The following is a 576,716-nucleotide window of genomic DNA, read 5'->3' as shown; positions in this document are numbered from 1 at the left end:
CTCTTTGCATGAGGTGGCCAAAGTACTGGAGTTTCAGCTTTATCACAACCTAGTTAATTCTCTTCAGTTCAAAATTCACTTATTTGTAGATATCATCTTGATCTTCCTGACCAGGTGGAACTCTTCTCATACACTTTTCTTTGAGCCATTTATTTCTTCCAACAGAAGCATGGTTTTAATTTGTTCATGAGATATTTGATTGCATCTCTCACTAGACTGTCAGATCCATGAAGGCAAAGACTTTATTTCTGGTTTGGTTCAGTTCCATCTGTGGACCCAGGATAGTTGCTGCCATATGATAGCTCTTAATACATAAACAACAAACGAAGGAACAAATAATACATAATCAATGGGGGAGCATGTTTATTGAAAAGATGCAATCGTCGTATAGATAACAGAGCACATACATACATGGCTGATGAGTCCTAAAATGTTCTTCATAGTGAAGTTCAAGGTAATACATTTCTAAAAGAAGGAACTACATCTAAAATACATATTTTATCATTGCTATGTTGAATGTTCTGGAGAAGGCAATGGCACCCCACTCCAGTACTCGTGCCTGGAAAATCCCATGGATGGAGAAGCCTGGTAGGCTGCAGTCCATGGGGTTGCTAAGAGTCGGACATGACTGAGCGACTTCACTTTCACTTTTCACTTTCATGCATTGGAGAAGGAAATGGCAACCCACTCCAGTGTTCTTGCCTGGAGAATCCCAGGGACAGGGGAACCCGGTAGGCTACCGTCTATGGGGTCACACAGAGTCGGACACGACTGAAGTGACTTAGCATAGCATAGCATAGCATGTTGAATGTTCAATACATGAATGTTTCAGCACAAACAACTGCATTTCATGTTTTTCTTAGTAAGAACCAGAGAAAGTCAATGTCAGAAACTTATAAAGCAAATGCAGCTCCTCCCTTAGGATAAGCCTTTTTTTTCCATCATTTTCAGTAAGCAAGGAAGATAAGAGGGAAGATGTATATTTCATATGTGATTCAGAGTTCGCTGATACAAAATCAAAGGCTTTACTAAGATGCTCTGCAAGTGTGTAATATTACCTGGAGATAATTTAGAATTGTCGGTATTGTCTAACCACTTACTTGCTGGTGTTATAGTACCTCCTGTACAGGTCAGGACTCAACTACTGCCACCTTGCTTGCCAAGGAATATAACTTTTTCTGGTTGCAAACAAGAAGATTTGAAGCATGGAAGTAATATAATATTATTTTCATTAAAAATTAAAACTACCAACAATATAGAAGACAGACATGGAGAAATCATAGAGAGAAAGATCAGTAAAGAAATCCTTAAAACAGTCCAGAAGAGAGAGCTGATGAAGACCTGAAATAGGGCATTAGCACTGGGATTGAAGAAGTATTGACTGATTGAGAGATGATAAGTAAGGAGAACCTATAATATTGAGTGACTAGATGAATATGAGAGATTAGGGATTGGCAGAAAGGGAGAAGTTTGTAATTATGTCCAGATTTTTGGTATATACACAACATCAGAGCAAGTCAAGGGAGAAAGAAAACAATTTTGGCTCTACATATGTTGGATTTTTCTTGTAGGATATCCTGATAGTAATAAATAGCAGGGAGTTAATGGGGCAGGGTGGGGGGGAAGAGAGAGAGAAGAGAAGAGAGCTAAGGAAAGTCAAGAGTGGAGATACTGATTTGCAGTCATCAGAATCCAGGTAGCATTAGACGCAGTGAGCACTGGAAAGGTTGCTGCGGGAAGGCACAGAGTTGAAAAGCGAGACTGGCTAAACCCAAGGAAATGCCACCATGAATGGATAAATAAACGAAGAGGAGATTATGAAAGGAAGAAAGAGGGGAAACAGGAAAGAATGATGTCAGATAAGAGTGCTGCTGCTGCTGCTGCTGCTAAGTCACTTCAGTCATGTCCGACTCTGTGCGACCCCATAGATGGCAGCCCACCAGGCTCCCCCGTCCATGGGATTTTCCAGGCAAGAGTACTGGAGTGGGGTGCCATTACCTTCTCCATTTATGGATAAAGTAGTACTCACTAATGAAGCCGCAGAATTCAGGCAGTTCGCTTTATCTAGTGTGGACATCATATGCTGTTTGAGTTTTTATTTACAAACTGAATTTAGAGACTGCCTTGGAACCTAAGTTTTTGGCCATTATAGTTCCTTTGGGTTAAACTGAATTAAATATTGTAGGAACCAGGACAGTTTCCTATTGATGTTTCCACACCAAGCAGAATCTGGCAACAAAACATTCATCAAAACTAAGCACATGATGCTTGAATGTGAATATTGCTGAAGTATGGAATTCATAGATTCTCAGGTTTTAGTGAATTTGTATCTTCAGTCTGACAGTGGATATGTTTTTCAGTTGTTTAAAACCTTAATATGTAAATGACTCTGAGAGAAAGACACAGAGACAGAGAGAGTCCCCAGGTTTGAAGACAATCATTCATTCACTCTGTGTGAATCACATTCTATCGTATCTAGCAGGAAAATGTACTTCTATCAGGTCTGGGCAAGTTGAATTTGCCTAGCTTCCTCTCTTCCAATCTTGCTTCAACGGATCTGTATTTTTGCCATTTCATGTCTACCTCCATCTTTCATCAGTTTTCGCTGTATTTCCAGCCTTCAATTTGCTACTTTGGCAGAGTGAAAGATCGGAATTGACACATTTTTTATTCCTTGAAATAATAAAAAGGGTCATTTCTCTTACCATTCGTATCATGTGAAAATAAAAAACCAATTGCACTGGTCACCCACTTAGCTAAGTTAAGTGGATGTGAATTTCAGTGTCAGTAGATGGGACTGAGATGTTGTTTGTTCAACTGGACATCCCTCAACCTGTGGCAGGTTAATATGAAGGATCTGTTACTACCAATGGATAGTTAAATCATAGCATGGTCAGTTCTCAGCCTCTCGGCTGCTCCAAAAAGAAGCACAGGAACCAAAAGGAAACTACACGATCTCCCTCCCTCCATTCTCAATAAAGCCCGTCACATTCAAAGTTTGGAAATACACCCCCTCGAGAGTTATTGTGGGGATCAAGGCATGTTAATAAGCTTATAAATTACAACAATATAAAATGTCATTCATGGCTTGCTTGCCCAAATCCATCGTAACTCCAAGTGCTGTGTAGAACAAGAGCATGGAGATGGGGTTGTGGGGAGGGAAGGTCCCAGGAGCTGAATGTACAAGTGGAGTAACACAGCTAATGGGATAAACAGAGAGGCCGACGTTCAGAAGACCAAAGGGGTATGATCACCAACACTGAAAACAGAGGTGAGCCGCTGGTGATAAGAAATCCAGTAGTTTCTGACAGGCACGGCCCTATGGAGACTCAGGAACATCCTAGTCAGAGTAAGAATGTAATGCCCTGTGAAAGCCTTAATTAAACATCTCTGTAGAGGACTGGAAGAAACTGATCTGCTATAAAATATTTCATCTTCAAAATAAGGAAATCATGAGGGCCATCTAATGTAAGGTAACATTTTATTAAGTATTGCCCTAGAACTATGGCTTTGTGCAACAGACAAATATTTGAAAGATCCTTAAAATGACTTGAATAATAGAGAAATCACTTAATTGTGGCAAATCATGGCAAGTCAAGTGTTGTTTGGTTTCAGAATTTCACATGATTTCAGGGGCCAGTTAAGTTGCTGGTCTCAAAGGAGGTAGAATTGCTACTTGCAACTCTTACCTGTGCACTGAAAAATTATTTCACGCAACCAGGCCTAGACAGATGAAGAACTTTCAAGAATTTTCATTAGAGGTTGTTCTAACTACATTTCAATTATCACATAAAAGTCACGTGTGAAAATTTCATTTTACAAGTATCATATTTGTGATTAATTCAGGGATGCTTAGCTCTGCTTAGAGGTCTCTGCCCTATCCAGTGACCTGTCCAGTCATCAAATGGGCAAAGATAGGAAAACAAGATGTCAGAGAAACAGCTCCCAGAAATCCACATAAGTGGCCTTCAGGTTAAAGAAAATTGTTCCCAGATGTGGTCAACACACTGTAACTGACTCACCAATGAGTCATGCCCTTGAATAATCCTCTCCCCCTGAATCCTGGCAAAACCTGTGCCTTGCTTCTAACCAACAGAATTTGGCCAAAGTGACAGGCACATCATTCCCATGATTCCATTACCTTATATAAGACTCTGTCTAAACAAACCAGAGCAACAGACTCCTACCAACTGGCTTTGAAGTCAGTTTTCATGTTGAAAGAGGGCATACCAGGAGGGTCACAGCAAAGAACTGAAGATGACCTTTAAGAGCTTAAAGTTGCCCCCAGCCAAGACAACCAAGTTAAAAAAAAAAAGACAAAAAAAACCCCCTGTGATCTCAACCCTACTGTAAGGAAATGAATTCTGCCAACACACTGGTACTGCCTAGGAGTGGACCTTGCCCCAGTTGAGCCTCTGATGAGTACACAGATCTGGCCAATACCAAAATTGCAGCCTGGTGAGACCCTGAAGCATCTGAAGCCTAGACTTCTGACCTACCAAAAGCCTGAGCTAAAATATGTGTGTTGTTTTAAGTTGATAAATTTGCAGTAATTGGTTACACAGCATAGAGAAGCAATGCAGCAGGGAGCAAAGTTCGGCTGCTTGTCAGCACTTCACTCACCGACACTAGTGTAGAAGATTTCAGAGCAAGAAAGGTCCAAGGTATAGACCAGAAGAACTGGATAATTGGCAGGAAGTCAAAACACACTAATTTAGGCAAAGGTGTGTGTGTGGGGGAAGGGGGACAGGGCACAGGGGGGTGCAGGGGAGAGGGGTTTGTAGGGAGGTTGCACCTGAGGGGTGAGGCATGTGATGCAAACCCAGTACAAGACAAGAATCTATCAGCAACCCAAGTTGAGGTGTTAGAGGCTGGAGAGGACTTAGTCTGCAAATGGGGTACCTATTTATCGGAGATTACCATAGTCAATCGTGAGAATTAGGCCGGGTATTTCCATACTTTTTTGAGGTAGAATGAAAAGAAACTCCAGTTCCAAATAACACTGAATGGCTGAAACCTCCCCAGAAGCTATACATTCCTGTTTAAAGCAATACTTTTGATATAATGATACTCATTAACTATAACAGTACAGAATGAAATAGTTATTGAGTCCAATAATTCGACTTCCCTGGCAGTCTGGTGGTTGGGACTTTGCCTTCCAATACAGGAGGTGTGGATTTGATCCCTGGTTGGGGAGCTGAGATTCTCACAGCCAAAAACCAAAACATAAAACAGAAACAATATTGCAACAAATTCAATAAAGACTTGTAAAAGTCTTTATTGACTTGACTGACACACACACATACACACACAGTATTTTAAAAGAATTACTGGATTATGTTCCTTAATGAAAGCTCCAGTTGTGGGACCACTGAACAATACTTGGGATCAGACCCACAAAGAATGAGAGAGAGCAAACACAAACTTTGATTATTACCCAAATCTAATAGTGGCTGTCTTTTCCCTAAAGTAAGCACAGTCTTTGGAGTTAGAACTGGATTGACACCCTAGCTCCTGTCTTAACTAACTTTCTGATTTAGGCAAACCACTGCACTTCTCTAAACATTTGCCTATTCACTTGGAAAAACAGACTAATAATTCCTCCTCCTGATTGTCACAGGGCCAAAGAGGCAACAAAATGGGAAAATGAGATGACTAAAATAGTCTCCACCAGAGTAAAAAGCGTAAACTGAAGTGTTACAAAATTTCAATAGCACAGAGATTTTAAGGCTTTGTTTTTGAGTCAGCCTGTGTGAATTTTAATTTCAGTTCAGTGGTGTATTATCTCTATGACCTTTTGCTAGTTACTTCACCTTCTGAGTGTCCATTTAGCCATCTAAAGGCATGAAAATAATATCTACATACTACATTAGGCAGATATTAAATGAGACAATGTATGTGAAATGCTCTAATTTTTCCCTAAATAGTAGGTTGCTGCTCTACCTGATTAAGACTGCTCAGCTTTGGAGCTAGCCAGCATTTGGTGGTTAGGTATGATATGACAACTCCCTCTGTGCCCTTTCATCTTCATTTCTACTGCTCCTCATACTTCTAATTATAACAGTTAATGGGTTATAGTATCATTATACAATTCTGTTAATACAACTAGAATTTCCAGGGCTAAGCTCTTCAATAAGTGTTTGTTGCATTGAATTGACCCCAAATTTGCAGACTGAGGAAGAATTGGGAGGGTACAGGTTATGGGGCTTCCTCTCTGTAATGTTGCTTGGCCTCAATAATAACCTTACAACCAAATGTGTGAGCATATTTGCTTTTCAGTGGATGAGATAATACCTTTTAGGTTAATAGAAGTGGTTGATTTAATGCAGATGTTAGATTTGGTATCAGGCTAAATCATATCAGCACCAAATATAGTGGGCACCACTGCCTGCTCGGAATTATGCTTCAGGCTTTCCCAGTTCCATTTAAGTCCCTCTATATCACTTCACGCAAAGCACATTACAAGGACAAGATATTTATACTCTAAGTTAAATGTCTATACCATAAAAGTGATCTATGTAAGATCAATGTAACTCTAATTTAGCAATATAGGATAAGAATGGAAAACTTTTCACGGATGTAAATGTGAATTTAATAGGCCAAGATGGTTACCCTAGAAAATGACATGTAAATTGCTTTAGAAGGTTCTGGCAGACTTGTGGAAAACAACTTGCTATTTGACCAGCTGGACTCATAGGTGATTGCTAAAAGGTTACTTAAAAGTGATACCTTTATCTCCTTACTGGCCTTACTGAATAGTGTAACCAAAATGTCCCACATGTCCTGAGTTATCTTTTTACTTTATGGGTCTACCTGGAAGAATATTATACACTTTCCTTTAGCAAAACTTTCTTGTATCTCATAATAAGCCATACATAAGCATTATCAGGTAGACAGTTTTCCATGTGATGGTTTAGAAGTCCAGAAATGCCCAATCAAAAATAGCCCAAAATTCAGTTAATAATTATAAATACTTTGATCATCATTTACTATAGTCTAAGTACTATTCTAAGCCTTTATAGATACCAACTCATTTAATCTTCACAGAGTCATCCTATGGAGTATTTCTGATCTCTATTACCATGTTCATGTTACACTAGAGGAAACTGGGGCTCAGAGATATTAAGTAACTTGTCCAAGGTCACACAGCTAACTAGCAGCAAAGTCAGTATCAAACCAAGTTAACATAACTCCAGATTCATGCTCTTAACCATTAGCCTACACTTAACCCTCAACACAGATATATCACCAAACTGGGAGTTAAAGGAACTAATTTTGAAGCTCAACTCCTCACTACATAGCTACATGAAAATGTGTAACTTCACTTAAAGAATACGAATACCCATATTACCAGGTGGAAAAGATTCACAGATATACACAAAATCTCCTTCCATGGTGTCTCATTCATTAAGAGGTAGGTTCTTCAGTAAATATTCTCTGTATCTAAATTTGATTCCTTCAGATTTTTCATTAGGCCTCCAATTAACCGACAAATAAATTACTGGATCTGTGATGCCTTTAGCAATAACCCCATGAATACCTGAGGAGAAGGCAATGGCAACCCACTCCAGTGCTCTTGCCTGGAAAATCCCATGGATGGTGCAGCCTGGTGGGCTGCAGTCCATGGGGTCGCGAAGAGTCAGACACGACTAAGCGACTTCACTTTCACTTTTCACTTTCATGCATTGGAGAAGGAAATGGCAACCCACTCCAGTGTTCTCGCTTGGAGAATCCCAGGGATGGGGGAGCCTGGTGGGCTGCCGTCTATGGGGTCACACAGAGTTGGACATGACTGAAGTGATTTAGCAGCAGCAGCAGCAGCCATGAATACCTAAATATAATTTGGTTTAACCAGTTAACTCTCTCCAAGAGCAAACTATTGAGGGGAATTGAAAGAAAAGGCAATTCTATTTGGGTGGACCCTGTAAAAAAGTCAATTTGAGGGCATCAGGCACTGAACAGGGCAGGCCTAGGCTGGTGACTGTGGAGTTGTTTTAGCAGCCTGAGGTCACTGTCAGCTAAAAGGTAGATGACGAGACAAGAAACGCCAAAGGAACACTGAAAGGGTGGAACCCATTTTACCTGAGGCAGGAACTTCTTTAATGGCTACAATTTACTCTCTGGCCCAATGCCACATTGGAGCATTTGCCTAATATCATACCAGCAGTCATATATGGATGTGAGAGTTGGACTATAAAGATAGCTGAGCACTGAAGAATGGATGCTTTTGAACTGTGGTGTTGGAGAAGACTCTTGAGAGTCCCTTGGACTGCAAGGAGATCCAACCAGTCCATCCTAAAGGAGATCAGTCCTGGGTGTTCATTTCGAAGGATTAATGTTGAAGCTGCAGCTCCAATACTTTGGCCACCTGATGCAAAGAGCTGACTCATTTGAGGACCCTGATGCTGGGAAAGAATGAGGGCAGGAGGAGAAGGGGACAACAGAGGATGAGATGGTTGGATGGGATCACTGACTCAATGGACACGAGTTTGGGTAAACTCCGGGAGTTGGTGATGGATGGGGAGGCCTGGTGTGCTGTGGTTCATAGGGTCACAAAGAGTCGGACACGACTGAGCAACTGAACTGAACTGAACTGATACCAGCAGTGGGGTTCACAATGGATTTCTCTTATTTCCTCCTAAAGACATTAATGATGATGATGTACATGAACTATCTGAGTACTTTTCCCAATTTTCCATAGTGGCATATAAGGGAAACATCAGAGACCAGACACTCAAGCTTTGGTACTGCCATCTGAGCTCTGTGTAGAGAAGAAAGCTCTGGGCACTGGGAGTGGGCAGAACTACCGTGCTGGACAGAGAACTCCTCAGGCACACAGAGTCCAGGTTCAGCCCGCTGTCCTTCACGGTGGATACATGTGGCATTTCACGCTACAATAAACAGAGGAGCAATCAGGTACCTCAAGTCACCAACTTTTGCTGTGAGTCTCCCCTGAAAGTGACAAATCTTAGCCATCACACACGGAATCTCACAGAAAGCCAGTACATGTTTACTACTGTTGCGTGTCAGAAAGGCAAAAGCTTTTCCAGACACCTTGTAGTACTTTCCTCCAGAGCCAGAACTGTGTCCTGTGACCCCCAAACGCCACTAAAAGGGGTTGTGCGGAGTATTTAGCTTTTCTTACAACCATAGTAGAAGTAAGTTAGGTTACCCTATCTAACATAAGCAGAAATCCATAGCCTAGACTAAGGTAGCAGATGTCAATGAAAGGTGGAATTTTAGAAAGGTGGAATTTTAGAAGGAATCTCACTCCTTCACACAAAGGAGTGAAAAGCAAAATGTAAATTTTTTGAGTGGGGAAGGACAAAGTGAACGGGGAGGATGGAGCTGCCATTCTGATAAAGTTAGACTGATATTCCTACGAAAAATGGGTGAACAATGAGCTCAAAACTTTGATTTATCTCTGGAACTTCTTATCAACATTGATAAGGTGCTTTTTGAGGAAGAAATTTGAAGGGAAAATGAATTATTGATTACTCATGTTAAATGTGGCAAACAAAACTGTGAAATACTCCCAGTATTAAAGGTGGAGGTGAATGTAAAATGCAAATACACACAAATAATTTAAAACCTAATTTAATATTGATAAATAAAAATCAGGTTTCTTTGGTAGCTGATGCAATCCTCATGATTTTTCCCTGCAATTAGTCTTTCTCTGTTCTATCCTTAATATGTACTGTTAGCATCATGTCTTACCAGGGATCAGTAAATATTTGGTGAATAAATGAATGAATAAAATGCATATATAAGATTGAACAGTAGATGGAAATGACTGAAAAAATTGTTTAAGAAGCTATTTAAAGATTTATGTAGGTATTACATTTATCCAGAGAGCAATGATCTAGAATATCTAGTTTAAGTTAAGAAAGAAAGTGTGTGAAGACAAAGAAAATAACTGCAGTTATTAAGGTAATTTTCCAATTTATCCTAATCCTCTAACAAATGAGTTTTTGACCTATCTAATTGTGATAAGAAAAAATTCAATTTAACTTGACTCAATAGTACTACAGGGAAAAGGGTGAGATAAATTAAGGTTAATGAGTCTATATAGATATTTATATTCTTATTATATTGAACACTTTTTACTATTTAGCATATATTTTTATAAGAGTAACATAAAAAATTATAAGAATTATATCTGTTGTCATACACTAGGGTCAGAATAAAGTAGGAGGAAAGAAATCATTCATCTAAATATCAGGAAGAATTTGCTGACAGTGGGAAATGTAAGATTGAGAAAGGGCATAATATGTAGTTATACTATTAGGTTAGACAAAGAATTAAAACATTCATCACTGAAATCAGCCTTCACCTCCAGAGACGTAAACTAGCTAACATAAAGGACGATAGTGATATACACTGCTTGGGTAATAGATGAGACGAGTCAAGGCAAAGATAAATATTTCCAATTTTATAACTCACATGATACTAAGACCCAGTTCAGTTCACTTCAGTTCAGTTGCTCAGCCGTGTCCGACTCTTTGCGACCCCATGAACCGCAGCATGCCAGGCCTCCCCTGTCCATCACCAACTCCTGGAGTTTACCCAAACTCATGTCCATTGAGTCGGTGATGCCATCCAACCATCTCATCCTCTGTCATCCAAAGTCCAAAGTATTGGAATTTCAGCTTCAAAATCAGTCTTACCAATGAACACCCAGGACTGATCTCCTTTAGGATGGACTGGTTGGATCTCCTTGCAGTCCATGGGACTCTCAAGAGTCTTCTCCAACACCACAGTTCAAAAGCATCAATTCTTCAGCACTCAGCTTTCTTTATAGTCCAATTCTCACATCCATACATGACCACTGGAAAAACCATAGCCTTGACTAGACGGACCTTTGTTGGCAAAGTAATGTCTCTGCTTTTTAATATGCTGTCTAGGTTGGTCATAACTTTCCTTCCAAGGAGTAAGGGTCTTTTAATTTCATGACTACAATCACCATCTGCAGTGATTTTAGAGCCCCCAAAAATAAAGTCTGACACTGTTTCACCATCTATTTGCCATGAAGTGATGGGACCGGATGCCATGATCTTAGTATTCTGAATGTTGAGCTTTAAGCCAACTTTTTCACTCTCCTCTTTCACTTTCATCAAGAGGCTCTTCAGTTCTTCTTCACTTTCTGCCATAAGGGTGGTGTCATCTGCCTATCTGAGGTTATTGATATTTCTCCCAGCAATCTTGATTCCAGCTTGTGCTTCCTCCAGCCCAGCATTTCTCATGATGACTAAGACCCAGGATGACATAAATAGCAAATTACCGTAAACCTGAAAACAAAGCGCATATTCTTTTGTTTGTGTCTACCCTTCACTTCCTACCAACATTTCCTACTGGTATATAAAAATTAGATTTCCAACAAGGAAATAAAGCACTGACTATGTTCATTTGTTAGGATGAAGTGTGATCTGTGAATTACAGAATATAATATGCAGTGGGATCCTCTGGTAATTTTTGTGGAAGACAGATAAAGTCAGCTACCCATTATAATGAGCTTCCCCTCTTCTTATTCACCTATTTCATCAATTCTACAAATATTTATTGTTTACTACATTCTAGGCATTATGCTAAAAACTAGATAGTCTCTGCTGTCTTGGAGTGTATAGTCTGCTAGGTGACGGGGGATAGGCATAAAATAACTTACTGCTAAATTATAATCTTCTATTCATTTCTCCATCTTCCTCATTGAAGTGAGAGATTTTGGGGTGAGAACAATGCCTTATTTATCATGATAATCCCCAAAACTAACAAAGTACATGATACCTAGTAGAAATATGGGCATGAAAAAATGGTGGGATAATTAAGTGATTGAAAGGAAGAATGAAGGAAGGAAGCTTAATGAAAAGGGAAGAAAATGGTTGGTAAAGGTAAGTGACTGGAGTTAAAAAAGGATGTCCTCATGTTAAGAGAATGCCACCATTTCAATGGTTAAAATTAGACCTTTAGAAATAAAACCTTCAGAAAAATGATCTGTTTCCATCAAAAGTTGACAAAAAGAGTTTTAGAAAAGATGTCTTTCCACTAAAGACCAAACATATACTTAAACACTTTAAGCTAAGTCAGGAAGTCAGTATTTCATTCCTAGGGCCACTTTGAAATTACCTCATATGGTGGAATCATGAAACGTATGTTTGCCTAGTTTTTTCCACTTGTAGACAGTAATAATTTTTTCTGAGGCACGGGTATGCAAGATTAATTGAAACACGTAATTTCAATTTTAGGTGAAAAATATTAGCCCAATTGGTATGTTCATTTTCCAGTGAGGAACATGATGTACATATTCATTTTGGGTAGACTCAGGAGAGAGTTAGGCAAAATGACTCTCTTAAAGAAACAGAATCTAATTTCTTTTCCAACAGCCTAGAAATACTGGTCTTCTATGACCTGTGACTCCAAGACCTGAGGAAGGTAGAGAGAGTCCTCAGTCACTTCCTGGACTCAGTCTTCTACCCCAGAAAAAGTAGATCTTGGCCAAGTCACCCAAAGGAGACACAAAGAGATTGTTTCAAAACCACAGAAATATAATTAGGAACTCATCCACAAAATTTCCTCAACTTTGACCTAAAACATTTATTTTGGATTTCCAAATTACTCTGTGATCTGTATTTATGACATTTCTAATGACATCTCCTTATGCATTTGATGCACCATGCCAATTTGAGAACAACATCCTCATCCTGAACAAGAATCCAGAAGCTACTGCTTTCCTCCAAGGAATAAACAACCTTTAGGAAATCAATAGAGGAAGCTGTAAAATGTCATTTGGTCTAGCTCATTGCACTAATCAGGTAGATAATTAATCCAGCCAAGACAAAATATTTTTGGCAGGATCTAATTGAAACCAACTATGCTGATAGACTGATGAAAATAATACCCAGCATTTACCAAGTGTTGACTATGAGCCAAGGCCCAAACACTTTTCAAATTATCTTATTTAATCCTCAAATCTTCTAAGAAAGGTACACTTTTTAAAACTGGAGTATAACTGCTTTACAATATTGTGTTAGTTCCTGAGGTACAACAATGTGAATCAGCTATTAGTGCACGTATATCCCCTCTCTCTAGAGCCCCCCTCCCGCCCCCTCATCCCACTCATCTGGGCCATCACAGAGCACTGAGCTGCTTTCCACTAGCGGTCTGTTCTACACATGGTACTGAATGTACTCAATTCATTCAATAGGTGCAATTTTTAATCTCTGCTTCATTGATGAAAAAAATGTAGTACAGATAAATCAGGGGGGGAATCTGGCTAATTTAATCAGAAATTGGGCAACTGAAAGAATTTCTGGTAATGGTAAAAAAAAAAAAAAAAATCAGACTTGAGGAAGATTGGAGAAGGGCAGAACACAGCCCAGATACTTTTACAGAAAGGATGCTGACTCTACCCTCTGCTCCATAACCAGACTCGCAACTCCAAACTGTGTCAGAAAAAGTCTGTATCTGACCCTACACCTTGGGTCATTTCCTCAAACCTCAGAGTCCTAGGGAGGAGCTGGACTTAGGTCAAGCGTCTCTGTATTAGTTGGCAGGAGCCAGGAAAATGCTAAAGCTATTCAACACATTCATATCCACCTTTGGCTTCCTTTGTGGGGAAATATAATCCTCTTTTCTTGAAATAACCTTCAGATTTTCTCCCAAGTGGGAAACCAGATTTGACCATGAAAATGTCACCTACACCATTCTCAAAAGTTTATAGGCAAGAATATTATTGCACTGCGCTTTTTAGCCCTATAAACACAAACTTCTAATGTACTCATGCTGCAAACTCTTTTATTATAATAGTTTTGATCCTTAGAGCAAAATAAGTCTTGCCCTAAAAGACTCCAGAAGTGTGGCTGCTGCTGCTGCTGCTGCTAAGTCGCCTCAGTCGTGTCCGACTCTGTGCGACCCCATAGACGGCAGCCCACCAGGCTCCCCCGTCCCTGGGATTCTCCAGGTAAGAACACTGGAGTGGGTTGCCATTTCCTTCTAAGAAATAAAGCTTCAGCCACTTACTTCTAACCTATATCTTTCTTTCAAATTAAATAATTGAGATTAATAATGTTTCTCTCATTCTCTCAATCTTTTCTATTCCTCAGCCAAATGGTAATTTCTCAGGAATGAATTACAATATTGTTTCTACCTGCTCATTTCCATATTGGTAAAATACTTCTAATCTTAATGAATGATCCTCCATCAAATCAATTATTCATTTTTTTAATATTTTATGTTCCCCACTCTATAGATCTATTATTAACTTATAAATGTTAACATGGGAAGATGCCACCATTGAGCTTCATCAATAATGGATTGTTTTATTTTTTTAATGATTTTTTTGTACTATTGATTGTTAGCGGGTTTGACCTGAAGGGCCTTATGCTTTTTCCATTAAAAATGGAAGTAAGCAAAGGCTCAGTGTGGAATAACACTTAAAATATGCTAGAGTGTACCCTGATAGTCTTAATGAATTGAAGTGGATGTTACCAGTCTAACTATTTGGAAAATGGTCCAATTGATGAATTTACAGATAGTATATGAAAAGTCCTTCTAAAATTGAGAATCAGTAATTAGGAATAATGATGTAAAAAAAAACAAAAAAACTAATCATCTTCACCACAAAGTCACCGTCGGACTCTGCTAAAATGAATCCATGCTGCAAGTCAAATCTAAAAACAGTCTCATATAATGAGGAAAAGGCAGAAAACTTCATAGTAAATCATTATATATTTAGTGCATTGAAATAAAAGACTATCATGAAAATAAAACATGTTGACCAAGGAAAAGAATAAAATGCTTGGTAACTATGAATAGAAAAAAATTAGTCCCAGTTATATTTAGATACTTCACTGTGGAAAAAAGTTAACTTCAATCAGCCAGAAAAGCTAGTCCTTTACCTACAGTGTAGGTCTTTGCTCCATTTTACCTTTATCACCATATATATATTTTTTAAAGGGGAAAACAGTAAGTTTATATTTAGCAAAAAGATGTTTCTTTCATTTTTCATTAATGCATCAAACATTTATGGACCAATGTTTATGGGAAAACACTGGGATAACCCACATGGGGGTCATTGATATGGTTGTCTCTGCTTTCAGAATGATTATAGTTGATTAACAAAAATATAAAATGTAAGTAATTATATAAGTAATAAAGGTATAACAGCAATATTAAAGATACAGGTAAGTGCTAGGGAAGTTTAAAAGCAAAAAATAATATTAAACTTTGAGCAAGGTTTTCATTTCAATTTTTAAATTAAAACCAAACTCTATACTGTGTTGTAAAATGATATTTTCTCTTCTATGGAAATGATTTGGATCTGGGTTATGCATTAACTTGCAGCTATAAAACATCAGAAATGATCAATCTAGGGAGATGGAAAATCACATAAATTCTAAAGGTCTTAAAAACAATTCTCAAGGGTGAAATCTCCTGTATTATGACTTCACACACCACTTTATGGCATGTAAATCTTAGGAACTATAAGAGAAGGTTATAAATTGCTCGATCCCATAAGATAGCCAGGTGTCCTTGGGTAGACCTTTCTATGTCTCAGGTTCTCAACCGTAACATAAAGGGGTGAAGCTTAGAATCTCTACGATCCTTTCAAGGTCTAATATCCTGAGATTCTAAGACTTTTTACATGGGCCATTTTTCATGCAACCAATTTTCAATCCATGAATAAATGTTGTTAGGTTACCAGTTCCACATAAAGGGACCGTACAGAAGTAATTAGATCCCCATGGAAAAGCAATGCCCTATATGTGTCCCATGCCTCATAAATAGTATACTATGAACATTTGTGAATCCTATGCAAAGTAAGGAAAGACTTGAAATCTCCTTATTTATTTGGAAACAGTATTTTTTCTTATTAGAGACACTCAGACTATACTCATTTGCACAAAATAGAGAACACAATCTTATAAACACACCACTTTTTGATGAAAATGGTACTTGTATACAAGGACTGGAAGGGTATCAAGATAGAGCTGCCAAATAAATTTCAGTAAAAGGGATCCTAATATGAAATTTAAGGTTTTGTTGATTTACATGATATATTCCAGTCTACATCTCCACCAAACCTTCAACCTATCTGCCAAGTCTGTGTAAGTACTTTTATTCTTCTTGATGGTTGTATATTTGCTGTTAAAATCACAGATGAGGCTAAACCTCATATTGAGTTGATGATGTAGAAAAACCACCGAACAGCAATAGAAGGAGCCGCCAGGTATCTGCAAGAACTCTTTTAATAACACCCACTACTTTCCACCTTCTATTTTATGTTGTGGACTTTCTTCTCTTACATTGTTAGTTAGTAGAGGGAGGGATCCATGTCTGATTTATTTTATATCTGTCACTATGTCTCTAGCATTGCTATTTCTCAGGCAGTGGTTACCTGATAAATATTTCCTAAATGATTCATTAGACATAGATATATCTAAGCAAAGGAAAAGCAATGAATCCCCTCGTGACAACCCAATCTAAATACATAGTTTTCATGAATTGTATCCTTGAGGTCTGAATCCCTTTGGTTGTCCATGAGATATTTTGATTCCTTTGAAGTTAGTCATCTGTTCAGGCCTTATATGTTTATCAAACTTGTCTATCAGACAATGAAGCTTTAAGGCTTGGACTGTTTCTTCTATTTAATTCAAAGTTGGAGACTGACACTACATAGAGAAACTTTGGATGCTGATGCAATTCTGGTGGTCTCCACGCTAACGATGCCTCTTGTCTGAATAAATAATACAATCAACGACACACTAATTGTTCATTTCTCTCCTGTTTCTTCTATATGATACAAAAGGATTCCTTTCACTTAAAGAAAATGGGTATGAAAATACTTTTACCTTCAATTTTATAGGTTAAGGAAATTTCTAACAAACTATTTTAAATATAAAGAAAAGATATCACTGATGATTTGGCATGTTGGCAGAGATATTTGGAAAAATTTTGTGCTTTGTGTTGATCATAATTTAAGTAGTAGGGACACAACAGCACATGTTCCATTCAATTTGGGCTATGGATCAGGAAGAACGTGACTGAAAATATCATCATCACTTCTCAGAGGACAGAAAACAAACATCATATATTCACTCTGTGATCCCCCTAGATCATGAAAAAGTTACCCTTCTTTCTCTGAATTAGTTTATCTACCATCCCCAGGGACTATCCGTAGGATTTTTCCCTAAACATTAAGATCATAAACTTTTCTCTTTTTCCCAAATGTGGTACTCTTTGCTGTAATGTGGGAAGTGGAGACCTGTAAGAATTTAATTTGCTGAAGGTTAAGCAGAGTCATGATTGTAAAACTCCTAACAATCCATTTTGGCTAAGAGTAGATATCTAGCTAGGTGGCTCTTTTCTTTAGGAGAACATCTAGAGCATGGTGTGTCCATAATATAGAAAAAGAGGAGAGGGGTTAAGCTGCAAAATAAAATGCTCATCTTCCATTTTTTAAAGTATTTATTTGCCTGTGCTGAGTCTTAGTTATGACATATAAGATCTTTGATCTTCCTTGTGGAATTTTTGGTTGTGGCTTGTGGGATATAGTTCCCTAACCAGGGATCAAACTCAGGCCCCCTGCATTGGGAGTGCAAAGTCCTAGCCACCGGGCCAAGAGGGAAGTCCCCAGGTATCTTCCAATTTTAAAATGGCAATTTATTACCATCTCTGTTTCCTCCTCTCCCATTATTAATTAAGTTAACATTAAGATCTTGGAAGTTAACATAAATGACAAGGAACTTTGAACACAGTTTAGTTGGGTAAGGGTGAAAATGACACAAAGCATAGGCACCCAGAACTGTGCTCCTAGAAAACAGTGTGTGAGGCACAGATTTCTTTAGCTTGATGGATGTGATGAAGGACCAAAACAAAATTTTCTCACTCAGAGAAAAAAAACTGAGATAAAAGCATTGGCTACAGAGGCATCTTGTATCACATTTGACCTCCTCAAAGTGGCAGGAATGCGAGGACAAAGCCTCATTACTCATTTAAAAATAAGTAATAGGACATCCTGTACCCAGAGCAGCAGGTAAGGAGCTTGGAAGTCATCACTCCATCCTAAAAACAGATGAAAACTGAACAAACTGAAAAATCAACAACTCTTCTAAGATGTGTAAGTGAGGTCTGTCCCCCTGTTTTGCCAAAAGTTACTTTCATTTTAGGTTCAAAAGACTGGTTAACTAAAGAAACCACTTGTTACTCACAAATAAAGAATTTCAATTTTTTACAGGAGATTATTTGACTTAATCTCATATACAGTCACTAAAAGAAAAGAAATAGAAACAATAGAGAGAAGTAAGAGGGTCTATATCACCAAACTGGACTGACCTACATCCAGACTTGAACAACACTGGGAAGTCCCTGTTAACAGCAATCTGGAGTCCCAATTGGAAAAGGTCCCAGGCAGTGCGCCCACCCAATAGGTGAGACTTCAAATTGCAGTTTGGGAGCTTCCACTTATAATCCCAGGCCACAAACTGATATCATCCTGTTTGTGTGCAAAAATGCAACTCTGATTTAACTTTTACAATGCTGTTTTTTCACTTTGGACCCCCGGGGCAGGGTGGTACTGTCCAGACCCTCAGGGGCTTAAGAGATTCCAAGATCCACTCCCCTTCTTACATGAAGTGCTGCCTGACTTTCTGTGTTTGCAGGCAGGCACAGAATCAGGGCAGTGTCCAAGCAGGTCAGAAGCCTGAACAAGACTTCCTTCAATTTCTCTAATATCCCCAGTGAAGAGAATATTCCTATTCATGGGAAGGACTGATGATGAAACTGAAGCTCCAATACTTTGGCCACCTGATGTGAAGAACTTACTCTTTAGAAAAGACCCTGATGCTGGGAAAGATTGAATGCAGGAGGAGAAGGGGATAGCAGAGGATGAGATGGTTGGATGGCATCACTGACCCAATGGACATGAGTTTGAGCAAGCTCCGGGAGTTGGTGATATACAGGGAAGCCTGGTGTGCTGTAGTCCATGGGGTCGCAAAGAGTCAGACACAACTGAGTGACTAAACTGAACTGAACTGAACTGAATATCTCCAAATGCGAGAGACAAACAGATGAATCCAGAGAATCAGAGCAGCGTCTGTGGGAATCAGTGTGGGTAGGGATACCTGAACTGTCCTTTATGAATAATTCTGGGAAAAAAACACCAATCGAAAATTCTGTACCCTGTGAATGTATCCTGTAACAGTGAAGAAGAAATAAAAACTTTCTAAGACAAACAAAAGTTGAAATTTTGTTGCTGGTGAACCTGCCTTGCAAGGAAGTTTAAAAGAAAATTCTTTAGAAAGAAGGAACATATGTCAGAAACCTGATAGGAAGGATATCAGTGAAGGAACGAATAAACAATAAACCATTGTTTCTAGAGACAGTACATAAATAAAAAATTGCTGTATAGATAGACTCCTATGTCACTAATTAACTAAAGGCTAAAAATGAGGCCTAAAGACAATCATTGCTATTTTTAAATATTATTTTGTTTAATCCCTATAAGCTTGTCAGTCAATGTGGAAAACATTCTGATATTCTTTTTATGTGACCTTATTTGTTCCCCCATACAATTTAGGCTCATTTTAGCTATTAAATTTTGTATGTTGTATACTTTAAAAGATGGCTAATAATCAGAGAAAAACAAATGCAGCATATTTTAAACTCTCTTCAAAAAGCAATAAAGGAATAAGGAAAACAAACCACAAAGAACACCTCTGAAAACATGTTTCTACAGATTAAACTTCATGACCTCAGCCATTTCCAAGAACTTTAATGAAATTTAAAAAAAATACAAGTCTATAAAATAAGAGATCACAAGAGAGATATGGATTGAAGAAATGAGGAGACATCAGATTAGGAAATGAAAAATGATTTGGCAGAACTTAAGAGAGAAAATGCAAATAATAAAACCGTCACAAAATAAAGTCTGCATTGGAAGCAGCAAAATAGAAAAGAAGATGGATGTGCAAGAAAAGCTTAAGAGAAGTGAACAAATGATCCAAGAATTTCTAAAGAAAATGGAATGCATGTAATACAAACGTGATTCAACTTAGGCACAATCGGTGTCTCCAAAAGGTGAGGAAAAAAAACAAACAAAACAGATTTTTTTTTTAATTATTTTTCATTCAAAGAAACTTCAGAAACTGAAGACAACTGACTCTGAAGTTTTAAGAAGTACTTGGTGTTTCAGGAGAAAAAAAAGTTACTTACTGTTTACCAACCAGACCCAAGAGTAAAATAATTGACCTACTGGACTTTACATATAAAGAAATAATCTCAAAAATCAAAGCAGAGAAACCATGGCAGTTTAAAGAGGAAAATAATCAGACAGTTCTCAGAATGTCTTTGAGCAGGTAAGCTACACACATGAAGCCCCAAGGAAAGAAAGTGAGGCCATAAATTTGTGTACCCAGCCAAAATATCATTCAAGTATAAGATGGACATTTTCAGTTACATGAATCAGATCATAGATTTCATAAGCCTTTCTTAAAGAATCAACTTGACTTGTCGTACTGATGAGAAGGTGAACTAGACATGGAATTAGGTAGCCTCCTCAAATCACAATACAGTGCTGGAGATGTTATAGAAGTGAGAAAGAAACAGATGTGAGAAAATATCATAGAAACCTTGATAATCCTTTGGTGGAAATAGAAGGAGCCTGAGTTCTGGCATATATGCTGAGGGCAGGAACAGTAATAGAGTTCAAAGGCTAGGGGTCACATTTGAGAATAGAGAAAAAGAGGAGTTTTGTAGTCATTCTTTGCTATTCCTTCCCCCTTTACATCTTTTATCACACTGTTTACCATTCCATTGGCTCTGTGGGATTGAAAAAATACATACATACAGAATATAAAATAAAATCCACAATCATATCAGGCTGTGATATATCCACAGTCTTGTGCTAGTACCAGCCTGGAATGACCAGGTAACTTGAGATCAGTGTTCTGGCCAGATAGGGAAGGGACAAGAACAAGCATAGGCCCATGGTAGACCCTGAGCATTTCCCCTCTATGTTAAAATACCTTGAGGACTAGACAACTACAACTCACAGAACCAGCATTTGGGAAAGAGCAAAGACTGAACTAAAAATATAAGGACATTTACTAGGGAAAGGGAGTACAGCAGAGGCGGAAAATGAGAATGGTTCATCCCAGTAGATCACAATCCCAAAGAATCTTCTCCCTGAAACATGTTCCCCTTCTGAAATATTCCAAGAGGGATGTAATCTAGTATTTTGCCAGTATTTCTTCCCAAGAACACATTACTAGACCCAGAGAATGATCTCATGAGGGAAAAGGAGACATTTAAACATAAATGCTATTTTAAAAATTCAATAAATTTAAAAACCTATAACAAACAAAGCAAAATTAATATAATACATTAGAAAAGAAGAATTTTAAATAAGTATAATAAATGTACTTGAAGAGATAAGGGAAGATACTGGAGATAAGATACAGAAATGGATTGTCATTTGGAAAAGAAACAAAACAAGTAGAGATTCAGGGTATGAAAAATGAAATAGATCAACAAAATTAAAAGGCAATCTACTGAACAGGAGAAGATATTTACAAAGTATATTTGATAAGATTAATATCCAAAATATATAAAGAACTCAAATAGCATAAAAAACCCCAAACAATCCAATTAAAAAACAGACAAAGGACCTCAAATTTATACAATGTTACATGTCAAAATTTTCAATTAGAACAGTGTTCTCAGAAGTAGATGAAAAGAATTACACCTCCCAATACAATTTTACTTCAACAATGTTCTTAGACAGTAATTATAGAAGGAAAAAAAGAAAAGGAAAAAAAAAAAACTAAAGCCCAACATTGGATTTTAGACGAATTTCAATTGAGGAAGAAAGATATATAAAAAAATTCTAGAGAAATACAATAATTCCATGGTTACATAAGAACTTGTAATCATTTTGACCTAGGGTTAGCAAACTATGGACCCATGGGCCAAATCTAACCCTCAGCCTATGTTTGTTAATAAACTTTTACAGAAACACAGCAACACTTACTCATTCACATACCATTTATGGCCACTTCAGTGACAGAGTGGAGTAGATGTGAAAAGACTCAATGGCCCATAAGCCTAAAGTATTTACCTTCTGGCGCTTGCAGAACAGATTTGCTGAACCCCAGATTTAGATGACGAGGAAGAAGGAAAAACTCTTATGCTATAATATTATATAAGAAATTATATGAATACACTAATAATAAATAGGAAGAAAGACTGGCAGGAAATAGCAGTTATATTTGGATGGTAGCAATATGGCTGCTCTCTCTCTTTTTTTTTAAATGGGGGAAATTGTGGTTGTAATACATTTGTATTACTTTTATTTTTATCTTATGACATTATTTTTCTGCTTTGTAAGAATGTGGCAACCACAAAATCAGAATTAAGCAATATGAAAACAGAAACAATGTGAATTAAAGTTCAATTTCAAGATATGGACAAATCTATTATATGGAAAGCGTGACCAGCTTGCCTGTACAAAACTGTTTTTTTTTTTAATTCCACAAAAGTAAAGGAAAATTATCATAGCCTGTAAGAGACCATTTATGGTCACTAACCAACAAAATAACAGTGCTACCTTATATTTGCATAAAATATTTTAGTTTACAGACATTAGTTCATTCAACCATAGACTAAAAAGATTGATAAATTTCTATATCCTTTTCAAAATGGAGAAAGGAGAGTGAGAGATTACGCACCTTTGCCAGGGTCAAGGAGATTTCAAGTGTATGAAAGAGGAACAGAAAATGGAATTTTCAAGAACATCACCATTGTATCCACCTTTAGTAATAAATAAAGGCTTTCTGGATTCTCTTAAAGTGACTAGACTTTAAACATTGTTTTTCTTTCATTACAAATTCTTTTTGCTTACTGATTTGTTGAAATAATACTGAATAAGCTTGTGATCCCCTTTTTGTTATCACTATCTTCAATTAAGTAATCACAAATTCAGTTTAATGTGTGACACTTGTTACCAAATGCCTTTGAAATAATAATTTTCAAATAAAAAGATTATTAATCAGTCCCTAAAAATTAAAGTCCATGTGGGCCATGAATAAGAGGAACTTAAAGTAACAGTTACATATCTCTCTTGGTTTCATGTTCAGTTCAGTTAGGATACTGTTTTATTTAACTATGTGCAGTTTTATAATGGGCTTCCCTGGTGGCTCAGCTGGTAAAGAATCCACCTGCAATGAAGGAGACCTGGGTTCGATCCCTGGGTTGGGAAGATCCCCTGGAGAGGGGAACAGCTATCTACTCCAGTATTCTGGCCTGGAGAATTCCATGAACTGTATATAGTCCAAGGGGTCCCAAAGAGTTAGACACGACTGGGTTCAGTCTGTAAAGAATCTGCCTGCAATGCAGGAGACTGCCTGCAGTGCAGGAGATCCAGTTTTAATCCTTAGGTCAGGAAGATCCCCTGGAGAAGGAATACTCACTCCAGTATTCTTGCCTAGAAAATTCCGTGGACAGAGGAGCCTGGTGGACTACAGCCCATGGGGTTGCAAGAGTCAGACACAACTTAATGATTAAATCACTATGATGTAAAATGTCATTTTTCAGTGTGACAAAAGTGCCTAGATCTAAGTCATCAACTCTTCATGCATCCTGGAAGATCTGTTAGGGGGCATATGTCTGCCTTCAGGACCGCCTAAGTCTCAAGTTCCAAAACATAATACAAAACTCTACTGGACTGTCTCATATGACAAAGGATCCTTTTATTCTACTCCTTAACTTTGATAAACACAATAGAGTAGTATAATGGATGAGGCTACCAATATTAATAACAAACTTTAATTATTTTGATGGACATATTTCTTACGGTTGCAATAAAAAAGAAGTTAAACTTTATTTCATTGTAAACTATAGCTTTTTTTTTTTTTTCATTATCTTGTTTTGGAAGTCAGTAATACATCACAATTCAGGAAACTTTTATAAGCCCCTGTGCTAAAGAGGCTTCAATGACCAAGGAAATCAAAGGCAAACAAACCCACTGAGGCTCTGGGTATGTAGCACTCAACTTCAGCTTCATTAGAGAATTTTCTTTGAAATATTATGTTTAGTCTCTAAAATGCACGTTTGTTTTCTAGTTCTTACATCTTTCATAAGATGTAACAGAAAAACCTAAATGAACTTTTCGGCCATACAATACATATGTGTGTCAATAAAAATTTCAAATTACTTAAGTGTAATTGATGTTCAAAGAACACGCTGCTTGCTTGGGTATACAGCAACCTCAAGTATCCACTGACGTGTTCATGTTTAAACCCAAGTTTAAATTAAGCCTGTATTGGGAAGCAAGTGCAATATGACTATATCTCATCATTTTAGCCTTAAATGCAAAAAAAAAAAAATTATATTGGTCTGACTTACATGGAAGTTGTTCTGTCTCAACTTCCTCAACTGTAAAACCTACAAGCCCCCAAAAGCTTCCAATACCTCCCATAGCACTGCCTCTCCCATCCTCCACGCCTTAATCCTGTGCTGCCTTTGTCTAAAACACTCTCCCCATCCACCTGCTCCTAGGACATAAGAATAAATTCCAGTGCATCCTCTGATTTTCCCTGAAGTCTTTTAATTACTTCTCTATGAAATATTATCATCCAGGTAGATGCTGGTATTCCATGTTTAAAAATTAATTTTATTGATCTATAGTTGCTTTACAATGTGCTACTTTCTACTTTTGAGTTCCAGTAGGAACTCAAAAGATAATCGGGATAGATAAATGAAGTAAACAAATTAATTTAAGCATCGCTTCTTTGGAACTTCACATACATCAGGTCATTCAGTGAAAAAGTTCTTTATTCTTATAATTCATTAACTGCATCAGGAAGAATTTAAGCTAAGAAAATGAATATGAACACACTATTGGAAGGTGCTACATTCTGTCAGTCTTTCCTGGGATAAGAACTACTAATCCATTCTACTAGGGAAGCAAAAAAGTTACGAATTTATATAATATGCCACTTGTCTTCTATTTTGAATTAAGTCACTCTTGAAACACAACTCAGAGGCAGCTAATGAGCCCTTAGCATGATTTGGCAGCCTGTAATATTAAATAGTGTTTAGACTCCACACAATTTTCTGTACTATCTATCACAAGTCCACGTTAAAAAAAGAGTTGAATAAATCCACAGCCATCCATATGATCCCACTATAACTTCCTCAAGAAATCTGACCTCAAAGTAAAAATAAAGTCATTGCTACTTTACCTAGAATGTTGCTGGGCATTAACATTATGTAAGTTAGCTTTTTCTTTAATATAGTTTTAATATAAAAACAAAGTTCAGTTGGCCATCTTTTCTCATTCAAATCTTATTCTTCAACAGCTGTAACATATAATTCTGGAGATACTTATTTCAAACCTAGGTGTTGTTGCCATTTAATTGTTTCTATAGAAATGAACTGGACATTACAGAAAGAGTGAATTTCAGATCTAACTGAGAACATGTGAATCCTGCATGTTATAGATGAGAAAACTGAGGGCTGATAAAGTGGTGACAAGATCCAGGTCACCTAGGTACACACTTAAAACCAGAACCAGGCTGGGACTTCCCTGATGGTCCAGTGACTCAGACTCCAAGCTCCCAATGCATGGGGGCCAGATTCAATCCATGGTCAGGGAACTAGGTCACAAATGCGGCAACTGAGAGTAGGTATGCTGCAAATAAGAACCTGTATAGCCAAATAAATAAATATTTTTTTAAAAATCAGCAATAAGCTTTATACTTAAATCTTCTACAACACATCATTTTTAAAATTTTTATTATTATTATTATTATTTTTACTTTACAATATTGTATTGGTTTTACCATACATCAACATGCATCTGCCATGGGTGTACATGTGTTCCCCATCCTGAACCCCCCCTCCCACCTCCCTGCCCATACCATCCCTCTGGGTCATCCCAGTGCACCAGCCCCAAGCTTCCTGTATCCTGCATCAAACCTGGACTGGCGATTCATTTCTTATATGATATTATACATGTTTTAATGCCATTCTCCCAAATCATCCCCCAACTCCCTCTCCCACAGAGTCCAAAAGACTGTTCTATACATCTGTGTCTCTTTTGCTGTCTTGCATACACGGTTGTCATTACCATCTTTCTAAATTCCATATATATGCGTTAGTATACTGTATTGGTGTTTTTCTTTCTGGCTTACTTCACTCTGTATAATAGGCTCCAGTTTCATCCACCTCATTAGAACTGATTCAAATGTATTCTTTTTAATGGCTGAGTAGTAAGTACTCCATTGTGTATATGTACCACAGCTTTCTTATCCATTCATCTGCTGATGGACATCTAGGTTGCTTCCATGTCCTGGCTATTATAAATATGCCATCCTATTCTTTCATTCTTTTTGATTTATCCTCCCTATTAAAGTGTTGATCTTCAATAATAAAATTTTATAATTTTGAGTTTTATAATAAAACTTTTACATTTGCTAAGCGAATTCCCTTCCTTAAACATAGTATTTTAGAGTGAAATTGACTTTTCTACCAAAGTTTCTAGAGGTTTTAACATTAAAGACATCTAAAGGACTCTTAGGAATGTTCTTACATCAGCATGACTTTCAGTAGGGAGTAAAGGGATCATGTATAGAGGAAAATTGACTTGGTCTTCATTAGGACAAGATATAATATGTTGCACCCAGAAACAAAGTACAGCAAATCCTCAGTCAAAAGGACTGACAATTCTAATTTATTAAATATTTGCCAATTTATGCAACACTGTTTTTCAGAGTCAACTATTTTATAGATTGGTGGTGGTGGTATAGTTGCTCAGTTTTGTCTGACTCTTTGGGACCCCACAGACTGTAGCCCTCCAGGCTCCTCTGTCCATGGGATTTCTGAGGCAAGAATACTGAAATGATTTGCCATTTCCTTCTCCAGGGGATCTTCCTGACCCAGGAATCGAACCCAGTCTCCTGCATTGCAGGTGGATTCTTTACCAACTAGGCCACCAGGGAAGCCCCATTTTATAGATTAGATCAATATAATCCCACTCATCTGGAGTGATACTGTGTTTCCTAGGGGCCATCAAGAAACATGTGGAAAGGAGTAGGTTTCTAGTGGTCAGAATGCCTGGAGAAAGCTTATTGCAAGCAGTGGATTACTGTCCTACAGTAACTAAACATTCTGCCAAAGAGGTCTCTTCCCACCCACATGCCAACAGGACTTTTCCCAAGAACCCCTGAGCCAGAAATAAAGCACATTTGATTCTCTTGTTTCAGCATTCAAAAATAGCATGTTTTTAAGCTACTGAATTAAGTAGTCAGTTAATACTGAGGAAATTTACTAATTTCTTACAAATCTTTGATTATAGATTCACACTGCTAAACGTATTACAAACATACCTCGTTTCACTGTGCTTCACTTTATTGTGACTTACAGATGCTTTTTTTAACAAATTGAAGGTTTTTGGCAACCCTGCATCGAGCAAGTGTATGAGTACCATTTTTCCAACAGCATTTGTTCACTTTTTGTCTTTGTGTCACATGTTGGTAATTCTTGCAATATTTCAAGCTTTTTCATTATTATTATTATTATATTTGTTATGGTCATCTGTGATCAGTGATCTTTGATGTCACTCTTGTGTTTATTTGGGGGCCTGCAAATGGTACCCATATAAGATAGCAAACAATGAATAAACATTTGTGTGATCGGACTGCTCCATCAATCAACCAATCCCTGTCCCTCTCCCTTTCCTCAAGCCCCCTTATATGCTGAGACACAACAATATTGAAATTGGGCCAATCAATAACCCTACAATGGCTTCTAAGTGTCCAAGTGAAAGAAAGGATCACTTCAAATCAAAAGCTAGAAATGATTCAACTTAGTGAGGAAGGCATTCTGAAAACAGATATAAGATGAAAGCTAGGAGTCTTGAGTCAAATACTTAGCCAAGTTGTGAACACAAAAGACAAGTTCTTGAAGGAAATTAAAAGTGCTACTCCAGTGAGCACATGAACGATAAGTGAAACAGCCTTATTGCTGATATGGAGAAAGTTTTAGTGGTCTGGATAGAAGGTCAAAGTAGTCACAACCTTCCTTTTAAAACAAAGCCTAACTATCTTCAATTCTATGAACGTTGAGAGAGCTAAGGATGTTGCAGAAGAAAATTTTTAAGGTAGCAGATGAGGTTTAAGAAAAGAAACTGCCTCCATAAGTAAAAATGTAAGGTGAAGCAGCATGTGCTAATGCAGAAGCTGTAGCAAGTTATTCTGAAGATCTAGCTAAGATAATTAATGAAGGTGACTATACTAAACAACAAGTTTTCAATGTAGATGAAACAGCTTTCTATTGGAAGATGATGCCATTTAGAACTTTCATAGTTAAAGAGAACTCAATGCCTGGGTTCAAAGTTTCAAAGGAAAGGCTGACTAACTCTCTCATTAGGGGTTAATTCAGCTGGTGACGTGAAACTGAAGCCAATGCTCATTTACCTTTCTGAAAAGACCCAAAGAATGACGTAAAATATACTTTCCTTGTGCTCTATAAATGGAACAGTAAAGCCGGGGTCACAGCACATTTGTTTACAACATGGTTTACCGAATATTTGAAGCCAAATGTTGAGACTTAATGCTCAGAAAAAAACATACCTTTCAAACTATTACTTCTCATTGACAATGCACCTGGCCACCCAAGAGCTCTAAACAGAGATGTACAATGAGATTAATGTTGTCTTTAATGCCTGCTAACACTACATCCATTCTATAGCCCATGGATCAAGGAGTGATTTCAAGTCTCATTATTTAAGAAATACATTTTGTGAGGCTTTAGCTGCCATAGATAGTGAGTTTTCTGATGGGCCTGAACAAATTGAAAACCTAAAAAAAGATTCACTATTCTAGGCACCATTAAGAAGACCCAAGATTCATAGAAAGAGTTTAAAATATCATCATTAAAAGGAGCTTGGAAAAAGTTGATTCCAACTCTCATGAATGACTTTGAAGGATTCAAGACTTCAGTGAAGGAAGGTGCAGAGCTGGTGAAAACAGCAAGTGAATTAGAATTAGAAATAGAGCCCGAAGGTATGACTGAATTGCTGCAATCTCATGATAAAATATTAATAGATGAAGAGTTGCTTCTTATGAGCAAAGAAAGTGGCTTCTTGAGATAGAATCTACTCCTGGTTGAAGATGCTGTGAAGATTGTTGAAATGACAACAAAGGATTCAGAATATGTCATAAACTTAGTTGATTAAGCAGTGGCAAGATTAGAGATGATTGGCTCAAATTTTGAAAGTTCTTCTCTGGGAAAAACACTATCAAACAGCATTTCGGGCTACAGAGAAACTGTCTGTGAAAGGAAGAGTCAATCGGTGAGGCAAACTTCACTGTTGTCTTACTTTAAGAAACTGCCAAAACCACCCAAACTTCAGCAGCCACTACCCTAATCAGTCAGTAGCCATCAACAAGAAGCAAGACCAACCATCAACAAAAAGATTATGACTTCTCAGGGTATATGCCCAGTAGTGGGGGCAGAAACCAAACAACATTGTAAAGCAACTATATCCCAATTAAAAAAAAATATATATACATATATATATGACTTGCTGAAACCTCACATGATTGTTAACATTTTTTAGCAATAAATTATTTTTTATTGTACATCACTTTTTTAGATATAATGCTATTGCACATGTAGACAACAGGAGAGTATAAATATGCCTTTTATATGCACTGGGAAACCAGAAAATTAGTATGACTCACTTCATTGTGATATTTGCTTAATTGAGGTGGTCTAAAACCAAACCTGCAGTACCTTCGAGGTACATCTGCACTAAAGTAATTTTCCTTACTGTATTTTTTTGCATTTGTTGTGTTTTTCTTAAGGGATAAGGTAATGAGGTAAAAATCAAAAAACAGTTAACTATTGAAAGCTTTGTTTAAAACAAAATTAATCTTGCTTTTGTCAGCTACTGTTAACAAACAAAAAATGCTACCTTGGAGTTATGTTAAACTTTGCTTTACCAAGGACTATACAGAAATACTTGAGCAAATGTGGTATAAGGACCAGCTGCTGATGGTACCATACAAGTAAAGAAGCAATGAGATTCTGAGGAGAAATAAGCCAGTGAAAAGGGTCGTTGCTTGTGTCCATTGCTTTTTTGTGACACTTCGGTAAAAAGTCAGGTCTCAGGCAAGCATCTGAGGTGAGAGCCCGGTGGAGTAAGCTAAAATCCTAGATAGGTCATTAACATCACATCTATCGCAGGACCATGATATCCTAAGAAAGGGCCCTCAAATCATAAGGACACCATCCTTGGGATACAGGGAGAAGGGAGGATAATTGAGTAATACCTTCTTCTTTCTCCATCTCCCCACTAAAGCATGGGGAATATAGTCAAAAATATTGCATTATTTTTTTATGGTTACAGATGATAACTAGATTTATTGTGGTGATCATTTCTCAAGGTAGTCAAATGTTGACCCACTAGGCTGTACATATGAAACTAATGTAATATTGTATGTCAATTATACATCAATAAAATTTTTAATAATAAATAAATATAAACTAAAAACTAAAACAGATGGCCACACTTTCTCAAATGCCAATATTTATTTATCTATTCATTTATTATTGAATTTTTTTTGATGTGGACCATTTTTTAAAGTCTTTATTGAATTTGTTACAATATTGTTTCTGTTTTATGTTTTAATTTTGTTGCCATGAGGCATGTGAGATTTTATCTCCCCTACCAGGGATTGAATCCACACCCCGTACACTGAAAAGTGAAGTCTTAACCATTGGACTGCCAGGGAAGTCCCCCCAACATTTATACTTAAGACTTAGAATCTAGAATGACTCAATCGGGTAGAAAGCAAAAATCTTTTCTACATTTCATGCACTTTGTCCACAGTCTTCATTAAGTGACTTTTCAATTAAACTCATTATCCTTAAGATCATATATCCTCCAAGTTATGCTTTGCATTTCTAACTCAAGGGTTCTATGGAAAACCTGTACTCCTAATTAAAAGCGATAAATCCATTGAAGTAAATTTTGATTTCAATAAATGTCAAACACACAAAAATATATGTAAAAGAGATAAGCAACAAGGATTTATTGTATAGCACAAGGTACTATATTCATGTCTTGTAATAACCTATAATAGAAAAGAATCTGAAAATATATGTGTGCGTGTAACTGAATCACTTCTCTGTAAAACTAACACAATTTTGTAAATCAACTATACTTCAATTAAAAAAAGAAATATCAAACTTGGCTATCAGTGATATTTTAGGGATTTTTTGTGTGCATATTTGCTCGTCTCTGAAATAAAACTGGCTTTCCTATCTGTCGGTAATAATTCTATGAAAAAAGGAAATGCATCTGAAGAATTTCTGGCCATTGAGATACCTGGTATCAGTAGTGCTGCGATTATCCATCCACGTGCAAAAGCTTTTACTGACCTATTTTTTACGTGAAATGTGCTTAGAGCATAAAGTTTCTATAAATCCATTATATTTCCCAACGATCTTGTTCTTTCATCTTCATTCAACTTATGCCTCCATTAGAAGAGAGAAAAAGAGGTTCCTTTTCATGTTTTGAAAACATATAAGCTTGCCACTTTTTTTTTAATACACTATTTTTAAGAGCAGTTTTAGGCTCACAGCAAAATTGAGTGGAAGGTATATTTCCCAGAACCACATATCCACAGCCTCCCCACTCTCAACATCCCACCCCTGAGGTATACATTTGTTATAACTGATAACCCACATTGATATATCATTATCACTCAAAGTCCATTAGGGTTCACTCTTGGTGTTGGTCATTCAGTGGGTTTGGACAAATGCATAATGACATGTATCTACCACTGGAATATCATACAGATTCATTTTGCCACCCGAAAAATCCTCTGTGCTTGTCCCTTTTGATGCTGAATTTTGATTAAAAACATATCTGTTATGATTAAAAACATATCTTATACTATTAATCAAAGGTATTATAAGGCAATGATTTTTAGTTAGATATGTTAATCCAGTATAGGTTTAAGGAGTCTGTTAAACGGTGTATTATTTTGTTTAGCAAATGTGATTATACATATTCTAATAGACTCTTCATTCAAATGGCCTTCAAGTTCAAATCATGTGTGGAGATAGCAAACTATCAGGGATATAAGCGCTGTTTGTGTGTATGATGGTTATTGGTAAGAAATATTTGCTCATTTGGGGACAGCAGTGTCAGCTGAGAGGGCATTCCGGTTGCCAAAAATAAAGCCATTTTCATTATTTCCACTCTAGCAACATAGGACCAGATGTCATAAACTCTCAGAGTGTTTCACAGGACTTGAGTCCCAAGGTAGGTTTCCTTTAAATAGGATTCTGGGGGCAAACACATTTGAGAAATGGTGCATACTATAGTATTCTTAGGGCAATTTTCAAAGTATATCTGCCATTTAAAAACTCTGTGATGTCCCACACCAAATAATTTGCTTAATTTCACTTAACCCAGCATTTTGCAAACTTATTTAGTCATGGAACAGTTTAGGGATTTCAAAAAAGCATCACATAGGCTGGCTGCATCAAAATTCTCAAAGGAGATTTTTGGAAATACAGGTTCTAGTTAAATAGAATAAGATAATTCATGTCATTAATATTTTTAAAATGTAATATATATGTAATTTATTGTTTTTATAGTTTACTTTTCCCTGCATTATATTTTAGTATTAGGTGTGATATTTTAAAATACTGAATTTGAAAGACCATGATCATTGCTTAATGGAATTCTTCAGAAGTTTCACCAATTATTTTTATTAATACTTGTATAAATTCAGGGTAGTACACATTTCTAAATTATGAGCAAAAACTCAAAAGCAATAACCTCAAATTCTCCTTACACTAAGATACACTAATAGATATACAGACAGTTTGTGATTACCTAAAATGCATATGATACAAGAAAAAAAAAATCTGTTGTGCCAAATAAGTATATAAAACAGTCATAGGACTTAGAAGATTACAGATTCTAATTACATATTTTTAAAATAAAGGTGATGACAAAAGATAATTCATATATGAGCAAACAATTTATTTTCATCATTCCTATTACAATGGGAATACCTTAAATGCTTAATAGGAGAATTAAATGACATGTTATGTAAAGTATCTAGTCCCATACTTCATATTTAATAATGTTTCAAAATTAATAGATGTTATTAAAATTTTCTGTCAAAAAATCATTGCAAAATTTGGTTTCATATATATTGCTAATCATATGTATATAAATATATTTAATAGTCTAAGGAACATGCAATGGTCATAGTGAAATGGAAATGATTGATCTATTCTCAATGTTTAAATTACCCCCCTTCTATTCCAAAATGTAACTATTCACATAAAGGCTTTGATTATAGCTTTTAATCCACAAAAGATGTTTTCTGTGGGTTATCATAATTAAAGTTTGTATCCCAATTTTCTGGTATGGTAGTAAAGTCTACTAATTCTAACAAACATGTTCAAATGCAATTTTATGATTGTCTACAATATTTATAACCAAAGCATATATCAGTAGTTATGCAAAAGCTTTAAAAGAATTTAAAAGTACACAATAGGTTTCTTCCCTCATGCACCCTTTCCTTCCCAATTCATGGATATATTTCAACAGTTAAGGATAAATTCATAGTCTGGGCAAGTCAATCCAGCCTCCATCAGAGAATTATAGCTACATACACACATCCAATTTCTCAACATTACACACTGGTGGCTCAGATGGTAAAGATCTGCCTGCAATGCGGGAGACCCAGGTTTGATCCCTGAGTCAGGAAGACCCCCTGGAGACGGAAATGGCAACCCACTCCAGGATTTTTGCCTGGGAAATGCTATGGACAGAGAAGCCTGGCAGGCTATAATCCCTGGGGCTGCAAAAGAGTCAGACACAACTGAGTGACTAACACTTTCACTTTTAGCAAACAACTAATACAGCTACAAAAACTATAGTGAACTACAGTGAATACAGAACTATATTTCAGAATAGTATGAACTGAAGAGAATGACTTTTATATATATTGGTTACAAATTACCGCTGCTGCTGCTGCTAAGTCGCTTCAGTCGTGTCCGACTCTGTGCAGCCCCATTGACGGAAGCCCACCAGGTTCCCCCATCCTTGAGATTCTCCAGGCAAGAACACTGGAGTGGGTTGCCATTTCCTTCTCCAATGCATGAAAGTGAAAAGTGAAAGGGAAGTTGCTCAGTCGTGTTCGACTCTTAGTGACCCCATGGACTGCAGCCTTCCAGGCTCCTCCATCCACGGGATTTTCCAGGCAAGAGTACTGGAGTGGGGTGCCATTGCCTTCTCCTACAAATTACTTGACAAAGTTTATTGATTTTTAATAATACATTCATTAAAGTAATGTAAGAATGATAGAAAGGAAAATAAAAAATCATCAATAATAGCAGTACAGGTCAATATCCTAGTAAGAATTTTGCTATATGTATGTGTGTGTGCACACACAGAGTAAAAATGAACATATGTATTTGCTTTTATGTTTGATTCCTGGGTTGGGAAGAACACCTGAAAATGGAAAAGGCTACCCACTCCAGTATTCTGGCCTGGAGAATTCCAAGGACTGTATAGTCCATGGGGTCGCAAAGAGCTGGACACGACTGAGCGACTTTCACTTTCACTATAACATATAATGAGTTATGAGTATAATCATCCCTCGGTATCCATGGGTGACAGGTTCCAGGACCCCTGCTGCTGCTGCTGCTGCTGCTAAGTCGCTTCAGTCGTGTTCGACTCTGTGCTACCCCATGGACTGCAGCCTACTCTGCCCATGGGATTTTCCAGGCAAGAGTACTGGAGTGGGGTGCCATTGCCTTCTCCAGGACCCCAGTGGATATCAAAATCTTCAGGTGCTCAAATCTTTTACATAAAATAGCCTAGAATTTGCATATAACCTATGCATATTCTCCCATACATTTTAAATCACCTCTGCTGCTGCTGCTGCTGCTGCTGCTGCTAAGTCGCTTCAGTCGTGTCTGACTCTGTGCAGCCCCATAGACAGCAGCCCACCAAGCTCCCCCGTCCCTGGGATTCTCCAGGCAAGAACACTGGAGTGGGTTGCCATTTCCTTCTCCAATGCATGAAAGTGAAGTCGCTCGGTCGTCTACGACTCTTAGAGACCCCATGGACTGCAGCCTACCAGGTTCCTCCATCCATGGGATTTTCCAGGCAAGAGTACTGGAGTGGGGTGCCATTGCCTTCTTAGTAAATCACCTCTAAATTACTTAAAATAGCTAATACAATTTTAATGCTATATAAAAGCTATAAATACAATGTAAATGCATATAAATAGTTTCCAGGGCACACTACAAATTCAAGTTTTGCTTTTTGGAATATTCTGGATTGGGTTTTTTTTTTTTTTTTTTCCTGAATATATTCCATTTGTGGTTGGCTGAATTCTCTGATGAGGAACCCATGGATACCAAGGGTCAACTGTACTTTCAGAGTTGCAAAACTATGAATACCTTAATCTATATTATCAATTTGTCCTCTAGAAATATCATTCCATTTCTACTTATTGATCCCAGTCAACAGTTCTTATTTATACATAATTTTTGACAACCTTGGATATTTAAAAAACCTTTGCCTGTTTGAAAAATAAAACATCTTATTCTTGTCTTAATTTGCTTAATTTTGACTACTTGTAATGATGAACATATTTTAATGTGATTATTAGCCTTTTTAATTTTGTGAATTATTATAATCTTTTCTCATTTTTATTGGATTTTTATCTTTTATCTTTTTACTTATAAGATTTTAATATTAAAAATATTAATTTTTTGTATTAAGCATGTTCTGAAAATATTTCCTTGTCTACATTCTGATTTTTTTCCCAAATTTATTATCATAGCACTTATTTATCAGCATTTGTAATTTAAAATATCTTTATCTCCAAAAGCCATGTCCATGAGTATTCATAGTGACTTTCATCTTATGAACACTTCATTCTTAAATATTGTGTTCTTTTTAGTCTGCAACATTTTAGCTCAAAAGAAACTTTAAAACAGCTTAATATGTGAGACTCATGAAATATAACAATTTTAATAAAAAGAAAAACTGTAAACTTTGGAAAGGAACGGAAAAATAAAAAGTGCTTTAAACATAAGGAAATATGCTTATTAATTAAGCATAATTTTGGTTCTAAGTTTCCTGGCAACAGAGACAAAATAACAGAAAACAGTGCTACAGCTGTTCTAATATTTTATTTTTAAAATGAAAAGCAAAGCATACTCATTTATCTGGGATGACAGCTTTTCCTATAACTTAACTCTAAATGATCATCTGGTTTTTTATCCATATTCCATAGCATGGGGCTATGGAATTCATCAATTAATTCATTCAGTCATCAATTAACTCATTCAGTTTGTGATGCTTGAATGTTTAATATGTGCTATGCTGAGGCTTTGGCCTTAGCTATAATACTGTTATTCTTGGGTCCTAAGCAAAAGTCTTTCCTTCATCACTGTACCTTGTGTTGATCCACATTCTCCAACTGCTTTACTCAAAGTAGAAAACTCGGAAAAACTGACTTTGTATAATATTTGTGTTTATTTTGGTTGTAAAGGTAAATTTTTTTTAATTGAGTTACTAGGATGGTATTAGAGTACCTGTAATCCAAAAAATTGTTGAATAAGCAAGCTTCAGAAATAGCAAAAATCAAGGCAATCCCAGAAACCTCAATACTGGAAGTTTTGGGGCTTTGTATATCTTTATTTAGGAGGAGTGGATGAGGGACTCTGGCTACAACCTAGAACCAACAGATAAGACTGCTTTAAAGTACCATATGCAGCAGCTCCTGCTGCTGCTGCTGCTAAGTCGTGTCAGTCGTGTCCGACTCTGTGTGACCCCATAGATGGCAGCCCACCAGGCTCCCCCATCCCTGGGATTCTCCAGGCAAGAATACTGGAGTGGGGTGCCATTTTCTTCTCCAATGCATGAAAGTGAAAAGTGAAAGTGAAGTCGTTTAGTCGTGTCCAACTCCTAGCGACCCCATGGACTGCAGCCCACCAGGCCCCTCCATCCATGGGATTTTCCAGGCAAGAGTACTGGAGTGGGTTGCCATTGCCTTCTCCGACCATATGCAGGCCCCATCTCAAACCAATTAAATCGGTTTCAGGGGCCCAGGCCTATTCAGCAGCATGTTTTAAGTGTCCCAGGTGATTTTAACATGCATTTGATGTGGAACTGCTCTAAAGAACTGCATTTAATACAATAATGCTGCAAAACAACCCCTAGTCTCCTAGTGAATTTCTCTCAGTTCAGCATTCAGAATCTCAAGAGCAGAGAAGGTGACCGGTCCAATTTCAGAACAAGGACCATGGGCTGTGTCAGTCATGGCCCTAGGGGAGGCTCATGAACCAGAACATGGCTGCAGGATAGGTAGACCAGTTGTCCTGGTTGCCTGGGACTAAGGAGTTTCCTGGGACATGAGACTTTGGGTACTAAAATTGGGAGAAGTCCAGGGCTTCCCTTATAGCTCAGTTGGTAAAGAATCCGCCTGCAATGCAGGAGACCCTGGTTCAATTCCTGGGTTGGGAAAATCCCCTGGAGAAGGGATAGGCTACACATTCCAGTATTCTTGGGCTTCCCTTCTGGCTCAGCTGATAAAAAAATCTGCCTGCAATGCAGGAGACCTGGGTTCGATCCCTGGCTTAGGAAGATCCCCTGGAAAAAGGAAAGGCTACCCACTCCAGTATGCTGGCCTGGAGAATTCCATGGACTGTATAGTCCATGGGGTCACAAAGAGTTGGACACAACTGGGTGACTTTCCCTTTCAGGCAAATGGAGGCAGATGGTCACCCTTGCAGGGAGCCACACCTGCAGGGCAGGATAAGGAGGGATTCTCAGGAGTGGGATGGGGCAGTTGAGAAAGTCAACAGTGCTGCATCACATTATACAATCTCCATGTTTGTAGAGCTCACACCATCTGAAGTGTCTTGTCATTGACTTTCTTGTCACTGACATTTCCAGTGGGAGGAGGGGATATGGATTTGGTGATTTCCCTGTGGTGCTACAGGAAGTACATGTTTCATACCATGTCATCATTTTTAATGCAGCGTATTTCAAAGAACTGGTCTTCCCAGGTGGCTTAGTGATAAAGAAGCTGCCTGCGATTCAGGAGACATGGGTTTGATCCCTGGCTTGGGAAGATCCCCTGGAGGAGAAAATGGCAACCCACTCCAGTATTCTTGCCTGGAAAATTCCATGGACAGAAGAGCCTGGTGGGCTACAGTCCATGGGGTCTCAAAGAGTCAGACACAATTTAGCAACTAAACAACAACAACTGCAAAGAATAGATAAAACTGAAATAAGTTTGGTGATTTAGATTACAGAAACTCTTTTATGATTTTTGTACACCTGGCAGCAAAAATCTTAAATATATATAGTAAAGGAATTCACTTTTACTTTTATAAGTCCTGTATTGATGCTCTGCTGCTGCTGCTAAGTCACTTCAGTCGTGTCCGACTCTGTGCGACCCCATAGATGGCAGCCCACCAGGCTCCTCTGTCCCTGGGATTCTCCAGGCAAGAATACTGGAGTGGGTTGCCATTTCCTTCTCCAATTCATGAAAGTAAAAAGTGAAAGTGAAGTCGCTTAGTCGTGCCTGACTCTTAGCGACCCCATGGACTGCAGCCTTCCAGGCTCCTCCGTCCATGGGATTTTCCAGGCAAGAGTACTGGAGTGGGTTGCCATTGCCTTCTCCATATAGTAAAGGAATTCACTTTTACTTTTGTAAGTCCTGTATTGATGCTCTAAGATGCTTTAAGTCAACGTCACAACTGAAATTTAAAATCCCAAATGTAGAAATGCAAAAGTGTCAGGAATGTTATCTCTGACAGCCAAGTGTCACCCTTTTCCACATTTTAAAATGAAAACATACAAAAAGTTGGACACTTAAGGCATGCTATTTCCAGTATCTCTGCTCCCTGCTAGTCAGACATGGTTGGATGACTTTTTAAAAATCTCGATTATTTCTAATTCAGTGGGCCAAGGGACCATTGGGCCATAAAGTGATGGCAAGGGGGTGGGGTGGGGGTGGGGGGTCCAAACATTCATATGGGTGATTTTTCTGACTGTAATAGCTATCTGGATAAAGACCACAACAACCTCTTAAATTATAAACTCTATGATGAATGTATCTCTTCATACAATACAACAGACATTCTGGAAATCTACTGTACAGCTTCTAGGAGAAGTAGTAAGATCCAGAGGTCCCTAGGACTCCCAAACCAAAATAAACAATGCCAAAGGTACAAGACATTTGGGAACACACAATGTAATTTGCTATATAGATACAAGAATGCTGGGTGAGTTGAAAATTCTCTCCAACCATAGAAAGGAGAGGTCTACAATAGATTTAACACTGAAAGTTTAACACTGACTCAAGATATATTCCGCAAAGGAAAAACAGTGTCCTTGGAGTATGGAAGGAAGAACTGATCAATATAATGCTGAACTAACCTAACAAATGCTGTCCTACTGACAGAAACCACAGCTACCAAACTTCCAATTGAAGCAAGTACAAATCACTGCCTGTGATATATATTTTGAGAAATGCATTCTCAGAAATAATTTTGCTTTGAGAGTCTGAAAATGAGATATGGCTCATGATTCTGGTGCTCCCCCTGCCCCCCCACCCCCACCCCAAGAGATGAAAACTTCCCAGGTGATGGTAGTGGTAAAGAACCCGCCAGCCAGTGCAGGAGACGTAAGAGACTCGGTTCAATCCCCAGATCAGGAAAGTCCTCGGGAGGAAGGTAACAGCTACCCAACTCCACTATTCTTGCCTGGAGAATCCCATGGACAGAAGAGCTTGACAGGCTACAGTCTACAGGGCTGCAAAGAGTTGGACACAACTAAAGTGACTTAGCACACACACAAAGAAATTATAATCATGTGGACAATAAATGTTAAAATTTCAGACAAAGACTACAAGTAAAGAAACACAAAAAGAAAAAGGACAACTTTCTTTCCAAGGAGACCAAGCAGCTTTGCTGAGCTACAATTTTCTGGTTTGCCTATGTTCTAAATATGTACTTCTTTACTCAGAAGATGGAAAATGGTTTATATTCCTCAAAATATTCAAATAATCAACAGTGAGCCAAAAAACAAAGAGAGAAACCAGAAACCAGCAACAACTGGAGTACTGCTCTGTAGACTAATCCAGTAGACTAATATTTAAAGGAGAAAAATAAAATAACTCAAATTAAGTGTAAATGGAAGGGCCTGAAATAACTTGTCTGGTTGGATTTCCCCTAATATGTAAGGTTATGACCTCAGAATCTACACTAACTCTACTTCTCTGTCAATAGCACAGTTCAGTTCAGTTCAGTCGCTCAGTCGTGTCTGACTCTTTGAGGCCCCATGAATTGCAGCATGCCAGGCCTCCCTGTCCATCACCAACTCCCGGAGTTCACTCAGACTCACATCCATCGAGTCAGTGATGCCATCCAGCCATCTCATCCTCTGTCGTCCCCTTCTCCTCCTGCCCCCAATCCCTCCCACCATCAGAGTCTTTTCCAATGAGTCAACTCTTTGCATGAGGTGGCCAAAGTACTGGAGTTTCAGCTTTAGCATCAGTCCTTCCAAAGAAATCCCAGGGCTGATCTCCTTCAGAATGGACTGGTTGGATCTCCTTGCAGTCCAAGGGACTCTCAAGAGTCTTCTCCAACACCACAGTTCAAAAGCATCAATTCTTCGGCGCTCAGCCTTCTTCACAGTCCAACTCTCACATCCATACATGACCACAGGAAAAACCATCGCCTTGACTAGACGGACCTTTGTTGGCAAAGTAATGTCAATAGCACAAACCTCTGTTAAAATAGCCTTCTTATAGAGAGAACAAGATGGCAGAGGAGTAGGTGGACATGGAGTACATCTCTCTCCATGGATACATCAGGAATACACCTTAAGACACATAACTGCATGGAAAACACCAGCCAAGAGTGAACAGGAGGACCTGACCAGTGGAAAAGAATATATAGAGCCAGGCAAAACTTTGTAGGACGAAGGAACTAGGGGGAAAAACAGGAGTGTTAGTAGGACTGGACCTGCTCTCGGCCAGTGGGGGAACTGAAGCAGGGGGTCTGATCCCCACATTGGGGCAACTGTCTGAGTCAGAGGAGAAACACTTAAGGCTGAGAGTGAAACAGCAGATCTGTGGCAGGCTAAATGGAATGAAAATCAGACAGTCCTTCCTTGCCGTGGCCGTACATATCACGAATAGGGACACAGATCCCCTGGAAGATGCAGCGGCTAAGAGCTGGAGTTTAGGGAAAGTGGAGCAATCCCAGGGTGAGGGCTGCTGTTGACTGTGGAGAGAAGGATTGAGGGGATGTGAGAGAGGAGATCATGGTGGGAAATGCCTGTGGAGGAAAGCTGGGCAGCCATGGAAGCAAGGGGATCCTGCTGAGTCACACATAGGGGGTGGAGCCGTCACCATAGCCTCTCACTCCCCACAGGCCGGCATCAGCAGCTGAACAATAGAGAGGCTGGCCCATCAAACACCTGACGCACCGATCTACAGAGTAGGACCCCAGTATGGGGGCCCTTCTATGTGCCTGACTTGCCAAACAACAGAGAAGGACCCCAGGCAACGGAACCCTCTAAGTGCCTGAATGGGTGGAGCTACGGAGAAAGACTGGCCAAAGAGGCCTTCTGATCGTCAACTACAAGAGGCTCGAAAAAAGACTCTGATAGGGCCATAACTCCTGCAGCAGAGACAGTCCATGTCCCCGCACACTTGGTGCCACCAGGGTCCCCACAAGCAAGCAGCTGCACTACCTTCACGCTCAACTCTCACTGGGGAAGAGCTGCCACAGGCAAAAAAATGTCTTGCATCTATGCACACAGGGTCGCTTCGGTAGTGTCCGACTTCTTGCAACCCTATAGACTGTGGCCTGCCAGGTTTCTCTATCAGGGAGGGGGCTCTCCAGGCAAGAATACTGAAGCGTATTGGCCAGTACTGGTTGCCATACCCTTCTAGAGCGCTGTATTTCCTGCTGCCCTAGCCGCCAACTCCCCTGAGTACCTGGTGCTGCCAGAGCTCCTGCGACCCAAGCAGCTGCACCACCTCCACATCTGGCCCTCACAGGGGCAAACCCAAGTCCTCTAGGGCAGCCTCAGCAGCAAACCCCAGTGGACAGCCCATATCCAGAGGTGGAAATAAAACCACAACTGAAACCCAGGAGCAGTGAGGCTAAGGAAGAAGAGCCAACACCTTCCCACCAGCTATACAAGCTGCAGGTTAAATCCATATGATCAACTAGGCAGACTCTGTGCCTATGGAATATATAAAAGGACATTGAGAGTTCCCACAAAAGAAAACGCACTAGCTCTGAAAGCTGCGGACACTGGAGGCAAGAACACACAGGAATAGGACAAGATTAGAATCTGAGTGCCCCCAGAGCAGGTACAGAGATCAGGACAGGACAGTGTTGGAGGGCCTCCTAGGAAGGTGAGGTGGACTATGACTCCCAGCAAGGGAAAGGACTCTGACAGCAATAACTCAAGAAAATCATTTATTATTCTTATGTTTTCACTTGTTCTGTAGATTCTTTCAGATTTTTTCCTTTATTCCCCCCTCTGTGTAGTTGTTGATTTTATTGGCACTATGAAATCTAATTAAGCATTTGAGCTTTTTTTTTCTCCTTCAGTCATATTTTTTACTGTTGTTATAAACCTCTGCCTCTACGTTGGGCTTTTGCAGTTCTGTGGAGTTTTCCTTTTCTCTTTTTTAATTTTAATTTTTAATTTTTTAAACCTATTATTATTTTTTCTGCATTTATTCCTTTGTTTGTTTTTCCTACTGTTCGTTTCCCCTTGCAGTTAACCTTTAATGTATATAAATCTTCTTTATCTACCTCTATTTAACTTTGCATATCTATTCTTTCTTTCTTCTCTTTCCTCTAAACATATTTGTTATTTTATTTTCAGGGCTTTATTCCCCAATTGGCACCTTGTTTTAGTTTTGTTTTTCAGTTTGTGCTTTAGTGAGTTTTTTTCTGGTAGATATAATTTTTCCTATCCCTTGTTCACCAGGTCAATCTATTGTACTTTATTTTTGTTGGACTGTTTTGATTTTGCTTATGGGTGTATACGTATATGTGTTTATTCAGTCACATTTTTTATTGTTATAAACCTCTACATTGGGCTTTGGCAGTTCTGTGGAGGTTTGCTTTTTTTTTTTTTTTTTCTTCCTTTTTTCTTTATTCTTTCATTTTTCTTTCTTTTTTATAATTTTAATTTTTAATTTTTTAAGCCTATCATATTTTTTCTACATTTATTCCTTTGTTTGCCTTTCCTACTCTTCTTTTCCCCTTGCAGTTCATCTTTAATGTATATAAATCTTCATCTACCTCTATTTAACTTTGCATATCTATTCTTTCTTTTCTTTCTTTCCTTTCCTCTCAACATACTTGTTAGTTTTGTTTTCAAGGTGCCATGTGGCACCTTGCTTATTTTTGTTTTCCAGTTTGTGCTTTGGTTAGTTTTGTTCTTAACGGTAAGTATAATTTTTGATTTCCTATGTTCCCCAGGTCAATCTACTGTACTTTATTTTTGTTGGACTGTTTTGACTTTGTTCATGGGTGTAAATGTATATGTATATATTCCATTATTTTAATTATAATTTGCCTGATTTTGTAACTTCCATTTGTCTGGGGTTGATCTTCAGTTTCATGTTTTTGGATATTTGCTTTAATCTCACTTAATGCCATAACAAACCACTTGTGGAATCTTCATTCCTGACCAGAGATCAAGCCCTGAGTCTTTGGAGTTGGAGTACTGACTCCAAGACCCTAGACTATGAGAGAACTAACCCTAGGGAGTATCAAATAGTGAGAATTCACATAAAAGAAACAACTTTAATACAAGACCCAGCATCACCCAACCACCAGCAGCACCCTGTGCAGGACCCCTCATCTAAACAACAAACAAAACAAAAATACAAACTCAATCATCAGCAGACAGGATTACCACCTCACTCAGCCTTGCCCATCAGAGGAAAAACAAACAAACAAACAAACAAAAACTCAGCACAAGTCTCACCCTATAAAAAGCTTTCACAAACCACTGGACCAACCTTAGGAGGGCAGAAACCAAAAGGAAGAAAGGATTCAACCTTGAAGCCTGGGAAAAGGAGATCTCAAACACAATAAGTTAAAAAAAAAAAAAAAAAAGAATTAAAAGGCAGAGCAATACTACACAAATGAAGGAAGAAAGTAGGAGCACAGAAGTCCAAATAAATGAGGAGGAAATAGGCAAACTACATGAAAAAGAATTCAGAATAATGATAGTAAAAATGATAAAAACCTTGAGGAAAAAATGGAGAAAATGCAATTAATTAACAAAGATCTAGAAGAATTAAAGAATAAACATACAGAGACAAACACAATTACTGAAATTAAAAATACTCTAGAAGGAATCAATAGCAGAATATATGAAGGAGAGGAATGAATCAGTGAGCTGGAAGAGAAAATGGTGGAAATAACTTCTGAAGAGCAGAATAAAGTAAAAATAATGAAAGGAACTGAAGAAAGTCTCAGAGACATCTGGGACAATATCAAATGCGTCAACATTCAAATTATAGGGGTCCCAGAAGAAGAAGAGAAAAAGAAAAGGTATGAGAAAATTTTGAACAGATTATAGTTGAAAATTTCCCCAACATGGAAAAGGAAATAGTCAATCAAATTCAAGAGGCACAAAGAGTCCCATACAGGATAAACCCAAGGAGAAACCCATCAAGACACATACTAATCAAACTAACAGAGACTAAACACAAAGAAAGAATATTAAAAGCAGCAAGGGAGAAGCAACAAGTACCATACAAGGGAAACCCTATACACTTAACAGCTGATCTTTCAGCAGAAATGCTGCAAGCTAGAAAGGAATGGCAAGATATATTTAAAGTACTCAAAGGGAAAAATCTGCAACCAAGATTACTGTATCCAGCAAGGATCTCATTCAAAATTGAAGGAGAAATAAAAAGCTTTTCAGACAAGCAAAAGTTAAGAGAATTCATTACTACCAAACCAGCTTTACAACAAATGTTAAAGGGACTTAGATAGTCATGAAATACAAGAGAAGCAGAAAGATCTAAAAAATCAACCCCAAACAATTAAGGAAATGGCAATAGGAATATATATATATATATATATATATATATATATATATATATAATTACTTTAAATGGATTAAATGCTCCAACCAAAAGACACAGACTGGCTGAATGGATACAAAAACAAGACACATATATATACTGTCTGTAAGAAACCCTACTTCAGACCTAAAGACACAGATAGACTGAAAGTGAGAGGATGGGGAAATATATCCCATGCAAATGGAAAGCAAAAGAAAGCTGGAGTAACAATCCTCATATCAGACAAAATAGACCTTAAAATAAAGATTACAAGAGATAAAGAAGCACACTACATGATGATCAAGGGATCAATCCAAGAGGAAGGCATAACAATTGTAAATATCTATGCACCCAACATAGGAACATCTCAATACATAAGACAAACACTAACAGACATAAAAAGAGAAATTTAAATAACACAATAATAGTAGGAGAGTTTAACATCCCACTCACACCAATAGACAGATCATCAATACAGAAAATTAATAAGGAAACACAAGTCTTAAATGACATTAGACAAGATGGATCTCATTGATATCTTCAGGGCATTCCATCAAGATGGAGAAGAATACACCTTCTTCTCAAGTTCACATGGAACATTCTCCAGGACAGACCACATCTTGGGTTACAAATCAAACCTCAGTAAATTTAAGAAAATTGAAATCATATCAAGCATTTTCTCTGACCACAACACTATGAGACTAGATATCAATTACAGAAAAAATCTGTAAGAATTACAAACACACAGAGATTAAACAACACGTTTCTAAATAACCAACAGGTTACTAAAGAAGCAAAAAGAGAAATAAAAAAATTTCTAGAAACAAATGACAATGAAAACACGACAATTCAAAACCTATGGGATGCAGCAAAAGCAGTTCTAAGAGGGAAGTTTATAGGAATACAATCCTACCTCAAGAAACAAGAAAAGCATCGACTAGACAACCTAACTTTACACCTAAAACAACTGGAAAAAAAGAACAACAATACCCCAAAAGTAGTAGAAGGAAAGAACACATAAAGATCTGAGCAGAAATAAGTTGAAAAGAAATGAAAGAAACAATAGTAAAGATTAATAAAACTAAAGGACAGTTCTTTGAAAAGATGAAGGAAACTGACAAATCTTTAACCAGATTCTTCAAGAAAAAAAGAGAGAAGAATCAAATCAACAAAATGAGAAATGAAAAAGGAGAGGTTACAACAGACAATGCATAAATACAAAGGATTATAACAGACTATTATGAACAACTATATGGCAATAAAATGGATAACCTGGAAGAAATGGACAGATGCGTAGAAAAGTTCAATCTTCCAAGACTGAACCAGGAAGAAATAGAAATTATGGAAAACCCAATTATAATCACTGAAACTGAAGCTGTGATAAAAAATCTCCCAAAAAACAAAAGCCCAGGACCAGATGGCTTCACAGGAGAATTCTATTAAACATTTAAAGAAGAGCTAATGCCTCTCCTTCTAAAACTCTTTCAAAAAATTGCAGAGAAAGGAACACTTCCAAACTCATTCGATGAGGCCACCATCACCCTGATACCAAAACCAGACAAAGACAACACACAAAAAAGAAAACTACAGGCCAATATCACTGATGAACATAGAAGCAAAAATCCTCAACAAAATTTTAGCAAACAGAATTCAGAAGCACATCAAAAAGCTCATACACCATGATCACATTGGGTTTATTCTATAAGCAAGGTGAAAAGACAACCCTCAGAATGGAAGAAAATAATAGCAAATAAAACTGACAAACGGAGAAGGCAAAGGCATCCCACTCCAGTACTTTTGCCTGGAAAATCCCATGGACGGAGGAGCCTGGTGGGCTGCAGTCCATGGGGTCGCTAGAGTCGGACACGACTGAGCGACTTCACTTTCACTTTTCACTTTCATGCATTGGAGAAGGAAATGGCAACCCACTCCAGTGTTCTTGCCTGGAGAATCCCAGGGACGGGGAAGCCTGGTGGGCTGCCGTCTCTGGGGTCACACAGAGTCGGACACGACTGAGGTGACTTAGCAGCAGCAGCAGCAGCAAAACTGACAAAGGATTAATTTCCAAAATATACAAGCAGCTCATACAACTCAATACCAGAAAAACAAACAGCCCAATCAAAAAGTGGGGAAAAGACCTAGACAGACATTTCTCCAAAGAAGACATACAGATGGCTAACAAACACATGAAAAGATGCTCAACATCACTCATTATTACAGAAATGCAAATCAAAACTACAATGAGATATCACCTCACATGGGTCAGAATGGCCATCATCAAAAAGTCTACAAACAATAAATGCTGGAGAGGGTGTGGAGAAAAGGGAACACTCTTTTGCACTCTTGGTGGAATGTAAATTCATATAGCCACTATGGAAGACAGTATAGAGATTCCTTAAAAAACTAGGAATAAAATCACCATATGACCCAGCAATCCCACTCCTAGGCATATACCCTGAGGAAACCAGGCTTGAAAAAGACACATATATCCCATTGTTCCTTGCAGCACTATTTGCAATAGCTAGAACATGGAAGCAACCTAGATGTCCATCAACAGATGAATGGATAAAGAAGTTGTGGTACATTTACACAATGGATTATTACTCAGTCATAAAAAGGAATGCATTTGAGTCAGTTCTGATGAGGTGGATGAACCTAAAACCTATTATACAGAATGAAATGAGTCAGAAAGAGAAAGATAGATACCATATTCTAACACATATATATGGAATCTAGAAGAATGGTACTGAAGAATTTATATACAGGGCAGCAATGGAGAAACAGACATGGAGAATAAACTTATGGACCTGAAGGAAGGGGAGGAGAGGGTGAGATGTATGGAAAGAGTAACATGGAAACTTACATTACCATATGCAAAATAGATAGCCAATGGGAATTTGCTGTATGGCTCAGGAAACTCAAACAGGGGCTCTGTATCAACCTAGAGGGGTGGGATGGAAAGGGAGATGGAGGGAGGTTCAAAAGGGAGGGGTATATGTATACCTATGGCTGACTCATATTGAGGTTTGACAGAAAATAACAAAATTCTGTAAAGAAATTATCCTTCAATAAAAAAATTAATTAAAAAAAATAACCTTCTTATAGAAAATCAGAGATCCTAGTTACTGGGGGAAATTATGAGGCAGTTTCCCACCTATTTCTTTGTCTCAATTTGCTTGAAATGATGCTCTGATGATCACTGACTCGATGTTTTTCCCCTGTGTGTGTGTGTGAGTTGCTCAGTCGTGACAGACTCTTTGTGACTCCATGGACTGTAGCCCACCAGCGCCTTCTATCCATGGGATTTTCCAGGTAAGGATACTGGAGTGGATTGCCATTTCATTCTCCCTACCTCCCTCATTTTTCTGGAAAGGAGTTCCTTGATGGAGCAGTCATCTGAATTCTCATGTTGGAGAGTTCCTCTCCTTCCTTCTTGGTTTCTTTCATTTCTAAGCATACACTCAACTTGCTTCCTATGAAATCCTGTACAGAATCCAGCTGGGTTGTACCACACCTAACACCACTGCAGCTGGCTGATACTGAGGTTACCTCTGTTCTCTGGGAAGCACATGTTTGTGACCATCTGAGGTCCATGTCAAATGAAAGGAAAGATCCAACAGTCTTAATAGAGGTTCTGCAGAGACCATATGGCTGAATGTACATTTTGTTTCCCTGATTCTTTTGTACTTAGATACACAATGACGAGTGCATGCCTGGAGCACGGGTCGTCAAGGTGACCCCATCTTAAAGCTCAGTCCCTTCTGTCTCTGTAGCCAAGCTCTGGTAGCTCAGATTCATCTCATCCTTTGATCCCAAGCCCATCACCTCTATAGCCTCTGGATACACATATCCATAGGTAAACTGTTTAGAATTGAGAAAGCAAACAAAATGGCTTTTTCTTTTTCACATTTATCATTAGGTTAACAACAAAGGAATTGTTTGAAATCTTAGTACTCTTGTTCAGAAAAGTCCTTTACTCAATTGCATGGACAAACCTAAAGGTCTAACACTCCTGCATTTATGGGATCCTAGGGCACATCTCATGGCTAACATCTGAAAACTCATAAGAAAGAGGATGACATAGTCACAGGAACTCATCCACTGTTTATTTACAAACTGGATTCATTTTTTGATCGGTCAATATTTTGCAAATGGGTAATATAGTGTGGAATGTTTGGAGGGCTTTTCTAAGCCTGAAAAGTCAACTCAGGAGGTAAAGTCCAGCAGGGTGCTTCTCTCAGCATGCACACTGGTACAAGCTATTTCAGTGATCCTTCTGGGAAAAAGATGAGACTGGCCTCTACACTAAGTGATGCTGCTGACGGACCAGCATGGAAAGGCAGGGCTGCTAGCTTCTGGGTGATACTTGACAGGAACTTAAAGATTCCAATCCAAGGAGCTTAAGACAAAACCCTAAAAAACTCTCAAATGCATGCCCAAACAAAACCCTAAGACATACAGAAAGAAGAGAAAGCAGTTTTGAGAAATGCAAGAAGGAAAAATCTAACTGAGACCATGAACTTGCTGTAACTCACCAGGAACAAATTCGAGGTAGACACTGGATCTAGGAAAGGGAGGATGAAGTTTAATCACAGACACTGTCTTCAGAGGACCAGAAATCGACCAAGTTAAATTTTTAAAAATCTACTCATATCCTAGAGAAAGGAAATGGAAGCTGAATAATTGAATCAATGTTGTCATTAAGATACATCACACTTGGCTTAACTGACTATATTTTCAGGGTCTATCTAAACATTTGTGATTGTGATAAACTCACAACCTTGCAACAGCATAGTGAAAGTACATTTTCATAAGGCAACACAAAATCTACTGAGGGGCTGAAATCGTACTGGCCAACTAATTACACTCTCTCAAACTACTGGAAAGCATTTTCAAAGAGTGCTGTGCAATGCCCCAAACAGAGGAATATGACTTGTGAAAGAGGCTTGCCCCAACATGGGATTCAGGAAAGCAGTTGTTTTCAGAAAGGAACTGGGGCAAATTTGAACAGAGGAAAATATATACTAGGAAAAGATCAGACAGGAAATCATTATTTTTTTTAAAAGTCCAGTGTTCAAATCTTAGGATCACAGGTCAGCATGACCTGGAGTATCTACTTAGCTGACCCTGCATTTTTCCTAACACATAGAGAACAGACCTTTAGGTCAGGCAGGACCCCCAAACTGACCAGGACTGAATGGCCAAGCAGTGACTCACTTAACGTAGGAAGGGTTTAGTTGCTATAACTCTCTGACCTCAGCAAGATGACTCAGCGAGGCCCTGGGTAGGTGGAATGGTCCCATCTGTCCTCACCTCACTCCCTGGAAATGAGCCCCTTGGGGCATACAAGTAGGAAAACATAAACCCCCAGACTGATGAAGTTACTTTCGCTTTTCACGAAATATCGGATGCTTGTAAATGTTTAGTCAGTCATGTCGGACTCCTTGCAGTCCCATGGACTGTAGCCTGGCAGGATCCTGTCCATGGAATTTTCCAGGCAAGAATACTGGAGCAGGTTGCCATTTCCTACTCCAGGGGATCTTCCCAAACCAGGGACAGAAACTGCATCTCCTGCATTGGCCATTGGGAGGTGGATTCTTTACCACTGAGTTACCTGTGAAGCCCTAATTAATATTGGATGCCGCTGCTGCTGCTGCTGGTAAGTCACTTCAGTCGTGTCCGACTCTGTGCGACCCCATAGATGGCAGCCCACCAGGCTCCCCCGTCCCTGGGATTCTCCAGGCAAGAACACTGGAGTGGGTTGCCATTTCCTTCTCCAATGTATGAAAGTGAAAAGTGAAAGTGAAGTCACTCAGTCGTGTCCGACTCTTAGCGACCCCATGGACTGCAGCCCACCAGGGTCCTCCGTCCATGAGATTTTCCAGGCATGAGTCCCACTAAATACCAACAGACTTTGTAGTCTTTATGGAGAAATTCAAAATGACTAACTCAGAGTCACTCTTAATAAAGCTCTCCAATACACTGGAGTACTAATACACTTTCACTTTTTTCTGCAGGGTAACAGTGGCCTTTAAATATGAGTCTGGAATCCAACTTCAACTGTCAATTAAAACAATTACTTAACTTTTGTTTTGGGGTATAGCTCATTAACAATGTTGTGATAGCTGCAGGTAGACAGCAAAGGGACTCAGGCATACATATACATGTATTCATTTTCCCCTAAACTCCCTTCCCATCCAAGCTGCCATATAACTTTGAGCAGAGTTCTCTGTGCTATACAGTAGGTCCTTGTTGGTTATCCAGTTTAAACATAGCAGTGTGTACATGTGGATCCCAAACTCTCTAATTACCCCTTCCCCTCATCCTCTACTAAACAATTTTTTTAAAGAATCTGAAACTATTAAAAAAATTTAAATAGGATTAAGTTCACCCCAAACATGGTCTGTCTATACTTTGTATAGTAATTTGAGTTTCTATAAATGAGATCAAACCTCTTTCTTTCTAGCCTCAACTTGGAAAACAGCACCACTTTCTTACTGCCCTCATAGCTATGTTTGTGTTACTGTTTTTGGAGACGTTCTCACTTCATACATTTAATTTTCAATGCCAGGGGATGCCAGTGTCATGTGGGATAAGAGTCACTCTCTGGCTTTCTAAATCCTTTTAGAATGACATATTCCACAAGTCTGTAACACCACTGGTGTATAAGTGATGACAATCCACCAGCTTCGGCAGACCAAAGCCGTGATTTTCCCTCCAAAACATATTGAAACAGAGTCCCCCTGTCATCACCCGCTATCGCTGGGACAGATTCTCACCCCATGTACCTCCGTGGGGATTCTCATTGTGCTGAACTCTATCAGAAAATTCAAAAAATTCACCACCTCATTTCCAAGGTGTGAATATACCCTATCATTATCCATTAGTTACTGAGCACTAGCTGTGCATCTGGCACCTATTATGACAGAGGGCATCTTCAGAGCAATTCTGCACAAAACGAGAGCCCACCCCCCACACACCTTGGGAAAGAAAAGACTACAGGAGTCAACATGTGCTGAAAAAGTTATTAGAATTCTGCCTCAATCCATCACAAACCTACAGGTAGGAAACGACCTCTCTAGTGCCACAAATGAGCTTTGCAAAAAAGAGTATTTTACTTTTATACACAAAGAAGACCAAGTATCTTCAAACTCCATGTCTCTACATTTCTACCCCCGTAAGACTATTAGAATTATATGTATTAGAATAAAATAAGTGAAATGTGATTAACATTACCCAGTATGATTAAGACACTTAATACTATATTACTTCTCCTTCTTTCCAGACCACTCAAATAAATGATGACAGGTAACACAAATTTGAGATTTAGGAGGAGTTTGGTGACAACAAATTGACCACCTAACACTGACATGCATGGAACACATCTCACTGCTATCTTATCCACCTCATTCCACCATATTTCCTGATCTCAACCCTTTATGCTATGTTTAGGAGATTTTTAACAAATCTCTAAACATTCTCATCATTTGAAAAAGTTTAATCCAGTTCAATATGGAAGATGCAAGCATATCTCATTTTATTGTGCTTCATTTTGTACTTTGCAGATATTTCATTTTTTACAAATTGAAGGTTTGTGGCAGACCTCTCCAAGCAAGTCTATTGGAACCATCTTTCCAACAGCATTTGCTCACCTTATTTCTCTTTGTCACAGTGTGGTAATTCTTAAAACAGTGTGGGAGATAGTGAAGGACAGGGAAGCCTGCTGTGCTGCCGATCAGGGGGTCACAAACAGTGAGACATGACTTACCAATTGAACAACACAACAACACATCAGTGTTAAAAATTAAAACTGTTTTTAAATCGCATACACTATTAGTAAGCTAGAACTGCATTCTTTATTTATATTTCCATGTAAGTATTGTATAAATGCATTAGAACAAGCCCCATTTGTCAAGGACACTAAAAGATTAACTGGAATGTGAAATGGCAGATTCATATGTCTATTTGTATACACTCTTCCTATCTTCGAGGAAACCCGTTTTAGTTCTAATTTTTTGAAACTCATCTTATTTTTCTAATTTTAAAAATTATTTTATTTCAATTACTTGCTGCCATTTTTTTTCCATGACTCACCTATAAGCTAATTGAAGGGAAAAGAGATATGAAAAAAATATACAAAATAAGAAACAGGGTGGGATAGTCACAAATATAGATAAAATTCAAAGAAGCATATGGAACTAGCTTACTGAATCTGGCACAAACAAAAAAAAATGAACACACGAAATCTACAATTTTCAAAAATGTAAAATTTACTCTGCTGCTGCTAAGTCACTTCAGTCGTGTCTGACTCTGTGTGACCCCATACATGGCAGCCCACCAAGCTCCCCCGTCCCTGGGATTCTCCAGGCAAAAACACTGGAGTGGGTTGCCATTTCCTTCTCCAATGCATGAAAGTGAAAAGTGAAAGGGAAGTCGCTCAATCGTGCCCGACTCTTCGCAACCCCATGGACTGCAGCCCACCAGGCTCCTCCACCCATGGGACTTTCCAGGCAAGAGTACTGGAGTGGGGTGCCATTGCTTTCTCCAAAAATAAGTGATAAAAATAGCCAATGAGGTCAAATACAAATAAAAGAAAAACATAGGAATTGCTCAAAGATCCAGTCTCCCCTTTATCAAAATGATCAGGTCCACATTGTCTCATGGGGGATTTTACAAACTTTTAAAAGCAGTTAATTCTAAGGCAATTTAGTCTTCTCCATAGCATAGAAAGGGAAGAAAGACATATGTAACATGGCTATTAAAACCCAGTAAAGAGTACACAAGAAAGGAATTTTCAGACCAGTCTCACTTGTGAACATAAGGCTTGAGTGGGTAAGGGCAGTTATTTTCCCACAGGTAGGAAACAACCTCTCTAGTTCTACAAATGAGCAGTTATTTCAGAGAGGCAAAGAGGATTTTAGGGGAATTAAACTCAGTTGAAAGGCCAACCCCAAAAGAATGCCCAGAAGCTGTAACAAAAATGTCCCCTCCCCCAAACAACAGTACCTAGGGCCCATGAATTACTTACAGCTTGAATCTTCTGAGCAGGGATAAAGCAGCAAACATTCCAAGAAATGTTTTTCCAGGTTGCAGATGCAGATCACCTGCCCAACAATCACCTGAAATACAAATTACAGACGCAGGTTCAGGAAGCTGACCCCAGACTTGCTGAATGAGGATACCTTAGTGTGAAGGACCGGAAATCAGACTTTTAACAACTTTCCCAACTGAGTCTCCCAACCACTAAAATTTAACCACTGTTGTCCGTAAATAGTGGCTCCCCTTACAGTTCCTAATGCATAGAATAACAACGTTACTTAAAATATTGACTTTATCAAGTGAAGCATTAGAATTTCCAATTAACTAAGAGACATTTTTTCATTTGACCAGGATTCATTGGTTCATTGATCATTATGAGTCTATCCTAGTTATTTTGCAATGGTTATTTTTTTAATAAAAAGTTTATAAAGTGAAAGTGAAGTCACTCAGTTGTCCGACTCTTTGCAACCCCATGGACTGTAGCCTACCAGGTTCCTCTGTCCATGGGATTTTCCAGGCAATAGTACTGGAGTGGATTGCCATTTCCTTCTCCAAAAAGTTTATAAGTATGAACTAAAATTATTCTTTTAATATGCTTATTTCTTTTAGAAATCGCCTTTTCTTATCCTACTGACTCATCTTCATTTAGATATAATACAAGCAAACCATTTTCTTCATTCAATAACAAGTATTTATAAAGTGCTTAGGATCTAATTTACCTTATACTGAGTGGTGTTTAAAATAATGCACCATTTCTCTACCTACCATTTTCTGGCTTTCTACTTTATATAAGAGCATGAATTTTAATAACGATCATGCACTCTCAAATTTTAACAAAATAATCTTTCAGTCACTTTTAAAATATTGTCTTAAATAAATTACAGCTAAATGAACCATAGAAGTAGGTGAGAATCTTAAGTTTGTTTGCTTATATAAAGATTTCCTAGATTTGCTGTCAGGTAGGTTATACTCAGTCAAGTTGTAATAGTATAAAACAGCATTTTACTAGACAAGTCTTAGGCAAAAATTAACATTTGCTGTAGAAGTAATTCCTGATTTTTGTTCATGCCATTTATTTCTTCTCTCAATTTTCATACGGAAATACAGGCTTCTCAATATGGAATCATTCATTCATGTAATCAGGCATTCAACATTATGCTAATAACTGTTGAGTGGTTAAGAGAGAGAAGAGAACAAAATAAAATTTCTGCCCTCATGCAACTTACATTTATTTGTATTATTTTTCTTTTATTAGCATATGAGTAATTTCAGTTATATATCCTATGAGTAATATTAGTAAATATATTAATATTGTTCAGAATATAAATTTTACTGCCAAGGTGGTTGTTAATAACTATCTCATCTTCTTTACCAAATAGCAAGCAGTAAACTGAAAGGAGTAAGAGAAAGCTTGGTTTCTTTCACTTTGGGAAAGATCCAGAAATTCAGAAATTCTGGAGCTGATCTCACTGTGAACAATGTGTTCTTTAGAGGGCATCTTGTATTATTTCCTTGCTCACCAACTTCTGAAATCCCCAGGCCACCATTCCCTGCAGGACAAACATATCACAGCTGTCGCTGACAGCCTATTTAGCTGTTGGGTTTATTTAGATCCTATGCAGATTTTAATGGCATCTTTGGTGGTGATGGTGGTTTAGTCACTAAGTGGTGTCCGACCCTTTAAGAGAGCTTTTTAAGAGCCAATGCCTTCTCCTACCAGAGAAGGCGATGGCACCCCACTCCAGTACACTTACCTGGAAACGCCCATGGATGAAGGAGCCAGGTAGGCTGCAGTCCATGGGGTCAAGAAGAGTCGGGCATGACTGAATGACTTCCCTTTCACTTTTCACTTTCATGCATTGGAGAAGGAAATGGCAACCCACTCCAGTGTTCTTGCCTGGAGAATCCCAGGGACGGGGGAACCTGGTGGGCTGCCGTCTGTGGGGTCGCACAGAGTTGGACACGACTGAAGCGACTTAGTAGCAGCCTTCTCCTACTTTGCTGGTGTCTCTTGACTGTATTACCATTTTCAAATTTAAAACTCTGTAAAACTTTTAAGACCTTATCATATTTACCAAAATTAGAAAAAATAACAAAGATAAAAACCAGACTGTCTTCTAATTATATTATGTCCATTCTTACCATGAAATTATTGATTGGGACTTATTAATCCTAATTCAACTCATTCTTCAAGCTCCTAATGAAGCTTCAGTTACTATATGAAGTCTACCTAACTCCAGTCAGCATCCCCATACAGGTTTTTACCCTTTGATTCTGTTTAACACTTCATTTAAGGAATATTTTGTTTTAAAATTAACTCTAGTGTTTTTCAGTAATAAGAGTTAGCAAAAACATATTATAGAAAGTACTATATGTAACAGCATATCTCTATTATAAAGTATTAGAAAGTACTATATGTTATCTATTATATATATGGTTACATATATATCAAATCCTTCCATACAGATACACATATTAAAAGCTGGAGTGAGATCCATCAAAATGTCAACAGTGGTACACCTGAATTGCACCATCCAAGGTGTGGGTGTTCTTTAGTTTCTACATTTTCTAATATCCTAAAATAAATGTCTTTTTCATATTGAAAGTGGCATGACATGTTTTTCATTGAAGATTAAATAATATGTCTCCAATAATGTTAGCTCCTGCTTGAGGGCAGGGTACATATTACATGTTTCTACAGTTCTGCAATGATGTGCCTTGACAGAAACACAGAGGATCTAGGTACTCAGTAAGAACTTTGAGTTGTATGGCTTGGAACAGAACAGACACTAGTCATTTTATGATTACCTACATCTATACAGCCCACACATGGGGCTTCCCTGGTGGCTCAGCAGTGAAGAATCCACCTGGGATGCAGAAGATGCAGGAGATCTGAGTCCGATCCCTGGGTGGGGAAGATCCCCTGCAGGAGGGTCCCGCAACCCACTCCAGTATTCTTGCCTGGAGAATCCCATGGACAGAGGAGCCTGGTGGGCTACAGTCCATGGGGTCGCAAAGGGTCAGATGAGACTAAAGCATCTAAGCAGGCACACATATGCATAAGCCCACACAGTAACCTGGTTAGAACCTCTCCAGGAAATCTCCCATCTTAAGACATTAGGCCTATGGTTTTTGTCTGGGAGAAGAACCGTCTGCTCCACCACAGAGAGTTTTGAAATGTTTTAGATCGTGTTTTTATTGTCCAATGACAATAAAAGGGGGTAAAGGCACCAATGGCATTTAGTGGATGCTGGATATGAAATACCCTATGGCTTTTAGCAGACACCCATGCAAAGAAGTGCCTCAATCAAAATGCGAGTTAAATGCTGTTAAGAAAGTTGTTTGGACTACTTGTTTCCTTCTCATAAAAACCAAGCATATGAAAATCATGGCATTATGATTTCACATTAGACCACATGCCTCAAAGAGTGTATGGCAGATGAAAGATGACCTCAATTCTTTGATACTCTTTCCATCTAGAGGAATGTTCTCCATGATAGCTTTGGCTAATGGAATAAAATATATTCCTGGACCTAACCTTTGAGAGAATGTTTAAGTAATGTTTTGCCCTCTTAGAATCCAGTCACCAGATAAAAAGTAAAATTACTCATGATCATTTGGCCATAAGGAGCTCAAACTACACAGAGAGACCTTGAAAAATGATACTCCATATGGAGAAAGATAAAGAACATGGAGATGAAATGATACTTCATGAAGAAGCATTGTAGAAGCAGGTCCCCAAGTGATCTCATGTGGATAAAGATGACCTGCCCAGATGAGTTCTTCTTAAATCAGTGACCCACACACAACTGCAACCAAACTGAAATGGTTGTTTAAAGGCACTAAATTACCTCCTTTTATCGTGAGGGCATCTTCTTTGCTTCTTGGAAAATTCAAAATGGAGGATGTGTTGGTTTTAATGCTTTGCTAGAGAATACATAAAACATTCTCTTTGCAATAAACAAGTAGACCACAAATCTCCAAATACAATGCTGGCAATTATTTCAGGCATTGTTTTCCTCTCCAAAAATGATCCTATCTTTGATGCAGTAAGCAACTGTAATTGTCTACCAAACTATAGCTGACTAAAATGGACATAAGCCAGCCATCGTGCTGATTGTGACTCCATTATGACATTAGTTAATTTCATTTAATCCTATGACATAATGTTACTTATAAACATGTCTCCACTACTGAATTGAAAACTCCTTCAGGGCAGGAACAATGTGTGCTGCATTTTTTTTCTTCCACCCTAATGCACAGTGACATGCATATGGAATGTGTTCAACAAACATTTGCAAACATTATAATACCGTCTAGTGCTAGAAATTAATTATTTAGTTACATTCAGCATCACCTCCTTCTGGTCTTCTATTTGAAAGCCCTAATGCTCTTGACATGATTTCTGGTTAGCCATACAATCCTCACCCTTGAATGGTTTTATAATATGTCATCCAGTCAAATGTCATTATTTTACAGATGAGGAAATACACCAAGAGGTGACTGACTGTCTTGCTCAAATTCATGCACTTATTTAGTGTGTGATAAAGTCATTACAAACTTAAAATGATTTCCTCCAACAGACTGCTGGCAGGTTGACCAGGACAGCCAGAGGGGGTTGGAGTTCCTGAGAAGTGGAAGGCCTAAAGTGTAGGAAGCTGGCAAAAAAAAGTTAATCATGGAGATTTAAGAGAATCCAGTTACATCTTTTTTTGAAAAAATATTTATTTATATATGTATGTATTTATTTATGGCTGTGTTGGGTCTTATAGTTGCACATGTGGGATCTTTCACTGTGGTGTGTGGGCTTCTATCTAGTGGTGGTGCGGGCTTAATTGCCCCATGCATGTGGGATCTTAGGGATCAAGCCTACATCCCCTGCATTGGCAGCAGGATTCTTAAGCCACTGGATTGGCAGGAAAGTCCCTCCAGTTACATCTTAATCCATCTGGAACACAAGACAATGTGGGCCAATATCACTCATAAAATTTGAAGAATCCTAAATGACATAACAGAGAAGGCAATGGCACCCCACTCCAGTACTCTTGCCTGGAAAATCCCATGGATGGAGGAGCCTGGTAGGCTGCAGTCCATGGGGTCACTAAGGGTCAGGCACAACTGAGTGACTTCACTTTCACTTTTCACTTTCATGCATTGGAGAAGGAAATGGCAACCCACTCCAGTGTTCTTGCCTGGAGAATCCCAGGGACGGGGGAGCCTGGTGGGCTGCAGTCTATGGGGTCACACAGAGTCGGACACGACTGAAGCAACTTAGCAGCAGCAGCAGCAAATGACATAAGAGCCTCTTGATGAGGCCTTCACCCCTTGATGAGGGTGCAAGAGGAGACTGAAAGAGCCATCTTAAGAGTAAATATTAAAAAAACTAAGATCATGGCATCCGGTCCCATTCAGTTCAGTTCAGTCACTCAGTCGTGTCCAACTCTTTGCGACCCCATGAATTGCAGCACGCCAGGCCTCCCTGTCCATCACCAACTCCCGGAGTTCACCCAGACTCATGTCCATCGAGTCAGTGATGCCATCCAGCCATCTCATCCTCTGTCATCCCCTTCTCCTCCTGCCTCCAATCCCTCCCAGCATCAGAGTCTTTTCCAATGAGTCAACTCTTCTTATGAGGTGGCCAAAGTACTGGAGTTTCAGCTTTAGCATCAGTCCTTCCAAAGAGATCCCAGGGCTGATCTCCTTCAGAATGGACTGGTTGGATCTCCTTGCAGTCCAAGGGACTCTCAAGAGTCTTCTCCAACACCACAGTTCAAAAGCACTGGGACGACCCAGAGGGATGGAATGGGGAGGGAGGAGGGAGGAGGGTTCAGGATGGGGAACACATGTATACCTGTGGCGGATTCATTTTGATATTTGGCAAAACTAATACAGTTATGTAAAGTTTAAAAATAAAATAAAATTAAAAAAAAAAAAGCATCAATTCTACAGCGCTCAGCTTTCTTCACAGTCCAACTCTCACATCCATACATGACCATAGGAAAAACCATCGCCTTGACTAGACGGATCTTTGTTGGCAAAGTAACGTCTCTGCTTTTGAATATGCTATCTAGGTTGGTCATAACTTTCCTTCCAAGGAGTAAGCCTCTTTTAATTTCATGGCTGCAGTCACCATCTGCAGTGATTTTGGAGCCCAGAAAAATAAAGTCTGACACTATTTCCACTGTTTCCCCGTCTATTTCCCATGAAGTGATGGGACCAGATGCCATGATCTTCGTTTTCTGAATGTTGAGCTTTAAGCCAACTTTTTCACTCTCCACTTTCACTTTCATCAAGAGGCTTTTTAGTTCCTCTTCACTTTCTGCCATAAGGGTGGTGTCATCTGCATATCTGAGGTTATTGATATTTCTCCCGGCAATCTTGATTACTGCATGGCAAATAGAAGGGGAAAAGTTGGAAGTAGTGATAGACTTCCTCTTTTGGGGCTCCAAAATCACTGTGGGTGGTGACTGCAGCCATGAAATCATAAGATGTTTGCTTCTTGGCAAGAAAGTGATGACAAACCTAGACAGTGTGTTGAAAAGCAGAGACATTATTCTGCCGAGAAAGGTCCGTACAGTTGAGGCTATGGCCTTCCCAGTGGTCACATACAGTTGTGAGTGCTGAACCGTAAAAAAGGCAGAATGCCAAAGAATTGATGCCTTCAAACTGTGGTGTTAGAGAAGACTCCTGAAAGTCCCTTGGACAGCAAGGAGATCAAACCAGTCAATCTTAAGGGAGATCAACCCTGAATATTCACTGGAAAAACTGATGCTAAAGCTGAAGCTCTAGTATTTTGGTCAATACTAGTCATCTGATGTGCACAGATGACTCATTGGAAAAGTTCCCAGTGCTGGGAAAGATCAAGGGCAGAAGGAGAAGAGGGAGTCAGAGGATGAGATGGCTGAACGGCATCACTAATGCAATGAACATGAACTTGGACAAACTCTGGGAGATGGTGAGGGACAGGGAGGCCTGGCGTGCTGCAGTCCATGGGGTTGCAAAGAGTTGGACACAACTGGGCAACTGAACAACATCAACAATAACAAAATGACATAAATGTAAAGGGGCTAGATGAACAGAAGAAGCTATAAAGATATCTTTTTTTAATGAGTTGTATAGAGCAAATCATAAAACCAGTATCTCTGCTTTGAGACTCTTCATTAACAGCTGTACATACAGTAATGTATGTGAATCACTGCAAGACAATGTATGCAAGATTCCAGCTTGATATCTGTGCTTCTACTTCTCAAACCTCCTCTAATGAACTTGACTGCCTAAAACATCAAGAATGGAAAGGCTGGCAGCAGACTCAGGAGAACAAACTATCTCACATTTCCATTGTATGTGTGATTGTTTTTTTTTTCTTTTTCTTTTTCTTTTTTAGTAAAAATAGATTAGGATGGTTTGGAAAACTAATTAGTGAAAGTACAAAAGTAGACAATGTGTAAGTTTTCTTGAAAACCTCAAGAAAATCCAAAATAGGTTTTATCTCTATGACATCATAATCCCAGAATGAGAATATACTTGAAGCCTATTTCTCTCCATGCAGAATCCAAAATGATGGTGAAAAGCTATCCATAAAAACATTACACAGTGGGGCTTAAGCACAACATTTGCACCACCCTACTGAGCAGCAAAAGGAAACTCTTTGGCTCTACATGGAGCCTTGGGTCAGAGAAACTCATCATGCTCTTAATCAGAGATTAAGCCCCTGGTGATACCAGTATGAAGAGTAAATCCCAATGAGTCTGTTCATCAAGTCATGGTAGGAATCATGATTTATTGAGAATTTAGCATGTGCCAGCCAACACAGAACATATACACTCTCCTTAATCCTTACTACAACCCCCCAATAAGGGGAGGTAGGTATTGCTTCTACATTGAAACAAAAAACCCCTCATGCTCACAAAAGTGAAGTATCTCGCTCAAGGTCACACAGCCTGTTAATGGCGAAAACAAAACTCAATGAGTTTTATTATGAATGATGCATATGCCAATACATTCTCTCACCAAATCTATAAAGTAGTAAAAGTAGAGATTATTATCCTCATTTTAATGATGAGGTAACTGAGACTTAGAAAGGAAATTACAAAGTTCAAAGAAATAGAGGTAATAAGAGACAGACTGGGAGTCTTATCCAGGGCGATCTTATTTCAACATGATTATTTTTTTCCAACGTGGCACCTTGTCTTCAATATATACCTTATTCTACTTTACCCTTTGGTTGAATGGGACTAGGAGACAAATGAGAAATTAGGAACCTTCTACCAAAAAAAAAAAAAAAAAAAAAAAAAAACTAGGATTCTCAGCTCAAAACTATTGTTTACATAGTTACAAAATAAATGAGCCACAAGGATGAAATGTACAGCATGGAGAATATAGTTGATAATATTTTAATATCTTTGTATGGTGACAGATTGGAGAAGGAAATCCCACTGCAGTCCTCTTGCCTGGAAAATCCCATGGACGGAGGAGCCTGGTAGGCTACAGTTCATGGGGGCGCAAAGAGTCAGACACAACTGAACGACTTCACTTCACTCACTTCTTACTTTATCATTGGAGAAGGAAATGGCAACTCACTCCAGTATTCTTGCCTGGAGAATCCCATGGACAGAGAAGCCTGGCGGGCCATGGTCCATGGGGTCAGAGAGGGTCGGACACGACTGAAGTGACTAAGCAGCAGCATAGTGACAGATGGCACTAGACATATTGTGAATCTTTTGTCATGTATGGAAATGTCGAGTCACTATGTTATGTACCTGGAACTAATATAGTGTCAATTATACTTCAATTTAAAAAAGAACATTTCAAAAAGTTTGTATCCTGTGTGATTCCATCACATAGCACTCTTGAAATGACAAAGAAGAAGAAATGAAGAACAGATTAGTGGTTACCAATGGTGAGAGAGGAATAAGGGAGAGGAATAAGAGAGGAATAAGGAAGGTGCCTGTGTCTGTGGTAGGATGGCATGAGGGATCCTTGCAATGGACCGATTCTGTATCTGAACTGTGACAACGGCCACACAAATCTGCACATGTGATAAAAATAAAATTGCATAGAATCAAACATGAATCAGTGCATGTAAAACTAGTGAAGTCTCAATAAAGTTGATGCTTATTTTTAAAAAGCAGTTTGTTTTTTTTTTTAAGAGACTCTTGTTTATGGCCCATGTGATCACCAGTGATGAACCAGAGATGCTCGCAGGAGAGTGGGTAAGCATTCCTACTACATCCTTTCAGTATCAGCTAGAATAGGCTGGGCTTATGCTGTGTAAGGAACAACCCAGTAATCTTAGTTATTTAACCAAAGAGATGCAAAGTCTGCAGTGAGACCAGGCCATTTTCCCACACAGCAGCCCAGCCATCCAAGTGACTTTGATCTTGAGGCTGTTCCATCTCAATGTGAGGCCTCCCTATTCTCCATGGCAGGGATGAAACTGACCAAAAAAAAAAAAAACCCTACGAGGGTTTCTCACAGTCTCAGTCCAGAACTGACACCTGTTGTTTCCTTTCACATTTCATTAGCCAGGATCCATCAACTGCCTCCACATAACTGAGAGGGCCTGGGAAGTATATTGGCCATATACCCAAGGAAGAGGAAAAATCAAATGACATTTGGTGAACACATAACATTATCTCTGCCACCTCATTCTTAAGAAGTAGACCCAGACTACATAAGAAAATCGCAAAAACTGAGGAAGCAGGAAAAGATAAATTAACAATTTAGGAAAACCGCAAAAACTTAGGAACTAGCAAATGAGGAACTAGTAAATTGATTCCAATTCTAAATCTAGAATGGAAATGAATTTATTAGAAGAGAAGACATAAAGCCTAACTATTAATGTATTAGGCTTCCCTGGTGGCTCAGATGGTAAAGTGTCTGCCTGCAATGCAGGAGACCCGGGTTCGATTCCTGGGTTGAGAAGATCCCCTGGAGAAGGAAATGGCAATCCACTCCAGCACTCTTGCCTGGAAAATCCCATGGACGGAGGAGGCTGATAGGCTACAGTCCACGGGGTCGCAAAGAGTTGGACACGACTGAGTGACTTCACAATGAATTTATTAGAAGAAGAGACATAAAGCCTAATGATAAATGTATTAACTCGCCTAAGAAAAGTGGAGGAAAGAGAAAGTACAGATGCCAGAAAAAACGTTTTCAAAAATATAGTAATTAAAGAAAGGAAAGCTCACACATAAACCTGAAAAGTGATCTTAAGTATTTTACTTAAATGTCAAAAGTGAAAGAAAATCTTGGACTATCTTGCTGTAGGACAAGAGTTTATGTATCATTTCCATCATTCACTTTACAATCCAATTTCTCAAGTTCTATTGAATATTTCCTTTCTTCAAAGCACTGAACAAAGTTCTATGGCAAGGCTGAAGAAGCCCAGAGACATTCCAAACCTCTAAAAGATGACACTCTAATAGATGAGAAAAGCAGACATGGCTGAAATAAAAGGACAAGGTCATTTATGATGGAATCCCAAAGTCAACCATGAAAACCCCAGGGCTAGAAAGAGCCACTGGGGTCTCCCACAAAGGCATATGCTGTTTTCCTGGTGGTTTGTGGAGTGTCCAGCACACAATACATTCTCTCCCGGCTGCTCCCTTTAATTTCTGCCTGGCAGTGTGGTCATTCAGTCTTTTATGCCGTCTTGAAAGCCTGCCTGAAATAATCCAGAGCAGAATAACCCAGAATGAAGAAAGTAGGTAACACAGAGGCTTGTCAGCTCCATTCATCAAGTACGGCGGCGACACCAACATACAAGACCTTTCAGACGACCGGCTTTCAGGCTGTGTCAGCCCACCTTGTAAGGAAGTGACACCTGCCAAGACTGCCAGCACCCTCTGTGTGGGAAACCGTCTCTTCCTCACGTGGCCCTAATGAACATTCTTATGTGTAAAACATAAAGATGGTATACGACAGAAAACGTACTGATTAATTTCAATAAGCCTTTCAAAAGTCATAGTCCATGCTGAGCAAAGTGATTTTCAGCTGACTTTGTCTTATTAGGGAGGACTCTGGGGAAATGTTGCGGGGTGAATCCTTTTCTGCTTTACCATGCAGAGGAAACAGTTTTCATCTTTAAAGCTCTGCAAGCTTTCTTTTTTCTTTTTTTTTTCCCAGAGCCTAAACCTGGCCTCAGAGAAAGTTCTTCATAGACAGATCTCATTAATTCCAGAAGTCTGATTTGTTCATAGACAATTGTGTGGTTCGTTTATTTCTGCCAGCTTCTTTCCTCATACAAAAAGAAAGAAGACAGGGGAAAAAAATCTATATCCCCTTTTCCCCAGTATCAACATTTTCAGGGCAAAAATGAATTCTATTCCCTCATAATTAATTATGGATCAAAGCATTATGTATTATTTTCTATCCCAGAAAACAGGACAATAGGAGAACATAGGAAGTTTTTTCCTTAAAGAAGTTAATGAGTCACAGGTTTTGAGTAAATTAATTGTATTATTTGGGAGTGGGAGGGTAGTTCTTAATAACTAAAAAGTCCTGTTCTTAGATGATTTGAAAGTGGGACTTTCACCCCTTTTTTGCTGGGGTGAAAGGAAAAGTAGGGGAAAAGGAAACACAATAGGAATTTTGCAAGTGTCCGCTTTCGTAAGTTTTCCTCGTTTATAAATAGTAGTAATTCAAATTCACCTAACTTCTAGGCCCTCATGTTTAAAGAAAGAATATAACTGGAAAGTCTGAATACAGTGTCCTTGGGTACCTTATTAAATTCCTTATTAAATTTAAGAAAGCAACTTCCTTCAAGAGTCTATAATCTTCCCTCTACCATCTCTCTTCCTTCATTATACTGTAATCATCAATGTCTGCTCCAGAGATTTTTAATGACACCTAATTGTATGATGAACGCATTAAACAACCTAATGCTTACATCCAAGTAATAACTTAGCCAATATTATATTCTCTCCTGATGTCATTGCCATCAGGCCTTGTTCCAGATTTTCTGAAATCATACAGCCATGTGGCCGCTTATCTTTCATAGTTTGCCTCTTTGTAGTTCTCCACCTACCTAAATTTCAAAAAGGAAAGAGAGAAATTAAGTAGTATATTGCTTGATTTTGTTGTGAGTCATTTGTTTTCTCTCAACATCAACATTCACATAAAGGTATTACAATCACTGTTTACAATGATCATTCTGGAGTTTTATTTTAAGCATATAAAGAAACATGACAAGGGTCTTACAGCTGTCTCTGGAGTTGTTTGCACATTCTTTCTGTGACTTGTAAGACAAAAGGTACACCTTAGTGCTGTCCCCAGAAGGCTGGGAGCAGTCAAATGCAGCTTCTTTTTGTCTAGGGAACTGTTAAGTGCAATGTCCTTGCCTTATGTGCAATGCAAATCCAAAGCCAGGGGAATTTTTACACCAAAGAACTGTCCTCCCTCTTTGTTCTTTCAGCACACAAAACAATCCCAAATTTTGCAGGGCACCCAACGTAATGCCAAGCAAGAATGGGCAGGTCACTCTTGAAAAACTCAAACTTCCTGACAACTTTCAGGGAAGGGATTTCTGGTTTTGCCTTTTAATTGTATTTACTTTTATTGACTAAGAGTCTTTCAATTCTTTGCTGCTTTACAGTTCTCAAAAGTCTCACATACATGATTTCATATAATCCTATCTTAACTCCCCTTTCTCTCCTCCCCTCTCCCCATCAGTAACCACTACTTTGTTCTCTATATCTGTGAATTCACTTCTTTTTTTGTATCATCTTTTTTAGATTCCATATATAAGGGATATCGTAGAATCTTTGTCTTTCTCTGTCTGAATTATTTCCCTCAGTCTAATGCCCTCCAAATCCAACCATGTTGCAGCAAATGGTAAAATTTCTTTCTTCTTTATGACTGAGTTGTAGTCCACATTTTCTTTATCCATTCATCTATGGATGGACACTTTAAAGGCGAGGTGAGAGACAGGGTCATAGGGTGATTGGTCAAGTTGTGGACATCCTTCTATTTGTTGGCGTTGAAGTAACAGGGTGGTATTTCAGGTGTTAACATCACCAAGCTTCTGGTTCTAACAGTTTGGGGTCTAGATTCTGGTGGTCAGCATGCTGTTAACTCCTTCCACCTGGTCGAGGTTTTAGTAGCTGCAAAATATTTCACAGATATGATTCAGGATATTATCTATAGTCCTTGAAGAACCAAGGATCCTCAACTTTGTTTTATGTCTAAACCATCATTACATTGTCTTACGTGATTGCTTTCCTTTGTTTCTGCATTTTCTCGCTTTGCTTTCTCAATTTAAATCCGTTCTTTGGAACTCAGGGAAGGCCTAGAAGGCTAAAGCTTTTCCACAAGCAAGAAGTGGGTGGACACAGGTTGGGGTGGGGTGTGGGGGGAAGGGGTGTATGTCCCTGGGGAAGGGCCTGTGGGGTTTCACTTCCTTAGGTTTGGGAAAAGCCCAATGGAACAAAGAAAAGGCCCTCTTACGTTTGTATGGATACAGAAAGTGTTCTAAGTTTTCTCAGTTACACTGAGGGGTAAACCTTTAGTTTGGTTGGGTGATCATTTCTCATCTGCCACGTTCCAAGTACCAAACTAAGATACCAGAAAACATCGACAAATATAGTCTTGCCACCATGCTAATAATCTGGAAAGGGCTAAATGAACTTGGCAAAGAATCTCAGCATCGATGAAGTATTGTGAAAGACCACAGCAAACTCCTAATGAATAGAGAGGGACCTGGGGGGCCTTCCTGCAGATAGATGATCAGTGAGTCTAATCTGGAAGGATGAGTGGGGATTATCACATAAAATCCATGGGAAAGGGTCATGTGGGAAGAGGAAACAATGTAGCCTGGATAGAGACAAGCAGGATGAGAGATGTGAAGGATGGGAGACACTGGTACATTTCATGTAATATGTAAGTCTTTAGACAAAGTCAAAACAGAAAGAGTTGTGCATGGTCTGACAAATATTTTATGCTTATTCTCTAACCAGTGGAAAGCCATGGAAGAGTTTTTACAGAGGAGTGAAATCGACTGTTTGGTGATTGAGAGATTAATTCAACATCTGTTTTGTTTTGTTTTGTTTTTCTCTCTCTTTTATAGGCCACACCATGTAGCGCTTGGGATCTTAGTTCCCTGAGCAGGAATCAAAGCCATGCCCCCAGCATTGGGAGTATGGAGTCTTAACCACAAGACTTCCAGAGAAGACCCCAAAAACAAATTTTTAAAAGCCTACAGCATGAGAGTTTGAAATACAAATATAAGCTAAGTCTGACCTTGTCTTTCCATTGCTTCCAGTCCAGCCACTATACAGCACAAGGAATAGGAGAACGAAGGAAGAGAGGAGTCGAAAATGAACATGGTGTGTCTGACGTGGGCAACTGTTAAGTACTGGTGCTATTTACAGAAACAGGGCACAGAGGGAAGAAGGTAATAATGAGTTCAGTTTGGAACACTCTTTAAAGTGCCTGCCAAGTAGCTAAGAGGAAATGTACAAAAGAGAGCTGGAGCTCATACTAGAGATTTAGATTTGGGAGTCATCAGTATTTAGGTATTTGTTGAACCAAAAGTTGGCAAAGTATAGCCAAGGGGACCAAATCCAGACCCAAGCTTATTTTTGAATGACCCTTGGGCACTGGCCCCGTGTGCTAACACTGTGAGTTACAGAGGCTAAACTAGAGGGTTCCCTTCTACCCTAGTTCCTCCTTTGGCTCTCAGTGCCCGCCCCCTGGCTGGTGACCACTCACCCTCCCCATTCCCAGCTCCTGAGCCCCACACACCTGCCAGCCCACTGGAACTACAGAATGTCTCAAGCTGACAACAACTGTGAGCAGTGCGCCCACTGCCTGGAAGGATGCAAATGCAGACAACCAGGGCTACAGCCAGAGAAGAGCGTTCTTTCTTCTCATGCTGCTGCTGCTAAGTCGCTTCAGTTGTGTCCGACTCTGTGCGACCCCATAGACGGCAGCCCACCAGGCTCCACCGTCCCTGGGATTCTCCAGGCAAGAACACTGGAGTGGATTGCCATTTCCTTCTCCAATGCATGAAAGTGAAAAGTGAAAGTGAAATCGTTCAGTCGTGTCCGACTCTAATGACCCCATGGACTGCAGCCTACCAGGCTCTTCCGTCCATTTAGGTACTTTCTTCTCATATAAGTACCTAAATGGTATCTTCAATTTTGCTCTTGGTCCACAAATCCTGGGCTTCCCTGGTGGCTCAGCAGTGAAGAACCCACTTGTCAATGCAGGAGACGCAGGTTTGATTCCTGGTTCAGGAATATCCCCTGGAGAAGGAAATGGTAACCCACTCCTGTATTCTTGCCTGGGAAATCCCATGGATAGAAGGACCCTGGCCAAGAGGTCGCGAAGGGTCAGATTCGACTTAGCGACTAAAACATCACCACAAATCCTAAATCACTTACTATTTGGCCTTTCTCTTTTTTTTCCCAAAGAACAAGAAAGGTTTCCCAACCCCAGCTTTCAGCTAAATTGTGATAAGGAAAATAATTCAACTTTGGATGTTATGCCACTGGAATTCAATTCAGATTAACAAACATTGTCTCAACCTATTCAGAGATTTCAAGCTGGAAATAATGAAAACTGAAAACATGCATGACATGCCACAGAAGTGTTTTACCCCACCCCCCGCTCCCTTTTAATCTGGAGAAAGGAAAATGAAAGCTAACTCATCAAGATAGCTAATCCCACCTTGCAGATACTACATGATGATCTATTCTGAATTCTTCATCTTTGGGTTTGTACTTTCGGAGATTCATCAGTGTCCATGGTTGAGTGTCTTAATTTATTTATAAAAGAAAGAAATTGAGGCAATCTGTGTATGGTACTAAATTACTTAAAAAGTTTAAAAAAACACAACTCCTTATATCTCTGCTTACTTGGTTTCCACACTTCCAGACACCCAGTGCAACCAGTGTGGTCATCTGGAAACACAGAGAGCTTTGGTCTGGTAGAGACAGAACCAGTGGCAGCAGTTTTACCAGCTCACACACACGATTTCTTTTTTTTTTTTTAACAAAAACAAACTTTTTTGGACATCGTAATAGCTAAGTTGTGCAGACTAAGAAGTAGAAGAGTCTGAGAAGCGTGTGGGAGGTAATTAAGTGCTATTAGAAGCAAACGGAACCTAATTTGACCGAATAGCCAAGTGCGGTGTGGTCTTTTGAAAACATTTCCAAATACAGGAACCAAATCTGATCCTTTAAGTCCTCCTTCTCTTTAGGATGCATGTTTATTCAAAGAACAGATGGGGAGGAAAATCAGAAAAAGACTTTGGTCGACCCACATAAAACAGCATATTTGAGTGTGGGCATGAAGGAAGATGAGTTTTAGAAGGATTTTCATTTGTTTGATGTGTGGAGATAGACTTGGGAAGTGGGAAAGCACTGACTTTATTTAATCTCTCCTAGGGAGGAGCTTCAGAAGGCTCTTTAAAAAAAAAAAGAAAGAAAGTTCCCTTAGTAAGCACATACTTCTATGCTCTCAGATCTTTGGCATTTTCTAGTGTAATAAAAGGAAGGATTTATAAGTCTACAGTTATTGGGTACCATGGATAGGAAAAAAAAATTAAGAATGGATATAAATTGGCATCCACAAATGGAGTTTTTTCAGGGTTTGATAATTTTCAATCAATTTTCTTTGGATGAAGTCATGCCCGTGTGTATATTATATATACCCCTAGTTGGTAAACACTGATCTGGAAATTAACAGAGAGCACGAGACTGACAGTATGTATGATCTACCTACTTAATCCCAAAGGTCTGCCTGGTCTCACAAGAAAATTGTGCTTCTCTTCAGATGCCCTAGTTGTCATGGCATATCAGGAAAACTTACGTATAAACAGGTACTTAAATCTAAGTGTAAGTTGTGATGGCTACTTAAAGTAAATTGAGCTTTTGAACCCGATGAGGCGTGTGCCTTTGAAATACTGGCATCAATCTGGAGCCCAACACAAATAAGGAACAACAAGGGGAAAGACTATGGATGAGAAATCCTCAAGGAAAGGAATTGCCCCCTAGTTGGTAACATTTCCATATGGATGCAAGCAGCAAAACAACAAGAGATCAAAGAGCAACCCAAAGGGGAAGGGGCTGTTCAGGCTCATAATTGTTCATGTGTGTGAACACACAGCCTTCTGTAAGGATAATAGCAGAAACATGTTTTTGCAAGGGAGTTCAATGTTCGCCAACCAATGGGGGTGCCTGGCTGAACCTCAACAGGCCAAAATCTACTCATTTGTAAAAGATGCTACTGATGAATGGCACCCCAAATTGTAAGAACAGCTAACAGATGCACAAGAGGGGAATGTTCTCAAAGAATAGAAAAGTTCTGTATGCTTCCCAATCTCAACTGTACAAACTTCATTTGGGGTCCAGCACAACCAACCCATCTTGTGGTCAAGATCCAAGAAAAAAAAAAAATTGGCAACCCTTACATTGAGTCAGAACCTGAGGTGAGAATGAAATACTCACTATGCCAAAGTTGAAGTCTCAGTGCTAAATATGAAATTTAGTGGGGTTATTTTTCATGAGGAACAGTTTAAATCTTTCCAAGAGGACAGCTTTCTCTGGGCATTGCTAATTCTTGAAATCATTCATTTTCCTGTTTAGAAGAGTTAACAAGCCTTTCAAAAAGGCAGTCTCACTCTACATTTATCATATATGGCCTCAACTGAAAAGTTTTAAACAAATTTAATATTTGTTAATAATGTATTGTCAGCCACTATTAACACAAAGGGAAAAGCAACCATGAGTAGAAGGATATTAGAAAATGTGGAAAAAGCATGGTATATCTCAAAATATATAATTGTTTAAGACAGCATTAGTCCAAATCACCATTTTTTTTTCAAGCTATTCAATGACTTCCTTGGGAAAATTATTAGAACAAGCTTTGAAGGAGTCCTTTCCTCCATTCAGAAAACAAAATGACCAAGACACAACCTTCAACACCTAATTATGTTATTAGATTTAATGTTTGCAATTACCTGGCATTTTATAGTCTCAAAGTGCTTTGTAACCTTAAATTAGTCCTTCTTCCCAAGTCCAGCTCCACATTTAGATGAGAATACAGAGGCATACAGGTTGTGATTTTCTTTCCTGTGTCCAAACAGGTCAGAAGTAGAGTTCAGAAAAACCCAGTAAGGCTCAAAAACAGAACCAATACATGGGTGCTGGGCTCAGGATCTGCCTTTCATTCTACAGCTGTGCTGCTCATTGGCTTTTTTTTTTTTTTTTTCCCCAGTGTGAGAGAACATAATACTTTATCATCAGATGTAGGGGTTTTGGTTAATCCATTTTTCATTATATTTTTCCTTTTGCTGGAACTGCCAGCCAAACTTAAGTATAATAAATATTTTTCCCCTTGTTGTATTTCTTACCTTCCAGTTCTCTGCCTATTTCCCCTCATTTGGGAATACCATTTTAGAGGATTTCCTTAGTGTTTGTAGAATTAATATGATTAAGAGTGAGCGTGAGTGGTGTGTGTGTGTAGCAAGTGTGGTTAAGAATAGTATCAAATTCAAGAACGCCAGCTTAAGCAATTTTATAAAACTTAAAAATGTCATTTAAATCACTCGTAGGAAGTTTTAAGAAAGAGTGTGGGGGAGAGAGACAGTGGCTTCCTTCACGTGCCTGTTTCTGGTTCACCTTCCAGCCTCCGTGCAGGGGGATGGAGGTGGGTGAGTGGCTTACCCCAAGCCCTGGGGCACTGGATCCCAGCTGCCAATATCCTCCTAGGGTCAGTGAGCAGGCATATAGCTCATTCCATTTGTAACCATGAGAAATAGAGCCCCCCGGGAAAATATGCACTCTCCATATGTTCAGCCCTGTGCAGTGGTCTAGGTGAATCACAGTCGGGGAGAGGTTGGGAGAGGGATGCGTCCTGACACTTTATTTCCTCAGAGATACCAGAACGTCACTTGCAGGGCTAGTACAATGCCTTAAACAGACCACTAATCTGATCCAGCCAGGGAGAAGCGACACTTTTAGGAGCTTTCCATTAAGTGCATCTGAATTCTATTGCTCAGGCTTCCACCAAGCTATCAGAAAGAAAGGCTTTGATGTGTGTCCCCTCAGAGCGCTGTACACAATTCAGAACCTCCTCCCTCGAGCTCCCCGCCCTCTCCCTCTCATTTCCTGGCTGGTCCCACCCCCTCAGCTCCCCCTCAACCCCCACAGCCCCCACCTTTACCAGCCCCTCTAACCCCCCAACCCCCCCACCTCTGAGCCCCCCTGCAACCCGGCCATGCTGGATTGCCTTCCTGCTCATATGAACCACAGTTGCTGAAAAAGTGAAGCCAAAAGAGTGAGCCAATAAAAACAGAAACAGCTGTAACAATTTTGCACAGCATGGTCTTGATTTCCTTGAGTTTTGTGTTTGCCTCTTTTTTTTTCCTCCCTCCCTCTCTTTTTTTCTCTCTCTCTCCAGTCCCCTTTTCCATACACACCACCTTCAGTGTTGGGGCCTGAAATGGAATAAGAAATTCTTTCCCCTTCTGCACAGCCCTATGATTCCGAAATAAGGTTGGAGTTCATTTTGAATAACCGGCTCCAAAACAGGCAGAGCCTGAAGCCAGGAGCATGAGTTGAGAATCTTGCCACCAAAGACAGGTGCAGAGTTGGGTTTTTTTTTCCAATAAAAATAACAGACGCGGCTCTCAAATTTGCTCCTTCTCAGGCCTCTGTCAGACGGGAGCGCCTGCTGGCAGTGGAACCACGAGAAGCCACTCTCATCATTCAGCTCTCTGTCTGCACTCGCCTCTTCAAAGGGAACCTGCCCTGAAGCCTTTACTGGACTGTTATTTGCAGTAGCCTCGTTCTACACCTATCCCCTCAAAACCAAGGCCTGTAAAAGGGAGCTTGTAAACCCTAAAAGTTACAGGAGGAACGGTATTAGTGGTTTCAGAAAAGAAGAGAAAGAACAACTCAAGTCAGTAAGCAAATATAAAAGGCAAGGCTAACAGCAGATTGCGATCAGCGCCTTGTTTCCTGTCCAGGCAGGCTCAGGAACCCTGGAAATATTTATCTTCCCCAGAATGTATAAAGAATCAAAGATAAATCCTCCTTTAGGTCCTGTCTTCAGGAGGTGCTGTGTCCCAAACCCACCTTCTCACTGAAATGCTTGCAGTGGGTGGCACTGATCTCTAACGGTTATGAAAGCCTCCTTTTCACTTGTATTTTTTCAATGTATTGGGTGGTATATGTTGTTTTGTTTCCCTCCAGCTGCTGCTTTTCTTCCCTCACATTCTGGGACTAGCCCCAGTCTGAGGCTGAGCTGGATCTGGGCTAAACATAATGGAGAACCGGTGGAAATAAAAGTCCTTTCATGGGGGCACAGCCCTGTTTTTCAGATGGTGTGAAGCAGATCTGTAGTTTATTATTAATAATAGCACATGCGTGACACCACATCTTCAAAGGACGGCTCGAACATTAATTCTTTTGTGATGTGAAAAGAGCAGCAGCAGCGTCTCTTTCAAATGAATCTCCTAGTCTTCTGGAGAGGGGCGAGAAAACCTAGTTTCGGCTAGAGATGAATGGATCGCCACCCTGGAGGTCTGGGATCTGGGTCCAATTGAGGAGCACTTTGAAAAAAAAAAAATCAGGAGTTTTATCTGAACTATATAGCATGTTCCAAATTCTACACTCTTTCAAACTCACATGGAAGTCTTTCGAAGAGAAGCTGGGGTATCTTTTGTTCCAGGAATAAAACAAACTGAATAAAAGAGAGAAGAATAAACGTGTGTTTTCTACACGGATGAAATTTGATCTGAGGTCCCCAGAAGAAAGAGAGAATTATTCTCACCACTTTAGCAAGGCACACCCTTCAGTTTCTATTAATAAATGATTTTTTTTTTTGGTCAAAGTCACCATCTTCTTTTAAAAAGTGACAGTATTCCATTTTTCAGAAACTCAAAAAGAGAATTCAGCGACCCCCATTTCCACAGACTTCCTAAATTGGCCCTTCAGTTTTTCTCATCATTGAAGACCCCAAAAATATTTTTTTAAATATAGCATGTGATGCTTACACAAGTATGCATGTAAGATACATGCAAGTTACAAAGCATAATATAAAATAAAACCCAGTAAAACGTCACCCCAGTTAAGAACTACCACATTGCCTATTAACCTGGCAGCTGCCTGTGTATTCTTTGTCCTGTCCACCCCTGCCTTCCTGACAGCAGTCATTGTGATCCTGAATTCTACGGTGCGTGTTCTTGCGGCAGATGGATTGCATTCGTAGCCCCATTAAGGTCCTCCCCTGGCCTTTGGCCTATAACATTATTGTCCCTTTCCATTCTGATGCCAGGCTGGGACATGTGACTTGTTTTTGCACATAGGGTGTAAGCAAATGAGATGCAAATAGAGCTTTGGAAAGCACATGCAGATTCCTGCTGGCGCCTCTGCAGGATGGCACTTGCTTGTCTTTTCCCTCCGGGGCTTGACATGAGAACATGGCCAGGCTAGCCCACTGGACGTTGACAGACATGTGAAGCAAAGCTGTTCACACTACATCATGGCTATCTGAGATCACTCAATAGCCAAGCTGAGAACAGGTGTCAGCCACGATGACCAGAATGACTTGGATGACCTCTAGCTCCCACTGAAGCATAAGCAAGCCTAGCCAAGATCAGCTGAACAGGGCAAGATCAGGTGAATGCAGTACACTTGTGAGCTAGATAAAGAATACATGTTTCTTTCTTTAAGCTAATAAATTTTGAGGTTGTTATCTGAAATATTGTTTTGGGAATGCATTACTTACACAGTTCTCTTCCTCTTAAAAAATGCAGGTGCCTATGATGCTAAAATCTATATCACTGGGTCCAGATTTTTGGGGGGGGTAGATGGTTTAAAGTTTTTTTTTTTAATAATTTTATCATACATCCTTTCCTTTATGATCTGTTATTTTCATTTACCATTATATTTCTTGCTCTCATCTATGTAGTTTCACATAGATACGGGGATTACTTTTCACTGTTATTTAATTTTGTGTGACTATAAATTTCCTCCATTCTTCTATCAATGGGTATTTGGTTTTCCAATTAATGAACATCTGCGTTGTTTTCAGTTTGAAGTTATTATAAACAATAAACCCACTCATAGATGTCTCCTAAAGCATATTTGCAGTATCTCTAGAGTAAATATACATAGGAGTACCATTGCAGGACTATGAAGTATGAGATTATTCAAACTTTGAATTTATTGCCAAATCATTTTCCAAATTAGTAGTAACAATGAGAAAACCCATCAATATATATTTTCCAAGGTTCCCCCAACCACTCACCCACATGTATCAAGCCAGCAGAAACAGAAGGAGCATGGAGGAGCCCTAGTGGGAGGTCTCCATGGTTGAGTCTTGGAAGTGGTACCTAACACCTCTGGGCATTGTCATTGGCTCAAACTAGGATATGTGGCCACCTCATTGGAAGGGTCACCAAGAAATATCGTGTAAGAAGAGGAAATGGGCAGTCCAGCTGGTCAGGGTCTGATACAGCTTCTAGTCTATTTATACTAAAATAGTACCTTCTATTAGGTTAGAACTCCACATATAAAACACATTTGTGTAAAGTTTCTTACTTCTGCCAACTCTCTCGGGAAATGAGATCAATTATCATTATCCTCATTTTATAAGTGAGGAAACTAGGGCTCAGAGTGGTTAGTTAAAAGACTTGCCCAAGGTCACAAAGTTAGTAATTTGCTAGAACCAGAGGATAATCTCAACTCTTTTCCCCAAAGTCTTGTCCTATTTCAAGCATAATTAACCTTTTTTCCCCTAAATATTCATTCATTCAACAAATGAAATTAACTTTTATATAACTACTACAAGACTATTGTATTAGGTTTCCTTCCAAAAACACAAAACTGATGATCACAGGTATCCTGCCATTGAATCTGACAATTTGCCACCTGCTCTTAGCTGTTTCCTCACTTTATACTCTCAGCTTCAACTACTCAGGCTAAGTTCACCAATGTCTTCCACTTCAGTAAATACAGCAGATGCAGTTTAGTCCTCATATTATTTGAAGTCTATTAAATCATTCCAAACTATGATCTTTCTATCTTTGTAATGCAATCTTTCTTTAATTCCTAGGACCTCACTTTCTCCTGATTCTCTTCATACCTTTCTGTTGGTAATTTAACTGACCCATCCCTTCTTCTCTAACCAGTGTTTGTATATTGAGAACACCCTAACTCTGCCTGCCAAAATTCAATCTTACTCTAGAGACCCCATCGAAATGTCATTTTCTTGATGAATCTCTACCAAATTCCCTCGGCAAACAAAAATATCTCCTATGCTCTGCAAAACTTCATTCTTATCTCTTTCACAGCACTGGCCACATTCCATTTTGTATTTGTTTCTAGTTATCATAGGTTTTACGAATCAAACTAAATTCCTTTAAGGTTCAACCCTCTCATGTGTTTTCTTCTCACTCAATATTCTTACATATGGCTAGTAAAAGTGTTAGTCACTAAGTCATGTCCAGCTCTTTTGTGACCCCAAGGACTGTAGACCATCAGGTTCCTCTGTCCATGGGATTTTCCAGGCATGAATACTGGAGTTGGTTGCCATTCACTTCTCCAGGGGATCTTCCCAACCCAGGGATTGAACTTGGGTCTTCTGCACTGCAGGCAGATTCTTTACCACTGAATCACCTGGGCTAAAGTGCTTTATAAATGCTGTTTCCTCTACTTGGAAGACCCTCTCTTTTTGACCTGATTACTTCCCTAACATCTTTCAGATCTCAGTAAAAACCACTTCCACAAAGCAGCCTTTCCTGGCTCTGACACAGCTCAGGTCTCCTTGTTATATGGACACATGGTATTCCACGCATTTCCCTCTTGACATTTATCCCAGCTGTTGGGCAGCATTTAACTTTGAAATGTATCTTATTTCTGTTTTCTATTAACGTTTAAGTCCTGAGTTACAATATCCACAATTATACTCTTCACTGCTGTCCATTCTTTGCATCCAGCAGGCCTTCATTAGATATTTGTAGAATGAAACAGTTTTATTCCTAGTGTAAATTTCCAATGAATTTTTAGATGCTACCTCCCACACCTTACAGTGAACTAAAATTACTGATTTTTTTTTTCCACCCAACCCTTATGCCTGATTATTTGGACATAATTACAGAACTGTAAATGCATTTGCTTTTAATCATCACCTAATTAGATGGAAACCGTTGACTTTGCAGTCTGTTATTCCACATACACTAGCCTTCCCACTTTCATGTCCTAAGATAATGTGATAATCAAGTGATTGACAAAAAGACTGAATAGGACAGAACTAGAGACAGAACTAGTGGTTCCGAACCTGCCACTTGAATCTACCTCTTACCATAGGATTATTATACTCCAACACAGAAGTTCAATTTCTCAGCTGTACTTTCTGATCATGACTGACACTTTAAGGAGAGTCTACAAATCAAATATTCTTACACTGCACACAAACACCTAATCTCTCTTCCAAGGTACAAAAGAAATTCACCTCCTTGATGAATTGTTACCTACTTTTTTCTAGATGAAAAAAAGTACCATCTTCCTCCTTGTTGCTTCCTAAATTCATTCTCACCATTTTTATCTCACTGACCACATTTTGGCTTATAGTTAATTATCTGAACAATGTTAATTCCCACTACTTAAATTCAGTTCCCTAAGGGCTACAAAAGCTATATCAGCTGCACTGAAGTTACTATTTAGTATCTCAAGCATGCCAGAATCAGTCTTTTACACATACCATCTTCATAGTGTTTTTGGAGGTAAATATTATAACCATAAGCATTTCAGAGATGAGGAAATTGATTTTCAGAGAAGTTGCTTTTCTTTAAATTCCTCTGTAGCATGAGTCTTTGTACATAGCACATATTAAATGAGTGACTGTCAAATTGATGTTAGTGACAATTTACATGGGAATTTCACCCTCGTAGGGACAATGGTCCTACAATGAGATTAATATTTTGGATTGGATGACTGGAGAAAATCTTAACTGCTATTCCAGATGAAAGTTCCCTTTTTGTTAATTTCCTCTTTCAAACAGAGAATGCATTCTATACGAAAGGGAAAGTGTTAGTCACTAAGTCATGTCCGACTCTCTGTGATCTCACGGACTCGAAAGCACCAGGCTACTCTGTCCATGGAATTCTCCAGGCAAGAAGACTGGAGTGGGTAGCCATTCCTTTCTCCAGGGGATCTTCTTAACCCAGGGATGGAACCCAGGTCTCCTGCACTGCAAGGCAGATTCTTTTACCATCTGAGCCACTAACACACCTGCATTCGATATAGCTTCAGGCAAACAGAAACAGAATAGATATGTTATTTGGGGAAAAAAGGACAGTTGCAGAAAACAAAAGCATGCAAATCATGCCTCTTCTGTATACTTCAAGACCCATTTTAAAACTGGTAAACTTCTCCAAGGTGACATGCTGACATTTTGAAATAATTTATCTCACTAGAGTGCATTGACTACAACTCAGGCTTTCACATGGAAGACTAGGAGATAAAAATAGAATTCCATAACAGTCAGGTAATTATTTCTATAAAGGATTTCTTCGTAAAGCTAAGCTAGAGAAATACAGTGTGAGACAGAACAGATAATGAGTATAAGAGATCCAAACAGGGAAGCTGCAAAACAAATCGATAATTTTCTTTTTGAGAAAGCCACAAATAAAACCTCAGCTTGGGGTCATGTTTTATACAGAGATTTGCATCATCTTTGGCAATGTAAAGGATTTTCAAATCTAATTTCCTTGTGTAGTTGAGAAAACTTAGGCCTAGAGAAGTGAAAATAAGTTTTTTAAATCAAAGAACATTTGTTTTAGGACTCAAATGAGAGCCCAGTGACAGGCCTTAGTGTCTAGTTGCTCCATCTCTGTGGACTAGGTTGACAGGCTGGAAATTCGGGTGCAGTCTTGGAGCTGAATTGCTTTTATTTTGGGAAACCTCATCATTGCTCTTAAGGCCCTCAACTGATTGCATAAAGCCCACCCACATTATAGAAGGTGATTTGTTTTACTCAGAACCTATTGGTTTAAATGTTAATTACATCTAAGAAAATGCCTTCCCAGGTGAGCATGTCAGAGATCTACAAAAAGAAATTTACAGTTCCATGGATTATGTTGCCATGTGCCACTTTATTTGGAATTGAATATCTATGCTACCTGTTCCACCTTCCTGATCGTTGAAGGGAAAGCAAGGCTGACAAATTTTTTTTCCCATTGAATCATGTCTAGTGTCTTAAGCCATTCAGGCTGCTATTACAAAATACCAGAGCCTGGGTGGTTTATACACATTTATCACAGTTCTAGAGGCCAAGATCAGGGTGCCAGCATGGTCAAGTGAGTGAGGGTCTCTTCCAGGACACAGACATTTCTTCCACCCCTAGATAGAAGGGATGAGCAAGTATTTCAGGTCTCTTTCAAAAAAAATGCTAATCCCATTCATGTGGGCCCTGTCCTTATGACTTAGTCATTTCCCAATGGTCCCACCTCCTAACACCATCACTTTGGGCATTAGGTTTTTAACATATGAATCTTCAGAGAACACAAGCATTTAGACCATAGCACCTTGTGAGGAGACCTACTAGTCTTAGGTAACCCAATACCATATCCATTGTTAATACTCTGCGGTGCTGATTGGAAGACAAGTAAGAAAGCTGCATAAGGACCAGCAATCCCAGGTGGAAGGTCTGAGAAGGCAAACTCCTTGATGGACTTCACAACAATATATGAGTATCTCTATGGTCTTCCTTGGTTATCATTCGCTGAAATTCTCCCCCATACATGTTCTATTTGGAATACAAGAGTTAATTACTGAGTTCCTAGACTAAGTATCACAATATTCTAGTTGACCAACATGAAAACATCAAGCTTATGGATACAAAGAAAAAGGATTCTGGCAGATGCAATTTTATAGTAAAAAGTCCATAAGACATTATTCGTTTCTGAACAGTAATCCCAAGTTCGGGGATCCCTGAGACCATTCTTGGGTTTGATAATCACCAAGGAGTCCAAGACCTCACTGAAAGCTGTTATGGTTTATTGCAGCTCTTCGTTTTATTTTTATTTTAGTTTTTTTTTTTTTTTTTTAGTGGAGTATTGTTGATTTACAATGTTGCAAATGTCAGCTTATCTTGTACAGCAAAGTGAATCAGTTTTATATATATATATCCACTCTTTTTTAGATTCTTTCCCATGTAGGTCATTACAGAGTATTAAGTAGAGTTCCCTATGCTATATAGTAGGTCCTTATTAATTACCTATTATATATATTATATATATATATGTTATATATAATATATACATATAGTATTATGTATATGTCAATCCCAATCTCAGTTTATCCCTCCCCATTCCCCCCCTGGTAACCATAAGATTGTTTCTACATCTGTGACTCTATTTCTGCTTGTAAATTTGTACCATTTATTCATTGTAAATTTGTTCATTTGTACATATGTGGAATGTAAAAAATTTGTTCTTTTTTTACATTCCACATATAAGCAATATCATACGATAGTTGTCTCTGTCTGACTATTCACTCAGTATGCCACTCATGTTGATGCAAATGGCATTTTGTTCTGATTACTGCTCTGATTATTACTCTGATTACTGCTGAGTAATATTCCATTGTATATCTGAACTACATCTTCTTTATCCATCCTCTGCTGATGGACATCTAGGTTGCTTCCATGTCCTGGCTATTGTAATCAGTGCCGCAATGAACATTGAGGTACATGTATCTTTTCAAATTATGGTTTTCTCCTGGTATATGCCCAGGAGTTTGCAGCTCTTTAAAGGATAAGTGGCCTAGGGAAAAGGTATACAGGGCAGAGTCAAAGAAATTGTGAAATGTGGAGCTTCTGGTTGTCCTCCTCCAGTGGAGTCATGGGGAGCGTTATGGTCCCAGCACTTATGTACCAGCAAAGAGCACTTGCAGACACGGGAGCTCACTCCAGGCTCCTTGTCCAGAGTTTTTACTGGGGCTCCATCGCCAAGGCATGACTGACGGTCCATACAGCTGATCTCAGGCTCAAACCTCTCTAGATGTACAGCTGATACTGCATGAGCAAAACCCCCATCCTGAATCACATCATTCTTGTGGCCCAAAGTTTTTATTCTAAATCACACTGTTTACATCTCTATCAGGCTGGCCCAAGACCTTCACATAAACAAAAGCACTTTTCTCAGTGTCAACCTTTTACACCTTTAGTCACCCTTCCCCAGAGGAAACCACCTAAGGCTTTAGAGAGGAGCTCCCAGGAAAAAGGGAAAAGTGCAGACTTCCCTTTGGATGAGGCTGAGCCCTTCACTACACAGCAGGGTGGCTGGTTTTGCCTGAGGAGACTCCCCTGTTGTAACTTCACACTAAGAAAATGTGAAGTGACAAACACTGGTCAAGCATTTATCTTCTTCCGGTCTTTCTCTGAAATGTTTTTCCTGCATTATCTTCATTAACCCTTATGCAGTCCCCTGAGGTGGACACTATTTTGAATGGCATTATGGAGAGAAGGAAAATAAAGCTTCCCTAAATCTTCAGAGCTAGTGAGTGGTTGGAGAGGGAGTATGTACAAGGGCTACAGGTCTCTAGGGTTTATACTAACAACGACTATATTGCAAATATACCACCATTTCCATTTGTTTTTCTTTAGTATTTTCATTTATTTGGCTGTGCTGGATCTTAATTGTGGCACATCGGGATCTTTGGTCTCTGTTGTGACACATGGGATCTAGTTCCCTGACCAGGGATTGAACCCCAGTCTCCTGCACTGGGGGCACAGAGGCTAAGCCACTGGACCACCAGGAAAGTTTCACCAGCATTTCCATTTGGAGTAACGTCCACTAGGCTAGTGCACAGCCAAAGAAAGTTGCTGAATGAATACTGTCCAGACCAGCCATTCTGTTCCACAATATATATGAATTAAGAGTGTTATAACATGAAACTCTTCTTGCTATCCATTTAACAGAAATAAATATAAGCCACAAAGACATGAAGACTTACCATGAGCTCATGATGCCTTGATCAAAGGAGGTTTAGATGACTAGAGTATTTCAAATGATCTCTTTGTCTGGCATCCCAGAGGTCTGCACACCCTGGGGCACCACACAATAATAAGATTCCAGACAGTGAAAGGCATGCCTTTCTTTATAAAACAGGGCCAGGGCGATTCTGAAAGGGGAGATGGGAAAGAAGACCTGTATTTGAGTCTTCAAATACAAATCCTTTCTCAGAGAGAAAAAGTTAGAAAAGAGAACACTTGGATGTTGAGAGTCTGAAAACTGTTTCTCTTAAAACTCTCCACGTTAGCATACACCATGGAAAGCTTCATGGACCCTAGAATACCTTGGTTTGGTAACAGAGCGTCTGACTGATCCAGTATTTTAATGATTTTAATTTGGGGTGAAGTTTCCATTAACTTACCATGTAACCAATGGTACTGATAATTAATAAATAAAATGGAACAAGGTTCCTGAAAAAGGAGTGGACAGATGAGGAATGTAACCTGAAGCCTAAGTGAAGGGAGTTCAATACACAGAGGGAGAAGGGAGTTTTAACTTTTCTGAGAAATAATGGCTGGTGACATGTGGTCCTCAAGGTGCTATATAAAGAGCCCCACTCCCCGCAACAACTCAGGACAGGGGAAAGGATGGAGTCTAAGCTCTGGTGTCATGATGGAGGAATGTTTCAGCCTATAGCCCTTCATTAATGACGGTATGAGCTTTCTGTAGCCAGTTCAGTTCAGTTCAGTCGCTCAGTCATGGCCGACTCTTTGCGACCCCATGAATTGCAGCACGCCAGGCCTCCCTGTCCATCACCAACTCCCAGAGTTCACTCAAACTCATGTGCATCGAGTCGGTGATGCCATCCAGCCATCTCATCCTCTGTCATCCCCTTCTCCTCCTGCCCCCAATCCCTCCCAGCATCAGAGTCTTTTCCAATGAGTCAACTCTTCGCATCAGGTGGCCAAAGTATTCGAGTTTCAGCTGTAGCCAAGGGTATCCAAAATAGGATACCAGCAACAGCCATACAAATGACCAAGCGATGGAAGAGCAACACAGACTAGTTTTAAGCAACAAAAGCTGTTCTTAGTGGGAAAATATTGATGACCCCCGACCCCTTACTCCTCACCCCTTACCCCCAACACTTCTTAATTCTACCTTTGTGTCAGAGAAAGATTCCTGGAAGAAGGACAGGAGCTCAAACTCCTTCCAGGAAGCCAACTGGGGAACCTAAGCCATGGAATTTCCATTTGGGTCTAGAGTCACTTTTATGGCAAAACTGCTTCTCCTGCCCCCCAGGTGGGAAGCCTTGGAAACAGCAGTTGCAGCTGTGATTTTTACAGAAATATTAATACAGACATTATTCTATTTTACTGCCTGTAAATTTTAGAAACAGGTAATTGTGAAATTTAATATGTAAAGCTGCCCTACTCAGAGGATTATTTTACACTGATCAGAAAATAAATGACCCTTAAAGAAATTTGGCCAAAATATAGTCAGTGCTTCATTGTACCTACACTCTACACATACTCCAAAGTAGTGTTTTAATAAACAAGAGAAGTACTGAATTCACACCAGTATAATGAGTTGAAAAGTGAAAATCTTAGTTAATTAAGCAATTGTACAATTCTTACTAAAAAATATAAAATATTCTGTATATTAAGGGCATTTGTGTCAGTTTGGGGCTATTTATCCCACTGAATTGACAGCCTCTTGACCTTCTGGTTTTACTTTCTTGTTGCCTATGCTACTTAAATTTGTGAATTGTATGGTCCAGAAGAAGTATGGACCCTCTCCTGGTATTGTTCTATGAGGCAACTTTTCAAACTTTTAATTGAGAGAAGGAAGTAGGCTCCCCATTTTCAGAATTGGAAACTTCCAGTGCCAGCAGGTATACCTCACATAAGGTGGGTAATAAAACAAACAAGCAAAAAGGACTGACTGACAGCATGCTTCTTAAAAGAAGGGGTGTGTATTCAGCTTCCTTTTTATTGGCACTTATAATTAATTCTTGAGGAGAAAGGTACGGCAGGGTGGGATAATGGGTTTTGAGGTCAAAGACAAAGTCTCTGGGGAGGGGCGAGTAGGAGGGTCTCAACTTTAGTTGAAAGAATTTGCCTTTGTTTCCAATTCCATGGCTTTCTTTAGCCATAACATAGCATAAATAGAAGATGGAACTTAAAAAAATAATAATTAAAGAAGGCAGGGTGGTTTTGTTTCTGTAAATGCCTTGAACAAAGCATGTGTTTCTGTTTAATACTGGATAAGCTCCAGTTGATGTCTAGATCCTTGTCAAAATGTTTACTTTTCTGTGGGATTTTTTTTTTCCTAGTGGGTCATTCTGAAGCCATGGCTACAGCTCTGGACTTCAAAGTTGCTGCCAGCTTCACTGGAAAAGCCATTGTGTTAGACCTCCCCATCCCCACTGGAATGAAATCTCAATTTTTTAAAAACTCATTTTGGGCCAGAAAATGATCAATCTTTGTACCAAAAAAAAAAAAAAAAAAAAAAACCGTGATGAAGAGTTGAAGGAAATTCACCAAAGCAACTACAAAGACAATAAATATTGAAAAAATGGGATACTCTCCATTGTACAAGAAAGAGTTTGGTGTCATGTAAAACAACATCAGCAACAATAATATTTTCTTCTTAGGCAGTTGTGAATGACTGATGTGAGTCTAAAACCATGGCAAAAGAAGGTTTGAAAACAAAAGATGTTACTTTACACTACCCTTGGTTATTTTATTCAACTGCATAGGGCTGCAGAAGTTACAGTACATATGCTATGATTAATAAATATGTCAAGACAATAAGTGAATACATCTGAATGATTTTATCTTACATTTTTACTAAAAAGCTAACTCATAATAACAAGTATATACTATGATACCAGGTACTGCATGGGAACTATAAATGTAGGCCAAAAAAAAAACTGTGTGTAGATCACAGCTATTTAGCTGAAAAAATAATTTTGTAAAAGTCAACTAAAAGTAAGGCCTCTGATAGTACTGTAAAAGGATTTGATTTCTCCCTTTTCAATTTTTAAAATCCTTTAGACCAATTTTCTTCAACAGCTGAGTAAAACACTCACTCCTCCCCAGCATTTCTCAAGCAGTACTGAAATTGAACCACAAAGATCTGGGTTTTGGTCCTGAGTCTACCACCTTCCGGTGCTAGGTTTGTATGTTAGCGTTTGCTGTTTAACAAATCACCCCAAAACACAGCATCTTAAAACAACAATCGCAGATCGGTGCACAATCCTATGGGTTATCTGGTGGTTCTACCCCCTGGACTGGCTTGCTGGGACTGACTGATGTAGAATGGCCTCGTCGCATGTCTCAGGCCTCACCTGGGCCTCCAGGAGTCCAGCCCAGGTCTCATCACCCCACAGCAGATAGATATCCAGCAGGTAGAAAGGGCAAGTGCAATGCACAGCACTTAGCAGGGATCTGTTAGTACCACATTTGCTGCTGTTTGATCAGCAAAAGCAATCATATGAGTAAGCTCAGTCAGAGCAGAAGCGGATGCATAGGGAATAAAACAAGGAGATATGAACAAGGAGGAAAGGGGTGTTATTGTAACCATCTACCAGTTAAACTCTCAGGGACTCATTTTCTTCATCCCTAAATTGGAGAACATAATAATTTGAATTTCTAAAAAAAGTTGGATTTAAATGAGAAAATATATATGGAAGCTTTGAAAAATTCAGAGAACTCCATAATTGTTAAGTATTACCATATTGCTAGAGAAATCTCTCTTGTTCTGGGTAGCTTTTTTTTTTTTTCCCCTCTGTGTGTGTTAAGTTGCTTTTTCAGTCGTGTCTGACTCTTTGCAACCCTATAGACTGTAGCCCCGGAGAAGGCAATGGCACCCCACTCCAGTACTCTTGCCTGGAAAATCCCATGGACGGAAAGCCTGGTAGGCTGCAGTCCATGGGGTCGCTAAGAGTCGGACACGACTGAGCGACTTCACTTTCACTTTTCGCTTTCCTGCATTGGAGAAGGAAATGGCAACCCACTCCAGTGTTCTTGCCTGGAGAATCCCAGGGACAGGGGAGCCTGGTAGGCTGCTGTCTATGGGGTCACACAGAGTCGGACACGACTGAAGTGACTTAGCAGCAGCAGCAGCAGACTGTAGCCCATCAGACTCCTCTGTCCATGGTGTTCTCCAGGCAAGAATACTAGAGTGGGTTGCCATACTCTCCTCCATGGGATTTTCCCAACCCAGGGATGGAACTGGCATCTCTTAGATCTCCTGCACTGGCAAGTGGGTTCTCTACCACTTAGCGCCACCTGGGATCTAAGGATTATTATAATTATTATTGTTATCATTTTAGTTTTATATAATATCTCCAAACAAATTAAAAACAGATTGACCCCTGGGAATTCCTTAGTGGTCCAGGGGTTAGGACCCCGCTCGTTCACTGTGGAGGGCCCAGGTTCAATCCCTGGTTGGGCAACCAAGATCCCACAAGCTGTGAGGCTCAACTTAAAAGACACTCACACACACACAAAACCAGATTGACTCCAATAGAAAACAATTTAAATTTTCTGTATATTTGAAAAGCAAAATCACTACTTTTAAGAGTGAAAGCAAAAGTTGCTCAGTCGTGTCCAACCCTTTGTGATCCTATGTATAGTCCATGGAGTTCTCCAGGCCAGAACACTGTGGTGGGTAGCCTTTCCCTTCTCCAGGGGATCTTCTCAACCCAGGGATCAAACCCAGGTCTCCTGCATTGCAGGCAGATTCTTTACCAGCTGAGCTACCAAGGAAGCCCATTCAGCCAGTCATCTAAGTAGTATTCAACAGTAGGAAAAAATCTGACATTTTACTTATTCTCTGTAGAATTAAGACTCCTACATATTTTGCCAAAATAGCTGGCCAATTAAACAAAGCTGGTTTTTATATGATATCTGGATGTTTCATCTACCTAAAACTAAAGATTTGAATCTTTACTGATCAGTTAAATTCTTTTTGTTTTTAAATTCATTTTGTTTTTAAAAGATAGTACAATGGCCTGTTTTTTAATAACTTTGATTATTCTAGAATATGCTCCAAGATTAAAATGTCTTTTACTGAGAAAAGTGTTTTCCTTACCACACCCCAGTGTATTTCTTCACTAAATTTCCTAATTTAGTGCTAATTTTTACTTTCTTAATACCTACTGTCCTCAGGAAGCAGAAGCTATAGAAAAATGGGTACCCTGTCTTAATATGAGGTGTCCCTATATGGCTACTGTTCATAAAGAGGCAACTGACCATTCACACCTACCACTGAGCACTTTACTCAGTGCTCATTTTTAAAATCCTTTTTGTTCTCTTCTTTTTCTCCAGTTCCAGCTTTACCCACCTTGTTTTTGTTTTTTCATTTTATTCCCCTATTGTGTCACTGTGGCTTCCAACATGGCTCAGTGGTAAAGAATCTGCCTGCCATGTGTCCAATCCCCAGGTTGCAAAGATCCCCTGGAGAAGGAAAGAGAAACCCATTCCAGTATTCTTGCCTGAGAAATCCCCATGGACAGAGGAGCCTGGCAGGCTACACTCGACGGGGTCACAAAAGTTGGACACAACTTAACAACTAAAGAACAACAAAATTTGTGTCACTAGCCACAGGATTTCTTAGCAAACACAGTCGATTCATTGTAAATTTGAGTCATTTTCTACAATAAAGAATACTTTGAGACATAAATCATAATTATTAAAAGAAGCATAGTAATTGGTAAAAAAAAAAAGAAGAAAAAACTCTTGGAATTTATTTATCACTGTTTATAAAAATATAGAACAAATAAATCTAGCTGACATACTATCCAAAATGGAAAAAGAAAAAGATGAGACCCTTTGCCAATTTAGTTGGCAAAGAATATCACACTAATAAAATTTAATTAAATTATTAAGTATTTAAAATGAATTTCTAACTCTAGCTTACTGAGTGGTTCCCTTTTATGTATTTGAAGCCCTATTATAAAGTCTATGCATAAAAAAACTTCAAATGTAAAAGCAAACTATTTAATGTATTCATCTCGATGAAAAATTACATTTCATTTATCCTTCCGAAATTTACATCACCTCAGAACACTACATCTCAATCTATATTTCCCTCACATCAGGAAACATGTAAGAAAACACTGTTACAAATACATCACCTACAAAGTGGTTGTGCTTTATAAATACAACTCATTCATTTCAAATGTTTCATTTCAATAATAATGTATAATAATATTGTCCAATTTACAATGAGTGTCAAATTTCTGGTAGATGATATAATGGATATTTACTAACTTCACTTTTTACATCACTCACAACCAACTATATAGACATATGTCTTCAACATCTTTCAGAAAATCATTTCTTACAGTGAGGCATGGAAATTTGCCTTTGTAAGAAAGACCGATTTAGGTACATTCTTTGGAAACATACTTTCTTTGGAAAAGAAAATGACTTTCTTTGGAAAAACACAATCTACTAACATATTACTACTTTACTTTTTTTGGAAAAACCCAATATGCTAGCATATTACTATATGGACTTGAAAACACCAATAGGGTAATCACATTTCCTATATTATACTACATATACTAAAATCCACCAAAAAAGCAAATACCAATAAACAACCAAACATATTACAAAAAAACCACAAGTATACTCCTGGGTTGCTTTACCCCGGTCAAACAACAGTGGAAGACTGAGCACTCACTCATTTGTTGGCAGGTACTGTACCAAAACTCTTATTAGGCAGCTTCTGCAGGAAGCTAGGCCCATGGTCTTGATATGATATGTATGATTCTCCCTTTGAAACTCTCAAACACTCTCAGAATGACAGAAAGGTTTTAGACTCCTCAGTCTGGAAGCACAAATCCAAACTTTCTACTTTGAAGCCACTGACCTCACTTCTCTTTCATCTTGACTGGTCGTCTCCTCTCACCATCCAGCTTGTTGCCTGAATCAAACACTGGATCAAATGGATTGGAATCCGTTTCCAATTATCCAAGTCTGTCCGTTCTCCCGGACATCTTTCAACCTCTCTGCATGGCCCCCCGGTACTGGCCCCTCACTCCAGCCTGCCTGACCCTCCACGCTGGCACTGCAGGTCACCTCCTGGTCTCCCCCTGGCTTCGTCTTTCTCCAGGTCATATTAGGTTGACCAAAAAGTTCGTTTTGGTTTTTCTGCACAATCTTATAAAAACCCAAACGACCTTTCTGACCAATCCGATATTTCAAACCCACTTAACAGCCTGTTTTAAACTTGCCTTTTCTTAATCTTCTCAATATTCTCTTGGTCTCTCTTGCAGAAAAAGCAACAGAAACCTTTCAGAGCAGGAGAAATATCTCAGAGCATAACAATCTGCCTCAGTGAAGCTTCTCTCCAAATATACCACTTCAAGCAGCTGCTTTACTTTTAAAATGAACAATTAAAATATGAGAAGAGCTATACACAGTTTTCTTTCCTTCTTTTGTATTCTTAGCAGGCACTTTAGTTACCCCTAAGGCAGCGGCCTTCCTTTGTGGCTCAGCTGGTAAAGAATCTGCCTACATTGAGGGAGACCTGGGTTCCATCCCTGAGTTAGGAAGATCCCCTGGAGAAGGGAACAGCTACCCACTCCAGTATTTTGTCCTGGAGAATTCCATGGACTATATAGTCCATGGGGTCACAAAGAGTCGGATATGACTGAGCAACTTTCACTTCACTTCACTTCAAGGCAGCAGTAGATTAGATGTGTGCTTTACAACCAAAAAATTCATGTTTGTAGATAATATATTAGACTATCCTTACCTGGTAGATACATTAGGAACAAAAATCTTTTGCTTTCATATTCTTCCTAGAAGTCTTCTCTAACTTCACACCTCCTCAAAGTTAACATTCCTTAAGAATACAATCCAAATTTATCAACATGTCACACAAATCCTTTGACAATTTGACCCTAAATTATTTTACACACCCCAACTACACACCAATGCTCCAGGCAAAATGGACTATAGGGAACATTCAACCTTCAGCTACTCTCTGGACAACTTCACGCACTCAAAGCCAAGCTTTTGACATGACATGCCTACTACTCTGCCCATTATTCAGGCATTTCTCAGATTTCACTTCCAGCAAATAAGGAGATATTTATGTCTTACGCTTAAGGCACAGGAAGTATATTTTAGATCTGCAAAATAAAGAAGCATTATGAGATAAATAGAGGAAAAAAGGGCCAAAAGGGAAAGTTATGAAATACTGAAATATTCAAGTGTGTCATTTCTATACACAATATATCATTTACAATGACAAGAGTGCAGTACAAAATTACTTGCCGTATGAGGAAACAGGAAAATGTAACTGATTATCTTTTCAAAAGACAATTAGCAAAGTTCTACCTTGAGACTGTTTCCACTGTTTCCCCATCTATTTCCCATGAAGTGATGGGACCAGATGCCATGATCTTCGTCTTCTGAATGTTGAGCTTTAAGCCAACTTTTTCACTCTCCACTTTCACTTTCATCAAGAGGCTTTTTGGTTCCTCTTCACTTTCTGCCATAAGGGTGGTGTCATCTGAGGTTATTGATATTTCTCTGGCAATCTTGATTCCAGCTTGTGCTTCTTCCAGCCCAGCGCTTCTCATAATGTACTCTGCATAGACGTTAAATAAGCAGGGTGACAATATACAGCCTTGACGTACTCCTTTTCCTATCTGGAACCAGTCTGTTGTTTCATGTCCAGTTCTAACTGTTGCTTCCTGACCTGCATATAGGTTTCTCAATAGGCAAGTCAGGTGGTCTGGTATTCCCATCTCTTTCAGAATTTTCCACAGTTTATTGTGATCCACACAGTCAAAGGCTTTGGCATAGTCAATAAAGCAGAAATAGATGTTTTTCTGGAACTCTTTTGCTTTTTTTTTGGGGGGGGGGCTCCAAAATCACTGCAGATGGTGACTGCAGCCATGAAATTAAAAGATGCTTACTCCTTGGAAGAAAAGTTATGACCAACCTAGATAGCATACTGAAAAGCAGAGACATTACTTTGCCAACAAAGGTCCGTCTAGTCAAGGCTATGGTTTTTCCAGTGGTCATGTATGGATGTGAGAGTTGGACTGTGAAGAAAGCCGAGTGCTGAAGAATTGATGCTTTTGAACTGTGGTGTTGGAGAAGACTCTTGAGAGTCCCTTGGACAGCAAGAAGATCCAACCAGTCCATTCTGAAGGAGATCAGCCCTGGGATTTCTTTGGAAGGAATTATGCTAAGGCTGAAACTCCAGTACTTTGGCCACCTCATGAGAAGAGTTGACTCATTGGAAAAGACTCTTATGCTGGGAGGGATTGGGGGCAGGAGGAGAAGGGGACAACAGAGGATGAGATGGCTGGATGGCATCACCGACTTGATGGACATGAGTTTGAGTGAACTCCGGGAGTTGGTGATGGATGGGGAGGCCCGACGTGCTGCAATTCATGGGGTCGCAAAGAGTCAGACACGACTGAGCGACTGAAGTGAACTGAACTGACCTTGAGACTGACTGACATATTTGAGCAAACAAGAAATTTAAAACAATTCTTTTAACTATGATCAATGATATGAAAATAAGTGTTGTTCATAATAAGTAAAAGGAAGGACTCTCAGCAGAGAAACTGAAAGAAAAAGATCAAACAAAAATTTCCAGAAAAATACAATACCTAAATTAAAAAAAAGAAAATCACAGATTGGAGTTGACAGAGTCAGTGACCTTGAAGGATAAATACTAAAAATTATCTAATCTGAAGAACAATGAAAACATAAAAGAAAAATAAACAGAGCCTCAGGTGCATATGGCAAATTTTTTAAATTTATATTTTAATATTTAATATCCATATTAATTAATATTTAATATTTACATTTAGCTGGTATCTCAGAAAGAGAGAATATGGGGCAAAAGTACCTGAATAAATGGCACCCAAAATGCTTTCAAATTGGTGAAAATAATAAGCATACAAATATAGGAATCTGAATGATATGCATGGAGTACAAATTCATATCCTATCTAAGCACAGTATAGTCAAACTATCTTAAACCCTAAAGAGAAAAAACCCTGAAAGCAACAAGAAAAAAAATAGGCATTAAATACAGTGGAATAGTGATTAGCTAACAAGTGACTTCCCATCTAAAATTATGAATGCCAGAAAATATTCAAATGCATATTCAAAGTCCTGAAAAGAAAACAAAATAAAAAAACAAAAATAAAAACTAAGAATTTTATATTAAGCATAGCTATTCCTCAAAATAAATGCAAAGGAAAGATATTTTAGATTTTTAAATGAGAGAATTTGTCCTGAGGAAAAATACAATATAAGAAGTAGTAGAGAAACTTTTCCAATCTAATGGAAAACAATACCAGAGGTAAATCTGGACTTCTAGGAAGCAAGGGAGAACACCAGAAATGGTAAGTTTCCTGATAAACATAGAATAATATATTCTTTCTTAATTTCTGTGTAATACATATAACTGTTTAAAGAAAAATTTATAACATTGTTTTTTGAATTGTATAATGTATGGACATGTAACACAGATGACAACTATGCATAAAAGATGGAAAGGGAAGAAATAAACTTATGTGGTTATAAGGTTTATATATTTTATGTGGACTAAAACATTACTAATCTACCTAGTCTTATTAAAAGCTATAGATATATTATACTCTCTAGAGCAACTACTAAAATATTAAAATAACTCAAATACCATAATAACTCATTTTTAAGACAGCCACTATGGAGAACAATGTGGAGATTCCTTAAAAAACTGTAAATAGAACTGCCTTATGACCCAGCAATCCCACTGCTGGGCATACACACTGAGGAAACCAGAATTGAAAGAGACATGTGTACCCCGGTGTTCATCACAGCACTGTTTATAATAGCCAGGACATGGAAGCAACCTAGATGTCCATCAGCAGATGAATGGATAAGAAAGCTGTGGTACATATACACAATGGAGTACTACTCAGCCATTAAAAATAATACATTTGCATCAGTTCTAATGAGGTGGATGAAACTGGAGCCTATTATACAGAGTGAAGTAAGCCAGAAAGAAAAACACCAATACAGTATACTAATGCATATATATGGAATTTAGAAAGATGGTAATGATAACTCTGTATGTGAGACAGCAAAAGAGACACAGATGTATAGAACAGTCTTTTGGACTCTGTGGGAGAGGAAGAGGGTGGAATGATTTGGGAGAATGCAATTGAAACATGTATAATATCATATAAGAAATGAGTCGCCAGTCCAGGTTCAATGCAGGATACAGGATGCTTGGGGCTGGTGCACTGAGATGACCCAGAGGGATGATGCGGGGAGGGAGGTGGGAGGGCGGTTCAGGATGGGGAGCACATGTACACCCGTGGCAGATTCATGCTGATGTATGGCAAAACCAATACAATATTGTAAAGTAATTAGCCTCCAATTAAAATAAATAGATTTAAATTAAAAAAAAAATGAAGACAGGGACTACTGCCCCAATCAAATCCAAGGAAGTAAACAAGTTTAATTCCAGTAGAATAATCATCAGCATTGTACTTTCTTTTTAATTGAAGTGTAATTCACCTATAATTATATTATATTAATATTATATTAGTTTCAGGTGTACAACACAATGATTCATTATTTTTATATATTACAAAATAATAACCACAATAATCTAGTTACCATCTGTCATCATACTGATTCTAGTTGCTGACTGCAGGGTAGAAGGGGTCCCAGGACTGGTGTGACCCTGCTGGTGACTAGATAGGCCCCCAGCTCTAATAGGCTAAAGAGAGAATTCCAAAACAGTGCCTGTCGGCACAGTGTCCTTGTGGTAGAACAAACTCCCTAAAGTGTTAGATTTACCAGCATCTATGTCCCCAGGGTGTGTCTCCAGGGGGCTCTCCAAGATCAGCAAGTGGGTTTGACCAGGATTCTTTCAAATGATTTCCCCCACCCTGGGTCTCAGAGCATGTGAGATAGCGTGCATGCCTTTTGAGAGTGGAATTTCTGTCTCCTACAGCCCTCTGGCTCTCCTATCGGTAAGCCCTTTTGACCTTCAAAGCCATTCTGGGGGCTTATCTTCTCAGTGCATGACCTGGAGCTGGGGAGCCCAAGGTGGGGCTCAGACTCCTTCCTTGGCAAGGGCCTCTGTTATGTAATTGTGCTTATCCTCCCATCTGTGGGTCACCGACCCAGGAGTGTCAGTCTTGACTATACACAGCCTGTCCCTACCACGCTTCTTGTTGCAGTGTCTTCTTTGTATCTTGTGAATATTTTTTCTGCTAGTCCTCAGGTCGATTTCATAGATAGATGCTTTATAAAGAGCTGTAATTTTGGTGAACCCCATGGGAGAAGGAAATGGCAACCCACTCCAGTACTCTTGCCTGGAGAATTCTGTGGACGGAGGAGCTTGGCGGGCTGCTGTCCATGGGGTTGCACAGAGTCGGACACGACTGAAGCGACTTAGCATGCATGCATGCATGGGAAGAGATGAACTCAGGATCTTCTTATTCCACCACCTTGGCCACCGAGAATTAGCATTATAATTCTTAATGAAACTTTTTATTGCATTGTTTCTTTCCAATCTATTCAGTGAGTGTTACAATTGCGTGGTATGACAGAAGTTATAATAGTTTAAAGGAAAATGTAAAGCACTGGTTTACTCACAACAATAATTAGGTTCCTAATTCCAATTGTATTGGGAAGAGAATTTCCTATTACTAGTTCATGCATTTAAAGGCAAATATTTATCATGGGACTGTTGTAGAGGGAGGGGGAGTAAATGGAATCTGGTAAGTTGGGTAAGTCAAAGATGGAAGCAGTCAATGAAGTATTATAAAAGAGTTACAAACAACAGAGTAGATATACACATAGTAACATGAAGGTATCTTCTTTTTTTTTTTAATTTTATTTTATTTTTAAACTTTACATAATTGTATTAGTTTTGCCAAATATCAAAATGAATCCGCCACAGGTATACATGTGTTCCCCATCCTGAACCCTCCTCCCTCCTCCCTCCCTATTCCATCCCTCTGGGTCGTCCCCGTGCACTAGCCCCAAGCATCCAGTATCGTGCATCGAACCTGGACTGGCAACTCGTTTCATACATGATATTTTACATGTTTCAATGCCATTCTCCCAAATCTTCCCACCCTCTCCCTCTCCAACAGAGTCCATAAGACTGTTCTATACATCAGTGTCTCTTTTGCTGTCTCGTACACACGGTTATTATTACCATCATTCTAAATTCCATATATATGCGTTAGTATACTGTATTGGTGTTTTTCCTTCTGGCTTACTTCACTCTGTATAATAGGCTCCAGTTTCATCCACCTCATTAGAACTGATTCAAATGTATTCTTTTTAATGGCTGAGTAATACTCCATTGTGTATATGTACCATAGCTTTCTTATCTTATCCATCTTCTAAACATAACTGAGTAAACAAAAACCAAGCAAAGATCAGATTGAAATCTCTAAAACCATACATTTTAGGTAAATTAAAAATGCATGCTCTCTCAACAACCCTGCACATCTCCAGGAACACATACAAAATAATTCTTAGACACATTTTAGAATGATTGTTTCTGGAGAAAGGAACAGAAAGAAAAGAGAGTGCAGAAGAGGATAAGAAATGATAGATAATAGGTGGGTGGATGGATGAATGGATAGAAGGAAGGAAAGATAGATTGACTGATAGATTAAAAGTAATGGGAGTAACTATTCATTGAGCAATAATGATGATGTGTAATAAAATGAAGAGAATGAATAACTCCACCTTTGTACCTAACTAAGGTCCATCTGATGGAGAAGGCAATGGCACCCCACTCCAGTACTCTTGCCTGGAAAATCCCATGGATGGAGGAGCCTGGTAGGCTGCAGTCTATGGGGTCACTAAGAGTCGGGCACGACTGAGCGACTTCACTTTCACTTTTTACTTTCATGCATTGGAGAAGGAAATGGCACCCCACTCCAGTACTCTTGCCTGGAGAATCCCAGGGACAGAGCAGCCTGGTGGGCTGCCGTCTCTGGGGTCACACAGAGTTGGACACAACTGAAGCGAGACAACAGCAGCAAGGTCCATCTGAAAGAGGAAAGAAAAAGGAAAAGAAACTGGGTTTTCTGAATGTCACTTTTGTTTTTTTCTCTCTCCTTTATTTTTCTGCTTGGGACAGTTATGATTCAGTTTCACACCTGTTTTATAACTTAAACTGATGGACCGGTTTTATGAAAGACCCATCAAACTACTGTTAAAGTAATTCTTAGCAATTAAAATTAAAAGTATTAGGCACAACATTTGCAGTGACCACTGTAGATATAAAGTCAGATTTTTAACATCTATATACTCTTAAAAACAAATGAAAACTAATTTGGTTTGTTTTGATGTGTACCACTGTCTAATGTGTACCACTGTCTAATTTCTTTGGAAGGAATGATGCTAAAGCTGAAACTCCAGTACTTTGGCCACCTGATGCGAAGAGTTGACTCATTGGAAAAGACTCTGATGCTGGGAGGGATTGGGGGCAGGAGGAGAAGGGGACGACAGAGGATGAGATGGCTGGATGGCATCACTGACTCGATGGACGTGAGTCTGAGTGAACTTCGGGAGTTGGTGATGGACAGGGAGGCCTGGCATGCTGCGATTCATGGGGTCGCAAAGAGTCGGACACGACTGAGCGACTGAACTGAACTGTCTAATGATCTAAGCCAGAGGTTGACAAACTATAGCTTGCATACCAACTCCAACAGAAAAAGCTGTTTTTGTACTGCTCATTGAGCTAAGAATATCATTTACATTTTAAAATCGATTTGTAAGTACCTACATAGCATCCTTCATACTGACTCTTGGCTAGCAGAGCCTAATATATTTACAATCACAATCTTTAAGAAAATGTTTGCCAACCCCCTATCTAGACCAGAATGACAAAAAATAACATTTCTGATATTCTTTCCATTTTATGGCTTGTATCTCAGGTTATAAGACAATGTTACAGAAACAGTTTGGGAAAATAAAGGAGAAATCATTGTTTGCCAATCCCTGAAGTAGAATATGGGAAAATGTACTGCTAGTTGTAAAAAAATATATTAATTATAGGTAGATATCTAAGATCCTTTGGAGAATAATTTATGAAATAAACACAGCATCAGCACAAGAATATAATGATTATCATAGATTATGTTTTCCAAGGTGAGTATGACAGAATTTTCCATTCCACAGTTTTCTTTTAATGACCTGTTGATATCCCTCTCATTGATAGATGGGCATTTGGGTATGCTGGTGACCATGAAGGCAGTGAGGCTACAGACTCAGTAAGCCAGAAATGGATTGACAGTATAATTCAAAATTCCTCTTTTGTGTTCAATGATTTATGCATAAGTCTATTTCTTAAGAATCACAAACAATGTGGTCCAAAGAATAAGCATATTTTTTCATCCTGAATGCTGGAGTTTGGTCTGACATAACCATTTCTAAAAAATAAGGCTTAAGATGTACACTTGTAATTTGTGCTTGTAATGAAAGTAAAACAGTTTGATTGTCATTTTTTGTGACCTGTGCTAAAATGTGTCAGCCAAAATGAAGAATATATATAAATTCTTTCATAACATTATAAAAATATTTTTGATTTGTATTTGGGATGATGAAATTTCCTATGCTTGGAATGACAGTGATGTAAACTTCAAGAAAAGACTTTGGAGTTTGTTTTTTGGGTTTTTTTTTTGATGAGGACAAACATGACATTTTCACAAAGCCTTTGGTCTTAACCTTAGAAATCTGGCTGCTTAGGATAAAGGCAGAGAAAATGAGCAAAAAAGCTCTAAAGGTGGGCTGCTATTATTAAATGCAAATATATTCATAAAGGAATTGGCCAAACAGGAAGGTATATTCCACTTTTAATGAATTTTTTAAACACACAAATATTCTGCAGGTATGCGTTTATAATTTAATTAACCTTTAAAGGAAGCAGTGGTTATCACTGGATATGGGCCTGGGGTGATTAGATGTTATCTAGATCTAAATTTTCATCTTTTATTTTGCATACATGTTATATAAAATTTTAAATCCATCAAAAGCTACCTTATTTCTCCTTTCATATCTTTGATTTTTCTGCAGAGTCACTGAAAGCTCCAAAAGCACCATGTTTATGGTTTTGAGTTGTGTTGCTAGAAATGCTTCCATATGATGAAAATGCTACATGTACTTTTAAAGACACATTTTTCTAAAAACTTTAAAACACTGGTGAGGAATTAAAATACATTTTTCATGTAATATATTTTTGTGGTACACAGTCAGACGATGACAATTATCTGAGTAATTCAGAACAGACATGCACAAGCATCAATGGCTCACCCCCTAAATACAGTGAATAAAAGTGTCTTACTGAATTTTTAATGTTAAAATAGTCAAATAACATTGATAAAATCTACCCTATGGGTGTATACTATAGGATGTTGATCAGAGCACTAAAAAAGCTGGTGAGTGAGTGAGTGAGTTCAGTCACTCAGTCGTGTCCGACTCCTTGCGACCCTATGGACTGCAGCACGCCAGGCCTCCCTGTTCCTCACCAACTCCTGGAGCTTACTCAAACTCAGTCCATTGAGTTGGTGATGCTATCCAACCATCTCATCCTCTGTCATCCCCTTCTCCTCCTGCCTTCAATCTTTCCTAGCATCAGGGTCTTTCCCAACGAGTCATTCTTCACATCAGGTGGCCAAAGTATTGGAGTTTCAGCTTCAGCAACAGTCCTTCCAATGAATATTCAGGACTGATTTCCTTTAGGATGGACTGGTTGGATTTCCTTGCTGTCCAAGGGACTCTCAAGAGTCTTCTCCAACACCACAGTTCAAAAGTATCAATTCTTTGGCACTCAGCTTTCTTTATAGTCCAACTCTCACATCCATACATGACTACTGGGAAAACCACAGCTTTGACTAAATGGACCTTTGTTGGCAAAGTAATGTCTCTGCTTTTTAATATGCTGTCTAGGTTGGTCATAAAACTCAACATTCAGAAAACTAAGATCATGGCATCTGGTCCCATCACTTCATGGCAAATAGATGGGGAAACAATGGAAAGTGACAGACTTTATTTTGGGGGGCTCTAAAATCACTGCAGATGGTGACTGCAGCCATGAAATTAAAAGACTCTTGTTCCTTGGAAGAAAAAAAGGTGGTTTCACTCTTTTAATCATCATTGGGTAATCAAGGTATTTGAAAAGTCAAAATTATTAATGATTTCACTAACAGTTGCTTAGAAGCTACAAAGCCCACCAAGCAATTTGATTGGCTGTTTTAACTATTTAACTTGCTCATGTGTAAAGTAAACAAAAATTTTAAAGTTTCTTCACAAAAATAAGATACAGGTCTGGACAAGCACATGCAACAAATTCAATCGGCCCTCCATAGCTGGGGATGCAGAATCTGCAGATTTGCAGGGCCAATTCTCTTTCCATGCCATTTTACACAGGGATGTGACCGCCTGTGGATCTTGTATCCACTGGGGTCCTAAAACCAGTACCCCCTGCATGATGAAGGACTGTACTTCTTGAGATGGCTTGAAAAAAAAATAACAAGAGCAAACTGTCTGGATATTTGAGATTAAAGTTCTCTTTAGATGGGCCCATATGAACCTTATTTAATTTTTTAAACTTCACTTATGCACACAAGTGTTTGGAAGATGTAGTTATTTCATAGAATTATCTTCAAAAAAATGTTCTTAAATGACAAAATACATGTTTCTATACGCTTAATGGGACCTAGAATGAGAACACTTCATATAAACCAAACTTGAAAACATTTTCACAATTTCATAGCTGTTGCCCACATATGCATCCATGATTTTCTATTTATCCAAATGAACATGATCCCTTTTGTCAGGTACAGCTGAAAGTAAAGTCGAGCTGTTATTCTGCAGTTACTAAAAGAAACTCATAGCTTATACTCATTTTCTGTCTTTCTCTATGAAGTGAAACCCCCTTTCTGGAAGAAATATCCTATTTTTCTTCTACTAAGTTAATTTATAAGATATGAGTACAAAATGGCCAGTGAAAAAGAGGACATTCAAATGCCACATCACCTATAATGGTAATAATAATATTGCTTCTGTCAAGTGGCTGACAGATAACCTTCTATTTTTTTTAATCTACAAGAATTCTCTGACTTTCATTGTACTAATGATGTAGAGTTGTCAAATGAAAAAGTTAAATGAAGGTTTTGTGACATATGCAAGACTTGCATTAATAAAAGAATAAGAGACCAAAATGGCAGATAAACCAGACCAATTTGAAGAAGAAATAAAATCACTAGCTTTTCATCCCTTATCTACATAACTCATTAAGACATATTCAAACATGGATTGTTTTATAATATAATTTAGAATCATTCTCAAATTCTCCTTGGCAGTGGTAACATTTCCTTAGTGACTCCAAAGGGTTTACAACATGCTCTCTCTCTCTCCTCTCTCTTTGGGAACCCAGTTACCTTGGCATTTTCTCTTGAAGTAATGTGTTCTTAATTTGCCTTCAATGTCATATCTATATCTCCTCAGCAAGACTCACCATCAGCTGCATAAGAAGCTCAGTGGGTATAGGTATGATTATAGAAGGAAAAAAATATTAATGGTATGACAAAAAAATAGGGTTCCTGTGCCAGTTCTGTTAATAACTACATATGGTCAATACATTTTCTTCACCTGCAAAATGAGATATTTGGTTAGATGAACTCTATGGGTCCTCTGATCTCAAATACGATGATTTGGACAAATTACAGATTGTTCGGAAGTTGTCCTTCAGGATGATTAGTCTTCCTGATGGATAAACAGATTGAAATTGAAATGGACATAATCAGGAGAAAATGGAAGAGAAGCTATTATAAATATTCAGGTCAAGATAACCTAGAGAGAGGAGAAAAGAAAATGCTATGGATGTCAGAGAGGAAGAATTGCAACATACCAACTGGTTGAGTGTGAGTCAAGAGAGACAGGAAAGAGAAAGAAAAGGAAAGAGACACAACCCTGAGATGTTAAGTGTAGGTGACTGAGAAGAGAGTCATTTAAAAGATGGGTAGTTAAAGATTTTCTTTTAATAATTCAGCATATCTTGATTGAAGACATATAAGTTGAAATGTCTAACAAGTAGATGGCAACTCAGAAGAGAGTCAGGAAAAGAAAAATAGAGTTTGGATCATCTTCATGGATATGACAGGTAAAGCCATGACACTGAATATGTCAGCCAATGGGGAGAATGCCAGTGGCAGGATTGAGTGCCAAGTAAAGGTTTGACATTGCAAAGGACTCAGGTTATTTAGATTCAGAATTATTTAGACTCAGCAGTTTAAAAATCACAGGTGACTAGTAAGGAAAAACAAAACAAAATAAAAAACCCTCAACTACTTATATATTCTGTCCTGCATTCTAACTTTTAGAAAACTGTAACATTTTCATTATGGCCAAGTATAATGTCATTTATTATATATGCTTCACAGCTGTTTGAAATACATACACACATATCAACTCCTGCTCTTAAATCTTTATTCATTTCCCTCACACTTTCTTAGTATATGCTTTTATTTATTTTTTATTTATTTATTTTAATTGGAGGCTAATTACTTTACAATATTGTAGTGGTTTTTGCCATACCTTTACATGAATCAGCCATGGGTATAGATCCTGCCATTAAATGCATAAAGACAGTTGATAACTTTGTCTCCATTGTAGACTGTACTCAAAACATCTCAAAGTATGCCCCTTTGCTGTAACATGTTTTGCCTTACATTTAACCTTGCCTGTTAGTAAGTTTATTTTCCAGCAATTTTATTTTCATTTATTTTTATTTTTGTGGATCAAACAGAACTTTAATATAAAGAAGTGTCAAGCTATGATAAAAATATAAGAAGCTTGAGATTGACAAATACACATTGCTATATTTAAAATAACCAACAAGAACCTACTGTATAGCACTGGGAATGCTGTCCAGCAATTTTAAATAATTTGCTTGCTGTGGCTTTTTTGTACTTACATTTTAACTTTTCTTAGCCATTTCATTTTAGATCTTAATGTTAGGTTTCTCAACATTGGAGCTACTGACATGTTGGATGGCATACTGATTTGATTTGGGGGCTTTGTGGTGTGTTGTGGGATATTTAGTAGCATCTCTGGCCTCCATCCAGTAGATGCCAGGAGCACTGCCATCTTCAGTTACAACCATCAGAAATGTCCAAACACAGGTGAATGTCCTCTAGAGGGAGGGGCCAAAGTCAACCCCTAAATTCATGCTCTTTTTTCCTTTAATATGTAAATGTATCCCATAAGGTATTCTGTTTGATTCTATTCTGATCTCTAATTTTACAGGGTTTTGGCTTATTTTTCTATCTTTTGTCAAATGGAAAATATATTTTGTGTGTGCCAGTGTGTTTGTGTGTGTGTGTGTGTGTGATGGTTCCTTTTTTTCTGAGAAACTAAAAGGTTTATAATCTGTTCTCCGTTTTCCAGTGATTGTGATGATAACTTTACATCATTCGTTGACATGTTTTCTTTTTCAAAAATCAGCTTAACTGTATCTATTGATTCCCTGCTCTGAACCATGAAAAGAGTAACATGTTCATACCTCCTTTCACCTTTGACAGACGTGCAATTTTGCTAGCTTTTTAAATAAAGTTTGTTTCGTTGCTCATTTTATTAGAATTAGGGAGAGATTTGTTGCCCTGACTTCCCAAGCACTCTGACTACTCTTGATGGTTTCAGCCCCTCCTCTGAACCCCCACTGTCTCACCACAATGGAACAATTAAAGAAATGAAATACATCAGACCAGGGAGCCTCAAGGACCCAGGTCTATTGCTATAGCTTCCTGTTCTGTTTGGTGGTACCCAGACTAATTATAAAATTTTAAATTATCCCTGGAAAAGACATGGCTCAGAGTCCCATTTCCTATTACACAATCTCTCTCTTTCCCTCTCTCTCTCACTGGAAGTAGGCATGCTTCAAATCCACTTGCCAATAGACAAGGAATACATGCACACGATATCTGGTGAAGAATGGTTTACAAGGTAATTATCTGCCCCACATAACATTAGCATACAGCCAAATATGTGATGCTTTTACTGGAAAAAAATTTAATCTTAAGAAGAGACTCTGTGAAGTCTCTACCCACATCACCCTTGGATCTGGCATTGTTTTTATATCAGGCATTAAAACTTGTCCAAAAGTATGTGCTGTGCTGTGCTTAGGCATTCAGTCGTGTCCAACTCTTTGCAACCCCATGGACTATAGCCCGCCAGACACCTCTGTCCATGGAGATTCTCCAGGTAAGAATACCGGAGTGGTTTGCCATACCTTCTCCAGGGGACCTCGCCAACCCAGGGATCAAACCTAGGTCTCCAGCATTGCAGGAGAATTCTTTACCAGCTGAACTACCAAGGAAATCCAAAAGTATAGATGCTTCAAAACAAACGTGATAAGAAACTCATAGAATAAGTAACACAAAGAACTCAGGGATCCAGATCAGAAGATATGAATATTCTGTCAGTGAGGGAAAAAAAAGGAATTACAGAGGAAATTTTCAAATGTTACTACTACTGCTTTCTTATTGAAGGAGCAAATGCCATCAAGACACTGCTGAGATTAAGAACTTGAGTTCTAGAGTTATTTAGGGAAGGTAATGATTTGCAAAGCCCTAACAAAGACCAACCTAGATAGCACATTCAAAAGCACAGACATTACTTTGCCAACAAAGGCCCGTCTAGTCAAGGCTGTGGTTTTTCCAATGGTCATGTATGGATGCGAGAATTGGACTGTGAAGAAAGCTGAGCGCCGAAGAATTGATGCTTCTGAACTGTGGTGTTGGAGAAGACTCTTGAGAGTCCCTTGGACTGCAAGGAGATCCAACCAGTCTATTCTAAAGGAGATCAGTCCTGGGTGTTCTTTGGAAGGAATGATGCTAAAGCTGAAAGTCCGGTACTTTGGCCACCTCATGCAAAGAGTTGACTCATTGGAAAAGACTCTGATGCTGGGAGGGATTGGGGGCAGGAGGAGAAGGGGATGACAGAGGATGAGATGGCTGGATGGCATCACTGACTCGATGGACATGAGTCTGGGTGAACTCCGGGAGTTGGTGATGGACAGGGAGGCCTGGCATGCTGCAATTCATGGGGTCGCAAAGAGTCGGACATGACTGAGCAACTGAACTGAACTGAACTGATCTGAACAAAGAGTTAAGCAATGTATGTCTTAACAAAAAAGAAGGTAATGTAAATAGCAGGATGTAATCAAATAATTACTTCTGTTTATTCTGAAAACAGTGTAATTCAAGAAAGTCCCATCATGTCCATCTTTTCTCCAGTGTACCCTTTATATTTTCTGATATTTCAAATCAGAAACAACACAGGGAACTCTACTCAATACTCTGCAATGCTATATAGGAAAAGAATCTAAAAAAAGACTGGATATCTGTTTATGGATAACTGATTCACTTTGCTGCACCCCTGAAACACAACATTGTAAATCAACAATAACAAAAAATGTAAAAAAGGCAAAAAAAAGAACAAACTCAAACAACACATATCTGATTTTTCTTTAAGTTAAGAACTGGATTTACTTAGAGAGAAACACAATGCACACAGTGGGCCATCTCAGAAGGTGAGAGGCTCCAATATACGGACTGGTTAGTTTTTATGGTCTGGGTAATTTCATAGGATACAGAGTGGGAGGATTATTCTAACTATTTGGGAGAAGGGACAGACTTCCAGGAACCGGGCCACTGCCCACTTCTGGCCTTCTATGGTTGGCCTCAGACCTGTCATGGTGCTGGTGGGTGGGTCACTAACTTGCTAATAAGGCACCACAATGAACAGATTCCAGATTTGATTTCCTGTCTGAGCTTTTAGTCCAAGTTTTGAAATTTATAAATCCATAAACAGTATGCCTGTAAAGTCATTTCCAAATTTAACTTTACTAAAAACCATCACTGCGCATATAAGTGAAAACATATAGAACAAATATAGCAAAACAGAAACAGATTCACAGACGCAGAGAACAAACCAAAAGTTGCCAGAGAGGAGGGGTTGGGGGAATGAGCAAAATTGGTGAAGGGGATCTGGAGGTACAAACTCCAAATATATTTCAGTATAAAGTAAATAAGTCACAAGGATGTAACACACAGCACAGGGACTATAGCAATAATATAATAATTTTGTATGGTGCATAACTTTAAAAAATCTAATCACTACATTGTATACCTGAAACTAATTTTGTAAGTCAACTATATTTAAATCAAAAAATAATAATAAAAAAATTCATTACTAATCTAAGTTGAAACATCCTTTTGATCCATTTATTCTGATGATTTAAAAATTTAATTTCTTTAGCTCTTCAATATTCCCACTATATCCAGTGGCAGACAACCTTCAAGTTATGTGAAGTATTTTAAATATTTTTACATCATTAAGGACAGGACAAAAACATTATTCCAAACTTTAAAAATGATGAACAAAAGAAAATATAAAGAATATACAAGCTCCATTCCTACTTAAATATGAAATCCAATATGATATTCCTTAGTATTAACAATTAGAGTCATTTAGGAAAAAAAAAGGCAAAACTGTCTATTGGTTTCAGGTACTAAAAATATCATGAAGCATTGAACATCATTTGATCTATTTATGCAGCTTTTGACAGAAATCAATCTTCAGGTTTAATCCTAAACCCTCAGACCAAAAATGGCAATGAATGAATTTTTTAAGTAGAAACAGACAAGTCCATTTTTACTGACCTTCTTGACTGCTCTAAAGTAAGGGCAGGTTTTGATAAAGAGAAAAATTTGCAAAACAGCACATACAAAATTTAAGGTGGAAAGGGGGTGACATATGGGAAAGAAAGATAGCCATGATTTCTTACATAAAATATGCCTTTAGGGTTATTTAGATATTGCAATATCCCTTTAATAAGAAACATGGGGCTGTGAAGCAGCAAGAATGCACACAAGAAATTTTACAGAGACACAAGTACTTTGGAGTCAAATAAATTAGTTGGCCCCCACTGAATAAACACAACTTACGCTTTTTTAGATTACTCTTTTCCTGGCTATCTACAAAAAGAGCAACACCTTTAAATTTTAAGATTAAGTTGTCAGTTCTTAGGACAGATTCTCCTATGCTTAAATTTCCAGAAGAGGAGGGACATTTGGGGCAGCATTAACTTCTTTACCACATGGAACTGTTTGCAACAACTCAGATTTTCACTGTCTGGGGGAAAAAACTGGATGCTGAGCATGAGTGAACAAAATCCTGACAAGCACATAAATCAAGTATGATACTATATTTTGAATCCCATGAAAGAAATATGAGCCTATATAGCATCATATAGTTTCATCATATAGCATTTTCCTAATTGCTTAGCTTTGAAACACTAGATTTTGAATCAAATGAATCGCTCATACTTGATTCATTTGATTCAAAATCTAGTACTGCAAAGCTAAGGCAATTAGGGAGATAGTTTTTAAGTGATGTTAGTCTTTGTTGAGATTTCTAAGTCCCCTAAGAGCATTTAGTTAGAAAGCTGCTAAAGCATAAGTGTAGCAGGAGCAACTACAGAAAAGGTGAATGCCATAGAAAGACATAATTTTTTTAAAATCACCTCACCTGTCAATTTACTCTGAGAACATGTGGTAAAATTGAAACTAAAGGTCACAGGCTGCTTTGGATGCACAGACTTAAAAATTAAAGAAAGTCATCACAACTTGGTTTATATTCACTACAGTTATTTCATTCAGGAAATCTCTAAAAGGCAAGTGGAAATTTTGAGCCATGAAAGATGAATTTTTGTCACCTTGGCCCTAGAGTGGCTTGAGGTCAGAGAATTAAAGCTATCATAAGTTAATAACAGTTTGTGCACCCCTGTTCTTGAGGAAAGTGGACATGACTGTCTAGAATTTTGTTCTACTGCTTTATAAACCAGGGTGTGTGTGTGTCTGTGTGTCTATGTGTCTGTTTGTCCTTGAAAACTATTGTCTCTTCATCAGAATAAACTCCCTAAGGTTGTTTTTCAGTCACTCAGACATGTCTGACTCTTTGCAACCCCGTGGACTGCAGCATGCCAGGCATCCCAGTCCTTCACCAGCTCCCAGAGCTTGCTCAAATTCATGTCCATCAAGTAGGTGATGCCACCCAACCACCTCGCCCTCTGTCATCCCCTTCTCCTCCTGTCTTCAATCTTTCCCAGCATCAGGGTCTTTTTTAACGAATCAGCTTTACGCACCTGGTGGCCAAAGTACTGGAGCTTCAGCTTCATCATCAGTCCTTCCAAAGAATATTCAGGACTGATTTTCTTCAGGATGGACTTGTTTGATCTTCTTGCAATCCAAGGGACTCTCAAGAGTCTTTTCAAACATCACAGTTCAGAAGCATCAATTCTTCGGCACTCAGCTTTCTTTATAGTCCAACTCTCACATCCATACATGACTACTGGAAAAACCATAGCTTTGACTAGATGGACCTTTGTCAGCCAAGTGATGTCTCTGCTTTTTAATATGCTATCTAGGTTGGTCATGGCTTTTCTTCCAAGGAGCAAGCATCTTTTAATGTCTTCATTCTCCATCTGCAGTGATTTTGGATCCTAAAATAAAGTCAGTCACTGTTTCTATTGTTTCCCTATCTATTTGCTATGAAGTGATGGGACTGGATGCCATGATCTTCATTTTTTGAATGTTGAGTTTTAAGCCAGCTTTTTCACTCTCCTCTTTCATTTTCATCAAGATGTTCTTTAGTTCCTCTGTGCTTTCTGCCATAAGGGTGGTGTCATCTGCATATCTGAGGTTATTGATATTTCTCCTGACAATCTTGATTCCAGCTGAAGCTTCATCCAGTCTGGCATTTCTCATGGTGTACTCTGTGTTTAAGTTAAATATGCAGGGTGGCAATATACAGCCTTGACATATTCCTTTCCCAATTTTGAACCAGTCTGCTGTTCCATGTCCAGTTCTAACTGTTCTTCTTGACTTGCATACAGAAGACAAGTAAGGTGGTCTGGTATTTCCTTCTCTTAAAGAATTTTACACAGTCTGTTGTGCCACACAGTCAAAGGCTTTAGCATAGTCAATGAAGCAGAAGTGGATGTTTTTCTGGAATTTTTCTTGCTTTTTCTATGATTCAACAGATGTTGGCAATTTGATATCTGGTTTCTCTGCCTTTTCTAAATCTAGTTTGAGCATCTGGGAGTTCTCAGTTCACATACTATTGAAGCCTGCTGCTGCTGCTAAGTCACTTCAGTCGTATCCGACTCTGTGCGACCCCATAGACAGCAGCCCACCAGGCTCTCCAGGCAAATACTGGAGTAGATTGCCATTTCCTTCTCCAATGCATGAAAGTGAAAAGTGAAAGTCGCTCAGTCGTCTCCGACTCTTAGCGATCCCATGGACTAGCTTAGAGAATTCTGAGCATTACTTTGCTAGCATGGGAAATGAGTGCAATTGTGCAGTAATCTGAACATTCTTTGGCACTGCCCTTCTTTGGGACTGGAATGAAAACTGACCTTTTCCAGTCCTGCAGCCTGCTGAAAACACTGCTGAGTTTTCCAAACCTGCTGGTATATTGAGTGCAGTACTTTAACAGTAACATCTTTTAGGATTCGAAATAGTTCAGTTGGAATGCCATTACCTCCACTAGCTTTGTCCATAGTGATGCTTCCTAAGCCCCATTTGACTTTACACTCCAAGATGTCTGGCTCTAGGTGAGTGATCACACCATCACGGTTATCTGGGTCATGAAGATCTTTTTTGTACAGTTCTGTGTATTCTTGCCACCTCTCCTTAATACCTTCTGCTTCTGTTAGGTCCATACCATTTCTGTCCTTTATCAAGCCCATCTTTGCATGAAATGCTCCCTTGGTATCTCTAATTTTCTTGAAGAGATTGCTAGGTTAGGGGTGACTACTTTGTGCATCATAGAAAATGGGGCAATGTATGTTAAAGGATTCATTTTCCAGCTCTCTTCACATCCCTCCTGATTCCTCTTGAAATGGTAAACCTTTCAGTATCTAACTTGACTAATTACTTCCTCTATATCCTTGACATTTAATCTCTCCAATCCGTTGTTTTTCAATCTGTAAACTGGGGATGAAAATATAACTTTACATACATGTTAAAATCTAAAGAGACAAATGAAAATGTACATTTTACTACCAAGATACATCATTTTAAAAGGACAAAACTGAATGTGTAAAAATTAAGAAAAAATGAGGGAAATGTATTAAGAGAATAACATGAATTGAAAATCTTTCTTTGTCATCATTATTCTATATTTCTTGGTATGTAGCACATAAGTTTTCAAATCTTAACCTCACCCAGCAATGCTGAAAGAGAAAAAAATACTTTGATAATACATGAAACATCTACATGAAAGATAATGTTATATCCAAGAAACTGCAGAGAAATGAAGGTAAATGTTGCAGTAAATGACTGCTCTAATTTTATAGGTCCTCTAACCCAAACTAGACTCCAGATCTCAGCTTCATTCTCTCTCATTTCCTTTTGGTCTAATTAATCAGAATCCTTCCTAGGTATTCATGTCTGGCCAGTATGTCTTCCTGAATATGAATAAGAAATAGAATACCATTCAATGTTTGAAATTATGGGGGTAATCTCAACGACGGAAATAGATGACTGAAAAAGCGAAGGGAATACCTGATTAAATATATTCATGAAAATGTCAAAACCTTATAAAGCCAACTTCTAGGGAAGAGAAAGATGTAGGATGAGATCTTCTCTGGTGAAGTGTGTTTCTCTAAATCATCGCCACCATGGACAACAAAGGTTCGTCACAGAACGGTATGTGCTAATTAGAAATTTTAGGAAATATTCTCTTAGCCAGAAGTTTCAGGATTACAGACTTTAGAAGAACTAGCTAATCACTGCTCTAGAAGTCAGCTGTATAGGACAGTGGTTCTATGTACGATAGGACAGTGGTTCTCAAATGAAGGAATGTCTTCCATAGATAATTGGTTTATGTCTGGAGACGGCTTTGGTTGTCTTAATATGGGGCTGGGGTGCTAGTGGTACCCAGTGGGCAGACAGCAGAGATGTTGCTAAACATATAATGCACAAGTCAGCCCCCAGAAAAAGTACTTATCCAGCTCAAAATGCCAGCCATGCCAAAGTTGAAAAACCTTGGTCAAAAATAAGACCAAAAGTGTCTCTTGAGTCCAATTCATCACAACGACAGAAGGTAGAAACAAACATTTTCTAGTTCCCTCGTCTCTTATATGGTGTGGCCAAGATGAGTCAATCTGATGAAACTTTTAACTCTGAAGCCATAATACAGACAGTGACAGGAGAGTTGTCTCCTACAATACTTTGTCAACTGGGTTTAGGCCAAATGACATCTTACAACTAAAAACAGGCTTGTAATAGCTAATTGCCTTTACTTTTTGGTTGACATTTGCAAGAAAAAGAAATTGCAGATAACGAATGAGAACTTGGGAGCTTCTCAGGTGACTCAGTGGTAAAGAATCCATCTGCAGTGGAGGAGACTCAGGAGACACAAGTTTGATCCCTGGATTGAGATGGTGCCCTGGGGAAGGAGATGGCAACCCACTTCAGTATTCTCGGCTGGGAAATCAAATGAACAGAGGAAACTGGTGGGCTACAGTCCAGCGGGTCATGAAAGAGTCCGACATGACTTAGTGACTAAACAACAATGATGAGAACTTACTGTATAACACACAGAACTCTAATTAATGCTATGTGGTGACCTAAATGGAAAGGAAATCCCCAAAAGAGGATTATCCATGGATGGAGTTTATCCATCCATCTATTATCTATCTACCTTTCTATATATTTACATACATATATCTGATTCACTTTGATGTACAGCAGAAACTAATACACCATTGTAAAGCAACTCCACTCCAATATACATCAATAAAAAGGAAAAAATTGCAAGACAAAGAAAGTATTAAAATAATTTTATGAAACAACAGAAACATTTCTCTTTTATCTCATCTTAGGCTGTGAAAAGCCTTTCAGATGATAAAGGTACAGATATCCCAGTTTCTCTATCTGCAGAGTACTTTTTATTTATACTTGGAGATAAAACATCAAATCAGCTATGTTACATGACTATAAAGTACCTAAAATAAACTCTTCGGAAACATGTTTTTGAATAATTGAAAGTCTGCTACATGAATCATCTTATTTTGCTGCTAAAAGCTTTGTTAGTTACATTTTATGCTGAAGAGTCTTGTACATATTTTCAGGTATTTGGGGCTAGGTATGTTTTTGCTATAAATCTTTAGTACTTGCCTACTTTTCAATTGGACAATTACATTTATTGAAGATCCCATAGGAAAAGAGTTTTCTCATAAACACATTTTAATATTTTATATTCCTTCTATTCTTTTGGAGCAGTACAAGTGATGAAAGTTATTTTAATTATTGTTTCTTCCTTTTGTAAGTGTAAATTATTGATTTGTTAGTGGTTCATATCTGCCCATCTGCTGAGGTAGTAAATTGGTGACTATGTAATCTCTGATAATTGCAAAAGACTTCAAAAGTGAATGTTTTATAAATAGACGAGAGCAAGTGGATAAAGTCAACTTTCTAGAGTCATTGTTGTCATGCAATAAAAGACACATTTTTTTTTTCTGCTAGTAACGGCAATGACCTCTGTAAGCATGGAGTCGTCACAGCTCCTGATGTGGGCCCTGTAACACACGTGAAGACTAAGAGCCCACGTGTGTGTGACGTGACATAATGAAGCGACAAGATGACAGTACTAGCACCCAGGCACGTCCATCCGCTAAGAAGGGGACCAGGGGGAGTGTCCTTTACCCTCCGTAAGTGGTTGCTTCTTCATTAATATAATTTGATGACAACACGGACGGTCAAGTCAATCTCACAGGGTCGTTACGAAACATGAATTTTAAAAATGTTTTAAAGCTTTTGGCAAAGTATCAAGGAAATGCATGGGGTTATTAAGGTGAGTTCACAGATCCAAGGAGAAGGCAATGGCACCCCACTCCAGTACTCTTGCCTGGAAAATCCCATGGACAGAGGGGCCTGGGGGGCTGCAGTCCATGGGGTCGCTAGGAGTCAGACACGACTGAGCGACTTCACTTTCACTTTTCACTTTTATGCATTGGAGAAGGAAACAGCAACCCACTCCAGTGTTCTTGCCTGGAGAATCCCAGGGACAGGGGAGCCTGGTGGGCTGCCGTCGATGGGGTCGCACAGAGTCAGACACGACTGAAGCGACTTAGCAGCAGCAGTAGCAGCAGATCCAAGCTACAGTATCCTTTTTCTCTTAGTATTCTCTTTTTATCAACAGTAGCGGTCAGTCCCTCATGTGTTTATTCTTACCCAGAGTGATGGTAAACCACACAGATCAACTGTACTTTTCTGGTCGTTTTGGTGTCTAAAATTGAAGCATTAATCAATGTAGAGTGAAAAATTTGCAAACTCCTAGACAGCCTCATTGCTGAGAATCTGCAGAGTCTCAACATTAAACTATCTTAAAAGAAGGACCTAAACACTCTGGCTCAGAATTAATTTAAGCTCCAAATGTTTGCAGAACACAGACGCACTTCTAGGAGCAATACAAAAATGCAGGGAGTAACCTAGCTCTCCACCTATATTTGTGAAAATAAATCATCCATCTAAATTTACACAGTGGAAGATGCGGCTTCTTCCCCACCCCAGCTACTCCACCACCAAATCCTGCTCAGGGCAATGGGGAGAGATGAGGCCTCCCTGGACTGGATGGCTTTTGATAACCTCGGGTGAATAGATCATCCCAGAGTGGCTCGTGCTTGTATTTAAGCAGGGTCCCGTCTGCTCCTGCTCCTGGTGGTGTCAAATCTGCTCTTGTACCAAGACGTAGTCTCCACGCCTGTCTGTCCTAGCAGGGATCACAACTGCCTGAAGCCCCTTTGAGACCTGTTTTCCCAAGCTGTCAGGCTGTCCCACAATGCCTATAGGGAAATGTTCCTCAAATTTCTAAGTCCCACAATGCCTATAGGGAAATGTTCCTCAAATTTCTAAGTACTGTACATCTTGTTTATTTCCAGAAGGAACCTTCCTATAAGTGACTGGGCTATACTATCCTTTAAAAAACAAGGCTGTATCAGCCAAACTTCAAATAATACACTTTCTAGATCAAAGAAGGTGTCAGCATACAAGATATAGAAATAAAAGAAAGGATCAGTTTTAGGGAAATCTCAAAGATTATTAAAGTGTGCAATAGCTTTTCAATTTTCTTTTTTAAATCTCCAAAACAAATGTTAAGCACCTGTATTTGTCAACCTGGAGCGCCATAATAGAATACAATAGACTCAGTGAATTAAACAACAGAAATTTATTTCCTCACAGTTCTGGGGGCTAGATGTCCAGGATCAGGGTGCTAGCAAGGTCAGGTTTTGGTAAGAACTCTCTCTTCCCAGCTTGGCTTCACAGGGTGGGGCATGGGGAAGAGAAACAGATGGAAAGACACAGAGACAAAAGAGAAAACTCTGGTGTTTCTCCTCATAAAGACACTAATCCTACTGGATCAGTGTTCCACGCTGAACTTATTTAACCTTAATTACCTTCATAATCCTTCAAGCTAGGCTTCAGCAATACATGAACCGAAAACTCCCAGATGTACAAGCTGTATTTAGAAAAGGAAGAGGAACCAGACGTAAAATTACAAAAATCCACTGGATCATAGTGAAAGCAAGAGAATTCCAGAAAAACAGCTACTTCTGCTTCATTGACTACACTATAGCTTTTGTGTTGATCACAACAAACTATAAAATTCTTAAGGAGATGGGCATACCAAACCACATTTCTCAGCTGTCTCCTGAGAAACCCGTATGCAGGTCAAGAAGTAACAGTTTGAACCAGACATGGAACAATAAACTGGTTCAAAATCGGGAAAGGAGTACATCAAGGCTGCATATTGTCACCCTGCTGATACAACTTACATGCAGAGCACACATGTGAAATGCTGGACTGGATGAATCACAAGCTGGAATCAAGACTTCTGGGAGAAATATGAATAACCTCAGATACACAGATGACACTATTTTAATGGTAGAAAGCAAAGAGGAACTAAAGAGACCCTTGATGAGAGAGAAAGAGGAGAGTGAAAAGCTGGCTTAAAATTCAACATACTAATACATTTATGTAAAGTTTAAAAATAAAATAAAATTAAAAAAAAAACTCAACATACAAAAAGCTAAGATCATGCCATCTGGTCCCATCACTTCATGGCAAATAGATGGGCAAACAATGAAAACAGTGATAGACTTTATTTTCATGGGCTCCAAAGTCACTGCTGATGGTGACTACAGCTGTGAAATTAAAAGATGCTTGCACCTTAGAAGAAAAGCTATGATGAACTTAGACAGCATAGTAAAAAGCAGAGACATCACTTTGCTGACAAAGGTCCATAGAGTCAAAGCTGTGGTTTTTTCAGGAGTGAAAGCTGGACCATATAGAAGGCTAAGTGCTAAAGAATTGATGCTTTTGAATTGTGGTGCCTAAGAAGATTCTTAAGTCCCTTGGACAGCAGGGAGATCAAATTTGTCAATCCTAAAGGAGATCAACCCTAAATATTCAATAGAAGGACTGATGCTGAAGCTGAAGCTCCAATATATTGGCCACCTGATGCAAAGAGCCAACTCACTAGAAAAGACCCTGATGAGGGGAAAGATTGAAGGAAGGAGGAGAAGGGGGCAACAGAGGATGAAATTGTTGGACAGTATCACCGACTCAAAGGACATGAACTTGCAAACACCAGGAGATAGTGAAGGACAGGGAAGCCTGGCATGCTGCAGTCCATGGGGTCACAAAGATTCGGAGACAGCCTAGCGACTGACCAACAACAAGAACCCTCATAAAGAACAGTTTCCAGACACAGAACGTTGGGGATGGAGGCTTTAGCACTTGAATCTGAGAAAGACACATTCAGTCCATAACACTACCTGACATAAAGCACTCTTAGGTGGAACAGGGAAAATGAAGCATGTTTGATATTTTGGTCCTTCAATGTCTTTGTAGGCATTTTTCACCCAGCCCACAGTAAATAGTCAATAAATGAGAACTATGCCGCAGTTCTGAACGGGGTGGATGGGATATGTTAAACAAAGTTGATTCCATGTCACAAAAACAAATAATGATCGTTTTTAAATGCTACAAATTATTGTTCTAAGATTTGCAATAAACAGGTTTAGAACTACCAGAGAAAGGTTGGTTTAGAATTGGACGCAATTACTCTCTTTATGATGAAGGTACGTTGAAAGTTGTATGTTAATACTTCTAGGTCAATCAAGGAGCCCCCAACAGAGCAGTCAACTGATGAAAAATGGTGCTCGGTGTTTCTATTAAATTCATGCTGTTCTTTTTACGCACTAGTTTTTCTTTCATCCTCCATTTTATTTTATTTTATTTATTTATTTATTTTTTGCCCAACTTTTATTTATTTTTTTTCATGATTTAATTTTATTTTTAAACTTTACATAATTGTATTAGTTTTGCCAAATATCAAAATGAATCTGCCACAGGTATACATGTGTTCATCCTCCATTTTAACTGTTCCTCTTTTTTCCCAAAAGTTCCAAATAATCTCTTTAAATGTTCACAACGTTTGCTAAAACTAGTTTTATTTATTAATACATTAGCTAGATTTTCCTACTCTTATTCTCAGTCCATTGCTTAGTATTTTGTAGAATTTATGCCAAGTTTTCCTGACTTACCATTTTGCAAGCATCAACAACATTGTACTCTGCGTTCATGATGAACACTAAGTTATAAGCGTGTGGATTAAGAGATTAGTCAAAGAAAAGTTATAATTTTATACCTCCTATTTAGGGAATATATTGGTTCCAATCTACAATAAGAAATTAAATAGCTAAATAGAGGTAAATACATGTGCTATATTTGGCTCCAAAACTAAAAGAGATGACACAATAAAACATTCAGGGATGGGATGGGGAGGGAGGTGGGAGGGGGGTTCAGGATGGGGAACACATGTACACCCATGGCTAATTCATGTCAATGTATGGCAAAAACCACTACAATATTGTAAAGTAATTAGCCTCCAATTAAAATAAGTTAATTTTAAAAAATAAATAAAACACTTTAATAGTTCATATTTGGGGCATTTTCAGTGTTTGCTATCCAAATAATAACTTGTGGGAAGGGTAAAATTAACCAAGAGAAGAGCAAAGAAGGGAAGAGGTTGAACTTAGAAAAGTTGGATGAGAAAACATTGTTCCTAGAGGTTGTGGAAGGAAAAAGTCAGAAAAAGAATGACTCCATTTTTACATGACCCTCATTAAAAAAATTATATATCTATCAAACATGTTAATATTCTGGTAATGCATATATTTATTGAATGTCCAAATAAGTCTAACTCTGAATTTATTTGATCACTTCAAGAATAAACAGTATGCCCAGGGCAAAGTGTACTATATCAATGCCACCAACAGCTGCCACAACTCCGGCCTCTCTATCCTTGAAGAAAAAGAACAAGTGGAACAGACCCACGGGAGCTTTTTAATCTGGGTTTTTCACCTGAGTGACTGAGAGAGTACACTTGTGTTATCAGACTTCAGATTATCAGAGTAATGGTAACCACACATGCAGAGAAAGGTAGTTGAACAGTAAGCAACTGAAGAGAAATTACATTATGCAGCTGATGAAGTATGAGTAAAATCAAGGGATGACTAAAGATTTGTAGCAGTAAAATCAGTAACAGATCTATAAATTGTCCATGTAGACAACCTTAGTGCAAGCAACGCATTAGACCCAGGACGGCAGCTATTTTACTGTATGAAAGCATGGACTCAACAGAATCTCCATCTGTAAAAAAATAAGATTTGCAAAATTCATGGATATGTAAGAAACACCCCAGTTTTGAGTAATCCCTGTTACTGGAGACTCCTACATGGGCATCACATCTACACTGCATCACTTGAGCCATCACTTCTAACATTCAAGGCTCACTAGATTCTGCTTCTACTTCTCTGAAACTACTTATTCTTCATTTTTCAATGACTCCTCTGTCACCTCATACTCTTAATTATAAATTTCCTTTCTAAAATGTCCTACAAAATATTATGTTTTGCATCTCAAGGTTGCAATGATTGCCTCTGTTGTGCTGACAACATAGTCTACATATCAAGTCTCAATCATTTATCCCAGCTCCAACTTTTTATCATTATAATCTTCCCCTTCTGATTCCCTATGCTAAACACAGTCCTAATATTACTTAAAATCTTTTCACATGCATCTCCCCTTAGACACAATCTGTTCTCTGCCTACAACTTGGTTAACGATACCAGCATTCTTTTCCTCTGCTAAGCTCATTAATAATGAGGATGATAAAATGAAGGAAGGAGGAGGCAGAGGACTTATTTTAATGAATTTAAAATAAATTTAAAATTTATTGAGAGCTATTACATTGCCACACAATTTGCAAAGCACTTTATGTGAAATACTATATTCAATCCTGAGATAAGGAAACCAAGGCTCATAGAAGTGATGGAATTTACACCAGTCACACAGGTAGGAAGCACTGAGTCTGAATCTCATCTAACTCAGAGCTCTCAGTATTAACTGTTAAGCTACAACGGCCCCAAGAAAACGATGCTGCCACTCACTAAACAGTCTGACTTTCTTTACAGCTCCTTCCTCTCATGTCCCATCCTATTTCCTTTGTAATGTCTATCCACCTCTTCTGCATTCTTCATTTCCTTTACCACTAGACTAGTTCATAGACATCAAGAAAGCAAGTATTTTAATTAGAGAGGCTCAGCTGCTGGGAGTTTAATGCCTAATGCTCGTAGTAGTGAACTAGGAGGCAAAACCCTCCATTGTGAATCCCACTGATGCTGTTACTAAAGACAACGCTGTGCCATTTTCTGCCCCGACACATGTCAACAAAATAGACTGCTCTGATATCAGCTTGGGGGCTGCTGTTGGGATGGATTGAGGAAAGCGTGTTTAGGAATGTCATGACTTCTTCATTGCTGCTTTGTTCTAATATCATAAAACAAACTACCAGTCAAAAATGAACACATTAATGACTGATCTGATTCATTAATATGAATGAAACATTGGGTGAAAATAACAAGGGCTCAAGTGGGAACCGTCTTTCCTGGGTCAGGCACTCCAGGCACATACTGAGTTCCAACAAAGTACTTAGACTTCTTTCCCTGGACAAGCAAAGCATTCAAATATAAAAGAACTCACTGAGTAAATGGCAGCATTTCAGAGGGATAAATAAAATTCTTCACGTTAAATTAGAACCCATCAGAAGGATTAGTTATTAAATATGTCAGATTTTTTAATGATTCACAAAGTATAAACAATAGCCTACATTCTATAACTTTGCAACTTTTACCACATTCAAAAATAATTGCATACACAAATGAATAACCAGAAATTTTTGAGGCCAGCTACTCTGAGCAAAAATCACATATTACCAAACGCATGATTTTATGCTGATTTTAATGAGATTATTTCCTATGGCTGCTTAGCATGAAGTCCTTAAGAGCTTGATACCCGTGTTATAGTGTGCTCCTGGAATGACCCTTTGCATCATCTAGTCACGGACCTGCGGAGTATGAGATATCTCCAATGCTATCCTATCAAGGGCCAGGGAGAATGTGAAAAAACTGAAAGAACTTGAAGCAGTCATAAAGAGGGCAGTCTGCAAGGTGAGCACTCTGCTGAGGGCTTCCTTGCTTTTCTCCTGAATGAAAGAGGTGAACTCTGTAATGAGGAATGGGTTTTGAAATACCTCACTTTGTCAGAACAAAATTACAGCCTCCTGTATCCTAGACTGCTATTACATAAAGCAAGAGCCTAGTCATTCACACTGATAGATTCTACTGTAAGTGGGTTGGAATTCTGCTGCAATATTTGACATGTGCAGCCTTCCCTGCATTGCACACAATTCCACCAAAAGCTTTTCTCTTCCTGGGCACAGGTGGTTGAAACATTTTCAAGGGTGAGAGAACTATAGAATAGAATTTCCAAGATGAGCGCTTTCTTCAAAGTATATCCCAGTACATTCACTAGTAAAATTCTGCTCATATCCTTTTGGATCTCCTGAAAACAAAGGATGAGAGTTCAAAGAAAGAAAAGAGAAAGTCAAAACCAAAATGGAGTTATGTTATAGTTTTTAGATTCCTAACAGGTTTCTTTTAGGCTGACTCCGAAATCTATATCTAGAGAGCTTTATATTCATGCTGCTGCTAAGTCACTTCAGTCGTGTCCAACTCTGTGCAACCCCATAGATGGCAGCCCACCAGGCTCCCCCGTCCCTGAGATTCTCCAGGCAAGAACACTGGAGTGGGTTGCCATTTCCTTCTCCAATGCGTGAAAGTGAAAAGTGAAAGTGAAGTCGCTCAGTCATGTCCGACTCTTCGCGACCCCTTGGACTGCAGCCTACCAGGCTCCTCTGAACATGGGATTTTCCAGGCAAGAGTACTGGAGTGGGTTGCCATTGCCTTCTCTATTATATTCATGTATATTCCTCAAATCTTAATTTGATAATTAGAAGGAACAAAGAAGAGCAAATACTAATAAAACTCATAAGAAGTCATTGTCTTTTGGGTGTTTAGGTTCATCCTGAAGTCAAGACAAACAAGATCAATCCCTGACTTTGTGTGGTCAGGATCCCCATGCCTGCAGATAGACAATGAAGATACACATCATTCTGCATTTTCATTCTGTTCCATTGCCTGTGGAGGGATTCACATCAAATTGACATTTATACCAAGCTCCTGGTGTGCCAAGTCTACAAAAAAAAGTGCTAAGCCCACATCCATCCCATCCATTCTGAGATGGTTCTAGTGATCCATCCCACTGCAAACTTCATTGAGCTTTATAGCTTTTTAATGCATGCCTGGGTGTAATGGATCTCATCTTAATAAAAACAAACAGACTTTGTAGCGATGTCAAAATCTAAGAACAATTTGTCAATGTTTCTTATCTTCCTTTAATATAAATTCAAAAGAAAACCCATTCCTACCATTGAGAGAAAGAAGTTCTTATTAAAATTTGTCACAAATACAGAAGCTGGCATTACAAAGAAGACCATTAACAGCTTATGCTAGAATCACAGTCAATTATTCTGGGTCAAGTTATTAGAATCAAAGAATTAGATAATTATTCTTCATGCTAGTTACACTACCAAGAAGACTGAATTCTCAGGATTCTTTATGAAAGCCAGTCACGAACTATCAGCCAACTATCACAGTGTTACACCAGACAGTATAAATGCTTTCCAACTAGTATACCCAAATAGCATGAAGTTTACTGAACTGTCTAAAGATTGTCAGGGTGCTGTCTTAGTCCTTCTGGGCTGCTATAACAAAAGATCACAGACTTATAAACAATGGAAATAGATTTCCTCAGCATGGTCAGCAGGGTCCTTTCTGGTCACACACTTCTCATTGTATCTTCACTTGCGGGGAGGGCTAGGGGGCTCTGTGTGTCTCTTACATATAAAAGCAGTCATCTCATTCAGGAAGCTCCATCCTCATAAGTCTGCTGCTGCTAAGTCACTTCAGTTGTGTCTGACTCTGTGTGACCCCATAGACGGCAGCCCACCAGGCTCCGCCGTCCCTGGGATTCTCCAGGCAAGAACGCTGGAGTGGGTTGCCATTTCCTTTTCCAAGTCTATCACCCCCCAAATGCCCCACCTACAGATACCATAACCACAGGAATCAGGATCTCATCATATGAAACTTCTGGGGGACACAAAGGCTGAGACCAGAGCAGATACAAACGTGAACTGGCTCCATCCTCCTCCAGTGGCTGCCTTCAGCCACGTTCCACTGCATCCTCATCCCCTGCATCACCTTGCAACCATTCCATACGTTCTGTCTCTCTGGGTGTAACAAGGCCAGCTCAGTAAGGTATCAACCCCATCTCGCATTCAGCCTAATGTCTCCCTCTCCCCTACTGAGCCCCAGGGAACCTACCAGGGAAAGCAGATGTGTCCATTCCTGCAAGGTTCCTTCCACCTCCCTCTCTGGATCTTCATTCCTCTGGCCATGTTGGAAGCAGGATAGAGGGTGAAAAGGTGGAAAAGTTCTGACATCACTGACTTACATGGTGCCACTGTAGCCTTTTCATGACCAAGAGGGACTTATCTAGAATTCCCCCTGATTGACAAGTGTCTCTCATGTGGGGTACCCTTGGATTTCCCAGGGACATTCACAAGTTGGGGAGAGTTGACTTCATAGTTTCTTTTTAAACCAGGGGAAATGTTCTGGCCCCAATAGCTCCCTACCTGCAGTATTCACAGCCTCTCTGTTTCTCCCACTCTGCAAGCACCATCTGGAGAAAATTAATTAGCCTGAAGTCAGTTGCCTACTAGCTGACCCACAGGAGACCCATATATCATAAACACTCCAAACAATTGAATGGCAAAAATACTGGTGTGCATCTGACCCCATCCTGGGTTCTCTGGACAATTCTCTGTCTGGTCACACAGACATAGAGTAGATCTGAAAGTTGGATCCATAAATATTTATCTGAGGGGTGAGATACTATTCTCTCCTGTTAGGTCTTCTTTACAATAACTATTTGGCTTTACAAACAACCTCTTCTAGGTCCCTAAATTACAAAACCCTCCAAAGAGACTTAGTCTCTATTGTACTGGAGAGAAGTGACTGGATTAAGGTTGTTCAGCTTGATCAGCTGTCTGCAGACAACCTGGGATGAGGGCCAATCTCCTGCCTGGCTCTCCTGAAAAAGCAGTGAAGTTGCTGGGAGGTTTTGCAGCATCTTTATGGCTTCTGCAGAAATTCCTAGAAAACAGACAATGGGAAATAAAAAGGTAGAAGGGAAAGGGGGTTGTAGGGGAAGGAAAGAACACAAAAATGGAAGGAAACAAAAATATAAGAGGGAAAGTGAATTAAAGATTTGGGTTCTGAAGAATAAAATGCTATTACAACACTGTATTTGGTGAAGACCCAAATATAACCTAAGAGCAAATACCATCTCATATTCTTTTACTTCCAATTTCTCTTCTGTCCTCTTTTCCTGAAATTGTCCTTTGTATTAGTATTTTTGGTTGCTATTAATTGAGTTGACATAGTTCTAGAGATGAACAAAATTTGGCACCTCTTCAGTGCAGAATCCAGGATAATTTTCTTCTGTCATGCAAAGAAACCTTTCACACTCATAGAGGAACACTGTCCAGCAAAACAATCCTCTTCCTTCATAAAGTGAAAGAAAGTGAAGTCACTCAGTCATGTCCGACTCTTTGCGACCCCATTGACTGTAGCCTACCAGGCTCCTCCATCCATGGGATTTTCCAGACAAGAATACTGGAGTGGGTTACCATTTCCTTCTCCAGGAGATCTTCCCAGGGTTATTTTTGCCTGAGTCCTGCTCCGGCCCCTAGCTGTGATGACCCAACCTTTCAGAACATGACAGAATACTCTGTCCCAAACCAGTCTATCAATCTCCTCTTTGGTTCCTGCATGCATGCAAAATGTAAGCTTTCTCCTCTTTTCACTTTCTTCTTTTAAAAGGCTGAAGACCATGGGAAAACCTGTATGCACTTTCTTTCCAAATCATTTACTGTTGAAAACATCTAATTCTACTCTGTTACCTGCTTAATGTTCTTTCCTTCAATGTCTAGATATTTCCAGCAGAGAGGATGGTATTTATTAGAGAGGAAATTAGCCAGAAAGAAGGACAATGCAATTGTAGGAAACATACTCTCACCATTAGCCCACACTCATCTTCATGTATTTGTCTGTTATAAAGTTTATTCCAAGTACAAACTTAAAGCTTTAGATCAAGGACAGAGGTAGTGATATTAAAAGACCTCTCTGTGCTTGACCATGACATATAAACAGAATACTAGAGATTTCTGAAAATATTGAGCTGAGTCACAGGTGTTCTGTAGATTCAGCAAGGAGTAGCTGAAAAGAAGATATTCATGGAACTTTTAACAATCACTCCCCTGCCATCCAGAGTGCATTATTTTATCCTCTTCCTCAGATTTTCATAAGATTACATTGGAAAAATGGCTCTGCTACAGCAAGAATAGTAACAGTGGTTACCGAATGGAAACAAATGAAAAACCCTTGAAGTTCACTGACCTCATATATTAGTAAATCATGTTTCAGAAAAACAACAACATACATTGAGGTTTAAGTAAATCTCTATTTTCCAGAAGTTGGTTCTCAATTTTTGGACAAAGAGAGGATGACTTAAACACACAAATTACTGTATTATAAGGCAGAGCAAAGTAAGGATTAAGAGGTGAAGCCAAAGAAGGTGCTACAGTGCATTCAAGTACAGTTAGGAGCCATTTGGATGTAAGAACAAGGATTTTTTGGAGTTACAGAACTGCATTGGCTTGTTGATGGAGTTTCGAAAGGCTGATAGGATATTAATATGCAAAAGGAGGAAGACAGTATATCTGTCAATTCATTTAGGATCACCTTATGATGTACGTATTGCCTATGTCCTGGACCAAGGGAATTGAGATGTTAATACATATAGCATTATAAAATATCAGTGAATGTTCAAGTTTGAAAAAACACAAGAAATGTTCATTTTTCTAATAAACATGTAATACTTCTCATGATTATACTCCTATGATATGCTATATATATTACTGTAGGGTTAGAATGGAGAAAATCTTGTACAGATTACTCATGCATTACATTAGGGGGGATAATTTATGCCAATTTGGAGAGTTTGCATTTATTCTAAAGGCAACAGGGAACCAGGAAATTTTAGTGCAAGAGAGCAGTGTGTCCAGAATTAGATAAGAGAAATCTTAACCTGGATTGAGGGGTTGTGGGTGTTGGGGCTGGTAGAGAAAAAGAAGCAGCCTAGAAACAGCTGGGAATATTATGACACTAAAAGAAAATCAAAATGAAAGAAGCAAAGGATGTGAGAGATACAGGAAAAGAATTAGGCCTTGACTACACAGAGGGAATGAGGCAGACCTAAGAGTCAAAAAGGCATCCAAGAACATGGGACTAGATGAGTAAATAAATGCCTGAAAAGTCAGAGAGAAGGGAGGAGATATTAAGGTTCTGTCCAAAAGCATACGAACTTTATTTTCCTGTATTTCATTGACTTTGTACCAGAAATCATCAAAAAACTTTAAGTCACTGCAGCAAATCACAGAAATAAGTACACTCAAGTCTCTGCTAGACTCTATCGAATACCAGAACCAAAGCATGACTACCCAGTGATAACAAGCAGTAAGTCACTGGTCCCTTTCAACACTCAAATAAGACATACATTGTAAAGCATACAGGATGAATGGGAATAAAATGAAAACAACCCATTCCTTTACGGAGCCAGCCCAACAGCCAGACCTAAACAAAACGTAAGTAATGCTTTCCTTAAACATGTGTCCACTTCCTCCGCGAGTTTCTCATTCCTTTTGCTAGAATCCACCCTTGTTTACTATCCCTTCATTGTCTTATTCTCAGCAGAAGGTCAGCTAATCACTAATCAAATAAATAATTTAAAAGTGTTCAGTCCTAAGATAATTTTCATATTGATGGACTCTTGAAACTGAAAAGCTTTCTAATCCCCTAACAGTAAAGCTCTAATATTGAAAAGACTCCTCGGAGCCTCTTTCCAAAATGCCCAGTAGGCAGCAGATGTGACTCTAGCTACTTAGACATCTTCTGCTGTAATTATAGCCTATTTGGTAGTGAAGACAGGAAAGAAAAATGAGGCAATGAAAGATGTTGAGGAAGAAATGCACGGACAAGTGGGGGGAAAAAATGTATGTTTTAAATACAGATCTCTGCCTGCACACCAGACCAAGTGCGATGGCAGCCAGGTAGAACTAGTCGGGAGTGGATTTTCAAGAAGCTCTATATGAACTGGCACTGAGAAGTCTTATTCAGCTTTATAGTTTAAACATGATTCTTTGGTTCTAAGATTCAGAGCCACTTGTCCCATTTAATTACACTAAGTCAAAAAAGGGAAATACTTATTGCCTATTTGAACATTGCTTAGAATCTTAAAAGTTTTCATCAGAAGAGAAAAAAAGATTGTAACTGTATAGTGACGGATGGTAATCAGACTTACTGTGGTGATCATTTTGCAATATATACATATATCTAATCATTATGCTGTACACATACAGCATACGCATATGCTGTACACATACAGAGTACGTCAAGGCTGTATATTGTCACCCTGCTTACTTAACTTACATGCAGAGTATATCAAATCATGAGAAACGCTGGGCTGGAAGAAGCACAAGCTGGAATCAAGAGTGTTGGGAGAAATATCAATAACCTCAGATATGCACATGACACCACCCTTACAGCAGAAAGTGAAGAGGAACTAAAAAGCCTCTTGATGAAAGTGAAAGAAGAGAGTAAAAAAGTTGGCTTAAAGCTCAACTCAGAAAACGAAGATCATGGCATCTGGTCCCATCACTTCATGGGAAATAGATGGGGAAACAGTGGAAACAGTGTCAGACTTTATTTTGGGGGGCTCCAAAATCACTGCAGATGGTGACTGCAGCCATGAAATTAAAGACGCTTACTCCTTGGAAGAAAAGTTATGACCAACCTAGATAGCATATTGAAAAGCAGAGACATTACTTTGCCAACAAAAGTCCGTCTAGTCAAGGCTATGGTTCTTCCAGTGGTCATTTATGGATGTGAGAGTTGGACTGTGAAGAAAGCTGAGCGCTGTAGAATTGATGCTTTTGAACTGTGGTGTTGGAGAAGACTCTTGAGAGTCCCTTGGACTACAAGGAGATCCAACCAGTCCATTCTGAAGGAGATCAGCCCTGGGATTTCTTTGGAAGGAATGATGCTAAAGCTGAAACTCCAGTACTTTGTCCACCTCATTCGAAGAGTTGACTCATTGGAAAAGACTCTGATGCTGGGAGGGATTGGGGGCAGGAGGAGAAGGGGACGACAGAGGATGAGATGGCTGGATGGCATCACCGACTCGATGGATGTGAGTCTGAGTGAACTCCGGGAATTGGTGATGGACAGGGAGCCCTGGAGTACTGTGATTCATGGGATCGCAAAGAGTCGGACACGACTGAGCGACTGAACTGAACTGACTGATGCTGTACACCTGTTACATGTAACATGTTAAATGTCAATGTTATATATGTATAATGGACATATTACCATTATATTCTATACATATAATTTATACATAATGTGAAAGTGAAGTCGCTAAATCGTGTCTGACTCTTTGGGACCCTGTGGACTGTAGCCTACCAGGCTCCTCTGTCCATGGGATTCTCTAGGCAAGAATACTGGAGTGGGTTGCCATTTCCTTCTCCAGGGGATCCTCCCAACCTGGGGATGGAACCCAGGTCTCCCGCATTGCAGGCAGACGCTTTAACCTCTGAGCCCTCAGGGAAGCCTAAGTTACATATAAACAAATATATATACATACACATATATATGGAAAGTTTTTTTAAAAGGAATATACTAATATTTTGGGTAAAGAAAGCAAATCAACTAAAAGTTATACTGGTTTTATTTTCAAAGGTATGTTCTACTTAGCATATTGGGTCTAAATGCATCTTCATGTTTATCTTTACCTCTAAATGTACTTTATATTTATGCTGATATAAAAATGGAAAAGCATCCTAACCTTGTAATATTAACTGCACAACAGTTTAGTTACAATAGCTAATAAAAACCACTAAATTCTGAAACCCATAGGTCAACAAGGTCCTCTGCTATTGTTGGTCATGTAACAAATATTCACTTAATTCCTCCTTGACTCAGGAACTCTTACAGGACCCTGGTTTACACCAGTAAACAAAGCAGGCAGACACTTGTCCTCGTGGAACTTATATTCTAGGTTGGGGAAGACAGATAACCCACAATAAACATAAATCAAACTATATGGTATGTTAACATTATATGGTATGTTAACAGGTGATCTGTACTATGGGAAAAGAAATGGTAAAGCAGAGGAAGGGGTTTAGGGAGTAAAGGTGAAGAAAGGGAGGTAATTTAAAGATCACCTAATTTGTTAGGGCCTCTTGAGGGTAGCAAATGTGCTTTCTTGCATTCCAGATCCAAGGTTTCCCCTGTCCAGTCAGATCTCTTGCTCTTCTGCCCAACTTCAAAAATGTTTCCATCTCACAGGCTCTATGAAAACTCATACAAACATGAATATTCTGAACATTCTGCATCTCTTCAGTTGAACCGATTTCACAAATGATTTGGGATAAATTCCCTCAAATTAAGTAACATTTAATGTAGTAAATTTTGATAATTTTCTGTTTACTGAAGAACTAATCTCTACATTATTTTCATTTTACAACACACTATCAGTGCCCCAAATTATAATATGTAGAAATATTATATATGCATTGTTCTTCTAATATATTATGACATTTACAAATATACATAAAATATAAGTTAATGACAGTGAGCTAAAAATAAGTAGAAATGCTAACATTTCCTTCCCAAAGGGATAAGGACACTCATTTTTAAGGTCACTGGAATAATGGATTCTGAATGTACAGACATAGTTATACCACAGTAGCTTATCATAATAAAATAATTTATTTTACATATCATTTACTTCAAAGCTCTCAGAATACCACAAGGGGCCAGGAATGAAATTATCTGTGACTATTTCTCTTCATGTTACAGTTTGTTGCTCACTTGTGTCCAACTCTTTGCGATCCCATGGACTATAGCTCACCAGACTTCTCTGTCCATGGAATTATCCAGGCAAGAATACTGGAATGGGTAGCTATTACCTTCTCCAGGAAATCTTCCTGACTCAGGGATTGAACCCAGGTGTCCTGCATAGCAGGAAGATTCTTTTACCATCTGAGCTACCGAGAAAGTCCATCTCTCTTCATATGCATATATAAAATTTTGTAAGCTCAAGTAATCATCATTGGTCATTTTATTATTCCATCAATTCATCTACTGCTAAATAATACAAATAGATTTATTTTTTTCATGGGTTTAGGTCTCAAGTCATAACTTGAACAATTGACCTAGAAGAATAAATAAAATGTAATATTGGTATCATTACACATACCCATTTGTAAGGAAAATTAATGAAAAAATACTGAAGACTTAAAATTTGTTGAAACAGAAAGTGTACTCAGAATTGAATATACATATCACCTAGAGTAAATACTTTCTGAGCTTCCTGTGACTTCCAAAGAAAAGGGTGACATGACTTTCATCTCCTGCCTACTGTGGACTCTTTTTCACTTTCCTCCACAACTTCCTTCACTGAAATCTCTTCCCTAGGTTATAAAACAGACCTTGCATTTCTGGTTCAGACAAGATGGACTTGATCTCTTTGTGCCCACTCCTCTGTTTGTTCTGGAAATAACAAGAGGCCACTAAATGAGACCTTTTATAGTTAGTAAGGAGAGGGTGAACTAGCTTATTAGAGCCTGAAGACTGGAAGAGCAACACAGCAGCACCCAACAGAAGAAAGCAACCCGGGCCCCGCATTCCTGACCTCCAACCTAGCATCAGAAGGCAGCCTGAGAAGGGCCCTTCTTCCCTAGGCATGAATGTGAAGGAACACCAGATGAGTTGGCCAAGTCATCAGAAGGATGGATAGGGAGTAGTGTCCTGGGGGAGCCTTCCATGCAAGGCTGCTGTGCAGCACAGCAAGAGACACAATACAAGCAACCAGGTTTTGGAAGCCTTTTTGTCCCCATTGCCTGTGAGCCCCCTCCAGAGAGCATCTGTAATGTAACCCCATCAGAAACAGCAGGCCAGCCTCAGAAGCACTTGTGGTCCCCCAGAGCAGGGAAGACTCTGTTAGAATATGTACCTGGCCAGGGAAGCCTCCACTAGATTGAAACTCCCTTTTGCACTGGGAATACAAGAAGGGATGGGTAGAACCAGCAGGAGGGACTCAACCACACAGGCAGAACACCTGGAAAATCTTTGTTTTCAAGAGCCTAAAAGTTCCTGCCTCTGTCCAGAAACACTGAGCAGCTGGGAGGCACTAGGAAGGGAGATCCTGCCCCAGCAAGTCTGGCCCAAGAAGCCCCCTTCTTCCCTAAAGACCCTGAACTGCCTTGTTTCATCTAGAACACCCAATGGCCTAGACTGGGGAAACCCCTTTTGCTTCCTCAGACACATCCAAGCAGCATTAGATTGGTTAAACAGATCAAAATAACATGGCAAAGGCTTTAAAAAAAAAAACTGTTAATAGAAACAGACCCCACAAACTAAGCCTGGAAAGCCACAATAAACCTAAACAAGATGGCTTTCTGGTAAAACAAGATTTAAATAGGATTCCAGAGTCTTCTAACATAGGACAGTATCAAAGCAAAAAGTGAAAATGACTTGTCATATCAGAATCAAGAAACTGAAAACTGGACTGAGAAAAGACAACCAACCAATGTCAATGCTGAAATTAATCAGATGTAAGGAAATGGCACCCCACTCCAGTACTCTTGCCTGGAGAATCCCATGGAGGGAGGAGCCTGGTAGGCTACAGTACATGGGGTCACAAAGAGTCGGACACGACTGAGCAACTTCACTTTCACTTCAATTATCTGATAAAAGTCTTAAAGCAGTTATCATAAATACACACAAGATAAATTACAAATTCTCTTCAAATAATGGAGAAAAAATCTTATCAAAGAAACAGAAGTTATAAAAAAGAATCAAATGAAAATTACATACATAAAAGTTACAATAAAACATAATTCACAGAATGGGGATGACAAGAGGTAAGAATCACTGAATTTTAGGATAGATTAATAGAATTCATATAATATGAATAATAAATAGAATACAAATTGAAAAAAAAAAAAAAGAATAGAACCCTAGTGATCTGTCAGTTCAGACACTCAGTCGTGTCCAACTCTCTGTGAGCCCATAGACTGCAGCATGCCAGGTCTCCCTGTGCATCACCAACTCCAGGAGTTTACTCACTCATGTCCATTGAGTTGGTGGTGCCATCCAACCATCTCATCCTCTGTCTTCCCCTTCTCCTCCTGCCCTCAATCTTTCCCAGCATCAGGGTCTTTTCAAATGAGTCAGCTCTTCACATCAGGTGGCCAAAGTATTGGAGTTTCATTTCAACATCAGTCCTTCCAATAAATATTCAAGACTGATTTCCTTTAGGATAGACTGGTTGGATCTCCTTGCTGTCCAAGGACTCTCAAGAGTCTTCTCCAACACCACAGACCAAAAGCATCAATTCTTCAGCGCTCAGCTTTCTTTATAGTCCAATTCTCACATCCACACATGACTACTGGAAAAACAACACCTTGACTAAATGGACCTTGGTTGGCAAAGTAAGGTCTCTGCTTTTTTAATATGCTAACTAGGTTGGTCATAACTTTTCTTCCAAGGAGTAAGCGTCTTTTAATTAGTGACCTGTCAGATAACAATAAAAAATCCAAAACTCATCTCATCAGATTCCCAGAATAAAAAAAAATTGAAAGAAAACAGGTCTGAAGATTACACAAAGAAATCATGGCTGAAAACGTTCTTAAAGTGGAAAAGATACAAACATGCAGATTTAAAAAGCACAGCAACTCAAAATAGGATAAACCCAAAGGAACCCACACCAAGACACATCCTAATTATATTTCAGAAAATGACAGACAAAGGAAAAATCTTGAAAGCAGCCAGGGAGAAATGATGTATTACCTGTAGGGAAACATCAACTCCTGTATCAGTGAATGTCTCTTATGAACTCTGGATGCCTTATGAAAGTCATAAGTCCTGAAAGAAAAGAACTGTCTATTACAAGTTCTTTACATGGCTAACTTATCCATTAGGAATGAAGGAGAAATAAAAGCATTCTCAAATAAAGAAAAAAAAAACTAAAAGAATTTGTCACTAGCATCTCTACCCTTAAAAGTGGCTACAGAAAGTCTTCACAGAGAAAGGGAAAAGCAAAAGAAAGACTCTCAGAACACTGGGAGAAGAGAACAATGGAAAGAACTGAGTATATGCAATAGATTGTCCTTTTCCTCATAACATTTGTTAATCATACTTAATGACTGAAGCAAAAATTATATCATCTGTAACTCAAAGAATGGTATTTAAAAGGAAGGAAGGCCCTAAATGGAAGGAAGTCTCCACTCCTCATCAAAGAATGCAAAATACTGATACCAACAGGCTATGATAAATCATAGATGTGACTGAAAGATTTACAGACAAATAGACCCATAGGACAGAGAGACACTCAAAAGCACAGAAATAAATTGAAGTCTTAAAAAGGGTTCCAGTAACACAAAAACTGAATAAAATATAAACAGAGAAACAAGAACCAGAAGAACAAACAAAACCAAATAATAAAATGTCAGACTTAAGCAATAACATATCATTAATCACCTAACATATAAATGGTCTAAACATACTGATCAAAAGACAGAGTTGGCAGAGTGAATAAAAGAAGAACATGAGGCCCTGCATACTGTTTCAAAGAAACTCACTAATGACATGGATATGCTGAAAATAAAAGGATAAAAAGGATAGATTAATATCAGATAAAGTAGACTTCAAAGCAAAGACAATTCCTGGAGACAAAGAGGAACACAAGGGAATTACATAAGGATAAAAGACTCAATCCAACAGGCATACATAATAATCCTATGTATGCATCAAACAACACAGTCTTAAAATAAATGAAGCAAATATGGATAGAACTCAAAGGAGAAATAAGTAAATCTGTAATTATAATTCAGAACATCAACATTCCTCTCAGAAACTAAGAGAATAGAGAACTACTAAACAGAAAATCAGCAAGGATATTGAAGATCTGAAGGTCACAAGGAAACAGGACCTAAATGACACATATATATAAACATGAACACACACACACATATATAATGCTCTCCCCAACATTGGCAAAACACATGCTTTTACCCAAGAAACATTCACCAAGATAGACCATACTCTGAGCCACAAAACAAATTGTTTTTTTAAATCAACAGATTTAAAAGTGTTGAAATAAAACAAAGTATTCTAAGTATGATACGGGAAAAAAATCAATAATGTAAGGACAATAAGAAAATCTCTAAATGTGTAAATTAAACAACAGATCTCTAAAAATCCACTGGTCAAAAAGAAAAGATCAATAGAATTCAGGACTACACAGAGCTTTAATGAAAACAAAACCACAACATATCAACATATGTGAAATGTAGCTAAAGCAGCACTAAGAAATTTTTTAGCACTAAATACTTAAATCCATAAGAAATCAGGGTTTGAAATTAATAATAAAATTTCACACCTCAAGAAACTTAAAAAGAAGAGTTAAATAAACCCAACATGATCAGAAAGAAGGAAATAACAAAAAGTAAAAAATTAATGAAACTGAAAATAGGAAAACAGCAAAAAAAGTCAATAAAACAAAAATCTGCTTCTTTGAAAAAACAAAATTAATAAAATTCTAGCACAACTGACAAAAAGAAAGACTACACAAACAACTAATATTAGGAATGAAATAGGAGATATCATACAGATCTTACAGTTATTAAGAATTTTAGCAAGAGAATATTATAAATAATTTTATATTCATGGGGGTGACAACTTAGAAGAAATGAACAGTTCCTCAAAATTCATAAAATTATCACAACCCATCCAAGTAGATCATCTGAATAGTCCTATAACCTTTAATGACATTGAAACTGTAATATAAAACATTTCAAAAAAGAAATCTTTAATCCAAGATGGTTTTACTGGAGAATTCTAACAAGCATTTTAAAAATTAAGACCAAGTTGACATAATCTGCTAAAGAAAACAAAAGGGAGGAAACCCTTCTAAAATAATTCCAAGGAGCCAGTATTTCCCTGCACCAAAACAAGACACAGGCAGCACAAAAACAGAAAATTACAGATCAGTAACTCATAAATTTGGACTTAAAAGTCCTCACTCTCACACATAGAAGTTAGCCAAATGAATCCAACAATGTATAAAAACACATCTCAAGAGCTTCGAGTCCCTTCCGAAGTCAGGTTACACTACCTATTTTTTTCAAAGGGTTTAAGTAAATCAGCAACACAGTCAGTCGGGGTCCGAGTAACAGCGTTATGTTAACAGCACTATAGTGGCGAGTGTCCAAATCTAGGTCAGATCAGAACCTGACTTTTCCCCTTAAAGTTAATAATGCCAAGAGCCATTCTAAATGTCTATGAAGAACAACTACATTTACAGGATAAAGAAAACATTTATACCATGTAGAAATGATGGGTGCGTTGGATATTCCTTATATGCCCCTCTAGAACCACCCTTGATCCTTTTCTTTCATGTTATGAACCTTTGGAGATTGCCCAGACCAGACTGCATTCCTCTGGCTTTCCTAGGCGCTGACTTCTCCTTGAGTTTGGCCAATAGGAGACACTAGCAAGAGATTGGAGAATCAGTGGAGAAAGAGATTAGTTATTTGATTTTTTCCTCTGACTCCTTTTCTGCTGGGAGGGGACCAAGTTTCTTCACCGAAGCCCAGAGCTCTGGTCAGAGGCTCTCGCCTTCAGCTGCAGCTATATACAAGTCTCTCTAGAGATTGCAAGGTCCACTCTCTTTCTTTGCCCTGTGGGCATAAATGTGTTTATCGCTCCCTGTTCTTGCCTATCTCCAAGTGTTTTTGCTATTCCTTTTCAGTTATCCTTAACTCTGATACAACTTCCAATAACCGCTTAAACTCACTGCTGCTGCTGCTGCTGCTAAGTCGCTTCAGTCGTGTCCGACTCTGTGCGACCCCATAGACGGCAGCCCACCAGGCTGCCCCATCCCTGGGATTCTCCAGGCAAGAACACTTAAGTTCACTAAGCTCTCTTTATTTTCCTTACTTGTGTAAATCATGTTGTTTTCAGACAATGATACAAGTGATTATGGAGCTGCTAGGTAAAGATGGTTCCTTAAGGACCTATCACTAAAGTGTTTACAACAGGAAGGGGATATCTTTTTTCCTGAATTCAAAACCATAAACACAAGAATATGTCTCAGATCACATAAAAATAAATGCTAAAAAATCAACGAGAATGGAAAGAATTTAGTAAAAGAGTACAAACTTTAACGTCCAAGATGAATAAGGTCGGAGGTTCTAGTGTATAATATAGTAACTATGGTTTGTAATGTATTATTGACATTTGTTAAGAGAGTAAAGGGCTTTCCAGGTTGTAGTATGGATAAAGAACCTGTCTGCCAATGCAGGAGACATAAAATAAATGAGTTTGATCCATGAGTTTGGAAGATCCCCTGGAGGAGGGCATGGCAACCCGTTCCAGTATTCTTGCCTAGAGAATTTCCATGGACAGAGGTGACTGGCAGGCTACAATCCATGGGGTCATAAAGAGTCAGACAACACTGAAGTGACTTAGCAGGCATGCAAGAAAGTAAAACTTTAATGTTCTCACCAAGAAAGAGGTGATATTAATGGATGTGTAATTAACCTGATGGGGGAATTCTTTAATAATATATACATGCTTAAATCATCATATATACTTTAAATATCTTCCAAGTTTGTTAATTATATTTCAATAAAACTGAAAAAAGGAAAAAAATCAATGATTTCAATACGTTTTTATATAATTTTTTTTTTTTAGCTACATCAGTCATTATTCTTGGCAGGTAAAAGGGGCTTTTATTCCAGATAATTGCCCAGCGGGATTAACTGGATATTCAGAAAATGAAAAATCTTGGAAACAACTAGACAACCCTCCCATTTTAGAGATATATAAATAAATCCAAGAATGATTAAGTCACTTTTCTCAACTCATAAAACTCAATGGCAAAAACAGAAACCAAGTTGCCTAAGTTTAACTGAATCTCTACCAAATTCCCAGGCAAATGGAAATATCTCCTATCCTCTGAAAAATTTCATTCTTATCTCTTTCACAGCACGGACCATATTCCACCATGTATTCATTGTCTAGTTATCATAAATTTTACCAAGTAGACTAAATTCCTTCAAGGTTCAATCCTCATGTGTCTTTTCTTCTCACTCTATCTTTTCACATATGGCTAAAAAGCTCTTTATAAATGCCCTTTCCTCTACTTGGAAGACCCTCTGTCTTTGACCTGATTACTTGCCCGACATCTTTCAGATCTCAGTAAAAACCACTTCCACAAAGCAGCCTTTCCTTTCCTGACTCCAACACAGCTCAGGTCTCCTTGTTATGTGAACATATGGCATTCTGTGTTTCTCCCTTTGACATTTGTCCCAATTGTGGTGCAACATTTAACTTTGAAATTTATCTCATGTCTGCTTTTCTATTAAAATTTAAGTCCTGAGTTACAATGTCCACACGTGTACTCTTCACTGCTGCCCATTCTTCGCATTCAGCCGACCTTCATTAGATGCTTGTTGAATGAAACCATTTTATTCCTTCAGAGTAAAATTTTCATTAATCTTTAGATGCTGCCTCCCACACCCTACAGGAAACCAAAATCATTGAGGTTTTTTTTTTTCCACCCAAACCGTTATGCCTGATCATTTGGACATAATTACAGAACTGTAATGATTGCACTCATCTCACACGCTAGTAAAGTCATGCTCAAAATTCTCCAAGCCAGGCTTCAGCAATACATGAACCATGAACTTCCAGGTGTTCAGACTGGTTTTAGAAAAGGCAGAGGAACCAGAGATCAAATTGCCAACATCTGCTGGATCATCGAAAAAGAGAGTTCCAGAAAAACATCTATTTCTGCTTTATTGACTATGCCAAAGCCTTTGACTGTGTGGATCACAATAAACTGTGGAAAATTCTTCAAGAGATGGGAATACCAGACCACCTGATCTGCCTCTTGAGAAACCTATATGCAGATCAGGAAGCAACAGTTAGAACTGGACATGGAAGAACAGACTGGTTCCAAATAGGAAAAGGAGTACGTCAAGGCTGTATAATGTCACCCTGCTTATTTAACTTCTATGCAGAGTACATCATGAGAAACACTGGGCTGGAAGAAGCACAAGCTGGAATCAAGATTGCCAGGAGAAATATCAATAACCTCAGATATGCAGATGACACCACCCTTATGGCAGAAAGTGAAGAGGAACTCAAAAGCCTCTTGATGAAGGTGAAAGTGGAGAGTGAAAAAGTTGGCTTAAAGCTCAACATTCAGAAAATGAATAATCATGGCATCTGGTCCCATCACTTCATGGGAAATAGATGGGGAAACAGTGGAAACAGTGTCAGACTTTATTTTTCTGGGCTCCAAAATCACTGCAGATGGTGATTGCAGCAAGGAAATTAAAAGACGCTTACTCCTTGGAAGAAAAGTTATGACCAACCTAGATAGCATATTCAAAAGCAGAGACATTACTTTGCCAACAAAGGTCCGTCTAGTCAAGGCTATGGTTTTTCCCGGGGTCATGAATGGATGTGAGAGTTGGACTGTGAAGAAAGCTGAGCGCCGAAGAATTGATGCTTTTGAACTGTGGTGTTGGAGAAGACTCTTGAGAGTCCCTTGGACTGCAAGGAGATCCAACCAGTCCATTCTGAAGGAGATCAGCCCTGGAATTTCTTTGGAAGGAATGATGCTAAAGCTGAAACTCCAGTACTTTGGCCACCTCATGCGAAGAGTTGACTCATTGGAAAAGACTCTGATGCTGGGAGGGATTGGGGACAGGAGGAGAAGGGGACGACAGAGGATGAGATGGCTGGATGGCATCACTGACTCGATGGACGTGAGTCTGAGTGAACTCTGGGAGCTGGTGATGGACAGGGAGGCCTGGCGTGCTGCGATTCATGGGGTCGCAAAGAGTCGGACAGGACTGAGCGACTGAACTGACTGACAGAACTGTGGACGCACTTGTTCTTTTAATTGTCACCTTATTAGATGGAAACCATTGGATTTGCAGTCTCTTATTCCACATACCTGGTGGCTCTGATGGTAAAGCATTTGCCTGCATGAAGGAGACCTGGCATGAAATCCCTGGAACAGGAAGATTCCCTGGAAAAGGGAATGGCTACTCAATCTGGTATTCTTGCCTGGAGAATCCCATGGACAGAGGAACCTGGCGGACTACAGTCCAGGGGGTCGCAAAAAGTCGGACATGACTGAGGAACTAACACTTTCACTTTCCCATTCCACATACACTAGATTTCCCACTTTCACATCCTAAGATAATGTGATAATCAAGTCACTGTCAAAAAGGCTGAATAGGACAGAATAGAGACAGTGCTCTGAACCTGCCACTCAAATCTACTTTCTACCATAGAATTCTTATACTTTACCACAGCAGTTCAATTTCTTAGCTGTACTCTCAGATCATGACTGATAAAAAAACTTTAAGGAGAGCCTACAAATCAAATATTCCTACACTGCACACAAACACCTAACCTCTCTTCCACGGTCCAAAAGAAATTCACCTCCTTGATGAATTGTTATCTACTTTTCCTAGATCCCATCCCTCCTTATGGCTTCCTAATTTCATTCTCACCATTTTCATCTCACTGACCACATTCTGGCTTATATCACAGTTAATGATCTGAACAACACCTATTCCTACTACTTTCGTTCACTTCCCTTAGGGCTACAAGGGCCACACCAGCTGCACTGAACTTATTTACTGAGTATCTCGACCATGCCAGAAACTGCTATTTTTCACAGACCAGCTTATTTAGTTCTTTCTGAAGTAAATATTCTAACTAGAAGTATTTCAGAAATGAGGAATCTGAATCTCAAAGAAGTCGTAATTCTTTATATTCCTCTGTACCATGAGTATTTCAATGGAGCATGTAGCAAATGAACGATTGCCAAACTGATGTTAGGGACAATTTATGTGGGAATTTCACCTTCCTGGGGATGATGGTCCCACAATGAGATTTATATTTTGGATTAGAGGACAAATGGACAAAATCTTAACTGCTATTTCAGATAAAAGTTCCTTTTTTTGGTCAATTTTCCCTTTCAAAAAGAGGATGTATTCTATATAACTTCAGGCAAATACGAAAAGGACAGATATGTTATTTGGGGAAAAAAACACAGTTGCAAGAAACAAAACTGTGCAAATCATACCTCTTCTGTATAAACCAGGACCCATTTTTAAACTAGTAAACTTCTTCAAGTTGACATGCTGACATTTTCAACCAAGTTCTCTCACTAGAGTGCATTAATTACAACTCATGCTTTTCAGTGGAAGACCAAAGAGAGAAAAATAGTATTCCATAACAGTCAAGTTATTATTTCTATCAAGGAAATTTTCTTACAGCTAAGCTAGAGAAATACACTATGAGACAGAGTACATAATGAAGAGTGTAAGAGTTCTTAACAGGGAAGCTGCACAAGAAATGATTTTCTTTTCAAGAGAGGCACAAATAAGTCTTCAGCTTGGGATCATGTTTTATACAGAGATTTGCATAATCTTTGGAAATGTAAAGGATTTTCTCATCTAATTTCCTGTGTATCTGAGAAAACTTAGGCCTAGAGAAGTAAAAATAAGTTTTTAAAATCAAGAGCAGTTATGTTAGGACTTAGATGAGAGCCCAGTGACAGGCCTCAGTGTCTAGTTGCTCCACCTCTGTGGACGAGGCTGGAGATTTGGGTACCAGTTAATCGTACAGCCTTGAGGCTGAGTTGCTTTTATTTTGGGAAACCTCAATCTTTGTTCTTAGGCCCGCAACTGATTGCATAAAGCCCACCCACATTATAGAAGGTGATGTGTTTTATTCACAATCTTTTGGTTTAAATGTTAATAACATCTAAGAAAATGCCTTCCCAGGTGAGCATGTCACAGGACTACAAAAGGAAATTTACATTTCTATGGAGTATGCTATCACGTGCCACTTTATCTAGAATTGAATATCTATGCTACCTGTTCCACTTTCACGACTATGGAAGAGAAAACAAGCTTGACAATTTTTTTTTTTTTTTTTCCCATTTAATCATGTCTAGTGTCTTAGTCCATTTTGGCTGCTTTTACAAAATTCAAAGGCTGGGGGGAGTTATAAACAATGTTATTTATCACAGTTCTGGAGGCTAGAAGTCCAAGATCAGGGTGCCAGCATGGTTAACTGAGAGCCTCTTCCAGGACACATACATTTCTTCCACCCCTGGACAGCAGGGATGATCAAGTATTTCAGGCCTCTTTCAAAAGAATGCTAATCTCTGCCCACATGTGGGCTCTGCCCTCATAACCTAATCATTTTCCAATGATTCCACCTCCTAAAACCATCACCTTGGGCATTAGGTTTTCAACATAAGAATTTTCAGAGAACACAAGAACTTAACCCATAGCACCCAATGAGGATACTAATTCACTAAGGTAACCCAAAGCCTCATCCATACTGAATGCTATCTAATTAACCTAAATAATAATTGTGAGTCTAGTCGTGACTTTTCTTGTCTCGCGCCCAAGAATTGTGGATCTTCTGTTTTGAATGGTGGTTAGAAGCAATAGAGTTGCCCCATATGTAGTAGCATGAAAATCACTCATTTCCATATCCATGTGGAAGTATGCTGAGAAAACCTGTCTACAGTGGCTGTCATAAAAATAACGATAAGTGAATAACTCCATTGTTCAGTTATCTATCCGTTTCATGATCAATTCACACATCTGCTTTGTTCTGTCTCTTCATTGTCAGATTTCCACAAAGTGCATATTTGCTTCAAAAACAAAGCTGTCTATTATAGGGAGCACGGATGTGACTATCCCTATGAGTAAAATCATTTGGTCCACCAAACAAATTAAAGAATACTAAAAATGCCACTGCAGTAGAAACACAGTGGGAGTTTGTTCCAGGTAATTGGAATTCACAACTTAGAATTTTCACCTTTTCCAAAAAGAAAAAAAAACATATATATACATATTTCACATTTTTGAGAACTGATTTGTGAAATATACTAAGTCTTTTTAAAGAGTATCCCATCCAACATCTTTACTTATTTGAAAATAAACTAACTCTTCACTACTTAGTGAAATTGCCACTTCCAGTGGGTTTTTCCCTCTGAAGAATATTCCTCTTAAATCTAAAACTGCAAAAGACATGAATTAATGAAAGAAATTACAGAATCTCATTGAGTACCTCAAAGGTTTAAAATTCCATTCAGTTCAGTTCAGTCACTGAGTCGTGTCCGACTCTTTGCGACCCCATGAATGGCAGCACGGCAGGCCTTCCTGTCCATCACCATCTTCCCAGAGTTCACTCAAACTCATGTCCATCGAGTCAGTGATGCCATCCAGCCATCTCATCCTCTGTTGTCCCCTTTTCCTCCTGCCTCCAATCCCTCCAGCATCAGAGTCTTTTCCAATGAGTCAACTCTTCGCATGAGGTGGCCAAAGTATTGGAGTTTCAGCTTTAGTATCATTCCTTCCAAAGAACACCCAGGGCTGATCTCCTTTCGAATGGACTGGTTGGATCTCCTTGCAGTCCAAGGGACTCTCAAGAGTCTTCTCCAACACCACAGTTCAAAAGCATCAATTCTTCGGTGCTCAGCTTTCTTCACAGTCCAACTCTCACATCCATACATGACCACAGGAAAAACCATAGCCTTGACTAGACGAACCTTTGTTGGCAAAGTAATGTCTCTGCTTTTGAATATGCTATCTAGGTTGGTCATAACTTTTCTTCCAAGGAGGAAGTGTCTTTTAATTTCTTGGCTGCAGTCACCATCTGCAGTGATTTTGGAACTGATAAAAATAAAGTCTGACACTGTTTCCACTGTTTCCCCATCTATTTCCCATGAAGTGATGGGACCAGATGCCATGATCTTCGTTTTCTGAATGTTGAGCGTTAAGCCAATTTTTTCACTCTCCTCTTTCACCTTCATCAAGAGGCTTTTGAGTTCCTCTTCACTTTCTGCCATAAGGGTGGTGTCATCTGCATATCTGAGGTTATTGATATTTCTCCTGGCAATCTTGATTCCAGCTTGTGTTTCTTCCAGCCCAGCGTTTCTCATGATGTACTCTGATACTCAAAACCAAGTTCATCTTTCAACTGAACTACAACAGAAAATTTTCTTCTACATTCATGGAGTCATTTGAAACATTGAAGCATTTCTCAAATGTCTAGTTCTGCAGTCTTTACCTAAGAAATTTTTTCTTAGGAGTTAGCGAGAGATTGAAGAAAGCTCTAAGCTCACTCATGGTTACAAATGCAATCATAACTGGTCAGTTTTATGAGCAAAGAGCAGTAGCACTGGGGTGCATGTTTTCACTATCAAAAATCAAACAACGCAAAGACTGTCACTGCTACTGTTGCACAATAAACACCACAAATTCTACATTGAGGATGATGAAATTAATTTGGAAATCATACAGTGTCCGATGGAAAGTTACAAAATGTATGCACATAGCAGGAAAAAACAATTCCACTAATATTCCAGTTGTATTCGAAAGAAGATCTCCACAGCTGCTGTTTTGCAAACTTTCACTGATGAGAAAAGCTAGGTTTATGGGATTTCAAAAAGCCACTCTGTCCCCAAACCTCCCTCCAGAGTAGAAGTGGCACCAAAGAGAAGCAGGTAAGCGTCAGGCAGCACATATCAAAAATGAATGACTCCTGAAAATTTAAAGCAAACAAATACCTCCTCTCCCACCATGAGCCAGCCATAGATGTTTGCTTCCATGTCTTCAGGAAATTCTCATCTTATTAGAGATGCCTGAAAAAATAAAGTCTGGAGGAGAAATGAAGGGATGTGTGCACATCCCTCACATTCTTCGGTTTCAAAAAAATCTGTAATCTTTGTAAATTGCTAACTACTTGATCTTCCCTCATAGCTCAGTTGGTAAAGAATCTGCCTGCAATGCAGGAGACCCCAGTTTGATTCCTGGGTCAGGAAGATCCGCTAGAGAAGGGATAGGCTACCCACTCCAGTATTCTGGCCCAGAGAATTCCATGGACTATATAGTCCACGGGGTCACAAAGAGTCAGACACGACTGAGTGACTTTCACTTTCACTTTCAAAGAGGTATTTATAAATATCAGCAGAAATAAGCTAAACAAAACCAGAGCCAAGGTTTGCACTGCTATTACTCACCACTGTTTGGACTGGGAATTAATAAATTTCACAGATTAACCACTCAAATCAGGAACCAGACTCACCTGCCACATGCCAAAGGCTTGTCAACAAATGAATTTCTCCCCTCATCCACAAAAACAAATACTGTTCTATGGCAGCAATTTACCTCTCTCCACTTGGTATTCCACATGCAAAAGGAAATACCCAAGTAATACTGTGATTTATAAGCAATCTTTCAGGGAAAACTGTACTTAAGAAAGATTGTGCTGTGCTGTATTGAGTTGTTCAGTCATGTGTGACTCTGCGACCCCATGGACTGTAGCCCACCAGGCTCCTCTGTCCATCAGGATTCTCCAGGCAAGAATACTGGAGTGGTTTGCATGCTCTCCTGCAGGAGATCTTCCCAACCCAGGGATCGAACTCAGGTCTCCTTCATTGCAGGTGGATTCATCTGAGCCACCAAGGAAGCCCTGAGAAGATGATTAAAAAAAAAAAAAAAAACTTACTTTAAATTTTAACATAAAATTCAAGATGAAAATTAAAAGTAGTTAATGTTAGATTTCACAAGAAGGTTTTAGATTATATAACTTTCTAAAACATGTAGAAATATCACTAAGCAGGCATCTATAATTGTCAAAATACTATTTTAAAGTATACATTCTATTATCACAAAGATCTTAGAACCTTCCATTATATAAAACTGGATTCAAAATACTGTTCCAAGGGCAGAAAACAGGAAACAGTATAAATGAACCTTTCCAGTCACACCAGCCCTTCCCCAAGGTAGCAGTCAAATGGAGGAAAGCTGGACGCTCTTGATAAACACACGTGGGTTCTAATCCAGGTGTGGCCAGAGGTATAACTTGTATGACTCAGGACAGGAGATTCAACCTCTCCAGTTTTCTGTTTTCTTAAAAATCTTAATGTATTTGACAACTGTTTACTGAATGCCTCCCCAGCACTAGATTCTACATTACAGAAAGAAAATACTTTGATAAATGGGACAGGTGAGGTCACTAATTTCATTAAGATTATATTCTAGCAGAAAAGACAGGTATTTGAACAAGTAATGCAAACATGAAGAGATGGGGAAACAGAAGGATTCACACTGTGGGAGCAGAGAGCAAGGGAACTCAGCTCCTAGTCTAAAGGGTTAGGAGTCACTGTCCAAGGAACTGACGCAGAAGTTAAAAGTCTAAATGATAACATGGGAGGAAGCTGAACAAACTATAGGAAAAAATGTTCTCGGCAGAGCAAAACAAGGCAAGGAAGTTAGTGCAGGACCATGGTATGTTCAGGGAACTGGTCAGGTCTGGTGTAGCTGGACTGGAGACCGGAGAGGACGGGGCAGGAGTGGAGCTGAAGCCCAGGCAAGGGCCAGATCTAGGAGAGACCCAGGAACAGCGGGAAGAAAAGGAGGCTCTCTCTAGGGAAAAGGGTAGCCATCCAAGGGTTTAGGGAGTAGAGACACGATTATACTTGTATTTTTAAAACACAGTCCCACTGAAGAATGGAGCCAGTATTAGAGGGAGCAGAAGGGGATCCCAGGGATATTAATTCGGGGACTGGGGATCACCCAGGAGATTGATGGAGCAGTTTGTGGTAGAAGGTCTGGAAAGAACAGGAAGAAATCTTTAAAAGATTTAAGAAAAAGAATGCTTAGAACTTAAAACAAAGTCTAATATGTAAGAGGGATAAGGAAAGCAAGAGAGAAAGAAGTTCTCTAGCTATAAAATAACTAGAGAGTCATCCCTGCCATGTATGATCGTGTGAATAAAAATATAAATGTGACAATTAAGCATCTCTTATACTGCCTAGTGCATAGAAGAAACTCAAAAGATTGAAAATGGTTATCTTTAGAGTGAAGTAACAATTCACACTTCTTACAAGTGATGTGAAGTTGAATTTATTTCTGGGTCAAATCCCTTATTTTGCACTCTACCATTGGGTGCAAAGACTGCAGTTCACCAATGCAAATGGAAAGAAATGTGGCAGGACACTGTGTATGTGGAAAGAGTCTACACTGTGACCTCCAGATTATGAATGCTCCACCTTTACGTGCTGGCAGCCAATAAAAAATGTTATTTGAGAATATATATCAATCAGTTTGGTGAGATTTTTCTCTTAAATTCATGAAGATGATCAAGAACATGATCTTGATCACGGTTTGTGTTCTTTTCCAGGGAGTCTGTTTTGACTCCTATGGGTTATACTTTTCTGATGAAATCTTTTGGGATGGAATAAAATCTTGAGACTCTGCAGTTCGCACCTCCAGTGGCCAAGACAAAGTTCTTGGCGGGGGTGCTATAGAACTGCGGTTGACCACACACAAGGTATGCATAGATGGAGATGGCCACACAGAGACCTCTCTGGTGGGCAGGGCACAGGAGAACCATCCCACAACAGAAGAAGCCTGTTTTACTTCCCTAGCTATAGACACAGACCATCACTATCACCAAGGAGGAGGGTGGTGTTTCTGTATTATAGGTTAACACGCATACATTTAGACTTCGTATCTACGACCATGCAGTTCTAACAAAAGAACGGGAGTTGAACGGGCTTTTTTATAAATTTGTAAGACCTCCATATCTTTATACAGAATTATTCTCTCTGAATATTCTGAAAGACAGGGGAGTCTGCGTGCTACACTCTGTCGAGTCGCAAATAGTTGGACATGATTTAGGACTGAACAACAACTCTAAATATTCTTTTGTGCCATTACAATGGAGCTCTATGTTATTCAGGAATTAAATAAGTGGGGAAAATTTGTATGGAGAAAAACTTACCCTTGAACATTCTTTAAATCACACACAAAGAATGGTATATGTGGTTTTATACATACTTTGTGGTCTTGCAATAAACCTAACATGGTCAGGCTTTGTCAAGCATTTAGATAAATTCCTACCTCTTTAGCGGAGAAACCAGATGAAACACTAGGCCTCCATTTAGTGGTGATTTTTAAAAAATAAATTTTTGTCTGTCTTCTGCTTTTTTAAAAAAATATATACAGTGTTTAAAGGTTGCTTTCTATTTATATTTACTACAAAACGTTGGCTACATTACCCATGTTGTAAAAAACATCCTTTAGCCTTTCTTATATCCAATAGTTTGTAACCCCCCATCCCTAAACCCCACCTACCCACTACTAACCACTAGTCTGTTCTCCACATCTGTGAGTCTATTTTTTCTGATTTTTTTTCAAGCACATGTTAAAGATATACAACTCTACTACATACAAAAGAAAAGTACTTTTCTAAATCTATTTTCAAAATCAACAAAGTCCTATTCTAATTTTTAAAATCAACTTTCAAGAATAATATGAATTTATTTATTGTCTTATTTAACTAAAAAATTACCTAGCTCTTTTGCCATGTCATTGAAACAGTAAAACATCATTGGCCTAATCAGTCATGCTTTTAATGAACTGGAATAATAAATGTGCAGGAAATAAGGGGGTGTGTGTGTAAGATTTCCCTCATCTTTTCTCACTCATATGTGTACATTAATCCAAATGAATCCCAATGTCACATCCTTCTAGACTTTTATTCATTCTCATTTAATTTTAGAACTGAAAGACAAGTCCAAGATTATCTGCCATGCCAGATACCTTCTCTTTGCCCTTCTGGATATACTTTCTTTCTTCTCCACCATGTTTATGGCCTCTGTGGGATGGCCTAGGGACCACATCAACAGGGCCCCTTACTTTCTGTCTTCCTGTTGGGATCAACAAATGGGAAGCCCTGGCAGGAGATGGATGGAAGGAAACAGAATGAGATCCGTGAACTTATTCCCCCTGGCTCCCTCCTCTTAAATTTTCCCAGATACAATCACAGTTTCTTCAAGGTGTTCTCCTCTGCAAGACTCTAAGTTCCAGAGATGCCCCCTTCTCCCATTTCTTTGGATCTAGGCTGATAATAACTCATTTAATAGCACCCAAATTCCATAACTTGATAACACTCCCGAAATATTGTCATTTCAGTATACTGTTTAATTTGTTTGATTTCCAAGTGCTACAATTTAATTTTACACATGAAAACACTGAACCTGAGAAAATATGGCTGTCAAGTTCAAGGTAACACAACCACTAGCCAGACTGTGAATGACGGTGGGAAGAAACCAGAACATTCCACTGTCAGGAACAGAAGCTTCTCTGAAGCAAATAAAAGGATAATGACGTTCTTTGGACCACAGAGCAGGGAAGTTCAGTGGGACTGACTTGGAGAATGGGAGGAGGCAGAGTCCAACCTTTATTATCAGGAATTAGCCTTTATTATCACATTCCTGATAATAAAGGCTGTCCCCACAGAACAGAAAATACAACTACTAGAAGCTGTATCTTTACTCATCCCAAAAGTTCTAGAAAAGTCCCAGAGGCAAGTATAATCAAGTTAGCACTACTCACAAGCCCACCATGAACAAATTAGGTGAATCATGAGTGCTCAGATCAAGACAGCTGGCCATCCCTGGAGTGAGGAAATAGGGTCAGTCCCACCCCCAAAACATAGACTCAGGTGGGGAATAGATGATTTCTAAGAGAAAGAGATAGACAGAAAGCAGAGGAAAGAAACATTGCCCAGAAATAGGGGTAGAAGGAGTGTAGAAACAAAAGACAACTGGTACACCAATGCAAGAACAGAATCAGTTATCTGAACCTAATTTATTTTCAATTTATGTTTCACTATGACACATACAGCAACCAAATAATCTGACCTAACCTAAATCTTATTCCATGGAACCTAAAGAAAATAATCAAACTGTACATACCAATGATCAACATCAGTCTGGTAGTTACAAGTCACAGAGAATTATCACATACATTATCTCATTTAATTCAGTTATTCCAGATTCCGAATTCCATATACTTTGCCTGTGGCCTTTTTCAAGGTCAGACAAATGTTTGTGAACTTTGAGAATCCAAAGATTATTTATAAATTCTTCAATGGTGTTCACATGTGGCTAAGAAACTACAGTATAAACATTTCAGAAAAACTCATGGTTGTCGGTTTCATTGTGCTAAGAATCACTGTGGAAATTCAGCCAGAGACCCATTAGGATATATTTCTGGGTCAAAGGCCAAAGTTCTTGGAATGGTCATGTCTTCTTTTCTGCAATCTGCATTTTACCCAGGCCCCAGGGGTCAGTCTAATACTAAAAATATAGCTTCCCCACTCCCTGTGAAAACCACTGACCAAGGCTTTTGCCATAATATTGCAGAAAAGCATGGATATGTGTGCCTACTTACCCAGAAATGCGTGGTTAGTATAAAAATCTCAAACAAATGATCAAGAGGCCTAGGCTGGCAGACTCTTATGATGGTTTTGAGGCAAACTGTGGGTTTGCTCTGGTGAAACTTAGAGGTCAGAAAATACATGAAAATGACCCCATGATGAAGTATTTAATAAGCTTGGGGAGAAAACAAACTTGGTGTGGATTCCACTCAATTTAGACTGATAACTAGAACTTGATTCAGAAGGTTAAGAGGAAAGACCAAATACAATAACATCAAAGACTGAATTTGTTCTGCCCTTTCTAGATAAAGGTAAAAAGTATTTAATACAAATAACCTTTGGAATTTATATATATATAAGCATCAGTTCAGTTTAGTTGCTCAGTCGTGTCTGACTCTTTGCAACTCCATGGACTGCAGCACGCCAGGCCGCTCTGTCCATCACCAACTCCCGAGTTTAACCAAACTCATGTCCAATGAGTCGGTGATGCCATCCAACCATCTCATCCTGTGTCATCATCCCCTTCTCCTCCTGCCCTCAATCTTTCCCAGCATCATGGTCTTTTCAAATGAGTCAGCTCTTCGCATCAGGTGGCCAAAGTATTGGAGTTTCAGCTTCAACATCAGTCCTCCCAATGAACACTCAGGACTGATCTTTAGGATGGACTGGTTGGGTCTCTTTGCAGTCCAAGGGACTCTCAAAAGTCTTCTCCAACACCACAGTTCAAAAGCATCAATTCTTCAGCACTCAGCTTTCTTTATAGTCCAACTCTCACATCCATACATGTTTAAGTTTATATTTATAAACTATATCTATATGTAAAACAGTACATAAAATTGCATATGTACAGTTTCAGACATTTTCTAAATTTCTCAGTTATGACAACAGATGGATTCTGAAGATTCCCCAAACTTTGCAGTTGAAACTCACATTATGTGATATATTCAAATGTATTTTTCTAAATGGTGATGGCAACCATGGATCAACCCCAGTTGGCAAACATTAGGTTAGTAATTCCCATGTCAGAGTTTATTCGGTGCTGCTAGTTAGAAAAACTGAAGTTGATATGTCTGTCAAAGCTCAAAACTATTTTCGGTGCATTTCACATCAGAGGCAGGTGGAAACGCCCACTCTGGAGAAACTGTCTCAAGAAACTGGTGACAGATGTGATATGAGGACAGGAAGGGAGAAGTCAGTAAGCAAAAGGTGATCTAAAATCTTGAGCCTCTAGCTGTGTATTCATTCAACTATGCTTACAGAGCCCTTTGCTTTTCTACTGACTACAAAACAGTAGGAAAGAAAACAGCCGAAGTCAGCCTGCTTTCCTACACCAATCAGCCACTGAGCAATACAAGGAGGAACCATTTAAGGGGATACAATTTCATTCTGCAAAGTGTTGGGAGGTTCCCCTTAGTCTATAAACTGTGTCTAAGGGGATTAACTAAAAGTAAATTCAAAAGAACCTAATCAAAATCTCCGAGGCACTTTTGGAGTTTAAGTAGAAATGAAATGCAGGTCTGGTAACCAAGATTCAGTCACAGATGAGTCAGATCCAGAACTAGTTTAGACAAATATCTGTGTATCGTATCTGCTCAATCTGGAGTCTCCCCATTTTCCAAACAAATGACTGTGTAGTATCATTTAAGATCCACAATTCAGTTTTCATCTCAGTCTACATATGAACTTTGACATGTTAGCACTGTGTTGGAAAGAGGATGCAAACAAGTAGATTTATCAGAGGTTAAGAAGCAAAATAAGAGCTACTGTTGTGGAAGGAAAACTATTGCCTTGCCTAACCGCTGACCTAACATCTAACGGCTTAAGGCAAAGTTAAGGAACAGATGAGACCTCAACATTCAATCTCTGAGCCTCATGGTTTGAGCTTTACATTCTGAACATGGACTTCCACAATATTATAGTTCACCATCATCATTTCAGAAAAGAATATGGGGAAAAAGAGTTGTCGGGAGAGTTAATTTTCATCACAATATGGTTAATATTTAGTTTCTAGCAAATTAGATAGTGTATGTAAGATACATATGTCAAGTAAGTACCAATATAATGGCTAAATCATTTGCATGCATAGATGCACACAGAAGACTTTTTCTATTGTTATCATAAAGCATGTTGAACACGCAAAGAAAAAAAAAAGCAGTCCTATCCTTAAAATGTTGTGTAATCTAAAGATACAATTATATTGTACCTAGGAGAATGACAGACACCCATAAAATGGGGGTACTCAACAAATACTATAACCACAAAAGAAAAAAAATCCTATGAATACAACTAATTTTCTGGGACTAAAGGTATTTAAAGGGCTAATCCACATTATCTCTGTTTCTCATTTTATATTCTTCCCTAAAATGCTTTTCCTTTAATAAAGTGTAACTAATTTGCATTCCAAAAGTGTGAGGTGGATCAAAGTTTGTCACTCTTGTAATCTAAGTGTGCAAGATTATCACAGGTACAGGCATTTAATAAACAGATTGCCCTACACCCAGAGTCCTTGGGGACCCGAAACTAGCAGTAAAGGGATAGTTGAGACTTCAGCTCAGTTACAAATAGAATTAGGCAGAGAATATTTACACACCCTGTTCTCATTTTCTCCATTTTCTTTTGAAATTGAGAACATACTTGAGTCACTTTGAAGTGATATTATTGACTTGCATAACATTTTTTTTTTTTGGCTCTGCAATGTGAATGTGCATTTTTCAAATATCAAGCCTTTGATCTGACTTGCTTCACCAGAACACTCTATAGAGGCTGAAAACCATTTCTATATAAGGGTTTGCTATGCTGAGGGGAAGACTTCTCTAGCTTGGAAGAGGTTGGAAATATCCCATCTGAAAGCTCTTTTCAGTCCTCCTCAACCTAAACACTTTCCTGAGAGGGGTCAAAGGTCATCAACTGCCAAAACAAAACCCAAATTATGCAGTGCTCCACAAGGAAGCTAAACTAAGTGGAAACTCAGAGATCACCAACCGGACTCCTTAACGCAGCAAGGGACAAACAGTAAAAATGCCCTTAAAAAGCAACAGGTACATTCTCCTAAATCCCACTGATTTTTACAAGTTGTCCACTAAGTTTAAAAGACTAGCTTCTTAGGTATCAATGTAGAAACTAAATTGAACTATTCAAGGAGGGAGTGGTAACAATAGTGGTGTGGTCAGCCCAAACTTTGAACTCTCAAAGCAACCAGCCTGCAAACTACAAAGGACCAGATGGTTTTATAAACTTGAAGGTCTATAAATCTTTCCTTAAAGTTTCCAATTTCAAAAAAAAAAAAAAAAAAGGTTGTTTTCTTTGTGGGATTGGGGAAAATGTTTGCCATTGGGTATCTGACCCTCCCAAACCCTAATAGCCTTTTAAGTTTTCTTGCTCTGCATGCAGGAGACAAGCAGAACAGAGGCCAAGAGAGCAAGCTCAGAGCACAGCGTCGTCTGGCAGCTGTCTTGCTGGGGAGAGAAGGCTGAGCTTCTATTTCTCAACCTTGACTGTCTCACTGTAGTCATCACAACTTAATGAAGTTCTGAGATTTTAAACATTCATGAACTGGGTTAACGGATTCGTCCTTCAATTGGAAAAGTAATATATATTTCTGATTTTCAATTACAACTCCAAATCTCCAGTTTTTAAATCATATTCAGCAGTGGTCAGGAGGAGGAAATGATGGGGAAAAGACTTCCCTGATTTTGTTATTTAGTCACTAATTTTTGTCTGATTCTTTTGCAACCCCATAGACCATAACCAACCAGGCTCCTGTGTCCATGGGATTTCCCTGGCATCAATACTGGAGCGGGTTGCCATTTCCTTGTCCAGGGGATCTTCACCACTCGGGAACTCGAACCCGGGTCCCCTGCATCGGCAGGTGGGGTCTTTACTGCTGAACCAGCGGTGTGACTGTAATCTGTAATGGAGTCAACTTTATCCCTACAGCTTTTAATGTGTGTGTTTGAGCTTCCCATTCCCACATCCTACCCGGTAGAACATGCAGGAAGAGTACAGAAAATTGGAGGGAAAGAGGGGCAGACCAAAGAGCGATTGGTAGCCACAATGCAAATCGGCTCATTTCACTTGTCAAGGTCTGTGTACACACCTGTGTGCAGAGCTGTGTGCCAACCTTGTCAGGATGGGATTCAATCAGGCAAGAGTCTGCAAAAAATATGAGGCTTTGATTTTGCTACAAAAATTAGTGAATCACAAAAGGGCAACTGTTCTTGTCAGACCCATCTATCTTACATAGTTTGGCCACTGAAATACGTAAGCATCCCATTATTTTATGTTCTTACATCCATTTCCTGCTCTATTCAACCCTTCATTACACATCACCTTAACTTCCTTCCTTCCTTCCCAGGTTTCTTTCTTCCTTAAGTGCATGAAACCCTTGTCTCCTTGTTTATCACAATGAGACTAAGACCAGCATGGATATAAAAATTGCTTTGTAAATTAAGAAGCTTTGAAATAATTTCAATCATGATTATTTATTCATATGCCGAAATATACAAAAGACAGAACGGAAAGGAAGACATGAGAAATGCTAAATGCTTAAGATTGCTTACCTTTAAAAAATTATGTTTAATATCATTTAATCACATTAAAGTGTATTAGGAATTATTAGACTGAAGAGGTTTCAAATTTCACGGGAAATGGAAAAAAAAGAAAAAAAATGGAATGTTTTCAAGCTTCAAGGTATATACAATAAGAAATTTCAACAATCTGGGTTGTTGAGTCCTGGGGTGGATGAATCATTAAAGGAGACTGTGGACTGACTTTCCAGGAATTGTATAAGGAGCAGAATGGTCACTGTCTGATGTGGTTCACACTCTGTAACCAAGCAAAAGAAATGAGAGAAATCAGGTCACCCCAATCCTATTTTCCAGTTACAAAATTTGATCAAAGCATTAATTTTTAAAAACTCTTATGCAAAGTCCCTATAACTTTAATACAAACACCCACATTTTAAAATGTAAAACTTCCTACAGAATGGGAAAGCAGTCAAAAATTCCAGCTATTATGGTTAACAAATAATAAAAATATCTTTTCAAATAAAACATGCAGTATACAACACATGGACATTTTAACAGCAGCCATTTCAGATGAGATTTCTGTTTATAAGATACCCCCAGAGGTTCAAAAATCAGAGGTGGTGATATTTAAACAAGGGCAAGTTTCTTGGTTTTTGCGTGTAGCCCCACAAAGGCTTTATGATCTGAAGTGTCCAGAGGGAAAAATATATTTCAGCCACATGAAAAATGTCAAACCTCTCAGTGACTGGTCATCATAACACACTCAGAGACCTTCCACACCAAAGTTAATGACATCCTTGTTAGAAGATCCTTCAGCTACCCTTTATGTATATCTGTATGAACATATTGATATCTATGTATTTATATTTGTTGAATATTTTTATTTTAAGAAAATGAAGGAGGAAAGTTAAAATTCTCTTCTGATTTAAAGGTTTTGTGTGGGATTTTCACTTTTTTCATTCACATTTTACTCTGAAAAGAAGAGAATTAGGGCAACAAGATCAGTCTAAATTTTTTATCTTCAGTCACTGGAAAATGGGAACCTGAGTTTCCTTTGCACGCCCGTCTTTTATTATGTGGGGAGTGTGTGTGTGTGTGTGTGTGTGTGATGGGCATATGTATGCAAGCATAAGACAGCCACTGCTGCTCAAGCAGCCTGAAAAATTTCACACCCCCCCGATCTAGTCCCGACAAGAGGATCCAGCTTGGGAAACAGAACCTCCCCCTCAGTGCTACCCTCAGCCTCTTGGATCTCCTTCAAAACACGAATGATACGGGGGAGGCTTTATTTCACACAGGCAGGTTCAAGTGATTAGGTTCTTTGTCACCTCTGGGGACTAAGCACCCAGTTATAACATTTGTATGGAAGCTGACTTGTTAAATTTGCCCTCAAAGATAAGGAACCCACCAAAACACTAGAAAGAGAAGCAGGGTCCTCACTTAATAAAAGTGAGGCCAGAGGCTGAGGGGCTATTCTTCCACTGAGAACTACTTAATTATTAATCTTTTTGCTCAAGTGGTATTTAAGCAATCGAAAAACGTCTCCATTTTGCCTTTCTCAGAAGATACGGCAAAGTTTTTTCTTCCTTTGTAGACACCAACATATATAAATCAAATGTCATGAACAGTGACTAGCAAGCAGAGTATTTTTTGAGACAGAATTGGCAAATAAAACTGTAAGATATTTAAAGTATATAACATGATAATTTTATATATGTATATATATATTTTTTAATGGGCAAATGATTTATTTTTATTTTTTATTTTTTTTAATTTTATTTTTAAACTTTACAATATTGTATTGGTTTTGCCAAATATCAAAATGAATCCACCACAGGTATACATGTCTTCCCCATTCTGAACCCTCCTCCCTCCTCCCTTCCCATACCATCCCTCTGGGTCGTCCCAGTGCACCAGCCCCAAGCATCCAGTATCGTGCATCGAACCTGGACTGGCGACTCGTTTCATATATGATATTCTACATGTTTCAATGCCATTCTCCCAAATCTCCCCACCCTCTCCCTCTCCCACAGAGTCCATAAGACTGTTCTATACATCAGTGTCTCTTTTGCTGTCTCGTACACAGGGTTATTGTTACCATCTTTCTAAATTCCATATATATGCGTTAGTATACTGTATTGGTGTTTTTCTTTCTGGCTTACTTCACTCTGTATAATAGGCTCCAGTTTCATCCACCTCATTAGAACTGATTCAAATGTATTCTCTTTTAATGGCTGAGTAATACTCCATTGTGTATATGTACCACAGCTTTCTTATCCATTCATCTGCTGATGGACATCTAGGTTGCTTCCATGTCCTGGCTATTATAAACAGTGCTGCGATGAACATTGGGGTACACGTGTCTCTTTCCCTTCTGGTTTCCTCAGTGTGTATGCCCAGCAGTGGGATTGCTGGATCATAAGGCAGTTCTGTTTCCAGTTTTTTAAGGAATCTCCACACTGTTCTCCATAGTGGCTGTACTAGTTTGCATTCCCACCAACAGTGTAAGAGGGTTCCCTTTTCTCCACACCCTCTCCAGCCTTTATTGCTTGTTGACTTTTGGATCGCAGCCATTTTGACTGGCATGAAATGGTACCTCATAGTGGTTTTGATTTGCATTTCTCTGATAATGAGTGATGTTGAGCATCTTTTCATGTGTTTGTTAGCCATCTGTATGTCTTCTTTGGAGAAATGTCTATTTAGTTCTTTGGCCCATTTTTTGATTGGGTCATTTATTTTTCTGGAATTGAGCTGTAGGAGTTGCTTGTATATTTTTGAGATTAGTTGTTTGTCAGTTGCTTCATTTGCTATTATTTTCTCATGTGTTGGTTTCTGCTGTACAACGATGTGAATCAGCCATAAGTATACATGTATCCCCTCCCTCTTGAATCCCCCACCTGCACCCCATCCCACTTCTCCAGGTTGTCACAGAGCACTGGGTAAGCTTCCTGTGTCACACAGCCACTTCCCACTGGCCATCTATTAACATTTTACATATGGTAATGTACTATGTGTCAACATACTCTCTCAATTCAACTTGCCCTCTCCTTCCCCATTGTGTCCACAAACATGTTCTCTGTGTCTCTCTTCCTGCCCTGAAAATAGGTTAACCAGTGCCATTTTTCTAGATTCCATATATACATTAATATACAATATTTGGTTTTCTCTTTCTGACTTACTTCACTCTGTGTAACAGGCTGTAGGTTCACCCACCTCAGCTCAAGTGACCCAAATTAACTTCTTTTTAAAGTTAATTAAAATTCCCTTGTATAGATGTACCACACCTTCTTTATCCATTCCTCTCTCAATGCACATCTAGATTGCTTCCATGTTCTAACTATTGTAAACACTGTTGCAATGAACTTTGGGGTACACATGTCTTTTTGAATTATGGTTTTCTCAGGGTATAGGCTTCAGCAATATGTGAACCGTGAACTTCCTGATGTTCAAGCTGGTTTTAGAAAAGGCAGAGGAACCAGAGATCAAATTGCCAACATCTGCTGGATCATGGAAAAAGCAAGAGAGTTCCAGAAAAACATCTATTTCTGCTTTATTGACTATGCCAAAGCCTTTGACTGTGTGGATCCCAATAAACTGTGGAAAATTCTTCAAGAGATGGGAATACCAGACCACCTGATCTGCCTCTTGAGAAATCTGTATGCAGGTCAGGAAGCAACAGTTAGAACTAGACATGGAACAAGACTGGTTCCAAATAGGAAAAGGAGTTTGTCAAGGCTGTATATTGTCACCCTGTTTATTTAACTTATATGCAGAGTACATCATGAGAAACGCTGGACTGGAAGAAACACAAGCTGGAATCAAGATTGCCGGGAGAAATATCAATAATCTCAGATATGCAGATGACACCACCCTTATGGCAGAAAGTGAAGAGGAACTCAAAAGCCTCTTGATGAAGGTGAAAGAGGAGAGTGAAAAAGTTGGCTTAAAGCTCAACATTCAGAAAACAAAGATCATGGCATCCGGCCCCATCACTTCATGGGAAATAGACGGGGAAACAGTGGAAACAGTGTTTTTATGGGCTCCAAAAATCACTGCAGATGGTGACTGCAGCCATGAAATTAAAAGACGCTTACTCCTTGGAAGAAAAGTTATGACCAACCTAGATAGCATATTCAAAAGCAGAGACATTACTTTGCCAACAAAGGTTCGTCTAGTCAAGGCTATGGTTTTTCCTGTGGTCATGTATGGATGTGAGAGTTGGACTGTGAAGAAGGCTGAGCGCCGAAGAATTGATGCTTTTGAACTGTGGTGTTGGAGAAGACTCTTGAGAGTCCCTTGGACTGCAAGGAGATCCAACCAGTCCATTCTGAAGGACATCAGCCCTGGATTTCTTTGGAAGGAATGATGCTAAAGCTGAAACTCCAGTACTTTGACCACCTCATGCGAAGAGTTGACTCATTGGAAAAGACTCTGATGCTGGGAGGGACTGGCGGCAAGAGGAGAAGGGGACGACAGAGGATGAGATGGCTGGATGGCATCACTGACTCGATGGACGTGAGTCTGAGTGAACTCCGGGAGTTGGTGATGGACAGGGAGGCCTGGCGTGCTGTGATTCATGGGGTCACAAAGAGTCGGACACGACTGAGCGACTGATCTGATCTGATCTGATCTGATGCCCAATAGTAGAACTTCTAGGTCATATGGTAGTTTTGTTAGGACTTCCCTGATGGCTCAGCAGGTAAAGAATCTGCCTGCAATGCAGGAGACACAGGAGATGGTTCAATCCCTGAGTCGGGAAGCTCCTCTGGAGGAGGAAATAGCAACCCACTCCAGTATACTTGCCCTTTCCACCTAGCCCTCTGCCACAGGGCTGACCCTCATTTACATATGTATTAGAAAAGATTTTCCCTTTCTATTAACTTAAGTTGGAGAAGGAAATGGCAACCCATTCCAATACTCTTGCCTGGAAAATCCCATGGATGGAGAAGCATAGTGGGCTACAGTCCATGGGGTCGCAAAGAGTCAGACACGACTGAGCAACTTCACTTGTCACTTGTCATTAAGTTAAGTAACATAGCTGTCATCTGACATGTTTACCTTTTATTTTTTGAAGAGAACACAGGTAAGTGCCACTCTCTTAGACAGCATCAATTATACAACACAATTTTATCAGTTATAGTCATCATGCTACACATTAGATCCTTAGACCTTAACATTTTCATATGTTATAATGTATAACCTTTTACAAACCTCTCCCTATTTTCCCCATCCTCCAGGCCTTGGCAATCACTTTCCTATCTGTTTCTGAGTACCACATTTTTTTTTAGATTCCTTACAATTGAGATCATACAGTATCTTTCTTTAACTTATTTCACGTAGCATAAGGCCCTCTGGTTTCATCCATGCTGCCACAAATGGAAGAATTTCTTTCTGTTTGTAATGGCTAAATAAAATTCACACGTATATGTCATATCATATTGTTTTAATCTCTTCACCTGCTGACAGATACTTAGATTGTTCCTATAATAGGCTGTTTCTAGGCTACTGTGAATATTGATGCAATGAACATGAGAGAACAGATTTCCTTTGAGATAATTATTTCATTTCTTTTGAACACATATTCAGAAATGAATATATATCCAGAAGTGGGAATTAATGGCCACATAACAGTTCTTTTTTAAATTTCATGAGAAACTTAACAGAAGGTATTCCATGAGAGTTGCACCAATATACATGCCTACCAATAATCCATTAGTACCTCCATTTTCTACACATCCTCAACAACATTTATTTCTTACTTTTTGGTAAAAGCCATTTCAACAGAAATGAGGTGATATTTGTTGTACTTTTGATTTGCACTTCCCTGATAGTGATGTTGAGCATCTTTTCATATACTTTTTGAGCATTCTGTATGTCTTATTGGGGGAAAAGTTGTCTATTCTATAAAAAATATCATGCATTTTGTATACTGTATTTGAATATATAAAACTCAGTTACCTATCCATACACCAACAACAAATTATAGAAATAGAAATAATCCCATTTACAACTGCATCAAAAAAATAAAATACTTAGAAATAAGTTTAAGCAAAGTGTTGAAATATCTATGTATGAAAACATTCAAGACACACATGAAAGAAATTTTTAAAAGACACAAAAGGAAACATATTTTATATTTACTGACTGGAAGAATTAATATTGTTAATACATCCATACTACCCAAAGCTATCTACATATTCACTGCAGTCTCTTTCAAAATTCCAAGGTCTTTTTCACAAAACAGAAAAAAAATTCTACAACTTGTATAAAACTGTTGTTTTGTTCAGTTGACAAGTCGTGTCTGACTCTCTGTGATCCCATGACTGCAGCACTCCAGCTTTCCCTGTCCCTTACCATCTCCTAGAATTTGCCCAAGTTCATGCCCATTGAATTGGTGATGGCATCCAAACATCTCATCCTCTGTCACCCTTTTTCTTCTGCTTTCAATCTTTCCCAGCATCAGAGTCTTTTCCAATGAGTCAGCTATTCACATTAGGTGGCCAAAGTATTGGAGTTTCAGCTTCAGCATTAGTCCTTCCGAAGAGTATTTAAGGTTGACTGGTTTTGATCTCCTTGGTGCCCAGGGACTCTCAAGAGTCTTCTACAGCGCCACAGTTCAAAAACGTTAGTTCTTCAGCACTCTGCCTTCTTTATTGTCTGTCCAGCTCTTACATGTGTACATGACTACTGGAAAGAGCATAGCCTTGACTATACAGACCTCTGTCAGCAAAGTGATGTCTTTGCTTTTAACACACTGTCTAGGTTTGTCAGAGCTTTCCTGCCAAGAAGCAATCATCTTCTAATTTCGTGGCTACAGTCACCATCCACAGTGACTTTAGAGCCCAGGAAGAGGAAATCTGTCACTGCTTCCACCTTTTCCCCTTCTATTTGCATGCAAGTGATGGGACCAGATGCCATGATCTTAGCTTTTTTGATATTGAGTTTTAAGCCAGCTTTTTCACTCTCCTCTTCCACCCTCATCAAGAGGCTCTTTAGTTCCTCTTTGTTTTCTGCCATTAGAGTGGTATCATTCACATATCTGAGGTTGTTGATATTTCTCCCAGCAATGTTGATTTCAGCTTTTAGGACTCATCCAGTCCAGCATTTTGCATGACATACTCTGCATATAAGTTAAATCAAAAGGGTGATAATATTCAGCCTTGACGGACTCCTTCACTAATTTTGAACCAGTTTATTGTTCCTTGTCTGCTTCTAACTGTTGTTCTTTGAACTGTGTACAGGTTTCTCAGAAGACAGGTAAGGTTGGTCTAGTATGCCCAGCTCCTTAAGAATTTTCCACTTGGTTGTGATCCACACAGTTTGGTGAGATCAATGAAGCAGATGTTTTTCTGGAATTCACTTGCTTTTTCTATGTTCCAGCAAATGTTGGCAATTTGATCTCTGGTTTCTGTGCCTTTTCTAAACCTAGCTTGAACATCTGGAAGTTCTGGGTTCACATAATGCTGAAGCCTAGCCTGGAGGATTTTGAGCATATCGTTACTAAGATGGGAGATGAGTGCACCTGTTCAGTGGCTTGAACACTCTTTAGTACTGCCCTTCTTGGGAACTGGGATGAGGACAGACCTCTTCCTGTCCTCTGGCCACTGCTGGCTTTTCCAAATTTTCAGACATATTGAGTGGAGCACTTTAATAGCATCATCTTTAGGATTTTAAATAGCTCTGCTGGAATTCCATCACCTCCAATAGCTTTATTGGCAGCAGTGCTTCTTAAGACCCACTTGACTTCACATTCTAGAATGTCTGGCTCTGAGTGAGGAACTACACCATTGTGATTATCTGGGTCATTAAGATATTTTTTTATAGTTCTGTGTACTTTTTCCATCTGTTCTTGGTCTATTCTGCTTTATTAAATCACAAAATACCAAAGAGTCAAAGTGATCTTGAGAAAGAAGAACAAAGTTTGAGACCATGGTTGCTGATTTCAAATTGTATTAGAAAGCTATAGTAATCAAAACAGAATGATTTTCTTCTGGCATGAAAACAGAGACATAGATCAACAGAGCAGAACAGCGAAGCTGGAAAGAAATGCACACCCATATATTGTCGGTTAGCTTATGAAAAAGGAGCCAAGAATATCCAGTGGGGAAAGGACAAGCTTTTCAAAAATGGCACTGGGAAAACTGGATAGTCCTGTGAAAAAATGAAACTGTACTCCTGTCTTTTACCATACACAAAAGTCAACTAAAAATGGATTAAAAGTTGAACATAAGACTTTAAGCGATTAAACTCCCAGAAGAAAACATCGAGGTAATCTTCCTTGACATGGGTCTTTGCAATGAGTTTTTGGGTTTCACACCAAAAGCAAAGGCAACAACTGCAAAAATAAACAAGTGGGACCACATTCAACTCCAAACAAAGGAACATCAACAAAATCAAATGGCAACCTATGGATTGAGAGAAAATATCTCCAAATCACATATCTGATAAGGGCTTAACATTCAAAAACACATGATACTCATACAACTCAAGGGCAAAAAAACACAAATAATACAAATTTTTAATGGAGTATAAGAAAAGTAAGAGTTTCGATAAATCTGAAGATTAGACTGTAGATGAGAGACACAGCAAGGTTCTCCTTTCGGAACAACAACAGCCTGTGCCTTCCTGGCATTACTTTCTTCATCTCCACTCACTTGTTTGACAATTACAGTTCACAGTGTACATTCTTCAATTCATAGCAATCACCACACAGTGAGCTATGATATGTGCTAAGAATAGTCCCACTAGGGGAAAAAAACTAATATTTGCATACTTACTATTTAGGCATATAAAAAGGAAGGTAATTTTCAGAGTTTACCACTTCATGATTTTCTATATTTCATTTCAAAATTGAACTATCTAGTAAAGAAAAATGAGTTAAGAGACCTCAATAATATACACATAGAAAATCATTTTTAAATGGGAGCATTAATGGATTATAATTTGGAGGTAATTTATTATTACTATTGTAACTGTATTCCTTTTGATTCTCTGCTGCATCAGGTTAGTAATTTATTATAAATATTAATACCAACATAAGGACAAATACTACTAAAGTTATCGTGAATAGAGAAAGACATAGATTATATTAGGCAAGAAATGAAAGTATGGGAAGTCAGCAATGGTATTAAAATGAAGGGCAGTATTGCCTTAAGACAAAGTAAGGTTCTCAAAGTTTCTTGAAACACCAAGAACAAGTCAGATGTGAGGAATTAGCTTAATTTGTATACCAGAAACTCTACCTGAAGAAATTTAAGTTCATAAAAACACTATGATGCTAAAAAACAAAATTTGGCCAGAGAATAGGGTAGGGTAGGGTATATAGGCATTCAAAATTCTCCATTGCTTAGTGCATCAGGCAGTCAAGGACGACCCTCACTGAAGTCTTTCTCTATTGCTCACCCTACAGGTACCAGCATGGAGAAAGACGGCACTACTTCACAGGCAGTGGAACCCTACTTTTATGGCCTCATGGCTTTCCTTAAGAAGCATTCCATGCAGCAGATTTTCTCCATCCCATCCCATCCCATCAGGCTGACTCCCCATGATCAACAGGAGTCCTCACCCTGGGATCATTCTGCAATCCCCATGGCTCCAGCTCCCAGCTTCCGTGGACACCAGTGGACTTACAACCCTGTCCAAGGTATGAACAGCTGCAGCATGGCTTGTCTGTGGTTCTCACTCTGTTCAGACTGTCACAGATTAGTTAGTTCACTCCCCAACTGCTTCAAATGCCTCCCCCGTCCCAGTGGATGGCCATGGACGTGGGGATCTCTCCCCTGCACTTCAGCTCCCTCATCCCCAGGTGCAGGCTGGTCCCACTTGCTCTCCTTCTTTCCCCTTCCTCCTTGTCCCTTCTTTCCTTTGTCCTACTGAGTTCTGTATGGATCCAGATATTCCTGGTCTTCTGTGAGAACTGCTGCATCTTTAGATGTTCTTGATGCCTCAGTGGAGAGAGGTGTACCCCACTTCCATGTACCCCTCCATCATCTTGTCCACCCCTATTTGTGCATGTATTAGAAATGAGTTTCCCTTTCTATTAAGTAACACTGCCATCACCACACGTTTAACTTTTGCTTTTTGAGGAGAATACAGGTAAGTTCCTCTCTCTTCAGTTCAGTTCAGTGGCTCAGTCATGTCCGACTCTGCGACACCATGGACTGCAGAATGCCAGGCTTCCCTGTCCATCAATGATTCCCAGAGGTTACTCAAACTCATGTCCATCAAGTCCAGTGATGCCATTCAATGATGTCCACTCTCTTAGACAATTTCAAATATACAACACAATCTTATTAGTTACAGTAACCATGCTATACATTAGATCCTCAGTTCAGTTGCTCAGTCATGTCCAATTCTTCATGACCCCATGGACTGCAGCAAGACAGGCTTCCTGTCCATCACCAACTCCCAAAGCTTGCTCAAACTCATGATTAGATCTCATGATTAGATCATGAGGCTCAAACATTAGATCCTCAGACCTTACTAATTTTTTATACATGAAAATGTGTAACCTTTAAAAATCTCTCCTTATTTCCCCCACCCTCCAGGCTTTGGCAATCATTTTTCTACTCTGAGTTCCTTTTTTTTTGTCTTTAGATTCCTTATAATTGAGATCATATGGTATTTGTCTTTCTCTGACTTAGTTCACTTAGCGTAATGCCCTCCAGTTTCATCCATGTTGCCACAAATGGAAGGATTTCTTTCTTTCTCTAATGGCTAAATAATATTTACCTATATATGTCACATCACAACTGTCGAAAGATGCTCAGTTTGTGCCTATACCAAGGCTACTGTGAATAATGCTGCAAAGAACGTGGGAATACAGATCTCTCTTTGAGACAGTGATTTCATTTCCTTTGACTATATATCCAGAAGTGGGATAATGGATCACATAACAGTTCTCTTTCAAATTTCTTCAGGAACCGCCACAGTATTTTTCCATGGGAGTTGCACCAGTATACATCCCTACCAACAGTGCATAAACACTTCTTTTTCTCCACATCCTCAATAACATCTGTCATTTCATACGTTTTTGGTACTAGCTGTTCAAACAGGTATGAGTTGATATCTCTTCTGCTTTTGTTCTGCATTTCCTTGATTATTAGTGATGTTGAACATCTTGTCATATACCTCTTGATCATCTAAATGTCTTATTAGTGGAAAAATGTCTATTCTTTAAAGATGTAGCATACATTTTGTCTACTATATTCCAATATATGAAACTCAGTGCCTACCTATATATCAACAATGAACTATCAGAAAATGGAATAAAGAGAACAATCCCATTTACTATTACTATCAAAAAAAGATAAAACACTTAGAAATAAACTTAAGCAACGTGTTGAAAGATTTTATAAAACCTTTAAGACATTGATAAGAGAAACTTTTAAAAAGATAAATATATGTAAATTTAGGTTGTTGGGCCTAGAGGAGCTATCCCACATTGAAGGTCAGGAAGGGTGGCGGTGAGGAGATACCCCTCGTCCAAGGTAAGGAGCAATGGCTATGCTTTGCTGGAGCAGCCGTGAAGAGATACCCCACGCCCAAGGTAAGAGAAACCCAAGTAAGACGGTAGGTGTTGCAAGAGGGCATCAGAGGGCAAACACACTGAAACCATACTCACAGAAAACTAGTCAATCTAATCACACTAGGACCACAGCCTTGACTAACTCAATGAAACTAAGCCATGCCCGTGGGGCAATCTAAGACGGGCGGGTCATGGTGGAGAGATTTGACAGAATGTGGTCCACTGGAGAAGGGAATGGCAAACCACTTCAGTATTCTTGCCTTGAGAACCCCAGGAACAGTATGAAAAGGCAAAATTATAGGATACTGAAAGAGGAACTCCCCAGGTCAGTAGGTGCCCAATATACTACTGGAGATCAGTGGAGAAATAACTCCAGAAAGGATGAAGGGATGGAGCCAAAGCAAAAACAATACCCAGCTGTGGATGTGACTGGTGATAGAAGCAAGGTCCGATGCTGTAAAGAGCAATATTGCATAGGAACCTGGAATGTCAGGTCCATGAATCAAGGCAAATTGGAAGTGGTCAAACAAGAAATGGCAAGAGTGAATGTCAACATTCTAGGAATCAGCGAACTGAAATGGACTGGAATGGGTGAATTTAACTCAGATGACCATTATATCTACTACTGCGGGCAGGAATCCCTCAGAAGAAATGGAGTGGCCATCATGGTCAACAAAAGAGTCCAAAATGCAGTACTTGGATGCAATCTCAAAAACGACAGAATGATCTCTGTTCGTTTCCAAGGCAAACCATTCAATATCACAGTAATCCAAGTCTATGCCCCAACCAGTAACGCTGAAGAAGCTGAAGTTGAACAGTTCTATGAAGACCTACAAGACCTTTTAGAACTAACACCCAAAAAAGATGTCCTTTTCATTATAGGGGACTGGAATGCAAAAGTAGGAAGTCAAGAAACACCTGGAGTAACAGGCAAATTTGGCCTTGGAATACGGAATGAAGCAGGGCAAAGACTAATAGAGTTTTGCCAAGAAAATACACTGGTCATAACAAACACCCTCTTCCAACAACACAAGAGAAGACTCTATGCATGGACATCACCAGATGGCCAACACCAAAATCAGATTGATTATATTCTTTGCAGCCAAAGATGGAGAAGCTCTATACAGTCAGCAAAAACAAGACCAGGAGCTGACTGTGGCTCAGACCATGAACTCCTTATTGCCAAATTCAGACTTAAATTGAAGAAAGTAGGGAAAACCACTAGACCATTCAGGTATGACCTAAATCAAATCCCTTATGATTATACAGTGGAAGTGAGAAATAGATTTAAGGACTAGATCTGATAGATAGAGTGCCAGATGAGCTATGGAATGAGGTTCATGACATTGTACAGGAGACAGGGATCAAGACCATTGCCATAGAAAAGAAATGCAAAAAAGCAAAATGGCTGTCTGGGGAGGCCTTACAAATAGCTGTGAAAAGAAGAGAAGCGAAAAGCAAAGGAGAAAAGGAAAGATATAAACATCTGAATGCAGAGTTCCAAAGAATAGCAAGGAGAGATAAGAAAGCCTTCCTCAGCGATCAATGCAAAGACATAGAGGAAAACAACAGAATGGGAAAGACTAGGGATCTCTTCAAGAAAATCAGAGATACCAAAGGAACATTTCATGCAAAGATGAGCTCGATAAAGGACAGAAATGGTATGGACCTAACAGAAGCAGAAGATATTAAGAAGAGATGGCAAGAATACACAGAAGAACTGTACAAAAAAGATCTTCACGACCCAGATAATCACGATGGTGTGATCACTGACCTAGAGCCTGACATCCTGAAATGTGAAGTCAAGTGGGCCTTAGAAAGCATCACTACGAACAAAGCTAGTGGAGGTAATAGAATTCCAGTTGAGCTATTCCAAATCCTGAAGGATGATGCTGTGAAAGTGCTGAACTCAATATGCCAGCAAATTTGGAAAACTCAGCAGTGGCCACAAGACTGGAAAAGGTCAGTTTTCATTCCAATCCCAAAGAAAGGCAATGTCAAAGAATGCTCAAACTACCGCACAATTGCACTCATCTCACACGCTAGTAAAGTAATGCTCAAAATTCTCCAAGCCAGGCTTCAACAATATGTGAACCGTGAACTTCCTGATGTTCAAGCTGGTTTAGAAAAGGCAGAGGAACCAGAGATCAAATTGCGAACATCCGCTGGATCATGGAAAAAGCAAGAGAGTTCCAGAAAAACATCTATTTCTGCTTTATTGACTATGCCAAAGCCTTTGACTGTGTGGATCACAATAAACTGTGGAAAATTCTTCAAGAGATGGGAATACCAGACCACCTGATCTGCCTCTTGAGAAATCTGTATGCAGTTCAGGAAGCAACAGTTAGCACTAGACATGGAACAACAGACTGGTTCCAAATAGGAAAAGGAGTACGTCAAGGCTGTATATTGTCACCCTGTTTATTTAACTTATATGCAGAGTACATCATGAGAAACGCTGGACTGGAAGAAACACAAGCTGGAATCAAGATTGCCAGGAGAAATATCAATAACCTCAGATATGCAGATGACACCACGCTTATGGCAGAAAGTGAAGAGGAACTCAAAAGCCTCTTGATGAAAGTGAAAGTGGAGAGTGAAAAAGTTGGCTTAAAGCTCAACATTCAGAAAACGAAGATCATGGCATCCGGTCCCATCACTTCATGGGAAATAGATGGGGAAACAGTGGAAACAGTGTCAGACTTTATTTTTCTGGGCTCCAAAATCACTACAGACGGTGACTGAAGCCATGAAATTAAAAGACGCTTACTCCTTGGAAGGAAAGTTATGACCAACCTAGATAGCATATTCAAAAGCAGAGACATTACTTTGCCAACAAAGGTCCGTCTAGTCAAGGCTATGGTTTTTCCTGTGGTCATGTATGGATATGAGAGTTGGACTGTGAAGAAGGCTGAGCACCAAAGAATTGATGCTTTTGAACTGTGGTGTTGGAGAAGACTCTCGAGAGTCCCTTGGACTGCAAGGAGATCCAACCAGTCCATTCTGAAGGACATCAGCCCTGGGATTTCTTTGGAAGGAATGATGCTAAAGCTGAAACTCCAGTACTTTGGCCACCTCATTCGAAGAGTTGACTCACTGGAAAAGACTCTGATGCTGGGAGGGATTGGGGGCAGGAGGAGAAGGGGACGACAGAGGATGAGATGGCTGGATGGCATCACTGACTCGATGGACGTGAGTCTGAGTGAACTCTGGGAGTTGGTGATGGACAGGGAGGCCTGGCGTGCTGCGATTCATGGGGTCGCAAAGAGTCTGACACGACTGAGCGACTGATCTGATCTGATTCAATGTGTTTCTTGTTTCTTGAAGTAGCATTTGTATTGCTATAAACTTGCCTCTTAGAACTGCTTTTGTTGCATCCTATACGTTTTAGATCATCATGTTTTCAAGGTTCTTTGTTTCTAGGAATTTTTTTATTTGCCTTATTTCTTCAGTAGCCTGTACATTATTTAGAAATGTTTGTTTAATCTCCATGTGTTTGTGTACTTTAAAGTTTTTTTTTTTTTTCCTTTAATTGATATCTAGTCTCACAGTGTTGTGGTCAGAGAAAATGCTTGATATGATTTCAATTTTCTTAAATTTACTGAGGTTTGATTTGTGACCCAAGATGAGGAAAACGTTCCATGTGCACTTAAGAAAGTGTATTCTTCTGCATTTGGATGGAATGTGCTGAAGATATCAATTAGGTGCATTTGGTCTAATATTTCCTTTTAGGCTTATGTTTCCTTATTAATTTTCTGTTCTGTTGACCTGTCCACTGGTATAGGTGGGGTGTTAACTTGTCCTACTATTATTGTGTTACTGTCAATTTCCCCTTTTATGTCAGTGTTTACCTTATGCATTGAGGTGCTCTTATGTTGGGTACATAAATATTTACAAATGCTATGTCTTTTTCTTGGACTGATCCCTTGATGATTTGGTAGTGTCCTTCTTTCTCTTATAATAGTTTTGATTCTAAGGTCTATTTTTTTGTGATACGAGAATTGCCAATCTGGCTTTCTTTTGATTTCCTTTTGCATGGAATATCTTTTTCCATCCTCTCACTTTCAGTCTGTATGTGTCTCTAGGACTGAAGTGGGTCTCTTGTAGACAGCATATATATGGGTCTTTTCTTTGTATCCATTCATCCAGTCTGTGTATTTGGTAAAAATGGAAGATAATATCAAGTAAAACAACTGATAAAGGATTGCTTTCCAAAATATACAAGCAGCTCATACAACTCAATCATCAAAAGCAAAGGCAAGAGCTGCAAAAATAAACTAGTGGGACCACATCAAACTCAAAAGCTTCTGCATAGTAAAAGAAGCCATCAATAAAATGAAATGGCAAACTATGGAATGAAAAAAATATTTGCAAATCACATATTTGGTAAGGGCTTCATATCCATGTATATATAAGAGACTTATGCAACTCAGTAGGAATAAAAAATTAAATAGCCCAAATTATTAAATGAGCAAAGGAAGAGTAAGTATTTTGAAAAATCTGAAGTTTACACTGCAGATGACAGACACTGTAAGATTTTCCTTCCAGCACAAATGCCTGTGTCTTCCTGGAATTGCTTTCTTTATTTCCAATCACCTGTTTGGTGATTGCAGTTCACAGCATACATCCTTCACTCAATAACAATCACCCTACACTGAGCTATATGTGCTAAGAATAGCCCTACTAACTATAAAAAAAAAAAACTAATAATTACATACTTAATCTTGAGGAATCTAAAATACAAGGTGATTTTCAGAATTTTCCACTCTATTGTTTTCTACATTCTATGTCAAAATTGAAATATCTAGTAAGGAAAAATGACTTAGGGGACCTCAATAACACATGGATAGAAAGTCATTTAAAACTGGGAGCATCACTGGATTATAATTCAGGGGAATGTATTATTCCTAATAGTACTGTAATTTTATTCCCTTTAATTTTCTGCTATACTAGGTTGATGTTTATTTAGAATATTAATACCAACATAGAGACACACAGTACTCAAGTTATAGTAGATTGAGAAAGACAAGCTTATGAGGCAGGAACTGAAATTACAGAAAATCACAATGGTATCAAAACAAGGGGTAGTATTGCCTAGAAAGAAAGCAGAGTTCTCTAATTTTTTTGAGACAACACAAACAAGCCAGATGTGAGCCAACCAGCTTAAGCTCTGTACCAGAAACCGCACCAGAAGGAAAATGAAGTTCATAAAAATATGACGATGCTAAAAGCCAAAATCCAGACAGTAAGAGAATAGGGTAGGGTTTATGTAGATGCTGAAAACTACTCAGAGAGGTAGACATGGAAGCAAATACACTAATGAGCATCAGAAAGATCAAAGCACAAAAGGGTCTGAAAAATAAATCGTAAAGAGACTTGGTAGTTTGATCAAAAGAATAAGAGAATCAAATCAGAAAACCAAAATATAAAGACTTGTGCACATGATAGACCCAGAGAATGCTCAGGACAGAAAATTTCGGCCTTAGTGACCAGCGAACACAAGCCTCCAGCATCAGGAACAAAACCTGGGCAGGACTCACGATTGTGCACTTCTGGGAACAGCCTCCGTTTCAAAGTTTGGACACCATACCACCTAAAAGCGAAGGCAGACAAGGATTATAGCTTGCTATGACACTGAATCACAGACAATAGTGTTTGTTAGTTTATATTTCTCATTCAACTATAAAGTTAATGAATCACTAACCGATGATAATTGACGCCATCAGTTTCCAGTCAGATACTCTTTAGTCATACAATGGATATCTAAACCTGTTATATGATCCCCAATAACAGTTTTAATAATTAAATTTATTAATATTTAATTGAAGGGTAATTGCTTTACAATACTGTACCTCTTTTGGCCAAACATCAACATGAATCAGCCATAGGTATATCTATGTCCCCCCGCTCTTGAACCTCCTTCCCACCTTCCTTCCAGTCCCACCCCTCGAAGCTGTTACAGAAAAATATGGAAGACTTCACAAATTTGTATGTCATACTTGGGCAGGGGCCATGCTAACCTTCTCTGTATTATTGCAATTTTTTAATATATGTGCTACCAAAGCGAACACAGAAATAACATTTCAATAGAAAAAAAAATCATATAGTCATCTACCAATAAATAATTGATTACATTAGGAATTAGGATATTCTGCTATATTTACTGCCTCTTATAAAATCTAATTTTGATAAGGTCCAAAGCTCCATGTAGGAATTAAGCATATATTTATGCATAACACATGTATGCACAGAAATATATGCACATAAATACGTCTATGTTATACAAGCTATTACTCTCCTTGCCTGTCACAATAAGCTCTTTAGTTGATGAGACAGATAGTCCCAAATTTCTCCAACTTATATGTCTTCTTTTTGAGAACCACTTCTTTTCTTTTCATCACCTAATTTTAAATAACCATTTTATTCGTAGATACCATGCCTCTCTGAACTAAGAGCAGAGAAAATCTAGTAAATGCTGATGTCTTATCCTTAATTAAATTACCACTCTTCTAGTAAACTGGAAAAATAATCATGTTCAGATCTCATTCAGGAGGGTAAAATCTCTATTTTATCAGTTCTCTTGTCCAAACTAAATTCTTGCTTACTTCATTCTTAAATTCTGCTTCCTTACAAAGGACAGACAGGAAAAGTAATATTAAAATCATGCTTGCAAGAGTCTATGATTTATGCTTCTGTTGGCCAAAGGTAGGGCTAGGAATAATTTCTGAAATATTACAATACATCATGGAAGCATGAAGGTCTAGTTCTACTGTCAAAGAGGAGATGTTTGGAGAGGCTTCAAAAACTAAGCCCCATGGGTTGTCAGGATGTACTCCCGACCAGACGGGTAAATTTTGTCCCTAAAAAGTCAAGGTCAGGAAAGGGCAGGCCTTGTTCGCAGAGCTGATGACATTGTCTTGGGTGCTGACCAGGTAATATTCTTGTATTACCATCTGGAGATTTATTTGCTATTTTCTCAAAGAAACAAACTTAACAAGAAGATTAAAGATGCATACAAGTAGAAGAGCTGCCAAGGTGCCTAGAAGAAAGGCTAGCCAGGAGAACCAGGCCCCCACACTGATAATTGTCAAAGACTGTAGCAGTGAGTGTTTTATAGACAGAGCAGAACGAGTGGATAAAACCAATGTTCTAGGGTCACTGCTGTTTTGCAGCCAAAGACAAGTATTTTTCTCTTTAAGCAGAGTCATCACAGCTCCGGATGTGGTCCTGGTTACACACATGCAGACCAAGGGCCACAGGCATATGTGATGTGACATCAGGAAGTGAACACATGAGTGTGCTGGTGCCCAGTGACCTGCATCTGCTAATAATGGGACCTGGGGAAAATCACTTGCCCTCTCCAAGTCATCGCATCTTAATATAATTTGATGATAATAGTGAAGATTAAGGCTATCTCACAGGGTTACCGTGAAACACAAATTTTAAAATGTTTTAAAGCTTTTGGGAAAGTATCAAAGACATGCATGGGGTTATTAAGGTAAGTTAGCAGATCCAAGGTACAGAATCCTTTTTCTCTTAGTCTTCTCTTTGTACTCAATAGCAGCGATCAGTCAGTTGTGTGTTTACTCTTACCAGTGTGACAGTAAACCACACAGATCAACTAGACTTTTCTTGTCATTTCAGTGTCTAAAATGCAAGCATTCGTCAATGTAGAGTGAAAAAATTACAAACTCCTAGAGGGCCTCGCTGCTCAGAGTCTGCAGAGTCCCAACATTAAATTGTCTTAAAAGAATGGCCTAAACATTCTGGCTCAGAATTAAGTTCCAAATGTTTGCACAGCACAGAAGCACTTCTGGGAGCAATATAAAAATGCAGGGAGTAACCTATTCTCCAACTATCTATCTGTGCAAATATCATCATCCATCTAAATTTACACAGAAGGCGCTGCTTCTTCCCCACCCCAGCTACTACAGCACCAACTCCTGCTCAGAGCAACAGGGAAAGAGAAGGCTTCCCTCCACAGGATGGGTTTGATAACCTCAGGTGACTAGATCATCTCAGAATGGCTCATGTTTTAAGCAGGGTCCCGCCTGCTCCTGCTGCTGGTCATGTCAAATCTGCTCTTGTGCCAAGGCAACTTCTGCACATCCCTCTGTCCTCACGGTGATGACCTCTGCCTGAACTTCCTTAAAGACTTGTTTACCCATGCCACCATCCTGTCCCACTACATCTATAACCTTTCCTCGAAAATGTTCAATGAGTTTGTAAGTACTGTGGTGGTGGTGGTTTAGTTGCTAAGTTGTGTCCAACTCTTGTGACCCCATGGACTGTAGCCTGCCAGACTCCCAGAAGGAAGCTTCGCGTAAGTGACTGGACTATACTATCCTTTAAACAAGAAGGCTGCATCAGCCAGACTTCAAATAACACCTCTCTAGGTCAAAGAAGCCGTCAGCTCGTAAGATGTGGAAATCGAAGAAAGGATCAGTTTTGTGAAATCTCAAAGACTCCAAAGGAGTGCAATAGCTTTTTCAATTTCCTTTCATTCATTTCCTTTTCTAAATTTCCAAAATAAATGATTTTGTATTTTTCAGCTAGGAATGCCATAAAAGAATACAATAGACTCAGTAGAATAAACAACAGAAATTAAGATTTGCAGGGAATAGGTTTAGAGCTACAATAGAAGGGGGGTTTACAACTGTAAACAATTATTCTCTTTCTGATGAAGGTATTTGAAAGTTATATGTTAATTCTTTTAGGTCAATCAAGGAGCACACAGAAGAGCAGACAACTAATAAAAAAACGGTGTTAAGGTTTCTATTAAATTCATATAGTTCTTTTTCAGTTCACTTCAGTCATTCAGTCGTGTCCGACTCTTTGTGACCCCATGAATCGCAGCACACCAGGCCTCCCTGTCCATCACCAACTCCCGGAGTTCACTCAAACTCATATCCATTGAGTTGGTGATTCCATCCAACCATCATCCTCTGTCGTTCCCTTCTCCTCCTGCCCTCAATCTTTCCCAGCATCAGGGTCTTTTCAAATGAGTCAGCTCTTCACATCAGGAGGCCAAAGTATTGGAGTTTCAGCTTCAAGTCCTTCCAGTGAATACCCAGGACTGATCTCCTTTAGGATGGACTGGTTGGATCTCCTTGCAGTCCAAGGGACTCTCAAGAGTCTTCTCCAGCATCACAGTTCAAAAGCATCAATTCTTCAGCGCTCAGCTTTCTTTATAGTCCAACTCTCACATCCATACATGACCAGTGGAAAAACCATAGCCTTGACTAGATGGACCTTTGCTGGCAAATAATTCTCTGCTTTTGAATACGCTATCTAGGTTGGTCATAACTTTCCTTCCAAGGAGTAAGCGTCTTTTAATTTCATGGCTGCTTTACTCACTAGTTTTTGTTTCATCCTTCATTTTTGACTGTCCATGTTTTTTCCAACTATTTCAAGTAATCTTTTTAAATGTTCATAACTTTCACTATTAGTTTTTCTCTGTCAATGTGTTAGCTAGATTTTTCTACTCTTATTCTCAGTCCATGCTTAGTGTTTCCTACAACTTTATGCCATGTTTTTCTGCCGTACCATTTTGTCACCTAAACAACATTGTATTCTGCACCTGGGAAGAACACTAAGCTTTTTGGTGTGCGAATTCAGAGATAAGTCAGAGTTATAATTGTATAACTCCTTATAAAGGAATATATTGGCTCCAACCCACAGTAAACAAGAGATTAAGTGGTTAAATATAGGTGCATGCATGCATCCTAAGTCACTTCAGTTGTGTCCAACTCTTTGCAATCCTACTGACTATAGCCTAACAGGCTCCTCTGTCCATAGACAGGCAACAATACTGGAGTAGGCTGCTGTACCCTCTTGCAGGGGATTCTCCTCACCTAGGGATCAAACCTGAGTCTTCTTATATCTCCTGCGTTGGCAGGAATGTTATTTACCACTACCATCACCTGGGAAGCACCAAATATTGGTACATATGTACTATAGTTGGTTCAAATACTAAATTAAAAAAAAAAGATAATAATAAAACAGAGAGGTTGAACTTAGAAAAGTCAGATGTAAAATCATTTTTTATAGAGACAATGTAGAGAAAAAGTAGGAAAAGAATGACTTTCAAATTTTGTGACCCCCCCCATTAAAAAAATTACACATCTATCAAACATGTTAATGTTCTGTTAATGGGTTCATATAATGAATGCCCAACAACCCTAACTAATTACCTGATCACTTTCAGGATGAACAGTATGCCCAGGGCAGATAGTACTATATCAACACCACCAACAGCTGCCACACCACTTCCCTCCATGCTCCTGAAGAAAAAGAACAAGTCCAACACATGCACGTGAGTCTTTTACCCCTGGGTTTTTCACTGGATCACATGAGACACTATACTGGTGTAACCAAGAATCAGATTATTAGAGGTAATGGTAATTGTACATGCAGAGAAAGGTCCAAGAACCGTCAGCAATTGAAGAGAAATTACATTATGCAGTTGTTGAAGCATGAGTGAAATCAAGGGATGACTAAAGATCTGTAGTAGCAACATAAATAACAGATCCATAAATTGTCCATGCAGACAACTTTAGTTCAACCAATGCATTAGACACAGGATTGCAGCTATTACACTGTATCAAAACATGAAATGAATGGAACTTCCATGTGTAAAATATAAGATCACAAAATTCATGAATATGTAAGAAACACACCCAGTTTTGAGGACTCCCTGTTACTAGTGAGTCCTACGTGGGAGTCCTATATTGCACCACCCGAGCCACCGCGTCTCCTTTTCAAGGCTCTCCTGATTCTGCTTCTACTTCTCTGACACCTCCTTCATTCATCATTCTCAACGACTCCTCTGTCACCTTTTATTCTGAAGTTGTAAGTCTCCCCCACAAGGCCTATAAAACATTGCTTTGCTTCTCATGGCCACAACAATTGTCTCTGTTCTGAGGACAATGTAGTTTACATATCAAGCCTCAATCATTTATGGCAGCTCCAAATTTTCACCGTTATAATCTCTCCTTTCTGATTTCCTGCATTATCCTTTGTCTTAACATTATTCAAAATATTTTCACATGCATCCCCCCTTAAAATACTATCTTCTCTCTCTACAACTTTCTTAATGATACCAGCATTATTTTCCCCTGTTAAGCTCATTAATAATGAGGGTGATCAAGTAAAGGAAAAAGGTTAAAGAGAAAGAGGAGGAGGGATTGTTCAATAAGCTTAAATTTAAAGTTTATTGAGAGTTACTACATGGCCTTACATTTTACTCAGCACTTTATGTGCATTACTGTATTTAATTCTATTCAGTTCTCTGTTCTTTACCAGTACAACAGTTCATGGCTGTAAAGAAATCAAGCATATTAACTAGAGATCTTCAGCCCCTGGGATTTTCAGGCTCAATTCTGCTAGTAGTAGTGAACTAGGGGGGACCCCCATTGTGAATCCCACTGATGCTGTTACTAAAGACAACGCTGTGCCATTTTCTGCCCGGACACTTGTCAACAAAACAGACTCTTCTGATGTCAGCAGGGGGCTGATGTGGGATCAGCTGAGGAGAGAAGCCTGTTTAAGAATGTCATATCTTCTTCCTTGTCTCTTTGTTGTAATATCATAAAACAAATTACCGATCAAAAATCAATACGAAGGACTCATCTGATTCATTAATACGAATGAATCACTGGGTGTCAATGATGTGGGCACAGGTGGAATCCCTCTTTCCTGGGTCAGGCACTGCAGGCACATACTGACTTGCCATAAAATACTTAGATTCTCTCATGCAAATAGACAACATAAAAGAACTCACTGAGTGGTCACAGAATTTCAGAGGAAAAAATAAAATTCTTCGTGTTATAAATTAGAACGCATCAGAAGAATTAGTTACTAAAATAACCTCAGTTCAGTTCAGTTCAGTCTCTCAGTCGTGTCCGACTCGGCGACCCCACGAATCGCAGCACGCCAGGCCTCCCTGTCCATCACCAACTCCCGGAGTTCACTCAGACTCACGTCCATCCAGTCAGTGATGCCATCCAGCCATCTCATCCTCTGTCGTCCCCTTCTCCTCCTGCCCCCAATCCCTCCCAGCATCAGAGTCTTTTCCAATGAGTCAACTCTTCGAATGAGGTGGCCAAAGTACTGGAGTTTCAGCTTTAGCATCATTCCTTCCAAAGAAATCCCAGGGCTGATCTTCAGAATGGACTGGTTGGATCTCCTTGCAGTCCAAGGGACTCCCAACAGTCTTCTCCAACACCACAGTTCAAAGGCATCAATTCTTTGGCTCTCAGCTTTCTTCACAGTCCAACTCTCACACCCATAAATGGCCACTGGAAAAACCATAGCCTTGACTAGATGGACCTTTGTTGGCAAAGTAATGTCTCTGCTTTTCAATATGCTATCTAGGTTGGTCATAAGTTTCCTTCCAAGGAGTAAGCGTCTTTTAATTTCATGGCTGCAGTCACCATCTGCAGTGATTTTGGAGCCCAGAAAAACAAAGTCTGACACTGTTTCCACTAATTCAGCGAAGTGTGAACTAATAGGTTACGTTTTATACTTCTGCAACTTTTACTACCTTCAAAAATCTCTGCATACACATTGGAATAACCAGGAGTTCTTTAGGTCAACTGCTCTGAGCAAACATAACATGTTACCAAAACCACTGAATTATGATTATTTTAATGAGACTGTTTCTTATGGTTGCTTAGAACAAAGGCCTTATTAGGTGGCTACTCATGTTACTGTACTCCTGGAATGAACCTCTGTATCATCTAGTCACGAACCTGCGGAGTATGAAAGAAGTCTCAGATGCTATCCTATCAAGCGCCAGAGAGAATTTGAAAAAAAGTAAAAGAACTTCAAGCATTCATAGCGAGGGTATTCAGCTAGGTGAGCATCCTGCAGAGGACTTTCTTGCTTTGCTCATGAATGAAAGAGGTGACCTCTGTAATGTGGAAGAAGTTTTGAAATACCTCATTTTGTAAGAAAAAGTTCATGACTCCTATATTCTAGACTGCTACTACATAAAGCAGGAGCCTAGTCATTCATAGTGATAGATTGTCCTGTAAATGAATCAGAATTTCACTGCAGTTTTTGACATGTGCAGCCTTCCCTGCATTGCACACAGTTCCACCAAAATCTTGCCTCTTCCTGGGCACTGGTGGTTAAAATATTTTCAAGAGTAAGAGAACTAGAGAACAGAATTTCCAAGATTAGCACTTTCTTCAAAGTATCCCAGGACATCTGCTATTGAAGTTCCACTTGTCTTCTTTCTCTGTTCTCCTCAAATCAAAGGATGAGAGTGGGAAGGAAGAAAAGAGAAAGTTAAAACTAAACTTGAGTTATGTTTCTACTTTTTAGATTCCTAATAGGTTTCTTATAGGCTGGCTCCAAAATCCATATCTAGAGAGTTTTATATTAGTGTGTCTTCCCCAAATCTTAATTTGATAATTAGAAGGAACAAAGATAAGCAAATACTAATAAAACACATAAGAAGTCATTATCTTTTGGGTATTCAGGTTATTCTTACAGTCAAGAGGAAGATGGCCTGAGCTAACACTATCTGGTGAGGCCTCCCATCCCTGCCATCGAGCAATGAAGATAGGTGTCATTCTGCATTTTTTAACCTGGTCCACTGCCTGCGCAGGGATTCACGAAAAATTGACATGTACACCAAACTCCTGGCGTGCCAACTCCCCCATGACAAGTGCTAAATCCACATCCATCCCATTCAGCTCTGAGATGGCTATAATGATCTATCCCATAGCAAGCTTCTTTGAGCTTTACAGCTCTTTAATGCATGCTTTGTGAAATGGGTCTCCTCTTAAAAAAATAAACACAGACTCTCTAGAGATGTCAAAATCTAAGAAGGCAATTTGTCAACATTTCTTATCTTCGTTTAATAGAAAATCAAAAGAAAATTCACTCCTACAATTGAGAGAATGAAGCTCTTATTAAAATTAGTCACAAATAGCAGAAGCTGGCATTACAAAGAAGACCATCAAGAGATTACTTAAGAATCACAGACAATTATTCTGGGTCAAGTTATTAGAATCAAAGAATTAGACAATTGTTCATCATTCTGGTCATGCTACCAAGAAGACTGAATTCTCAGGATTCTTTATGAAAGCCAGCCACAAACTGTCAGCCAACTATCACAGTGTTACACCAGAAAATATAAGTGCTTCGCACCTTTCTATAAATAGCATGAGGTTTACTGAACTGTCTGAAGATTGTTAGGATGCTGTCTTAGTTCTTCTGGGTTGCTATAACAAAATATCATAGGCTTAAAACAATGGAAATGGGTTTCCACAGCGTGGTCATGCAGGGTCCTTTCTGGTCACACAATTCTTATGGTATCCTCACACGGCGGAGGGCTCAGGAGCTCTGTGCGTCTCTTATATATAAAAGCACTCATCTCATTGAAGAGGCTTCATCCTTACAACTCCATCACCTCACAAAGGCACCACCTATGGATGCCATAACCATGGGAATCAGGATTTCATCATATGAAGTTTCTGGGGGACACAAAGGCTGAGACCGTAGCAGATACAAAGGTGAACTGGCTCATCCTCCTGCAGTGGCTGTCGTCACCCACACTCCACTGCATCCTCATTTCCTGCATCACCTTGCAGCCATTCCATACATTCTATCACTCTGGGTTTCACAAGTCCAGGTCAGTCAGGTGTCAGCTCCATCTCATATTCAGCCTATTCAATGTTTCCCTCTCCCCTGCTGAGGTCCAGGGAACCTACCAGGAAGTGCAGATGTGTCCATTTCTGCAACGTTCCTTCTCTCTCCCTCTCTGGATCTTCATTCCTCGGGCCAGGTTGGAAGAGGGTAGAGGGTGACAAGATGGGAAAGTTCTGACATCACTGATTTACACGGTGCTGTCGGAGCCCTTTGGTGGTCAAGAAGGACTGACCTGGAATTCCCCCTGACTGACAAATGTCTCACTTGTGGGGCACCCTTGTGATTTTCCTGGACATTCACAAGTTGGAGATATCCGACTTCATTTGTTCTTTCTAAATCAGGGGAAATGTTCTGGCCCCCACAGCTCCCCACCTGCAGTAGTCACCACAGCCTGTCTCCCCCGCTCTGCAAGCACCTTCTGGAGAAAATTAATTAGCCTGAAGTCAGCTACCCACTAGCTGACCCGCAGGAAACCCATGTATCATAAACACTCCAAACAACTGAATGGTAGAAATACTGGTGTGTATCTGACCCCCTTCCTGAGGTCTCTGGACAATTCTCTGGTCACACAGACATAGAGTAGACCAGAAAGTTGGATCCATAAAGATACATTAACTGAGGAGTGAGATACCATTCTTTCCTTCTTTTATAGTAACTATCTTTGTAAATAATTATTTGGCCTTACAAACATCCCCTATAGGTCCCTGAATAACAAAACCCTCCAAACATACTAAGTCTCAATAAAGGCTACAAAGACATGACTAAATCAGGGTTGCTCACCTTATTCAACTGCCTCCAGACAAACTGTGATGAGGGCCAATCTCTTGACTAGCTCTCCTGAGAAGTCCATAGTGTTGCTGGGCTGGTTTTGCAGTATCTTTATGGCTTTAGCAGGAATTTCTAGTAAACAAGACAATGGGAAATAAAAAGGTAGAAGGGAAAGGGGAATGAAGAGGAAGGAAAGAGAAAGACAGGAAGGAAAAGCAGAAGAGGGAAAATGAATAAAAGAATTGGGTTTTGAAGGTTGAAATGCTATTAATATTAGAATACTGTATATAGTAAAAGAAAGGAAAGTGAAGTCGTTCAGTCATGTCCGACTCTTTGTGACCCCATGGACTGTAGCCTACCAGGCTCCTCTGTCCATGGGATTTTCCAGGCAATAGTACTGGAGTGGATTGCCATTTCCTTCTCCAGCGGATCTTCCCGACCCAGGGATGGAACCTAGGTCTCTTGCATTGTAGACACACGCTTTACCGTCTGAGCCACCAGGGAAGTCCCATATATATATTGGAGAAGGACATGGCAGCCCACTCCAGTATTCTTGCCTGAAGAATCCTAGGAATGGTCGCACAGAGTCGAACACAAGTGAAGCGACTTAGCATGCATGCGTTGGAGTAGGAAATGGCAACCCACTCCAGGACTCTTGCCTGGAGAATCCTAGAGACGGAGGAGCCTGATGGGCTGCCATCTATGGGGTCACACAGAGTTGGACATGACTGAAGTGACTTAGCAGCAGCAGCATATATATATGATTTAACTTTTATACCCTAAGAGCAAATATCATCTCAAATTCTCCTTTTACCTCCATTTTCTCTTTTCTCCTCTTTTTCTGAAACTGTCCTTTGTATTAGGAATATTCTTTTGTTGCTACTAACTGAATTGACATAGTTCTAGGGATGAACAAAATCTGTTACCTCTTCAGCACAGAATCTAGGGAAATTTCCTGCTGTCATAAATACACACCCTTCACACATATACAGGAACACTGTCCAGCAAAACCAATCTCTTCCCTCAAAGCCAGGGTTATCTTTGCCTGAGTCCTGCTCCTGCCTCTAGCCGTGATGACCCAAACCTTTCAGAACATGACAGAATATTCCGCCTCAAAAATCTATTAATCTCTCCTTTTGCTCCTGCATGCATGCCAAATGCCATCTTTCTTGCAGAAGATCACGGGAAAGACCTGTATGCACTTTTTTTCCAAATCATTTTTTGCTGAAAATATCTAATTTCACTGTGTGACCCTCTTAACTTTCTTTCCTTCAATGTCTAGGTATTTCTAGCAAAGAAGATGGTATTTATTAGAGGATAAATTTGGCAATAAAGGGGAACAAAGCAATTGTAGGAAACATACACTCACCAATAGCCCACACATCTTCATGTATTTGTCTCTTATAAAGCTTATTCCAAGTATAAATTTAAGACTCTGGATCAACAACACAGGTGGTGATATTGAAAGGTGTCTCCCTGCTTGACCATGACGTATAAACGGAATACTAGAGGTTTCAGACAATACTGAGCAGAGTCATAGGTGTTCTGTAGAGACAGCAAGGAGTAGCTGAAAAGAGGATATTGGGGGTGGATTTAACAATCATTCCCCTGCTATCCAGAGTGCATCGATTTTTCCCTCTTTTACAGATTTAAAGTAAGATTGCACTTGAAGAAACCGTCCTGCTATAGCAAGAACAGTAGCAGTGGTTATTGAACAGAAACAAACAAGTGAAAAACCCTAAAGTTCAGTGACCAATTACATTAGTAAATCACGTGTCATGGAGACAACAAGGACTTAACTGAGCTTTTAAAAAATCTCTATTTTCCAGAAGATGGCTCTCAAGTTGTGCAAAAGAAAAGAATGACATAAACACAAAAATTACTATATGATATGGCAGACCACAGGACTGGAAAAGGTCAGTTTTCATTCCAATCCCAAAGAAAGGCGGTGCCAAAGAATGCTCAAGCTACCACACAATTGCACTCAGCTCACACACACTAGCAAAGTAATGCTCCAAATTCTCCAAGCCAGGCTTCAACAGTACGTGAAGCAAGAACTTCCAGATGCTCAAGCTGGATTTAGAAAGGGCAGAGAAACGCAGATATCAAATTGCCAACATCTACTGGATCATGGAAAAAGCAAGAAAATTCCAAAAAAAACATCAGTTCTGCTTCACTGACTCTGCTAAAGCCTTTGACTGTGTGGACCACAACAAACTGTGGGAAATTCTTAAAGATATGGGAATACCAGACCATCTTATCTGCCTCCTGAGAAATCTTATACAGGTCAGGAAGCAACAGTTAAAACCAAACAAAGGACTTTTTCCAAATTGGGAAAGGAGTATATCAAGGTTTTGTATTGTCACCTTGCTTATTTAATTTGTATGCAGAGTACATCATACAAAATGCTGGACTGGATGAAGCACAAGCTGGAATCAAGATTGTCAGGAGAAATATCAATAACCTCAGATATGCAGATGACACCACCCTTATGGCAGAAAGTGAAGAGGAACTAAAGAGCCTCTTGATGAAAGTGAAAGAGGAGAGTGAAAAAACTAGCTTAAAACCCAACATTCAAAAAACTAAGATCATGACATCTGTTCCTGTCACTTCATGGCAAATAGATGGAAAAAGTGGCAGACTTTATTTTGGGGGGGGCTCCAAAATCACTGCAGATGGTGACTGCAGCCATGAAATTAAAAGACACTTGCTCCTTGGAGGAAAAATTATGACCAACCTAGACAGCATGTTGAAAAGCAGAGACATTACTTTGCCAGCAAAGGTCCGTCTAGTCAAAGCTATGGTTTTTCCAGTAGTCATGTATGGATGTGAGAGTTGGACCATAAAGAAAGCTGAGTACCAAAGAACCGATGCTTTTGAACTGTGGTGTTGGAGGAGACTCTTGAGAGTCCCCTGGACAGCAAGGAAATCAAACCAGTCCATCCTAAAGGAAATCAGTCCTGAATATTCATTGGAAGGACTGATGCTGAAGCTGAAACTCCAATACTTTGGCCACCTGATGCGAAGAACTGAGTCACTGGAAAAGACCCTGATGCTGGGAAAGATTGCAAGCAGGAGGAGAAGGGGATGACAGAGGATGGGATGGTTGGATGGCATCACCGACTCGATGGACATGAGTTTGAGGAAGATCCAGGAGTTGGTGATGGACAGAGAAACCTGTCCATCTACTACATATCTACTACATTAGGGAGCAAAGGAGCTGAGATATTAGTATATATATAGCATTATAAGGTATCAGTGATAATCAATTCTGACAAAAACACAAGAAACATTCATTTTTTTAACACACATACATCTCTCATGATTATGCTGCCATGATGTGCTACATACATTATTGTAGGGTTACACTGGAGAGAATCCCATAAGGATTATTTATGCATTAGGGAGGATCATTTATGCCAAATTGGAGAGTTTGCGATTATTTTGCAAGGCAGCAGGAAACCAGGACATTTTAGTGCAAGAGAGCAGTATGTCCAGAATTGACAAAAAGAAACATTAACCACTACTGACAGGCTGTGGGTGTTGAGACTGGTAGAGAAAAAGCAGCGGCCCAGAAACAGCTGGGAATATTATGACACTAAAGGAAAATCAAAGAGGGCTCTGCCAAGCTGAAAGAAGCAAAGGATAGGAAAGACACATGAAAAGAAATAGGCCTTAACCACACAGACAGAATGAGGCAGACATTAAGAGTCAAAAGGCATCCAAGAACTTGGGACTAGATGAGTAAATAAATGGCTAGAAGGTCAGAGACAAGGGAGGAGATAAAGTAAGGCTTTGTCCAAAAGCATCTGAACTTTATTTTCCTGTATTTCATTCACTTTGTACCAGAAATCATCAAAAAATGTTAAGTCACTGCAGCAAATCACAGAAATAAGTACACTCAAGTCTCTGCTAGACTCTATCAGATACCAGAACCAAAGCACGATACCCAGTGATAACAAGCAGTAAGTCACTGGTCCCTTTCAACACTTAAATAAGACATACATTGTAAAGCATACAGGATGAATGGGAATAAAATGAAAACAACCCATTCCTTTACAGAGCCAGCCTGACCCAAATCCTAAACAAAACATTAATGCCCTCCTTAAACATGTGTCTACTTCCTCCAAGAATTTCTCATTCCTTTCACCTGAATCCACCCTTGTTTACTATCCCTTCATTGTTTTACTCTCAGCAGGTCAGCTAATCACTAATCAAATAATTTAAAGTGTTCAGTCCTAAGATAATATTCATATTGATGGACTATTGAAACTGAAAATCTTTCTAATCTCCTGAAAGTAAAACTCTAATATTGGAAGAACTCCTTCCGAGCCTCTTTCCAAAATGCCGAGTAGGCAGCAGATGAAACTGTAGCTACTTAGACGTCTTCTGCCATAATTATAACCTATTTTGATAATAAACACAAGGAAGACAGACGAGGAAGAAATGCACAGACAAGTGGAAAAGAAACATATGCTTTAAAGACAGATCTCTGCCTGCACACCATACCAAGTGTGATGGGAGCCAGGTGGGCCTAATCAGGGGTGGATTTTTCAAGAAAGCTCTCTATGAATTAGAATTGAGAAATCTTATTCAATTCGACTATTCAAACATGATTCTTTGATGCTAAGACTCGGAATGACTTGTCCCACAGTTAACTGCACTAAATTGAAAAATGAATATACTTATTGCATTTTTGAATGTTGCTAAGAGATCTTAAAATTCTCATCGCAAGAAAAAATCTTGTAACTATATTGTGACAGATGTTAACCAGACTTACTGTGGTGATCATTCTGCAATATATACACATATCAAATAATTACACTGTACACCTGAAACTCATATAACATTATATATGTTATAGATGTATGATGATCATACAAGCACTATGTTTTATATCTAAAACATGTATTGGTTTATATACATGTATGTATAAACAAATGTACACATACCTATATATGGAAACTTTTCTTTTTTTTTTTTTTTTTTTGGAAACTTTTCTTAAAGGAATATACTTATTTTTGGATAAAAAAAGCAACTCAACTAACATTATATGGTTTTTTTCCAAAGGTACATTCTAGCTAGCATATTGTGTCTAAAACCTTATCTCCAAATGTACTTTATGTTTATGCTGATAAAGAAAACAGAAAAGTGCCTTAACCTTGCATCATTAACTGCAGAACAGTTTAGTTACAATAGCTAATAAAAACCACTAAATTCTGAAACTGCTACTGTTGTTCAGTCACTAAAGTACCCTGCTGTGCTATGCTGTACTTAGCTGCTCAGTCATGTCCAACTCTTTGCAACCCCATGGACTGTAGCTCTCCAGGTTCCTCTGTTCCTGGGGATTCTCCAGGCAAGAAAACTGGAGTAGTTGCCATGCCCTCCTCCAGGGGAACTTCCCAACCCAAGGATCGAACCCAGGTCTCCCGCACTGCAGGTGGATTTTTTACCATCTGAGTCACCAGGGAAGCCCAAAGTACTCTGCCATTGGTCATGTAACAAATATTTTCTTACTTCCCACTTGACTCAAGCACGCTTATAGGTGCTTGGTGTACATCAGTAAACAAGGCAGGCAGACATTGGTCCTCATGGAACTTATATTCTAGCTGGGGAAGACAGATAACCCACAAAAAACATGGCTCCAGTGCACTGTATAGTATGTTAACAGGTGATCTGTATCTGTACTATGGGAAAAGAAATAGTAAAGCAGAGGAGGTGATATAGGGAGTAAAGGTGAAGAAAAGGTGATTTTAAAAAACGAGGAGGAACCCACTGACGGCAGCAAACTTGCTCTCTTACGTTCCACATTCAAGGTTTACCCTGTACAATCCAATCTCTTGCTCTTCTGCCCAACTTCAAAAATATTTCCATCTCTAAGGATTTATGCAAACTCATGCAAACATGATTATTTTGAACATTTTTCCCTCTCTTCAGTTGAAATGATTTCATAAATAATTTGGGGGTAAATTGGGCTTCACTGGTGGCTCACATGATACAGAGTCTGCCTGCAGTGCAGGAGACCAGGGTTTGATCCCTGGGTTGGGAAGATCCCCTGGAGAAGGGAATGGCTACCCACTCCAGTATTTTTGCCTGAAGAATTCCATGGACAGAGCAGCCTAGGGGGCTATAGTCCATGAGATAGCAAAGAGTCAGACATGACTGAGCAACTAACAAACTACTTTCTAAACTACACTACTCCCAAATTAAGTAACATTTTATGCAGCAAATTTTGATAATTTTCTGTTTCCAAAAGAATTAATTTCCAAATTATTTTCATTTTTCAACACATTGTCAGTGACTCAAATTGTATAATGCAAAAATATTATATATGCATTGCTATTCTAATATATTGTGATATTTTAAAAATATACACAAAGTATAAATTAAATGAGTGAGATAAAGAGTCATAGAAATGCTATTATTCTCTTCTCAAAGGGATGAGGATATGCGATTTTACGGCCCCTGGACTAATGGATTCAGTATGCCCACACATAATTATAACAACCACAGTTGTTTAACTGTCATAATAAAATAATTTCTTTTACATATAATTTAAACCAAAGCTCTCAGAATACCACAAGGGGCTGAGAATAAAATTATATGTGAATATCTCTCTTCATATGCATATATAAAATTCTGTAAGTTCAAATAAGTAATCGTCATTAGTCATTTGCCGGGAGCCGGCATATTGCATATTGAGTGCATATTGCATATTGAGAGCAGCACTTTCCACAGCATCATCTTTCAGGATCTGGAATAGCTCAACTCCAATTCTATCACTGCTGGGAGCCAGCGTGAGGAACTCCGCCCATGACAAAGGTCATGAGGAAGGAGGCTCGGCATACGCAAAGGTGGGATCGAGCCTCAGGAGTCCCCTTGGAAATTCTCGAGCATCTACCCCCAAAAGCAGAGTCTGCCTACTTTCTGCTTTGTGCTTTCACCTACACCTCTGACTTTACGGGGGTCTGTCCCCCACTACCTCTCTCTGAAAAAAGAGTTAGCTTACAGCTCCAGTTAATAATTCCTGGGTGTGACAGTGTTTAACCTACAAACTCCTTTGGATATCCTCTAGCCTGCCTGAATAGGTTTTTCCGGCCACATGTGATTGTTCAGAGCCTCCCAACTGTGAGAGGCAGGAGATGTTCTAAACGGTCTAAACACAGATTCCTTTGAGTAGTTAAAAGATTGATTAGAAATTGTATTGGTGAAGGGTTTTTCACTTATTGGGCTAATGTTTGCTGCTAAGTCTCCATACTCCTTACCTACTGTGTCCTTGGCAGTGTATTGATTGATATAATGGGTGTACAGAAATGTAAGTAGTAGCCTCAATGTTTGTAAGCTTGGACCCTTGAGTTAATTCTTTTCTTGATTGAGCCCACCTCACCTTTGCCCTATAGGAATCCAGCTTTATCCAATGCTTTTTTGGAGGCTGGTGCCTAACTTTGGAATAATCACCTTTAAAGAAAAATAAGTTTCTTAAAATGTTAACAGGCCTCCTGGCCAGAAGATGATGTAATTCACCTGAACTTTTGCATATGATAAGTTTGAAAGCCTGGCTTCAATTAGGACCAGGAACTGCTGTCCTTGCATGACTCCACCCCTTCCCCCATTATCCTCTATGCACAACTTAAGCTTTAAAAACTACTTTGGAAAATAAAGTGCGGGCCTTGTTCACTGAAACTTGGTCTCCCCATGTCGCTCTCTCTCTCAAATTCTGGCTGAGTCTCCATCTGGAGCACGGAACCCGCCATGCTTGCTAATTATGCCTGGGCTTCTAAGATCTGACCGGGGAGGCCTCAGTGTCTCCTCTCCTTCGGGAGAACGCAAGGACGCCTGCGGCCTACGTAAGTGGTGCAAACTTCTTGTCTTGAAGTTTTATTGGTCTCCCGCGTAAACCAAGCTACTCAGCCTCTTTTCTCCACTGAATTTTCCTACTGAGCTATCCTCATTCTATTACTCTTTACATCTCTAATTAATATCTAATTGAAGCTATTGTATCCTGATCCTCGCCGACGCCGTCCCCGCTTCGAATACCCTGGATCAGCCGGGGCTGGACCCTGGCAGTCATTTTATTATTCCATCAATTCAGATACTGCAATATAATTCAAACTCTATAATAGATTTTTTTTTTTAAGGGTTTAAATCTCAGGTCCTAACAAAAGCAGAGCAATGGCCTATAAGTAAAATTATAGTATGGGTATCATTATATACATCCATTTGTAAAGAGAAATAATGAAGAGATACAAGACTTACAGTTTGTTGAAACAGAAAGCATACTCATTCAGAACGGAATGTGCATATGACCTGAACTGGATCCAACAATATATAAAAACACATCGTGATATGTTTCTAGTCCCTTCCTTCCTAAGTCTGGTCACATACTGTCTCTTCAAAGGGTGTAAGTAAATCAGCGATACAGTCAGTTGGGGTCCCAGTAATAATATTATCACAACAGCAATATATTGACAAATACCCAAGTCAAAACCAAATCAGAAATTGACCTTTTCCATTAAAGTTAATCATGACAAGGGTCATTCTAAAAGTCTATCAAAATCAAATATAACTACATTTACAGGATAAAGAGGACATTTCTATCACGTAGAAATGATGGGTTATCTGTTATTCTTTTTTTGCGCCTCTAGAACCACTCTTGATCATTTTCTTTCATGTTATGAACCTTTGGAGATTGACCAGACCAGACTGCATCCCTCTGGCTCCCTTGGCCTCTGACTTCTACTGGAGTTTGGCCAATGGGAGACACTACCAAGAGACTGGAGTCAGTGGAGAAAGAGATTAGTGGATTTGATTCTTTCCTCTGACTCCTCTTCTGCTGGGAAGTGGCCAAGTTTCTTCACTGAAGACCAGAGCCCTGATCAGAGGCCCTCACCTTCAGCTGCAGCTATATACAAGTCTCTCTAGAGACTGCAATGTCCTCTCTCTTCCTTTGTCCTGTGGACCTAAATGTGTTCATCACTCCCTGTTCTTGCCTGTCTCCAACAGGTTTTGCTATTCCTTTTCAGTTATCCTTTACTCTAGTACAACTTCCAATAACTGCTTAAGTTCATTAAGCTCTCTATTTTCCTTACCTGTGTAAATCATCTTGTTTTTGAACAATGATATAGGTGGTTATGGAGTTGCTAGATAAAGATGGTTCCTCAAGGACCTATCACTAAAGTGTTTACAACAGGAGGGGGACATCTTTTTTCCTGAATTCAAAACCATAAATGTAAGAATATGTCTCAGATCGCATAAAAATAAATGCAAAAAAATCATTTACAAAAGAAAGAATTTAGTAAAAGAGTATAAACTTTAACCTCTAAGATGAATAAGGTCTGAGGATCTAATGTATAACATAGTGATGATGGTTTGTAATGCATTATTGACATTTGTCAAAAGAGTGTAAAACAAATGTTCTCACCAAAAAAGATTTTTAAGTAGTAAATAAGTGAGGTGATAAATGTCTTAACTAACTTGATAGGAGGAATCCTTTCATAATGCATAGCTATTTAAATCATCATGTACATTTTAAATATCTTGCAATTATATTTGCTAATTATATTTCCATAAAACTGAAAAAAAAGAAACACATCATTGATTTAGATACTTTTTATATAATTTTATAGATATTTCAGCCATTACTCTTGTCATGGAAAATGGGTTTTTTATTCCAGGTTTTTTAATCCCAGTGGGATTCATTTGATAGAAAAGGGAGAAACCTTGGAAATCAACTAGACTCTCCTCACATTTTCAGTTCAGTTCAGTTGTTCAGTCATATCTGACTCTTTGCGACCCCATGGACTGCAGCACACCAGGCATCCCTGTCCATCACCAACTTCCAGAGCTTACTCAAACTCATGTCCATTGAGTCAGTGATGCCATCCAACCATCTCATCCTCTGTCATCCCCTTCTCTTCCCACCTTCAATCATTCCCAGCATCAGGGTCTTTTCAAATGAGTCAGTTCTTCACATTAGGTGGCCAAAATATCGGAGTTTCAGCTTTAGCATCAGTCCTTCCAATGAACATCCAGGACTGATTTCCTATAGGATGGACAGGTTGGATCTCCTTGCAGTCCAAGGGACTCTCTAGAGTCTTCTCCAACACCACAGTTCAAAAGTATCAATTCTTCAGTGCTCAGCTTTCTTTATAGTTCAACTCTGACATCCATACATGACTACTGGAAAAACCAAAGCTTTGAGTAGACAGACCTTTGTTGGCAAAGTAATGTCTCTGCTTTTTAATATTTTAGAGAGATATATATATATCTTTCTGTTTTATATATATATATACATATATATATATGTAATATTTTAGAGATATATAAATAAATCCAAGAGTGGTTATGTCACTTATCTAAACTCATAAAACTCCATGGCAAAAGCTTTGAGTAGACAGACCTTTGTTGGCAAAGTAATGTCTCTGCTTTTTAATATTTTAATATTAAAATTAATATTTAAATTTAAATATTAAATATTAAATCTAATATTAAAATTTTTAATATTTTAGATATATATATCTTTCTGTTTTATATATATATACACATAAATATATATGTGTAATATTTTAGAGATATATAAATAAATCCAAGAGTGGTTATGTCACTTATCTAAACTCATAAAACTCCATAGCAAAAGTAGAAACCAAGTTTCCTAAGTTTAACTAAACGTACATTCCAATAAACTGTACAATCTCTTTGACACTTTACTTCTCAAGTACATACAGGTTTGAGCATGAACTGTTGCAATCCTTGCTGTCTCTCATAAATCTATTGGTTGTATAACTTTAAATACGCTACAAGCATATATGACTTGTGCTTTAAGAGGCAAAACTGCAATGGACAAATAAGTGCCATACCCTAAACAGCCTGAAAGGCAGAATTCAACAGTAGATATTGACAAAGGGCACATTTCTGCTGTGGTTTCTGAAGACCTAGCAAATAGCATCTTTTTGGAATTTGCAAAAACAGAAACTGAATAGTTCAGCTATTTCTAAAAAGTCTCATTAATTTTATTTCTATTCTGTATAAGTTACACTCCTTCAATCACCAAATACATTCTCCTACATGACCATTAAGTTTCCACAGATCCTCGAATGTCTGTGTTTCTGACAATCAGTCTCTTCCTAGGTTATACAATTACCAGCAAAGCTCCTTCAGGCAGGCCCATATATCATCCACGAACTCAGCCAAATATCACATACCATATGTCAATATTTCTGCTTAGATGTCCTAAATGTATTTTCAAACAATTTTTATTTGGAAGCTAAAGTGACTCTCAGACAACATTTCGAAAATATCTCCTTTCCTCTGGGCTCTATGCCTGTGTTTATAGATGTCCCTCCATAATTGAACATAGAGAGGGAAATGTACTTTTTATGGGGGTAATTTTTTCTCTTTCCTCCCGATTTATTCATCTGGGAAGAGGAAATGAAAAAATATGAGCCATGGAGTTGAACACACTATAAACTACATCTATTTTTGGCGGGCAACAGACCTATGCACTGTCTTTAGAGTCGAGCAGGAAACACTCACCACTTGGTTTCTGCTTCGGCTAGAAGTCCATGTAGCCTATTTCTCTAAATTGACAGCACAGCGCACAAAGACAATATAGAAAACAAAGCAGATGCCAACAGCAGGGCGGACCCAAACTAATCGAATAATACTGCTATAATTTTTCAGCCTTTCCTTACAGAACTAAGCTTGCCTTCAGTGAAATCTCTTAAAATTTCAAATCCTATATACCATCTCATGGCTTCCCCGGTGGCTCAGCGGTAAAGAATCCACCCGCAATGTAGGAGATGCAGGTTCAATCCCCTGGGTCAGGAGGATCCCCAAGAAAATGGCAACCCACTCCGATATTCTTGCTGGGAAATTCCATGGACACAGGAGCCTGGCAGGCCACAGTCCACGGCATTGCAAGTGCTGGTTGGACACAACCTAGTGACTAAACAGCAAACACACCATCTCAAAGCAAGAAACAAGGACATTCCGTGAACATCTGAGGATGAGTGAACTGCAGCTCTAACTGAATGGTGAGTGCTGTTAGGGAGCAAAAGGAGGTAACATTGAGAATATAAGTTCTTAGCTCCTAAAAGCAGGTATCTGAACAAACGTTAAAAGAAATCATTTCAACAGTGTGAAATATATGCTTGGTATTTTGAAAATCAAATATTCATTTTGTGTACCCGATTATCAATTTTTTATGACTCCAAATGAAATGGAAAACAGAGTAAGGAACACGTATTCTTACTGGGAAAAAAAATCCTTTTAATTTTATAAGAGCCTAAAGAGAAGGGTGCCATAGGAGGCAGGAGTGCAGAAAGTAAGTGAGTAAGATGCAAAGGGGAGAGCTTCTCAGCTTTAAGGGATGGACTAGGTCCAAGGTCCGAGCTCAGGGAAGGAGAAAAGTACGCCTCTCCCCTGCTTACTTCCAAACCAAACTGGGTCAGAACTCACGGAAGCATCACAACTACAGCCATTCAGCTTCAAAAATGGGGAATAAATTTCTGTGAACTGGCATTTAAAACTAACCACCATGTTAAGCCTGCTTCTATGACAAATGAATTCAAAATGGTTTACAAATGAACTTTCAGAACAAAACCTTTCCCAGGTAATGGATCTCCTATAAAAAGGCAAGCAAAGGGGAAAAAAAAATGTCCCCAAAACTAATTCTCCTATGCCTAGGAAAACTTAGAGTTGTACAAAGAGACAAGTTAAAATTTAAAATTATTGCAAGCCACCAAATCATACATTTTGGGTAAAATAAATGTAGCCCTATAAATTGATGCTTTAACAAAGACTATGCTACATATTAATTTAAATGCCACTGTTCAGTAACACCATGTACATAATTGCATTTGAATTTACATAAACCATTAATGTGTTTACTGGTAAGCAGTGCTCAAAAAAAATTTTTTTAATGGGTTAAAAGTGCGATTAGGCTTTCCAATTTTAGTGACAAAATTCTTATCTATCATAATAACAAATCACTGACTGCTTGATCTCCTCATTTTAAAGTATCTTGGGGACTTCTCTGAAACTGCCTTTTTAGTCATGTGTTAGTTTATTCACGTGTTTACTATTTGCTTCTATAAGTACAGATTCTATGAGGGCAGGCACTTTGTATTGGGTACAGGCACAGAGGAGTTGCTGAGATGAATGAATGAAATGAAACTATTTTCATAGATCCATCTTATTCAAAAAAGTGTAAATGCTAAAGCTACAAATGGGATATTTAAATCTGCAGCTAATTTGTTAGAATCATGTGAAATTTGAGTTATTTCCAAATATCTTTCAATTATCAGTAAGTCATTAACTTATAAATTCAGGTAACTATCTTGATCTCTATACAAAGAAAGTCAGGTTTAACTATACATTTCTAAATATAATCCTATAAGGCAAATACTAAGGAAAACAATTCTATGCCCACTAGGTTGAAAACTAAAGGCCAACACAATCTAACAGAGAAAGCTCTTGGCTGGAGAGTCAAGAGACCAAGATTCTCATGTAAACATTTACTCACTAGTTGTGGGAGTTTGCGTGGCCATTTGACCTCTTTGAGCTAAAGTATGATCTGTAAAACATCAAGACTGGATATGATTACTAAGACCTATACTTGTTTTAAAAGTCTATCAGGACAATAAATTGTTAGCTAGAGGAAAACTGTACCATGCATATATGCATAAGAATAGTAAGCAACACATATAGTTCTTACCAAGTGCCAGGCATTCTCCTGAGCATTTACCAGTGATTAACACACAAAATCTTCACAAACAAGCCTGTGAAGGAGCCTTCATCCTCCCCATTTGCTTCTGGAAACTGAGACTAAGACAGGACAACTAGACATGAATAGTTAACAACCCCAAGTGACCCACTCCCTGCCGGCCCCTCATCCTCCTGGTCTACCACAGGCAGCTCAAAGCACGCTGGCCTTCTCCCTGGACCCAGAGCATGCAACCCTTTTCTCATCTCAGATCCTTTGCACTAGCTGTTCTCTTTGCTTGGAGGATTCTTTCCCTGATCTTTGTGTGGCTGATTCTCTCTCAATGTTTGGGTCTCCTATCAAAGGTCATTGTCCTGTCCTGATTCCTCTAACTAAAGTCATCACCACACTTAGCCACTTCTTTTTTTTCATAGTATCCAAAACCATCTGAGGTTATCTCTTTTGGTTATTTATGAATTTATTAGTGTGTTTATTATCTGTCTTCCCTAGCTATTAACAGAATATAAGTTCTACAAGGGCAGGGATTTTTAATTTTCTTCACTGTATCTTCAATACTGAGAATAGTGTAGGGTACAGAGTAGTTACTGATAACAGGAATTAAGTGGATGAGTGAATAAATGATAACATAATCAAAAACAATTTTCCTACATTCTTCTTAGTTATTCAAAAAATGTGAATGGTAAAGTGAATCACAGGATATATTGAATGCCTGCTGTGCCATTTAAGTATTTTCAGACAATGGAGGAATGAGTTTACTGACAATATTTACTAGCATTTCTCAGAATTTCTGCTTTACCGTCAACTCCTATCAAGATAATTATGTAAACATTTCTTTTTTTTAATTGAGCGTGTTCATTTCAGAGAAGAGTTCAGATCTTTTATTAAATCACCCAAGAAACTGAGTAACAATATGAGTCATCAAAAACATTGAGCTCACCAAATTCAATACTTCCAAGAAGCATTAAACTTTATATGAAAATTTATATGCTTAAAGAACATAGCACAAGTGACATGCCACACCAACCATGCTTCATGTCCTCCATGGGGAAGGTGGTATAATATCATTTTATCAATAGAGAAAAACCCTATAGAGGGAACAGTGAGCAAATCTGGAGTTCAGTCTGACTACACAGGGGGTCAGCTTAAAGAACACAGGAATCACTGGACTCAAAGGACACAGAAGAATGAAAGGTTAAGGCCTTAACTGTTCTGCAAACTCTCACCCTCACTTCCATAAATTTAAGGTAGCTTTCAAAATCTATATATTAAGAAAAAATAAAATCTCAACTAAGAGGATAAAAAAATGAAACCAAGAGAAAACAATACTAGAAGAAATTAGTGGATACCAGGACTGAAACAAATACATAAGCTTCCTGTGGATCTGGATCTTCACTAGAAGAAGGCCATATGTTGACCCTAGCTTTTCTAGAATCCAGTGCCAGGGCAGGCCTTGGGGGACAGAGCCAGGAAGTTCAGGATTCAGAAGTGGCCCCGTCAAGTACCTTATTAACAACATGAATGAGGAGGGCACATGTGACTCAGGGCAGGCATTCCTAGTTTTGAAATCCAAGAAACTCTTCTCCCATGGGTCCTCATAAAGATGGCGCTGGGTGATGAAACAAACCCAACATTCTTACACTAGATGTAGCATTATGTTTCATAAGACTGTTTCCTTATAAAATTACTCACTGTAGGCTGGGGCATTACACTAAAGAAGTAACTCAATAAAAGCAATTATATGAGGGGACAACAGCAATAAAGAAGTCAATTAATGCAGTTCTCAGCTGGACCACATACTCTTACAGTGATGTGTGTGTGTTTACAAACATACTTTTGTTCAAGTGAGTTTTTCATAAAATTGGTGCAGCAGGGACCTTAAGGTGATATTCCTTAACATGGACCTGAGGCACAAGTGTCCCATGCTTTGTCTTAGCTTGGAAACTTATACCTAAATTGGGATGGACTTTTAGAAGAGTTGGGCTTCCATGATAGCTCAGTTGGTAAAGAATCCACCTACAATGCAGGGGACCCTGGTTCGATTCCTGGATCGTGAAGATCTGCTGAAGAAGGCAAAGGCTACCCACTCCAGTATTCTGGCCTGGAGAATTCCATGGACTGTATAGTCCATGGGGTCACAAAGAATCGAACACAACTGAGCAACTTTCACTTCACTTTAGAAGAGTTGTGTGCCTGCCCAACAGTATGGAGGGTGCACAGAAAGGCTTTCTCTTCCTCTGAGAAGATGTAAGATATTCCTAGGGATGTAATTTTGCATATGCAGATGAAGGGACCAAAAGTTCCCCAAAGTTCTGCAGCAGAAGGTTGTGAGTGTATGCTCAGTAGTGTCCAACTCTTTGCAACCCCATGGACTATAGCCTCCTAGGCCCCTCTGTCCATGGGATTACCCAGGCAAGAATGAAAGAGTAGATGGTTGCAAAAAGAGTTAGCCTGAAAATAAAGGTTGTTGTTGTTCAGTTGCTAAGTCGTGTCCAACTCTTCGCCACCTCATGGACTGCAGCATGCCAAGCATCCTTGTTCCTCAATATCTCCCAGAGTTTGCCCAAGTTCATGTCCACTGAATCAGTGATGCCATCCAATCATCTCATCCTCTGTCACCCTCTTCTCCTTCTGCCTTCAATCTTTCCCAGCATCACACCTACTCCTTGGTCATATTTTTTTTTTTAAGTATCAGGAAAGTACCCTTAGAGTAGATAATCTTGAATAGCAGGCTGCTCTGTAGAGCACTGTTTACAAAATACACGCCAGGAGAACTAAATGAGCGAACTTACCACATAAGATCATAAATTATAAGGCAGTTGAATGGATAGCTTGGGCTTCCCAGGTGGCTCAGCAGTAAATAATCTGCCTGCCAATGCAGGAGCCACAGGAAATGTAGGTTCCATCCCTGGGCCACAAAGATCCACTGGAGGAGGAACTGGCAACCCATTCCAGTATTCTTGCCTGGAAAATTTTGTGGACAGAGGAGCCTGGCGGGCTGCAGTCCATGGGGTCACAAAGCATGGGACACTACTGAATGACTGAGCACATATGCACGCACGTGGATAACTTGCCAAGTTATTGACTTTTGTTTTGGAGTGGTGCACCTAAACCTTCTGCCTGGCAACAAACAGCATGGCTAGGTGTCTACTAAGGCCACTGCGTTCACGGTACTTACACTATGCACTCTTACAGAAAATAAGGTTATCTCTCTGCTTTGTTATAATACTCTAAGAGAATATTACATACATTTAATGTATTTACATGGTTTATTATATTTATATATTAACTTAGATGAAATATATTATAATAAATATTCAATATTTAGCATATAATTCTTAAAAAAATAGAACTTCTGAACTCTTCTCTAGGAATCTCACGCAGGATGTTGCTTACATTATCCTCTTAATGAGAAACCTTGCAAGAAATTTCTTTCTGGGATTAGTATACAAAATAATTGTACCTCTTAAACAATAGGTCTATTTTTAAAACGCATGAACTCTGTGAACTATGGAATTTTTCAGGTTACAATTTTTCAGTCAATTGTTGAAAAGTTTAGTGCTGATTTTTGGTCGATTAATACTTAAGGCAGTGTAGAGATTTCTATAACACTCATTTAATAACCTTATCATTGTTTATCTTTAACTTTAAAAGTTTAAATCATTTTTAATTTATTCTGAGTCTTATGTTTTATTTTCTTGTTGTGTTTAAAGTCTCCTTTAAGTCTACAGTAGTATAATGGACTTGTCAAAACCTGTTTCGTTTTCAGGAAAAATACGGGATTGAATACCTGTTTTATTGAAAAAAAAAGAAAACAGAGCTGGTGTACATTTTTAATCAGATGACTAAACCATATTTAACCATATAATTAGTCTAACATTTGGAGGAGGAGAAAATAAATAAACCATGTGCTTAGTTGCTCAGTCATGTCTGACTGTTTGCAACCCCATGAACTGCAGCCCACCAGGCTCCTCTATCCATAGGGATTCTCCAGGCAAGAATACTGCAGTGGGTTGCTATGCCCTCCTCCAGGGAACCTTCCCAACCCAAGGATCAAACCCAGGTGTGCTGCATTGCAGGGAGATTATTCACTGTCTGAACCACCAGGGAAGCCCAAGAATACTGGCATGGGGAGCCTATCACTTCTCAAGGGATCTTCCCAACCCAGGAATCAAACCGGGGTCTCCTGCATTGCAGGTGGATTCTTTACCAGCTGAGCTACCAGACAAGCCCCAAAATGGACTTGTCTATTATTAGTTTGGAATGGAATTAGTGATGTGGGCATCATTCCCAAATATCCTTAGAAGTTTAAAAGTAAAATTAAATTGATTTCTCTTAAGGTGTTGAGAGTTTTGAGGAAGAAGGAGGGGCTGCTGCTACTGTTGTTTTATCTAAAACTATTTGTGAAAAGTCTAATTGTGAGTTGGAACTAAATTAAAAAATGTTAGTACATATATAAATTAGTCTCATGTTATGGGACTTCCTAAATCATTTGTTATAGAATTTGAATCATTTGTGTAAGTATTTACTTTTAATATCTTCATTATTTTACACTATATCATGCAGAAGTAATTTTATTCAACTATTACATACATTTCAAAATTCTCAAGAGATTTGTCATAATCTTATTAAATGTTTTGGCAGTCACCAGAACACAGTAGGATGAATTTAACAAAAATATGAATATGCTGATTTTTTTTAAAGTCTTACAATATTTTGTAACTCAAGTACTCCAATTTACTCACAGTTTGAATAGGAAGAGTGTGAATAGAAGATTTCACAAAAGTTTAACAGGAATAGTTTAAATAAAAATATTCAAACAAATTCCTTAAATTTCAATCCCCAAATTTCCAATATAGCCATATTTTTAAGTGTTGATAGCAGCATCAATTTTCTATTTCAATGTTTTTATAACAAATATTGAATAACATATAATGGTTTTGTCTAGTTACATATGCTCCATCACTTTAAGATTTTATTTTTTACTTCCATCAAACACTTGGTATACCATTTTCTTTACTGTCAAATACAGTTTTCAAGTATGTTGAATGACATATGCAGATATGTAGATATTTTCAATTCAGAAGATGAGGTAATAAGAGAAAAAAATTTGGGTGAAACTGTCCTTCAAATTAAAAATGTGCTGAACAATCACTATACAAACATTTTGGTAAAGACAGAAATTGGTAGAGAATAAAAAGCAAATGCAAATGAACAGAATTAAATTGGGAGAGAAAATTAATCTGTTTAACCAAATATGCTTGAACTTCTAAGAAGCAAGTGTGGGGTCTCTTTAGGCCTTCTAACAGCTAAGAGGTGGCATAGAAATAATTTCATTAGTAAAACCAAGCTTTAGGCAGCAAAATATTCTTTGCTTTTTTTCATGGTAACAAGAACAGCCAGGTATGATTTTCAGTTCAGTTCAGTCGCTCAGTCATGTCCAACTCTTTGCAACCCCATGAATTGCAGCACGCCAGGCCTCCCTGTCCATCACCAACTCCCGGAGTTCACTGAGACTCACGTCCATTGAGTCAGTGATGCCATCCAGCCATCTCATCCTCTGTCGTCCCCTTCTCCTCCTGCCCCCAATCCCTCCCAGCATCAGAGTCTTTTCCAATGAGTCAACTCTTCGCATGAGGCGGCCAAAGTACTGGAGTTTCAGCTTTAGCATCATTCCTTCCAAAGAAATCCCAGGGCTGATCTCCTTCAGAATGGACTGGTTGGATCTCCTTGCAGTCCAAGGGACTCTCAAGAGTCTTCTCCAACACCACAGTTCAAAAGCATCAATTCTTCGGTATGATTTTAAGATGAGACTAATTCCACAATCGTATATAAAAAATCAGGTGCATTGCCTTCTATCACATTTTATCTAGTACACAAAAATTTGTGCTCTAGTTTAGGACGTTGACACAGAAGTTTTCTACATTTTCCTCATTGCTTGTTTGTGTTAAATCCTAAGCTTATACAAGAACAACATGGTTTTAAAAAATCAAGACTTTTTTGGGTAGTCCTAGGACAACTTGAACACAAGCAGTAAATTTGGTCTTTGTGATCCCAGTAGTCAGTAGAATGAACCTTATGCAAATACAGGCCTGAGAAAGTGAAATTATCAACCACATACAAAGGAAGGGACACCTTGAATGTCATTTGAGATACAGGCACTCTTAAGTATACAGCTTAAAAGCCCTTTAAAAATAAAATTTACTGTCATATTTTACTGTAATCACTGTCATCAAAATTGGCAAATGGTGTTAAAATAATGGACTTGCTCCAGCACCATTAATATAACTTTGAGTATAAACAGCAACTGAATTTTCCCATCGTCTCAAAAACTATGCACCTTTTGCTTAGGACCTGAATTAATTACTTGAAGACTGTTGGATATAGTACATATGTTATTAACCTTTAGCAAAAAGCTATGCAACAACACAAGGACCACCTTTACAAATAAACAAAGAGTAAAAAAAAATAAGTATTAAAATAAAATAAAATAAGTATTAAAAAAGCAAAAACTAAAAAATCAAGCTCCAGTTTTGTTTTGGTTTTACTAACAGACGATTCATCTTTCAAATGAATTCCATAGTTCTAGGTCTCTAACTAGATAGTTTTATGATCTTAACCAAAAAAACTACTTACTTTATCTTATTCTCACTTTCCTTGACTCTAGGATATTCAAGAAAACAAGTCCAGAGATGGAAAAACATTAGTTTTCAAAGTTTTGTCCTCAGAGAAATGAGATTTAAGAAAATATTTCCCAAAGGAGGAGGAAAAGAGCAGGTGTTCTAGAAATGAGCAAAATAAGTGCATTTAGGGGAGTGGACAAAAATAGTGAAAAAAGGAGCAACCCAGATGACAGAAGACAACCCAGAATCAAAGCCACAAAAGACATTGTTTCAGGAAAACTCACTGTGATCTAAAACATGAACATCTACAGAGATGCTATAGAGAATGAACACTGAGCAAAGGCCATCACATATGGTTAAAAGAACGTGTGAATGGCATTCTAGAACAGTCTCAGGGAAGACACAGAATTAATTCAAGTCATAAGGATACAGAGTAGACACGTAGATGAGAAATGCTGACCATGCATTCTAAAATTGTGGTCGTAAAAGACGGAAATGCCAGAGCAGCAGCCACACATATGATAATGATAAAAACATCATTATATTATTCTCAACTCTCCTCAGTTTTAGGAATATTCATCTTTGCCGGATGATTTATCAGTTATTTATTTCGAAGACTTTTTTTCACTTAATTACTATTCTTAATATGATATTCTATGTTATTTAAAATCTGCAAAGGGGCCTATTTAAATAGATTTAGTGCAAATTCCAAAATAATGGGACACTTTAAAAAGAGGACTTGAGCTACTTTCATTTAAAGGCAGGTCAACAATTCTGATTATCATGTAACAAATAACTAGTACAGGTATATACTAGTTAAATACTCTTCACAATTAATTCTATGATGTTGTATAAAGTATTGTGTTTACATTCTATTTTTAAAACTCGAGTTACATGTACTTCTACTGAATTACTGCAATAAATTCAAATGAGATTAAATAGTACACTATAAATAAAATCTAAAGAATATTAAAATTCACTTAAAAGACACTATGCAGTACAGTAAATAATATTCCTTTCTAAATGTAATACTACACTTAGAAAAAGGATTAATAAGAAATAGTCCTAAGATATCTCTAAGGTGTCTCTGGCATGCTTACTATGTGATCCTGTGGTTTCTAGTTTCCCCCTGTAGAAATTTTAAGAGAGCCCCAAAGTGGTGTCACTGGTTATTGAATGGCTTTTTCATTCAATTAATAGTCACATTATCACTGTTAATATACACTGAGATCCAACACTATAAGACAAATATATAATATTCTGCATTTGATTGTTATGGAAGGGTGGGGAGAAGGGCATGGTGGGTAGGCAAAAGAAAGCACTGAAAAAGGTAAACTATCAGTCGTTACAGGGAAAGGTAAATTATAGTTGCCTGAGACATTTGTTGCTAATTATAACAATCGTCTTCCTAGACCACAGGAGGATAATGATACTCAATCAAGAGCAAGTACTCACAATTTCCTCCCCAGGCTCCCCGGCCCCATCTGATTCAGTGTCTCTGTCCTTCTCCAAGTGGGATCAGATTGTTCTTTCTTGAATTAGTTCTAAACCATCCTTTAACCCTTTGTCCCGCCCATTATCAAAGAGCTCTTTGTCTTGAGCAACCTAACTGTGAAAAAAATGACAAACTAAGAAAGGAAGGAATGCCATCGATTCAAACTAGGAAGATACACATGAAGAATAAAAGCAAAATATATACATCTGAAAACCAACACGTTTGCCACAGAAGTAAATAAAATATAATAAAAGAATAGTTATAATTTTCTTTATGCTACGTTGAATCATTCTTAAGGCATGTTACACAAGAGCATTTCTAAACTGTCCTTAATTTTCCAGTACAATTTTCATATACTTTTATTTGCATGTGAAATTTATTTACTCAAAATATACACTCAATTGTCTTTTTTTTTTTTTACAATAAAAGCAATTACTTAAGTACACAAATAAATACAAATTAGCTGGATACTTGTATAAGGCATCAAACACCATGTTATATAATATTAGAAATATATAAACTAGAAAAAACTGTGTGCTCTGATTTGGGGCTGACAAATTATCAACAGACACTGACCACCTAAAGAAATAGATGATAAATGCTGACCAAGTGTTCTCAATCTTTAGTAGGATAGACCAAGATGAAGTTTAAACCGTAGGTGGTGCAAATTTGAGAATGAAAAAGAAATACTGATATGCTGGAAAAATCTGGAAAAGTAGTTAGGGGATTTAGCTCAGTCTGTAAGAATAAATGAAATAGCCATTAATTATCACTACCACCTCCATCAATCACTGCCATTGTTGTCATCATCATCATCATCATCAATATTTTCAAAATCCCTAAAGAGTCTCTGTTACCATAAAAAAATCTCCATACACTGGGCAATTTATTGGCTGTCAATTCCAAATCCACTCTTCTTTGCCCACTCTCTGAGAATGGAGCTTTAAATATTTCTCCTTAGCAGCAAGCATGATCATTAGCTTTGTGAACAGAAGGTACTGGAGGACATTACAAAGGAGGGACTTGTCTTTTCCTACTTCCTGGTGAGAGTCAGTGTTTTATGTATATTTTCACATGTTTAAGGAAACACTATGCTGGAGACATGGGCAAATCCAGGTTGTGGGACTCCAAGCATTTTCAGGAGATTCCACTAAAAGGATAAAACCAAATTATGGATATAAGATTGAGTATTTATTTGGGATAAAAATAAACGGCAACAGATTTCAACATAGAAAAACTGACATACCACAAACATTATAAACCAAAGGAGAGCAAACATTTCTATTCATAACCTGACAGACCCACCTCTACAATAAGTTATGCCTACAATTTTAGCTTCAACCTCTTTGTCCCTTTTGCAAAGATGCTAAATAACTAATTCAGTCTCATTGAGCATAGTTAGCCAAAATTTATTTTCTTTCACTATTGATAGTTTTTCAATGATTTTTAGCTTCTTGATGCATTATTAGCAAATTGAAATAGAAGTTTTTGTTGATAACTTGGAAAAACTCTCTCAAGCCTTGTTCATGTGAGTTAACAGCCGAAGTCCTAAATCTAAATATTTATTTAATATAAACCTTATTTCTCCTCCATTAGCCACATAGTCCACACTCAGCACCCCAGGATATGTTCATTTGGCCCTGATCCTTCCTATCCAGATGCTAGTGAAAGCAGATTTCAGCAGAAATAATTCCAGAAACCATTCCTAAACCAGGATGACCAGCAGTGATTTAACTATGCATGAAAGTGACCATGAATCCCATAAACTGATCCCAAGGTACCAAAATAATATTTGACATAAAGAAACATCTAGAGGTAACATATACATTATCCTGATAGTATATTATAGGTATACACACGTATCAAACAGCAAATTGTACAGTTTAAATATGTGCAGTTTACTGTATACTGAATACAAATTTGTTCTCTTAAGTAATGTATCAGTAAGAATCTCATCAGGCAACATAAAACACATGATGATTTGAGCAGAGAAGGTTTGATATAAAGAATACTTAACTAGTGAGTTTGTGAGTTCTCCCCCCTATAGTGCAAGAGGTCACTCTATGTTGTATGAATGCATGGCATGATACAACTGATTTCATAAGAGTCTTCTATCAGTAAAGTCTGCATTAACTATAAAAAGGAATGTGTGTGCGTGTGTGTGTTGGTCAGTCGTGTCAGACTCTTTGTGACCCCACAGACTGTAGCCTGCCAGGCTCCTCTGTCCATGGAATTTTCCAGGCAAGAATACTGGAGTGGGTAGCGGTTCCCTTTTCCAGGTGATCTTCCCAACCAAGGGATTGAACCCGGGTCTCCTGCATTGCAGGCCTATTCTTTATGGTCTGAGCCACCAGGAAAGCCCATAAAATAGTGAACTATAATGAAGAGTAATAATAAAGATATAAACAAAGCTCTAAAGGATAATATAAACTTGAGGGAGAGTACTCAAAGAGGAATGCAATTGGAAGGGGTGCCCTTCTCAAGGTTGAATTAAGACCTTATTAGAAAAGTTGGTCTTGCAGCCCACCACATAACAGGGAAGTTCACTGCATTGGCTATACCTGAACTGGTCCACAGGTGCAGAGCATGCAGAAAAAAAAGAAGGTAAATTAAAAACCTCTCCCAGCTGCAGGTGAAACCACACAGCACAGAAAGAGTCAAGGTGACTGGAGCACACTCGCTGTGGTGTGGTATCAGCCAGGAGTAACAGCGTCAGTGACAGGAGGACTGCGAGAAACAATCCGACAGGGTGCAGATGGGTCAGGGCCGTGGGATATTGTGCAGAGGACTGGAGTATGGGAAGTCTGTTGACCAGAAGGACAGAGCAACACCTGAGCATGTGGTGTCCGAGTCAGCTGGGCCCCAGTGAGTGCTGTGGCCAGGGCGGTGAGCTCACAGAGGGACTGAGCGCTCGGGATGCGTCAGTGCCCTGCTGACAGCCATGCAGCTGGGGCAAAGAAGTGGCAGAACAGCAGCAAAGCTGGAACTAAGCCTGAAACTGGAAAGATCTGCAATGAGATCCATAACCTAACGAGTAAGCTTGTCACAGGTATAGTTGTAGATATATGTGTACGTGCATGCATAAATGCATATGCATTTACATAAAATCTCTCTTTCAGGGAACAGTACTTTCACATACACAGCAGTGTGTGTCCCTTCCTCACGACTCAGTTCTCCCACAGGGGGACACAGGAGAATGTCACACATTCTGTTGCCACATGTGGAAATCGTTCCCAATGAGAATAGGGTGTGATGTGGCAGAGCCCATGTACCCTAGGCATAAAAATGAGTTTTGCACCACAGGATGGGCACTCCAACATTATGAAACTTAGAGCTTACAGAGGACTGTTGGCATACCTGCCATGCTCCTCTTTAGAGAAACCTTTGCTCCAGAATATAAGCAAATGCTCTCTAAGGATTCCATCCTCTCCCCTCTACATTACCACCCTGTAACACAAACAAATATAAACAAATGGGTCTGCAGAGATCAATTATGTGTCTCTCTCCAGATGCCTTTATCTTCATGGCTCTATTCAGTCATCCTTCAACCCAGGTGCCAATGTTTTTTGCTCAAAACCACTAACTTGAGAATATACATAGAATACTGACTCCCACCAGAAAGAAGGAAGACAAGTCCCTCCTCTATAATGTTCTCCAGTGCCTTCTACTGACAAAGCTTATTATCCTGCTTGCTGCAAGGGAGACAGGCTTAAAGCTCCATTATAACAGAGCAGGGGCTTCCCAGGTGGGCTCAGTGGTCAAGAATCTCAGGACACGCAGGTTTGATCTCTGGGTCAGGAAGATCCCTTAGAGAAGGAAATGACAACTGACTCCAGTATTGTTGCCTGGGAAATCCCATGGACACAGGAGCCTGGTGGACTGCAGTTCATGGGGTAGCAAAAGAGTTGGTAATGATTTACCAACTAGACAACAGATCACAGAGCAGGTAAAGAGTGGATCTGGAGCTGAGAGGTAATAAACTGATAACTAAAATAGCTAATAAAGGAATGTTGTAAACTTTATGCCTATAAATCTGACAACTAGATGAAAATGACAAATCCCTTCAAAGACATAAACTACTAAAGCTTACTCAAGAGGATACAGATAATCTAACACTATTTATTAAGAAGTTGCATTTGTAATTTAAAATCTTCCCACCAAAAAATCTCTATGTATAGATGGCTTTTGGGGCTTCCCTGGTGGCTCAGATGGTAAAGAATCTGCCTGCAGTGTGGGAGACCTGGGTTTGATCGCTGGGTTGGGAATATCCCCTGGAGAAGGACATGGCAACCACTCCAGTATTCTTATCTGGAGAATCCCCATGGACAGAGGAGCCTGGTGGGCTACAGTCCATGGGGTGTCAAAGAGTCAGGCACGACTGAGTGACTAAGCACACAGATGGCTTTATTGGTCAATTCTTTCTTTACTAATTTATAACTAACATATAATATTATATTAATGTCTGATATACAACACAGTAGTTATTTTTTATATTTGATATTATCATACATTATGAAATGATCATGATGATAAGCCTAGTTACCACCTGTCATTTCATTGGTCAATTCAATCAAACACTGAAGAAAGAAAGAAATTCTACACAACTTCTAGAAATTTGAAGGTATTATTCTTATCAAGGGCTCAACTCCATGGACTATACAGCCCACGAGGCTCCTCTGTCCATGGTATTTTCAGCCAAGAATACTGGAATAGGTTGCCATTTCCTCCACCAGGGGATATTCCTGACCCAGGGATCGAACCTGCATCCCCTCTGCCTTCTACATTGGCAGCAGGGTTCTTTACCATTTGAGTCACCACCACTAAGTGAAGAGAAGGTAGTACCTCCCAGTTCATTCTGTAATAGCATTACTCTAAATCCCAAATTAGACAAACACAAGAAAAATAACTACAGAGCAGCATCCCTCATGAACACAGGTGCAAAAAAAAAAAAAAAAAATTCGCAAATCAAATCCAGTGATATATAATTTTAAAAATATAATGCATTATAACCAAATGAGATTTATCCCAGGAATACCAGTCTGGTTTCACACTGAAAATCAGTCAATATCATTCACCATGTAAAGTGACGTGTAAGTCACTCAGTCGTATCCAACTCTTTGCGATCCCATGTAGCCCATCAGGTTCCTCTGTCCGTGGAATTCTCCAGGCAAGAATACTAGAGTGGGTTGCCATTCCCTTCTCCAGGAGATCTTCCAGACCCAGCAATCCAACCCGAGTCTCCTGCATTGCAGGCAGACTCTACCGACTGAACCACCAGGGAAGCTTTAGCTGATTTAAACACACACCCACACACAATTATAAATAGATGGAACAATTTTTTAGCAAAATCCAAATCCATCCCTAAAAAAAAAAAACTTTCAGGAAAGTAGCATTTCTGAAAAGGAAACTTTTTCAACAAGATAATGGACATCTACAAAAATGTACACTTAATATCCTCAGTTCAGTAATATCCTACTTAGTGGTAGAATACTAAGTGCTTTTTCTGTTAAAATCTTGAACAAAGAAATTATGTCTGTTTTTACCACATCTACTCATTATTTTACTGAAGTGCTAAGTCAATGTAATAAGACAAGAAAAACAAAATGAAAATCATCCAGATTGGAAACAAAGAACTTAAAGTGTCAATATTTGCAAATGACACAATCACCCACAAAGAAAACCTTATGAAATCTACTCCCCAAATCTACTAAAACTAAAAATTGAGTGTAACACAGTCATGAGATCCTAGATCAATACTTAAATATTAAGAGTATTTTTATAGCTTAGTAATGAATAATCAGTTGAAATTGAAAGAATATCATTTGCATCAGAGTCAAAAATACAAAATATTAAAGTATAAACATGACAAAATGTGTACTTGGCCTATACAATGAAAACTACAGAACTCTGCAGAGAGAAAATTTAAAAAAACCTAAGTAAATGAAGTGATATACTGTGATCATAAATCAGGAAAGACAATTTAAGATAGCAATTCTCTATAAATCGATTGAGAGATTCAATGCAGTCCCAATAAAAATCTCAGCAGGTTTTCTTGGAGAAATTGACAAGCTATTTCTAAGATTCATATGAAAATTCAAAACACCTAAAATTTTATTAGCTAAATTCAAGACTCATTATAAAACTGCAGCAATCCAGACTGTGTGGTATTAGCAAACAAAGAACTATATCAGTGAAACAAAATAGCTACTTCAAAAATAAACCCACAGGAGCTCCCTGGTGGTCTAATGGCTAGGACTCGGTTCTTTCACTGCCTTGGCCAGAGTTCAATCCCTGGGTGGAAAACTAAGATCTTGCTAGTGGCATGGCCAAATATTAATAAATAAATCAAAATACCCCCAAACATATGTGGGCAATTTACTTTTAACAGTTGCAAGGGGAAGAAAGGGAAGTTTTTCAATAGTGCTAGAAGAATTGGATATACACAATGATAAAAAATGGAAACCTTAAAAAAAAAAAAACTTCTGACCTATCCTTCATACCACATATGAGTTTGTGGAGAAATTACAAAAAGAGACAAGGAAACTTTTGAGGGTGATGTTATGGGTTTTGGTGAGGGCATACACCACATACACATACACACATCAGAACAGCAACTTGTATGCTTAAAATATGTACCATTTGTTGCATATCAATTATACTTCAATAAAGCTGTTTTAAAAAACTAATACATTATCTATTATTATCAATTACTTAAATGTCTTTTTAATACACACATTCACATACACAAGTATATGTTAGATATATTTAACAGACACTTGGATTCATAAAAGAGAACAGCTATTATCACTGTTTGCTGTTTCTAGTCACAAGTTTACATTAAGCACTTTATGAAAGATGAAACACTTCCACATGTGGAAAGACTGTTCCAAACGAAAAAGCACTGTTTTCGTGGAAACCAAGAAGAGATTTTGTGTGCTTGGACTTACTTTCCTTGTTGCTTGGCTTCATTTAGTTGGTGAGAACAACAAATCTGACTGACCACCAAAGAATTCCTATCATCAACAAGAGATGCCCACACAGTTGTTCTTGTTGAGGATCAGCCAGGACCTTGACCCAAGTTTCAGAAATATAAACTCCCATAACTTGATCTCTGCCATAAGGATATGTAAAACAGTAGAATACAGCACACTCTCAACTCTAAGGGATTTTAGATTGCTTCTATATTATAAGTGAAGAAATGGAGGCCAAGAAAGATGAAATTATTTATCCACATCTTGGTAAAGGCAGTTAAATCGAGAATCCCATGTTTGCTGTGATCAAATCCTGTGCTTTTTTCTTAGTATCCAGCACCATCCTCTGAGTATTTCCCTCGTAAAACACCCATTAATCATATTCTTTATAAAAATCATCTTTTTACATTTTGCTTAAATATTTTTGTTTAAGTACAATGAAAAATATTCAGGCAATCTTTTCTTTTGTCAAGCCCATCTGCAAACTCCAGATATGACCTTTTGGAAAAATAGCTATTTAATTTATATACACTGAGGACAATGTCCCCTGATTTTGTTCCTATCTCCTTGTAACTCATTTTTCATTATCTGTGGTGAAGACAATAGTCTCTGTCCTTCATTTGGAATAACTGTTTTGAAATCCTCTTTTAAAACAAAAGTATCAGGTTAAGAGTAGTTTCTGTAACAGTAAACTCTTTAAATACAAGAAAAATATGCAAAATCCCAAGGACCTCTTAATCATATTACTACAATCTAGGTAGAATTAAATTAATTTAATTTCATATTTAAATATTCACTTTTTTCTTTCTGATTTCAAAAGTATTTCCTGTTCATGAAAAAAAACTACAGAAAACAGAGAAAAGCTTTAAAAAGATAAAAACCACCCATAAACTCACCAACCAGGTATAGCCATTATTAGTATTTGGCATTTTTTCAATTTTATAAATAGACATATAACTAAAGATGTTTAATTAACTAAAGAGGTATAGACATAGCTATAAAGACAAAAGCAGTGTCACAAATAAATTTAGTATATTCTCAATTACTGCATTATAAACCTTTCCTCATTACTAAAATTATTTGCAATATTTTTCTTAGGAAATGCTTATTATTCAGTCATTACTACAGTCGAGCAATTTGTAGTATAGCAATAATATGATACTGTACCATACCAGTTACTATATAGTATATAATATACTATATCAAAAGTATAAATTACTATATTATTATTTCTTCTCTCATTACTGGATATAGAAGTAATTTTAAGCTGTTTATATACATGTTAATCTTCATCAGCATTTCCGATTTTTCTCATAGGACATATTTCTGGAAAGTTGACATTAAGTTTAAAAGTTAAAAATTGACCAAATGTAGATGATCATATAAGCTAATTCAAGGTTACATAAAGTTCTTCTTTAAAAAGACTGTGTGCCAAGTGCACTTGGAAAGTAAGAAGGGAATGCATATAAAATGTCTTTTTCCATGCATAAGCATCCAGCAGGAATAGTAGCTATCTAATTTTAAACATTTTGCTTTATTTCCCTTTACAGTAATAGTGGAATAATATTTGCACACAAATTCCCAGTATCTGGACATTATGGTGGATTTGAAACTGAAAAACTGTCACTGCCTAAAAGACTAGTTCCTAGAAGATCTATTTAAGATAAATTTTTAATAAAGGCATAAGCGTATGGTGTCACCATGGTGATAAAAGGAAGCTGGGAATACCATCTGATAGAATATAGGTTGAATTAAAAAATAGGCTGGTGATACAGCAGAAGTTCAGCCAAAGAAAGGATCAGAAGTAAGAGCAGAGGGTTTCTCTAATGAAGGAAAAATAAAGAATTACTGAAGTATTAGTTTTCGATTAAATCATGTGAGTGCCACATTTAGTTTTCTTTCTCTGCTTGTGTCTACTCATCAAACCCTTGGGCTACAGAATCAGTCCATAGTACCCCGTCCTAGCAATCAGTGGGCAGATCTCAAAAACAAGAGACAAAACGGTCCTTTCCAAGAACGCTTCTTACAGGGTACCACAGGGCTTTATTGTTGCTGGACGCTAATTCTCTCAGGGCAAGGGGAGGGAAGGGTGAGCGGATGCTTCACCTCAAGCTGTTGGCAACAACCAGACATTCTCAAGGTATAATGAGAACACTGCCTGAGAAGATAGAACAAAAGGGGCTTTAAAAAAAAACAAAACGATTCTTTCCCCCTGTTATTCCTGGGGCTGAGTATCTGCATGGATGCTGTTTAGGCATAATAAGCTGGAGAAAATATTCATTCTTGTTTTTGCTCTCCTTAGATGAGAAGGTAGAAGAAAAGGGTGGAAAGAACACGGACCCCCGCCCCCACTCTGTAGAAATGTGACATCAGGACAAAGGCACTTAATTTCCCTCTTAGCTTCATCAGTCAAACAAGGTTAATGCCTCACAGAGTTGTTGGGAGGATTAAAGACCCTGATAGAGCACTTAGCACATAATAAACACTAGGATGAATTTCAGTATTTATTATTATTGGTGTTATTTATGGATTAGCTTGGGAGATGCAAACATTTCCTAAGTATCATTAATCTGCATTCATATGGTACGAAGTGGGCCAAAACAGAAAACAACACGATAATTATTGGGAGAAAAGAAAGATTTTTAGGTTTGTCAGTGCCCTTTGATTGTCCTTAAATATTTCAATGAACCGTGTTCTAAATATACCTGCCAGTATATACATCAACTTGCAGGATGAGAATTCCACTGAGATTACATTTCCACTCCTGAAATTGTGCTACCTTAGCTTAAGAGATAAATAAGGCCAGACTTTTGTTCAAGATGATACCAGCACTTCCCACACATTAACGTTCATATGATATCACCTAAGGATCTTATTAAAACACAGATTTCTATTCAGTGGGTTTGGGGTGGGTCTTGAATTTCTGCATCTCTAACAAGCTTACAGGGAAGGCTGATGCACTAGCCTATACCACACACTGGGGCAAGGGAATAAACCAGTAGTTCTCAACAGGGGGTGATTTTGTATACTCCCATGGAGTACTTGGCAACACCCAGAGACACGTTTGCTTATCACAAATGAGGAGAGACATCCAGAGGGTAAAGGCCAGGAAGGCTGCTAAACATTCCACAATGTACAGGGCAGCCCTCGTCCTAAAGAATTGTTGGGCTCAAAATTCAGTAATACCCAAATATCAATGGAGCCCTGGACTAAACAAATCTTCACCACTTACTGTAAACCATTTGTTGTTGCTGTTTAGCCATTAAGTCATATCTGACTCTTTACCATCTGAGCAACCAGGGTAGCCCTTTTTTATTCATACCTAGATTCAGAAGTCAAAAAGAAGGAAATTGGGGGACTAGAAATATTAAAAGTGTGTTCATGCATCAATAACAACAACAATGAAAACCATATAGCCTACAATGGGTCACCCCAACAGCATACCCTTCACAGTTAAAAGAGTTATACTTCTGGCATGGAGACTGATAGTTTTGAAGCCACAGATCCTGGACATGAATGGGGAGTGGTCATGAGGTCCATGAATCTGTCTGCCCTGAATAGACACAGGTAGCGGCCTGGAGATAGCAAGTGATTGAAAGGGTGGAGCCTATATTCCCACTACCTGCAGAGACAAAGGCCAAACCCCATCCTGTAAAAATGGCTCTACAATCTAGGCATGAGCATACTGCTTCAAACTGCCCTTTTCTAAACTAATATTTTCCTCTACTGGCATCTGACAAACTATTGTTTGACAAACAAAGTTTTGATTGATTAGGATGGAATCCATCAACATGCTTATGAGTGGACATTTAAAATTTTTTCTTCTAGGTTCATCAAACAGTTTATTTGTATAAGTTGCCTTCAGGATTGCACAAAGATACTTTCATTAGCAGAACTATAATCAACACCAGCTGTATTCAGAATTTAATTGACCCACTTGGCCAATCATCATGTAACAAAATAATTTCTCTTAGAGCAAGAGAAAGATAAAAGACAGAGGTTGGAGTTTAAATAGAAGACAATTCAAAATTATAGAGAAGGTTTATCATTTCTCAATGGTATATCCAAGGTTTCTTGGAAAGAAAATGAGCTAGTCTTCTAAACGCAAAATGAAACTCATGAAAGCCTTCAGGCCACCATACATTGGAGAACACTTATCTGATATCATGGTACTTATGGGTCATTCAAACATGACAGTCCAAAAACTGGATAACAAGCTCCCTGTCTCAGTCTCCCCATCAGGAATATAAGGTATTTTCCTAGTGTTTGATGGCTGGTGGAATTAGAGGAATAAATGCCATCACTGGCTCGATGGACATGTGTTTGAGCAAGATCTGGGAGTTGGTGATGGGCAGGGAAGCCTGGCATGCTGCAGTCCATGGGGTCAGAAAGAGTCAGACACGACTGAGTGACTGAACTGAACTGAACTAAGAGGAATAAAAATGAACTAGTCCACACACAACCTAGGAGATGGTGGACACCAATCAACTGTCAACCTTTTGGAGGCAGCTATACTTTTTTTCTTTTTTTTAACTTAAGATCAAAATATCTTTTAAATAGCTTCAAACAAAGGAGAATATCAATGGAGTTCAGAAAGCAGGAAACTAATCTTATTTGTCTGTATATGTGTGTGTGTGTGCTGAATCCAAAATTTGAAGACTTTATCGATATAGATTAACTTCAATAAGGTCTAGAAAACACGAAAATATTATCTCTCACATTTGCTCTGACCTTTCTCCAATTTCCAAGTCAGTTAATCAGTGTTAATAAGCACATATTCTGTTGCATAATAGGATCAGGTCTGTAAGCAAATGTTATGTTGGGAAAAGGCCTGAATTCCTTTTAAATGACACAGAATGCAGGTCCTGGGAGTGAATCATCTGTGATGATTTTTTTTAATCTACTGAAAGGGAGTGAAAAGGCCTCGGAGAAACTGTGTTGTCTTTACTCTGCCCTGTGTTGTGTAAGGAGGATGCAGAAACAGGCTTATTTTAACATGTTTTATGAGCTTACTCCTATCGGCCAATAACAGCTATGGGGGGTCTTCTGTGAAATTTATCCAAACCTCACAACAGAGGAAATGAAGAGATCTCCACACTGTTAAATGTGCCTCTCTTCTCACATGACACTGACACAGCCTTGAAGAACTGGTCAAATTTAAGCCCAGTCACAGAATTTGGGGACTGTGAAGACCCTCCTCCCCCAGTGGAGGCAGAAACACTTCTCCAAAGAAGGAGACTCTCTCAACTCGTTATTAAATCTGTTTGTCCATCAACCCATCCGTACCTGGCTCTCCTGTAATTAAACCGAATGACTTGGGACTCAGTCTAAGGCTATCGACAAATGCTAAATGAATTCCATACATGGTCTTGGTAGGAGAATGTGGATCTTTTAAAAAGAACAATTATCATGAGGTGGCCTCACCATATATACAAGCTCAGAGTGAAAGCAGGTTCAGAGCTGTGTGTCAACACCAACCATTGTTCCTATTAGGGTCCAATTTTCACGATATTTTTTAAGAACGGTAGAATAAGGTTAGTTGGAACATGCAACTCTAATCCCTTTCAGTGCTTATCACTCTGCAAACATTCAATAGCCACCCCTTAATACCATTACCTCTGGGACAACATTTGAGGAGGCCTGTGCAATCTAACAACAAGAGACCGGAGAGAAAGGCTGTGGTTTAAAAGCCTGGTTAAAGATTAACACAAACAGTAATAAGAAGGTTCTTAGGAAAGAATCAGGACATCTGCAGCTGAATCCCGCTACCTGCTGAGGGTTGCTTAGCAACCGGGCCTACCACTGCCCCAAGGGTGTTTTACTTTACAATTAGGATTTTTGAAGGGGAAGAGGGGGAAAGGGGGGGAGGTGATTCCTAGTGAAACTGATGGAGAGCCATATATATAGATACGTGGTGTTGTATTATTTTTTTTAATAGGGAAATGGTGTCACTCAGTCCTTTCAAAGGTAGAACACACTATAAAAGCAGATTTTTTTTTGTATGTAACTGACAAAAATCTAGCAATAACATGGAGTTTTAAAAGTGACATTTTGACTCTAAGGGAGGAATTATTTGCAATTTGTTTTGAACAGAAGCTTAGTTCATGTCAGATGTGAACCTCCAGACAATCATTAGTTTAAACTGCCTGCTATGTGTTTAAAAATTTCAGTCAATTTAGAGCTGATCTGAATTGCAAATGTGATGGTAATAAGCCATTAGGGAGCTGCATATCTTTTTTTTTTTTTTTTTTTGCACTTACAACCCTCTACTTTAAGGAGCTCCAACTACATTGAAATATGAAAATATCATTTTAATCATGTGCACTGTCGACAAACACAGAAACGTCAGATACTCAGGATGGGATAGTGGCTTCAGAGGCTAAAAGAATAAGAAGCTGTGACAAGAATGAAAAAAAAAACACATATAACCTTTACTTTAAATGATATACAGTAGTAAATTTTTCCAAAAACAAATATTCAGTTATGTTTGTAATGTAACACGAATCTCCAAGCCCAACATCTGGATAAAATTTATTTTCGTTGGATTTTGGAATTAAGAGAAAGTTAGTCCAAACCCTTTATGAGGTCACTTGGGAAATCAAGAAAACAGCTTCTATGGTCAGGTTTCAGCTCGCAGTACAAATAACGAGGTTTTAAGGGTGCTTATCGGAAAAAAAAATAAAAACTCTTCTTTAAAATAGCATATTTTGATTTTCTAAAATAGTATATGTTTCAATAATCTCAAAACCATCAATGCCAACAGGTATTTTATTGTCTCAGAGGTGTTTCAGTTCAGAAGCTCTGGCATAAGCATAAATACTGGTGATGCAAAATCCCATCAATGTTTAGATTTATCCATGGTCAGTGACATGTATATTTAATTGAACAGAGGACAATGGAATTGGGAAAATAAAAGTGAGCTTCCCATATTTTCAGTTGAGTCAGATACATTTTCTTGGTTCTTAGATACTTATTTCTAAAACCATTTGATTTCAGAGTTAAGCTAACCATTGCATGGGAAATGCCTACTGATCAACTGGCCACATCAAATCATTCAGCAAGCGCTGCCAGCCTCGGTACAACATCCATCTCTTCTCCTTTGAATTCACTAAGGTTTGGCCCTTGGCTTTGTTTCAGCTGTATGAATAGGACCCCAGAAATCCCAGCTCTGCCACTTGCCAGAATCTTTGGGAAACAGGGAAACTTATGAGTAATACATTCATGACATGTTTTCTCTCAACAAATTAAATATTTGCTAAGATAAAGTGTAACATCATCGGTAAATATAGCACAATATGATAGAATTGGAGTCCCAGGGGGAAATCTTAGTTAGATTTTAACTCCAAGGGGGCTTAGTCACCCACAAGGTCAGGGCTCTGGCCAATCTCAATGTTTGTTTATAACCTTGAGAATGAAAGATAAGGGCATGAACTCTGTGATGTCAGTTATATTGGGGAAAGGGAACCTCCCAAGTGTCAGCTTTCCTGCTATGTCTGGACTCCAAAATAAATTAATTAAATAATTTTTTAAAAAGGAAAAAAAATCTCAGAAAAATAACAGCCCTTCTTTATCACACTGCATCGCTTGGCTTGATTTTCAAGTATGTCTCTCCAAACCATCATGATAATGGGGAGAGGCTCCAGCTATGTCTAAGCCAGAAATGCAGAGCATAAACGGAGTCAGTCATGCATAAGAATGGGGAAGGTGAACCCGGGTATGAGAAAGGGCCTTTTCTTCCACCTCATGCATCTTGCCTTCCTTTATCCAGCTATGCACCACTCAACAAATATTTACTGAGCCTCCTTTGTGTGTGTGGAGTTGTGCTGGGCACTGTGGAGAGGCTAGGATGTTTTAAGACGATGGATTCTGCACACCTGGAATTTACTAAGAGAAACAGAGCCTTTGCATGAATAAATACCATAAAAGATGGAGGTGAAAAGTATCAGAAGAGGCACATATAAGGCACTGGAGCTTGGCACAGGCAGGTTAATTTACTGGCAGTGTAAGAACTGAATCTGTGGACTCAGAAAGATTCAAGGCTCCACTGTTTTCTGGACTTAAAGAAACTAAGCGACATGCACACCTTCCTAAGTCTGGCTTCCCCATCAGAAAAATAAGGACTGCTCAACAAACTTCACAAGTTTCCATCATCAGCATTCTGTCTTCTCCAAAAGCTGTTTTAAATCTTCTCAACTCCTGCAATCTCTAGCTTACTAGTCTTTCACTCCCTCGCAGTAGATGACCTCAATTCCCATCCTGGGAAGAAAATGGAATCTGTCTGTTGGAAACCCACTCAGCTTCCTGCCACCAGCCTACACTCCTGACAATTGCCAACCCCATCATACTCCTCCTCTCTCCTCCCATAGAATCATAATAATCTTGTGTACTGTGAAAGGCTGAAGAATCCCTCCTGCTCTAGATCTTATCAACCTTACCTCCTCTCAGAAACTTTATTGATTACTTTCCTATTCCTGTGCTTCAACTTCAAAAGCTCTTCTGCCTAATGCTCATCATTTTTATAATCCTCTAAGTCTCTAATATCTTGAGAAAAACAGAAATAAAAACCGTCCTCAATACCCCTCAGTGACCTCTTTTTCTGTAGATTGCATGCTCTCTGCTCTGTCTTCTATGGTTGCCCCTGAAGTGAAGTCGCTCAGTCGTGTCCGACTCTTTGCGACCCCATGGACCGTAGCCTACCAGGCTTCTCAGTCTATGGGATTTTCCAGGCAAGAGTACTGGAGTGGGGTGCCATAGACACAAGCAATTATTTAAATTAATTAAGACTAAATAAAAATTTAAAAACTCAGTTCCTCAGTGGCACCAGCCACATCTCAAATGGCATTATCACCACTGTAGAGGACAGTGCAGATCTAGACCTGTCCACAATCACGTGAGTTCTACTGCTAGATTTCTGTGTTCTTTCTCTTTCTCCTTCTCCTTCTGCAAGCCTTCTCCGTGCTGACATGACATTCCTACCCCTTTTCACTTCTCAACTCACAGCATTCTGACAATTCCACTTCCAGATATAAAATGGAACTAATTGAAAACAGGGCCTCACATCTTGAAAATACTGCTGTCCAGAGCAGTATTGTTCACAATAGCCAAAATATGAGAGCAACCTGAGTGTCCATCAACAGATAAATGAACTAGATGTGGCACAGACATGCAATGGAATCTTGTTCAACCTAAAAGAGAGAGAAATTCAGTACATGCTGCAAATAGATGGACCTTGAGGACATTATACCAAATAAAATCAGGCAATCCTCAAAGGACAGACACTGAATGATTCTACTTAGATGAGCTAGCTAAAGTGGCTAATTCAAATTCATTGAGAGATAAAGTACAGCTGTAGTTTCCAAGGGCTGGGGGACAGGGGGAATGAGGTATTATTATAAATGGTACAAAGTTTCAGTTTTGCAAGAGGAAAAGAGTTCTGGAGATAAATGGCATTGCTGGCTGCACAGCAGTGTCAATATATTTAATACAACTGAACTACTTAAAAATAAAGTGGTAGCTTTTATGTCATGTATACTATGCCACTATACGTATGTGTATATATATACACACACAACTATATATATATAGAAAGAGAGAGAAAACACAGTTCTTAGTGGGTGTCTGGCACTGGACTAAGTATTTTGCATGAGTTGCTTCACATAATCTTTACAAAACCCGTAGACAGACTACTAACATCACTATTTTACAGATGTGTAATCTGAAGCTTTGAGTGACGTTTTCCACTAAATAAGTTTTTTCTCTATTCCCCAGCCTTCAATGGGCACAGAAGCAACTTTGCTTCCTATTCTTAGATTTGGCCTTGGCCTGAAGTATCGCTTTATACATCAACACAATCTCATTATCTTCCATGTTTTGAAAACAAAAACCATTAAACATTTGTGTCAGTTATCTTCCAGTATAAGTAGGAAGTTGGACTAATGAACTCTCAGTTCAGTTCAGTCACTCAGTCGTGTCCAACTCTTTGCAACCCCATGGCTACACCACGCCAGGGCTCCCTGTCCATCACTAACTCCCGGAATTTACTCAAACTCATGTCCATTGAGTCAGTGATGCCATCCAACCATCTCATCCTCTGTCATCCCCTTCTCCTGCCTTCAATCTTTCTCAGCATCAGGGTCTTTTCCAGCAAGTCAGTTCTTGGTATCAGGTGGCCAAAGTGTTGGAGTTTCAGCTTCAGCATCAGTCCTTCCAATGAATATTCAGGACTGATTTCCTTTAGGATGGACTGGTTGGATCTCCTTGCAGTCCAAGGGACTCTCAAGAGTCTTCTCCAACACCACAGTTCAAAAGCATCAATTCTTCGGTGCTCAGCTTTCTTTGTAGTCTAACTCTCACATCTCAGTGCTGACCTTTTCCAAATCTCTAATTCTATTATACAAACACATTAAGATGAGAGGCCTCATCAGAGAGACTGAGAAAGAGATTGAGCATAATTCAGAGAGACAATCAGTTTCCTTGTAACTTCGATGTCTTACTACAGCTTAATAGGTCTTGCCTTAAGAGTGGAGCCTCTTAAATATGACTTTTCACATAACATGCTCCTGACAGTATTTATTATAAATGATCATCTATGAGTTATGAAGGATAAAGTCATGTGAATGGAATCTAAACGTCAAACAACAAGTCTCTCAGAAGCAACTGAACCTCATCCAACTGTAGCGTAACTTTGGGAATGAGCTAATGAGTAAGAGAAAATACTGGAGAAAATGCTTTGGTTGAGCTAGTGATTTAATCTCTGAGAAGCACCACCAGAAATGTAAATGGAGGAAAGAAGAAAAAAAATTAAAATGGCCACAGTATTAAGAAATCTCCATGGTCATTCTCACAGTAGGTGAGTTGTACATGTTACCCTGAACTTTAAATCAGATGAATTCTGAAGGCTTGGAAGCAGATATATTTCTTCAATGAATGCTTTGTGCCTCCTCAGTCTTGGCAAACTTAGGTTTGTGAGAGCTCAGATGCGTGGAACTCCTGTCACAGTTTCCAGGGTAGGTAAAAGTCAATCATCTTAATCTTAATTCTGAGGCCACAGTGTGTTCGAGTTGGAAATCTACTCCATATGTTCATGATATTATTTTACAGAGGTTCTTAAAAGGTTTCTTCATGAAAATTCTGAGATTTCCAAATTTTCTTGGCCTCTTAGGTTTGGTTTGTTTTAACCATTAAATTAGAATATCATTAGTAAAAAACAAACAAAATAAATCCAGTGACTCTTCAGTTCAGTTCAGTTCAGTCGCTCAGTCGTGTCCACCTCTTTGCGACCCTGTGAATTGTAGCACGCCAGGCCTCCCTGTCCATCACCATCTCCCGGAGTTCACTCAGACTCATGTCCATCGAGTCGGTGATGCCATCCAGCCATCTCATCCTCTGTCGTCCCCTTCTCCTCCTGCCCCCTATCCCTCCCAGCATCAGAGTCTTTTCCAATGAGTCAACTCTTTGCATGAGGTGGCCAAAGTACCCAGTGACTCTTACTAACAGTCTTATATATTCCAGGCACTTTCACATGCATTATCTCATTTAAATTCTCACAACCAGCCAGCAGATTGGATGGCACTGTCCCCATTTTTTCAAACATTGAGGTACAGATGGATACATGACTTTCTCAAATGTGTCCAGCTGTCATATGACCTCAGCTGAGTACATCAGACTCCAAAACTCATTTCCTTTTACAGCATCACACTCTTTCTAAACCTTGTTTCTTTTTACAGCTATGAACTGATAGATTTTTTTGTGCAAAATATGGAATATGCCCTTGTTTGGAAGGAAATGAAGCCAAGAAATGTATTTTCTGCTACCTAGCCAATGTCCCAGCTGACCTTGCCAGCCACAGTGATATCATTATTTTCCTCCATAGAAAGGGTTCTTTATGTGGGTCCTGTAAAACCGTAACCTAGTCATTCCGAAAAAAATCAAGCAACTTGAATTCATATCCCTGTAAGGTTTTTTTGTGTTTTTTTTTTTTTTTTTTTTAATGCTCATTACTTATGTCTGTTTCTCTTTCAGCTGAACTTGTCAAAAGCTGTTTTTCCGAGTATTCAGAATGTTGCCACCGATTTAGTCCTTTGGAGAATATAAAATTTGAACAGCTTCTATGGAACTAGAAAGTGCTCATTTTGATAACATTTGGAAGTTTTAAAAGTAAAATGGAAAAATAATGCAAAATGATCAAAAAGGCAAATGCTAAGATGATTAGCCCTAACCTAACAGCTGTATCCTCACTGAACTTTCTCTTTTCTCTTAAGAAAATGCAAATTTGACTCACTCTTGGAAGACAATAACAAAAGCAGTTTTAAACATCTATATAACATAGTTTTACCAATGAGTTCTCAAGTAGAATTAAAAACAGTGACAATGGAAGCCCTAAAAAGCAAACAATTATGTTTATGTTTCTGTTCTATGCCAAGTATTCTGTCGGCTGTTTTCATGTAGCATCTCTTTCTCAATATAACTTAATGAAATGGATTTTGTTCTCATTTTACAGATGAAGCACTGGAGGCCTTAACAAGGTCATACGTCTTGCCCAAGGTCACACAAAAAGTAAATGGGAAACCGAGAATCAGAATGAAGCTCTAACTCCAAAATGTATCTCTTTTTCGTTTTATTAAACTGCTGCCTTTAATTTTAAAATACGTGTGGAAGTAGTCATTTAACTCTATTTCCATCTCCTAGTAACTATTGTGGGGAATTCTTACAGAGTAATTCATACAGCTGTAGAACTTGCCAAGCAAATACATTTTTAATGACAATGACCAAAGCATACTCATGCAGCCATTTTAAACAGGTGAGGTGATCATTATATTTCTCCTCTGTTTAAACAAAGTTTCCATTCATTTAAGAAATATAGCATGGCAGGATGCATGTTAGGAAGAGATAAGACATGCCGCTGAGCCAACATCCGATGGGGTGAAGGCAGAGACCCATGATGTGAGGGGAAAGACAGTGATGTAAAATGTATTTTATCTCAAAGAAGCACATGCCTTGAGGTCCTTTCATGGAAAGTATTAAAGTTCAAGGAAAAAAAAAAAAACTACAGTTTTTCCCTTATTTTCCTCATCCAACTGAAATGATTTATCTTACTAGTTTTCACCATAAATAGAAAATGTTAATAAAGTAACTGCACAAGTAACTATTCTATACTATATAGTAAGATATTTTCTATTTAATCACAATGATGGCATTAATATTGAAATAACATTAAATAGGTCATTGGAATCAGTTATCATTTGAGGAACATACACAGACCTACTTCATGATTTTTGCATTTTTCCTTTTGTAAGAAAGAAGCATCAGTTGAAAAATCAGAAGGACATAAACAAAACTGACCATGCTAAGGCAACAGGCATCCAGCGTCTTTGTGAAAATGCTCAGGCTCACTCTCCTGGCACAGCTCTCTCTTCTGTCCATTTGGAATCTCCAGTTCTACCATCCCTTGGGTGTTCCTTCCCCCAGAGATGCCACTAATCTGACTTGATGTGGAAAAACCCACCCAGAGCCATCATCACCTGGTAATGCAAACAGGGGCGTGGGGGGTGAATTTCTTGTTCCTCCTACTTCTTGATTCTCTCATTCCCTCAGAATGTGCTGTCTCCAGGAAGCACTCAGATCTTCTATGTTAGTAAAATTCTACCCAGAACTCCCATCATTATCCCGGTTTGCCACACTGGTCTGCAACTAAGAGAAGATCAACCCAAGCTGGTCTCCCTCCACCATGAAGAATCAAACCTAATGCTCTTTTCCAGTGAATCAGTGCTCTTCCCCTTGTCCACCCCAAGCATGGGAAGATTTGTTAGTTCTTCCTACTCATCCATCTTCTCCCATCAGACAGCTCTGGCTGCATTGAAAGTAGTTCTTCTGTTCAGTTACATGTTGGTCACTCCACGCACCATGATGTACAGCACATGGCTTGGGCTGCCCCAGCTCCTCCCAGCAGAGCTGTGTTACAAAGCATCGCTTTAAAACCTGTCAGCGAGCAATACTCCAGGCGACTACAGGAAACTCCTATCATTTGATGTAATGGGGATGTTTTCTAAGTGTCAATGCTGCAACTGCTTGGAAAACTCAGGACTCATGTCTCTGACACATGGCAGCCTGGGACTGTGACATGACCATCTTCTTCTTGGCCTGGACTTTGGTCTAAGATTTATGTGTTATGCTCTATCCAATATCCCATGGAACACGTTAAATCCCTTTATGTGGGTTCAATTTGAAGCACTGTCTTCACATGAACTTAATTTGAAACAATGCCAAATCACATTTATTTCTCCAAATATGCTTCTAATATCATGTGTAAACTTAGAGCATGAAAATCTCCCACACAGCCAAGATGACTCTTGGAGGGAAAAAAATAAAAAATGTTGAAAGACATTTACTAACATATACTAGTTTTGACACCAAGGAGATCAAACCAGTCAATCTTAAAGGAAAGCAACCCCGGATACTCATTGGAAGCACTGATGCTGAAGCTGAAGTTCCAGTATTTTGGTCATCTGATGTGAACAGCCGACTCATTGGAAAAGTCCCTGATAGGGAAAGATTGAGGGCAGAAGGAGAAGAAGGCATCAGAGGATGAGATGGCTGGATGGCTTCACCAATGCAATGGACATGAACTTGGGCAAACTTGGGGAGATGGTAAGGGACAGAGAGGCCTGGTGTACTGCAGTCCATGAGGTCGCAAAGAGTTAGATACAACTGGGCAACTGAACAACAACAAGTAGATTTTAACATATACTAGAATTCTACCAACCTATACTAGTGTTTCTCAGCACTGAATGTGTATCAGAGTCAACTATGGGGCTTTTAAAACATTACAATTGCCTTGGCCCCAGGTTGCCTATGCCCTCTTTCAATAGATCAAGTTATTCAAGAATTTTTCATGGTTCTGCTGCAATAATATTATAAGACTAACTCTGAGAGTTTAATAGGAATATGGATAATTAAAAATAACCTTGAACATCTCTACTGTTTGAGAAATGAAAGGGGAATAATCTTAAATGCTATAGTAGCTAAGAAATAGGTCCACATTCTCATCAGCGTCTGCTTTTCCCGTTGGGGCCCAGTCTAAGAATTCTAGCTGGTAAATGGGTAAGCAGGAAAAACACCCATGCAAATGATAAAAAGACTGCTATTAAGACAGCGACCCTTATCCTAAACCTTTTTGTGACACTTTAACAATCTGCCTTTTTTATAAAATTGCTGATTCTCTATAGATCATTGCCTAAGTTATGCTGGACTCCTTCAGGCTGCAAGAATCAGAAATCTGCTCAATCTATTTCAAATAATGGATACATTGTAAAGTTCTATGGGGTGGAAAGAACCTCCAAAACTATTAGCACAATGTACACCAAAGCGGGAAACAGAATGCTATTCATAACTGTTTAGGATAAAACAGATGGCACCTTGACAGCAACTTCAGAATTCATCTCCTTAGAAAAGATGGAACGGTGGTCTAATCAGGAAAAGAGAAATTATGCTAGGTACTTCAAGTAGAAAGAATTTAACAGAGTAACTGGTTTCACAAATAACAAAGGTGATAAAGAGTCCAACAGGGAAGGCAAAATTCATGAGAACAGCAATAATCTGCTATCACTGAGGGCTGAAGAAACAAAGGGAGAGGCTATGGTGTTACAGAATCCACCAAGAGTGGCCACCGGGGGAAATGGAGCCATGGCAGGCCTGCCTAATGGAAGCTGGGACTCTTGAAGAAGATATTTTCAGGAAGAACTGGAATTGTGAAGGTAATACAGCCTCTGCCTGAGACATTAACCAAGATAAGAAGAGTGGGGAAACGTTTTTCTCCCTTCCTCCTGCAGTCAGACCTCTCAGTAGTGCCTTCCACTAGCTTAACATAACTGAAGATAGTGATACAGATCAGGGCAGGGGAAGGCCAGGGAGAACACCTGAGGGCAAAGAGGCAAATTTCAGCACAGAGGGCCATCCATGGCTCCCAGCTCCATTACTCTACCCTTCCTGATGCGGCATCTCTCTGTCTCTGCTTTACCCTCTGTTCTTAACTTCCATCTCTTTGTAGGCTATGAATTCAAACACATCAAAAGAAAGGGTATGTTTGGGTTGATTTCCCTGCTCAACTGCAATCTGTGTTATTAAGGAGAGGTCTCACAACAGGCAGCCCTCTTCAGGACTGTCTCTGATTCAGCCACTGATCCAATCAGTTATCGATTTCTTGGTAGTCATTTGGTACAAAGCAAGACAAGGATTACAAAAGAAAACATCTGCAGCTAATTTTCTCAGGAGACATATTACATATAGAAAGCACTTTGAGTTTGTATAAATTGTGTCCCTCCCCCAGTTCATATATATTGAAGGCCAAATCCTCATTACCTCACGATGTATTCAGAGATAAGATCTTTAAAGAAGTAATTAAAGTGAGGTCTATAGGGTGGACCCTAATCCGATATGATTGGGGTTCTTATAAGAGGAGGAGAATAGGATACACAGCGAGAGAAGACCACATGAAAACACAGAGAGAAGTTGGCCCTGTGTCTACACCCAAGGAAGAAGGCTTCAGGAGAAAGCAACCTTACCTTGATCTCAAACATCTAATGTCTGGAATAGTGAGAAAATTAATTTCTGTCGTTATTAGTCTGTAGTACGTTATTATGGCAGCCCTAGAAAACTAATACAGTCAGTGCATTAGATTGAACTATATGTACCGATTATCTATATTCTGAAATTCAAAGGTGTGTGATCATGTGCTTAGTGGTGACTGTTTCAGGCACTAGCTCTAACAGTGGTCTTTGTGTTGGTCAGCTGGGGTTGCCGTAACAAAATACCACAGACTGGGTGGCTTAAACAACACAATTTATTTTCTCATGGTTCTGGCAATTGGAATTTCTAGATTATTGGGCTGGCAGCCTTGGTTTCTGGCTGAGGCCTCTCTCCTTGGCTTGCATATAGATACTTCTTGCTGTGGTCTTCACATGGCATTTTCTCTGCATGTGCATCCCTGATGTGCCTTCTTCTTCCGATCAGAATACCAGTCATATTGGATTAGGGTCTGCTCTTATGACCTCACTTCATCTTAATTATCTTTTTTAAAGGCACTATCCCTAAATACAGTCACAGTGAGGGTCAGGGTTTCAACACTAGAATTTTGCAGATACAATTCAGTCCATACACTCTTCAAACATACTTAATTTTTTCTACTTATAGTTATAACAGGTGAAAACATTCCCACCTGGACAGTAAAGGACAGGTCTGGAGATCTAACTGGGGCACCTCTCCTGAGTGCCACTGGGTTTATCAGAAACACTAATTATTAATTTTTACTTCTCTAAAACCCAAACTTTTTCTCTCTCCAGGTTATTATAGAAATCTGATTAGATTGTTAGCAAGTGAGGTTCATAAATAGCAGAAAGTTATCATCCATAGCCTCATTATTAACAGTGTACTTCTCAACCTTTGCCTGTGTCGAAACCCCATCTGTCTGGATCATCATCTTCTGGGCAGACACCAGGACTATCCCATTCTTTACCCATAGACACATTGCCTGGACTACATTTTCCATGTGCCTGGCTTTTGCTTGCCCTCACTTCCCACATAATTTCTGAGATCACAACCACCCACAATTGGCTCATCTTTAAAATGGGGAAAATACTACTACCTACCTCATAGGGCTCTTGGGAGGATTAAATGAGTCAACAGGTGTGAAACATTCAGAATGGTGTCTGACATACATGAAATGTGATATGATTATTCACTATTATTAACATCATTATCATTTTAGATTTACAGGTCATTATTTTTATGCATAAGGTGCTGTCGTTGCTCTGATTCCCCTTTACCACGTCATGCACCCACCCCCTAGCTGCTTCAGGTGTTGGCCCTAAAGGTTCATACCTGCAAACCTTTCCAGAAGACTGTGGCTGATGGGGAGTTGACTCCACAGAAGGTGTCTGGGGTGTTATGCCCCTTTCCCCAGAGACAGCTCATGGGCCAATGACTGCCTAGTGCAAGGGGTGAAACAGCCTGGTCCCCTTGCCTCTGTCCAGGACAGCTCTTGGTATGACTCCCTCCCCAGGGTCCTGCAAAGAGAACAATCTATGGCTAGATGTTTTCTGAAACCATACTTTTTGCTTAGCTTCTCGCCCTGTCCTATCCCACTTCCCCCACTCCCTTGCAAGGTCCTCCTGAGAGTGTCACCTCAATTACTGACTTACACAGGACTCAGAAACTAAAGAAAATGACCTCAGAGACCCACTTAAGGAGAGTGTGGTTTGTAGACTGTTTCTCATATACTTTATATATTTCTATTCTCTGCCATAATATCTAACAGTATGAGTCTCACATCACACGTTTAAACAAACGTTTTCTGGTCAATCCATTGAAATACCTACAAAGAAAATATTTACAGGAGTAAAGACTATCAATTTCAGCTGTAAAGACCTAGAGGCCAAGACCAGGGATGCAAAATACAGGAACCATGCAATGGAAAAACCTGTTCATCTGTCTTCACAACTGATATAAATTGCAGTTAGCTGAGAGCAGTGATTGGTATTGAATGTGAGCGCTGCCAAAATGATAGCATCAAGTGTGTCACTTGGTGGCTGCACGTGCACCCTGGGAGAATGTGAGGAATATTGTCATTGAACACTGTCATATGCTTTGTGGACAGGTTGTGTCATCCTGGTGACAGCACATTCTGCAGAAAGGGCCTCTGAGGAAGCCAGAGGACAGGTCTTTATCTTTTCCGTCCTCCTGAGATGACGGGAGCAAGTTTCAATTAAAGGCAATAAAAGAATGAGCGCGTCCTACACTACAGCGAACAACCTGAAGTTTCTACCTTACTACACATTATGTTTTATATCATAAAAGAAGAAAAACTAAATATGATCCAGAGAGAGCGAGCCCCAAGCAGCTATAATAGAACCAGCTTGGCCCTTCTTCTCACAGCTTTACTGTTATGATCACATGAAGTAACATATGAAAGCACTTTTTAAGAAGCAATGTGACATGATTAGGTGATGCAAAAGTATTATTGTTAATAATGTTGATAAAAATACATCCCCCATAGGTATACTTAGGCGTTTCGGGTATAATGGTTGGAATCCATTCAGCGTCAAGTGACAGAATTCTAACTTAAACTGGCCTTTAGCAAAAAAGGACTCAGTCACTGGGCAGACACAGCCCAGACAGCTCTAGGCACATGGTATTAAAAGTCACAGTGAGGACTTCCCTGCTGGTCCAGTGCTTAAGAACACCCCTGTCAAAGCAGGAGTCACAGGTTTGATACCAGGTCCAGGAAGATCCCACTTGCCACGGGCAACTAAGCCCAGTGCCACAACTACTGAGCCTGCCTGTGCTCTGCAACACAGAAGCCATTGCAGTGGAAAGCATATGCCTTGTAACTAGAGAGCAGCTCCCATCTGACACAACCAGAGAAAGTACACATGCAGCAATGAAGACCCAGGGCAGCCATAAATAACACCATAAACTTAAAAAAAAATAATAAAAGTTGCAGAAGTGTTGAACAGGAATGGCATATCTGTAGAAGGGAACATACTAGTTGGTATGATGCATCAGTATTTCAGAGTTGTTAGGACCTTGTAACCAAAGGCACAGTGTTTTCCAATGGCTACTGCTAAGTTATACCGACATTCTAAAACCGTGATTCTCAAACTACCATGAAGCAAAATAACTTTCTTGGTAATACATAGTTTTCGGAGTTCTAGTACAACTTTTCTGATTAAGAAGGTCTTCATGGGCCTAAAGAATTTATATTTTTTTAACACATTCCAAGGTTATACTGATGCTGCTGATCCTGCGACCGCCTTTGAAACTCTTCTAGAAGTTGTTAGTAAAGATACAGGTAATTAACAGATGATGGAAACCAAGTGTGAAAGCCAGAGGGCCTCTGAAGTCCCTCACTAAGAGATCATTTCCACCAACAGAAGGAAGAAAAAAACTGGACTAGATTCTGGCTTAAAGTCAAGACAACAAAACTCGAGAGGAGGATACCCAGCTGATACAGTCCATAATATAAAAGATCAGGACCTGGTTGTGACAATGTGACCTTGTCACTCGGGATGGGGATCACCTGAGAAAAGGTCCACCCCAATTCTTGAACCCCAGAGGCCTCTGCAATTTTGGAGCCTACAAATGTGGCCCACATACCCCTATTAAGAGCTGGCATTCTCCCCTTCACTGAAACAATGCAAAAACTCCTCTCCCGCAAGATAACATGATCCCCTCCCCACAAGGTACGATCTACAGCCATTGATTCCTAAAAACAGCCAGTGTGTCAAAACCCACCTCAGCATCTGCTTCTCAAGAACCCCACTCTGATGATGGGGCTCTAGCTGGCAATAACTGGGACCAGAGGCACAACAGCATCAAGAGTCTTCCTTTCCAACATTTCTGTCTTTCTCTGCCAATTGGCTTAATTCTCTCCCCCTGAAGATAGTTTTTCAATCCTTTCTTTGGAAAACATAGCCAAGGACACATCAGACTCACATGATAGCAATTCTGTGGCCCGAAAGTCTAACGGCATCTTTTCAGGTCCAATTTGAAAAAATCCAGAAAAATACCCTCACTGATCTGGTTTTGCTTATGTGTTCATATCTTGGTATCACTGTGCCCAGAGCCATAAAATAACACAACTATGGCATCCTGGGTCAAGTCCTCATTCCTGGGGCCAGGGAGCCAAGGACTATTACCAGCAGAAGGGACAGAAGGCTCAGAATGAATAAGAATAATAGTAAGCCATTTCTTAATGTGATTGATACTAATTCATACCAGAATCCTTGTATATGCCCTCAATTATTTCGATAGCTTAAAAAGGTGTGTGGGAGAGTAGAGAAAAGAAAGAAGAAAGAAGTGGCTGCTTCTCCAACCATGTATTTTCACATCTGATTGGGTATAAAATTAAGTCAGTAATTCATCTTGGTTGCAACAGACAGACACCTAAACTCAAACTAACTTGAGCAAAAACTGGAATTTATTGGAAGGCTCATGTAACTGCAGGAAGCTGGGTGATTCAGCTGGCCACAGCCTCGAAAACCACCAAGGCCATCTCTTTCATCTCTTGCCTTGGCTTCTCATTGTGTCATATCACCCTCTCAGACCAACTTTCTCCACGTAGCAAGAGACAATAGAATGTGAAGCCACCTGCTTCCTATTTCCCTTCATCACTAGTAAGGAAATGCCTTTTTCCCCCATCTTTAGTTTGAACAATTATAGGAAAAATGTTGATGGCCCAGTTTGGTCACATGCGTGTCTCTGGGACCAATCATGCATAATCAGGAGAAAAGTCTCTTAAGGTTGGAGCAGCTTGATTTCATAATCATTATGAAAAAGGAGATGGATTATTTAAGCACAAGGAAGAACCAAGGGAACTGCAGGACTGGGGAGGGAGGAGAAGAATTTTTCAAAACAATCTATGTACACCCTAAGAAAACCAGAGGGATACTAGACAGAGAAAAAGTGGACTCCCCTGCAGAGAACATAAGAACAGGGTTTGCCTTCTATCAGCCTGGATGGGAGGGGAGTTTGGGGGAGAATGGATACATGTATTTGTATGGCTGACTCCCTTCGCTGTTCACCTGAAGTGACCACAACACTGTAAATCAGCTACACTCCAATACCAAATACAAAAGTTTACATTAAAAAAAAAAGTAGGGGAAGTCACAGGCACAAGCCTGCGAAAAAAAGAAGGCGTAAGTTCCCATTCAATCCCATTCATCTATGAAAAGATATAGGGGAAAAAAGACAGTTTGTGAGACGTACCTGGGCTTCCCAGGTGGCTCAGTGGTAAAGAATCCACCTACTAATGCAGAAGACTCAGTTCGATCCCTGGGTCGGGAAGATCCCCTGAAGTAGGAAATAGCAACCCACTCCAGTGTTCTTGCCTAGGAAATTCCATGGACAGAAGAGCTTGGCAGGCTACAGTCCATGGAGCTGCAAAGAGTTGAATGTGATTGAGCAACTAAATAACAACAACAAAGATGTAATTACCTAAAAGGACCCTTGCTGCTGCTGCTAAGTCACTTCAGTTGTGTCAGACTGTGTGTGACCCCATAGATGGCAGCCCCCCAGGCTCCCCCGTCCCTGGGATTCTCCAAGCAAGAACACTGGAGTGGGTTGCCATTTCCTTCTCGAGTGCATGAAAGTGAAAAGTGAAAGGGAAGTCGCTCAGTCGTGTCCGACTCTTTGTGACCCCATGGGCTGCAGCCTATCAGGCTCCTCTGTCTGTGGGATTCTCCATGCGAGAGTACTGGAGTGGAGTGCCATCACCCTCTCCGAAAAGGACCCTTACAAACCACTAATTCCACATTATTTTTTGTATGAGGCAGCAGAAGCCCATATAGAAGTGACTCATTCAAAACAACTCCTTGGTGGCAAGTACTAGTATTTCTAGCCAGGGTTCCTCCCACTATGTTGCAAGAGCCCATCTAAATCTGGTCAGTATTAATATCTCCAAGATTCTGGACAATTATTGACCATATTCCTCAATTTTGGGGGCAGTTACAATTTTGAATGATTTTCTCTGATCAGACAAGTTTCTCAATGGAAAGTCAATAAATAAAATTTAAATATTGGAGAGTAGGCAGCAATATAAATTTCTCAAAATTTATATTGAATGTAGCCTAAGTTTTAAGCCTACTGTACTGTATCCAGCCTTAATAATTGGATTACTTAAATTGTAATCTGTCTCAAAATTACTGACTCATGTATTTTACATTCTTTGTCCGCATTCCTCTAGAGCTGTGGGGAAAGTCTGGCAAAAACAGAGAAAGAATTATGAGAACCATATCTATGTGCAGACAGAGAAATGAAAAGGCATTTAGCATTTAGCATATAAAAGGCATTTAGCATTTAGCATATAAAAAGTTAACTTAATCTTTTAACTTAATCTCTGACGTAAGAAATGAAATGTTTTCACCTAAGCTCCATCTTAACTTTCGTAATTAATTATGGGTATAAACGGGGCTTCCCAGGTGGCACTAGTGGTATAGAACCCATCTGCCAGTGCAGGAAATGTACAAGACATGGGTTTGATCCTTGGGTTGGAAGATCCCCTGGAGGAGGACATGGCAATCCACTCCTGGATTCTTGCTTGGAGAATTCCATGGACAGAGGAGCCTGGCAGGCTGCAGTCCATAAGGTCTATAAGAGTCAGACATGACTGAAGTGACTTAGCACACACAAACACGAGTACAATTGATCTCTCTCCATCTCTTAGCATATTCAAATGCCTTAAAAATTCAAATAGAAAAACTGAAATATTTCAGGGACTCACTTTATATCTTGCATGGTAACAGCTGTCTTCCTGAACTTCAATTTAGGGAATGAAAAGCAAAATAGTTTCCAGCAGTACTTGTGCTATGTGTTCATCGCTCAGTCGTGTCCAACTCTTTGTGACCCCATGGACTGTAGTATTTTGTGTTAAGTGAAGTTTGTCAATAGCTGTGCATCTACTCTGGAGTTTGAAGGAGGCTTCCCTGGTGGCTTAGATGATAAAGCACCTGCCCGCAATGCAGGAGACCCAAGTTCGATTCCTGGGTCAGGAAGATCCCCTGGACAAGGAAATGGCAGTCCACTCCAGTACTCTTGCCTGGAAAATCCCATGGATGGAGGAGTCTGGTAGGCTACAGTCCATGGGATCACAAAGAGTCAAACATGACTGAGCGACTTCACTTTTTTCACTGGAGTTTGAATATCAGGTTTGGGATGGAGACAGAATAGTCAGTGTGTAAATTTTATTTGAAGCCCCCATGTCATGACAACATGACACAAGGTCTATAAGATAAGAAGGGAATGAAAGTGACATAGAAGGAACGAAGAAAGCGATGTTTGGGAATGCAAGAGAAAGAGCATTTCAATGTGGATGACATGTCTATGTCAAATGATAGAGTAAGATGAAAACGGAAAGTTGGTCTTTGGACTTGGTAATGTGGAGGTTGGGAGAGATATTGACAAGAACTAATTCGCTGTTGTTCACTCACTAAGTTGTATCTGACTCTTTGTGACCTCATGGACTGTAGCACCCCAGGCTCCTCTGTCCTCCACTATCTTGCAAAGTTTGCTCAAATTCATGTCCACTGAGTCAGTGATGCTATCTAACCATTTCATCTTCTGCCACCCCTTTCTCTTTTTCCCTTTCAATCTTTCCCAGCATCATGGTCTTCTCCAATGAGTGGACTGTTCGCATCAGGTGGCCATTGGAGCTTCAGCATCAGTCCTCCCAGTGAATATTCAGGCTTGATTTCCTTTAGGATTGACTAGTTTGATCTCCTTGTGGTCCAAGGGATTCTCGAGAGTCTTCTCCAGCAGCACAATTCAAAAGCATCAATTCTTTGTTGCTCGGCCTTCTTTATGGGTCAACTTTCACATCCATACATTAAGTACGGGAAAAACCATAGCTTTGACTACACACACCTTTGTCAGCAAAGTGATGGCTCTGCTTTTAATATGCTAAGTTTGTCACAGCGCTCCTTTCAAGGAGCAAGTGTCTTTTAATTTCATGGCTGTATTCACTGTCTGCAGTGGTTTTGGAGTCCAAGAAAACAAAATCTGTTACTGCTTCCACTTTTTCTCCTTCTATTCACCATGAAGTGATGAGATCAGATGCCATGACTAATTTTTTGAATGTTGAGTTTCAAGCCAGCTTTTGACTCTTTTTTACCCTCATCAAGGACCTCTTTGGTTCCTCTTCACGTTCTGCCATTAGAGTGGTTATCATCTACATATCTGAGGTTGTTGATATTTCTCCAGGAAATCTAGATTCCAACCTGTGATTCATCCAGCCCGGCATTTCGCATGATGTGCTCTGCGTGTAAGTTAAATAAGCAGGGTGACAATATACAGCCTTGACATACTCCTTTCCCAACTTGAATTCAGTTAGTTGCTTCATGTTTCATTCTGTTGTTTCTTGACCTGCACACACGTTTCTCAGGAGGCAGATAAGGTGGTCTGGAATTCCCATCTCTTTAAGAATTTTTCAGAGTTGGTTGTGATCCACACAGTCAAAGGTTTTAGCATTGTCAATGAAGCAGAATTAGATGTCTTTGTGAAATTCACTTGCTTTCTCCATGACCCAACGAATGTTGGCAATTTGGTCTGGTTCCTCTGCCTTTTTGAAACTCACTTGTACATTTGGAAGTTCTAAAACTTTCTCTGGAGCGAGTTCAGGAGGAAGCGGGAGAAGAGGACATGCAGAACACTGCCTTTATAAGTTGAGCACAGAAATGGTTAGATAACTTCAGGAATATAACATGGAGTTCCTTCTTCTAAGATAAGAGATACCAGAGCATCATGTTGTGTTGATGATTTAGTAAAAAGAGGACCTTCACAGTGCAGGGGAAAAGAGAGACAACTACAGAATGAAGAACCTTGAGTAGGAATAGAGAACAGGATCCATTGTGTAATAATGGGATGGTCTTCAGGATCAAGGATACTTCATCTTAAGTAGCAGTTGGGAAAGCAGAAGAGACGGACAAAGATGCAAATTAGCTGGTAGATTTGGTAGTGAAAGTATGTGGAAGTGCTTTCCAGATTGCTCATTTTAAGCAATAAAATAAGAAGCATTCTCATCCTCTGAGAATGTAAAAGGGGAAGAAGTGATGGGAAATAGAGGAGAGAGAAGATATGACATGTTCATCAAAGATATCATGGGAGTGAAAGGGCGTGGGAAGTAGAATGCAGGCGTGTGAGCTCAGTCCTGTTCGATTCTTTGAAACCCCATGGACTGTACCCTGCTAGGCTCCTCTGTCCATGATATTACCCTGGCAAAGACACTGGGGTAGACTGCCATTTCCTCCTCCAGAAGATCTTCCTGAACCAGGGATCGAAAGTGCATCTCCTGCATTGGCAGGCAGATTCTTTACCACTGAGCCCCTGGGAAGCCCAGGAAATGGGACAGGAATAAGTAAATAGTAATTAGAATCCAGTGAGAACTATTCATATTTTTCTCTAACTATATCCACTTGTCTGTACACACAAACACGACTGGGTTTCAAGAAAGTCACATTTAACCTGGGTTGAACGCTAAGTGCTAAGAAGGGAGAAAGGACAAAGTAACTGAGAGCATGTCCACAGGAATTGTTACAGTGCTGGACCTATGGAATAAAGGCTAAGGGATGAAGGAAATGAGGATCCACGTGGGTTGAGGAATTACAGAAACTAGGGTCTTGAGGCCTTACTGGAGTTGGGATAGCAAAACAAATAAGTTGGAAATACACAGGATCGTGTTTGGAGAGTATGATACTTAAGATTTAGCTTATGTGAGGATGCAATTATTGGTGGCAACCAGGATATAAGCAAGGGAATAGATGGCTGAGCTAAGATGAGAACCAAGATCAGTGGAGGAAAAGAGGTCAAGGAATTGAGAGTTCCGCGTCCTGAAAGCATCAGCTACATGCAGAGGCGAGGCTACACTGCAATAACAAGTAATCCCAGTGTTCCAGTGGTAACAAATTCGCACATTAAGATTGCATGCAAAACTGTATTTCAAGGACTCTCCAAGGCTGCTCCCTCCACTGAGTGACTTGAGAGAGCCGAACAGCTTTCCCGTTTTGACTCTGCATCTCAATCTGAGACATCTGTCATCACTAAAAGGACTTTTCCCTCTTCTGCCAAAAGAGAAGAGAGGAAAATGGAGATGGCACATTAGCTCTTAAATGCTTCAGCTCAGAGGTGACACTCATATTTCCACTCATCGTGTCATCAGATAAAACCAGTCATATGCCCCACTGCCTGTACCAAGTGTAAGGTAACACATGGAATATTTAGTGAGCACTTCTGGCTGCCACAAGGTAAATATTTTATTTCTCAGGATTACCAAGGAGACAACACTTGAGAGAGACGATGATGAACCATGTGCTGACCTCTTCAAAAAATGAAAGGAACTGACTCATAAGGCAGTCAATGACTGAAGGTCATTTAGAGGTCAATGACTGAAACCAGAGAACGGGCAGTAGAGATGGCTGGCGTGAAAGGCCAAGGATCTGAGGGCTCCTGTGCTAGAAATGACCTTCCCTCTATACTACACTCTGCCTGAAATTTGTGTACATGATGTCAAATACCTGGATAAGGAATTAAATATTCAATCACCTAGATCTTTCCTAAGGTTGTAAATTTCAAGCTATTCAGGAATGGACTGTTGATGGATCTGATTAATACAGAGCTAACCATATTTCCTATGTGAATTCTCAGGTTTTAAAGAATGAAAATGTGGGAACGATAAAATTCTACCGAACATAATTTATCCTTTCCTTGATGATTTAGAAGGCACCTTTAGCTCCTGTAGTAACTTAGGGACATGCCTGTGAACATCAATTATAATTGAACTGCGGATGTGCAAGGCTATAACTCACGTGAGCTCTCTGCATGCTGGGAGCACAAGCAGGGCAGCAGGAAGACTGATGACAGCAGGGGATGGAAGGGCCTAGAGCGGGGGAAACGAACCAGGAGGCATGACTTGCCCCCAGGGGTAAAACCAGCAGTTGAAATAATAAAGTTCAAGGAGATGCAGGACTCTGAGTTTCAATCAAGGCTGATACATACATCCAGAATGTACTGCCCAGGCACTGGGAACATAAGACCACAAGTCTCTGTACGAGCAAAGCAGGCAGATCGTATGTCTCCAATCTAGTAGGTTAATTGGGTAGAAGCAGATGTGGAGTCTCCAACTCTCGGGATTTCCAAGACATGGTCCATCAAGCTGAGGCTTTCAAAGATAAGCCACTAATCACTATAAGGTCCAGAGCAGAGCTCTGGTTCCAGCAGGAAATTGAAAGGCAAAGCAGGAAACCAGAAAGTGAGGCAGAGGCTGAAGAAGTGGGGACGAGGGCCTCAACTTAGTGAGCATCACAGATATGAGGCTTAAGTGAGCATGTTGATTTTAGAACACAGTCGCCTGGGGTTAAGAAGAGGCTCCTATTCGGCTATATTCTTTAAAAGGTCACATGAAGACATAAAGGAAATTTAAATGCATATTACTAAGTGGAAGAAATCAATCTGAAATGGCTCAATACTATACGATTCCAACTCAGTGAGATTCTGAAAAAGGCAGAACTGTGGAGACAGTACGAAGATTAGCAATTGCTTGGGTTTGAGAGGGTGGAAAGCGATTTACAGGGTAGTGAATTTACATGATACCATAATAAAGTATATGTTCCATCATACACTGGTCCAAACCTATAAAATGCACACTATCAAGAGTGAACCCTAAACTATGAACTCTGAGTGATAATGATGGACAGGTTCACCAAGTGTGGGGGATGTTAATAACAGAGGAGGCTGGGCATATGTGGGGGCAGGGGGTATATGGAGAATCTCTGTGTATTCTAAATTTTCTGTGAATCTTAAACTGTTCTAAAAAAAAAAAAAACACAGTCTCAAAAACAGGCTTAATCAAGAGATCTTGATAGGGAGGGACAGGTCAGAGGACACAGCAACTGACATGTAGAAACAAAATGTAAGGCAGAATCATGACTGATTCTATTCGAATGCAAGATAAGGGTTCTCCACGTAGATGCTGCAAGGTGACATACTCCACCCCATCTATTTCCCAAGGTCTCTACTCAGGCTCCCTGATTTGAAATCAAGGTCAATATCAAGCTTGGAAGGGGATTATTTTGTGATGCAACTCAATTCACAGAGAAGAGTCAAAGAATATGTTTAGCTTAATAAAAGATCTGCTTAAATTTTTAATGTCTTGTAGATGTCTTTCCTTCCAATCCCATTCCTTGTCTTCATGGATCTTAATCCCCTGCTCTCTCCACAATGGAAAACCAGATGGAACTGAACCTGGGCCAAAGGACTGAGGACCAAAGGATGTAGGTCTCTGCCTGCATGGGATGCGGTGGGAGGAAGGAGGAAGGGAAAAGAGTTTAAAAGAGGAGTCCATGGGGAAACTGTGAGGGGTGAGGGTGAAGACGGGCAGAGAGGGAGAGATCAGGTGGTGGAAGCTTCCAGACAGACCTGAAGGGAGAGCCCCCAGGCATCAATTTCGAAGCCCCACCTACTCAGGAGTGAGCTGGGTGCCCTGAGTAATGGTAGATAATGCTCTCAGATGTCCACCCAAGGTGGGGCAATGATCAAAAAGGCAGCCCTGGCAACGCAGAGGAAATTAGGCATTTTCAAAGACAGGTGCCAGAACTGGACAACTTGTCAGTAGCACCGAGGTGAGTTTCATACAAGGGCCAAGCTATTTGGAATTATTTGTGTTTTAGATTTATTTTTGTTAAGTAAAAGAAAAAACAACAACATAATTTGCTTTAAATTCAACCTGCAAATCTTCTCCTCCATTCACAAACCTAGCAAATGTTACATAAACTAGGACAACTGTGGAGGCAACTTTGATTAGTGTTTGATAAACTCATGTTACGTTCTCATTTAAATACTTAGATAAATAAACAACCGGTCTCATTTAAAAACTTAGTTCATTAAATCCCCTTCAAATTTTAAAACTCCATTTATAAATTAAAATGCCCTACTTCTTAGGACTGATTGGGTAAATTTATGATCTTAATGAGCAAAATCTTTCCACGTTCTGAACAAATCTTTAAGGTTTAAATAAATTAAACTTACAAATACAGCAAATTTCAAATTCTCCTAAGCATTCCAAAACTGATTGCAAATTTACTGCTGTAATTTCAACAAGAACCGAAAAATTACAAGAATCAATTATTTATTTAAATTTTAAGAATCAAAAGGTTAATCACTCGTATCAAATTGAGAGCCATTTCCTTTGAAATGTAGTCAAAGGAAGAGCAGATAGGTGTCACTTGGAGTTCACCAGAAATGCAAAACCTCTGACCTCCCCCTAGAACTACTGAATCCAAAGTCTAAGGAAGAGCAGTACAGGAGATTTCCATTATTCTTTGAACTGGTGTAGGTGGCAGGGTCATGTGATCCATCCTTTCTTTTTTCCCTTCCTTCCTTCCCATTTCACATAAAAATCCATAAAACAAATTACATCATCAGTCTCATATTGAAGTTGTGAAGCTCAATGGAGCAGAAATATAAGAGATTCTGGTAAAAGGTGGAATCAGTGCTAAGACCCACACTGGGCAAAAAAGGAAGAGACACAGTAAGAAAATGGACCTTTCAATGGATGGAAGTTACTGCCTGAATCAGCTATGTGTGCTGAGTCACCCAGTCATGACTCATAAAGAGTCACAACTCTTTGTGACCCCATGAACTATAGCCCACCAGGCTCCTCTGTTCCTGGGAGTCTCCAGACAAGAATACTGGAGTGGGTGGTCATGCCCTTCTCCAGGGAATCTTCTTGATCCAGGGATTGAACCCAGGTCTCCTACACTGCAGGCAGATTCTTTACTTTCTGAGCCATCAGAGATGCCCTATACAGAACACAAACTTTCAGCAGGAGTTTTACTCTAAGCCAAATACCAAAATCTAGAAAGTGAAACGGGCACTGTTGTAAGTGGGCATAGCCACATTTCTTGACCTAGAAATGTAGAATGATTAGGATAAAAAGTACTTGTGAACATAAATAAATAGCTGGCCGAAATGAGCAGCTGAGTCAGTGTGTAGTAGCCACCTGGAAAAAGGAAGAAGACTAGGTAGGTGAAAAACCCTTGCCTAAGGGATCTGATCTTGTCAGGTTCAGAGTCAGTCGGCGGACACAACAGCAGCATCAGACAGCACGGCCCTGTCACTAGCCCCCATCAATAATGGAAACATGGGAGCAATGTCCTCCAAACTCAGGGCATGATGGAGAGGCAAAGCTTCTGCGATGGCTTAAGAAGAAAGAGGAAGGGGACAGAACAAACATGGACTATCTTGGACACTTCACAGTATGAAGGGGAAGTAAAGGCTTTGTGGGGTGAAGTCTGAATACACAGAGCACTATTCCCTGGGTGCATACTAGGCTCCATGCAAAGGGCAGCTCTACAGAAGAGGAAGCTGCTGCAGGGCAACAGGGATGCTACTCCTGGGCGCTGGAAGGTGTGATGGCTTTGCAGTAGAACAGGACTAAGCCAGCAGTCACCGTGAACTGTGTTCTTCCAGAGAAAAGGTGTCCAAGGACATGGATGAGGAAGGTCAAATGCCTGGAAGTGGCAGGTACCAGTCTACTTCTGCAGCTGCTGATGCAGTCCAGGACTAGAGGAACAAACGCAAAACCCCAATTCATATTTAGTTATATTAATACTAACATATCAAACTAGAGCGAATCAAAATTCTGCTCCTTTTCTGTTCTCTTCAAATTGTGCTGCTGAAGTCCCTGCTGCACCCAAGTGTGGGCTCAAAGAGAACTCTTTACAAATAAAGCCTTATTTCCCTGGCACTCAACTCCCAGAAGGCAGGATTTCATGTTCATCCTAGCATCATTTAAGCCTCTCTGTTTTTGCAGCAGACTACAATCCCCAGAAGTCTAGTGGCACAAAGTTTCCAGGAAGGTTTTTGTTACTTAATTGTTAAATAAAAATAATTCTGTATAGGAATTAAATCACAAGGAACATTTTCTCAAAGTTCAGAGGGAAATCCTAGAGTAAAAAGCCTTACAATGTCCCCCAGCCATATTCTTCCTAGTATGTTTTTCCCTCTGTCCTGGTCTGGACAGATTTATCAGAATCTGTTTGAAACCAAGGTTATGTTTATAGTGAACAAATCTGTTTCAATTTCAACAATCAATATGCTTTTGAAAGAGCAAAGACAAAAAAATCTGAGGACATGTGAGTGAATTATTTTTAATGTGACAAAAGTATCTGGAATAATGGCGAAGCATGCACACGTGCTCAGTAATTCAGTCGTGTACTACTCTTTGCAACCCCATGGACTGTAGCCCACCAGGCTCCTCTGTCACAGTACCATCAAAAAATGTTTCCTCTATGCATTTGCAGGCTACAAATTTTTTAAAAACAAGCAATTTATTATTAGGGTTATAGTACAATGGGCTGTGACATATTTAAAGTCTTTTTCTTTTACTTGAAGGTTTTCAACCAAAGATTGTTTTTTTCTAAGGCTATTTGTGTGCTATACCAATAGACTTCTAACTAAGGCAGTTCCACTCCTCAGAGAAGAATTATTGCTTCCTTTTAATTTATGGTTTAGAGACTGTTGCAGAGATCAAGCTGAAAAATTAATTTCAGATTGGTCCCAGAGGGGCTGCTTTAAATGGTTCTGTTAATTCACTTTGAGAGGAACCCTATTAAAGTTGATGAAAATGGCAAAGACCCACTAGCCCATTTCTAATCCAGATTTTGTTTGAAACAGACCTCATCCTTCTAATTAGAGTTGTTGGAACCCATTTTAATTTTATTAATAATAATTAACATTTATAGGAACTCAGTTTACAAAGCACTTTCTCATTATCAATTAAGTTTTTAAATCATCATAATAATCTAATGAAGTAGTGTATTAGTTTCCTAATTCTGCCATAACAAGTTACAACAAATATAATGACTTGAAAGAACACCAATTTATTATATTAACATTTTTGGAGGCCAGTAGTTCAAAACAGGTCTCACTGGGTTAAAAATCAAGGTGTTGGCAGGGCTTTATTTTTTCTGGAAACTCTAGAGAAGAAGCTATTTCCTTGCCCTTTCCAGCTTCTAGAAGTTGCCTGTGTTCCTTGGCTCATGGCCCCTTCCACCCTCAAATCCAGCAAGCAGTATACGGTCAGATCTTTCTCATGCCGCGCCACTCACTTTGCCTCTGTCACCACACCTCCTGATACTGCTGCTAAGTCGCTTCAGTCGTGTCCAACTCTGTGCGACCCCATAGACGACAGCCCACCAGGCTCCCCCATCCCTGGGATTCTCCAGGCAAGAACACTGGAGTGGATTTCCATTTCCTTCTCCAAAGCATGAAAGTGAAAAGTGAAAGTGAAGTCACTCAGTAGTGTCCAACTCTTTGCGACCCCGTGGACTGCAGCCCACCAGGCTCCTCCGTCCATGGGATCTTCCAGGCAAGAGTACTGGAGTGGGGTGCCATTGCTTTCTTCTATCACATCTCCTACGTCCCTACTTTTTTTACTCATAAGGATCTTTGTGATTTTATCTCCCATCGCCCCAGATAATCCATGATAATCTCCCCTTAAGATTCTTAGTCCATCTGCAAAGGCCCTATGGCCATGTGAACTAGCAGACAGTTTCTAAGAACATCTTTGTGCTAAACTGGGACTATTTTAAATGATTTTATAATTAGTGTTGATGACAATAAGAATTATTTTACAGATGAGGAAAAATAAGATCAAAGGAGGCCTAGTTATTCATCACAAATCACTGTCAATATAAGCCAAAACTAAATTTAAAATGGGTATCCAGATGTTAATCTACCTGTTTCACTCCATCATGAGACATTAGTTCAAAAGTTCCCATAAGGTGCTTTTTATTAAATTTAGAATGACACGTCCAACGATTTTTTAGACCATTTTCCAAAATCTGGCTTCAGGGCTTATTGTTAATAATAGCTACCATACTTTCAAGCTAATCATTTAGGTAAGGAGGATGAACTCTAATGGTGACAGCTTGGATAAGGTACATGCCCACCGATCCCCTTAGAAATGAAAAAAATAGCTGAGTTCCTATAGCAAAACAGAAATTGTTCCACACGTGAAAGGGTTTGATGGCTTGAGGGAAAGTTAACTGAGGTGGTAAAAACGTGTAACTCTTGTTATACAAGAAATTAAACTGTTTTTAGAAAAGGTAAAGGATGTTTATACTATTTGAAGGAAGAGTCATTAGATTGTGTTCTATATGTTAGCAGCTCCTTAAGACAAAACTAGGACCAATTAGAAAAAATAGGAAAAACTGATTAAAGACACATTAATTTTTTTCCCTGGTAATTTTAGCTGTCCTAATTTAGAATAAACGACTTCATGACATGTAATTTGGTAAATAAACTGCTTCATGAAGTCCAAGTAGAGGATGGGTAAGGATGTTCACGAAAGACAAAAATGGAAAAATAAGATATACAGTGCATAAGAGGAGGGATCCATACCATACCCTTGGGTAAACTGTTTGCCTATTCTGTCCCTTAGCAAGAGAAATGTTACATACAAAAAGTCAGGAGAAGGCTTACTACTGTGCCTGACACACAGTAAGAGCTTAATAGATATAAAATGGACATACAACTAACATCATGGTAATAACAAATTTAGTAACGAACATCAAAATAACTGCTCTCCAATAAAAAAAATATTCCTTATCTCTCTTCCCATTGTAACTTGGATAACTAGTTTTCCTAAATCATCTGTGTGGTAATATATATGGGCACCTCAGTGCAATAAGTAAGTCATTCCACCAAAGTAAGGAATCTTCTTAGACACAATTGGTCTTGGGGTCTTCGGTAGATTACTGTCCTCTACCATCTGCTCCTCTCTCCATTATAAAAGTATAATATATCCCCACTCATCACCATGTGACTGTGCCCTGTAAAAGTGGGCTATACTTCCTCATTCGCTTGAAAGACCTGGCCACGTGACTTGCTTTGGCCAAAGGGATAAGACAAGACATAATGTGAGCCACCTACAAGCAAAAGCTTGAAGACACATCGATTGTTTCTGGAAGCCCTGTTGTCCTTTTCCTCTAACACAGTAAATTTAGAAAGAATGTATATCATGGAGCTGAATGCAGACAGAAAATACGGAGGATGTCCCTTTTACATACATGTGAATACCCTGATGCTGGGAGGGATTGGGGGCAGGAGGAAAAGGGGACGGCAGAGGATGAGATGGCTGGATGGCATCACCGACTCAATGGACGTGAGTCTGAGTGAACTCTGGGAGATGGTGATGGACAGGGAGGCCTGGCGTGCTGCAATTTATGGGGTCGCAAAGTGTCGGACCCGACTAAGTGACTGAACTGAGCTGAACTGAATGTGAGAATGTGAGGACACGAGGAGCAGAGCTGCAGCTGCCAAAATGTAATGAAAGCAAGAAACAAATGCTTGCTATGGCAAATTAATGGGATTTGACGGGTGTTGCTACTGAAGCAAATCTGAAAAATACAGAAATTTGAACCATGATAAAGAAATTGGTACCAGAAGCAAGGTGATGACTTAACAATATGAGGCACTGGCCTTGGAACCAGGTGGTAGGTGGTGAGGAAAATATTATTTGAAGCTGAGAAAAATAATGAGCCGTGTTATACAGTGATGTGACATTGCTTTAAAATGTCCTCTGTGATAGCATGGAAGTCAGCTAATATACTTACTGAACGTGTGGCTTTAGGCAAAGAGGTCGAGAAGCAAAGGTTTTGCTAGGGAGCATGGGTTGTTATTATCAGCCGTCTTTGACATGGTTTTATGAGAAGAAAGTGGCTTAGTAGAATTGATATGAAAGCAGATAAAATCCAGGAATGAGGATCTATAAAGAGAATCCAGAAACTTCAGTTCTAGCAGGGTAGAAAGATGGAGCTATTTTTTTCAACTACAACCAGTGAAAGAAAATACTGAGAAGTATCTGAGCAAAAATTTGTGACTAGATCTCAAGGTAAAGACCCAATCTTGAGTATGGTTGTCACCTTGGGAGTTAAATTCTATTGGCAGTTTAAGATTGTCCACAGAAAACCTTTTAATTTGGAAAATAAACTGCTCAGGTTACCGAGAATGTGTGTGTGTGGCTCACCCATGAAGCCAGTAAAATCAAAATAGATCTACAAAGACGGGTATCTCCAAAAGAACTGTGGGTATAGGTGTAAGCACAAGGAGCTGTTTAGAAGGTAATAAAAGCCAGTCAGGATTAAGAAAGACTACGACAACTGAAAATTTAAAACAAGGTCATTGGCCCCAAATTTCTTCCATGAGATAGTAGACTGACAAATCAGCCCAGTACCCAAGGAGGAGGTTCTCCCTTCGGCTGTGGTCGAAAATAGGTGCGAGAAAAGGATGGCCATCCCAGAAGATGAAGCCGAGAGCTACAGAAAACCATAAGCTGAGAGCTGTAAGACAACATGACCAGAGTCCATCAAGGGATTTCTTTACTGTTACTGTACCAAAGTTGACTAATGATTCAGCCTATTAGAAAGTCAGATACAGCTATAAAATGAAATTATATGTATGGAATAATCAGTTTAAACAAATATCAAAAAAGCCCTGATCTGAAAAGATTTCACTTCAGTCATTCATCAGTTCAGTTCAGTTGCTCAGTCGTGTCCGACTCTTTGTGACCCCATGAACAGCAGCACACCAGGCCTCCCTGTCCATCACCAACTCCCGGAGTCCACCCAAACCCATGTCCGTTGAGTCGGTGATGCCATCCAACCATCTCATCCTCCGTTGTCCCCTTCTCCCCCTGCCCTCAATCTTTCCCAGCATCAGGTCAGCTCTTCCCATCAGGTGGACAGAGTACTGGAGTTTCAGCTCCAGTATCAGTCCTTCCAATGAATACCCAGGACTGATCTCCTTTAGAATGGACTAGTTGGATCCCCTTGAAGTCGAAGGGGCTCTCAAGAGTCTTCTCCAACACCACAGTTCAAAAGCATCAATTCTTTGGCAATTAGCTTTCTTCACAGTCCAACTCTCACATCCATACATGACCACCGGAAAAACCACAGCCTTGACTAGATGGACCTTTGTTGGCAAAGTAATGTCTCTGCTTTTGAATATGCTGTCTAGGTTGGTCATAACTTTCCTTCCAAGGGGTAAGGTTCTTTTAATTTCATGGCTGCAATCACCATCTGCAGTGATTTTGGAGCTCAGAAAAATAGTCAGCCACTGTTTCCACTGTTTCCCCATCTATTTTCCATGAAGTGATGGGACCAGATGCCATGATCTTAGTTTTCTGAATGTTGAGCTTTAAGCCAACTTTTTCACTCTCCTCTTTCACTTTCATCAAGAGGCGTACGTACAGTCATACATACAGCCGACAATGATCAAATTAAAAGAAGGCACTCGTGTTGGGCAAGAACTGCTCTAAGATTTTTTTCTTCCATCTCTAGGAGTCAATGACTCTTATTTTGCCTTTATACCACTTTAACGCACAGCACAGTGCCAGACACACAGGAGCTGTTCGGTATGTTTTGCATTTAATTGAAGTTAATTAAGCTTCACCACTCAGCCTATACACATTATGGAGAGCCCCTTAAAAGGTGCTCCAAACTACCTGTCTCCAGCCTCTTAACTCTAGAAGTCTCCCAGCACTCTGTTCGCAAATCCCTAAGGCAGGAAGTGAAGGAGGAAGCTGAAATGTAGTAACTATGCTGCTCTCTTAATGGGCACCATGACCAAATAAGGATGTTCTCTCTCCCTCTGTCAAAACTTGAAACACAAAGAGCAATTCAGTTTTATGGAGGGAGGTCAAATGTCCCCGTCCTTCCCATTCCCACATTTGAAGGCCATCATTTTAAAATGTTTAAGTAATTTCTATTAAACCGATCTGTGAAAATAGAAAGGGCCATCTAATTATAAACACAAATCTCTGGGACCAGAGATTTTGTATGGATTTTTCAATAACCTCTGTGGGCGCTTTATAATATGTACAACAATAGCTACAGCCCAGGCTTTTAAATCAGAAACGTAAACTGAGTCAAACATTTCAACTGAGTGGCAGTTAACCATGTGGACCTGTTACAGCTTTAAGAAAAATACTCAGTAGGGAATGTTTATTTACCAGGCAGCATCCCATTTAATCTCCTAACTCTTCCGTGCATTGGGATTCAAACCCCTAGGACATCCTCCAGTAACCTGCATTCCCTATATGTTCAGGCTCCAGGTCTTTCCTTCATCTTTCCTTGTATCCCAGACTCCCCCAAGGTGGTATATATTTGAATCAGAATAAAACTGAGGGCTTCCTTTGTGGTCCACTGGTAAAGAATTCATCTGCCAATAATGCACAACACATGGGTTCGATCCCTGCCCCAGGAAGATTCCACTTGCCATGAAGCAATGAAGACCATCCTCCACAAGAGAAACCACCACAGTGAGAAGCCCGCACACTAGACGCAGTCCCCACTCGCTGCAACTAGACAAAGCCCACATGCAGCAATGAAGACCAAGTGCAGCCAAAAATTAATAAAACTGAAATATAACTCTTAGAAATCAACCCATTCTTCATTACATACTTTTAAATGAGACATAAAGAAGGCAACTACTAAATGCAGCATTTCAGATTAATTAGTGACAGAATCAGAACTTGGAAACATGAGACTTCTGCTTGCTAGTTAATATCCATGACTGTCATTCCGCTGGGGCCCAATAATCAGCTGGTAATAAACTAACACAGTAAGTCTGATATCAGATAAATAGCCCAGGAAGACTCCCTGTCTACTATTCTGAAAATCAAGAGCATTGGAAGTAATGAATGAAGTGGTGTTTCATTCACCTGTAACCCGACCACTGTAACTTAAACCATACTTTTACTTATAGTTGGACAGTATTTGAAATATTAGCTTGTCGTCCTTGATCTTTGCCCCATTTATTAAGTTAAAACATTTTTTAATTTGTTGCTTTTGAGAAAGAATAACCCAGCAGAAGATGAAAAAAAATAAAGGGAGTCAACTCTTGTTTTGAAAAGGCTAGTCCTCAGGGAAAAATGAAATATCTCAAGAAATAAGCAATAGTCTTGAGACTATAGTCAATAGGGAAAAACAGGCTATTTTACTTTCAAACCAGACATGTTTCTCCACAGAGAAAGAGGGGCAGTAGCAAGGATGTTTAAACTCTGTGAACTTCAGAGAAATCGCTGGCTAGATATGAGTTCTTGGAAGATGTAAGAGGAAAGATGACTTATAGCCTATTGTCCTGGGAAGGTGGTAAGACCCGAGGAAAGAAATACCTGTGTTGTGTGGCTACTTAAGCAAATTAGGTCTCAAAGAGCCGCCCCCACCAGATCAGCATGGTGAAAAAGAAATAGATGGGATCCACAGAGGTTTGAAAATACTTGAGAACAGAATTAAAGAAGTCCTATTGTAGAAGAAAAAGAAGAATCAAATGTAAAAGAAGACACCTGGGTCTAGATCAGTGTGGCTAAACGCCAGCATAGAAAGAGATCATGTGGCTGCTTGGTCCACGAAAGAGCAACGGCCCTCCAAGCTCTTACCTCTTTCACATTTCAGCTTTACATCACCCCCTTAAACACAGGTGCAACCCTTAGGAAACGGGGAGCATCCCTGAACTGAGTGAATTAAGACCCAGGGATCAGAGGCTTAAAAGTAAAATTCGATTTAAATGAAGAAAAATACATTACATTTCTAGTACATCTAAGCTGGGGTACTAAGATTTATTCCCATTAGACATTTCTTGCTATTTTGTTTTCATTGACTTATAGTCTTCACATTTGCCTTACTTAAAACTGTTATATTCATCCCACTGTACTCGAAATTAAAACCCTCCAGCAATTATAAAAATAAAGTTAATAAATATTAAACATAGAGAACTGTTTTGTTTTTTTTTTTTTTTTCATTAAAACAGATTGGTCTTGCAATAATATAAGTTTGGTAGGGGATTTTGACAAGCTGCTTTTTACATTCATAACATTCCAGTACAAATATAACCGAGGCCCCATTTTTCTCTTGGTCTATGGAGACCATTCCTTATCTTTTTCTATTAAGTCACAGCTTGCCACGGCACACTTTTTTTTCTTGTTAAAATATTTATTTTTGTTCTCAGAAGTTGAAGATAGTTGAATATTTATGCTTTAAAATACTATGGTATACTTGAACTGACATAAATGCCTAAAATCGAGCTTCATTTTTTCAACAATAATTCTGTCAGTGTTATGCAAAAATGAGCAACACATGTCCATCTTTGATCAGCACTACATTAAAATAGGAATGATGCCATCATAACACATACATATATATGGGGAATGGCAACCCACTCCAGTACTCTTGCCTGGAAAATCCCATGGACATAGGAGCCTGGTAGGCTGCAGTCCTAGGAGTTGCTAGGAGTCGGACACAACTGAGCAACTTCACTTTCACTTTTCACTTTCATGCATTGGAGAAGGAAATGGCAGCCCTCTCCAGTGTTCTTGCCTGGAGAATCCCAGGGATTCTCTGGAGAATCCAGAGGAGCCTGGTGGGCTGCCGTCTATGGGGTCACACAGAGTTGGACATGACTGAAGTGACTTAGCATATATATATATATATATATATATCTCCCCAAAAGGCTGGTGATTAGAATAGTGTGCTATATGCAGTAACTCCCAAGACTCTGCACAAAGTATAGGCTATGAACCACAGCCCCCTGTCAATGTGTTGGAAGGTTACACTATTAGAGAATGCTACTGTTCCTTCCCTAGTGATACAATTAGACATTCAAGGTCATGGACATATAGAGGATTCCATCTGCTACAAATGACAAACAGTAAACAAGTAATAAAAAGCAAAAGACTGCATACTAGTTTGAGAAAATAGAACCAACACCAATTGAAGAGTGAAGAAGAAAGAGGAAGAGGCTGACTCTGGAACTTTTTTGCCTGTTTAATATATATTAACTTTACTTATATTTTAATTTCATTACTTAAAACTTTTTAAATTGATAGATTGAGACTTTTAAACCCAAATATATAAGCATTGCCAAAACAGTGATTCAGAGAAGTAAAAGCTGACCAGGAGTCATTTTTCTTTTTAGAATTTTTAACTGGTTGCATCACAGAGGTCTCGATCTAATTCTCAGATCCTACAATCCTTTATTACATCCCTTCATACCATCTAACCCCATACCTCCTTTTTATCACCCTCACTGAAGAGGAGCTTCTGGCCTCTGCATGGATAATACTGGAAAAAGTTCGCTCAGGTTTTTCCTAAGATGTTATAGAAAAACCCAAACAAACGTCTGGGCCAACCCAATATATGCTGTGGAAGAGTCCTCCCTGCTACCTGGGAAGTTAAGTAGCTGCTTAAGTCCATGCAATGCGTGAAAGAGGTGCTTTTTTCCAACCACAGGGTGTATGGTGTAATGGATTCCAGCTCTTAACTGAGGAAAATGACTTTGGAGACATCTGAAGTTGGCCAGGATTTTCACTTTGTGAAGAGGCAGGAGGTTAGTAGGAGAGGGAAGGAGATTCCAGGGCACTAACCTGTGCATTTAGTAGCATTAGGAACAGAGCCAAAGAGTCGTCAGAGAATAAACAGTGGATTCCAAAAAGGAGTCTCAGGGATCACCCAGTCTGCAGCCATCATTGTAAAGATGAGAAAACAACAATTCAGTCAGTTTACTGCTCAGACTAGAAACTTACATTCTTCCAGAGCAGAGCTTAGCTAACTATTTTTATAAAGGACCAGACAGTAAATATCTCTGTCACAATTATTCAGTTCTGTTGTCGTAGCCTGAAAGCAGCCGTAGACAATATGTAAATGAATAGCTGTGGCTGTGTTCCTAAAAAATTTGCAAAAACAAGCTAATGACCAGATCCAGCCCACTGGCCATGCTACATCAAACACTGCCTTGTTGCTGCTGTTGTTCAGGAACTAAGCCACGTCTGACTCTTGGTGAACCCACAGACTGCAGCACACCACCTTCTCTGTCCTCTACTGTCTCCCAGAGTGTACTCAAATTCATGTCCATTGAGTCGGTAATGCTGTCTAACGATCTCATTCTCTGCCGTCCTCTTCTCCTCCTGCCTTCAATCTATCTCAGCATCAGGGTCTTTTCCAATGAGTTGGCTCTTCGCATCAGGTGGCCAAAGTATTGGAGCTTCAGCTTCAGCATCAATCCTTCCAATGAACATTTACGTCTGCTCTCCTTTAGGACAGACTGCTTTGATCTTCTGTAGTCCAAGGGACTCTCAAGAGTCTTCTCCAGAACTACAATTCGAAAGCATCAGTTCTTCAGTGCTCAGCCTTCTTTATGGTCCAACTCTCACATCTGTACATGACTATGGGAAAAAGCACAGCTTTGACTATATGGACCTTTGTCAGCAAAGTGATGTCTCTGCTTTTTCATATTACACCACCTTGCCTTACAGGACATTATTACACAGGATATTATTACAGGACATTACTACATCTCAGTGTTCCACTCATCATGAACTAGGGAAAGCAAAAATATACCTTACTTTCCCAGTAAAAAAGCAACCCAAAGTTGCTTTTAATGCCCCAAATGGCTTGAAATGACCCTTGAAAAAGGAGACCTTTATTAGTAGCTAGTCATCTTTGCTACCACAAGCAAAGAGACTCAGTTCAGTTCAGTTCAGTCACTCAGTCGTGTCTGATTGCGACCCCATGAATCGCAGCACACCAGGCCTTCCTGTCCATCACCAACTCCCGGAGTTCACTCAGACTCACGTCCATCCAGTCAGTGATGCCATCCAGCCATCTCATCCTCTGTCGTCCCCTTCTCCTCCTGCCCCCAATCCCTCCCAGCATCAGAGTCTTTTCCAATGAGTCAACTCTTTGCATGAGGTGGCCAAAGTACTGGAGTTTCAGCCTTAGCATCATTCCTTCCAAAGAAATCCCAGGGCTGATCTTCAGAATGGACTGGTTGGATCTTTTTGCAGTCCAAGGGACTCTCAAGAGTCTTCTCCAACACCACAGTTCAAAAGCATCAATTCTTTGGCAATTAGCTTTCTTCACAGTCCAACTCTCACATCCATACATGACCACCGGAAAAACCACAGCCTTGACTAGATGGACCTTTGTTGGCAAAGTAATGTCTCTGCTTTTCAATATGCTATCTAGGTTGGTCATAACTTTCCTTCCAAGGAGTAAGCCTCTTTTAATTTCATGGCTGCAGTCACCATCTGCAGTGATTTTGGAGCCCAAAAAAATAAAGTCTGACACTGTTTCCACTGTTTCCCCATCTATTTCCCATGAAGTGATGGGACCTGGGAATAAAAAAAACACAGATAATATTTGAGCCAGTCTCAGCATTCTCCCATTTCAGAACCCTGAACCACATCGTGGACATTCAGTCAGTTCAGTTCAGTTTCTCAGTGGTGTCTGATTCTTCGTGACCCATGGACTGCAAAACGCCAGGCTTCCCTGTCCATCACCAACTCCCGGAGCTTGCTCAAACTCATGTCCATTGAGTCGGTGATGCCATCCAACCATCTCATCCTCTGTCATCCCCTTCTCCTGCCTTCAATCTTTCCCAGCATCAGGGTTTTCTCCAATGAGTCAGTTCTTCGCATCAGGTGGCCAAAGTACTGGAGCTTCAGCTTCAGCATCAGTCCTTCCAATGAATATTCAGGACTGATTTCCTTTAGTTTTTTTTTTTTTAATTTTATTTTATTTTTAAACTTTACATAATTGTATTAGTTTTGCCAAATATCAAAATGAATCTGCCACAGGTATACATGTGTTCCCCATCCTGAACCCTCCTCCCTCCTCCCTCTCCATAGGATTGACTGGTTCGATCTCCTTGCAGTCCAAGGGACCCTCAAAATCACTGCAGATGGTGACTGCAGCCATGAAATTAAAAGATCCTTTCTCCTTGGAAGAAAAGCTATGACGAATCTAGACAGCATATTAAAAAGCAGAGACATTACTTTGCCAACAAAGGTCCATCTAGTTGTGCTTCACCTACCTGAAATTTCTGTCACTTGCAACCTCAAATCCTAAACCATCAGCTAAGTGAATTTTCACTTATCTTGGGCTCACCATTTAGGGCAGCATGATTTCTGTTTCAATTTGACTATCTTTAATGCACACTCCTCACACATCTGTTACACACTTCTCTGAGCTTAAGAAGAGATTTGATATGCTCATGAAAGAACAATCAGCATTATAAACATGTAAGAGAATACCATCTCACATTTGACTAGAACGCTTAAGTGTATAATACATTTTTATTATAAAATTGTTCCTTACTACAATTGTGTGAGGTAGCCACAAAGTTGTTATTGTCCCAATTTTATAGAGGTAAAGATAGATAATGTAATGGTGTGACCCTCGAGGTCTCCCACAGCTAATAATAAGAATAGAACTCAAATCTTAATCTTTGTCTAGTGCCTTCTTAATTATACTTCCTTCTTCTGGACTGTGAAATAAAGTACTTTTGCATTATTTTGTTTCCTTCCTTCCTGTCAGATGACCAGCTTCAACATTTCCTCTGCTTCTACCATCTCTCCACTTTTTTTCTTACTAACTTTCATACTAACTTTCTCACCATTAAAGTTGTATCAATAGTTTATTATTTCCTAAATGATGGGCTCTGGAAAGTCAGATCACCAAGCATATTGAAGATTATATATTATAAGGGTCAAATCCACACTCAGTGACAACCCAAGACAATATGGGATGGTTTTAGGACAAAGAATTTGTGGCAATTTGTAAATACTTCTTGACATCCTTCCTGGTTGAGGTTGTGCTGCATTAGATTAGTGTTGCTGAAACAATGACCTATGGATATTCAGAAGTCACCGAAATTCCTTCCCAACATGAGTAAGTGAGGATACTCACATGACTTCCCTGAATACAAGTGACAACACACTGAACTCTACACTTTGGAAAACACGAGCGAAGGTCTACATAGAGGTACTAATACTACACTGGGATTTATATTTCCCTTGAAAAAATGGAATGAGAAATCAGTTCTTGCAAACTGGCTTCATAAAGGGATCTGGGCACACTGCCATTATCTCTTCCAGCTCTAGAGTTCAATGAATTGTTCCCAATGCTCCAGTGTGAGGGCATTTCAGGCTTCCTTTCGCTAGTCATTTCTTTTCTTTGGATTGTGGAAGAAAACTGAATTTTTCACATCCATGAACACAATTTAATTTTACAATTCCTGGGTCCCAAGTGTTGAATTACCTGGTCAAATGATTTTTATTTCTCTGTGGGCCAAAAAGAATATGTAACTTATATTTACATCTTAATTTAACTTGACTACACCTGAGGGAAAAAGTTTCCTCCATACGAATCCAGAACATTCTTCTTCCAAATTCCCGGATATTATGGTAGATAGCTGCTAGATATATTTTTCATGTGGTCCTTCAGTCATTTTCCTCCTGTTCCTCTTCTTCATCTTAATCAGAGCTAAAATTAATACACTCTTACTTTGCTCCAGGTTTTTCCCCAAGCATTTTCTTACGTTGAGGTGTTACCATCAATCTAATTTTCAAACTCCATTCACATTTTACCAACAGTCAAAACCATGGGTCCATTTCAGAATCACACACTGCAATGGGTTATCATGTCTTTCTAGATGCCTTCAGACTGGAATAGTTCTTCAGTCTTTCATACCTTGGATGTTTTTGAAAATCATCATCCATTATTTTGTAGACTGTGCCTCCATAAGGGGCACAGTCTCATGTGTAAATGACGTGTATGCATCTATGGGAAGAACACCACAATGCTTCTCTCTGCATTCTATCAGGCAACAATTTCGATTTATGTCATCGATAATGATATTCAGTTTGATCACTTGGTTAAAGTGGCGTCTGCAAAGTTTTCCTACTGAAAGGCTACTCGTTTTCCCCTTCATCTTTAGTAAGCACCCTGTGGGGAGGCATTTATTGGAAAGCATCTAAATGTCTCATCAAATTTTCATCTTATTCAATTATCATCTTTATTGAGATCACTACGGATTTATGGCTTTATATTTAATAGGTTGTAATACATTTTGTCATTTATCTTCAGGCTCTGATTATTTCCAATTTGGCCTATGTGAGCCTCTTTAAGGTGACTTCTAGGCCCTTATGACATACCCCCATTATTCTCTGAATAATTTCATACCTTCTAGGACTAAATACTCCAGGCTTATATTGCACCTCCTCTACTCAAACCCAGAAATTAGCCATTTTTCAAAGGAGTTCTCTTCTCTATTAGTGAACTCTGGTCATTAGAAGCCAAGATATAGGTGCTAAGAATGCTCATTGCTACCGCAGTGTCTCGTTTCCAGCCCCCTTCAGTGGATAGCGGTAGGGACATATACATAGATCTATGCACATTTACATCTCCATTATTACTGTATCTATCTATCTATATTGAATTTAAACAATCATGACTTCACACCAACACCTTCAATTCCAGTATGTTCTTTTTCACATTTTAACTTTTCTGACAGTGAGAAACCACTTCCATTACTCTCAGTTCAGTTCAGTCACTCAGTCGTGTCTGACTCTGTGACCCCATGGACTGCACCACGCCAGGCTTCCCTGTCCATCACCAATTCCTGGAGCTTGCTTAAACTCTTGTCCATCGAGTCAGTGATGCTATCCAACCATCTCATCCTCTGTCGTCCCCTTCTCCTCCTGCCTTCAATCTTTCCCAGCATCAGGGTCTTTTCAAATGAGTCAGGTCTTTGCATCAGATGGTCAAAGTACTGGAGCTTCAGCTTCAGCATCAGTCCTTCCAATGAATATTCAGGACTGATTTCCTGAACTAGGATTGACTAGTTCAATCTCCTTGCAGTCCAAGGGACTCTCAAGAGTCTTCTCCAACATCACCATTCAAAAGCATCAATTTTTCGGCACTCAGCTTTCTTTATGGTCCAACTCTCACATCCATACCTAACTACTGGAAAAACCACAGCTTTGACTAGATGGACTTTTGTCCGCAAAGTAGTATCTCTGCTTTTTAATATGCTGTCAAGGTTTGTCAGAGCTTTTCATCCAAGAAGCAGCATCTTTTAATTTCATGGCTGCAGTCATCATCTGCAGTAATTTTGGAGCCCAAGAAAATAAAGTCAGCCACTGTTTTCATTGTTTCCCCATTTATGTGCAATGAAGTGATGGGACTAGATGCCATATATATTGATTACCCTCAATATATCTGACTATTTGATCAGCCCATCATGTATGACCAGCCTCTCATCCTCACCTCTCTCCCCTTCCCCATGCAGATACCCTCTTCACTCCACTCGGATCTCACACCCTGTGCCAGAACATTTTCTGCATGGATACTCTCCTACCTTGCATGGGTTTTGAAACCCCAGGTGACTGCCCCTCCACAGACATACCTTCTCACTCCCTTTGATCTCTGATTCCACAAGACAAGCCACTCCCTGCCATACTGTAATGGCTTGAAGAATGGCCCACCAAAAAAAAAAAAAAAATATATATATATATATATATATATATATATATATATGAACAGTGCAAATCTCAGGATATGACATTTTGAATAAGGGTCTTTGCAAATGTAACTTAGGTAGATTTCAAGATGAGGTCACTCTGGATGAGGGAGGGCCTTAAGCCCCAAAACAAGCATCTTTATAAGAGACAGAAAAAGAAATTACAGAGACACACACAGGAGAGGGGGCCACGTGAAGACAGAGGCAGAGGTTGGAGGGATGGATCTACAAGCCAAGGCATGTCAGGGGTATGCTGAGAGCCAGCAGAAGTGAGGAGAGGTATCTGGCAGTTTCTCACTCAGTGCCTCCAGAGAGAAACCACCCTGCTGATACCTTGATTTTTGACCTTCCCGTCCTCCAGAACTGTAAAAGAATGCATTTCTGATGTATTAAGCCACCAAGTTTATGGCAATTTGTAACAGCAGCCATGGTTAAACTAATACAGACGTTGGTACCAAGAGTTAGGACTTGGATGTAGCCATCTGGGGTCTACGTTTCAACCCACTACACACGTGCTTAACTTCCTCCCTCTGCTTGGTCTCTAAAACTGAGTAACAGGCTCTCTCTGAACATGAGCATCCTCATCACCCTGACCAGGATCCAACATCCCTGCCAGGCTTCCCTCCTGTCTATGCCTACTCACCCCCTTAGGTCTGACATCCTGCTCTAAGCCATCATGGCGCCCCTTCCTCTGTGCTGCAGACACCTATCTTGCTCTGCCCCACAACACGGCCTTAGGGACAAATTTCAGAGATAGAGGAAGAGAAGAAAACTTCACTAACATCTCTCTTTAATGTAAATGGATTTTGGGGATGAAAAGCAAGTACTGCTTATCTTTGTGCCCTTCCTTAGAAGACAAAGTACAGCACTTGCAAAAATCAAGTCAAAGGCATCAAAATGATGCCCATTTCCTGATGTGAGGAAAATACACATAATGTTCTTGGCAGAGACAGATAGAAATTCTTTTATAAAATAGTTATCTTATTTTCAACATAATCATTCTTCATTTGATCTAAGTAAATATGACATTTTAAAACAATAAATGCACTCATAAGTCCCATGTACTGAATTGAGTACAGTTTTCACAGATAAATTACTTCATCAAGATTAAAAAAAAAAAAAAGACAAAGTGGCTGAAGATGTTTTCTCTCCTTTAAGCTTCTGGATTTTTGTTTTTGGGTTTTTTTTGGCAACTTCAACAGCAAGTCCAAGATACAGTGGTGATATACCAGCAGGATAAAACACAAGGTCGTTATAAAACCATAAATAAAGCATGGCCATCACAGGAGATCGCAGGTTTATGTTTAAAATCTCAAACAATGACGTCCTTAATTACAACACCCTTACAAGTTCAGGTTACTAACAGGCCATTCTGAAAGCCCAGAAACAAGGAAGAAAATGGAAAATGGACCTTGTTTCCTTCTCATTGTTTCCAACACAACATTTTAGGAAAGCTTTGAGTTTTAGCTGAAACACAGAGAGAAGAAGAAAAAAACTTTGAAACTATTTCCTGAAGTTTATTTTTAAAAAGTTCTATCTGTTCTTCTTTACATATGTTGTGATTGGCATTCCTGCAGATAAGTCGGCATCCAATGCAGGAGGAGAGCAAGGTTTATAGGTCCCTCTTGTTATGTAGCACTGAACTACATAGGAAATTTTATTGCACATTTGCTGCCTCCAATTTCCCCAGATTGTTTAACAATTCTCTGCTTCTGCAACATAAAAGACAGGCCAGAAACCTGAAGCCGCATTTTTCAGCTCCAGATCGAACATGACATTACACACGACAGCATTTGACAATTTGGCTTGTTCTCTGAAAGCGATCAGACTGCACAGTGACCAGGATGCAGAGAAAAAAAGAAGAGTCTTTTGTGAAGCCAAATTTGTAAAAATGTAATGCCCATTATTCACTGGCAAGTTGTAATTACAATTAGTGATGATTAATATTAATGAAAATGATTTGTAAGGATGCAAGAGGGACATAATTCGTTGGGGAATAACTCAATAACATACACTCTGTTCCATTATGTTACAGAGAAAAGAACTGGGATGTGACATCACGCCTCGCCAGCCTACTTGGACTTACGAGCTTGGCACTTCTTGCCAGTTCTGTAGTGCTAAAGAAAATGTAAGGCTGCAATTGTTAATATAATCATTTCTCAAGTGGATCTATTCAACTCTCATCAGAAAGAAAAGACAAAATGAGAGAAGAACATTTTTCTGTGTTTGAAGTGCATTTAATACCTTGGGAGACATAATGATACTGAGGCCTTAAAATCTATAATGTTGCCTGCAGTGTTTGACAATATGAACGTTAGCCTGTAGAACAAATTACAGTTAAAAGCCTGCATATTTGGTTGTCCTGCAACCAGAAGCTCCTCTTTACAAGCAATTTCAAGATGGTAAAAATCAATACTCATGATGAGGACTGGTTGCAAGGTCCTGCTACATTCACAAACAAAAGTTACATTTTGCCAGGCAATTTTATTGTTTACCTCTCATGCTCTAGAGTTTTGAAAACTGGCACTATTATAAAGTGTAAGTATTATAAACAGAGTCCACCATATTATAGTACACATTATTTTAAATTTTACCTTAACGTATCACATAACATACATTGCTGCTAAGTCACTTCAGTCGTGTCCGACTCTGTGTGATCCCATAGACGGCAGCCACCAGGCTCCCCCATCCCTGGGATTCTCCAGGCAAGAACACTGGAGTGGGTTGCCATTTCCTTCTCCAATGCATGAAAGTGAAAGTGAAGTTGCTCAGTCGTGTCCGACTCTGTGTGATCCCATAGACGGCAGCCACCAGGCTCCCCCATCCCTGGGATTCTCCAGGCAAGAACACTGGAGTGGGTTGCCATTTCCTTCTCCAATGCACGAAAGTGAAAAGTGAAAGTGAAGTCGCTCAGTCGTGTCCGACTCTTAGCGACCCCATGGACTGAAGCCCACCAGGCTCCTCCATCCATGGGATTTTCCAGGCAAAGTACTGGAGTGGGGTGCCATTGCCTTCTCCGTAACATACATTATAGAGGTATAAATATTATACCTGTTTCATAATATTTTATAACATGGATTACTGAAACATAAAATTCAGTTTATATACTTAATATTTACTCGTTCTTTCAAACTTTTTTTTGTTTTTGATGATAAACATCTAATTCAACCTTCTCATCTTTAGTCTCATATTTTCAACAAACTGATAACCACCTTTTTAAGAGGTACCAGTGTTTCCTCAGGTGAAACTGTAGTATACTTTGTATGTACTATATACATTATTTATCATTAATTTTAACAATTTAAATTACAGTAGCTGTATACTCTCTGGCCGTGACAGATTTTCTTTTCTTTGGCTCCAAAATCACTGTGGACAGTGACTGCAGCATGGAATTAAAAGCCGCCTGCTCCTTGGAAGGAACGCTCTAACAAACCTAGAAAGCATATTAAAAAGCAGAGACATTACTTTGCCAACAAAGGCCCGTATAGTCAAAGCTATGGTGTTTCCAGTAATCATGTACAGATGTGAAAGTTGGACCATGAGAAGGCTGAGTGTCGAAGAACTGATGCTTTCAAACTGTGGTGCTGGAGACGACTCTTGAGAGTCCCTTGGACTGTTAAGGAGATCAAATCGGTAAATCCTAAAGGAAATCAACCCTGAATAGTCATTGGAAGGACTGATGCTGCAGCTGAAGTTCCAATACTTTGGCCAACTCATGTGAAGGGTCATTAGAAAAAAGACCCTGATGCTGGGAAAGACAGAGAGCAAAAGAAGAAGGGGACGGGAGAGGATGAGATAGTTAGACAGCATCACCAACTCAATGGACCTGAATTTCAACCAACTCCTGGAGATAGCGGAGGATAGAAGAGCCTGGGATGCTACAGTCCCTGGGGTCCCAAAGACTCAGATACAATTTAGCAATGAAAAATAACATACTCTATGGCTACTGAAAATCATCCAGTCATTCTCTTGATGCTTCAACTTTATGTATTTCAGAGCTGTTCTAATATGATAACTATTAGCTACAATGTGCATGGAGAAGGCAATGGCACCCCACTCCAGTACTCTTGCCTGGAAAATCCCATGGATGGAGGAGCCTGGAAGGCTGCAGTCCATGGGGTCGCTGAGGGTCGGATACCACTGAGTGACTTCACTTTCACTTTTCACTTTCATGCATTGGAGAAGGAAATGGCAACCCACTCCAGTGTTCTTGCCTGGAGAATCCCAGGGAAGGGGGAGCCTAGTGGGCTGCCATCTATGGGGTCGCACAGAGTCAGACACGACTGAAGTGACTTAGCAGCAGCAGCTACATGCAGCTATGTAAATTTAAGTTAAATAAAAAGCTATTTCATTAGATCCACTAGCCACATTTCAAGTGCTTAAAGCCACATGTGGCTGGCAACTACTGCATTGGAGAGTGGGGAGATATTTCCATCATTGCAGAAAATTGTATTGGACAGTGATGCTCTAGAAAACACTAATTTTCAGACCTCCTTGAAAAAAAATTCAACTCCATTTTATTCAGACTGATACTCTATGCTGAAAGTTACCTGTTCAATTTTCTGAGTTTGTGTAGGATTAGTATCATTTATTTCTTATATCTTAAATAGAATTTACCAGTAAAGGCATTAAGGCCTCTAATATTCTTTGTTGGGAAGTTTTAATTTATGAATTAAGCTTCTTTTATTGACTTAGGTCTATAATTTTTTATATCTTTTTTGGTCTTATATCTTACTTCTGTCTTCCAACTAATTTATTTCATCCTGGTTATCAAATATATTGACTTTTATATCTATAGGCTCTGTACTGATATGTCTCTTTCATCCCTAATATCTGCAATTTGCTTCTTTTATATTTTATTCATCAATCTAGGTAGGCACAAGTTAATCAGTTTTATTTACCCACAAAAAGATCCAACTACTGTTTTCATTAATTTTATCCATTTTTTTTCACTTTATTTCATTGATTAAAATTTTTCAATTTCCCTTTTCCCCCTTGCTACCAGAGGTTTAATTTGCTCTCTACTCTCTACCATTTTATAGTGGGAACATAAATCATTGATTTTTAGAACTTACTTATTTTCCAATTAAGTGAAATTACTTTTTCCCCCTTTACTTGCACAAATTTGACAGCAAATGTGTTTTTCACTCACATTGAGCAATTCTCCAACTCTCAAAACACCAACTCAGTGTTCACAAATTCAATTATGACACTACCTGGAGTCAGCACAGACCCCAAAGGTTAATGACTCAGTTCCACTAGGCTGCCACCCCTCACTTCAGACACAAATCAATTCCCAGGATATGACCTGCACTTAAATACTTTTGACCAACCAACTAAAAACTGGGGGTTCCCACAAACTCTTCCTCAAGTTCAATAATTTGCCAAACTGGCTCACAGAACTCAGGAAAGGACTTAATGTACTGTTACTAGTTTATTAAAAAGGCTACAACTTAGGAACAGCCAAATGGAAAGATGTGTAGGATAAGATATGGGGATGGAATGCGTGGACGGAGTTTCCACGCCCTTGGGGTGTGCAACCCTCTTGGAACCTTGATGTGCTCACCAACCTGGATGATTTCCAAACCACGTCATTCAGGGTCTTTACGGAGGTTTCATACTTTGCCAGGATTGAAGAAACCACTGGCTGCTGGTAATTAAGTTAATCTCTAGCCGCTGGCCCCTCTCTGGAGATCTGTGAGTTGGGAGTTCCAACCCTCTAGTCACTTGGTTGGTTCCTCCAGCAATCAGCCACCTCCTGGGGCTATCTAGAGACCTTGGCCAATAGTCATCTCATTGGCATACAAAGAAACATTTTCATTACTCCAAAGATGCCCTGGATCTTAGATGCTCTTTTGTCAGGAACCGGGGACTAACACTGAATATTATAACAAAAAAGGCTTCTATCACCCTACATTTCAGGAAATTACAAGGAGCTATATGCCAGGAACTAGAGGCAGAAAACAAATAAATTCTGTAGGTATGAATCAAAATATAAACAAACATGTATAAATACATATATAGACACACACACCATTGACAATCCTTAACAACATGGTTTTGAATTGCATGTATCCACTTATACACAGATTTTTTTTCCCAATAAATACGTACTCCAGCACTACATAATCACAAGTTGGTTGAATCTGAAGATGCAGAACTGCAGATACAGAGGGCTAACTGTTAAGTTATACTCAAGACTCTCCACTAGGAGGAGGGTTGGTGCTCCAACCCTGAGTTGTTCAAGGGTCAACTATGTATAAATATATCCAGATTTATGGCCCAGTACATCATTTTGGCAGAGAAGGCAATGGCACCCCACTCCAGTACTTATGCCTGGAAAATCCTATGGTCGGAGGAGCCTGGTGGGCTGCAGTCCATGGGGTCGCGAAGAGTCGGACACAACTGAGTGACTTCCCTTTCACTTTTCACTTTCATGCATTGGAGAAGGAAATGGCAACCCACTCCAGTGTTCTTGCCTGGAGAATCCCAGGGACGGGGGAGCCTGGTGGGCCCCCGTCTATGGGGTCGCACAGAGTTGGACACGAATGAAGCAACTTAGCAGCAGCAGCAGCAGCATATCATTTTGGAGAACATATTACATACATTTGAGTAGATATACAATCGATAATTATTGGGCATTATACTCTATAATAATCATCTATGTCAAAGCTGTTTCTATGTGGATAGCTCTTCTTTTTTTTGCTAATACTTTGTACACCGGTAATATCATTTGCTAAAACAATGGTGTTAAAATCTCCAGCTTGGTGGAATTATATATTTATCCCTTTAACACAAATTAATTTTATATTAACAGAATTAAAAGAAGAAATATATCTTGAAGCTCTCTTATTAAATGCATATGTATTTATTATTGTTACATATTCTTGATAAAATGACCTATATACCATAAGGAAATGTTTCTACCTCTGGCAATATTTTGTTCTTTAAATTTATCTGTCTTGAGCCTTTTTCCTCTTTCCTGTTTGTCAGACACATTTTCCATCTATTTACTTCAACCTAACTATCCTGATATTTGAACTAAGCACATCTTTTGCATGTATTTCTGGTATTTCAAGTACACGACTATGTAAACAGCATATAATTTCATCTGGCTTCTCATTTAATCTATTTTGCTAATTTCCTCATTTTAATTAGAATATTGATCCCAATAATACTTCATTTTTTATATGGTTGGGTTTACTCTTAATCCTATCTTAAAATTTTATCTTACCTTTTCTTTTTTGGATTACTTGAGTATTTTTTTTGGAAGTCTATTTTACTTTTTGTAGGCATACACATAAATTTGAAGCATCAAGAGAATTGTGTGTATGTGTGTGTTTTCCAACCACAAGTGACTTTGGTCTCCAGGGACATTTGATAATCTGTGCATCTTTGGTTACCACAACTGAGGTGGAAGGGGTCCTACTGGCAGGTAGAGGCCAGGGATGCTGCTCAATACTCTACAACACATGGGACAGCTCCCCACAACAAAGACTTATTTGGCCAAAAATGTCAATACTACCAAAGTTAAGAAATTGTGCTCTAGGGATAAATCCTTAAATTTCCAGTCATCTTATAGTTAGTTAACACTGTACTATTTAACAAAAGAGAAACTTTGTACTATTTTACAAAATAAAAACCTTGCAACTGTATTGAACCTCCTTTTACCATCAACCCTCCTTTTCCTTTATTCTGTAGTTGTTACATATATTTACATAGGTTATAAACACAATAAATGCAATTTATAATTTCCTTTAAACAAATGAATTGTTTTTAAAAAGAGAAACATAATCATTTTTTAATTTACAAGGTTATTTATCATTTTTAATGTTTTTCATTGCTTTACTAAGATCAAATTTTCCTCCTGGTATTAATTCCCTTCAGACTGAAAAATTTTTATTAAATTTATTTATTTTTGCACTGTTAGTTTGTGGAGAAGCAACACTGGTACCTCTCTTTTATCTAAAAAAATATTTTTATTTTGCCCTAATTGTTAAAGATTATTGTTGGTGGATATAGAATTCTAGGTTGACAGTTTTTGTTTTTTTCCCTTCAGCATATAAACATGCTGTTCTGCAGTCTTCTGGCTCCAATGTCTCTAAACTCAGCTTCTACCATCAAATTTGGGAAAATACTGATTGTGATTTCTTTAAATACTTTCTTCTACTCCATTGTTTTTCTCGTCTATTTCTGGAGCTTCAAATACACATAAATTAAACTATTCAATATTATGTAACAGATCTCTGAAGTTCTGTTCATTTTTATGTCAATCTGTTGTCTCTGAAAGTGAAAGAAAGTGAAAGTGAAGTCACTCAGTCGTGTCTGACTCTTTGCGACCCCATGGACTGTGACCTATGAGGCTCCTCCCTCCATGGGATTTTCCAGGCAAGAGTGCTGAGTGGATTGCCATTTCCTTCTCCAGGGGATCTTCCCGACCCAGGAATTGAATCCAGGTCTCCTGCATTGCAGGCAGACGCTTTACCGTCTGAGCCACCAGGGAAGCCGTTGTCTCTGACCTTTATATCAAATAGTTACTGTTAATCTACCTTGACATTCCCTTAGTTTTTCCTCTGTCAACTCTATTTGACTATTAGCCCATCAGGAGTATCTTTTTTCTTTTCAGATATTGTATTTTTCAATTCTAGAATTTCCATTAATTCTTTATCCTATTTTTCTGCAGAGATTTTCTATTTATATACTCACTTTGAATATACTGTATTTACTTCATACTAGATGGTCATCATGGCTGTTTTTTAAATATTGTCTGTTACTTCCAACGTCTGTGCCATCTTGGTCTTTAGTTACTGATCTTTTCCAGTGACACTACTACGTCACTGTCCTTGTTATTTGTATGTTATGTAATTTTGGGGTGTATCCTTGACATTATAAATGCTAAGATGTAGACTCTGGATTTTGTTGTTTTTCTCCTATGAATGTTATTTCTTTTGTTTTAGCATACCAGTCTTCTGCCTCAACTTGGAAAAGCAAATGTTTACTTTTAGATGAAAACTATGCCCTGATTCAAATATTGTATCTTTAGCTGAAATGTTTTGAATCTGTTCTGTATATGTGTGAATCAGGTAAGCCAGCTGTGTGGAAAAGACAGAATGTGGGAGTCTGGCTTATAGCTCTTTCACTTCTAAGATTTCCCTTATGTCTTCTGGCTGTGGTTTCCCCAGATTTAGTTTCCTGGTTCTCTGCTGAAGAGGACTGTAGATTTCTTCACCAGCACCCTATACACCTGCATGCTGTGTCTAAAGTTTAAAAGTCATGAAAACAGCCAATGGCTCCATTCGATGCACTTCCTTCACTATGATCTCTATATTAGCCTTCCCTTTCTATATTGGACTTCCCTGGTGGCTCAGATAGTAAAGCGTTTGCCTACAATGTGGGAGACCCAGGTTCAAACCCTGGGTCGGGAAGATCTCCTGGAGAAGGAAATGGCAACCCACTCCAGTATTCTTGCCTGGAAAATCTCATGGATGGAGGAGCCTGGTAGGCTACTGTCCAGGGAGTCACAGTCAGGCACAACTGAGCGACTTCACTTCTTCTTTACTTTACTCTAGTGCCCTCAAGCGGCTGCTTTTTGTTTTATATCCAGAGCTTATAGCTTTTTTCCTGGTAGTGATTATCAATCAGTATAGGATCATTCTTTGTTATTATATAAAGCAAAAGCCTCCTTTCCTTTTCCTTTGATGCTTATTTTCAGCTTCACGAGGCCCTGACCTTGAGAGTTACTATTAGTTTATCCAAGAAAGCATTTCTTCCTTTTAGTCAACAAACAAGATGTCCCTTCAGTGTTTTCAAAGAGTATTTGGTTCTTCTCAGTTATTTCCACACTTGTTTGTATATGAGCAAATAACTTTCCCAGAGGACTGAGGGATCTGGGTAGGTCTTGCTGCATTTTGTTCTCCCATTTAAGACTCAAGAGGATTTAGAAAATTAAAAGATTTTGTGCTTTAGTGATATAATTTTTAAAAAAATAACAGTAGCTTCAAGAAAGTGTATTTCTTTGGTAACATGGAAACAGTGTGTGCTTAGTCATTCAGTTGTGTCTGACTCTTTGCAACCCCATGGACTGTAGCCCACTGGGCTCCTCTGTTTATGGGGTTTTCCAGGCAAGAATATGAGATTATGTAGCTATTCCCTTCTCTGGGGGCTCTTCCAGACCCAGGGATCGAACCCGGGTCTCCTGCATTGCAGATGGATTTTTTACCATCTGAGCCAGACCGTAAAACAAGAGATGTGGGCCCCAAGCCTAGCACCATCAAATGACTTACATGTCTACTCCTCTGTTTCCTGATCACTAGAAATGTCTCAGTTGAGTCGCTCAGTCATGCCCAAACTCTTTGCAACCCCATGGACTGCACACCAGGATTCCCTGTCCATCAACAACTGCGGGAGCTTGCTCAAACTCAGGTCCATCGAGTTGGTGATGCAATCCAACCATCTCATCTTCTGTCATCCCTTTCTCCTCCTGCCTTCAATCTTTCCCAGCATCACAGTCTTTTCCAGGAAGTCAGTTCTTCGCATCAGGTGGCCAAAGTATTGGAGTTTCAGCTTCAGCATCAGTCCTTCCAATGAATATTCAGGACTGATTTCCTTTAGGATGGACTGGTTGGATCTCCTTGCAGTCCAAGGGACTCTCAAGAGTCTTCTCCAACACCACAGTTCAAAAGAATCAATTCTTCTGCACTCAGCTTGTCTAGTTCATCCCTGTTAAGACTGCAGTAATCTTTTTTAATCGCATAGGAAAAAACCTCTACTATGTGCTAAATCTAAGTATCATAATGTTAAATGAACAGTCATTCTTTCCCAGTTTAAACCAACATTGAAATATACTGAACATTAACATAATCAGTGTTCTGTGCTTTCACTCTCAAAACTTAAATTCAATACTATTTTCAAAAGGGTTGTTTATGATGACAGTGGTTATCCCACAAGTTTACAGTTGTTATTGCTCAAATGTTTTGTTATTATTGGCAAACTTGTAATAACCCTTTTATGATCCTTTAGGGTATCTATTCCATCTATTCTATTCCAACTTCTATAATTTCCCTATTATCAGGAATCCTATGGGTAATTAAGTCTTTTTTGGCACTGCAAGAACCTCAGGCTAAATCTACTTGAAGCCAACAAGCTGCATTATAAAAGAAGCACCCTTTAAAAGTCAAGACATCTGGTACTGTGGAGATTAAAATCAATTGATTTCAATCAGTTGATTATGAATTGGTAGCTACTCACATTCATCTCTGCACTTTAGAACATTCTAAGTTAATCAGTACTAAAATACAAATGTAGAATCACGGCTAACAAATTTGAAAAAGAAGTCATGACCTCAACTGTGAGAAGCTTGCTCCTCTCAAGGATTTCACAGTCATCTATCCTTCCCAAGCTCCCAAGTGCACATCCAGTGTCCTTCTTAAGGTCTGGTAGTCAAAAGAATTCAAAGACCAAAAGAAAGACTTTCTAAGTGAAAATTAAGAAAGCCATAGCATAGTCTAGTGCTGTCCAGTAGAAACAGAATGAGAGCCACACATTCATTTCAAATCTTCTAGAAGCCACATTTTAAAAAGTAAAATAAAAAGAAATTTTAATAACCTATTTTACCCCAATTTGTCCAAAATATTTTAATATAAAATCCACATTAAAATTAATGAAATACATATTTTATATTCCTCTTACTGTGCTAATCCTTCCAATTCTAGAGTATATTTTATCCTTACTATTCACACCAGCCCTATTCCAAGTATTCAGCAGATATAAACAGCTAGGAGCTATCTATTAGACAGCACTGCCCAATACTTTTTTCTTGTCACATACTCATTTTTCTGTTTTCATCTAATGTTGCCCAACTATAAACACAGATTCAATAATAACTACTATTATGTTCCAAAGATGAAAATTAGTTACTCAAGAAAAGTTATGTTTTATGAGTATACTGTGATGACAACTGAACAATATACTCATAAAACGTTAACTTTTTTATGTTTTATGAGTCTATTCCACCACCAAAAGAATATATATGTACTTATATGTATAAGTATATATACCAACAAAAGAATGATACTCAGATGTGTTCTTTCTGTACTTTATAATTAAAAAAACATTAAAAATGAGTACAAATGTGGTAGAATTTCAGGCCCAGAACTCTTCTTTTCCTTTACCATGAGGGAAACCACCAGGGTAGCAGTTTCTTACGATACAACTTCAACTGTGTCATGTCTTTACTTGGAAGCAGACTTCCTCTCATTCATGACAGAGTCCACAGACCATGATTGACTAAAAAGGACGTAAGTCACAGCTTCAAAAATACAGGCTCACTTTTCTTGGGCACTGACAGACTGCTGGAGGAAGAGAACAGAGGGAACCTCGGGCGATTATCAAAGTGCTATCCCCTCACTGCACAAAACCGGTCCCTAGAGAAATAACCAGAGAAGGCAATGGCACCCAACTCCAGCACTCTTGCCTGGAAAATCCCATGGACGGAGGAGCCTGGTAGGCTGCAGTCCATGGGGTCGTGAAGAGCTGGGCACGACTGAGCCACTTCACTTTCACTTTTCACTTTCATACATTGGAGAAGGCAATGGCACCCCCTCTAGTACTCTTGCCTGGAGAATCCCAGGGACAGAGGAGCCTGGTGGGCTGCCGTCTATGGGGTCGCACAGAGTCAGACACGACTGAAGCTACTTAGCAACAGCAGAGAAACAACGATCCACCTAAACTCATACAAGTTGACGGCAAATTCAGATTGGGGATCTACGTGTCTGGTTTTGTAACTTTCTATTCAGTGTTGAATATCACACAATCAAGCCTACTATACATGTATTTCTACTGCACAGAGTCACAAAGGTACTTCCCCACATTGTTTCTATGTAGGTTCTCAATAATACATATATTAGGCATGAACAGGCACAACTGATTCTCAAATGCAAGAACTGCAGCCTAGTTCTAAAGTAAAGGAACGAGGCCTACAGTATAGCAGCCTTGCAGAACATATATAGTTTTTGAAGTAAGGGGTAAAAACAAGTTCTGGTTCTAGCTCTGGGAAAAACTAGCTGTGTGACCTTCAGCAAATCTCTTAACATCTCCATGAGCCAATCTCCTTATGTGCAAAATGACTGGCAGTGGGAGGATTAGATTATTTCTAAGATCTCTTCCAGTTCTAGGATACTTATTCTAATTCCTGCTAGACAAATGATTATATAATAGCAACCTTTCTAAGTTTGTCTTCTACTTAAAAGAAAAAGGAATGCTACCACCTGTTCTCTATATGGATACTTTAAGGATTGGTCACATGACATTGAATATTTTATAGAGAAAAAAATCAAATCTTAAGCAATCCCTACTATAACACTTTTTCTCAATAAGCAAGCCTCCTACGCTAGTAAGCATCATACAAGGCAATAGCATGCTTAAAATTATCCTTTCCTTCAGAAAGTTTCATTTTACTGAAACAAAAGTGGAAAATGGGTGATCTATAACAAGGTTGCATGAATAGAGTTTTTTCTATATTTTAAACTAAAGGTAATTGATTATAATTACTTTTTGGCATAAAATATCTTTGTATTCTACCACTGTTTAAAACTCATTAAGTACATATACAGCACCTTCTCTGAGCCAGGCAACATTGAACTAAATTGATATAACACTCATCCCCATGAACTTCACAGTCCAGTGTTAAAAACAAATTAAAATAATGTTCCTTTAAGGATTGAGTAAATAATATAAACATGTCAACCGACTATGAAAAATTGATCTTAAAAAGCAGTTCTATAAAAATATAGGTCTTAAATTTGTATCCTACTGCTGTGTGAAAATTGTGTAAATCTTAATTGTGTTGAATTGGTTCATAGTGCTTTTCAGGTCTACTATATCCTTCTACTTCTCTGTATATTCACTCTATTAATTTTTGAGGGTTTGATACTGAAACTCCAACTAAAGTCTTAATTTATCTACATAAAAAATGAATGTAATATATAGTAGAACTATATGTAACTTTGTTCTGTATTCTCCAAGTCTCCTGTAAATGTGTTATCATATTTTCAAAATTTAAAAAATAAAAATACAGATCCTTAGGCCATGTTTGCCTTTCTACCAGTACAAGTGATTAAAGGAACAGAAGTGAGTGCATTGGCTCCTAGAGTCTTAGAAATACAGCAGGGTTCAGTTCAGTTGCTCAGTTGTGTCTGACTCTCTGCAATGCCATGGACTGCAGCACACCAGGCTTCCCTGTGTTTCCTCAAAACATAAAGACTGTAAGTATATATTTTCTGCACAGCATCACATCAGTATTTCCTCTCAAGGATTTCATAGTTATCTATTCTTCCCATGATCTCCCAAAAGAAAGCCAAGCTCCCCTACTTTTAATTTCCAACAATTACCAACACAGAGAATCGGTAGAAAGCAGGATGCAACTCTTCATACTCCATTTGCTGTATCTGAATGGGCTTTAAGTGATTAACATTTTGCTAAAAGGGTCTTTCAATGTGTATGTTTTGCCTAAAAAAAAACCTCGGGGCTTCCTTAATTGTTTAATTATGAGTTTCTTTAGGTTTTGGTAAAGATTAGTGATTGCTCAGAATCACTCCAACTACTATTGTGTTTCTGCTGAAAAAAATGTGAAAAGCAAAATTTCACAGGATATTTTCACAATAAGGAAATGTAAAGAGATTCCCTTAGTAAAAACACAAAAACAAGTTCTATTCTGCCTTGTATTCTGAAAATACAGTATGTTAAATGGACCAGTGATCACTCTTGCAAAACAATTTTGGCATTCCTCATTTTTCACAACTAGAAACCTAAACCAAAGAGCCTCTGTGGTACAAACTTTGATTGTTATGGTCCTGGAAAAGAAAAACAGATGAAGAAAAGGCATCTCTGTAACAGAACAAGGGAAAAACACATAAACCCATAATAGCTGAAGAAGGAAAAATACAGTAAACCCAGTATCATCCACCCCATATCTATAGACCATCTTTTGTTAAGAATGCTGTCTACCTCTGCTAACGAGAGGGGTAGGCAGAGTCTAATGTCAGAGAATCAAACACATTTGAAAAGAAAACGGGGGCAGAAAAGATCACTTCTATAAGGCACCAGCCAAATGCCGATTTTTATGTAGTGGTTTCTTTCAAAATACTCAATCACACCTAATAATTGGCAGCAAACACAAAAAGGCTCCCACTCTCCTGCTGTTGCTTTCAATTCCCCTGGGGTATGTGGCCATTTGTGGCCAGCAGCAGCATCGAGGGAAAGCCCCAGGGGAACTAGACAGGTTCTTCCACCCCCACCTCTCCTGCATCTACACCTCTCTGCTGTTAATATACTTTCGTCTGGTGGGGTAGGAAGGGGTCCTTAAAAGCATCAAAGGAACATTTTTCTGGGTGGAGAGAGAGCTAAAAGGATTATTCTGTCATTAAAGAAAAACATAAAGACAAGCCAAAATAATCAAATTCAACTGATGTTTCCTGAACACTTTTCATTTAATAAGCTCCTCAATGGTAAGACCACGTCCCACTCCTAGAATAAGGTATGTCTTATAAAAACCCCCACAAAAGAACGAGCATTCTTTTGTATAGAATGCTTCCTTCATAACAATTCTGATTTTTGCCAATTTAAAACTGTTTTTTTCATCTTCACTATGTCAAAATTTAAACAGAATTAGCTGGAGAATTAGCTGGTTCTAATCTCAGCAGTTACAGTAATATATGTACTTTCTTATTTACAAATTTCATAACTGTATGGACAGGACCCTTTTTAGGTATGTCCAATGACTAATGAGATAGATTAGCTTGTGAATTTCACCATTAATGGGTACTGATTCGTACAAGTGCAGCACCATGCCAACTGACTTACTTGATACCGATTATTAGAACACACAGAATGGACAGGCCTCTGACAGTCACTTCTTTCCCAAGCATTTATTGAGCACTTAGCATGCACCGTGTTACTTGCTGGAATATCATCCTAAAAAAGACAGTTCTCCTGCCCTCTGGTACCTACAGCCTACTGGGGGTGATGATCAGAGAGCTGAAAAGTGAGGAAAAACGGTGGAATAACTGTTTTGCTGGGGAATTATGTCACCCAAGAGATAACCGAGGTCACATTTAGGGGCCGGAAAAGATTTCCAGGGGAACATGATGACTGAACAGAGGCCTGGAAGGAGCAGAGAAGTTAGCCAGGTGACGATGAACAACAAATGTTCTTTTAAAAAAAATCATTTGACACAAAATCAGCTTAGGACTAAGGAACATTTGCTGACATGTGTTGCTCCTAAGCCATTTAATCAGGATAAATTTTCTGCAGGAGATAAGCCTTGAGCAGAATTTTCAGAAAAAGAAATTATAGCTTTAAGGGAGAATAACACTCTTGTGTTCCATCAGTCTTTGGTCTTACTCTAAACAGACAAAAAGAAAAACTAAAATTATAAAAAAATAAATACTAAGCCTCTAGAACAGTCCTGCTGCTGCTAAGTCACGTCAGTCGTGTCCGACTCTGTGTGACCCCTTAGACAGCAGCCCACTATGCTCCTCCATCCCTGGGATTCTCCAGGCAAGAATACTGGAGTGGAACAGTCCTAGAATATGCTAAAACACTCCCAGACTTTTTTTTTTTTTTTTTGAGAGGAAACAATAAGCACACAGTTCCTTGAAATATTTTGGGTACCTCTGGCTTCTGTGTTGGCTTTGATCTCTACTTCAGGACTTCTGATACCTGATTACCCAAAACAAATAATTAGGGAACCCCTCACATTGAGGAGAATTACCTACAGTGATGATATGGAGATCTCGAAGCCTAATGCCAGTAACTTTTGTCTGAAGAAAAACTCTCAGCAATAATTGCAAGAGCAGTAGTAGAAGCCACAGCACCAGCATTCAACTCCATGGAACACTTACCTAGGATGAGAAGGGTGAGAAAGTTCATGATCTCATTTCATTATCACAAAACTTCTGTAAGGTAGGCACTACTATTACCTTTGTTTTATGAAGGAGAAAATAAGTTAGGGAAGTTAATTAAGGTGCCTTGAGTCACATACAGCTGGCTGCTGCTGGAGTGGGATTTAAACACAGGCTTGCCTAAACGCCAGCTCAGGCTTTTAAGTCACTGGATGTATGTACTTGCTTACTGCATCCAACACCATCAACCAAAGCCAAAGTATAACACAGGGGTAAGAAAAGAGACTCTCCCTCCCCCAGCAGAACAAGAGTCAAGATGACAAGGGAGAGCACAGAGCTGCTAACACTGCAGGTGAAGCACAATCTAATGGAGAAGCAACTGGGGAGATGGGGAAAAAGAAGTTCTGACTTAGGTTGCTAAAATAGCTCAGGATTTAAGTTGATTAAAAGAATCTGCAAACAACAACAAGAGGCAGCAGCAACGCTTCCGGATTCACCTTTGAGCACAGATTCTAATGCTCCGTTAGCTCTTTGAACAGAGGTTGGGCTTCCTCCTTGCCCTGAGGTAACTGGCATTAGAATGGCAATTTTGAAAAGTAAAAACTTTCCATTCTTCTTTATGTATTCAATAATATAGTAGTATTGTGTTTTAAGGAAGAGCAGTAATCCTTGCTTTCATCTTTGAATTTTGAAATAAACCGTCCACCTGTGTCATCAGCTTCCCCAATGGCTATTAGGGCTTCCCTAATAGTTCAGTTGGTAAAGAATTGGGCTGCAATGCAGGAGACCCCAGTTTGATTCCTGGGTCTGGAAGATTCCCTGGAGAAGGGATAGGATACCCACTCCAGCATTCTTGGGCTTCCCTTGTGGCTCAGCTGGTAAAGAATCCGCCTGCAATGCAGGAGACCTGGGTTCAATCCCTGGGTTAAGATCCCCTGGAGAAGGGAAAGGCTACCCACTCCAGAATTCTGGCCTCAAGAATTCCATGGACTATAGTCCATGGGATCGCAAAGAGTCAGACATGACTGAGTGACTTTCACTTTCACATGTCATCAGCAGGGGAATCAAATTTACTGGATTAGCAATATTTCTCAAGTAAGTATTTGCCCTTTTGTCTTAATTTTTGTTGAACCGTTTGAAACTCTCTTCTTTTTTAAATACACATCCTGCCTAATCACATCCTCAAAATATCACAGGTAATGATTGTTCCAGGAGGCAGCAAACTAAAGCCCACAGGCCAAGTCGGGGCCCACTGCATGTCTTTTGTAAATAAAGTTTTATTGAAACACAGCCATGCTCATTCATTTACACTGCGTCTGTGGCTGCTTTCTTACTTTGCCAGTGAAGCTGAAAAGTTGCAGAGACTTTAAGGACCACAAAGCCTCAAGCATTTGGTGTCTGGCCTTTTATAATAATAATAAAGTTTGCTGCTCCCTGACCCTACACCATTGGTGAGTCTCCAGAGAGAAGACGTCATTATTCTTCTCTAGAATCTGGCATCTGGATTCCCCTTAAATCACTCATTTGTTAATCAACTAATGTTTGTGAATCATCTACTATGCACCAGGCACACAGATGAAAATCAGGTTAGAGACTCATGGAGAAAAAGCAGATAAAAGACCACACAAGGATGGCTCTAATGAACTAGGAGCCTGGAGAGAAAGAAGCCTAAAAGGCATCATCCTGAGAGAATCAGACAGGTCTAAACTCAATTCATTACAGAAGTCAGCAGAGGATTGAAAAGAATAGGGTTAGTTCAGTACTCTGCTTGGCAAAGTCAGGGCTGGCCACACACAAGGATAACCCACTCATACTTCAAGAAGTAGGAGATGAAAGGAAAGGAAAGGAGGAACCAAACCAAGACAACTGTGACTCATGCAATTCCAGGAAGTATACAGCTTAGCCATTTAAATGTTTTTGAAATGCTATTAATTGCTTAAATAACGATGTCTAAAGTCTCTGGGTTACAAAATGCTTTCATGACTTCACCAAAGACACACACTAGCTCACTGCAGATCTTCAATATTATGAAAGTGTTTGGGTGGTTTGGAAGAGACGTTGCTTGCTAGTGAGATCAGAGGTGCCGATCATCTCCAAGCATCTAATGTTATTACCATCAGCTCTGCCCCTCAAATTTTAAGGATTACACAATGTCAGGTGTACACAGAACAGAACACAGGAAACCTATCACTAGAGAAGCCAGTCTCACGTGTGAGCAGAAGGTAGATACTTACCTAATGAATAAGTGATTGATGCAGTGATTGACCATGATTGCTCCTTTGGCTTTTTGATCAATGGCACTGGCTGAAATTAACACTATGAACATACAGAGTCAAAGTGAGTACCTAGAAGTTAAGCTTAATTATAGCAAGGCAGCATAAATAACAGTCTTGTTTTGTTTTTGATCCACCTAACAGAATGGATAAAAGCCACAACAATGAAAAATTCTTCACAACCTAATGATCAAATAAGACTTACACTGAATTACTTCAGTGTGATTAATTTATTATGAAACAGACAATAAACATTTGATTTGCCCGGGTACCTGGACACAGGCTATAGTCAACATAAAAATTAAACATCTGTCCTTTAACAAATGTTAATAAATCTAGGTCAACATTTTCCCCTAAGTGATTTTAAAGAGACATTTTATCTCTATAACTTTGAACTTAAAATATTTAAATGATCATCCACTGACCCAAAGAAGAAGAGTTAAAATGTTCACTTATTAAAATAATAAATGAAATGGCTTCATTTTTGGAAGGCGCAGCACACAAAAGCAACCTTTTATTCAAAAAATATACATTGGTATTTTATTCAGTAAAGAAAAATCACTAGTATGTTTGGAAATCTTTACAAAAAAAATGTTATTTGGGGGATTCTCAAAGCTAGTAAGGGTAAGAAACATCAATTACAACATCAGAAAATACACTGTTTTAGCTTGATGTTATAGTTATATGATGAAATGTAAACATTGCTGGCTTAAAAAAGAGAAAAGACTGATGAGTTTCTTGGCTATGGTATCATTCGATCATTTTTTTTTTCTTTTGACTATGATATCTGGTGTAAGTGATAACCACTATATAGACTTGAATACTTTTAAAATCCTAAAATGAAAAGAAAACCCCACATCTAAATTTACTTTTTTTCCACATGGCCAAGGAATCCAGTGTTAGACGTTTATAAGAAACTACATTCTTCCTCTCCCTAACGTAGCCAAGCTCCATGTGTACTTGTGATATCACAGCATGTTCTTACAAAAATTAATTTCAAATCAAAAAGGCAGGATAATGATTACTTTCAGCAGAGGAACAGATAAGGTAACAGAAGGACACTGTGGATAAAGCACAGATAGTATGCAATTAGAAACAAACCAAAAAAAAAAAAAAACCAAAGTATTTTTGACTATATATTGTTTTAATTTTTATCCTGATGGACTTTCAGTTTCCATTAAAGGAGCTATTTTAAAAAATCTGCCTCTGGAAAAGATCTATTAAAAAATCACAAACTCAGAGATACTTGGGAGAATACAGGAGTAGATAAAAAAAAAGGGGGTGTCATCATATAAAATTGATTATGTGAACTTTCTACACGCACTGCTTATATGAGCAACCAGGAAAAACAATATGCAGATAAATTCAGCAGATACTTTTTCTTCTGGAGAAAAAAAACCTGTACATTGTTTAGCCAAGAGGGTAGGGTGGGAGCAGTTAAGTTTTATCCACAAGAACAAACACCAGGCTGGCTTTTAAAAAATAAGCCAAACCCAAAATATCCCAGAAAAAAATACTTTGTAATTAAAAAAAAAAAAAAGTGTTATATATATTTTTCTCCCCCATCCAAATCTGGAATCCTTACCATCTTATTTTAAACAAGCCAGAGACTGCAAGCTTCTATCTGTTTGGATAGAAGAGAATTTATATAAATGTTTTGTTCAAGCCCAAAAGGGGGAGAGAGTTTAAATATACAGTGCATGAAAGATGCATGCCCAACTTCAAAACAGTTTAGTGCACAGAAGAGGAAAAATAATCTAACCTTCTGTTAGTCATTCTCAGCGGTCTTTAAGCTTAAATATCTTGCCATTTGCAACATCATTTCCATGACCCCCGACTTTAAAAGAGATTAACCGAAATTTCATAACTGCCTTGCTCTGGCGGTTCTTTGGTGGGGGAGAACCAGAGGGTCAAGGAACAAGATGGACACAAAAATCTGTATTTTGCACTCTTCCTTTGCACTTGAGAAAGAAAAACGGGGCCGATCCATCTGTATAATACTAAACCAAATCTCTTTAATTCCAGTCAGCTTTTATCATTCAGTCACTGAGTCTGTGTGTGGAAAAATTCAAGCTAATTCCCCCCTAGCAACAGCCTCAGCCTATCAGAAGACTGGATGCTCCGTGCAGCTGCCAGCCAGAGAGAATAACTCTAAGTAGGTCAGGCCTGTATTTCTAAAAATGCTACGGTCTAGTAACCCCACTGTCCCGTCTGTCTGCCCTGCCCCGTAATAACCTCAATTGCTTGGTGACACAATGACATACTACCCTGTTAGAGAGCAATCACATCATGCTACATTATTCTGCTCCGAGCCTGACTGCTGGGTGAAGGACCCTCGGAGGGGACAGCATTAATCAGGCAGCCATTCACGTCCACCCGCACTTCAGTGGCGAAATGGGGACTGCATTAATGACCAGCTGTTTGAACTAACACAAACAAAATCATGTCTTCCACCCTGTTGGGTGCACAGAATACACCATTCTGAGCCTGCAGGTTCCGCTCCTTGACGAAAGCGAAGAGGTACATTAAAACGGGCTCCGGCCACGCCAGCTCCGGCACCCCCAGAGTAAATATATTTAAATTATCTGACAGGCGCGGCTCCAAAAGCTACTGATTGAATATGCACGGCTTTCCCGGCCCCCGATTTCCCCCTAATCCACATTAAAAAAGGAAACGCAGACCCGGGGAAAGCAATACGTAGACGGATTTTAGCCAGGAGGCCGAAACCCGGGGAGCTGAACTAAAATTGACTTCTCTTCGGGCAGAGAAACAAAGCAGGGCGAGGAGTAATTGTGCGGCGTGAACACAAATACAAATACGGCATGAATGCCGTGGAGGAGCGCTGAAAACAAATAAGAGTAAACATCCCCAGCCTCCCGACCAATCAGCTCCTCCCACCGGCTCTTTGTGGGGCTGGAGTCACACACACGGCAATCTCTAAGCGCCAGAGACAAGGGAGGGAAGTGAACGTGGCCTTCGCCTCCCCACCACTGCGGTGCCCCGACTTCCCACGGGCTTACTAACAGACGGCTGTTTGGCTGCGAGACCGCCAAGGCTCCGGCAAGGTTTACACGGGGGCCAGCAACAAAAATCAGAACCCCGCTGCAGTTGCCCAATTCCAAGATGCGATTTTTCGCATTTAATTGACCCTATTTCATCTGAACTGTAACTTTTAACTCCTCTCCACGTGAATGCACAAAAACCGAGCAAACAAAAACTCTGTGTGGATGCAGAGATATGGGGAGATTGGCAACAGCTGCTTGGGGCTATTGGAGGAAATACCGTGTATTGACGCAGAGCGCGCTGATATTTACATGCACGATTCATCTGCATTTTTAAGGGTTCATAGTTTCGTTTAATGAACATACAATATCCCTCCACCCTCCCCCGCAAATGGATAATCCAGCCTTCAATTATGCAGAACCCAGCAAGTCTTAGACGTGTAATCCATCAGGATTTGATTTACAAACACAGAAAAATTCCTGACTCCATTTGCCCTGGTTTGAACTAGGTTTGATAACTTAGTTATGACTGTCTTCTTCACTCTGTGGCACACATCACACAGTTATTCTTGGAGAGGTGCAGGCGCTGACGCAACCATGAACCACTAATTACAAGCTGCTGACATTCTGCTTGTCTATGCAGCTTTGAAGTTCTAAAGTCTGTTTTTCTCTCTGATGGGCTTGCTCAGTTGCATTCTCCTTCCCTCACTGCTCCCCGCCCCCCATCATCCCCTCTTTCCTTCTCTACACTGGAAGCCTTTCTGCACGTGCTATAGGACTACCTGGAGCAAATCTCTAAGAGAGATCAGCTTCTCCAACCTGCTTTCTTTGCATTCCCTCCCTGCTCTCCACCGCACAGAGATCTACAGTTTCCAAGTACAGTAATCAGGTCCCCACCCAGCCCCACCCGCAGGAATGCGCCAACAGCTGGCCAAACATAATCCAACACACAGAGCCGCCTTTGTAGAAATAGTAACAAACAGTGGAAGGGCCAGACAGGCGTCCCAGAAGAGCTCCCCATGACAACTGGGAAAGCACCTCACCCCCAGTTTTGAGCTGGGCTTGGAGCACCAGAGCCCACACATCGGAATCTAAAACAAGCCTCAGGTGCCTCCCCCAACCTCACCAGAGGCTGTTCCAAGGGCACCCGCGTCTCCAGATGGCAAGGTAGATGCAGGCTTTCTCTATGTGGAGCATGACTCTGCTCTGCCACATGGCACACGCCCTCGAAATGCGACATCGTGATCCCAAATCTCATGAACAGCATCCGCACCTGAATCTAACCAGCTACCTTGAGAGCTGGTAGGACCACCTCTTTCCTACAAAAGGATTTCTTTTTTTAATTATAGGCTGATCCGGGAATTCAGAAACACGTAAATATAAGATTGCATTCATCTCCATTGTACGCTTAGCATCTGAAGCCTGTGGTAGCCAGCTGGTCTCAAAGTCATCTGGGATACATTTATTTTGATTAAATTGATCAGATTTCTATTTACTGGATAGAATTTTTCATCATACTGAATACAGCTGTGTTTACAGGGGATCTGTCGAAGAAGAAGCAAACAAAACCCTACAGTCAGTCCGAGCGAAGCACAGAGCATTCAGAACTTCAAGGAGTTAAAGCTGAGGAGGGTTGCTTTCACATTAACAAGAAAATTCTGCATGCAGCTGCTTTGGCCATGCTCTCTAGCTAGTCAGGAAATGGGTGTTGAGCTGAAGCTGAAAATACAAGCTGCAATCAAGCCTGATCCAGCCAAGTGACAGACTTCCTGTGTAAACTGGTCAGAAATTGCCCTCTTTTCATGTCTCTACATGCATGCACATGCATTTAAATCCATGCTGCAAGGCTGATCTTCTCCCTGGGGACACTGGTACAGTCACCTAGCCCATCAGTTTTTTCCTTGACAGCACCGGGGACATCCAGACTACAATTTACAGTTCTTCCACCCATAGACTGGGTTATAAATTATGCCTTCCTCCCTAGAATGAGAATGCAGGGCCAGCGGCAGACAATCGAACGGCATTCCGCCTCTCCTCTTTCTTCTCAGGCGCTCCCTCGCTCTGCCTTTCTCCAACTCTGCATCGTCGGCAGGCAGGCAGGCAGACACATCAGAGACCAGGTTTATCCATCTTCAGCTTCACTCTCAAGTAAAATGCCACCACATCTCGCCATGGGTCTTTCCTCCCAGACTAATCCCCAAGAGCAGCCTGAGCTGGGTGCGCCGTGGGGAAGACCAGTGGGCACTGGACGGATCAAATTCCTAACTTCTCCTGCCCGGTCCTTGGTGTTCTTTCTATCCATCCCACCCCGGGTCTTCTCCCGCATCACCCTGTCCTCCAAGTCCCCTCGCCTGCCTGCGAGGGGACCCCGGCCAGAGCTCCACCAGCAGGTCCTTCTTCTGCGCTGCGTAGACCGATGATGCCGGGTTCCCGTGCGCCATGAAGAAGCCGAAGCCAGGAGACAGCAACAGCAGCTCAGGTAACCAGGAGAAGCTCGGCGTGCCCGCAGCGATGCAGCCCTGGAGCTGTGAGGAAAGACGGTCTGGCTTCAGAATAAAAAAAAGAAAGAAAGAAACACAAAACAGCGCAGCTCAGCGCCTGCGGGGGTGGGAAAAACAGACACAAACATTAAAAAAAAAAAGCAAGAGTTAAAATCAAATTTCAAAAAATATATATAATACATAGATCAGGGTACTTCATGCGACTTTTATTTCTGATGTTTCTCCGGTTATTGGCCTCCCCGCCCCCTCCAAAATCTCTCCTGTCCCCGAACGCTACTGTCCATGAGTGCCGAGTCACAAAGGCTTTTGCTCCAAAGTGCTAGCAGACCCAGCATCACATGAGAAGCCACATGACAACTGGAGTCGGCTGCTGATGTGGTCAACTGTGTTGCCGAGGCAGGGGGAGTAGGAGGGAGACAGAGCTTAAGTGAGACATGCCCCTCTTGTGCTCCAGGAAGAAATTTCCTTAAAAGAACAATGAGAAAAAAAGGCATCTCTGAAGAAATGCTAGTGAATGCACCCGGACTTGCAGACATGCACACTTAACATAGCCTAGAGACACTGTGGGTGCTTGGAGACATTTTGAGGATGCTGTACCTCAAACACAAGCTGGATGGCAGCAATATTATTTCCAGTTTGTATTAGTCAAAGCTTGATTCCACTTAAGTGGATTCCTGAAAAGCACACGCCATGTCTTCATAGCATGATCAGGCTTGGAAAACCAATTCTATTATCTCTCCCTGCAATCTGCATCTGAACCTGCATTCTGAATAATTTATTTTTAGACTAATAAGATGCTGGCCAAGACCGCTCCCTTTCTTCTTGGGTGGGTGGCGCAGGCAATATTCACCCAAGTGGGAAAAGCTTGCCCCTTTGTAGGGAGAAGAGTCGATTTTCATTATTTTCCAAAAATGCACTTTCTCATTTAAAGGCGTACAAACACATAATGAAGTTCTCCTGCAAGTAAGCATTAAAAACAAGCAAAATGTTTCTGCTTCGCTGAACTAAGCCTCATACTTTCCCTGTGGCATCTCAGGCTGGCGGATGGTGGTGATATTTTTCTGATGATGCTCATGGCTGCAGCTAGAGCCCTTAAGCCACGTGGATATTGCTACTCCTCAGCAGGTTGAGAGCGAACAACTGCTTTCCAGGGCATCTCTCTGAAGAGGTGCTGTGCTGCCCAGGTTATATTAAGGTTATATTAGGGCAGGTAGGAGAGAGATGGCCTCAGGGCCTTGTCGAATCCATCAGTCATCCCAGAATTAAATACGCTGCCTATATACAGCATCCTCCCCATGGTGTGAAAGGTATGCCTCTTTAGAAAATTCAAGCATGCCAGCTAACTAGAAGGAGAGCATCAGTGAACAGGTGGCAGGAATTGTCTACAACTTGTCTTACTGAACTGTAGGTATCAAGGTGAGCAGCCCTTCATTCATTCAAGTGCGTATTATAAGCTTCCAGGTGTGTTTGCATCAAGGATTGTCCTGGACACTGGGGAGAAGACAGGCACGGTCTCTGCCACCCAAGAGCTCATGGTCCAGTAACCACATGTGTCTTTTTACCTTCGAGGTCAACCATCTCCCAATCTCGATACTCCAAAGACATCTAAGGAAGAAACCCTGCGGTTTTTCATGCCTTTCCGGCCATCAACCTGTACGAACTCTGGAGTTCTATGGATTCTTTCCTTACAAATTAAGGAAATTTAAGATGTCTGCTTGAATTTAAGATGTCCTCTCCAGTCCTCCATTCCAGAGTCTACGCTCACGCACTCACACCGGCACAGTCCACATTCTTCTCTGTCACCTCCTTCTTTGTTCTAGTCCATTGGGCAACCAGCCACTAAACAAAGCTTAATAAACCACCACGTTCTGGATGTCCAGACCCCCTTCTCCATGTGGTCTGGGCAAACCTTCCAAAACTGAGGATGGCTCCTTATTTCTTCAGGTGTACATGCTACCAGTAAAAACACTGTGTATCTGACGCTACATCAACTATGTCAGTGGAGTGGTCTATTCCTGACCCTCTGAAGACATCATCCATTGAATCAGGAAAAAAATAGTAATTTTGGCTTATTTTTGTGAGTAACTAGGCCTAGAGCATGGTAAGGAAACCAAAGACACAGGAGGCACTGCCCCTGCCCTCAGACAATGTGTAATCTCTGCAGCCTGTGCCCTACTGGCACTAACCGTGTTCTACCTTGAATTGCTCTCTCTTCAAGATTTATTTCTTGTAACAATAATAAACAGGTCTAAATCTGCCTACCAAATGAATGTTGGGTAAACAGTGCCCTAGAAGGTCTGAGAAGGGAAAGACGAATTCTACCTAAATGTCTGCCAAGGTCCCCAAAGAACGCTGAGATCTGCAGTGAGCTATGAAACATCTGGCCAGGGTAGGGGGCAAGGTTTGGGCCATAACAATAAGAGTAACAAGAGGAACGAAACACTAGCCCTTCACTTATGCCAGGGTCTCCTCTAAGCATTTCACATCCCTGAAGACAGTCAATCCTATGAGGGACTTAGTGCTTTAATAACCTCTTTTCAATGATACAGAAGTACCCATGAGAGGTTAAATAAGCTGCCCAAGACTGCACAGCAGGTAAGGGCTAACAGATCAATACGTCTGACCCCTAAGCACCACTTTTTAACTGCCATGCTGTACATCCTTGGAGCTGGAAACCAGAAAGGTGAGGGACACACAATCCTGACTGAGGTGCGTGAGGGGATCAATTCAGTTCAAGCAGAGGGCAAGGTTTGTAGAAGTCAGACAAGAGCAGGGAGAGCCATATTAAAAGGCTAAGGCGTTTTACTCTTATCCTAAAAAGCACGTGACTTTTCCATTATTGTTCCAAATTATAGGAAGACTCTTCTGGTGGTTCAATGATAAAGAATCTGCCTGCAGTGTAGGGGACGGAGTTCAATCCCTGGGTCGGGAAGATCCCCTGGAGAAGGGCATGGCAACCCACTCCAGTATTCTTGCCTGAAGAATCCCTTGGACAGAGGAGCCTGGTGGGCTATAGTCCATAGGGTCGCAAAGAGTCAGACATGACTGAAACGATTTAGCACACATAGTTAAAATTAATAGAGGGTGGAGGAAAGACTGGATATAAGGAGGCTGACCAAGAGGCTCCTGCCATAGCCTGACTATAAGGGTCCACTGCCTGAACGCAGTAGTGGCAGGAGAAAAACCAAGAGGGGTTCTAGAGGCTTTATGAAAAAAGAAATAACATTACTGAGGTGTTCTTGGGGACAGGGAAAAATGATAGCAAAGCTGACTGCATGTTTCTTTAAACCTGGATAAATTAATCAAGCAGTTCCCTGAGCTCAGAAACTGATCTCCTCCATCCTTGTTTTTCCGAGCACAATACTTGATACATTTTTTAAAAATACTGAATGAATCAGTTAAGTAGATGGAGGTAGAAATGGGAAAAATAAAGTGATGCTACACAGAAGAAAAAACTACAGAAAATTTAACATCTCATAGGATATCCAAGGGGCAAGCTCCCTCATGAAATTAGATACATAGAAATAGCATCTGTTTTCTCTCTCTCACCACTGGCCCAGATTTTCAATGATACCTGCTTTCACCCATCATGCACCTTAAGGCTCCTCTTCAGGTTCGTTTTGATCAGATGCGCCAATTCCTCCCTGCTCCAGCCATGTCAATCTTTGCTCATCACCTGCAGACCCATCTTATCCAGGTCTAGCTCCTAATTTGAACACTGCACTTATTACACCAAGGCAGTAAAATCCATAACCAGACATACTTTACCATTCTTTTATTTTTTGATACACAGCAAAGTGGGGAAACCACACAAGTTTATCACCCTTCGCATACAATCTTAGCTAACCAGAATCCTAAATTAACAAATGTACCTCATTTCTTAAGTAGCTAATGAAGGTTAATATGACATACTGCTTCTGGCTCTGGAAGTAAAAAGGGGTATTATTGCCTCATATTATAGCTGGGGAAAAAAAGTGTTAATAATCTTTCTCATCAGCAGTAAAGAATTGGGCTTTTAATACCCAGATATATTTTAGTAAAAGGCTAGTATATCATCTCTAAGTGGAGTTCAAGAGCAATGTTAGATAACTAGGGCATTTCAAGAGCCTACTTATACTAGAGACCAAGGGAAAAAAACACAGTGAAAGCCAAATTTATCCCTACATTGTTGAAGGAAAAAAGAAAAAAAAATGCAAATTTATGTTGGGAATATTGTGATATTGCTTTAGATTAATTCCAGTGATTAATCTTTAAATATTAAGATAGAAACTTGGATCTGGAAAATAAATGATTCTGAGTAAATGGGTAATGTAATATGTGAACAAGGTCACTGTTTTGTTCAGTGACACTCACACCAATGTGTTATGTGGACCTTCTTGGGTAAGACAGTGTATGAAGCATGATGGGAGAAGAAAATGAACGAGGCACCATCTAGGTCTGCAAAGAGCTTATGAGACTCTCACCCAGGAAGACACTTCCCTCCGTTTGACAAAGGGAACCTACTGCTTTTGACAACAGCAAATAGAGGGGGAGAAAGTGGAAGCAGTGACAGATTTTATTTTCTTGGGCTCCAAAATCACTGCAGATGGTGACTGCAGCCATAAAATTAAAAGACACTTGCTCCTTGGAAGAAAAGCTATGACAAACCTAGGCAGCATATTAAAAAAGCAGAGACATCACTTTGCCAACAAAGGTCCATGTAAGTCAAAGCTATGGTCTTTCCAGTATGTGAGAGTTGGTCCATAAAGAAGGCTGAGCTCCAGATAACTGATACTTTCAAACTGTGGTGCTGGAGAAGATTCTTGAGAGACCCAAGGGAATCAAACCAGTCAATCCCAAAGGAAATCAACCTTGAATGTTCATTAGAAGGACTCTTTCTGAAGCTCCAATACTTTGGCCACTTGCTGTGAAGAGCCAACTCACTGGAAAAGACCTTGATGCTAGGAAAGATTGAAGGCAAAGGGAGAAGAAGGCAGCAGAGGATGAGATGGTTAGATAGCATCACTGACTCTCCTGGGCAAATTCCAGGAGATAGCAGAGGACAGAGAAGCCTGGAAGGCTACAGTCCATGTAGTTGCAAAGAGTCAGACACAACTTAGCAACTAAATAACAACAAAGAATAGCAGAGGTTAGTTAAAAAAAAAAAAATGAATATGGCTTCTTGAAAGTAACTCAACACATTAGGCCACACTGAGGTATTACCATAAAAGAGCGAGCTTGGGTGATACGAACCTCAATGAGTGTGACTCTTTTTTAAGTTTCTTAAGTGAATAAGAATGCTATGCTTTGTCTCTGCAATATCTCCTGGGAGATACTGATGATGAGAATGTAGAGAAAAGAAGGATCTCTCTGGGCTTATTCACTAGGTTTCCAGAGGACTGAAAACTGCATGCCATGTTTTCTAACTTCCCCAAAATGGATGGATGGATACTGAATTAAGATTAGCTCTTCACAAAGCAGAATGACAAATGACTAATAGTTGGCTGCTGGCAGCGCCCTGGTTTCTCCTCTCTTCTCTTACCTAGTATTATGACCCTGATACATTTTACAGGGGCCAAATGGCAATTTTAAGGTGGAAAGACTGTGTTTGTTCACCTGTGAGTGGTTTGACCTTAGACTTCGCAGAGCACTGTCAGGAAGTCAGTTTTTCCATGCTCTTTACAGTAAACAAAGACAGTGTGGCTGAGATCCAAATGTTACAGAAGGTCAGGGACCAAACTGCCTCAAAGACAAAGAGACCGCTTCCAGAAATTGAAACACAAAATAGATGTGAGAGCCATCAACATTCCAAACTGTGCTCCTGTCCAGTGTTTGGTTCAAACAATGTGACACATACCCAGCGTCGAAGCATAATAGAAATAGAATCATAAAACCCCAGGTGCTGCAAAGCACCTTAAAGGTCATCTCGTCCAACTGCAAATTTGAATTGTGAACGGTGCCCTTTAAAATATCTCCTCCATGCAACACCTCCAGCGACTGAAAATGCAGTACCCCGGGAGGCAGAAACCCATTCCATCTTTTGAAGCCCTGAGCCAAAAGGTCTGGTGCCTCGCTGGAGCTTCTATTTACCAGCCCTCAATTTAGAAGCTCAGGCACTCAAGTTTAGGGTGCTTTTCACATGGATGTCTCTCAAATATTAGAGGGACTCTGTCATTACCCATGGGCTTCCCTGTTGGCTCAGCCCTAAGAATCCACCTGCCAAAGCAGGAGACATGGGTTCTATCCCTGACTCTGGAAGAGTCTCTGGAGGAGGAAATGGCAACCCACTGCAGTATTCTTGCCTGGGAAATCCCAAGGACAGAGAAGCTTGATGGGCTACAGTCCATGGGGTCACAGAAGAGTTGGACACAACTTACAGACTAAATAACAACAATCATCACCACTCAGATGGTTCTTCTCTACATCTAATATGTGCAACTTCTTCAGTCACTACTCTGTGACATCTAATCCATTCAACATCCCATTTTCTAGTCTCTGAATTCACGCCAGTTTATGGGTGGCCCTTTGAAAGATCTGTCACATGAACACCAGGTCCCACAGTGTGGCCACACAGAGTGAACAGTACTATCACCTCCTTCCCTCCAAGAGGCCAGATCACAATCAGCGCAGCACCATCTGCCTTTGGTCTCCAGGAGGGCACACCACATTGGTGACTCACCGGCTCACCTGCACCCTTGTTCATACACGTTCCAAGTGAATCGTTGGACAGCAGCTTTATGCAACTATATGACCATTTTTGTTTTGCTTTTGAGCAGATTCTATGGTAACAAAAAGGAAAGGAGTAGTAGGCAACATAACTGCGTTTGTGAATACACACACCGTCTCTTCCATGGGAAGATAAAATCCCCACAAGGCAATAAGTACACCTTCTGTTTTTTTCCTATATCACAACAGAACTGCATAAAATGAAATACCTCTGATGATGCAGAACAGCCTAGCCCAGGAGGAAGACCACTGGACAGGAAGTCAAAAGCTCCAGTTCTGGTGACCGTTCCGCCACCATCTTTTTATTTGCTGTCACAGGTAAGCCATTCATGTCTTATTTCTTCAGCTGCAAAGTGAAATCTTCAGCATTTCAACAGTTTATATGGAATTTTCATTTCTAAAATGTGTTCTTTAACACAATGGTATAAATAAAATATTAACTCTTGGCTAAAGCTTCCTAAGAGCTGGACACAACTTAGCGACTAAACAACAGCCAAACAACATTTCCTAAAGACTTTCCTTGACATTAGATAAGCTTCACATTCAACTGTCTCAAAACAAGTGAATGGCACATTCACAAATCAGAAAGTTCCTGTGTCCAGGGTTGTTTGTAAAAGATGCTGCCAATTAGATAAATTAGGTGAGTCTGACCGGGGGTCCTGGAATCTTTACCCTCGGATGAAATAACCGTTTTGAATAGGTGAACCAATTACTGAGATTCTCGGGGGTAAGGAATGAAATAAATGTCATGATGTGCTATCATTGCTTCCCATAATCCAAATGTCTTCTGAAAATGTCTTTAATTAACTACACAGAGAGAACCTTTAGGTTGAAAAGATCTAGTTTCTTTCACATTTTTTAACTAGAACCATGACAACAGAGTGGCCTGATGGCAATCAGCAGTTCACACGATGGGAACACTATTCACATTCTCAGTCAGACAGGAAAGAATGATGGCATGTGGTCATTAACAGAATACCCATTCATGGTGAGATCTTGCGTTACAGTAAAATTCACTCCACGATGAGATTCTAAGGCACATTCCAACCTACATGATGATAACCTGACAGACCACAATAGTTCATCTTCTAAGTATCTTATTAGACTACGCAATTTTTCTCTTAAAGAAACTACAAATTAAAATTGGCAAGATAGGCATGATTTTCTCAAAATCGGAGCCCGGTTTGGGGCCAGCCTTTCTCTCTGCTCATCCCTCACTGTTTTGAGTTCAGCATCATCTACAAAAAAGGACACTTTGAGTGTCCGGGCTCTAATACTCTCTGCTTATGTGTCAGAAGCTTTTTTTTTTTTAAGGTCTTCTGTTCTCAAGATATAAATCATCCAACTATCTATGATCTTGGACATCCACAAGTCACTCATGCACGCATCCATGCTGAGTCGCTTCAGTTGTATCCGACTCTGTGTAACCCTGTGGACTCTAGCCCGCCAGGCTCCTCTGTCCATGGGGTTCTCTAGGAAAGAATACCGGAGTGGGTTGCTGTGCCCTCCTCCAAGGGATCTTCCTGACCAGGCACTGAACCCAAGTCTCCTGTGTCTCCTGCATTGGCAGGCGGGTTCTTTACCACTAGCGCCACCTGGGAAGCCCCCACGAGCCATTCTGTCCCTACTTTCTCTCATTCTCAGAAGCCTCATGGCAGAGCCCCTGGTGTAATGATACTGTCTCAGTCTCAACCCCCTGTCTGGGAGTCAGGCAGAGATTTCTCTAGCTCAGCCTGGGTCTGAGCAGCAAAGGTCATGCGGCCACCCAGACAGCCCGACGAGAAGCTGAGCCTATGCGCTGCACATGTATTCCAGACACACACAGCGCTGGGAAGAGAGACTGATGCTTTCTGGTATCTGCAAAGTATAGCTAGGTAGCCAATTGTTACATAATTAAGTGCCTAATGGTACTTGATGTGAACAAAAGTTGTAAACATTAGCTTCCTGTCACCCATATAATAAGAGATTCTAAAATGCAATTAGCACAAATGACCATGTCTCCATTCAAGTCATGAGGCAGACTTTTAGAGGAAACTTTAAAATAATTGAAATGGCCATGTTTAGGATGCCAAGTGCATACAGATAGTTCATTGGCTGTTAAGACAGTGCAACTTTGTCAAGCAGTCGACGCAGGCATACTTCTGAAATCGAGTTAGATTGTGCATCTCACTGGCAGCAGGGCTCACCTGCACCCTTTGCTACAGGTTCCTCAAGATCAGTACCGTTGTGTTACGGTGCCTATAGGAATGCATGGATATGGGAGGTAAGAGTGCTGGGAATGCAGTTTCCAAATGCACAGTTTATAGACTCAATGGGTAAGGTCAGAAACATGGGCTTTCTTTTGTTTTAGATTTTTTTTTTTAATGTGGACCACTTTTTAAAGTCTTAATTTGTTATAATAATGCTTCTGTTTTACGTTTTTTGGCCTTGAGGTATGTGTGACCTTAGCTCCCTGACCAGGGATCGAACCCACACTCTCTACACTAGAAGGTGAAGTCTTAACCACGGGACCACCAGGGAAGTCCCTGAGCTTTCTTAAAAATTTCTGGAACATGAGATTCTGTGTGACTTTAAGTGAACTGTGGCTCAGTGATGAACTTTTTCTTCATGAAAGTAACTGAGCTTAACTTAAACACTGGTTCTTGACCCTCTTTTAAGTGTACACACATGCATTTTGTGTGCAGAGGGGTATTAACTGTATACCTATTAATGTGATCATAAAGTTAGGTAACTGATGCAATTACACAAGTACATAAAATTATACAAATATGTAGAAGAGATCATTAACACAGATCACTCATTTAAATTTAATACGTTGGCTTTAATTTTTGATCCTCGAGATCTGAAAGACAAATATTTCTTATTACTGAGGATATTCCAAAGAATATTTTTGTAAAGAATCTAAAGAAAAAATTTAGGTAATTATCTTAAAGTGCTAATATAGACATAAATATAGCAGCTATTAATATGAGTACTTGGAAAGGAGAAACTTATTTGTGCCAGTATACTAAAAAAGACAAAGGCAATCTTACCACTTCAAAGTGACTGAGGTTGTAACTAGCCATATCTATCAGTAAGATTATCTGATGTAATGACTGTTGTGAAACATTGGAAAAAGAATAATTCTAATAATATGAACACTTAATTATTTCTTAATACATGCTAGGCAGTGCTCTGAGCATTTCACATTTAATTCTCACAAGGAGAACTATGAGTTAGGCATTATCTGTATCTCCATTTTACAGATGAAGAAACTGCAGTAACTGAATGTTAAGTACTTTGACCAAGGCCACACAGCAAGTAGGTGGGAGAGCCAGGCTGCAAATTCAGGCAGGTGGGCTCCCAAGTTCTGGCACCAGACTCCATCACTCTGCCTTGCATCTTTTTCCTTCTTTCTCCCCTCCCCGACCAGACCCCAGTCACCAAAATATCCAGCTGACTCTGCTCCTGGGACTGTCCAACTCTTCTCATTATCATGAACACAACAGCAACATTCAAGGAAGAAAACACAACATGTCTAATGACATGTTTACCTAGTGAGAAATAATCAAATGGCACACCATAGAGTTTTAAGAAACACTGAAGCAGGGCACCAAAGCTGGCAGCTTTGTTCATAATGACAGAGACAGTGACTAGAAAAACATGTGAGTGTATGAATTGACATGGGGGGCTGAGACCTGGCTGGGAGTCATCGAGAGCCAGCTAGGCGGGACTAGATGGGAAGATGAGGTAATAAACCCAATCGAATAATCATACTGATGACAGCCAGTATGTATTCGGCATCAAGTTTTCTACAGGAGCTTCAGAACCACTTAGTCTAATTTTTACAACAATCTGCAAATCCACTATTAGTTTTACTTTACAAATGAAGAAATGGAGGCTCACAGAGATGAAGTAACTTTCTCAAGATCAAAGAGCTAATAAACTTTTGAGGCAGGATTTACACCTTGCTCTGACTCTATAGCTTTTGCTCTTGAGATTGGAGTCATGTTACAATAGGTCAAGTTCAAAGCATTAGCCAGATCAAAAAAGGTTAACAGAGAAGTCGAGGTGAACAGGATCAAACCCCACACATACGAGTCATTAAGATGGCACTTAAGCCAACACGGAGCTCAGACAGTAAGACCACAGATCAGAGGCGGCTTGCTCGTTGGCTGTGGGCTTCAGTCCTGTGCTCGCTGAGTGTAAATGCCATCTGACTGGAAGCAGAGTTGCCTGGATCCTCTCAGAGCCAAACAGAATTAGCTTCTACAAAGACTCTGGGGAATTAAGCGCAGTATAAGTAAACACAGAACCAAATAATCTGAGCCCTGATAAAGTCTGAAACAACACGGGAACTAGGAGTAGCTAAAAGAAATGACCAAGATGGAAAGAAGAAGCTGGATAAACTGGGGCCACCTATAGGATAGAGCCATGCCTGTAATAAGCCACAGACAACAAGATGGTGAATTCTGGATGAGAAGACATGCTGATGAGATGGAAGAACCACCTGTTTTATGTAAAGGTCCAAATAACCAGATCACAGTGGACAGCCACTCAAATCATGCCTTCATAATACAGAGTATTATTGAGAATAACTCAATTCACAGGGAGCTTCAGGCAGGCAGTACCAGATAGCCTGTCAGGGAAAAAAGAATGATAATTATAGAAAAGAATCATATCCTCAGAAAAACAAAAATTAATCAAACTAAGTTTGTAAAGTCTATCTTACAGACACATTGTCTGGAATCATGCTCTCACAAATACTGATTCTGATTTTATGCCAATGCATTTAGCTAATTTAATGGTTTTGTCCTGTTACTTCTAAACTAGGTCTCCTCTCATAACGTCTTAGAATCTTCCTGGTTTCTTAAAGCATCTTAAGAAATTCAGTCACAAAGGATGGGATTTATTTTCCAAAGATTAAACAAGGATGTAATGGCTTATCTGTTGTGGAAAAATCAATCGTATGACAATCACATTAAAAAAAATGTGAGTGAGTCAAATCAACTTGAGGTAATACTTAATCAAATACAAGTAAAACTAATAAGCAAATGGCATTGAATTAAGCTGAAACACTACCACCCATAAAAAAATTATTTTTTTAACTTTTAGAATAAATTTGGATACAGGGAAACGTAAAAGATAAGGTAAAGGGAGTTCCTGGTATTCCATATAACTAAACCTTACACTGATCACAATGAGTAATTGACACAGTATTAACAAAACCCCATATTTTTTTTGGAGTTCCTTAGTTTTTAACCTAATGTCCTTTTTCTGTTCCAAGATCCTTCAAGGATGTCCTATTGCATTTATTTGTCACGTGTCCTTGGGTGCTGCTTAGATGTGAGCTTCTCAGACTTTCCTTGTTTTTGATGGTCTTGATCGTCTGGGAAGCACTGCTCAGGAAGTGTGCAGAATGAGAATGTCTTTCAACTTTGGTTGGTCTGATGTTCTCTTTATGGTCTGACAGGGTTATAGGACTGGAGGAGGAGAACCAACCTGTGCCTTTGCCATTCTCATCACATTATATAAAGGGTTCAGTTCAGTCGCTCAGTCACGTCCGACTCTTTGTGACCCCATGAACCACAGCACGCCAGGCCTCCCTGTCCATCACCAAATCCCAGAGTCCACCCAAACTCATGTCCATTGAGTCAGTGATGCCATCCAACCATCTCATCCTCTGTCGCCCCCTTCTCCTCCTGCCCTCAATCTTTCCCAGCATCAGGGTCCTTTCAAATGAGTCAGCTCTTCGCATCAGGTGGCCAAAGTATTGGAGTTTCAGCTTCAGCATAAGTCCTTCCAATGAATACCCAGGACTGATTTCCTTTAGGAAGACTGGCTGGATCTCCTTGCAGTCCAAGGGACTCTCAAGAGTCTTCTCCAACAATAAGGTTCAAAAGCATCAATTCTTCAGCACTCAGCTTTCTTTATAGTCCAACTCTCACATCCATACATGACCACTGGAAAAACCATAGCCTTCACTTGACAGACCTTTGTTGGCAAAGTAATGTCTCTGCTTCTTAATATGCTGTCTAGGTTGGCCATAACTTTCCTTCCAAGGAGTAAGCGTCTTTTAATTTCATGGCTGCAATCACCATCTGCAGTGATTTTGGAGCCCAGAAAAATAAAGTCAGCCACTGTTTCCCCATCTATTAGCCATGAAGTGATGGGACCGGATGCCATGATCTTAGTTTTCTGAATGTTAAGCTAAACCAACTTTTTCACTCTCCTCTGTCACTTTCATCAAGAGGCTCTTTAGTTCTTCTTCACTTTCTGCCATAAGGATGGTGTCATCTGCGTATCTGAGCTTATTGATATTTCTCCCGGCAATCTTGATTCCAGCTTGTGCTTCCTCAAGCCCAGCATTTCTCATGATGTACTCGGCATATAATATAAAGGGTACATACCACCAATGTGCGTTTTATTGCTGATGTGACCACATGAAAGACTTTGATCGATCGTTATCCTCAGATCAATGGGAAGCCATGGAAGAGTACAAAACCAAGGGAAAATCATCAGGCTGGCCTTTAGAAATGAGAACTCTGGCAAGAGGGTAGGAAATTTACTGGAGGTGATGAGTAGACAGAGTGAAAACAGACAGATCTTTTTTTATAGTACTTAAGATGAGACAGGATGGTATCTCCAGAAGGGGTTGGTGGTAGTGTAAACATTGTGAAATACAAGCTTTCACTAGAAATTTAGTAGGTTGAGTTGACAGGGTGATAAACTGGAAAAGAGATCACGGAGGATGGAATCTACTTGTCTGGCTTGTGTAAAACAACAGGATGGCAGAACCACTCACTGAGGCAGGAAACATCAGGAGTGACCAGACATTTTCTTCCAGGAACAAAACACCAAAATATGATGCATTTTATCTTGGATACACTAACTTTTTTTTTCTTGGACTTAAATCATCTTTATTTCAACTTTGCTTATTTTTTATGACATAGATGCATTATTGTTTCATCACTTTCAAACCTGCCTTATGTCTTCCAGTTAACACTATGATTTATTTTTGCAAGCAGACTGTTGAATCAAAGCACCACATTTACTAATGATGGTGGATTCTTCTGAAGTTTTTTTTTTGTTTTTTAAACTCTTATTACTAAAATGCCCCTGGGTTATATAGTGCAATGTGGTTTGTTTAGGATAAATGTGAAAAGGCCAGGATGTCTGTCTTTGCTCGGGTTCCTAGCCACTGCATCTCATTTGGAAATAGTCCATTTCAGGTAGTTACCTCTGTTCCAGGGGAACCTCTCCTTTATGTTTGACGTTTTCCTTCCTTTTCTTCTTAGTACTTCATGGAAGTATCTGACATGAAGAGATTGGATACATGACTCTCATGTGCCCTTAGAGCTGAGAGAGATGTTTATAGGCAACTGAATACCATACATATGGAGATAATATAAATTCATGTTTCATTCACAAATTATACTACAGCTAAACATTCAAGTGGTTCCTGCCATTTTCCAGACACTGTTTTAAGCAATTTACATATATGTACTCATTTTGTCTTTAAAACTAGATGAGGCAGGTATTATAATTATCCTTATTTAACATAAAATGAAAGTGAAAGTGTTCACCATTCAGTCATATCTGACTCTTTGTGACTCCATGTACTGTAGCCCGCCAGGCTCCTCTATCCATGGAATTATCCAGGCAAGAGTACTGGAGTGGGTAGCCCTTCTCCTTCTCCAGGGATCTGCCCAACCCAGAGATTGAACCTAGGTCTCCTGCATTCTATGCAGACTCTTTTAACATCTGAGCCACCAGGGAAATCCAACATATAACTAAACTGTTAGAAATTAAAAGACACTTGCCTAGCCCACACAGCTGGGATATAAACCCAGGCACTCTGCCCTTGGAACCTGTGCTCTTACCTGTCATGCTAAGCTACCTCTCATTACAAGTCAGGGAAGGAGATGAGACTATTTTATTTTTTAATCTTTTGGCTGCACTGCACAGCATGAGGGATCTTAGTTCCCCAACCAGGGACTGAACCCGAGCCCCCTACATTGGCATCACAGAGTCTTAACCACTGGACCTCCAGGGAAGTCCCCAGAGATGAGACTCATTTTGGAGACAGTAGGGAGTAACACAGAAGAGGGATTTCAAGGATATCAACATTTAGAAACTAATTAGACCTCTTTTTATAGTACTGTTTGCAGAAGGGAACGTATTGCTAAAAATACAAAGGAAAAGGAACTGAAACAATTTGGGAGTCAAGAGGAGCTGGTGTTCAAAAAAGATGAATTTTTTAAATGCTATTAAGATGTTTCCTAAGAAAAGGACCACGGGACTGATAACAGAAAGCCACTATGAACTTAGGAAAAGCTGCTTTGATGGAGTGAGGAAGATGGAAGCTAGACTACAGAAGGGGAATTTAAAGGTAAGGAAATGAAGACAGAAATGCTTTCAACAAACACGGATAAAATCGGGGAGGAAAGAAAACAATACCTGTAGTGGGAATATGGAGTCAAGGAAGGGTTGTTTGTACATAAGATGAGAGAGCTTTAATAAAGCTCTTTGCTTTTTTGTGCGTTTTTTTGCCATGGATATTTCAATCTATAAATTGACCATATGTGCATGTATATATATACATACACACACAAGCCAACATATACATATGTATCGGCGTGCGTGCTAAGTCACTTCAGTTGTGTCTGACTCTGCTACCCTATGGAATGTGACCCAACAGGCTCCTCTGTCCATGGGATTCTCCAGGTAAGAATACTGGAGTGGGTTGCCATGCCCTTCCTACAGGGGATCTTCCCAACCCAGGGATTAAACCCACATTTCCTGCATCTCCTGCAATGGCAGGCAGATTCTTTATACATAGTTATCATAGCATACATATGATATTACTATAATGTTATTTTGGCTTATATTCTCCCAGGAAATTTTCTTCTCTGCATATATAAATATATATATATATATATATATTTATATATGCATATATGTTCCTTATATTTGGGGATAGATCACTTAATAGCACTCTTTTTTCATGATAAACAATATGTCATGGGCTGAACGTCCCTCTTCCTCCCTTCAGACCACTGGGACTTAACTGCTATTAAAAGCCAATGGAAAAGATGCAGTTGAGAGGGGGAAGTGGAGTATACATGAGAGAAAAGAGTCCATCAATAGTGCAAATTTGTTCAGCAGTGAGCAGGGGACAGATGTGAACCAAATATATTCATGCATATTCATGCAGAGCCAGTGAATGAAATGATACTCTACATAACATACGCCATGGTGGTGGTGTAGTCACTAAGTTATGTTCAACTCTTGCGACCCCATGGACTCTATAGCCTGCCGGGCTCCTCTGTCCATGGTATTCTCCAGGCAAAAATACTGGAGTGGGTAGCCATTTCCTTCTCAAGGGGATCTTCCTGACCCAGGAATCAAATCTGGGTCTCCTGCCCTGCAGGCAGATTCTTTACCAACTGAGCTAGGAGGGAAGACCAACATATGCCACAGAATAACAGATCCAGGTACTGCCTACTTCCCCAGTTTGCTCTCACATCATCCTCACACTGGCTTCCTTGCCTCTCGGCGATCTCCGCCTGCTTTAACATGCCATCTTCTTCTTGCTTCAGATATTTCATACATGCTCTCGTTCTGACTGAGAATATTCTACCCTCTGCCCTATGCCCCACCTTTTCCCCCAGGTTCTATCCTGGTAAAGACATTCAACACATAGCTGTTGGATGAATGAACTGTGTTCAAGACATGTGCTGAAACAAAAAGCCCCCTGAAACTCAATGTGATTTTGGCTATTTGTTTCAATGCAATTCTCCATCTAGTTACCAATAAAATCTATTTACCAATATAAAACTGAGTCAGATGGTTAGATAGCATGACCAACTCAATGGACCTGAATTTCAGCAAACTCCTGGATACAGTGAAACTCCTGGAGTTGGGTTGCAGTCCACGGGTTCGCAAAGAGTTGGACACAGCTTAGCGACTGAACAACAACATCAGGCATCTTAACTTCATCTAGTTAGTCACATTGTTAAACCCAGACTCATATTCTTCACTCCCACAAATACAGAGAACATACATGCCATTTCATTATTTTATCAAAAAAGACCATGAATTCCCTCCCACTAAGACAGAAAGCCAAATCCTAATCAGAATGTCAATGTATTAATATACAAAGAGATGTGTAACTATCAATGCAACCAGATGCTCTTGTCAATCTGACCAACACCCTATTTTCATCCCAGACAAGCTTCAGCTATAGGTTGATGAATCTTACATAAAAATGTGGATGAGACCAGAAAACAGTACTGTGAGCAGAAACCCAGGAGGTACCCAACACCATGGACAAGAGTCTGAGTAGAAGAGAGGAAGTGGTAGTCTCTATGCAAGGAACATGCCTGGTTTTCAGAATATTAGCAGGGGGTCTCTTGTCAATTTGTCTTGTGATGAAGTGAAGTGAAAGTCGCTCCGTCTACAGCAGATCTTCCCGACCCAGGAATTGAACTGGGGTCTCCTGTATTACAGGCAGATTCTTTACCAACTGAGCTATCAGGGAAGATCCCCTGTAGAAGTCTTGTGACTAAGCAATATTAAAAAGTGTGTGCTCACAGTTCATGTCCATAATGTCTTAAATTTGCCAATTTACCCTTGCAATGGAGAGAATTAATGAATGATCATAAAGCATACTTTGAACTATGGCATGTGATACTCAATTATCTAGAATATGCAGGAGTTTCACAGACATGATCAGACATCTTGAGAAGTCTATATTCTAACATTCTCTAAAAAACAATAGTTCAAGTGTTTAAAAATCCTCCCAGGATAAAAAAAAGAAGAGGCAAGCTACTAGCCTTATAGCATTCATATAACTAGGCTCCCTTGTTTTATAAAACAAGACACATGCAGGGTGGTCAAAACTAACATAAATCGAATGAGGAAGAAGATTCAGAATCTATACAGATACACTTTCAAGAAAACTGGGCAACTAGGAAGCCTGAATGAGTAATAGAGGCAAGACAGATTTTTATTTATTGTTTACCCATAGGTTAATGGCAAAATGTGAGCCTGCATCTTGGTTGCAAAGAAGGAGCAGAGGAGAGAGAAAAACTGAGATAAAGGAGAGGGGAAGAAAAACTGACTCAGTGACTCTTAGAATTAACCAGGTCAATTTTATGGATGAGAACAGACATTTTCAATGAGAGTCAAGAGAAAGAAAACCTTTCAGCTGTAGATAATAGTGGATATGTAGGAGACAGAAGATGGAGGGGATTGTAAGAGATGGTATTAATCTTCTCTGTAAATTATAAGGAAAGGTGAGATGGTGCTATATGGTTCATGACAGAAGGGGGAAAAGTGGGCTCATGTTACAGATACGAGAGCACTATCCTTTTTTACCACATGCCAAATACTTAGCACAATGCACAGCACACAACGGAAACTCAATAAATACGAACTGAATCAAAGAGTTCAATTTGAGGAATTTAGGCATACCACACGAAGAAGGCAATGGCACCCCACTCCAGTACTCTTACCTGGAAAATCCCATGGACGGGGGAGCCTGGTAGGCTGCAGTCCATGGGGTCGCTAGGAGTCAGACATGACTGGGCAACTTCCCTTTCACTTTTCACTTTCATGCATTGGAGAAGGAAATGGCAACCCACTCCAGTGTTCTTGCCTAGAGAATCCCAGGGACGGAGGAGCCTGGTGGGCTGCCGTCTATGGGGTCGCACAGAGTCGGACACGACTGAAGCGACTTAGCAGCAGCAGCAGCAGCAGGCACACCGCAAAAGGCAGAACAGCTGACACGTCAAATGAGACTAAAAGCTAAGCAGGGAAAAGACTTTTCACCTCTTTTTAAAGTGAAAGTCACTCAGTCATGTCGGACTCTTTGCGACCCCATGGACTACACAGTCCATGGAATTCTCAAAGGGCAGAATACTGGAGTGGGTAGCCTTTCCCTTCTCCAGGAGATCTTCCCAACCCAGGGATAGAACCCAGGTCTCCCGCATTGCAGATGGATTCTTTACCCACCTCTTTTTAAGGTGTCCTTAAAGATATATGCCCTATTACTGAGTTCTGGATGTTCAGCAAGGATCTTAGGAGGAAAAGACAGACAACCTTCCCGGGGCTATTCAACTCTGCCATCCTCACACATTCACAGAAAACAGGTAACCACTTCATGAATAAGTAATTACTGACAGCTGGCAGATAAGACGTAACTTTCTTATCCAACACCCAATCCTCTTCAGCAGAGATGCACAACACAGAAACGTTTAGTCAATCACACTGCCAGTTGGTCACCCAGCTCTGCAGACCACACAAAAGAACAAAGCAGGCAAGCGGAGGCCTGGAGACTTCTCCGTGGCCTGCATCGGTCTAGATAAATGAGAAGGCCAGGTAATCTGTGCTTTGTATTCTACAGATGGCTTTCTCATGTCTAAAACCATTCAAATCTGAAAACAAATCCCTCTCAAATCCAAAATCACGGCCAGTCAACAACAGGGAACGTAAGGCATATTATTAAGTCTCTTCTGGGGAAAGGCTGTTGACTTGGATTCCCGGTGACGTGGGCGCACGACTGTTACGGATGCTGTGTTCAGGTGTCATTTGAATTCACATGATATCTAATAAATCACAGGATGTTCACTTGTCCTATTAAAACTGCATTCTACCTTACCAAGTCTGAATAATTTGTATAAAATGGATTGCTGCAGTTCTCACTAGAAGGTCTAATTGCATTCCTGGTATAACTTAAAATGATAACCTTATCTTAATTAGCAGCATGATGCAGAAATGCTTTCGAAAGCCTCTGAGAATTAACCTGCATTTTTAAACTGGAGCCCTGGGGCTTTAAAAAAAATAACTTAAAAAAATTCCCTATTGAATATGTGAGCCGACGTTAATTTATCAAAACGACAAAAGGGAATAATCATATTGTGAGAGACTAAGCAACACAACTAACACCTCCTCTGATCAAGCAGTTTGTACTGCTCTTTGCAGAATCACACACGATGTAATTCTAAGGCCTAAATCTCTGTGATGGCCACTGATTCGCCGCACCCACAAAAGAGTCTCTCTCGGTTTATTCTAATGAGATTCACCATCCATTATAAACGGAATGCTACAATAGTGGAAATGAAGTGGACAAACTCGGTGGGTATATAGTGTCTTCACAGGGAATTAATCACCATACAGATCCCCTATGGCATGCCCTCAAGTTCCCATACAAGGCCTTTCTCCCAATCAATCCAAGTTCAATTAATTCTGGCCTTTCTCATCCATCTCAACATCTCTTTCCGGCCCACTCACATTTGAAACGTCTGCACAAAACTCCAAAAGAAAAGGGCTTTCTGTGGGAGAGGTTATAGTCTGTGTATAATCGCTCTGGTAAAGAGATGTACGTTGGCTCACTTATGACAATCATAATCCAACAGAGCACACAAGGATATATGAAAATTAACATTTCAACCTATTATACTGTATGATGGCAAGATTTAAAGACTTTGCAGTCATCATTGTAGAAACCCAAAGCAGATGTTAAAGAGTCCCCATTTCAGTGCTTGCAAATTGAGGGACATACTAGAGTACACACTACGCAGCTTGGCATCTATCCTCAAATGCCCAGCTAAAGAAACATATTGGGTACAGTTTATTATCGTCCAAAACTCAAACTAAAGTCACGTCTAGAAATGTTAAATACATGCTATTGTAAGTGAACTACTCTCCCAAGACTGGCCCTTGAGATTTGTGGTTTCTCTAAGTTGGTACCACTTGGGGAATAAAAGACTTCCTATAATACAACTTGGCATTTCCCTATCTAAAAACAGGGTTCTTTATGGTGGCTCAGACTGTAAAGTATCTGCCTGCAATGTGGAAGATCCCAGTTCGATCCCTGGGTAGGGAAGATCCCCTGGAGAGGGGAATGGCAACCTACTCCAGTATTCTTGCCTGGAGAATCCCATGGACAGAGGAGCCTGGCAGGCTTCAGTCCATGGGATTGCAGAGTCAGACACGACCGAGTGACTAACACTTTCACCTTCACTTTTACCTAAAAACAAATATGGCTCAAAAAAATTTTAAGTATTTTCTTCCTGCTAGAAGTTAAGGAGCAGTTTTGACTAATTTTAAGAGGTCAGAGCTAGTAGAGCCTATTGTATAGGATATTATCATTAGAACTGAACATAAAACTAGTAGAAAGCAAAGAGGTATAAATACTTCTCATATTTGAGATTGTAACAGATTGAAGTTCCATCTAGCTTAATTTATGAGCACAGAAAATAGTAATAATAAAAACACAGAAGATACAGGTACATACTACTATTAATTCAAAATATTTTTTAAAAATTATCAGTACCTTCATCAGTAGCATTAAAACACTTTTAAAATGTCTACTGTAAGCAAGGAGCTGTGTTATAAGTGACATGAAGGTAACAGCTCTTATAAAATAGTAAAGCCTTTTAATATATGTTCAGCTTTTCTTCAATAAGGGATGGCATTTCAGGGCATTTCAGAATATACGGACTTATATTTACATAAGCAAATTATCCATATCTTGAAGGTCCTGCAAAGGTATAGAGGCATGGGCACATCTCTTATTTAAACCCCTATCTCCAGGCTTGAGAGTAAGGAGATTAAAGACTAAACATATATTACCACTGAGAAAACTCAGCCTGGAAAACCCTGGCGGGAAAGACATTTTAATCAACGGATATTTCAAACTGAGTGACCCCAAATCTGTTTAACAAGACTGTTGTTCTAAAGCAGGAAAGCCCTCCGATCGTTAGCTTGCTTTCCATTTCATTGGTGTGACAAGCACACACTGGCTGCATCTTCAGGTTGCAAAACCAGTCTTTTTTACCACGGCAGTTACAGTCTCATTTACAACATTAATGTCCTAAACGGGGACTGCATGAAAAGCTTCAATTATTTTCAGGCAGCCTAAGTAACGTTGCTGCTAATTCTAATGCCCAGCTAGCATCATCATGATAACTTCTGCTGTGATCCCAACAAGGATTCCTCAAGCTCCTTATAAATGCATTAATCACCCCCTATGAAAGTCACTGCTTGCTTTTGACAAAGATAATGTATGTTGCTGGGATTATACTACTGCATGCAGAATCATTAAAGAGAGAGAGACCCGAATTTATGATGAAGCCGCTGGACGGCAGGGCACTGTTTAAACTATAAAAATTACAATCTGCAAGGATGGTGGCCAAAGCAGAGGAGCCATTAAAGGCTGATAATTAGCATCAATCAAGGTGACATGACTGTGGACGTCTTTATTACTTTAAACACACTAATCAAATACTTCTGCATTGAGATGGAAAGATTGATAGGCAGCGAGGCAGCGCGAACATCCCTACGGAGACCCTTCCAAAATGATCTGTTCCAAAGGTAACAAAAGAGGCGTCAGTATCGGTCAAGTGGTATACACACACACAGCTCTGAGATGGAAAAGCTCAAAATGGACCTCCTGGGCTGGCCGGGTTTTCATGTGGATGCTTTATCGCTAAGCATTGCTTCAAATAAACACGTATTTGTGTGTCCCTTCTGTGCAACCCACCGGACATGCTTGATTTGGATGAAAAAATAACTCAGAGGAACATAAGCTCCGGGCTATTCTGTCAGGTAAATAAATAACCCAGCATCCCAGCCCAGCAGTGACTCAGTTCTAGCCCTCTCCTTACATGTGCTTGTGGAAATGAAAGATAAAGGGGGAGACGAACTTGGTACCATTGACATAATGACAATAGGGGCTGTCAGCATTATCTAATTGCACTCGTGCTCAATTCCATACCACACAGACGCTCAAATATGCGGTTATTATTACTGCTCATATAAATATTTCAGTCCTAATGAACAACAAGCCGCTCACCATCTTTGCCACCCCTTGAGCCCATATGGCATTACACCTTAATGACTGCAATTTTTTAAAAGGCACTCTTTTCCTATTTATAGTTTCTGGCTGTTCAACGTTCACACACTGAATTCATGAGGTTAAGGGCAGAGACCATAAAGCAAAGATGTGAAGGAGTTTTCAAATAATAATCTGGCTTGGCATCCATTCAGAATTATGGATGAAGACCTGGAAAGGCATTTCCCAAGCGGACAGCTGCATCTTTGCCAAATGAGGTGATAAAGGCAAGACTTCCATGATGAAGATGATGGCCCCCGGCAATCATTTTGGCTCCAGAGTTTAACTTTTATTCATAGGTTCCTGAATTGGTGTACCTACTGCTAGGTTTCAAACATATATTACATTTTCCCAGAATTAGTCGCTCATTCGTGCCCGACTCTTAGCGACCCCATGGACTGCAGCCTACCAGGCTCCTCCATCCATGGGATTTTCCAGGCAAGAGTACTGGAGTGGGTTGCCATTGCCTTCTCTGGTGAATTAGATACCAGCTCCTTAAAATTGGGTATGTGCATCAAAAACTGAGCAGAGAAGAGTCAGTGGAAATTCCCCATTGCTTCTTTCCAAGAAACAAAGAAAGGACTGAGAAAGAGGCTGGGTGTCAGAGGTGAAACAGTTGTAAGGAGCAAATTAGTCAAAATACGTTGCTGACAAGTCACTGAAGGAGTAGCAGCTAACTCAAACCCAGTTCCATTTTCAATTTCATGGTTAGAGGAAGATGATTTTTCAATACAGTACAGTAGCCTTTCAGAGGCAAAGTAATACGAAAAACATTGCAACTGGGCTATTGAAAATCCCACTACTTTAAGCCAGTATTTATCAAATCACCCCTTCTAAAACATTATGCTACAATTTCTAAGAGGTCCCAAAACAGTGGCCTTCTCGCAAATAATGACAGTAAACTCTTCTGGGTCTTAAATAGCAACCCATTTCATTGAAATAAGTATTTTTAACTTGCCAAGTTATTTTACACACCTTATGCATCACCTTATGCATCATCCCTTCTGCATCATTATTATGCATAATAATGTACAATTATTTCTATCGCCCAGATGAAGTCATAGATTGAGAAGGTAAGGGTCCTCCCAGTGAACTCCTGCTGACTCAATGCCCTCTTTACTACACTGTGCTGACTCTGAAAGACGTTCAGATGTTCCCTAACTGTATTAAGGGTGATGATCACTCACAGCAAAGACACATGTTAAGAGTACTTTTAGCAAGAGAAAGCTCTTCACAGGGAACCAATAAAATGCATAATGAACATGAGAGAAGAGAAGCCTTCCAGTCTGAACACTGGTTTGCTTTATTTAGAGATTGGTCATCTCTCCACCCTACTCCAAGATTTTGTTTTCCACTATTGAGAGTCATTTGATTCTCACTGACGCACAAGGAATGAGGGAAGGTTGTGTAACACTGTTTAAGGCTGACCTTACCACTCATGGAAAAACTGCCACCAGACACAAACTAACGGCTGATAATGAGTCAGGGATGGGCTCCACAGTATCAAAGACCTTTATGTTGAATCCTTAACAAAGGAGCCTGGTGTAAACAGGACTCCAGGGCTGGGAAATGACACAAGAGAACCGACAGTCACTTCCTCATCAGAGGACATGGCTTTTGCCAAAATTAGCTCAAGTGTGTGTGCAATACTTCCAAACAGACATGAATTAGAGGACTCATATCAAGACATGCTATGTTCCAGGTCCAGATGTGGAAATACATGAGGCCTGGGAAATTTTCTTTCCTACCCTCCTTAAATAGCTCAAAGCTATTTCACTTTGCAGTGAACATCATTTTTATACCAAAAAGAGGAGGAAAAATATAACACAGAAACAGCGAAGAAGCTTTCATGGGAGAGCCAAAGAGAAACAACAATGGCATGTAAGATACATAATAGGTGAAAAGAAGATGAGAACTCTCGTTTAAGAGTAACAGCAGGAGCAGGCTCACTCTAAGCACATCATCTGTGTGTCCCACCTCATCCTCTCACATACTCCCAGCCTCTCTTGTGCAGTGCCCTCATCTACAACTCAAGCTTCAATAGCTTCAGTCCTGAGCTGACCACATAATACAATCCATGTGTATTACAGGTTTCTTTCCATTTTTAAAAAATTACAGATGGGTATATTTTTCATTATATTTATACATTGCACAATGGAGCCATTATCAGTAGGAAAAAAAATGAGCCGTGGACATCAAGAATACTGAGTTGAATACATAACATGGAACATTTTGATCAATCAGATGGGCTTATCAGTAGAGATATTCACCCAACCTAGTCAAAAATAATCCAACAAGGTTGGGGGGAAGGGACAGTTTAGGGAGTTTGGGATGGACATGTTCACACTGCTGTGTTTAAAATGGATAACCAACAAAGACCTGCTGTACAGCACACAGAACTCTGCTCAATGTCATGTGGCACCCTCCCTGGGTGGGAGGGGCATTTGGGGGAGAATGGAGACATGTCTATGTAGGCCTGAGTCCCTTTTTTGTTTGCCTGAAACTCACAACACTGCTAACTGGCTATTCCCCAATACAAAATAAAAAGTTCAAAAGAAAAAAAAAAAATTTCAACAAGTCATTTTAAACCGTACACACGTTACACTGCCATTCTTCTCAAGTGATGGATAGAAATTTAATTTATTCAACTTGAGCATTTTTTAATTTGTCGTCACCTGTATCAGATAATGATTGCCGTAAGTATGTGGCGAAGGGGTTGTCACTGCAGACACACAAACACGTGAATTGGCTCACCTCACCCTCTTTCATCAGTGGTGTAAGTAAAGATGGGCTAGAAAAACTTTGGCTTGACAGAAAGACTCTAAAAATATGAACACAACAAGAAATTCCAAAGGATTTTAAGATGTGAATTTATAACACCCTAATGGCAAATTTAGTCTGACCTGGAAAATAAAAATTATGTAAAAGGGACAACACACACTCTTAACATCCTAAAAGAAACTGCTTAAATAGTGGGAGCAAGTTGTATGAACAGTGGAGGTACTGTGTGGCCCACCAAACTCAGATGGAAAATAGAAATTCCTCAGCAAGGAGGAGAAACCCACTTTGGTATGTACACAAATTGCATTATCCGTCAACCTGGCTGGCTAGCAAATACATTAGCAATGAAAAATATCATTGAAGAAAACCCTACAGATCTATTTCTATGACCAATAGCCCAACAAATTCACCTAGATTGAATATTGAGAACAAAAAGCTTACAGTGAAAGGGGACATATAGTACACAAAAATAAACAGGAGAAATTGCCAGTGTCAACCGACACCCTCTCCCCCAATCCTAATCGTACCCATCGATCTAAGATCTGGGTTATAGGTATGCAACACGTAACACACAATCACTCTCCTGAAAAGTATCTGCTGAAGCACAGGCAGCATTTCAGGGCTCTAGGTCAAGATCAAGAATATAAGCCATAAATTCACTAATGCTAAAGATGAATGAATAGCCAGAGATGAGACGGTCTCTATTACTGTGTATTGAAGCTCATAAGAGGTTTGCCATTGTCTTACAAAATATCTTTGCTCTCTATCCTTTATATTCTGTCTCTTTCTGTCTACTACGTGGCTAAATCCACTATACATCAAATAAGAGTAGGTCATTTCTAACTCAATAATAACATAAACCCTTTGGAACTCATTCACTCTAGACACTGACATGACATTCAATACTGACCTTGAATTTGTAACATACTGACTCACTCGTGTTGTTCTCTGCATTTTTTCTAGATGTGAAATGACCAGCCCAAGTTTTCCATCGGCTATTTTATTTTGCCTAGATGTACTCATAATAATGTATCACCTAGCCAGAGCTTCAGAGAAACAAAAAGAAGCCCAGCAGAGCAGCTTTGTAGTGGTTCTGAGCATGCAAAGAACCTGATCCATAAGCCATTCTCTTCTCTCTCTGCCATCAGCTCTCTGCTGCTGCTGCTGCTGCTGCTGCTACTAAGTCACTTCAGTCATGTCTGACTCTGTGCGACCCCATAGACGGCAGTCCACCAGGCTCCCCCGTCCCTGGGATTCTCCAGGCAAGAACACTGGAGTGGGTTGTCATTTCCTTCTCCAATGCATGAAAGTGAAAAGTGAAAGGGAAGTCGCTCAGTTGTGTCCGACTCTTAGCAACCCCATGGACTGCAGCCTACCAGGCTCTTCCATCCATGGGATTTTCCAGGCAAGAGTACTGGAGTGGGGTGCCATTGCCTATCAGCTCTCTGCTCTTGGACAAATCTTCAGTTTCCATACCTGAACCTTAAGGATAGTAATACTGACAATTACCTCATAGTATTTTGGTAAACCAATGCAAGGGTGTATCTGAAAACCATAAAATGTTATGAACAGATAAATCATCAATGAGAACACTACACATGTGTACGTTAAAAACAAAGAGGAAGACAGATTAGTGTGGCTGATTGGAAATTTTCTCATTATAACGCTGATGAACAAAAACTAATTCTTAAAAAAAAAAAAGAGTTTATCCTGTAATGTAACTGACCTCATCTTGTTCAAAGGCCTTCATTCTCACTTGGGAAAAAGCAAATCGAAACAAAATGTGAAAACCTGTTCATTGGGCATCACTCAGGTTCTTCAGAAAACAGTTAATTTGGGGTCTATTTTTGGTCATTCTGTTTCTGCTCTCCCAACATACTGGAGTTTGTTTTTTTACAGTGGTGGGGCGGAGCATCTGCCTTGGCCAGGGGCTGCTCCATCCTAAGAGAGGAGGAGCTAATCTGGTCTGGTCTCTGGGTCTTGGTCTCTACATCCACTGCATGTGTTCCTGAAGTGTCTAGGGTGGTTCTCTCAGCAGAGACATGGGACAAACACTGCCTCTGGCCATCTTCCCTGGTTGACCAGACTTGGCTCTCACTTCTCATCTCAGAGACTTGGCTGTGTCTGCTGTCCTGACCCCAAGTGCCAAGGGACACCCTAGCATAGCTGCCACAAATTCCCATGTGACACTGGGACCCTGTAAGGCACACTGACTCCTCCTTATAAGTGAAAGTGAAAGTGAAGTCGCTCAGTTGTGTCCGACTCTTTGCGACCCCATGGACACCAGGCTCCTCCGTCCATGGGATTTTCTAGGCAAGAGTACTGGTGTGGGTTGCCATTTCCTTCTCCAGAGAATCGAACCCAGGTCTCTTGCATTGTAGACAGATGCTTTACCATCTGAGCCCACCAACTCCTCCTTATAAGCTGGGTTCATAATCTCAGCCCCACTGGAATATCTGAGTCAATTCAAGGAGAGGAGAGGTGACCTTTCCTCAAGAGGACACTTGCCCATGCCAAGGTGGTTTAGGTATTTCTAAGAGGCATTGTCCCAGGGTTCCAGGAGGGAAGGTCAACACAGACTCACTCACTCTCATCTCAATCTTCTTTTTTCTTTTTTGCTCTCTGTCCATAGCCCCATCCCCCATCAAGCATCACCTTGCACCACTGGGTGGGGCTTCCCTTCCTATGCAGTTGGGTCCTGCTTCTATGAGATCTAGTCTTAAGTCCTCAGGCTTTCTTCTCCATACGTAAAATGGAAGTGCTAGCAATTTTAACAAGACCTGGCTTGTACAAGAACTTCTCTGTCCATTGCACAATGACATACTTGTTCTAGAATCCAGACTCTATCTGCCCTATATGCCTAAAGCAATAACGGCCATTGATTCCAACAGTGTGGCAGCTGCAGGGCAACAAGATTTACAGAGGATTTGGAACATTTCAAAATTTTATTCTTACTACATAAGTTAAGCAGTTTAAGATTATGGGAGATTTCAAGAGCTTCTTAAATAAAGCAAAAAATGTAACTTTGTGAAATAACAATCACATGGAGTAGATGTTATTAGTGCATTTTATAGACAAAGAAATAACAGCTCGGGAAGATATACATTTTTCCCAGTGAGGCACAGCATATAAGCAGCAAAGCTAAAATTTAAATTCAAGTGTTTATGTGCAGTAAAACCCCAAAGTTCATTTTACTACTAATACAGAAGTTCCTTGACAATGTCAGTCAATCAAAAAGGGAGTACATGGCTTTGAATTCCTGCCACTTACCCAAGCAAAAGAATACTTGACTTCAGTGAAGATTACAAAAGCAAGAAATCCTGATGAGACATTAAACTTTATTCATGATTTTCTTCATTCAACTAGCATTTATTGAAAGGCTCTGACATAAATACTGGGCCTGAGGTTATAAACCTTAAAGAGTCAACTGTCCCTGCTTTTAACTAAATTACAATATAGTGTAGAGATGGACAAATGTAATCATAATATACCTAAGCAAGTCCAGCCCTGTACAGATTTTTTACGTACCATGAGGCTCGCAGAGTTTCCCTAACCCAAACCCTACAATTTTTATTCTCCTCAAATATGACACCTTCCCGTGATCTGAGGAGAGTTAGAGGGAGACACCCTCCAGAGAAATGAAGTGACCGTGAGTTAGCGCTTAGGTGTCTGGTTATTTGAAGGCTTTATGAGGACAATGCAAATTTCCTTTGATAACTAACACCAAATGTGAAGGGAAAGGCAACAAAGGCGTCAGAATTCTGGCTTCCAGATCCTAAAACTTGGACACCTGCCTTAAAATAGTAAGATGCTTGACTTAAAAATGGAACTTATACTAGGCTGTTGCATTAAGACTATTTATTCCAATTAAAAAGAGAAAGTAAAGTTTTCCCCAAAATACTAAGTAGCCTGGAGATATCTCAGTAAAGAAAATTAAAAACCCTTACCCATTTGCCTCTTGTGTGAAAGGGGAGTATTTACATACATATTTACATAAAATTATATATGCTAATGAAATGCTAATGTAAATATGAAAAAATACTCTGAAAATGGCAAACTGAAAAATCACCCAAAAAAACATGCAAAGGCAGAAAACTACATCTGCCTGAAAACAATTTCTGCTACTTTGTTTATTCATGTGTAAACGTCCAATATGCTCAACACTTTGACATCTCTATTCAACTGGGGTTTGAATCAGCTATAAATATATGACCTTTAATTGTGTGATTGATTTGTCAACATTTTTGCAATATGTTACATATGGGTCTAACTTCCTATGAATATAGATATTTTCATGGTGTCCCATTTTAAGTGATAACATCCACAAGGTATGAGACCCCTTTAAAAAAAGGGACCGTGTTTGCTAATTCGCTCATTTGTGTTTACTACTGACACCCAGAACTGCATTTTTCACCACAAAGCTTATATTTAAAATTTATTTTGTACCTGTGTTCCCAAATATGCTTGACAAGAGCATTCAATAAAACTGTAGCTGATGAACAACAAAGAAAAGCATCATTCTTCTATTTATATTCTACTGTACAATCAAACCTCTCCAGGCAAAATCTAAGCAAAAAGACAGACACCCAGTGGATTAAATGGCACCATTTCCAAACCTTTCCTCCAGGTTTCTGTGCCCTCAAGCAATAAGCTGGCTTTTGCATCTGGCAAACATATGCAGAAAACCAGGCCAAATATGACTGAAAAACCTGGCCAAGTTCTTTCATGTGACCCACTGCGACAGCCAACCTAAAGTTCCCAATGTCAATTCAATTTCCAAATGAAAACTTTACTTTTTCATTAATATGTGTTGGTATTTAGATATAGATATAAATTCACCTTGGGTTTGGAGTAAAAAAAGTGATGCATTTTTAAAAATAACACATGTACTATATTTGTATTATTGGAAGGAGTGAATATTTAGAATAAGATGGATATTGCGGAAATGGACCTGACCGCACAATCTTATCCACACAGTCAAGGATTCAGAAGCGTAAGGGAGAAATGTTTCCAGTGTTTCTGCCAGGCAGAACGCCTTCTAGATTGACCAGCGTAACTGGCTATCATGACTAAATCTCTAAACTCAACTGAAACTTCACAGTTCTAACTGAAATGCCACAATTTCTAGAGGTCCTATGAATTGTAGGAGACAGGATTTAAGATGCTTAGCTATACGCTTTCAAGTGCTGATAGCAGACTTACATACAGGTATATTCACTCTCAATACATTTGACATTTTGAGGCATCTACGATACTGGGAACGATAATCAAGACATGGAAGTTTATACAGTCCTCACCCTCAAAGAGCCTAAAACTCACACTACCTGCAGTTTCAACCAGGTTCCTTAAGGCTCTCTTTTTTACAAGCCTTTTTCCATTATGTCAAGTAACACGAATGATTGAGTTAGTGTATCTACTACATATTACTACATCAGAGTGACAGTTGTTTATTGCACCATTACCAAAAAAGCTGTATCCTGACACACTGCATATCAACACACATCAGTAAAGATGAAACAAATTTTTCCTGGCTAACTCATTCAAAAATATTACATGGAAGATACATGAGATTAATGTGTGTTTCTCCAAGTACAGATAAGTTTTTATCTGACATAAGGAATACATTGAAACTGTGCAAATTATGTATCTTTTAAGACTGTATATAAAGGATTTATACTCCCAGAAAACTTTTTCAATACATATCTTAGACACATCAACAAACCTCTTGACACCACCTTATTTATTTTTCTTTTCTTTTTTCTGGTCTATTTTTCTTCCTTAGGATGACAAACTTCCCCACTCTGTCTTCTCCCCTTGTCTTGTAAACAAGTTCAAATTACTCTTATCCTTAAAAACCACTCCTGTTCCTTGGTCACTTGCTAACGATGCACCAATCCTTGTATTCCAAACTCTCAGAGGAAGTGGGGGCATTTTTACCAACTCATCTTCCTCACTCTTCATTCATTTCTGAATCCAATGGATTATGGTTTCAATCTTCACCATTCTAGTGAAACTACTAGAGAAGGAAATGGCAACCCACTCCAGCTGTTCTTGCCTGGAGAATCCCACAGACGAGGGAGCCTGGTGGGCTGCCGTCTATGGGGTCACACAGAGTCGGATACGACTGAAGTGACTTAGCAGCAGCAGCAGTACAGGTTCATTAGGAGGCATTGAGACTTAGGGTACCCGGTTCCACTCACAGGTGGTCGGTCTCCAGATAGTGTTTTAAGTCTAAGTTGGTTTCTTGGTTTGGTATTTCTGCAACATTTTCTGCAGTCCAAAGATTCTCTCTTTGGAGGGAATGAAAGACAAATCAGCTTTGGGTCTAGAACTTAAAGGATGGTTCTGTCTCAGCTGTGGGACATTGACCCTAAGAAGTTACAAAACCAGCCCCGCCTCCCTCCCAGACCTGTGGATGAGATGAGGCCCAGAAGTGGGTTTTTTTTTTTTTTTTTTTTTTTTTAAATAAGGCTCAGTAAAGTACTCGGAGAAGGCAATGGCACCCCACTCCAGCACTCTTGCCTGGAAAATCCCATGGACAGAGGAGCCTGGTAGGCTGCAGTCCATGGGGTCGCTAGAGTCGACACGACTGAGCGACTTCACTTTCACTTTTCACTTTCCTGCATTGGAGAAGGAAATGGCAACCCACTCCAGTGTTCTTGCCTGGAGAATCCCAGGGACGGGGGAGCCTGGTGGGCTGCCGTCTATGGGGTCGCACAGAGTCGGACACGACTGAAGTGACTTAGCGGCAGTGAAACTACTTACTGCTAAAGTTACAGATAATTTTCTCTAAGGTGACTAGCCCAGTGGACACTTTTGGGCTTTCCCAGTGGCTCAAAGGTAAAGAATCTGCAGGCACTACAGGAAATGTCGGTTTGATCCCTGAGTTGGGAAGAGCCCCTGGTGAAGGAAATTTCAACCCATTTCAGTATTCGTGCCTAGAAAATTCCATGGACAGAGGAGCCTGGCAGGCTAGAGTCCATGGGGTCTCAAAGAGTTGGACATGACTGAATGGGTAAGTGTGAGCATGAATGGACACTTTTTTTTTTTTTTTTTGCTTCTAAAAAAAAAAAAAAGAATTGTATATATATATTTTTAAATTTTATTTTATTTTTTAACTTTACAATATTGTATTGGTTTTGCCATATATCAATATGAATCCGCCACAGGTATACACGTGTTCCATGTTGATTGACTCCATTTTTTTTTTTTTAAGATGCTCGGTATCATTAAGGAAATACAAAGTTAAACTACAATGAAATACTATTGCACATCTAGTAGAATGGTTAATGTTAAGGAGACTGATGAAATTAAGTGTTGATGAGCAACTGGCAATCTCATTCACTGCTGGAAGGAATACAAAATGGTACAGCCACTTTGGAAAACAGTTTGCCACTTTCTTTTAAAATTAAACAGCTGCTTACATAGGGCCTAGCAATTACAGTCCAAGTTTCCACAGAGAAATCTACATGAAGAACTGCTTGCACGTATCTATCATGTCTTGCACCCCCTTATTAAAACTCCATGTTCCTTTGAGCACTTTCCCCTCTTCCAGAACAGTCCACTCTGATCTGCCTCATTCCTCTCCACTCTTCGATCTGCAGTACTGCAGAGCGGTAGTGGTCATGAGGACTGCAAGGAGATCCAACCAGTCCATCCTAAAGGAAATCAGCCCTGAATATTCATGGGAGGGACTGATGCTGAAGCTGAAGCTTCAATACTTCAGCCACTTGATGCAAAAAGCCGACTCACTGGAAAAGATCCTGATGCTGGAAAAGATTGAGGGCAGAAGGAGAAGCGAGCACGACAGAATGAGATGGTTGGATGGCATTACTGACTCAAGACATTAGTCTGATCAAAATCCGGGAGATGGTGAAAGACAGGAAAGCCTGGCGTGCTGCAGTCCCTGAGACTGCAGAGTCAGACACGACCGAGCGACTGAACAAGAACAATAACATGAGGACTTTGGAGGCAAACTATCTTCTCTCAAATCTCAGTTTTCCTATTTATTGACTGTGACATTTGGGGGCAATTCATTCAATTCCTCTGTCCTTGTCTCCTCATCTGTAAACTGGGACTCCACATTTGTTTTTCAGGTGGTGGAGGCTGGGGTATATTCTGTTTTCCTGAGTAACTGGGTAGACATCGAGTCCCTGGGTCTTGGAAATGGGACCTTCTGAGACCTACTCCACTACAACCTCTATGTGTGGCCTCTAGATGTATTCCTGCACCCTATCCAGGGATCGATGGTTTATTTCTATTAATACATCATCTTCTAGCTGCAAGGAGCTTTCATCAGTGCCCTAAAGACAAGAGTTTGCTGCTCTTTGCCATGCTGCTTCAGGTTTTTATTCCACAGGAGACAGAAAGACATGGTGGGACTTCCTGACTTTCCTGCAACTGGAGCTGGTTCACTCTCTCAGGCCTACTCACCAAAACAATTTCTCTGGACGACTGACTCACCTTTTTTATGAATACCCCATGCCTGAATAGAAGAGCCTGGCATGGATGCAAATTCCCCTCATATCTGCAGTCCTCAAGAGTTTTACCTTCTCTCATCATCCTGCACTTGGCTTTTGGCAATACGTTAAAATTTTTAGTTGAATTTTTACCACTAACCTTACACATCTGTCTCTGATGAGCAACAAGTGACTGCATCTCATTTCTCCTTGGAGGCATTTGTTGTTCTTTAGATTTTAGCTTAGTTCAATTTTTGAGGACCTTAGCTCTCCCATGGGTTCAAGAAAAGTTATATATTTGCCAGCTTTTTTACCATTTTACTGTTGTAAAGGCAGGAACATTGTTCATCTTTCTATATCCTAACTATAAAGGCCAAAACACTATTTTCCAACCAAGGCCCCAAAGTATTTCTCTAAGACAATCTTAAAGAAAATAAATATTCTCAACCAGTGATACTAAAACAAATGGCTGACTATTTGAGGTGAGGGAGATGAAACCTCAAGTTATACACAAAACTCTATCCTAAATTACCATAGATCTAAACATCAAAATTAAACTAGAAATCTTTTCTGGAAACTATACGGGAGTCTCTTTGGGGTTTGGGGGAAGGCAAAAATTTCTTACAGAGTAGATGAAAATATTCACAATTAGAGAAAAATTTATAAAGCAGGCTTATCACAATTAAAATGTTTGCTCTTAGAAGAATATCAATAGGAAAATAAGTAGGTAAAGCTACAGGCTTGAAGAAAATGTTTGCTGTGAGAAGAAATATACGACAAAGGACTTCGATCTAACTGCTGTAATTCAATACTAAAAAGACAATTCACTTTAACAGACAAAATACTTGAAGAGGCACTTCACCAAAGAAGATACATGAAGAGCCAATAAGCACGTGAAACAGTGCTCACCATCATTAGTCATTATGGAAATGCAAATGAAAACCACATGGGACACCACCACACACCCATTCAAATGGCTAAAATGTAAAAGACTGACAACATCAAATGTTGATGAGGATGTGAAAAAAAAAAAAGAATTCTCTCACACTGCTGATGGGAGAGAAAAATGGTACCACCTCTTTGGAAACTGGCATGGAAATTACTTATGATGTTAAACACCTATCCTTTGGTATTTACCTGAGAGAAATGTAAACACGTACATAAAAATCTGACACAAAACTGTTCCTAACAACTTTATTTATAACGGCCCCAAACTGGAAACTATTTAAGTGCCCATCAGCAGAAAGGATAAACAAACTGTGACAGGTCCGGATAATGGAACAACCATAAAACAGAGTGATCGCAACAGAGCAGTAACATGGATGAACATCAAAAATCCTCAGATGAGGAAAGAATCCAGCCACAAAGGAGTCTATACTGTAGGAGTCCACTTATGCAAAGTTCCAGAATAGGAAAACGAATGAATGGTGAAAAGAGCAGAGCAGAACAGTGCGAAGCTATGTCTTGGGGAAGCTATGAAGACAAAATTGTCTAGGAAAGGGCAGGAGAAATCTTTTCCTAGTGATATTATACAAATATATTTCATATATTCATAGGGTAAAGGTTACTTGAAAGTGAAAGTAAAAGTCATTCAGTCATGTCAGACTCTTTGCGAACCCATGGACTATACGGTTCATGGAATTCTCCAGGCCAGAATACTTGAGTGGGTAGCCTATCCCTTCTCCAGCAGATTTTCCCAACTCAGGAATCAAACCGGGGTCTCCTGCATTGCAGGCAGATTCTTGACCAACTGAGCTTTAAGGGAAGCCCAAAGGTTACATGAGTGAGTGGGTGAAGTCACTCAGTTGTGTCTGACTCTTTGCGACCCCATGGACTGTAGCCTACCACAATCCTCCGTCCATGGGATTTTCCAGGCAAGAGTACTGGAGTGGGGTGCCACTTCCTTCTCCAAAGGATGGGTCTCCCACATTGTAGGCAGACACTTCACCATCTGAGCTGCCAGGGAAGTCTAAAGGTTACATAGGTGCATATATTTATCAAAATTCAAACTGCATGCACAAGATCTGTGAATTTCTCAATCTGTAAATCTAAAGTATATCTTAATAAAGAAAAAAGCTTACTGTGAAAAAAAAATACACCTACACTCACACACAATTATAGACAGACTTTCTCTGACCACACTACATAAAAAATTTCTCTCTCCCTCTGACAATTTCACCTGCCTTAACATTTGTGATAGCATTTCTGCACTGAGATTTGACATTCTAGCATTTATTTATTTATTATCTACAATGTCTATTAGAATAAAAGTTTCTTGAGGGTAAGGACTATTTTTATTGTTCAATGTTCTATATTCAGTGATAATGGCTATGACCAAAAGGCAATTATTAACCAAAGTGGATGCTGGACTTCAATTTTCTCTGCTTGCCTCTTGGGGGTTATTCAAACATCAAAAGAGATAAAGCATGAGCAAAGCACACTGAAATCCATAAACACTACACACTTCACAACCTAAAGGATGATCAAATAAATTAGCTGTTTATGGAAGACACTCTAAGTAAGATACCCTAAAGATTTCTATGGAACTGCTCTTTGTGGTTGTAACCTTTCTTTTGAGTGCTGCCTCCCCAAAGCGAGAACAAATCTAGGGGAGGCTCACAGGCACAGATGAGCTTACATCTAACCGCTTAAGTCACAGGGATTGCTTGCTTTCCTCAAGTTCATGACTTTGCCTGAACTCCGTGGCTAATGGGAATTCATTATAAGATAACTTTCTGGGATTAGAGTGTTGCGGTGGTTATCAGTGAGATGGAGAATTTCAAGCTAACCCTCTGTTCAAGCATTTACAGATTTATAACTAATTAGATCCTGCCCACACCTCATCTAAAATCATGTTAGCAAGATCCACGTTAAAGTACATTTAGAGTTAGCTGGGGTCTAACTCAGTCCTCAGGCCATCCTAGGCAGCACGTAACAAGATTTTTCTATTTCAAGATTCCTTTAAAAGTAAAGAATAAATTGAGTTATTTCAAGGGAGCTCCAGATAGTGCCAAGGCTCCAAAATGAAGGTACCTTGGTCATCTGTCAAATATATAACTTTATGGATAATTGCACACGTACACTCTCACCTCAAGACATGAGCACAAGAGGTTGTTTTTTTTTTTAATATATTTAAGTTATGAAGAAGAAAATCTAAAAGATAAAATAATATCTGATGAAACACAGAATACAATGCATGTTCATTTTATAATATGGATGATTACTCAAGGTTTAGGTAATTGATTGCCCAGCAATCTGTTATAATCTAGATTTTAAAGTGCCCTATGATGGTTAACAGTGCAAATTTCTAAATTAGACAGAAGGAATTGCTTGAATTATTGCAAATATAATTTGAGCATAACAACCCAATGTGACTGAGATCATTGGAACAACATATATGTATAAGCAACCAGTGACTTCCAAAACACAAGAAAATATTAAAACATAAGCAATTCATATTCATAAATTGTGTAATCAGGTTATAATCTACCTACCATATGAGCAGAAATGCTGTTAACCATCAGGGGAACAATGTTTCAATTTAGTTCATCATACAGGAAAGGAATGGAATAGTCTAGGCTTTTCCTTTAATTCTGGGTGATATTAGTGATATCTCAGTGGAAACAGTGACAGTTTTCTATACTTATGAGGGACAATTATTTAGAAATCGATAGACATGTATTTGTTACATAAACTCTCTTATGATATCCAATTTGGGACTCGGACAAAGAGCACAATATGATCTCTGTGAAACTCTAAGTTTAAACAAACTAAATACGTAATTAAAAAAAAAAAAAAAACCCTCTCAGCTCAGCATACAATTTGAGTCATTATTGCCTTTTATTCAATGGTCACTGCCAAGGCTTACTCTCCATTAAGAGGATTTACCCAACCTCATCTGTTTACTCTAATCTGGTTTCTATCTAAAATGAAGAGGAGTTACTCACAAAGAAATAAATTTATGTACACATTTTTTAAAAAAGGAGTATGTGCAAATAGTTCAGAATTAAAAGAAAAAAAAATCTTTTCTTCTTCCCCTTGGAAAGACTAGCAACCTCATGAACTATCTTTTAAAGCTTTAGTAGAAGCATTTACTGCATTCAGAATATTACCATTAGTCCAAGTTTTAATCATGTAGAGTCCTTAGAAATTCCAGAAGATGACTGATGAGTTGTCTAATAATTTAGACTAAACATCTCATTTAAGGATCAAGACATGTCTATATTTCTCACTTCCTCATGTGATTTTGCACAGGAAGGAGGACTTCTGGGGACTATATTTTGAAAATAGATAAATGCCTATGTGACAATAATATTTTCCTCTTTCTGCCACTTCCATCTTGAGAACAAGCTGGTTCAAGGTCCCGAGGACCCAGCACACAGTGAAAGACAAAAGACACTTCTCTCAAGTGCTTTGTACAGATTCACTGGGTGCCCCCTACCCTTACCATTAGTCTTTAACCATTAACTCTTCAGAATGGCTAATAGTTTGGTCCAGCTCTGTGTCAATTCAGACCCTTGGTCAGGATGCCAAACACAGGACTGGAGCCCACAAGCTGTGAGGACGAACTGACAATCCCTGACAGCTTCTGCCGGGGCCAGGATCTGAACCAAGATGCAGGGCAAAACTCCCATCTGCTGCCCATCTGCCATTCTGCTCCTATCAAAAAAGGTTATACCATGAACCATAGACAGATGGGCACTGCAAAGATCTATTAGGGGAAAAAAGAAGAGTCTGAGATGATTAGAATAATGACCTTTGATTCAACATAGAAATCCCAGTATAATGAAAATCATGCATAATTTCAAGGTCTTTTGTCTAAAATAGATATTGTGTCTTTTGCCAATATTAAAAAAGATAAATAAAACAATGCTTGTATTCTATACACTAAATATATCATACACTAATAGATATCCTAGAAGCAAAGATGAGTTAGGAATATATATATAATGTATTTATATAAGTATATATGTGTAAATACATAGAATGTCTTCACTTAAAAGTTATTTTTCTCTGACATACCAGTGAAGTTTAACATAATGTTATTAAAGAAAACAGGAATCTTATATAAGTTTTTGGTAATGTGCATTTTCACCAAAAGCCTACTTTGTATAAACAGGAAACTGGGAATAAGTCAGCTCATGTATTAAACAAAAGACTTAAGACATAAAGGGAATAGTAAGTTCCTGAGCTAAAGCTAAGTGTGTGTTATGTTTCCATGGCAAAGATGACTTCTGAAAGGCAGATTAATACCCCACACAAAAGGCAGTCATCCACTTCACTCAACATATAATGTGCACCTACCATGGGCCAGGCAAAGTGCTATCTGCTGGGGACAGAAGAGTAAGACACAGATGGCCTTTGTCTCCTAGGAGCTCATGGTTTGACAGAGAGAGGGACACATAACCGCTCATTGTATACGACAGTGAAATAGCACAATGGAGAAAAGATACAGAACCATGTGGTTAATATTGGGGGGGTGAAATAATCATACAAATTGTTTAAAAAAATGAGAATTTCATGTATGCGGTATGTTTTAATTTTCACAGGCATTTAGTGTGTTAGTCACTCAGTCGTGTCCGACTCTTTGCAACCCCATGGACTGCAAACCGCCAGGCTCCTCTGTCCATGGAATTCTCCAGGCAAGAATACTGGAGTGGGTTGCCATTTCCTTCTGCATTTAATAGATTTATACAATTTAATTTTTATTTATAATTTTTCCAGAAGAATCAAATCTAAGTAACAATCTAAGTGACGAAAAAGCGAAAATAGTCTTTCAGAAAAGTTAAAATCTCTTAGTTTAGCTTCTACATCTTGGGATCATTTTTTCTTTTTATCACAAAGTATCTTCTAAAAGTTGAGATGAAAAAAAGATTCCATAGGCAAATTCATTTATTTCAAACAATTTATAATGAATTTATATAATATGAAAAATGTAAACTGTATTCACAAAAAGACAAGGAAGAGCTAGGTATTTTTATTTGTAATATCCCCAAAATGAAAGGAAATGAGCAGGAGAAAAATGGATATTCAAACCAGGGCATGTTGATAAAACAGGGCTCCTCAACCATGAAAATGAATGAACTACTGATATATACAATACACATGGATCTCAAAACATAATATGTGGTTCTATTTATATGAAGTTTAACAACAGGCAACTAATATGTGCTGACAAAGGTCAATTGTGATTAACTCTGGCTGCGAGATAGAAGATACTGAGAGGAAAACGAATGAAAGAAGTTTAAGGGACGATGGGACTGTTTTTCTATCCTGATCTGGGAGACATATTTAAAAAGTATTTGTGAAATCCATTGAGCTTTGACAAGATTTGTGCATTTTACCGAATGCAAATTAACTTTAAAGTATAAACCATTGGGGTAATTTGATACAATAGAGATTAATCAGGTAAATATTTTTTACATTCTGGCTGCCATAAAACAAAATGTCTCACGAAATAGTGCATTTTACAAATAACATAAATTCATAAAATCGCTTTTTTTATATCCACAATTTGAAGAGGCAAACAAAACTAATGCTTGCATGGAAAGCGCCCACTAGGGAATTCCTTCACCTGAACTCCAGTGTGCTCCTTATCTGAGCCCGATTTAAATAACTTGACCCCATTCAGGGTCAGAACGGTTTCTTTAGCATATGGGAAAATCTTATATTTTATTGCATGTCCATAAAGCTTTTTTTTTTAATTTATTAGTACATAAAATGGCCTTGCTGCCCCCATTCTTCCTTTCCTTAAGAGTCACTCAGTCATCACCAAGGAAAGTAGAAATGTATTAAGACACAATCCACATTAGCCTCTGATTCAGAAAAATGAAAAAATTCCTGGACTATTTCCAAAATGCACATCTTTCAGAAATAGTTAACTTGTTGTCTTGTTTTTATATATTTTATCAAAAATATAAACTCATTTTCATATAAAAAGTTGTCATTGACCTACTATATACATTTCACACAGGAAACACTGTCACCAATGTTAACTCTGAAACTCTTAAGCATATTTAAATCCCTACAAGGAATTGGTCCTAAAGAGGTTAATAATATCTAAGGATTAGTTGTGCATTAGAGTAGTAATACCACTTTAATTTATATACAGCTTGATACTGACAAGTCTAAGCACTTCACATATATAATCGATTTTATCTTTAATAACCCTGTGTTGGAGCAAAATAGTAATGTCTCCCATGTCCTTGAAATAACAATATAAGCAAAGAATAGTTGGAGTGTATAATCTAAAATGTAACGGCGGCTATACTCTTAAATTGTGTATGTGAGTGTGTGTAATAGACACAATTCGACAATCACTTTTGCTCTGCTCCCCAGAACTTACAGATGATAAGAACTCTGTCACAATGATTTGGCTAATTTTAAAAGACAGATCCTATATCTTGATATAATTTTTTCCTCAGAAAAAATTCAACATGAGTTCTGATTCTATCATCAGTGGTAAGCACACTATCACCCATTCCTCATGCTAACTACAACTAAAATTTTTTAATTTTACACACACACACACACACACACACCAGAGGAACATGAAAAGCTGGCAGATTATGAAAGAGTAAAACCTTGGAAAAGTGACCTACATAGTGATGTTTCCCATTTATTTTTGCTTTTGCTTTTTTTTCCTTGTGCGGTATGACCGACCCCAAGGGTAGACCCCAACTGCAAAGCAGTGAGCAATAGCAGCTGCACAAGCTGATAAAACCTGTTCTTCTGGCAAAGCGAATCAGAAATAAGAATTCCTGCAGGCCAGAGAGTTTGGGGAGAATACAAGAGATGAAAAAGTGAAACAAAGGATCCCTTAATTCTGTTAATCAATAAATATCACCTTAATTCCTGAGCTATGCATGCATGACAGTCTCAAATGAGGGTAACAAAGACTCTGGTAGCTGAACAGAGATTTACGCCTTCTGTACAAGCCTCATTCTAACCCTCCGAGATCTGAACCACCTCCCAAAGAAGGTGGGACACATCTTACAATCTGGATCTAAGAGGCTTACCTGCCTGCTGCCTGATGATGAAAATCATCATCATTCAGCAGATGGTTATAATAGAACTAATATAATAATCTGAATACAACAGAGCAGTCATAACATTCAGAATACAATCCAAAACTACTCAGCATATAAAGAACCAGAAATATGTCCTTTCTCAAGGGAAAAGACCAAAAAAAAGAGAGAGAGAGATGATCTATGTGATGGAGCTATCAAAGATATTTTAAGCAAATATTATATCTAAGTTCCATGTGTAAAGAAAAATACTCTTGAAATATTGAACATACAGGAATTTGCAGAAAAATAATGTAAGAAAACAAACTTTTGGAAGTGAAAAATTCAGTACTTAAAATGAAAAACTTACTGGGGAAACTCAATAGTAGTATAGAAATAATGTAGGAAAGAATAAGTACTTTGAAACAGGTGGATAGAAATTATCCAAACTGAAGGATAAAAAAAGGATGAAATAGTTGAAAAGAGTCTCAGAGACCTATGAAACAAAGTTCAAAAACTTAACTTATGTAATTGGACAACCAAAAGTAGAGGAAAAAATTTAATAAAATTTTAAGTGAAAATTGTATACATTTAAAGTGTGTAAGATAATGATTTGATATACATATACATAGTGACTTGATCACTAAAGTCACTAAAAATATGTAATATTCATTATTCGGTACATCTCAATTCATCCATCGTACAAAACTCCAACTTTGTACACTCTGACCAACGTCTGTCTCCCCATTTTCCCCACCTCCTCACTCCAGGTAATCAACGTGCTATTCTCTGCTTCTATGTGCTCAACTATTTTTTAGATTTCACATTCAAGGGAGATGATATAGATTTTGAGAAAACAATTCTTTTTTAATAAATAATGCCTGAAAGCTTTCCAAATTTAGTCAAGTATATAAATTTACAGATTCAAGAAGCTCAATGACTCACAAGCACAAAAGAAACTACACCAAGATGAATCATAAAACATAAAGCAGATGAAAGAATATAAAGAAGGAATTACTGACAAAAGCTAGATGTATATGGCCCATTAGACTCAGGGGAATGGGCTGAAATATTGAAGATTTTTCATCTGAAACTATGGAGGCATAATGGTAAAACAACTTCTTTATAGGCTAGGGGGGAAAAAAAACCCATCAAGCTAGAATTCTGTGTCTAGTGAAAATATTCTACAGAAATGAAAGGGAAATAAATGCATTTTCAGATAAATGAAAAATAAGATACTCCATCACCAGAAGACTTGATACATAAGTGAGAGATGTATATGCTAATGGAACTTCTCCAGACCAAAGAAAAATGATACCAGAGGGAACCATGGATCTTCAGGAATGAAGGAAGAGCAACAGAAATGATAAATTCTTGGATAACATAGGACTATTTTTCTTTCTAAAGTTCTTTAAAATACACTTAACTATTTAAAACAAAAATTATTTTATTAGCTGGTGGGATTTTCAATATACATAGACATATACATGTTACGTAAAGTGTAACAAGGATCACTAGGGGACAATTCATATCATTGCAATTTTTCTACATTTTATGTGAAGTGGTACAGTATTAGCTCTAAAGAGACTGAAATACTTGGCATACATACTGTAATTCCTCAGAAAACTTTAAAAAAAAAAATACAAAGAGCTTTAGCCAGAATACATAATTAGATAAACTAAAACGGAATATATAAAAATATTCAAATAACTTAGAAGATGGCAGGAAAGAATGAAGTGAGGATCAAAACTTGGGACAAAAAGAAAATAATTCAATGGTGAACCTAAATACAACCATGGTCTAAAGACTAAATGGCACAGATTGGCAGAGTAGATGTAAAAACCCAAACTGTTATATGTTGGCTACAAAAAAAGGCACTTTACATGTACAGAAAAAATATATACTCTATGCAGTTAGTAAACATGAAATGCAACTTTAATATCAAATAACACAGGTTTCAAGACAAAGAGTATCTCCAGAGATTAAAAGGAATATTTCAAACGATAACAGGGGCAATTCACTAGGCAGGCAATTATAAATGCCAATGCACCTAATTAATAGATCCTAAAAATATATGAAATAAATAATGACAACGAGAAGGGAAGAAATAGATATCTCTACACTCTTACCAAGAGATTTTAACACTCCTCTTTCAGTAATCTATAGGAAAACTAGATTCCTTCCCTCAAAAGAAAATCATACACATGGAAGACCTCAAAGACACAACTGACTACTTTGATCTAATTAACATTCATAGAACACTCAACTAACAACTTCAGAATATGTATTACTTTCAAATATGCATGGTACATTCATCAAGAAAGACCATATTCTGGCTCGTTAACAAAGTCTCAATATTAGAAATAATCAAAATCAGGCATAGTATATTCTCTACCATAAGGTAGTTAAAATAGAAAACATTAATAATATCTAGAAAAATACTGGATACCGTACATTAAAAAAAACACTTCAAAATAATTCACGGATAAAAGACAAATCCATAAGATAATTAGAAATTACTTTGAACTGCACAACAACAAAAATACAACACACTAAAATTTACAACATAGATATGGTTAAAGAAAAGATTAGACATGAACACAAAATTTTCAATGCTTATATTACAGGTAAAAAGATAAAATTAATGACCTAATATTCTACCATAAAAAGCTGAGAAAATAAACACATTAAACCCCAAAGAAAGAAGGGAAATAAAGTAAAAGGCAGAAATCAATAAAAGAAAAGACAAAATCTAATAGCTGGTTATTTGAAAAGATCAACAAAACTGACAAGCTCCACCTGGGATGGTCAAGAAAATGAAGAGACACAAATCAACAATATCAGAATAAAAAAAGTTACACAGATCCAACAGTCTTTAAAAGGGTAAGATAATACAACATCATTACACTGAAGTATGTCACAACTATATGAAGTTTTCAAGTTTCTCGAAAAATACCACTTAGCAACTGGCACAGGCAATTATAAAAATGAAATATATATATGAAATTAAGTTATCAAGTATCTTTTCTAACAGAAAATCCCCAATCAAAATGTTTGTACTAGTGAATTCTGGCAAACTTTCAAGTCACTAACCTTGTATAAATATTTTCAGAAAATAAAGTTGGAAGAACTGTCCAATTTTGTTTTATAAGGCCAACTTGACAGTAATATCCAAGTAGGAATACTGATCCTCCACATAGTCAAAAATCTACATATAACTTTACAGTCAGCCCTTTGTATTCTAAGTTCTGCTTTCAACCAACCCAAATCATGTAGTCTACCATAGTTGTTGTTGCTCACTCAGTCGTGTCCGACTCTTTGAGATCCCGTGGACTGCAGCACACCAGGCTTCCTTGTCCTTCACCATCTCCCAGAGCTTACTTAAACTCATGTCCATTGAGTCAGGGATGCCATCTAACCATCTCGTCCTCTGTCATCCCCTTCTCCTCCTGCCTTCAACCTTTCCCAGCATCAGGGTCTTGTCTAATGAGTTGGCTCTTCACATGAGGTGGCCAAAGTATTGGAACTTCAGCATCAGTCCTTCCAAGGAATATTCAGGGTTGATTTCCTTTAGGATTGATTGGTTTGATGTCCTTGCAGTCCAAAGGACTCTGAAGAGTCTTCTCCAATATCACAGCTCAAAAGCATCAATTCCTCAGTGTTCAGCCTTCTTCCTGGTCCTACTCTCAGAACAATTCATGACTACTGGAAAAACTATAGCTTTGACTATACAGACCCTTGTCAGTGTAAGCGAATCTGCACAGTTTAAAACTGTGTTGTTCAAGGGTCCACAGTGTTATATCTCAAAACCAAGGAAGCATTTTCCAGGAATGCAAGGTTAGCTTAACATACAGAAATCAGTGTTATTCACAGAATAAAGGAGAAAAAACCATTTTTCAATAAATGTAAAACTAAGAGCATTTAACAAAATTCAACACCCCTCATGATTTTTTTTTAAATAAGAAAATTACAAATAATAGGAACTTCATTAATAAAGGGCATCTAGGAAAAACCAACACCCAGTATCACACTCAAAGAATTAAAGACCTATTTTTTTCCTGAATAGATATGAGAACAAGGCAAGAATATGTGCTTTCTACACTCTTATTCAGCACTTTAAGATCTAACCATTTCATTAACAAGAAAAGAGATACATGAATAACAGTCAAAAGGAAGTGAAACTGTCAATATATGCAACATTATGACTATTTACTTGGAAAATACCAAGCAACCCATAAAAATTTACACAACTAATGAAAGATTCAGCAATGTGCGTGTGAAGATTAATTCGAAAAGTTAGCTCTATAATGATATATTATTGGCAAAAAATTGAAAATACATTTTTTACAATTCCTTTCACAGTAGTGAGGAGGGGAAGAAAACCTAGGAATAAATCCAAGAGAAGATATCCAATACCTCTACATCAAAAACTACAAAACTTTGTCATATTAAATTATACATAAATAAAGAGTTGCACATATTCATGGATGGCAATTATCCCCAAACTGATACATAGATTCAATGTAATTTCAAACAAAATGAATCAGGCCTTTTCTTTTCAGTACAAAGTGACAACATGATTCTAAAATTCACTTGGAAATACAAAGGACCTAGATAGTTAGAAGTTGGAGAATTTGCCTTACCTAATTTCAAGATCTACTATAAAGCTACAGTCAAGAATGTGGGTTATTGGCAAAGGGACAGAAACCCATGGAACCAAACAGTATCCAAAGACAGATGAACACGTGTATGTTGAGTTTTGACATCTGTGTCAATGTAACTCAATGGTGAGAAAAAAAAAACCTTTATTTCAAATGATGTTGGATCAACTGGAAATCAAAACTGAAAAAACCTACAGTGATTCTTACCTCACACTCAACACAAAAATGGATTCAAATCATAGACCTAAATGTACAATCTAAAACTACAAAAAGAAAATGGAGCAGAAAGTATCCGTATCTTAAGGTCGGCAGCTTTTGTAGACAGAACACGTGAAAAAATATATAAAACATTAAATCTAAAATTGTTAAGTCAAACTTCATTAAATGTAAAACTTCTGCTCTTGGAAAGACACCATGAAAAATGAAAACATAAGCCATATTTGGGAACAAAATTTTCTCAACACAGTAACAGAAGAAGGACTTGGATTCGAAAATATAGAAGGAGCTCTTATAAATTTGTTAAGAATCTATTGTAAAATGACAAAAGTTTTTTTGTCTTTTTAAAAATTATTTATTTTTTAATGGAAGGATAATTGTTTTAAAGAATTTTGTTGTTTTCTATCAAACATAGACAAGAACCAGCCATAGGCACACCCATGTCCCCTCCCTCCCAAACCTCCCTCCCATCTCCCTCCCCATCTCACCCTTCTCGATTGCCACAGAGCCCGTGTTTGAGTTCCCAGAGTCATACAGCAAATTCCCATTGGCTATCTATTTTACAAATGACAAACCTAGACAGTGTGTTGAAAAGTAGAGTCATTACTCTGCTGACAAAGCTCTGTACAGTCAAGGCTATGGTCTTCCCAGTGGTCACATACAGTTTGAGAGAGCTGGACCGTAAATACGGCAGAACACCAAAGAATTGATGCCTTCAAACTATGATGCTGGAGAAGACTCCTCTAAGTCCTTCAGACAGCAAGGAGATTAAACCAGTCAATCTTAAGGGAGATCAACTCCGATTATTCACTGGAAGGACTGACGCTGAAGCTGAAGCTCCGGTATTTTGGTCATCTGATGCGCACAGACGACTCACTGGAAAAGTTCCTGATGCTGGGAATGGAGGGCAGAAGGAGAAGAGGGCGTCAGAGGACGAGATGGCTGGACGGCATCACCGATGCAATGAACGTGAACTTGGGAAAACTCCAGGAGACGGTGAGGGACAGGGAGGCCTGGCGTGCTGCAGTCCATGGGGTCGCAGAGGGTCAGACATGACTGGGTGACTGAACAACAACAACAATGTATTTTACACATGGAACAGTAAGTCTCCATGTTACTCTCTCCATACTTCTCAGCCTCTCCCTCCTCCCCTCCCCCGTGTCCGTAAGTCTGTTCTCTATGTCCGTTTCTCCACTGCCACCCTGCAAATGAATTCTTCAGTACCATTTTTCTAGATTCCATATACGCGTCAGTATACGAAAAGACACAAGTTTTAGACAGACATTTCACAAAAGGTAAGCAAAAGGCCAAACATACACAAAAAGATTAAATATTATTAGTCCTTAGAGGAAAGCAAATTAAATACAAAATGAGGTGACACTACTCGTCTATCAGATTGGCCAGAATTAAAAGACTGACCATACCAAGCACTGACAAGGATTTTGAGCAACCTGAACTCTTCTTCACTGATGGTGGGAATGGAAAATGGTATTACCACCTTGAAAAACACTTTGGGAACTTCATAATGTTAAGCATACACATGCCATATAACCTAGCCCTTCCAGTCAGAGGTATTTACTCACGGAAAACAAAAACATATCCACGCAAAGATCTGGCAGCACTGTTTGTAAGAGACGTTAACTGGAAATATCTTAAGCGTCCAACAGATGAATGGATAGCAAGTTGTGGCATATCCACCCACATAATAGAATACTACTGGGCAAAGAGGAAAAAAAGAAAAGAAATCTTATGCACACAATTCTTTTTATGTAAAATTCTAGATATGGGGGGAGGGGTGCGGGCAGAAGCAAGTCAATGGTTACCTGGGGGTGGGATTGAAAGAAATGAGGAAGGGAATGCAAAAGAGCTCTGAGGAAAGTTTTGGGGATGACAGAAATGTTCTTTATCTTGATTGTGGAGATGGCTTCACCAGTTTATGAAGACATCAAATTTGATCAAATTGTGACACAGACATTGAGAATAAACATATGGACAACAAGGGAACAAAGGTGGGGTGGGGTGGGATGAACCGGGAAACTGGGATTGATGTATCATGTGCTGCTGCTAAGTCGCTTCAGTCACGTCCGACTCTGTGCGACCCCATAGATGGCAGCCCACCAGGCTCCCCCATCCCTGGGATTCTCCAGGCAAGAACACTGGAGTGGGTTGCCATTTCCTTCTCCAATGCATGAAAGTGAAAAGGGAAAGCTAAGTCATTCATTCGTGTCTGACTCTTAGCGACCCCATGGACTGCAGTCTACCAGGCTCCCCTGTCCCTGGGATTTTCCAGGCAAGAGTACTGGAGTGGGGTGCCATTGCCTTCTCCGATATAGGTGCTACTATGTATAAAATAGATAACTATACCTACTGTATAAGCACAGGGAAGTCTTCTTAATGCTCCGAGGTGACTTAAACATGAAGGAAATCCAAAAAAGAGGGGATGGCTGATTCCTTCTGCTGTGGATGGCTATTCATTCTGCTGAATGAATAAAAACTAACACAACATTGTAAAGCAACTATAGTCTAATAAAAATGCTTTTAAAATATGATCAAATGATAATTAAATACGTGCAGCTTATTGTACTTCAATTATACCTCAGTAGAGTCTGAGTGAACTCCAGGAGTTGGTGATGGACAGGGAGGCCTGGCGTGCTGCGATTCATGGGGTCGCAAAGAGTCGGACACGACTGAGCGACTGAACTGAGAAATGTAAAAAGAAAAAAAACATAATGCCCTTGCATGATGCCTACAAAACATAAACACAAGCCCAAATCAAAAAGCTGCCAATACAGATCTGCTTTCAAGAACTTTCATTTAGCCTGTCTTACCTCAAAATGGTGTTTGCCTTTTTAAGGAAAAAAAAAAATATCAATAATAGAATTGAAAACATGCCATTATATTTAAAGTGTTGCAAAAGTCCTCATGTCACAATGCAATTCTCTACAGTGTTGCTTTATATACTTGATCAACCAGATCCCAGTGGAACACCTACAATTCATATAGTGAATCTCATGATTTACTACATATATTGAATATTACACTTAAGAATAATCTATAAAAAGGTCCAGCATAGTGATCAGAGTATTAACAGAAATGATGAATTTTACCAATGGGACCAGTTCCCTACAGATAAATTGTTATCTACACCTGGCTTTATAGTTAATAGATTTAACATAAAGCCTTAGTATCCATATTAAAATCCAGAAGACTTATATTCTCCAAGTAAAAATATACATGTGATACTGATATGTATCTTAAAAAAGATCAGCACCACCACCACTATGGTTCCTATAGTACATTTATCTCAAAGTGCTTTCATAGTTATTACATGGAGGTAATTGTGATGAGAGAATGATACTGACCTGTAAGTCAGTAAAAAGACTGTTCTAGGACCTGGCTTTGCCTCTGTCAAGGCTCTGCTTCCTGGAACAAATCACTAGGCTCCAATTTTTTCCACCAAGAAAACGAGGAGGTTGGGGCTCGAGTATCCTTCAACTCTTTCAACTTTGAAATTTGCTTTAGTTTTATCCTCCCACTAATAAGGAGAACAAGATCAAAGGATGGCCCTGACAAAGGTTAGAGGAGTTACACGGAGTCACAGGACCAGCTAAGATCAGACCTGGGATTAGAGTCCCAGGCTCCACACATCCACTCTGCATTCTTCCCACTCCACACGCTACTCCGTAAGCCTGCTTGCAGCCATCTTCTGAATGGGAGACATGCTTACCATCTGCAAGTCTGCAGAATTTCTGCTTGAACGAGGAAAAAACTACATGCAGACTTGCTTTTATAATTCTACGATACCTGAAATTTTACTTCTGTATCTGAAATTCCCAGTACATGAGCTCAGGAGGGAAAGTAATTCTTTGAGAAAACAGATACTTTATAACAGATTATATCTCAGTATTTACTTGTATTTAGTAAAACTTTTAGTTTGGAAAAGAGGTCAGTTGACTCTGAGATTGGGGAGTGGCCACAGGGTTTCAAAGAAAAGCAGGTTTCCTGCCTGCTTCCCATTTTACCCGATGGGTTCTGGGTGTTTGGACTTGGACAGTCATGCCTCAAAACAAGAAGACAGGTGGTAGGATCAGAGCCCCCTTCGATTTAATACTAACTTCGTTGTTGAAAACTTTGGATTTTAAGGAATTAGATTTCAGTACCTTCACCTGTAAAACAAGATCTTTGCTACTCTTGGAAGCTAGAACAGAAAAATTGCCTTCTCCCCTAATTCTCCATTATGAAAACTTTCATATGTGCAGAAAAGTTGAGAAAATTATGCAATCAAACCCATTTCTACTCCACCTAGATTTGAGAGCTAGATTTCCATCCCTTTATCTTTTTATCAGTTTTTTTTTTTAACCCACTTCAAAGTTAGTTGCAAATGTCAATACACTTTACCCCTAAACACTTCAGCATGCATGAGATAGACTTCAAAATCTTTATGTTTTAAAACATATCGTGAGATACACGAATTTAAATATACCATCCAATAAGCTTTAACAAATGCACAGACTTCCATCGTGGTAAAGAACATGCCATCAACCCACAAATTTCTCTCACACCTCTTCTTCCTGATTAGTCCCTGCTGTTACCCTCCTAGTCTGATCATTTTCATCATAAATTAGTTGTGTCTATTTACTGTGTTAAAGTTGCTCAGTCATGTCTGCCTCTCTGCGACCCCATGGACTGGAGTCCATGGAATTCTCCAGGCCAAAATACTGGAATGGGTAGCCTTTCCCTTCTCCAGGGCATCTTCCCAAGCCAAGGATCGAACCCAGCTCTCCCACATTACAGGCAGATTCTTTACCAGCTTAGCCACCAGGGAAGCCCAAGAATACTGGAGTGGGTAGCCTATCCCTTATCCAGGGGATCTTCCCAACCCAGGAATCGAACCAGGTTCTCCTGCATTGAAGCCGGATTCTTTACCAACTGAGCTATCAGGGACTTTATATAAATGGAACCACAAAACAGGCACCCGCTTGTGTAAGGTTTTTCACTCAGAATAAAGGTTTTTAGAATTCATCTATCCAGTTGCATGAGTCAGGAGTTCTTTCTTTTTTAAGGGCAGTAAGTATTCCACTTATAAAATTCAGAATTTATTCACGCCCCTCTTTTCTTATTGAAGTAGAGTTGATTTACAAAGTTGAGTTAGTTTCAGGTGTACAGCAAAGGAATTCAGTCAAACATTATAAATAACATATTACTTTTCAGATTCTTTTCTATTACAGCTTGTTATAAGATACTGAATATAGTTTTCTGTGCTCTACAATGGGACCTTGTTATTTTTTTATATAGTAGTTCATATCTGTTAATCCCAGACTCCTGATTTATCTCTCCCCATCCCCTTCTCTGTTTGGTAATCATATGGTATTTTCTTCATTGAAACCTACCAAATAAGCAAAAAGGAGCTAGCTAGCTTCCCAGTGTTTTGTTTTTTTTTTCTTTCCTTTTTTTTTAAATTTTATTTTATTTAACTTTACAATATTGTATTGGTTTTGCCATATATCAAAATGAATCTGCCACAGGTATACATGTGTTCCCCATGTTTCTTTTAGCAACTAAATTTCAGCCATTCATTTTTCTCATTCATCTCATAAAAGTGAATTAAGAAGGCTGCGAGTTTCTCAGCACAGAACTAGGGAAAAAATTAGGTTGACAAGGTTCATTTTTGACAGTATATCCAGCTGTCCATAGCCTTTCATTTTTTCCATGAACTTAACCGGTATCCCTATATGTAAAGTTTCTAACACTTCCAGCTAGGGAATACTTCACAGAAGAAAAATGCTTTCCTTGGAGTTTACAATTGCCGTTTGGTCTAATTTTTCAGCAAGGGTTTGTCTACTTAGATTATGAGATTTTTCCTGGAGAGCAACAGCAAGAGTGTGTCTCCCATGCTGTCAGAAAGGGAGAGTTATATTTTTGTTCCTTGGAAGAAACATATAATGTAATGGGCAAAATGTCAAGTGGGTGGGGATCCATTAGCCCATATAAACCTCCAGAGAGCTCTCTAAGAAAAAGGAATTCTGAGCAAGTCACTGCACCAGCACATTTGGTTTCAAAAACTTATCCAAGAAGGCAGATGGGGAAGGGGCTGGTTTTCACAGAGATTCCTATCCAGACAGCGAGGGATTGTGAGGGTCTGAGGGCTGACCAAAGCAGGGACTTATTTAGGGAAAACTGAGTTTCAGATGCTGGAAAGACAAATTGTAAAAAATAAGCCCAGAAGAGGGTCAAGGCAGGATCAATACTAGAATTGCAAAAACGTACGTGAGGTTCAGAGAGCGAGCACAGGAACAAAGAAAGAACACCCTGGATGGTTTCTGCAAGGCTTCCTGCCTGGATTTCTCATCTATCAGATGGGTGTGTCCATGGGAAGAGTAAGAACGGCTTTAAAAGCTAAAAGCAAGACTTAGGTCAAGATCAAATTTTACCCAGGAATTTGACACTAGACCAACTATCTTGCCATGTTAACATTCTACCTTTTTACTAGTTTAGTACATATTTCTTAAGCAGCTCAAAGCCTCTTTTCTATAGATGACCTCTATTTTAGCTAAGTCTGATATTTCAAAAAATGTAGGGGCTTCTCGAGCTTCCCTGGTGGCTCAGATGGCAAAGAATCCATGTGCAATGCAGGAGACCTGGGTTCTAGCCCTGGGTTGGGAAGATCCCCTGGAGGAGGGCATAGCAACCCATTCCAGTACTCTTGCCTGGAGAATCCTCACGGACAGAGAAGCCTGGTGGGCTACAGTCCATGGGGTTGCAAAGATTCAGACACGACTGAGCGACTAAGCATAGCACACAGCATAGGGGCTTCTCTGGTGTCTCAGTGGTAAAGAATCTGCCTGCCAATGCAGGACACATAGGTTCAATCCTTGATCCAGGAAGATCCTACATGCCACAGAGCAGCTTCGCCCACATGCCACGACCACTAAGCCCGTGCTCCAGAGCCAGGGAGCCACAACTACTGAAGCCTGAGCATCCGAGAGCCCACACTGCACAAGAGAAGCCACTGCAATGAGAAGCCCACGCACCGAGACCAGAGAGCAGCCCCAGCCCGCCACAACGAGAGAAAGCCCACACAGGAACGGAGACCCAGCAGAGCAATAAATAAACAAAGATTATTTTTAAAACTCTATACTTTAAAACTACTAGGCTAAGAATGCCCCAATGTATGTCATTTTCATGAGGCTTCATTGGAGGGCTGCCTTATTTTTCAAACTCAAAGCATTTAACATGAGTTGATTTGTAAAGTACCTTTCAGGGATCCATGCGTCATGCATGTTATTTGTTCCATGTGGTGACTGAGTGCAGGAACTGGGAAGCTGTGTGGGCTCAGAGCCGGGCTCCACCAGCTACACAGTGTGTGATCTTGGGCAAGTTATGAAACCTTTATGGAATCAGTTACCCTCCACTCCACAGTGGGGAAAACAGCAACGCCTATCTCACATGGCTGTTCTGAGAATGAGTTTAACAGAAAGCACTTTAAAACGGCACCTGGCCTGAGGAGGTGCTGTCTAAGTGTCAGTTATTGCTGCTATTACACGATGAGAATATAAATACTGGCTGTGTTTTTTTTTTTCCTTTTCACTGAATTAAAAAAATGTTCTATTTCAAGAATTCCCCCCTCTCAAAAAAAAAAAAAAAAAAAAACCAACAAAAAACAGGTGGCTTCATCCATTTCAATATCTGCCAAATTCTTTCCTTAAAGAAATTGAAATTACTTGGCTCAAGGTCAAATTTAATGACTAAAACTCTATCTACAAATCCACAAATCCTGGGAAAAGGAATGGCCCTTTTTATAACTCACAGTTCCTATTTCAATTGCCTGGCTGTGCCTGAAAATAACGAACTGAGCAAGATAGAACTGTCTATGTGTAATACTTCAAAGATACCCAAGGCCTTACCCCCTGTAGAATAAGACGTGGTTACAGAAACTGATAAACTCAAATTTCCCTAGCCCATACCATCCATCAGATTCCATGTCCACTTCGCTCTGAGACAACTCCTGTGCCCACCACAGGGCACTCCCATGACGGCTTGGGAGCCCTCAAGGTGAGAAAGCCAAGATGGCGGCCTCTGGCAAAGACAGGAAGGAAGCTGCTTTCCCTGGTGCCCAGAGCCACAGGGGGAGCCCGCCTTGCTGTTACAAGTTCCTCACTTCCTCATTTTCAGCCAAACAGCGATGTATGTTTATATTAATATTTATAGGCTTTCTGCTGTTTCCCCAAATTCTATGTTCTCATATGGCCATTAAAAGCAATTTTATCAACACCATATGTAAAACGATAGCCAATGGGAATTAGCTGTATGACTCAGGGAACTCAAACAGGGGCTCTGTGACAGGCTGAAGGCTGGGAGGTGGGAGGAAGTTTTGGGACATGGGTGTACTTATGGCTGATTCTTGTTGATGTATGACAGAAAACCACAAAATTCTGTAAAGCAATTATCCTTCAACTAAATAATAAAGTGGCAAAAAAAAAAACACACAATTTTACCATTCAGGTGTTTTTGCAGCCTATATAAACTTTGATCCTTATGCAGATTCCAGATACATGTGTCATGAGGGATCAGCTACAGGTAAGAAAACATGTACATATTTCAACTGTGCACTGCAGACAGTGACTGCAGCCATGAAATTAAAAGACATTTACTCCTACAAAAAGTTCGAAAAAAAAAATAAGAAAGCAAGAATTGGGAAGCTGGTTTGGTAAAATGAAAAGGCTTTGTCCCATCAAAGACATCACAGGTGATGTGACAGACACACCCTAATAAAGAGACATCCACCGGCAGCTGTGCTCCTACCCTCACCTTAGCCATGTGTCTTTCTTTTTTATTAAATGGCAACCAAGGTAAATGAAAGTGTAGACACCAACAGCAGTAACCTGATCAAGATCCAGATACCAGAGCTGCTGACAGAGTAGACAGACAGCCAGGCATGAAATGAGCTTTCCATTCAGTTCTGACCGTGTGGAATGCTGCTCCCAGGACAATCCTTCGACCAGCTTCCTTCCCCTTCTTCACTTCCCAGGGCTAATATTTAGCCATATGCTTCTGGGAGAACAGAGAGGTCCACTTTTCTGCTGAATGGTTCCTTATCATCATTTAAGGACACTTGAAAAGCCAAGCAATAAATCACTGTCGTTTATTACCATTAATCAGGAAAAAAAAAGCAATCATGTAATTTTTCAACATGGTCCTACAAACACTGTGACATAAAGAGACATGTAGTACAGGAACATGTTTATACAAAATTTAGAGGTCCTACTGATTGCTTTAATCATAGAAATACAAAGATATTAATAGAGACTTCCCACTTTATAGGGTACCTGGATAATTCTTTCTTTAAAATGTTGAACTGAATTAAACTTGTCTCCATGATTCTTACTGCCATGTCCTTCTACCAGATGATGCTCAAAGATCTGACAGTATTATACCAAAGACTATATACATTCATCTTGGGCTCTGACCATCACCAGTGTTTATATGTTAATTACCTATAAGCTGAAGATAATTTCCTTGGGTTAAAGAAAGAAAGCTATTTTATCAATTAAATGTAAAACTTGGTATGATAACAAGGTAAGTATTAGAGAATAATAAGCAACCAGCAATACTTAACAACAGAGTAAGTATCTTACACCTGTAGGTGCAGCTTCGTTTCCCATCATAAATGTAGCATGAGGGGATCAAACCTGCACATCCTATTCAATTAGCTTTACTCTAAATGTTATAAGCATCGATAATTTCAGAATCAGTATACCCAATAAGTAAAATGTTTCATTGTGAGGAAACTGACAAACACTGCCTAATTCCAACTGGTACAGTATTTCCTGAGTTTACTTGAGCCAAAATATACAGATAGCCAAATTTCAAAACTTAAAAAACCTGGGTAAAAAACGTATAGAAATGTTCAAACACAAGTTAGACCAAGTATATTCTTAAATCAACACTGTAGGTAAGACTAAAGTAGAAGAGAGAGAGAAGATAAGATAGAAGAGGAGGAGAAAAAGCAAATATCTTTTGCATATAAGAATCCTATGATTTATACATGTCAATTAATGATAAAAAGTAGCATGCTACTGCTGCTGCTAAGTCGCTTCAGTCGCGTCCGACTCTGTGCGACCCCATAGACGGCAGCCCATCAGGCTCCCCTGTCCCTGGGATTCTCCAGGCAAGAACACTGGAGTGGGTTGCCATTTCCTTCTCCAATGCATGAAAGTGAAAAGTGAAAGTGAAGTCGCTCAGTCGTGTCCGACTCTTAGCGACCCCCATGGACTGCAGCCTACCAGGCTCCTCCATCCATGGGATTTTCCAGGCAAGAGTACTGGAGTTGGGTGCCATTGCCTTCTCCGAAAAAGTAGCATCAGCAACTAAATATTCACTTAAATAATAAAATGCCATTTTCCATGCATAATAAGTTATTCAGTTGTTTAAAAAATTACAACACCCTTTGATAGATTTTGATAAATTTCATTTGTGATAGATGATAAATGGCCCCATGAAAGGAATATGAATATACATAACAAAAGCAGTAGTCTCCAACAATTTGACTTTCTGTATCTCTCAATAAATGAAAAAAAAGTCCAGAACACAGAAAAAGGCTTTGTGTAAAAAATGTTCATCCTCGTTTGAAAAACAAACTTTTCTGGTTTGAAACTCCATACTGCATAATTCCGTGTGTTTGTGCTTTATTCTTCAAATGCTTTGGCTTTTTGTCTCTTCTTTCAGCTGGACCATAAATTCTTTGAGGGCAGCAACTGTGTGCTTTTTTAATCCCTCATTCTGTATATTGCTGCTGTTCAGTATGCATTACTAATAACGCAAAAGTCAAATCAGATGGCCAATGAGCAACTGATACTTTTTTCCTAAGTGGTCAGATTATGAAACTGAAGGGTAATTCTAGAAGTCTCTTCAAATACCCACAGGGGATTTTGACTTTATAATGTAGATCTTTAAAATAGATGAATTCCTGGCAGAACTGCTAGTGCTTTCCACCACTGTTCTAACGAATTTCAAAATACTTGCCACAAAAATAAAAACAAGAAATGAAATATATAAGGGCTAAAACCTACCAAGGAAAGGATTAGGAAATAAGAGTCAAAATTTCCCACAACATAAGGACAAAGACAGAAAGAAGGAAAAATGTGAAGGAAAGATAATATGCAGAGGATCAAAGTAGGTTTCCCAGGTGGCGCTAGTGGTAAAGAATCTGCCTGCAGGAGATACAAGAGATGAGTGAGGGTTTGATCCCTGGGTCAGGAAGATCCCCTGGAGAAGGAAATGGCAATTCACTCCAGTATTCTTGCCTGGAAAATCCCATGGACAGAGGAGCCTGATGGGCTACAGTCCATGGGGTGGCAAAGAGTCAGATGTGACTGAGCGCACACATACACAGAGGATCAGGTAAGGGGATCCAACATCTGACTGACAGGAATTTCATTAAGAAACAGCAGAGAAACCCAAGGAAAATACATCAAAATAACAAGAGAAAATGACCCAGGGCCAATGGGAGATGCTTTTCCAGAATAATTCAAGTTCCACTCAGGATTAGTAAGACCTGAACATCACTATAGAATTTGGAAATCAAACTTAAAAGAGATCCCAAAAGTTTAATGGAGAAAGCAATATTGAATCTAGAAAAATATCCATTTTTTTTTAAAGGCTTGTATTTCTTCTCCCAGAAAATACAGAGATCAAACACTTTAGGGTTAACAAATTGTATAATAAGGTTAGAGGTCACATTTGAAGCACATCATTTTGTATGGTTTCAATTAACTGATACAATTAAATAAGGAGTCCTCATTTGACCCCTTTCATATACAGGCACAGGAGTGATGAAATTGGAAAAGAATGTAATCAGAGCATCTGACTTAGTCTGTAGTAGACATTTGATAGGTACATATAAACTCTGAAGATTGATTTTCAATTCTTCAGTATTAATCTGAATATGTAACATGAGTGACTTTGTAAAAGTTACAGAACCGTTAACTTTAGCAAAGTGAAAATACATATACAATTTATATATGTTGGAAAGAAGAATACAGAGCTACGATACAGGATAAGGTGCTTCTATCTTCATCTCATCAAGTAGATTTTTAAATCTGCTACTGTAAAGTTATCCAAATAAACCAGAAGTTGAGGCTGTTTTGTTTTTAAGTGATACACACATTTAAAAGTTTGTATTGAGGAAAATTATGACACGGAAGCATTTGTCAAATGAAACTGGTGTTAGGATTGTGCTTGATTTCCTTCCTTGTTTTACATTTGACTCAAATCATGATGAAACACTGGGCTGGAAGAAGCACAAGCTGGAATCAAGATTGCCAGGAGATCTCAATAACCTCAGATATGCAGATGATATCACCCTTATGGCAGAAAGTGAAGAGGAACTCAAAAGCCTCTTGATGAAAGTGAAAGAGGAGAGTGAAAAAGTTGGCTTAAAGCTCAACATTCAGAAAACTAAGATCATGGCATCTGGTCCCATCACTTCATGGGAAATAGATAGGAAAACAGTGGAAACAGTGCCAGACTTTATTTTTTTGGGCTCCAAAATCACTGCAGATGGTGATTGCAGCCATGAAATTAAAAGACAATCCTTGGAAGGAAAGTTATGACCAACCTAGATAGCATATTCAAAAGCAGAGACATTACTTTGCCAACCAAGGTCCGTCTAGTCAAGGCTATGGTTTTTCCAGTGGTCATGTATGGATGTGAGAGTTGAACTATGAAGAAAGCTGAGCGCCAAAGAATTGATGCTTTTGAACTGTGGTGTTGGAGAAGACTCTTGAGAGTCCCTTGGACTGCAAGGAGATCCAAGCAGTCCATTCTAAAGGAGATCAGCCCTGGGATTTCTTTGGAAGGAGTGATGTTAAAGCTGAAACTCCAGTACTTTGGCCACCTCATGACAAGAGTTGACTCATTGGAAAAGACTGCTGGGAGGGATTGGGGGAAGGAGGAGAAGGGGACAACAGAGATGAGATGGCTGGATGGTGTCACTGACTCGATGGATGTGAGTCTGAGTGAACTCCGGGAGTTGGTGATGGACAGGGAGGCCTGGCATGCTGCGATTCATGGGGTCACAAAGAGTCGGACATGATTGAGCGACTGAACTGAACTGAACAAATCATGATATTAGCAAGTGACAATTAACAATCAAAGAAAAAAAATACACTATGTTAGCTTAGTTTCTAGGAGGCATTTTCAGAAACATGTGAAACCTCACTTGAGGACACACCGTGCAGGAGTCAAACTGTGGCATTTGACTTGCACGCCAGATAACACCACTCTCATCCTAACAGTACCTCCTGCGTGTGATTTCTGAGGATCATGAGGCCCATATTTTGTCACGAGCTCGTCTTGAGAGCACCTCTGCACTCAAGATGTACTTTCTCATTTCAGATTAATAGGAAACTATTAAGGGGACTCTGCCAGAGGGTCCCTTTCAAAAACGCCGGCTTTGCTGGAAACGGAACAGTTTCCACTTATTACTGTCTAGTCAGTGGAAATAGCTGTAACCCCATTTCCTCTCAAGTTCTTTTGTTTCTCAATAATCAACAGTCTCCCTCTCCTTCCGTGAGTAGGACTTCTCTTCCAGAGCCTCAGGCCACCTTATATATATCATCTTGATTGACCTTGTGTGAAGAAATCATTTTGCAACTCCATGAAGGCTGGAAAGGGTAGCACTAATAAACTGATTTTCAGGCGGATAACCAGTCACACGTGTTTACACACGAGTGACGCAGGGCCAAAATCCTGCCTTCTAATTTCTACATTGCTTTTTTTTTTTTTTTTTGAGCCACAGCAACATTATCTCATGGCATTTAATGATATTTGTGTACAAGTTCACAAATTAGGCCAGAACAGTTTATACAACCAAGAGTACATGGTTAGAGTGGATTTCTAGTCTGTAGGTAGTTTAACTCAACCTATTATAAAAACTGAAAAACTTCAGATCCAGGTTTAAATATAAATTTGTGTGTGTGTGTGTATGTTCCACTAGGTTTCTCTCAAAAGAAAACTGGATGATTTTACATGAAGAATTCAAGTGAAGTAGCTTTAACAGTAACACTGAAAAGAAAACTAAGAGAAAAGGAGGATTAGAGCAATCATCATACTGCAAAAACAGTTTCTCTAAAGTTTTCTCCATAAACTTCCTGGGTATGCCATGACCTCATTAATGCATGAAGAAAGTAAACTTACAAAGGATCAGGAAAAGAGGAAACTTTTAGTAATGAAAGTACAAGTAACTGAAAATAACTCTATATTCAGGTTTTCAGGGTTTACTGAGTATTTGTCCTTCTAAAGAGTCTGATGTTTACCAAAAAAAACCCCAATACAGGATGGGATATTCCTTCAGGGGACAAGTTTATTGTAAAGAGAACTGCATGGCTGGGAAGAACACTAGGGGGGCTGAGAAAGGAACTCTAAGGATACTTTCTCACTATGAAGCCTGAGGTCATCCTGAGTGGTCGCCCTGGCTGTCCCCACCCCTCCAAGAAGAGTTAAGCGCACCCCAGGGGAGTGGGTCTTCCAGGACAGAAAAGCCAACCTGCCCACCAGAAAGTCCAGCCTGGGAACTATCCCCAGAAGAAGTGGGCTTGGCTCACACTTCCTACCAGCAAGCAGACGGGAAGCGTTCTCAGCCTGACAAAGAGGCAAGCAGAAGCCAAGGCTAAAAGTAGACTGCATTTCTGAGGTCCTAACATTGAAAGAACGGAAACCATATGGGAATTTATTATTCAACTGAAACCTTCAGGTGGCTTTAAATTAAAAGGAACATTGTCAACCACATCCCTGGGCCCTTCTTTTTTTTTTCCTTCTCCAACCCCTCCTCCTCTTTTCAAATTTTATAAGCTCTGTGATTTACCAGTGGAAATCCCCTGAATATAAATTAAGCATTATGTCCACCCAAGAAATTCTTCCTGGCACTCAACCAGTAGTTTGGCATTAAAATCTCTCATGTGACTCTTGGGAGGGTAAGTTAATGTGTGTGTGTGTGTGTGTGTGTGTGTGTGTGTGTGTGTGTGTACACATTGATTTTTCCCTTTTTTAGAATTAATCTCCATTATGTAAAGACCTTTGTTGAGAAGCAGACATGCAGGTGAGAAGGGATGTAATATCCATGGAGAAATATTAACAATATACTGAAGTGTAGGTCACACCTCTCAGAGCATAAACTGCCCACCCAGGTCCTGTTTGATAGTAATGACCATGTGTGCAGACTTCCTACCCCTGCCATCATCACAGCTGTGAATATCCCCTCAACAGCTCAAACGTTTAGGCCTTAATTCTAGAGACTTGAAAGATATCAGAATGTCGACTGGATTAGTCAGGACAAGCTGATAATATCGCAGGAACACATCTTCCCACATTCTACTGACATGTAATAATGGAAGTTTGCTTCTTGCTCACACTACACGCCTGACCGAGGTCAGGGGGGTCCTTCCATCAGGCCCCTCCAGAATGGAAATATGCAGGTTCCCACTAAGGTAGGTAGAAAGGGATAAAAGCAAACCCCATGGTGACTTTTCAGCTTTGTCCAAGAAGTCACAGAGCAACCTTAATGACCACAAAAGTCCTGCAAAGTCTTAAAAGAATAATAAAAATCTCCTGGAGCCCATAAAGGTTATCACTTGATTGGTGAAGTAGATCCCTATCTTATCTTTACTTATATTCCCAGCCTCCAGGCCAGGGAACTCACTGTGCTTGAAAAAAACAATACGAGCAAGACTATATACAATATAACATCATAGTTTACACTCCTTTAGACGCCCAACATTAATTTGGCAGATTTAAATTTAAAAATTTCTTTCTACTGTGAATAACAAAGACAACAGAATAAATGAATGATGCCATGAATGTTCTTCAAGGGCATGCTGGGTTCTCTGTAGGACAGGAAAGGCATTCTCAGTCTCAAGTAAGTGTGTTAAGGCTGAAATTCACAACAGAAAATGGAAAACAATTTGCTTGCTAGTCATTTAAAGAATACCAAGTGAACAGTTCACCATCTACCCTTAATGCAGATGCAAATCTTCTCCCCTTGAAGAACACAGGGACAGAGGATTCCATTTTAACACGAATGTGTCTCTCTTCACTTAGTACATACACACCAGTAAAAGAATATCTGCATAAATCTTGCTTTCCCAAGAAACAGTCCAAAAAAATGTGTTATCTAAGAAAGAAGCTGAAGGTCAAATGGGAAAGAATACATAGAAGAGGAACCTTATTTTCTCTAGCTCAGAAAATACTTTCCTAGCATTCCTTTTCTGCTACATTAACCCTGCCCTACACACTGAACTTTTAAATGGGGAGGAGTGAAGGAAATTTATTGGAAGGAGACTTGGGAGGCTTTAAGTAGTGTTTGAATACTGCTTACTGTTTACTAGATACATGGAGAGACTTAAATAAAAAATTCATGCCAAACACTATCTGTACAAGAAACCAGCTGTTCTTATTTATTCCAACAGACATGGTTTCACAGGACTCCAAGCTCTATTATCCAGGCTCAGCGAATATCTCTAGCAACAACTGCAAGGGTTTTGAAGCGTCTCAGGTCATAGAACAAGGCCCTCATTTTATAGAGAAGTGCTGGAAGACAGTTTTTATCTAATAACTCAGAATTCTACCTGAAAGCTATCAAATTTGACCATGGAGGGTGGTAAGGAGTAGGGGCTCTCACCATAATGTAGGCATAGCTCCTAAATTACTTTCCGTTTTTCTTTCATGCCCAAGACTTGTCAGCCACCCCCACCCCCTCCACTGTCATCTCCATGCTCATTCTTGATGACTGATGCCAACCCTTGAAATAGGACCAGATGCTGATGGTCCCAATTTAGCAAAACCTTTCAGTGGCAACGCTCAAGTGACTTCTCATACTCCCTGTCCTAGAGTGCCTTTGAGTACAGCCATCTCACTTGAGAAGTTTGTGAGCACTCTTATTTTTACTTTCTGATCAACATCAATAGAGGACTGAGAACGGTATAAATACAAGGAAGGTGCTGTAAAGATTTTTAAGTACTTAAGGGGACTACGAGAGCAAAAGCAACAATGACAGACACATTTAATGAGGGTTTTCTAAGCACCGTGCTCTGTGCTAAGAGCTTTATCATCTCATTTAACCTTCAAACAACGCTATGATCTATGCCTAGGGATGTGCTTCTAAAAATATGGAAAAGAGGGGAAAAAGAGGAACTTGATGGAAAAACCTGGCCAACATATCTCCACCAGGGGATCAAGGCAAAGCTCAACAGTGACAAGCCATGTTGATAGCGGATGTGTTAGTCGCTCAGTCACGTCTAACTGTGCATCCCCAAATCATGGTTCACCTCTGCAGTCTTTCAAAAACCCATAGGCGCTCTAATTATGCAAAAACATCAGACAAATTCCAAATGAGGAGCACTCTACAATAGACTGACCTGCACTCCGTGAAACTGTAAAGGTCATCAAAAACATGTCAGAGAAATGGTCATAGATCGAAGGTGTCTTAGACACGATGAACAAATGTAGTGCGGTATCCGGGACGAGATCCTGGAACAGAGAAAGGACGTTAGAGGAAAACCAGTGAAGTCCAAATACACTGTCGAGTTTGGTTAACAATCAAGTACTGCTGTTGGTTCCTTAGTTTTGACAAACACACCACTGTAAAGTAACATGATAACATTAAGGGAAATTAGGTAAAGACTACATGAATACTTTCTTCCTATCTTTGCAACTTTTCTATTTATCTAAAACTCTTCTAAAATAAAGTTTACTTAAAAAACCCTCTGAGGCTGATGCTCTTATCTCCTTTCCAGAGATGAGATATTATAGCTTAAATAGCTTCCCAAAGTTACAAGCTAAAAAGCAAAAAAACTTGGCCAGATACATTTACTCTCATTTAAACACCGGTGGATAACGCAGTAACATAAGCCCTTGCATAAGATCGATTACGATTTTATGCCAGATGCATGCTGAGAAACTTAAAGGAATTTATTTCACTTAAATTCCTCATAATACTGCACTTTTATTTCAGTACACCTTTTTAAATAAAGGGGTCATATAGTACTTTCTAAATATTTCATTTTTATCACAAATTTCGATTACTCCATCAATGCTCTGTGATTATCACATTTAAGCAAAATTAGCTTAAAGATTTTGCCAAAACTTTTCTGCTGCTGCTGCTGCTGATGTGCTCAGTCGTGGCCGACTCTTTGTGACCCCATGGACTGTAGCCCACCAGTTTCCTCTGTCCATGGAATTTTCCAGGCAAGAATACTGAAGTGGGTTGCCATTTCCTTCTCCACTTCTTTTGCTACTGAAGTATCATTGCTTTACAGTATAAGTTACAGGTGTGTACAATAGACTGAGTCACCATTTGTAAAGGCTATACCGTTTATAATTACTATAAACTATTGGCTCTATTCCCCACAGTGATTAATGCATAATACTTCTATTTTAATATATACCTCCTCCTGTTCTTCCTCCTCCAGCTCATCACCTCTTCCAACTCCTGGTCCTTGTTGTGGCTCCGTCCAGCCATTCAGGCTGCTCTCTGCAGCCGGGAGCCCCCACCTCCGGCCAAGGCAGCGCACCCTCCTCACCCACTGTGGTCATCAGGGTGAGGGCAGGTGAGGGTGGCGTGGCTGCGGCTCCATCAGCCTTGGCAGTATTTGTGTCGCCTGTCCTTACTGCCAGGATTCCCTGCACCCAGAGGACAGACAGCAAGCAAGCTGAGACCACGGCTGGACAGCGCGGGAATTCCACCTCGCCTGCCTGCAGAGCCCGGTAAGTGTGGAGGCGCAGGAGGTTGGTAGGGCCTGCGCACTTGCAGTTTATTTTATACCTAATAGTATCTCTTAATCGCCTATGCCTATACAGACCTTTCTTCCCCTAGCCCTACTGGTAACCACTACTTTGTTCTCTATATCTGTGAGTCTTGTTATCTTCAGTACTTGGTGTATTTTTTAGATTCCCCATATAAGGGATGGGGCTTCCCAGGTGGCGCTAGTGGTAAAGAACCCGCCTGCCAGTGCAGAAGAACTCAGAGGTTCGGGTTCCATCCCTGGGTTGGGGCGATCCCCTGGAGAAGGGCATGGCAACCCACTTCAGTATTCTTGCCTGGAGAATCTCATGGACAGAGGAGCCTGGCGGGCTACAGTCCATGAGGTCACCAAGAGTTGGACACGACTGAAGCGACTTGGCAGCAGCAGCAGCAGCAGCATACAGTGCTTGTCTTTGTCTGACTAGTTTCCCCTAGCCTACTGCTGTTGCTGCAAATGGCAACGTTTCATTCTTTTTCATGGCTGTATGTATTCTGCAACCTTGTATGCATGTATGTATGCACTGTATGGCTATATGTATGTATTCGGCAACATTTCATCCTTTTTTAAGGATGTATGTATTCCACTGCATATATACCACATTTTCTTTATCCATTCATCTGTCCTTGGACACTTCAGTTCAGTTGCTCAGTCGTGTCTGACTCTTTACGACTTCATGGACTACAGCAAGCCAGGCTTCCCTGTCCCTCCCGGAGCTTACTCAAACTCATGTCCATTGAGTCAATGATGTCATCCAATCATCTCATCCTCTGTCATCCCCTTCTCTTTCCGACTTCAATCTTTCCCAGCAGCAGGGTCTTTTCAAATGAGTCAGCTCTTCATATGAGGTGGCCAAAGTACTGGAGTTTCAGCTTCAGCATCAGTCCTTCCAATGAATATACAGGACTGCTTTCCTTTAGGATAGACTGGTTTGATTTCCTTGCTGTCCAGGGGACTCTCAAGAGTCTTCTGCAACACCACAGTTCAAAAGCATCAATTCTTCGGCACTCAGCTTTCTTTATGGTCCAACTCTCACATCTACACATGACTACTAGAAAAACCATAGCCTTGACTAGATCCTTTGTAAGCGGAGTAATATCTCTGCTTTTTAATATGCTGTCTAGGTTGGTCATGACTTTTCTTCCAAGGAACAAGTGTCTTTTAATTTCATGGCTGCAGTCACCATCTGCAGTGATTTTGGAGTCCCCAAAAATAAAGTCTGTCACTGTTTCCATTGTTTTCCCATCTATTTGCTCTGAAGTGATGGGACCAGATGCCATGATCTTATTAGTTTTCTGAATGTTGAGCTTTAAGCCAACTTGGACACATATAGGTTGCTTCCATACCTCAGCAATGGTAAATGCTGCTGCTGTAAACACTGGGGTGCCTGTATCTTTTCATATTAGTGTTTTTGGTTGTTTTCTTCCAGATAATGTACCCAGAAGAGGAACTGCTGGATCATACAATAGTTCTATTTTTAGTTTTTTTGGAGAAACCTCCGTGTTGTTTTCCACAAAGGCTGCACCAATTTACATTCCCACTTACAGTATACGCTGGTGCTGCTGCTAAGTCACTTCAGTCGTGTCCAACTCTGTGCGACCCCATAGACGGCAGCCCACCAGGCTCCCCCATCCCTGGGAGTCTCCAGGCAAGAGTACCGGAGTAGGGTGCCATTGCCTTCTCCAGGTTCCCTTTTTTCCACATCTTTGTCAATATTTATTACCTGAGTTATTTTCGATGACAGCCACTGTGACAGGTGGGAGGTGATATCTCATGGTGATTCTGATTTGCATTTTCCTGATGGTTCCTTATTGAGTAGCTCGTCATGTGCCTCTAGGCCATCTGCATTTCCTCTTTGGAAAAAATGTCTATTCAGTTCCTCTGCCCATTTTTTTAATTGGGCTGTTTGGGATCTTTTTTTGATGTTGAATTGTATGAGCTATTTATATATATTATATATTTTATTTATATATATATAAAATATATTAACCCTTTATCAGTCTTTTCATTTGCAAATATTTCTATTTCATTAGGTCACCTTTCTGTTTTGTCAATGGTTTCCTTTGCTGTGCAGAAAGCTTGCTGAGTTTGATTAGGTCCCATTTGTTTATCTTTACTTTTATTTCCTTTGCTTTAGGAGATGGATCCAAGAAAACATTGCTGTGATTTATATCACACAGTGCTCTGCCTTGTTTTCCTCTAGAATTTTAATCCTGATGCGCCAACATTCCATAAGAGAAGAAAGCACTGGCCAATGGATATCTGACCCTATAATGGCCTATCTTTCACCCACTCTCACTTATTACCGCCTTTGTCTTCTCTTCTGATTCTGGATGTTTCAGTGTTGGTGAGATCACCCGGCTGCTGAAACAGGATGAGGGGGTCAGAAACCCGGGTGCCCTTTGCAAGGAAATGACAGCATCAACATAAGGAAAGATTAGCATACACTTTTGGTTTTTTCAGATCCTGAGAGATATAAGATCAGCTGTGGCTGCTCCAAAAACCAAAAAAACAAAAAAAAACTCAATGCCTTCTGAATATAAATTCTAACAGTGTTATCTACTAAACCAGTGTTTCCCACAATGTGAAGCCAGCCTCGCTGGGAAAACTCCAACATCCTCCCAGGAAGGCTCAAGCAGTCCAAGACATATCCTTTTTTTTCCTTGGGATTTGCCAAAATCAGACAGTGGGATTCAACAAATATTTCTAAACACTGTACTTAATATATTGTTCCCTGTGAGAATATATAGTGGAAGTGGTCCAGCAAGTAAGAAAACAGGCTGCCTTCTGTGTGTGATTAGATTAGCCTGCCTAAAGACACAATTTGTACAATCTTGTTCTATTTACAAGTTTGTTTGTTTTAAGGCAAGTGATTCCTTCAATTATTGATTTTTATCACTCTGGGCTTGTCTCAAGAATCCCTCAAATGCCACCACAATGCCTACCTTTTATACTTCAAACTACTCCCAAGGCAGTTAGTTAAGGACCTCAGATCAGCTTTAACAAGAGAAGGGTAGAAAGAAAAAGGAGGAAGTGATTATGACAAATTCTCCCACAGCAGCGGGGTAACTTATGGGGCTAGCTCTCCTGATTCACTGGACAATGGAAATAGAACAAAATCCAAAGTTTAATGTCTTCCCTTCACCAATGGGAAAGAAATGAACCAAGTTCAAGAAGCCATAATCATTCCCCCAGACACACACACACACACACACACACACACACACACACACACACAGAGCAACTTGGCAAATTGGTATTCATCCAAAACAAACCCTTCTTCTCAAGAATCTTTGCTATTTTTATAGCTGAACTCATGAAAAAAATCTTTTTCATTCTGGAGCCCTGGGTAAATTAAGCTAGAATTCTTAAATTTCTATTCTCATGCTAGTATGAGAGGCTGAAGTGTTGAGAATCCATGAGGAAGGTTATACTTCCAGGACCATCACAGTGAGAAAGGAACTGGCCATCAGAAGCAGCCTAGCCCTTGGGCAGACTCTGAGGGGCTCAAAGGAGCACTTAAAACTTCTCAATGAGTCTCTCCAAGTCTGCCGAAATCCTGATCCTCCTCCAGGCAGACATCCCTCATCTAAACCTCACACTTACATCCTCCACAGTCTCAACATTCCAGATGCCTGGACATCAAATTCATCACGCAAATCTCCCACCCTTCAAACCCTGTCCTAACTCCCCAGAGGACACCTGCTGAACATTAAACCAAGATTGAGTTTCAAAGCCAAAAAAGTTACAAAATAAGAAGTCAGATTTTTCAAAGCACTTGCCAACAAGCTTCTCAGTGTTCTTTCAAGGTTTTCGTGAATGGTGTCAAGTTTTCCCAACGATTTTCCTATCTGCTTTTGCCTCCCAAGACATCCGAGGTTGCCAACCATCCACATGGTAGGAAAAATCTAACTATGTGAGACAGTGTAGAGCAGATAAAACATATGTCAAAACACGAAGCAAAAGGTCACTCTTTTAATCTTAATATTTACATGTATATATCAGAATTTTCACATTGGTATTATTAACTCTGTTAGTAAAGCCACACAAACCAGTGTATCAGAAGTGATTAAGCCATTCACCATATGAAAAGTACAGGGCAAGACAACAGAGCCTTGTATGGTACCTGGCACACACATATCACTGAATTAATCAATCAGAAGCCTTTGATATCTGCTAAACAGTCATCTCGGAGAAGGCAATGGCACCCCATTCCAGTACTCTTGCCTGGAAAATCCCAGGGACAGGGGAGCCTGGTAGGCTGCAGTCCACGGGGTTGCGAAGAGTCGGACACGAATGAGCGACTTCACTTTCACTTTTCACTTTCATGCATTGGAGAAGCAACTGGAACCCACTCCAGTGTTCTTGCCTGGAGAATCCCAGGGACGGGGAGCCTGGTGGGCTGCCGTCTATGGGGTCACACAGAGTCGGACACGACTGAAGTGTCTTAGCAGCAGCAGCAGCAGCAGTCATCTGCAGGGATACGCAATTTTCCTCCTTGGTTTCTATAAGAATTTGTAGATAGCTTTTATGCTTAAAGTACTATTTCCATAATTGCCCTTTGCTAAAGCAAACTAAAGATACATAATTATTCTCAAATCACCTCGAGATACTAACTTTTAACTTTATGTATAACCTCCCAGAGTATGACAACGCCTAGCCACATTCATGGATACATATAAACAAAGTATTTTTTTTTTTAAGTGAGATCGCAGAAAAATCTACAGCATTCTTTGAACGCCTCATTTAGTATTTTACTGGATATGTCTACTATAATGTATCTGACCACTGTAATACTGTTTAGATATTTATAACAAAATATATCAAAAAATAAGTTTGTGATAAAGTATTCTTGCAGTAAAATCTTTTTATACACATTTGATTATGCTATTAGGACAAATCTGCCTAGAAGCTGCACTGGCAGAACTATGAATAAACACATTTTGTGACTTTTGATCTTATATTTTGCAAAATAATCTCCAGATAGCACATAAAATTTCCCCAATATTTTGTATTTTCCCACTCCTATAGTGACACTGGAGTTTAGAATTATTCTCAAACTTAGCCAGATTTGGTAGTTTCAAAAAATGTTTCATTTTGCTTTATGTTGTTTAGAGGGAGATTTTTCACATATTTGAATATAAATAATATACATAGTATTTTGAAGCATCTCAGTAACATGTTTAAGAAGCTTTGGGGAACTAATAACAATTTAAAAGGTACAACATATATTGAAGCCCTAGTGTTAAATGTTTCTTCTTTTTAAAAATCGTTTAAAACTTCTGTAGGAATTTCCTAAAGCTCAATATACATCAGGATGATGCAATTTTGAAAGAGACATACACCTTTTTATTTAAAAATATTTTTTATTTGGCTGTGCCAGGTCTTAGTTGTTAACACGTAGGACTTTTAGTTACAGCACGGAGGGTCTAGTTCCCTGACCAGGGACTGAACCCCTGCATTGGAAGGCAAAGTCTCAACCACTGAACCAACCAGGGAAGTCCCAAGAAATGCACCTTTTTTAAAATAGCTCTTTCCCTTATTGTCAAATACTAAGGGATATTTGATGTTCATAATCTCTCTTTATCTCATGGCCCACTTGAGTTCTGCTTTAAATTCACATGTGTGCATGCACACGTGTACATCTACACATGCATATGCATACATCTGCGTACCTATATTTGATCCATATCAATGCATGCACACACACACACAGATACTAGACGATGCACTTTTCCCCTTGGTGTCAGTACATCAGCAACTGTGATGCTGTGAGTGACACTTCCTCTGTCCTCTAAGTACTACAGGCTGGTCCTGGTTCTGCAGGGAGCGGGCGCAGCCCCACACAGTCATCGTAACTGACATCTGTGGGCAGGACACCGAGGTACACCTCAATCACGTGTGCCTGGCGGAGAATGCTCACTCATGCACCTGCTTCAACGGTGTGAGTGCAGCCTGTGGGTTTCCCTTGATTGATGTTGGTATAACTGCTTCACGGGCTCTGGGGGTGAAGGGAAGTGGGCTCTGCTCAAAGCAGTTGGTGGAGCCTCGCACCTTCCACTTGACACTGTGCACGGAATAACAAGTTATAGAGGTGGGTGCCTGTGCGTGCGGACTCACCACGCCCTCACAGACAAACCAAAAAGGCACCCAAACTTAAAATAAAACAACAACAAAAAACGAGGCTTTGAAAACCAGGAAACAAGCCAGCAAAGGAAGCATCTGTCTCTTTCACTCGGAACAAACCTCCCCACCCCCCCGCCCCCAAGAATCATACATGTTTACACACACTCACACCCCACCCCACCCCCGGCTACCAGCATCCAAGGACCATCGACTTTACTACTTCCAGGCTTTCTTAAGGACTTACTTTTTATTAACTAAGTCAATTTGTTTCATGCCCAAAACTGTAACAGCATTCACAGAATCACCCTGTGCCACCAAAACAGAGACGGAAAAAATGCTTTCTTGAGCACATTTCACAACTTTCAACAAGGTTCAATCTACCCTAAAGTGGACGCAGTTTAGTAAATCATGTTCATATGGGTAACTCCTCGTCTTTTCACATCCATTTCTTATTTTCAAAACAAAACTAACAAATGTAAAGTCAGCTAAGGTCAAAACCCAATTTTGGGATTTCCAGTGCCCTACAAACAAACCCAGCCGGCCACACACATTCCTGGGCGAAGATTTGGTGAGATCCATAAGCTTCATTCCTTCTCAGACTGGACTGTCCTTTTAGTCTCTTCCACTGTAAGATCTGAGGCAATAACTATAATTTTAGAAAAGCCTGATAAGAAAAATCCAAGGCAAAAAATATTTGTATATTCTAGGAAAATCATATACACACACAAAATAAAATCTCCAATTGGATGCCAAAATACCTCTGGCTTTTAAAACCACTCCATACACCCAGCTGCAGGACAGATAGCAATTCTAGCAAAAATGTGATACTTGTTATTTTTGGTTGAACTGTGTAAAACTGCCGTTTTTGTACAACTGAAATACTAGCAACTTCATACGGATCAATTCAACTATTTCCTAAACATGCCACAATACTTCCAATGATTTGAATCTTGAGTGCAAAGAACCTTCATTCTCCAAATCACCCCACTTTCAACCACACTCTGCCCTCCTCCTCTCTTCATCTCCTTCCCTCTCTCCCTGAACCTCCTCCATGCACAGCATCAGGTAGAGGCTGGAAGAAAAAGGGGTTCTGAGTAATACCTGGAATCAGATCTAGATATGGGCCCTATTTCAAGGTCCAGAGGTAGACTTACATGTCCCTTCAGAAAGGTTTTAGAAGAAGGGCTCTAAAAATAATATTTTCTTCTTTTATGCCTTCTGCTCAGGGACCTTCTATTCTAATAATGGCATTCACTCATCCAAGGTGGACTTAAGACAATACTTGACGACATAACTGTTTATCACATGGCGTGGTTTGAATTCTAAACTCTATACCAAAGCTAATCACAGCTCACTTTTCACCTTTTATGTACATTTTCTCCCACTGGTCTCACAACAGCCTTAACATTTTCTAGCCACCTTGCTTCCTTCTTCTAAGAAGTTTTTCACTAGAACACAGGTGTTTTCCAGATATATTCACAAAGTGTAATACAGTAAGAAATTACTGCCCTGCTTTCCCTTACCATTTTGAGACAGGAATATGCATTTAAGGGAAATAGCCACATCTAAAGGAAACCCATCTTTGCAGGAAGTAGAAAAATAGGCGGAAAAACCGGTATTTCCTAACTACATATGTAATTAGCAGGAAGCCCACCTAGTATGGCAGTCAAATGCATTCTGGAACCTTCTGATAGATGTCAAAGGTCAGAGTTTAGAGAGAAAAGATATTGAGTGCAATAACGTAGAAAAAAAAATCCCTTGAAATTTTAAAGAATCTGTGAGCACAACATGCTGATACGCTGCTGTCTTCAATAGATTGCAAGCCTCTCAAGAACTAAATTCACCTCCCACTTTTAAGGAAATATATTAATTGATACACTGCTCTCGTTTCTGTAGCTTTCCTTCCATGAAAATGCTGGGGATCTTCAATCCTCAGCATTATCATCAAATTTATTTTGAATGTAATTGGGATGGGGAGACAGAAATTTCAAGAGTTCATACCATAATTACTGTCATGACTCAGTCAAAAGAAAACCAAGTTGTCTACCTAAAATGAGCTAAATTGTAAGATTTTTCTCTCTTCAGATAATGCCACCCCTAAGAACTCAGTTTCTACAATGTTACTCCCCTAGAGACACTGTAAATTCTGTATTGAAGACAAAAACAGAAATATGAGAAGCCCAGACACAAGTCCTCTCACTATCCTGAGTAATAGGAGTGTTCATCTGATTTTATAACATAGTGAATGTGACTCTATAAAAGATTGGCCTCAAGTCACCTATGATACATAGCAGCTAAAAATTACAATGATGGCTGATGTGTGTTGCATCATGGCTTTTTTACGAGTGTCAAATTTTCTACCTCAATTCATGTTCTTTACAACAACCATGAGGTGGAGAATTTTATTTCCATTTTATGCACAAGGAAACTAAGACTCAGAAAGGTAAGTTACTTGCCCAAATTGGCAAAGCTGGTTGTGAAACTAGAAGTCAAACCCAATTCTTCCCCATCCCAAAGTCTCTATCTGTTCTCCCCTGATCTTCTCTGGCAGAAGCCCACTGAGGAGTGAGTGTGAGGGTGCCAGATGAGGACTTCTATGTGCTACAAAGCCCCTGCCTTCCCTAATGGACACAGGTATGGGGCCATAGTTACTCAGCCCCCGCTGGTGTGTGCCATGGGAGATGATGGCTTTGGGGAAGCCAGATATTTTGGCTTCTTTGGGTAGATTAACCAGATTTTTATGTAATTAAAAAAGACAAACCAACATTGCCAGCTAGTTCTTTAAACACACACATACATACACTTCCTTGTAAGGGCAAACAGCATATTTGAGGGCTGGATCTGGCCCCATGGGCCACCAATTTATAATATCTGCCATACCCCATATTGATGTCCATTTATTATATCCATCCAAAGCCACACAACAGTCCAAGTCCAAAGGTTCCAACAGAGCCTTTATGAATTTATATTAGGGTTTTTGTTCAGGCTGCACATCCTTAAACTACAAATGGTCTCACTGGACATAAGGGCGGCACAAGCTTTAGCAGAAGCATATATCCATCACATGTTCCATGCCTGCAAATGAACATGAAAATACCATCCCAGCCACAAAGCAGACAAGTCCTAAAACAGTGACAGCAGCCCCTGGGTTCAAATAGATCTGCACTGCACCCGAGCTACAGACTGGCAAAATTTCCAGAAAGGTAGATCACAAAAGCAAAAAGTACCTGCAGGAACCACTCTTCCCCTAACCTTTCTTGTCCCTCTTTCCCCTTCAAGTTTGATGATTTGGCAGTTCTGGAACTCTTCCGAGGGAAGTCAAGACACTCTGCCAGCCCCAGCTGTTCAAAGCTCAGCTCAATCTGTTCCATACAGTTGGCTGTATTATCACAATAATGTGGCTACAGTTCACCTTCATTTGCTGCAAAGATCATTAACTATCCCTCAGAGAGATCCAGTATTCAAGACAGAGCGTGCCCGAGGCATAATAAACGGAGGTCTCTGGGTAACACAGTTCAAAAGAAGGTAAGACGATGCCAGCCAGGCCACCTGACAGTTCCTGCAGTCAGAGAAAAGGGAAGAAAACAAGGGCAGGAAGGATGGAAGAGAAAAAGGAAATGCAAGAATGTGCCTGGCAAACATGTATGTTCATGTGAAGAGTGAATAAAGAGGAAAAAAATTTTTTGAAATAAAGACAGCAGGACATTGAATGTTAAATCACAGTGGAGACATGATTCTACTTGTCTGGCAACTGAAACATTTTACTACTAGAGGGAGAGTGAATTTGGAAGGAGATTGAGAACAGAGCAAATGAATTACAATCCTATACAGGAAGAAGGCAATACTCTGGACAATTTCAGTACTGTAGAAGACGGTCAATTCAGTCAAACTGGTCATTAACTTGTGTATCTGACCTCCCATTCATAAATTAAAGTGTATTGTGGGTGTCTTTCTTCATTCAATTCACCCCTTCAATTAAAATTTCACACGAGCCTCTCATTTGAATCTTGTTCACCAACCAATAAGCTAGCTCTATAAAAACACCCAGGGATCAGGCTGTTCCGTTCAAATCAAGTACTGCAGGATACAAATACCCAAAGTTCTTCAGTTGATCCTGAGAGCATCAAAATCAATCCTTGTTCTAATGTGTGTGTTGGTCACTCAGCTATGTCTGACTCTTTGCAACCCCATGGACTGGGGCCCGCCAGGCTCCTCTATTCATGGAATTCTCAGGCAAGAATACTGGAGGGGGTTGCCATTGTCTCCTCCAGGGGATCTTCCTGACCCAGGGATCAAACCCAAGTCTCCTGCATTGCAGGCAGATTCTTTAACATCTTAGCCATCAGGGAAGCCCTCATTTGAATCTTGTTCACAAACCAATAAGGCAGTGCTATAAAAGCACCCAGAGATCAGGCTGTCCCCTTTAAACAAAGTATTGCAGGATATGAATACTCAGAAGTTCTTCAGCTGATCATGAGAACAGCAAAATGAATCCTTGTTCTAAGTGAGTTGCAACTGTTCTATTAATCTAAAGCAAATGCCAGTCAATAAAGGATAGGTAACTGGTGGTGATGGACAACTGGGAGTTGGTGATGGACAACTGGGAGTTGGTGATGGACAGGGAAGCCTGGCATGCTGCAGTCCATGGGCTCGCAAAGAGTCGGACACAACTGAACAACTGAACTGAACTGAAGGTGAAGCAAGAATTTTACTGGCAGGCCTCACCTGCAAAAGATGTATTGGGTTGATCAAAAAGTTGTCACGGAAAACCCGAACAAAATTTTGGTCAAACCAATACTTTCTTTGGAACAACACAGGTAACATATTTAAAAAGCAAAATCAATAGCTCTATTGTCTCCATCTTCACTATTTTCTTTACCTCTCTTCCTCGGTAAGAATTTATCCCTAAAGCAATGGTTCCCAACTGGGAGCAATTTTATCCTCCATGGTACTTTTCCAGTTGCACACCGGGGGAGTTGAGTGCTACTAGCAATTGGTGGGTCAAGGCCTGGGCTGTCACTAAATTCTATAATGCACAGGAAAAAACCCTACAATACAGAATTATCTAGCCCCAAACATCAATAGTGTGGGCATTAACATCTCTGCCTGAGAGTTGTTTCAGGGCTCCAACTCCCCTGTTGATAGTATTTTTTTTTTTTTAAACGAGCAGTAGAGCAGGAGTCTCTAAATACCTTCTTATTATCATTAAAATCCCTTCTCTTCACATAATAGTAACATTTAACATAAATGAAACGGAAGGCAAGGGGCAGAAATTTAAAACCAATTTAGAGTACAATGGAACCCTGGCAAATCCTATTATAGCACCAAACTGCATAGGGTTCCAACCAGTGATTTCATTACTAAAAACATTAAAAAGTAAATAAAAATAGCATAGTCGAATTCAATTCATCTAGGAGGTAGCTTCAAAACATATGGACCCAAATAGAAAAAAAAAAAAAAGAGAGAGAGAGAGAGACAGATTTATATTTATAAAAAGGAAAAACAGTCTTAGCCGTCTATGTGGAAATACACAAATACACATACACACACCCCACCCACAAGCACAAACACACCCACACCCATACAGAGCCAAACCAGAAGGCTCAAAACCAAACTCAAGACCCAAACCCAAAGCTCCCCTATTGGCTCTGAACAAAAGAACCTCCCCTAAAGGTGGAAAAAAAGTTGGGATTTAACCTCTTCCTGAACGAGGAGAAGCAATCCCCCCATCACACCTGGAAACTAAGTCGTCATCTTGGATGTATTCATCTGTCTTCAGCCCAAGAGCTCAGTGGAGTCAGCCTAACGTCTGTAGTGCTCGGCAGAAAATAATTTGCCGTGAGGTAATTTGGTGTAAGCTCAGGTCAAATCCTCATGTTGCCAAACGAACAGAACTGCCAAAAACCCTTTCCTGTTGCTTTAGCCCTCAGACTGATGTGGTTGCTCACCTGGTTGGCTGTCTCCTTGCTGGTGATTCTCACTCACTTCCTTGGGGTTTGAGGTGTGTGTGTGTGGCTACAGGAAGGTCTAACATGCTTGGGCTCTTTGGCTTTTCTGGATTCCTCTTGGCAGCCGCACTCGGATTCCACAGCTCCTGGGAAGGAAACAAGCAAAAGAGAGGTATAGTGTTGAACAGGGATAGAGCTATGACTTCCCAGACCGAGGAGAACATGTCCTGCCCTGCCAGGATGGGGAAATCGCTTTTGAAGTGGCGCCCGGGCCTCCCCAGTGCAGACCATCCACAAGCTATTGTTTGGGTGAAGACTTCCACTCGACCATTCAGATGCAGGGACAAAGGAATTCATTCACTGCCTACTGAACGCTCACCATACATGAGGTACTGCTGCTGCTGCTGCTAAGTCACTTCAGTCGTGTCCAACTCTGTGTGACCCCAGAGATGGCAGCCCACCAGGCTCTCCCGTCCCCGGGATTCTCCAGGCAAGAACACTGGAGTGGGTTGCAATTTCCTTCACCAATGCATGAAAATGAAAAGTGAAAGTGAAGTCGCTCAGTCGTGTCCAACTCCTAGCAACACCATGGACTGCAGCCCTATAGGGTCCTCCGTCCATTGGATTTTCCAGGCAAGAGTACTGGAGTGGGTTATCATTGCCTTCTCCGACATGAGGTACTAGGGGCAGGGAAAATGGGCTCAGGAAAGGCACGTGTCCTCAGAGTAGGAGAAAATATTCCAAAGGAAATTTTATTTGAACAGACTTTGTGGCAAAATGTTCCCTCTTGTGAGAATAGAATACTGCATATGAATTTGATAATTTATGAAGTTGCTCGTGTGTAACTTGAATCTGGTTTTGTTACCATCCTAGCCACTCCCAGGGTCTAACCCCAAAGCGGCTTTCATAAACCACCACTGACAGTATCAAGGTGATGAGATAACAGTGAGTTATTTGCCTGTGCTCTCAAAATGGGAGGAAACTTAGGGGCAGCAGGACCAGATCATTTCTACCGTGTCCAGGTCAAGCATGGAAATCTATTTGCAAACATGCTGATACCCACCAGAATGTATTTAAAGACTGAAAACCTATGCAGTTCAATCCCAGAAGCAAAACATGAAGACAGCAGCAATATTTAGCAATGGACACAAAGTAGTTTCAAGTCTGGGCAGAACTCTAGACATTATTGAATCCGCCAATGGTACTACTTTGAACAGAATTCTCATCCTAAAGGTAATTATATTAAAACTCCTGAAGATTTCCTTCTTTAAAGTGCTTCCCTTTGATCAAAGAAGATTAGGTTTGAGCAGGAAGGATGTGTGGATGGAGCTAGAAGACCAGGAGGAGGGGTGTGGGGAGGCTCCCCTAAATCACATCCAAATCCATGATTCAGCGGTTCACTTTGTAAAACGATAGATCAGTCATGTACTTTGTTTACTCATAAAACTAAATTGGCTTATTATCCAACATTATATTCATTGGACTTACTGAATAAATTATAAAAATTTAAATCACAAATGAATTATATAACCAAATGTGGGGTTTTACTGCATGCCAAGAATGTATTTTCTCCTCCAGTGAAATTTTCTGGAATAAATGCAAAGTTAATTGTAACACCTCCAAATCATCTTCAAGTTGCCCTGAATCAGAACACTGTGAACAAAGGAATCAAATCTATGTGTGTGTGTGTACATGCACAATTATCTTCATCTTACACAATCATGGATGGGACATCCAGCTAGTCTGCTAAGCAAAGCTGCAGTTGGGATTGCTTTAAGTTGCTTAAGTACAGCAGCCAATGTCAGGGCAATTTTATTTAAGAATATATTTTTCTGAATAAATATGGTGGATGCTACATTTTTGGGAGCCCTCCTGGAGAATATAAACAAACTATCGATGGGTACCCGTCAATTACAATCCTCCGCTAGCTTGTGGTATTTGTGATTTATGACAGGAATATCATTCATTTCCCTAGCAATCATGGAGAAGTCTGCTGAATTTTATATAATGTAATTGAAGAGACAGTAAGTCAAAACATATAAAGCATCCTTCATACTTATCTTAGCCATCTGCAAAGTTTCTTATAGGCACAAACTATTTAACATCATGTCAGGCAGTTTTATGAGTTTCCCAGGAATTTTAAGTTATTTAAACATGAGCATTTTGCTGTCCCAGTACAAAACCCCAAAAAAGCAAATTTTAGGTACTCAACCAAGGAAGTCTCCCCATGGCCACGCCATGCTTATCCACGATGGCTCACAAAAAAAGCTGAAAAAGCAGTGACACAGGCACTTCTGATCAAAGAGACATGTTAACGGAATAGCAGAAACATTGAATTTCCTGAGAAACATATGAAAAAAGACATAGAAACAAATAGCAAAAAAACCTTATATCCTATTGTGTGATAGGAGGCTGCTTGTTTGGTTTTTTTTCCTTCCCTTTTCCCTCAGTAAGATCAAGCTGGAGAAGGCAATGGCAACCCACTCCAGTACTCTTGCCTGGAAAATCCCATGGACGGAGGGGCCTGGTAGGCTGCAGTCCATGGGGTCGCTAGGAGTTGGACACAACTGAGAGACTTTCCTTTCACTTTCATGCATTGGAGAAGGAAATGGCAACTCACTCCAGTGTTCTTGCCTGGAGAATCCCAGGGACAGGGAGCCTGGTGGGCTGCCGTCTATGGGGTCGCACAGAGTCGGATACGACTGAAGCGACTTAGCAGCAGCAGCAGCAGCAGCAAGATTAAGCCTGATGTGAGAAATGCCTACATCCAACTCAAATTCATCAACTAAACAGAAAAAGGAAGTTAAGGAGGAAGGAAAACAAGAAGGAAAGAAGGAACAAGGGAAGCAAGCCCCATTTTACCCAGTAATGAAGGAAGACTGGCTGGAGAGGTCCAAGAATCCATGGACCTGAGTCCACATGGCATTTCCTTCATAGGAAACCAGAGCTGGCTATAATGGTCAGGTTTTCTAGCTGTGAGATGATGGTGGTGGTTCCTGTCCTTCACTGCCCCAGGCTTTTGAGCACTCCAGCCTCTAACACCCTCCCTGCCCGCCTTGGCCTACCCAGCCCTAACACTGTTCATAGCTTTGGCTCAAATGTCTGCAGATCATCGTCAGGGGAACTATGTCCTCCTTCCTTTGTGCCCTGACAGAGCTTTCCACTCCGCTTACACAGCACTTCTTATCTGCAGGCTGACTAGCTGACATTTCCTCCCACCAGAATCCAAATGCCTTGAGGACAAATTCAGCACTTTATCTTTTATCTCCAGAGTTTTGTAGAGGGTCTATAATACAGTAAGCGTTCAACAAACACCTGCTGAATAAGTACACCAGTGAACACAGAAACATATTAATTATTCCAAAGACTTAAAAATGGCTAGAAAATAAAGAACCTACTTTATTTATTTCTGCCCTCCAAACATTTTAAGAGTTCTAAAGACAGGATATTTTTAAATATAAGGGGAAACATGTTCTCAAAGAGAAAAGATAAATAACCTCATGCAAAATATCACAAGGATAGTGGAAATTATAAATTATAACTATGAAACTCTATAGTCTTTTGAAATCTATGTAGGGCTTCCCTTTAGTTCTACCCTTTCATCTTCCCTGAGATTTCTTTTTCCATTATTGAGTGGTTCAGGCTAAAGACCAAAATGACTCGTGGACACTTATGTGCAAAGACACAAAATCTCCCCACTCTTCACAAACATTCAAGATCCCAAGGCCCAGCAAAAACTCTGGATGGTTGCCCAGAGAGCTTTTCCAAACTGTTCCAAATGACTTAATCTTCCCCCACCCTCTAACTATGGCTTGGGGTTACATTTTACAACGACTATCCTAAAAAGTGTGCATTACTTATAATTGATGAAAAATATGATGGTCTTGGAAACACACACGAAACTATTTCCTATGTCCACTGAGGCCAAGTCATGGCTCTCAAAGAGCCACAGCTGCTAACTCATCAGGCTAAAAGGTCATATTGCAGGGTGGCTATGGAGCCAGACAGCTTGCATTTGAATATACACTAACTTTGGGACCTTGGCAAGTTAGGAATCCTATCATGCCTTGACCTTCACCTCTAAATGGAAAAAAATAATGGTGGCTGCCCCAAAGGAGCAGTCTGCAGGGCAGAAAAGTTAATACAGATAAAACAAACAAGATACATACATGACATACAGTAAGCATTCCGTAATAAGGCTATTGCTGTATAATCATCTTCAAATGTTCTTGACATGATGACTGTCATAGAACATTCCAAAAGAGAAGAACATGCACCTCAGCAAGACTCTGCTATAAAGTCACTGCCATTTTAAGTATAAGGCATAGACAACAGTATAAAAACTTGGTCCTAAAATAATATGTACCCACAGGGTATGAAACCAGTGAAAGTTTTGAAAGGAGACACAATAACAACACTGGTTTTACTGCAATCCATATGATTAGACAAAAAACACTGTTTTGAGCTACACACAATAGAGTAAACAAGGGAAACCCTACAATGCTTACTAACGCTGTGTTCTAAGTCAGGTTCCTTGCCTCTCTGAGCCTGCTTGCTTATTATCCAGTGAGATTAGTTATTGTCACCATTATCTTCACCATAGCTAATGCCCTTGATAAAACCTCAATTACATATATAAGAGCATCTCCCATATACAGACAAGCTATGCACTCATTATATTTTCATTCCTTCCATTTTCTGTCTAAATCCAAGAACTTGATGCAATTCACATAAGTTTTCCCAGATTCTCTGGTTTTTCTTTCTCTCCCTTCCACACTGGATCAGGTCTGACAGAGGAAAAAGAAAACACTAAAAACAAAAAGCAAAAACAGTTTTGTTACTGAAAAAAAACCAATCAAACATTCCTGATGAATGAGTTCCCTATTTCGTTGAGCCAAGAATATCTGTTGCAATAAGTACGTGAGGGAGCCAAAAAAAAAGGGGGGGGGGATGAATAGTTACCATAAAACCATATAAAAAAAGCAGACCATGGAACATGAATTGTTAATATCAAGTTAGTCATAAACAGAATAAACAGTGACCTCTTTCCCCAAGTTTGGACTTAGCAGACAAAGGGAAATTAGTTACAAAGTGATGCTCATTTCTCACTTTGAAAACAGATGGTGAGCGGTATCTGAGAAGAGTGAATTGCACATGCTTCTAGATTATTTCTGCGGGATTAGATAAGGCCAAAAAAAGACAGTGAGCATATAAGTAATTTAATAAACATCAGCTTTTATGTTCTCTCTCCTTTTCATAACTGAGCAGCATATAAAAAACTAAAGATTGGACATAAACTTCAAAAAGATTTGTGTATAGCCTTTTATTAACTCTTAAATAGCTTATTTGTGCCCCCAGATATTATTTAAAACATCTTTGTGGCCTAAGTGTTCTGATATAAGATAAAAGGAAATTAATTTGCCACCTCAATAGATGACAAGATGGGTGTATTTCTCAAATTTCAAGTGTACTATGTGTGTCTACTGCAAACACAAATCCCCACAATAAAAGTAGGTCAAAAAATAGATATAAATATCTGATCCTATGTCATATTTTTCTTAAATGACGTCACAGATGAAGGGAAAAGTCTATATGTAATTTTTTCTTAGCTTTTAGAAGACTAAAATTCAGAGCGGTGATGTGATTTGATGAAGTTCACACAGCTAATAACTGCAGCATGAGGAGTCGAGTCCAGAGTTTTCCAAATCCACCCTCTTCCCCATTAAATTATGCCTCCTCTGAGAATACACCTTCACAATGGAGATCTGTGAAGGCCATGAATGGAGACACAGACTGGAGTCAAGTAGTGGTGTCCATTCAATGTGTTTATTTTATTCAATCAGTATAACAAAACATTCAAACTGTTACAGACAGATTAAAACAAACAAACAACAAAAAAACTGTTCTCCCTCTAACAATGTTTCCCGGTTAGATGTCTATCTCTTTGATTACATGGCTTAATGAAAGGTTGGGAAACAAATCACTTTTTCCAACCTTTCAAAGTTTCTAGAGTACATCTTATTTATTATGATTATCTCCTCCATTCAGACTCTCCCTCCAAAGCAGACATTTCTGTACAGTGAAATATAGTCATATTGATACTTATAATTTTAATCTTCCTGGAAAAAACTACAGCATTATTTATCCTCTTAGATTCAGTCAACAGAATATATTCATGGACAACCAAACTCCATAAGATCCTCTTGTGTGTATGCTTAGTCATGTCCAACTCTCTGCAACCCCGTGTGCTATAGCCCACCAGGCTCCTCTGTCCATGGAATTTTCCAGGCAAGAATACTGGAGTGGGTTGCCATCCTCTACAGAAACAATTTCAGGTGTAAGACAATGACGACAAGTGAGAGATGAGTAAGAAACAGCTCCTCCTCCTTTAATATGAGCATTCATTTAAAGGAAATACTCGAAAACACAGGCAGAAAATTGAAGCAGCTTTCAAAGAATACTCACTGACTGAGCCCTGGTTATGAGCAATAAGTGTTATCCCATGACAAGGGTAAAATAAATAGTTTTGGCTTATACCAATTTGGAATGTAAAATTATAATCTAGAACAGCACTATCAGAAGATATGAATGCCTAGCCAGAAATTCAGATCAGACAAAAAAGTCAAAGAAAAAGCTCCCATGTGATGTTATATATAAACTAATATAAAACCGATTTACTTAAGACATAGTGTTTATGTTGGAAAAGTACACAAGGTTATGAACAGCTTTTATTCCGTTGGTTCAATACCAGTGCAGAACTTATGCCTTAAATGGCTCCATGAACAGCTCATCAGAAGCCAACTACAAGTCTACAATATGTTTATTTTAAAACAAGAACAAGGACAAGCTGGTTCATTGTTCCTACATCTTTCTGAGGACAGGTTTTCATATAAAACTTTCTACATGAACACATCTACCTTCCAACTACAGTTTTGTTGGCTTTCCTAAGCATCTGCATATTTTTTCTACATTTCCCCTGAAAGGAATTCATAAACTATCGAAGGTTTACATTAAAGACAAGCCTCTGAACACTGGCTAAAGTTGAGACTCAGTCTTTGGGAGGCCAAATTAAAATTCTCCTGTCTTCAGAATGATCTGACAATCTCACTTTTAAGGAATGATTCCAAAAGCAAAACACAGCTAGTCTTAAACTCTGCTTAGCATTTTTTAAGTTAGAAAGAGTCTCTCTTCCAAAGACCCAATAAAAGGCATGACACCGAGTGATCTTCACCTTTTAAAAATTTTTATCTATTTATTGACTTAATTGTAACTGTGCTGGGTCTCGGTTGCTGTGCAGGCTTTTCTCTAGTTGTGGCGAGTGGGACTATTCTTTGTTGCCGTGCGCCGGCTTCTCATCGCAGTGGCTTCTCTTGTTACAGAGCACAGGATCTAGGCCGCTCGGGCTTCAGTACTTGGAGCACATGGGCTCAGTAGTGGTGGCCCCCAGGCTCCACAGCACAGGCTCAGTAGTTGTGCTGCACACCCTTGGTTGCTCTGCGGCACGTGGGATTTTCCCTGGACAGGGATTGGACCCATGTCTCCTGCACTGGCAAGAAGACTCCACCACTGAGCCACCGGAGAAGCCCCTACTTCAGTTTCTTCAGTTGCTTTTATGAGATAACTAACAACCCTTGACCACTCTCCCCCACCAGGTGGGACAGATTAGTCAGAGTTGTAAAAAATGAAATTTTTATCTCTTATGTGTTTTGAGTGTTGAACATGTTAATAGAAATGACTGACCTTGATAACACAGTATTATTTAGGTAACAGAAAGTACAAATATTGTTATCCTTAAGAAAACAACTAAATATATCTGGAAGTATTAAGACTTAAAAACAACCATAATGCTGAGAAAAGTCTTAATGATAAGTCAGACTAAAATCTTCTTTCATAAATTCAAACATGAAATAATTCCATACTTGGAGATGAGGTTCATAAAAGTCAAGTTAAACTTACTGTATCACCTTCACAATTCTAGTTAGTGGGAAAACCAAGACTAGCTCTCTGATCTTGATTCCTGACTATTTCTGTTTTATAATGTCACCGGAGTGAATTTTTATACTATGTCTATCATCTTTAATCAGACCACTAATTCACTCCTTTCTCATGGCTGGATGTTACTGATGATAATGGGCGTTCAGAATTTACCAGGGGTCCTGGTATTTACAGTATATGCTCAGAGCTAGGCCAGGGACATGACTTTAGAGAGTGGAGGGCATCAGCTGTTGTAAGAGGGTGTGGGTCTGCAGGAGGATACTCGTGTACCACATCCACGACATGCAACATGACACAGATGTCTCTTTTCTGTAGTACTGGTTTGAAACGAAAGCAGTTGAAAAACAAGACGTTCATCCCACTCTTCAATGATGAGAAGGCACACAAAGCAAGAATTACTCCCGCTAGATTAGAATAAGTCAAGAATGATGGGTTAGAGTTAAGTCAAGAATAACAGGAGGTACAGGTAAGTTTGCTATACTCAGATCCAGGTAAAGTTTCTGGTATACCAGAAACTTGGAGCAGAGATATAGAACAGTGCTGAATTCTCAGGCTAAAGGAAATAGCCATTGTTCCATTTCTTTCCCCAGAGTTCCAAATTTTGCTCCCTACGCTCTTGATGTCAAAGAGCCCAATAATGGGATGAAAGAAACTCCCAGCTCTCACAACTTATGAAGACCAACACTGGTAACACAGGATTCCCACAAAGGATAAAGAGAGACTCTCTACTGTAGCCTCCCTGGTCAGCAAAACTAGGTAAATATCCCCAACTGACCACCACAGATGGGGAAAAAGCAGCAAGAAGGATGTTGACCTTGCTTTTTACTGATCTTTGCCTTACTAATAGCAGGTATTAGGCCTGAGGCAATCATAGACGATAGCTGGTTTACAGTTCCCTCTTCATAATTTAGAGTGCATGATAGAAAACATTTAACTCAGGCTACTGGTTTTGTGAACCTTCTCCTTACCTCTACCAAGCAAAGCAAAGAGGGATAAAGAGTATCCAACAGATTACAAACTGTCACAAATACCATATCTCTTCTAACAGAATCATGACAAAAAGCAAGCATTGCAAATAACTCCACTTGACAAACGGGAAAGGGAAAACTCAGAGAAGTCACAAATTTCCCAGAGCTTCCTAGGTAACTGGAAAGGCTGGTTTCTAATCCAGAGTTCCAGACTCCAGGTACACTAAACCATGTCACTCACTGAAGATAACTCCTCTCTCCCACTTCCATCCTGTGTGTGTGCATGCTAAGTCATTTCAGCTGTGTTCAACTCTTTGTGATCCCGTGGACAGCAGCCTACTAAGGCTCCTCTGTCCATGGGATTCTCCAGGCAAGAATACTGGAGTAGGTTGCCATGCCCTCCTCCAGGGGATCTTCCCGACCCAGGGATCAAACCTGAGTCTTCTGTGTCTCCTGCCTTTGCAGGCGGGATCTTTACCACTACACAACCTGGGAAGCCTCCTTTCATCCTTTGCTTACATTTAAAAAGCTGAACAGTAGAGAGGGTTTTGAAGGTTGGGTTTTCAGAGAACTCATAGATTTCAGTTCTCCATGTTCTTTCTGTCATATTATTATTGATAATGTAAAGCTAGCTTTATTATTATCTCGAGTCTCTGGAGGGAAAAAATAATCTAATTTATTAGATTTAATAGGGATATCCTACATTTGGGTGGGGTAGAAGGAGGTGGAGGCTAATAGTTTTATCTATCTCTGCTCTAGAATGAAGAGGGCAAATTATCCAGTGGAAAAGTCAATCCTGTCTTCCAATCAAGTAAATGAAGTCGTCTATGTTAACCTTTATACAACAGATACAGAGAGAATGTACGTAAGATCACTTCTTAAATGTTGGGAAAAGACATCACCCATTCATTGAAAGCTAATTATTTCAGTTCCACCTAGACTTTGAGGAAATTAATGTAAACCTTTGTGAAAGAAGCGTTAGGAATCCAAAATAGTAATATTCTTTCTTCCCCCCCCCCCAAAAAAATACTCTTCTGATAATTAGGCTCTGAGAGTGGTGTAGCTTTCTAAATTTTGTGGCACTGTGAACGTGTGATAATTAGCATTCACTGTTAAGAGTTATAAAGTCCTCCTTTTGTGATATTATTCAGAAGTCTCGGCTCTTTATTTTCAGATTAAAATGAAGACTAAAGGACTGAACTACAACCATGTCTGAATGTCTGTGGGCTCACTTCCCCACATCCAACAACTTTTCCTAAACTCCCAGCTTTTAAACTGCTAAAACCATGGAAACATTAATAATGATCCTTCATCATCAAACCTCAACTTCCCCTCTCACTTGCACTTTTGACCAAGTCACTCACTTCAAAGCAAGCAACAGCATCCTGTTCAGTTACTCAGTCAGACCTCTGTATCTTCCCAACACCTTCAACCAAAAGAAAATCCAAAGCCACACAGAACTTTCATGATCTGATCTCCACACTCCTCCTAGTCCAGTAAGGGCACTTATGTAACCTCTAATTTTTTTTTTTTTTTTTGCTTTTATTTTTTATTTTTTCAGTTGCCATGGGAAAGACTGTTTGTGCAGCTCTATCTGCAAGAGGTAATTACTGGCTTTCCAAACACACACATACAGCAATGCTGCAAAGAAAAAGTATACACATTTAGAGAATTTTCAAGGAGACTAAGCAACTGTTAACAATTTATTTTGCTTTGCGGCTGGTGCAAAAACAAAAGGCAGTTGTTTATTACCCACTCTACTCCACATTAGCAATTAATACTTCCTCATAATTGAGTATTTGTCAGGCAGTATGGACTAATAAATACTTTACCTGGATTATCTTTACATGAATAGCAAGTGTCATAAAAATAAATTTACAATTCTAATTTACAGAAAATAAATGAGATCAAGAGAGGGTGACTCACACAGGACTAACCTGTAGTGGAGGCAGGATTCGAACCCAGAGCCTAAGATCTTGTCCCACTGGCCACAGCTATCAGTGCCTGACCACAGCCTGTGATATGAGCACCACTGGCCTCTGGGCTGGTCTCCTGACAGGCTTAGGGAGCTCAAACTACCACTCAACCCATCAAGTAAAACTGAGAAAAATACACAATATTTTCAGTACCAAGAAGCATACAGTCATAGACCACAGTCGTAACAATGACTCTCTTTTTTTCTTTGTTCCAGTACAAAATAAATATGCATGTGTGACATTCAAATACTGTGCCTTTTCCATTTTCTTCATTGGTTTCCACTTTCTCAAGTTAACTCCTTAACACTTCTTATACTTCTCTTCAATAAAAACTGCTCAACATCGAGCTGTAGGAGACTTATGAGTAGAGACTAATGAGGACAGCTGTTGTTCTGAACTCATCCATTTGATTTTCTTCCCTGAGAGAAGAAATACTTTGGCATCTTCTTTAATTTAGGTAATTATTTAGAGTGTCATGATCCTTACACCGTGGGTCTGATTCCTCAGGGTGGCAAGTTTATAGAATTCCCAAAGAAATCTCTTAAAATATGACAGAGAGATCAGTTGGTGTAGACTAGTCTGGCAACATTTAACAGTTCCATCCTTGAACACGTCAACCTACACTAGAGGAGCCTCTGGAAGGGTCAGACTCATCACTGATTCCCCGCTCAAGTCCTGTCTACTCTCCTTGACTCCACGGACCAGGGAGGAGTCTGGTCAGCCTGGAGCCCCGCGGCCTCCCCCATCCACCAGCGCCATGTGCCTTGCAGTCACAACACGGCCTGAAAGAGTCTGGTAAGACTCTGGCTCCCAGCCCTTGGCCTCATCTGACCCTGCCCTTCTGCCATATCACTCATCTCCGGGAAAGGAACATATTTCCAAGCCTCTTCCACATCAGCAGTAGGAAAGGAATTTCATGTCCCTGAGTGTTAGGTGACCTAGATAGGAGGTGGGGGGGGTGGGGAATGTCCAGCCTGGCTTCCTTAGGAGGGAGATGAAACGGAAGGGTAGGGAAATACAATGATGTACTTTCACTTTGCCAAATTCCCACCCCTTTTTGGCCTCAGGCAACAACAGAGAGACTGCCAGGAGGAGGCGGGAGGCAGCTCCCCCTCTTCTCATGCACTTCCTGTCTGAACACACGTCTCCGCCACCCTTCCCCATGCCGGGCGCCTGGGGAGGCGGGCGGGCTTGCCTGACCGCTGGAGCCCCGCCAGCCACACCAGGCACCTTCGTGAGTCCCCGAGAAGCTGGGCATGGAGGGTGGTCAGGGTGATGGCAGGGAAGCCCATCAGATGACAGCGACCCTCCCTTCCATTATCAACCAGACACTCTTGGGGTCTCTTCCTAGAGGCGAGCAGAGGGGTGTCTGAACAAAGAAAAGCCATCAACATGTTTTCTTCCATTCCTTCTCCCAGAACCACACTTTTACCCTTCTCCTGGGTGTCTGCAGCCCAAAGGAGTGAGGGGATACTCTTGGCCGGGAAGGCCAGTCTCCCCAGAGGATAAGTGAGCGATTGGACCTGCGGGAATGTGAGGCAGGCCCCACAGAGCAGAGAGGCTGTGGTGCTGAAACCTCAACTCACAGACCCAAGGCCAGAACAGAGCCTGTAATTACATGTAAGCCTGCCAGCGGCTCTCTCAGCACATGAGGCAAAAAGTTAACATCTGATGGACAGGGGCCCATGCCCAACTCCAGCTGAGTGCCCTCTCCCCGAGGACTAGCTCAAAGGAACGAGGTGTAGCGGTGGGAGGACACCCCAAGTTGGAAGCCCCTCTTCTGTGACACTCTAAGCACATCGCCCCACCATCATTCCTGCGTTACTGATGTGTCCTGCCCACTAGGCAGAGCTGAGGCTTGGCCTTTTCTGGACTTCAGGTTCTTGGCTAAATATGCTAAGTCTGCATTAATAAGGTGGCCACTGGACACCTGTGACTCTTAAGCACTTAAAATGTGACCAATCCAAATTAAGAAGTGCTGCAAATTTAAAGTGCACAACAGATTTCAAAGACTTAGCAAGAAAATAATAGAGTAGATCTCAATTTTTTTCATAATCATTGCATGCTGAAACAATAATAGTTTAGATATATCAAGTTAAATAAACTGTATTGTTAAAATGAAATTCAATCATTTTCCTTTTTATAACACAGCTACTAGAAAGTTTAAAATCACATTCTAGATTAATTTTTGTATTAATATATTTGTATTATGTATTTATTGGACAGCATGGCTCTGGGTATACTTTCAATGCTGTTGAATGAATGAAAGAACGTTGATGGATGATCAGTAAGAGTATTTTTAAATCAACATAGAAACAGTCAATAGAAATGGTTAAAAAGGAGCGAGGCATGGTTGTTTTTTGAAATAACTTTTGTATCTAGGGCTACACTGCATTCTGAGTCACTTGCTGGGAGAAAATGCTTAGTAATCATTGAGGACTCTGAAAGGATGAGAGGGCGACAGGCTGTCGGCCAGGCCACACCACTAAGGCCAAACAACCCTCAGTCCTATGGTGGAGACTCGGCAGAGCCAAAGAGCAAGCACACTCACTGTGAGACATCGCCAGAGCAAACTAGAACAGCTAATCTGGGAACGCCACAGTTTTCCAAGCCTCTCTTCATCCTAACGGAGAAGGCAATGGCACCCCACTCCAGTACTCTTGCCTGGAAAATCCCATGGACAGAGGAGCCTGGTAGGCTGCAGTCTATGGGGTTGCTCAGAGTCGGACACGACTGAGCAACTTCACTTTCACTTTTCACTTTCATGCATTGGAGAAGGAAATGGCAACCCACTCCAGTGTTCTTGCCTGGAGAACCCCAGGGACGGGGGAGCCTAGTGGGCTGCCATCTCAGGGGTCGCACAGAGTCGGACACGACTGAAGTGACTTAGCAGCAGCAGCAGCAGCAGCTTCATCCTAAACAGCACTGTTCCCTCAGTCCAGCTGTTTGCTTTTAAGATATTCTTTAAGGGTGTTTTAAGAAAACTCACTGCAAATCAAAACCACCATGAGAGAGATCACCTCACATATATCAGAATGGCCACTATTAAAAACTAAAATAAAATAAAAAATGTACTGGTGAAGATGTGGAGAAATTGGAACCTTTGTGCATGATTGGTGGAAATGTAAAATGATGCAGCAGCTATGGAAAACAGTACGGAGGTCCCTCAAACAATTAAACTAAAATTATCACCGGATCCAGCAATTTCCTTTCCAGGTATGTATCCAGAAGAAATGAAAGCAGGATTTCAAACAGATAACTGCACACCCACGGTCATCACACCATTAATTACAAAGCCAACAGGTGGAAGAGAACCCAGACGTCCATCAACAAATGAATGGATAAGTAAAATATCCTGTATACATAAACTGGAAAATTATTCAACCTTTAAAAAGGAAAACTGGTCATATGCTCCAAGACGAGCAAATCCAGGTAGAACTGAGTGGGCACCGGCTAGCCAGCTCCAGTGCCAAGACATGGGCGGCACCTGACTATACAACACAGAAGGCTGGAAACCTAACATTTTAGGAGGGCTGGTTACCAGGCCAATTTGAAAGTCTTTTTTTTTTTTTTTTAATTTCTGAAACCCTGCCTCAAACAGGAATCAAAAGAAAATGAATCAACTTGTGGAAGAAGGTTAATAATCTGTTCTCCTACAGTGTCGTCCTAAGTTACGTATTTAAGGAAAAGTTGTGGGGGAAAATCACAGGAAAAAACAAAATAGATTCCAGTAAGTGTACTGACCTCTCATGAATGATAACTCCCTCCAAGTTACCCGTGCTTTCTAAAACATGTCATTTTCTATCAGTTAGGCCACGGCGCACACGGCATCAGAGCACTTGCGTATACCGCAAAGCTCAGACTGAACAATCCGGTGAAAAGGGGGCAGAAAACCCACGAAGGTGCAAAAGTTTCCCGAATCCTTTCTACTTGTTTCTGCTCTCAGCAGAAACCCAGAAAATCACTTTCAGACACATCCTAGGATCAAAGCCTTTCCTTCCATGAGAAGCTTAAAACTACACAGACTTTTCTATTTGTTCTCCTCCCTTCACAGGTATTATTTTTTGAGAACTCCCAACTCCTGCCCCTGACAGCAAAGCCTTAGCCTTCTCACGCACGACCCTGCTCCCCCCCCCAACCCCACAATCTCTCTGTCTCCATTTTTAAGTGTCTGGAAAACACAAGAAGGGGGAAACAAAGGGCAAATGCCAGTCTGTGACCTCTGTCTGGACCCAGCCAAGCATGATGTGTGAATCAGGTGTGTGGAATGGAGGTTTCCATGGCAACGAGACAGCAAGGCAGGCGGAGGAGTCACATACTCTTTCTACCAAGGTAATAGAAACAGTGAGGCCATCTGAGGGTCCACGCAGGGGATGCAGGAAGCCCGGAGTTCTCCAGGGACCCGGAGGGTCTAAATCCTCAGCGGCTCCTTCCCCCACCCCCACCAAGCAACTTGGGATATTAATCTAGCATCTCTCCTTTGGGGGAGAAGGGGAGGGAAAAATTAGTTTCTCAAAGTTGCTGCCCATGAGAAAAATGTAGAAAGACTACAAGAGAAAAGTGTCTTCTTTACATTAGAAAAAAAAAAAAAAAAAAACCACAGCTCTATTAGTTAAAAAGTTCGGCTACACTAACCAACTGGACCCCCCTCCACCTGCCTGAAAATGGACTGGAAGCACATTTTCATCAAGTTTCCATGCTTTACCTTGCAAAGTGTTCATACTTACGAACTCAGTCCATGATGAAAGGCTGCTGAGCTGCATTTTCTACTTTATTAATTTTCAAGTTCTATTTGCCTCAGATAGAGAACATTAGTTTCAATGTTTAGGATAACAGCTTGCTTTTTTAGATCCATAACTCAGAGATAAAGAATAAAAATACACAATTTGAATGAAATCAAAATCAGCCTTAGTTACTGAGCTGGAAAAAGGTGGTCTAAATGCCAGGTCTACATGGGCATTATAACTTTTAAGCTGTTTTCCTAACTTGAGACTCACAGATGTTACCAGGAACCGGAATAAAGCTCGTGCATCTGGGTCCCAGTCACAAGACGGCAAACTCTACTCACTACCCTATTTAGCTGCCCTGGGAAAGAGGTCTTTTGGATCCACCAGATCCCTAGTCCAGAGCCCATAGAAGAGAAGACCACGGCATATGACCCCTGCTAGTGGCTCTCCTTCAGCAGACCACCCTTCCCCCTGCATCCAACAAGACTCTCTACATTGCACTCTTAACCACTCACTTGGGGTCCAGTCCTTTCAAATGCTGCCCCATTGCGCTCTGAGAAATTCAAATTTCTAACCGTAGTTTGCAAAACCATACGTGATCTGGCCTCTGTCTACCTCTTCAGTTCATCTGCCACCATTCTCCACTGTATATTCCACATTGCAGGCAAATTTCAACTTTTTTTTAACTCCCCAAAGTTCCCCATTACCCTCTTTCACCTTCGGTCCTTTATGGTACTGGTTCCTACAAAGAACACTCACCTTTTCCCAAAATTCCAGTCCAGGCAACACTTCCTCCAGGATGCCTTCATCCCTGCCACAATTTCAGCCTTCAACACCCTTCTAGGTGCAGCCACACCAGCCCAAGCATCCCACAACATCACCATGACAACCATCTTCGTATTTCTGACCCTAGCCAGCTCAGAGAGGGAACACACCATGGGCCGTGTTCACCTGTGTCCCTAATGTGAGGTCCAGCACATAGGAGGTGGTCAGTCAAGATTTACCAACAGTGAATGAATGGTATGTAAAGGAACAGAGCAAGCTGACAGGGCAGACAGGGCATGACTGACTACAGAGAGCACTGACCACATCCGGGCCTGAGCCTCACAGGCCAGGGCTAAGGCTTATTGCTTCCATGGCTTCAGGAGAGTTACTTAATCTCAGTGACCTTTAGGTTCCTATTTTTAAATTAGCCTGACTACAATGGCCCACAATTATAATGAGGATCAAATAAGACAATGGTTGGGAAATTCTCCATGAATCAGTCTATATATGATGGCACTTCCAGTAGGAGGGAAAATAAGAGAAGAAAGGAGGGGCAGAATCAGGGAAGAATCTAAGGAAAAATGGTGTAACAGGCCTAGCAGGGGTCTTCAGACATTCATGGTCGTCTTTCACATAGAAGCAGAGACTGACTTCTTTCCCAGAGATAATAATGTCCCCCTCTTGCTCATTTTGAGCCTAGATGTCCATATAATCTTCAATTTTCATGTAACTATATTTCCACAAATACACCATGTTAATCTCCACTAATCATCACCATCATTCAGTTCTTGGAATTCTTGTTTATTTCTGTAAATACCCTCTCATTCTCCATGTCCCATGTAAATCTTACCCAACCTCCAGCATCCATAATAAATCTCATTCGTGTTTATAATGCCTTTCTTGAGTAAACAAGTCCCTCCCTTCTGGTGTAATGTTGATGCTGTTCCGTTGCTAAGTCATGTCCAACTCTTTGCCACCCCATGGACTGCAGCACACCAGTCTCCGCTGTCTTTCACTGCCTCCAGGAGTTTGTTCAGATTCACATCCACTGAGTCAGTGATGCTATCTAACCATCCTTTTCATCCTCTGCCGCCCCATTCTCCTCCTGCCCTCAATCTTTCCCAGCATCAGGGTCTTTTTCAATGAGTTAGCACTTCTCATCAGGTGGCCAAAGTACTGCAGCTTCAGCATCAGTCCTTCCAATGAACAATCAGGGTTGATTTCCTTTAGGATTGACTGGTTTGGCCCATATTTCACTATTCAGTGCTTTATCTCTAAATTCTTCACCTGTATATGCCTGGTCCGCTTTCTAGAATGTGGGAAGGACCTCATACTTCAGAGAAGCCAAGTCTGGGTTCGAAAACATGGTTGGTGGGGGGCTGGCAGAGAAGGTGAACAGTAAGCAGTGTATTAAGAGAAAGTAAGATTGACTAGTCTGCCAAGAAAACAAAAATATACAATGAGAGTTGTTACGAGAAAATTATCTAATCAATTTCTGAAGACTCAAAGGTCCTGTGGTAGTTGAACATGACACAGTATAAAAAGGGCACAGGATAATGTTTCAGACACAGTTGGGGCAAGCAAGGAACACTCTTTCCAAAATGTATACACCAAGTGATTCTCTATTATTGAATGAGAAAATCGATCATAAAAAAGGGAAAAGCAAAGGGGAATGGAGACTAAATGGAAAAAGAAGCACATGAATGATCAAACAACATTTCGCTGAGTACACAGTTCTGGGATATGGGAACTGTTCTACATATTTGTTTGGGTCATACAAGGTGGAGAGCAACAGCTACAGAACTAAAGCATCCATGGTTGCAAGATCGGGCAGTCCACGTAGGACAATTAAACACACACGTTACCATTTAATCAAAGATATAAATTAGCTTATGAAAAGCACAAAACAAGCCCTGTAGACAGATTAAGGGCCAATCACGACATGGTGAAGTGGTCAGGAGGAGACTTTCTCAAAGATAAATTTCCGTCTTAAAAGATAAAAGCATGGCCTGGGATACTATTGTCAAGTGATGGAAACCTACCCAGAGATGGAAGTGACCTTCAAAAGATACATGGGTGGGAAAAGCAGAAATATCTGGCTAAAGCAAGACCTGGCTGGGAGAGTGGCAGGGCATGGATTTGGAAAAGTAGGCTGAAGAAGTGGAAAGACAGACTACATAGGAGAGATCAATTCGAAGGAATTTAGGCAACTAAATTTAGGAATTTAGAGGGAAGAAAGAAGGAACAAAATGAAAGGAAAAGAAATTTAGAAAAAGAAAAATGTTACAAAGCATTTATCACTAGATATAAGTTAAATTTTGGATGTCTTGATGGGAATTAAATGTAACAAATGCATTATTTTTCCTTATTAGAGAAGCTTTTTTAAAAAAAAGTATTCAGTATTCGCCAAAGTGCAGCAAGATGGCACTCTGAAATATTAGTGTTGGAAGGATACAACTTCCTTGGGAAGCAATTTAGCAATATGTACAGGGGTCCTTTAAAGACACTGTAGTTCTCCTATAGAATAATTTAATAAAATAATCAGGAATATGGAAAAAACCATTCATGTCCAAAGATGCCCTGTATAGCATCGCTTGTTGCTGTTCATTGTTCAATCACTCAGTCGTGTTCAATTCTTTGCGACCCCATGGACTGCAGCATGCCAGGCTTCCCTGTCCTTCACCATCTCCCGAATCTTGCTCAAACTCATGTCCATCAAGTTGGTGATGCCATCCAACCATCTCATCTTCTGTAATCCCCTTCTCCTCCTGCCTTCAATATTTCCCAGCATCAGGGTCTTTTCAAATGAGTCAGCTCTTCGCATCAGGTGGCCAATGTATTTGGAGCTTCAGTTTCAGCATCAGTCCTTCCAGTGAATATTCAGGGTTGATATCCTTTAGGACTGACTGGTTTGATCTCCCTGCTGTCCAAGGGACTCTCAAGAAGACTGCTTATCTAACACAATAAACCACAATCAACACAATTAGTAGAGTAGAAAACTCAAAGTGAGATTGTGAAATTGTGACCCAGTCGCATCAAGAATTACAATTCAGTGGGAGACTGGGATTGACATGAATACATGATGATGTATACAACAGATAACTGAGAACCTATTGTATAGCACAGGGAACTCTACTCAATGCTCTGTATGACCTAAACGGAAGGGAAATCCAAAGAAGAGGGGATATATGGATATGTATAGCTGATTCACTTTGCTATACAGCAGAAACTAACCCAACACTGTAAAACAACTATGCTCTAATAAAAATTAATTAAAAAAAAAGAATCACAACTCAACCATTAAATACCTTGCTTATTGTTACAGAAAGAAAGTCAGAGTTCAAAATGTACATATATAGTTGACCCCACTTACACAAAAATGCATAGAGAGACAACATAGAAATACGAAATGGCAATACATTCAAATTCTCTCTAGATTATAAAACTATAGGTCAATTTTATTTTCTTTCAGAGGTCTTACCATATTTTCCAAATTTTCTATAATAAGCATGGATTACTATGTAATTCAAAATTATGTTTAGATATTGAAAAATGGCTTCCCTTGTGAGCTCAGCTGATACAAAATCCACCTGCAATGTGGGAGACCTGGGTTCATTCAATCCCTGGGTTGGGAAGATCCCCTGGAGAAAGGAAAGGCTACTCACTCCAGAATTTTCGCCTGGAGAATTCCATGGACTGTATAGTCAATGGGGTAGCAGAGAGTCAGACACGACTGAGCAACTTTCACTTCACTTTACTGAAAAATGAAATGAACATTTTAGAGAGAGTCGTCCATGGAAAGTGAAAACAGTCCGACTCTGAGCTTCCTAGTGACAGTACCTTAGTTTCCAGACAAGAGCACATTTCCCTTGTAAACCTGTGACTACGCATGATTGTAAAGACAATGTGTAAGACTGTTCCCCTCGGATGTTATTGTTCACAAGAAATGACTTTTAGAAGTCTTTTCATCATTGCTTTTTCACAAGAAGAGTAAATGTCAACTTTATTTTAGATCTTGACTTTTCCAGAAAGCCTAAATTCCATGGAATAGCCCAACTCTTCTCTTTCCTCTCTACTCTCCTCCCACCTATCTTCCCCCAACATCTCTTTTTATCTAATGCGCAGGCGTATTTCTTAAGTACTACCCTCAGACCAAGATGGTAGCACTGTCTTAGAATTCTTCTATACTCTACATACTGTTCAGAGTAGCACCCTCCACTCAAAAACAACTTAAAAGTTTCAAAAATACAACTCAATTTCAGTTGCACTTTTAGGATATTTACAAACATCACAGGAAACAACTGCAAAGAAAAAAAGCATGGTAGAAGTCATTTAAAATGTCACGTGATGAACTGCTCTCTCTGAGCAAACCCTCAGTCCACGCTGGGACTGGGGAAGGAAGCAAAAGCTGGCAACAGCCCACCACTGGAGGGGAGGGAAAGTGGTGGTAAACTCTACATGAAAGAGAGAAGCTAGACATTTTTCTATTACCAAACCAGGCAATTAAAACATTAAATGTGAAATCTGAGGCACTGTAAATTTCCTAATATGGTAGAAGTGCTGAGTTTCCCAAATGATGTTTTCTCATCTTTCAACATATCAAAGAGCATGCCAAAATCCCCAAAGAAACATTTCCATTTTGAAAACAAAAATAAACCACACACAGCCACATTCTATTAATAGTGTTGTCTTGCTTAAAGACCTTGCATCCTTAGTTTTGAAAAAAAAAAAATCACGGTTTACATAAATTTTAACATTATTAAACATTTCCATCCAAAATAAACTGGCCATGTGGAGGTGAGTTAGCAGGGACTGGGGCAAAAGGAATCAAATCTCTTTTGTCTTTTTCTTACTGGAGACCAAAGGCTCAGTTCCTCGTCATCACACCTACAAACTTTGTAAATATGTTCTACAGCCTCAGCAGCGCTTCTTAAGAGTGTCAAGAAGGAAAGCTGACATAGGATACACAGGTTCAAACCAACTCCACTAGGTGTGAAGACCTAAGATACAAGGACACAGCTTTTAGAAATGAAAATCCTGGCAGAAGCTGCCCAGCGAAGCAAAGGACGTATCAAAGATCCCCAAATCCAGACTCTAAACTCTTGATCACGCCACCATGAAAAGGAAAAACGCTCTCCCATGGGCATTTTCTGTTTAGAGACAGGAAAAGCCATTCATTCAATGCAGTGTTTTCCTTCCTCAACTCAAATACCCATGAGCCACTGCCTGTCTGCTCAGCAGAGCCCCTTACTCAGGGTGAGGGCAAGGGGAGGTACAGGGCACAGAAATCTGCTCACAAGATCCTCCCGTTTTTGAGGGAGGTAAAGAACAGACAAAATAACAACAGGGAGCAACAAAGGATCACTTACTCTATCCTGGAAGCTTGACCAAGCAATTCGAGTGTCAGTTCAACCCCAAGGCTTCTGGAGAAAGGAGTCCTTATCATCTGCCCGCATGGACAGCCTTAAACATTAAAGCTCTGAGAAAAACCCTGGGATGTTTCTCCAAAGGAGAGCAAAAGGGAACCCTGGAGAGACACAGGGCCTGATCAGGAGAGCTGAGGCGGAACAAAGAGAATGGACCCGGGACACCAACACAAATGTAACCAGGATGAAAAGAAAAGAAGTATGGTCAGTGGCGAGGTGAAAAGATCGGCTCTCTTAAACCAGCAGATCCAAGTTCAAATCCTCGCCCAGCTACTTAAATACACTGGGCAAGTTAACCGACCTGTGTTTCTACTTCCTTCACGAATATCCAATACTGTTAGGTGGAAGTGCTTAACAGTCCTTAAGGTATTTAGCACAGCTCCAAACATTTGAGGTTTGTTCTGTTATTATCCCCACTTCACAAATGAAGAAACAGAGGCATGGGGAGGTCATATGCTTTGAAGGTGGCTAAGTTGTGATTCAAATCTGGGTAGTATGGCTCCGGCATCCTAGCTCAGAAGCTCCATGGTGCTTCATCCATAAAACACTTCCTCTTCAAGGTCATGGGAGGGCTGCAGGGACGTGTATGGACAGCACCCAGCACAGTGCCTGACATTTAGCACAGGCTGAATAGTTCTCCCTCCTCCCACTCCTCACTGCACTCTCCCCACACTGTGGGAGGCTGGAGGCCAGATTCTGCACACAGATAAAGGCAGCTATGTCAATCTGCAAAGGCTCAGGGGCTCCGGGGCAGGCTAGAAAATAACCCTCTGTCATCATCCCCTGAGGCCTGGAACAAGAGCTCTAACTGAAGCAAAGATGTCCAAGACAACCAGACAGAGGCAGCCTCTATTTATGACCATCTGCATTCAAGGCACAGGCACTGTAGACGAGTCTTGGGGAAGCTGATTTTTGCACTAAGAGCTGTATACACACACACACACACACGTCAGACAACACCACACCACATCTAACACTTGCATCGTACCCACAACGGAGGGAAAATGATCGACTTTCCAGAACTTTCCATGGCCTAGAAACTAGCAAAGAGCCTGCATCAGGCTGCAGCTCACTGGAAGGCAGTCCAGACACTGATGGAGAGCTACAGGACAGAGTCCCTTTTGAAAAATATTAAGAACAAATTAGGCCCTGGGGAGCTGTGTTGTAAAACATGAGAAAATTTTGTATTCCAGCCCTTTGGCAGTATTTTCATGAACTGATGACAGTAAAAGAGAGGACAGAGACTATTTTTGTGTCCTGATCTTGGTCTAAAGTATCACTGAGAAAGGTGCATCTGTTACCAGTTAAATCATTTATCTAGTTGAGCAAATAGTGACCCACAAAGGCTAGGGATTATGATATATTTGAACAGCTCCAAGTGCTCCTCCAGTACATGTTACTAATACGAGAAGTTTATACATGCTACCAGGTAGGAATGCTGTCCACATACTTGTTCAATTTTTCTTCCATTAACAAAACGTCCTATTTTCTGCTAAGACCACATAAGAACATGATTTTACTGCAATAAAAAATATCACTCCAATGAAGGATTGAAGCTGTTGTTCTGACTCGGAGCTAACATCATTTAAAAGGTAGTTAAGAAGGAAAGCAGACTTCCCACGTTTTCTGTCCCAGTCAGTGAGGCTGCAGGGTTCACTGCTGCCTGCCAAAGCCTAGGAGTGACACCACTCGTCACCATGTGGTTTCTAAAACTATAAGCTTGCACTGTGAATAAGCTTGATTTTCTGCTTTAGAAATCCCTCACCTGCCAGCCGGCGCTCAGGGCATACTGCTAAAAGACTCCATGAAAAGCCCAGGTGCACGCACTGGGAATCAAGTCCTTCATTCGTTTTAATTACAGGTCGGCACAAGTGAGAGAGGATGGTGAAGAAACTGCCTTCCTAAGATGTTCATTAGAAAGGGCAGTTTTCAGGAAGGCAGGGGGTGCGGTGTGCTACCAAAATGCATCCATCCTTCAGCTCGCAGCCGAGTCCCCGACGTGAACGACGCTTCTGGAATCGCACATCAGCCACCTTTAGACTTGTGGCTCAGCCCAGAACAGGTCAAGAGCCGAGGCAGGGACAGAAAAGCAAAGAGTTCACAACTGAAGAGGAAGATGAGCTGAAATTTTAAGCTGTTACCCCCCACCCCGGCTCCCCTACCCTCCAAACAGAGAGGTTTGTTATCTTCTCTGTCATTTCAAATACCATTAAACGGGGCTCAAAGAGGCAAGAAAAGGAGTGAGAGAGAGAGAGAGTGAGTGTGTGTGTGTTGTGAGTCAGCAAAAGCCGGAAGCCTTACAAAAAAAACTTCAGACAACAAGCTGGAGAGGAGGACAATAGCTTCCACCCCCAGACAGTGAGAAATTGCATTGTCCTAAGGGATCACGGCCACCCGTGTTCAGTGTAGATAAGTGAGAACCTTCTCCGCCTTGGCCAATAGGAGCGCCGCAGCCACAGCTGCTCACAGAAGCTCTGGGTGGCCTCCGCTCCAGCCGCTCCAAATGGTTTCAAGGCAAAGACGCTGCAGCTGGGTGGTGCTCACAAGTGTGGGGGTGGAAGGGAGGCTGCCTGCCTGCCCAAGTGGAGGCTGGCAAGCTGCAGCCCCTCACCAGGTGCTCTAAATCCCCACTCCCAGCTTAGGGAAAGCACACACAGGTCTCTGGGCTGCTTCCGAAGGCAGCTGAGCCTGCCTCACCACCATTTCACAGCAATAAACTGAAACTGGGCCTCAGAGACAACAACTGTGGGGAAACTTCCCTGCCACGCAGTGCTCAGTGTTCGCAGACCAAGAGGATAATTAATGCCACTTGGCCGAAGAGAGGGGCATTCCAAAGACAGTCAGCAAGGAGACAGAAGGCTTGCCACACACCCTACACCGCAGACACAAAGCCTCTTGAGACAGTCCCTTTAAAGACTCAGGCAAATCTGATCAAGCACTTAGAGCTGCAGTAATTTTTTTTTTCCATTTTGATTTTTTTTAACTTTTTATGTTATGTTGGAGTATAGTTGATTAACGATGTTGTGATACTTTCAGGTATACAGCAAAAGTGATTCGGTTCTATATACACAAGTATCTAATTCTTTTTCAAATTCTTGTCCCATTTAGGTTGTTACATAATACTGGGCAGAGTTCCCTGTACTACACAGTAGGTCCTTGTTGGCTGTCCATTTTAAGTATAGCTGCAGTAAAATTTTAAATTAAAAAAAAAAAAGTATTAACTATCCCTAGTGGAAAAAAAAAAATTAACATTTGAGGAAAAGGATATGAAAGCAAAAGTAGGGGCTCACTTAGGGCATATTGTCATTTGCAAGGAAAAACTATTCAAATAAAAAATATTTACTTATTAATGAGTACTTGCCATCCAATTTTATCATTTCTTGTCAAGGGTTATATTTTTTTAATATTTTCATATCTATGGCTGATATCTCTTAAATATGCTTAACCGACAAGAAAGTTAGTCAAAAGTATCAGATAAGCTGGTACTGAAATCTCATTTTTGCATGCAGTCACCAGACCAAGTAACATTTTTGCAGAACCTAATTTTGTGTATCAATTCTTTTGAAAGAAAAATACATTCATACATTTGTGATTTTTTTATTAAACACATATACACGCATGTGTCCATGTTAACCAATAAGAAAAGATAATTTTAGATTTAGAAAAGTACTAAAATTGGAGCACTGACTACTCTGTTAAGTGCTGACAATAGTATTTCACGCAAAAACCAAAATGGGTAGTCGTGTTAAAAATTAAAATTCAGTCATCTGGCATCTAGATCACGGAAATGGAAGTTGAAAAGACCCGGAGACATTTTCCACTGAGTCTGTGATTTGCTATGGGGCCTACATCAAGTTGTGCTATGCCTCTGTTATAACATCTGCAAAATGGAGATAACACTTCACACTCCCTACCTCAGAGAGCTGTTAGAAGATTAGATACCAAAAAGGAAAATCCTCAAAGCCCTTTGAGTTTCTCATAAATATAAGACATGCAATTTAATAAAATACCAGCACCCTCTACACAACTCCTAAGAGGCTCAAGGCTATAGAAACAGGAAACACACACCAGCAATGCAACACAGCCGATACCTCACAGGGCAGAGTATTTAAGATCCGGGAGGCAGTGGGCAACTCAGCCCCCAGCTTCTAATGAAAAGGTGGGGGAAATAACTAAAAATCGGATCCACTCAGGAAAAACAAAATATTCAGAGAAATGGGGGAAAAAACAAAACAAAAAAAAAAACAGTTCTGTTTCAACAAAGTAAGTCAAAAGAAGCAACCCTGACAAGTAGAATTCCACATTCTCCCTTTAAGTTCAATCAATAAGAGGACAATTAAACAACATTACATAGTAGTTTTTCAGTTTTAGTAAAGTGAGTAAAAGTTGCTCAGTGGTGTCTGATTCTTTGCGACTCCATGGACTGTAGTCCATGGAATTCTCCAGGCCACAATACTGGAATGGGTAGCCTTTCCCTTCTCCAGGAGTTCTTCCCCACCGAGGGATCGAACCCAGATCTCCCACACTGCAGACGGATTCTTTACCAGCTGAGCCATAAGGGAAGCCCAAGAATACTGGAGTGGGTAGCCTATCCCTTCTCCAGCGGATCTTCCCAACCCAGGAATCAAACCAGGGTCTCCTGAATCAGGCTTCCCTTATGGTTCAGCTGGTAAAGAATCCGCCTGCAATGCAGGAGATCTGGGTTCGATCTCTGGGTTGGGAAGATCCCCTGGAGAAGGGAAAGGCTACCCACTCCACTAATCTGGCCTGGAGAATTCCATGGACAGTCCATGGGGTCAAAAAGAGTCGGACACGACTGAGTGACTTTCACTTTCAATTTTACTAAAATCTCAAAGTAAACTGGTTCCATAGAGGGCTAAAGGTACTGATGTCCTTGGGTTGAAATTTAAATACAGAATAGAGACAGTATTTTTAATCCATTTGTAATGAAAATAAAAAACAAAAGGGACTATACATAGCCTTCTATGAAAAACAATTTGGGGTTCATAAGAAAACTGGGAGAAAAGTTATAAATATTTATACAAACTAAGATGTTCTGAATGGTGGGAAATTCAAAATTTGAGTTGATTCAACACATATTTATTATTAGTATCGTATCCAGTACTTACTGTGGGCCATGTGTCAGGTTAAAATAAAAGAGAGAAAAAACATCTTATTCCTGGCTCTCATGAACCTCAACGTCTAGCCAGGAGACAGAGACACAAAAAGTGGAATACAGTGCGGTGAGGGTTAAGATCAAGCATAAACAGAGCACTGAGAAGAACAGAGGAAAGAAGTAATTAATTCTGCATGAAGAGAGTGGGGAGTTGGGGTTCAGGAAAGTTTCAGAGAAACTGACATTTGAACAGGACCTTATAAAATGAACAATACTACACTAGACACAGAAGGGCAAAGAGCATTCTAGATAAGCAAACTGCAGCCCCATCTCAGGGCACGTCTGGATATGCCCTTGTTCAGTGAGGAACAATGGGAACCATCTGGAAAGACCTGGATTCCAAGGTCTCCATGGGCAAGAGGAAGAGCATCATGGAAGGTATTCTGAAAAAAGGACTTGGTATTGTCTACAACTCAAAATGTAAGACTGACGCAAGATGGACAACAGCAGCGGAGATGGTACCAGGCCCTGACACGAGACAGACCTGGGAAACTGACAGCATAGCTGAGGCCAGTTCTCTAGGTGGAGGTGAGGTGGAGAAGGAGGCAAAGAAACCAATGAGCTTGGCAAACCTTAACCATGACTTGGCAATGGTCGGGCCAGGGTTTCCAGAAAGAGCAGACTCAAATTGGGTGTGGGGAACAGAGCGTCATACTGCAAATAAAATGACTTCCCTGCTGGTCCAGGGGTTAAGATTCGACCTGCAAATGCAGGGGTCATAGGTTCGATCCCTGCTCTGGAAAGAGTCCATATGCTGTGGAGCAGCGATGCCCGTGCACCCTACAGCCTGTGCTCTGCAACAAGAGAAACCCGTGCACTGCAACTAGAGAAGGCCTATGCACAGCAATGAAAACCAAGCACAGCCAACATTCTTAAATAAATAAATAGTATGAATAACGACCTCCAAAGATAACAGGTCCTTAGCCCTGGGACCTGAAAATGCTACCTTCTATGGCAAAGACTCTGTTATGCTATGCTAAGTCACTTCAGTCATGTCCGACTCTGTGTGACCCCACAGACGGCAGCTCACCAGGTTCCCCCGTCCCTGGGATTCTCCAGGCAAGAACACTGGAGTGGGTTGCCATTTCCTTCTCCAATGCATGAAAGTGAAAAGTGAAAGTGAAGTCAATCAGTCGTGTCTGACCCTCAGTGACCCCATGGACTGCAGCCTACCAGGCTCCTCCGTCCATGGGATTTTCCAGGCAAGAGTACTGGAGTGGGGTGCCATTGCCTTTTCTCCCAAAGACTCTGCAGATATGATTAAATTGGGAATCTTGAACTAGATTATTCTGGATTATCCAGTTGAGCCCTAAAGGCAATCACAAATACCGTTTTAAGAGGGAGATAGAGGGAGATGTGGCTACAGACAGAAGTGGGGAGACCACGTGACTACTGGAGTCAGGTAGCTACTGGAGTGATGCAGACACAACCCAAGGGATGTCAGCAGACACCAAAAGCTGGGAAATACAAGAATAGATTCTCTGCTAGGCCTCTGGGAAGAGCATGGCCCTGTGAACACCTACATTTGTTGCTTTAAGTCACCATGTTTGTGGTGATTTGTTAGAGTCAAAGGAAATGAGACACAGTGAGCAAAGAGCTCCCACCCTCCACGCAAGAGCTCCTGGTTGTGGCAGTCACCAGTTTTGGTAGGAGTAATTCAGATGAGAGGTACCTAAACAAGCAAGAAGTTCAGGTCCAAGCTGATGCCTTAAAGAAAGTCTAGATTATTAACCTGAATAACTAGTCAAAGGGGCTTCCCAGGTGGCTCAGTGGTAAGGAACTTGCCTGCTAATGCAGGAGATGTAAGAGACACAGGTTCAATCCCTGGGTCGGGAAGATCCCCTGGAGGAGGCAATGGCAACCCACTCCAGAATTCTTGCCTAGAGAATCCATGGACACAGGAGCCGGTGGGCTACAGTCCATGGGGTCACAAAGATTTGGACACTACTGAACTACTGAGCATGCCTGTATGCAGCTAGTCAAAATTCAGGTAATAGGACTCTGGGAAACCCCAGACTGGGTCAAATCAAGATGGGGGAAAGAACTGCAAAACACAGCCACCAAATGATGACCCGGGGGAGGGGGGAGGAGGTGGGAACTGGCCGTGAATGGTAGCAGGGACAACAGGAGAGACATAGCAACTCAGGGGTCACCACCACATCATCAAATTTCTGGTATGGGACAGTTGCTTCATTTTAAGTACGCATTGGATATAGGAAGAGTTGAGATGGAAAACATGGACCTGCACTGCGGATCAGTCAGGACTGACTCAGGGACCTTACCATCAAATCAAAGACATTAACAGATGCAGGTGTGGGAGTATTTTGGCAAGGAGATGAACCAGGGAATGGTAGAAAGCTAAATGTGCTCTTCCCTCGATCAGGGAAGTAACAGTGAGATCTAGTTCAGGAGGGTGGGAGCAGGGTGGGGTGTTCACAGTAGACTATGGAGCCTAGCAAAAAGTGCTTCAACTACCCAAGGCTGAAGATGATGGAGGCCAGATGTAAGAACGGGAAAATGGTGATGGATTAGAAAAATATTCGGTGCACATGGTAAGTTACTTCAATAAGGCATGAGTGATTGGTAGGGCATGGGAGCAACAGGTAAATAACAACAACGATCTTTGAAGTACAAACTCAAAGGAAAAGGTTATAGCAGAGCAGACAGAATGAATCTGTCTCTGGCTATATTCAGTTTAAGATACTGGTGGGTCAGACCAGGGGTGACAGCCAGAAGCAATGGAATGCTGGGATCTAAAACCCGGAATGTCAAAAATATTTGAAAAAGTTATCCATAATATGCTTTTTGCATCTTCTTCCTCCTGATCTATCTGTAGGTTAGAGATCCAAAAGAGGCTCCTAACATTTTAATATCCTGAAAACAACATTTCTAAACTACAGTCATACGACCCACTCCCAAGAACAACCTTGCACTGCAGCACTTAAAAGGAAATTATAAATGTTCTACGAGCAGGAGGAAATCCTACCACCAGCCATTTCCTGGGTTCTGTTAAGTTTTAAGGACATCTAGTAAAATGGACACCGAGTATCTATCTCTCAGCCATGGAGATATGGCTGATGAGTCAGGGTCAGTTAAGGATGCTCAGGGATGAGACCCAGATGATCCAATGATGGAAAAGAAGGCCTATGTTTTAAACTCGCAGAAAACATCAAGTTAGACACTGCTAAAGCACTGAATACAAATCCTACAAAGAGAAACCAGTACATTTACCAATATGGACCCCTGTGGAAAAAGATGAAGACAAAAAAAAAAAAAAAAAAACAGAGATTTACCTGGAGAAGAATATACCCTAATCACACACACACACACACACGCACACACACACACGCACCTCATTTGCGCCCTACAGCTACAGGTACTACATACCTTTTCACCAGAATGCTTGGTGCACAGTGCCCTATGGCGGAATGCCAGCAGCTGTCATCCCCTTCTACACAGGATGTAGCCTGTGCTTTGTCACGGCTGGTACTGGGCAAAATGTGGAAATGGCTTAGAGCAGGCAGCATCTGAAATTCCAGATGAGGGAGTCCAGAAGGGGTGACAACATAGGAAGGCAGCAAGGTATGACGCAAGGATGCAAAAGACGTTGATTTAACCCCTATCCTTAAGCAACCGTGTGTGTTCAGATGAGTAAGGTTCTTGGACAGATCACAGGAGTACAGAGGTGACAGTCAAAAAGCAACTCTATCTTAGTAAGCTTTTATAGACAGGACAGACCAACAAATATCCCTAAGTGAATAAACAGAAGACCTAGGAAAAATATACGTGACTAAACAAACATGACCAAACAGGGTCTTATTTGTAAAGACCTATTTGGAAGGAATGATGCTAAAGCTGAAACTCCAGTACTTTGGCCACCTCATGTGAAGAGTTGACTCATTGGAAAAGACTCTGATGCTGGGAGGGATTGGGGGCAAGAGGAGAAGGGGATGACAGAGGATGAGATGGCTGGATGGCATCACTGACTCGATGGACATGAGTCTGAGTGAACTCCGAGAGTTGGTGATGGACAGGGAGACCTGGCGTGCTGCGATTTATGGGGTCTCAAAGAGTCAGACACGACTGAGCGACTGATCTGATCTGATCTGATCACGCAAACACATCTCATTTTCACCAGTTAAACTTTGAAGGCCATGAGAAGTGCAGGCAGAACGCTGCTATTCCAGAACAGAAGACGCTAGCAGCAAACATCCCAAACATGCCCCCATAATCACACCACCTTGCGTCTGCACAGACTTCTATGAATGCTGCTCCGACAGTAACTCTTCACATTCCTGGCACGGCTGTGCGTATGCGGACTTCCAAGTTCTGACCACGGAGTCACTCCACATTTTCTGAGATTTTGTGCCTACTGGATTCATCACACTGAGTGGGCATATCAACGTTAAGTAATAACACTTGCCCCTAGAAAGTTAAAAACCAATGAAATGGAAGACACCAAACAGAAATAGAACAATAGAAAACATAAAATGGAAACAAAAGATGGACAGCTAACAGTTAAAGTGTTCATCCAGGGCAGGAAACGAGACGAAAAAATGCAGGTTTTAAGTCTTTAAGTGAAGGGTATGTATGAAGGAGAAGGGGAAGCTTGTAACGATGGGATGAAAGATACATGAGTAAAAATATGGGTGAAGGCCATTCCAAAGATTTGGGCCAAAAGAAGTTAAGAATAAGCCTGATGTGAGAAGTTATAACACTGAGCTTAAGAAAAAAAGTCTTGACGCAGAATAGAAACTTTTAAGGGCAAATGCTGGTAAGGCCCAGTGAAGACTAGTTGATTGAGGGGTCTGGGCCTTAACCTACTATAATGAGTTTTACATCAAGAGTGAAGCATAAAATACAGGCTTTAGTCAGAAAGCTACACAGGGAAGACAACTGAACACTTGTGTCTTGGGGACTAATAGAAGGCTGTTAAAGTAATCCATAGTAAATTTTAGTAATCAATGCTTTACAGTAGTACAGTAACGAAACTGCTGTATTATCGGGGGTATGAAGCCTGAGTTCCAGACCAGGGAGGCAGCAAGGACAAAGCTGTAAGAGGGATGTGTGTGTGTTATGCGTGCTCAGTCATGTCCACCTCTCTGTGACCCCATGGACTGTAGCCCGCCAGGCTCCTCTGTCCATGGAATTTTCCAGGCAAGAATACTGGAGTAAATTGTGATTTCCTACTCCAGAGGATCTTCCTGACCAGGGATCAAACTGACATCTCTGGCATCTCCTGCACTGGTGGAGGAATTCTTCACCACTAGTGCCTGGATATGGATAGTTTAAATAGTAAAAAAAAAAAAAAAAGAAAGAAAAAAAAAAATCTGCCTGCAATGCAGGAGTGAAGTGAAAGTCACTCAGTCATGTCCAACTCTTTGGGATCCCATGGACTGTGGCCTGCCAAGCTCTTCTGTCATTGGAATTCTCCATGCAAGAATACTGGGGTGGGTGGCCATTCCTTTCTCCAGGGATCTTCCACACCCAGGGATCAAACCCAGATCTCCCACATTGCAAGCAGATTCTTTACCATCTGAGCCAGGGAAGCCCTGGGTTCAAACCCTGGATTGGGAAGATCCCCTGGAGAAGGGCATGACAATCCATTCCAGTATTCTTGTCCATGGGGTCACAAAGAGTCGGACACAATGGAGCTTAACACTTTTTAGTGCCACGTGGGAAGGCCTGCAAGAGGGAAGGTGGAAGACAAAAGAACTAATAAAGAATTAAAAGGTTTCAGTGACTCCATGGATCAAGAGGATAAGAAGAGAGGGAAAAGTTTAAAATTGCTGGAGATTACACCTCAGTAACCAAATTATATCACTGAAAAGCCCCTGAGAAGAAAGGAGGTGGACATAGTTTGAAAAATGACTATTCTAAAGACACAGAATTTGAGGTAAAAATAGTGTAACACAGATAAAATATATTCTGGAGGAAAAAGGCAAATATGAGCGCTGTAGACAGAAGACATAGGGCTAGACGGGATCACTCTGACAGGAAGTTGAAACAGTAAATACAGGCTTAGAGAAACCATCTAGACAAAGAATTCAGGGTCTATGGGATGAAAAGGTGTGGGGATTTCTCAAGCACACATCACAGCTTCTGGTTTTAGTGGCAAACTGTCAGGAAAAGTTCTAAATCAAAGAACTTGGAAATACTTCACAGATGAGGTTGGACTTACACAAGGACCATATTTTTCAACTATTTCCAAAGACAAACATTTAACAAGCAAAAGTCATCCTAAAATGTCAATGCTACAATGAATTCAGAATTCAATAATAACAATATAGCAAGTTCTATGGCATCTACCTACATAAATAAATTACGGTTAATAATCTGGTTTTAATCAGTTAACACTGTGACCAAAGAAACCCGATGTCACCAACAGGTATGTAGGTCTGGTATTTTTAGTGCCCTTCCCCTCTTGCCACTGACACACATGCTGACGGTTTCTCAGGACCCCAAACATCCTGAGCTGCCATGTCTGAGATCCACAGAAGTTTTCTGAAACTAGGAAAGTACACCGGTTATTCTCTTGGGTTATTTTTGATCTTCTGGTAGGGAACTCAAAGCTAGAAGTGATTTCCACTTCTAGCCATACATATTCATGCAAAGACTGTACACGGAGCGTTCTGGAACTTGATATTCAGTTCAGTTCAGTTGCTCAGTCATATCCAACTCTTTGCGACCCCATGAACCGCAGCACGCCAGGCCTCCCTGTCCATCACCAACTCCTGGAGCTTGCTCAAACTCACGTCCATCGAGTCGGCGATGCCATCCAGCCATCTCATCCTCTGTCATCCCCTTCTCCTCCTGCCTTCAACCTTTCCCAGCATCAGGGTCTTATCAAATGAGTCACCTCTTCGCATCAGGTGGCCAAAGTATTTGGGGCTTCAGCTTCAACATCAGTCCTCCCAATGAACACCCAGGACTGATCTCCTTTAGGATGGACTGGTTGGATCTCCTTGCAGTCCAAGGGACTCTCAAGAGTCTTCTCCAACACCACAGTTCAAAACGTCAATTCTTCAGCGCTCAGCTCTCTTTATAGTCCAACTCTCACATCCATACATGACTACTGGAAAAACCATAGCCTTGACTAGACGGACCTTTGTTGGCAAAGTAATGTCTCTGCTTTTGAATATGCTGTGTAGGTTGGTCATAATTTTCCTTCCAAGGAGTAAGCATCTTTTAATTTCATGGCTGAAATCACCATCTGCAGTGATTTTGGAGCCCAGAAAAATAAAGTCAGCCACTGTTTCCACTGTTTTCCCATCTATTTGCCATGAAGTGATGGGACCGGATGCCATGATCTTAGTTTTCTGAATGTTGAGCTTTAAGCCAACTTTTTCACTCTCCTCAATCATTTTCATCAAGAGGCTCTTTAGTTCTTCACTTTCTGCCATAAGGGTGGTTTCATCTGCATACCTACCGCTGCTACTGCTAAGTCGCTTCAGTCGTGTCTGACTCTGTGCGACCCCATAGACGGCACCCCACCAGGCTCCCCCGTCCCTGGGATTCTCCAGGCAAGAATATCTGAGGTTACTGATATTTCTCCTGTATATCTGAGCTTGTTATTAATTGGGGGCAAGTGACACTACTTTTGCATACATACAAAAACATTTCACAATCAAGTCCTATCTTCCAATTAAAGATGTCTCAGTGATCATACAAGTTAAAAAAAAGTACACTGTCCTCCTATGTCATTTCTTGCCCCCTTCCGATAGTAACCCACCAAAAATAAGAAATCACTTTCTTCAACAAGAAAACCAAAAATGACGCCTAATGTTTGTTACTAATTTAGTAATGAATGATTAACATTTCTTTATTAAACTTTTTATGCTATATTGGAGTATGGCTAATTAACAACGTTGTGACAGTTTCAAGTGGACAGCAAGGGAACTCAGCCATACATATTCATGTATCCATTCTCCCCCAAACTCCCCTCCCATCCAGTCGGCTACATAACATTGAGCAGAGTTCTCCAGGCTATACAGCAGGACCTTGTTGGTTATCCATTTTAAATATAGCATTGTGTACACATCCATCCCCAATTCCCTAACTATTCCTTCCCCTCATCCTTCCCCCCAGCCCTACTAGTCTGAGTCTTTCTGTTTTGTAAATAAGTTCATTTGTATCATGTCTTTTTAGATTCTGCATACAAGGGATCATGAATGACCAACATTTACATAACACTTATTATGTACCTGGTACTAGTCTAAGCTCTTAAATATCCACCAAAATCGAATGAAGTAAATACTGTAGTAGATACCAACCCCATTTTATGTAAGGAGAAACCAAGGCACACAAGCTAAACTGACCACAGTTAATGAAGCGACTTAGCACAGCATATCTTTAAAATGCAGCATTCAGGACTTGTACCTAAGCAAGATTCCGGTGTCTCACACTAAATATCCGAGCTGTCTATTCTGTTTCTCAGTTACACGAGCAATACCCATCTCCTATTTTAGAAAAAAGTAAACTACTGTTTAAAGACAGTAAACACTGTCTATGACCTAAGTGTTTTTTGATTATTTCAAAAATCTCCCAGAGTACAAATACAAACAAACCAAAAGAAAATAGCAAGACACATACCCACACTTGCTGAGAACACTTTAATTAAAAAAAAAAAAAAAATTCCACTTGGATGCAGAGAAACTTTTGACCATTTAGGGTCGCAGTGAAGCGGAACGAGCTCACCTAAAAGATGAGCTGGAAGCATCCACTCCTGGAAAAAGCCACTCCCCCTCAAGACTCACACTTTTCTACTTTGCAAAGTAGAATTTGGACTAAATGCAGTTATTTCTTTAAGATGACATCAAGATTTATTTTGCACTTTAATTTTCCTCTCATTTTCCGTGATTGCAGTCTAAATCTGAGTTTAAAAGAATTATACAAGCATCTGGCACATGATCGCTGGTAAGCATGACAGCTTTCATTAAAAACTGATGTTTCAACCTGTATTTCTAGAGAATAGATTTTAATTGAAGGCCTTTACAACTAACAATCAAGCTAATTGTATTTTGATTCTCCTTACATTTCTCTGGATCAAATACTCACTTGGATATTTTTCACTAAGACATTTATTTGCTACCTTATTTTGAAACTTGGAGGAGAAAATGGTGCTAATGAAACTCAGAAGAAAGCAACCAGGGATGTTTTGATGAAATGCCATGTCCTGTGTGATTCTATCTCAAACTCAGGTAAAGAAGGAAGCAATTTTTGGATTCAACCTTTCGTGAGCCTGTGATAATCCAGAGTTGACAACACAGAACACAAGTACGGACAGGCGGCTTGGTGGTAAAGAACCCACCTGTCAATGCAGGAGAAGGAAGAGACCTGGGTTCAATCCCTGGGTTGGGAAGACACCCTGGAGAAGGAAACAGCAATGGCAACCCACTCCAGTGTTGTTGCCTGGAGAATCCCATGGACAGAGGAGTCTGGTGGGCTTATAGTCCCTGGGGTTGCCAAGATGCAGATACAACAACCGCAACTGCATGCACACACACGCATCTGCTAAACCAAATCATCAGAATAGCATTTTAGAAGCAGGGTGCTGGAAATGGCATTAAAAGCTTTATCAACAGCTGCCAGAGACAGTGGATAAGACAGACAAGGTCCTTATCCCTTACATGAGACCCTAGTGAATCCTTCCTTCAACACCACAGTGCTGTGGACAGTGTTACAGGAAGCGTGGGTGGTCATGTTTCTCTCCCTCTGACCACACACCGCTCACAGCACCCAATGCCCAGCATAACACTAATCTCAATGGATAAATAAGACCAACAAAGAAAAAGTCCTTTAACCTCAGTGTCAATAATGAGAACAGAAGCCAGGAGTTCAGCATTCAAATTCTTAAAAATCTTAACTAAATTTTAAAAATATCTTGAAATGAGCGCCTATAAAGGACTTAGGGATTTCATGAAATATAAGGACCCTCTGTACTATTTAAATCTTAACTGCCCAGATTTATGCCCCTGGGAATAAAAAAAAAAAAAACTGCAGGCAGGCTTTAAGCAGTATGAAACTTTAAATCATACATTATTATTGCTCTCTTCAGAGATGGTTCTTAATGCTTCATCGGACGCAGAACACTCTGAGCCAGTTTTTCCTAAACAGCCTAAAACAGAAACCTAGCCTCCAGGGTAGCTGTTCATGGGTGTCCTGGGAAACCAAGATTCTGCATTCCAAGTGTGAGACACATGGCAGGCTCTCAGCCTTTCTCCTTGGGAAGGCACAGTACACATTAGTAAATTCAAGACTGAGGAGTCCACAGAACCTTTGCGAAGTGTTGCCTACACGTATATGATCATGGAATGCATTTTATGGGATACCCGGGTTTCATAAAATGCAGTCTGGAAAAGGCTGCTTTCAGCTCCTGAGCTTAGTACTCAAGACTTGATAATCTGACCCCGAATTACCCTTAATCCTTCTCAACAACATATATTGACAACGGATGACCAATGCACGTCTCGTATCCTCGATTCCACTACAGAAAGCCTCTCCTCCAGCAAGTTCATCTCTCTCCCTGTTTTCAATAGACATCTCCACTATCATTTCGTTCAGATCGTTCCCCAGGCTAGAATTTCTACCTTCATTTTACTCAATTTAATCCCTTGACATTAGAGATAAAACTCTACCTCCTGGGTCTCTTTCACGTAATATCATTTTTCTTTTCCCCTCAACAGGCCAGCTCAAAAAAAAATGACACTTCGTCAGGACTCACCTTATACTTGGGATTATGAGTCCATACTCTCTGCATGCCTATCTGGTCTCCCAACTACCTGACAACTGGCTGAGAACAGGCTCTAAATTCCTAGTTTTTAAAATAACCTGACACACAGTATTTTGCTCCAATAGAGTAGACACACACACGTCAATGAATTAGAAAACCCATGGCAGTAACCTCTCACGTGGTATTGCAATGCTACACATGATTTTCAGCATTAAAAAACCGGTTGACCCTAGAATGACTCAAAACACTTAACTGGGCATATTTGTCTTCTCTGGAAAATCTTTTGACCTGGTTTAGAAGTTATAAACCAGGACACAATCAACATTAAGTCTGCAAATTGACATCTCACAGGAATGTATTAGGAATGCTTTGATGAACATGGAACATGGCTGGACCTTTAAAAACAAAAGTGAGTAGCATTGCCATTTCCATGCCTTCCGTGACCACGAAGCCTATCCCTTACTTTCTATATGTCTACATTTGTAACTTCAAATATATTTATGTAGTATAGACACAGGTCTCATTTTATTCCCTCTATAGAATATCCACGGGGCTCTCCACCTCTCAGGGACTCTCAGATGACATTAGCCTATCTCAACACCATAGTAACGATACAGCATACCCATCTCTATGGAGAAAATAAGTTCATACCTAGCCTGAAGTAAGCACGTATGTATCTGATTCTGGCAAATCAAACCAAGAAAACAGAAGTCTGAAGGTGCAGAGTATTCGACAAAGAATTCTGATCTTCCAAGTAACTGTATGATACACCTGGAGAGAATACAACTGACCCTTGAACAACAAGAGGGCAGGGATGCTGACCCTCCCCGCAGTCAAAAATCAGCATGTAACTTATAGTCGGTCTCTATGTCTATATGTAGCTCCTCCATATCATATCCTCATTTCCACATTCGAGCATTCAACCAACCTTCCATCATGTATTACTGTAGTAATTAGTATGGGGGGGGGGTGGGATTCACAAGTGGACCCATGCAATTCAAACTTGTGTTGTTCACAGGTCAACTGTGCAATACATATTCACGAGCATAACATCTGAAAAAGCCACTCAGGCAGGAAAATGTCCAGTCTAATAGTTAAGTAGTATGTTTTCTTAACCAGGTGAGAAGAGCAATATACCACTAAATATAGAATGGCTGAAACACTACAAAAGCAGCTCATTATATAATTCTAGAATTAGAGTTACTCTTCTGTGGCTTTGAATAGGAAGCATCCAAGCTTGTCCTTGAGAACCACTAAAGAGGACTGCTTAAAAGCCCTAGAGCAAATGGTCTAGGTTCAAAACCTGGCTTCATTTCTTACTATCTGACAGTGCATTTCTTCTTTGAACTTCACGCTGTTTCCTCATCTGACAAATGGATGCAAAACAGTATCCACTCCTTTGTGTCACTGTGACATTTCAATGTGATAATCCCATGATACTCTTACATCATTGCTTAGTACAAAGAAAGCATGCAACACACATTAACACCGTTACATCCCTCTGATCTAAGTAAAAGACTCATTATGAAGGCTGGTACAGCAATTACAAGATTAACACACACACAAACCTCTGCTGTGCTCCCTTCAATGGTATTCTGTGCTGCTGTATGGATTGATTATCTCGAGAGGCAAAGAAAAGGCTTGCTGTGGGAGTTATAATTATCTACAGTCCTTAGCCCTACCTATCTCCTGCAGGGGTGGTAAAATTACAACTTTAAGCAAACAATAATCATGCCTGGGAAATCCATTAAGCAATCTAAATTACAATTCTGATATCAGCATATCTGTAGAAGTTGTATGTATACTACATTGCCATTTATTTGCATACATAAGCGACTGAACTGAACCATGTTTTCACCTGCGCATGGTTTTAGCATTCTGTAAAATCACTTTAAACAGGAAAGATACCATTTTTCGCTTTCCTTGATCAAAGGAAAAAGTCATGAAAGAAAAACTTGGGTTTTATGTGTTTTTTTCCATTTCATTTAACACGTTAATGAACGCTTTATAGAAAAGAAGGGGAAGCACACGTTTTCATCTTATTGCTGGAAAACTCTTAACACATTCAGAATTTCTTTCATTATCAAATAAATGTCTGTAAAATGATAATAAATTAGTTTAACAAAGTCTTAAGAGGGATCATTTGAGGAACGATCTGAAACTCAAACCTACTTGGTAACATTTCTGTTGTGATTTATTCTCCTTCATCTCAAGGTTTTTCAATCTTTTCCTGTATCTGACACTCAATAAATATTGTTTGTTTTATTTACACCGCATAATTCTTTCAGGCCTAAGATACTTTTTATGTTTTCATTAGGTAATTTCATTGTCAAAATTAATTTCACATTTATTTTCAGTAGTTACTTGTTTATAAGTCTCATTTCTCCCTTCTTACGCTGCTCTTTTGGGAAGAACTGCTTTTTGGTGTTTGACACTGATATAAAATGGATGTGACAGAGTGCAAGCTGCAAACTAAATCCAGTTTCAAATCGCTTGCCCCAGTCTACACTTATCCTGAGAACACGATTTCCTCCTCCATTGAAAATGCAAAGACTTGATTTCCACTCAAAACAGTTCTCCCCATAACAGGGAGAAATGTGTTAAACATACAAATGAAGACAGTTTTGTATACAGCACATACTGAATTTCTCATTATACAAGCAGACCTCAGAGATATTGTTACTTTGGTTCCAGGCCACCGCAATAAGGTGAGTATCCCAATAATGTGAATCCCACAAATGTCTGGTTTCCCAGTGCATATAAGTTACGTTTACACTGGACTGTGGTTTAATACATGCACAAAAATATGTCTTTAAAAATATACATACTTGAGTTAAAAATATATTTCGGTGCTAAAAATGCTAACCATCACCTGACAATGCAGGGTTGCCACAAACTTTCAACTCAGAAAAAATGCCATATCTGCAAAGTGTGATAAAGCAAAGCACAGTAAAATGAGGCATGCCTGCCCATGCGATGTATGAAACATTTAAGTCTCTCATTATATATAAAATGAAATATAAGTATTGTATACATATGTAGAAAAAAAATTTTACATCTTCTCTAATCTCGTGGCAATTCTATTATTTAAAAATAAGATTCTGAAATCTTATTTTGGCCCAATCAGCACATTTTTAATATTATAAAAATGCCTGAGTTTTGCATAATACATGTTTACCTAGTACACTAATGTGCTAAAAACTCCAGAACTTTTTTACAGCATGCTTTACTTTGTGACATCATTATTTCTACATAGTAATATTTCAGAGAGACAATGAGTAATATGTTAACTTTCCAACCTATGTTTATTAAAAACAAACAAACTTTGGCACTTCTACTTAGAGTAAGAATTATACTTCTACCAAATTAAAAGACAGTAGGAAGAAGCACAAGCTGGAATCAAGATTGCCGGAAGAAATATCAATAACCTCAGATATGCAGATGACACCACCCTTATGGCAGAAAGTGAAGAGGAACTAAAAAGCCTCTTGATGAAAGTGAAAGTGGAGAATGAAAAAGTTGGCTTAAAGCTCAACATTCAGAAAACTAAGATCATGGCATCTGGTCCCATCACTTCACGGGAAATAGATGGGGAAACAGTGGAAACAGTGTCAGACTTTATTTTGGGGGGCTCCAAAATCACTGCAGATGGTGACTGCAGCCATGAAATTAAAAGACGCTTACTCCTTGGAAGGAAAGTTATGACCAACCTAGATAGCATATTCAAAAGCAGAGACATTACTTTGCCAACAAAGGTCTGTTTAATCAAGGTTATGGTTTTTCCAGTGGTCATGTATGGATTTGAGACTTGGACTATAAAGACAGCTGAGTGCCGGAGAATTGATGCTTTTGAACTGTGGTGTTGGAGAAGACTCTTGAGAGTCCCTTGGACTGCAAGGAGATCCAAGCAGTCCATTCTAAAGGAGATCAGCCCCTGGGTGTTCTTTGGAAGGACTGATGCTAAAGCTGAAACTCCAATACTTTGGCCACCTCATGCGAAGAGTTGACTCATTAGAAAAGACTCTTATGCTGGGAGGGATTGGGGGCAGAAGGAGAAGGGGACGACAGAGGGTGAGATGGCTGGATGGCATCACCAACTCAATGGACATGAGTTTGAGTGAACTCCGGGAGTTGGTGATGGATGGGGAGGCCTGGCATGCTGCAATTCATGGGGTCGCAAAGAGTCGGACATGACTGAGCAACTGAACTGAACTGAACTGACAAGATCATTTAGCTCAGGTTTCTGTCCTAAAACTGTGTCAACCGCAGGAGAACCTGGGAACTCTACTCTCTCTCTTAAGAATTTAATGTAAAGCTGGTTCATCTTGGAATGTACCTGAAAGTGGAACTAGTTAATGAAGAACTGAAGAGGACATAACAACACAGTAGTTTTGTTTCAGCAGTGGTTTAAACACGGAATTCAGCATTATCAAGGAGGGTCCCCCTAGTATGTGAGGAACGGAGGTCAGCTCTCTCTGGCCATCTGCCTGCCCCTCGGCTTGTTTGTCTGCTGTTGCCTCACGTGCAAGCCCAAGACCCCACATTTGGCCCCTGGACCCCGCCAGGAGCTAAATGGAAAGGGCCTGACACCACTTCACCTTTCTTTACAGAAGTCATTGACTTCAATTTCCATAATGAATTGCTTTCAAAATGCGTTTGTTTTTTAAATAAGCCAGAAGAGAGATGTTAGATTTTTCAGAGATAGCTCTTCCATTATTTAAAACTCACTCAAGAGTCCCAGTTGTAGGTCAAACTGCAAAGTCATTCAAGGTTTAGAAGGACCTTCTAAAATCTGTTTCTGGTTCCCCTGTATTCAACCAGGACACCTACACAATAGCCTACCCAATCTTCTTCACCCCACAAGCATCTAATCTCTCATCGTCACCACCCCCTCCCTTCCCAAGGTTCTCCCAGGTTCCCTCCTTATAGCATCCGCCCTGTCCCAACATTCTCAGCTACACATCAGACCAGCACTTCTTAAACTTGAGTAATCTACAAAAGTTTCCTCATATGCCCCGTGTCGACCTTAATTATTTTATTAGATTCTCGAAACAGGTACACATGCCCAACTAGGAATAAGCTCCTGAAGTTTGTAACTCCTAAAAGCCAAGATACACATAAGAAATACTTAAGAAAAGCTCTACAACGTAACACAACAACATTAATAGAATGTGATAAATGAAGTTTCGCTACAATTGTCACTTACAGCCTATGGTACTGATGCCGCAGCCAAGATCCTTGTAATAAGAGCGCTTGCATTACTCTCAGCAGCAGGGCAGTTAGATTCGACCACCCCCTTTTCTATTAACCTGTATCAGAGAAGGATGCCATCCAGCCTCAACCTGCTAGAAACTCATCATTTATAAACCAGTTATTATCCAGGAACAAAGACTAAGACTTTGAGGCAGGGACAAATGTAAACACAGGTGCTGGAGTTTCAGGGGTTGCCCTTGTGAAAACATTACCACTCAGATGATTCAGAATGTTTCTATCAGTTTTTTATTGTTATCAACGGAAACACATTCTCTGGTGGAGAAGCAAAGTCTCCGAGAGAATATGCTCTGGACAGAGCCCAGCCAATGGACCCCTCTCCAGATATGCATCCATCCTTAGTCTCAGTCCAGCTACCATATGGGAAAGCAATATGAGTCAGTCTCTTTTGTGGAACACCTTACTTGCCAAGAATATTCATCATAGGAAAATAAATTCTTGGAAGAGACAGTAACATCTGTGATCCAAACAGTACCTTTTAAACTCTAGAATCCCAGGCAGGATGGGGAGAGAGAGAAAGAGAATGGGAGGGAAAAGCAGTGGGAGAAAAGACCCATTTAGGGGAAGAATGTTTGGATAAATTGTTTAATTCCCATTGCTAATAACAGCATCCTCCATATATACTTCTTTTGACCCCTCAACCAATAGCACTTTGACAATTCATATTCTCACAGCAAATGCCAATTTATATATGCCTGGTGTTAAGTATGGGGCTTTCCTGGTGGCTCAGACAGTAAAGAATCTGCCTGCATTGCAGGAAATGCAGGTTTGATTCCTGGGTTGGAAGGTTTGATCCCCTGCAGTAGGAAAGAGCAACCCACTCCAGCATTCTTGCCTGGAAAATTGATGTTAAGTACATACATACACTTTTTATACAGTTCTTGAGGTCCTCACGGCAAGTATACTGGAGTGGTTTGCCATTCCCTCCTCCAGTGGATCACGCTTTGTCAGAACTCTCCATTATGACCCCATCCATCTTGGGTGGCCCCACACAGCATGGCTTGTAGCTTTACTGAGTTATGCAAATGCTGACAAAGGTCTGTATAGTCAAGGCTGTCATCCTCCCATTGGAAATGTATGGTTGTGAGAGCTGAACCATAAAGAAAACAGAGCACCAAAGAATTGATGCCTTCAAACCATGGTGCTGGAGAAGACTCCTGAGAGTCCCTTGGACAGCAAGGAGATCCAACGAGTCAATCTTAAAGGAAACCAACCCTGAATATTCATTGGAAGGACTGATGCCGAAGCTGAAACTCTAGTATTGTGGTCATCTGATGTGAACAGCTGACTCATTGGAAAAGACCCTGATGCTGGGAAAGATTGAGGGCAGAAGGAGAAGAGGGTATCAGAGGATGAGATAGCTGGATGGCATCACCAATGCAAACTCTGAGAGACGGTGAGGGACAGGGAGGCCTGGCGTGCTGCAGCCCACAGGTCACAAAGAGTCAGACACGACTGGGCGACAGAACAACATACACAAGCACACACCAGTCCGTGTGCCACTCACGTTCACCAATTTAGGTCCAAGTAGCTCAGAAGCGCCAGCCCTCCCTCCTCCTCCTCTCCTGATTTCCTCTGGAAAAAGTACAGACCTGGCCCTCAAGGCAGAAGTAGCCCTGGCACAACAACTCTGTGTCACTGTCTGTGGCTGCTGCCGACTAACCCCCAAAGGCTGAGAACGGGACTCATGATGGAGGCAGATCTGTCCATCCCCAAGAGACTGGCCTGAGGATTCACCCTGAGACGGCCCGAGGCCTCCCGCAGGCCAGTGGGAAAGAGCTGTGTTCTCAACAAATGTAACTCGCCACCTTTTTCCCAAGGGCTACTACAGGAGATTCCTTCTGGAGCCTATGCATGCAAGAAAAGGACAGTACTGGTAATGACACCTAACATAGTTTGTGCCAGGCATGTCTTACAAGGGCTTTTCCTAGATTGTCTCCTTCAGCCTCACAACCTTGAGGTATTTAAAATTACCACCAATCACAGGGCTGTCGCATTTTAAATATTTACACATAGCTAATCACCTAAGTTTAAACATCAAACCTGGAGTCCTGGAAATGTCATTAGCAGGCTCTGACAAAGAAGAGCAACATTTAGGCTTCATATAATACTCTCCATGTATTCATTTGTAATTGACATAAGATACTGGATACAAAAATACTTAAGACATCTAAGAATAAAGAATCTTTTTTTTTTTTAATATGGACACTATTAGTCTGCTAGGGCTACCGTAACAGAATCGAGAGTCACACACTGAGGGTCATAAGTCGATCTTCTCACAGGTCTGAGGGCTGCAAGTCTGGAATCAAGGTGGCAGCAAGGTTCCTTTCTTCAGAGGCTTCTCTCCTTAACCTGCAGGCAGCTGCCCCCTTACAGGCTCCTGGACAGTCTTGTCTCTAGGTGCTTTAGATTCTCTGTTATCTTTTTTGCCAAATTTCCTCTTCTTGTAAGAATCCAGAGAGGATTAAGCCCCAATCTAAGAGCCTCATTTTAACCTCATCACCTCTTTAAAGATCCTATCTCTAAATAAGGTGACATTATGAGGTATGAGGGGTTCAATTATATGAATTTCAGGGGAACACAATTCAATCCGTAACAGACACAGGCACTCATATTCCAAATAAGTTAAAGAAATGGAACATTTGCATTCTCTCTTGGTGGGTCCCTCCCATATCACAACCCTCTTCACTCAAGGGCTGCCACACAACTAAGTTTTACTTTGTAACTCTTCATAGTTTTATCAGCTACATTTGATGTTTTTAAAACCTTAAAGCTATAAATTTCCCTCTAAGTGAAACTTTAGCTGCACGTCTCACAGACTTTGATACAGTGGTACAGCATGCTCTACTACCGTTTCAAATCATCTTATTCTCTGACCTATGGGTTATTTAGAAGTGTGCTGTTCAACTTCCAAATATATGGGGGAATTTTCTAAATGGCTTTCTGCTTTGTTAACCTCTAGTTCTGCTGTTACCAGAGAACTATTTTGAATGATATCAATTCCTTTTAAATTACAGAGACTTATTTGATGTCTCAGCTTCTAGTCTCCCATCTGAAATTAAACTAAAATAGCATAATTTAGCTGTATTCATTGTGGCGATGTTGATTCAAAATATCACTTATAAGATTGCTTCAGTACCAGCAAGCTAAGAACACATTTTATTTAATTAGGTGACAGTCTGATTGCTACTTGTGGAAAATGGACGTGATACTTATTTTTAGTGAATTTAAGTATTTTATCTTTTTTTACCCAAAGCACTGACTAAAAGAGGCTGAAAATAGTATAACCATATCTTAGAGTTACACTATTTTAAAAACAGATCATGCTGTTTCTAAACCAGATACTCATCACTTACCCTACACCTCTAGGAGCCAAGTACTAGGTGACAGACCAAGAAATCTTATAACTTATCCAAGGGAAAACTGAACTTGACTGGAATTTGAGACTTAAGAAATAGCCAATAAAGTACTGTCCAACATCAAATTTTATACATATAAGTTATATACAATAAAAATGTAAGGATTTTCTCCAAAGGCCTCCAAATGTATTTATAGGAGAAACACGCATGCAAAACTACTTTTATGCTTCTAAAAAGAATGGTAACTTTATTGAGAAAAGAATTCTTTTAAAGAAAATCAAACACTCAACGCTTACTGTCTTACTTTAGGGAAGGCCATTTAGTTAAGTAGAGTTCCCCCAAAGCTATTTAAACATGGAGATATAGAAGCAAACCTTATTTAGATGAGTTTCTAGTCAAGGACTTGACCTATATAATGTAAGTTATACAAATCAAAAAATCGAGGCAATATCCTCGAAGGAAGGGGCTAAATGTGGTTTAAGATTTTTCAGCCTGGGGATAAACATGAAATAGAAGCATAAATGTTTCTTGAGTACTTTATAGCACAGTTAAGCAGAGAGGATTTTTAATGTCTAATTTTTAAACTTCCTTAAAAATGAATTTCCATAAGTACTATGGAAATAGCATGCCCTAATTTGGGCCATCATCATGGTAACTACTCACATGTTTGCAATCAACTTTTAAAATAAGATGCTACAGATACAGCTTCTGAGGTTGCTGCATTCCAAAATGCTGTTAGTAATACTGAATGCAGAGAGCTGTTGGTTGGTCTGCACTCACACGGGTTCAAACATTCCTCTGGTGAGCCTGTGTTAATGAAAATTCTCCTTTCCAAAGATTCTTTTGGACCACTCTTCCAGAAACCTTGTATCAGAGCCAGCGAACAGTTTCATGAAGATCTGCAACTGTACATTTTTCAGGCATTACACTAGATTTTCTTATACAAGTTCCCTATTAAAATGGCTTAAATTCCAAACCAAGCCTTGGGAAACAGAGCACACACTATTTCGAGCCTTTCTACGGCATCTGGCAATGGGACCAGAGTGGTGAAATGAAAAAAACAAAAGTAGTTTTCAAGTCTTATGTTAGACAGACAAATTAATTTTTACTATGGGAACAAGGGGCAAAGCCTTTTGCTGCTATCATTGATCTTGAAATTGTCTTAAGACAATTTTGATTTTACAGAATTAGGTTTTAGCCTCAGCCTGTAGGTATTTCCCTATTGCATTCTGGATTAATTCACCTTTATAGCTACTTTCTGTCAAAATGACAAAGGAGAATTGATTTCTTTTGGTGAGGTATCCTTATCAATGGAAACTTCTAAGCATTGATTGATGGGGTGTTAGAGGAAAGAACCATTAATTGATTTGTAATAAATAAAGCAAAATCTCCAGTTATGACCTGCGATTGATAAAGGCTCCTTTCTCATTGGTACATTTCTTTCATCTAAAATTTATAAAGCAGCTCAAAGTCAACAATCACTCAGCTTATTACTGTAACACAGCTTTATTAAAGCAATTTCCACTGGCATGGCCCAAGTTAAAGGTCACTCAGCATGATCATCATAATACTAAATAAGTAAACATTTTAAAGTCAAATGGAAAATGGCGTTTAAAGTTACATTGTGGTGTAATGAAAAAACCTGCAGCTTTGCAATCAGATGATCTAAATTCAGATTCCAGCTTGGCACTTATTAAGCATTTTACTCAAGTTGCTTGAGTCTGTTTTCTCATCTCCAAAATTTAGAAACCCCCTATCTTGCAGAATAATTGTACTAAATGAGTCAATACATGTAAAATGTCTGAAATATAACATAGAACATATTAGCTGACTGCTTAATTGTCTTTTATTATTATTAGAACAAAGCCTTAAGAGCAAATCATCTCATCATCTCTCCAAGTCCGTATCAGACAAACAGGGCCAAGTAAAAAATTCATTCAATGGGTTTCTCTCAGGATTCCTTCACTTTAAAAAAAAAAAAAAAAAGTCCAATTCTTCAATAATAAAATGTGTTATTAAAACATCCTTAAAGATATATTGGCTTTTTATGTTATCGGTTTCACTTTTATAAGGAGAACTGAAAGCAACACTTGATTTTTAAAAGGCACTTATAATATTTAAGACTGCATTTCCCAAGTCTTTCAATTACCTGGGCTTTAACTAATCTGAATTAGTTTACAACAGCAGACACACCTCCCTGTTGCTAAAGGTTTACCACAATATTGGCAAAAATGACATGAGCCATCAGAAACGCAATGTAAATGCAATCTGGACCTGAAAGTTAATTGCTCTTTGAATCTTCCTTCTTGTAAACGCTGATGGAGAAACAGATTTGGTGCCAAAAGACTGGAGATGAAGGAAATAAAATTCTCACTTTCAAAAAGACAGGCAAGAAAAAAGCCTGTCTTTTTTTTTTTTTGGAAAAAAAAGAAAGAAAGAAAAAAAAAATCCCAATATTCTACAGCACCAGGGCACTGACTGTTGATCCCGGACAAGATTTCTTGGAAAATCATTAGAAGAATGGTTTGTGACAACTCAAAGCGCAACAATCCTGGCACACAACGTGGGTTCAACAGGGACAAGACAGACCTCGTTTCCTTCTCTGACAAGGCTGGTAGCCTGGCAGATCAGGGAATACACTGGAAAAAATACAACTGGAATGGAGGAAAGAATCTGACAAAAGACTCATGAACCTCAAAGGACAAGATGTAAAAATACAGGCCGAATGCCAGGGCACTTTGTTAAGACTAATAAACCTTTGAATCAAAATGGTGTCAACGTCCAAGATGAGGATTTGCCCTTGGTCCCTCTGCTTCACCATTTTTTGTTTTTTGGTTTTTTGTTTGTTTTTAAACAAATCACCTGAATGAAGCAAAAAGAGTATTTGTCGCATTTTTTAATTGCTCAATAAACAACTTGTGTTATACATTATTTTTTAGCCACAAACACTTCTACCTACACTATCACCCTTTGCCTTCACAACTATCTGATGAGGGAGTTGAAACATTATTTTCCATTTTATAAATGAGGAAACTGAGACATCTTGACTGAATTAATAACTTCAAATAACAAAGCTAGAAAACAGAGCTAGGACTTAATCTTAAGTCTCTTGACTTCACATTTTGACCAAAGCCTGGGACAGTAAACAACCATAGATGAAGGATATATATCAACAAATCTCAACAAGCAGAAGTTGAGGGGAAATATCTGAGAAATGACATCAAATCTGACCTGTGTGTCCAGATGGGTGCCATTTTGTTACATGGATGTCCTGAAATAGCTCCATGAGCGTTATGAGACAGTCGATTCACTAGTTCAGCCAAGCTGCATTTCATGTCCAGAGAAAAAAGGATCATCATCTGTCTCTTGGCTATGCAAGATCCTTCAGTGCTTTGTGAAGACCATAAGAGGGGCAGTGGACCACCAGAGAACAGTTATCAAGATGATAAGGGGACAAGAAACCATGATATATGAAGACCATCTGAAGGAATTACTGGTATTAAACTAGAGAAAATGTAACTATGGACAGGAAGAAAAGACCAATAGCTGTCTCCAAATACACATGTGTTAGACTGTCATGAGAGGGAAGAAACAGAACAAGTCAATCATGTATTAGAGTTTGATCAGGAAATTATACGAATCACTATGAATAAAATAAAATAAGGGATTTATTAAAGGAATTAAAACTTACACATGGTAGGGGCTATGTGTACTGTTTGGTCTGGAATCGCTATAGCTCAGGGAAGGCGAGGCAGTTGAGAAACGAGAGCTGGATATGAAGTGGGGGGCAACAAGGGAAAACTGAGACCCATGTCTCCCACCATCTCTCCAATGTGAAGGAGGAGGCAGGGCCGGCAGGAGACGCTGGTGCCTTCACCACAGAGAAGCGCACCTGCATTCACACTCGCAGGATGTGGAGAGGCCAATGGAGGAGGCAGAGGAAGAGGAGACCCAAACCAGCACCGGGGGCCAGAGATGAAGGACACGGCGTGTGAGCCGCACAGTGCCTGGTGCCCTATGTCAACCTGCAGAGCACGAAAACTGACTGCTCTTTTACTTCCACCTCCAAAATCTTGCACGTTTCTCTTGTGGCCAAGCCTAACCAAGAACCATAAATGGGGACTGCGTGAGAAAGGAATTCTGGGAATTACCATTTCAGTTTAGCAAAGCGAAAACAGTACAAAGTCACCAAAAAAGGAAAGTTAGACTCCTGACCGGTACAAGTGTGGGAGGTACTCAAAGACTGCAGGGACTCCAGAGAGTATCAACTCTCTATGGTCAGCTCTACTCCATCTTGGCTCAGATATCATTTCTGCCGAATGTCATGGGTAGAAAAAGTGATTCACCCATCAGATGTGGTATTTAACATCCTTTCCCATCCAGGAAGTAGCATTATCAAAGTATCAAGACATACAATGGTTTAAAGATCCTATGTTGAGAGTAAACGCTTTCAGTTTGGGCATGTAGTCACTATGCACTGTAAAAGAAAACAAATCATAGAACCTGAAATTATTTTCCATGCCATCTCCATGCCATTTTGATTTTTATACTTCAAAAGAGTTCACAATAGCCATAAAGGAATATATTTTTCCATTCTAGTATTTATGTGGTCCAAACTTCCCAACCATACGGGAAACAACTGTGAAAGGGATATTGCCTCTTGAATATGAAAAACCCAACAGTATCTCTGACACAAAGAGGCAGAAATGGTGACATCTTTCCAGGCTTTCAACTTACTGGGACTGGGGTTCAAGGTCCTCTCCTTCCTCTTTAACTTCTTTCAGTGAAGCTCTATCAGGCAACATGGTTTTTCTTTTTCTTGCTAGCCTCCTGTGAACGAGTACAACAGGAGGAAGAGGCATGAAGACAGCTTGCATCTAGATCATTTACATCCTGCTAAGGGACCTGCTCCTTGTTCTCATCCTGAACCAGTGCCAATCAACCTGGACTTCTAAGATCCGAGGCGGGAGATACCACAATCCAAGTCAACCTAATGGGGGGTTATGGCAGCCTACCAAAACAACAGAAACATGGAAAATTCTCCAAATAGCTAAGGAAAAATCCATATTTGGGCATATGTGCAACTTTTTTTGCCAATAAACTTCTGGTCTTGCACAACCATACCTGTCCTTTGGCATCTAAATGTCCTATTCTTGGTTCAACTTTTGTATCAGTTTCTCCTTTCCAAGGAATTCACAGCTACTGAAGTTCTTGCCTCATAGTAACTTCCAAATTGTACAAAGCACTTTACATGTCAGATGCCATGTTACTTTTATTGTTATAAAAGGTACTGCCCGACTCATCCCAGCAGTTTTCTTTGTTCTAGCTTCCTATGATCAACAACCAAAAGCAACACTCATTAGGGAAACAGACTTGGTGGGGTAACGGGGCACCAGTTGGGGTGGGCGGGCGGGAGTTAATTTCAACATATCAATACTACCAAAGTCTAGCAGTCACGCGTTTGTGGTACATTTCCATGAGATGTAGTCTAACAGCTCACACTAGAGTGGTTCAAATACCTCCTGCCAGCGGCACTGCACCAGCTCATGCCATATGCACTGGAGTCACCAGCCGATGCCAGCGAGAATCTGCAGATTAATGAAATTCTCCACCAGTGCTGCAGACATGCCCACAGCTTTCTTCCTTTTAACATGATATTAATGCATTTCAGGCTCCGAGTTTATGGTCTGTGCTGATTTTTTCTGATGGCTGAGTTACGCCCACCAAGACAACATAACATCCAGACAGCAACCCCAAGGGCAAAGTGAGAAGGATTTTCTGATTATGTCATCAAACAGGAAACCTCATGGAGACTTTGGGATTAATGTATTTTCCACTGGAGCTGAAAGCAGGCAGGATGTAGTCACTGGAAGGGAAAAGAGGGAGGAGAAAATGCTAGTAGGGGTGGAGGCAGTGTCTTTAAAATGACATTTAAAGAAATCACTCATTTATTCACATCTAAAACCTCCAAGCAAATAAAGATTTGGAAACTTCAATTGACTCTGGTAATAAGCAAATTGCAGAAGCACTGGATACGAATGCACCCCACAAAGAACTTCTCTAAACCATGGCACCATTCTTGCTCCAGATGGCATGGAAAATAATTTATAAATGACAAAAGTTCAATGGGTGTGTGGCAGCTGTTCAGTTCGAGCTCTTGGGCCACCCACTTCAGTAGAACTGAGAGCTTTCAATCAACTCTTGCCTCTCAGAGGGCCTTCAAACAGCATCAGAACATGTGTACAATATGTTCTCAAAAAGTAGCTGGCCAAATATGAAAGATTAGAAAATCAAGTTAAATGGAAATGGAAAATACAAATACATACTGTCTTCTCCGAAATCCCTAATACCAAGCAGGAACTAACAAAGGACTTCGAGTTTTCAAAACTAAATTTTGCATGACCTTCCTTTTTTGCCCTTCATATGTACTCACAGCTTTCCTTCACATAGAAGAGATATATCTCCTATTTTGGCAGCATTATTTTAATAGTAGTCAATACTGTGCTTGTCTCTCTCCCTTCATTCATTCCTACAACCCCATATGTAAAAAAAAAAAAAAAAAAAAAAATGAAAGCATTCCAGCTTAACATTATTACAATTTCTACTTTGAACATAACATCACCCATTTTATCTTTCTGCTCTGAACCTTCAAACAAAACCAACAAATTCTAAGGGACCACCAGGATGCAAAATAAACACTCTCTGCCTGTGAATTTAGGAAGGGTTGCTCAGTTGCTTTTAAGTCTAGGTAAATCATTTACAAAAACAGAAAGGTGAACAGAGATAATTCTATTAACTAAATTCTTTGAGTTACTTAAAACCAAGGTGCATTATAAAACGAATACAACCTTAACAATTTGTCACTTTCAAAAGAACCAGTTTAAGCATGGCAGCCATAGCAGGTAAGGTTATACTTTAAGAAGGGAAAACTCTTAGGGCAGTAAATGTTGCAAAGCCATCTGTTGGGAAGGACTCTTAGGTATGCGCTCTTAATTGACTACAGAAGCTTTCTAAGTGTTAATCTGACCAGATTCAAACTGGACAGCATGTGGAAAGATGATAAACAGCTGACACCCTTTGTAAGCTACCCAACACAGCAAGCTAAGATCCTACCACTGGAGGAGCCGCCCACCTCTCATTCCTGCTTCAGGTCTGTCCATAAACAGGTGTCTTAAATGAGGGGGTTGCCAGGGACCCAGGAGGTGAGTCACCATTCCGTCTCCCTAATAGTATGCATGAGGTCTGGTGCAAAAACAAACAAACAAACAAAAAACACAGCAGCTAGAACATCATCTTAACAAAGCAAAAAGTATATTAAGCTAACTTATAGTGAACACATTTAAGTGAGATTATTCACAATCACAAGAGATCTTAAAAAACCACCAATACCAGCTGAAAAACGGACCTGTCCTAAAATTCATGTTTAATTTCATATAAACCCTTGGAGTATGCTTGCCTAGTCATTTTTTTAATACCATTTAGCTCATTGTGCAGCTTGTGATTTATCTTTTATATACTGTTCTACTTGTTCATCTATAAATGACAAATGTAAGAATTAGTGAAAATTGGGCGAATATTGTATGCCTGGGGGAGTAAGATCAAGAGAAACATTAAAAGCAATCATTTTTGTATCTTTTTTTTAAAACACATTTTCTACACTTTCCAGCTGTTACTAGGGATGAAAAGTCAGAAATGTGGTATTTTCTTTTCAAATAGTAAAGTCATTTGGACACCTACTCAGAGTTGGGCAATAGATACAAAGATCTGGCAAATGTTGAAATTATTCTGAAGATACCATAAGCATTAAATTTCATACCAAAGACATTTTATTCACTGTGCAGAATATCTCTAGTTAAACAAATTATTCAAAACTTGAGACTGAATATATTCAATAAAGCTGTCGAAGAACAAGGATCCGTTGTCTCCTTTCTTTGCCTCAAGGAACTTGGACAGACAGCCACCAGACAGTCTGCTGAACTCTCTGCGGACCTCGAGGGTGAATTTCTGTAGGACAATCTCGAGACTACAAAATGAACTGAAGCAAGTGGTTCTGTAACATAAGGCTCTCTGTGTTAGGATTTTACACTAAATTAGTTTGAGTCGGTGGCTGCTTCTGACCAAGTCCACTCACCAAAGATAGAATCGGTTGAAATCTGTGGCACAATGGAATTAATACAATTAGAGCTCTTTAGAATATATGTCCTGACACAAGGTTAAAGTACGGTAGCCAAGGCTATTTACATAGACTACAGCAAAGGACACAGTCCACAGCTGCCTAAGTACAACGAGACCTATCTCCCCATGTCTGCAAAGCACACTATTCACACCAGAACTTCTTCTGGCAACAAGATCTGGTTACCTTTTATGGAGATAATCCAGTTTGAAATGTTTTAATCCAAATAAACAGGTTATTACAAGCAGATCATTGCTACATGATGTCAAGACTTACCGGAGAGCTACAGTAATCAAGACAGTGGGATACCAGTGAAAGAATAGAAAACACATGAATGGAACAAAGAGTCTAGAAATAGACCCACATAAATACCTACAAATACTGGTCTTTGCAAAGGAACAAAAGGGACACAATGCAACAAGGATAGTATTTTCAACAAATGGTGCTGGAACTGGACGTCCACATGGAAAAAAAAAAAAATTAACCCAGACACAGACCTTACACTCATCACAAAAATTAACTCAAAATGGATCATGGAAGACCTAAATGTCAAACACAAAACTATATAACTCACCACAGAAGTTAACCACAGGAGAAAACGTAGATGACCTTGGGTATGAAAAGGACTTTTTAGATATAACACGAAAGGCACAATCCATGAAAGAAAGAATTGATAACCTGCTGCTGCTGCCAAGTCACTTCAGTCATGTCCGACTCTGTGCGACCCCACAGACGGCAGCCCACCAGGCTCCCCGGTCCCTGGGATTCTCCAGGCAAGAACACTGGAGTGGGTTGCCATTTCCTTCTCCAATGCCTGAAAGTGAAAAGTGAAAGTGAAGTCGCTCAGTCGTGTCCGACTCTTCACGACCCCATGGACTGCAGCCCACCAGGCTCCTCTGTCCATGGGATACTCCAGGCAAGAGTACTGGAGTGGGGTGCCAATTGATAAGCTGGATGTCATTAAAGTTAAAACCTCTGTTCTATCGAAGAAAATGTCACAAGCATGAGGACAAGCCACAGACTGGGGGAAAATATTTATCTGATAAAGGTCTAGTATCAAAAATACACACAGACAACACTTAAAACTCAACAGTAAGAAAACAACATGAAGAAAAAACGGGCCAAAGATCTTAAAAGCTATTTCACCAAGGAAGACATGCAGACAAATAAGCACATGAAAAGATACTCATTGTATGTCATCAAGGAAAGGCAATTAAGACAATAAGATATCACTACACATCTATTAAAATGGCCAAAATCCAGAACCCTGACAACACCAAATGTTGGCCAGGATGTCAAACAACAGGAACTCTCATTCATTGCTGATTGGAATGCAGAATAGTAAAGTCGCTTTCAAAGACAGTTTGACAGTTTCTTGCAAAACTAAAGATTTTCTTACCATATGATCTGGCAATCATGATCCTTGGTATTTACCAAAGGAGTTGAATACTTATGTCCACATAAAAGCCTGCACACATATTTATGACAGCTTTATTCATAACTGCCAAAATTTGGAAGCACTCAAGATGTCCTTCATTAGGTGAATGGATAAAGAAGCTATGGTATATTCAGACAATGGACTACTATCCAGTTCTAAGAGGAAATAAGCTGTCAGGCCATGAAAATACATAGAGGAAATTTAAATGTATATTATGAAATGAAAGAAGCCAACTGGAGAAGGCTACCCACTGTGAGATACCAACTCAATCACATCCTGGAAACAGCATTGTTACAGAGACACTAAAAAGATTAGTGGTTGCTGGGAAGGAAAGGAATGAATAGGTGGAAGGCAGATGATTTCAGGGGCAGTGAGAATACTTTGTATACCATAATGATGGATACATATTATTATACATTTGTCCAAAGCAAAGATACAACACCAAGAAGAAACTGTCAACGATGGACTCTGGGCCATTACCACGGGTCAGCACAGGTTTATCAGATGTACTACTCTTCTGGGGAATGCTGATGATGTATGTGAGGGCTGGGGGGAGGTATATGGGAAATCTCTTCATTTTGCTGTGAACCTTAAACTGCTCTAAAACCTGTCTTAAATTTCAAAATCATAAAAATAAAATCTTTTACAAAATCATTAAGCCTGGTGTGCTGCAGTTCATGGACACAACTTAGCGACTGAACAACAGCAAGATGAGCCTAGATCATCCCTGAACTTTCTATGATGACAGAAACCACCTACATATACACTTTTCGGCCTGGTAGTTCCCAGCTACTAAGCACTGAAATGTAGCTATTGTAATGGAGGAACCAAATTTTCAGTTTTATTTCATGTTAATTGATTTTATTTGAAATTTAGAGACCTGCACGTGGACCCTCCCTCATAGCTCAGCTGGTAAAGAATCTGCCTGCAATGCAGGAGACCCCAGTTCGATTCCTGGGTCGGGAAGATCTGCTAGAGAAGGCATAGGCTACCCACTCCAGTATTCTTGGGCTTCCCTTGTGGCTCAGCTGGTAAAGAATTCACTTGCAATGCAGGAGACCTGGGTTCGATCCCTGAGTTGGGAAGATCCCCTGGAAAAGGGAAAGGATACCCACTCCAGTACTCTGGCCTGGAGAATTTCATGGACTATAGTTCATGGGGTCGCAGAGAGTCAGACACAACTGAGCGACTTTCACATCACTTCACTGGATAGTGGCCACCATGCTGGACGGCATGGCTCCAGAAAGCTCAATCAGTAAGAAAAAATTCACTGCTTGAGCCGTGATTCAAAAACCTAGAATACAAGAATAATATTTGCAACTATAATTAGGATTCAATTTTAACAGATCAAGGGCTTCCCAAGTAGCTCAGTGGTAAAGAATCCACCTCCTCACCCGCAGGAGATGCAGAGACACAGGTTCAATCTCTGGGTCGGGAAGATCCACTGGAGTAGGAAATGGCAACTTGTTCCAATATTCTTGCCTGCAAAATTCCATGGACAGAGGAGCCTTGCGGGCTACAGTCCAAAGAGTTGGACACAACTGTGCAGCTGAGCACTCACACATTAACAGATCAAACATGGTGGACTCCCAACATCTCAGGCAACTACCTTAGGACCCAAGGTAAAAAGTAGCAGGGAGCATCCATCTTTAAAAAAAAAAAAAAAGCATATTTTAAAATACTGTGTCATTTGATTTTTAGTGAACCACAGATATTTTTCAGACATTATTAGCATCTGCAGAAAGGCAATGAATTATTATAAAAATGGGAAACAGATTGCCCCATGAGTATTTTAGAAAGGAAAAGTACAACTGAAACAAACACTCATTTCTTTTTATTGGTATCACTCACCCCTAATTTTAAGAATGAGATGACAGAAAAGGCCTTGTCTGGCACTTTACGATTTGCATTATTGTACCTTGACAGACATAACGGTGAGTTGATCTTGTCAGTTATAAACAGTGTTTTCACACTTCCTATAGAAGTGCGCCTTCATTATTATTCAACATTTAATTAAGTCATAACACCGAAAAGATCTGGTAGTGAGTTTCAGCACATACGCTGTACACAGCTAACTACAGAAACAGAGCTGGAACTTGAGACTGTAAGTAATACTTCAGGTAGAATATCTGATGTTGACAGACATGAGCACAGGGCAACCAACTAGGATAGTGGGCAAGCACGCACAGATAATCACGACTGGATGGTTGCTCCAGCACTCTGTGTGCCCACGAGGAAGTCACGTCTCCAACACCTCAGTTTTCTAATCTGAAAAGTGGGGACAGTAATACTGACTTAACATTAAGTCCACCCTGGGTAGAATGCTCTGTGCAGACAGAAGAATTGTGTAAATTTGTTAGTCATACTATAAGATTGTCTGGTCCCATCACTTCATGGGAAACAGATGGGGAAACAGTAGAAACAGTGTCAGACTTTTTTTTTTGGGGCTCCAAAATCACTGCAGATGGTGACTGCAGCCATGAAATTAAAAGGCACTTACTCCTCAGAAGGAAAGTTATGACCAACCTAGAGAGCATATTCAAAAGCAGAGACATTACTTTGCCAACCAAGGTCCGTCTAGTCAAGGCTATGGTTTTTCCAGTGGTCATGTATGGATGTGAGAGTTGGACTGTGAAGAAGGCTGAGTACCGAAGAATTGATGCTTTTGAACTGTGGTGTTGGAGAAGACTCTTGCCAGTCCCTTGGACTGCAAGGAGATCCAACCAGTCCATTCAAAGGAGCTCAGTCCCGGGTGTTCTTTGGAAAGAATGATGCTAAAGCTGAAACTCCAGTACTTTGGCCACCTCATGCGAAGAGTTGACTCACTGGAAAAGACTCTGATGCTGGGAGGGATTGAGGGCAGGAGGAGAAGGGGACGACAGAGAATGAGATGGCTGGATGGCATCACCGACTCGATGGACGTGAGTTTGAGTGAACTCCGGGAGTTGGTGATGGACAGGGAGGCCTGGCGTGCTGCGATTCATGGGGCCTCAAAGAGTCAGACATGACTGAGCGACTGAACTGAACAGAACATTGTGTTTGGTTATTTCAAGTTACAAAAACTCTGGGACAGTTAGGACCCCAGTGCCAACTCACTCTTTGTCATGTCTGGACAGGTTTTTTAAAAGTCCTGAACAACAGGAATTTAAACTTCTTTATCACAGAGGACTAGTAGTCCCTTTGATATATCCTGTTCATTCCCTGATGTTCAAGGCACTGATGTTCTTAACACAGAGTGAAGGAAATAAGTACTTCATTCCAACAGTCTTTCCAATTCCTAAGAACATGCTACTTCTCTGTCCTCAGACCTTGTCAGACATTAGGTTTCCTTTTGGAGGAGAGATTAATGAGGCAAGAAGTGGAACTAACAGTCATGGATTCTGAAAAATTTTGAGCTCAAGAGACCTTAGAGGCCATCCAGTCTAATCCTGTAATTTTGTTTTTTGGAACTTAAACCCTGGTAGGCTAAATTGTTTGCTCTGATTTTCAAGGAAATTCTATTCCCAGTCTCTTCTACACCACTGCATCAAAAGTTGACATCAACATTTACTCAGAGCTGACTGGTTCTGTGGTCCTGGTGTCCATTTATTGGGGCTTTTCAGGTGATGGCAGCAATAATTATAGCAATGACAATGTGCACATAAAAAATGAATACCAGTAACTGATTTAACAAAGTTATATAAGGTTTTTTCTTAGGACAGGACCATTTAAAGGAACACATGGAAGAATACATACCTTCCTAAAAAGCCCCAAAATCTACAAGTATAACCTGCTGGATAGTACAGATAAGTTTAATCCCAACAAATTATTTAGAAATTACACTTAGGCCTCTCTCCTCTTTTATTCAATATAATCTAAAACCACATTGACTTGCTGTAAAACTAATGGTCCTTCCACTAAACAAACTGGCTCCCAAGAGAGCCTAGAAGGGAAAAAAAAAAGTCGAAAACCAATAGTGCCCTTCCTTGTAAATGTCACTACGTAAAAAATGTGTAAAGGAGTCTTGAAACCAATGACTAAAATACATTTCAGATATTATCAATGATATTATCTTATCTATTTGTCAATGCTTCCCATTACCTGATTCAATTGAACTGACTGCCGATTCATCTTCCAATGGGGAGACAATAATTAAAAAACAGTCTCACACAAAGCTCTAAGTGGGAGAGTGTTGTGTGTCAGCCTGACCCACACTCTTTTACTGTCTTCACTATTCCTTCTCTTTGGTAGCAGGTTCTAGAGTATTCTGATGCTATTAGAAATCTCACTTTCCTTTCTGGTATCTATCACCAAATTTTCAAATACGGACCACTCTGAACCACCCATCATTGACCAACGGAAAAGAGCACAAGCTTTGAAATCAGACTGACCTTTGAAACTACATTCCCAACTATCAGCCAAATGAATTTCAATTTTCTCTTGTACAATACTATAAATTTTATGTCATAGGGTAATAGGAAAATGAAAGATACTACATGCATAACATCCAGCACAGTATATGAAAACAGTGCCCAGAAAAATGGCATGTACCACTGCCATCTTCAGCAGTAAACAGTTACAGAAGTTACAGCTTTCTTTTTAATGGAAGAAAATCAAATCCCTTCCCTTAAGGAGCTTTCAAGGCAACTCAGGGGCCCAATAACCTCACAGTGACATGAATGGCATTGTAAGCAGCAGAAGCTACCAGCCAAATGAGAGCACAGCAGAAAAGAGAAATTCAAGAGGAGTGAGGGGTGAGTCTTAACTGGAATAATTGGAGTCGCTTCCTGGAATAACCAAGACTTGAACTGTAACCTAAAACCCAGCTCAAGATGAAAATGCACAAAGGAGGAGATGCAGCTCCTGCAGGCTGAGATGCAACCGTACCAAAGCTAACTGCAGCAGAGATGTACCTCTGTAGGCAAGGGTAGAGCAAGACTGAGCATTCACAAGACTTAGATATCAGGAGTGGCAACGAATGGAGTCCAGTTTGGGCGAGCCTGGAACACCTGTCTAAGAAACACAAGTCATCCTGCGATAGGGGAGGAAGCACGGAACTTTCCTCACAGTGGAGTGACATATACCCAGTAGGCATCAGGAAGAGGCAGGGAAGTGTGAAGGTAGGGGGAAGCAGAGTGGCGACAGCGACCTGGGGACCAGAGTTTCTGCCTCCACAGTGGTCTAGGTCAATGTGCTGCTTTCTCCCCTGGCTTACTACACTAGAACTGAAATGGGACAGCCTCACACAGTACACAGAGCACGTGCTTATTTGTCCAGTGAATGGGAACAAAGATGACAGTGAGGGCGCACGTCTTTTTAGGCTGTCACAGACCCAGGAGGAGCAGGCTAGAGTAGGGTATAAACCAGGGGGAGGCCAAGCCTTTTAGCAAGGTTGAGCCTGTGGTCCCTAAAGGAAGCATTAGGTGGTCTGCAGTAGGATTACAAGTAAGGATGAGGTTCCTGGTAACGGACAAAGCAGATGGAGGGCTGGGCAGGGTTGGGGGCAAGGCTGAAAGAGGTCCAATGCCAGGAATGGGAGGGCCATGAGAAACCGACCCAACAAAAAGAAAAACTTAATTTTATGGACTTACTGACGTCTTTATAATTACCACCCCAGGGTGATTCTTCTATGTATAATACATGGAAGCCTTTCAAGGTTGGTGCTCATCCCCTACCTTCATTTCTAGAAGATTCTTCTCCATCCTTTTCCTGCAGCAGCTGCTTTACATCCTGAATGGCTTAGGGCTGCATGTTCTGACTCATAAACCTTAAAAAGATATCTAAGGCTCCCTACTTATTGTAGGCTGTAGCAACAAGGCAGACAGACACAGCTTTTGCTTTTATAGAGTTCACAGCATAGTGAAGAAGTGGGGAAGAAGAACAGAGAGCAAAAACATTCATTAAACAAATAAATGCAAGATAATGTCATTATTAAACAAATACATGATAATATCAAGAGATAAAAGAGATTCTTAAAAATATATCCAGGCAGTGATGTATCAGGGCTGGGTGAGACTGCTCTGGCTTGGAGTCATCGTAGGAGAAATCGGAGCTGAGGAAGAAAGGTGCTCTAGGCACAAACATCAACAAGGAGCTTGCTCTATGAATAGGAAAGAAAGAAATCCCTGTTGAAAGAACCTGAGGAGGAGGGTGGTACGAAGTGAGCACCCACTCTATGCCAGGCGCTAAATTGGGCACTTGGCATTCGTGATCTCTTTAATCTGCAAAACAATTCAAGCTGCAACCATTCACACTTGGTGGATGAACACATAGGTTCACAGAAGTTAAGTAAGTTGACCAGGAGGATAGATTAAAAAAGGTCACATCTGACGTTCAGGGTCCAGGGACCAAGAGCTTACAAGGTAGTTTGGTTAAAAAGACAGGGAGAGAGGACGGGCCTGCAGGTGTGCGTGCGGAGACCTGCACTCAGGGTTGAGCCTACAAGGTTGGAAAAGAAAGGGCTGCTAACAGTTCAAGAAAGACGACACTCAAGGAGGCCTGGGTTTTAGCCCATGACAGTGAACTTGGTTTTAGATCGATGGCGGCAGGGAGGCAGGGAACAGCCGGGCAAAGAAATTCTGACAGGTGAGTGGAAATACACTGAATTTCTGAAGAAACGCTGGGCCTGACGATGTGGCTCCAGCCATATGGGTTGGAAAACCACATCTCTATGGTTTTCTACGTGGGAAAGTAGTGTCCACATTGGCTGCAAGAGTAGACCAATATCTCACTAACCCTCAGGAAACATGGAGGAATTTTCCCTGTCACCCACCAACAGGATTCACCCCATAAACACACACACATACACACACAGAGAATTTAAGCTAATGGCCCTACTACACAAACTCACAGCAAAATGACTTGTTATATAGATTCAAATGTGCTGAATAAAAATGCTGCAAAATCATTTGGGCTTTGACTTTTTAATGGTATTCAATTGATGTCATTAGAACAGAAGAATTAGACTTGTAATTATTCCCTTGTGGGTTCTGCTGTCTTGGAGAAAAAAAAGGAAGAGCATTCATTTCTGTTCCCAAAGCAACTTATTTGGGGAGAAATTAGATGGGTTAAAGATAGCAAAAATCAAGTTTCCCCATGTACAGGGGGAGAAGAAGTAAATGTGTGTCAACAGTGAATACCGGCCCTCCCCCGAGCCGGGCACCATTTGAAAGGTGCAGCAGTGAGCCGGAGCCCTTCTCCCAGGCTTCAGCGTGCTCACCAAGCTCCGAACTCTTAACACTTCATTAACATGCTAATGTGCGCCCATTATTTTGTGCAAGTCCCATCCTCTGCATCTTTTGAAGTCTCTATCAACTGCAGCTGAATGCAAGGGACTTACTGCTGAAAAAGACCCCAAAACTAACTTACACCATTATTAATAACAAACAATATGCTGTTCAAGAGGTGTTCCCCCCAACTCCCAATTTAAGGCTTTAGCAGGTCAATCATTCTTTCTGTGAACATCAGTGAGAAAAGAAGCTGATTTCTTCTGAAGCATAAGCAAACTAATATTAACTCTACCAGGTAAACACACACACACTAAATGCCAAGGTATTAGAGCTACGTGGTGATTGCAGGCATGGTTTCTTGGAAAAAGTAATGAACTAAGAGAAAATCCGATTTCAATTTGAGGTTCTCTCACAGCCTAACTCTGTAATCTTCAGTGAGTTGTCTGACCTCACTGGGAACTCATTTTGTTATTTACAGTATGTTGGAGTGTCTGAGATTACCTTTAAGATTTTTTTATTACACAGATAATCCACGATCAAAGGATATTGTTACTTGAACAACTGTTAAACTCTCAATTTCTATATTTCAACTATTTTAGAATCATTTTTATGGATTTGTTTTATTTGCCTTTATCTTCTATTGACTCCAACTGCTGAAAAGAATAGCTCTATCTCTATAAAGAACAATTTGAAATGTAAGAAGGTTCGTAATTTGTACTGTAATAAATTTCACACAAGATGATGAAATAGAGAAACTGGAAAGTTGCAAATAGAACTTAGTAAAAAGATGTTACTACTTCTGTTGTATTTTATAAATTCAAATACATTATAGAAATTTCCTGGTGGTCAAATGTTTAGGACTCTGTGTCTCACTGAGGACAGAGGGCCTAGGTTCAATCCCGGGTCAGGGAACTAAGATTCCACAAGCCACGTGGCATAACTCAAAAAAAAAAAAAAAAATCAAATACATTTCTCATCAAAAATTTAGTTGAATTGTGAGAAATTTAAGATTCAAATGGAAAAATAAAGTTCACAGACATCTAAGTACATTCTGAAGAAAAGCAACAAGGAAGATTTACTCATATATTGAAATATACAACCAAGCTACAATAACAAAACAGCATGAACTGTGGTTAAAAAACAAACCAGTGGAGCACAAAGGGGTACCAGCTTGCCAAGGAAATGAGAACCATCATATGGAAATATAAAACTGATTTCCCTCCTACCACCCTATACACACAGTGGACTCTTCGGAGGGGTAAAGACCTAAATGTGAAAAAATAAACTATAGGTAGTATAAATTTTATGACGGGGGGGACAGAGAATAACTTATATTATGAAGTCTTCACAGTAAAATCTGGATATACTACATTAAAGATTTAGGGGTTTTTTGTTAACTAAAAACACATCATGAACAACATTAACAGAGAAATAAAAAGCTAGGAGAATACTTGTCAAGTTTAACACCACCTAGAGACTATCTGGAAGACACAAAGAACTTATGCAAATCAACAGGAAAAACACAACTTCCAGTGGATAAATACACACTAAATTTAAAGGGGAAATTTATGGAAGAGAAACATCCAAAAGACAACAAGAATATCTGCTGGTTTATCGGTAAAGAACCTGACTGCTAATGCACGAGACACGGGTTTGATCCCTGGGTAGGGAAGGTCCCCTGAAGAAGGAAATGGCAACCCACTCCAGTATTCTTGCCTGGGAAATCTCATGGACAAAGGAACCTTGCAGGCTACAGTCCATGAGGTTGCAAAAGAGCTGGACAGGACTTATCAACTAAACAGCACATCAAGAGATAGTCAAATTAATGTGTCAGATAAAAGCAACAAAAAGATGTCATTTTACACCCACTATACAGAAACAGGGGAAATGAGAAGACTTACTAACGGTAAGTATTGGAGGGAATACAGGTATATAAGCACTCTTACAGTTGGTGGCAGTGTGGACTAGTGAATCATTTTGGAGGTAATCCCAGAGTACTTTGAGAAATTACACTGTTTCACAGGATCTGAACTGTATACATATGCCCTGTGGCCCAGAGATTGTATCAGTCTAGATCCCAGATAAAGGCCCCTTGGTAGTTTCCAGGAGGGGCTGTGTTTGAGGCTGTTCACAGCAGCTGTTAGTGGTGAGATAAGATGAAGACAGCATGGGTGTATGGATTTCACAGGCAGTCAGCACGCACAGGTTCGATCCCTGGTTAGGGAACTAAGATCCTACATGCTACAAACCAAAAAGTTTTTTAAACTTTGTAATTAAAAAAATTTAAGACAACTGGGTGTTCATTCCTGGTGGAGAATATAAGTCAACTGTGTTCTAGGCACATTGTAACATGATGTGAGATGAAACAGGTTCAGTTCAGTTGCTCAGTCCTGTCCAGCTCTTTGCGACCCCATGGAGTGCAACACACCAGGCTTCCCTATCACCAACTCCTGGAGCTTGCTCAAACTCATGTCCATCGAGTTGGTGATGCCATCTCATCCTCTGTCATCCCCTTCTCCTCCTCCCTTCTATCTTCCCCAGCATCAGGGTCTTTTCCAATGAGTCAGTTCTTTGCATCAGGTGGCCAAAGTATTGGAGCTTCAGCTTCAACATCAGTCCTTCCAATGAATATTCAGGACTGATTTCCTTTAAGATGGACTGGTTTGATCTCCTTGCAGTCCAAGGGACTTTCAAGAGTCTTCTCCATTACCACAGCTCAAAAGCATCAATTCTTCAGTACTCAGCTTTCTTTATGGTCCAACTCTCACATCCATACACAGCTTTGACTAGAAGGACGTTTGTCAGCAAAGTAATATCTCTGCTTTGTAATATGCTGTCTAGGTTGGTCATAGCCTTTCTTTCAAGGAGCAAGCATCTTTTAATTTCATGGCTTGCAGTCATCATTGCAGTGATTTTGGAGCCCCCAAAAATAAAGTCTGTCACTGTTTCCATTGTTTCCCCATACATTTGCCATGAGGTAATGGGACCAGATGCCATGATCTTAGTTTTCCAAATGCTGAGTTTTAAGTCAGCTTTTTCACTCACCTCTTTCACTTTCATCAAGAAGCTCTTTAGTTCCTCTTCACTTTCCGCCATAACAGTGATGTCATCTACATATCTAAGGTTATTGATATTTCTCTTGATTCCAGCTTGTGCTTTATCCAGCCCGACATTTCACATAATATATTCATCATATAAATTAAATAAGCAGGGTGACAATATACAGCCTTGATGTACTCCTTTCCCAATTTGGAACCAGTCTGTTGTTCCATGTCGAGTTCTAACTCTTGCTTTTTGACCTGCATACATATTTCTCAAGAGGCAGGTCAGGTGGTCTGGTATTCCCATCTCTTGAAGAATTTTCCACAGTTTGTTATGATCCACACAGTCAAAGGCTTTGGTGTAGTCAAAAAAGCAAAAGTAGATGTTTTTCTGGAACTCTTAGCTTTTTCAATGATTCAATGGATGTTGGCAATTTGATCTCTGGTTCCTCTGCCTTTTCTAAATCCAGCTTGAACATCTGGAAGTTCTCAGTTCACATACTGTTGAAGCCTGGCTTGGAGGATTTGGAGCATTACTCTGCTAGCGTGTGAGATGAGTGCAACTGTGCAGTAGTGTGAACACTCTTTGGCATTGCCTTTCTTTGGGATTGGAATGAAAACTGGCTTTTTCCAATCCTATGGCTACTGCTGAGTGTTCCAAATTTTCTGGTATATTAAGTCCAGCACTTTAACAGTATCATCTTTTAGGACCTGAAATAGCTCACCTTAAATTCCATCACCTCCACTAGCTTTGTTAATAGTGATGCTTCCTAAGGCCCACTTGACTTCATTGACTCCAGGATGTCTAGCTCTAGGTGAGTGGTCATACCACCATGGTTATCTGGGTCATGAAGATCTTTTTTGTATAGTTCTGTATACTCTCGCCCCCTCTTAATATCTTCTGCTTCTGTTAGGTCCATACCATTTCTGTTCTTTACTGTGCCCATCTATTGTGCCTTGGCATCTCTAATTTCCTTGAAGAGATCTCCAGTCTTTCCCATTCTACTGTTTTCCTCTATTTCTTTCACTGTAATATACCAGTGATAATATCATTGTAACATTCCATGATGTTAGATGCAACAGGTTAGGTATACATATAGCAGTATTTATGGCCCTGAAAACACTGAGTGGAGAAAATATTATAGGATATATAACATATTTACATAAATTAAAATGCAGGTACAATAAATTCAAAATATGAAACTATGAACATTTTAAAAGAACATGTTCATTGACAAGTACATACACTTTGAAAACTGGGCTTTTTAAATGAACAGAATTGGAGTTACAGGATGATGTCCAAAAGTCCTACAGACGTGCAGGACCCTATGGAAATGTTTGTTCATACGTGTGTGTGTGTGCGTGTATATGTATTAAACAAAAGTTTCACAAAAATAACATTCTTATTATATTTAATGTGCTCTGTTTATATTTTGTTTATTATTTATAATGCTGATCTCTACAAAATCGATTGCATAACTACATGGTTAAAACTTAATTTTAAAGCACAGATCTAGATAATAATAAGGGCATTATAGTGAGTTCCTGGAATAATAACAGTGCCATGCATTCATTTTCAATTTAAGTACAGAAAGCAGAACTGAGAAGAAGCCTCTCTTCTGCAGCCTTGTCTCAGAGACTCACATCCACAGGGAATGGCTGACAGCCTGGGCTGCTCCTTGTCACATGATTCAGACCTAAACAGCACTTCCGGAGAGTGAACTTTTCACCCCTCCTTCAGCCCTGGCTTGTCTGCCTAAGAAAAAACTAAAGCAGGAAATGATATGCCACTTGCTAAAGCATCAAGGGATTACTTTAAAACATAAAGGAACACTTTCAAACATTCCTTAGATGCATTTCTATGTCTATATACTTATAAACAATAGTATGCAGACATAAGAAAATACAGTTGCTGTCCTGGGAATGGAAAGTTGGAAGATATGAAAAGGGCAGACGTGCTCAGGAGCAAAACAATAAAACAAAAACCTTGGAAACAGGAGTAGGGTTGCACAGACTTCAAGAGAGCAGGAAGCTAAGTCAGAGTAGGAGGGGAAGGCTGCAGGAGACCTGGAATGTCCATCTGCTCTTCCCAGTGTGGGGCTCAATAAAAATTAAAAGTAAACAAAAATTTCCACTCCAAATCAACAGAAAACTGCCTTTTGAGGGCAACTTTAAGTCATTCTTCTATCGAAAGGTCTTATCAGAAAACATATTTATTGGGTCGGTACTGAAAATAGTCATGTTAAAGAATTTTAACAGGGTCAGATATATCTGGGCTAAATGAGTTTTTTTAAAGAGAAAGTACAATACAGAGCAGGGCACAGAACCTTGTTTCTACCTTTGCAGCTGCACCCAAGCTCAGAGATAAGAACATGTGGACAGGTTCAGAAACTGAACACCAGCATCCTCTCCCCACACACAGAGCCAACAGCACTCTAACCCCCTTTTCCTCCCTCCATCACACAATGTTCCCTGTGGAGCGAGACCCAGGAGCTGGCTGTATGAACTTGGGTTTGAAGCTGGCATCTACCTAGGGCTACCATCAACTCTCAGAAAACAGAACTAAGTGAGAAGAGACATTAGGAAAACAAAACAAAAATCTGAAGATAACTAGGTTCCATCTAACTGAAAGCACCCGCAGAAGAAACAGAATTTGAACAAAGGAGAGGTATGACTTCTGGACTATCAGGTAGAAAAAGGTAAATAGGCAGCTATGCAGATAAGACAGGAAGAAAGCTAACAGACTGCAGCAGGTACATTTAAGAGAGATGGACACAGAGGAGCCAGGAAGCAGTTCTGGTGTATTTACCAAATACTGGGCCTTCACTCAAAGGTATTCATTCACAAAGTGCAAAAGTACACATACGATGTTAAATATAATGACCAGCTACTTTCAGTTTTGATGAAAATATAGCAAGAGAACAGCAATACTGAAAGCTACCATTTACTGAAAAGGCTCTTTACAATATATAATTGCTAGTGTTTCCAACAATTCTGCAAGGTAAATAATATCCCCTTTCACAGATGAAGAGATATATCATCACAGATGATAAGCAAAGTCCTTTAACATAGATGTTAAAGGTTACACAGGAAGAACTAAGTTGCAGAACCAATTTAACCCAAAGCATTCTTATTTCAAAATGTTTTTACCATTGTAAACTGAGTCTAAAAACTAAACCCAAATGAAAATTAAGTCTTATGTGAAAAAGACTTTCCTCCACTCAAAAAGACTAACATGGGTTAAGCTCTGAAACTGTAAATTACCAATGACAATTTCCTGGTTTTGATTACTTTACTATGCTTATTGAAGATACCATATCATTTGGGGAACCTGGGAAAAGGGTACATGGACATTCTGTTATTTTTCTACCTTCTTGTGACCTAAAATTATTTTTAAAACTAACAGGAATGATTTTTTTTTAAGATCAGTTAACTTTTCCCCTTTAGATATACAGATGGTCCCTTATATCCACTGGTCCAAATTTGTGGATTCAAACAACTACGTACCAAAAACATGCAGAAAAAATTCCAGTAAGTTCCAAAAGGCAAAACTTGAGTTTGCTTTGAGACTATTCATGTAAGATGTACACTGTGTCTACAACTATGACATTTACTGTTAAGTAATCTGGAGATGACTTTGTTACAGGGAAGGATGCTATTTGCAAATACAACACCATTTTATATAAGGGAGTTGAGCATCCCCATATTTTGCTATCTGTAGGAGTCTTGGAACTAATCTCCTATGGATACCAAGGGAACGAGAAAAAACTTTGTATATCATCAATACAGCTTTACTTATCTGAGATATATTTCATATATAAATATATATTTGAGATATATATATATTGGAGATAAGCATTTCTTTTGAAGATTTTTTTCCAAAGCTAATTCTCAGTTGTCTGCAGTGACCATAAGGAATAAAATACTGGATCCCTTCTTCTCCCATTCAGTAGTAACAAAATTTCATTAAACACTCATGATCACATGGCCCTGGACTACTTCATCTATACAAATGTAGGTGCTCCCACAGAACGCCCAGATTCCTCACGCTTATTTAACATGTTTACATGCAGAACTCAGGGAAAGGGCTACCATTCATAACTAAATTGAACATCATCAGAATAAAATGCCTAGCTGACATTAAAAAGAGTATGGAACAAGAAATTTACTTTTTGTCCCTAAGAATTACTGAGCCCCCTTTTTCCAGGAAATGGGACAATTTTCAAACAGCTCCCTTTTATTGAGCACCATCTATGTCATTAAATGTATCCACTATCATGACAAAGCTCTAAAGCAGAAATTAACATGCCCATGTTACATATGTGGACAGCGTGCCAGATTAACATGAAGTTGTGCATCTATTCAGTAATAAAGGGAGGATTCAAACTCAGGTCTATATGACTCTGAAGACGATATATCTTCCGTAACTCTGCCCTCCACACTTTCAAGGCTATGCTTTAAAAAAACATCCATTCTATTACTCATTAACCAAACCTCAATGGCAAAATATCCATTCTGAGCACATTCACACGTTTTAAAAAAAAAAAAAAACAACTCAATATTCATGCCTGGCTTCTATTTGAAGCTAAAGTTTGTTACTAAAGCTGAAGGAAATCTTAGAAGTATGAAAGAAATGCAAGCGGTATTCCAAGTAACAATATGTGTGTGCTCAAGTGGGAAACATGAGAAGAGGATCTGCCAGATTCATTTTGGCCTCATCTGATACTATCTCACTGATCTGGGTCCAACTTAGATTTGTTTCTCTCTGCTTTTCCCTCCCCCACTTCCTCTTCGTTCCAGAAGCATAGGAAAACCATAGCAAAGAAGCTGGCTAGAATTTCCAAGAACACACTGAAAGTGCTATCATAGAAAGAAATGGCCATCCAGTCCAAGCATAACCTTATTTCAATGAAGAAAAATCGAAAAACAGGACAGCAGATCTTTATGGGATGAAAAATAATACCTGGAAACAAAATTATCTAAACACTGATTATGAAGACAAATAGATTGGGGGAGAGGAAAGCTCCAAAGAACTAATTAAATATGCTTTTTCCTCTGTGTTTATGCACAGGACATTGTAATTTACTCTGAGTCAACCTCAAGTTGCATGTACTTTTTAATTCAATTTTTTAAGTCTTTAATTATGTTTAATTCCACTTGCAGCTTTTGTTCCCCAGCACTGATCCCCATCTGTAATGAATCTCAGATTTCTGATATTTGTAACTGAACTCATGAGAATTCAGCATTAGTTCTGATGGTCTAGAAATTTCATGGCACTGCCCTTGATGTCTATCTACATTGTGAAACTGGTAGTATTTTTTTTTTAAAAGAAGCAATCAGTTCTCGATTGGTTATGCTCTTCAAAAGGATCAGGATAAAAATGGCTAGTTGATTTATATTTTTAAAGTCATCTCAGTGTTTTCTCCCTATGGTGATACTTTATGGTGTCTCTAATTCTTTCCCTCCTACTTCTTGATTAATTTAGGTACTGTACTATATTAGTACAACAGTAAAAAATAAATAACTTTTTAGTAAACCAAACATACAGGCTTAAGACTCCTGTCTTAGTTCCCAGACAACTAAGTACTATCTAACAATTAAAAGCAATGAAGATTTCCATTCTTATACTCAGGTGCCCAGGTAACAATGCTATGAAGTCTAATCTGCAAGTTCCCTAACCATCCCCTCCAAAAATAAGGTAAGACTACATAACTGAGTCAGACACTGTGCTAATCTTGGGAGGTACCACAGGAAATTATATTTTAGTAACTTCCCTAACACGTTAACAGTCAAAAGGAGGAGATACAGTTAACAGACAATTAGAATTCAGTGTGATGAGGGATGTTACAAGGAGAAACACAGGGTGCTACACAAACATATAAGAAGGAATTTTAACACAATCTAAAGAGGAGATGGGTTACGGGTGTTCAAGAGAGTCCCAGAGAAAATGATGTCCACAAAGACTAGGAGATAAGGATCTATGTATGCTACGTCCCCTATACGGCTGTAACAGGCTATAAACTGGCAGTAATAGGTGTGGGGGGAGATGTAGAAAAACTGGAACCCTCATGCATTATACATCACCGGTAGGAACATAGAATTGTATAGCCGCTTTGAGAAACAGTTGACAATTTCTCAAAATGTTAAAGAATTACCCTACGACCCAGTAATTTTCACTCCTAGATATATACCCAAGAGAATAGAAAACATATGTCCACAGGAAAACTCATATATGAATGTTCACAGCAATATTATTCAAAATAGCTCCAAAGTGAATACAACCCAAATGTCCATCAACTGATGAATGGATCAATAAAATGTGGTACAGTCCAAGATGAACTATTATCCAGTCAAAAAGAGAACAAAGTATTGATAAATGCTGGAAAATGCATGAATGTAGATGAACCTTCAAAATATGAAGTGAAAGAAGCCAGACATAAAAGGTCACAAATTGTATGATTCCATTTATATGAACTGTCCAGAATAAGGAGATTCCTAGAGACAAAGCAGATTAGTGGTTTCCAGGGGGCACAGGGAATGGAGCGACTACTAAGGAGTATGAAGTTCCTTTCAATGGTGATAAGAATATTCTGGAATTAGATCATGATCACAATCTTAGAACTTGGTGACTATACTAAAAACTGCTGAATTGACTGAACTGTACACTTCGAAGTGGAAAACACTAAGGAAACTATGAGGGCTTCCCGGGTGGCTCAGACAGTAAAGAATCTGCCTGCAGTGCAGCAGACCCAGGTTCAATCCCTGGGTCGGGAGGATCCCCTGGAGGAGAGCATGGCAATCCACTCCAGTATTCTTGCCTGGAGAATTCCATGGACAGAGGAGCCTGGTGGGCTATTATCCATGACGCTGCAAAGAGTCAGACATGACTGAGTATGACTAACACTCACTTTTTTCATATAAATGAATCTCAATATGCTGGATGAAGCACAAGCTGGAATCAAGACTGCTGGGAAAAATCAATCACCTCAGATATGCAGATGACACCACCCTTATGGCAGAAAGTGAAGAGGAACTAAAAAGCCTCTTGAAGAAAGTGAAAGAGGAGAGTGAAAAAACTGGCTTAAAGCTCAACATTCAGAAAACTAAGATCAGGTCATCCAGTCCCATCACTTCATGGCAAACAGATGGGGAAACAATGGCTGACTTCTATGTCTTGGGGCTCCAAAATCACTGCAGATGGTGACTGAAGCCATTAAAAGAAGAAATTTTAAAGATGTTTGATACTTAGAAGGAAAGTTATGACCAATCTAGATAGCATATTAAAAAGCAGAGACATTACTTTGGCAACAAAGGTCTGTCTAGTCAAAGCTATGGTTTTTCCAGTAGTCATGTATGGATGTGTGAGTTGGACTGTGAAGAAAGCTGAGTGCCAAAGAATTGATGCTTTTAAACTGTGGTGTTGGAGAACACTCTTGAGAGTCCCTTGGACTGCAAGGAGATCCAACCAGTCCATCCTAAAGGAGCTCAGTCCTGGGTGTTCACTGGAAGGACTGATGTTGAAGCTGAAACTCCAATACTCTGGCCACCTGGTAGGCTACAATCCAAGGGGTCACAAAGAGTTGGACACGACTGAGCAACTTCACTTTCAGCAAGTTGGTAAGGTAGGAAGTTTGAAGTGAATGGAGTAAGATATGAACAACCTCTATCCAAAAAAAAAAAAAAAAAAAAAGTAAAGAGTGGTGACCAGAAAACAAGCCAGTTATTACGTTTCCCACACTTGCTTTACAAAAAAATAAAATCAGCTTCCATCATAAAGCAAACTACTTAAGACACAAAATGTTTCCAATTTCTACGCGCTAAACAAATATATACTAGTGAAATATTTTTTGAACGCTTCCTCTATTGCAGGTTCTTTTCACATAAGACTTCATTTGTTTCTTATCCCAACACTGTTTACAGATTGTGAAGATGAGCAGCTAGTAAAAAGCAGAGCCGAGACTGGAAGGCATGGATTCCAGCTCTAGGCTCTACGTCTGTCATCACCACCTAGACTGCCTGGACATCCATTCCCTCTACTCCATGGAAGACTTCTAAAGCCTAGGTATTATGAGGAATTCCAGGTAGTTCATTCCCATTCAGTTGCTAGTATTTCTCAAAAGAGACAAATGGGACCCAACATTCAAATACTATAGCCAGAAAGATATAGAGGAGAGAGACCAAACCAAAGGGAGGGGACCTGCTTGCAAAACCATGTGCACCATGTGTTGAGATGTTTCTCAGGCTCTCCTATGCCTGAGTTCACTCTACCAGTTGCCCCCAAATGTGCTTATAGAGTCCTAGCTACATTCATTGTCACTGTATTTCCTTCTTCTGAGTAGTCATTCATTACCCATCCCTCCAGGCACTGGTGAAAATCTCTCTCCTCTCAGTCAGTCGGTCTCTTCTTTCATTTTACAGTTTGTTAATGCTGGTCTATCCACGATCATTTAGCGCTTATTCAGGTAACAGGCAGTTCGATTTCTTCCTTCAAACCCTTTTAGGAAAGGAGCAGACTATAAATAAATAAAAGCATGTAAGGCTTAATGCTCTGTAAGAACCATGCGGGCTGCGTTGTGAGCTTGACCAGCAGGACTTCGGGGAAAGCAAGTCCTCGAGAGTCAGGTGTAGGTGACAGGCTACCCAGGCCCCCGAGGCCCTCAAAAGGACCCTCCTTCCAGGAAGATTCCAAGTTTCCTAGCTTCTCTGGTGCACAAATTCATTTGCATTTGCAAATATGCAAACTTGCTGAACTTCAATATGTGAACTTGAAATAAGACCCGCAGTCACAATGTTTTTGCCAAAGTCAACATTTTTCTTTGCATCTTGATTCTCTGATCTTCCGTCTGGCTTTCTTTATGTTTGGTTTTGATCCTGTCTTCATTTCCACTGTCCTTCCTGAACACTTTAAAATGTGTGCCTTCCCTCTTATAAAACAGTAAAGAAAGTTTAAGGGGTGGCTTTGGGGATAAGAGAAGCATCGCTTAAAAAAAAAAAAAAATCAGTGCACAGTGTTAAGCATGCAAAAACCAATGGCATTTGTTCTTCTTTCATCAGTGTAGGAGAAGGGATTAAATGTCCAACTGCCAAATGGAAATTCTTTTAACCAGTCTCTCTAGTCTCTACATAAATTATAGACATTGATAGTTGCAATGGTGGCAATAGTAATAATAAAACACATAGCATTTATCCTGCACCAAATATCCTTCTAACCATCTGACTGGTATTAGTCACGTGGTTCTCACAATAACTCCGTTACATAGGAACTATCATTACCTACTTGACTGCTGAGATGGAACACAGACAGGTTAGGTTGCCCGCTTAATGTCACACATCTGGTCGGTGGTGAAGGCACTCTGACTCCAGAACACCTACTCACAACCCCATTAACGTGAAATGTCTCCCCACCATTACGAAAGTCACAGTTTTGAGCCTGGGACCCTCTACAGTTCTCGTTTTGTCCTCAGTCAAGCCATACCATTCGGCGCACAGACCACATCATGGGCCCAGAATCTCCTGAGTTTGTGAAACTATATATATAGTTTATATATATACTATATATATATATGTATATAGCATATATTCTATATGCTATACAACATTCATAAAAATACAGAAATGAAAGTCTGATTTAATTACACCCTGCAAGATTTGTATACAAGTAAAATAAAAGAAGAACAGAATTCAGAAATTATTTTGTAAACATCATACAATAAAGTAAAAACTAAGAACTAAGCATTCATGTACTAGTAATTTCCATCTCCAAAACAACATGAACCTGCAGACAAGTGGTGCAAATGGTTCAAGAAGTCCCAATACACCCTTCACTCGTAAAAGTTTCTTCATACAAGTGAGCCCAACTGCCCCAATAATGTTCTTCCTAGACACCGAATCCACCCCAGGATCTCACTGTGTTCTCTCCAATCTTTAATTTGGAGCGGTATCCAGCTCTTCGTTAAAGTTCATTTCCCTTACATCGAAGATTGCCGGCTAATTATTTTTGTACAATGCCCCCTCAAATGAGATTAGTAAGGTTCTCTCATGAGAAGATTCAAAGGTTACATTTTTGGGGAAAGATGCTGTGTTCTCACCGCATCTCATCAAGTGACACATAATCTCAGTTGGTCCCATCAGTGGTGACGGCAACTTTGATCACATGATTCAGATCAAACCTTCCAAGTTTCTCTAGCGGAATTACCGGGTTGCCCGTCACAGTGAATAAGGATTTGTGGACAGTTTGAGGTAATACAACTATCTTGATCCTCATTCAACTTCACTCACTGGTTTTAGCATTCATTGATGTTTCTTAGCTATATCCTTATTAGAAAGATGCCAAATCACCATGTTTCATTCAACTTTTTATTCAACAGATAACATTCTATTTTTAAGGAGAACTCTCTCTTCTCACTTATTCATGCATTTACTGACTGATGGGGGCATCAACATGGCCCCACACATTCTTGGTTTGTTTAGTCAGATATAATCTGTAATACTATTTTCATGCCCAAATTGTCTCAGGTTTGATTAGTGGGAATGCCTTCAAGCAGGCTCCTGTGTTCTTCTGTCACCTTTCCAATATTCTCTGAGAACATCTGTCTTTCCTGGCACAAGAAGACATTCAAAACTCATTTTGGGTCTTCCCTGTCCTAGCCCTAGAACAAGATTTTTTTTTTTCCCCAAAGTCCTGTGGTTTCTTTGAGCAAAGACTGATATTTAGAAACTAGGATCTGAACAATAAATGTGTTCATATTCACAGGGCTATCACTGCATCCTGGCCCTCTTAGTGAGCTGAGTTAGGAAAATGGGTATGTTGCATACTTATGTACATATTCATATATGTACACATACTTTAATATTAATTTTTTTCTATATTTAAAATTAAATGTCATACACATAACACTTCTACATATTGAAATTCATGACTTCACTCATACTCTAATCCATAGCACAGAGCTCCTTGTAGCTTTTCCCTTTTTTCAATTTGTAGCTTCCTTCTCTGACAGTAAGAAGTCTGGTTCCCATTACCTTCAATATATTTGCTTATTGGCCTTGCTGGGCCTCCTTGCTCAGGCCTGCCTAATGGCTTTTTAACTAAGTTAAATGAGGAAGGAAGGAAGGAGGCCTGCAAGCAAGCAAGGCTGGCAATACCAAGTTTTTGAGATTTGGTCCTCTCCTTATAATAAAAACACAACCTAGGCCCTAAAATGAAATATCTCAACCCTGTACCTCATTCCCTAGTGACAAGGGATAACAAAGTTTAAAGCTGTTTTCCAATGGCCTGTCATCTGTCTTTCAATGCGCATAAGACACATAATTGTTCATACACTTACAATAAAAATAATTAGCTATTGAGTAGTGAAGGTTTTAAGAATCTGCTGTCAACTTTTTCCAAAGAGATCAAAGAAATTCTAGTAAATCCTCAGTGAACAGCCAACCCACTTGTAATGAAATGGGGAAAGTGGGACCCAGAAAGGTCACAGGCCTGGCCTGGAGTCACAAAGCTAATTAATAGCAAAGTACCATCCAACCCTTAGGTCCCCGACTGTCCCAATCTGTGTGCAGTGCTACCTTTGAAAATGTTCTCATACAATTTTAAAACATATCCACTGAGAAACACACAGTGCTGCAAGCCCTCGTGAGCAAAATTTATACCCATGAATGCAGCAGGCCTCCTTTAAATAACTAGAAGAGAACAGTCTCTTCCATGGGAACATTAATAAAACAGTTACTCAAATGCTGAACTATAAATGTAGCTCACATAACCAACAAGCGTCCTTTAACTTTAGCAGTCTGCAATTCCTCCAAGACGTCAAAATTAGTATCAGCCAGCAAAGAACAACAAAGAAGAAACACACAATGGAGATGGTAAGACCACCTCTCTCCTAAGTGCGCTGGAAGGATTAAGATAATGCTCAGGAAAGTATTATGTAAATTGAGCTGTGCCCTACAGTTCTAAATGGCTCTTTTTCCCTTGATGTAAATAAGGAGTTTCTGTGCAAAAGGCTGATTAAACCAACTTTGTGCCATGTGGTATCAGCTCTGGCACCAAGCTCACACCAAGGACTGCACCAAGCAGGTCATCCCAACTTGTGCCAGCCTAGTCTCCCTGTTCCCCAATGGTAAAACGGAAGTGACAACATCCAGTGCCTGGAGCTGGTATGCAAATTAAATAGAAAAAAAATCAAGGAAAGCGAACACGAAGCCTGGTGCCCAGTTAATAAATGACAGTCACCACCCTCGTCAAAGCACCACCACCACCATCTCTGTGATCAGAGTTATCCTTATTACGTGCACATCCTTATGCGCACAACGCACACCACCGGCCAGGAACAAAAGCTAGCTGAAATTTGCTACGGTCGTGTAAAAAAAAAAAAAAAGGGGGGGGGGGGCTCAATTTGCATTTGCAAGAGAATGTGTAGGCAACTCCTAAATCGTTTTCATTTATTCTGGATCTGGCCTCATACAATCCTGAAGGAAGATCCCAGTTTCTAGCTCCACCCCCACCCAAGACATTAAACATGATCAGTGAACCCAGATATCTTGGGTCCAAAGATGTCATTTATCTTACATGACGTGATACTTTGAAACTCAGCCACGCAGGGGGCTCATGAAGGATGAAATTTCAGACTAGGATTAAAAAAATATATATTGAGTTAATTTTATGGAAAGGCGGAAAAAACGATAAAACCCTCAGAAGATTTAAAACAGATTAGGGACAAAAACAGTCTTCAGGCAGGCCAAAAATGGTGGCTCTCTTAATACAGGACTCCTGGCAAACTGAGCTGTATTTTATTACTTAAAGTTTAGCTATTTTTAACTGTTTTTTTTTCCTTTTCTGAGAAAAAAATAATATGTCTGTCTGATGTTCAATGAAATACCAGGTGCGCCATGGTTTTCAGTCTTGCTTAAAAAAAAAAACCACCATCTATTGTCGCTCATGGGCTTCAGCCTAGCCTGTCAAGCAGGAATTAAAATCTCTTTAGAAAGCAGCTTTGCATGGTTCATGTGTCAGGCCGACATGAGCTGGATCAGCTTACAGAAGGGGCCAGAGATAAGGCACCCAGAGAAGGTTAGAAGGAAAGAGCCCCCAGAAAAGGAGTCTATGATTTCTTTACTCATCTACCCCACTCTCATTCCCTCTCCTTTGTAAGAACTGGAGCAAAGGGCAGATGAAAGAGCGATTTCTTTCCCTTGATTAATGACAGCACGAGATTCTGAAATTAACCCATCAGGAACAGGTCTGTCTCCTACTTTGAAAGATCTATTTTTCTGTAAAAATCACAGAAGAGAAACCACATCAGTTTAAAAGCCCACTATCAACCCTCTGATTTTATTAGGTCCAAAAGCACCAAGCCTGCAGAGGAGGACAGTTTGGTTTATTTGAAAAGAATGCATCAAATATTAGCTGAAAATTGGTTGTAAATGGGGCCACTTAAACCTCCAAGGCAAGGAATTGCAGGGGCTTGGGATTAAAATTGCAGGAAGCCAGGAAGAAAATTGAGGACAAGGAAATGATGACTGAAGGGCTTAGGGCTATTATCTCCGAGAAGACGAAGAACACTGAGGCTTCAGGGGGAAAAAAAAAATTACATAGGTGACCTTGAGAACAAGTCTGGACTGAGAAGTCAGCTGGGTGTGGCTTCCTGTGGGGATGGAAGCACAGCAGGCGGAATTCTTCATTTCCAAATGGATGATGAAGACGTTTCAGATAAGCAGCTGTGATTCCCTTTTACGCATGCGGAGTTGCAAGCTGTATCTCCAAGAATACATGTCATGCAGCCCTTGTACAACGCTTCGTCTTCCGCAGCAATAGTTTGAAACTCTTACATGGCCCTGGAGGATTTCATGACTTGGGACGCAGGAGACTGGAGATTAAAAATGGACTCTATTGACTAACTTACCATACAGGCTGTTTATCTTCATCCTTTGTCACTCCACCCAGAATGGGGGGCCCCTAACTGTGAAGGAGACTATCTAAACTTCCTGAAACCACTTCAAACTGAGAAGTAGGAACAGATCTTGGATCTCAAGGAATGTAACCCCACACTTGAACTTCCTGGAGGTGAATTTACTTATACATTCCTTTAGACCAGTTCTTAAGTCAGTTAATATCCAGACTCTTTTATTAAAAATTACAGAGAAAAACACTTACCATGTTGCAAATTAAAACAAGTCTTTAATATTTATTAATTCATTAAAAATAACCTAAAAACATATTTACATACGTGAGAGACTTTTAAAAGCAATAATTAGATTTTCCCTTCAAAATATAGTGCCATTGTTTTACAGTGTTGTGAAATTTTTCATCCCTGCATTAACAGAAGAGAGCTGAAGTCTCCTATGTGCTGCATTCAATCTGTTGTGACCTTCTGGTTAGAATATGTAAATATAGCAGGAATGTGGAGAAATAACAATAGCCTTTTCTAATAATCTTGGATTATTCTTTCCCTTATACTACACCAAAACTCAACAATTGATACTTCCCATAGGAATCTGAACCCTTATCAGTGAACTTTTAATACTTTCGATGTTAAGATCCTTTGATGGAATTACCACTTGATCTTTAACCTATGCCCAATTTTGAGACACCAATCACAGATTATTTAAAAAATACTGATTCACTGTGTTATAGAGAGGCTCCAAATGTACAGTGGAAAACTTCATGATAAATGTGAGAAAGAAGATGAAAAGGGGATATAACATCCTAGTCTTAATACGAAAATAGATTTGACCTTGTAGATCCACTGAAAAGATCTAAAGGACCTTGTGCTAAGTCACTTCAGTCGCATCTGACTCTTTGTGATCCCATGGACTGCAGTCCGCCAGGCTCCTCTGTCCATGGGATCCTCCAGGCAACAATACTGGAGTGGTGTGCCATGCCCTCCTCCGGGGCTTTTCCTGACCCAACGACTGAACCCTTGTCTCCTGCAATGCAGGCAGATTCTTTACCTCTGAGCCACCAGGAAGCCTCCCAAGGACCTCAGGGGTCTGTGGGCCACACTTTGAGCTGCTGCTTTAAGCCATCATGGCGCCTAAAATGACCTGAGGCCAGAATTCGACAGTAGTCGGCAAGGTCCTTGAGGGATCCCTTCAGGGGCCACTTAACATTTTTAGAAAGTGTCCCAGTTGACTTTCTACCTGGAATTGGTCAGAAAAAATCTAAATTTAAGAGTTCTAAATGGTGTCTAAGCTGTATGCTAGAAACTGCAAAGGATACAGCCCAGTGAATTTGGCTTGTTCACTACTACAAAGCTATCCAAGTTTAAGTACTAACAACCATGTCTCAAGTTGAAATCCAGATATGAAAATAACATGACTAAAAAGCAAGAATCCTTTATTACTGATGTTCCTCCTCTTTGTGAAAGTTTGAGGTTTAGAGTTTAAAATCATTATTTGTAGGTGGCCCAAATACTACAAAGAGAATTTTAAATCTGTCTTCATCAAACCCTGATAGCCTACATTCTTCAAAAGTCAGCTTCTAGGGCAGGAGCCTTAACAGTCTTGTTCAACACAGCATCCCCAGCCCCATACCATCTAAAACCAGTGCCTGTCGCCTATTTAAAGCCCAATAAATATTTGTGGAAAGAATCAAGTGACTTAAGCTGTATTTGAATACTGCTGAATTTTCAAAGGGCAAATATGACTCTGTGTGTACCATGTTGAAGAAATGAACAAGAAATCCAGCATCACTAATTCTGCAGGATAATAGCACTTTAATGGGTGAAGGGAAAATGGATGAACAGTTTAAATCAGCTTTAACCAAAAACTTGAATTCACCAGGGTATTTTCAGGGAACACCTCATGACATTCACATTTCATATTCAAACTCCATAATTTTTAATCCAATGAAACGAAGGAAGTCACTGAAGAAAAATTAATTTCTCCTGTCCACAGGCTGTTGCTACAATACACCTGATACTTTGAGAAGAGCAAATTTTCTCTTAATCCTTTCAAGATTAAAATGCTAGGGAAAAGTTATGCAAGAAACAAGACCCTGACTAAAACTTGCACGTGTGTGTATTTTCATGTACGTATATGAACACATCATTGCAGTTTTCCCTCATGTGTTACTGCTGCATAAATGGTTCTGCTGTTCTTCAGTTCATAAGGGAAGAGAGGAGGAAGACAAAGAGGAGAGACGCAGAAGGCTGGCTTTACAACTGCTCAAGTGTTTCAGAAGTTTTGATTATTTGGATTATGCAGGCTTTTTTTTTTATAGTCCTGCTTGGGGAGAGAAAGTGGGCCTCCTTGGTGAACAGAAGTGACTGTTTGTGCAACAGAACTGATTATCTGTTTAAGATGGCTTATGCGGCAAGACTATAAAAAAATCGCAGGTGGCTTTGGTTACAAGAGGAGCTATCAGTCATCCTGAACTATTGACACATTTTTATGTACTGCAGTCTCAAATCACTCACTAAAGTTACCTATTCATCCATGAAATCTAAAATTCGGAGTCCTACCTAAGAGAAAAGGGGGAATTTAAACCAAAAAGTCAACACCCACTAGTCTTAGAACACCATTATACTTTGAAGCTAGTTGGAAGCCAAGGGCCGGTTCCCGTAGGCTCGCCGTCCCAGGGGAGAACCAGTGTCCAGCTACCACCTTGTTCGAATGATACCCGAGAGTCACTCAGCCCAGGGACTGGGAAAAGCGACTGAACTTTACACAGCTTTAGCATACGACTGGGTCATGAACTAATACAAATTACTGTGAGTATTTCTTTTTCTTCAACAGCATGCCTGCATGTGTGGTGTCCAGTCGTGTCTGACTCTGTGACCCTACAGACTGTAGCCTGCCAGGCTCCTCTGTCCTTGGGGTTCTCCAGGCAGGAATACTGGAGTGGGGTACCATTTCTTTCTCCAGGGGATCTTCCTGACCCAGGTATAGAATCCACATCTCCTGCGTCAGCGTCAACTGCACTGCAGCCAGGTTCTTTATCCCTGAGCCACCGGGGAAGCCCCGACAGTGCGCTTATCACTGGACAAGTGACAGATAAAAATCAATTCGAGTCTGGTCCAGAAGCTTAAAAATTACTAAGCACATGCTGACCTTCCTGCATTATTAGAGACAGTCAAGTAACCACACACAGAGCCGAGAATCTCCTTCAAGAGATGCATAAAATCCCTGCAATGACGGCTGTGTGATTTCCCTGCCACGGATCCAGTCTGCTGGGAAGGTCACCCGACAGCTAATGACCAAGGGCTGGAACTTTCAGGCACGTAATGCTGGATTTAAGATGAGATGGTAAGTTGTTTTTATGGACCTTTTTTCCCCTAATGTAAAAATTCTCCATCCAGGCATTAATTAATGAGTTTTGTTACATCTTTGTTTCCCAAGTGTAAGTTTCTTCCTTAAATTAAGCTCTATGCAACCCCTTTTTCGTCTGCTTTCCAAAACTGGCCTTCACTCCCCAGGACTCTAGTGTATTCAACTTCATGAAGCAACTGAGTCCCTCTGCCAAGTGTTTCCTCTCTTTCTCTCCATTCTTCTCGGGACCCATACCTGGGCATTGTCGAGTTTATCAGGATCTTATCCAGCAGAAATCTGGACAAGAAGGGGTAAGCACAATTGTCAAAAGAAACGGAAGTTAACATAGTAAACAGAAGAAATTGTCACTAATGGTACAATACGGCATGTCTTTTGATTTTCTTTTTCTTGGTTAGTATTGTCTCATGATGTGGCTTCCCTGGTGACTCAGACAGCTAACAATCAGCCAGCAATCAAGGAGACTCGGGTTTGATCCCTGGGTCAGGAAGATCCCCTGCAGAAGGGAGCGGTTTCCTCCCTTTCGAGGAGGGGCAGGAAAGGCGTGGCTGAGAGCAGACACTGAATGAGTCTTGAAAGAGGACTCACCTGGTGGGCTAGGAGAGTCAGAGAGCAGGATAAAGGACAGAGCAGGAGACAGCAGCAAGGGGAACACGTGTCTTGAATATCTTTCTGACATCCCTGTCCTCCACCTTTCAGATCCTCACAGTCCTCAGGTCATGACTTTTCTAGCTCAGAGATCTCACAGGAGTCCCATCTTTCTCCTCCAGCTGCTTTGGCTCCAGCAGAGGACTTGGTTATGCAGCGAGCACCACTGACAGTCCCCTGTTCTTACCTGCCCTGGACTCTCGCCCTCCCAACCAGCCTCCCATCAGTGAGGCACCCCACTGCCTACACCCGCCTCTGGGAGGCGCAAGCGCCCGTCATCTCCAGGTTCCAATTCTAGAGCCCTCTTTCTCTCCGGCCCTGACCCCCTCAACTTCACGTTCCACCATTTGACTCCATCTGAGGCAGTGGATTCAGTGTCTGATACCTGGAGAAGGCTCTGAGATAGTAACCATCTTGCAGAATTAAAGGTGAAATGAGAGTGCATACACCAACACAGCACAGTGCCTGGCGCTCTGCGCCCTCGCACAGGAAGGGTGGGGAGAGGGGAGAAAGGAGGGAGCCAAGAGGGCTACTTTGGTTTCCAGATTCTCCCTCCAAGACAGCCCGGCCTCCTGTCCTTTTCCGGTCCTCAACCTTAAAATGTCCAACAACAATTTCACTCTGCTACAGTAATCTCCCTTCTGGGAGTACAATTCGGTACTAATTTTCTGTATTCATTATTGATCCTGACAAACCTTAATCCTCATGATACAGCTCCTGCATTTTTTTTTTAAAGGAGGAACTATCATTGGTCTCCGTTTATCCAAGCAAAACAACCACTCCCTCCTTATTCCACAATCAGTTGGTCACGAACTCCTTTAAAATTCTGACTTTCTCAATGCCTCTCAAGTACTCCCCAATTCTATCTCCAATTTCCAGAACATTCACTTCACAAACAGGACACTAATGAATCAAGACTCAGTTTATTCACAGAGAACTTCATTGTAATGTGTGACATCATATACTGTTCTGACAGTTAAATGAGGTAACATGAGAAAAACTTAGAAGCATCTTTAAATGCAGACACAGGCTACTGTGCTGTTTTATTAAGGCCAGGGGAAACACATTTTAATAACTTAATGGTAAATTGGCATTTGAAGTTATTGAAACACAGTATCGAGGCAACAACAACAACAACAAAAATCTAGGGTTAGACCACCTCAAAGTATTTAGACTTCCTCTTCAATACAGTGGAGTAGATTAGGTCAGACCAACCCTCCCAACAGAAAATGAAATAACTACAGGGAAAAACTGTTACCGCAGCTTCTGTCTGAAGGAATTTGAGGATCATGAAGACAGCAAGATTACACAGGTTCAATCCCTGGGTCGGGAAGATCCCCTGGAGAAGGAAATGGCAACCCACTCCAGTATTCTTGCCTGGAGAATCCCATGGACAGAGGAGCCTGGCAGGAGTTGGACACGACTTAGGGACTAAAGTAACAACAAATGACCCTGGTAAGAAGAGATCTGATGCTTGCCTGTTCAACAAACACGTCTGCTGATTCTGTTGCAGACAGTGGAAGACCTAGCAAGTTATAAGCAAATCTCACATCAGAGTTGAGCAGGTAAAAATTGGAGTTCATGGCTTGCTAAGAGAAAGGGGCCCTGGTAACAACCCAGAACTTTGGCTAGGATTCCTAGAACTAAACCAAAGGAAAAATAAGCCAGAAACAGAGCAGCCTCATGAAGACTAAAGGCCACCTTTGGAACAGTTTAATCCTTGCATGTATTCAAGTGCTCTATCCTTCCCCTGCCTGCCTCCCAGAAGAAAAGTAAACATGTCAGAGGAAAATATCATCCAAAGCTAAATACTATCTCTATACTTTTAAGACACAGTGCCCAGCAGTCATCTGAAATCATCAGGCTTGCAAAAATAAGACCTAACCAAAAATCAAGAGAAAATAAGAAACAATAGAAACCGACCCACAGGGAATTCAGACACTGTAGTTACCAGATGACTTTAGAATAACTGTGATTAGTCAAGTTAAATGAATTGCACAACTAAAGAATTTCAGTGTAAAATGAATCAAAAGGACATCTTATAATTTAAAATACAACCACTGGTATGAATATATTCAATATATATTTTTTGTTAAATATATATATATATATTAAATAGCCTACCATGTACACCTGGAGAGAGAAAATGAACTGGATGCTACATCAGGAGGAAATATCCAGAAAAAAGCATGAAAAGAAAAAGGGAAAGCAGCACAGGAAACCTAGGTTAACATACATGTAATTAGAATACCAGAGGACAGAAGGAAATGGGGTAAAAGCATTAACTGAAGACATAATGATAAGCGATTTTTCTAAAATCGATCAAAAAAAAAAAGCACAGATTCAAGAAGTGCTACAAATCTTGAGTTAGGTAAACATAAGGAAGTTCAACCGAGACCATTATAGAAAAGCAACTGAAAACTGAAGACAAAAAACAAACTCTTACAATCACTAAAAAAAAAAAAAACTGAATATTATTAAATCTGTGGGGTGGGAGGATGGGGAAAGTTTAACACGGAGATGGTATTTTCAAATGGCAAAAATAAGACTGTGTGCCAAGACTGCGCACCAAGATTCAACAGAATCATGGTAGCCAGAAGACATGATGTCAGAAATGCTATTTTAAATGCACTGAAAGTGATTTCCAAGAATTCTGTACATAATGAAAACAGAGGCAGTATAAAGTTCTTTATATAAAATCTGAGGAATCTTAACACCAGCAGACCTGAAGAAATACTAAAGGGAGCTCTTAAGATAGAAGGAAAGCAATCCCAGATGAAAGCACATCGTATAATTCTCTTCCCAATGAGTATTTTTAAGTAGATCTGAAAATACCAGGTTAAAGATCTGTTAAATATTTGTCTTAATGACTTGAATGGCAAGACAGGAAAATAAATACTGAAAATAGAGAACTGTAAATGTGTTTAATATTTAAATTTCAAAGACAATCCCCCATATACCAAAAAAACTAACCAACTCACTTTTATTGAAAAGCATTTTATGACCTGAAGCTAGAATACACGTGCCCTCAGAATACCCTGCATTCCCATCCAATCACTTCCAAACCATTAAAATTTGTCCTTCCTTCAATCTACTTTTAAAGTTCCCCTAACAAACATTTGTCACCTACTATATACCTATTTTTGTCAATTTTGCACTAGATGCTGTGTGAGTTTATTGGGCATCAAGACAGATTGTACCCATGGTCATCCCAAGTGTAGAGATTACCTGACTGTACACAACTGAATATATTCTCTCCCTCTTTTAACAGGAAAAACTCTTAAAACACCCATGATGGCCATTCGTTTTTGTTGTGTGTTTTTTTTTTTTAAACCCATCACTATACCACAATCTGTCTGAAACTCTTGCATGGGTGATCTCTACACATCATTTAGCACAATTCTGCACACCAGAGCCTTCACATAAATAGCCACTGAATTAAATCTTAACAAAAGGAAGCAATGAGCCCCAACTCTTATCACAGAGCTTAACAAAAACTCCTTCATTTCAGATTTTTTTAAATGAACTGTATAAGCACTGGGTGGGAAAGTGCTGACTTGTAATATGAACAATATTTTAGCCACTAAAAAGCTTGATACATTGCAAATATATTACGTAGGTCAAATCTCAACCTTAAAGATTAGGGTGGATCCAGTACTCATGAAGTCATCTTCCTATCCAAACGCCTATGGAAACTGATCCATCTTAAAGTCTTCATAAAAAACATCTGATGACAATTGACATGCAATAGAAACCCTTAGCCAGTCAGCATCTGAAGCACAGATGAAACTGTACCAACTTATCTTCCCCTTCATTCTGAGCTTTGAAATAATGCTATTAATACTTTTGCCCAGGTTTCTGCCACTTTCAAACAATTCTGAAAGTTCTTTATTTGCAAAGTGAAACTTGGTGTTAGTTTCCTTGCGTATTTACTTAACCTTCAAGGAATAAAACTGTTTGAAAGACAAATCTAGATTTCAACACATGGTGCTCATAGCGAAAACAAAATTCATTGCAAAGGTCTGGACATTTGAAGTCTCATCTCCCTCGTCTCATTTTACTATATTAATTCTGTAACTCAAGCTTTTAAAAAAAAAACATCATACAAAACTCCTCCATCTGACTTGGCACTCTGGAATAAAACCAGAGTAACACCACTTCTTTCCTTTTCATCTTCCCCAAACGCTAGTTTCAGTGTGTCTACCTTCAGGTAGAAAGATTTTTGTTTTGTTTTAATATACGTGCATATCTCCTAATAAGACAGACAATGTAGTAGAGTAGAAGGAGCCTCAGGTTTAAATTCAGCTTTGTGTCTCATCCATAGTTCTACCAGTCAATGTCTATATGCTGTTAGACATATTGCCAAGATACTCAACTTTCTTGGCCTCAGTTTCCTTATCTGTAAAATGGGCTAACAGTATTGAGTTCTAATGATTGTTTTCAGACTAGAAACAATAGAAACTCTGAACAGAGTATTGATATGAAAGAAAGATAGATACATACATAAGTATAGACATACATATATATATATATACTTACCCTTCCTTTCCATCTGCTGTCTTTTCAGTACCCTAACCAAGGAGGATTTCTGTATTTCAGTGTAATCGTGGCAACCGTGTTTATCTCTCTAGGTTAATTTTGTATTTCACTGTTCTCTAGGCCCTCATCTGTGTTCAGTTTAAGTATCTGAGTCATTAATACTCATCTCCTTTCCCTGATATTTCTTCTAGGAATTATGGGTATGTCCTCTATTGTGTATGAGAATGGGGAAGGTATTAAGAATGATCCACAGTTTCCTTATAGCATCCCTTTCCTCAACTATACGACCAATGTTGGCTTATAACTGTGAAGATCAAACTGGCATTCCTTTTCAACATGCGCCCTTCCTGTCTCCTCAAAGGATGCATTCACCCAGATCCATGAGTCCATCATTTTTATATACAAGACCTGATCCAGAAAGGCATAACCTGTTTTTAGTATCACTTACAAAGGCACTTGTTCCTTTCATACATTTTTCTTTTACCAAAATTACAATATTGATTTTTCCTACTACCTTGTCTCTCTAAAGCCCTCAAATGCCTTCGGTAGCCCATTAAGGAAATCCATATTTTATAAGGCAAAATCAAGAAGGCTGTTTCAACTACAGAGCTTTTTTAGATCAAGTGTCTTGTTACGTCATATTATAAGCATTTTACATATAAGAACACATCTAATCTCACAACTCCAAGCAGTATGTTACATTATCATGCCCATGGAGTGAACTCAGTCAGAAATAGAAAAACAAATACCATATATTAATGCATGCATGCAGAATCGGAAAAAATTGGTACAGATGATCTTATCTACAAAAGCACAAATAGAGACACAGACAGAGAACAAACATATGGACACAAAGGAAGGGAAAGAGGGGGTGGGATGAATTGGGAGACTGGGACTGACATGTATATACCACTACATATAAAACAGATAACTACTGAGAATCTACTGTATAGCACAGGGAACTCTACTCAGTGCTCTGTGGTGACCTAAATGGGAAGGAAATAAAAAAATAGGGGATATACGTATAGCTGAATAGTGAATATACGTATTCACTTTGCTGTAGAGTAGAAATGAACACAACATTGCAAAAGCAACTATACTTTAATAAGTTTTTTTAAAAGTAAATACAATTCAGAAATAAAGAAATATACAGAAATGAGCTAAAAAGTGACACGCAGGTGTCTACGGAGAAGGCAATGGCACCCCACTCCAGTACTCTTGCCTGGAGAATCCCAGGGACAGAGGAGCCTAGTGGGCTGCCCTCTATGGGGTCGCACAGAGTCGGACATGACTGAGGTGACTTAGCAGCAGCGGCAGCAGGTGTCTAGTAAGTGACAGGACAGGCACTCCGATCCCCACAGCACCGCTGTGCCATCAGTGGCCCTGGGGTTGCCTGCGCGCTTGAGGCTGGTCCCGTCAGCACCGCGTCCTGCAGAATGCTGGGGTGACGGGACCTACGCTCGGCCTCAGCCTTGCACAGGTGAGAGTGCTAAGGAAGCAGGGATTCCGGGCAGGGCTCCAGCCAGGAGTCAAGGTTTCCTTGAAAACACCTGAGCTGCCTCTGCGTCTCACCCTCCACTCTGTGCTCCAGCTTGAGGATGCGCGAGGGGGTGGATGGGGTTTACGATCCTCACACTCCCCTTGCTCAAGGTCATGAGCGTGGGAGGAGCATCAGGAAAAGCCTTCTTTCTCCAGGAAGCCTGCACTTTCTTGGAGTCTCGCAGAGGATCTTCAATGTCATCCTTCCTACCTCTGACACAGCACACAAACCAGCGTGCGCAGTTCAGGCTCCTGGACACAGACCTATTCCTTAACTCATGTGAGAGTCACGTGTATTTTCCACATGGTGCCAGGTGGACCGTAATGTACTGTACATTTTTCTAGACGTAAGTTATACTTTCGTCACAATCTTAAAATGGTATCTAGTGAAGCCCCAAAACCACAAGCGAAATTTCATTTTTTAAATATTTTAACACACCATCTTCGACTTAAACCATCTGATAAGGATATTATCGGAACAGAGAGGCAGATCTTCAAAATGTCTTGATATTTAGAAATGTATACTGAGCTAGGACATAAACAGAAGCTAAGATCTTCCAAGTTCCTTAAATTGCTCAATTTTCTGCTTCCCCCAATTCACTCACCCCAAGATCCAACATGCCCTGCTACTTGTCATTGGCTGAACATACATTGTTCTCTCACACCTGGAATGTCCATCTAATTCATTCAGCAAATATTTAGTCAAGAAACAGAGCTGAAAAGAGTCTCTGCCTAGTGGGGAAAAGATATCATTCAAATAATCATGCAAATAATATCAAAGCACAGCTGCGATGACTGCCCTCAAGAAAAGGTACTTGAATGAGCCAGCTCTTCTCATAGAAAGGATATGACCTGGAGAAGTCCGACTGGCCTGAGGGATTAACGTGGGATCTGGGATCTAAAGGACTGAACCAGGGAAGACAATGGGAGGAGCTTTCCCAACAGAGGGAAAGGATTGTGCAAAGGCCCTGGGGTTAAGAGGAAGTTGGTGAATAGGAGACACCAAAAGGAGGCAACACCCTTCTCTGCTTTCAAAGCTCCTTTTCTGTCCCATGCAGCTCAAATATCACTTCCTCTGGGAAGCCATTCCCTCCTCTCCATTTGCACTGTAAATGGATATACCCCCCATACCATTACAGCATTTCTTTTATCCTTCCGTTAGCACTTAGCTCACTGTATTGCAATTATCTGTTTACACATCGGCCTCCTCTAGACTAAGAATTCATGGAGGACAAGAGCAATAAAGCATTATCTGTGTGTCTGCATACACGGATGGGTGTATTTTAAATGCTCAACAAGTGTCTCAAGAATGAACTAGGATGACAGAACCATGCTAGGCACACTCGGAAACATTTTACCTTGAGACTGTTTTACTTTGTGAGTTGATCTAAAATGTTTGCAAAGACTCAGATGTAAATAGCAACTTTTAAAAAGATCTCTCCCACCCCAACCTTAATGAATCATAAGGTGTTATTTACTGAAGCGTCAGAAACAGCTGCCCAGACTGTGTGAGCACAACGTAATTCACTTTATAAATATCACACAATTATCTCATTTCTAAAAGTCTCTGCATGCTTTGAAAGGTGTTATTTTGGAAACAAGTCCTGGCCCATCCGAGGGAAATTCCCTAACTAGCACTATCATCGCTAAGTATATCCACAAAAACTCGGAAAGACCAGAGAGGAAGCATAAACTCCCTGCTCCTCTGTGGGCATTCCGAGTGCTTCCAGCCTGGCATGGGTGGGGGGTCTCTGCACACTCACCCCTCCCCCCCCCCAGTGAGGGCTGCAGTCACCTGGCCCACCTGCACTTCCAGGTAACAATTCCAGAGTCTGGCTCAACTAACCCTCAGCTTCCCTCCATCAGAAATGCCCCAGCCACCCCTGGGCAGCTGTTTGCCTGCCGGCCTTTGTGTGATTGGGCAGTTGAAGCCGTGGTAAGGATTCGGGAACAGAGGCAGGCTTGTTTTGCTGGCCTTTCTGCTGAGCCCTCCAAATGGGAATCGCAGCCTCTGAGGTTTTCCTTACATGGTGTCAGCAACCCCACTGCAGATCTGCCTCCCACCTCCGAATCCAATCCCACCCTTTTAGGGAGAGGAGAAACAATGCAATCAAGATGAGGGTATTCCTGCTGCAAGCCAATCCCCAGGTTCTCTGGCTACTTGATACGGGCTAGGGAGATAGGGCTCCCCCCTCCGAGGTCTATCTGTACCTGACATCTTTCCAGGATCACGGGGACGTGAGCCGCGGGAGGAGTGGTAACTGGAAACCGCGCCTCCTGGAGCCCCGTCTGAACACAAGCAGATGTGTGCTTTATCGTTCCCAGGCACAGAGAGGCAGAGGCTCCCGAGCCCTGGAGCAGACACGAACCCTGAGAACTGCACTCCCCTCGGCCTCTGCTCACCACTTCCTCCCCGATTGGTCCCACTCCGAGGGGCAGGATGTGCGCCGCCTGGGAAAGCAGCCCTTGGCCAGCCCGGTCACACGCTGCCCTCTGATCTCTTCCCACCAGACTGTGTTACTTTGTGGGCTGGCTTTTTTTTTTTCCCCTCCTTAATCTGGCATCCATGGAAGTTAGCACTTTATTACAGATTTCCCGCCTTTATTTATCTCACTTAATTATAATATCTCCTGGGAAGAAGAAGGAGCCTCTGAAATGCCAGGGAAAGGAGAGCCAGGCTGGGTTCTAAGGGAGTCAGGGAGGCATCCCAGACCGGGTGATCTCTCGGGTTCACAGACGATGTTGTGTATCGGGGTTGGTTTCACAATAGGGCATGGCTTAATCCACACTCTTAGGATGGGAGCTGTTTGTCTTACACAACCGGGGTCCTTGGACGTGTCTGTCTCCTCTCGCAGACAGGACCAGGCCAGGGGGAAAACTGAAGGGGGTGCGGTTCCTCTGGTTGGTGGGGATTCCCCAGCACCCCTCATGTGAACTCCTGCTCCAGGCCCGTCCTCAGAGGCCTGTACACACACTTCCCACACGCTTCCCTTCTACGAACAAGAATATCCCCAGGGATAGGTCAGAATAAAGCCTCCTCCTGCTCAGTGAACTCTGTGTGCCCTCTGCCCTCGTTCCAAACAGGGTTACCTCTTTACCATGTGCTTATAGTCTACACTACATGCCCTAATGGGGCATTTATCACCTTTTTTTGGCTTTGAATAATTTTATTCCTTATGAACAGAACATACTTGTCGGTGTCTTGGGTAAACTTACCATTCTCTTCATAGCTTCTCTCATGTTGCATGCATGCGTGCCCAGTCATATCTGACTTTTTGCAACCCCATGGACTGTAGCCCACCAGGCTCCTCTGTCCATGGGATTCTCCAGGCAAGAGGACTGGAGCAGGTTGGCATTTCCTCCTCCAGGGGATCTTCCCAATGCAAGTACTGAACACGTGTGTCTTATATCTCTTGCACTGGGCAGGCAGGTTCTTTATCGCTACTGCAACTTGGCAAGTCCACATTATGGCCCTACACAACCTTAAAGACTAGTGACTGAGACTGAATTCTATAAGCATATCCCATAATCCAGGTGACAGCAAACTTTCTGTTAAGGGCCAGACAGTAAATATTTTTGGTTTCAGCTTTGTCTCAACTACTCAGTTGTGATCTTATAGCCCCAAAAGTGGAGAAGGCAATGGCACCCCACTCCAGTAACTCTTGCCTGGAAAATCCCATGGACAGAGGAGCCTGGTGGGCTGCAGTCCATGGGGTTGCTAAGAGTCGGACACGACTGAGCGACTTCACTTTCACTTTTCACTTTCATGCATTGGAGAAGGAAATGGCAACCCAATTCAGTGTTCTTGCCTGGAGAATCCCAGGGACAGAGGAGCCTGGTAGGCTGCCGTCTCTGGGGATGCACAGTCAGACATGACTGAAGCAACTTAGCAGCAGCAGCAGTAGCAGCCCCAAAACAGCTATAAATAATACGTGAATGTGGACATCTCTTTGTGCCAATAAAACTTTATTCACAAAACCAGCTGATGTAATTAACAGTTGAGCTCATCAACATTACCAGTAATATTAAACCCTAGAAGATCCACACTTCCATAGCCCAGTCCCAAGCACAGTTCTGTCGCCTAGAACTGAATTCCAGCTAAATACAACCCAACTGTGCTGAGCTTGCATCTCAGCAAAGTGCACGTGACAATAATCTTGTATTTGAAGACCATGTTTTAGGACTGTTGAATGCCTCCAACATCCACATAAATCTATGTTTCCTCTTTAAAAATAACGTTGCATTTTAGGAAACCACGTGGACCCAGAAACAAGCCCATCAAACAGCTAGAAGGCACAAAAGTGGTATGAACTCAGAAAAGGTAGCTAGTCTCCATGGAAATCAAACCCATGATCCTACTTCGAATATAACCATTGAAGCTGGTCTAGCCTACACCACCTTTTTCACTAACTTGCTGAAGCACCAAGCCAGGCTTCAAGGATAAAAATACTTCATGACAAAAGTACATATCCAGAAAATATCAGCACTGCACCAGAACTTACAAGTCATCTGGGAAAACCACCTAATTTATACAAATAAACTGAGGTAGAGAGAAACTGTCACGTGCCCAAGATCACCAAACTGGTTGTAGAGAGGGCATGATCACACGCCAATGAGCCACGTGCTCTAATAAGCACAGACCACATGAACTACAGCTCAATGCTGTATTCCCTGCCTCAACAACAGTTCCTGGCATGAGAACACACGAGGAATTGATGACAAACGACAAAGGACCCAGACCTCCACACTTCCGCATCACAAGTGGCGTACGCTAATAAATCCCTTGCTCCTAAAGAATGTTCTATGTGTAACTTTCTTCCTGATGTCGAATCGTGCGCTTGCCCCTTCAGACACCACAATCAACTGCTGAACGAGTCTAAGTAGCCTAAAGGAGTCGAAGCACCACTCCAGGCGGCCAACTCCATCCTAAGGAATTATTTATGCATGATGAGCCTCTGTCTGCAACATCAGTGATGTCTGGATCTTCGAGGACTACTCACAGAGGACTCCACCTAAGTGTTCTAAAACACTGTCTGCCCAGGGTTTCCCAGGACTTGCCACATGGAAGCCTGACTGCTTCGAGAGGTTATGGCTTATTTCACATTATCTGCACCCACTCATCCATCACCATGAGACAGTGGGATACAAAGCCAGCTCTTCAAAGTAAGGCCGAGAAGGCACTGACTATCCCTGACTGTTTGCCACGTTGTCCTGCCCTGACAACAGACAGGACAGGTGCTGCCCCGAGAGAGGCTGCTGTGTGAGAAGCCCTCTTTCTTGACCACCATCACATCTAAGTGCCTTGCCCTGCTCCACCGTTGAAGGTCAAGTGGAAACATTCCTTCCACAGGTGTTGGCCTTTTAAAAGGAATGCAGACGTCGAGCTCCATTTAAGTTTTCAAAATATTGCTTCTTCTTTGAACTCGGAATGTGTAACTTTATCCACAGACGGTGCACTTTTACGTTCACCCAGACTGTGTTTCTATGGCATGGCTCTTCACAAAGAGGGGAGAATGGCAGCCTTCACAGAAAGGAGTGGAGTATTCAGCCCCCACCTCTGGCACTCCTTACTAAGTCCACAACAACGATCACTCAGCAGGAGGCCGTTAGAGAACCAGAAGTCATTAAGGGTAGGAAAGGTCCCTCTCCCTAATCTCCGGAGTCTTTTACAGAAAAACACTATCAAAAACACTTGGCTGATTTACAATTCTGCCAACCTTCCCAACTGTTGCAAAGCACCAAATGATATTATATCAAAGGCAGAATAATTAAAACATCTAAAAATATATGACCTCTGGGAATAAATATTTTAGATAACGCTTTCTCAGTTCTTTGTGCTTTACTGATATAACGTGCTTCTGGAAATACTAATACCACATGCACCCCCAAAAATAAAAAATGCTGATACCCTAAAAAGAAACAGGCAGAGGTATTTTTCGTTTCACACACACACACACACACAATTTTCCAGGATGGCACACGTACACAGACACACCTTGACAGAGGTGAAATGCCAGATTTAAAATAAATTCAAAACATTTACAAGATAAAATTCAGACATCTGAGCAGGGGTTTTCCCACAATTAAATATGCAATGTTATCAACAAAATCAGTTTAAGACTGCCTGCCCAATATATAAATTTCCCTTTGTGTTTGAAATACTTTTATCAGATAAGATAGCTTTTGTTTAAACTACTATTTTCAGAATTTGCTTTGGGGGTTTTGAATACATACAAGAGAAGTAACTTGAGATTTCCTACCCTGCTTTAAAATGTGTTTCTTCTGTCTGTTTGTATTTAGTAATTTCCTGTCAAATAAGCTCACATAATTAACTTTCCTTGCTCCAATCTCTTTTTTTCCCCCCCTATTCCTGCTTCCTGAGGATGGTAATAAAATGCTGATTACATTCTGCTGCTATCTGCCTTTTCTCCGTCGCCCTCCAGCCTTCTTTGTTAGAGCCCACTCTCAGGTTTCAGCAGTTAGACTGGGAGAGACCTACAACAGAAAGGAAGCAAGTCAGACTTGGGAACTTCCTGCTCATTCACATTTATTGGTGGCCCCATGGCTGAGCTGGGGCCCATCAAGGAGTGGGAGGCATGATTTTTTTTTTTTCCTCCCAAATTCAGTGAAATCCAAGTACCAAATTCCACCCCCACGCACATCAGCCATTTCTGATATGTATGGGCATGCCTCCCTGTCATTCCTGACCAGAGGCTGAGATGGTTGGGAAGAGCAGTCATCTTGAGCATCTTAGGACAGGAAGAACGCCCACCAACATTTACAAAAATAGAAAATTCTTGCATATCTGGCTTTTTTTTCATATAGCTGAGCAGATCAGCACATGTTACTTCTTGATAGTTAATCTCTCATTTCATACTAATTGAACACTTCATAGAATTTATGCAAATAATCTGCTAAGTTTTATTACCTGAGCATTCTAAAGCCTATGACATGAAAGGAAAAATCAAAAGTGCCGTGAATCCATCAGATTTTAGTGTTGGTACTTCCAAAACATGAAGACCAATCGCTTTCATGTACATTCAAGTTTCTGAGCCCGAGAAGATCAGCTGGAGAAGGAAATGGCAACCCACTTCAGTATTCTTGCCGGGAGAATCCCATGGACAGGGAGCCTGGCAGGCCACAGTCCATGGGGTCGCAACAGTCAGACATGACATAGCGACTAAACCATCACCAGCTTTAGACATGGGCAAACGTCCTGTGGACAAAAGTCACCCTCAGTTGAAAAACAATGATACATATTAAACTCAGAATAGTAAAGCTGCGCTTCCTCATTTCTTACAGATAAACACAGTTGTTAAAATTCTAGCTGCATCATCATATAAGGGAGTCAAACCTTAAAATTCCAAAGGGTCTCCATTCTGACCACTAAACATTTGAAGATGTAAATATTGGTGACCGCTCATTATGATGGTGCCTGAAGTTCACAAGGGACATATCCCATGGTTCCAAATCCATCGCAAATATTAACAGAGAAGTCCCAAGAGACAAAATCATAAATACCTTCCTGGACTAGAATCAGACCAAAAAACACCAACTAGCAAAATGGTAAACCACAGGATGCTGGAATCCAGAGCTATCTAAACCAATGGTGGACGAATCTGATGCCTCACAGGCCACTGAGCATACTCCATAAGCAAGCAGTTTCACTCCAAGGTTTATGCCCTGGAGAAACTCTGGAATATGTGCATCAGTTGATAAGCACAAGAGTATTCCTAAGAGCACGTCTAGCTAGCAAAAAATACAAAAGCTCACCAATGGGAGAACAAATATACTGTAGTATATGCAGAATATAATATTCATTTCTATAGCAGAAAACATGCTGCTACAGGTATTACTGATAAATCACAGAGACATGATTTTGAATGAATACAGCATAGAAGACTGCAACGTGCACCAGTTTTATGACATTCTAATATAGGCAACTCTAAATCTATTAAACCTATTTTTAAAACATATTTAAACCTATTTTTGAAAACCCAAAGAGTGTGTTTTTTCCGCAGAGTGTGTGCGTATTAGGGCAAAAAAAAAAAGACTAAATTCAGACCAGTGGTTTCCTTTGGGGAGGAAGTAAAGGATTACAGAGAGGTAAACTGGACTGCATTAGGAAAGTCTGTGGTGAATTACTGTGTATTCATTTAATATTATGTTTCATAACATACACATACAGTATGTGTGTATTTGCTGTATCAAATAAATTTTTTAAAAATTCTCCAAAGAAAAGACCTAAGAAAAATGATGGTAAAACAAAAATCAACAAAAGCAAATATTAAAGCACTTCAGAGAAATAAAGTGAAGCCGATGGATTAAAAAAAGCATGGGAACATAAGGAACAATAAAAAATCTGCAAAATATCAGTAATTTTGATTAAGAACTTAATAGCCTTTTAAGTTAAATTGGGTAAAGTAAAAAATCTACAAAACAGAAACAAGATGAGGGAAGTTGTTTAATGGATAGGGTTAAGGTATTTAAAAATATTATTTAAAAAGGAAGTATAAGTAAACTCTGTAGGGAATGATAAATGGCATCTAAAGACACAGCAGAGATTAAAATCAGAAGACCTAAAACATTTGCCAACAGAACGTTAAATTACAGTCTATAGTCTATCAAACTATCACAGCTAATAACTGAGGAATTAGTACATTGCCAGTTTGGAAATCCTAATGAAAAAACCCATCTGGGTAATAATTATCAATGGCTGTTAAAACCGTAAAAAGACAACTAGACATCTTGAGCCTTCTGAATGAAGAAGACAACATTCCCAGTAATTCTTATACTTTATACTTATACAGTGGAGAAGGCAATGGCACCCCACTCCAGTACTCTTGCCTGGAAAACCCCATGGATGGAGGAGCCTGGTAGACTGCAGTCCATGGGGTCACTAGGAGTTGGACACAATTGTGTAACTTTCAAGTAGACAACCTGAGCGACTTCACTTTCACTTTTCACTTTCATGCATTGGAGAAGGAAATGGCAACCCACTCCAGTGTTCTTGCCTGGAGAATCACAGGGACGGGGGAGCCTGGTGGGCTGCCGTCTCTGGGGTAGCACAGAGTCAGACACGACTGAAGTGACTTAGCAGCAGCAGCAGCAACAACATACTTAAACAGAGAATCAGAAGTCCAAGGGCAATTAAGATTTAGAAAAATAATAGAGGGAACATGCCCTATAAGGAAACACAATTCTAAGAAGTCAGTTATTGGGACAAAGTAACATGATGCAGGGACAGACATTTATGGAGACAGAATCAGGATTCCCAACAGGCTCAAGAATCTGTAAAGAAAAAAGACAAAGCCCTCTCCCTGCGCAGCCTGAAATCTAGGGTTTGGGAACTCTACATGACACGCACAAACACAAGCATTACAGAGCACAGAAGCCTGAAGAGCACTGTCTGGAAATGTTCGATGGGGTCAATGAATTCCGAGGACAGTGAGAAACGCAGCACGTGCCTCTGTCACAGATGCGACATAAGGCTAGGCCTTCGGATGGATGGATGGACAGAGGGACGGCAGCAGTGAGAACAGGGATGAGGGACACATGAGTGACCACAGAAAGATGATGCGACCATCTGGAGAGCAGCAAGGGGAGTGCATTGACAAATAGTGAAAACACAAGATGAGACGGCAAAAAATGGAACCAGATTTGAATTCCAATCAATTCAGACATTTCTATCCCTACCACTAGACTGGGCACTGAGCAGAAACAGATTTAGGACCTACAAGGTTCCAATTCAAGACTCATGACTGATGAGTGGGGTATCCCAACCCATATACATCATCACCAGCATTATTATTACATAACACTATTGTGAAGGAGCCAAAGAATGTTCAAACTACCGCACAATTGCACTCATCTCACATGCTAGGCAAAGTGATGCTCAAAATTCTCCAAGGCAGGCTTCAACAGTACATGAACCAAGAACTTCCAAATGTTCAAGCTGGATTTAGAAAAGGCAGAGGAACCAGAGATCAAATTGCCAACATCATTAGATCATAGAAAAAGCAACAGAGTTCCAGAAAAACAACGAATTCTGCTTTACTGATTTCGACAAAGCCTTTGGCTGTGTGGATCACAACAAACTGTGGAAAATTCTTGAAGAGCTGGGAATACCATACTACCTTACCTGCATTTGGAGGAATCTGTATGCAGGTCAGGAAGCAACAGTTAAAACCGGACACTGAAGAATGGACTGGTTCCAAATTGGGAAAGTAGTACATCAAGGCTGTATATCGTCACTTTGCTTATTTAACTTATATGCAGAGTACATCATGCATGGCGGGATGGATGAAGCACAGCTGGAATCAAGATTGCAGAAAGAAATATCAATAACCTCAGATATGCAGATGACACCACCCTTATGGCAGAAAGTAAAGAGGAACTAAAAAGCCTCTTGATGAAAGTGAAAGAGGAGAGTGAAAAAGCTGGCTTAAAATTCAACATTCAAAAAATGAAGATCATGGCATCCAGTCCCATCACTTCATGAGAAATAGATGGGGAAACAATGGAAAAGAGTGACAGACTTTATTTTTTGGGCTCCAAAATGACTGCAGATGGTGACTGCAGCCATGAAATTAAAAGATGCTTACTCCTTGGAAGGAAAGTTATGACCAACCTAGACAGCATATTAAAAGCAGAGATATTACTTTGCCAATAAAGATACATCTATTCAAAGCTATGGTTTTTCCAGTGGTCATGTATGGATGTGAGAGTTGGACCGTTAAGAAAACTGAGAGCCAAAGAATTGATGCTTTTGAACTGTGGTTTTGGAGAAGACTCTTTGGAGTCCCTTGGACAGCAAGGAGATCAAACCAATCAATCCTAGAGGAAGTCAGTCCTGAATATTCATTGGAAGGACTGATGCTGAAGCTCCAATATTTTGGCCACCTGATGGCAAAGAACTGACTCATTGGAAAAGACCCTGATGATGTGAAAGATTGAAGGCAGGAGGAAGAGAGGACAACGGAGGATAAGATGGTTGGATGGCATCGCCAACTCGATGAACATGAGTTTGAGCAAGCTCCGGGAGTTGATGATGGACAGGGAAGCCTGGTGTGCTGCAGTCCATGGGGTCACAAAGAGTTGGACAGGACTGAGAGACTGAAGTGAACTAACTGTGAAGGAACAAGGGTCCTGAACTTGAAATCAAAACCATGGGTCCAAGCCCTGGTCAGAACAGCATAATGGTGTAGCCCAAGCTTGGTCTACATCTGCTTCTGTACTCAGCAGGATCTTGATACACTGCTTAGTGTCTTCGTGGCTCAACATCCCACGGCTAAGAGGACAGGGATAATAATAGTACATTTCCTAACAGGACTAACGTGAAGATTTAAAATTTAGGATGTTTAAAGCACTTAGAAAAGTTCTCAGGAAACAGAATGCACTAAATAGACCTTTAGCTGTTACAATCACCACCTTTCTAGTTTGATGCCATTGAGTCCAAGTCCTTGAAATCTAAGCTTCTGCTGTCTTCTTTATAAGAAGATAGTATTCCTGTCCTCAGAGCATTGCTATATGGTTGTAGAAGCAAAGAAAAAGAAAAAACAAGCCTTCTGAATTACCAATATTATACCAAAAGTAGTTATAAAATGAAGTTTTACTACATTTCAAAGCATCAAAAGCTCGTTTGTTTTTTTCTTGTACAGGCTGATGTGTGTTAACTCCATCAGTTGCTAAGAACTTCATATAGCAATTTTGTTTCAGAAAATTAGCCATTCTCAGCTTATAATAATTAAAAGAATCTTCTCCATAAATCTAGCACACCAATCAGCTGGGTACAGCGCTCCAATGTCCAACCATTAGGGATGTCTAACAATTTAGTTAACCTTTAGCAAAAGTGTGCAGGCACACTGGCAACTAGTGCAGAGTTAAAAGATGTTAATGTGTCTTTTTTTAAGTACTATATGCAATGTTTATTCTCTTTTTATTGTTCCTAATTGTTGTTTTTTTTTTCCTAATTGTTTTTTACATGTAGGAAACTCAGGGCAATTTTTTGATGAAGTTGTCTTTTCTGAAAGTTCATTTCAGGATATGAGACGAAATGAAGCACTGTTTGCTTGTGAAGGAGGCCATCTGAAGGTTTCCAAAAGCAAAATTAGAGAATACAAATATATCCATGGAAAATAGACAATGTTAAAGTCAGTTTCCTAAAATAACCACACACTCCCCACCTCTTACCAGTCCTAATCCACTCTCAAACCTGCCTCCAGATTACTTAAGAAGAGCTTAAAAACTCTGGGGATTAGCCAAATCCTCCACTCTTTTCCTCACCAGCTCCCCACAACTATCTCCATCTTTTCCACGTTTGAAAATTCTGATTGTAAACTGCTTTCACCTAACAATGAAAGAGATGACAGGAAGGCAAAAGCCATATTAAATTAGTCCATCTTTCTTTCAGGCAGCTCTGATGAAAACCTTAGGAGGAAGTAGAAATAACTAACAGATAAAACTGAGGGCTTGGAATCATTTGAGCAATACATGCCTGATAAATAAGGAAAAATATCGCAGCATATAAGCTTTTAAGAAATGCTGAAGTCTACCAGGTGAGTCTCTTTTAGATCTACAGAGACAAACCAGAATGCCTAATTCATAAGGAACCAGGTGGAAATGGTAACACCACATGTTTTGGGTCTGAGAGTATGTACTGGTTTTTCAACTAAAATCTAACAATAAAAGGTAACAAAGATAATCCACGTTTGGAGCCCAGGCAGAGGGGAGGGGAAGCAGTAAAGTCCATCAGCCAAAGGAGACAGCAGTCATCAGCAGTATGTCCCACTCCACCATGAGAAAAGGAGCCCAGATGTGCAGAAGCTAATATATGATGAAGGTGACTGTTCTGTGCATTTGAGAAGGGATGGTTTTATATATATATACACACACACATTTTTTTTTTAATTTTATATTCTCAACAAATGGCTGGTTCAAATTTGAGATCCATCAGGGGGGAAAAAGTGGTCCTTTATTTCACAGCATACATACAAGTCAATTCCAGGTAGATTATAGATCTACATGTGAGAAAGGATCAAGTTCACAGAAAACACATAGGAGAGTAGCTGCACGATTTGGTGATTGAAATCTAAGTTCTTATACAGAACACAAATGGCATCACTCAGGAGAAAAGACCGACGAATTTGAGTCAATTAATATTAATCGCTCCTGTTCATCAAAAGGCACCATTATGAGAGCAAAAAAGCAAACCACCGAGTGGACAAAGATATATGTAACACACGTAACTATCAGAGTTCATTTCAAAGCATACAAAGAACTCTTAGAAGTCAAAAAAAAAACCAATAAAAAATGGGCAATAAATTTGAATAACTTCTTAAAAAAGAGGGTATCCAAATGTCCACTAAGCATAATAAAAGATTGTCAACTTCTTAGCCATTACAAGGAAATGCAAATTAAAATCATGAAGACATACTGCTAACACCCACCAGAATGGCTAAAATGGGAAGGTCTGGCAATGCCAAGCACTGACAAGGATATAGAACAATGAGAAAATGAATACGCCTGTAGCACTTGTGGAAGAAGATACAGTTCATGGGGTCACAAAGAGTTGGACACAATTGAGCAGCTAACACTTTCACTACTTCAAGAAGGTACAAGTAGCCTCAAAATCTGTTTGGCACTGCCTATTAAAATTGAATATATGAAAACTTCATAGCACAGCCCAGCAATTTTGCTTCTAAGGCATGTGAGTTTGTGTGGACGTGCATATGTGTAACAAAAAAAAAGCTGTACACACATATGTATCAAAAGATTTATAAAAAAATGTCCACAGCATCATAATTCACACTACCAAAAGCTATGTCAACTACAGTAGAGTCTGATAGTCTATATCCTAAAATAGAATTTTATATGACGACTAAAATGTGGTAAACATCACTGAATCTCTGAAACATGTCGAGTGGAAAGAAAAGAGCCATCCCCCTAGGCTGTTCAAAAATCAATTCCAATTATGTCAGATTTCTGGTTCTAGGTAAGAAGGTATAAGCATACCTCACCCATCTCTACTATTGAATAAAGCTATAAAACCTGGGTAGATGACACAGAGCAGCTATTTGAAAACCAAGAGAAGTAAAAAGCAGCAGGTGAACCTCAGATGTCCACTGGAATCTGAAGTATAATCAAACTGGCAGTGGATTCACCATTTATTTTCTAACTCTATCTTCTAGCCTGAATATCGCTGGAAACCTAGAAATGAGCATTGGGGTGAGAATGGACAAAGTCCTAGGATCCTACAGGAGCCCTATCACTCATGAAGCAAACAAAAAAATCAGGCCGCTCCTAACACTCACAGGAGGGGGGAAATTCTCCAGTTTTATTCTTTGTTTCTTCCCTTTCTGTCACTTTTCTCATGACCTTGCTCCCATGCAGTTCCATGGCAGTCACCAAGAACGGATGTCCCTGGTGGCTCAGATGGTGAAGAATCTGCCTGCAGTGCAGGAGACCCAGGTTCAATCCCTGGTTTGGGAACATCCCCTAGAGAAAGAAATGGCAACCCACTCCAGTCTTCTCGACTGAAGAATCCCATGGACAGAGGAGCCTGGTAGGCTACAGTCCACAGGGTCACAAAAGAGGCAGACAGGACTGAGCGATTAACACTTTTACCAGGAATGGAGGGTCAAAAGGAGTGAAAACTCTGAAGGAGGGGAATCTTTCAATCCATTACTGGAAACGTCATCCCAAGAGGCTGAGGCCAATCTCTGTTGCTTCTTTTCCTCTCTCCCCTCCTGCTGGTTGAGCCTCAAAAAAGTCCAAACAGGGAAACACAGTAGAGTTGCTGCTGCTGCTAAGTCACTTCAGTCGTGTCCGACTCTGTGCAACCCCACAGACGGCAGCCCACCAGGCTCCCCCGTCCCTGGGATTCTCCAGGCAAGAACACTGGAGTGGGTTGCCATTTCCTTCTCCAATGCAGGAAAGTGAAAAGTGAAAGTGAAGTCGCTCAGCCGTGTCTGACTCTTTAGCGACCCCATGGACTGCAGCCTACCAGGCTCCTCTGTCCATGGGATTTTCCAGGCAAGAGTACTGAGGACTGAAAAGTAAACTCTAAGGAACTGTAATGTACCAGGGAGAGTGCAGAGAGGAAGATGTTCAGGAAAGCGACCCTGTAACATCGATTATGAATTTCAGGGCTCACCACCAAGTCCAGAATTGGTGGATCAGAGACTGTAATTAGCATAACAAAGACTCTGAGAACTGAATGAACAAATGAGCCACTACACAAATCACACACTGGCCAATGGGTTACACACACCCAGAACAGAACCAGAGTATGGTGATGAGTTTGAAAAGTGGATATTGAAACAACATCTTGAGCTAGGTTGGAACTTGCAGCCTGAATCAAACCAGGTCAATTAACTGGTTAAAAAAAAAAAAAAATTCTTCCCAAAATTTAAACACAATCCAGAGTCTCATAATGTAATCTTCAAAATATCCAGGATAGATTCCAAAATTACTCAACATACCAAGAACCATGAGAATTGCAACTTGCACAGGAAAAGACAGTCAACAGATGCCAATGCCGACATGATACAGATGGTGGAATTAAGTGACAAAGACTTTAAGGCAGCTACTATATAAATGTTTGAATGACCAATCATGAACATTCTTGAAAGAAACATTAAAATAAAAGTCTCAGCAAAGAAACAGAAAATATAAAGAACAAATGGAAATCCTAGAACTGGAAGTGACAATAATCAAAATTACTAATTCACAGGATGGACTCAAAAGCAGCCTGGAGATGGCAAATGAATGTCAGCAGACTTGTTGATAAATCAATAGAAATTATCTCATATGAACAGAGAAAAACAGTTGAAAATAAATGAATAGAAATTCAGAGACATGTGACTGAATAACAGAAGACCAAACATTAATGTCAAAGTCCCTGAAAGATACAGGAAAAAATGTGTGCTAAAAGCATTTGAAGAAACAAGAGTGGAAAATTTCTCAACTCTGGAGAAAGACTAACGTCAGATTCAAGCATCTGAGCAAACCCCAAACAGCACGAATTTGGGGGGGTTACTCTAAGACAAACTGCTAAAAATGAAAGACATTCCATTTGGGTGATTACAAAGTTCTGGAATAAAGAGTGGTAATGGCTGCACAAGCTTCATTGTAATTGACTGATGCCACTCAACTGTACGCTTTAAAACGGTGAAAATGGCAAATTTTATGGTATATGTATTTCACCACAATTGAAAGGGAAAAAAAGAAATAAATATTTAAAATAGCCAAAGTAAAGTGATATGTTACATGATTATAATGATTAGAATGACTGTGACTATCTCATACAAAACATCAAGGTTAAAAAGAAATAGCACAACAATTTTTAAAAAAACTGTCATCTCAGAGTAAAAACACATTAGTAATAAAAGTGAAATAAAGACATTCTCAAACAAAGTAAAATGTTAAGAATTCACAGCAGACCTACTCTAAAAGAATTACTAAAGGAAGGAAAATGGTGGCAACCCACTCCAGTATTCTTGCCTGGAAAACTCATGGTCAGAGGAGGGCTGTGGTCCATGGGGTCAAGAAGAGCTGGACATGACTGAGCAACTAACGCACACCAAAGGAAGAGCGTCAGAAAGCAGAAAATGATACTAGAAGGAAACAAATTAGAAGAACAAAGGAAGAACAACAAATGATAAATAACTGGACAAATACAGACTAGTCTCCTCTTGAGCTCTTTACAATGTGTTTCATGATTGAAAGCAAATAGTCCCTGATGACACTGTCAGTGTGTGTAGATGTTACACAGAAGACATCAATAACATTGAAGAAATGCAAAGGTATCTCTCAGATACAGGTTCTACATTCCTAATGAAGTAATAAGGTATCAATCATATGTTTAAAGTTAAACATGTATTTTGTCATCCATAGAAAAACCACTAAAAAGCTACATAAAGAGATTTTGTCAAAATCATAATTAACATGAAATATTAAAAATGCGCAAGTAACTCAAAGTGTGACAGGAAAAGTAAGAAACAAGACAATACCGAACAAACAATGGAATGGTAGATCTAAACCCAAATACATCAGTAACTATATTAAATTTACATGATCTAAAGTAATTAAAAGTCAGACTGTCATATTAGATTTTTTAAATGACTCAACTATGCTATCTATGAGAAATTCACTTCAGAAATATTTAAATAGGTAATTTAAAAGTAAAAGAATGAATATATAATGGAAGTCACAATGAAAATAAAGCTGGAAAGGCAAGCAATTCATTTATATATTAAGCAACAGTATATCTCACTGAAGAGGAAATGAAGGTAACAGATAAATACATGCCAAATCTTAAACATCAGCAGCCAGAGACATCCAAATTAATTCCACAGTGATATTACAAAGATCCGTATAGTCAAAGCTATGGTGTTCCAGTAGTCATGAATCTATGTGAGAGGTGGACCCTAAAGAAGGCTGAGTGCCAAAGAACTGATGCTAGAGAAGACTCCTGAGAGTCCTTTGCACAGAAAGGAGATCAAACCAGTCAATCCTAAAGGAAATCAACCCTGAATATTCACTGGAAGAACTGATATAGAAGCTGAAGTTCAATACTTTGGCCACCTGCTGTGAAGAGTCAAGCCTTGGAAAAGACCCTGATGCTGGGAAAGATTGCGGACAGGAGGAGAAGCGGGCAACAGAGGAGGAGATGGTTGGATGACATCACTGACTCAATGGACATGAGTTTGAGCAAACTCTGAGAGATGGTGAGTCCTGGCGTGCTGCAGTCCATGGGGTCGCAAAGAGTCGGACATGACTTAGTGACCGAACAACAACACACCTATCATAATGGCTAAAATAAGACATAGTGGCAACATCACATTCTGGAAGTAATGGAGAGAACCTCGATCGTTCATGTTGTGCAAATTCAAAATGATGCAGCCATTCTGGAAAGCCACTAAACAATGCTGAGTTTCTTATTAAATTAGACACTGGACTACGACTCAGCAATAAAATTGAAAGTGAAAGTAAAGTCGTTCAGTCGTGTCGGACTCTTTTCGACCCCATGGACTGTAGCCTACCAGGCTCCTCTGTCTATGGGATTTTCCAGGCAATAGTCCTGGAGTAGATTGCCATTTCCTTCTCCAGGGGATCTTCCCAACCCAGGGATCGAATCCAGGTCTCCCGCATTGTAGACAGACACTTTACCGTCTGAACCACCAGGGAAGTACTGATAAATGCAAGTCAGATGAATCTTCAGGGATTTATGCTGACTGAAAAAAAAGCCAATTCCTAAAGTTTGTCTATGATATGGTTTCATTCATGTAACATTCCTGAAGTGACAAAACTACAGACCTGGACAACAGTTGAGTGGTTGCCAGGGTTGGGTGTTGGGAGAAGGGGGATGGGAGGTGAGTGTGATTATCAAGGGCAACACAAGGGATCCTTGTGGCAATGGAACTGTTGTGTATCTTAACTGTGGGAGTAAATACAAAAATCTACATGTGATAAAATTTTATTTAACAAATCACACAATTAATTATATGTAAAATTCCATAAATATGAATAAGATAATTTATTTGTATAAATGTCAATTTCTTGGTTGTAACACTGTATGATGGTCTGTAAGTTATTAACATCAGGGAAAATTAGGTAAAGAGTTCGGATAAAGGGGGAATACTGCATAATGATAAGAGAATAGATTCACCAAAAGACCTAACAATCATATATATATGCACTTAATAAGAGTCCAAAATAAACAAAGCAAAACGGACCCCCAAAAGTAAATCCACAGTTACAGTCAAACAACTCACCCCTCTCATTAATAGTTAAAACTAGTAGACAGAAAATCAATAAGGATAGCAAAGAATTGAATAATGTATCAGCTGGATCTAGTTGATGTATATAGAACTGCCCATGCAACACCAGCAAAATACACATTCTTCTAGAGTAAATGAAACACTCAACAAGATAAAACTTAATTTGGGCCTTTAAAAAAAAATACAAATAATATTAAAAGATGGCAGCCATACAGTGTATATCCTCAGACCAAAATGCAAATAGAGACTGTTAACAAGAAAATCTCCAAATATGTGAAATGAAACTCAGTATGTGATTTAAGCTACTTTTCATTTATACTTTTTTTTTTTTACAAATTTTGATAATTTTAAGTTATATATAATTATGTCCGTTGTGCATTAAAAAAAAAGTCAGGAGACAGTTAAGTCTCTGGAATTGTGATTTGTAAATCGGCAGTCAGACAGTCCATGCCTGAGGTGACACTGTCAACGCTGTTGTGCAGCGTGAAGCCTGAGCCATGCTCCAGGGTGGCAAGGTCACAGTGAGTAAGGACCAGCCCTTCATCACTTGGATATAAGTCACCAAAAAAAAAAAAGTCTGAACATTGTCAATAAGGTCCCTTTCACCTTAATTTTCTATTTATCATCTTGTAATTTATTAATAGCAATATTCATTTTAAGAAATCAGTGCTCTGAAACATAACTACATAAAACCTGAGATTCTATATGCTCGTTCTGATCCAGCTTATCCAGCCTTCTCCTACCCTTAGATAAGTTTAGACAAGTGGGATGGAAAGAATCTCAGTTCTGAGATGTGAATGACTTTTCCACACTTGAAACATTTAGGAGACTTTCCGATATAGAGAAAATAAAGTTTGACTTAATGAAAACGTAGGTCAAGGTTGAGATAGTCTGTCAAACATGTCACTGAAGGAGAAGTTGGTTATGGCACATTTTAATGTTTTAAGTGTGTCTAATGCCAGCATTGCTGAATTTTCTAATTTCAAATCATACTCTCATCTCCAACAGTAGCAATGTAGTTATTTTAAAGGCCAAAGGAAAATGTGCCAGAAAGTAAACAGTGTGAGAACAACAGACCTCTAAAATACGCATTTTTATAGTGATCCACATTAAACACACAAAGTAACACTCATAGCCTCCATCTTCAGCTTACTCAATATTTATTGACTATTGATTGCCAGACATGATGCAGTCACTGCCCTCGAAAAATACCCAGGTCAGTGGTCAGACATAAACAATTACAATTTAACATGCTAGTTACTATATATAACAAAGGGGCCACAGAGAAAGGAATATTGACTGACTTCACAAAGAAGACCTTTGGCTGGGATTTGGGGTATGTAAGACAACCTCTAGGAGGAAGTGAGAAAAAGAGATGAACCAAGAGAAGGATGGGTCCATGTGCAGACAGAACATGAGAGAGCATTATTCCTCAGGAACACTAGAACTTGGGGCACTTTACACACAGGATGAGTTGGGGAGGCTGGAAGATGACTTAGACCATTTGGGAAAGGGTCTTATATACCCCGGAGCAATAAGGCAAGAGAAGTCTAGAGACAGGTAGCATCTCTTGTGACTATCCAGTAAGAAGTGATCAAAGACTGAACTAAAACTGTAGCCATGAAAACAGAGAGCGGAGGACAGAGCCCAGGGATCCTTGGCAGCTAGAACAGAAAGACTTCGTGACCGCATAGGATGTGAGAAAGGAGTCCCAGCTTCTAACACGGACACATCCTAAACACAGAATACAGGAGAAAAGCAATTGGTAAAGAAAGATACCTTGTTGTTTTTTTTTTGTTTTTTTTCAAACACCTTGGTGTCCAATGAGATTTACTCCTCCTTGGTAACTAGATGGAGACTTGAAGCAGTTCTGTGCAAACAGAATGTGGGCTTCAGGAGACTCTAGAGGCAGAGGTTTAGGAGTCCATGATTGATGAGTTGACCTCTCTGGGGATGGATGGAATCAAGCACAGAAAATATATTCTTATTATAATAAATGCTTCCTTGGCAAAGGAGCACTGACTGAAAACTGATTTCAAGTTTCAGGACATAAGTTGCCTTTGTTTCAAAAGGTCTGTAAACCACTCTCTGAATATGATCACCATAAAAGCCAACAGTGATGCCACGTTCTACCATCAACACCTAACTCTGCTTCTGCAGGGGAGTAAGAAACAGGCCCGCCCCCTGCCCACTCCAGTCAGGGTAGGATGCCAAGAGCTGATGAAAGAGAACCCAGGGTCAGCAGGCACTCTTCTCCCAAAGTTCTAATTATAAACTCCAAAGCTCTTTCCAAACCTCCCTCCTAGGGAGCCCTTCTCTCCTCTGCTCTCTATCCACAACATTGTCCTTGCAACCTTGGCCTCTTTCCTGAATGTATCCGTACGCGACAAACAGGCTATGGACTTCTGGAGCAGCTAGTTTAAAAGTAACGTATAGCCAGTTATGCTAGGTGGTGCTAGTGGTAAAGAACTCACCTGCCAATATGGGGGACAAAAGAGACGCGGGTTCCATCCCTGGGTTGGGAAGATCCCCTGGAGGAGGGCATGGTAACCCACTCCAGTACTCTTGCCTGGAGAATCCCATGGAAAGAGAAGCCTGGTAGGCTACAGTCCATAGGGTCTCAAAGAGTTGGACACAACTGAAGCAACTTCACATAGTCAGTTATTTCAGAAATAAACATAGTGAGGAGAAATCAGATTGCTTTTGGAATCTGAAAAAGTAGCTCATGGGTCAGAACTAGAAAGAGGGACGGGAATGACAAAATCCAAGGGAAGGTTTCCCTGCTTGTGATTATTTGGGGGCATCCAAAGTGGCGCTAGTGGTAAAGAATCCACCTGCCAATTCAGTCTAGATGTAAGAGATGCACGATGGATCCCTGGGTTGAGAAGATCCCCTGGAGGAGGGCATGGCAACCCATTCCAGTATTCTTGCCTGGTGAATGCCTCAGAGGAGCCTGGTGGGCTACAGTCCATGGGGTCGCAAAGGGTCAGACAAGACTGAAGCGACTTAGCATGCACGCACCTCTAGGGCATGCAAAGTGAGCCAGAATTCTGCTCTGCATTTGGAAAAGGAAAAAGAGTTCAGTGCAGATCTCCTGAGCAAAGAAAATAGTGCCAGCAACACCCACAGTGATGTCATACCAGCTGCTAGCTTCAGGTCAACGGCAGTGTAACAGGAAGCTTGACCGGAGCCAAGCGTACCCTCCCTGGACTAATTGACAGACTTCTAATGCCCTGCAGAAATAACTCTCCACTCTGGACAAGTGAGGTACTAATCTGTGTATCCAACTCTGGCATTTCAGAAGCCAAGCCCAGAATATACATGGTAATACCCATGCTGCAAATTAATGTACAGTTCAGAGGGTGCTATAAGATATCATTTCAGTTCAGTTCAGTCGCTCAGTCGTGTCTGATTCTTTGGGACCCCATGAATCACAGCACCCCAGGCCTCCCTGTCCATCACCAACTCCCAGACTTTACTCAAACTCATGTCCATCAAGTCGGTGATGCCATCCAGCCATCTTATCCTTTTTCGTCCCCTTCTCCTCCTGCCCCCAATCCCTCCGAGCATCAGGGTCTTTTCCAATGAGTCAACTCTTCGCATGAGGTAGCCAAAGTATTGGAGTTTCAGCCTCAGCATCAGTCCTTCCAATGAACACCCAGGACTGAGCTCCTTTAGGATGGACTGGTTGGATCTCCTTGCAGTCCAAGGGACTCTCAAGAGTCTTCTCCAACACCACACTTTAAAAGCATCAATTCTTCGGTGCTCAGCCTTCTTCACAGACCAACTCTCACATCCATACATGACCACAGGAAAAACCATAGCCTTGACTAGACAGACCTTTGTTGGCAAAGTAATGTCTCTGCTTTTCAATGTACTATCTAGGTTGGTCATAACTTTCCTTCCAAGGAGTAAGTGTCTTTTACTTTCATGGCTGCAATCACCATATGCAGTGATTTTGGAGCCCAAAAAAATAAAGTCTGACACTGTTTTCACTGTTTCCCCATCTATTTCCCATGAAGTGATGAGACCAGATGCCATGATCTTAGCTTTCTGAATGTTGAGCTTTAAGCCAACTTTTTCACTCTCCTCTTTCATCAAGAGGCTTTTTAGTTCCTCTTCAGTTTCTGCCATAAGGGTGGTGTCATCTGCATATCTAAGGTTATTGATATTTCTCCTGGAAATCTTGATTCCAGCTTGTGCTTCTTCCAGTCCAGCATTTCTCATAATGTACTCTGCATATAAGTTAAATAAGCAGGGTGACAATATACAGCCTTGACGTACTCCTTTTCCTATTGCCTGTTTTTCCAGGTCCAGTTCTAACTGTTGCTTCCTAACCTGCATATAGGTTTCTCAAGAGGCAGGTCAGGTGGTCTTCAGAATTTTCCACAGTTTATTGTGATCCACACAGTCAAAGGCTTTGGCATAGTCAATAAAGCAGAAATAGATGTTTTTCTGGAACTCTCTTGCTTTTTCCATGATCCAGTGGATGTTGGCAATTTGATCTCTGGTTCCTCTGCCTTTTCTAAAACCAGCTTGAACATATGGAAGTTCATGGTTCACATATTGCTGAAGCCTGGCTTGGAGAATTTTGAGCATTACTTTACTAGCGTGTGAGATGAGTGCAATTGTGCAGTAGTTTGAGCATTCTTTGGCATTGCTTTTCTTTGGGATTGGAATGAAAACTGACCTTTTCCAGTCCTGTGGCCACTGCTGAGTTTTCCAAATTTCCTGGCATATTGAGTGCAGCACTTTCACAGCATCACCTTTCAGGATTTGGAATAGCTCAACTGGAATTCCATCACTTCCACTAGCTTTGTTCGTAGTGATGCTTTCTAAGGCCCACTTGACTTCACATTCCAGGATGTCTGGCTTTAGGTGAGTGATCACAACATCGTGATTATCTTGGTCATGAAGATCTTTTTTGTACAGTTCTTCTGTGTATTCTTGCCACCTCTTCTTAATATCTTCTGCATCTATTAGGTCCATACCATTTCTGTCCTTTATTGAGCCCATCTTTGCATGAAATGTTCCCTTGGTATCTCTAATTTCTTGAAGAGATCACTAGTCTTTCCCATTCTGTTGTTTTCCTCTGTTTCTTTGCACTGATAGATGAGGGAGGCTTTCTTATCTCTCCTTGCTATTCTTTGGAACTCTGCATTCAGATGCTTATATCTTTTCTTTTCTCCTTTGCTCTTGGCATCTCTTCTTTTCACAGCTATTTGTAAGGCCTCCTCAGGCCATTTTGCTTTTTTGCATTTCTTTTCCATGGGGATGGTCTTGATCTGTCTCCTGTACAATGTCACAAACCTCTGTCCATAGTTCATCAGGCACTCTGTCTATCAGATCTAGTCCCTTAAATCTATTTCTCACAGCCCTAACTCAATGAAACTAAGCCATGCCGTGTGGGGTCACCAAAGAAGGTATCATTTAAGCCCTTTCAAATTAAAGATCTTAAGTTCTTTTTTAACTGTTTGTTGCCATCACTGCCAAGCCCAAATGTACCAGGTAACAAAAACTGAGGCCAATGCTTGTGTATCTCTGCCTTAATGGTGAGGAGCAATGGTGGCAAATAGAATCGACAGGAAAAGCAAAAATCTGTTACCCGATTGGAAACAAGGAAAAGTTGGATTTCATTTTTGTTTAATGATGACTCTTAACCAATCTGATTCACAACTACTTCTGTGCACAAACCTCTCGTGTAAGATGGTGTGTGTGTGTGTGTGTGTGTTGAGGGAGGGGCAGAGTTCTTACCATCATCGCTATCACCACCACCCCAAAAAAGTAGACATTTCTGCACTCCAAAAGGCCACAATCTTCTTTTCCTGGGAGTTTCTGCTGATGTATTTACTGTTTCTCCTCTGCCCTCCTAAAACTATCAGCACATAGTAAGTATCCTTTCAATAAAAGAAGAACAGGAGGAGGTCAAGGCCATTCAGACTTCGGAAGGCTCTGGTGATAGAGGACAGAGTGGATTTATGGCCCCGGTCAAGTGTTTCTGTCTTCCCAGGGGAGAAAGATATTTGTGACTACTAGAGAGATACTAGAAAGAATGCAGTCTAACTTTGTTATCATTTGTAAATTCCCTGCCTGATGTGATAACGAATATCACTTTTCATTCAGGGCCATTGGTTAAAAAAAAAAATTACTGTGATAACAAAGGTGCCATTATTTCTGGTAGAATTTTCCTGGGCCCTGTTAATAATCACACTTGCAGTCAACTAAGGCCCTAGGTTCTCACATCACTAAATAAATACTGCCTGGTGGCAAATATTAGTATCCCCAACTCTGCATTCCAAAGAAGTCATGAAACTTATCGTAAAGGTCAGATCTCAGTAAATAAGGTCAAAGCAAAACTAAAATTTAAAATCTTCTACTATTTCTTCAACAAATTCCCGTGTCTCTGGCTCCCAGCGCAATTTCCTACCAGACACATCAGTGGTCACTGTAACCCCATCATATTTGGCATTACAGAGGTGAAGAACAGAAGTTTAAAGAAACAGAGTCCTAAAAGTGACTTTTGAACAGGGACTCTTAACATCTGTTAAATACAGGGGAGGCATAAATGCTCTTAAGTTGGAGTTTTAAAATCTATACACATATGATTTTCTCAGGAAAATGTCCATTGTTTTCTTAAATTCAAGCATTCTTACTACTCTCCCCTTTTAGAACCACTGGGAACAAATGGGTCATTCTTAATTCTTGCTGTGCATCAGAAGACTCTCTGGGGAACTTTAATAAAAAATATACATTCCAAGACCCTACTCCAGATTGACTACATCAGGGTCCAGGAATGTGAATAAAAAAAAAAAAAAAAAATCAAAAAAAAGAGGTAGGGGAGGACTATGGAATAATTATAATACATAGCCAAGGTTATGAAATACTGTGCAATGTTATGTTAATTGATAGTCTATTTTATTTAATTACTGAACTTTAAACCTGGAAGAAATCCTAGATATCAAAACCCTTCACATTCCTTTCACAAAGAAGAGCCACATCTGTTAAGAGACTCGCCCAGGATCACACAACTAGTTCTAAATAAAAATGCAACCAGAACTACAGTTTCCCCAAATAAAGTTTATGTGCAAATGGAGTATCTCATAAAGGATAAAATACAGAGCCAAAAAAGTACTGTTTTAGATTTTTAAAATTCACACTTTTCTACCAAAAAATCATAAAAGGGGTTTAGCAATCTTCCTTCTAACTCCATCTCTTACAACTACCTCCTGAATTTCTCCTTTAACAGAGAAAGTTCATCACCTTTTGCAGCTCATTTCTAAAAATTAACCTACATTTGCATAAAGTTAAATAAATATAACAGAAGAATCATATTTATAGACATAAACCATAGTGGATAGTTGATTATGATAAATACACAGTGGGGAAAAAATGCATAGTGAAGGGTGGCTGACCCTTTTATCAACAGTGGGAGAAGTTCCTGATTGTCAAATCTTAGCTCACCACAATTTGTTATCCTGTGCTTTCTAGTGATTATATTTTTATTTTTAAAATGTTTTATTTAAAAAATAAAATGCATTCTTTTATTTAACAAATAAAATGCATTCCTTTTTCAAAATAAAACACATTATTTTTAATTATCAACACCAAGAACTAGTGCATGATTGCCACCAAGAAGGGGTATAAACAGCTGCAGCATCTCATTTGCTTCAGGAAGATATTTATATAGACCAAAGTGGGTAGGATAGGGCATTTAATAGGTTAAATAACAAATTTATCCTAAAAGGATTTTTTTTAAATGCAATTCAAGTTGAAGAGAAGAAAGAGAAAGAGGTGACTTTTCCTTTGTTAAATTTCACAATAAATTTACACCCAGATTCAGCAAGTGCTTTTCAGTGGCTTCACAGTAGCTGAGATAATTATATGACTGCCCTCTTGATGTACGAGTCCCCGTTGAGCAAAGTCGGCTGAATCCCAAGGACAGCATTCCAGGATGTTGAAAAGAATTCTTTCAGGACACACCCACTGTGTGCCTTGTTTGAGGCACAGTTTCTTCTCAGGGAGACAGTGTAGAAGGAGAGGAGCCAAGTTCATTCTGCTGACAGAGACCCAGGCAGTTACGTAAAAATTGTGAACATTCAAGTGCTTATATGCTGATAACTGCGCAAAAATGTCTACACACTAGTGTGCTAAGTCACTTCAGTCATGTCCAACTCTTTGCAACCCTATGGACTGCAGCCCGCCAGGCTCCTCTGTCCGTGGGGATTCTCTAGGCAAGAATACTGGAGTGGGTTGCCATGCCCTCCTCCAGGGGATCGTCCCGGGGTCTCTTAGGTCTCCTGCGTTGGCAGGCGGGTTCTTTACCACTAGCGAGACCTGGGAAGCCCCAGTAAATTATGAATTCTTAAGGAATAAAGTCTCACCTAACACGTTTAACCTCTCATAGAGCCCAGGACAGGGTCTTACATACACTGGAGAATGATCACTGGATGAAACGAAAAAAATTCCAGAACATCAGTCCTAAAGGACATGAGTATTCCCTAAAATTAACAGTCCTTCACACAGATTAGTGATGCCACATTCCTGGTCTGTGATCACTCTTTTCTTACTTGTATCTATGGTGGAAGCAGAATGTCTAGTCCTTGGTATAGGCCCCTTATATTTTATACAGATATATATATATATTTATGAATATATATTTACATGTATTCATACATATATATTTATTAATATATATAATCTTGAAATAAAGAAGTCATCTTCAAAGAAATTACATATTTTACATACTTATCCTTTTTCTTATTTCTCCTATTAAAATATTAGTTCCATGAAGACAGTACGTTGTGCCTGCTCACTGCTATTACCACCATGCCATAGGGCAATGCTTAGGAAAGAAGCATGCATGCTAAGTCACCTCAGTTGTGTCCGACTCTTTGCAAGATCATGGACTGTAGCTCACCAGGCTCCTCTGTCCGTGGGATTCTCCAGGCAAGCATACTGGAGTGGGTTGTCATGCCCTCCTCCAGGGGATCTTCCCCACCCAGGGGTTGAACCTGCATCTCTTTACATCTTTCCAACAAAGCGTCTCTTGCATTGGCAGACTGGTTCTTTAACACTAGTGCCCGGCCCATATTTACTGAATTTGTGTTATCAAAGGAATGAATTAAACGTGAAGTAAAAGCCGAGTACTGTGCTGGGTCCTGGAGACAGAAGAAATACAGTGCATTATCTCTCGGGTGTAGTGTCGCTCTTGGTCTCATCATTGCTGAACGTGGATATAAGTAGGGTTGAACCAAAAGCTGAAACCATTCTGTTAGAAAACAGACTTTCTATTTATGTAATAGTAACACTTTAGTCCCTTGGACTGCAAGGAGATCCAACCAGTCCATCCTAAAGGAGATCAGTCCTGGGTGTCCATTGGCAGGACTGATGTTGAAGCTGAAACTCCAATACTTTGGCCACCTGATGCGGAGAGCTGACTCATTGGAAAAGACCCTGATGCTGGGAAAGATTAAGGGCAGGAGGAGAAGGGGATGACAGAGGATGAGATGGTTGGATGGCATCACCGACATAATGGACATGGGTTTGGATAAACTCCGGGAGTTGGTGATGGACAGGGAGGCCTGGCGTGCTACAGTTCATGGGGTTGCAAGGAGTCGAACACGACTAAGCTACTGAACTGAACACTTTATAAATGCCCAATTATGTGTCTTTAGCCATGAACATTCATTATCCAATCCTGAATGCAATAACGTCTTGAGTCCCAGGCAAGAGGGGCCCCTGCCCCAGCAAGTCCACCAGCAGCCCCAAGGGTCACAGTGCAGGTACGGGAATCCTGACACTCCCTTTCAAACCCAAGCACACTTACAGTGTAGGTTTTTCCCCAGATATCCTCCCAAGGACAACCTTCAACATACAACCCTGGGGCCCAGAAGATGAGTTACGGCTTCAGCACCACAGGCAGACGCAGCCGTCCACAGGCAGGTGTGCTAGGTCCTCGCTTCCTCTCAAGCCACCTGGTCAGGTGTCGAACTCCGAGGAATTTAGAAACTCACAATTCAAACCTGGCCTTCAAGGTTGTTACAAAGATGTATTTGTCAGACTAGGGGGATTTCGGAACATGATTTGACAGTTTTTTTTTTAGTTTGATTTGCAAGCATATAGATATTTAAATATATAGAACGTAGGGAACTCCCTGGCAGTCCAGCATTAGGACTGGAGCTGCCCCTGTCCAGAGCCTGGGTTCGATCCCTGGTCAGGAAACTAAGATCCTGCAAGCCACGTAGTGAAGCCAAAAGAAAAAAAGAATGTGGACCTGCCTTCGAGTTCTAGCCCTGAGGCCCCACCATCAGTGAAGGAAACCAAGGCCCAGAGCTGTCAACGAAGTGACTTAGGACACAGGACCAGTAGCTGAAAAAGCCAGAACTCAAAGCCAGCTCTTCACAGTATCAGTGGCCAGTTTCTGAGGCAAACCCCCACCCCTCAACTTCATCCCTTCAAAGCACCTGGGTGTGCTCCCATGATTATAGCAAGCCCAGGGGCTCCTGAGAGGTGAAGTGCTGGGTCCAGGAACATACAGCCCTTCCTCTCTCCTAACATCCTGGGCTTTCTCCTCAATCACTCAGGAGCCAAATGCAAGCAGCTTGTAAATCCAAATGGTTGCTGTATCTGTGCATGCTTGTAGCTACCTGTAGTGGAGGGAGAATCTACACTAGAGGAGAGCAAGCACTGACACATGCCTCAGGAACCTCACAAGATGCAGCCTCAGGCATCTAAACGTACATCTTTTTTACAACTCTAAACCTAGAAGTGCATTAGTGTTCTTGCAAAACAGGCCATGTGGCAGTTTAGAAAGCCCACATATAATACCTTCCTAAGACCTGTGCTGACGGAGATCCTTTCATCCAAGAAATCCGAAGTACTTTACAAGCTCAAAGCCATTCATCGGAACACTCCAGGGAGGTATGCAGGTGGCCAGCGTTATACTCCTTGACAAGAAACTGAGGCAGGCTGACAGCCTTAAGTACAGTTCTTAAAAAACGGTCTGTGTTTTTTGAAAATGAATGGCCTTAAACATCCACCCATATGGGGGGAGAAAGATGCGTACTGTTTCTCTAAAACTGAAATTGAATGTAACAGAATTAAATACCATGTCACAGAAGTCTATGCCTTGCTGTAGTTCTTGCAGCCAAAAGGGCCAACAATTTATGTTTAGTTCTCTGTGAGGAGGTTATCAAATTTAATACTACTGCCTTTCAAAATGCAAACTCCAAATCACAAATTTTAAGACTGAAGATTCAGCTGTCTTCCCCCTCTACCCCCAAACAGAATCTGGCTTTTACACCTTTGGCCTAAAAACACTTAGGAAAGGTGACAAGCATATTCTCTCTGGCCCAGACTGATTTCAAGCCAAGGAGATTAGCTTAATTTGCTTTTAGTGGGAGGTAAATGGCCCCAGGGAAAATATGCTGAATAGTAGCAGAGGAAGAGTCCTTTTATAAACAAGGGAGATTAGGAGTTCAAGAAGAATAAACAGAAGGAGCCACTGTTGTTACCATAATAACAAATGAAAAGTCTCCATTGAAAACATTTCTGAAACTCATGTTCATAACAATAACTAACAACTTAGTGAGGACTTACAGTCAAGTTAACCATTGTTCTTGGTGCTAATAAGCAACCCATTTTACAGATGAAGAAACTGAGGCTCAGAAATTTTGATACCTATCATCCCAAAGACCTTACAGTGGAGTTTAAAAATCACCATTCATTCAATAAGCTGAACTACACAAAATCTGAAATACAGAAATCAACATAGATTTCCCCTAGGGAGTTCACCTTCTAATGGAGGAATGCACAGGTTAAAAAAAACCTTTCAAATAGGCATGTCCAGGGTGCCTGCTATACAGAAGGCCCAAGTTCAATCCCTGGGTCAGGAAGATCCCCTGGAGAAGAGAATGGCTACCGACTCCAGTATTCTTGCCTGGAGAATTCCATGGACAGAGGCGCCTGGTGGGCTACAGTCCATGGGGTCGCCAAGAGTCAGACACAGCTTAGCGACTAACGCAAGGCACAAGAGCAATGCAACGGAAGCTAAACTGGGGCAGGAAATAGAAACTTTGCAGAGAGGATTTCAAGAAGCAGATACAAGAAGGCATTTTAGACCAATGGAAATGGCAAATGGCTTATGCAAATGCACCAAGATTTCAAGAGAACTTAATCTGGGTGACAGAGGTTGTCTGGCTTCGCTAGAGAATGAGGATGCATGTTAGTAAAAGGTAATCTGGGTCTGGACAGGTATGGATAGACAGGAATTGGATATCGAGTTAATTACTTTTACAACCTCGGATATCTTATCTCTCCCAACAAGACATAAGTCTCCAAGAGGGAAGAAAACCTTTCCTGCATTCTCACAGAGTGGTTTATGTCTCCTATTGTTTAATCTAAAGGATTGATTGCTGTTATTTCTTCATTACCCTCAGAGCTAACACTTAAGACAATGGCCTACAGCCACAACTCTGAGTACTTACATTAACTTATTTAAGCCTTAAACAAACCCAGTGAGGTAAATTCCATTGCTATAACCATTTTCCAAACAGAATGGAGGCACAGTAATGTGCTAGAACAAACACCTGCTACAATGCACTTGATGGAGTTTGTGTCTCCACGGCACACCCGGGACAGAAGCGCACAACTGTTTACAGGCATTTCTTTCTATGTAATAGCAACACGCTTCCCTCCCATACCATGCACCCTCGCCCACCATGAGCAACTGTCAGAGACTCCCCAAGAGATATGATGGATCAGCTCCTGGGCAGTATCTTCTCATCGTCCGTCACAGTAGCTGCTGCTTTCCTTCTCTCTGCTCAGCTGCACCCAGTGCTATCTGCCAATGAGAGAACTAGTGTCAAAGGTGCTAATGCCAATGCACCAATTTAGCTGCTGAGACACCACGGATGTCACTTCCCAGGAGCTCAAGCCACCTAACTCTTGTGGCTGCCAACCTTATTCCTGATGGAGCTACTGCTGTCACGTCGCAGACTCAACATGTCACAAGATTTTGGTGACCTTGGTTCTCCGGAGTCTCTGCTTCCACTTTTAATGTAGTCAAATCTCCATAGGTTTCCAGGATAATTCTCAAGAGTTTAACTGGAAGGTAATCCAAATGACTGTCACCTTCTTCCCTTGAACTTCTCCTTATCCATCAACATAAAGTTCAGTTTACATAAACATTCCTTCTTTTGATTTCTAATTCTTTGGACAAGCATGAGAGGTACATATATTTTCAGAATTCAGATTGGGAAAATAGTAGGCTGGTACACATTCAAGTGGAATGAATGAAGTAGTAATTTTCTATGCCCACCATAGGCTCATGAGACTGTACGTGTCTCTTCTCTGTTCACTTCTGTTCCTCATTTCCTTGTCTACAAAATGTGTTAACAGCACTAACTTCATAGGGTTTAAGCATTGAATAACCATTAGTTATCATGAGCACTGTTCTCAGATATACACACTTAACATATATTATTGTTCTCATCATGTAAGGCATAAGCAATGGCTGTGCTCAGTCGCTCAGTCATATCCAACTCTATGGCACCCTATAGCCCACCAGGCTCATCAGTCCATGGGATTTTCCAGGCAAGAATACTGGAATGGGTTGCCATTTCCTCTTCCAGGCAGCAATGGCTATCTGTCCTTTGACTATTTCTTGTCCAATTCAACTAAGTCTTCCCATAAAACAAGATTCCTTAAACAATGATGATAAGAGACTCTTGAAACCAGAACACCAGACCTCCAGACTTGCCAGAACAATGTGAATTTGAAAATATGAGTGAGCACAGAGGGCCAAAGCCATAGTTATAACTGAAGGTCATGTTTTCCACGTGCAACCAAAACTGATCATTGGAAAAGGAAAGATACACACAGGCCCATGGATGGGCCATGCTTCTGAATGAGAAAGTACACAGACTGACTGAAGAGCCACTTCTACTGACTCGCTAAGTGGCTGAAAAGCAATCATGGCAACATGCCCTGCATTTTGGTTGACAGGGCGACACAAACCCAACTAACACCAGACTGTGTGACCTCAACCTGGGATGGGAGCCAGAGGTTTCACCTGAGACCCAAGTGATCAGATCTGGGAGCTGTCTCATTTGCTTTCTCTTTTAGCAGAACAAAAGGGAGCAAGGACCCAAGGAAGCAAGAAGATAGAAACTGAAGTTGTCCAGACTCCATTACCCTAAATTACCTGATGATGAATAAATATTCCTTGTTCCATGGTTTCAATGGAAGGTGAACTACTACTAAAAATATCCGATGTTCATCATGCTTTCAATCTCTTTCTATCAGAATTATTCATGATTTCTGACCAAAGGGTATCCCTTCAGTATAACCTCAGACAAACCCTGTATCCTTGTTCTATCTTTATACCCTCTTTATCTCCCATCAGTCCCTGTCAATCCATTAACTATGGCAGAGCCCAGCACCCTATTATAAACCTCCCTCCCAGCATGCCTCAGTGGAAAAGCCGAAATCGCACTGCTTTAAAGCATCATCCTGACTCCTGACGGCTGAACGATCTGGGGGAAATGTCTTCATCCCTCTGAGCCTCACTTTCTACACCCATAAAATGAAGCTGATCTTCTGCACCCCCGTTACCACCTAAAATTCTCTCAGTCTTTAGCCCACAGTTTTCAAGTCTTCAGCCCATAGTTTTCAAGTCTTCAGCCCATAGTTTTCAAGTGAGCCCAGACACAGAATCACAGGAGGCTAGACGGCACTTTTACCACGTGGGTGAAAAGAGCTCTGTGAAAACATGTTCTTACAGGCAGGAGCCACCTGGAGAAAATATTAAAGACAACTGAATACTGTGGGGGATGGGGGGTGGTGGGAGGAACATCTTATCCACCAAAGGGAATTCAAAACTGTGAGCACTCACAACCACGAAGGAGAAGGGCTGGCAGGGAGCCCAGTGGTGTCGAGTACACCTGAAATCTCCCCTCTCCACCAGTACAGAGTGCTTTTGTATCCAGTATAACTGGAAAGGGAGAATTAGAGAGTTGTGTTTTTTTTTTTAAAGAGATGCACATGTGTGAGTTCATGCTAAGTCGTTTCAGTTGCATCCAACTCTTTGCAACACTATGGACTGTAGCCCTTCAGGCTCCTCTGACCATGGGATTCTCCAGGCAAGACGACTGCAGTGGGTTGCCATGGCCTCCTCCAGGGGATCTTCCTGACCCAGGGACTGAACCTGCATCTCTTACGTCCCTTGCATTAGCAGGCAGGTTCTTTACCATTAGAGCACCCAGGAAGCCATTTTTAAGGCATAGGACAGTTTATTAGGTGCTATAAAGCACATGTATGGATGTGAGAGTTGGACTGTGAAGAAAGCTGAGAGCCGAAGAATTGATGCTTTTGAACTGTGGTGTTGGAGAAGACTCTTGAGAGTCCCTTGGACTGAAGGAGATTCAACTAGTCCATTCTAAAGGAAATCAGTCCTGGGTGTTCACTGGAAGGACTGATGCTGAAGCTGAAACTCCAATACTTTGGCCACCTGATGCGAAGCGTTGACTCCTTGGAAAAGACTGATGCTGGGAGGGATTGGGGGCAGGAGGAGAAGGGGACAACAGAGGATGAGATGGCTGGATGCCATCACCAACTCGGTGGACATGAGTTTGAGTGAACTCTGGAAGTTGGTGATGGACAAGGAGGCCTGGCGTGCTGCAATTCACGGGGTCACAAAGCGTCGGACACGACTGAGCGATTGAACTGAACTGAACTGATAAAGCACAGAGGGGCGCTAGTGGTAAAGAACTGTCCTGCATTATAATGCAGGAGATGTAAGAGTAGCAGATTGGATTACTGGGTCAGGAAGATCCCCTGAAGGGGAGCACGGTAACCCACTCCAGAATTCTTGCCTGGAGAATTCCATGGACAGAGGAGCTTGGCGGGCTATAGTCCCTGGGGTCGCAAAGAGTCAGACACGACTGAAGTGACTTAGCATCCCGTACAAAGCATAGACAATCAGTTACATCTTATTTCAGTTGAATTCAACACCTCTCTTCTGGTTCTCTTTAGAAAGATCAAGGTGAAGCCAAAATGCTCCACTCTGCTCTCTACTCCTCATTTAGTGAGCATCCCAGGAGTCAATACACAAATTTAAAATCTCCAAAAACAGAAAGGCCCTAATTATGACCAGAGTACTAAAGAATTTAATCAGTTAATGTTTCAGGATCTACCCATCAAACGTGGACAGCTCACAATCAATGTAAGAAGTTATTTTGTAAATTGCATTTTTCCCCCTTGAATTTAAGATCTAGAAACCTGCCTTGCTTGACTTCCCTGGAAAATTTCCAGATCTCCACTTCAGTTTCAACTTTGTGGATCAGGTTTTGTTTCTTGAAGACAATAGTGAATGGTTTTGCTACTGGCCATTAAATCTGCTTTGAAGAGCAGCTTAGGTATTCTTTGCAAAGAGGCTGCTGATATTTCCATCATGTTAATTTTCCATTTTTCTTCTTCTCCATTTTAAATCCCCTCTCTCTCGGTGGTATGCCTAAGTGCTCAGGTAATATACATACAAATGCTTCCACAGACAGATGGGTAAGTACCATCTCACTGCGCCCATACTTCTTAGTGAAAAAAGTACCCAAAACAGAGTGCAGTAATTCCATCCCCTACGGTGCTGTAATAATCCCTGAAGGGGGTAGTTTGCAACTAAAACTATAGCACAATGGATGTATAAATTAAGGCTACCAATAATGCTTGACAATACAATGAAGAAAGCATTCTAATATCCTCATTCCTAATACACACCCTATATAGAACTGGTAAACTCACTCTAACATCAGTAGCAAAATAATGTTTGTTAAACCGTTTTTTACAAAGTCAATGCTATGTTCTCATTTTTTTAAATATCTGATTTTCATGTAACCAAACATACTCCAGGAGTGTGAACCTCCAAACACATTTTCTGAAGCTGTGGGTCTTATCAGCTTTGTAGGTTAGTCTGCAGGGACAGGATACCTGAAAGCTTCTTAATCAGTAACATTTAAGACATCTTTACTAAAGTGCTGATCACAATAGGATAGCTCCCATTTCGTTCTGATACATTACTCTTATCCCCATTTTATAGCTGAGGAAATGAAGGCTTTAAGAGAGACGTTAAATAATTTGCCTGAGGTCACATTGCCAGTAAATGACAGAAGAGGGATTTGAACCTGGGAACTCTGACTCTAGAGCCCAGGCATTTATCTCCTCTACAATATCATCTTGGCAGTGGACCTAGGGTCCACGATTTTAAAGGAAAGGAAAAACAGCGCACCGGCATGTTATTCACCCTAGGAAAACATACCTAAGGCCAGACTAACATGGATCCAAGACAGGAAGTTTGGGCTAGAGAAATGCCTTGAAGATGTGAACTTGTAGATTACTTTGCCTATCACATTCTTTCTGCACAAAATCCAGAAACAGGGTTGTGGCAAGGGCCCTCTGAATTATGGGCAGCAGTGAGCGCTCCTGGCTGTCTATCCACCTGGCCACCTGCTTTCAGTTGTCTGGAGACAGTGTGTCTCCTGAACTGTGCACATACCAAGAAATGTCAAGGCCATCAATATGCACATCACATGAACCTGAAGGTCAGTTCAAAAGGGGAGCAGTTATTTACGGGAGTGTTCTAGTCACCCCAGGCAGATGAAAGGAAAGCAAGAACTTGCAATTATTCCCATTTTTATCTTAACGATCTCTAACATATGAAGTCTACTGCCAACCTCTAAGACATTCCAAAGTGAAAGGTAAAAATTAGTGTTTTTAACGTAAAAATATCACTTGTGGTATTGAACTTTCATGAATCTAATGTCACCTACAATCACAAATCAGAAGATCCCACCACATCAAATAGAGTTTGAAACCTCAATGTGAAGCAGTTCCAAAGAGAGAATACATCTACCTTAGTTTTAGGATGAGTTTGGTTCTAAATGCTGTATTAGGGCATGTTTAAAAAACAGGAAAATAAATACAGCCTGTGTCTAGGGCCACTATCTAGGGCCTAGTGTCTAGGGCCACTGTCTAGCCTGTGTCTAGGGTGCTGATAAAAACGCACCATCTGAACATTTCAAACGTCCTGTTCAACTCCTCCTGTATGTATTTGCAACACAAAAATCCCTAGATAAAGTCTTCTCCAAGGCCAGTTCAAAACCTTTTGCCCTAAACACACATGAGTTGGGAAAGAAACTATCCATCCAACTCCTATTTGATCACCTCTCAAAACTGGAATTAAGTTCATATAAATGAAAATGAAATATTCTAAAAAAAAAATTAACAAAACATAGGTGACAACCCCCTACCATGGCCCCCCCACCCCGAAATGTTGACTTGTCATTAACATTCTTAACCCTGGCAAACATCCTGATCTTATAAAAAGAACCTGAGTTATATAATCAGGCAACTTAGTTTCTTTGCCATAACATTAGAAGGTCAAGAAACAAGAAACATGGAGGAAAGACATAAGATTTAACCAAGGACCCAAATGATTTAACCAGATTGACACACTAAACTTTTTCATGAAAATTTCCTTGAAAAAGTAAAAGAAAATCGAGACTCTGCTGCTTGCAAGAAAGAGGTATACCCAGAGAGTATCAAAAGTTGTATTCTCCTAGTTGATATCTTCCGAGTTTTATCTTCCTGTTTTGACTAGAGGTCTCTTGATGAAAAGGCCTATGGTGTTATAAATTATCCCATTACTCACTCTCCTTGGCTGTTCCCACTGCAACAGGAAGGGAGTAAATCTCCGAGTCCTGCACTTACACCCCTTAATCATCCACACGCGCGCCCCCCAAAGCAGTGTATCACTGTCTGTCGCTGCATCACCATGATTCACACGGAAACAGAGCCGAGAAGACTGGTACTCAGAAATGCCAAAACCAAGAAAGGTATCTTAATACCTCACAAATACTACTACTCAGGCACACCAGTGCTATTTCTTCTCAAAGAGGTATCACATCAGGAAATATATCATTCTAATTAAGAGTCATCAGCCGTGTTATAGGCAAATTTTTATAGAGCGAAGCTTTCCAAACAGAACATTTCAGGACTCCGTACCCTTTCTAAACTCTATTAAAACCAAGCATCCTTAGCATGTTAACCCACATGATCTTGACTTCAATTAGCAGAATTGGTCCTATGGTTAGGCTGACTTTCCTCTCCTAAATTTCACAGGGCAGAAATATGATCAATCATATGTTTTAAGATGCCACCTAATTATATAAAAGATCTCATTTATTTTTACATAGAAGTGATTAAGAATCAAAATACACTTGACCCTTGAACAACACAGTTGAAAATACGCATATTGCTTTCGCTGGGTATTCAAGGTTCCCTATCCACAGATTCAACCAACTGCAGACATGTACTACTATAGCAGGTATTCACTGAAAAAAATCCATACCTGAGTGAGCCCATACAGCTCAAATGCATGTTGTTCCAGGGTCATCTGTTAAGAATATTTAAGGCTACCCCGTTTTCTAAGAAAATGTGTCCATTTGTCTACTACTACATCTTGAGCACAAGGAAGAAGAGTTTAACAGTTACAAAATCTTTTATTTTGATTACCAAAAAAATGCAAACTGTTGCCAGGTGTATGTGAACTGTGTAAGTTTTGGTGGGTTTTCCTACTCCATATACAAGGCCTCGCTTCCATTCTGTCTGTCTTGTTGGGAGGAGGTAGCAATGGAAGTACTGGCTCAATACTTTGAAGCACCTCAGAATTTCTCCAGCTGGAGAAGTAAGTGCATGGCCTCCTTCTTGCCAAGCAAAAGCCAACTGAGCAAGACCAAATGATAGTAAGATCTGCAGGATGTGTTTTCTGACCTCTTTTGTCGAGTCTGCACTGTTCTTATCAGCTGCCCTTCACAACCGCCAGCGTGTTTCATCAATTTGATATCAGTTGACTAAGAGTGTGATAACAGTACAATGGTTTACCGGCTCCTACATTTGAGATTAATGAGTGGATGTGAATGAGTGCCCTGTCTGCAAGATTTGTTTTGTTTTTTGTTTTTTTTTCCCCCTATTCGGCTCTCTGACTTTAATTTATTTCATTCAAAAATTTGGAACTAAAGTTCACACCGGGCAAAGAAAAGTATCATGAACTCTTCCAGCAAGAACCAGACCAGGCTAACAGTCTGCTCTTCTGTAACTGCTTCCAGCAAGATGGCCTCCTCAAAGCTTAGGCTCTGAAATGGCTGAGGATAGGGATTTATAGGACAAAGAATTGACATTTTTAACAGTGGTGAATATATACATAGGATATAAGTGTTTTTTTTTTTTTTTTAATAAAAAATCATTGTGGTACATTTAAAGAAGAGTAATGTAATGGAAAATAGATTTTTTTTTTTTTTAAAGAATGAATTCAATGCTACCACATTTTTAAGGTGTTTTTTGTGTGTGTGTGTGTGTTTTTTTTTTTATTGATTTTAAAGGGCTTTCTAATAAGATTAGATGCCCTACATTGTAGGGCCAAAAGCTCTTAGACTGCATATAAATGAATTGTGGTCTGCTCCACTTTCAACAAAGGACTCTTATCCAGACTCCATTAACATTACATTCAAACGAAGGTATCTCCTTTGACTTTTTGGTTGTGCTGTGGAAAAACACTAACAATAAGGCCTTAGCCTGAATATACGTGCATGCAAAAATACCTCTTCCCCTTATAAGCCTTTATTAACAAATACTGGGCATTCATATTAAACTACATGGTCACGATATGTTACTAGACAAAAGGAATCCATCTTGATGAGCATTCCACCACAAAACACATGTTCCTGAGGTTACTTCAACCTTACTGGTGCCATATATTAATTTTGCATCACTGATTTTTTTTTCCATCACACGTGTTATGTTTTACCTCCAGCTTTTAAATTGTGCAAAAGTAAAAAAAAAAAAAAAACTCATCTTTGTAAACATTCCCTTATCAGGTTATTGATAGACCTAAAAAAACAAAGCAATATAAACCACAGATGTCGGTGCCTGTCAGATAGAAAGTGTCCAAAGATTACCCACAGCAAACTACCCCTGAATCACATTCCAGGGTCTCTTAAATACAAACGAAGAGAGGCGCCTTTTAGCTAAAAATGTATATGCCGGGCAGCTGCATGTCAGACTTTAAAAACGATCTTCAGAAAATCTCACATGGGTTCCTGCTATCCTAAAACAGCAAATACTGACTTTAAAAAACGTAATACCAGTAAACCGCATGCAAGGTCAGTAAAAGTCTACTTGGCCACCTGAATAACTCTGCCATATTTGGTATCCAAAATTAAAAGGCAGAGATTTAAAAGCAGTCGTTAAATGCTAGATTTCGACATGAAAACTTAAAACTGGGGCAGGGCATACGCCAAAATAAAGACAACTCATTTAATGGCATTTAGTCAGCTCACTTTGTTAAATACACACTGCTTCACACAGCCAGCCAAGAGCCAGCACTAACGTTAAGCAGGAATGGCTAATGTCATAATCAGACACATACACGGAGCCACTACAAATGTTAGGAACAGTCACAAATTGTTAGGCCTGTCTCAAGTAGGCCAAGAGATAACTGAGTATTATTAAAATAGTAAAATATATGACTAGACAAGTATAGCAGGGAATGCACTCAACAGAACGTCAGTAAATTATATCCTTAAATCCTTCTTGCCTTTAAAACGCACTCCCATCAGACACCCATCCACCCACCACACAGTACACACCCAGAAAGCAGCAGAGTCTGCAACCAAAATGACAGCCCAGGAGCCTGTGGGTTTTAGAAATGGTGACTTGAGATTTACGTTTTCTCTGTATAAATAAAAGATCCATGGAAATGTTCTCCTGACACTATGGAATCACAGAAAAGAAGAAGATTTATAGACCCAGTGGCTTACCCATTTCTTTGATCAAAAGCAGAGGACCAACTAGGTCAGAAGTCCCTTCTACCTGCCAATGGATTATTTACAGGGAGGTATGAAGCTGGTTTTATTGACTGACCAGAAAATGTTGCCCTTATCAAGTACTGAATAATGAAGTGCAGACACTCAATTTCGATTAGACAGCAACAATTGGCCAAAGCATAAAAGTATCTTTCAAACATCATTTTAAACAGGAGGTCTGTAGGAAGAAGAAGAAAACTGTACAGATACAAAAAGCGTCAGTGCTATGGAAGAGCAGAGAAGGCACTAATTTCTCCCGTTATCCTGGGTTTAACACTTAGGTGCATTTAGGCTCAGACTGCAAAATGAGTACAAGCCACAAGCCTGAGTTTTGTATTCCAGTGACCAATACGAATAGGGCTTCCTAGCTGAAGAGAATGTCATCTGAACATTATTACGGCTTTCTGATGATTACTTTCTATCAATCTCCAACATAAAAAATTTAAGCCCACCATTGTTGTTGGTAATGACTCAAGCATTGCACAGGGAAGCTAATACATCTCTGTGTCTTTATCTGGTTGGATAACAAGAAGCTCTTGGAGCTGAGAAGTTCAAAGAGGCAGCTTGTTATCCCAGAGCCCTAAGTCTATACATCTTACAGCTGACATTTCCCAACCTGGGGCAATAACAGATGAGAACACGACGAGGGGCATTTCTGTTCTTAAGGACAGAACCGGCAGCTGTTGTTCTCATTTGGAATACTTGGCTCATGCAAACTTGTTTATGCATTTGGTGTTCATATAATTTGTCAATTTGCTAGGCTTGACACCAGTATGATGGCTGAACATTTGCTGCCGTTGTCCATTTGCTGACCCACACAAATTCGAGGACTAATGCCACATAAAAAGGACCTGACCAGCTGGGGAGAGACAAAGTACTCGATGAAAGAGAACAAACGGAGTCTTGTCCTGATTTTTCTCTGGAAAACTCAAGAAGGAACCATCATTTTCTAATCATTCTAATCACCCTTTTATTTACCCTTTCTTCTTACAAAAACTAGATGTATTCCTAGCATATTTCTATAAATGGCCTCAACCACTGCTCAAAAAAAAAAAAAAAAAAAATCACTTATAGGTAAAATCACTTTAGTATTTAGCTCCAAATGAACACCAGCTAAATAAACTCCTGACCTGAGAACACAAACACACAGCCAGTCTCACTCATCCCTGTAAGTCACTGGGCTAAGCCTTGCTTGCTAGTGAGAAGCACATCTTTGGGGGTTTTGTTTTGTTTCTTCACCTTCTCTTACCCCAAGAAAGAGATAAACCATATATCTATTGACTCATGAAAAAAATTTTTTTTAGATGAGACCAATGTTGGTTTTTTCCAGAGCCAGTATTTCATAAAAATCTCTAACACTGAATGATAGGAAACTACATTTAAAAAAAAACTATTTGCACAACACTTAATGTATTTCAGTATGTGCAGAGCCGCACGTTTGGCTCACGAAGCATATACACACAAAATTTCAGAAGTACCAAGAGGCCCTGCTCTTCCAAAACTCTCTTCTTGGGCTGCTTATCAGAATACCAAAATCCCTACCATGACTTAAGTGTCTTAGATATCCAATCCCCTTGATAAAATAACTAGTAACCCCTAAGCATAAATTTGCTTCAGAGTGATCTAGTGACCAAGAGCCAAAAAACATAATCAGCTGAACAGTGAAACCACAGTACGACCAGGGAATGCAGGAAAAGCTTTATTGCAGGAGAAAAAAATCTTGTCATTAGGGCGGACTGGGTCTCGGAAGCAGGAGGATTCAGGAAACAGGAAAAGAAAGGCCCAGAAACGCCTATCAGAACAGACGCAATTTTAATCCACTACAAAGTGAAAAATGCCAAGACTTGGCTTTTTGTAGCAGATGGTATCTCAAGATTTATTTTCTCATCAGCAGCACCATTGGTTAGGTAAAACCAACATGTATTAATTGGAGAGGAGAGACCAAAGTCTTGCTCTTCTGTTTTGCTTGGAATCCTGCCTCCCTCTCTCCCCACTGCCCTGGGCACCTGCCATCCCTTTGTTCACAACCACTGTTACTTCCTCTCTTCTCTCACTCTTTTCTCAAGTTCTTTAATAAAATTCCAGGCGTAAGAATTAAAACCCTCTACCTAAGTAAAAGGAGGCACCATCTTTTTAAAAGTCTAGCTACCAAAAAGATTTATACTGAAGAAAATTGTTCATTTGTTTACTCAGAGAACACAGATGCAAGGGTGTGGTGGGAGAGAAAGACTAGTCCAGTGATGTAAAGTCTAGGTTTTATCCCCAGGACCAGTTGTTTCTCATCATTATCATTGTAGAAAAATCACTTCTATTTAAGTTGCAGACCAACATTTCAAACCTTACCAAAACATTAAAACGTTCGCTTTTTGAGTGAGATGATAATTAAAACTATAGAAAGATTCGGCTGAGCATCCTTTCAACCAGACCTCGATCACAGCGCAGGTCCAAATAGTGCCTGACCTCTGGATATTAGAATTACAAAAGCCTGGGCAACAGGTCAGCAGATTCCTGCCCAATGTCAAATGAGAAGTCTAAGTCATTACATGAAAGTCTATGCTTCTGTGTCCAGTGGTCAGGCAAGCTTTCCTAAGAGAAGTTCCCAATTCTCACGAAGCAGTGAGCCCCATTTCCTCTGAGAACACAACTAAGGCTTCAGTTTTGCAAGCTGAAAAAGTTTTGGAGGTTGGCTGCACAACAATGTAATATACCTAACGTTTCTGAACTGTATACCCAGAAATGGTTAACACAATAAATTTTATGTGTTTGCTATGATTGAAAATAAAAAGAAACATATCTACCCCATAATCTGGAAGTAAATGCTCTCTCTTCTAAATTACTATTTTATTTTCACTGTATCTCTCTTAAGATATTGATCTAATAGAAATTTACTTAGTATAATGGTGCTAACTCATTTGATTCCTTAAGTAGTAGCTACTAGTATCAGTCCTTTTACAGACAAGGAAATTAAGGCCCAAAGTGATTAAATAAACTTCTCCAAGATCATAATGACAAACTGATGGCATTGATAGCATCTAATTCATGTGGAACCTCCTTTACCTCTTACACACCCTCCTCCTCTTTCAAAAGAATCTTACATGCTGCAGGCTCTCCTAACTTCTCTCATCGACCTTCTGCAAGCTGGCTGCCCCCACACCACGCCCACTCCACAGCTCTACCAAAGGTCACCTACTGCCTCCACATCTCTGCCACTTAGCTTTGGAAGCTTATCTCACTTAGATTCTGTGTACAAAAAGCTGTGTCTGCCCCCACCCTCTTCCTACTGGAAATTCTCTCTTCCCTCAGGTTTCTGGACACCATCTTCTCCCAGTCATCCACCTCTTCATCTGACCAGTCCTTCCTTATTGTGTTCTTAACAGATTTTCTTTCCCAGTTTCCATCAAACAATGGCTAATGGGTGACAAAATGAGTAGTTAAGATTTATTCTAAACTGATTTCACACATCCACAGGGTTCTCTTGAGACTTGTGTAATAGGTTCCATGAGCTCCAGGATGCGAGTCTTCTGGAGCTGTCTCTTGAAGATGAGGATTGTACATCACCTACCCCACGCCTCCAAATGTCTGGCACGCTATCTGACACATCATAAACCTTAAAAGAGACTGTACCACGGAATCTTACTATAACTAAATTCTCTCCTCCAAGTCTGCTTTCCTAGCACACAATGTCACTTTTCACTGAGACAAGCTCCTGAACTACCCAACTGTCCCTTTCATTCCAAGGACAGTTAAGGGTGCAACATGGGCTCCAGACTACAGCTAATGCAGAGACAGGATATCCTCGTTGTCTTTATTGGGTGGTTCTCAGCCCTGCCAAGTCTGTCTTGGAGCATCCCGAGCTATTGTGTAGGAACTTCCACTGCATGCTGCCGTGTCCAGCTGCTGATGTCCCACTTGCCATTGCAGAGGGTCTCACCCCACTATCACAGCATTAAATGAGATCAGGACATTTAAGTGATTTCCCTGCATTTCCTAATCCAATTAATTGAGTGAAATACTTGAACCTCTAATAAGAAAATTAGAGGACGCTCAAAAGGTGTGTGCAGCATCGACATATATACATTACTGTGTGTAAAACAGCTACTGGGAAGATGATCTATAGCACAGGGAGCTCTGCTCAGTGTTCTTGATGACTAGAGGGGTGGGGTGGTGGAGGGTAGGAGGGAGGTCCAAGAAGGAAAGGATACACACACAGATAGAGCAGATCCACTGTGCAGAAAGTAACACATTGTAAAGAAATTATATTCCGGTAAGAAGAAGAATAAAAACACGTGTGGACATCCAAGTCAGTTCAGCTTAAGTGAAGAGTCAAATAAGGTGATATATAGATAAAATTCGCCATAATATCCGACAGGAAATTACACAATGGCAGAGTTCTGTTCTTTGTTACCCTTCCTTTAAGTCTTTGTTTTACCCACCAGCCTCCATAAATGGTTTCCATTTCATCCTTTTTTGAATAGTACATTCTAAAGTCTACTTCTGATCTGACCTCACAGATGTTTTCCTATTAGTCCTATGCACAGCATAATGGAATGTTAATAGGCTGTTATGATTTACTCTACAAAAATCAATGGTGTAGATGCTGCCGGGTAAATAAGCTACTTTGGTGGGTATGCCTATCCATACAGCATTAGGTACCATTTGACAAGTGACTGCCTCAAGGGATGAAAATCCATCCCAGGGAATTCAGAGCATTCTTGAATTGATATGTGTGTGTGTGTGTACACACATGGAGAAAGTTGGAGAAAGTTGTCTTACCTAATTTCACACACCTGAATAACTGTTGAGGTAGTGGCTCAGAGGTAAAGAATCCACCTGCCAATGCAGGAGACACAGGTTCAAGCCTTGGGTCAGGGGAATCCCCTGGAGAAGGACGCGGTAATCCACTCCAGTATTCTTGCCTGGGAATTCCTGCGGACAGAGGGGCCTGGCGGGCTACAGTCCATGGGGTTGGAAAGAGTCAGACATGACTTAGCGACTAAATAACAACAATCTATCCATATTAGTCTGCCATACGGACAACATCCAAAATAGGGCAATATTAAGATAAAAATTCAATAGCAGATGATGACCACTAAATTGTAAATTTGGAAGGCAGTCGTCTGGTACAAGAGAATTAATTTTTTAAGTCTAGAAAAAAAGGCCTAACATATAACCAAAACCAGGAAGTATATTACAATACAATATTCAAGATAAAAATGGTAGTTTTTATCGAAAATTTTTGAATTCTATGTTTCAGCATATGAAAAGTCATTCTTTGATAATTGTGACGGGACACGAAGTTGACCCATGAAAGTATTGATTTGAAAGACTGAGCAGATTTTTTTTCAAAGAGATCACAATACTTTGAAAGATGGGGAAAGAAAGGCCTTTCTAGACTTCTGAGTGTTACAGAAAACATTCTCCTACCAATTGTCTTGAAATATATGTGTACTCAGAGTTAAAGCTTTTTTCAACTTTTTTTTTTTTTTTTAAATAGAACACATGTAAAGCGATCATTACCAAGCCCAAAGGCTCTATTCTCAGGAACAATGGTGTCTGAAGCTCAAATATCTCAAATATCCACCCAGAGAAACAAGCATATTAAGAGGAGAGTGAGATGTGTGGAGAGCTGGCCTATGGTAGCCCTGGAGAAAGTATTTTTAATCAGTATCTTACTTTAGGATAGCTAACTACTGAGTAATAAAACAACACACCAATTTTTACTCAGTTTTATTATTTAAAATTCTCTACAGACAATGAACCCCTTGATTACCTACACAGGATGCTGAGCATGCCCACTGGGCCCCGACTCTTATAGACACTATGTGGAATGCAATTATCATCACCACCTCCATGAAGCCTTCCCCAACTCCTCTCTCAGAGCACAGGTTACAAACTGTGATTTTCTGTTTATTTTTCTTCCTACCTGGTAGATGATGAGGTTGTGGACCTGGATTTACTTTCCCAGGATTTCCAATGCCTTGCAGAGTACCTCCAACACAACCAGCCTTCCACAGTCTCAGTAATTTAAGGAAAATCCACTGAGTATTGTTATTGATGAGGTTCTTCCCTATGTGCCGGGTCCCAACAGTGAACCAAACATAGGAAAAGGCCAGTTTTCATTGAGCTGATGGTTCAAGTGATGTTGGAATGGCTCCTGTTGGAACGCTGGAGAGAGAACCGTATTTCTTCTTGATGGCTTGGAAATTTACTCACTGAAATAAAAAGAAACATGAATTTGGCCTGTTTTTACATCATTCTTTACCACTGTGAAGGCCCAACCTGATTGCAAGTGAAATTTAGAGGCCTGGAATATCATTGTGTGTGTGCTAAGTTGCTTCAGTCGTGTCCAAATCTTTGCAAACCAGTGCCCACCAGGCTCCTCTGTCCATGGGATTCTCCAGGCCAGAATACTGGAGTGGGTTGCTGTGCCCTCCTCAGGATATCTTCCTCAACCAGGGATCAAACCTGTGTCTCGTCTCCTGCATTGGCAGACAGGTTCTTTACCACTAATGCCACCCGGGAAGTCCACAGTCAGATATTAAACCTTCTAGAATTTACTAAGTAAGCTATTGTTATCTCACTCATTTCTAGATCACTGAAGATGTTTTCAACTTACTGAGTATATATAGGGTGCATACATGTTCAGTCGCTAAATTGTGTCTGACTCTTTGCAACCCCATAGACTATAGCCACCATGCTCCTCTGGTCCTGGAATTTTCCAGGCAAGAATATTGGAGTGGGTTGCCATTTCATCCTCCAGGAGATCTTCACAAACCAGGGATCAAACTTGCATCTCCTGTGTCTCCCACATTGGCAGGTGGATTCTTTTAACACTGAAGCCCATATATGTGGGTCAAACATAGTAAACCTCAAGTGTAAGCTCCTAGAACACCAGGATTGTATCCTATTCCCTATTTATCCCCAGCCCTCAACAGACCTGACGAGTAGCAAAGCACTCAGCAAATACTGAATGAATGGCAATATGACTACACTAGCCACTGTGAAAACTGGTTGAAGAGCTTTGCTTATGTTTTTCTGCTTTTTCTTCCCTGTCTCCTATTAATTACATTTTGAGCCACTTAAAGGCAGAGATGCTCTGTCTTCCTGTATAAATCATGTGCAGAACCCCAGATGGTGTCATGCTCATGTGGCATGTGTGTTGCATCAATATTTGTTCATTGATTTGTTGCTCAAATACCACTACTGAGTCGTGTTTGCCTGGCAAATCATGCAACTTTAATAATTAGTGTCTGAGGTGGGAAAGTGCGTTTTTATAAAAAAAAAAAAAAAAAAAAAAAAAACAGGGGTGAGTGTGAAGTATTGAGTTTGATACTGGTCTGCTTGGAAGTATGCTGGAAGGAAATGCATTTCAACAGCAAAAAAAAAAAATAAATGCATAAAATATTAGGGTAATACCACAGTTGTTTTACACACACACCCCCCCACAAATACACACACACCCCCCCACAAATACACACACACACAGAGGCTTGTTGAGTAATAAATACCTTCAACACCTCTGGAATCTGAAAATTCACTCTGTATATTTGCAATGTAGAAGCATCAACTATTGCTCCAGGAAATGAAAAGACTCAATGTTATATCCACAGTCACTAAGAGTCTTCTGACCAAAAGTACATGCACTCAGTGTGTTATCAGGCTCCCAGAGGTTGAATGAGGTGTTTCAATAAACTCCATTTCTGATTTACCGAAGATTAACCAAAAAGCTGTTTATGGTCAAGCCACCTGATTGGACAAAAAAAAAGTTGGCAGGAGCAGTACAGATGATGGAATTAAATCTCGCCCAATAAAAGGAAGCCTTTCCTGTACTTATCACTGAGATTTTTAGTAATTAAGTTCACTTTTTCATATAACAAAAATAATCTTTGATGATAAAGAATTTTCAAGTAGTGCAAGACTGTTTTTGAATTAGAATTTCCAATGCAATGAAGTGTGACAGTGCTATTATAGAATACTGGGTCAAAGGTACACAGATCCCAGGATATACCTGGGGAAGGACACCCAGAAAGTTAAAATCCTTGCCATGTCTTACCATCATTCATCTCTCCTAAGAGAGATTCTCAAAGAGAGCATATGTTGATTAAAGAATGAGAATTTTTGAGTTCTGGTTACCTGAGGCTTAATTTTATCTTCACTGAGAAAAATAATTCGATATTCTGAGCTCAAGCAGTCAGATTACAGCCAAAGGCAATGATGTTGTTAATGCTTAATTGAAAACTCTTCTGAATTATTAATGATGCTAGCATAATGGCTGCCTTCAGATAAATACATATTTATTTCAATTAAAGCTTGTCCAAGGTAAGATTATACTGCAATGACAAACTTGAATACTCTTCAGAAGTATTACATTAACATTATTTTATACAATAAACAAAGCCTTAAAACCTAAGGTACATGGAAAGTCTTCTGTAAATCTCATTTACTGGCCAGTGATGAAGTACTGAAGTTACCTGCCTATCCCATGATGTTTAAAACTCAGATCACTCCTGGCTAGGAAACATGCCACTCTTCCTAGATTAACTTTACCTCACTTTTTACAATCCAGCTAGAGCCTTTTCCAAAAATTCCCCCTGATTCCGGCCCCCGAGAATGGACTGAACACCCACAGCCCTTTCCACACTCACAGCCATCATTTCTAGACCCTAAGCTCCTTGAGGGCAGAAACCATTTCTTACTCATCTTTGAGTTCTAAAACGTAGCAGAGTACCCAGCACATAATATGCAGGAAAAAAGGCTAAACTTAACTCTGATCATTATCTCTTATTTATACACAGGCAACTATGGCTGAATATCTTATTTTTTAAAAGATACTGACTGGGGCAAAATGAAAATGTATGAACAACAGAATGGAGTTTTAAGGCAAAATTTCAACAGATGCCCAGAGTATTTCCAACTGTAAATATTTAAGATACCCTAGTCTCAATGTAACCTGTGTCCCCTTCTAAAGGATAATAAACTTAATGGAAGGACAAAATGCATTATTAACTAGTGCTTATGATTATCTGTTCTTGGAATGCATCACAAGCAAAACCCCAGCTTTGGGTGAAAATCAGTCTTTTGGCTATTTCTTATGGAACTAGATAGAAACTGTGGAGGTATACAGAAAATACAGAAATCTTTTGGGGATTCATTTCCCTAAAGTTTGAGTACACTTCCTTCCTATATCATATCCAGAGTTAGAATACCAAAAACAGAATTCATGTAAATGCAGGTGTAAAAAGGCATTTCTATTTGAAGTAACGTTTTTAATCCAAAGGAAGCTCCACTGCTAATGAAGCTTTACCATTAGTTTTAAGCCTTGCTTTGAAAGTTCTATTGATTTTAGACAGTTACATAATATTTATGGGATTTCCCTGGTGGCTTAGATGGTAAAGAATCTGCCTGCAATGCAGGAGACCCAGGTTAGATCCCCAGGTTGTGAAGATCCCCTGGAGAAGGGAATGGCTGCCCACTCCAATATTCTTGCCTGGAGAATTCCGTGGACAGAGGAGCCTGGTGGGCTACAGTCCATGGGGTCCCAAAGAACCGGACATGACTGAGGGACTAAGACACATAGTATTTATGCCAAAAGTACCAAGAGGAAAAAGGCCGGGGTGGTGGGGGTGGGGCAGGGAGTGAGCAAGAGGCAAGATGAGGCTCTGGTCAAGTCCACGTGTGCCGGTCTGGCCATGCAAGCCTGTGGTTTCTGCCGGGCTCTTCCAGAAGGGCATGTCCTCACAAAGCGTCTATGAGCTCAGGCAGGAGTGGGCGGGCAGGAGCGGTGTCAGAGAGCAGGGCCAGCAGACACAGCGCAGAGCACAGACACAGCCAAGATTCCACAGGAGAAAACCACCAAGGGCAAATGTGGCCCCGGTTCTGAGAGACCCGGTAGTTAGAGGAAAGGCTTTTCAAAACTCAGTGGAAAAGGCGCACACACAGCAGGCACCAGGGTAATTACCAAAGCCACTGGGCCTGTCTGCCAAGCGGGGTGATGTGGCCTCGTGACCAGGTTTTATTCTTGGTTTCTGCTGCCCTCTTGTCCCTCGGCTCTTCCTGCTCCTGCTGCTCAATAAACCAGAGATACTTGTTTCCTGTCCCGCAGACCCTGGGCTCTCTGTCCTCGGGTATGTTTTGGCATCTACTTCAAAAGTTGGAGGAACTTCTTTGCAGCTCATATGGGAAAGAATCTGCCTGCAATGCAGGAGACCTGGGTTCGATCCCTGGGTTGGGAAGATCCTCTGGAGAAGGGCATGGCAACCCACTCCAGTATTCTTGCCTGGAGAATCCCATGGACAGAGGAGCCTGGTGGGCAAAAGTTGGAGCATCTGTGAAATGGACCAGCTTCCAAAATGCTACTTCAGGATAATCTAAAAGAATTTATTTCTACAGATCCAAAGACTACCCTGAATTTTCCTTCCAAATAGACATCAAGCACGACCCTGACACAGTCACCAGGCCATCTTTGTTATTCTAGACAAATACACACGATTGTTCAAATCTGGGGGGGGGGGGGGGGTTGGGGGCGTAGAGTTTGCTTCCAGATCTCTCCTGAATTCCATGTGCTCCCACTTCTCTTGGGTCTCCACACAATCTTATTTACTCCTGGGGCTTCATTACAGGCTACATGTCAACGACTCCCAAATCTCTCCCTCCATGCCAGACCACTGGGCTCAAATCCTGACCCAGATATCCGAGGACCTAATGGACATTTCAAGTACAAACTGCTTCAAATTGCACTCATCCTCCTCTTGCCAGTGCATTGCATCACCCACTGGCCTCCCCCTCTCACTTGGGAGGCATCCTTGACTTCTCTCTCTTCTTCACCTCGCGTCTCGTCAATAAAGCTACTCTGGCCTGAGCCACGCTCTATTAACCAAGAGGAGCTAGACTTCTGTCAGAGGTGAGCACGCTCTCATGCTCTCGGAGGAACTCTCTTCCAGGCTCCAGGATGCAATGCAGTATTGCAGTGGGTGCCCACCGGGTGAGCTCAGCCAGAGCCCTTTTCATTCTGAGCCCCCTCAAGGCCACGCCCCTATGTCCCCATTTCAAAAGCACTAGCCGGCTCTGCACAGGATCCGTTTCCTTACATCTTTGGGGGGGGGGGGAAATCCCCTTTAAGAAGCCTCTGTAAACATGAGAGCTTCACAAAGCAGTTTGCATTTCCCAACAATAGCATCTCCAAGGAAAATTCTTCAAGTATGAAACAACAACGTATTTCATAAAACAAACCCAAAAGGAATCCAATCAGTCAGTTAAACTGTAATAAGCCCCAAAGCCTGACCTAACTGGAATAGAGAGTTAAAGTTGTGACAAGAAGAACAGAAAATAGAGTTAGGAATGGTGGAAGGCCACTGAGGGACCGAGTGACCCTCTGCCATTGTAGACACCTGCACATCTTCTGTTCAGCATCAGTGTTTTTCAGCCTGTCCCCGACCTGCTGAAATTCAGCTTGGATGTTGGTACCTTGGGAGGCTACACTTCAACACTAGACTATCAATGCAACCCCAAGCAGAATTATTGAAGAGTCCAGTGTCTAATTCGGAAGAGTGGACTTAGTTTCAGCTCAGTTCAGCTTTGTGAGGAGAATATTTCAGCCTGTGGCTACATGTCAATAAGGGTCTTTTCCTTGCTATCTTTGGGGAGCAGAGTCACCATTTCCAAGACCAACACCACACAAAAAGTGTGCATTATCAAGTGTCAGAGTACCACCGGACAACCCAGACACTCGGGGCAGCTGAAAGGCCAGAGGTCATGCGTGCTGCTTTCCATAATGAAATTAATTCTCTTTACCCCTGAGTTAAGTTGATTACTCAAACTCTCAAGACTTCTCCTCCCTCCATCCCAGGCGACTCACGTTTTCCTTAGGCCGATTGAGGCTAGGAAAACAAGTATTGCATTATGCCTGACTCCTTGGAATGAGATCAGTTCTCGTTTCAAATTCCCTCTCAGAGCAACCCCGAGGCCACAGACCCTGTTTGAGATCCCAGCTGCTCAGTGGCGCAGGATGGCCTAAGCTACGGCAAGGAAGCACAACCAAAGTCACAATCAGCAAACACATCCTAACCCTAGACTAGCATCTTCACAGGTCTATTCCGAAGTGCTGGGCATGGACAAGACACATCTGTAGCTAGCCCAGTCTTGGCTCCTCCTCCAGAGGCTGCTTGGCCAAGGCGAGGCTGCGGTGCAACGTTCAGCAGTGATTTTCTCCAACTGGCACCATCTGTGCCTGCCCTGCCAGACGTGCTGACAGAGCAGGCTGCGTAGACCATTACTAATCTCCCAAGGTCAGCGGGGTCAGGCCTGCAACACGATGCCTATAGATTTCAAAGGCTGGCCTTCCCTCCTTGCCAGCTAATCAATCTATGTTGAAAAGCAAGCCCATTTGTATTCTACTTTCTTTTAAATTTCAAAGAAAAATCTCATTTTTAAAGCTCTCAGCTTGAAGACTCCTTGCATGTAATCAGTGTCCTGATTCCAGTTAAATTGTACAAGATCTTCAAGGGATGAGGCTCGCCTGTTGAGTCTTTGCCAAAACCGGGGAAAGAGACCAGGAGGACAGCTCTCCTTGGATCATGAAAAGCTTAAACCAGAAACACAGAGGAAGGACAACGTGGATCAAGATTCAGACTCTCCTGCAAACCCCCTATCCCAGGGCTGAGTCTACAAAAGCAGAGTAAGTGCCAGCCAGAGACTGTAAAGTCAGGCTGTTAATAAAAATGCAGCAAATTCTGTTAATAAAAATGCAGCAAATTCTGCCATGAGGATGTTCCCTACTATCAGCTGCCTTCCAAGGTTCTACTGAACACCTACTATGTGCCAAGAGCTTTATGCTCCTTTGCATCCCTATCACTAAGGAACGGGGATACCTTGTGAGTCTAGAACTCAGCCTCTTACTGGCAAGAAGAGCCCCAGAGCCCCATGGGAACAGGAGCATGGCAATCCTGTCTTCTGAGTGCCAGGGGTAACACAGACTTCCTGCAGGAACTAAATGAAGGATGGTGGAGATAAGCTCATTAGTACAAATCTTTGTGTGTCAAGACCAACTACTGTAATAATTTCTTCATAGCAGATGGTATGTTATTCTAGATCTTCAAGTCCAACGATGACTCAATCTGATAAGAGTCAGCCCCACAAGTAAGACATCATCATGAGCTCCAAAGAAACTAGAACTTTTGTTTACAATAATTAAAGGTTTAAAGAAATCTCAAGATAAGTGACTTCATCTTCTTACTTGTGCTTAGATATCAGTTTCTCCACTTACCAGAGTTTAAGCTGGGCTAAAGGAGTAGGAGGAAGGAGGAATTTGTGGGTTAAAACATCATGAATAATTCCTCTAACCCAGATCACTTTCCTTGTAAAGTGAGCTGGGAGGGTCACACAGCTGACATGGCTGCTTCAGCACTATTTGAGGAGTAGGTCACATGAGTTCCATGGAGTAGTTTCTTCTTCCAGCTTTCCCAAGCTTCAAGCAACTACAGACTCCGGGCTAAGCCGGCTGCCAACATATCCACTCTTCCCTGCTCACAAGGGTGGCTTTATAGTGTCTAAAAATAAGTCACACAATCACTTAGATCCCCTTCAACTATTCAATATCAAAGAAACACTGCTGTCTTAACAACAGACCTCTTCTCTGCCTTTAGACTTATCTGGATGTTATAAAACAAACCCAACACACAAAACAAATGGGAACATTTAAGAGGAGATCATGTTTCATATCTATTCTATCTTTGCTAACCCATCCTGAGACCTCCAGTGTACGGAGAAAGATTTCATTCTATTTATAAAATGAACACTTTCACATTCCAGGATGGTTTGCTTCAGTCTCTCAGAAAGATGTGAGGTTTTACTAGGCCTAACTTCACACACTGGGCTTTTCACAGAGAGCTTTATGACATCTTTCCCCCACGTCTGAGCCCTGTTCTGTTTTAGTGGCTTGACTTGCTCTAAACACCAGTATCTCCTTTTTTAAACAAAGGCTGCCCAACATTCAGCTTCATTTGTCTGATTCTGCTGGAGCAAAAGATAAGGATCTAGACAGAGGCTTTCACAGTGTTTTACCTATAACTTGCCTAAACCACCAACTGACAAACAGGTTCTGCCCAAAGGTACCCAAGGTATCCACACAGCTGCACAGACCTGTACCTCCGACAGTGGTTCCAATACAAAAGCAGCCAGTGGAACGATCAGAAGGCAGGATGCCTAGATAGTACAATGATAAACCCCTGAGGGACCTAAAGATAATCAAGTCAAGCAAGGAGGTGGCAAAGTAATGGCAGGACTATGGCCGTAGATTCTCAACAAACCCAAAATAAAACTACCCCATGGCCCAGCATTTCCACTCCCGGGTGTAATATCCGAAAGAAACAAAAACACTAATTTGAAAAGACATATGCACCCCGATGTTTACCGCAGCATTATTTACAATGGCCAAGATATGGAAAGATTCAGTGATGGATGAATGCATAAAGAAGATGTGGCAGGCATGTATACTTACGCTTGTCTATCCACACACACACACACACACAATGGACTACTACTTGGCCATCAAAAAGAATGAAATTCTTCCATTTGCAAAAACATCAGTGGACTTGAGGAGTATCATGCTAGGTGAAATAAGTCAAACAGAAAGTCAGATGCTGTGTGATATCACTTATATGGGAAACCTCAGAAAGTACAACAAACTAGCAACTAATGGAAAAGAAAGACTCACAGATATAGAGCACTAGTGGTTACCAGCAGGGAGAGAAAAGGGGGTAGCAGCAATATAAAGATGGGGGTTATATCCTCTAAAAAATAAATAAGATACAAGATTATATTGTACAAGACAGGAAATATAGCCTATATTTTGTAATAACTATAAATGGAATATAACCTTTAAAAGTTGTGAATTACTATATAATATACCTATAACCCATGTAATCCTGTACATTAACCACACATCAATTAAAAAATATGACCATACAACTCACAAAACAAGACCTACACACCGAAGTTCTAAGTGGAGATGGTAACAGATCCATGTTTCTTAAACAGCCCAATTATCTTCAAAAAGGCAAAATAGATAATGGGCAAACTGTGTTCCACTTTAAGCAACTTACAATCCTAAAAAGTTACCAAAAACATCTTGAATTTTGTCTCCTTGATTTCTAAAGATTTAACCATAATTCATTAGCCTACTACTGAAAGGAAGTATTTGTGGGGTTATTTTTTTAATTCTCTCATCAACTCTATGCTTTAATATTCACATTTAGTAATCAATTTTTATACTCTGCAAATGCAGAGTTAAAAAATACATGACTACACTTATAAGGGGGAAGAAAAACCCTCATTTCTAAAGATGTACCAGAAGGACAAAAAGAGATACGGTCCATTTCATCCTCTGCCTTTCCTAACCAATTAGATTTTATCTGATTTATGAAGATTTCAAAGGAAGATTCCTGCTTCATCCTCAAAAACACAATCTGACAAGAAGCCAAATTACAGGAAGTCCCCACTCTACTCCAAGCCTTGACTGGGGCCCTGGGACACTAACAAGATACCATCTCTGCCCTCTCTCATCACTTCAAAACAAATGAAAAGGAACACTTGTAAGTCTTTACCACTGTAGTGTTTAGGAAAGAGTGGCGTACACGAGATACCGACCAAACATCCATCTTTCGTTCTAGGTTCAGAAAAGTGGGGGAAACCATTTCCAGAGTGAGAGGACTAAGAAATGCTTTGGTTTCTGATATGATGTTGGTGTAGTATTAAAAACCAGTTAAGAGTGATCAAAGGAACCTAAATGAAACACTGTGAACACCCTTCCTTCATGTGTCATCAGCGTTTGCCCAAAGGCTGCCTCCGTGACATATCAAAATGGCTTGCCCCAGGCTTGCTTTGCTTGCAGGAACCAGATTGCAACAACCCATGTCTGATCTTGAGATTACCTTTTTTTGTTTTTTTTTTTTAAAGTTGCTATGTTTCTTCTCTATATAACCAGTCTTTCTACAATGCTTTTACATCTAATCCCCAAGAATCCTTAATGGAAATAACTTAGGACTACTAATTACCCCAAAGAAACTCTTACTGTCATGCCAGAAATGGATCACAGGAGGAAAAGCAAAGACAACCACAAAAAGATGTGGAAAATTAAAAGGAAAAGGACTTCTCTCTGTCCTGGGGTGTTGTATGTGTGTAGGAGCAAGAGACTCACTCCAGGAGTTCTGATTTCTAACCTACAATCCAGAAACCACCAAAATACCATTTGGCCAAATCCAAAATGATTCTAAATGGGGCTGACTCACGTGGCTAGCATTGCATTTAATGACAACATCAGCAGAGATTGTTGTAACACAACATATTTAAGGTGCTGAGGCATAGTCCTTGCCTATAAATATGTTTTAATACTTTTTCCAGATGTCCCATCTATTTTCTCAACCATATGCATAGTTCAATAAACAGGGCAATAAATAAGACGGACTTTTTAAAGAAGGCTCAGGATTATATGCTCTTTTTAGACCTTTATTGATTAGTCCACAACTTGCCATCTCTTCCCTTCTACAGTGGAGTCAATAGTATACCTTCTGCTTCATATGATTCTTTTTAATGTCAACTTTTAAATTCACAGAATTGCAGAGTCCTAACATTTCAGAAGTGAGAGCGCCTGGGAACCAACTAGCACATATTTCCTGTCACAAATGAGACTAAAGCTCAAGCAGTTAAGTGACTTACTCAAAGTCACATAGTTGGAAACCAGTCAATCGAGTTTTATAGGCCAAATGGAAATATACAGAAACAAAGCACCTAGACATGCAAAAATTTACCATTTTGGTTATTTTGTATTTCAATAAATTGTAAATAACCCAAGGTTTATTTTTAAAGATATCTGAATTAATACCTTGTAAAATAAAACTTAAAAAAAAAAACCCTATTGCCATCATTTAATGGTTTGGTTAAACTCTAGTGTTTTTATAACCACCTTTCAAAGCTAAGCACATGTTGAAACTAACTGGACCACCCAAGTCAAAATTTTAGTTATGCTCTTTTATGTTTATTTGGTTTGTTTCTAAATGTGTATTTAAGTGGCAAAGTCATAAAGGGAAGAATTAATGATAATCGATACCAGATCTGCAGCTATGGAGCTAGCTCCCCTTGCGTTTACAAAATTTAGTGAAGTCAGCCAAGGGGAAAAAATATTCTAAATGAGACAGCTCTGGGTAGTTTCACGCAAGTCCCCAGCTATATGCTGTATGCTGAAAGCAGAATTATCCCAAGACCAAAACATGATCCTCTGAAAGATAGTCACCGAAAGGAAAACATGGGAGACCTAAGCAGTACGAGGAAGTAGCACAAGAGATTTAATGCTGGGGAAGAATATGCTCTCGGCCCTCCTGTTACCTTCAGATCCATCACAACTCTCGATCCTAAAATGAAGTACAAACTTGAAGAGACTCAGAAACAAAAGATACGTTCACTAACGTGCACGTGGTTCATATTCCTTAGGAATGTTGGTAATTTATTGGGAACTCAGAATACAGCTTTCTCACAGAAACAACATCAAACAGTCATTAGGTTTCCAGACAGACCTACTACAGAAACTTGTTTTTCATTCCATCTATACCTGAGGTGATAACTGCTAGTAATTTATAGAACCCAGGCAGGAAAGCAGACCTACGGCCTAAGGCAGCGGTAAGCAGGAAAGGGGTTTTGTAGGGACCCAGAGGAAGTCTGCTTTTATTTACCTTCTCCTAGTTGTTTCTTAACATCCGGCTACATTAACGGGCAACCAACCACCCCCCAGACCCCCACAACCCTGCTTGGCCTCCACTCCCTCCCTCCCGTCAGCACGGCTCTCTGCTTGCCCACCCTCGTCTTTAATACCTGCTCTCCAGAAGAAGAAAGAACCAGAGGCAAAAAAAAGTGTGGTAATTCCCACCTGCCCCTGCCTCTAACAGGCAGTAAAGCTAAATGAGCGCACAGTACCTGGGACCCAGGGCGCAGGGGAGGAAATGAGCAGCCCCAGAGGCTGAACAGGAAAAGCCGCTGCACCAACACCTGAAGCTAACCTGCCTCTGGGCAGCCACACCGGGTGGCTTGTTCTGGTGAAAAGGACTTTGAGAAGAAATCGGGCCCACTCAGAAAAACAACCAGGAAAGCAAACTCAGTTGGCCCTCTGAAAAGTTAGGAAATGGAACATGTCTTCCCTAGAATGGGTGTCAGGGTATGAAATTAGTATGGACTGGGCTTCCCTGCTTAAAAGTGAAAGTTAAAGTCGCTCAGTCGTGTCTGACTCCTTGTGGCCCCTTTGGAATTCTCCAGGCCAGAACACTGGAGTGGGTAGCCTTTGCCTTCTCCAGGGATCTTCCCAACCCAGGTATTGAACCCAGGTCTCCTGCATTGCAGGCAGATTCTTTACCAGCTAAGCCACAAGGGAAGCCCTCCCTACTAGCTTAGTGGTATAGATATATACCACTCTGACGGCCATCCTGCCCGTGCAGGAAACACAGGTTCGATCCCAGAGCTGGGAAGATCCCACATGCCGCGGAGCAACTAAGCACGTGTGCCACAGCTACCGAGCCTGAGCTTTAGAGCTGGGGAGCTGTAACCACTGAACACACAACCAGTGAGGCCTGCACATCCCAGAGCCTCTGCTCCACAACAAGAACAAGCCACCACAATGAGAAGCCTGTGCTCTGCAACTAGGGAGTAGCCCCCCGCAACTACAGAAAAGCCTGCACAGGAGCGAGGACCCAGCACAGCCAAAAATAAATAATTTTTTTAAAACATTAATATGAGCTGTGATTGAGGTTCATATAATTCCAGTGAGGGGGGCAAAAATCAGGAACTTTCCAGAGCTGCCATTTGCACCCCTAAATCCAGTTAAAATTATCTCCATATATTTTGCATCTCAAATTAGAGTAAGAATACCACACAAGGGTGATCCATCACAAATAAAGAACTCCAAACCCAGCAGAACCTGGGGCCTATTTGATTGTTGCTGCTCAGTAGCCCAGTTGTGTCTGACTCTTTGGGACCCCATGGGCTGCAGGACGCCCGGCTCCCCTGTCCTTCTGTATCTCCCAGAGTTTGCTCAAACTCATGTCCTAACCATCTCATCCTCTGTCACCAGTTCCTCAGCCTTCAACGGAATTCCTGGAGAATTCCATGGCCAGAGGAGACTGGTCGGCTACAGTCCATGGCATCCCAACGACTCGGACACGACTCGGCACGCACAAGCCTTATCAATAAAATCCACTGCACAAAAGCTGCCAACAAGGTAAGCGATACCATGAAGTTAGCAAGGCAAAGACATACTCCTAGAAAAGTTCTAACCGGGGAAATCCACAAGGGAATCCTCACCACCAGTGGGCAATCCTCCTCACCCACGGTCTCAGAAGATATCAAACAAGTATTCTTAAAATGGAACTAAGTCCAGCTGAAAACTATGGCCTAGATTTTCAAAACTATATGGAGTCAGAATTAACACCACTCCAAGGGCTCCAATCCGGTTCCGCTTAGGGCTGCGCACCTTTGCACGTGCGCCGCTGGCTCCACCCCCGCAGTCCCCGCCTCCGAGAGGAAATGGCTCCAGACGAGCAGGGTCAGAGGGGAGCATCCCGAGGCTGCAGCAGCAAGAACCACGCTGGGGTGGTGATGCCGTCGTCCCTCGAGGCGCCCAGTTCTCAGACCACAGGAGTCGCCATTTACGACGTGTGGCAGAAACAGGCTGGGGGGGGGGGGGGGGTCGGAGGAATGTGATGAGTTAATTCAGCGGCGGCAGTAAAATTCGCATCGGCACCCGCATGATGTAGTCCTGTGACTCCGGCAAATCTCGAGATAATGAGGGAAGCAGTGTGGCGTGCAGGAAAGGCAGTGGGCTGAATCCGAAGACCTAGATTTTTGTGCCGACTCTGCCGGCTGATCTCAAGGGAAGGGGCAAATCGCGCCCTCTCTGGGACTCAATTTCCTCATCTGTAAAATAATGAGCAGATGTGCTCTTCTAACTCAGAATTCTAACCCACATGGAAACTGATTTGGAAACACACGTCCTCCCGTGTCTGGCGTCCTCCTGCGTCTAGCGCAAGGAGCCTCCGGGACATTTTGGCCAGCACATTCACGGGCTTGGGAGAAGCCTGAAGACAGTGGTATGAGAAAGGCACCTGCTGAAGCACTCTTATGATCCCAACAAAATATCTTTCAAAAATATAACACTAGCTTTCTCCTCCTCTGCCTCAGGATCAAGTCCTCTTGGAAGGGTCAAGCACGACCTCACAGCATCCCTACAGATGCCAAGCAGCCACCTCAAATTTCAAATTCCCCCTCAGCTGAGCTAGCCCTGTGGCAGAGGACTTCCAGCCAGATCACTTCATTCTGCCCCGCAAGCCACTTGCGAGAGCAAGCCACTTAAAATTGAGCGACAGCAACCCTCTGCTTGTGGTGCAGGGACCTGTGTCTTTCCTGAATAGGTTCCCAGTAGCTTCGGGGCAAGGAATAACTCCATCTCCACATCAAGGATGACACTTAACAAGGTGACTCAATGCCTGTGAAGCAGTAAAAAGCAGTCAGCACAGAGCCTGGGGTGGGGCCACTGAGGTGCAACTCTTGCATGGAATCCTTTCATCTACTGGGTGAAGACAGTCCGGGAACGCCCTCCCCAGGAGAATGCCCCGGTCTTCCCTCCACTCTCGCACATGTCTCATTCTGCCAAAGCCTAGAGGAAACTTCCCACTCAGGAGAGCACAGGTGGGGGGCTCTTTCCTTCCTCTCTCCCCTCACACCTGAGTCGTTTGCATCTTTGTGTAACTCATTCCCATGTATCCACCAGATCAGCAGTCCCCAACCTTTACAGCACCAAGGACCACTTTGGTGGAAAACAATGGGCGGCGGGGGCGGTGATTCAGGGATGATTCAAGCACATCACTCTTGTTGTGCACTTTATTTCTATTATTATTACATCAGCTGCACTTCACCTCATCAGGTATTAGATCCTGGAGGTTAGGAACCTCTATCCTAGACACAAGACCTGCAGATTATTATTTTTTTCTTTTTCCCAAGCCTTAAATCTGCACAATCTGATTGGAATTAATTCCCTTCAGACCCGAAGGAAATGGGCAGTTGGCCAAGATGAGAGCACAGCCCTAGCAATCAGGGCACAAAGAGACAGACACCCCATAAGAGGGTCCCCAGGCTTTGTCGCAACTCAGAAAATGACCTCAATGGAAAATTGAAGTTGATCTGGAGCAGCACTTGGCCCTCCTGAAGCACTATTACAGCCTGAGTCCGCCCAGGACCATCACCCCTACGCACCCTCTGTTTCCTAAACCAGAAGCAAATCCCCTCTTCACGGTCAGCAACCTATTATCCTCTCCCTCAGCTTCAAAAGCGAACTGTCCAAGAGCTACATTTTCTCCATGAAGCCAATTCCTAATAGATTCTCTAGGAGTGCTGTGCTTCCAAAACTTAAAAGGAGCCAAGAAATCTCAAGCCTCTGAGATTTAACAACTTTGTGCAGTACGCCTCAATTGCCTGCTCTCTAACTCAACCCATAATCCCTCTCTAAAATCTTGACAGTAACGGGGGGAAAAAAAGGATTATATAAATGATAAGACCTATGGTGCTGATACATGAAATCCTGGATCCACTTCTCAGTTCACTCACTGACTTTCTGGGGAACATTAAGAAGGGCTTGTTGTATCCACTTCTTCCTTTATGAGCTATGTTGACATGCTATCATATAATGCTTACAGTCTTCTTAAGCAAATAAGGAGCACAGAGGCGCCTCCAATGCAATAATTCTGTATATTTCTCTGTGATTTTGTCTAGTATCTATCCGTCGTATGTCTCAAGGATCTGCCTCTACACACTATTGACAACAGAACCCCAAATTCTTGAAATGAAGACATTTCTAATCGCAAAGAGACCACTGAATGATCACAAATAATTCATTTAAGTCAACATCTTGACCAAGAGTCATCATATATACTGCACACCATACAGAGTATGAAGCAGGGCTACAAGCTTAACATTTAAACTCCTGGAAGCTAATCACTTCACACAACACTCCTAGGATGGATTTGGATATTCCAGTGAGTATTTGATATCATAGCAACATAGAGAAGGAGAGTTTGCAAAACTGGATTTATTGAGTGTTACCATCTCACTGGGCAATTAACAGGAAATGGCTTTGCTCACATAAGAGCCACCAATGGTTATTATTTAAACCGCTTTCCCATTTTTAATAGTGTCTCAGGCAGATCTCACCATCTGGGGTAACTTTTGGTTATTCAAACTCAAGGCTAAGTTGAATTTTTGTTCTCAAGTTCATCTGTGGTTTCAGGCCAGCCCCCACTCTGACCCCAGGCAAAGCTGTGACCTGGCCTGTGAACAGGGAGGTCTGGAATCCACATTCCCCTCAATCCCTCCTTCCTCTCTGGACTGTTCCTGCAAGGAAATGGTAGGAAGGGAATGGCAGATATCTTCCTATATGACCGGCCATGATCACTTCCCAAGCTAATGCAGGCTGCTGTGGGAATTCTCCCAAGGGCCCTATAGGCCCTCCTCACCACAAAGCATCTCTAATGTAGATCTGACCTGAGCCCCAGCTCAAGCTTTCCCACCCACTCTTGGCCCCCATGACCAGAATCCAGGCTCTTACGGACAGATAATCTAGCAAGATGGCTCGAGGTCAACTACTAGTCTCGGTGTTCACCTTGAAGAATTCTCGTATCCTCTGCAAGTTTAACAGGAAATAACATAAGCTGCTCCAGAGGCATCCCCTCTCCCTCCCTGCCTCTCAGGTTCTCCCCTTTCCAACCCAGATAAGCACAGGGTCAGGTAGACAAGTCTGCCTGCTCAGACATTCAACCAGAAAACCCAAAGGACTTAGATTTTCGCAGGCAACCCCAGCCTCCATGGGAGAATCTCCTGGAACTTGCCCTCTCACTTTTGGTATAAAGCTAATGAACCTTTCCTCTCCTTCCTCGCTCCCCAATGTTCTATGCAGACTAGAAAATATTGGGGATAATGGCAGGGGGTGCTAACTGGTGGCAGAAGAGCCGGTTTTTCTTTTTCTTGGTAAGCTCTTTGGAGACGTGTCTGGCCTCCAAAGGCTGTGGTTCTCAGACTGTGAAGTGAGGTCTTCAAATTCTGTTTTAGTTGGAACCTAAAGCATCTGTTCTAAGGCCACAGAGAAGTCTAATTATTACACACCAAAAAAAAAAAAAAAAAACCACAACTGTATAGAATCACCAAATTATCCCCATACTTAATAGTAGAAACAACAATATGAATTCCTAGAAATATGTCTTGTGCATGTAAAAAGGTCTACCCTTTGGTATCTGTCCATTTGACTTGTCAGACATGTGACAGGTGTTTGACTACTCCCTGAAACTGCACTTTTGATTTTTTTGTTTGTTTCTGGTTGGTACAGAATAAGCTTCCCTGTTATTCTATGAATGAAGCTTCAGTATTAAAACTTTTGTCTTTATTATTTCGAGAGATCACTTCAACAAAAAAATCAACCCTGAATATTCATTGGAAGGACTAATGCTGAAGCTCCAATACTTTGGCCACCTGATTCAAAGAGCTGACTCACTGGAAAAGACCCTGATGCTAGGAAAGACTGAGGGCAGAAGGAGAAGGGGGTGAGAGAGGATGAGGTGGTTCAATGGCATCATCAATTCAATGGACGTGAGTATGAACAAACTCCAGGAGATAGTGAAGGACAGGGAAGTCTGGCATGCTGAGTCTATGGGGTAAAGTCAGACACAACTGGGCAACTGAAAAACAACTTCAGCTACATTTCATGTTATAGTGAATTATGAAATTCAAAGGCACCATGATGAAACAGATCTTTAAAATGAGCAATCCCAATTCATTTTCACTTGCTGGGTTTTTTTTTTTGTTTTTTTTTTTTCGTTTTTTTTTTAAGTCTTTTAGCTTGTCCAAGGTACTTTTAGACAAAAACTTAATATTTGGTTCAAAACATTCAAATGAAGGCAATCATATATTTGTTAGCTTTTAAGTTTCCAAAATGTATCCTTGAATTATCCCACGTTGCCTTTACAACAGTCCCACCTAGGAAGGTAAGTATTTTTTATCTCTCTTTTAAAGATGTGAACATTAAGACACCAAAGGGTTTAAAAGTTCTATAGCAGGTATCCAACTAGGTTTGCAGAATATGAGAAAGGATGAACTAGGAAACTTTTCCTTTATCTCAAGATCCTAAAAACAAATAAAAGAATGTGTTTAATTAGCTGAGAACTATTGTCTATGTGAAAGCTAAGAGAGCTTGGCTGGTGTCCTTCAGTTAACTTCTAAATTCCAAAACAGGCCCCTTTATTTTAATTACAGCCTTGTTCACCAGAAATACTCTGTGGTTTCCCAGGATTCCTCAATGTGCTATTTTTAGATACAGCCAAAAATTTTTGAATCACTATACAATTCTGGAGGATAATAATGAAAACAGGGAACATTTGTACTACATGTGGTAGTTTTTGATACACAACATCACATTATCTCTTTTAACTAATAAAAGTAAACGTCTAAGAGGCTAAATCATTTAATGAAGGTCACACAGCTAAGTGCACATTTGGGATTCAACCCCGGGGCCATCTCATTTTAAAATCTTTTTGGGGGTGCGGAGGGGAGGGGTTCTCTTCTAGGTAGAGTACCTCTCCCACGGCACTTAGCATATTGCCTCAGACAGGTTAACTCATTTTACGACTTGGAAGTTCTTCATGTACTTTATCTCATCTGATTTTCCCAGTGGCCCCACAGAGAAGATTAGCTATTTTGTCTATTTTAAAGATGAAGAAATCAAAGTTTAACTTCTCGAACTTGGTGAAAGCCTTCCAGCCTTCCAGGAAATAGCAAAAAAGAAAAACAAAAAGCTAGAAGTCAGTTTTCTGACTTCTACTCTAGCAAACATTAATCCCTACAGTTGATGAGATTTCTCATTTTGAAAAAGAGATTTCTCACCTGTCCAGGAACCCCGAGGATGGGAGCTGATTAAAACACAGAACCACAGAAAAAGGCACCACGGAAACCCCAGATCTAGTGAGGTGACACCTCTCAGGACACAGGAAAAATGAAATGACGTGGCCAACAGCAAAAAACGAGACCTGAAACAAAGTGAGACAGGACACTGGAGAGAGCAGGTGAGCTGCTCAAGACTCCCCCAGAGGTCTCAAAGGGAGCCTCCTGCAAGGCCACGAGGTGGACCCTGGCACCATCGCCAGGCAGAGGATGAAGACAAGGCAAGGCCACCCGCACGCACCACCGGGCGGAAGGACAGGGTCTGTCTGGAACAAAGGCTGGAATCTAAAATCGACACGCTGACACTTCCCTGTCGCAACAGCCTTGACCTCAAAGACACTGCCAAAGCTGTTGCTGGCAGCCAACACCCACACTTCAGATATAACTTTCCTTTTATTGAAAGGAAAGAGGAACATGGTGATCTACTTGTTAAGTGTGTGTGGCTTCACACCTCAGGTAGCTAAGAAAGGCATTGGGAACACCACTTACCCCCTTGCTGAGATGGCCAACAAGAAGCATGGCGTGGGGGTGTCTGCAGCCCAAGACCTGCAGGGTCCTTGGGCCTTTGCTGAGCCACTTGAGTCTGTTCTCCATGCCTGGCCCCAAGTAATTCTTGGAAATGTTATCAGGAAGATAAAGAAATGCAAAAATGTATGTTCTGGGAGACTCCATGCTATGAATTATATGCTTAAAACCATTATATAAAAATAGTCTGGCATCATTTTTGTTGTAGACACAAGAGACTCAGCTAATGTGGTTAATATGATGTTATATTTAAAAGCAAACCTGGACAAAGATGCAGTCTCACACGTTGCCCACTGAGGACGTGGCTTTGTGTCAGCTTGTTTGTTGTTCAGTCACTAAGACACGTCCAACTCTTTGCGAGCCCATGGGCTGTAGCCTGCCAGACTCTGTCCATGAGGTTCTCCGGGCACGAGTACTGGAGTGGGTTGCCATTTCCAGGTGCTTGGCAATTAGCTTTATAATTCAATTAACCACAAGACACTGTGAGGCAGCTATTATATAACCATTTCCCACAGAAGGAAACTGGAGCCCACCCCACCCCCCAAAGAGAATGTATCAAGAGTTGAAGAAACAGGTTTTCAAACCTAAGATGTCACGTGAAATTCCAGTTCCACTAAAACAAAAATGGCTCAGGAAGGAAGGACCCCAATGTATCAGGAAGATCGTAGGCATCCTCCCATCATATGACCTTTCACAGGACCCAAACCTCTGAAGATGCCATAGTGGCTCAATATTGCTGCTCAAAAGGACAGCTATGGTTTTAAAATCTGTGAATTTGGTAATGCAGAAAGTTAGGCCACGTGCAAGCTAAAGCTGGCTGGACCTATTTAAAGTGGGTCACCAGAAATTCTGCAGAGAGGTAAATACATTCTAACACCAGACCACTCTTACTGATCTCTGCTCCCCTCAATTTTATAAATCATACACATGAAGAAGGAGGAAATGGAAGTTAGGTTATAACTGCTCAATAGAATTGTTGAAATAATTGAAGTTAAATGTGCTTCCCTGGTGGCTCAAACTGTAAAGAATGTGCCTGCAATGCAAGAGACCTGGGTTCAATCCCTGAGTTGGGAAGATCCCCTGGAGAAGGGAATGGCAACCCACTCCAGTATTCTTACCTAGAGTATTCCACGGACCGTATAGGCCATGGGGTCACAAAGAGTCAGACACAACTAAGCAACTGACATTTCATTTCAGTGTGCATTAGGCTTACCTGTTAGAAAAGTGCTTACTCAACTACAACTCCAAAGGAGGATTTTGCTGTAACCCTCAGAGCACTGGAGGGTTTCACTAGAAACGGCAGTTTTGGTTAACACGTGTCATGGTATGTATTCACACAACAGCATTCTCAAAACTGTGGCTGACAAGACAAGCTAGAGGTTTCGGACCTGGAACCACTGTGAGAAAATATGTCTCTTCTACTAAAGGTGAAGAATAGCCAAGAAAGGAAGATGAGACAACTATTCCCAGAGAACCACTCATTTTGTGCTCTCGGGCATCTGCCTGTGTAGCAGCTGTGAGTCCCTCTCCCCATCCTCTGGGATTGTTTAAAAACAACAGAGCCAACAATAGCTCCACAAAAGTTATTTTCACAAGTCAAGTGTCCAGTGAGGACTGCGAAGGCTGGGACAAGTTTCAAAGTGATGGAGGGAGAAACATCTCACATCACAGATCTGTTCTGATGTGGAGGCAAGGGATGGTGGGGAAATCTGTGCAGAGGAGACAGAGGGGATGGTGCTTGGGTGAATGAAAGGCTCCAGTAATATCTGATGGAGTGAGCGATGAACCATGGCATTCAGACATGCTCATCTCTGGTCGTCGTCTTGTGTGTTTTAACATTTGTTGGAGAGCAACTCAAAAGTTCTTGTTTTTAAATATAGCCAATGGAGGCAACTTCGTTTTCCGTACTTTGTTTCCACGCTGCGTCCAGGTAGTGGTTGGACATGCGGTCCTTTTCCCCCTTTTTCATGACTGACTGGGAGATCCTTTCTAACATCTTTTGGTGGTTGAGCTATTTGGGTTTCTCGCCTCTCTGACAGTCCTATTTTCAAAAATCGGCAGTTAGCTGAGTGCAGAGAAAGAAGTTCCAAAGGGAAAAGAATTTGTATTTTCTTTTTTTTTTTTTCAGGCACAACTTTTTTATTATTTTTTCTTTTGTTGTATTTTCCCTTTGAAATGTCACATTCCCCAAATCAAACCAGTCAATCCTAAAGGATATCAACCCTAAACATTCACTGGAAGGACTGATGCTGAAGCTCCAATACTCTTGCCACCTGATGCAAAGAGCTGACTGATTGGAAAAGACCTTGATGCTGGGAAAGATTGAGGGCAGGAGGAGAAGGGGCCGACAGAGGATGAGATGGGTGGATGACATCATCGACTCAATGGACATGAGTCTGAACAAACTCTGGGAGATAGAGAAGGACAAGGAAGCCTGGCGTGCTGCAATCCATGGGGTCCCAAAGAGTTGGACACGACTTGAGCAACTGAACAACAATTCCCCAAATACTATATGATTCAAATATCCTTAATTTTCTCAAGATTTTTTGTTTACAATGTGAACAAGATCCTTAAGCTCAAGGAAGAATCACCTTGTAGGAGAAAGACTAGCAACTCAGCTCCAAGTGACCACTTCCTTTATAACTTCAGCATTCAAAACACACAACCATGGATCTACCCAAGACTAAGTTCAAGGGACCCAGTACATGCATAGTGATACGTAAGAAATAACTATATGCTCCCTTCCTTCAAAAGACTGAAGAAACACACTAAGAATGAATTCTGATGAGCAGGTGTTCCAGACAGAAATACTTCTAGCTAGCATCACCCCTAGGTTTCTAAAATAGATTTTAAAGATAAATTTCTATTTATTTTAAAACGTACAAAAATGGAATCTCTGGATTTTAAGGACATGAAAACTCCTCATGGGCATTAGTTTTGTTAGAGATAGAGCAGAGTTTAGATATTACTTTTTCCAAACAACGTATTTTGATGCAGCTTTTTGGTACAGAGATTGTTGTTTTGACATGAGAACATCTTTTTTAACTGGCCCTTAAAAAAATAACAACCCCGGGTGGGGGGAAGAAAAAACACACACACACACAACCCAGAACATTTTCAGCTGCTTTTTAAAAAACCTACCCAGAAAATAATGCAACAGACACCCTTCATTCTACACCTAGGGGGGCAGGGCTAAGCTGGATTTAGGGGAAGGAGTTCACTGTTCAGTAAATAAACCCATAATAACATTGTGCTGAGGTGCCCTCTGGTTAGCGTCTAGGTTTTTTTCGTTAAGAGAGAGGAGGGAGTGTCAAACCTCAGCTAGGAAGTAAGAGAACCACGACTTGCCCAGGTCTCCTCTCTCCAAACCTGTAGTCTTTTCACTGTTTGATGCTCTCCACGTGTCAGTTTTTATTCCCATCATGTATAAGGTAACTGAACTTAATTGTCCAGCCGGCTAAGCAGCATTAGTTCGTGTTCACTGCTGCGACTTCTACCCTCTTTTGATCGCATTTGCCCGCTAATGTGCAATGTGTATTAGTTTCCAATTCCTGTGTAAAAAACTACTACAAACTTAGTGGCTGAAACAAGCAGCATTTATTAGTTCAGAGGTCTTTAGGTCAGAAGTCCAGCACGCATCATGGCTGGGTTCTCTGCTTAGCACATCAAAGGGCTGGAATCTCAGTTGGTTGGGCTGAGTTTCCATCTAGAGGCGCTAAGGGGAAAAAAAAAAATCCCTTCCAAGTTTATTCTTGTCACTGAAAAAATTCAGTTCCTTGCAGTTATAGGACTGAGGTCCCATGTCCTTGCTAGCAGGCATCTTCAAGAATTTCTGCATTTCTTGCCACATGGCCCCCTCCAAATTCAAGCCAGCAAGGTGCCCTGGCTGAATCCTTCCTATGCTGTCTTCAATCAGCCAGACAAAACCCTGCTCGTGACGAGCTAACATGACTAAGTCAGGCTCACCTGGATCATCACCCTATGTTAAGGTCAAATATGTCATAAACCACTTTTAAAGTCTATCACAGTCACAACCTCTGGGATTATTCAGGGTGTACATGCAGTGGGAAGTTAGAGAGGGGATCTTCAGGGCCATACCAGAATTCTGCTTTCCACACAACGCTATAAGGCCATGTTTATCCACACAAACCCCTGCCCCATTAAAAAAGTAATTGTCTGAAATGAAGCAGCATGGATGGAATTTAGAAAAACCTTTCACAGAAACAAGCATCTACTATTGCTTGAAAATGAAGACAGAGTGATTCTTTGCTCTTTAATCATTCTATCAATAGGGATGGAAAACCAAACACAGTTGGGTAACCCGGGGATAAATCTAAGGTTGACAGAGTGGCACAGTGATACAGTTGGTTCTGAAGAATTTTCGTCACCTACAATATAAGATAGAGCTTAAGAACATGCCTGGTCAAGGAAGTCACCTAAGCTGCTTTCCCTCCATCTTCCAGCTAAGGCGTATGTGACCTGTTTCCTTACGGCAGGAGCCAGTCTGTCAACTTCGAAGACAAGCATAAGACCCAGCACATACTCCGTGCTTAATAAATTTTTATTCAAATGAACTTTAGGTACAAAGGGAAATGCTGATATATACTGATGACCCACCAGCAATGAGCACATAACCATAAATAACAAAAAGGGCATCAGCAACTTCCTGTTAAACAGAAGCACTACTTCACTTCCTCTCACTTGAAAGAGATCAGATCAGTCGCTCAGTCGTGTCTGACTCTTTGCGACCCCATGAATCGCAGCACGCCAGGCCTCCCTGTCCCTCACCAACTCCCAGAGTTCACTCAGAATCATGTCCATCGAGTCAGTGATGCCATCCAGCCATCTCATCCTCTGTCGTCCCCTTCTCCTCCTGCCCCCAATCCCTCCCAGCATCAGACTCTTTTCCAATGAGTCAACTCTTTGCATGAGGTGGCCAAAGTACTGGAGTTTCAGCTTCAGCATCATTCCTTCCAAAGAAATCCCAGGCCTGATCTCCTTCAGAATGGACTGGTTGGATCTCCTTGCAGTCCAAGGGACTCTCAAGAGTCTTCTCCAACACCACAATTCAAAAGCATCAATTCTTCGGTGCTCAGCTTTCTTTACAGTCCAACTCTCACATCCATACATGACCACAGGAAAAACCATAGCCTTGACTAGACGAACCTTTGTTGGCAAAGTAATGTCTCTGCTTTCAATATGCTATCTAGGTTGGTCATAACTTTCCTTCCAAGGAGCAAGCGTCTTTTAATTTCATGCCTGCAGTCACCATCTGCAGTGATTTTGGAGCCCAGAAAAATAAAGTCTGACACTGTTTCCACTGTGTCCCCATCTATTTCCCATGAAGTGGTGGGACCAGATGCCATGATCTTCGTTTTCTGAATGTTGAGCTTTAAGCCAACTTGTTCACTCTCCACTTTCACTTTCATCAAGAGGCTTTTTAGTTCCTCTTCACTTTCTGCCATGAGGGTGGTGTCATCTGCATATCTGAGGTTATTGATATTTCTCCCAGCAATCTTGATTCCAGCTTGTGTTTCTTCCAGTCCAGCGTTTCTCATGATGTACCCTGCATATAAGTTAAATAAACAGGGTGACAATAGACAGCCTTGACGAACTCCTTTTCCTATTTGGAGCCAGTCTGTTGTTCCATGTCCAGTTCTAACTGTTGCTTCCTGACCTGCATACAAATTTCTCAAGAGGCAGGTCAGGTGGTCTGGTATTCCCATCTCTTTCAGAATTGTCCACAGTTTATTGTGATCCACACAGTCAAAGGCTTTGGCATAGTCAAAAAGCAGAAATAGATGTTTTTCTGGAACTCTCTTGCTTTTTCCATGATCCAGCGGATGTTGGCAATTTGATCTCTGGTTCCTCTGCCTTTTCTAAAGCCAGCATGAACATCAGGAAGTTCACGGTTCACATATTGCTGAAGCCTGGCTTGGAGAATTTCGAGCATTACTTTACTAGCATGTGAGATGAGTGCAATTCTGCAGTAGTTTGAGCATTCTTTGGCATTGCCTTTCTTTGGGATTGGAATGAAAACTGACCTTTTCCAGTCCTGTGGCCACTGCTGAGTTTTCCAAATTTCCTGGCATAGTGAGTGCAGCACTCTCACAGCATCACCTTTCAGGATTTGGAATAGCTCAACTGGAATTCCATCACCTCCACTAGCTTTGTTCGTAGCGATGCTTTCTAAGGCCCACTTGACTTCACATTCCAGGATGTCTGGCTCTAGGTGAGTGATCACAACATCGTGATTATCTTGGTCATGAAGATCTTTTTTGTACAGTTCTTCTGTGTATTCTTGCCACCTCTTCTTAATATCTTCTGCTTCTGTTTGGTCCATACCATTTCTGTCCTTTATTGAGCTCATCTTTGCATGAAATGTTCCTTTGGTATCTCTGATTTTCTTGAAGAGATCCTTAGTCTTTCCCATTGTTGTTTTCCTCTATTTCTTTGCAGTGAGTGCTGAGGAAGGCTTTCTTATCTCTTCTTGCTATTCTTTGGAACTCTGCATTCAGATGTTTATATCTTTCCTTTTCTCCTTTGCTTTTCGCTTCTCTTCTTTTCACAGCTATTTCTAAGGCCTCCGCAGACAGCCATTTTGCTTTTTTGCATTTCTTTTCTATGGGAATGGTCTCGATCCCTGTCTCCTGTACAATGTCACAAACCTCATTCCATAGTTCATCAGGCACTCTATCTATCAGATCTAGGCCCTTAAATCTATTTCTCACTTCCACTGTATAATCATAAGGGATAACCTACTGAAAAAAGAGGAGGAGTTCAGAATGCAGAAATCCACAAGAACAAGATGACCAGGTGACAAGAGCCTCACTATTGTGGAAGCTAGAGAGCAGAATGAGGAGTGAAAAGTGACTAGCCAGCCTTTGGAGGGATCCTAAACTAGCCCTGGGGCAAGCAGAAAAATTCAAAGTACCTCTGCAGGTGAAATGTAGAATCTCAGGTCTTAACCCAGACCCACTCCATCAAAATGTGGACGTTAAATCCCCAGGAGCTTCATATTCATATTAACTAAGAAATATTTAGCTCAACCCATTTTGTTTTGGAACATTTATCAGTTTTCATGTGTTCTGGGAATTCCAGATTTTAAACAAAGAAAATAATTTTATTTTTCTTATGATGGAATCCAAATTTTAAAAGTAAACAGGAGACACAAATACCACAAATGAGAATAAAAATCCTAACTGCACTTTTCAGAGTAAATGCAATTATTTGTCACAAACACATTGGGTATCTCTGGGCTCTTTAGATGATAGTGTAACAAATTTATTTGTAAATTTATACTGCTGGTATAGACATTAAAATCAGTAAAAGTGACAGATTTGTTTTATGTTAACTTGTAAGTTTTTAAAGCTAACATTATGGTTTCTTTTTCTTTTTTTTTTTTTTAACTTTAATTGTGGTAAAATACTTAACAAAATTTACCACGGCATTTGTAAGTGTACGCAGAGTTCCGTAGCATCATGTACCTTTAATTACACTGCTGTGCTACCATCACCACCATCAGTCACACAGCTCTTCATTTACAAAACAAACTCTGTGCCCACTCACTCCGGATTCCTCCACCCCAGCCCCCTGCAGCCACCATACTGTATGAGTCTGACTACTCCAGGTACTTCCCTTAAGCGGAATCATACAGTATTTGTTTATTGCCTGGCTTGTTGCAACAAGCCTAATGGCCTCAAGCTTCATCCATGTGGTAGCATGTGTCAGACCGTCCTTCCTTTTCTTTCTTTTTTCTTTTTTATTTATGGAAGTATATTAACACATTTTTGCAGGAGACTTGGAAAATACAAAGTTAAATATAGTTTACACTACATATTACAATTATTTTTTAAGTAGATAAACTAAGGATTTTAGTTGGGGTTTCAATATCAAACTCTCAAAAATTAATAGAATGAATGTACAGCAAAGTAGAAGCATATGGTACACCTGAAAAGCACCATGAACCAATTCAACATAATTAAGATTTATACAATTTTCACACAATAGCAGGACACAAATTCTATTCAAGTTCCCAGACACTACAAACTAGATTATAAACTGGAATTACATTACATATCAGTATGAAAAGATATTTAAAAATAACCCATGTATTTTCAAGTGCAATGTGACATTTAGCAAGAGAGATCTTTGACTTAGCCATTGAAAGCCTTAATAAAGTTAGATGACGGAAAAAATACAGAGGGTGACTGCACAGAAGAAAGGTATTTAAATGAGAAATTAATATCAAAGATACTTTAAAAAAAACTTCCTATATTTGGAAATTAAATGTCTACTTTTAAATGATGGGTGTATCTAAGATCGTAACAAGGAATGTCAGGAAGTACCTCCTTTTGAAGGCTAACATTCTACTACTGTATGTACATAATACATTTTGTTGATGGACACTTGTATTGTTTCTACCTTTCTACAGTGTGGGTGCATTTTTAACTCCCTCCCCCATTTTTAAAGTATCTGTCTTATTGATGTAACGGAAACTTTTATTTTGGTTTTAGAAAAATATATATCCTTTTTGGAAACACAGGGCTAGAGACTGACTGCAGGAACTGCGTGAGAGACCATTATCCACCATGCCTTTAAAACTGCAAGCCTTTGAGAACCAGGGCAATAAAAACAATCACAGTTACCTTCCAAGATAATCCACACCTTCTCCTCCCCAGTATGGCGAGACCACCCTCATTTTCTCAGAGGTATTTTTAAAAGTAATTCCTCTCATTACCTACTTGGGGAAAAAAAAGTGGAGGGAAAGCTTATTTGAATTAGTGAAAAGTCTTGAATTACAGATGCTTTAAAGCAAAGCAATTTTATTACTCTCAAACCTATGGGAAGCTAACAAATTGTCTGCAGAGCCTCCAGCTCATATTTTAATGAACACGGGAGAGTCGTATGTAATTATCATATCAAGCACTACTATGGAAATGGAGACTTCAAGTACTTGAGGACATTTGAAAACAGTTTACACGGTAGGATTTTTAAATACCCACCACCACTTTATCTACCGCGGTATCATTTGACTGTTAATTCAAAGCACTGATAAAGGTTTACCAAGCAAAGATCAACTTCAGCCCAATATTTTAGATTAACAGGTTTTATTACATTTTCACTTACAATTAAAATCCTTCACTACAAACAAACTTAAAAGGAAAACTGAAAACATTTGACAGGAAAACAAAAGCAGATTTACAACAGGCTGGTGTATTTATCTAAGGTCTAGACCAATACTTTTTTTTGGGGGGGCAACCAACAAAATTAGTAAGAGAAAGGAAAAAAGGAGAGAAATAATTCCCATCGCACCTTATAAGCTTAGGAGAAAAAGGAAAGCAACAAGATGACCAAACTTTTGTCAGAGGAATAAGTGATCAAAGACGAAGGCAAACTAGAGAACAATGAAATATCAAAAATCCCAATTAAAAAAAAAAAACCCTCAAGCTTGATAATGTTTCATGTTGGAAGGTTGTCTATTATTCCGTTCCAATCCTTAACTTCAAAAGTATAGAAAGGCAGAAATGTTTGCAGCTTTGAATCACTGAATGATAGCATATAAAAATTCCAGCCTCTTTCATTTGCTTCCCCTGAACATTTTCAAATTGACAAGTGCTCAAATTCATCGAGATCATTACTCCCCACCTGGATTTGGCATCCTTAAAGGAGGGGAAAAAAATAGCATTCTTTTTCTATCTCATGAATATTCAGTTAGGATACAAACAAACTTGCAGCAAAAATAAGCACAAAGACAGCTTTTGGAAACAGCACCTCTGGCCCACAGATGCAGGCCATTTTCTATCTCAAGGCACCTGTGAAGATTTCTCAGTATTAAAGATGGGGGGGCAGGGGTCACCAAGATACTTGAGCTTTCATGTTACAGCAAGAGGCTAGGGTTGAGAGAGAAAGTCATCCAACAGTGAGATATGGAAAGAATGAAAGAATTATCAAAGGGGAAAAAAATGGAGAGCTAGCAGATTGCCCTTAATTATTTTTTATCCCCCTAATTTATTTTTGCCTTTATTAAAAGGAGAAAAATAAGGCACACGAGCATTCTCTGAGAAACTGATTATTTTGCTTAATGAGGCATACACGAAACGCCTTTTACTTTGCCAGAGGTGTTACTAGTGCCTACCGCGTGCTTCCAAGAATGAGAATGGCCTCTGGAAGGAAAGCTTCCCCACCTCAGAAAGCTTACTTCCTGGTGGAGGCAACTCCCATCCATCTTTCTCTCTCCTGGAGGCAAGTCCAAAGGCTTTAGTCTAGCAAAGATACTGACATCTCCAGCCACGCCTTGTCTTCACCACCACTCCCCAGACACGTCACGTTCCTTTCCTACTTTCTGGTCTTCATGCATGCTTTGATCTTTCCCCTTCCTGACCTCCCCTTGGGCCTTCCTACTCTTGGAAAAATTCTCCTCCTCTTTTGCAGCCTGCCAGTTTAAGTATCACCTCCCTGTGAAGACATCCTCAAATCCAGGTGTTAGTTATGTCTCCTCCTGTAGGTTCCTATAGTAACTGGGCACAGAGGTCTATTAACAGGAGCAAGTAGTATGCGATTCTGTCCAAGGCAAACCTGCCTGTGTGCCCATCGGCAGCACCAAGTCTTGCTTTGCCTACTATCGCAATCACAATACATGATGCAGTGTGTTATGCTCCATACATGTCTGCTGAGGCAATTTTAAACAAACAAAACAACGGTGTGATTCTGCTGCTCTGTGCTGACGTGTCACCATTACTGTTTTACATTCACCCTCGATCACCTCCTATCCACAGATTCCTTATTCATCCCCAGCATTTCTGATCTATGGACAAAGCGGTTCCTTGGCTACACATGAGAGATTTTAGAGGACAGATCTGGGAATTGGTATTTTTAGTTTGCTTGCTAGTTAAGAGCTCACAGGATGACTCCGATGAGCAGACAGGTTTGGAAACCACTGGACTTATCATAAATTCTTTTTTTTTTTTTTTAACCAGTTCTTATAGCTGAGCCCACCAGTTACTGCTTCTGAATATTCTATGTCCATTTCATGATGGATATTTACTTCTAAGTTGATTCCAGAGCTTCTGGACTCACACCAGTTCACTTTCTGATTAAGCGATGAGACGTGTGACTTCTTCCTGGTTATTTTGTTGTTGTTGTTGTTCAACAAGTATTTACTTAGCTTTGTCCCAGGGGCTAAGTGACGCTTGGCTTCATATTCGGGATTGCCCACTAATTTGATCTTGAACCCTTTCCTCAAAGTGAGATTTTTAAAGCACAGAGCAATTATGTACAATTCTATTTCAGGAGAGAGCTGGCAGTAACTTACATTTTTAGTTCTTAAGTGGGTGCTCCTGGCCATATGCAGCTCTGGAGTGGAGATTAAATGCTAAATATAGAGCAGGACTCATCTATACAGTATAATTGTGGATTTCTAAGTTTTAGTCGCCAAGCCACAAGAAATAAGGGAGCTATTCAGAGAAGAGGATTAGTTTAGCAAGTACTCTATACTCTCTCCCAAATCACAGTTTTCAATAAATTAGGTTGCAACTGAGAAAATGTTACTCTTATCCCCACAAGTTAATACATCTGATGCTTTCTACAGCCCCTGACTATTGTTTGAGATTTTGGTATCCACCCCCCAACCTCTCAAAAGGATGACTGCTGATTCTCTTTAACCACCGTTCCTGTTTTCCAAGTGTGCAAGCCCTTTGGTGCGGCATACTTCTGCACCTGGAATCTCAATTAGTTCCAAGCAATAGAACTAGAAAAGCAGCCATTAGTAATGGATATGAAATACCAATAAAATGGCAGAGGGACATTTTTTAAAGTTGAGGTATAGTGGATTTACAATATTATATTAGTTTCAGATGTACAACATAGTGATTCAAAATTTTTACAGATTACACTCCATGTACACTTATAATACATTGGCTGTACTCCCTGTGCTGTACAATATATCCTTGTAGCTTATTTATTTTATGTGTGGTGGTTTGTACCTCAACCCCCTCCCCCCTCTTGCTCCCTCCCCCTAGCCACGATTTGTTCTCTATAACTGTGAGTCTGTTTCTTGCTTTATTCACTAATTTTCTTTCGATTCCACATCTAAGTGATAATGTACAGTGTTTGTCTCTGACTTATTTCACTAAGTAGATTTCCCTCCAAGTCCATCCATGTTGCTGCAAATTGCAAGATATCGTTCTTTATGGCTGAGTGGTATCGGCAGGGACACTTAAGAGTGAACACAGCGGCTGTCTGAAAATAAGGAGTCATAACCCAGGACAGGATCTCGTTCAGCCTGCAGAGGAAAGTCTGGTGTGTAAACCCCAGCTGTCCCTAACGCAGATCACTTGTTCAGAAGCTCCAGTATGACATCCGGCTTTTGTTCATGTCTACAAGCGTCTTTTGGTGGGGGGAAAGAAAAAAAAAAAAAAGACAACCCAAAGCACATACAGAAAAGCTGCTTGAACACTGACTTCAAATTAGATCACTAACATCACTGGAGGAAAAAGGAAAATGCATCTGTCTACTGTTTCCTTAAAAATTGGCTACTGCTTTATCTGAAGCCTATAAAACAAACATCCTCAACGCTGCACTGTACTCGAGTTCAAAAGTTCAGCAGTGTCTGGAGAAATGGTAGCACCGACTGGAGGAGAGGACAGTTGGGGGGCTGCAGTGGGAGCAGGACCACTGCACCTCACTCCTCCCACTCAGGCCATCTGCAAAAGCTTAGGTCTCACAATCACGCCGACCTCCGGGGCCCAGAGTCGTTACTCAAACTGCACCTGCCCGGGATTAAGTTTCCTGCTCATGAATGATGGTTTCTGTCCTTTAGTCTGCAAACAACTGTCACATGATCCAGCAGCAAGCGAGTGGAGGGAGCTGGACCCTTGCAACAGAGCTGAGCAGGACACCAATTTGGGTGATTCATCGCCTTCAAAAATCTGTTCCTGAAAGGCTTTTGCATGTTTCTATCACTTCTTGTTTCAGCTCACAGGGAATTAAAGCCTGTCAGGGACAGAGCTCTAACCTGGGCAATAAACTATGATGAGATGATTGGATGGCATCACCAACTCAATGGACGTAAGTTTGAGCAAGCTCCGGGAGATGGTGATGGACAGGGAAGCCTGGAGTGCTGCAGTCCATGGGGTCGCAAAGAGTTGGACACAACTTAGCAACTGAACAACAACGACTTGTAAGAATGAATGGGACTCATTGTCTTTTTCTTTTCCCTTTGACCCCAAAGGCCACTAAGTCTGTGGTTTCTAACCTTGCTAAAATGAGGGAAATTTTGAGAAGCAGTGCGACATCTCCCTATAAGGAGAGCTACAACTGCATGGCATAAATCAGTTACACATGCTTGCTCTGCATTTCGTGAATCGAAACAACATAGCCACGGCGTGCACAAAATAACCTTAGAAAACCGTTTCTTCAGTGATGAAGTAAACCCTAGGTTCGTTTCATAGTAAGAAGCAGTTTCTAGAGAAGAGCAGTGAATTTATATGACATTTGTTCATGATATTAGGAGAGTCTCCCTAAGAAAACATTGACAAAAGAGGGCATTATTAAATGATTCTTCATAAGCCAAGTTAATTTCCATAACCTAAGATAATTCTAGCCAAAATTTATGACGATAAAGAATCATGGCTTCCCCTCCCAAAGGACAGTTCAAGATTTCGTTTTTTAAAAAACACATAGAGCTGTATTTACTCAAAATGCTTCCCAATAGCTAATCGAAAAACAGCATATCTCCCTTCCATCAGAGAGAGCCAGGAGGGAATGAAGACTGTCAAACCTTCCCAGACCTCCAAGGGTCACGAATCAATGCAGGGGTCAAAGAAATGCTGGGGCAGTGGCTTTTCTGAGAATTCCAGTCCTGCGCAGCAAGAATGCTTTTAGGTTTTACACACATGCGCACACACACACGGTCTGGACATGCCACAAGTGTGATCCCTCAGCTGAAACACCATCATGTAATTACATGATGAGATGAGCATGCATGAAGTGGAAAAGTGGGCCACTTTACATTTAACTGCAGGGTTATCAGAGAGAGAGAAATAAAATTAGGGCTTAAGAAAATTGGAAAAAGTACTTTTCATTACCCATCCACATCCCTCCTATCCCCAGAAGTGTCAACCCGGACTCTGAACATTTGAAGGCTGACACAGGAAAGCATCCCCATCTACCACATTAGCACTTAATGTGGGCAGATGGCAACTGTTGGTGCCCAGGTGTTGAAAAGCGCCTGCCTGCCTTGGAAGCAATAAGACAAGTCAGGCTGAATACTTGTGGCTGATTATGGCGGCTCTCAAGTGAAGGCCAAAACAACTCTGAACACATGAGAAATGGAATATTCTTTCAAAACGCTCTGACTGAAGTGCCTCATTTTAGATTACAAAATGGATTTTAGACATTTCAGCTTTTCAAAAAAAGAGGGAAAGAAAGAAAAAGAAAACAGGCGGATCAGTTTATTTTCTGAGCCCAGTATTAATGACAAGCTGACGTCACCAACAGCCAATCAGAAAGCTCTCTGGTGTCGGGTGTTCTAACACCATTTCATATTTATGGGTAAGCACCAGAAGGGTGTCAACCCTAAGCTGCATTTCCCTCCCTACTCACTTCTAAATAAAGTGCCTGCTTTCATTCAGCAGCCAAACTGGGAGTGGGGGGGGGGGAACCTCAGTCTCTCTTCTTCCTCATCCCAGCCCATTTTCTGGCAGTTCCAAAACAAAAAGTGGAAAGTGGGGGAGAGTGCCTGGGACCTTGTGTCATTGCTTCCTGCAAAGCTGCTGCTGAATGCCCTCTGGAGCTTCACAATAGTCCTCACTGAAAAACCAAAGCCAAGGCTTCATCTGCAAAAAACCCAAAGGGCAGGAAAGAGAGACTGCTTGCAAAAGACAGGGTCAAGGCTCCCTATACTCAAGAAATGAATGCAATCCTTTTTCCCCCTCTTTTTTTCAAACTATTCTCTACTCCCATTACTTCCTCCCACTCTAAAGCAATGTTGAAGGAGAGAGAAAAAGTTAACCCTGCAATGGTCAGTCCTGGGCCAGTGCGGACACAACAGTTCATGAGCGGAGCTCCCCACTCCTCCAGCTCAATGGAAGCCAAGCGTCATCACAGGGCCCCAGGAACAGGGCAATGGAATGAAACCGGCACATCTGTGATGCTGACAATGCTCTCAAGGCTGGTCCTAACTACCAAGCTGCTGGGAAATGCTGTGCCCAGAACGGGAGTATGGCCCAAATTTGTCTTCAGTCTAAACTCAATCTGTATGAGCAGAAATGGATAATGTGATTCAAATTTGAGACAGCACAGACAAGATGTTTATGGCATGTATTAAGAAAAAAAAAAAAAAGAAAGAAATCTGTGCCCTAGACAAGTGCAACACGCATACTGCTCTGATACTTCTCGCAAAACCGCGCCAGGAGATGAATATAACCCTTTTCCTTTTCCACACCCCTAACCATCTGATGCTGTATCAGGACTGCTGGATCCAGCCCAATCCCAGAATTGTAACATGTAATAAAGATGCTTGGCCATGCCGCAGAAGATGACAGAATTTGGCATGCTGGCCTGGAGCCAGAGTGACAGCTCTTGAGCTGATGTCTCTTTCCAACAGATTTAATAATGTACAAGGAGAAAAAGAAATTAATACTCTGCTCAGGGCAAATTCAGTGTCTACAAGCTTCTTTTGGTTTGGCTCTGACAAGCCTCCTTTTCTACATGCCAAAAACATGCAAAGATAGTGACTGTAGCCTGACCCTTTTCATCACTAAATCGGGTCCAAAGGAAACCAATTAGATTCAAAGGGAAAAGAGGAATTGCAGTCCTCATTATTTAGGGGCTATGTAATCAAAGTCATCTTATTTCTTACATGCCCCCACCTAGGCCAAAGCATAGAGATTCTTCCTGCCACATCTTAAAATTTATGTATTTTATACACAACCCATATACACGCTGCTCCTCGCGGAATCCCCATTCAAGTCACAAGGATCCCAATATAAGGGAAAGACAATTGTGTGTGAAGCAAAGAAGAAAAGAATCTGACCTAAGACCCCCTAATCCTTAGGTCACTGAGGCCTAGAAGAACAGGGAAAAAAGAAAAAAAAAGTTTTACTTGCTTTCTTAAAAACAAAACAAAAGAAACCACACACAAGAGGGAAACAAGAGTCCTGTCCCATATGCTAAGCGATGGGTGCTGTTATTTTCAAAGTTATAAAAATTTGCCAAGATAAAAATCAAAAGCAAGAGAGGAAAATCTGAGCACTCAACAATGAAGGAACAAATTAGAAGCCAATATGCTGGTATCAAAAATCCAAAAATAAATATTTAAGTGCTCCTAAAAGGGCATTCTTCCCAATGCCCTTTCCTAAGATGGAGAGAATCCTTTCCAAAACCTACCTATTAGGAGGCCTTGTGTTACTCTCTAATCTTGGGGCTCCATGGTATTTGGCAGAAGAGAAAACTAATTTGGATCATCCAAAAATCATTTCCATTTGGTTTTAGTTGTATTATATGAGGGTGGCAAGTTGGCAACAAACTTCTCTCCCTAATTAAGTTTAGTTTAGAATGATTTTAAATTTTATATTCCCGCAGCACAGGCCAACTAACGACTGCAGACAGTGGCAGGCTGGCAACAGAAAAAAAAAGCCAACTGTGGCTTTTTTAATTGTCATAGATAAGTTATTCACATGCAGCTAATCTCGGTAATGGAATTAGCCTTGCCACAGGGTGCAAGAGCTGGCTAGCATCCTGAGGCCTGGACTTACTTGCCAATGGTACCATGGGTGGGCAAGCAAAGGTAGGGCCAGATGTGGCCAGGTACAAGAGGCAGTGAGACATCAAAAATATGCATCCTGTTTATTATAGCCACACTCCCTTACTCAATGTTCCATGCTGTAACCTCGTCTTTCTTTCCCCCAGTTCTTCAAAGGGAAGGCTGTTGGTTATACCTTAGGATTTCCAACTCCAATCCAACATACATATTCCCAACATCCACAAGTCAGAAATGGCACACTGAATGTGGACCCCAGTCATGATTTCACAGGCTATACAGTTAGACTGTATGGTCAATCATAAGAACATTGGATAATAATTGTCCAATCATCTGATCCAATAGACACAGGTGAACCCAAACCTTCATGTACAGAAAGCCTTCATGTATGTTTATGTATCACAGTATCTACTTCCTTTGTCATCTTTATTGTGGATTCTTTCCTCAATATAACCAAGCAGTTGGTATATGATATCTTAGGAGGCACCATTTGTACTCATCTAACAGTAAGCTTTTGTCTTTTCATTCAAATCCATTTTTATGTGATCCCTTTGTATAATGAAGGATCATCATGTCTGCTTCTGAATTCATGAGAAAAAGTTTAAGAAATGTGTAAGGGGTAGTCCCAAAGTATGAGAACACCACCTTGAAGAACAACCATGTTCCTTTCTTCCCCTCCGCAAGCCCAAGTCCCCACTGATGGGAAAAGAATACTGTTTGGAAGAAATCAATGGTCAAATCTAATAAGGGTGTTATTTTCATTGTGCATTTGAAGTGTACAACAGAAATAAAGATAGGTTTGAAATTTAAAGAAAGGAATTTTAAATCCCACTTAAGACTCATTTTTAGACACCTTGGCAAGTTGGGGAGTGGTCTGTATAGGAAATGCATCTGTAAGTTGCTATGAACCACTTCTTACACACATGAACTGCCATTGTTACATTTAGAGAAGATCAACTGAAATTTATAATTTTATAAAAAAGTAAAGCCAAGGTCACAGAATAGACCCACAGATTTTATGGGTAAACCACCACTAAAGAACAGCTTTCTAAGAAGACTGCTCTTGTTTAACAAGAGGCAAAACTCGATTCCCCGTTCCTTGGATGAGCAACGGAAACTTGACCCACTTGCAAAGCCAGTACACATATACAGGCCTTCCCCGTTATCTAACGTCCTGTCCCCCCAAACAGGAAGTGAGTCACTGCTAAGGAAGTGCCCATCATTTCCAAAGGGAAAAGACAACTTCCAGAGTTAACGTTTTATACTCAAACACTGTACTCCAAGATAGCCAAATTGTTCATTATGTTTACAATGACCTAAGTCGGTTCTTATGAGCGTTTCATCTGAATGGTTTGCATCTCACTTCATATGCTTTAGCCTCCATACAAAAGTAACGTCTCCTATTTGGAGCAGAAGAGTCACAGTGATGTTCCCTTACATTCCCAATTAATAGGCTGCGTCAGCATAGTGTTTATAGCATTAATATGAAACAGTTGAGATTAAAGGAGGATGTGGTTTTATCAGCACTATGGATCTTGTTCCCCACACAAAGGAGACAGAAAATGACTGAGTATGGAAAAGGACCAGGTATGGAGAAGGTACAATTAATAAAGCCCATTTTTAAACACTCACAAAGAAGTCCACAATAAATTCAGTATCTTAAGTAGTCCTGGTTTCCCTATATCCTGGGTTTAGTTCTTAATTTATCTAATTATAATTAAGTCACTGGATTTGCAGAGAAAGCTAGGATATGAGTTACATAAAAACAAAACAACGACTAAGATACTTATTTATCCAGGCATATAATTCCAATTGACAACCATCACACTTCAGGAATAGAAGGGGCCTACCCCAGGCACTTGTAGCACTCGATATAAAATAGTGTCTGTGCTTGAAACTTACCTTCTCAAGTATTGAGGGTGGGGAAAAAAGGACCACAGGCCATGCTCAGAGGCCTGGCTAACACTTGCCGGCAAGTCACATTTAATATGAACAGTCAGATATCTGCACAAATATTTCCTCAGACCATTTGCTTCTTCCAGACATCTGAAAGTTCAGTTACGTGCATGCATAGCTATACAGAATACACACATATCAAAGAACTTTGCATTATATTAAAAATACTTTGTTATCACTGGAGTATTTGTGACTTTTTTTCCTAAAACTGGGGTCACGTTGAGTAATAGAGAAAAACACATTGGAAAGTGGCTTAATGATCATTGATAACATTCTCAGGGTCACCCCACAGGGCTCTGCCCTACATGCCTATGCCCTAAGCAAAGGGATGAGCAGGACATGCAGCCAGCCCTCATCTGCTCACCAAACAAGTGCCCTGTTATCAGAAAGGATTTTTCTAATTCATTATAATTTTCTGCAACCCTGTAACCTAAACAGCATAACTGGGTATGTTTTTCAGTTGCAGAAATATCTGGAGTCTGATAACCAACATAACTACTGTTCAAAACAAAAAGTCCCCAAATGGAGTCACATATGCTAAGCTCCATATTATCAAAACGAGGCTTAACTTAGAGTTTCAGCTCTCCCAGAAATGGAATCTTAAACCACTCAGTCTGATTTCACCTGACTGGCACAAGTTCGATGCCTGACAGACCCCTGCCATCCCTGAGAGGAAAGTAACCTTACAGTAACCCAATTTTGTTGTCCATTGTAACTTCGCTGTTCCTGCTCCCTTCTAACTATAAAAGTCTTTCATTTTCTACAGCTTTTTTCTGCCTCCTAGATTGGATGCTGCCTGATTCAAATCAATTTTTGCTCAAATAAACCCTTATATTTAATATACCTCAGCTTATTTGTTAATACATATTTGTTAATTATATGTGTATATATGTACCGCTGCTGCTGCTGCTAAGTCGCTTCAGTCGTATCCGACTCTGTGCGACCCCAGAGACGGCAGCCCACCATGCTCCCCCATCCCTGGGATTCTCCAGGCAAGAACACTGGAGTGGGTTGCCATTTCCTTCTCCAATGCATGAAAGTGAAAAGTGAAAGTGAAGTCACTCAGTCATGTCTGACTCTTAGCGACCCCATGGACTGCAGCCTACCAGGCTCCTCCATCCATGGGATTTTCCAGGCAAGAGTACTGGAGTGGGGTGCCATTGCCTTCTCTGGTATCTATGTACACATACACGTATATATGTATGTTATTTCATTGACACCAGTGGTAAAGAATCCACCTGCCAATGCAGGGGACGTTAAGAGGTTTAGGTTCAATCCCTGGGTCGGGAAGATCCCCTGGAGTAGAAAATGGCAACCCACTCCAGTATTCTTGCCTAGAAAATTTCAAGGGCAGAGGAATCTAGCAGGTTATAGTCCATGGGGTCACAGAGAGTCAGACACGACTGAGCACGTGCATACACATACACACACATCAAAATTCTAGAATGAATATGATAACATGGAGCTCATCATCTAGCATTTAGCAGGATCTCTACAAAGAGCTCCTGGGTCTAAATTATTGGACTAAGGAAGAGCAAAGAGAAGATCCATCAAGTAGAGGAGATGAAGATGGTGGGGGGGAGTAGAGATGAGTCAATACAAGGTAAAAAGAAAAATGGAATAAATGTCAATGGACAACACAGTGGAGGGAGGACAAGATTGGCAGGACTTGACCCACACAAGGTTATCTTTAGCTTTCATTCCATTAACCCAGGGGGCTAAGCAATTTAGGTGATTTAAACGTCGAGTGTTAGAGAGGCCAGAGTCATGGGTTCATCCGTATGTGAGTCACTCTGCTTCTGTTCCAAGGCCATACATTTTGTGCTTAACTCAAATTAGCATCTTGCATATGCTTCCAACTAGTCACAAGGGAGGCCAGAGCAGAGGGGTGGATCTACAGAAATCCATCATCATTACTGCACACAAATATATCTCTCAAGGTATCTGCTCTCCCTACAACAGTCCTTCAGGATCAAGTTCACCTGGAAGTGAAAGCACATTATTCAGTCAAGACAGCCCCAGCTCGAGGGCAGCCCCAGGTTACACAGCGATCTCATCAACCTGCATCATGGCTCTGGTTCATACGATGAGAAAAAAGGGCTTTGCCTCAGGTCCTCAGCATTTGTGTATTTCTATCGAGTTTATTATCATGAGTCCCAAGCATTTTTGTTGCCCCACAGGACAGTTAGACAAACAAGCCTTGAAAATTATACTAAAATTGAGAAGAAAATGTTTTCAATTGCTCAAACAGACACCCTTGAAAATTAAATATTCACATTCATTGTCTTTTTCCCAAACTCCCGCAGTGATTGGTTTATGTTACACACTAATGTCCCTGCAGTATTAAGTAAACCAAGCAGCTTGGGTACTATAACAACAATAATCACTAGCTTTGCTTCTTTTATTAGTGGTTTTATAGAGAAACTGCATTTTTTTTTTTTTTTTTCATGAAAAAGTTTGCTTCAGGCTCCACTCTTACATACCAAGCTTCAGTTTGTGGTGAAACTTAACAGTCTCATTATAAACCCTCGAATGTTGGGAATTAGGATGGAAACGCTGACACAACATTAGCCCCAGTTGGCACTGCAGAAAGGCTTTTAAATATGTTGACTCTCCCCTGTGAAGTCAGTCTCTGGAGGCTATGACTTTGTGATTTTAAACTGCAAAAGTGAAACTCACCAGCAGTGAAACCATGCTAAGGGCTGGAGACCTTGGACTTCTAACTCAAGGCACTTACTGTTGACTAAGACACATTTGAAAAAGCACTTGCCCTATTTGTTACTCAAATATCAGAGGAAAGAGAAATATACAGATTTCATTTAAGGAATAACTTTGCGAGTTCTCTTAACAGAGAGAAAGGAGGATAAAACAGAATGGTGTGATTTCTGACATACAGAGGTCAACAGCTAAACAAAGTCAGTCTGTTTAATTTTATATTTTATTTGCAAGTTCAGATGTGAATGAGTGAAAGGAAGGAACTGCCTGGGAAGTGACTATTAGGTAACAACGCTAGAATCTCCTTACTAATGCCTCAACCCAAAGGATGATCATTTCAAAGGCTAGAATATGTGTATTGTTAAGGAAAAGGAAAATGCAAAAGTAAAAAAAAAAAAAATTAAACCAATTCCAGGAAGTCTCATAGACGCCATTTCTATAAACTTTCTTCCTATGTCATAATCCATGTCACAAGCACATCTTTGGTCCCCAGACTGGACTGAGCAACCACAAGGCATGTCGCATATCAGGTTTAGGGGTCTCCCATGCTACACCCCAAATAAGCTTATTCAGCAAAGACAACTACATCTCCTTTATCTGATTTTTCAACTCATGCTGTCTTCCAATAATCAAAACCACCACGCCTAAAAGGAGTCTTGAATACTCCGGGAGTAAAATTTGCTTAAAAATAGGGAGGAAAAACAAGTCCACATATACTTATTTTAATGCAAGTTCTGTGCGCTCCTCGGGGAACAATCTACCACTTGAACTTAGCTACCACCTTTTATGAGTAAGTCTCATTCTAATCTCTAGACTACTCTCCTAAAGTACATCACCTATAGTTATATTCACACCTCCACTTACAGATACGACAGGAATCTAAGCATCAGCATGCCCAAACGAGAATTCACAGCCTTGCCACCTACCCACCCTCCAAGGAAAGCATGTTAAGCACAGGCCTAGCCCATGCATCGCAAGGTACCTCCATCCTCTCCAGCTTGGGCTCTGCTCCCTAACGCCAGCAGTGTTCCTCCAATCAATCACAACCAAAGTAAATAAATAAATAAAATCAGCCTCTCTCCCCAACAACCTAGCTTCTATTCAATCACTCCACATGCATACCTCCAAAGTGACCATGATCTATGTCTCTAAATCCAGTAGACATTTGGCTTTTCTCATCTTCTGTCTGCACCTGGTGTCTCCTTTAATGCTCTTTTCCCTTGACTTTTACAGCAACACACTCCCCCGATTTTTCTTACCTTCCTTTCATTCCTGAGTCTTAGTATGGTTTAGGAGCTTATCCCCTCCTACCCGGCCATGAAATACTGTTCAGTGACACTGGCCCACAAGCCTTTTTCCTTCCTTAGTTTCTGCTCTTTCCCTAGTTAGTCTCATCCGTCGTTTCAGTTACTACCTATACATTCGTATGTTCAGTCACTCAGTCGTGTCTGACTCTGCACCCACCATGGACTGTAGCCTGCCAAGCTCCTCCATCCAAGGGGTTTTTCAGCAAGAATACTGGAGCAGGTTGCCATTTCCTACTCCAGGGGATCTTCCCAACCCAGGGATAGATTCCACATCTCTTCAGTCTCCTGGATTAGCAGGTGGGATTCTTTATCACTAGCGCCACCTGGGAAGTCCATCTACACACTTGTAACCACCTCTGCTCTGAACTCCAAAGCTGTCCATCCAACTACACCCCCTTAGCATCTCCCTGAGATCCATCAAGGGAGTGCAGCCAAAGGGTCTCATCATTTCCCACCCACATTGTGGCCACCTCTGCTCCCCATCCCACCCCAGAAGCTTAGTCGGCTCCTCCTTGATTGGTAGATGGACCACCATCAATCCAGGTGTCCAGGACTTCCCTGGCGGTCTAGTGGTTAAGAGTCTGCCTGCCAATGCAAGGGACATGGGCTCGATCCCTGGTCCAGGAAGATTCCACATGCCACAGAACAACTAAGCCTGTGCACCACATCCACTGAAGCCCACACACCCTAGAGCCCACGCTCTGCAAAAGCAATGAGAAGACTACACACAAGTAGAGAGCAGCCCCACTCACTGCAACTAGAGAAAGCCTGTGCACAGCAACGAACACGCAGTGCAGCCAAAAACAAATTATAAAAAATCTAGGTGTTCATGTTAAATACCTTGAGATGTCCCCTCCCAAAGGCAATCCATCACAAGATTCTATTGACTCTCTCAGCTTCTTCACCAGTAAAACTCGTGGTACCTAGGACAGCACTTGGTGCAAATAAGTGCTCAAAAAATACATATTAAATAAACAAGTGAATGACTTCTAGAAATTGTCAACTACTTGTGGACAGATCTCTTCATTCCCCATATCATTTTCTATGATGTTCCGTCTACAAAAACACCCCACTGCACTTCAAAAGCTGGCAAATATTTACTTGAATTCTCAGCCAAAAATGACACTTTCTTGGGGTGGTTTCCCTCAGCCTCCCAGGACCCACACTAGGCTCTTCTTCCTCTGCTACACGGTGCCGCATACACAGCACCATGGCAGCAACGCCACTGCCTCACAATGACAACATGAAGACGCTCTTCCTTCCTTTGTGTCTGAACACATGACAAATGGGCAGGATCAACTATTTTCAAACGATTTCATTAGTAGATTAAACTCTGTCTTCCTCCCTCCCTCCTGTTCTCCCCAGAAAGGGGAAGGCAAGAAAAAAAAACACATTTACGAGAAAAAGGAATGGCCAACCCTCATGTGTTCTCATGGCTGCAGGATACCAGACAGTCCTGTCTATTCCCATTCATCTATTAATAATGGTGGCTGGTTTATTCTTTCCATGTCCCAAATACAGTAAAGGGACCAGCAGGAGAGGCCTGCACATCAGTCAGCCACTTCCTGCAAGATGGTGGGCAAAGCCTTTCAGGTAAGGATCAACACTGCAGAGGTACGTTCTCCTGACTGTGGGAAAAGCTGCTAGCAAAAGATTATATACACAAAGCTATCCGAACCACAAGGTTGGAAGAGAATCAAAACAAGCCAAAGCTTAATTAGAGCTGAAGATTTCCCGTCTGGGATCCACGTTAGGGACTAAGCTTCCAAAGCCGTCACCAAGGAGGCGATTACATGTCCAGTAGGACAAGCCGGTGAGAACAGAGGCAGAGCTGGGGGTTTTTGTTATTTTTTTTCCTTTTTCTCTTTTAATTTTTCACATAATCCCAGCATTCATGTGCATGTGTTTTTTCCTAAACTCAGCTCCAGGCTCCCAGCTCTTTGCTCCCTAACACCTCCTGTCCCCTTCTATAAATTAAGTTAACAAGGAATTTTTTAAAAGAGGACATTCTCTTAAAGGGTCTGTTATTCTGAAGTTAATGGCTCTGACATGTCGCCAGGCCAAACAGTCCCAGGCAGCAATAACTCTTGCAACTGCTCCAAAACTCAGCCTCAAATGTCACCGAGTCCTACCCTGAGCTTTCTTCCCCTTTGATTATCACGGGTTGCCTGCCTTCCTCCCCGAACATTTCAGAGCGAACTCAAATGCATCAAAGAGACCAGTTAAGGATGTGAAGATTGAGAAACACATTCAGTCTTCATGTTATGATCTTGCCTTTTCCTTCCCACAGCTTGTCTCGAAGAGAAAAAGGACAAGTGTAAATTTGATGTCACACAGAACAAAACAAAACACATCTAAGACAGCTGGGGCGGGGGGGGCTCTTCTAAACGCCAGCGCCGTCATCTAGTACTTAGTACACGCTGCAAGGATTAGGTCGTGTGTGTGAAGGGTGCATGATTTTTACATGAGAAATGAGTGGACGTGTATGTAATGAAGCAATCAAGCTTCAAGGAATTGCTTCAACTCACCTGCCTGAACTAACCACCAGTGAGATGATGATCAAAATATAAAAATGCAAACCAAATTACAGGAGAACCCAGTTTCAACACACATAATGGGTGCAAGAGCAGAATAAATCTGGAGGCGTTTATTTCAGTCCTTAAGCCTTAAATGAAAAAGGTGATTAAACATGTGCTTCCAAATCAGCTCATCCTGAAAATAAATTTTTTTAAAAAACATCATTTTCTGGATAAAAGAGTCCAAATGCCTGTGTCCATAATTTGACCTAGAAATGTGGGCTGATGTGCCAAAATTTCAGCATTTCTGTTCCAAAACGAAGGGTAAAGGAAAGGAGGAAATGATGAAAAACCATAAAAGTTGTATTTACTTCTTCTGACGGATTGTGGCTTATTGAACCAGCAACAATTTTCAAACAATTTATCAGTGTACTCCAGTCTGTCACCTAATAGCCACAGGTCCCAAAATAAAAGATATAATGATAAGACAGGTGGAAGCAGACTTACATGAAGTGGAGACACCTAAAGAAGGGAATTTCTTACCAAGGATGTGGGAGATAAAGGATTACACCTTGAAAAAGCAGCACGCATGCTATTCTGCTTAGTCTGGGCTGCCCTTCTCCATGCATAACTCTAGAACCCTATTTATAAGGAATTTTAACGTGTTCAAGACATTTTCACATATTTATGTCATTTGATCCCATAGCAATCCCACTTCACAAGTAAGAAAACTGAGGTTCAGGCAAGTGACTTTCCCAAAACAATACAAGTAACAAGTGACCCGAGAACCACAGCACCTATCTTCTGATTCAATTTTTATCATTAAATTTACAGTAAGAGGAATAAAAGTTGCAGGAAAATGAACACCTCGTGGATTTGCAACTATCCAAGGCAGGAATACCGCAGGCAAAGTTACACACAAGTAAGCACAGAGCTAGTGAGCTTGCTTCGTGATTACTAACTGAGTGAAATTTTCCATCTTTTGGATCTAGCTCCACAACCTACTGCATTTCCTAACATCACAAATATTTGTCTAGGCCTTGGGAGAGAGTTTATTCTGTCCCTGAATTTGTGATGTTACTGGCTGTTATTTCAACTGAAAACATACTTACTGGAGTACAGTGTGTTCCTTACCAATTCATCTTGCCATGAGGTGAAAATGCCCCGGCACTCAATGAAAAGAATGGTCTGGTAATATTTAATATGAACACAGGCATTTCTCATCCAGGGCAATTCATTGTGCACACATCATTAAGGATCAAAGCACAGGCAAACCAAAGAATGGAAAAGGAATTCGAAAACATCAAAGTTAATTATATTTGGTCGTCCCAATAGCTGTTACTTGTTCAATTAAGATGCTGCTTCAGCTAATCTTAAGTCAACCTGTGCTTCTCAAAAAGCCCAAGCAATAAAAGCAGAAGTCAAAACATCTGAAGCTGAAGATCCCCCCCACCCCCATGAGTTCTCCGCATTTACTAGGGCCTCCAGAGTTTCTAGCAACATGCAACTGTCTATTCATTCTTCACCACCCCAGCCAGCAGGGCTATCCAACACCCAGCCCCCAGGCAGGTCCTCAGACAGGTGTTCCATGAAGTCGTTATAGCTGGGTTCTTCACCCATCCTATGCTTTAAAAAAAGAAAAAGAAAACCCACACAGAGGAAAGGGCTCAAAACAAAACCATGAGCCTGCTCTGTTGAAATGTCTGAGATTACAGGTTATTTATTGGGGATTAAAAACAAAGAAAACCCTCCTCACCTCTCAGTCCTGCTTTCTCTAACCCTGTCCCACGCACAAGCATAGGATCTGTCACTAATACAGCGTTTTCTGCTCCATGACGCCCCCTTCCAAACTCCAAGGGCAAGAATATTCACAGGTGTGTGCTATCTAAAGGCTAGAGTTCCTGAGGAAACCAGGCTCCCACACAATTGCACGCAGTGTGAAAAGAGAAGAGGACATACAGGAGTTGTCTGCAGTAAAAACTGGAAGAAGGAAAAACTGTTCGAAAGTCACTGGCAGCAATAATGCTTTAGCATTTCTCAAGTAATTCCTTTTCTTCCATTCGCACATATTTTCATGGAGTGGAACCACATTTTGTCAAGTACTCATTGTGCACCAGGAACTGAATGGAGGCTTGAGAAATACTGTCCGAGGCAGGGAAATCCCTGGTAGCTCAGTCAGTAAAGAATCTACCTGCAGTGCAGGAGACCTGGGTTTGATCCCTGGGTTGGGAAGATCCCCTGGAGAAGGAAATGGCAACCCACTCCGGTATTCTTGCCTGGACAATCCCATGGACATGAACAAGATGTCCCATCTTAGACAATGAGGTCGCAAGAGTCAGACACAACTTGGCGAGTAACCACCACAGGCTTTCCCAAGAGCCTGCAAGACAGAGGCAGAATCTACATTTTGTGCTGGAATTCAACAAGTGGCTAACTCCAAAGGCAGCAGCAGGAATTTCAGGCAGGACTGGTTCTCTAGGTGACCCATGAACTTCTCCTGAAAATGCAACTTCCCTGAATCCACATGTCTGGGATAAGTTCCACCAGCTTCCAAGATGGCCAACACACCAGTTCCATTTGTATGCACAATTCTTCTAACAGCTGAGCCCAGCTCTTCCTTTGCCCTATGGCTTGAGGTTCTTATGTCTTGTCACATCAGTGAAAAGAGCATACTTGTCTCTTCCCTGGGTATCTTCAAGCCCGTCAATTTCAAAAAACGCAACATGATCTAATGCAAGAGTTTCTTAAAGTATTTCAACCAATTCTCATGACCTAGCCATCCTCCTAAATCAAAATAAATTAGTTCTCCCTATCAGGCTTCAACCAATTAATCCCCCTCCAAATGGGCAGTGGTGAAGGCTAAGCAGAGGGAGAAAGTTGAGAATCTTGGTCACTCTCTCCATCACATCATGCAGGGGACCTGACTTGCAAAGTTCCCCCATGAACTCTCTTTATAGATGATGTAATGGAAGCTGGGCACACCAACTTTCTTGACTTAAATCAACTGAGGAAACTGCTTTTTCCCCTCTTGTTGCAGGTGCCCAATGTCAGACAAGGAAACTCAGTTTTTCCGTGATTACTCAAAACCCCTTGAATTCCTTACTAATAGGTTTTCAAGCCTGTTCCCCTGCTGCAAGTCTCGGGGAGACTGTATTCCTACAGGAGAGAGGATGTCTCTCACATATGAGAAAACTGAGACCCTTACAGAAACTCCTCGTTGAACTATCACAAAGCGTGCAACTATCCTATATCCCATTTTAGGACTTCCAGCAGTATTTCTATTGTGAACCCTCTTCCAAGACCCACACCTGCTACTTTACAAGAGAAGATTCTACACCAATCTCATTTTAAAAATCACCCAGAACTGAAATTTCAGCCCCTCCACACACTGAACACTCAATGCATCTGGCTCAGTTACCCAGAAAGCATCCTGTCAGAGTGATTAAGTGCATCAGTGGGTACCATCTTGCTGAGTTCAGTTTCTCCTTCCTATCCACAGAGGTTTTCCTTGCAAATACACACCAGTATGTTAAAGTCTGGTAGATACAGGGCATCCCACTAGAGAGCAGGCCCACAGAGGAAATGAACATACAGCTTCTCCATCTACAGCCTTAATTCTTCCCTCTATTCACAGCACTACTGTGGTCCAGAAGAAGACATAAAAATCAACCACTACCTTAAGACAAGGGACAACACTCAACTAGGAATAATACACCAGTGCTTCTCAAATTGCAATGTATTTGAGTCACCTGAGTGGTGCTTGTTAAAAATGGTTTCAAAATTCTTCCCCCATGGTTTCTGATTCAGCAGGTCCACAGGTAAAACCTGAACTTCTAGCACTTTTATCAAGGGCCCCTGGTGATCAGATGCTGATGGTCCCAGGACCACCCCTCGAGAAACCCCAGCAAGAGGGGCAAGTACAGAGAATGAGAGATGGAGTTGAGTCAGGCCTCTGGAATTCTGAAGTGGTTTTAGCTGTTGTTTATAGTCTGTTCCACTGCTCCAGTTGAAAGCCTGCTCAGTTAAAAATTCACCCAACACACCCCAGACAGAAGTCAGACATGAAAGCCCTGATAACGCTAATGGTGGTGAAAGGGCTTTCTTAAAATAGGGTACCTTGTTTGTGCACAGTCGTCTTCTTTCAAGATTTATCGAGAGGTTCAGCCTCTTTGCTTTCTTTGCGTTGAAGCAAGCTCTCATCTTTGGTTACTTTCATGGGGAAGAACATTCCCTAGTGCCATCAAAAATCTCTCCAGTTCATCTTTAATTCTTTTCTTTTGTAAGATTTCTACATTAAGTACGGTTATACTAGTTTATATTTCAAGTACCACATTCATTTGTGTGTGTGTGTTTTTAGGTGAACCTTATACAAACATGAAGTATAAAAATGCTAATGAGGTACTGATAAGATGGAATCAAACTCCCCACAAGTACATATACACAGGCACTAAAGTGAGGATCTCAATGGGTTTAAAAGAAAGAACTTGCAGAACAGACTAAAACATCAATAAAGCCAGAGCAACTGGAGCACAAGAAGTCTAAGTGATATAAAAGTATTTTTAAGAGGGATTAGCTCTGCCTATTAAACATTTATTCAACAGACCTTTTGTGAAGTGCTGTCAAAAGCAAGAATGGAAATAGAACCCAGGACTCCAAAATTCCCAGCTCTCGTCAATAAATCAGGCAATTTCCCTCCACAATCCTAAATAGCTGCAATGCTCTGGTTATTTTCTAACATATGGCTCAAATATTTATATTTTAAGTGCTTTCAGCTTATGGTCCACATTATAAACATTCATTAACATTTATGCAACTTCTTAAGCAACTCTAACTCCAAGGTCAGACCAAACATACATTTGAACAAAATAAACATTCCCAATCATAGGCAAAAATGGTTCCAGTGTTTACTTGATAATCTGACACCCACACTTACTGCCTTCCTTCCTCCCAAAATAATGTTCTTTAGGAGTTTCTCCTCCAGCAGAACACGAAGATAGCGTCTGAGGCCAGAAAGAGAAAAGTACAGGTTCCAAAGATACCAAGCTTAGAACCTAACATTTAAATATAAGGGGAATCTGTATCTCATTCACTGGTTGTGATTCATGAAATCATATTAACTGATTCAACAAATCCTTGTGTATTTTCCGGCACGGTTCCAGTCCAAACGGATAGGTTCCAAGTTTTCGTCATATAGTGCTTATATCCTAGTAGACTGACAACAGACCCAGTCAAATATTTAATATGACAAATAGCTTTAAGTGCCAAGAAGGAAAACAAGATGGAATAAGGGGGGTGGAAAGTGACAAAGGATTAGAGGAAGAATTCTGCTATTTTAAGTAGGTGAGACAGAAAGAGAACTTAAATCACACTGGCTAAATCTGACAAGAATGATGTTAACTCCACTCTCCACACTGATAATTACGGGTCAGTATGAAACATGGAAGACTGTTTTAAGCACGTGAATTAATAACTACCTACGAATTTTAGGGAAGGAAACAAACATGAGAGGAGAGAAACAGTTTGGACTGGAACAATGCCGGGTGCTAAACAAGGATCTACTGAATCAATTAGTAAATGTGATTCTGTGAATCGCAACCAACCATTGAGACAGATTCTCCTAATAATTCAACTTCAGGTTCTGAGCTTGGTGTCTTTGGAACTGTGCTTTTCTCTTCTATTTCCTTAGTTGACTCTCAAGGAAAGAAAGAGAGGCCTGTCCTCCCTCTGGCCCTCCTCATGTGAGCTGGCCAAGATCATCCACAAGGCTGACTTACACGCAAGGGCTGCGCACAGAGGACTCCCCTGGTGGCTGAGTCGCTAAAGACTCTGCAATGCAGGAGACCCGGGTTCAGCCCCCGGGTCAGGAAGATCCCAGGAGAAGGAAACAGCAACCCACTTCCGTATTCTTGCCTGGGAAATCCCTCCAAGGAAAGCTATTGTTGAATTCCTTGGACTTCTTTTTCTAGGGCAACTGAATATAATAACTTTTACCATCAGATGGGCAAGTAGCCTAAGAAATAAGATTTTAGAAAGGTTATATCATTGCAATTATGACCAGATACATATGCATTTATTCTTAATAAAGAAGGGACAAGCTTCAAAGAAATTCTTATTGCAATTCTTATTTAAAACATGTGTGCTCAGTCGCTTCAGTCGTGTCTGACTCCATGCGACCCCATGGACTGTAGCCCGCCGAGCCCCTCTGTCCGTGGGATTTCCCAGGCAAGAATACTGGAGTAGGTTGTCATTTCCTCCTCCAGAGGATCCTTCCCACCCAGGGATTGAACCCACATCTCCCACAGTTCCTGCACTGCAGGCAGATTCTTTACTGCTGAGCCACTTACAAGCACATTTTTTAAGATACTAATATCCTACATTAAAATTCAGGATGTAACTGCCTTAAAGTTTTTTTAAGAGTGAAATAAACCTATGTGAGAGAAAATAAATATTGGAAGAGTCCAACAGTACAGGAAAATCATAAACCTATTTCAGATTACAGGAATTTAAAAAGTCACCGCTTTCTAGTAACTGGAATTGGACTTTGGTTAGAATGTCCATCATTCATGCTTTTCATCTGAAATGGGTCCTTAAAAAGTGTAATGAATTAAACAATATACCACCCACATAATCAACTGTAAAAATATACTGTAACTGAATGACTCATTTTACTTCCTTCCTCATTTTTCCATAATGCATTTGACCCCTTTTCTGACACCTAATCTAATCACTGGCTGGGTTACCATTAAATCAAGATTCTCCCGGTTGTGCTTGCTGAAGTCATTGCATTGGTTCTCCCAAATTTCATGGATAATTTTATAAATGTCACCTACCACAACTAAATTTTTCAAAACGCAGGCCATAGTTCAATTCATGCCTGTGTGTGATATACATGGCATTTACAAGTTTAAATTTTTTTCCAGTATTATCCAATAGCTGCACATATTCTTAGACAAGTTTTCAAACTTCACACAGCACTACTTTTATTACTATCTCCTCCACCATCACTTCTAAAACTGAGTCTGCAGAGCATATAAAAATTCCCAAAGCATTTTCACAAACATTTACCTCATCTGATCCTCACAACAGCCTTGAGCCTTTTTAATTATCCTAAATCACAAAAATAAGTTGCCCAAACTAAGATCAAGGGTAAAGAATTGCAAACTAGCTTCTGGCTTCATCAAGTCTTAGGCTGGTTGTGACTAATAACATATTTTAGAATAAAGTAATTTTGCTGCTAAGCAGACCCTCATTGGCCTTTTCTCTGGACTTCTCGATTTATAGGTGGGGATACCAGCTACCCTGTGTCTACTGTGTACAGAATTAGCCAACAACATTATTTAAAGGCAGATGTTCAGATAGTTTACCATCGACACCAGTTAGCAACTTCATTTGAATCTGTTACGGATAAAGAGAGGGACCCAATCTTTCACTCAAGGTCACAGTTATTAACACTCCTTGTGCAAACCGAGGTCTCTCTGGCTTCTTTACAAGGCTCATGTAGTTGATGGTTAAAGACAAGAGTGGGGCTTCCCCAGCGGTCCAGTGGTTAAGAATCCACCACTTTGAAGTGCAGGGGACACTGGTACGCTCCCCGATCCGAGAAGATCGCACATGCTGTGAGCAACTAGGCCCATGGACCACAACTCTGGAGCCCGGGAACCACAACTACTGAGCCTGTGTGCAGCAGCTACTGAAGCGCACGTGCTCGAGAGCTGGCGTTCCGCAACGGAAGAAGCCACCACAATGAAAGTCCATGAGCTGCCGACTAGAGAAGCCCCCGTTCGCCGCAACTAGAGAAAGCCCCTGGGCAGCAACGGAGACCCAGAAAGAAATACAAGAGTGGGGGGAAAATACGACCTCAGGCAAGGCTTCAACTGGCAAGCAGAATCATTATTCATCTTTAAAACTAGAATTTAAATGAGTAAGATCAGAAAACTCCTAAAGCAACTCCATTTTAACTTTTAGTAGCTTTCCTTAGTCGCCATATCAGACTAAATGAAGTGTGATTATTGCTGGCTGATTAATTTTTAGCAGCTTCTTGCCTACCAAACAAAATTAAAATCACATCTAAGAAAAAAATGTGTAGAGAGTTCCCCTCCCCTCCACTCAGGAAAACAGTGATCATTTGACCTTATTCTGAATAAATGACTGTTTCTCTTCCAGGCTGCACTTTTTGCTTTAGACATGAGAAGGGGGAGTATAATTTAATATATAAATGTAATAGCAATTTACATTTGTATAGCACTTTACCACTTAAAAATGCATTACATCATTCTTTTTGATCCTTATAAACTCATCGTAGTAGTATGGGAATTATCACCCATTTTCACGAAAAATTAAGTGGAGGCCCAGAGAGGTTAAATAATTTGCCCAATTCTGCCACTAAGTTAAGGCAGAACAAGGTTACAATCCCAGGTCCTTTTGTTAAGTCTTGGGCTCTTACCATTTGGTCAGAAAATCATCATCTAAGGAAAAACATTCTGCTGACCTCTATATGTCTATGTCACTCTACAGTAAATTCATTACCACGTACACTCAAAAGGTTTTGTGACTGTAGATTGCTTCTTTCTTATCCCTCCATCAAGATAACTGACAGAAGCAAACACTACAGAACTGTGCAGAGAGATGAGCGCCAAAGTCCAAGTTCTACCAAAAAAAAGAAAAAAAAATTGGTCCACAAGATCTATTTAAGGAATCCATTTATATGTTTCAGAATTAAACCAGTCAAAGAAGTGAGGTCTATTACCCAGGCTCATCAGAGAAAAGGAAGAGCGAACAGAAGAGCTGAGGCAGAAGGGGAGGGGCGGAGAGCACGGAACCTGGGCGAATGAGGGTGGCAAGCCCGAGCCACTGACAGGAGAATTATGAGAGCCTTAAAAAGCTCCCAGTTCTTTCCACCCAGTTGCTGGAAAACATCCATTTCCATCTGTTAAGTGATTCCATTTATTTACCTACTTATCTAGTGACTAAAAGCATCTCAACCCAAGTGAGATCTTTTCTTGGGATATTTTCTTAAATGTTCTTGAAAGCTACTTGGGCTGGCGTTTTGTTTAGTCTGTCTTTTAAGCACAGAATTTTTTTTTTTTTTAATTCAATTAGAAAAACTGGGTAAAAGGCATCAATGGGACATTTCACCAAAGAGAATGTATCGATGGCAAATAAGCACATGGAGAGTTTCAACATCATTAGTTACCAGAGAAACGGAAGTTAAATCTAATGAGATCTTACTTCATACCTGTCAGTGGTGATAATAAAAACCACCACCACCAAATGCTGGTGAGGATGCAGAAAAACGAGATCACTCGTACTTGGCTGGAGGAGAATAAATTGGTATAGCTACTCTGGAAAATGGCTTGACAGTTTCTTTTAAAACTAAACATGCCAATTACCATACGACCCAGCAATTTCAGTCTTGGGCAACTGTCCCAGAGAAATGAGAACTGGTGTTCACATAAAACCTGTACACAAATGTTCAAAGCAGCTTCACTCATAATAACCCCAAACTGAAAACGGCCCAGATGTCCTTCAACAGGTGAATGGCTAAACTACGGTGTGCATATACCATGGGATATTCCACAATAGAAAGCAACAAGTTACTGGTGCATGCAACAACCTGGATGGGTCTCCTGGGAGTTATGATGAGTCAAAAGAGCCAATCCAAAAAAGATTACAAACTATATGCTTACCTTTATGGGAAGCGTTTGGAAATGGTGAACCAATTAAGGGCCAGGGATAGGGGAGGATTGGTGGGAGGGAGAGAGGTGTCAATAAGAAGGACCCTTGTGTTGCTCAGCATCTTTATTGTGGCCGTGAATACACAAACCCACACATGTGATAGAACTGTATAGAACTAAATATGCAAACACATGAACATAGGCTAAACTATAGGTATAACCAAGACGGGCAGACTGCACCAATATCCTGATTATAGCATACTATACTTCTGCAAAATGCTACCATTCAGGAAACTGATTAAAGGTTTTATTATTTAACAACTGCATGTGAATCTATAATTATCTCAGTAAAAATTTCGATTAAAAAACAGATCAATGACAAGTATTTGCTAACTTAGCCATCTCAAAATATTTTGCCCTCCTTCTTTGAAACAGCACCACTCTTTGTTTCACTCCCAATCACTTCTCATAGGTTTCATTATAATATATTAGGAAAATGATTCATCACAATTATGCTTACAAGTGAAAGAAGCCTTAAACCAACAACCTGCGTTGTTTTGCGTGAAGCTTCATTTGTGTAAAGCTACAGGAAAGGCAAATCTAACTTCCAGTGGAAAGAGTTAAAGTCAAAGGGATGGTTACCTGCTGAGCACATCAGGCAGTAGGTGACCTGAAAGAACAGGAGAACTAGCTGGGGTGATAATGTTCCAGGTCTTCATAGGAGTCTAAGTTACACAAGCATGTGTACTTGTCAAAAATCAAATACACAAGTAAGATTCTTGCACTTCACTGCTCGTAAACTTTACACTAAAAAAACAAACTATAAACAAATTGAGATGAAGTCTGAATTACTAGCTTTCTGTTAATTTCACATTCTTTAGACAGATAATTCTGTGCAGTAAGACACCACACCTTTGATATATCCAGGGTCAGACTAAAGGATTACAAAAGTTTACAATAATCCCAACTCATATACATTCTTCTCAGGGAAAAGAAATTGCAGTAAGAGCAACCATGAAGCAAATTCATATTAAAAAAGTATCATTAAATCAGACTAAATTAAATTAAAACAGATGTAATCAGGGCCCTCTGAAACTAATTTTGGCTAATACGTTGTTTACATGCAATACAGATGTAGCAACTACTGACCTCAGGCACTTTCAGCTGCTTTTATATTAATTACCACATGTGCTTTTTATACTCCAGCTCAAAATATCCTTTATAGGCCTGACTAGCTAATATTCTTCTGCCAAGGTAATTCCAAATTCCAAATGAGCCTCAGATCCCATAGAAGGAAAAAACGTCCCATGAAATCCACATATGGATGTAACATCGTTGGGCTGATAATAAGAGTTACAGGTTTTGCTTTCCTTAACCATGATTTTGGTCTATTTATTTTGGTACAATTACATGAGGGACGGTGGACTGTTCTTAATTACAATTGTACCCAATAGGCCCCAACTCTTTTCGCTTAATAGGCTTACATTGCAGAAACATGTCTTCTTAATTGGTCAGACAAGTGAAGACGCTGATGAAAATTATTCCCTGACTTTACCAACGATTCATGGAGAAGATAACATGAGAAATGTCTAGTGCCTAAGATGGGGAAACAGTAGGAAACAGTGTCAGACTTTATTTGTTTGGGCTCCAAAATCACTGCAGATGGTGACTGCAGCCAGGAAATTAAAAGACGCTTACTCCTTGGAAGGAAAGTTATGACCAACCTAGATAGCATATTCAAAAGCAAAGACATTACTTTGCCAACAAAGGTCCGGCTAGTCAAGGCTATGGTTTTTCCTGTGGTCATGTATGGATGTGAGAGTTGGACTGTGAAGAAAGCTGAGCACCGAAGAATTGATGCTTTTGAACTGTGGTGTTGGAGAAGACTCTTGAGAGTCCCTTGGACTGCAAGGAGATCCAACCAGTCCATTCTAAAAGAGATCAGCCCTGGGATTTCTTTGGAAGGAATGATGCTGAAGCTGAAACTGCAGTACTTTGGCCACCTCGTGTGAAGAGCTGACTCATTGGGAAAGACTCTGATGCTGGGAGGGATTGGGGGCAGGAGGAGAAGGGGACGACAGAGGATGAGATGGCTGGATGGCATCACCGACTCGATGGACCTGAGTTTGAGTGAACTCCGGGAGTTGGTGATGGACAGGGAGGCCTGGCGTGCTGCGATTCATGGGGTCGCAAAGAGTCGGACACGACTGAGCGACTGAACTGAACATTTTGGTCTTAAACTCTGCTCGTGCTCCAGGCGCCATCACTAGTCCCATCTTAAATTACTTTCAGACTTATGGAACTCTAGCCCCCAAAAATATGAAGAAACTGTATACTGTTATTCAATGAAATGCAGGAATTACTGAAATACACGATTCTCAAAATATTTCAGCTACAAATTCTGGCTTGTTTCATACTGTTAAAAATATTAAGATACCTAAGATTTTAGTTTCAACTCTAGAGAGAAAAGTGGGGATAAAGAAAAGCTAGAGAAAATAAGTATTAAACGTTGCACCTAGAAGAGAAGACTCCCAGGTAAAGGTCAAGGAAGCACAGAACCATTTGTTGTGTACACATCCCGACCCAGAGATCGAACCTAGGTCTGTTGCATTGCAGGCTGATTCCTTACAATCTGAGCCATCCAGGAAGATCACGATGCTACCAGAAAGGCCCAGAAGACAAGTTTTTTGGATTTATCAATTAAGTATCAGGAGTAAAATGAAAGCAGGAGCTAACACAAGAATCCATGCACATGGGACCAAGGCACATGCAATTTCTATGCAAAGGCCCAGGCTAGCTTCCCCATTTTCCGCTCCAAGGAAGGTACCCTCTCATCTTTTATTATGAGAGGGTAAGGAAGTACCCTCTCATCTTTTATTATGCGTGACTACCAACTTTACTGGGTTTCCACAGTTGGCTGCAAGCTATGTTCCAGTGGAGTCAAATAGAAAGTTTTACTGTCTAGTTATCAGAACTATCACAATCATTTGGGTTAATGTTCACTGAAAGAAAGCAAGCGCTGAGTCATGTCCGACTCTTGCAATCCCATGAACTGTAGCCTGCCAGGCTCCTCTAACCATGGGATTCTCCAGGCAAGAAAACTGGAGTGGGTTGCTATTTCCTTCTCCAGGGGAACTTCCCAACCAAGGAATTGAACCCAAGTCTCCCGCGTTGCAGGCAGATGTATTACCGACTGAGCTACACGGGAAGCCCTTGTTCACTGAAAAGTTCCCAATTCAGTAATCAGACTAAAGGATTTGGGAATGACAGATACACAGCTTTGCCCTCTTTTCCTGTCCAAAGAGGTTCCTTAACTAATATTTGTTTTTATAAAAAAGGTATAAAAATGTCACATATGCAGGATTGTATTCTAGCTACCAAGCAAAACTGGATCTGCCATGTTCAGGTGCTAAATAACCCCACTGCGCACCCAAGCCATCTAAGTGGTCATATCCTTCCCTTAAGTAGCTATTTTGATATAATCTGCTTCTAAGATGTTACCACCAGTTTGAATCCTCAGCCTCATTTCATTCCTTTCACTGACATTAGTGGGCACTTCAGCCCACTAGAGTGCTAGACTTTATGAAAGATGCTTTGTGGTTTTGAACATGCCAGAGAATAACCATACTAAATCCTGCAACCTCTCATCCTGTAAACGCTGATCCAAGAACTATTTAGGGGCTTCCCTGGTGGCTCAGACAGTCAAGAATCCACGTGCAATGCAGGAGACCCAGATTCTATCCCTGGGTTGGGAAGATCCCCTGGAGAAGAGAATGGCAACTCACTCCAGTATTCTTGCCTGGAGAATCCCATGGACAGAGGAGCCTGGGGATCTGCAGTCTACAGGGTTACAGAGTCAGACACAACTGAGCGACTCTCTCACACTCACACGCACTCACACACACACTCACTCACTCACACACACACACACACACACACACACACACACACACACCCCTATTTAAGTCTTAAAGTAATTTGAGCAATTTCTTCCAAATAAGAGGTTTACAATGACGAACTGGGATATTTAAAGTACCACTGTGCGATGGTTACCAACTAGGATGGGAATCCAAAGTCAGTCTCCTTTCCAATCAAAGCCTCTCCAAACCCCTTCCAATTCCCTTCCCTTCTCTACAAACACCTCAAAATGCCCTTGACTGAGTCACATTTTGAGAAGCATATGTCCGTTCACAGTAGGAAAGAGGATGTATTGCAATATGAATGTTTCTTTTTAAAGCTCAGCATTTCTTTTCTGCTTAAGATCTGTTCAGAAATCCCTTCCTCCTTAGGCTGCAGAGCATTATTCAGCCAGGGGGCTGACAAATGCTGATATTTCAAGAAACCTAATCTCTTAATGACTGCTATCAGAGAAGAGAGCTGTGGAAGAGTCATCTTGAAATAAGCCTCATCTTAGGTACAGGTGAGCCCATAAATGCTACCAGGGAATCAGGACTGCCACCGACATCGCCATCAACACACTGCATTCTAGCAGCCCACGGGTGTGCTGTCTGGAGATGAGCTGTGCCTTCCAACAGCCAAGCTCCACACTCTTCTTCCATCACATCAAAGTATACTCACGATTTAAAGAGAAACCCAGGCTTCTGGGGGCTCCGCACAGAGTAAGTCAGACGTGTGTGCCTCTGTGTATGTGTGTCTGTGTGTGTTGATGGAGGTAAGTAAGACAAGATGTAGGCAGATGGGGACACTCACTGAAGGCTTATTGGAAGACTTAGGTTTTGACCTAGACTGTCAGTAATAGCCAATATAAGTTACTGAAGAGTGGAAGGAGTGCAACCTAGGCAGAGGGAAGAATCTGTGCAAAGTAACCAAGTGAAAGGGCTTCCCTGGTGGCTCAGCAGTAAATAATCCACCTGCCAAGCAGGAGACGCGGGTTTGACCCCTGGGCTGGGAAGATCCCCTGGAGAAGGAAATGGAAACCCAGTCTAGTATTCTTGCCTGGGAAATCCCATAGACAAGAGGAGCCTGGTGGGCTACAGTCCGTGGGGTGCAAAAGAGTCAGACACAACTTAGGGACTAAACAACTACAAAAAAAAAAGTGAAAACACATGTGTGCAAAAAACAAACAAAAAAGCAAGTAGATTTTCAAGAACTATGACAATGGCAAAAGGCGTAAAACAGAGGGTGAGACAAGATTTAGGGAGAGCATTAATGCATCTGACATGTATCAACTACACACGTGTCACTATTCCAAGGTACTGAAGAAAACACGTTTGGAAAATAGATAAAAGATCTTCCTTTTCAAAGGGAAACCTGCCCTAGAATTAGTTCAAACAAGATTCTAAACATCAACTCTTATCATTGTAACTCCTTCCAAAGATGTCCGGTAGAGGTTTTCAGTGCTTTAGACAATCTGATCTGAAAGAAATGGGTAGAATTTATTTCAGCTGGATTGAGGAAATCCTTTCCTGCTTCTTTATCTTGTCACTGGCAAGATCTAACTGAAGAATGGTATGAACAGAAAGACAGAGACAGGGCTTCCCTGGTGGTACAGTGGCTAAGAATCTGCCTTGCCACGCAGGGGACACTGGTTCGATCCACGGTCCAGGAATATCCCACATGCTGCGGAGCAACTAAGCCCATGAACCCTAACTACCTGAGTCAGCAAGCCTAGAGCCCGGGCTCTGCGATGAGAAGCCTCTGCACAACAACGAAGAGTAGACCTCGCTCATCACAAATAGAGAAAGGGCAGCAACGAAGACCCAGTGCAGCCAAAAAAAAACTAAATAAATAAGATGCTTTTTAAAAAAGAAATATGGAGACAAGTTTGGTAGACACAATAAATCCTCTCTTCTCTGTGAGCTTATGAAAAGCAACTTTCCCTAGAAAGTCTTACTCCAGCTGAACCAGCAGCTGAGAAGCATTGCTCCAGGGCCTCGGAAAGTGGGGAGAGACTGGCCTTTGTTCTCCGCCCGCCTGAGTGTACAGAGCCGTTCCAAACCCACAACGCTGGTTTTCACAATTAAGTCTGACCTGGGGGAGTCTGAAGCAAAGAAAAGGTTCAAGGGCTCCACAGGGGACTGGAAAGAATGATAAGGGAAGGGGAGGGAGGTTTTCCTGCTGTAGAACAAACACAAATAGCCATCTGCAGGGCTTTTTTTTTTTTTTTTAACGTTACAAGGGGTTGTGCTTTTTTTCTCCATAAGTCATCTCTGCTTAACTAACAAAATCACATAGGTGAGGGCAAGAGGGTGATTTGGAACCAAGGAAGTCCACTGCCCAGCTCTGCCTAAGTTGTTGACATTCACAGTTAAGGTCAAGCACTTAACACCCAGCACAGGGAAGATGCCTCATGTCCACCTCACTCGTTCCAAGGGCTGTCAGTGTAGAAAGAGGGACCCGGGCTTGGAGAAACGGCTCTGATTGATCTCCAGATATGGCGTTCCTTATGAGGAATCCCTCATCCTCCACAGAGCCAGATTCTTATTAGACTGTCTGGTTTGGGTCAGAGAGACTTCAAGAAAAAGACAACAGAGTCCCCATCATCTCATTCCACAAAGGAAGTCACTCATGTCAGAAAGGCTAAAAGGACCGGGGCAGATGATGGGAAGACCAGAACTTGATCCAAGTATGACTTCTGGGGCCTTCCTCCAGCTCAGCAGGCCAGCTCTGAGAGCTGCAAGTTCAACCAAGCATGCGTTCCCGGCATCGCCTTTGGGGGGAGCAGTTTTACAATACAACTCTACAGGATATCCCCATTGTACAGATGGGGCCACGGAAGTACAGAAACGTCAGTGACTCGGGAAGTTTGATGTTGGAGTGTGTCCTTGTCTTCCTCCTCCAGCGACCGACTTTCTGGTACTGAGAGGTGGAAAAGCTCCCACAGATGATACGAACTGCATTTCTACCTGAGAATTACTAGTGTAACAGGGGTAGCTCCCCAGTGCTCTGAATGTCTCCAACTTGCTTTCCATTTTCATTTCAGATACAGTATTATGCTCCCCCACTCCCAAATATACTTACTGCATCCTGTCTGTATGTCACAAACGATCTACTGAATGAGGCAGAATGACTCCAAAACTCACTGCCAAAATCATCTTCTACTGCTGGGTTTCAGAGGACAGTTACCTAAGAAACAGGTTTATCTGGTTAAGAATTCAGTGTTTCTTAAATTCTCTTCTTGGTACCAAGTATACTGTAGGTTCTGAGCAGAGTATCTCTGGATTCAGCCTGAAACATTCACCAAGTACCCACCAAGGAAGAATACTTTGGGTGTGACTGATATGTCTAAGCTTACCTAGTGACGGCCTCTTGTGAAATTTGCCATATTTTCTCAAAATGAAAGGCATTACAAGTAGGCAACAATCTCAGATGGTTATTGGCCTTCACTCTTGAACTGATTCAGTAACAGAGGGTTGGTTGGCGAATGATACCAAGAAAATTGAGGAAGAAGTTAAGAAGGGCAGACACAGGCAAGAAATAGAAATATTCACCTGAAACGTTCTCTTACCACAGTTACTAGTGAAACCATGACACTCTAGAGACATCCCCTGACCTGGAAATTGGGAAAATGGGAAAAGAGGAGAACTCGTAAGATTGTAATTCCTACTATGTGTTTTAAAAGGATTGTTTTTAAAACAGGGAAGAATGGGAGAATTCATTCAACTAGATTTCATTTCTTTAGGTGGTATGTGAAGAGCTTCTGTCCAGGCTAAAATGCATCAGTAACGGAATGATTCATTCAATTCACCAACCTGGGTGGTGCTATCTGTGGCTCAGCTCTTCCCTTAGATTTGGAAAGCCAGGAGTTTGAGAAACGTGAACTCCCGCACCATGTGTCAAGCAGAGCCTGACCAATTCAGACAGCAAATGCTGGAGCCAACAGCCAGGCATCAGTGCTGAAGAGGGGTGCTTCGAAGCACCTCTTTGGGTAAGAAAAAGAATCTTTGTTCATAAGTGATTTTATTTTGCCACACAATTTTTATGGACACCTCTGAACAATTAAAACACTGTGTTGCAAATTGCAGTTGCTCACGCCTAGGTGCAAATTTTACTGCCACAAATGGGGTCCCAAAGAAACACTATTAACTTTACAGGTGACTCGTGGCTCCCTGATGATGAGTCATCTTCCATAAAGCCATTCAGGGATCATCTCCATGGGGGCAGAAAGGGAGTACAGGGCAGCAACAGATGGGTGAGGAGGGCAGGCAAGATCCCAGAAGGAGAAAATGGAAACATGATGTGAAGAGGGAGGAAGAAGGAGTCCTCCAAGTCAAAGAAAAGGAATCAGACGAGCAGTGAAGAGAAAGATGGGCACCCACCATGCCAGACAAGAAACATTCTATTCTCTTCCTGGAAACCACCTGAGCCAGGCTTGTCCCCTAAACGGTCAGTTACACCTACAACTGAAAGCTTTGCAAATGTGAACAGACTTATAACAGTAACTTCTGCTGAAGTCTTGCAATTCGTACCTCATCTGAACTGTGTCAGAGAAGACACAGGATAAAGCCACTCTCATGCTCATTCATGAAAGTATTTAGACGTTAGAATTGTTAACAGATCTGCTAGCTCCCTGTGGAAAACTGAGGAGAGCAAGTGTGAGCAATTTCACATGATTATGATCCCTATTCAACTATAGTTAAATGTTCTAGCATAGTTCCTTCTAAATATGCTCAAGTGGATTTTTACATAGACAATATGTACCTGCGATCTCACATCCCTTTCACATTTTCTAATGCAAATCAAACTTAAATGTAAGTTAAAAACAATGCCTAAACAGTCTTAATGTCCAATATTTCTCATACACTTTAACATGTATAATTATTTCTCTATTGGTGTATGATAGGGATACTGTCATAGTTTTCTCATTTAAGGAGCCTTCCAGTCCATTCTGAAGGAGATCAGCCCTGGGATTTCTTTGGAAGGAATGATGCTAAAGCTGAAACTCCAGTACTTTGGCCACCTCATGCGAAGAGTTGACTCATTGGAAAAGACTCTGATGCTGGGAGGGATTGGGGGCAGGAGGAGAAGGGGACGGCAGAGGATGAGATGGCTGGATGGATGGCATCACTGACTGGATGGATGTGAGTCTGAGTGAACTCTGGGAGTTGGTGATGGACAGGGAGGCCTGGCGTGCTGCGATTCATGGGGTCGCAAAGAGTCGGACACGACTGAGCGACAGAACTGAACTGAACTGAATGCATGGAAAGTTCATGTGTCGATAAAAGAAGTGTATCTTTTAAGGTCTTTTTAAGATGTGCACTCCTAAAAAAGAAAGGTGTAATATGAAAATGTGGTGTATTCTGGAATCATTTAAGTAACTTGTATTAATAATCAATTAAATAGTTGATATTAACTTTAGCAATTTATAACTACGCAATTTCTCATGGATCCCAGACTCTAGCATGCCATTAAGGGTCCCTTTTAGAGAGTGACTTTCCTTTCTAAAACATGGCTAAGTATGTTTAACTTGGTAGTTCCACTGTAAAAACAAATATACATGGGCGGATAGAAAGAAAAACAATTGCAGATGAAGAGAGGAGGGAAAACTGTGTGTGGGGTGGGGGGGGGGGGTGGATTTGTCAACTACACCCTAAGGTCTACATCATTCATGAACTTTAAATTCATTTTAATTCATTTCTCAAATTTTTCCCTGAAAAATATATTCTCACACGTTAAGTGTAACAAAGAAAGAAAAAAGGGAGTTCAGATTTAACAGACTGCATAGGGCAAAATTAACAGTGGGTCCAAGAACCCAGAGAAAAAGCGCGAGGGAGGAGAGGGCCAAGCAACCCCCCTTTATGAGCAGAAAAGTCAGAACAAACATTTTCTCTTCCCCTTGGTTTCGGTTCCTCACTCCAGATCTGAGGTGTGGGATGAGCTGAAGACAACTCACCCCCCTCAATCGACCTCGCCCAAGCATCCCGTGGCCCAGCCCAGATGGGTCAGGCCAGGCGGGCGGCAGCTCCAGGCACCAGGAAGGTCATTTGCTAGGTTTGGCAGAAAATGCTCACACTCAGTGAAAACAGGCCTCCAAAGAAGAATGAAGCAACAGCCGGCAAAGAACCCACTCTGCAAACACACTTCCAAGGAGAATTAGCCTCATGAAATCCTCTGTGCAAAAGTTCACACCATAAAACAGCTGCTGCTTAATGTCTCCGGGTTCTAATTAGCCCCGAGCTCCTGATCTGCACAGAACTTCTGGCCAATGATGTCCAAGCTCCTTTGCTCTTCCCTGCGCCGTTTAGTCCCACAAGTGCTCTTGGTCAAAAAAACTAGGTCATAAACTTATCCACTGAGAAGCATTTACTGTCGTTTCAAATGGCATATTCTGTTCAAGAGGTTATGATAATAAAGGAAGGGCTGCAAACACGCTTTCAAGTTCTGGCAGGAGCTTGCCAGTTCCAAACACAGCCTTGTTACCTTATCTTAGTTTGGCTCTTTTAGACTCAAACCCACTGCACACTGACCCTTTTCTGGAGGAATACAAATCATTTCTTGAATGACTATATCAAATTTTAGTTATGCTTTTATTCCCCCCAGCTTTAACCTAACAAGTCCATGCCAAAAAAAAAAAAAAGTTTCCTGTTTCAAAAAGTATTAAGATGCTTCACCCCTGCCAAAGTTTACAGAGTAGTTCTGTCCTGCTGCAGAAAGAAGGATGGGGTGGGGCTGGGGGTGCAGGAGCGAGGGGGATGGAAGAGAGCAGCTGTTTTTTCAATTAACTCCAGCAGAAAACCTCCTACTTCCCCAGCTGCCCTTCCACACCCCCAGCAGAGAGAAGTAGGGGGAGGCAGCCTAAGAAGTCTTTTTTTCCTCGGAGGAGGAATCAAGCTAGCTTACAGGCTTTCTCAACTCCCACACAACTGACCAAGGTCCTTCCTAATTCACCCGGGGAGCGTTAGGGATGCACGCCAAAGGGTGCATCTCCGCTTGTTTGGATGCTGACTCCCGCTCTGATGGAGCCCCAGAGGCTCCAACCTCCTCTCCATCCATCTCCACCGGAATCTCAAGGCAACACCATCCTCCCATCCTAGCACATCCCCAGCTCTGAGGCACACATGGCAGAGTCACAGAAGCAGCAGACTCAAAGGTGGATTTTCATCCCACACCTTCCAGGAATATGCTGGGAACTCCTCCCTACAGAAGGACACAGCGGCTCCCCCAACCCACATGTCTTCCCCTCTGAGCTCAGGGAACAGGCTGTTCCTTTCCCTTCTGGAGTGGGAAGGAGGGAAGGGAACCTGAGAAGGCAGGACAGAGCAGTTGCAGCCCACCCCTCCTCTTTGCCAGCTGAAAGGCTCTAATTGGTTAACCCAGAAAACCCTGGGGCATTGCCATCAAAGGGTGGTGGCTCCACCCAAGCAGGACCTCTGGTTATGTTTTTCCCTTCCAGTGGGCAAGCACAGAAGAGGGAAAATAAGGACAGACGTGTTCAAAACAGAAATACTGCCTAACACTAACTTGGCTGTGGGCAGGGACCAGATTACAGGCCCAACACCTCCACTTCTGTCCAAGTGTAAAGAGAAACTGCAGAGTGCAACCTTGCTCCAGCTCTGAACTCTGCTGCCCAGAGACGATGCCACCCCCGAGGATCAACAGAACCCCAAATCACCCCTCTTTCCCCAGCTGCCCCCCTCTGTTTTGTTCTTAGTAATCTTTTTTTTTTTTTAATACCATGGTAGTTCTAATTACTGTGGAATGGTCTTTTAACTGCAAATACATTCTTGGTGTGAAATGATTCAATATTTAAAGACAATAACATGTTCACGAACTTTTAAAAAGCCTCTACAACCTTTCTCAAATGACTGATCTATAGCCAAAGAATGCACATCTATGTTGTCACCATTTGGTTTACTATTTGGGGGCAGGGGGCTGGGGGGGAAGCAATCTAGGTTTAGGTAGCATTCACCTAAGCCCAATGTCTTACACGTTGCCCATCACTGATTTTACAATGGTAATAGGAGCTGACATATCATATCATAGACACTAATTCAAATCATCATGCATCTCTAAATCCAGCTTCAATATAACCTAACTCACATTAATTGCTTTCTGAATTCTCTAATTTAAAAAAGTTGAATTGCTTTGAAAGCCATAAGATACCAAAATAAAATGTTTTCAGTTTTGGCCTAGTAAATATGTAATTAGCATGACAATTGTTGGTCTAAGAGTTGTACCAATATTTCTCAACTACACCATTTCAAATAGATGTTCAACAATTTAGGTCACACTTTTTTCCCCCACACACACCCCCTCTGTTTTTCTTGAGGAAAAAAAAAAAAGGTAATATCTAATTAAGCCAACTCCTAATTTCAAATCAGTAAAATCTAAGTTGGAAAGCAGATTCCTCTCTTTCTTCTCCATTTCCATGACAATCTAAGCCGAGGAGGATGGGCGCAGGAGAGCCTCTTACTTACGTAAGAGTTAGAGAAGTCCATCTGAACTTGCCAACCTAAGGCCAGGGCAGTGGGATTTAATAGCTGATTCAGGGCTTGTCAGTCAAATAGACCATCCCAGGAAGAAAACCAAATATTTTCTTTAGTTTTGATGGTAGAATGGAACCAAGCCATGGGAAATAAGAAATCTACCTACCTACACACACAGACCCCTCTCCTCTCCTCCTGCTCTTGGCTAGGCTCCATGTTCACTCACCTCCATCATCACCTGGCAAACAATTATTTGCAGCCAAGCAAATATTTATGAACTTAATTTGAACCCTGCTGTCTTTCTGCAAAGAAACCAAAATATAAAATTGTTGTATCTCAGTGAGTTCCTGGACCATCAGGAGACATCAACTGGAAAAAAATGGAGAAAAAGAGAACAAATCCCAAAATAGGTTAAGCATAATGTGTTTCCATATCTTATTACAGAGTTGGTCACATGGCCTTTAAGTGACAAGCATGATAGGATTACTGTTTGGAATGGCAAACATTGCTTATCCACAGGATTAAATTCCTAAATAAAAATGAGTAATACTTGCAATTCATCTTTTCTAAGATTATTGACATCGCTAAACAGCCTTGGGCAGTCAATCAGAAACCTCCATTTAAAGTCAGTTTTCTTGCTAGTTTAAAATAGTGATTCACTCTGCCTATCTGACCACTACCATTAACAGTATCTGCAGTATCTATAAAATCAAACTCCAACAACCATACGCTCGATCAAGCAATCACACTATCACATCCTCTTGAAATGCAGTGAACTTCCTAAATATCTAGTATTCAGTGGCAGAGAACCTAATAAGAATTTATATCCTAAATCCATAAAAGTCAGGAGTTGTGTGAACAACATACCACTCAAAAAACTCTAAGAAAGGGGAGTTGAAATCCAAGTTCTAGACAGAGTTAAATATGATTATTAAAGCATTAAGGGCGACAGAGGATGAGATGGTTAGATGGCATCATCGACTCAATGGACATGAGTCTGAGCAAGCTCCCGGAGATAATGAAAGATAGGGAAGCCTGGTGTGCTATACTCCACGGGGTCATAAAGAGTTGGACATGACTTAGCAATTCAACAACAACAATTAAAGGTGCTCCATGGCTCCGAGATACCTAAGGTTTATTCACGTCCAAATGCAGTCTTGCAAAACAAAATGTAGCTGCATGCTTGCACTTCCCAGATAGAGAGCTATCCTCCGCCCTGTTGGCCTTCCTGCAAGAACAAACTTGAAAACAGGAGGCTGTTGAAGTGCCTACTTATCTCCATCTCTGGGCCTGTCCTGTCAGGGAGAGACATGTGGTTCTTTCAAGAACGGCACAAACATGATCAAAGGAATACATGGGGAGAGGCAGAGATGAGTATGCCTCACTAGATCCCATACTTACCAAAGGCATTAGATTCTCAAGCAAAATTTAGTGTTCCTTGTTAAAAACTGTCAAGGTTCATGGAGTCTCTTGCCACATTCCAGGCCTATTGCTGGCCTTTCAGATGGAGTCTAGGACTGCTCCCCATCAGTCTGTAACTCCTCAGCTTGACCAGAATGTTTCCTGTGTTCTTCCAATTAAATTAGGAAATCTAAATATCAGTCCAGGAATTGGTAGAGTAGCACTGACGTATATACACTACCATGTGTAAAACCGAGTTATTGGGAGGCTGCTGTACAGCATGGGGAGCTCAGCGATGACCCAGAGGGGTGGGAGTGGGGCTATGGGTAGGAGAGAGGCTCTAGAGGGAGTGGATATATGCATACATATAGCTGATTGGACACGACTAAGCAACTGAGCACATACATAGCTCACATAAACACAAACATAGCCAATTCACCTTGTACAGCAGAAATTAACACAACATTGTAAAGCAATCTTACTCCAATTAAAAAATAAGTCTTTTTAAAAAACCCAAATAAAAAATAAATAAATATTGGTCTATCTCTCCCAGTGTCACAAAAAAAAAAAAAAAAGAGCAATCTTACATGAAATAAAAATGCTTACTGTAGAGAGAACTACTACTGGGAAATGAGAATTTTTAAGTCTCTTATAGTGTGATTATGGCTACTAGCAGGAAAAGGGATTACTCGTCACTGAAATAGAAAATTAAGCAGAACTCGAGGTAGACGAAGTACAAACTGGGCTGGCAGCATTTCCCTACCTGAAGAGCTCATCCATCATTCTGGTTGTCTTGTGATAACACTTCAGCAAACTCACCAGTGAAATGAGACTGTTGCCAATTCCTAGGCATTTAAAAGAGGACAGATAGGTCACCCTAGGCAAAACACAGCACCATGTGATCAGAAAGACATTTAAGAACTGGAAGCCGGACAATAAACGGCAGCAAATACCTTGGAAGTGTGTGCCTCTGAAGCAGGCTACTTAGGATGTACCTGAAATGTACTACGGACACTCAATCAGTTTCTTCTGTAGTTTGCATTTGTAAAAGGACGTGGGATGTACTGAAGACACGTGGTGACATCACACTTGGACACGATGTTCAAGGGAAACAAGACACATGCAACTGAGGGGGAAAAAACGCACCCAGGCACCTCCCATTGCTTCTCCAGAAAGACAACCACTACATTCTATCAAATCAAAAGCTCTTGCCTATGGGAACTTTTATTACAGCTATCAAAAAGACGGGGCAGGGGTGGGGAACAGATTTCTGATTTCCACAGGAAAAGAATGATTTCCAAATTATGACTTTTGAGAACGCAAGAGAGAGAATGACTTATTTGCAGTAAATGTGAAACACATGGTTTTCTCAGAGGGCTTTTGTCCACACTGCACAGTTATTTCTCTTATATGAAAGAGACAAATTATTAAGATTTAAATGTAATATCCTTTAGAAAGCAACATACACTTCTGCTTAAAGCCTGAGGGCAGAGGCTTTAAAAAATGATTTCAAAGGTAAACAGGAAAACATTGTGAGACAAGCAGAGCAGTTGTGTCCACAGAGCAGGAAATGCAGGCGGACGGATGCAGCAGCAGTCAGCAGCATCTCTGCCCATGGACCCATACCCAGAATGGGAAGAGAAATTTCAGCCAACTGAAAAGACCAGTGGCCTGATTGGGAAATAAGGGGACCCAAGCTACCCATTGTAGGTGGGAGGGCTTTCTGGCTTTTTTGTCATTTTGTCAGAGGGTTTTCTCTTTATCTCAGTGGCTCTTAACCCCAGCTGTATGGCAGAATCATCTGGAAGGTTAAAGAAAATTCCCATCTTATCAGCATCTAGTGTTGAGAGCCACTGTTCTGTCTCAGCACTAAACTCCATCATTTAGACTTCTGATGAGCACTGCCAAGCAAGCTGCCTTTATGATCAAGTTGTCTGAGAAGTCCAAGAGGCTCTCAAGGGAACACTGACACATTTTCCATGCTGAGCTGAGCAGAGCAATCGCTATGCTGTGCAGAGCGCCCCTGTGTACAGGGGGCTTCACACACCATACTGGATGGGAGGGCAACTCACTCCCTGGGAGCCCCCAGGTGTCCACCCCACCCCTACCGCCTTTCTAATGGATGTCGCAGCCTCCTCTTGAGGGAAGGCTTGGGATAGAATTTCTCAGGAGGTCCTATGCAATTTCCTAGCAATCTGTAACACAGGAAAGAGCTCTCTGCAGTCTGTCACTGCGATATAAATGCTTCTCACTGATACCTCAACTGTCAGTCTCACCCTAAGTAAACAAACATCGCTCTAAGCAGAGCTTAAGCACATTCTCTGAACAATTCGAAGGATGTGACTGCAAAGCCTGTTGATTGCACTTAATTATCTTTTATTATTACAAGAGCTGTATACAATGAGTACCCCCCACCCACACACACCAGCTACCTGCTTCTCCAATGGACCATCTCTCAGGTCATGAATGTCCATCAATATATAGTGATAAGATTATCAGAAGCTTAGTAAGAGCTAAGCTACAAATAATACTTTCTCAGTTGTCCCATGCTATAGAGACAAATTCTTCATTTCTGAAAAATCTATTCATTCACAGACCAAAGTTATGAACTTGGTGGTGTGGAATGGCAACTTTAGATGTGAAAACACAACAACTTGAGTGATAAATTTTTAAACTTTACAGGAAAAATGCATTCTAAATTTCCAAGTTTAAAAATCAAGCCATGGTGTAGCTATGTTAGCTCCACCAATAGTACATTTTGCACATAACACAATCTTAATATTTCCTTAAAACTGGCAGCAGAAAGTCCGTAAACTGAAGATTCACATATAATAGGTGCTGTTTATCAGAGAAATAATAGCTATCAGACATGATGCCAAGTGCTCTGTAGGCTTTATTCCAATTATTCTAAAATTGTTCCAACTGATGGAGGAACTACCATCTTATAGCTGATTACCTGAAACTTTAATAAGTAGAAGTGTAGCCATGGTCAGCAAAGATAGAGGATGACTGACCTGGGATTTGGACAGAAGTCTAGCTGACTCCAAAGCCCATTACCATGTCTATAAACTACTATGGTATGTGTCTTTTACAAATGAGTAGCGTACTTCAATGGGCTTCCCGGTGGCTCGGTAGTCAAGAATCCACCTGTCAATGAAGGTGATTCAAGAGACACAGCTTCTATCCCTGAGTTGGGCCGAGTCTCTGGAGGAGGAAATGGCAACCCACTCCAGTATTCTTGTCTGAAAAATCCCATGGACAGAGGAGTCCGGCAGGCTACAGTTCATGGGTCACAAAGAGTTGCACATGACTGAGCGATGGAGCACGCAGTGTACTTAACTGCCACCACCTTTTTTTTAAAAAGGGTTAGGAGTCAAATAGTTCAGTTGGTAAAGAAACCGCTTGCAATGCAGGAGAACCCAGTTCGATTCCCGGGTCAGGAAGATCCCCTGGAGAAGGAACAGGCTACCCACTCCAGTATTCTTGGGCTTCCCTTCTGGCTCAGCTGGTTGAGAAGCCACCTGCAGTGTGGGAGACCTGGGTTTGATCCCTGAGTTGGGAAGATTCCCTGGAGAAGGGAAAGGCTACCCACTCCAGTATTCTGGCCTGGAGAATTCCTTGGACTGTATAGTCCATGGGGTCGCCAAGTCGGACATGACTGAGCAACTTTCACTTTAGGAGTCAAATAAGAATTCATATTCCCTAAGGTAAGCTTCACAATGGAGAAGTGATGTGTGCAGTTCGGAATCCTCAGTTGTAAACTGACCAGAGACATTACTGAACCTCTTCTGTAAGGGAAAACCTCTTCTGTTAAAACAAGCACAGCAACTCTCTCTGAAGGTGGAGAGCTGTTGGGAAGAAAAAACTAAGCAGCATTCACTTCCTTCCCTCTGCCACCCCGTTTCCGAGTGTCAACCAGAGCAGCTTTCCATCATGTCACTGTGACAGAGGGCCTTACAGGGAAAAATCTATGAAAATGCTTTGAAAAGTGTAAAGTGATGTTTTAGAAAAACTGTTTCTGATCATGAGCACTTAAGGTTTACTGAGTCTTGCCAAGAAAGAAATAATAAATTATCACTTAATTCACATTGACGACTTGCTACTGAAGAGCATCTGAACTTTCGTTCTTTTGGAAAGCAAATTATCCTGACTCATGTGTTTTTCAACTCTGAATTGTCTTTTGGGCTTGACTTTGTTTTGCTTTTGATTCTTCTGCTTCAACAAGTCACTATTAAGTACCCATTAAGTGTTCAGGCCTGTAGGGAAGAAAACAGGTTGCAAGCAGGTTTCTTACCCTTGAGGAAGGTATAATATATGGTGGGGCTGTCTTAAAGTAAGCACACATGAAAAACGTGCATTCATCAGCAGCTGCCAGAGTTAGGACTGGGGAAAGGATGTGACTATTAAAAAGGAGCAGAAGGGAGTTCCTTCACGAAGAGGGAACAATTAGTTCTGTACCCTGACTGTGCTCATGGTTACTTGAATATATAAGGATGATAAAATCTCACCGAAATATATATCCCTACACAAAAAGAAATGAATCTAAAAATATGCATGCAGGGATTTCCCTGCTGGTCCAGCAATTAAATTCTGCACTTCCACTATAGGGGGGCACAGGTTCCATCCCTGGTCAGGGAACTAAGATCCCACACGCTGTGCAGGCAAGAATAAAAATATGCATATAAAATCAAATAAGGTCACTATCTGAGTTAACAGCATTGTACCAACGTCAGTTTCCAGGTTTTGACGATGAACCACCGTTATATAAGAACATCATAGGGGAAGCTGGGTAAAGAGCACGTGGGAACTCTATACTGTTAGTGCCATTTCTTGAGTCAAGCTGTATCAAAATATAGCAGCACTTTTTAAAAAGGGCGAGGAAACTCCCTATAAATTGATATGAAAGACCATTAAGATGTATGGCTAAGTGAAAACAAAGAGGACAGTACTACACAACATGTGTAATACACTACCTTTTGTGTAAAAGCTGCAAGTCCTGAAACGGTATTCACATTTCCCTGCAACTTGAAGGGACAATGGAAGGATACATAAGAAATGAAGAACAGTGGCTTCCTGTGGGGGTTGAAAAGGAGGAACTTGACAAGGCACAAAGATGGGAGCTTTTTCTACTTTCTGGGGTTATGAACCATGCAAATTTATTGTCCAAAACAATAAATCAAAAGACAAATGAAAAAATAATTGATACTATCGGTGCAAAACCCTATGTCATTAAATTGTTCTGTACTGAACAATTTACATGCATTATTTTTAATCCTCAAAGCAGAAACCAAAGTATCTGAGTTTGTCTTTTTAAAGTTGGTAAAACCAGGACTAGTTTTTAAAACTTGTGCCTAAGCCTGTGGTCTTTACACTGTAACTGATTCTCTATTTAAGGCCTGCTGAACATGTCACGCTGCTGCTTCTCTCAGTGTCCCTGTACCTGACTTACACTGTAACTGATTCTCTATTTAAGGCCTGCTGAACATGTCACACTGCTGCTTCTCTCAGTGTCCCTGTACCTGACTTACACTGTAACTGATTCTCTATTTAAGGCCTGCTGAACATGTCATGCTGCTGCTTCTCTCAGTGTCCCTGTACCTGACTTTTCCTCGGCCTGAGACCATTCACCCCCTTCACTCTATTTTGTCTGCCTGGAAAACTCCTATTTGACCCTCAAAGCCAAATACCTGTCTAGCGGTATCGCCCTAACCTTTTTACTCAAAAGAATAAAGAAGTCTTCTGGTCTGCAGCTCACAGTTAAGCAGACCTTAAAAGTAATAATTATTCCTAAACTGTTTTTAAAGCCTTGGCATCTAGCAAAAGGCCTGGTAACTGTTGCCCAATGAATGTTCCTTCAGCTTTAATGAACTTTTTAAAACTCACCATGAGCATTAAGAATTAAAACCTCTCATTTAAAAGGCTCATTCACTTGTTAACTGATGTAAATAATGGCACATAGATATATTTAAATGAAAGTGGCTACAAATACTTTTAAACCCCCAATACCTCCTGTTAAGAGAAATCTCTTTTAATTTTTATTTTTTTTAGAAATCTCTTTTTATATAGAGATTTATAAGTGGTCTACTTATACCTAAGTAGGTGTTCCTTACAAACTCTGTAATACCAAATTTCTGAGTAAGGCTGATTCTTAATACATTATTTCTGGTAATCTCTTTGCAAAATATGAATTCCTAGTGAAGTAATAAGACCTTTTACAATTATATTAAATTCTTTCTCAATATTCCTAAGCATGATCTTTTTGAATATCAGTTTTTACAAAATATGTTCACCTTTAAAGGTGAAACAAAGGTCACCATATTCAATAGAAACCTTGGTTCTTTGATGTTGAACGTCTAAACTTCTCCATGATCATTTAATATGGCATGGGTTTCTAGACAGACACACACAACTTGTAGCTTTATAAACTGTTATTCTTCTCAAAAAGAATTTGTCCTCCAGAGAATGTGGCCCACAGGCCTCATAAGTATGCACTCATGTGTACTCAGGTCAGTACAGCACGGAAGTTAAAGAACAAGGTCTGAAGTCAGACGCCTGAGTTCCAGTTCTACTCTGCCAATTTCTATGTTCTCAATCAAGATAACTTGTGCCTCACTTTCCTCATTTGTAAAATGAAGTTATGCTGGTGTCAAATGCAGTAAGATATTTCCAAGATCAAATAATTACAATATATATATAGTTTAAAATAATGCCCAATATATGCCAAGTACTGAATAAATGTTGCTGTTTGGTCACTAAGTAGTGTCCGACTTTTGCCACACCATGGACTGAAGCCCACCAGGCTCCTCTGTCCATGGGGTTTCCCAGGCAAGAATACTGGAGTGGGTTGCCATCTCCTCCTCTAGAGGATCTTCCCAACCTGGGGATCGAACCCACATCTGCTCTGTAGACAAATTCTTTACCACTGAGCCAGCAGGGAAGCCTGAATACATGTTAGCTAGTAATAATATAGCTGACATATGGTTCATGCTCAGTAAATAGTAATAACTACAAGAAGGAGCTTGTCTCTGTCTAGCTACACTTACGGTATGTGAAAGAATTACCATCTCAAGTATGTTCCAGAAAATAAAGACACTGAAAACACCAAGATTGTGAGGGTGGGAAATGTACCTTCAGGAGGCCTGTGCCAGCAGTATGAGCTATTACTCTACATTTCAAGACAGAAGCCTGACTCTCCTCTAGTGAAGGAGACACACATCCCAAACCCTGGATTGTATTCAGCTTGGATGCTTTGGGTTAATCAAAAGATAATTTTTCTTGGACAATTTTGGTTAATAAAATATTTTTCAAGTTATTATTATAGTTTGATTTTTTTCTAGAGGTCATGCAGCAACACTTCTTTTCATGAAGATGCTAAAACGCACGATCTTTAAAATAAATCTGTTTTTGTTTTTTTTTTCAAGTCTCTTGCAATGGGTCTTTATCATGAAAATAGGCCACATTTCCAGTGGTCATGTATGGATGTGAGAGTTGGACTGTGAAGAAAGCTGAGCGCCAAAGAATTGATGCTTTTGAACTGTGGTGAGAAGACTCTTGAGAGTCCCTTGGACTGCAAGGAGATCCAACCAGTCCATCCTAAAGGAGATCAGTCCTGGGCGTTCACTGGAAGGACTGATGCTGAGGCTGAAACTCCAATACTTTGGCCACCTCATGCAAAGAGCTGACTCACTGGAAAAGACCCTGATGCTGGGAGGAATTGGGGGCAGGAAGAGAAGGGGACGGCAGAGGATGAGATGGCTGGATGGCATCACCAACTCGATGCACATGAGTTTGGGTGAACTGCGGGAGTTGGTGACAGACAGGGAGGCCTGGCATGCTGCGATTCATGGGGTCACAAAGAGGCGGACACGACTGGGCGACTGAACTGACTGACTGACTGACCTAGTCAGATGTGTTCTAAAAGTTTTCATTGCCCTGTGTTTACCAGTCCGTTATACTTCATACTTCATAACTCATACCAGATGTACTAATTCCAGTTATGCTACATAAAAGGCTTTATTATAAACAATATTTTAAGTCACTAGGTTAATATCAAAGTCAGATCAGTATTACTAAATTGGAAAGACATTTCTCATGGAGAGAAAATGTACCTCAAAAATGTTGAGGAATTCAAACAGACATTTATACACCTGTGTCCTTAGCATTATTCTCAACAGCCAAAAGGTTTCAGAAACCCTCTTACCCCACTAATAAATGGGAAAACAAAGTGTGGTATACACATACAATGGAATATTATCCATTCTTATAAACGAAGGACATTCTGATACATGTTACAGCATAGGTGAGCCGTAAGAACACTCTGCTAAGTGAAGCCAGTCACAGAAAGGAAAATACTGTATGATTCCATTCAGAGGTCTTTAGAATAGTCAAATAGACTATTAGTCAAATAGTCAAACAGTCTACAACAAAGTAGACTGGTGATGGCCAGGGCCCCGGGGGTAGGTCAGCATGGGGAGTAAAGTGTCTAAAGGGTAAGGAGTTTCAATTTAAGATGAAAAAGTTCTGCAGATGGGTGCTGGTGATGGTTGCACAACAATATGAGCACTTAATACCAGTGAACTGTACACACAGCTTCGTTAAATGATAAATTTTATGCAGATTTTTACCACCAAAACATTATTATTGAGCAACTACAACACATAAAAAGGAAAAGGAGAAGCAGGTAGGTACCAGTGAACCTGGACTAAAAAAAACAGTTCATCTAGGTAGTTCTGAGCAAGACAGACTGTAAGGAGATATCAACACTGCCTCGTCTTTCTAAAAAAGCTCCCTTTTCCTTTGTTTTCGCTTCATTATGAAAGAGTAAAAATTAACCTCCCCAAAAAATTAAAGGGAAAACTAATCAAACTCGTATTCCAAGTCTCAGGCATATAACCTGGAAGTTCTGTTGGGAACTTTGGTATTTTCAGCAAAGTAGCAAGAGCAAAAATTACAGGATCCAAACCTACCATCTCACAATGGAACTTGAGCCATCCATAATCTTTAACGTCAAAGCAGGGCCTGATATATTTCACTTAGGTTAATCCCATTAAGATCTAACTTTGTTATCCTTTTTACGTGAAAATACATTTAATTAGATCAGAGGGACGAAGAGGCAGTCTGGTTCTGCCACTTCAGTATCCATTTCTCAGGATGTATGGATGTGATATGAATATGGAGAGAACTATTTGTTTCTGATACTTCATTTTGTTTTCATTTTTTTTCTTTCTCTTTGCCCTCCCTTGCAGCTTTCCTTATTGAACTGTTCTATTACCTGCAACCATAGCACTTTTAAGGGGAGAAAGTTCTTCGAAAGTAAGGAAGAACAAATATTTTTCATTTCTCCCACATCCCTCATGACACCTTCAGTTAACAGAAGTTTCAAAAAAGAGTGCTTCGGTAATGAGTCCTGAGAAGTGAGCCTGATCCAGGTCTGACCATCTATTTCTTCCGAAACACTGAATTAAAGCTAATGGGGCAAATTATCTTTCTCCCTAGAAAACAGAAACATACATCGTTAACTTGACCTAGGGACTAAGGATAAATAGAAAATGCTTAAGTGATTTCATAGACAGAAAGAAGGACAAGACATCTGACAGTCCTGTACTGGCTGTGATAACACAGAAGTCTTACTCAGGAGGATACATTTTTGCAATAAACAGAAAACAGAAGTTAGTGTGATAACTGTTGAATCTGGGGAGTACTAGAAACCAGGATGATGAAAATCAACTCATGGGAAGTCTCTAGCAGGTCTCTATAACTCATGTGTCTACACGAAACATAATCTCTACTTGGAAGAGCCAACCCCTGGGCACTTGTGTGCTCATCTGATTTAGTATGATCTAGAAAGATAAACACAAAAAGTTTCAATAAATTTGAATTATTTTTCTGATTCTTCAAAGGTAAGGTATTTATTTCATTCTGGTAAAAGTTCTGCTGGAATTAAAAACAGGTGGCATATGCATATCCGGTAACATAACTTCGAGTTTGCATATCAACAGAAAACAGAAATTTTCTAATCACATAAATCATACATTGTAACCACATGAAAACTACCTCTTTCAACTGCTTAGTGAGAAACATTATTTAAAAGGTCTAAGAATCATCTTCATGGCCAATACCTCCATATCCTGCAGGGTAGTGATGGGTACACAAAATGGCTGGGGAAATACACAAATGTTTATTTTCCTAAAAGGCATGTTAAATAGTCCACCGACCAATCAAGTTTTAAACCTCTGCTGTCAATTAAGCATAAATAAATTCCTGAATTGATTACATTTTTCTCCCATCTTCAACAATGGAACTGGGTCTTTATTTCTGCCACATCTGCCATCAGCAAGGAGAAGGAAAGGGCATGAAATCAAATAAGCACTGGCATCAAGAAAAGCTTATCTCCTTCCCGTATTTTTTAATTGGAAAAATAAAATTTGTTTTCCAGTAAGATAGTTCATTAAAAAAAAAAAAAAGATCTGTTTCTACTCAAGGCTAGAGTTCTATTTATTTTTAAAATGAGGCACAGGAAACCTCCCAAGTGCAACTCAGATTTACATCTGGCTAATCCTCCAAATGTGACCCACCAAGTTCATGCTGTTTATTGCTAATGAGTTCTGTGATTTTTGGATAACACGTGTGAGAGATAGCAAATTAACTACTGCTAGTCAGCAGCAAGCAAGCAAAAGATGTCTTGGGAAGCTAGTGTGAGCAAATCCTGCAAGTCAATTTCTAATCGCACTTGCCAGAAATTTGGTGGGGGGGGTGAGGGGAGGGGATAAGGCCTGCCAAGAAAAACCAGTGGTGGAACTTGTTTCCCTTTCCTTTTTCCATGGACTATTTCAACACTCAAATACAAATACAGCTCAATCTTTCCTTTAGGTTAACTCTGGGACTGCAAGGAAGGCTCTGGCTGCGCTGATACCTTAGAAAATCTGAAATACTTCACGCTGCAAAATCAGTCCCTCTGAGTTCCTTCCCTGGAACCATAAAAAGAATCACAGATGTGAGAGGGGTTATTATTTATATGCTATAGGAACACCGTCCTCCAGCACACGTACAAATGAGTCGACAAAGTTCAGTCAAATCCCCTCACCTAGAACAAACTGGCCAAAAATGTGCAAAAGTGCAGCACCAGCTGAAAAGACAAAAGTTAGACTGGCAGAAAAACACTTAAGCAAACCAGGCCACTAACAGTTTAAGACTCAGTTTGAAAACCATTTACTCTGTTGAAGGGTAAGACCCCTTGGAAGTACACTTGCAGGATCTCTTACCTTCTTTCTCATCTGAATCGCAAACCAAACCTAGTGGTTCTTCATCAGGACTGCAATTAGCATCACCTGGAAAGCCTTCAAACCAACATGGCGCTGGGAACCTCCCCATTCGCGTCCCTCCGCTCTCTACCCCCAGCGCAGTTGAAAACGGAAACTCTTGAGTTCAGGGCAGGTGACCGGTGTTTCTTAAAAGCCTGCTAGGTGAGTCCGCTACACAACCAGAAGATGAAAACCACAGCTTTAGAAGTATGTGTTTTGTTTTGTTTTTTCAAAAGAAGCTAGTTTCTCTACCAAATCCACTCAAAGACATTAGAGCTCTAATTTCAGCCAGGCTGTCCTGCTGCAAAAAGCTCTAGTCATTACTTCCACCGCCTGCTACCATGCGCGCTTCCTAATGCGGAAGCAGGCTAAATCTGAAGCTCTCCACAGCTGGAGGCGGGAGCGCGCTTGCAACCGGGCCTAGGAGGCCATGAAACCCCAGACGCCAGCTTGGTGATTGAAAAGGAGATACCAACTGTTGGTGTAAAACACTCAAGGATGTATACACAGGGCAGTGTCAATATGTTGTAATAACTAAATGGAAAGTTAACTTTTAAAGTGTATTAATATTTAATAAAATGAAAACGAAAAGCAAAACTCCAATTTCTCTTTACCTGCACACCACTTTTGACGCCAAATATGCAGGCTTTCCCACACCAAGCAATTTTCCAATTCTCGACAGGCACCGAGTGGATGTCTTGTACTTTAATTCAATTCTGACCCTAACTGCCCCAAATTAACACAAGCCTCACTGGTTTAGGCCTCCGGCCTACAAGACTGCTCGCTCCCCATTGCAGACACCAATTTCAAGTTCAGGTTGCAGCCTGAGCATCTGACCCACCAATGTAAGTCGGGGGGGGGGGGGGGGGGGACGGTCCAACGACCCCTCCTTCAGGCTTCACAATTTACTAGAACGGCTCACACAACTCAAGAAAACAGTTTACTCACCGGACTGGTGGTTTATCATCAAGGACACAACCCAGGTACAGGCAGCCAAATGGAACAGAGAGAGGGACAGGGCAGAGTGTGTGAAGCTTCCACCTCTGTGTCCAGGACGCCAACCTCCCTCCACCACATACTCAAGGGAGCCGCTCACCAAACACCACCCACAGGCTTCTTCAAGGGCGGTCTTCTTACGTAAACACGTAAAGCAGGGTTGATTGCATCATTGGCCACAAGCGCTGCGCTCAACCTTCAGGCTCACTGCCCTTCCTGGCGGCCAGGGGGCGGGGCTAAAAGTACCAATTCCCAAAGAGAAGGTTGGTTCCCGTGGCAACCTACCTCCATATTTCAGGGCTTTCCAAAATTATCACCTCATTAACATAAACTCAGCAGTGTTTTAAGGGGCTTTTTTCCAAAAACAAAAGATGGTCTTTTCACCTTCTCCACTCCAGAGCTCTATCTGGTCATTTGGACAATGACCGATGTTGCTCATCTCTTAGGAAATTACATGGGGTTTAGGATATCCGGCCAAGAGCTAGGAACCAAGGCCAAAAATATATTTGTTATTATATCACAGTATTCGGGGTATAAGTGCACCATCTTAGGTATTCTGCGGGTCTCGGGATATGTCTTCAAAGACCAAATAATTGTGTGTACCAAATAGTTATGTGTAAAATAGATAGCTGGTGAGAAGTTGCCATATAATGTGCCCAGCTTGGTGCTCTGTGATGACTTAGAGGGATGGAGTAGGGGTAGGGGAAGGAGGCTCAAGAGGGAGATGTATATGTATAATTATGGCTGATTTGCGTTGTTGTATAGCAGAAACCAACACAATATTGTAAAGCAATTTTCCTCCTAAGAAGTAAATTTTAAGAAAATAAGAAGTAAATTAAGAAGTAAATTTTAAGAAAATAAGTAAATTAAGAAGTAAATTTTAAGAAACTAAGAAGTAAGTTTTAAAGTTAAGAAGTAAATTTAAAAAAAAATAGAATGTGTAGAGAGCACACAATTTTTATTTTCTTTGGGTCAGTGGGTAACATAACTCTACCAGATATTTGAATCACCTGGATAGCTCCTTAACCACCCCCACTGCCAAAGTTTCTGATCCACTCCTTCCTGGGTAAAGCTCAACTATTTGCATTTCTAACAAATTTCCTGGTAATGCTAATGATGCCAGTCTCACTACACTTCTGGTACCTCCAAATATTTGAAATAACAAATTTCTTTTTTGCTTTTATTTTTTAATCTCCCCCAGTTTTACTGAGATATAATTAACATACAGTCTTGTGTAAGTTTAACATGTACAGTATAATGATTTGACTTACATACACTGTGAAATGATTACAGTAAGTTTACTTAACATCCAGTTAACACCCATCATCTCATATAGGAACCAAAAAATGAAATAGAAAAAAAAAACCATTGTTCATTGTGATAACTCTTGGGATCTACTTTGACAACAGGAGTGCTAGCCGTAGCACTCCTGTTCTATTTTATATCCCTAAGAGATTTGTTTTTACAGTATCTGGCTATATAATAAGAATACTGAACATTGACTAGATACTTGATATAAAGGAATTATTGCTAACTATTGTTTT

At 40.2% G+C, this 576,716-nt stretch overlaps 2 long non-coding RNA genes, 1 other non-coding gene and 1 pseudogene across 52 annotated transcripts; 1 reads left to right on the top strand and 3 right to left on the bottom strand.

Moving 5' to 3' along the window:
* Positions 1 to 97,213: 97,213 nt before the first annotated feature.
* Positions 97,214 to 575,417, bottom strand: LOC102401727. Of its 50 annotated transcripts, none has more exons than XR_006544417.2 (12): positions 575,125 to 575,266; positions 574,138 to 574,347; positions 563,640 to 563,721; positions 556,071 to 556,175; positions 496,129 to 496,366; positions 494,544 to 494,832; positions 357,685 to 357,830; positions 344,228 to 344,339; positions 179,739 to 179,858; positions 174,491 to 174,580; positions 169,838 to 169,890; positions 152,707 to 153,068 (listed from the first exon to the last, which is right to left on the bottom strand). It is a non-coding gene; the product is annotated as an uncharacterized LOC102401727 (long non-coding RNA). The 50 variants fall into 50 exon arrangements; XR_006544415.2 differs by lacking the exons at positions 496,129 to 496,366; positions 556,071 to 556,175 and adding exons at positions 408,817 to 408,909; positions 454,333 to 454,422; XR_006544410.2 differs by lacking the exons at positions 496,129 to 496,366; positions 556,071 to 556,175 and adding exons at positions 408,817 to 408,909; positions 409,599 to 409,945.
* LOC123329174 lies at positions 162,097 to 177,979 on the top strand (annotated as a pseudogene).
* LOC112583013 lies at positions 170,260 to 170,368 on the bottom strand. The gene has a single exon (XR_003107379.1). It is a non-coding gene; the product is annotated as a U6 spliceosomal RNA (small nuclear RNA).
* Positions 567,574 to 570,457, bottom strand: LOC123329186. The gene is made up of 2 exons (XR_006544477.2): positions 568,475 to 570,457; positions 567,574 to 568,316 (listed from the first exon to the last, which is right to left on the bottom strand). It is a non-coding gene; the product is annotated as an uncharacterized LOC123329186 (long non-coding RNA).
* Positions 575,418 to 576,716: the final 1,299 nt, after the last annotated feature.

Source organism: Bubalus bubalis, chromosome 2, assembly GCF_019923935.1.
Source record: "Bubalus bubalis isolate 160015118507 breed Murrah chromosome 2, NDDB_SH_1, whole genome shotgun sequence".
Taxonomy (NCBI): Eukaryota; Metazoa; Chordata; class Mammalia; order Artiodactyla; family Bovidae; genus Bubalus; species Bubalus bubalis.
The sequence above is the reverse complement of the archived record's forward strand: the minus strand, read 5'-3'. Positions and strand labels throughout refer to the sequence as shown.